This window comes from Vigna umbellata, chromosome 3, assembly GCF_029865625.1.
Source record: "Vigna umbellata cultivar VRB3 chromosome 3, Vumbellata_1.0, whole genome shotgun sequence".
Lineage (NCBI taxonomy): Eukaryota > Viridiplantae > Streptophyta > Magnoliopsida > Fabales > Fabaceae > Vigna > Vigna umbellata.
Window position 1 is genome coordinate 44,611,009 of NC_142167.1, and position 552,394 is coordinate 45,163,402.

At 34.7% G+C, this 552,394-nt stretch overlaps 54 protein-coding genes, 1 long non-coding RNA gene and 6 pseudogenes across 88 annotated transcripts; 33 read left to right on the plus strand and 28 right to left on the minus strand.

Moving 5' to 3' along the window:
• The first annotated feature begins 13,314 nt into the window (after positions 1 to 13,314).
• Positions 13,315 to 16,087, plus strand: LOC148202630 (zinc finger protein WIP2-like). The gene is made up of 2 exons (XM_088108220.1): positions 13,315 to 14,142; positions 15,390 to 16,087. The coding sequence occupies exons 1-2, from the start codon at positions 13,510 to 13,512 to the stop codon at positions 15,825 to 15,827; spliced, it is 1,071 nt and encodes a 356-aa protein (XP_087964346.1). The 5' UTR covers positions 13,315 to 13,509; the 3' UTR covers positions 15,828 to 16,087.
• Positions 16,088 to 22,528: 6,441 nt separating this feature from the next.
• Positions 22,529 to 23,155, minus strand: LOC148202631 (uncharacterized). Its single transcript, XM_088109663.1, has one exon. It carries the CDS (start codon positions 23,153 to 23,155, stop codon positions 22,529 to 22,531), a length of 627 nt encoding a protein of 208 aa, XP_087965789.1.
• Positions 23,156 to 27,156: 4,001 nt separating this feature from the next.
• On the minus strand, positions 27,157 to 28,947 carry LOC148202632 (uncharacterized). Of its 2 annotated transcripts, XR_015784806.1 has the most exons (3): positions 28,615 to 28,947; positions 27,545 to 28,086; positions 27,157 to 27,400 (listed from the first exon to the last, which is right to left on the minus strand). XR_015784806.1 is itself a non-coding variant. In XM_088108731.1 (2 exons), exons 1-2 carry the CDS (start codon positions 28,811 to 28,813, stop codon positions 27,857 to 27,859), a joined length of 429 nt encoding a protein of 142 aa, XP_087964857.1. In that variant the 5' UTR covers positions 28,814 to 28,947; the 3' UTR covers positions 27,157 to 27,856. The 2 variants fall into 2 exon arrangements, 1 of the variants encoding a protein (XP_087964857.1); XM_088108731.1 differs by having other exon boundaries at positions 27,157 to 28,086.
• Positions 28,948 to 29,538: 591 nt separating this feature from the next.
• LOC148202633 (vestitone reductase-like) lies at positions 29,539 to 31,863 on the minus strand. The gene is made up of 4 exons (XM_088108310.1): positions 31,704 to 31,863; positions 30,459 to 30,983; positions 29,942 to 30,137; positions 29,539 to 29,815 (listed from the first exon to the last, which is right to left on the minus strand). The coding sequence occupies exons 1-4, from the start codon at positions 31,822 to 31,824 to the stop codon at positions 29,674 to 29,676; spliced, it is 984 nt and encodes a 327-aa protein (XP_087964436.1). The 5' UTR covers positions 31,825 to 31,863; the 3' UTR covers positions 29,539 to 29,673.
• A 4,645-nt stretch (positions 31,864 to 36,508) lies between these two features.
• LOC148202634 (uncharacterized) lies at positions 36,509 to 37,577 on the plus strand. The gene has a single exon (XM_088110434.1). The coding sequence runs from the start codon at positions 36,713 to 36,715 to the stop codon at positions 37,448 to 37,450; it is 738 nt and encodes a 245-aa protein (XP_087966560.1). The 5' UTR covers positions 36,509 to 36,712; the 3' UTR covers positions 37,451 to 37,577.
• A 205-nt stretch (positions 37,578 to 37,782) lies between these two features.
• LOC148202635 (FACT complex subunit SSRP1-like) lies at positions 37,783 to 43,900 on the plus strand. 2 transcript variants are annotated; one of them, XM_088110055.1, is made up of 17 exons: positions 37,783 to 37,895; positions 38,021 to 38,203; positions 39,026 to 39,211; positions 39,393 to 39,498; positions 40,505 to 40,641; positions 40,729 to 40,812; positions 40,895 to 40,989; positions 41,111 to 41,219; positions 41,375 to 41,461; positions 41,560 to 41,652; positions 41,861 to 42,058; positions 42,163 to 42,308; positions 42,393 to 42,540; positions 42,961 to 43,059; positions 43,160 to 43,333; positions 43,508 to 43,586; positions 43,704 to 43,900. In XM_088110055.1, the coding sequence occupies exons 2-17, from the start codon at positions 38,150 to 38,152 to the stop codon at positions 43,829 to 43,831; spliced, it is 1,923 nt and encodes a 640-aa protein (XP_087966181.1). In that variant the 5' UTR covers positions 37,783 to 37,895; positions 38,021 to 38,149; the 3' UTR covers positions 43,832 to 43,900. The 2 variants fall into 2 exon arrangements, with proteins under 2 accessions (XP_087966181.1, XP_087966182.1); XM_088110056.1 differs by having other exon boundaries at positions 37,798 to 37,895; positions 38,116 to 38,203.
• A 2,122-nt stretch (positions 43,901 to 46,022) lies between these two features.
• On the plus strand, positions 46,023 to 46,884 carry LOC124844326 (zinc finger A20 and AN1 domain-containing stress-associated protein 5 pseudogene; annotated as a pseudogene).
• Positions 46,885 to 55,671: 8,787 nt separating this feature from the next.
• On the plus strand, positions 55,672 to 57,875 carry LOC124844320 (protein gamma response 1). The gene is made up of 3 exons (XM_047321232.2): positions 55,672 to 56,469; positions 56,626 to 56,712; positions 56,895 to 57,875. Exons 1-3 carry the CDS (start codon positions 55,806 to 55,808, stop codon positions 57,566 to 57,568), a joined length of 1,425 nt encoding a protein of 474 aa, XP_047177188.1. The 5' UTR covers positions 55,672 to 55,805; the 3' UTR covers positions 57,569 to 57,875.
• Positions 57,876 to 67,137: 9,262 nt separating this feature from the next.
• Positions 67,138 to 68,610, minus strand: LOC124844321 (uncharacterized). Its single transcript, XM_047321234.2, has one exon. It carries the CDS (start codon positions 68,570 to 68,572, stop codon positions 67,466 to 67,468), a length of 1,107 nt encoding a protein of 368 aa, XP_047177190.2. The 5' UTR covers positions 68,573 to 68,610; the 3' UTR covers positions 67,138 to 67,465.
• A 38,786-nt stretch (positions 68,611 to 107,396) lies between these two features.
• Positions 107,397 to 110,865, plus strand: LOC124844318 (transcription factor bHLH130-like). The gene is made up of 8 exons (XM_047321231.2): positions 107,397 to 107,630; positions 107,720 to 107,810; positions 108,006 to 108,653; positions 109,624 to 109,958; positions 110,048 to 110,218; positions 110,305 to 110,370; positions 110,459 to 110,527; positions 110,630 to 110,865. Exons 3-8 carry the CDS (start codon positions 108,023 to 108,025, stop codon positions 110,681 to 110,683), a joined length of 1,326 nt encoding a protein of 441 aa, XP_047177187.2. The 5' UTR covers positions 107,397 to 107,630; positions 107,720 to 107,810; positions 108,006 to 108,022; the 3' UTR covers positions 110,684 to 110,865.
• Positions 110,866 to 114,571: 3,706 nt separating this feature from the next.
• Positions 114,572 to 117,001, plus strand: LOC124844322 (ras-related protein RABA4d-like). Of its 2 annotated transcripts, XM_047321236.2 has the most exons (3): positions 114,572 to 115,144; positions 115,949 to 116,443; positions 116,527 to 117,001. In XM_047321236.2, the coding sequence occupies exons 1-2, from the start codon at positions 114,918 to 114,920 to the stop codon at positions 116,406 to 116,408; spliced, it is 687 nt and encodes a 228-aa protein (XP_047177192.2). In that variant the 5' UTR covers positions 114,572 to 114,917; the 3' UTR covers positions 116,409 to 116,443; positions 116,527 to 117,001. The 2 variants fall into 2 exon arrangements, with proteins under 2 accessions (XP_047177192.2, XP_047177191.2); XM_047321235.2 differs by having other exon boundaries at positions 114,573 to 115,144; positions 115,949 to 117,001.
• A 1,072-nt stretch (positions 117,002 to 118,073) lies between these two features.
• On the minus strand, positions 118,074 to 120,755 carry LOC124844325 (cytochrome P450 705A12-like). The gene is made up of 3 exons (XM_047321239.2): positions 120,126 to 120,755; positions 118,860 to 119,178; positions 118,074 to 118,766 (listed from the first exon to the last, which is right to left on the minus strand). The coding sequence occupies exons 1-3, from the start codon at positions 120,698 to 120,700 to the stop codon at positions 118,149 to 118,151; spliced, it is 1,512 nt and encodes a 503-aa protein (XP_047177195.2). The 5' UTR covers positions 120,701 to 120,755; the 3' UTR covers positions 118,074 to 118,148.
• Positions 120,756 to 127,761: 7,006 nt separating this feature from the next.
• Positions 127,762 to 131,409, plus strand: LOC148202636 (Pentatricopeptide repeat (PPR) superfamily protein). The gene is made up of 3 exons (XM_088108505.1): positions 127,762 to 130,153; positions 131,004 to 131,134; positions 131,218 to 131,409. Exon 1 carries the CDS (start codon positions 127,927 to 127,929, stop codon positions 129,955 to 129,957), a length of 2,031 nt encoding a protein of 676 aa, XP_087964631.1. The 5' UTR covers positions 127,762 to 127,926; the 3' UTR covers positions 129,958 to 130,153; positions 131,004 to 131,134; positions 131,218 to 131,409.
• LOC148202637 (uncharacterized) lies at positions 131,021 to 131,720 on the plus strand (annotated as a pseudogene).
• Positions 131,721 to 133,292: 1,572 nt separating this feature from the next.
• On the minus strand, positions 133,293 to 145,286 carry LOC124847366 (chaperone protein dnaJ GFA2, mitochondrial-like). Of its 4 annotated transcripts, XM_088110496.1 has the most exons (18): positions 144,999 to 145,286; positions 144,827 to 144,917; positions 144,462 to 144,548; positions 139,654 to 139,736; positions 138,443 to 138,526; positions 138,289 to 138,327; positions 137,615 to 137,704; positions 137,130 to 137,180; positions 136,958 to 137,045; positions 136,758 to 136,822; positions 136,598 to 136,672; positions 136,189 to 136,261; positions 134,772 to 134,863; positions 134,608 to 134,679; positions 134,204 to 134,260; positions 134,068 to 134,116; positions 133,822 to 133,888; positions 133,293 to 133,726 (listed from the first exon to the last, which is right to left on the minus strand). In XM_088110496.1, exons 1-18 carry the CDS (start codon positions 145,068 to 145,070, stop codon positions 133,630 to 133,632), a joined length of 1,332 nt encoding a protein of 443 aa, XP_087966622.1. In that variant the 5' UTR covers positions 145,071 to 145,286; the 3' UTR covers positions 133,293 to 133,629. The 4 variants fall into 4 exon arrangements, with proteins under 4 accessions (XP_087966622.1, XP_087966623.1, XP_087966621.1 ...); XM_088110497.1 differs by lacking the exons at positions 144,462 to 144,548; positions 144,827 to 144,917; positions 144,999 to 145,286 and adding an exon at positions 141,107 to 141,385; XM_088110495.1 differs by lacking the exons at positions 133,293 to 133,726; positions 133,822 to 133,888; positions 134,068 to 134,116; ... (10 more) ...; positions 138,443 to 138,526; positions 139,654 to 139,736 and adding an exon at positions 141,190 to 142,952 and having other exon boundaries at positions 144,845 to 144,917.
• Positions 145,287 to 146,637: 1,351 nt separating this feature from the next.
• Positions 146,638 to 150,480, plus strand: LOC124844270 (FT-interacting protein 1 pseudogene; annotated as a pseudogene).
• A 2,219-nt stretch (positions 150,481 to 152,699) lies between these two features.
• On the minus strand, positions 152,700 to 155,893 carry LOC148202638 (O-fucosyltransferase 20-like). The gene is made up of 6 exons (XM_088110498.1): positions 155,070 to 155,893; positions 154,668 to 154,833; positions 154,366 to 154,455; positions 153,938 to 154,221; positions 153,556 to 153,814; positions 152,700 to 153,352 (listed from the first exon to the last, which is right to left on the minus strand). Exons 1-6 carry the CDS (start codon positions 155,726 to 155,728, stop codon positions 153,134 to 153,136), a joined length of 1,677 nt encoding a protein of 558 aa, XP_087966624.1. The 5' UTR covers positions 155,729 to 155,893; the 3' UTR covers positions 152,700 to 153,133.
• Positions 155,894 to 163,108: 7,215 nt separating this feature from the next.
• On the minus strand, positions 163,109 to 167,689 carry LOC124837386 (beta-glucosidase 13-like). The gene is made up of 13 exons (XM_047312730.2): positions 167,467 to 167,689; positions 167,277 to 167,346; positions 166,471 to 166,529; positions 166,269 to 166,344; positions 166,022 to 166,099; positions 165,840 to 165,927; positions 165,482 to 165,734; positions 164,906 to 165,021; positions 164,113 to 164,327; positions 163,978 to 164,009; positions 163,728 to 163,830; positions 163,511 to 163,607; positions 163,109 to 163,410 (listed from the first exon to the last, which is right to left on the minus strand). Exons 1-13 carry the CDS (start codon positions 167,584 to 167,586, stop codon positions 163,242 to 163,244), a joined length of 1,476 nt encoding a protein of 491 aa, XP_047168686.1. The 5' UTR covers positions 167,587 to 167,689; the 3' UTR covers positions 163,109 to 163,241.
• Positions 167,690 to 170,446: 2,757 nt separating this feature from the next.
• LOC124837375 (2-oxoglutarate (2OG) and Fe(II)-dependent oxygenase superfamily protein) lies at positions 170,447 to 174,616 on the plus strand. Its single transcript, XM_047312717.2, has 7 exons — positions 170,447 to 170,893; positions 172,235 to 172,408; positions 172,495 to 172,587; positions 172,657 to 172,725; positions 173,542 to 173,748; positions 174,051 to 174,176; positions 174,281 to 174,616. The coding sequence occupies exons 1-7, from the start codon at positions 170,669 to 170,671 to the stop codon at positions 174,425 to 174,427; spliced, it is 1,041 nt and encodes a 346-aa protein (XP_047168673.1). The 5' UTR covers positions 170,447 to 170,668; the 3' UTR covers positions 174,428 to 174,616.
• A 687-nt stretch (positions 174,617 to 175,303) lies between these two features.
• LOC124837353 (beta-glucosidase 13-like) lies at positions 175,304 to 179,645 on the minus strand. Of its 2 annotated transcripts, none has more exons than XM_047312698.2 (13): positions 179,209 to 179,645; positions 179,059 to 179,128; positions 178,644 to 178,702; positions 178,483 to 178,558; positions 178,096 to 178,173; positions 177,920 to 178,007; positions 177,583 to 177,838; positions 177,371 to 177,477; positions 176,780 to 176,994; positions 176,646 to 176,677; positions 176,038 to 176,140; positions 175,872 to 175,968; positions 175,304 to 175,788 (listed from the first exon to the last, which is right to left on the minus strand). In XM_047312698.2, exons 1-13 carry the CDS (start codon positions 179,329 to 179,331, stop codon positions 175,623 to 175,625), a joined length of 1,470 nt encoding a protein of 489 aa, XP_047168654.1. In that variant the 5' UTR covers positions 179,332 to 179,645; the 3' UTR covers positions 175,304 to 175,622. The 2 variants fall into 2 exon arrangements, with proteins under 2 accessions (XP_047168654.1, XP_047168648.1); XM_047312692.2 differs by having other exon boundaries at positions 177,362 to 177,477.
• Positions 179,646 to 180,929: 1,284 nt separating this feature from the next.
• Positions 180,930 to 184,605, plus strand: LOC148202639 (uncharacterized). Its single transcript, XM_088109664.1, has 5 exons — positions 180,930 to 181,346; positions 181,680 to 183,867; positions 183,963 to 184,220; positions 184,307 to 184,518; positions 184,601 to 184,605. Exons 2-5 carry the CDS (start codon positions 181,685 to 181,687, stop codon positions 184,603 to 184,605), a joined length of 2,658 nt encoding a protein of 885 aa, XP_087965790.1. The 5' UTR covers positions 180,930 to 181,346; positions 181,680 to 181,684.
• A 2,341-nt stretch (positions 184,606 to 186,946) lies between these two features.
• LOC124822752 (G-type lectin S-receptor-like serine/threonine-protein kinase LECRK3) lies at positions 186,947 to 189,835 on the plus strand. The gene is made up of 2 exons (XM_047294796.2): positions 186,947 to 187,887; positions 188,157 to 189,835. The coding sequence occupies exons 1-2, from the start codon at positions 186,966 to 186,968 to the stop codon at positions 189,731 to 189,733; spliced, it is 2,499 nt and encodes an 832-aa protein (XP_047150752.1). The 5' UTR covers positions 186,947 to 186,965; the 3' UTR covers positions 189,734 to 189,835.
• Positions 189,836 to 197,609: 7,774 nt separating this feature from the next.
• Positions 197,610 to 204,807, plus strand: LOC124822759 (protein EMSY-LIKE 3-like). The gene is made up of 10 exons (XM_047294806.2): positions 197,610 to 197,813; positions 198,620 to 198,852; positions 198,950 to 199,059; positions 199,179 to 199,431; positions 199,530 to 199,736; positions 199,821 to 199,889; positions 200,358 to 200,600; positions 202,300 to 202,368; positions 202,479 to 202,542; positions 204,434 to 204,807. The coding sequence occupies exons 1-10, from the start codon at positions 197,786 to 197,788 to the stop codon at positions 204,481 to 204,483; spliced, it is 1,326 nt and encodes a 441-aa protein (XP_047150762.1). The 5' UTR covers positions 197,610 to 197,785; the 3' UTR covers positions 204,484 to 204,807.
• Positions 204,808 to 206,929: 2,122 nt separating this feature from the next.
• Positions 206,930 to 211,004, plus strand: LOC124822758 (zeaxanthin epoxidase, chloroplastic-like). Of its 2 annotated transcripts, none has more exons than XM_047294805.2 (10): positions 206,930 to 207,516; positions 208,182 to 208,344; positions 208,438 to 208,512; positions 208,599 to 208,699; positions 208,789 to 208,904; positions 209,174 to 209,385; positions 209,619 to 209,701; positions 209,910 to 210,024; positions 210,606 to 210,712; positions 210,802 to 211,004. In XM_047294805.2, the coding sequence occupies exons 1-10, from the start codon at positions 207,074 to 207,076 to the stop codon at positions 210,809 to 210,811; spliced, it is 1,425 nt and encodes a 474-aa protein (XP_047150761.1). In that variant the 5' UTR covers positions 206,930 to 207,073; the 3' UTR covers positions 210,812 to 211,004. The 2 variants fall into 2 exon arrangements, with proteins under 2 accessions (XP_047150761.1, XP_047150760.1); XM_047294804.2 differs by having other exon boundaries at positions 206,931 to 207,516; positions 209,171 to 209,385.
• Positions 211,005 to 217,769: 6,765 nt separating this feature from the next.
• Positions 217,770 to 221,002, plus strand: LOC124822757 (large ribosomal subunit protein uL3). The gene is made up of 6 exons (XM_047294803.2): positions 217,770 to 217,858; positions 217,955 to 218,054; positions 219,238 to 219,348; positions 219,638 to 219,942; positions 220,091 to 220,500; positions 220,587 to 221,002. The coding sequence occupies exons 2-6, from the start codon at positions 217,970 to 217,972 to the stop codon at positions 220,843 to 220,845; spliced, it is 1,170 nt and encodes a 389-aa protein (XP_047150759.1). The 5' UTR covers positions 217,770 to 217,858; positions 217,955 to 217,969; the 3' UTR covers positions 220,846 to 221,002.
• A 1,278-nt stretch (positions 221,003 to 222,280) lies between these two features.
• On the plus strand, positions 222,281 to 228,361 carry EMB2444 (RNA-binding (RRM/RBD/RNP motifs) family protein). 2 transcript variants are annotated; one of them, XM_047294802.2, is made up of 10 exons: positions 222,281 to 222,414; positions 222,532 to 222,676; positions 222,767 to 222,815; positions 222,920 to 223,008; positions 223,105 to 223,161; positions 223,725 to 223,787; positions 223,880 to 223,945; positions 224,270 to 224,356; positions 227,415 to 227,508; positions 227,619 to 228,361. In XM_047294802.2, the coding sequence occupies exons 2-10, from the start codon at positions 222,572 to 222,574 to the stop codon at positions 228,080 to 228,082; spliced, it is 1,074 nt and encodes a 357-aa protein (XP_047150758.1). In that variant the 5' UTR covers positions 222,281 to 222,414; positions 222,532 to 222,571; the 3' UTR covers positions 228,083 to 228,361. The 2 variants fall into 2 exon arrangements, with proteins under 2 accessions (XP_047150758.1, XP_047150757.1); XM_047294801.2 differs by having other exon boundaries at positions 222,297 to 222,414; positions 222,547 to 222,676.
• LOC148202640 (uncharacterized) lies at positions 224,367 to 227,408 on the plus strand. The gene is made up of 2 exons (XM_088110514.1): positions 224,367 to 226,256; positions 226,380 to 227,408. The coding sequence occupies exons 1-2, from the start codon at positions 226,122 to 226,124 to the stop codon at positions 226,608 to 226,610; spliced, it is 366 nt and encodes a 121-aa protein (XP_087966640.1). The 5' UTR covers positions 224,367 to 226,121; the 3' UTR covers positions 226,611 to 227,408.
• On the minus strand, positions 228,194 to 232,336 carry LOC124822763 (inositol polyphosphate multikinase beta-like). The gene is made up of 2 exons (XM_047294809.2): positions 231,390 to 232,336; positions 228,194 to 228,260 (listed from the first exon to the last, which is right to left on the minus strand). Exons 1-2 carry the CDS (start codon positions 232,187 to 232,189, stop codon positions 228,194 to 228,196), a joined length of 867 nt encoding a protein of 288 aa, XP_047150765.2. The 5' UTR covers positions 232,190 to 232,336.
• Positions 232,337 to 232,491: 155 nt separating this feature from the next.
• On the minus strand, positions 232,492 to 236,209 carry LOC148202641 (uncharacterized). The gene is made up of 3 exons (XM_088110512.1): positions 236,034 to 236,209; positions 233,531 to 233,788; positions 232,492 to 233,067 (listed from the first exon to the last, which is right to left on the minus strand). The coding sequence occupies exons 2-3, from the start codon at positions 233,672 to 233,674 to the stop codon at positions 232,762 to 232,764; spliced, it is 450 nt and encodes a 149-aa protein (XP_087966638.1). The 5' UTR covers positions 233,675 to 233,788; positions 236,034 to 236,209; the 3' UTR covers positions 232,492 to 232,761.
• Positions 236,210 to 238,874: 2,665 nt separating this feature from the next.
• On the minus strand, positions 238,875 to 241,122 carry LOC148202642 (uncharacterized). Its single transcript, XM_088110507.1, has 4 exons — positions 240,805 to 241,122; positions 240,159 to 240,302; positions 239,861 to 240,066; positions 238,875 to 239,196 (listed from the first exon to the last, which is right to left on the minus strand). The coding sequence occupies exons 1-4, from the start codon at positions 241,038 to 241,040 to the stop codon at positions 239,048 to 239,050; spliced, it is 735 nt and encodes a 244-aa protein (XP_087966633.1). The 5' UTR covers positions 241,041 to 241,122; the 3' UTR covers positions 238,875 to 239,047.
• A 6,037-nt stretch (positions 241,123 to 247,159) lies between these two features.
• LOC148202643 (uncharacterized) lies at positions 247,160 to 260,123 on the plus strand. Of its 2 annotated transcripts, XM_088110510.1 has the most exons (4): positions 247,160 to 247,288; positions 258,461 to 258,615; positions 259,001 to 259,111; positions 259,547 to 260,123. In XM_088110510.1, exons 2-4 carry the CDS (start codon positions 258,499 to 258,501, stop codon positions 259,910 to 259,912), a joined length of 594 nt encoding a protein of 197 aa, XP_087966636.1. In that variant the 5' UTR covers positions 247,160 to 247,288; positions 258,461 to 258,498; the 3' UTR covers positions 259,913 to 260,123. The 2 variants fall into 2 exon arrangements, with proteins under 2 accessions (XP_087966636.1, XP_087966634.1); XM_088110508.1 differs by lacking the exon at positions 247,160 to 247,288 and having other exon boundaries at positions 258,021 to 258,615.
• Positions 260,124 to 260,709: 586 nt separating this feature from the next.
• On the minus strand, positions 260,710 to 261,496 carry LOC148202644 (uncharacterized). The gene is made up of 2 exons (XR_015785171.1): positions 261,154 to 261,496; positions 260,710 to 261,080 (listed from the first exon to the last, which is right to left on the minus strand). It is a non-coding gene; the product is annotated as an uncharacterized LOC148202644 (long non-coding RNA).
• Positions 261,497 to 263,675: 2,179 nt separating this feature from the next.
• On the plus strand, positions 263,676 to 267,963 carry LOC148202645 (putative CRM domain-containing protein At3g25440, chloroplastic). 3 transcript variants are annotated; one of them, XM_088110506.1, is made up of 5 exons: positions 263,676 to 263,815; positions 264,137 to 264,204; positions 264,881 to 265,149; positions 266,603 to 267,010; positions 267,326 to 267,963. In XM_088110506.1, exons 1-5 carry the CDS (start codon positions 263,727 to 263,729, stop codon positions 267,833 to 267,835), a joined length of 1,344 nt encoding a protein of 447 aa, XP_087966632.1. In that variant the 5' UTR covers positions 263,676 to 263,726; the 3' UTR covers positions 267,836 to 267,963. The 3 variants fall into 3 exon arrangements, with proteins under 3 accessions (XP_087966632.1, XP_087966630.1, XP_087966631.1); XM_088110505.1 differs by lacking the exons at positions 263,676 to 263,815; positions 264,137 to 264,204; positions 264,881 to 265,149 and adding exons at positions 265,161 to 266,250; positions 266,332 to 266,466; XM_088110504.1 differs by lacking the exons at positions 263,676 to 263,815; positions 264,137 to 264,204; positions 264,881 to 265,149 and adding an exon at positions 265,160 to 266,250.
• Positions 267,964 to 268,872: 909 nt separating this feature from the next.
• Positions 268,873 to 271,228, minus strand: LOC148202646 (tRNA(His) guanylyltransferase 2 pseudogene; annotated as a pseudogene). Its single transcript, XR_015785170.1, has 2 exons — positions 271,025 to 271,228; positions 268,873 to 270,709 (listed from the first exon to the last, which is right to left on the minus strand). The product of XR_015785170.1 is annotated as a tRNA(His) guanylyltransferase 2 pseudogene (transcript).
• Positions 271,229 to 271,321: 93 nt separating this feature from the next.
• On the plus strand, positions 271,322 to 272,651 carry LOC148202647 (small ribosomal subunit protein uS8my). Its single transcript, XM_088110513.1, has 3 exons — positions 271,322 to 271,514; positions 271,870 to 272,030; positions 272,181 to 272,651. The coding sequence occupies exons 1-3, from the start codon at positions 271,385 to 271,387 to the stop codon at positions 272,277 to 272,279; spliced, it is 390 nt and encodes a 129-aa protein (XP_087966639.1). The 5' UTR covers positions 271,322 to 271,384; the 3' UTR covers positions 272,280 to 272,651.
• Positions 272,652 to 273,340: 689 nt separating this feature from the next.
• On the minus strand, positions 273,341 to 278,380 carry LOC148202648 (putative caffeoyl-CoA O-methyltransferase At4g26220). Its single transcript, XM_088110511.1, has 5 exons — positions 278,103 to 278,380; positions 277,883 to 278,024; positions 274,269 to 274,413; positions 274,059 to 274,190; positions 273,341 to 273,857 (listed from the first exon to the last, which is right to left on the minus strand). The coding sequence occupies exons 3-5, from the start codon at positions 274,404 to 274,406 to the stop codon at positions 273,570 to 273,572; spliced, it is 558 nt and encodes a 185-aa protein (XP_087966637.1). The 5' UTR covers positions 274,407 to 274,413; positions 277,883 to 278,024; positions 278,103 to 278,380; the 3' UTR covers positions 273,341 to 273,569.
• Positions 278,381 to 278,671: 291 nt separating this feature from the next.
• On the minus strand, positions 278,672 to 281,787 carry LOC124822760 (GroES-like zinc-binding alcohol dehydrogenase family protein). The gene is made up of 5 exons (XM_047294807.2): positions 281,546 to 281,787; positions 281,323 to 281,464; positions 280,824 to 281,050; positions 280,169 to 280,426; positions 278,672 to 279,180 (listed from the first exon to the last, which is right to left on the minus strand). The coding sequence occupies exons 1-5, from the start codon at positions 281,726 to 281,728 to the stop codon at positions 278,875 to 278,877; spliced, it is 1,116 nt and encodes a 371-aa protein (XP_047150763.2). The 5' UTR covers positions 281,729 to 281,787; the 3' UTR covers positions 278,672 to 278,874.
• Positions 281,788 to 282,453: 666 nt separating this feature from the next.
• LOC124822754 (protein FAR-RED IMPAIRED RESPONSE 1-like) lies at positions 282,454 to 286,616 on the minus strand. Of its 5 annotated transcripts, none has more exons than XR_015785169.1 (6): positions 284,669 to 286,616; positions 284,449 to 284,505; positions 284,287 to 284,355; positions 284,101 to 284,172; positions 283,496 to 284,009; positions 282,454 to 282,779 (listed from the first exon to the last, which is right to left on the minus strand). XR_015785169.1 is itself a non-coding variant. In XM_047294798.2 (6 exons), the coding sequence occupies exons 1-6, from the start codon at positions 286,475 to 286,477 to the stop codon at positions 282,693 to 282,695; spliced, it is 2,157 nt and encodes a 718-aa protein (XP_047150754.2). In that variant the 5' UTR covers positions 286,478 to 286,616; the 3' UTR covers positions 282,454 to 282,692. The 5 variants fall into 5 exon arrangements, 3 of the variants coding, with proteins under 3 accessions (XP_047150754.2, XP_047150753.2, XP_087966628.1); XM_047294798.2 differs by having other exon boundaries at positions 283,941 to 284,003; XM_047294797.2 differs by having other exon boundaries at positions 283,941 to 284,009.
• A 72-nt stretch (positions 286,617 to 286,688) lies between these two features.
• Positions 286,689 to 289,680, minus strand: LOC124822755 (cation/H(+) antiporter 2-like). The gene is made up of 3 exons (XM_047294799.2): positions 289,404 to 289,680; positions 288,265 to 289,257; positions 286,689 to 288,036 (listed from the first exon to the last, which is right to left on the minus strand). Exons 1-3 carry the CDS (start codon positions 289,554 to 289,556, stop codon positions 286,834 to 286,836), a joined length of 2,349 nt encoding a protein of 782 aa, XP_047150755.2. The 5' UTR covers positions 289,557 to 289,680; the 3' UTR covers positions 286,689 to 286,833.
• Positions 289,681 to 289,943: 263 nt separating this feature from the next.
• Positions 289,944 to 296,097, plus strand: LOC124822764 (small G protein family protein / RhoGAP family protein). The gene is made up of 10 exons (XM_088110515.1): positions 289,944 to 290,118; positions 290,429 to 290,533; positions 290,766 to 291,028; positions 291,524 to 291,586; positions 291,669 to 291,687; positions 291,945 to 292,043; positions 292,175 to 292,252; positions 292,339 to 292,583; positions 293,098 to 293,263; positions 295,401 to 296,097. Exons 2-10 carry the CDS (start codon positions 290,473 to 290,475, stop codon positions 295,544 to 295,546), a joined length of 1,140 nt encoding a protein of 379 aa, XP_087966641.1. The 5' UTR covers positions 289,944 to 290,118; positions 290,429 to 290,472; the 3' UTR covers positions 295,547 to 296,097.
• Positions 295,548 to 298,403, minus strand: LOC148202649 (transcription factor DUO1-like). Its single transcript, XM_088110517.1, has 3 exons — positions 298,210 to 298,403; positions 297,540 to 297,771; positions 295,548 to 297,201 (listed from the first exon to the last, which is right to left on the minus strand). Exons 1-3 carry the CDS (start codon positions 298,401 to 298,403, stop codon positions 296,722 to 296,724), a joined length of 906 nt encoding a protein of 301 aa, XP_087966643.1. The 3' UTR covers positions 295,548 to 296,721.
• A 2,210-nt stretch (positions 298,404 to 300,613) lies between these two features.
• On the plus strand, positions 300,614 to 304,823 carry LOC148202650 (RING-H2 finger protein ATL7-like). Its single transcript, XM_088108699.1, has 5 exons — positions 300,614 to 301,021; positions 301,108 to 301,190; positions 302,181 to 302,361; positions 302,812 to 303,010; positions 304,562 to 304,823. Exons 1-4 carry the CDS (start codon positions 300,746 to 300,748, stop codon positions 302,971 to 302,973), a joined length of 702 nt encoding a protein of 233 aa, XP_087964825.1. The 5' UTR covers positions 300,614 to 300,745; the 3' UTR covers positions 302,974 to 303,010; positions 304,562 to 304,823.
• A 4,271-nt stretch (positions 304,824 to 309,094) lies between these two features.
• Positions 309,095 to 323,039, minus strand: LOC148202651 (uncharacterized). The gene is made up of 6 exons (XM_088109665.1): positions 322,897 to 323,039; positions 311,771 to 313,436; positions 310,865 to 311,296; positions 310,394 to 310,747; positions 309,776 to 309,910; positions 309,095 to 309,334 (listed from the first exon to the last, which is right to left on the minus strand). The coding sequence occupies exons 1-6, from the start codon at positions 323,037 to 323,039 to the stop codon at positions 309,095 to 309,097; spliced, it is 2,970 nt and encodes a 989-aa protein (XP_087965791.1).
• On the plus strand, positions 322,924 to 326,414 carry LOC148202652 (oligopeptide transporter 3-like). The gene is made up of 6 exons (XM_088108704.1): positions 322,924 to 323,531; positions 323,895 to 323,992; positions 324,300 to 324,869; positions 324,992 to 325,247; positions 325,348 to 325,530; positions 325,643 to 326,414. The coding sequence occupies exons 1-6, from the start codon at positions 323,067 to 323,069 to the stop codon at positions 326,258 to 326,260; spliced, it is 2,190 nt and encodes a 729-aa protein (XP_087964830.1). The 5' UTR covers positions 322,924 to 323,066; the 3' UTR covers positions 326,261 to 326,414.
• A 1,022-nt stretch (positions 326,415 to 327,436) lies between these two features.
• LOC124830596 (organic cation/carnitine transporter 3 pseudogene) lies at positions 327,437 to 328,963 on the minus strand (annotated as a pseudogene).
• A 5,435-nt stretch (positions 328,964 to 334,398) lies between these two features.
• Positions 334,399 to 336,216, plus strand: LOC124830597 (organic cation/carnitine transporter 3 pseudogene; annotated as a pseudogene).
• A 659-nt stretch (positions 336,217 to 336,875) lies between these two features.
• Positions 336,876 to 343,103, minus strand: LOC124830595 (tropomyosin). Its single transcript, XM_088110528.1, has 12 exons — positions 342,219 to 343,103; positions 342,041 to 342,127; positions 341,712 to 341,845; positions 340,866 to 340,924; positions 340,739 to 340,793; positions 339,590 to 339,643; positions 339,311 to 339,350; positions 338,801 to 338,841; positions 338,627 to 338,731; positions 337,620 to 337,667; positions 337,251 to 337,370; positions 336,876 to 337,096 (listed from the first exon to the last, which is right to left on the minus strand). Exons 1-12 carry the CDS (start codon positions 342,265 to 342,267, stop codon positions 337,034 to 337,036), a joined length of 855 nt encoding a protein of 284 aa, XP_087966654.1. The 5' UTR covers positions 342,268 to 343,103; the 3' UTR covers positions 336,876 to 337,033.
• Positions 343,104 to 343,299: 196 nt separating this feature from the next.
• Positions 343,300 to 347,940, minus strand: LOC124830586 (eukaryotic translation initiation factor SUI1 family protein). Of its 3 annotated transcripts, none has more exons than XM_047304349.2 (8): positions 347,734 to 347,940; positions 347,543 to 347,654; positions 347,274 to 347,464; positions 346,911 to 347,005; positions 346,401 to 346,826; positions 345,709 to 345,817; positions 344,265 to 344,910; positions 343,300 to 343,739 (listed from the first exon to the last, which is right to left on the minus strand). In XM_047304349.2, exons 1-8 carry the CDS (start codon positions 347,866 to 347,868, stop codon positions 343,618 to 343,620), a joined length of 1,836 nt encoding a protein of 611 aa, XP_047160305.1. In that variant the 5' UTR covers positions 347,869 to 347,940; the 3' UTR covers positions 343,300 to 343,617. The 3 variants fall into 3 exon arrangements, with proteins under 3 accessions (XP_047160305.1, XP_047160307.1, XP_047160308.1); XM_047304351.1 differs by having other exon boundaries at positions 347,543 to 347,667; positions 347,734 to 347,874; XM_047304352.1 differs by lacking the exon at positions 347,734 to 347,940 and having other exon boundaries at positions 347,274 to 347,479.
• A 2,924-nt stretch (positions 347,941 to 350,864) lies between these two features.
• On the plus strand, positions 350,865 to 364,296 carry LOC124830588 (dynamin-2B-like). Its single transcript, XM_047304353.2, has 22 exons — positions 350,865 to 351,300; positions 351,378 to 351,428; positions 351,520 to 351,640; positions 351,751 to 351,843; positions 352,184 to 352,245; positions 352,352 to 352,469; positions 352,610 to 352,952; positions 353,175 to 353,322; positions 354,284 to 354,385; positions 354,508 to 354,627; positions 355,434 to 355,517; positions 355,701 to 355,828; positions 357,056 to 357,143; positions 357,415 to 357,562; positions 358,698 to 358,774; positions 360,442 to 360,498; positions 361,219 to 361,363; positions 361,463 to 361,617; positions 361,831 to 361,944; positions 362,038 to 362,105; positions 362,937 to 363,106; positions 363,467 to 364,296. Exons 1-22 carry the CDS (start codon positions 351,151 to 351,153, stop codon positions 363,700 to 363,702), a joined length of 2,778 nt encoding a protein of 925 aa, XP_047160309.1. The 5' UTR covers positions 350,865 to 351,150; the 3' UTR covers positions 363,703 to 364,296.
• Positions 364,297 to 364,917: 621 nt separating this feature from the next.
• Positions 364,918 to 368,589, minus strand: LOC124830589 (SUN domain-containing protein 3-like). Of its 2 annotated transcripts, none has more exons than XM_047304358.2 (5): positions 368,451 to 368,589; positions 368,101 to 368,350; positions 366,491 to 367,788; positions 366,301 to 366,386; positions 364,918 to 365,200 (listed from the first exon to the last, which is right to left on the minus strand). In XM_047304358.2, exons 2-5 carry the CDS (start codon positions 368,276 to 368,278, stop codon positions 364,954 to 364,956), a joined length of 1,809 nt encoding a protein of 602 aa, XP_047160314.1. In that variant the 5' UTR covers positions 368,279 to 368,350; positions 368,451 to 368,589; the 3' UTR covers positions 364,918 to 364,953. The 2 variants fall into 2 exon arrangements, with proteins under 2 accessions (XP_047160314.1, XP_047160313.1); XM_047304357.2 differs by having other exon boundaries at positions 366,491 to 367,797.
• Positions 368,590 to 369,941: 1,352 nt separating this feature from the next.
• On the minus strand, positions 369,942 to 399,216 carry ABA3 (molybdenum cofactor sulfurase (LOS5) (ABA3)). 3 transcript variants are annotated; one of them, XM_088110529.1, is made up of 22 exons: positions 398,945 to 399,213; positions 398,705 to 398,803; positions 398,523 to 398,581; positions 397,970 to 398,130; positions 397,213 to 397,364; positions 397,018 to 397,144; positions 392,946 to 393,051; positions 392,819 to 392,864; positions 391,647 to 391,685; positions 391,418 to 391,574; positions 385,258 to 385,360; positions 384,079 to 384,195; positions 383,842 to 383,919; positions 383,567 to 383,668; positions 383,190 to 383,262; positions 381,313 to 381,423; positions 379,578 to 379,642; positions 376,309 to 376,460; positions 374,621 to 374,853; positions 371,240 to 371,379; positions 370,313 to 370,417; positions 369,942 to 370,222 (listed from the first exon to the last, which is right to left on the minus strand). In XM_088110529.1, exons 1-22 carry the CDS (start codon positions 399,075 to 399,077, stop codon positions 370,115 to 370,117), a joined length of 2,466 nt encoding a protein of 821 aa, XP_087966655.1. In that variant the 5' UTR covers positions 399,078 to 399,213; the 3' UTR covers positions 369,942 to 370,114. The 3 variants fall into 3 exon arrangements, with proteins under 3 accessions (XP_087966655.1, XP_047160317.1, XP_087966657.1); XM_047304361.2 differs by having other exon boundaries at positions 370,307 to 370,417; positions 398,945 to 399,212; XM_088110531.1 differs by lacking the exons at positions 369,942 to 370,222; positions 370,313 to 370,417 and having other exon boundaries at positions 374,621 to 374,675; positions 374,776 to 374,853; positions 398,945 to 399,216.
• Positions 385,371 to 390,040, plus strand: LOC148202653 (uncharacterized). Its single transcript, XM_088110532.1, has one exon. The coding sequence runs from the start codon at positions 388,052 to 388,054 to the stop codon at positions 389,660 to 389,662; it is 1,611 nt and encodes a 536-aa protein (XP_087966658.1). The 5' UTR covers positions 385,371 to 388,051; the 3' UTR covers positions 389,663 to 390,040.
• Positions 399,217 to 402,283: 3,067 nt separating the features above from the next.
• Positions 402,284 to 413,601, plus strand: LOC124830592 (SCY1-like protein 2 B). Its single transcript, XM_047304362.2, has 14 exons — positions 402,284 to 403,015; positions 403,464 to 403,568; positions 404,130 to 404,240; positions 404,794 to 404,976; positions 405,309 to 405,435; positions 408,737 to 408,798; positions 408,893 to 408,979; positions 409,296 to 409,382; positions 409,888 to 410,001; positions 410,105 to 410,233; positions 410,636 to 410,698; positions 411,805 to 411,966; positions 412,106 to 412,224; positions 412,336 to 413,601. The coding sequence occupies exons 1-14, from the start codon at positions 402,524 to 402,526 to the stop codon at positions 413,276 to 413,278; spliced, it is 2,784 nt and encodes a 927-aa protein (XP_047160318.1). The 5' UTR covers positions 402,284 to 402,523; the 3' UTR covers positions 413,279 to 413,601.
• Positions 413,602 to 421,038: 7,437 nt separating this feature from the next.
• On the minus strand, positions 421,039 to 422,767 carry LOC124830593 (Peroxidase superfamily protein). The gene is made up of 3 exons (XM_047304363.2): positions 422,462 to 422,767; positions 422,176 to 422,367; positions 421,039 to 421,811 (listed from the first exon to the last, which is right to left on the minus strand). Exons 1-3 carry the CDS (start codon positions 422,678 to 422,680, stop codon positions 421,176 to 421,178), a joined length of 1,047 nt encoding a protein of 348 aa, XP_047160319.1. The 5' UTR covers positions 422,681 to 422,767; the 3' UTR covers positions 421,039 to 421,175.
• Positions 422,768 to 432,272: 9,505 nt separating this feature from the next.
• On the plus strand, positions 432,273 to 433,331 carry LOC124847882 (large ribosomal subunit protein eL21x/eL21w-like). The gene is made up of 2 exons (XM_047325473.2): positions 432,273 to 432,574; positions 432,909 to 433,331. The coding sequence occupies exons 1-2, from the start codon at positions 432,338 to 432,340 to the stop codon at positions 433,167 to 433,169; spliced, it is 498 nt and encodes a 165-aa protein (XP_047181429.1). The 5' UTR covers positions 432,273 to 432,337; the 3' UTR covers positions 433,170 to 433,331.
• A 5,989-nt stretch (positions 433,332 to 439,320) lies between these two features.
• Positions 439,321 to 440,434, plus strand: LOC124847883 (zinc finger A20 and AN1 domain-containing stress-associated protein 6-like). Its single transcript, XM_047325474.2, has 2 exons — positions 439,321 to 439,391; positions 440,041 to 440,434. The coding sequence occupies exons 1-2, from the start codon at positions 439,321 to 439,323 to the stop codon at positions 440,432 to 440,434; spliced, it is 465 nt and encodes a 154-aa protein (XP_047181430.2).
• Positions 440,435 to 448,775: 8,341 nt separating this feature from the next.
• ETR1 (Signal transduction histidine kinase, hybrid-type, ethylene sensor) lies at positions 448,776 to 457,775 on the plus strand. Of its 5 annotated transcripts, none has more exons than XM_088110540.1 (8): positions 448,937 to 449,027; positions 449,288 to 449,930; positions 450,384 to 451,354; positions 451,834 to 452,202; positions 452,296 to 452,562; positions 452,663 to 452,790; positions 452,928 to 453,131; positions 457,173 to 457,775. In XM_088110540.1, the coding sequence occupies exons 3-8, from the start codon at positions 450,425 to 450,427 to the stop codon at positions 457,525 to 457,527; spliced, it is 2,253 nt and encodes a 750-aa protein (XP_087966666.1). In that variant the 5' UTR covers positions 448,937 to 449,027; positions 449,288 to 449,930; positions 450,384 to 450,424; the 3' UTR covers positions 457,528 to 457,775. The 5 variants fall into 5 exon arrangements, with proteins under 5 accessions (XP_087966668.1, XP_047154524.1, XP_047154525.1 ...); XM_088110541.1 differs by having other exon boundaries at positions 448,962 to 449,027; positions 449,864 to 449,930; XM_088110542.1 differs by lacking the exons at positions 448,937 to 449,027; positions 449,288 to 449,930 and adding an exon at positions 448,776 to 448,842.
• An 8,377-nt stretch (positions 457,776 to 466,152) lies between these two features.
• Positions 466,153 to 470,655, plus strand: LPXB (lipid-A-disaccharide synthase B). 5 transcript variants are annotated; one of them, XM_088110545.1, is made up of 9 exons: positions 466,154 to 466,534; positions 467,138 to 467,237; positions 467,354 to 467,404; positions 467,885 to 467,990; positions 468,083 to 468,306; positions 468,626 to 468,704; positions 469,003 to 469,241; positions 469,452 to 469,678; positions 469,838 to 470,655. In XM_088110545.1, the coding sequence occupies exons 1-9, from the start codon at positions 466,266 to 466,268 to the stop codon at positions 470,031 to 470,033; spliced, it is 1,491 nt and encodes a 496-aa protein (XP_087966671.1). In that variant the 5' UTR covers positions 466,154 to 466,265; the 3' UTR covers positions 470,034 to 470,655. The 5 variants fall into 5 exon arrangements, with proteins under 5 accessions (XP_087966670.1, XP_087966671.1, XP_047154528.2 ...); XM_088110544.1 differs by lacking the exon at positions 467,354 to 467,404 and having other exon boundaries at positions 466,153 to 466,534; positions 469,452 to 469,555; XM_047298572.2 differs by lacking the exon at positions 467,354 to 467,404 and having other exon boundaries at positions 466,155 to 466,534.
• A 415-nt stretch (positions 470,656 to 471,070) lies between these two features.
• Positions 471,071 to 473,925, minus strand: EMB2261 (Tetratricopeptide repeat (TPR)-like superfamily protein). The gene has a single exon (XM_088110543.1). It carries the CDS (start codon positions 473,799 to 473,801, stop codon positions 471,294 to 471,296), a length of 2,508 nt encoding a protein of 835 aa, XP_087966669.1. The 5' UTR covers positions 473,802 to 473,925; the 3' UTR covers positions 471,071 to 471,293.
• An 11,430-nt stretch (positions 473,926 to 485,355) lies between these two features.
• On the minus strand, positions 485,356 to 503,212 carry LOC124825856 (uncharacterized). 3 transcript variants are annotated; one of them, XM_047298577.2, is made up of 10 exons: positions 502,893 to 503,193; positions 502,645 to 502,819; positions 502,364 to 502,522; positions 501,025 to 501,118; positions 496,772 to 496,842; positions 493,141 to 493,192; positions 492,682 to 492,730; positions 492,445 to 492,579; positions 485,824 to 485,943; positions 485,356 to 485,736 (listed from the first exon to the last, which is right to left on the minus strand). In XM_047298577.2, exons 1-10 carry the CDS (start codon positions 503,090 to 503,092, stop codon positions 485,601 to 485,603), a joined length of 1,191 nt encoding a protein of 396 aa, XP_047154533.1. In that variant the 5' UTR covers positions 503,093 to 503,193; the 3' UTR covers positions 485,356 to 485,600. The 3 variants fall into 3 exon arrangements, with proteins under 3 accessions (XP_047154533.1, XP_087966672.1, XP_087966673.1); XM_088110546.1 differs by lacking the exon at positions 485,356 to 485,736 and adding an exon at positions 487,615 to 487,669 and having other exon boundaries at positions 502,893 to 503,212; XM_088110547.1 differs by lacking the exon at positions 485,356 to 485,736 and adding an exon at positions 487,615 to 487,654 and having other exon boundaries at positions 502,893 to 503,211.
• A 5,538-nt stretch (positions 503,213 to 508,750) lies between these two features.
• On the plus strand, positions 508,751 to 524,977 carry EMB140 (EMBRYO DEFECTIVE 140). Of its 2 annotated transcripts, none has more exons than XM_047298580.2 (16): positions 508,751 to 509,059; positions 509,151 to 509,290; positions 509,394 to 509,451; positions 509,692 to 509,907; positions 510,685 to 510,960; positions 511,073 to 511,207; positions 511,422 to 511,547; positions 512,686 to 512,730; positions 512,876 to 512,977; positions 513,488 to 513,630; positions 513,724 to 513,847; positions 520,110 to 520,184; positions 521,810 to 522,145; positions 522,218 to 522,310; positions 523,604 to 523,760; positions 524,497 to 524,977. In XM_047298580.2, exons 1-16 carry the CDS (start codon positions 508,811 to 508,813, stop codon positions 524,751 to 524,753), a joined length of 2,532 nt encoding a protein of 843 aa, XP_047154536.2. In that variant the 5' UTR covers positions 508,751 to 508,810; the 3' UTR covers positions 524,754 to 524,977. The 2 variants fall into 2 exon arrangements, with proteins under 2 accessions (XP_047154536.2, XP_047154537.2); XM_047298581.2 differs by having other exon boundaries at positions 524,500 to 524,977.
• Positions 524,978 to 552,394: the final 27,417 nt, after the last annotated feature.

Below are 552,394 nucleotides of genomic sequence, written 5' to 3' on the forward strand. Positions count from 1 at the left end.
TTTGTTAGAAGATGTGAATGTGAAGAGGCTTAGTTTGTGATTTTATAGATAAAAGTGAGTCGATTACTTGTGAGAGAGGTGAAAGTTTTTCAAAAATAGTGATTGAAAGGTCATAATTGCCATCAAATCACAATCAGTACATTTGACCGGTTAGGTAGATTTGTTCAAAGATTTGAGATTATCTCTAGATTTTTCTTCTAGCCTATAGTGTTTTAAGTCGTAATACTTATATTGGGCTCAATACTAAACACCTTTATGCATGCAGTATGAGGTGTCTTCAGACGATATGTCTCACTATGACCTCTTACCTCTTTAGACGATATGTTTTTAGATGTTTCTACACTAGATGTTATGCATAAGCAATAAACACATTCACTTAAACATTTACTCTACAAGTGTCATGTCCAAGATGTTTCTTAAACAATTAAATCTTTCTTCAACCAAGGGTTTTGTAAAGATATCAATAATTTACTCCTCAGTATTCACATATTGTCAATAATTCCTTTTTGGACGTAATCACGAATATAGTGATGTTATATTTCAATGTATTTAGCCCTTGGATGCAGAATGTGATTTTTAGATAAACTAATAATAGTTTTGTTTTCACAAAGAATATGAATCATACTATATTGATGACCATAATCTTTTAGTTGATTTTTGATCCATAGAATTTGTGATCAACAACTTGCAACTGATATGTATTTTGCCTCTGTGGTTGATAAAGTAATTATTCCTTGCTTCTTTCTAGACCATGAGACTATGTTTCCTCCTAAGAAGAGGCATCCTCCACTTGTATTTTTTCTTTTGATCTTCTCTCCGACATAATCAACATCATAATATCTATGTAGCATATACTCTTCTCTGCCTTTAAAGCATAGACCAAGATTAATTGTTTAAATAAGATAGCGAAAGATTCATTTGACAACAGTTATATGGGTTTCTCTAGGGTCTGATTGAAATCTAGCGCATAAGCATATATAATACATGATATCAGGTCTAGACGTTGTAAGATAGAAAAAGTGAATCTATCATTTGTTTGTAGATTGTATTATCAAGTTTGGTTGAGCTTTCATCTAGCCCATGACTAGTAATTGGGTGCATTAGAGTCTTCATCTCCTTAGCATTTTCCAACTTGAACTTTTTAAGTAGCTCCTTGACATATTTTGTCTGACACACATATATAGTGTCTGCCTCTTCTTTAATTTGCATCTCAAGAAAGAATCTTAGTTCACTCATCATGCTCATTTCAAATTCATCATGCATCATCTTGGACAAATCTTGGCAAAGATCTTCGTGAGCAGCACCGAAATGATATCATCAACAAAAATTTGAACTATAATTAAATCATGGTTGACATACCTGTAGAATAGTGTTGTGTCTATGTTTCCTCTTGTAAAATCATTTTTAACAAGGAATGAGCTTAAGCATTCATACCAAGCTCTAGGAGCTTGCTTTAAACCATATAACACTTTGTTCAGTTTGAAAACATGATTTGGATAGATAGAACACTCAAAGCCTGGAGGTTGCTCTACATATACTTCTTCCTTAATTACACCGTTCAAAAATCCAATTTTCACATTCATTTGATATAGTTTTATTTTACGAAAAGCAACAAAGGATAATAATATTCTAATAATTTCTAACCTTACAACAGGAGAAAATGTTTCGTTATATACCTTCATGTTGTGAATATCCTTTGGCAACTAGTTTGGCCTTGTTTAAAACAACTTTTCCATCTTCATCCAACTTGTTGCGAAATATCCATTTTTCACCAATGACATTCTTTTTTTGGAGTAATTCCACTAGCTTTTAAACATCATTTGTCTGGAATTACTCGAGTTCCTCTTCCATGGCTTCTACCCATGAGTCGTTCTCCGAAGCTTCATTTATATTGGAAAGTTCCACTTGAGAGATAAGAGTTGTTGGCTTATGTTTATGGTTATGCTTAAATGATTTATTTAAAGTGAATTTGTGACGATTGGATTTATTGGGTTTGGGAATTAAAGATGCTTAAAATGTTATTCTTAGTTGCATAAATTATTTTGGATGTTCTAATGTTTAATTGTGCAGCTGAAGTTAGAATTTTATTCATTTAAAACAAGAAATTGAATGGTCAAAGTTGGTCCAATCTGGTCAATTCAGGGCTCCTATGCAATTTTGAAAAGAAAGAAATGGCTAAAGTGCAATTAGAGAAAAACTCTGGACTTTTGTGCAATTTTAAATAAAATAAAAAGGGTTGAAATGTAATTTTGAGCAAGTTTAAATATGTTAGATATTTTAAAAGATAATTCGGAGAAAATATATCTTAGGATATTTTATATGATATTATTAAATAATTACCTTATTTAACTATATCAATAAATATCAAAAGATAATATTTGCCAAATCTTTTTGAATCTAGGAAAGATATTATCAATGATTCTCAAAACCTGATTAATTCTGTTGAATATTTGGAAGATATTAGATATAAGATAAAAGATCTTATCAACATAATACTCAAAGTCCAAGCCCTATATAAAGAGACCTAGGGGAGGCAGAAATCACAATTCATTCATTCTCAAACCCCTTCATTGAAAGCCATCATTCACCACTCCTCTCACTTTTATTTTACCATGTGTTTCACTCTATTCATGGAGACTTAAGCTTCTAGGGCTATTCACTGTAATTTCATTATGGATTCTGAGGTTAACTTGAATTAATGTATTTGTTCCTTTTCATTATTGATTTGGGTTATCATTCTTCTATGTCTTTCATCTCTGAATCATATTAAAAGTAATGATTTTTGCATCATAAGGTGTTTGAATCTATATGCATATTGATCATATGAGTTCAAGGGTTTCTAGGTTTGATTAAGAATTTACTTTGGTTGAATTTAGGAACTTTCATGTGATTAAACGAGGTTTTTTATATTAATTGAGAATGTACTTTGGTTGGTAGTAATAATTTCAACTATAACTAATTAAGAATTTACTTTGATTAATTAACTTTTAATTTGGTTAGGAGATTAAAGAATAGACATGATTAAACACAATAGGATTTGATTGAGAATATACTTTGGTTGAATTCATTGTGAATAATCTAGAAAGGTTTTGCATTTGATTGAGAATCTACTTTGATTGATTGTGAGATCGCTCTCAAATTAATTAAGAATGTAATTTAATTAATTTGAAACCCAAACAATAATATGTAGATAACCGATGAGGAATCTATCTTGGAAAAACAGTGGATATTTCATCATAATTGTTTATAGGTTTCCCATTTGATACTCAACCTTCTTTAAACATTAACTTCATTAGCATAGTTTCTCACTTTTATTCTTGAGCATTACATAGCATTTATAAGAGTCAAATATTGAAAAGCAATTCCGTATTTATTGGGAGACGACTCAGTGGTACTTTAACCTTGTCTACTTTCTTGAATAGTACTTGGCAATATTGAAGTTGCCTTGAAAAGTAGTATTAATTTGATAGCTTCAACGACAACGTATCAGGCACCCATATGGTTTTGGATCCAGTTTTATTAGTGTTGTGCATACTTCCCTTTTTGGAGTTATGCATGATTTGAGGTGCTTGAGACTTTCTCTCTGAATTTGTTAGAATAGTTTCTCCTAGGTCTAGACATACTATTGTTTACTTCACCTATAAATCATAATCCTTGTTTGTTAGAAGAATGTTTACACCCTTTGATGAGTAGATCCAAACATTCGTTTCCTTCAAACATTCTTTCTAACACTTTATACAAAGTGACATTTTCTGTTTGAGGAGTTCAACATGTTTCCTTAGCAATGGCAGTGTTTCTACAAGCTTTTTATTCTTTAAACCTAGATTTTCATTCTCTCTTTTCAAAAGTTTTAGTTTTTCTTCCAAACTAGTGACCTTTTGTTTAAGGCTATTAACATCATTATATGTTGATGCCTTTTTCAGAAAATTAATTTCTTTTAAAAGATCTTTATTTGGTTTCTTGGTTTTCATGAACCCTTTTAACAACTTGAATGAATTTGATAACAACACATAATACGCTTCAATTATAGGGTGTAAGTTAGTGAAATCTACCTCTTCGTTAGAGTCATCTAACAAGTTGAATGAATTTGATAACAACACATAATACGCTTCAATTATAGGGTGTAAGTTAGTGAAATCTACATCTTCGTCAGAGTCATCTAACAAGTATCCATTTGTCATAAGACAGATGCGTGTCTCCTCTTTCTCTTCATCAAATTCTAAAAAATTAAGATATTTCTAAGCTATGAGCACCCTTTTCTCTGTCCAACTTGGGTCATTCTGACATTTATTTTCTCATCTTACCTTTTAAATACTTTTTAAATTAAAATAAATAATTTAAAATAAAAGAAGTGATTATTTTTAAAATTTATCCGTCTTTTCAATTTTACATCTTTTAAATTGCCTTTTTAATTATAAAATTAGTTACAAATAAATAAAATTATTTATAATAAAATTATAAAATTAATTTAATTTTATAATAATAATAATAATTTTATTGTTTTTTATTGTCATAAAAATAAGATTTATTTTTATGAGTTAATAATAATATAAATTGATAATGGCATATTATTTTTTACTGAAAATCGTATAACACTAAAAAAAACCATAAATGTTGAATGTTTGAGAAGTGGGCATAAATTTGAATTGCAGAAAAAAGAGTATTAAAATTGAATTCGACAGCCATGTGTTTTTGCAGAATGCCTGAAAACACGGGCATACGCAAATTAATTCACTTCAATTATTTTAAAGCCATTAATGGACACTTTTGGAATGATTTTCAGTACGTGAAAATGGGTAAAAAGAAAACTTTGATGAAACTGTTCAATCATATTTTCATTCATTATATGATTATAGAATGAGAAAATTTTGGTTGATCACATCAATTAAAAATAAAAAATAAAATAAATTTAGATTATTGTTTTATAAGTGGGATCTAAGTTGACGGTTCATTATTGTATAGGTTATAAAGAGTCTAATGTTCGTGTTTACGTAACCCCGCTTGTTAAACTTGGAGGTTTCCGGTAGAAAGTATTATGATGATATAGCTCAAGTATTAATGGTATGGTAGAAAGTCATCAAAATACGATAGTTCAAGTATTAATGGTACAGTAAATATAAAATCATCTACCTCTTATTTCATATCTATATTTATAAATTTTGACGGGATACTTGATTAACAACAGTCTAAGTTAATTATGATCTAATTGGGATAATCATATTTTACTTTATGTTGTTTAACATTAAAGATAATCGTTTTGTTATATGACCTTTTAATCTGACTTCTTAGTCGTTCGATCTTAAGTAGCTTGACTCGTTTCATCTATATATAGTTGACCGTCTTGTTTGTCTCTAACCAGAAAATCATACAATACAAGTATATAATACAAATCTTATTTTATAAGTCGATTTTATGAGATTAAGTTATGTTTATAGTCTATTTTTTGTAATGGTATCAAAATCATTGTTAATATTTATTCCACTTAATATTGGACTGCTATACAATCACCCACTAATATTTATTTTCACACTCGAAATGCCTATACATACTTTGACGTGAGGGAATGTTAGAATCAACTAAAATAAAACTAGTTTATATATATATATATATATATATATATATATATAAATCTTAAATTAGATTAAAATCTAATTCTAACAAATTTTGTTAAAAATAAGTATTTTTTATAACTTTTATGTGCATAAGAACTTTTCATTCTAATTCACATTTCCATCAATAGTTTTGTAAAACTTGAATTAAAGGAAAATGGTATGTAACATAGTGTCAAGTACGAGTTAAAAGTAAAAATGAAAAAAAAATTATATATTATATATATATAAAAAACAACAAAAAATATTAAATTTTTGTGTTGAATTTAGTGTTAATATTTATATGAACAATTTATATCTCAAAGATGATCGGATTAAATTTCAACACAAAGAAAAATAAATATTGTTGATATATGTATTTACATTAAGGTGATCTTCAATTAATAAAGTAAACCATGTTGTTTAATGAAGTTTATTAGTCAAACACGTGAAATTATTATGGAAACTGTAACATCTCAAGATCTCACACTTGATAATTCATAATTTATATATATAAACATTACAGTAACATTCTGTAGTCTCATACTTAAAAATTCATGTCTATACATGTTTTAAATTCAGACTTTAACTACAAAACTATAACTTGAGTTCTTCTACTTTATTCTTCTATCTTTCTCTTCATTGGCAGTGAGTCAGACGACATTCCTTCATCTGCTCCCGTATAACGAATTATACCCAAACACAAACACATACAAGTAGGGGTGAGCTAGACATAAAAAACATGTTATTCAACCTCACACGACATGAATAATAATAAAACATGGTAAAATGACATCGCAAGACTTGTTACTTTATAAACCGACTCGTTCGGACTAGAATGATTACCGAGTTATGGCGGGTCTTGCACTCGTGGTGGCTTATGAAACTTGGGTTCCCCCACCCTACCACACTCACGAGGTTAGTCCGTTATCACACTCACAATTATGATTCATAATTTCATGTCTACCACAACAACATGAATCCATCATATATTTTCATTCCAACGAGATATATTGCATAATAATTTAATAGTACTCAATTTGTACAACAAGATTTAAGTTAAAAACATATCGAGTAGACTTCTAGGAAAGAGAGGTGTGTCACAATGGACAACTTAAGTACCAAGTCTTTCCTTAGCCAAAGTGTTCCTCAACTAGTTTTTAACAAATTTCTTATTGACAGATTCAAAACAACAACATATAATATTAACACCGAAATTTAATATAGATAGATATACAGTAAGCATTAACAGTATTCACACAAAATTTCAAAACATGAATAGTAATAAAACAATACTAAATCATATTATAAAAGCATAGAAAGGTTAGCTCTCTTACCTCTATTCCAGACTTCTCTTGCTTCAAATTTGTTTCCTCGAAAAATCCTCTAGAACCTCTACTCTTATTCCAACTAAAAATTTCTTCCTAACTCTTTCTTCTCTATTTCTCAAGGTTTCTCACTTGATTCTTCCTCTCTTTGTGCAAAATAGCCTTCCCCCTCATGGCTATTTATAGTCCAAAAATTTTACTATTCATCAATTTTTTTTAATATTATTTATTATTTTAATATTATTTTATTATAATAATTTCTTAATCACCACTTACATAATGGATTCCTTAATAATGCCTTCAAATCTGAATTCTTTCTCCATTATCAATATTTTAAATTTAATTTTACTTTTTCGTTTTTTTTACAAAAAGGTAGAAAAGAGTTTGAACCCAACACCAAAATTTTCTACCAATTAAGCTACCAAAATTTCTTATTAATCTTTCCACATTTTATAAGCTTATTATATTTTTCATTCACAAAAAAATTTATTACTACTAGTAATAAAATTGTTACTATTAAGGTAAATATTTTTCATGGTTCTACATAAACACTTTTAAAAGAAACTACAAACAATACTATAAGCCAATTATAAGGTGTTAATGATTGCCCAACTGATCATGTATATTTCAACATAAAATTAAAATAATGAAACTAACAATTTTATTTTCAGATAATTTTTTATATCATATTTCTAAATAAAATTTTGAAATATATATCTCATTTCTATTAATAGAAATTAAGTTGTGGTTATCAAAATTTAGTTTTTACATTATGATAAATGAATTTATTTTTATGGATAATATCTAAAATCGTTTTAATTTTCATGGAAAATTTTCATGTCATTAAATATATTATATATATAGGATACAAGTAACATTTAGTTTTTCAAGAATATAAAAACGAGGATAATATGTAAATATGTTTTCTGTTTCTATTTTCATTTAAAACACTTTTCATTTATTATGTAGAGCAGAAAAAGTTATATATGTTTAAATATGTTTGAGTTGTAGGCATCTTATACTTTAATTATAAGTTTAGAATGTGGTATAACAAGTTTAAAATAATTAGTGTCATCGGATTAAAATTATAATTCTTTTAAGTTTAAAAACTAAATATATAAAAGTTGAAAAATGGAAGTAAGTACAGTTTTTTTATGACGATAGATAGCCACGATTCTTCTAAAAAAATCTTCATTTTATTTTTTAAATATATTTTAAAATGATATTTTTATATTATTATACTATGTATATTAAACTAATTTTTATTAAATCATAAAATCATACTCTAATTATTGATAGAACTCTTCTTTATATAGATAGATTTATTTTAGACTTTGAAGTTGTATAAAAGAAGACATTGTATGAAATCTAGTTTAAGATAAGAGAAACCAATCATTTAGAAGTTATTAACTTTTTTAAAATATTGAGTCTTGATTTTGAGATTTAAATTATGAGTATTCATAAATTTATCTTTTTCTAAATAGGTAAGAGGCGATAAAGAAAAATTATGATAAAAAGTAGAATAATTCATTCTTTTTTAAAAAAGAAGGTTTGTGATAAAAATGAAAAAAATCATTACATCAACTAAACTTGAGAATATTGATGAGAATCCATAAATTGAAAAAAATGAATAAAATAAATCAATTCTCTAAAGTTTATAGAGTTAAGTATAATGTGTATTTGTTTTGAATAAAATAAATAAATATTTTTTTAATTAAAAATAATAATTTATATATAAAAAATTTAATTGACATCCTATAAACTTTTTTATTAAGTTTCCTTTCTAAGTAAGACGAATTTCAATTTAGTGTTTAAGTTTAGAAATCAAAGTCATATTTACTTCTTTTATATTAATTTTTGTAACTTATATACAGAGAATACATTTTATCTTTTTACTTTTTTATAATTAATTGACCATTATTTAATTGTTATTCAATATTTATATAATTATAATTTATTTATTAATATTTAATAAAGAAAAATGTCTACTTTTTTCATATTAAATATTTAATAATATTATATTTTTATGTTATAATTTTTTATAAAAATATTATTTAATTAATACTTGAAATAATAAAAGAAGTATACAAATATACTTAGTTTTTCAATAGAAATGGAAAAAAAAAATTATGCCCGATAAATATGAATATAATGATCAACAATGTTTTTTATTTTAATTAAGTATTTGACATCTCTAATATGCACCTATAGTTATAAATTATTTGCTAACATTTCATATATATATATATATATATATATATATATATATATATATATATATATATATTAATTTTTAGTCTAAAAATGAATTAAAACTAATAAATCCAATTATGAAATAAATATTACAATACTCTTTAGTACCAGATACTTAATGCTGTCTTGGGATTCGTGTGGATGTGGTATGTATGTAGTTGGTCAAAACAAAAGTTCTTTCAAATAGCAAACCAGCAATTTTAACTCGTAAATTTATTCTCTTTGAAGAATATGAATATCATTATTTGTGAACATATTCTCCACTTTTATATTATTTTTAAATCTTATTAAATCCCATATTAGCTATATACATAACTTATTAAGTATGCGAGTAAAAGAAAATCACATTATGATTAATCAAAATTTCTGGTATTAAATACATACAATGAAAATTAATAGACATTTCGTATTTTGGTATATTCACAAATATCAAATGATTGAGATTAAATGTATTTTATAAATATTAATATGTTTTTCTTTACATAAACATTCATAAAAATAAAAGTAGGAAATATAAATAGAATCTTAAAAAAGATTTAAAACTTGTTAACTAATCTAGTTTGAGTCGGTTTGAATTAAAAAAATATATAAATTTCGACACGGGTTAAAAATGAAACCGGTTCATTAAGAACTTGACTAACTTGTGATGAGTCTGGTTGGCTTACCGACTCACCCATAAATTTTAAATATTAAATTATATTAAAAAAGAAAATTGTAAATGTTTTTCTATCTTTGAATTGTACTTTTGTGATTTTGAATTGTATTTGAAGCTTAACCATTTTAGAAAAAAATATATAGTTTTTTTTAGATTGAAGAAAAAAAAAATGTAATTAAGTAAATCAATCATTTAATCCACCAACTCGTGGTGGGTCGGATTGAGTTCGAAATTTTTTGTACTCACTAATTTAAATTGACTTACTAAATGGCCAAGTCGTTGTACATCGGATAATCAGTTTTGACAATTCTAAATATAAATAGTTAAAAGTTTATTATTGAAAATGAAAATGTTAAGGAATCCAAGAAAATGAAAAAGAAAAATACAGCTATACTGAATTTTAAGATTTTGTATAGAATTTTTTGTTGAATGAAAAAGAAATCCTAACAAAGAAAAGTGAAGTTTGTGTAACTTAAAAAGTGATTATTGGTCTTTGTGGGCAAAGTTAATATAGTCCATAAAATGTGTAACTTTTTTTGTTTATATCATTGTCACATTATTCTACACTATCACTCAAACCACATTGCCTTTCATTTTCAAGCTCACAGTTTTGTCATAACAGTTCCTATATATGCCGACTATCCCTCCAAAATCTTCCACTTGTTCAAAATAGATGGAGATGCTCAGAATTAAAAATATACATTTCTTCTGTACACATATTAAAATAAGTTACTAACATGTTATCTTATCAAAATGTTTTGTTATCAAAATAATTAATTTTTAATGACTAATTTAAATACCAATTCATGTAGTAATCGAAATCTTAGTAGTTAATGTTTAGTTAATGTTAGTGATGAATTTTGGAGACCAATTATTATTCTAACCAATTTAAAAACTAGTTTAGTTCTCAATAACCAATCTTATGATCATCTTTTAAGTACCATGATTAAGAATTAATTTTTTTATTAAAAAAAATAATTTTGCATCTAAATTTTGTAATATCAAAATCAGGTCAAATTCTATTCTCTACCAAATATGATAATTTAATGGTGTATATATATATATATATATATATATATATATATATATATATATATATTAATTCATCATTTAGACAATATTCTCCCCCACAATTTACAACCTGTTAATTAACAACAGTTTTTGGAGTGGAAATTTTTGAATAGAAAACTGTTACTAATTCTTAAAAGAAAAAGTAAAGTAATATCTTTTATGACTCGAACTCTACAAAAAGTATCTCTATTTTTCTTTTTTCATGTTTTTATTTTTAATAAATTATTTATTTGATTCCTGCATTATTAAAAGTTGTGATTATGTGAGTGACAGAGTGTAAGAGCTGTGATTTATGTGCTATTGGTGAGTTTTATTTGGGGTATAAGAGAGTGTAACAAAAGGTGAGAAGGAATCCAAGAAAATTATGGGATCAGTTCTCTATTGAAAAGTGTGTTATTAATTTGTTTCTTATGTTATAGGAAAGACATATCAGACAATTGACCCCACTTTGCCTTGAAACATGTAATAACTCATCTCTGTATGTTCAGATATCACTCACAATTTCTATGCAAACTTTTAAACTAATGTTATATCTTTCACATTTGATGAAATACCATGTAATTCTCCTCACTTTGCCTAAAATTATGTAATATTGTAAAAGGAAAAAATATGTAAATTAGCAATATTCTTTAAACAACACAAGGTTGATATCAGACCCCTTTAACATTCAAAGTTTGAATACAAAATATATCACATTTTATGTATATTTTGTACATCTACATTTATATAATGTGAAATCTAAAATTATATGTGATTTATGTTATAATATATAGATATATTGTAGAAATTACAAATTGAACATGAAACAAAAACAACATTGTAGAAACCCAGGCTCATCATACATAATGTGTTTGTATCCTAACCATCTTATACCAACACATTGAAAGTTTAATAAAGACATTTTTTTACTATGTTTTAAATCATGATGTATATTGTATAAACAAAAAGTTAAACCTTTTTTTTTTATATCAAACACATTTTTCTTTTCTTTCATTTTTTTTTGTTTATATGTAAAAATTTGAAATGGTTGGTAATTAGTGTGTTCCAGAGTGAGAGAAAGCAATGTTATGATACCAAAAAAATAATCACATGCATGAGAAAATGTTCCAAGTTCAGAATTAGAACAGATTTCGAAACTTTCAAAGCAAACTCAGACGCCAAAACCAATAGTGTGCATTTGATATTTTGTTGACCGACGAGGCAACAAGGAAGAGAGAATGGTAGAATTAACATCATCATTATGTGTGCAAAATCAAACAATGCCTTCTAAACACACCTACCCAAACAATAAATTAGGTTATTCTCATGTTACTTACTATTACGAGGGATTGCTATATATTATAAAACAAATGGGTTAATTCTTCTAAAAATTGAACTATCTATCAACATTTTCTTTAACATAAAATCAAAATTTATTTATTTTTCAAATTTTAATACATTTTACTCTTCAAACTTTAAAAATAAATATAATTACATTTTTTTAAAAAAAATTTATGTGTCATATTTTATGTTTTAAGATGATGTTTGTTTTATTTATGTCCTTTTGATATATTCTAGCTCATATGTCAGTTTTAAATACAGTTTAACAAGTTCAAAAAAATCATACATAATTTAATCTTTATAATTATAAATTTTATCTTTTGTTTTCTGTATTTATAAATAATTTATTTTATTCTCTAGGCATGTAATTGTAATGGAAAAATCTCAAGTCCAAGATTGATTTAGAGAAAGAATTTGAAAATGACATCTAAGTTAATTAGGGTTTTTTACAACACTCATATTCTAAAACATTTTAACCCCTTGTATTCTTTAACTTTTGAATTTTTTTCATTTAAACTATAGAGGCTAATGAAGATTAAAAATAGTATGTATAAAAAGTGAAAACTATGGTTTTTAAGTATAGGAAATAGGAAATAAAACAGTGAGGATATTTAACCAATTGAATAATTTTGTGGTAGAGTTTAAATAAGGATAATGATACTTTGATAACATTTTTTTCACAATATTTTAATATCATCTACGTGTTATTCTATGATTGGTTCATGTTGGTATTTGTGATTATTATTATTGATTGTAGAGTAATTTTAAACAAATCACAGAATGACACGTAGATGATATTAAAATGTTGTCAAAAAAATATTGTTAAAGTATCGTCTACTTTAAATAATAAGAAAGATGCATTAGAAAAAGGGTTAGAAAGTGTTTGATTGATTGGATTAGAATTAAGAAATGGTATTGCAATAGAAAGTTGTGTGTGTTGTTGAGGTTCTCCCTTTTGTAAAGGTTTTTTGTGTGTGGTGTTGTAAGAAACACAAACTCTATCTCCTGGGAGACAAACTGCAAGTCTAATCTCTGACTCCACCTTTGCCTTTCCCTTTCGCCTTTAATTGCCTTGCAGGGGGTAATTTCTTGACTTTCCATACACTTTGGCTTTCTAATCCTTTTACCTTGAAACTTACTTATATGGCTCTCCATTCCACCACATAACATCCACATTTTCTCTCTCTTTTTCTCTCTCTCTCTCTCTCTCACACACTCTCACATATGCACACTCTATATTCTTATACATCACCAAACTTTTCCTTAATTTCTCCCACATCAAACATCATTCACTATGACAGATCCTAAGTCCAACATGTTCAATGAATGGTTCAACTTCATGCTCTTCCAACCTCACTACTCTTCCTCTTCCTCTTCTCAACCCTACCACCACCCTCTTGCCAATTACTCAAACAACAGGTTTGGAATTCAATTACAAGGACCCTCATCTTCATCTTTATCTTCATCTTCATCTTCATCTTCATATTCATATGCATATGCATATGCAGCAGCTCCTCCTCCTCCTTCTTCCCCTCCTCTGAGAGAGGCACTTCCTCTCATCAACAAGATAAGCCTGACAGGTGAGCAGCTCCAAGAAAATGAACCCTCAAATGTTGTTGTGGAAGAGAGAGAAGAGGAGAAGGTGGAGAACAATGGAGAAGATGGTGATGAAGAAACTGTGACTGTTGCCCTACACATAGGGCTTCCCAGAATGGATACTTGTTCTGATCTGGGGTCATCTAGGGTGTCCTCAACTTGTATGGAAATGGGTGAAAAAGAGGAAGTGAACATAATTTCTGAGCACCCTTTGGATAGATTGAACAAGGGTCAGTATTGGATTCCCACCCCTTCACAGATTCTCATTGGTCCTACACAGTTCCCATGTCCTGTGTGCTCAAAAACTTTCAACAGATACAATAATCTTCAGGTACGGTGTGGCCTCATTTACACAAATAATAAAAACTTTGTCTTCTGTCTGTACTTTATTCATTGTTTCTTTCACCATCTTGTTCATAAAATGTCCTTAATTTTTTCTCAAACTTTTTTTAAATGGTTTTTTACATTGAATCAGATCAGATAGGCCCCTCTCCTTGTGTGTTTCATCATTTTTGTTTCCTCTATGCAGCCCTTTTGCATGGTCTTCTTTTGTTTTTTGTTCTTTGTTTCTGATCAACAACACTATTTGCTCTCGATCTCAGTACCTTAATTAATTCTTGTTTTCTTTGAAAACCTGGAAGTCTCTTTGCTTCTTCTGCTTTTATGTCGCCTAGAACATTGTGCTGCGCCAGACTGCAAAGTGCAAATGAATGGAAAGTAAAAACAAATTATTAATATCAATGCTTCTCTCAGGATTCAGATGTTCCTCATCAAAAGCCTGTGAACTTACCACAGCCTTTTCAAAGCACTGCAAACGGTAAAAAAGAAAAGAAAAAAAAAAAAAAACACTTGTTATTGATTCACTTGTTCTGATGAGATCATTTCCTGATCACATGTCTTTATGAAAGTGCCAGTCCCTCACACCCCAGATATATAATTTAAGTGTATATAATATTATCAAAACATATCTTGAAATCTGAACAAGTTAACCTTTTTGTAAAAAGGGTACGAACTTTGACTTAGTACTAATTAACTTGTCATCTTATTGTGCAAATTTAGAAATGAATTAATTACCCATGTTTTGCTTCTTACCTCTTTAATTTTCTACTTGCTTTTAACTTTTATCTTGCATACATGGCCTTCCAAATCTTCATATGAATACGAAAGAAGCCAAAAGAATCAAGGTTCACTTTGTACCTATCTTCAATTTTATGAGTTCAATTTTCTATAATCAATTATCTACCAGGGACTGTGAAAACCAATAAAAGCAGTGGAATTCATATATGCATCTATGTGTATGTTCAGTAAAACCCAAATATGGTACATGCACCTTAATTTCTCTTTCTTCATAACAACTGGTTTAAAATTCCTACTTATGAATTAATGAATTAATTGAAAGCAAATTAGAGGCTTTGATTATGAATTTCCCATTTCAACCATGATTCTGATTTCATGTTAATGTGTTAAGAATTTATTATAAAACTGATTTATATGTTTTTAACCGATGTGGGACTTCTAATCCAAAGAACTAACAACACTGTGAATTCTGTTTCATTAATCTGATGAGTTGATTTTCAGATGCATATGTGGGGACATGGATCTCAATACAGAAAGGGGCCTGATTCTCTGAAAGGAACACAGCCAACAGCTATGCTGAGGCTTCCATGCTTTTGTTGTGCAGCAGGTTGCAAGCACAACATTGACCACCCAAGAGCAAGGCCTCTCAAGGATTTCAGAACTCTTCAAACACACTACAAGAGAAAGCATGGCATAAAACCCTACATGTGCAGAAAGTGCAGCAAAGCATTTGCAGTAAAAGGTGATTGGAGAACACATGAGAAGAACTGCGGCAAAATATGGTATTGCTTATGTGGGTCTGATTTCAAACACAAAAGGTCCCTAAAAGACCACATCAAGGCCTTTGGCTATGGCCATGGTGCTTTTGGCATTGATTGCTTGCAAGAAGAAGATGAAGCAGCTTCTGAGATTGAACACGATGGAGAACATTCAATATGAAACTCAGAAAAATAAAAAAACATATATAAAAGGGTGAACTGTTATATATCCAGTTTCACATGCATGTTTGTAATAGACTCGACCTAGTGTCTACTTTTCTTCTTTTCAGTTTTGTTTTTCCATAATCATGTGGGTTGCTACCTTCATTTTAATTAGCAGTATGTACTATTTTAATTATGATCCTCCTTCTTCCTTTTTCTCCAGTCTGTCATGCTTTAATACACCAATCTTGAGAATATAAACATACACATATAAATGTACATTGTACATTTCAGTGTCTAGGGTTTGTGTAGAATTCAAATGAGCAAAATCACCATGGTAATGCAAATTACTTTCCTGCAATATATTTTTTATTTTCTTTGTAAAAATTTGTTTGTGATTTTACTATACACAATTTTTTTCTGCTTTTGCTGAATGAACCAATTTCTGATGTGTTTATCATTTTAAAAGACAACCCTTCATAAATTGTTCAACTTTCAGTTAGCAGATCTGCAGATAATATTTTATGAATATCAGCACATTAAGCACCTGCAATGGCAGCATCAAGCCTCAGAAAGCAAGAATGTGTATAGACAGAGTTCTGATATAATAAGTATTAGGTTGGAGCATAAGTAGATAAAATGTGTGGTTACATTGAAAAACAAAACATCATTTATGACCAAATGAACATATAATAGTTAACTTACGTTGATTGATTGAAGAACAGTGTTATTAGTTCTGATGACATTGTATCTAACACTTGGTTTGATAACGGTAAAATAGAGAGTAGAAAAAAAAAGTGAAAATGAGAGAAAGTATATTGTTTAATTAGAGATATTTATTTACGCAATACTAATATACATGTAGAAAGATAATAAAATTTATAAATTTATAGGATGTATAATGACATAAGAAAGAAAAGACAAAGAATAAATGAATATTTATGATAAATGTTCATAAAACTGTAATAGATAAAAAAAGTGTAGGAAAAATATTTTACATAAAATATGTGAAACTTATTTTAAACAATTTCTGCACAAAAATCAAGAAATACATGAAAGTTGTGCCTTGAAAAAAATTTCCATAGTCGATTATGTTTCCTCTCATTCCCTTTTTTTCTGTTTTTGCAACATTTTGTTTTGTAATAATAATAATAATAATAACAATATATAATAATAATAATAAAGTAAGTAATAATAATTAAATATCAAATAGTGCTAAATAATTAAAATCAAGTAATATAAAAAAATATTTTTCATTTTATCTCTCTCCTCCCGAACAACTTTTATTAATTATATTTATTTTCTTTACTTAAAACTACCTGCTTCTTTTTCTTATACTTTTTTTTCCTCAATCAAACACACCCTAAATTCTATATATCCAAAATTATTTTAACTTGTTTGGGATTTCAGCTAAAAGTGTATTTAGTCATAGATGTATTGTTAATACTTTAGATATCAATTAAAAATTAGTATAATTATCTAATAAACAAGTCGCTTTTTAAAAGTTTTTTTTTCATATAACATGCTAATATCAAAAGTGGTAAAAGTTATTAACAATTCATATATTAACTAAAAAATAATGTTATCGTCTAATAAAACTCTCATTAAATACATGTTGTATCAAATATTAGAATTCACTGTATATAGTTTGGATGTTATTGAAATGTTGAAGTAATGTCTGAAAAGTGAAATGATCTGAAAAAGGTTACATTAAAGTGTACCTGGTTTGGGTTGAGTGTATATATGACAGTTTATATTTTTTCCTCTGTAAGCAAAAGATTTCACTAAGAAAGATAGCCAACTTTTTGCACACAATGTGCCAAAAAAGTTAGTGACAATAACCACATACAACTTATTACTAAGTTGGAATGTTCTAATTTCCAATTTGGTTTCATGTATTCTTTTTCAAATTTATTTATTTATTTATTTATTTTTAATTTATTTACGGCTTTGATATCTTAATATAGCATAGATGTTAAAGTTAGTAACACACTCTAACGTAAACTTAATTAAGAATTGAAAATTTCAACGCAATTCCCAAAATTTCAACACACAAATCCTTAAAATTAAGGTTTTGGTTTTTATTTTCGTTCAAAAATATCAAGTTAGTCTTTCAATTTTTTTAGTCTCAATTTGATCTTGTATGAAAATTGATACAATTTTGGTCATTTTCCTTAAATTCTTTCAATATATAAAAAAATATCAAAATTAAAGTTGTTAATAAGAATAATTTGTCTTGTTAGTGTAATTAACATAATTCAAATCATTGATTAATTTCAAGAAAATTAACAAAAAAAAAACTAAATTGTATCAATTTTTCACAAATCAAGATTAAATTGCATGAATTTTCATAAATTTAGATCAAATTAAAATTAAAAAATTTGAAAGACCAACTTGACTTTTTGAACGAAAAAAAAACCAAATAAGTAATTAAACTTAAAATTAAATGTCAAAAACAAGTAAAAATTTTGCCACCTTCAAGAACAATATCTAGTATGTAACTCACCAAAAGATAGATTATTTACTAGAAAACCAATATGAATATTCAATTTATATATATTGTTAAAATAGTATTTGGATGATTACCATATAATAATAAGTGAACTTTAACTTAACGATCAAATTGAATTGTTTTGAAAAATAAAAAGATTAATTTGAAAAAAATAATAAAAAGACGAAAATGAACAATCAAATAAATTTAAAAACCAAATATATAATTAAGCCTATATAAATATTTCTTTATGAGTGAAATAATTAAAAATTATCACAAACAATAAATACTATTGATCATATCATTAATACTAATATGATTATATACAATGTTATATTTTTTGTGAGATAAATTATACAAAACATAATAACAAATAATCTCAAATGATAATTGTACTATATATAAGTATGAGGTGATCTCGGACCAGGTAGATGATACCATTCGGATTATGTTTGTATGGTCGAAACATTGTAAAAAAGGTTAATGAAAGAAAATTATAATATCTAAGGTTAACCGTTAAAACGTATTAATATTGTTAACTGACACAAGTAAATAAGATTTCTGAAACAGATGCTTCTTATTTCACCCTTTGTAAAAATGAACTACAACTATTTAAAGAAATATGCAGAAGCAAACATCCTACCCACTCCATGCCTGAAGTGGGTGGTTTCCTAAAATTAAGGAGCTAAACTGTTAGCCTCCTATATCTGTGGTCAACATGACCTAAATTTATGGAATTAGAAAACAAAACAATTTAAATGCAAAACAGAATTTAAATAACATTACTAACAATCCCTCCCTTAAACTAAATGCTTGATAAGCATCTAGTTTATTTCTGATGCTTCAATCATGCCCAACATTCTTCTAAACTTCAGAAATTACTCCAGTTTTAGTGGCTTAGTCATCATATCAGCTATTTGATTTTGAGTGTTGCAATAGTCCAACTTGATTCTTCCTTCTTTAACAAGATCTCTTAAAAAATGAAATCTAACATCAATATGCTTGCTTCTACCATGAAATACTGGATTTTCAGATAGTTTAATGGTTGAACTACTGTCACATAAAACCAGAATCTGTTTTGATCTGTTAAAACCAATAGTATCCAAAATTCTTTTAATCCATATGCATTGACATGCACATGATGCAGCAGTTATATACTCTGATTCTGCTGTAGAAAGAGTTACTATTGGTTGCTTCTTGGAAGACCATGAGACTGCTCCAGTTCCTAGAGAGAATATAAAACCTGATATACTCTTTCTGCCATCTATGTCTCCAGCAAAATCATTATTTGTATAAGCCATCAATGTTGTATCTTCCTCCTTTTTGTAGAAAATTCCCAATTCTGTAGTTCCTTTCAAATATCTTAAGATTCGTTTTATTGCAGACCAATGTGTCTCAGTAGGTTGGGCCATAAATCTGCTAATCAGGCTAACTCCATACATCAAATCTGGTCGAGTTGCGGTTAAATACATGAGACTTCCAACTGCTTGCTTGAATAAAGTGTCATCTACTTTAGTCCCTGCATCATTTTTGGATAGTTTTGTTCCTGGAACAATTGGATTTTTTACTGCATTACACTCCGACATGTCAAACCGAGCTAAAACTTCATTAGCATACTTCCTTTGACACATGAAAATTCCATGTTCATTCTGCAAAATTTCAATTCCAAGGAAATATCTCATCTTCCCTAAGTCAGTCATGTCAAATTCTGACATCATGGAGTTTTTAAAATCATTACACATATCTACATCATTTCCAGTGTAAATTAAATTATCCACATATAGACTAACAATCAGGATTTTACCTCCCTTTGCTGATTTTGTGAACAATGTATGTTCACAGTAACATCTTTCAAAACCATTTTTTATAAAGTAGGCTTCTATTCTGTTGTACCATGCTCTTGGTGCTTGTTTGAGTCCATAAAGTGCCTTCTTCAGTTTGTATACTTTCTCTTCTTCCCCTTTCTTACAAATGCAACTGGCTGTTGTACATAGATTTCTTCCTTGAGTTCTCCATGAAGAAATGCACTTTTCACATCTAATTGAAATATGATCCAGCCATTATGAGCAGCCACTGATAGTATTATTCGGATGGTGTCTAGCTTGACAACTGGTGCAAATACTTCTGTATAATCCACTCCATAGTGTTGTGCATAGCCTTTTGCTACTAACCTTGCTTTACACTTATCAATTTCTCCATTTTCTCTAAGTTTGGTCTTGAATACCCATTTTACTCCAATAGGTTTTGCTCCTGTTGGTGCATCAGTCAATTCCCATGTTTGATTTCTTTCTATTGCTTCCATCTCTTTCACCATTGCATCTCTCCACTTCTTACTTTTAAGAGCTTCTTCAACTGTTACTGGATCATTTTCTGTTACAATCATAGCACTTTCTCCTATTTCATAATCTGCCATCCATATGGGTTTTCTTCTTTGCCTTCTTTCCCTCCCTTCAATTTGAATCTCAGGTATTGGAGTATGAGATTCATTCCAGCTATCTGTTCCAGCATTGTGTGAATTTGTCCCCTGCTGCTCCTCATTTTCTGATTCATCTTCAAGTTGATTTTCAGTGCTTTCTTCATGCTCATCTTTTTCAATATTTTTCTGCTGGTCTACAGTCTTATTCTGCTCCCATTTCCAACTCTGGTCTGTTGTTTTATTCTGCTCCTAGTTCCAGCCCTTATATTCTTCAAAAATTACATCTTTGCTGATAATAATTTTTTTGTTGATAGGATCAAATAGTCTATATGTCTTAGACTCATCACTAACTCCAAATAAAACACATGGCTTACTTTTTTCATCTAACTTGATTCTTTGTTGATCTGGTGTGTGAACATGGGCTAAGCAACCAAATACTGGTTTCACTCCACTCCATGCTTCTTCAGGGGTTTGATCCTGCACTACTGTTGTAGGGCTTCTATTAAGAATATGGACACACCACTTGGTTGCTTCTGGCCAGAAAATCTTTGGAACTTGCCTTCCAATTAACATTGAACGAACCATGTTCATGATGGTTCGGTTCTTTCTTTCAGCAACCCCATTCTGTTGGGGAGTATAGGCAGTAGTCAACTGTCTCCTTATCCCTTCACTTCTACAAAATTCATCAAATATTTTTGAGGAAAATTCACCTTCCCTGTCAGTTCTTAAGCAGATGATGCTTTCTCCTGCTTCCTTTTCCACAAAAGTTTTGAAATCTCTAAAGAAAGAGAAATTTTCAGATTTTTCCTTTAAGAAATACACCCAAGTTTTACGTGATAAGTCATCAATAAAACTTAGGATATATCTCTTATTACTACTGGATGTTGGCTGAATGGGTCCACATAAATCTGCATGAACCAGCTGGTAGCCGTTTAGACGTTCGCCACATACATTTTTTTGATATTGAATTTCTGTGTTGTTTTCCAGCCAAGCAATGTACACAGAGCTCCTTAGGGGTTGTGATTGTTGATAGTCCAGTCACCATTTGCTTAGTGACAAGAGTTTTTAAGCCATCATAACTTAAATGCTCTAGTCTATTATGCCAGAGTTGGGAGTTGTCTTCTTCATTTGTCTGAAAACAGGTTGTCGGTTCCCCTTTTATGATTGCTGTTGGTTCCCCTTTCATGATTGTTGTCAAAGAAAACATCCTGTTTGCACTCATATGTACCTCAAAAATCAACCCTTTTTCTGAATGAACAATATTGCACTTATTGTTCTGAATTGTGATGCTTAAGCCCTTTTCTTGCAGTTGCCCTATACTCAATAGGTTATTCTTGAGTTCTGGAACATAGTATACATGTGTAATAACATGTATAATTCCATTCACCATCATTCGAACACTTCCTTTTCCCTTCACAGCTATGTGGGTATCATTTCCCAGCTTTACTTTGTGTTTAAAATTCTCATCTAGTGTTGAGAACCACTCCTTGTTACCACTCATGTGGTTACTGCATCCTGAGTCTAAGAACCATTTATCTTTCTTTCCTTCTTTACATTCTACCGAGGTCATCAGTAGGACCTCTTCCTCTTGTTCCTCTTGTTCCTCCATTTCAGCATAATGTGCCTTCTTTTCCCACAAAGGACATTCATATTGAAAATGTCCAAACTTATGACACTTGAAGCATTCAACTTCGGCCTTGTTGAATGATTGTCTTCCTCTTCCTCTACCTCGAAATCCCCCTCTACTTCTTCCTCTTCCTCTTCCTCTTCCTCTTCCTCTTCCACTTCTGTCATCTACTAGGGTTTGCATAACCTATTCTTCAGTTGTTGGAAGTATCATTCTTTGTTCATGAACTAATAGACTACTTTGTAGTTCGTCTATTGTCATGAAATCCAAGTTATTTGATTCTTCAATGGAGCACACCACATAATTGAATTGAATTGTCATAGACTGCAGGATTTTTGCAGTTATGACACTTTCTTGCATACTTTCTCCAACAGCTTTCATGCTTTTGGCAATCTTGAATGTTCTGGCAAAATAAGAATTTACAGATTCTTCCTCCTTCATCTGTAGCATTTCAAACTCTTTGCGTAGGGCTTGTAGTTGAGCACGTTTGACTCGTGTTGAACCTTGAAACTTCTGCTTCATGGAATCCCATATATTTTTTGACGTTTCATCATTGAGAATGGTATCCAAAATTTCTCTATTTATGGCTTGATAGAGATAGTTTTTTATCTTTAAATCCTTAAGTTTCTGCTCCTCCATGACTTTAATTTCTGCCTCTGATGCAATAGTTTTGTCTGGAACAACCTTTACTCCATGATCCACCAAATGCCAATATTCCTTTGATCGAAGGAAATTCTCCATGAGTTTTGCCCAATGATCATAGTGTCCATCAAATTTAGGAATTGCAGGTTGTGCATACTTTGAATCAGCCATTCTTCCAAATGATTGTTCCACTCACTCTCTACCCAATTTTGATTTAAAAACCCTCGGTGTATCACTCAACTCACCACCCAACTCACTCAGAATTTCTGGTTCAGGCCCCTGTTATGGAGCTTTGATACCATATTGTTAACTGACACAGGTAAATAAGATTTCTGAAACAGATGCTTCTTATTTCACCCTTTGTAAAAATGAACTACAACTATTTAAAGAAATATGCAGAAGCAAACATCCTACCCACTCCATGCGTGAAGTGTGGGTGGTTTCCTAAAATTAAGGAGCTAAACTATTAGCCTCCTATATCTCTGGTCAACATGACCTAAATTTATGGAATCAGAAAACAAAACAATTTAAATGCAAAACAGAATTTAAATAACAATTACTAACAAACATAACATCAAATAAATTAACCCCCAAAAGTGATGTTTGTGTGGTATATGTTTATCTAGATCCATAAACTCAATCTACACCTTTACTTTTTAATTGGAAATAAGTCGAGATTTTCAAAATATACTTTCATTAAGGTTATAGAAGTAAATAGAGAATACTTGTATGCAACAATCATAGCATACATTTATTTTGTTTTTCATGATTTTATTTAATTTTAGATAGAAACTGTAAAATCCCAAAAAATGGTATATTAAAAGTGGTGGTAGTTTAAAAATAATGAGACTCAGTTATTTTAATATTAAATGGGTTATTTATAAATAATTTTGTTATAAACGAGTTTCATTATTTTAAAATGTATCATCCCTCTAGAAACCACTTTTCTAGAGTTTTTTACCTTTTCTCTTAGAGTTCTGACTCTTGAGTCATCTCTTTCACGATTAGAAGGTGTCTAATCGATCATGACGACGAGGTCTACATTTCTAGCCAATCAATTTCTGTCATAGAGCTAGTAAGTTTCTACCCTTGTTTTTGTTCGATTTCAATCTGTGATTCTGTCTAAGAATTCTCCTTTACATGTAGCCTTTCTGTTTTCCTTTTCATCCTTGGATAAATTAAGGTTATAAGGACTATGTCCGATCATCCTTCGGTGTTTCGTAGGATCTTCTAAAGATTCTTTGTGTTTCAAGCAATTGGTAGAACGTTCTTTGAGTTAGACAACTTATTGTGAGGTAAGGGAAGTTAGAATTCTTACTTTAGTTTATGGCTATATTATAAAATTTGTATCTCTATGAATTATAGATGACTTTAAGAAATTGGTACAATTGTGTGTATACTATGTATGTTTAATTGATGATTTTGATAGTATGATGTTGAGGACAATTGGAATCGTGTGATTGTAATGCGTGATACTGTCATGATTGAGTGTGATGAAGTGGTTTAGAGGTTGAAATACTGAATTTAAGTGTTTGGGTGAGTGGTGGTCAAATTCTTGAGTTTTAAGGCTAAAAGAGGGGTTTTCATGGGTGAGTTTGAGAAAAAGGGGCGAAAGTGAGAAAATAACTGTCTAGGAGCTGTCATGAGATAATTTGGGACTTGTTAGAAGGGTTAGATCATGGAATACGAATGTGTAGCAAAGAGGTGGTTCATAGTTGAAGTTTTAAAAGGGTTTTTGGTGTAAAAGTGGAGTTTTGAGTGGTGAAATTGTGAAGCTAGGTTTGTAAGCTTGTTTGAGACATTTGGGTCTGTCATAAAGTCATTTATCACTTTTTAAGCTTTTAAGTTGTACAAATCTGATAGGAAAGGTATAGAACCAAGTTTGGACGAGTTAGAGTGAGTGAATTAGGTTTCAGATGGTCAATTTGAGTTAGAGATGTAATTTCTAAAGTTTCATAGTGTTTAGAAGGTCATGGAAACCTTTCAAAGTTGTGGGAGAAGTGTACGAAGTGGGCTAAAAAGGGTTGGAGTTTTCTGATAGCGCCTAAACAAGGCGCAAAGTGCCCGTTTCCAGAGGTGCCAGCTCTGAGCGCCAGCCCCTGGGCGCCATTGCAACTGTTTTGGAGAGTTTTCAGGGTTTTAGATATGAGTTTTGGATGTTCTTAGGTCATTTTGGGGGCTTTGAACCCTTCTGGAGCTGTTGGTGAGGAGTTCCAAGCTGTTTTCCTTACCTAAATGTGGGCATCAAGATGCCATAAATAAAATTGTGCTATTATGTGACTTCTGATGACTTGTAAGGGTGTTTCTGGTTATTTATGGTCCTTTGAAGTATGATCAAAGTTTTATATGTTAGTATGCAATGTGTGTGTGAAGTATATGTATGTATGATTATGAGATGGTTATGATGATGAGGAATATGTGAATGATTATTTGTGAGTGGTATTGATGGACGTAATTTCATGATCCTCGCGGAGAGGATACATGGTGATGCCCTGTGGTGTTATTTGTATGAATGGTTGAAGCTTTGTATTGGTGGTTTATCCTGACACTCTCAATAATCCAAACTCAAGTAGAGAAAGATGTTTATGTCGTGGAGAGTAGCAGGAGATCTTAACATGATGGGCCTTTCTCCAGTTGGTAAAAGAGCGTTTGAGGGCTAGCCTTGTGTGTGGTGGTAAGGGTGAAACCCAATTGCAAGGGCTTTGTAGAGTAGTAGAGGCCACCAGAAGTGCATGAACCACCATAGTTCGACATTCATACTATATTCAGACGAGTCAAGCCAACTATTGTGATATGATTATGATGTATGTTTATTATATGTGTAAATTGTATTATAATAAATTGTTTTACCACTAGCTTACCCTTATTTTTATGTTGTCTATCTTTGTATGTTTTCTGTTTTGCGATGATCACCTTAATGGTGTGAATTTAGGGAGACGTTTTTTTTATCGTTGCTCTAACAAGATGTGAGGGTGAAACCGTTGGAAAGTCAGATGATTGTATAGGTGTAGATCTTGTCTTTTATAGGTTTGTTTTCTTATAATGATTCTACTATCATATATGTAATATTTTATTTTAGTAATATTTACTATTAAAATTAGATGTTACATAAATATAAAATATATAATACCAATTATATAGTAAATTGTATAATAATAATTATCCCTACTTATACAATAATAGATTTTTCCTTTTGTTTCTTTGCTTTTCAAATTTATCTTTTAAATAAAAAAAATTCAAATTAAAATAATTATTTTTATCAATTTTTACAGTTTCTTTAAATTTAACATTTTTTTAATTTGAACCTTTTTTTTAAACTTAATCATTTTATTATTATAAAACTGCCTATAAAATAAACGAAAATTATTTACAATAAAATTATAAAAATAATATATATTTAATTTTATAATAATAATAAATTTATTATTTTTTATTATAAAAAAATTGAACACATATCCCTGTGTTTTCAGTAATATTAAATTATACAAATGAATATTAATTTTAAATACTACAAACGGTTGGAATAATTAATTAAATCGTTTTTAGCAATCAAAATATAAAAGCCAAATTAAATTGTTAACAATAAAATAATATTTTAACATATAATGGCCCACTCAACATAGTTTTTGCAGTAAGTTTTAATGTTTTTAGTTTTCCATTAAATTCTTTTTTTTTTTAAATTAATTTTCATCCTTTTGTTTATAGTCTTAAAATTCTTGATCATGTTAACTTACTTTAAAGGTATGTTTGTAAGGTACTGATAATATGATAACAATAATAATGTCCATGATGAAGAAAAAATAGCACACAAGTTTGTGTTTTAAAATTAAAAATCAAATTTAGAATTAGAGATATAATTTGTGAGGTTAAATATTATATACATTGTTTAAAAAAATTAATCTAATAAATTTGAAATGACAAGATTTAGAAGTAGACAACCTCTTGTTTATTTACGAAATACTGTGTGGTGGGGACTAAGAGTGTAGTTATCAAACACTATGATATTGCTTATCCATTAATGTCAGGAGGAAGAGAAAAAGCATAAGAAAATGGAAGAAAGCAAATAATAATAACTGGTTTTATTAGTTCAGGTTGAGTTTATCGAGATGAGGTTTGGAAAAGAAATACATCATCAATAAAATCTAAATTTAATCTATGTTGGAAGTTTCACGTCGACTAGAGATAAGATCAATTCATAGAGATAAGATCAATTCATAGTTTATAAGTAGATACAATTCTCATCCTCAAGCTGGTTAGTTGGGATTGAGTTAGATTTAAAGTAAACTTTTATTATGTATCAGGGTCATGTTATAACCTATCCCACTTATCATTTATTACACACTTTTGAAATTTATTGATATCATCATACTTGGTTGGTTCTGTAACTTCTGTTGATGTTTTACAAGATTCTTGCATCTGTAACATGTTCAAAAGTTTCATATTAACCAAACATGCACAAAAGTTTTTGATCAGTGAAAGCAAGAATTTGTCTGTTCACTTTGTTTAAAATTGTTTACTTTAATGTAAAGCAGAACACAGGAAAGATTTGAGCTTTCTTACCAGCTTACCAGGAGCACCCCAAAGGCTTCAAATTCTGAGTGCTGATCTCAACAATCTGCAACGAATATCTGATAATTTCTTCTTGTAGCTCGTTGAAACAGATTGAAGGTATCAAGATACCAGATTTATCTTCAAAGAAGCTAATAGATGCAGGATTCTTGTTCACCTATGGAATGGAGAAAATGATTGATGATGCAAATGAGTGTTGCCAAGAAAAGGGTTACCTATAATTACTGGTATTGGCCATGTCTGATAGGAATGAAAACAAGAATTTTAGTAAAACATAAATGATGTATCAGTCAAAATTAGTAGCTAATACAAGGTGAAACCATCATCATAGGAAACATGGTAGCCACGTCTACAAGGTGGAGCATTCTCATCATACTCAGCACAGCAACTCCATCTTTTCTTCCAATTGCCACGCCCAGTGTTTGGTCTGTTATTCTTCTCATTCCATTTGTACACAATTACTCCAGATTTTTCACTCCAATCCCCATCAATTCCTTGGTGTGGTGGAGCCAATGAAAATAGACCTTTATCTCCTACAACATTACACAGGTAATAATGATCAGGTAAACCTATCATAATTTTAGAAACACAACTTAAACACAGTTTCTTAACAATTAGATATTAATTCTTACTCAACTCTATAAAATCAACATAATGAGATTTCATCGAATATGATAGATGTAACAAACAACAAATCTCCTAGTGACATAATAAAATTAATAAACAATAAATCTTGTTAGGATAAACTCTAACTTATGATTTTAGTATCATGTTTAACTTAACTCTACAAACCAGCTTGTAAAATGAGGTTTGCTTTCACCTGTATATTACTATAAATTCATCTTATTTCTAGTTGTTGTTATTTCTTAATTAGATACGAAGATTTACTTCAAAACACACAATGGTCTTTAGTGTAAACCTTGATTACACAGTTAATCAAGTTAAAAAGTTAATTCTAACCGGAGATAAGTATAAAAAAAACACCAAAGGGATCTGAATGTAAGTCTTTTGTCCTAATTCTTCTGCATAACAAAAGAAAGTGATTTACATATTGCATATACCATTGGTGTGGCCGTGGAAGGAGCAAGAAAGAGGAGAATTATCTTGATCTGAGTAAAGGGTGTTGCATCTCAAACACTTTTTCTTTGTTTGAGTATGCGATGTGCCTGCTATATTCTGAGACTGTGAGCAGCACCTGATCTGAAATGATGGCTTGCAAAAAAGTGAGCTTTGACAGAAAGTGAGAGCAAAAACAACCATTCAGATTCACCCTTTTGATTTTACTTGGCAGATGTAAGAAATGAAGGAGGGAAGTAACCAGCAGAAAAAAGTGTGCTCTTCTTAAGAGTTCAGAAGGATTGTGTTTCTGAGGGCAAAGAGTGATGACAGTGTTGGATTGTTGTCATTGCCACTTGCAACAGAAAACGACACATGAGATGCCAAATATCCCAAACTTTGTATCACCAAAATATTCTCTCATTTTATATATAATTTAAAATATCCCAATTTGTTTTAACCAGTTTTTTTCTTTTACCAAGCAATTTTGAAAATAAAATTTAAAAACCAAAAATTAACAGGTGGAACAATATGTCTAACAAACATCATTATGATAGATTCTAACCTGATTTCTTATATCATGTTAACCCACAAAACAAATTTGTAACATGAGATTTGCACTCGTTTATATACTATAATTATAACCTTATCTCTAATTGACGTGGGACTCTCACTTTTTATACTATTTTTTAAAAAATAATATTAGTGTAGAAAAAATGTTTTGCAAAGACTATTTAAGTAGTATAAGAGAAAATATAATACCACATATTATTTAAAGAAAAAACATTCTAGTGTTCTTCTACAAAACATGTTTTTCTTAATATAAAATATATTATTTTCCCACAAAAAGATGTTCATCTTGCAAGCCTCTTTGAAAACGCCACAACTCTAGCACTTCTATGAAACATATGATCATAAATTTGTCAAAATTAAAGCAATACTACACAGATCATATTATGGTCCCAAAAGCATAATGTCCAAACATGAACCACTTTTCAGATGGATCATTTTTGTCTCATTTTATGGATATCCATCCTCATACATGACATAAACAAGGTTACATATTATTCCTTAAGAGATATCCCTTTTTCCTTGCAGCATTGAATTGCATCATCAAGCATCTCCTCAACTCCATACTTGAACACAAATCCAGCATCTGTGAGCTTCTTTGATGATAAATCTGGTATCTTTGTACCTTCCATTTTGCTGAAACAGCTACAAGAAATAAACAACTAGCCAAATACTTGTTGCAATGAAATCAAAGAAAAGCCAAACACTCAAATCAAGAAGAATGTTAAATGTGTTACAGCATGAAGTTTAACAGAAACTCACTCTACTGTCTTTGGCTTAAATTCTTGGTATTTGGCAGAAACAAGTTCAGAGATCCTTTCATAAGTAACCAAACATTTTGAACAATTATACCTCCCTTTTGGATTTTGATTCTCCAGTAGAAATATATGTGCTCTAGCCACATCATCCACATGTACCATAGCTACCTCAAGGAGGGAACCAAATGTAGTTTCTTCTCCTGCAAAAATTTCCTATTATATATTTACATTTTCTTAAAGATAAAAATGTTTTTAGTCCCTAAACTTAGATACAGAACTGAAATTCATTTATATCGAAAACTTTAATACATTTTAGTCCTCAAACTTAAAAAATAGATGATATTCATTCATTTTTAAAGTTTAGGAACCAAATTATATCAAAGTTTGAGAAAAGAGCGAGTTCTAATTTCACAAGTTTAAGGACTAAATGCATAGTTAACCATTTTCTTAACTATGACATGAACAATCACAGAAAATAACACACTGTTACATAAATAAGAGAATCAAATTGCATCACTAACCACATGCAAATTTCAATGAAGCATGAACCGAGCCAGGAAGCTTTGGAATAATGAAGGATCCAAAAACAAAAGATGGAATTAGAGTCACAACATCCAAGGCATTTTGTTCTCCAAATTCAAGCACTGCCTTCTCTGTCAATGTCTTTGAAACTGCATAAGACCATGCAAATGGCTTTGAAGCTCTGAGAAGATCTACGTCAGTCCAAGAGCTTTCATCCATCACTTGTTCTTCTTTGCCACTATAAATCACAGCAGAGGCACTAGAGGTGTAAACAACTCTCTTCACACTCTTGCAGTTCAGGCATGCCTTCAAAATGCCAAGTGCACCATCAATGGATCTTTTGGTCACTACTTCTTCTGCTTCTCTCTGTCCAAAGTCAACTGGGGTAGCAACATGAAACACTCCAACACACCCTTCAATGGCTGCACTGAAGCTTTCTGGATTGCTCAGATCAGCACTCAGAATTTGTAGCCTTTGAGATGCTCCTGGTAAGCTGGTAAGAAAGCTAACATCTTTCTTCTGTTCTGCTTTGTTTTAAACATCAAAATTGCAGCTTTGGTTTGATGAATCAAATCAGATGAAGAACCTTCTAGAGATTAAGAGTGTTGTTGTTTCTTTTACATTGGAGGCAAGCTTACTCAAATCAACCAAACATGTTGTTTCTTTGTCAGTTCCAAAAGGAACATGTCAGAAACATACTAAATATCAATTTCCACACAAATCACATGCACAAATCCTTGAAATTAAATGCCAAAAACAACTAAAATTTTCCCACCATTCAATCAGCAATGTTTAGTGCTAAGGAACTTTAAGTCTAACTTAACCTAACAAAACCAATTTGTTTTATCTTTAATCGATATCGATACAAAATCTCTAACATATTCTCTCGTGTCATCTCAGACAGTAATATCATATTAAGAAATGAACTTTTAAGTCTAATTCTACCCTATAAAACTAGTTTATAATATACAAGTCTAATTCACTTGTATATCATAAACTTCTTTTTATGTCTAATCAAATCAACGTGGGATCTCTAACATCTAGCATGTAAGTCACACCATAAGGTTATCAAGGAATCAATATGAATATTCAGTATATATGGTCAAATTAAGTTCAGAAAACAACTAAGAACAATGTAGACTTTGATTTGAAAATCTATAACATAAAAAGTTTATGATGGAGAAAGAGAATGTTGTTGTGATTCTGGAAAAAATTTAGCATGTGAGTAGCTTTTGTATTATTACCTGGATTGTGTCTAACAGTGGTGTTAACAGAGTAACCGTCTTGAAGGAGGGTCTTGATAATCCATGAACCGATGAAACCTGTTCCTCCTGTTACACACACTCTTCCTTTGCTTTCTTCCATTGTCTTTCTCTCATTACGGCTACAAATTCAGCTTTTCTATGCACTCATAGAAAGTTATAGTTGAAAGTGACACGTATGGTGTTTAATCCTTCTTTCACTGTTCATGTTCATTGCAATTGGATGTTGACATGAATTTTCTTACCTTTTTTTTCTTTCTTTCTCTTTTAGATATTATCTTAACCACATATTTCACCTCTTTGCCACACCTTTTATATTCTTAATTTGGGTTTGAGAAAATATTTTATGGACAATCCAAATTTCATCTATATGTTCTAAAAATAATAATAAATGTAGTTGATGATATATACATATTTAAGTTTAAAATTGTTTACAATTTTAAGGTGACTATATACCAATAATGGTTTGGAGTTTACGAAAAATAAATCTAGTATGCATATTTAGAAATAGATTAAATATATACTTTTTCTTAAACTATTATAAAAAAATTATGTTTTAATTTTAAATTAAATTTCGTCCCAATCTTTATAAATTACTTGATTTTCATTAAGTTGAGGAACGGAATAAATTATAATTTAATTTTAGTCTAAAGTACATTTTTTACAAGGGTTTGGAGAAAAAACATACATATTTAAATTTTTGAGAAAAAAGTTAACTAAATGAAGATATTTAGTTGTTAAAATGTTTAAGGCTATTTAGTAATTCATTATTTAATATTTAATAACTTGTGTTTAACGTTAGTGTAGTGCTAAGTTATTATTATGATTGAATTTTATTAAAGATTTACTTAAAGAGTACGCCAAGACAAGTTAGCACAGAAAGTGACAAATTTGTTGTTGGGACATTTTCTTGTTTTGAGAATGTCTCAAAATTATTATGATTAGCACACAAAACGTTGGTTTTTATACATTTACTAAGAGAAAGACAACTCTAGATTTAAAAAGCATTAACTAAACTTTTTTATTTAATCTAAAATTTTCAATTTCATTTTTTTAATTTATCGCGATTTTTAACTAATTGACTGTTTCAAATATAAAATTAAATTAGACTTAAATTGATTATTAATTTACATATATTATTTATTTAAAAGTTTTAAAAACAATTATACCAAATTAGTGATTATATATATATATATATATATATATATATATATATATATATATTAAAAAATGTTTTATCTTTATTTTAGGAAGCATTAGATTATCATGTTATATTACCTATCAATACTAAATTATTATTTTTTCTACTAAAAGTAAAACTATTATATTTTATTAGTTAAATATAATATATCAAATAAAAATATAATATAAATTGTGAAAACACCTAAATATCCTTTACGATACATAACCTTAAAAGAAATGCACATGAAATTCATTACAAACCTTACCTTCCAATCTCTATTTTTATTTTTATAACTAATTCAAATCTCAATTCTCTTTAAGCAAATGTTGTAATTGGAGTCATTTGAACTTTACAAAAACCCACCAATTGAAATATTAAATAAAATAAGTTTTTTTCAACCTTATTTTATAATTTTCAACTTTATTTTATAAAACCTAAGTTATGATCTTCATTTTCTTAGCCTTTTTTTGAGTTGTATGTAGGTTATTTCTACTCTCGCGAATTTTGTGCATGTTGGTGAGTCTAGTCATGTCCACATATCATTAATTTGATCTTGTTGTTGTAGTTAGGTTCTCTCAGAGTTGGAGTCATGGGAAGGTATTGAAGAACTTAGGGTTCCTTTGAGGTGAGAGAAGCTAGTCTTGTTTGAAATTATGAGCTTTGATTTGCATGAATGGGTGTCGTAAAATGTATATTTAGTGTGTTGGGTTTGAATTGTTTTGGTTGGGGTTAAGGCATGTGGGATTTTGGACCTATATTTAGGTGATTTTAGGGTATTGTCACGACCACTGTTGGGCGATACCTTTCCATCGTTGGGGAACTAGCATGTCTAGAGATCAAACCATAAGACACTGCATGCGTGGTGTTGAGCACCACCCCTTCACCGTTGGGTGCCTTCTGGATAGTGATTCACTGTCTTGCTAACTTTGAGCGCCATTTACCAGCATTGGACGCTAGCCAAATTCTTACATTTTGTCATTTTGAAAAAATATAGGTTCCCACTTCATTAACCATCAGATCCGGTTGAGACTTCAATAGTTGGTTCTAGACACATATTTCTTTACTTTGACCATTGGGATCTTTGGTTGAAGATATGTATATAGAACGATTTTTAAGGTAAGATTCTCATGGTATAAGTTATTAACAACTTTGACTTATGTTACTTGTTTGGTGCATAACTTTTTCTACAATTGATGGGTGCTTACTTCACAACATAAAACAAGATTAGAGGACAAAATAGATGATTGAAAGTGCATGAACAATATTAAATATAATTAGGATGTGATTATGCACTAATTAATTTGTGAATAGTGTAAAGCCCATAATGTAACCTTATAAATAGAAGGAGTGGTGAGGTAAAATGTTCATATTCCTTTGATTTGATAATTACTTGTTCGAGAACATGATATAAAACTAATTTTAGTATCAAAGTGTTTTCTACGTGTACTCATCTTTCTTAGACTGAAGATTGAACATTGTTTTGATCTATCTAAGATAAACTAATAAAAAAGATAGCAACATGAATCCAAAAGACAATCGAAATAACAGGAGAACAGTGATATTGTGGAATAATTATAATATTGTAATATATAATTTAGGGTTAAATTTTATAATTCCATTTAAAACAACATTAATGCTTCCATCAATTAACTATATTATATAATATAATTAATTTATGTAAATTATTTAATAACTTAATTTAATATTTAATTTCATAATTTTATATTTGATTTAATTTTGTATTTAAATTAACATTTAATTTCATATTTGATTTAATTTGATATTTAATTTCATATTCATGTTTAATTTAATTTGATTCTTTCTTTTAATTAGTGTAGTTTTAAAATATTGTTCAAATTTAATTGGTAATTTTAAACAAATCTATTTTTATTTATGTATTTTTCAATAAGGTAATATTAGACCTTATTAGAAACTTTGATATCTCAAATGTACTAACACTTCAAAATCCGTTAATCATTTATCTTTACATAAAATTTATTAAAAAAATAATAAAAGAATACAAAGTATGAAAGACCACATCAAACTCATGATAAAAATTAAACTTCATGAAACATAGGCAGACTATACTATGAAAAAAATCTAAATAAATGCATGATAGTAAAACATTAAACCACATATATTGTTTTCTATGAATCAAAACTAAATTAGCTAACTTATCAGCACAATAGTTTTTTTCATGAAAAACATGAGAAACTATATTACATATGCTTACAAAAATGCAAACACCGACATTATCTCCTTCTAAGATTCTAAGGAATCACTTGTTGATCAAAAAATCATGACAAACTGAAGAAGAATCACACTCCAACCAAAGCCTCTCAAAGTTCTTCCTCCAAGCATGTTCCAAAGCATAAATGACCTTACAAACTTAGCATAAATAGAAGTCTACACCTTTAAAACCGCTTAAAAATTACTCATATATTCACTTTATTTTTTTCTAAAAATATCAACACATCGAGTTAAATCAGGATAATCCTATCTATATTGTCAGTATTCACCTTGAGTCAGCTAGAAAAATTTCAACATAAATAAAACTAATCTATATTAAAAAATTTCATATCAAAAACAATATTATTCATATGTTTCTTAGATTTATTTTTAACTATACATCTTAACTCCTTAATTTAAATAATAATAGAAAAAACACAATTGAATCTTGAAATTTATTATCATGATTCATGCCAAATGAATGCGGTAGTGATAGTCATATTTATGTATTTTAATAATATGTTTATTTATGTGATTTACAATTATGAAACTATTTTGTATTTTTTTACTTTTAATATTTCTTTTATCTTTTTTCCTATTTTTTTCTTTTTAATGTTTATAAGTGTACTTTCTTTTCTAAAATTCTTTAAAGTTATTATTATTTTGCCTTTTAAGAAAATACAAACTTTAATATTGTTAATTTATAAAATGTGTATTAAAATATGTGATATTTCACTTATTTTCTTTTACTTTTAAATATTTATAATTTTTTCTACTTTTTTTCATCTTATATTTTTCTTTTAGTAAACTTATAATTGTTTTAATGTCATACAAAACCAAATATATATTTCATTTTAGTAGAATCATAATTGATAAAAATTTAATAATTAATGATTTAGGGATAAAAATGATCTTTCTATATGAATTAATTATAGATGTTCACTTAAATAATAAAGTAATAATAACATAATTGGTAATAAAAAATAATAAATCATAATTAATGTAAAGTACAATTTTAATTTAAAAGAACATTTATCTCATTTATACAACACACAATCCAGAAAACTTTTAAATTATAAAATTTAGGAAGCTTTCAAATTTCACATTTTAGAAAGAACACCAAACCAAAAATTCACAACCTCTAAAAGCCATAAATAAAAAATGTAAAACTCAAAACCACCTACTATATGCGTCGTTACAACAACTCTCATTGTCATTTAATAGAAAATATGGTAAAATGAACATTTTGGAGGGTGGAAGAAACTTATGGTGGTGCAAAAGGAGATTCCCTTATATAATATTTTTGTAATTTTGACTAGTATGGAAATATATATATATATACTCTAATTAATTTTTACTTAGTTGTCTTAACACTTCAGAAAACTAACTTTTAGCAATTAAATAAATAATTTTCATTAATTTTAAACATTTTTAAAATGTAATTAATCCACTTGCTACTGTTTATCTTCACTGTTGTTGGAAGAAAACGAAATTCAGAAGACCAGAAGAACATTTTGTTTTTCAGTTTTCCACTTTCACCCATTACACAGTCTCGTAATTCTGCTTCCTTCTTACGCCAATGGCCGCCATAATTTCGCGAAGACTAAGGTCAACGTTAACCTCCTCGCTCCTAAAATCCTGTCGTTTTTCTTCATCTTCTTCAATCACTCCGTTTTCCCAAAACCCTAATTTCTCAATTTTCAAACCCTCCCAAAATCCATTCTCTCCTTTCATCCCCTTCACCTTTCTCTCATCAAAGCAATTTTCCTCGTCTTCTTCATCTTCAGACTCCGATGAAGCCCGCAAGTCAACCCCAGATCAAGCCCAAGCCCAAGCCCAAGCCCAAAGCCCGTACCCAAGCCAAAACCCAAACTTCAAGCACCAGGAGATCGAAGGCCCCACAGTGGAACGAGACCTCTCCCCGCTCGCGACCGAGACGCGTGTGGTTCTGGAAACCATGATGAGGAACATGTACAGGCTAAGCCACATGCTCGCTGCATTGGGTCTTGTTCACCTCGCTCTCGGCGCGTGGATCACGTACCTGACGAAATCGAACCCCTTAACGGAAGTGTCGGTGCAGAGTCTTGCGGCGTTCGCGTTTCCATTCTCGGTGGCGTTCATGCTGCGGCGCGCGCTGAAGCCGGTTGTCTTCTTCAGGAAAATGGAGGAGCAAGGGAGGTTGCAGATCCTCACGCTCACGCTCCAAACCGCGAAGCAGTTGGACGCGCTCTTCGCTAGGGCTCGTGTGGTTTCTCTGCTGTGCGTTTTTGGTGTTGCCGTTGGCGTGGGAATTGCAGTGGCTTCCAAATTCACCTGATTTTCTTATTATTCAGAATAAATAAATAAATATATGTTGCCTTTTTTTATTTTACTTGTGATGTTGAATTTTATTTATTTTTTGTATCCTCTAATTTTTACAAAATTAATCACATACTTTATCTTTATTTACTTCGTGTAAATTGACTAAAAAAACTAATAAAAAATGTCAGGAGAAACGTTTAAATTACTATATATAAATTTAATTCGTGTAAATAAATATGCTATAATCTATATTTTAATATTTGATTTATTAAAGTTGATATAAATATTAATTTAGAAATTATTAAAATAAAATAATATGGTAGAAATATTATGAGAAATGAAGAACTTGTTGTTGGCGTGTTCCACGTCTCACTGCATCACATTCGGTGTTCAACTAATTTCTGATTGCAAGAACAACAAACAAACTTCGTCATCCTCACACTTTTCTCCTTAGTAATCATGTGAGCAATTTTCCGTCTTTTATTTCACTATCCGATTTTCGTTTCTTCACTATCAATTAATCAATTGATATATCTCTTCGTGCTGCATTACTTCCAAATTTGTGCACTGAATTTTTCGTCTTCAGTTTTTGTTTTCTCAGCAATTTGACGTCTCTTTCTCACTTACACGGCGATTCTGATGTGGTTGTGCACGTGCCGTTGAGGTGCTTTTTCTTTTCAGTTGTGAAATTCGTCACTCTCGTTGATTTTCAGCCATGACGGACCTTCATCAATTCAATAACATCACTCTTGGAGGCCGTGGAGGCACCGTAATCCCTCTAACCTTCGTTTTGCTACTGCTTTCCGTGTATGGTGCAAGTTATAATAAAATATTTCCATGAATCTATGACTGTCTTTGAATTAGCTAGCCATGTAAAAAAACTTCCCGGAATGTGAGCTTGAGAATGCAACATGTTTGGTAAAAGTTTTGAAAAAGTATTCCTCCGAAACTATGGCTGTGTTTGAATTAGTGAGTCTTACAACAGTGTTCCCAGGAATGCAAGTTCAGTGTTTGGAACAAGTTATAAAAAACTGTTCTCAAGAATCTGTGATTATGTTTGAGTCAGTGGTATAGAATGAAATAAAATGGAGCAGAATGGAATGGGATGGATTGGAATGAAATAAAAGTACCATTGCGCTGTTTGGATGTTTTAGAATGAAATGGAACGAAGGTTTCATTTTATTGTTTTGAAAAATGGAGGAATTCAATGATTTATAACTTTTTAATTTCCACATTGTTCCTATTCTAAATATGGGTCTGTTTGGATTGGATACAATCTTTGTATAGTATGATGAAATTGATTGAGTTATTTTTGTTCCAAACTTTATATCTTCTACCGTAAAAATTATTTGATTTTTTATGTGTAATATGTACCGTTTATGTAGTATTCGGTTGGATGAGACTGAATCTGCACGGCCTCTACTCTGTTGCACTGCATGTTCCGTGTCAAGTTGTTACAATTTGTTGTTTTTCAATTCAATGTTCATAGTAATTAGAGTCGAAGAATTGGATTTTTCTAGTGAATTTGTGAATGAGACTGAAATTGGCAGTTGAGATGTATGACACTTCTTCTCATGTTATGGGGTTGCAGAATCCAGGACAGATGAAATTACACTCTGGTGGAATAGTATGGAAGAGACAGGGCGGTGGTAAATTAATTGAAGTTGATAAATCTGATATAGAGGGGGTAACATGGATGAAGGTTCCAAAGACTAACCAACTTGGTGTTCAAATTAAAGATGGGTTGTACTACAAGTTCACTGGATTTCGTGATCAGGTTACTCCTTCTACCCCTCCAGAATGTGAATTTACGTTTGTTGTGCAAAAATGAGTTCATAGCTTTGGTTTGGTTTCCTATATTTTGTTGCTTTTTAACACTTAGGCAGATATAAATACTGAAGGACTTCAATTGCTATAAAATGGTGCTTATTATGTCGTAATTTTATACATTTTTGCAGGATGTTGTAAGTTTGACCAATTTTTTCCAGAGCACTTGTGGAATAACAGTGCGCGAGAAGCAGCTTTCTGTTAGCGGAAGAAATTGGGGAGAAGTTGATCTGAATGGTTTGCTATATTACACGAACTGACTTATTTGTTGTAATTGATATTCTCTGCATGATTTGTCATATATATCTTAAGCATCTCTGTCATCCTTACTGGCTGTAAATTTGGTAATTTAGTGTCTGGGGAAAAAGTTAATTTGACATTGTATTCTGTTTGATATTCAGTAGCACCCATGAAGAAATGGTATGTAAAATTTTAGCAAAGGATAAAGCTCTCCTATTTTCGAGAAATTCGGTTGATATCTTCCAGTTCTTATTTGGAGAGCACTGATTTATCTTGTATAGTACTGGATGTTTTCCATATATGAAGAAAGGCTGAGAACTTATGTGCTGCCGTGCTACTTTTTTTCTTCCTCAGTCTGCAGTTGTTTATTTTCTTTTTGTTATACTCTAAGGGTGTGTTAAGTAAAAATTAAATAGTTTCAATAATCATAGTGTTACAATCTATTGTGGTTAGAACCAGTTTTTTGTTTGGGTAAATTTGTCGAAAAGTGATTTCAACTTATTTTGTTTATTGCAACAACAAAAAATCAATCTTTACATGAGAAAAACATATTCCTTTGAATCTAAAGGAAAAGACTATTTGAAATAATCACAAGCTACAAAACTTTGGATTCATGGAAGCAACATTTTTTTTCTTTTTGAAAAAAAGCGTTTTACTACCGAAGATAAAAAACAACTGAAACTGAAGATAAAAAGCTTTCCCAAACATGCTAGGTGTCAAATATATTTAAGCACCACTACCTCCGCTTTGGTAATCATATTAAGTACAATTTTGAGTGGAAAAAAATTGTTAACATAGGAAAGTTGTTTAGTGTTTGGGTGGTAATGGTGGTTGACTGCTGATAGAGAACCTTTATCCCATTCTTGTTTTCTTCTGTCATCAAATCGTCTCTCTTTAGGTTGGGCAACTTGTTTGATAATGATAAAACCGACTTGACCATTTCTATAGTTATACTACTCCACTTGTGGAATAGTGAATTTTTATCTTTCTATTTCCATTTCAGGAAATATGTTGGCTTTCATGGTTGGTTCAAAGCAAGCTTTTGAGGTGTCGCTAGCAGATGTCTCTCAAACTCAGCTTCAAGGGAAGAATGATGTGATCTTGGAGTTTCACGTGGATGACACAACTGGAGCTAATGAGGTATATCTACGTTTTCATGCATTTTAACAAATTAATTTTCAATGATTGTGCATTCTTTTTATGGTTTAATCATGTTTAATGTGTCAGAAAGATTCACTGATGGAGATAAGTTTCCATATACCAAGTTCCAACACCCAGTTTGTTGGCGATGAAAAAACTCCTCCTGCTGAAGTGAGTTTCTTTGTGAAAGTTTAACAGATCCAGCGTTATAATAATTTTTAGGTTAAATGACATTTTGTCTTTTCTGCATCAGGTTTTCCGCAGCAGAATAATGTCTATGGCTGATGTTGGTGCTGGAGGTGAAGATGCTGTTGTTACATTTGAGAGTATTGCGATCCTTACACCAAGGTAATGTCTTTAAAGGCATATACATATATTCAAGTATTTTTGGGCTCGTTGTCTTTTATACCACTTGTATCATTGTCCTTCCAATTAAGTATTAATAATAAAACTTTGTTCCTTTATGTAGAGGACGATACATTGTTGAGTTACACATGTCATTCTTGCGGCTTCAGGGACAGGCTAATGATTTCAAAATCCAATATAGCAGTGTGGTTCGCCTATTTTTACTTCCTAAGGTTCATTTCCTGATTATGTACTTTTATTGGACTGATATTTTTTTTCATATTAAGTGACAAGTAGAATGTCAATTACATCAGCCAGCCATGTCTTTAAATTGATTCTTTTTTGGACTTGTTAAGTGTAGTGACAAATTTTCATGTGTAATCTGTAGTCTAATCAACCACATACCTTTGTCATTATTAGTCTTGATCCCCCTATTCGGAAGGGACAAACTTTGTACCCTCATATTGTGATGCAGGTAATTGCTGCTTCTCAATGGTTCATGATTTGCTAATTTAAATGATGTTCATTTTACTTGTTTATGAACTTAACATTGTTTCGCTCATTTCTATATAGTTTGAATCTGATTATGTTGTCCAAAGTGAATTGGCAATGAATGAAGATCTTTATAACACAAAGTACAAGGACAAGTTAGAGCTGTCTTACAAGGTATTACTTAAAACTGTTTGTAAGTGATTCATATGTCCATACATAAACCCCTGAGATACTGTTCTTCAAGGACTGCTGGGGAAATTGGAAAAGAACATCTTGCTTTGCATATTTTCAAAGATTGAGTGATGTGAGAAGTTAGTAATTGTTGGGCACGCATATCACATGATGCAGTATCTGACGCGTTTCGTTTTCAATTCGCAACCAGGGCCTTATTCATGAAGTATTCACTACAATATTACGTGGGTTGTCTGGTGCCAAAGTGACTAAGCCTGGAAAATTTAGGAGTTGTCAGGATGGTTATGCTGTGAAATCATCTTTGAAAGCTGAAGATGGAATTCTGTATCCCCTTGAGAAGAGCTTCTTCTTTCTACCTAAGCCTCCGACTCTTATTCTTCATGAAGAGGTATAATGGACTGTGCTTGCAGACCACCTCACCACATATCAATTACTGGTTGATAGCATCTGATATTTAAACAATTAGGTTTTACTTTTTTGCTTTCGTATTAGATTGACTATGTGGAATTCGAGAGGCATGCTGCCGGTGGTTCCAATATGCATTATTTTGACCTTCTTATCAGACTAAAATCTGAACAAGAGCATCTCTTCCGTAATATCCAGAGAAATGAGTACCATAATTTGTATGAATTTATTAGGTAAATATTAGCTCATTGCCAAATTTTACTTACAACTGATCGTTAAATAAAGTATCAACAATTGCTTTTCACCTGCACATGCAGTTCAAAGGGCTTGAAAATTATGAACTTAGGAGATGGCCAACCTACTGCTGGTATAAAGAAGGTTCTGGAGAATGACGATGATGATGCTGTTGATCCACATCTTGAGCGAATAAAAAATGCAGCTGGTGACGATGAAAGTGATGAGGAGGTGATCAAACAGATATTTTCTTACCTGCATCCTTATCGTTAGTTCATGTGTAGCATTTAGTAAATTTGTGTTCTAGTTTTAGAAATCAAGGAGGCAACATTTATTTATGTTGACCAACATCTGAGTATCGTTGGGGCATGAAAAAACTTCAGTGAACTCGGAGCTTACATTTCAGTTTTTGCAATTCTTGAGCTTATTTTGCAGCTGACCTTTCGCCTATTCTAATTTTCTATTTCTTGTGTTTTATGTTTTGACTTCTGTTGTGTGAATGTGTTTGTGTTTGTTTTGTGCTTATGTACATATATATTCAGGCTGGAGGACTCTACTCAAGTTGCTCAACATTGGTCTTTGGGAGCTTTCTGTGGCAGGGTTTTCTAGTCTTGTTTCTATATTTCATTAAACGGTGCTAAATGTTTACAGGATTCAGATTTTGTTGCTGACAAGGATGATGAAGGTTCTCCTACTGATGATTCTGGGGGAGATGATTCTGATGCCAGTAAAAGTGGCGAGGAGAAAGAGGCACGTGGTTTTCTTTTTTGCCTTTGTTACCTTTGTAATACTTCTCAACTCTTAATCTATGTATGGTGTGTCTGATACCTTAATGATGGCAAATTTTCAGAAGCCAGCCAAGAAGGAAATAAAGAAGGACCTGCCACCTAAGGCATCTACTTCTAAAAAGAAACCAAAAGATGATGAAGATGGAAAAAAGAAAAAACAGAAGAAGAAAAAAGACCCAAATGCACCCAAGAGGGCAATGTCCGGTTTCATGTTCTTTTCTAAATTGGAAAGAGAGGTGTGTTCTGTTCCTAGTCTTATACATGCCTGAAACATCAATGAACTTTGAAGCTCAAAATCCCACGTGCATAATCGATTATGTGATTTCTTGAACATAATCGGCTATGTCCATGGCATAATTGACTTCTCTTTACATAATATTTTGCTAAAATTAGTGTAATTTTTTTGACAGAATCTCAAGAAAACAAACCCCGGAATCTCATTTACGGATGTGGGAAGAGTACTTGGAGAGAAATGGAAAAAAATGTCAGGTATGCAATGTTGGCAATTGTTACATTTCATGCAGCTCCACCATGTCTAATTCATGATCTGAACTTTATTATGCTTATTAACTAAACTGAGTATTGTTATACCTACTGAATGCACAGCGGAAGAGAAGGAACCATACGAGGCAAAAGCACGTGAAGATAAACAACGTTACAAGGATGAAATTAGCGGCTACAAGAAAACCCAACCCATGAATATTGATTCAGCAAATGTAACTGACAGTGCCTAAGGCTGGTTCAATGTTTAAAAAAAAATCCTCACTTTATATATGAATGAAATTGTCTTTTGAAGCTTACTGTCAGACACTGCAAGCCAATGTAAGTCATGCTACATGTATTTTTTCCTGGAGATGACATCAACTCGTGAATTTCGTAAACTGATACAATACAAGTAATGTTCTTTGAATTGGCTTCATAACTTGTGAAGGTGACTGGAATGTTGTCAGAATTTTGTGCTTTTGAGGGTTTGAACCTCAGCTGGTTTGCATGGCTTTAGGAAAGACAGGGGAAGGATGGCCTTGCTATGTTCACCAGGTTCTTGTGTCTTTATTTTGTTGTTATTGAAATTATCATTAATAGAAAATGTTCAATGTTACTTACTAAATGATACGATTCTAAAGAAAGAGCAGTACACTGTGCACACAAAAAATGAAAATACAGTGCTCTCGTTGAACATAAAGTTACGTGATTAGTTAAATGAAAAATTGATGGAAAAGATTTGATCTTGACAATTTTGGAAGGTGCCATGGATGGTGGATGGCATAAAATCAGAAATGGTTGTAGCAGTAGCGGTATATTATTATACCTTTTTCTTCTTCACCTCGGATCCTACTCAACCAAGCCACCAACATTGAACTAATGGGGTCATGAACACGTTTACAATGCATCAGAAAAAGCCTTTCCTTTTTTCCTCAAAATAAGTCTCCTTTTGTCTTTTTCTTCTTTTGTTTGACATTAGGTAGTTAGATTCAACATATATATATATATATATATATATATATATATATGGTTATGGTTACAATTATTGTCACGTAAAATTAGATGTCTGTATTAAATGCTATAAGAATATGATTATTTTAATTACAGAGTATTTAATTTTCATGTTTCTGCATCCGCTCCTTTACTTAAATTTCTGTGTAATAAAAATTAACATCAAAATTGTAAACTGTTGTAGTTATGAACAACACGACAATAGTAATATTATCAGTATAACTTCCAGTGTGAACCACAAGATTATTTTAAAACTTATAAAGCACTTCCTATGTGAAATATTAATCATCAAACCGATTATTTAGACGTCTTGATGAGTTAACAAACTCACATTAAGCATCAAATTTTACACTAAAATACTTTTACCCAACCAAATAACGAAAGAACACTTCTATTTTACATCAAACTTGAATAATACACTTTTACCAATCTCTGAATAAAACACAAATATATTCTATAAATAAAATTTTTCTTCATTTTTTTTAACCTCTCGTCTCTGAATAAACCCAAGGGTCAGAGTCTCTCACGTAATGAGAAAAACACGGCACGCTCACATCCCTTTCACTAAAATGGGTGGCACTGTGACACGTGCCAGAAGCGAGTGGTAAAGTTGAATCGGGCAACAAGCGTGTGACTCACACGTGTCATTGACAATATGGACGAAAATGACCTCTGAGAAAACAAGGGTCAGATTTGGCGGCTAGCTTCTTCCTTCTTGTCACGCCCAGCTCACCTTTTTTTACCCTCATTTTCCTATTTTACCCTTTGTTGCAAAGTTAATATTAGTAATAATATACCATAATCTTCTTAAAATATGTCCTTTTTATCATGATTTTTAATTATTTTACTCTATTATATTGACTGTGAAGAGAAATTTAATCTATCAATTTAATCATTCAAAATATGTTCCTTGTCATGTAAAAAATATTATTTTGTTACTGTTATTATTACAATAATGGAAAATATAAAATATGCATCGTAGACAAACAAATTTTATAGTTTCAGTGCATGTTTGGCATTAAAAACAAGTCCCAAACAAAATCACTTTTTTGTGAAGTGTTTTATTCAGTTTTCCTCTTCAGTTTGGTGTTGGGGTGAAGATGTTTGGATTAATCCATCTCCCAAATAAGTATGTTACTTCATTAGGCCAAACAAGTCCTTCAGCGTTTCCTTTCTCGTAGCAACGTAGTTAAAAGAATGAAAACCCAACTTTCTAATTTTTTTCTTCAAATTTACTCCTTTTATAAAATAATTAATGTTGAAGAAAAAATAATAACAGTATTTAATTGTGTACATAAATTATTTATTTGAAGAAAAAAAAAAGTAGTGGAGAAGTTGGTAATTGCATCACTGCAGAGACAATGAATGAAAAAAAAAAAAAAAGTTTCCTTTCCATACGCGTCTCTACGACGTCCATATTCTATCTCTGCTTTCATTACCAACCTCTCGTCTCTTTCTTTTACAAATCCTTTTTTTCTCTCTCTCTCTCGTTCCCATCTCAATAGTCTATCTCTTTCTCTCTCTCTTCTTCTTCTTCTATTTTTCGTCCTTCTCACCAAAACACAGAATCATGGCTCAGAAGGCGGAGAAAAACGACACCGACTTCAAGGTCCCGGAACCAATCACGCCCTGCGCCACCACAACCGCCGCCGCTGCAACTTCGATTTCCGAGCCTTCTAGATTCTTCGACGCTGTCGCTCCGGCCACGTCGTCGCGTTCGCCCAAGCGCTCGCTTCCGCAGGAGGACGCTGCGAGCGCGGACCGGACGGCGGCATCGGAGCCGAAGCGCGCGGTGAACAGGTGCTCGGGATGCCGGCGGCGCGTCGGGCTGACCGGATTTCGTTGTCGGTGCGGTGACCTCTTTTGCGCTGAGCACCGGTACACCGATCGCCACGACTGCTCCTACGACTACAAGGCAGCCGGGAGAGAGGTCATCGCGAGGGAGAATCCCGTCGTGAAGGCCGCGAAGATCGTGAAGGTCTGAAAGCCCTAGAATCGGAGAAGAAAAAAATTCGATCGATCGCTGAGACGAAAAACGAAGCGAAACAAACGACGGCGTTTCGACGCGGTTAGGTTGTTAATTTAATTACTCGCAGCGCGTCTTTTCTCGGGCGCGTGGGTGGGGATCTGGGGAAGTTGTAACCGGAACATGAAATTCGGTGATCCTTTTTCTTATTTTTTTTATGTATAATTTTCTTAATTTTTATGTATTTTTTTTCCTTAATTTCGGGTTGGGATTTATAAATTGTTGTGATTATTATGTGAATCAGTGAATGGTTTCTGCTTGCTCAAATATATTTTTCTGTAAGTCTTTCATCATTTTAGGTTAAGAATGAATTTAGTCTTTGAAGTGATCACCTTTTTTTAATTTCTAAAAATGTTAGTTTGACGTTTTATATCCAATTTTTTTTCTTATTTTATTTATTCATATTAAGTGTTTTTTTTATTGAAATATAATTTGATTAATTTATGGTTGTAAAAATAGTAATTCAACTATAATTAAATTTTGGTTTTTATGTTGTATTAAGATTAAATTAGTTTATTAAGTGAATTTAGGAAACAGGAAACCAAATTATTGTTTGACTAAAATGGAGAGAAAATATGCATTTTAGTTTATTTACTTTTAGCATAGGATTCAGGTGCGGGGGAAAAGGTAAATTAAATTGAAGCTAAGGGTATTATTGTCAAATTATTGTAAACTTTGAATTTGGAATTTTCGAGAATAGTGATGATGATAGAAAGTTGGGTGGGCCCACTTGATTAGACATGTGACATTTTTTAATTGTTATGGCGATATATTGCTTAGTGCGTGATATCGTGTCGTGATATATAGCCGCAGCGAGATTTCGCGATTCCTTTTCCCATTGTTCTTGATAGTGACGCTTAACTTTTTGGCTTAGAGCCTATGGGGTTGCGCCACGTGTGAGGTTTTAATTGGCCTTGCGTCTCGTTGATTATTGCGTTGTGATTATTTTATTTAGATAGAAGAATCTCGAGGGAATGTGACGAGATGATCCAACGCCTAGAATTTCGTGATAAAAGTTTTCTTTCCACTTCTTAAAATGCGTATTAAAATATTGTTAATTTCTTTTACTAAAACAATAAAAATATTAAAACTTGGGTATTTTATTTTAGGTTTAAATAAAACTCTTCTCGTAAAGTTCAGTGTGTAATTCTAACTACGAAAACGATTTATGGTAAATAAGAAAGTGTGCGCAGGTTAAGGGAGGGGTGCGCATGATATGCCTTGCTTTTGTGCGTAAATCATGCGTGATGATGATGCATGTATCTTTTGCATTGGCATGTAATTATAAATGAGCATATATAATAATTTTTTAAATTTATAATATTACTTTGTTAAAGTTTTAAAATGACAATATATTAAAATATGAAACTTACTAATTACCATATTAACTAAGTCAACGTTTTAATTATTACAAATTCTTTTTTGTAATTAAACAAACACTCCAAATTGTTTAAATCATTCAATTCAAGCATGAAAAACTCATCATGTTAGTATTTTATTAATTTACTTCCAAAATTAAAATTATAGTATTGGTGCTAATATTTTACTAGCATATGTTGGTGAATAGAAAAAAAGAGGTAAAGAATCATACATACTATATATATATATATATATATAAATGATTAGTTAAGATGATAAAAACTTTTCAATTTAACTCAATGATTTATATAGGTTTCGTTTTTTTTTCGATGTTTTCTCTCTTAGAAAATTAAACAAAAAGTAAATTCACTTGTAGTTGCATAGAATAAAAAGAATAGAACAAACAAATAGATGTTGATGGATGTCAAGATTCTTCTGCTTTAAACTTTCTCTTGTTGGTGGAATGTGATTTCTTTCATGTTCTTTGCACGTTAACATTTTTTTTCAATTATAATTTGGGTTGAATAATGGGTCGTACGTATGCATGATAATATATGTCTAGGAGCAACTCACGACAGTCATTGATCCCAATAATCTAGGGCTACCCAACATACATCTTATAGAAAAATTGACATTAATAAAAATAAAATTCACGAATAAAAGTTTTATTTAGAGATGTATAGATTTATTGTCTTTAAAGACAATATATTGCGTAGGTTTCTCAAAATATAATAAAAATTTCTTAAAAATTTTCAAGAATCACAAAACTTAGTTAGTAAGAAGTTTCATTTAGAAAAGAGTGAAGCTCATGATAAAAAAGATAAGAAAATAAAGAAGAAACGAGAGGGAAAGCTCGTGCATTACTATATTGAAGAAAGAAACCTTGTCTATTATTTAGTGTGTTTGGAGTGAACACAACAACTCTATTTATAGAGTGAGAAAGCAAAGGGAAGTCAACCCAAGGACCATGACTTACGGGAAGAACACTGATACTTGCGATTTGGTGAGATCTTTCATGGGGGTGGAGGATGGTGAGACTTGCGGATGAGTGATTTGACCAAGGGAGATGCATGGTTCCAGCACTACTTGTGAAAACTGTGTAACAAAACAAAGTTCGGCCAGAGAAGATATTTTGCAAAAGAAGAGAAAGAAAAAGAAGAAACAAAGAATAATCATGGGTTTCACAAGATGTATTACATCAAAGCTAGTATAGCATGCTATATGAGCCAGTCATAGATCAAGAAAGTTAACACATAATGTAGTTGGTAAAATAATGTAGTTACTCTTACTAGGTTATGCGCATGCCCGATATTCATGAGTGCTTTAGAGATCATGCTAAGATCTAATGCAAGCAACCCCACTTGACACTTATATAAGTGATTTTATTAAGTGTATTTTGCATATCATAACCCATAAGGGATATGAAAATCATTAAAAATTTTGTTTAAACTTAAATTCTTTTATCACATAGAATTTTAATTATAAAGTTTAACCTCTCAATAATGCAGTTTCTACCACTTTCACACACACCATAGAATTGACATAATTGATTAAAGTCAATTTAGTGCTATCAGAACTAACAAGTGACTTTTTTTTACTCATATTAACCTTATTCACGGGATCTTCAATCACAAAGGTTGAGTTACCATCACTTGTCTTTTTGTAAGTGGCTTAAGTCTCATTCCCCTCATGTTTCTAGGAGCATGTTTCTTCTCGAAGGTTTTGTTAGAGGATCTTCTAGCTTGTGTTCTGACTTCAAATAATCAATAGAAACACTCTTTAGCAGTTGTTTCACCAAATTTTGTCTCAATTCTTGTTTTTAACTATAGCCATTGCCGATTGAAAATCAAAGTGTATTGACACTAAAAGAGTTGGATTCATTCTTAGAGGAATGTTCGCTAAGAAGTTTTTCAACCACTCAGTCTCACTACTAGTCATCTTCAGAACAACAAATTCATATTTCATTATTGATCTGCAATAATTGTTTGTCTGGTTGATTTCCATATAATCGCATCATCCCCAAGGGGGAAATACATTACCACGAGTGGATTTTGTCTCATACGAATCAGAGATTCAGTTAGCATAAGTGTATCCTTCTGGTAAGACGAGAAATTCACTATATTCGATGACATAATTTATTGAACCTCTTAAGTATCTCATAAGCCTTGTAACTGCATCCAGTGTTCCTAATTTGGACATTTAATGTATCTATTTCGTCTACCTACTGCATAACAAATATTAGGTCTAAAAAATCTCACTAAAGGTAGTAAGCTCTTAATTATTTGTGCATGTTGAGGCTAAGAGATAAATTTTCCTCTATTTTTCATTAATTTACACTAGTACAAAAACAGTATATAACGTCACGTGTTCAACGTCCAACCACTTAATAGCCAACGTTAAAAATGAGCGGTGGCATTTTTGTAAATAAATGTAATTATTAAACGTCGTTTAGAATTGTAATTCGACGTAAAAGAATATAAAACGTCGAATGCCCTTTAAATTCGACGTCAAAAGGTTAGTGAATTCATTAAAAATTTAAGCGGGAGATTGAAAATTCATTCACTTTATCTTAGCGCGCGATACCCTCTTCTCTTCTCAAACTTTTCTCAAACGAAGTTTAATGAGCATCACATGTAATCTTTCTTTCATTTGATACAAATGCATGTTAATTAACTACTTTATGTATGATTTTTGTTAGTTTTAACCGATTATTTTTGTGCACTTGTCCTTCATAAGCACATTCTGCTTTCTCTCTCACTGGTGACAAAACTTTATTCCGATGAACCCACCTTTTGAAGGTTAGTTTTCGTTTTCGTTTTGAAGAACTTATGTGTTGAACTTGTTTGTTGTTGTTTTTTTGTTGAACTTGTTTGTTGTTGTTGTTTTTGGTTGAACTTGTTTGTTGTTGTTGTCTGATTGAACTTGTTTGTTCTTGGTAATTATTGTTTGTTGTTGATACTACACTACACATTCATAGTTCATGCTTTATAAAATACCAAAAACTGAAATTTGTTGTTTTTCCTACTTTTTAGGTTTCGTAGAGTTGTAAAAAAGAATCACAATTAATTAAAAGAAACAAAAAAAAATTGATTAACGCCGAATATTGACAAAATTCGACGATCGTATATTGGGAAAATTCGACGTTAATTTAACGTCGAATTTTTTAAATTCGACGTCAATTTAACGTCTCCTGATATGACGTCGTTCGCGAATTCGCCATTAAAAACCCAAAATATTCGACGTTATACGCGATTTTTGTACTAGTGTTAGAATTAGCATCATAAATGGTACTCATTGGTTTGAATTCATAATACCTAAACTTCTTGAGAAGTTTCGCAATGTATTGTTCTAGGAATAGTAATATATTATCTTCCTTCTCTATGATTATAACACCTAAAATTACATTGGCTTCACCCATGTCTTTCATTTCAAAATTTGATCCTAGAAACAAATTAATTATAGCGACAATTTCATTGCATGTACCAAAAATTAACGTGTCATCCACATACAAGAATATAATGACACAATCACCATTTTTCGATTTAGAGTACACACATTTATCAATATCATTAGGTGAAAAATCATTGCATAACAATACATTATCAAGTTTTTCATGTCATTCCTTTCGTGCTTGTTTCAATTTATACAAGGATTTTAAGTTTGCGTACTTTATTCTCTTGACCAGGTTCAATATCAACACTCCCTTTAAGTTGAGTCATATAAATTGCTTCCTCCAAATCACAATTCAAAAAGAAAGTTTTAACATCTATTATTGTATCACTAGCTTATGAATAATTGTTAAGGCTAACAACAGTTGAATAGAGAAGATCTTAATCACAAGGATAAATGTATCAAAATAATCTATGTTCGGTTTTTAAGTAAAGTCTTTTGCTACTAATATTGCATTATACTTCTCTATAGATCCATCAGGGTAATACTTTTTCTTAAAGATCCATTTACAACCAATGAGTTTTGCTCCTATAAGTAAATCTACTAAGGCCCAAGTACTATTTTTTAGAATTGATTCAATTTCAGTCCTAATGATTTTATCCCATTGTTTTGCATCAGGAACACTAGTAACTTCTACAAAGCTTGGATCATTTTCAACAAGAAAAGTATAAAAATAATTACCAAAGTAAGTTTCCTTCCTTTGTCTTTTACTTTTTCTCAAATCCTCACACAAAACATTATTATTATTATTATCATCAATAAGTTGAGATGTTTCACTAACCTTTAAGGGAAAAACATGTTAAAAAGACTTAACATTTTTTGTCCTCACTATAGAATTACACTCAAGTACTTCACTTTTAAGAATAGGAAACCTATAGGCAGCACTATGTTTAGCATAGCCTAAGAACATGCAATTAGAGGTTTTAGAGTTTATTTTCCATTTCTTAGGATTGGGTAACATCACCTTAGCTAAACACCCCCACACTATTAGATATTTAAGATTAGGTTAATAATTTCTCCACAATTCATACAAAGTTTTACCAGTTTTCTTATGAGGTATTCTATTTTGTACAAAACACGCAAAAAGTAGAGCTTCTCCCTAAAGGTTATCAAGTGCAGTAGAACTAATAAACATGACATTCATCATTTCCTTAGGTGTTTTCTTCTTTCTCTCGGCTATTCCATTAGACTCAAGTGAATATGGTGGGGTTACTTCATAGATAATACCTTTTCTAACAAATAAATTATTAAACAATATATATTTACCACCTCTATCTAATATAATCCTCATAATTTTCTTATTTAATTTATTGTCTACTTCTACTTTATAGGTTAAAAACATATCAAAAGGCTTAATCTTGAGGTTTGATTAAGTACACTTTGGTGTACCTAGAATAATCATCTATAAAAATTACAAAATAATGTTTACCGCCTCTAGACATGGTTTGTTTTAAGTCAGCTAGGTCAGTATGAATTAACCCTAACACTTTAGTTTGACGATCTATAGGATAATATATTTTCTTTGTTATTTTAAATTCTACATGTATATCACATTTACTATTATGTTTATCATGCATATTAACTATTCCTAGTCTCTATAATTTCATAACATATGAGGAATTCACATGTCTTAATCTAGCATGTCACATATCATATGAATTAATAATATAAGCAGAAGAACACAATTCATTCATATTTTCATAAATGTTGAGTATAAAGAGACCTTGATCACAATATCCATTTTCCACAAAAACATTATTTTTTGTCATTACAATCTTACCATACTCATATGACACTTTAACCCCCACTTTTTCCAATAATGCTACATAGATTAAATTAACTTTGATTTATGGCACATGTAGCACATCACTCAAGGCTAGAGTTTTTTCAGATGTGAGCTTGAGAAGAAATTTTCCTTTTTCCATAATAGGAGTTTCCTGAAATCATCGAGGTAAACTTGTTCTTCTGCATCCCCTACATTAGTGTAGGAGGCAAAGGCACATATGTTTTCATAGATATGCCTGGTAGCTCCAGAGTCTATCACTCATTTGTGCACATTGGTCGTCAAATTTACTTGTGAAACGACCGCAACAATAATACCATCTCCTTTGGCTACATTTGCCCTAGGAGGATTGTTGTTTCTTTCTTTGCACCTGTAATGTGGTACAAGATGACCCGACTTTCCACATACTAAGTATTTTCTTTTCTTCTTAAAGGTGGGTTAGATCCATTCGGACGAGATTTTCGAAAAATTAGTTTTTCTTTTGTGATCAAGTTTGTGTTTGTACTTTCTAGAAGTATAATTGTCTTCTACCATATTTGTTTTTGCACACAAAGTTTTTTAACCCTTGTAGTAACAGATTCTTTCCTATTGATATTTTCAATAATTATGTGTGATGAGCTTTGGAAGTGACATATGCTTATGACTGTGTTTCAGCTGTTGTTTATAATAAATAATTTTTCGATAAGAAGTTATGAAACAAATTTATCGAGTAAAAGAATGTTTGTCTCTTTGATATCTTCAAGCAGCTTGTGATACTCATTAATTTGAGACTTTATGTCCTTATCTTCAATTATTTCCCAATGATAGTAGTTCTCAATAACAAACCTTTGTCTGATGACATCTTTAACAAGTTATTTGAGTATCAACGAATCTCAAATGTCTTTTTGCTTCCTTATAAGAACAATAGATATCAAACAAATCATTAGAAAGTGTACTAACTAAAGTATGTCGACATACCTTGTTCGCATGAATATAATCTTCAACCTTTTTTGAATTTGAAGGGAGACTGGAGTCGAAATTTTAGAGATGAAAGAAAAATAACAACTTTGTACATGTCTAAAATGGTAGACACACATTCTTACTAGTGCTAGAACTTCTGACCAGAGATGACCTCGATTTTCACACATATGGGAAAAGTTTCACAAAGACTGTCTGAGTTTCGAAAACAATGTTTTTGTTCTTCGGGATTAGGTTGTTGATTATTGTGGATAAGTTCATAAGATTGTTGTAGAAACTGACAATAATAAAAATAAAACCACAAACAAAGATTTCTCGAGACATGTAGATCCATTATCCTCAAAGATTTATTTGCGATGTGTTGTGCAAGTCCTCCAGGATAATACGAGAACTTTTTGAAAATTTCAAGGATCACAAAACTAGCAAGAAGTCTCTTTTGGAAAAAAGTGAAGCCCACAATACAAAGAGGATAAGGGAATAAAGAAGAAACAAGAGGGGAAACTTGTGAAAAGCTTTTGTGCACAGGAGATTTCAATTCGCGTTATTGTGCTAGAGAAAGAAAGCTCATCTAGTGTTTAGTGTGTTTGGAATGAACATAACAACTCTATTTATAGAGTGGAAAAGTAAAGGAAAGCCAATCCAAGAACCATGACTCACGAGAAGAATCTCGAGACTTGTAGGTTGGTGAGATTGTTCGTGGAGCGCAAATAATATCGAGACTTACGGATGAGGGATTTGATCAAGGGAGATGCAACGTTCCAATGTTGTGTGTGGAAACCGTGTAACAAAACAAAGCTCGCCCAGATATAAGATTACCCCACGTATCATATGGTAAACTTAAGATAAACAAAAAAAAATTATAAATTATAGTATTTGTTACTACCACATCTAATAATTTCACATCATTTTAAGAATAAAAACTTAAGACAATTTAAATATTTGTCTCCTTATTCACCTTTCAATGTGTTTTTTAAGAATAAAATTATAAAAATCTCCAATCTTCAAAATAACAATATTATATATATATATATATATATATATATATATATATATATATATATATATATATATGATAAACTTGAAATTAAAGAATCTTCTATAATTATTATTCCTCTTATTCCTCGTTTATATACTTATCAAATTATATATTCTAAAGAAATATCTCTTCTGATATTTTGTTATTTATCAAATAGGAGTTGAATAAATTTTAAATTAAATAAACGTTATAAAACATTGATAAATAAAATATTCGTGACATAAAATATTACAAGATACTAATATTATGTAACTATTGTTTTTGCCTTTGTCTTCACATTTATGTGAAAAGGCACAACTCATGGTTCTTCACATTTTTTTGCCTTTGTCCTTTCATCTTCATATATTATTTACCTTCTTAAAAAGAATTATAAGAAAGCACTGCTAGGGAAAATATGAAGATTTAGAATTATTGTATATTATTTAAAATATTTTTCTTTTAGAACAAAAAATTATAAACTGATTTTCCTTGCCGGCATTTGGAAAGAAAATTCAGAATCCCGCGCAAGAGTAACATAACATAACAGCCATCGGTCATAGCACCAGCACCGTCACCGCACTCTTATTCCGATTTCATTTCGCCCGCATTTTCCGTCCACCCGCAATGGACGAACCGGAGTCAGTAACCGCAGAGAGAGTGCCCCATCCTCCCTCTCCGAAGTTAGGGTTTCCTCTCACCGACGCCGGCGCCGCAAACCGTGTCGGCGGTCTCAGCACCATCCTCGTTGCTTCAATTCAAGACGCCAAGGACCGCATCGCGCAGATCGAGTACGTCTTCTGCTCCCAGCTTTATCCTCAATTTAAATCCGACGCGGCATCGAAACGGCGTCACATCGACCAGCTCCAGCGCGAGGTCGACGAGAACATGGCGCTGCACAAGAACCTCGTGGACTTGGTGCAGTCCAAGGTTTCCGCTCTGAAAGACGCCGAAGAGAAGCGAAACGCTGCGTTTTCGAAATTGGAGGACTGCGAGAGCGAGAAGGTGAAGTTGCTCGCAAGAATCGAGGAGTTGGATGAGAAACTGAGGAGGAAGACGCGAGAAGTTGAAGAGGAAAGGGCGCTGCTAGAGCGCGTGGAGGCGCTGACGCGTGAGTTGCAGGATGAGAAGGCAAAGAAGAATCGCGTGACTGAGGCGTATAAGAGGCTTAAGTCTCAGCACGTTTACCTCCGACGGAAGGTTGGTCTCTGTGAGGAGAATGTGGTTGAACAGAACAAATTCGAGAGTGGGAGTGAATTTGGCACACGTCAGAGTCCGGTCGCTGAACTTGGTATTGTGCTAGTTTCTCTTGTAACCGTGTGGTAGAAAACTAGAAAGAGTTTTTCGCTTTTTGTTTTATTGTTATTTGTGAGTATGTGAATCCTTCAACTGAAAAGTGTCATTCAACACTCCTTACTCACCAATTGTCTTTTGCATGCTGTTGCAGTTCTTGCATCTGAGAATCCAAATATCACTATGGGTGCTTGTGAAGCTGCTGAAGTGAGGAACGAAATCCCATTGGAAGACTTTGGAGGTAATTGAATTTTCTCTTAATATTTACTCAACTGTCCTTGTATGAAATGGCCTTCACTTCGATCCGCCTGCATCAAGTTAAACATACATACACAGAGTTTGTTGTCTAAAAGCTATGTTGAGTTAGTGAAGTGTACAATTTAGGTTATTTGATTACACATCATCTACTTCCCATTGTTCTAGGCCTTGAAAGCAAAACTCCAGATGTGTTTGTTACTGGGTGTGAGATAAACGAAGTGAAGTTGAAGCCGTCTGAGGAGGATAGAGGAGCCAATTTGAGTTCTCCATCCTCTGGTTTTCGTGATGTCCCTAAATTTCCATCCACTACAAAATTAGTCTCTGTATCCAGTACAAAGCGGCCAGCATCTTCCTGGAGGCAAACCCGGACTCATCAAAGTCGAACAGGTCCTGACCCTCATGACGATTTTCTTGACACTCCTCTGGAGAATATCAGAGGAAATTTAAATAAGGATTTCAATAAGGAGGACCTCCCAAACCCGATTCAGGAAGACATTAACAACGACAGCTCAGATGATGAAACACAGGATATGGCTGCCAAAAGCAGTCCTCAGAAGAAGCTAAAGCAATATTCTATAAATGTAGTTGACCAAAGAAGTTACAAGTATGTTGAGCCAGTGAGAAAAAAAGCCGAGCGTGAAAATTTAAAAGGAGTTGAGTGCAAACAATGCAGAAAGTTTTATGATGCTGTTCTTCCTAATGCTGATGGCAAGGATGCTGACAGTAAGCAGAACTTCCGCTGTGAACACCTAGATGGTGTTTCTAGGCACCGATATAGGTATGTTCCGCCCATGACTCCTGAGGGATTTTGGAATATTGGATTTGAATCTGAAATGTAAGAGTATATTTTAGACCTATTACTATTTGATTTATAAATGAATTCTGTATCCAATTGAAATTTGTCCCAACTTTAGTTTCTTGGTAAATCTAGAAAAATAACTCTTAGGAACCTTGAACATTAGGTACATTATTAACTGGTACATTGGTAATCTCAATGCCAAGAGGCAAAATTTACCTTTGTACTTCATACTAAGCCCGATTGGACTAATGCATGTACTACTAGTTGTAGATACCTTATGTTGTTGACAGCAAATAAACTTTTTGTTCTCATTTATTATAGAAATAGTCGTTGTACTCTTCTAGACAGTACCTTTTGCTTGAAATTTATTTCGTATTTATTTAGTTTCTTGTGTGTAACTGTTTATATGTATTATTACTGAGATAAACTGTTCAGGGTCAGTGTCCTAGTAAACTTTTGTTTAGGTTGGGGATTTAGGGGATGGGATGGGGAGCTTAATTCTGGATACTATGCCTTATTTTCACGGCTCTATGTAGCACGAACTACTTGCAAGGGACATTTTGTTATAATGAGATGCGATTATTCATTTTGATGAGTGAATTTGTATTGGTCAATGAACATACGGCCGTTAAAGCTGGCCAAAATTTATGTGGGTTGAACCTGAAAATTTACCCTTTAAAGGTTTCTAGTTTTAACAGTTTGGCCTATTTTTAGGTGTTTTTGGAAAATAATCCTTGCAGTAGTTGGTAACGATAATTTTTAAGTCTTCAAAAACAGTTTGACCGAGAAAATACTTAAAACACATGTAGACTAAGAAAGACTGTAAAAAACTATTGAAACTCTAAAATTAAAATAATACCGCTACTAAAATACTATCTTTTTTTTCTGAAGATTGTATTTTTACGAATTTGCTTTGCTGTTTAGAAGCTTTGGATGTGATGACCTTTGGGATTAGGAACAACTTGGATGTCTTTAATTTTGTTGAGCCTAATTTTTATTTGGAGTGATAGCGGGTAGTGGTTCCACTATTCAGACTCATAATTGGTTTTGGTTTTGAATGGCGCACTTAAATGGACTTTGTTGGGGTCTGTCATTCTGGTCAACCTATTAAAAAGATTTATTAGTGGAGAGTAACTGAAAATTAACTGCAAGTAGAGAATATGTTCATCAAAAGTGGGAGAATGTCATAAAAATGAAACTAGAACAGACTGGAAGAAATAGGGCTAGAGGAGGGTGTTGATGGTTGAATAAAAAACTGAAGAGAGCATTAGTTAAGCTAGATGACATAACTACAAACTCATTGTGGCAACACAAATGCGAAGTGTTTTATGTGTGTCTGCATGGATAACTTGAAATTGATGATAGCCCAAAGGCAAATCCACCTTAGTAAACATCGTAGCATCACCTAATTCTCCAGTAACTTGGGAAACAATTTTTTATTATTACTGCATTTAGAGCATAATACACAAACAATGAAGAGCCCTCTTTTTGTTAACTAATTAGATAAGGGATGAACAGGATCTAATGCTATGTTAAATCATACCCACTTGAAGCATTTCGCCAAATGAAATAGGCAATGGTGGTCTTTTTGTGAGTGTGTAGCCATATGGTGTGACGTTCATAGGTGGTGCACTAGGAAGTAGGGAACGTGGTGATCATGGGCACTAAAGGGTGGAATGCCCTGAGGTATTTTTAAAATAGAATTCGTACGTAAGCTGGTTTGAATTTGTGGGGATAAGGTAGGTGTGGAATATGAAATTATATTTTTTATTTCAAATTATGTAATTCAAAATATTTTTAAATTATACGATTTGAAATATATTCTAATTTACGTAATCTAAAATATAGTTTTAAATTGATTAAAAGGTGATGTTGATTATTTTTCATGTTATAGGATTGAAAGAAAAAAAACTGGGTGCAGGTAGCAAATTCCTTCACACTTGTGTTTGGGTCTTTAGCTTCGACCTTATTGTTGTATAACGGGTCTATGGCGTTTACTTCCCGCCTTCCTGCACCTCCACAATTTTTCGTCCACCCACTCATATTTTCGAATTCACCATTTTATCATTTGGAAAAGTATTTTTGGATTATATATTCCGAAAGCTTTTCGAAATTTTCAGAACAATGTTTTTGGAACAAAATTTTTGAAGGAAATTTCCAAGGGAATTTTGAAAATTTTTACCAGAACTCAAAATATTTATCGAAATGATTTATTCAGATTTGTATATTAAATGTTTTGGAAAAAAAATTAGAGAGTGAGTTTTCTTCTGTATTTTTTTCTCTTCTTTCTCTGCAGATGGTGATGAAAGTAGTGATAGTGTGGTATGGTGCGGTTAGTAATCATGGAGGTGCAGGATATAATAGCCTGGGTCTATACTAAGAAACTAAACAAAAAGAAATGTTAAAAATATAGCCTAATGTAAAAAACGTGTTGAAGTTGCAATTCATAAATCAATTACAACGATCATAAATAAATTCATAATATTCACTGAAGTTGGCTTTTTGATTTTCAAATATAGCCATATCAATGAAAATCATAACTTCACAGATTGGTTTCTTTAGTTCGGAACCAGTTTTAACTTTTTCCGTTTGGCTCTTTCACGGGGTAATTTTGTGGCTGATCAGGACTGGAACTCAACCTGGTTTTCAGTCCTATATGGATGAACCGGCATGTAGAACCCAGTTTCGATAACCATGTTAAAGGCACTAACCTGCCTTTGCCATCAACTGTGTATATCATTTGCATTATTTTCTATCATTAATTTATTTTTTGGAGGGGTGGAAAAACTTGTTTGATAAGCCAGAAAGGGTATCACTAAAAGATTCCATGTCACATTGCCCGAGAAGGGATAAAGCTAATGAATGGAACAAATTGCGGTGGCTTTTTCTTCGTTGGAGTTTGTAGTGTTATACTACAGTAACTTTTCTCCTGACTACTTCACATGATAAATCAGGATAAAGGTACGCCTTTATTTCTTCCCCCATGTTAAATTTGTATGTTGAGAAAACATTGTTATGGCCTTCCTCCTTTTGCACGATATCATGACACTTTAAATATTCCCAAATCATTCACCAACCTTAACTTGAGAAAGAAATGTGCTGATGATTACACATAGTTCTAGGATGTTAGTGGATAAATTTCTCTAAAACAGTTCTATGGGAAAATAAAGAAGTTTTTCTACAGTTTGCTTGTGCATAGGTGAACATGGTTTTTACAGACAGTTCTCCAAAAATATTAACTTGTCTAAGTTATGCTTAAATTAATTTTAGGTTAATGAGATTTTTCCTCTCTCGTATAAACTGTTAATAGAAATGTTTATCCTATTATATTTATAATGGATACACAGTGTTGGACAATGCAAGTTGCAATGGAAAAGTGAAAATAAAAAGTGTTGGTTAGTCAGGAAATATAAAAAGTGGAAGTGATTAATAAGCTGGGATTAGGGAGTGAAAACCACAGAATCATCCACTTCCAGGAGAGGGCCACCTAAAATGTAGCCATTAGTGAGGTGGTGGGACGAACTCATGTTTTGCAAGAAAGCAAATGTGGGCCAATCTTACTTTGTGGTTGGTGGATTTTAGTAAACAATGGTGCAAACCATTTTTGTTTTCTTGAGCTATTCATTTCTCCATCTTACTTTTACTTTTACTCTTAAGCGTACTTGGATGGAATACCCTTTTGCACAAAGTTAATGGATGTGGGAATGGATGAAGAACACCATCACGTGCCCCCAAAGTGCTAGTGGTGGCTCGATTATTCTATTCAGTAAATATTTACTGAGAATCTAATTTTCAATCTAAATTTTATACTGAATCAATATTAAAAAATTAAATATCATATAAAAATAAAAATGTATAAATTTATGATCTTAAGATTTTGAATTGACAATAATATTAATAAATATCTTATGTGAATTACACTTAAATCTAATTAGTGCTTTCTGTAAATTTCTCTCCAAAATACTCACTGTTTCGGTGTACATTTTCCTGCGTTGCTCCTGGCTGTCTGGGACGCGTGTTCTGCTGTCTGGAATGCTGTGTTTCTTCAATTGTTGTTCTTCATGTTCGTCAAAGGAGGGGGAGGTACCTGCAAAGATACTCCGACGCTCAAGTCAGATATGAGTTATGGAGCTGAAGCTCAGAAGAGAGCAATTGGATACTGCTCTGAAATATTATTCAGGATCTCTAGAGCATAAAGAGAACGTACCTGGACTTGGGTCCTGTCACTGTATTTATAAGCAAAATAAAAATAACCACCTTACCTAAAAGTGTGGTTAGTGGCTTTGACTGATATTTTAACTGTCTAAAATATCTAAGATATTTATGTTATTACATAAATATCCTTACTACATAACATGCCCCCCAAGTCCGAGTTAACCGTTCCGTTTTATGAACGTGGTAACTCTAGGACTTATGAGTTTGATGGAGGCTGCCTTCACTGTAATTAGAGAGCGTGTGCAAGTAAGGAATTTGATGGACAAAAAGGAGGCGAAGACGAACGGCAAAAACCAAAAGGTTGAACAAATTTGAGGCCGAACGGCCAACTTCTTGAGCGCTCGTTAACATGAATGTCGAGCGATGTTTGAACGCTCGCTGATACGGATTGACGAGCGCTTATGGAACGCTCGTTGAAACGGAATGTCGAGCGATGTTTGGACGCTCGTTGACGTGCATTTGATTGTCGAGCGTTGAGGTTGACCGATTGACTGAGTGGACGATCGTTGACATTTGATTGTCGAGCGTTGAGGTCGAACGCTGACTGAGTGGACGCTCGTTGACATTTGATTGTCGTGCGTTGAGGTCGAACGCTGAATGAGTGGACGCTCGTTGACATTTGATTGTCGAGCGTTGAGGTCGAACGCTGACTGACTGAGTGGACGCCCGTTTTGACAATTGAATGTCGAGCGTTGACGCTGTACGACTGACTGAATGGACGCTCATACACATGAGTTGGCGAGCGGTTTGAAACCAAAGGGAGGCCGAACGGCCGACTGCTTGAACGCTCGTACATGGATTGTCGAGCGGTTGAAACCAAAGGGCGAACACCTTTGAGGCCGAACGGCCGACTGCTTGAACGCTCGTACATGGATTGTCGAGCGGTTGATGTTCTTGGGCGAACAACTACCAGGGGGAGTGTATCCCGTAGAACGCTCGTGGACATGGATTGTCGAGCGGTTGAAACCAAAGGGAGGCCGAACGGCCGACTGCTTGAACGCTCGTACATGGATTGTCGAGCGGTTGATGTTCTGGGTGTTCTTGGGCGAACAACTACCAGCGGGAGTGTGTCCCTTTGTTCGATGCACCTGGGTGTTCTAGGGCGAACATCGGCCAGCGGGAGTGTATCCCTTTATGCACGTGGGTGTTCTTGGGCGAACATCTGCTGGGTTTAGAAGTACTTCAGGATGATCGGCTGTCAAGTGTCCGCTTTTATGTACAAGATATGTTTATCTGCACTGTAAGAAATAATATTAAGCATATAGGTGAGACCGTTTGGTCAAGTTGCAAACCTGGTGGCTGGACGCTTGAGGCCGAGCGTCAAAGAGATGAAGTGACCGAATGCTTCCTGCGGAAGAGACCGAACGTCAAATGATGAGCGAAATGACGAACGTCCGAAAAGTGTAATGGCCGAACGTTGATGCCAATAGAACGAACGTCATCGGAGTGGAGTGGCCGGATGTTAATGACGAGCGAACTGTGGAACGTTCTGGACCGAACGTTAATGACGACCAAAGTGAGCATCAGCTGTAGTTGAATGGACGAGCGCTTGCAGATCCGAGTGGACGAACGTTGTTGAGTCGGGTGGCCGACCTGTTGAGGCGACAGACTGCGGAACGAACCTGGGGCTGAGTAATGGACGTTCAGGACGAACGTCATTGAAACGTTGTTGAGTCGGGTGGCCGACCTGTTGAGGCGACGGACTGCGGAACGAACCTGGGGCTGAGTAATGGACGTTCAGGACGAACGTCATTGACATCGTCTGGCCGATCATGGGTTGGGTCGAATGACCGTGGTGTTCGAATGATAGAGCGTTCGTTTGGAGGTATGTTCGTGCAGTAGAGGCCAACTGCGAGGCCGAGCGGTGATGATCAGCGAAATAACGAACGCTCTAGGCCGAACGTCCATATTGATTGTGGAGCGTTCGGTCCAGAAGGCGAGGTGGCACGTCCGGCTGTGTGAACGCTCGTACTCTTTGATTGTCGAGCGTTCGTTCCAGAAGGCGAGGTCGAACGTCCGGCTGTTTGACGTTCGTACATAATGATTGTCGAGCGTTCGTTCAAGAAGGCGAGGTCGAACGTCTGATAGCGGGAACGCTCGTCCACGTTGAGTGTCGAGCGTTGGCCTCCTAAGGTTGAGGACGAACGTCTTCTGTTTGAACGCTCGTCCACGTTGAGTGTCGAGCGTTGGCATCCTAAGGTTGAGGACGAACGTCTGATAGCTTGAACGCTCGTCCACGTTGAATGTCGAGCGTTGGCCTCCTAAGGTTGAGGACGAACGTCTTCTGTTTGAACGCTCGTCCACGTTGAGTGTCGAGCGTGCGAATCCAAGGGCGAGGACGAACGTCTGACAACTGGAACGCTCGTCCACGTTGAGTGTCGAGCGTGCGAATCCAAGGGCGAGGACGAACGTCTGATTGCTCGAACGCTCGTCCAATGGCGTTATCGAGCGTTCAAATCCGAGTGCGTGGACGAACGTCAGTGACGTAGGCTGAGTACAAGACGTTTCATGACGAACGTAGTTGGCGTACGTTCCAGGACGAACGTAATTGACGTACGTTCCAGGACGAACGTAGTTGGCGTACGTTCCAGGACGAACGTAATTGGGGACCTTCCAGGACGAATGTAATTGGGGTACGTTTCAGGACGAACGTAATGGGGGACCTTCCAGGACGAATGTAATTGTTGTACGTTTCAGGACGAACGTAGTTGGCGTACGCTCCAGGACGAACGTAATTGGGGACGTTCTAGGACGAACGTAATTGGCGTACGGTTGGCTGAGCTTGGGGACGCTCCAGGACGAACGTTATTGGCGTACGCTAGGCGGGCTGGTTAAACTATATGGCGAACGCTTTTGAAACCGAACGTCTGATTCCTTGAACGTTCGTGTGGTACGTGTGGTCGAATGCTTGAGCGTCCTCGTAGCTGTGAGGCCGAACGTACACGAGGCCATGGCGGGACGTTTCAGGACGCACGTCCTTGCCGAACGCGAGACAAGTGGCACGCTCGTACAGATTTTGAATGGACGGCTGACGTTTAAAGTTTGGGGAATAGAAATTGGGTTGGATGACGTGGAGGCAGAACCGCATGACGCGTGGATGACGCGAGTGTTGCGGAAGACGTGGATAATGGGTGACAACCGTCTTCTTCCCGCCTCTCTGCAACATCTATCTTTACCCCAAAAAACCCTAGAATCAATCGCACCGTGGAACGATTGGAGACAGCGCAAATTGGAGATGCAGGTGTTGCCACTGGTGAAGGCGGCACTTGTCTGAGTCGAGGCGGCGATGGAGGATGATTTGGTGGTGCCCCTGTGACAGCAGCGCCTGGTGGCGCGATGGAGGCTTTTCTGTTCTTAGTCTCAATTTGGGGATTTGGGGATTTTCGGTGCTCAATCTCGATTCTGTTCCTTGGGGTTTTGATTCCTGTGTGAAGAGTTCGCCATTTCGAAGGCGTGAAGATGGCATTGACAGCGATGCCGTGATTTGAAAGAGCGGCGGCGCTATGAGTTTTTGGGTTGCGATTTGGGAATTTAGGGTTCCCGTCGTTCTGCGATTTCTGGTGTAATTGGGAATTTGGGAAATTAGGAATTGTGTGGCTTTTGTTTGTAGAAGGAGAAGATACAAGGGTTCCCTGGAGAAGATGGTTGCACGTTTTGGGGTTCTGTTGGATTGAGAAAATGGTTGTTCCTAATCACAATTTGGGTGCAGATTGCCATGAAGAAGGCACGATTTCATGACGGCGTTGTTCGAAGATTGAACTAGGATATGCGAATCGAGTTTTCAGAGGTTGGGTTTGATCTTTGTGTCTTGAATTATTGCGTTTCAGTGGTTCAGGTACAGATTTGTGGCTTTGATCTTCGCAGAGGTGTTCACGGTAGCGTTAACGGCTCGCGGAGGAGATTCCTTGTGGCGATGCTGCAGTTTGATTCATTGAGGCCGAGGCTCTTCTTGTGGCTTCTTTGGGTTGGCACTCGGCCCCACGGTGGGCGCCAAAATGTTTCGGTGTACATTTTCCTGCGTTGCTCCTGGCTGTCTGGGACGCGTGTTCTGCTGTCTGGAATGCTGTGTTTCTTCAATTGTTGTTCTTCATGTTCGTCAAAGGAGGGGGAGGTACCTGCAAAGATACTCCGACGCTCAAGTCAGATATGAGTTATGGAGCTGAAGCTCAGAAGAGAGCAATTGGATACTGCTCTGAAATATTATTCAGGATCTCTAGAGCATAAAGAGAACGTACCTGGACTTGGGTCCTGTCACTGTATTTATAAGCAAAATAAAAATAACCACCTTACCTAAAAGTGTGGTTAGTGGCTTTGACTGATATTTTAACTGTCTAAAATATCTAAGATATTTATGTTATTACATAAATATCCTTACTACATAACATGCCCCCCAAGTCCACAGAATCATCCACTTCCAGGAGAGGGCCACCTAAAATGTAGCCATTAGTGAGGTGGTGGGACGAACTCATGTTTTGCAAGAAAGCAAATGTGGGCCAATCTTACTTTGTGGTTGGTGGATTTTAGTAAACAATGGTGCAAACCATTTTTGTTTTCTTGAGCTATTCATTTCTCCATCTTACTTTTACTTTTACTCTTAAGCGTACTTGGATGGAATACCCTTTTGCACAAAGTTAATGGATGTGGGAATGGATGAAGAACACCATCACGTGCCCCCAAAGTGCTAGTGGTGGCTCGATTATTCTATTCAGTAAATATTTACTGAGAATCTAATTTTCAATCTAAATTTTATACTGAATCAATATTAAAAAATTAAATATCATATAAAAATAAAAATGTATAAATTTATGATCTTAAGATTTTGAATTGACAATAATATTAATAAATATCTTATGTGAATTAGACTTAAATCTAATTAGTGCCTTCTGTAAATTTCTCTCCAAAATACTCACCAACATTCAATTCAGTTCTTAAAAATAAATCTAGTCCAACTTAGTTTTTACAAAACGAATCAATCACAATCTAATTACGAAATTAGAGATTGTTTTTTTTTTTTGTAACTTTTATGTTTTTTCCCTTTACTTTCAAAAGCTCAATCACGTGAAATCCTAACAACCAAAAGTCTTATAGCATGGTAAAGAGGAGAAAATCGATATTCAAATCCTAATTTGATAAGTGTATAAATCTTATAAAAATAATATCAATAACAAAAAAAGATATATAGTAAGTACCCTTCCTTCACATTTGCTGAAATGCATTATCTAGTGTTTCTTAAACTTTAAAAACTACGAAGTGTTATTTTTCTGAAAGACCTTTGAAGGTGCACAGAGTATAAATTTTAAAAATCTTCACAATAAATGGAAACTATATCGAATAACTTGTGAAATTAGGATATGAATTTAATTGAATCTCCAATGAACTGAACAAATTTCGTAACATATTAGAAATATTATTTAAAGTTATCTTAATACAAGAAATATTAATTAAAGTTATCTTAATGAAAAGAGAAATGGAATCTCTGAAACCCACATGTAATACAAGAATTTTCAGACCTCTCTTTGACCTATGCTCACTTGCATGCACATGCAACCAGAGCACTCTCATAATAACTTTTGTCCATTGCAACACTTCCCCTAATTATATATTACATCACAAAAACTATCACATTAGATAAATTCAAATCACACTTTGCCTCCTTCACTATAACCAAATCATATATTAATATTCACCAACGGCCCAACACTCATTCGGGTCGGCTCCACCATCAACAAGTCTTCAACGGGTTTCCACACAAACAATCGTTGTTGCTGAACGACGCCGCATCAATATGATCAAAGGGAGACCCGATTGGGATGGTTCCACACAGGTGGTTGTTGCTCAAATCCAAATGCCCCATAAACTTAGATGCGGATAACGAACCGGGTATCCGACCCGAGAAGTTGTTGAAAGACAAGTCAAGGACCATAAAATAAGAATCCGCCACGAAAACATCGGGTATGATACCCGAAAACCCGTTTCGGCTAAGGTTCAATATACCCATACCCGTATTGCTCAACAAAGTGGGAGGCACCGGACCCGTCATAGAGTTACCATCCAATTTCAAAGTAGAGAGAACCTTCATTTTTCCCAACTTAACCGGAATAAAACCGGTTAACCGGTTCAACGATACATCCAAATCCGCAAGCCGGTTCATTTTGGATACCGATTTGGGTACTGACCCGGTTAATTGGTTCCCGCTCAGCAATGCCCGACTCAGCATGCGGAGTTTTCCAAAGTCATAGGGTATCTCGCCGGAGAGATGGTTATTGCTGAGGTCCAGATGCATGAGTCTGGCGAGCTTCACAATCGACGTTGGAATCTCGCCCGAGATCTCATTGTCTGCAAGACTCAACACACTCAGGCTCCAGATATTTCCTATGTCCGTTGGAATCTGGCCGGTGAGACGGTTTCCGGCGAGGTCCAGAAGTCGAAGGGAGGATAGTGATGTGACACAGGCAGGGATATCGCCGGAGATCGCCTTCCAGTCGGCAACAACGAGCGAAGTGAGGTTGCTCAATGTGCAAATTTCCGGCGATATTTTTCCGGTCATGTAGCCGGAGCGGCCGAGTTTCTGGAACATTGGGTCCTGGGACTCGCCTCGGAGGTTGACGTCGGTGACGTGGCCGGTGGTGGGGTCGCAGGCGATGCCGTACCAGGTCCCGCAGCAGTCAGTGCCGTTCCATGTGTTGAAGATGCCCAAGTAGGGTTCGGTTAGGGCAGCTTTGAAGGCCAAGAGCGCTGCCCGTTCTGACGGCGGGCAGGGAGTGACGGCGGTCATAACGGCGAGGAGAAGTAACGTGAGGAAGAAGAAGGAGAAGGTGAAAGAAGCCATGTGTTTTGTGTTTCGTGGAATGCAATGCTATAGATTTGCATGGTATCGGGTTTTATTTATACGATACGTGTTTAACAATGCATCATCACATTGATTAACAATAATAATTTTTTATTTGTGATGATAATACTCATTATATAGTTTGTCAGTGGCTTGCACATGCCACACATGCACATGTTGGGGTTAATAAATTCAACACCTTCAATAATAATGATACTGATAATAATAATAATAATAATCAACTCTTTACACTGTTGATTTTGAGGTATTTGAAGAATAGTAAAAATTGTTTTTATGTAATTGCAATATAAACTTTGTAATGTCATCTTAATGTACGATGATTATGATCATTTGTTTTATAAATGACTAGTGTTTTTTTAAGGGATCGATGTTAATTTTATTTTTTAAAACAATTTTCAAATTTCAAGTTTGGGGGCTTTTGTACCAAAGTAGGCAAATATGCCTTCTTTATTACCAAAATAGGCAAAATTTGACCGAAAGTGAAGTCGTGGGGGGCCAAAAACGACTTCAAAAGAAGAAGTCGTGCCCCCCTGCACGACTTCACACTGTTCATAGGTACAGTGTTGAAGTCGTGCACCCAAAAACGACTTCTGGGTCCTGTAATCGATTACATTGATTTGGTAATCGATTACAGAGTGTTGAAATGGTGACCAGGCAGAAAACGTACTGGTAATCGATTACGACATTTCAGTAATCGATTACCAGCTTGATTGTGTAGCAAGAAGCACTCTGCGCTCTGAGCGAGCAGTGGACGCTCGTAGAGCGAGCAGAAGAGGACGCTAGTCCAGCAAAGACGCGCAGTGGACGCTCGTCCTGCAAGCAGAAGTGGACGCTCGTCCAGCGAAGACGCACGAGAGGACGCTCGTCCAGCGAGAAGAGAACGCTCGCCCTATGGACGCAAGAGAGGACGCTCGTCCAGCTAAAAGAGGGGCGCCGGGCGCCAGTTTTTGCGAGAAGCTCGCGCCCGGGCGTCGTGTAGGGTGGTCACGATTTCAACACTCTGTAATCGATTACCGTTACGTTGTAATCGATTACCGTCGTCAGAAGTCGTTTTTGGGGTGCACGACTTCAACACTGTTCATATCAACAGTGTGAAGTCATGCAGGGGGGGCACGACTTCTTCAATTGAAGTCGTTTGGGCCCTCCACGACTTCCCCATTTTCGTAATATGGTTTGAATTTGTCCATTTTGATAATATTAGAGGCATATTTGCCTACTTTGGTGCAAAAGCCAAGTTTGGGGTTAAGGTTTCTTCTTCATTATATATTAGTTATTGTTTAGTAGAAAATGGGTACTATAAGCACAAAGTAATATAAAAGTATGATAATGTCAACAATAAATGTGTAATTAAGGTAATTTACTATTTAAATATCACAAAATTTATAGATTTCGATGTTGACTTGCACTGACCTAATTATTGTTTAAATAATAATAATATGATTTAAAATTAAATTATAGTTTAAATAATAATAATTTAACTTAAAATTAATATAATTATCTTAATGTTTGATGGGTACAAACAAAATCGCACGTCAGATAAAGAAAGATTTGGACATGGATTTATATACACATAAATACCTCCATTAATAAGAGGTTTTTCATAGTGGTACCAAAAACAAATTCGTGAAAGCTTAGTCTAAAGTAGATAATATTATGTGTTAACTTTAGATTAAAGTCGAATATGATATCACTAGCTTAAGGAAATGGAAGTAGCCTATGATTTTGGATTTTTATTTTACTTTTTCCAATTTTGTCTTTACTGATTTGAAAACATGATAACTTTTCACTCACCTTTTCTTTCTTTATTTTGTGAAATGTATTCTACTTAGCAATATTACTCACAAAATTATAAAAAATCTATCACTTTAATCCGCTTACAATATCCATATATTTTGAATAATTCTTTTTATGACATTTTATATCGTTAAATTTTATTATTCCATGAAGTTTTGATGTGATTGTCCAATTTTTGTATAATTAATTTGTTTGTTGAACTTTGGTATATGTGAATGATTATGGCATTTGATGGCCAAAATTTTATGATTAAAGGGTTTTAGATTCAGCAAATTAATTTCCTCGTAGTCAGTGATTGGGTTATGAAATTATCACACTATAGTATAAAGTTCTCATGCCCTATGATGGACAAAATATTTGCAAGATCATCATCATCATTAATTACCTTTTCCAAGTAATTTATAAATAAATTATACTCTCCTCTTATATATATATATAATAAGATTTTTTAACATCAGTAAGATCAAATTTAGTAATATTTAAAAATGATATTTTTTGCATATATTTTTTTCTTCTATGAAAAAACCTAGTTAACAGAGTATTTGGACAGTTTCTTGTTGTATTTTTATAACTTTCTCTTCACAATTTCATAATTTTTTTCATATTTTTTTTTCTTTTCATTCATAAGTCATTTTTTATTTTTTAAATTGTACCATCTAAACATTTAAAAAAAATTCAAATTATATAATTTAAAAATATTTTTTAAATAAATAATATTCATATTATTCAAGTAAGAAAATAAATTTGGTTGTATAATTTAAAAGTTAAAAATAATTTTTGAATGATATAATTTGAAAGTTTTTTTTCAAAAAAAATATTTTAGGATTATACTATTGAAAATTCGTTTAATTTTAGGATTATACTATTGAAAATTCGTTTAATTTTCGAATTATACAATCCATTTCTTTTAAAGAAAGTAATAACTTGAGAGCGTATAATTTAGGGTTAAATATGTTTTTAGTTCCTTAATTATCAAGTGATTTTGGGTTTCGTTTCTATTTGAAAGGTTTGTTCATTTTAGTCCTCTTAGTTTTCAAACTTTTATAATTAATTCTTAAAATTGAATGGCGTTAACTTTTGTTTGATGGGGCAAACGGCAAGCCCACGTCTAATACCAGCTTCCCTCATTATTCTCTGCCACATTACTTTTGTTTTTAGAAATTAGATTAAGTGATTGCCGCGTGTTAGTTTATGAAATCATATTAGCATTAGGGTTCTTAACTTACTTTTTTTTCAATTGGGAAAAATTAGTTTTACTCGAATCATTGTACTCGAAACATTATACTCGAAGCATTCTATCAAGGTGGTTGTTGCGGTGGTCATGAAAGAAACGATGGCTATGAAAGACAGGCGTAAGCAATCAAGGTAAGTTTTTGTTTTTGATTTCGGTTATGGTTGGTTGGTCTAATTTGAGCATAAAATGTTGATGTCTGAGTGTAGGTATAGAAATGGTTTTCGACGTGTGTTTGCATCACATGGACAAGTTTGTTAAGAATAAGGGGTTACATTATGTTGGAGATACACATGATCAAAGGAGTTGATCTGGATCGTTGGTCGTATTTTGAAGCAATTGGAATAGTTAAAGAATTTAAGTATGATGCAGAGTTCAAGCTATGGTGGAAGGGGTCGAAACAAAGGGTGATGAATAATCTCAGAATATTGAATGATGACAGGGAAGCACTATACTTGGCTAACTACGCAGGGAGAATAACGAAGAGGTAAAAATCTATGTTCAACATGTTCCTAGTGAGGCAGTGAAAGTTCAGATTCTTACTTGTGGTGAAGAGGCAGATGAAGGACACATAGAGGAGATAAAGGAAGAGGTTTCTAAAGTGGGTGATGAAGAGGTTAATTTACATGAGGAAGAAGGGCCTGAGATTGTAGAAAAGGGTGGAATGGGTTTGGAAGAGGGTGATGGTGTTGAGGAACATGATTCAGATGTTAATGTGGTTATACATGAGGTTGAAATGGGTGAGGAACAAGATTCAGATTTGGATTTAAATGTAGAAGATGTTGAAATGGGTGAGGAAGAGGGTGAATGTGTTGAGCAACAGGATTCACATGTTAATGTGGCTATAGAAGAGGTTGAAATGGGTGAGGAAGAGGAAGAGTGTGATGGTGGTGAGGAACAGGAAGAAGTTAATTTGGAAAAGGGTGATGGTGGTGACGAACATGATTATCTTCATGAGGAAGAGGAAGGGGGGAATGTGGTTAAGGGGGAAGTATAAGCTTCAACTGCAGAATGTCTGGATGACAGTGAAGAAGAAAGAATGGCAAATGATGATGATGATGGGGTTGGTGTTGAGAATGATAGGGTGGACCAAGTTCGTAGAAACATTAATCCAGTTTTGGATAGGTGGAATAGAATGAAAAAAGAAGAAGAAAAGTGTGAGTAGAAGAAACAATGTTGGGGAAGGTTCATTTATAATGAATGAAGAAGTTGGAGAGCATGACATCAATGAAGAATACAATAGTGATGAATTGGATTCAGATCTAGATAGTGATGACGGTGTGAGGTTAAAAGGGGCAAGTTTCAAAAGTATAGACAAGATGATATGAACAAGAGCTTCAAATTCGAATTGGGGATGGAGTTTTTTTCATTAAAAGAGTTTAAAAATGCACTAATGGAGCATAGTGTATTAAATGGAAAAGAGGTTAAGTTTGTGAAGAATGATCTGAACAAAGTAAGGGCAGTTTGTAAAAGCAAATGTGGTTTTCTTATTATGGCTAGCAAGGTAGGAGGCAAGGAAACATTTAGGGTCAAAACCCTGGTTGGATGTCACAGATGTCGAAGGGTTTTTGGACACAAAAGTGCAAATGTACACTAAATTTCACAAGTATTAGTAGACATGTTTGTAAATGTGGGTAACATGACAGTGAACCAAATCATTGATGGCATTAAAAAGTCATTCAATGTTGGAATAACTACTTGGAAAGGCCAAGCAAATTGCTTTGGATTCTATGATTGGTGATGGAGAACGACAATATGGTCGTCTATATGATTATGTGGGTGAATTGTTAAGAGTGAAGGCTGGAACCTTTAAGATTAAAGTCAATCAACCTCAACCAAGTTTGCCACCAAGGTTTGGGTCATTTTATATGTGTTTAGAGGGCTATAAACAAGGCTTCTTAGGTAGTTGCATGCCCTTCATAGGGGTAGATGGTTGTCATCTGAAGACAACATATGGTGGACAGTTGTTGGTGGCAGTGGGTAGAGACCCCAATGACCAATATTTCCCACTAGCTTTTGCTGTGGTTGAAAATGAATGCAAAGAAAGCTGGAGATGATTTTTGACACTACTTCTGGAAGATATTGGGGACATTGATTGTCAACGTTGGGTTTTCATTTTTGATCAACAAAAGGTATTTCCATTTTCATGATTTCCTATTTTTATTTGGTAGCAGTCACATTATTTAATATTGACCAAGACATTTTGTGTTTTTACAGGGACTAATGACAGTTATTTATGACATTTTGGATGGAGTGGAACACAGGTTGTGCTTAAGGCACTTGTATAACAATTACAAGAAGAAATTTGGTGGAGGAGTGTTGACTATAGATCTTATGATGGGGGCTTCCAAGGCCACATTTCAACAGGACTAGGAAAAGAAAATGGGTGAGTTGAAGAATGTTAACATTGATGCTTACAATTGGTTGCTAGCTATTCTAACTAAACATTGGTGTAAACATGTATTCAATAGTTATCCTAGATGTGATGTGTTGATAAATAATTTGTCTGAGTCATTTAATAGTACAGTTTTACTAGCTAGAGACAAACCTATCATAATTATGATGGAATGGATTAGAACTTACATTATGAGTAGGTTTGTAACACTTTGAGAAAAAGTAAAGACATATCCAGGAGATGTTATGCCTAAATCAAGAAAAAGGCTTGATGGGGAAGTAGAAAAGAATGGAAATTAGATTCCTGTTTGGGCAAGGGCTGTAAAATTTGAAGTCACTCACGACTTTACAATGGACAAGTTTGTAGTTGACCTAAGTAACCATACATGTAGTTGTTACTTTTGGGATTTGGTAGGAATATCTTGCAGGCATGTTGTGGCTGCCATAATTTACAAATTAGACAACCCTGAAGAGTACGTACATCCTTATTACAAGAAACAAGCTTATGAAACTTGTTATGGCCCTGAAATTGTTCCAATCAATGGACAACAATTGTCGTCTACTTCTGAATTTGGTGCTCTACTGCCTCCAATTTATAAAACACTCTCTGCGAGGCCTAAAAAACTAAGAAGAAGGGAGCCTGATGAATATGTGAGTCATACAAAATTGTCAAAGAAGAATCTTGTTATGAAGTGTAGCAGCTGCAATCAATTTGGTCATAATGTAAGAACATGTAAAAGGAAAAAAGAAAAGCAAAAAGGTACAAAATCACTTATTTACAACTTCATTTATTTACACATTCATAATTATTTACACTATCATAATTGCAATATGGCTTACTCCATTTACAGAACATAAGGGGCACTTCAAGTGCAGAAGGATATGGCAGTACATCACAACCTCAACGAACATCCACAAGGGCAACTTCCACTGTAAGAGGTTCTGAAGCACGAACAACTCCATCAACGTCACAAGGTGGAGGAACATCAAGAAGGGGGACTTCTCAACCAGGAGGACCTCCATCAACATCACAACCTGGAACAAGTGCTAGTGGAGCACGAGCTGCATCAACTAACCAAGCTGGAAGAAGAACATCCTCATGACTACTGGTTGTACAACATCTAGGGTCCCAAGCTAGTACCAATTGAAGTTTTAGTGTAGCCATCAGTTATTTTTGATGTATTTTGCAAGTCACTGTCACACACTTAGGGAACAATAGTAGTGGGTACAGTCACTTTTTATCATCTACCAGCATATGTAATTGTAAGGGACCACTTAGGGAACAATAGTAGTGCTTGCACAATATTTTTTGTTAGTGGTAAGGGACTACTTCAATTACTTTTAATTTCATGAATTCCAACTTTATTTATGCCAAGTTAATGACCACCATAATTTTCAGTATTTGAAGTTTAACATGTGTTGTTTGCTGCTATCTAAGGTTTAAAATAAAGCATGGACATAAACATAAGAATAAACAGTTATCCATTTCATCGTTAGCCACTTTGTTTGTGTGATAGTTGTTAAGTAGGACTTTGGTGTCATGTATCTGAGTTTTTATTTTGGAATATTTTTGGATTTATTATGATTCCAAGGTCACAGGGAGTGGTTGGTTAGTCTTGTTAATTGCCTATTGTTGTGAGGAGGAGCACAGGATTCTACCTAAGTTTTGTTCTAATTCAAGTAGGATACTCTATTGCCTTGCCATTGTCAACAAATGTGATACAACTAAAAAACATATACAATATGAGAACCAAAGTTTAACTTGGTACACTCTCAATTTTAGCAGCATATGCAAATTACAAACCCTGACATTTGCTACAAGCATAATGTTTCCCTATTTTAACAGCATCAAGCAGAATTTGGAGACAAACTCAAGTACCTCATTTTATTGAACCATAACTCTTAATTACAATTCATCTTGAACAAAAACATAATACAAAAGAAAACTGTTAACGCCCATGACAAAACAAACAACAACAAAATCATTTTCCCAACTTTCTTCTCTTGCTCTAATTTCCTCTTCAGCTTGTCGTTTCTCTTCCTTAGATCCAGTACAAGTTTTTCATTTTCCAAACACATTTCAACTTCTTCGCGTTTTCTTTCAAAGCTTCCTTCAATTTCAAAAACTCCTTCATCAACCCATTCAAAGTAGTTACAACTTGAATTACTCTGCAATCAAAATTACACAACATTAATAAAAAAATTCAACACATGAACTGAAGGATTTAGTCACTTACTGCCCAATTTTTACATCTATAAAATAGTCTTCCTTTGTTCTTCAAAGTAGTTGCCTTCAAAAGCAACAATGTTTCTCCACAACCACACAATTTAGATGGTAACTGAGAAGATGATCCACAGCTTTGCGAGTTTCCCGAACCAATGGTCCTTTGCGTGCAACCATTACTTACTGCCCAATTTCTACATCTATAAAATAGTCTTCCTTTGTTCTTCAAAGTAGTTGCCTTCAAAAGCAACAATGTTTCTCCACAACCACACAATTTAGATGGTAACTGAGAAGATGATCCACAGCTTTGCGAGTTTCCCGAACCAATGGTCCTTTGCGTGCAACCATTTCCTCCACTGTCACCTTTCATTTCACTACAACAAAGAAATCCCTTCATCAACTTACTCCACACTATTCCCACCAAAACCCTATATCCCCAATTCATATATTCCCATGAAGAAGACCAAAACAAAACGTATCAACTTACCTCCTCAACAAGATGAACTCCAACCTTCAGATGTACAGATTTCTTTGAACCTTCAAATGTGATCTCGTGTTTGCCCCCAACTGCATACACAACACACTTGCTTAAAATCTCATTTATAAGAGATGACGAAGTTAGGTTTAACCAAGTAATACACAATGCACACACTTAACATACTTAATCTGATTTGAAAAATGAAACAATTAAAGTGGCAGAGAGTAATGAGGGAAGCTGGCATCAGACGTGGGATCGTCGTTTGCCACATCAAACAAAAGTTAACGTCGTTCAATTTTAAGGACTAATTATAAGAGTTTTAAAACTAAGAGAACTAAAATGAACAAATCTTTCAAATAGGGACGAAACCCAAAATCACTTGATAGTTAAGAGACTAAAAACATATTTAATCTATAATTGAAAAACGTAAAACGAGAAAAAAAAATTGAAAATGCAGGTATAAAGGTACAAGAAAGAAACGGCCAAGAATTTATGGTAAAACCTGTGGGCTTTTGGACTAGGCCTTAATTTTTCTATCGTAGCTCTAAAAAGGACCTTTCTTTCTGAACCGTTCAAATTTCACCCTGCACTCAGAAAATGTGAAACTACGAAATTGTCCCTAATAGTTTTCGCAACAACTCAAATTTTATCGTTTTGGAAGTAATTTAGTACTCCTAGGAAAAGATGATTTGTATCACTTTACTACTAATATTTATAGTTACAAAACTAACTTTTGAAAACAATTTATAATTCATTCTGGATTATTGTGTCTAAGACATGTTGACTCATAATGGGTTAACATTTTTGTAAAATTAATAACGTAACAACAATATATATAAATTAATAATTAACATTATCACAAATATTTATAACTAAAAATCATATAATATATCATATAATTTTCAAGCAAATGTAAAGTAAATAAAAATAACAACAATTACAATAAATGCAACCAATATTAATAATGTATAAATTCTAGAAGTAATATTAAATTAATATTATAATCTTAAGGAAATTTATTGCTACAATAATAAATAAATAACAATGAAGAAATAATATCATACGTAACGATGACTTTTTATAATGATGAATTTTTATAATGAATTCGTTAAATATATAAGTTAACGGTATAAGGATTTTTTTTAATTGAACAAAACATTAAAGATCAACTTTTTTTTTTTATCAAAACTAGTGAAAACACAACTATGTTCATTTTTTTGACGATAACAAAAAATAATGAATCATAATTATAAAAATAAATATAATTTTTTTTACAATTCAATTATATATAATTTTTATTTATTTTGTAGATATTTTTATTTATTTAATTTAGAAAAATATTTTAATTTAAAAAATGATTAAATTTAAAGAATCAGTTAAATTTAAATAAAATGGTAACTTGAAGAATAAAAGTGGAAAAAAATAAATACCAAAACAAAAATATAGGAAAAGATACATCTATTTCATTGTATAATATATGAAAATAAAAAATTTAAACGATGATTAATTAAGATTAAAATAATAAAAGATGAACTCAGACTAGGTAAAAATTAAAGACAACGGCAGTTTGACACCTAAAATTCTTTTTACGTTCATTTAATATTACCTTTCTTTTTAGAAATTCAAAAGTTAATTTTTATTAAGAGCATTTTACTCTGTAAAAATTAGTCAAAGGTAATTAAATGATATCCAAAAAAAATCTTTTTCAGAAGTTAGTTAATCAAGTTCTGTGCTAAAATTTAACTAAATCACCTATTAAGCATAACATTTTACTTTCCAGCTAACTTTTCAACTTTGAACTATATAATTAAAATTTTCAAACATAGTCCTGTAATCAAATTGATTACGATCTCATCATAATTTTTCTTACCATATCCAATGTTAAAATTTAACTTTAACAATTACAATATATTTTTTTATTATATAAAATCCACCAAGAAATATTATATACATTCAATAAATTAAAACAGAAGAGTAAACATAAATTAGTATTGATTCTAACTCTTATATAATACATGATTGTTAAGTATTATTAGGAGCATTACGTTCTAGATATTACTAACATTTAAATTTAGATTTCGCTATATACCTAAATATTGCTTAAATGATGATTTGTTTCATTAAGAAAATGATGAATAGAAACTTGTTTTAAATGTTGACTTTTATGTTAGAATAGATTTTGGATATTTACAATATATAATATATTGAATTAATTTTATAAAAAAATATTAATTACTTGAACCATGTTTGGTATGTTATCCTAGTTATACTTTTTTTTAATGTTTTTATGTGTTGTAAATAATAGACATGATAGAAAATATTTCTAATATTGTCATAGTAATTAGGAAAAAATATCTTTAAAATTTTTTATTGTTAGAAATTTAAACGTGACTTAAATCTGAATAGACTAAATATGATGATGTTGAGTAACAAATCATAATGAAGACCCACAAATTTTATTTTAAATTAAAGGTTGTATCGATTTTTATGTGGTTTTGATTTGTTTTGTTGTTATAAAATCTTCTCGAAAAACCTAATAATGGTATTAAAATTAATGACTGACTTAAAGAATGAGTATATAATATTATTTTTTATGGATTCCTTGAATTAAAAGTCTTCTTGATTAGGATTGACGAATTCAAATTCTTTATTAAGTTTTTGGTGTTATCTCTCTGTTGAGCCTTCAAAATATATTATTGTCAGTATATTAAAAAAATTAATATATTTCAAAATATCAAAATCAGTGTACTACTAAAAAAAAGTTAGTAGTATCCAAGGAGATTCTTTTTATTTTTAAATTTAACCGAAAATCCACTTTTTTTAATTATCTGAAAATGAGTTTTAGGTAACCAATTCTTCTCATATCAGTCTCATTTCATTTTCATACACTAATGTTGTGTTCACTTAAGGAAGTTTAGAGGAAATGATTTATGAAAAATGATTGAATGGATTTGAGAAGATTTGGAGATAAATTTTTTGTGTTTATTTGAGTGGATTTGGAAGTAAGTGAGAATGAATTTAGAGGTAAAGTTTGTCAGAATTAGTGTAGGATTTGATTGTTGTGAAAGTTTTAAAAATTTTGTTTAATTGGTAGAAATTAAATATTATCAAAATGCCCCTAGTTATTAAAGTAATATAAAATTATAATTGTTAATGTTATATTTAATTGTAAAAATGTTTATAAAGAGTAAAAAATTAAAAATAATTATTAAAATTAATTGTTAAAAATAATTATTAAAATTAATTTTTAAAAATAATTATTAAAATTAAAAATGTTTATAAGATTAGTGAGGTGTATAAACAACTAGGTATCGGTAATAAACATAAAAGGACCCAGCCAATATGGAGGTGCAAAACATTAGTTAAGATGTGTAAAAATCAAATATGGCCCCAGGCCTAAATACAACAAGCTCATTCTTCATCCAGGCTTGAGAGAGAACCGCCCCCCTCTCTTCTCCATTTATTGGTTTCCACGCATCTCCATCTCTCCGGTAGCTGCTTACCACTTCTTCCGAGCATCTCCTCCACCTGGTCGTTGCCACGCCATTGATCGAAGCTCGTCACGCTGTCGCAAGAGGCATCACACACCTCCACTTCCATCTCCTTTGGCCTCACGAAACCCCAACACCAGCTTCCAGGGGCAACCATCGTGCCTTACCCAGTTCGCTAGAGTCATCGGCGGCGACACCAATCACCTCCGAAAAACCTTGTTGGCATTGTCTAGAAACGGATTCGCGCTGCAGCGTCCCCAACACAACAGCTTGTAACCGAATACACCCTCTGCTACCCGAATACACCTATGGGGAATTGAATACGCTGGACGGGAACCAAATACGGTTTCGCATGCTTTTCTTCAGACGCCTGTAACCGGATACGCCGTCTTCGAACCGAATACGGTTTCAACGTTCTTCGTCTTCTCCAGCTTCGTAGAGTCCTCTTCTTCATCAACCACTTTCTTCTTCATCTCCTCCAGCCATCCACCTTAACTTCTTCATCTACCACCAACCCTGCAACGTAAAAAAAAAACAAATACGGTCTAAACAACTACAATCATACCTGACAAAACACACCTGCAGCTCCTTGGTTCACTTGCACAAGACAATTACACATGCTTACGAGGTAGAATTAATTATATTAAACATGCAAAATTGGACGTGGAATTACGAAATTGTAGAGGAGCATATCAGACTTTTACACTATTATCTCTCCAAATCGACTCTACTTAGCGGGTGACGAAAAAACAGCGAATCCCGCAATTCAATCGCATTCCTTATGCGCAATTCCCTTCAAGCGAACATGAGTTTCTCTTGTATTCTTCGCTCGGTATTATATGTAAACAGTAAATCAACCTTAAGTGAACACAACATAAGAGAAGTGATATTCTAATTTCTCTTTACCTCATTTAAGCCGAATAATTTGTGGTAATTTTATGATATTTAGAAATATAATTAATTTTTTAATATTTATAATATGTAATCATATTTTATTGTAATACTTGTTGCTTATTTGGCTCCTTTTTAACAATCAACATAGGAAAAAGTAATCAATCAAAATTTTTAACATAAATTAGTCAAACACAAAATTATAATAGTATAACAGAAGATGAATTGTACTAAAATGTTATGTGAAAAGAGATAAATGCGATAGAACAGTTCTGAAAATTTCAAAATAACCGTACGAGTGCATCTACTATGAGCGTGATAACGTTTTGAAGTAAAGAAAATGGCACCAAAATCGAAAAGCTTGTTGGGGAACAAACAAAATAAAAGTATTGATTATTGCCTAATCGAAAAGTGTAAGCCGACAAATTACATAAAAATTCGCAGGTAATAATGGAACACACAGAAACGAAAAAAAGAAACCTTATTTTTGTGCAAGTTGAAAATTAATGACCAATCACATAAATGCTCCAAACTCTTGTAGCATTGTTGCTTTCAGTTTCAGTATTGGGAGACACTCTTGCATGCATCAATATCAGATTAATTTATGAATTCTGCATTACCAATACATTGTGTATGGACATTGAATGATTTACATTGGAGAGGAAAGGATTCTTATATCAACTTAAATATGAATTTCATGATTCACATTCTAGTATAAAATCGTTAGAAAGTTAGATAATAAAAATATTGGAAACATCTGGATAATACAATTTTATAATATATAAATAGATATTATTACCCTTATAAATTAATAAATTAATTTTATGAAATTAAGTTAAATTTAAAATTTAATTTTTAATATAATATCATAATCATAAGTTAAAATCTATCTTAATAAAGTTTGTAATATATTAAATTTATTATTTCATCTAGCATCAAATTATTGTTGAATTATTTATTAATATCTAGTCTTATATATTTTTACATTAAATATTTATATTGAAAATCTAGTCTCCACTAAAGATAAAACAATTTCACAATAAATAACTATATACTTTATTTTATAAGTCAATTTTATAAATTTGGATTACTTAAAATTTAAATTCAAGTCTAAATTTTATATAAATTAGAAATAAGAAAATTTTATAACATATTTTATAAAATTGAAAATAGTATCAATTTTTATATAAATTTAAATGATTTAGTATTTATAAATCTTTTATATATAAGTTTTGATATTATAATTAACCATTTGGTACCCTAACTCTAATAATGTTTCTTTTAAAACAATTATTATATACAATTGTGCGTGTGTTTATATTCCTTTTGTTCCTATCACTCCACACTTCTTATTCCTAACTCCACTGATGGGACAAACTACATTCCTATAATGTCTAATATATCATATATTATACATAATATATATATATATATATATATATATATATATATATATATATATATATATATATATATATATATATATATATATATATTCACATAGCAATTCCATTAATATAAAAAATTTAAATCACATCAGATCCATGGCTTCTATAAATGAGAATGCAAAGCATCAATATCGATTATGGCCTGCAACATTAGCGTTCCAAAATTAAGAGCTTCTGCAACATGTTCTCTTATACGAGTCATATAATATAATATATTATATTATATTATATATATATTTATTGTTTCTTATGACAATAATTATTGCAAAGGTTCTTAAAAAGGAAGAAGGACAAGTAAAAAAATGAGATGTGTAAATTATAATTTTATATAAAGAGCAAGATGAAAATCAAATATAAGAATTATTATTTGAATTATGTGGTTAAAATTTGTATATTAATTGAACAACTGAATTATTTGGTGGAATACTATATTAGTTTAACTCAGTATCTAGAGTCATCAACATATGTTATTGTGTTAAACGATTGAAAATAAATAAATAAAAAGTATTAAATTGCTTTAAGAAAAGAGTTTATTAAATCAGTGCATACGTAAAATATGCTTATTTTTTAATCTAAGCAAGAAATACTTATTTTTTTACACTTACTTAGCTTTCTCATGAGAATTAAAGCCTAAGATCTTGATTAAGATCAGAATCCCTTTTGTCTGTCTTTACAATTGCTACCTAACATTTCAAACTTTTCCGACATCATGCGCACAAAGCTGATAAAAATGGTGAAAAAATCTTAACCGATTAGGGCATGTCTATTGTAAATGATAGATATTCTAACTTATCTAATAAGACATAATAGTTGTTTTTTTATATATATAAATCTTTGATAATGTTGTTTGATCTGATTGGGTGGATTATTCATGAAAATAGAATTTGAGAAAAGTGGGGTTATCTGATTCTGTGATATGATTGTGAAAGAGAGGTATAGGTTCCCTATCACTCCATCAACAACAATATTGCTACTTTTCATCTACAAATCCTTATCTTATATCCTAAAAATCTTCATTTTTTATTGTACACTATAATCAAAAACGAAAAGTGATAGCTAAAATATGCATAGTGGAAGATGCAAAATGCTTAGTGGGAGTATTTTATTTTCTCTTTTGGAACAAGGATGAAACAACCACACAAATTTTATGGCTTTCTGTGTATCTCATTTCTTGATTTTGTATGTGTTTATAATTATTATTATTATTATTATTATTATTATTAATTGTGGAGTAATTTTGAATCAATCACAAAATGACATATAAATAATATAAAAATGTTGTTAAAAAAATATTGTTAAAAAAATGTTGTTAAAGTATCATTATCTTTTACAAAATATGTTGGTTATGTCAAATGGCTTGTTTCTTCTAGAAAAAAAAGGTTTGAAATAGTAAATAAATAATGAGGGCATTCTATTAGTTAAAGACTCTCTTTTGCTATAATTTTGCTATAATTTTGTTTTGATTGGCTTCAAATTGTAAAATAAATGAAAAAAGAGAGTGTAAATTAATTGAAACAAAAAAGAAAATCAGTTTTTCAAATATAACCAATTCAGCACATTAGCTGCATCTATTTTAACAAATTTAACTTATACTTAATTAGTTTTTAACCATTGGAATCTTAATGGTTAGAATGTGATTGGAAAAATGATGAAAATTCACTTTAAAAAGCCATGAAGGTAGATAAAATCCCCCCAAAAAAGTGTTATAAAAATAGTAACTTATAAACAAATAATTAACTAATTAAAATTCTAACTTATATCCTTAAAAGAGACATATATAAGTTAAAATTTTAATTATTTAATTATAAAATTTACTGTTTTATATATGTAAGTTAAAATTGTTTACATTTTATCATTCTAAAATAATAATTTCTAAAGAGTAAAATACTTTGATTTCTCTAAAGTTTTGTGCAAAAAGTTAATCTTAATATAGTAAACTAAAAATATTATGTTTGTATGGTCTGGATGCTAGCACAAAATAGTTTGCTCTAAATTTACAATTAACCATATATATATATATATATATATATATATATATATATATATATATATATATATATATATATATATATATATATATATATAAATGATTTTAATAAAATTACCATGTATTTGTTGAAAATTAGGCTGAAGTTCAATTTACATAGTTATTATTAAGCGCAAATTAACTCTTGAAATTTTATTAATGACTTAGTGTTAATTTTACATACTAATAAAGTCACAAGAATACACATAAAAGTATGATATAATTAAACACGTCATAAGAGTTGAAAAAAATATAAAGTTTTTTTATACAATTAATTTCAGTTCAATAACTATCTGTTTATTTATATAAATTTTCATATTCTCGTCTCTATATATCTATTGATATTTTTATACACACCTAAGATATTTTTAATACTTCATTGTTTTATTTATGTATTAATTATTACTGATAAAAAATAATCACTGTGATAGTAATCTTACTTTGTTGTCTAATCGTACGCTTAGAGTCACTATTATAGAAATAGTAACATATAGTTTGGGTTAATTGTTTATTGGATAACAATATAAAACTATTTTATATTGTTATTGATATTTTTCTTAATTATGCTCTAAGCCAATAGTTAAGTAGAATAAGATAGCCAGAAAGAAAGAAAAAATGAAAATCAAGAATTTATATATATATATATATATATATATATATACACACACACATATATACATATTTGACATAAAGTGGTAGACTTGGTTGAAGTTTGATTGAAAGCAATGTTGAAACTTGGTTTAAGATCACACACGTATGAAGAAAAAGTGTGGTTAGAGTTTAAAAAGTTGGTCAACTGTCCGTACACTAGCCATGTATTATTTATTCTATAAAAGTCAACATCAAAAGTGTTTGGTTTTCTTCACATACAAACGTTTTTAATTGTTTGAGATTATCACAATTATTGACTTCACATAATGTTCCAATGTCAACTCTCTCTCACCTCATGTGCCATGTGAATGCCTAATGACTCTCAAATCAATTCAATCAAATCTCACAATTTCAATCTTACATTCATGGCTTAATTAGGGTTTCAACAAACCTTGGTTTAATATTGAAATCAAGATCATTCAAAGGAAAAAAAACAAATATCTTATGTATATATTGTTTTAACTTTTTTTGTTTGTTTTAGATTTAGTTTTTTATTACTTTCTGAAATTTAGGATAAAATGGGTTTTGATATGTGAAATTAGAAAAAAAAATAACATTTTAGCTCTTCATTTTTCTTAAAATAGCAAATACATTCAATTTCTCAAATTTAGTGTTTAAGAACTGAAATATATATTTTTTTTGTGATTTGAGGGAATGAAGTGTTTTTTATTTTTCAAAAATATTTTATTTTTAATTTTTAAAACTTGATTTACCACATATTTTAAAGACTTAAAAACATAGTTATTATGAATTGAAATCCATTGAAACACTAAAAAAAATATATTATATATGTTAAAACAATTTATCAATAAAAATTTAAATGTTTGTGTTATTGTTAAAAAGGAAAAAAATTGCTAAATATTAAAATTGTAAATCTTAATTAATGATTACATTTTTCTTAATAAACTTTGATTAATAATACTAACCCTCTTACTTTGAAGAAAAGGTATAAGACTTTAGTGTTTGAAGTTGTTGAATCTTTGGTAGAAATTATAGTATTGATGTTGGTTAAGATGTGAACAAAACTATTGTCTTTGACTAAAAAATAATGTTTTATTATTATTTGGTAAAAGCCAACTCAATGAAGAATTTTGAAGATACTGTTACACTGAATCAGTATTCCGACAATTTGGGAGGAATCTATTATGAGTGTAAAGAAGACAGTTTAATGTGAAACAAAGAATATGACTACACTCATTATGGTCAGTAATATTCAAGATTCAAGAATTGGTAAAGTTTACTTTTTTAAAAAATTATAATAAAAATAATTCAAAAAGTAGGGTCATTTGAGTATGTAAGATAAAAAGGGTTGAACTTTGATAGTTGAAAAACTCTCAGATAAAGACACTACTAAAAAAAATTGCATATTTCTTGCCAATTTATTTTAGAATTTTTTTACCCGGGAAATACCTATAGATTTAGCTATGAATATTAATTTTCAATAAATTATTATTCTTTTTGCTTTTTGAAAAAAATGTTTTGCTTGCCAAATTTACTGTAGTTTTACTTATTACTTATTTATTTATTTTATTTTATTTTGTGGATTAAAAAATGCGAATAAGTTGCATTCATGAATATTTTCTTGGAAAAAGAAATAAGCAAATAAACGTTATAATATCTTAAAATTGACAAGAAATCTACAGTATATTTATATGCAGTTTTCTTATGGATATTTTTCCGCAGAAAAATATACTACTAGAAGAATGCTTAATACTTACAAATATTTTTACGAAAATATTTTAGCAAAATTTCTTGCATATATATATATATATTTTTAAATATTTTAACATGAAATTCATTTGGTTTTTAATATAAAATGTATCTTTCAGGAAATATTTAGGAATTTTATAGTGCAATTTTTTTTGTATGAAATACTTGTAAATTTTTATGTAAAATTTCGTTATGTAAAATTTGTAAATTCTATAATAGTTTATGTTTAGTTTGGTCCAATATTATTACGGAATGAATTGATTTAATTGTGGTTTAAAGGGAATAAGCTTAATTTAGTTTGAAATAATTTGATAAAATTGTCAGTTCAAAAACTATCGAGTCTGTTTAGTTTTAAATCCTTATTCATTAAGTTTATATAGCATAGATAGAAGAAAAAAAAAGGTCATTTGGATCCTATAACAAGTCAACTTGAACATAACTAGCTTTAAAAATTTAGATAAAACCATGTATATTAAATGACTTTTCAACTTTATCTATTTATATTAAGCTGCTTTAATTGATAACTATAAATATTGAGTTTCCTTATTTGATAACTCTAAGTTTCTATTCAATAAATATAAAATCTTAGGTTTATTTAATGCCATAATTGTAGTCTTGAATTTAGTAAAGAAAAAAAGAACAATTATTCAAAGTGAATTACAAATTATACTAAATGAAGATAAAGAACAAATACAACGTTAAAACTGAATAGAAGGTCATCCATTGCGTAATGTTTTAGTTTACATCACTTAAAAGATGGATATAATACACTTTATAAAGGAAGCACAAAAATAGTTACAAGTTAGTTGTACATACCAATAAAATTCAAACTAAGTAACTAAAATGTAAATAGTAATTAATGATCATTAAAAAGTTTAGATCAAACTATTTATATGTCAACTATTTATATGTCAACTATTAAATTGTCTATCAATCAGAAAAAGATTCAATATAACAAAATTTACAAAACTTCATTTTGTAGTAGTGCAAATTCTTTCACCTAATTAATATTAACAATGTATGTTCAACAAGTCCAAACATAACTCACGGTCAGAATAGAATAACCTAAAGTACTATATGAATAATCTTTGAAGATAATTCTAATGTCCTTAATTTTATTAAGGTACTTAATGATCCACTTCATATTATCTTTCAATACTCTGTACCAAGGTTGCTCTCGTATCTAGTCATTAGACTGATTGCTTGAGTATGGTTTAGTCTAGTGTACATTATCTCATACATTAGACATCCCATTTACACTAATATAAGTAGCAAGAGACATGTAATTCTTCTCTTATTAATTTGAGTATAATTAAGCTCATAAAGACTGATAGATGATATTAGAAGTATGTTCATGACTTTAGCACCTTCTATCCCAAAATGTCTCAACACCTTTTGGATTTACTACCTTTAACACAAATATAATTTCTTCCCAATCTAATCCTTCTTGATCTATATCCCAAAATATTTTCAATTGTGTTAGTATCCTTAAATCAAATTCACTTTGACTTTCTTTTATCTCAACATCATCTTGAGATGTTATCATCATGTTGCCTACATACAATAACATGTAGTCAAACTCAGGGTCACTTTTGTGGACTAATCAGCATAATGGATCATACTCAAATGGTTTATTTGGTTCATCTGTTTCTCTTGTTGTAGCTCTTTCTCTAACACGATAGCCACCTTAGATTGTTCCTTGGAATCCATGAGGTTGGACTCCACCTCCTTAAGGTGTGCTTCATTGTCCTTATCCCACATCATAGTGGACTCGCCCCAAAGGACCTTCGAAGCAAGCTGACATTATAGGTTAACATCTTCAGGCCCACACCGCCATAACTTCCCTAGTACCTTCTGACATTGCTACTGCTATGTACACCATGTCCTTAACACCTCTTGACACCACGTGGTACATAGACACTAGAGCCTCGTCTCACTCAATGACACAAGGTAATCTCACGTCTTATTCAAATTTGAGTCATTTAAATCAGACACTAATTGTTGGTAGTGGTCGAGGTATTCAAATTCAAGGTTATGGTCTCACAATTCTTCGTACATCAAATCACCATAAACCTCTCAACCTTAACCACGCTTTTCACATACTGTATATTATAAAAAAATTTATTTTTGTGTAACAACTCATTACTGATAATAACATTTGTGTTTCCTTTAACCTTTTTGGCTTCTTTGTTGTTGATTTTAAGATGGGGATCCCTCTTCTGAGATGTGATAGTATAGGCGACCTCTATCCAATCACCAATTCCACTCATTTTGCTGGTATAGCTTTCGGTGTTTGGCACAATCGTCTTAACCATCCTAGTTCTTTTGTTTTACAGTCTCTTCATACGAAGAAGTTCATTACCTCTGAACATTTCAATTCATAAATTGTGTGATTCACGTGTGCTTGGCAAACATGTTAAATTTCCTTTTGTGTCATCTAATAATGTTATTTTGATACCTTTTTGATATTTTACACAGTGGTCTTTAGACTTCACCTGTGTAAGTTCCTTTAGTCATGACTATTATGTTCTATTTTTGGATTAGGCTTAATTGTTTACTTGGTCCCTATGTTAAGTGGTTTTTTCAGTTTAGTACCCGATTTTAAAAGTGCATAGATTGGATCCCAAAGTTGTAAAAATTGTATAAATGAAGTCGTATCCGTTAAGTTGGCAACAACGACGTTAACTCCATGTTGACGTGGCGAATGAAAAAGTATATTTTCTCCTCTCTCCTCTGTTGTGTCCAACTTTTTCTCTCTCTTCCATTTTAATAGTTTCCAATTTCATTTTTTTCTTTTTTCTAACAATCAAATCCACTAATTTTTTTTTATTATATTAACTTTCATGTTCTTCAATTTTTCCACTATTATTGTAGCTAATTGCTTATCTCTAATCAATAATTAATTAGCCAAATTTTCTACCAACAAAAAAAATGAAATTGAAAACCATTAATAAGGAAGAGAGAGAAAAAGTTGGACACGTTACTGCCAAGAATTTCATACTGGTAAGATATTGTCCGCTTTGGATCAAGCCCTCACGGATTTGCTTTTGGTACCAATCCAGAAGGTCTATTATCAATGGAGATATCTTATATGTATATAAACTCATGTCCATCTCTTATTTTATCTGATGTGAGACTTTGTTTGTATCCAACATAACAAACTATAATCATGATCGAATTTGTGTGTTTTCTTAGGCTATACCCTTAATCACAAATGTCATTTTCTATGAAACAATTTCCTTTTGTCCATATATCTTCCTCCTTTATCTCTACTTATCACAATTTCACTTTATGACATACATCCTCCCTCGTTCATCCATGACGCAACCTTGACTCGGAACCTTTGTCTAACCTACAACCTTTAAGATTATCATTTCCTTCATCCAACACATCAACCCCCACAATCAACCTATCTACCTTTCCTACTTCAGACTTGTATGTCTGATCTCTGAATCCTACCACTCCATTACAATTTGCTTCTTCTAATTAATTAGCAGTTAATCTTCAATAATTAAAATAACCAAATTCTTATAATTCGACTATTAAAACTCCTATAATTATGTTGTGTATAACTACATAATTTAAATAATATATATATATATATATATATATATATATATATATATATATATATATATATATATATATATATCCAATACATAATAAGACATATTGAAATATTTTTATAAATGCTATTGTGCATCTCCATTATTCTTATCTTAAATCATTAAAAACATCTTTAATTTATTTATTATTATTTTAAAATATATACACTTCGAATTCCTTCCATCTATTATTTGAAATTAATAAAGGGTACGTTGTTATTCTACATTAAAATCTTTATAATATTTTATTTCTTTTGTTTTATAAAGAAATGTGTTATAAAACTTGGGCTACGTATGTGCATATTAGACAAAGAAAAAAAAAAGTAGAGATGAAATAAAACACTCTTACTCATTAAACATTGGATATAAAAATGAATTGTTTTAATGAAGAATGAAAATGGGTATAATTACCTCTATTATCCATTTTATACAATACGTATAGAAATACACAATTTGATCCAAATATTTTGTCGTACATGATGAGTCATACGATCCTGGTTTTGAGAAGCCATTTTCCTTCTTACATTGCTTGCGGCGATGGCAACGATGTTGTTGTTGATGTTGTAGATTTCTCCAATTACAAAGAAATCATAGTCTAGGTCTTACCAATTCAACAACCTTATTTGTCTTTTTATCAAAGGGGGCTTTTTCGCATTCAATTTCCCTAAATATCAAATCTTTCACACACCAACTAGCCAAACCAGCACGAGATTTGTGTGCACTAAAAAAGTATATACTAATTACAAACACAAAAGTAAAAAATTGGTGAGTCAAGGTTTGACCACTGTTTACATTACTATTCCTATTAACTCTATAATTAATTAATTAATTAATTAATTAATTAATTAATTAATTAATTAATAGTCCTTGTTCGTAATTAGTAGCTGTGGAATTTTTGACTTTTTATCAGAAGATCAAAAGGATAATTTTGTGGTTGTGGATTGATGCTAGCTGGAGGCTTTAGAACTCCTTTGACTTTTCATTTGAATGCATTTTAATTCAATTAAAAAGGAAGAAAGTTGCAGCTTATTATTATTCACACCAGTGAAAACATAGTTTCTTTTAATGCAAACTCCATCACTTTTAATTATGGTCCTACCACAAAATAAATTTTACAAAACAAAATAAATATATATATTTATAATATTATGTAAGATGTGATATGATACTGTGAGACCCTTAATAATTAGCTTAAGTTAATCCTGATATCTCACCCTTAATGCTTGCCACCTCATTCCCAGCCATTTAAAACCACTCCCTAGACTGATCCCATTCCCTCTGACGTGCACAAAACACCACGCCCATCATTCTCTGATTTCATTAAAACGCACTAAAGTCTGCATGCAAGCATGCCACTTGTCATGTTGGAAGTTTCTGAAATCAGAGTTGGTGTGCATGTGGCTACATGTGAGTAGTTCTCAAATTTTAACGTTAGTTTAACAAAATCAGACTTTTCGAAAAAACACTTTCACTTACACGAACTCATCTTCAACCTCTGAAACTCACCCTTTCATATTCTCCAACTTCTCTCTTGAAACAGTGAACTTCCTTTTTACTGTAAAAACTTATATCTCTTCTCCAATCACGATTTCAGCACCATAGGAGAGTTCGTCCAGCCTTGATCTTCATTTTGGACCGAACAGAAATTAAATCCAACCTGGTAAGTCTCTTCGCGGTAGTTCATCCTTTAGGTTCCTGGAAAATAGGATTTTTAGTTGCATGCAAACTGGTATACTGAGTGTTCTGTAAAATTTGGTTAGATTCTAGTTCGGAAGAGTCAAGATCATAAGAAAAAAAAGTGTTGGACAAAGCCATTTCTACACCTAGGACAAGTTTGAATTTCAATCCGGGTAAGGGAAGTTTATATGTTTAATTTATACTGTTTGATTTATGATCTGAGATGCATATATGGAAAGCATGATGTTTGAGTATTTAGAAACGTTTACTGATATGGAATATGATTTCTGGTTTGTTTTGCATGTGTGAAAAATATGAAGTTGAGTTGTTAGAAATGATCACTGATATCTGATATGCATTCTGGTTTGGATGAATCTGTCATGAACTGATACGGCTTGTATGAATTATATTTGATGTTGAATTTGATTTAAATGCATGTTGAGTTGATTATGGATGAATGGAGAATGGCTATTGTGTGGTTGGAATGATTTTAAATGTTGAAATCTGCATGATGATGATGTTTGAAGGGAATTAAACCTGAAATGGAAGTATAAAGTTGGAAAATGGAAATCTGGAAAAATTCTGCTAAGTGTGAAAAATCTAAATTTTCTGATCATTCTCTGTTGCTAAAAGGTCGTTCGTCACTGTACGGTCTTAGACCGTTCGGTTTTTGGTTAACATGACTTAGATTGGAATTCATTCATTTGGAATGAATTCTGCTCGAGAACGAGCGTCCCCCAATTGAGTGAATGAGCGTTCGTTCTGCTCAGTATAGATCAATATTTAAAACTTTATAAATAAGTGACGTTCGGTCTTAAGTCGAGCGTTCGTCCTCAATGACGTTCGGCCTCATGTCGAGCGTTCGTCCTTATTGTTGTTCGACCTTATGTCGAACGTTAGTTCTAGAGAGCGTTCGTCCTTATACTGAACGTTCGTCCAAAGTTGGCGTTCGGTCCTATACCGAAACGCTCGTCCTATAAAGCGCTTGGGTTATAACCAGCGTTAGTGCTGATTCGTGCTTGGTCATTGACCTAGCGTTCGTCCACAGCAGGGTTCGGTTTCTAACTGAACGCTCGTCCTTATTATTGAGTTCTGAGCGAACGTAATTGATGTTCGTCCAAATTGAAATTCTGAACGTTCGTTCTTTGACTGGCAGTGCTGTTTTTCTGAAATTCAATTATATTGGTTGTTTATCTAAACATTTTCTTACTGGTTTTATCCTTTGGATTCTACCTGAACTCTGTACACTCAAAATCTTTCTAAGTATCATCCACCTCTTTAAAAGATCAGTATTTTCAAATTATTAAGTATTGAAACGTATTAAGTGAGTACACGGTTCGTTTCTTTTATTCAGAAACGCGTGGTCAAAAGTACTGTAATACTTTCGTTTTATTTGATCAAAGAATGAATGTTGTAAAATGTTAAGGGAATGAAACACAGAATGAGAAAGGGAATAAAGAGAACTGGTTATTATGAACGAATGATATATTTTGAAGAAATTATTGGAAGTGGATATTAAAGAGCGTTCCAAGGAGGAACGTCTCTGATGTGTTGAATGTGAAATATTGAATGGTAAAGTATGAACCTGGATAAGTTAGGACTCGCTGTCCGTCCTGATATTCCGTGATACTCATCTTCACGTAGAAGGGGGTAGTCATGCGTGGGAATGGCAGGAGGTTCTTCGTTCATCGCTTAGATATGGGCGAGGGACTAACCTCGAGTGGCAGCTGTTTAATGTTATCCAGTTACTACATCACTCGGGTGCAAGGACGCTTGTAACTACATGGTTCATACAGTCCGGACAGTCTGTCTTTTATATTTATTTTATGATTGCGAATTGATAATTTATGTGCTGCACGTTTGAATTGATATGTGAACGTATGTGTTAATTGTATAAATTAAATATTATAAGCTTACCCTTGCGTTTTCCATTGTGTTGTCTATTGTCCATGTACTTCCGTCTTGTCAAATGCAATGATCATCCGTTGTGGATGTGAGCAGATGGTGGTGCATCCCTTGAAACAATGCTGGAAGAAGAAAATTTGGAGGATGCCAACTTGGTAGAAGTGGAAGTTAAATCGGAGCAGTAGGGATTAGATCCATAGTAGCTGTTAGTTATTTTCTGTACTGTATTTTAACAGTTCTGTGTACAGTACTGCAGACGCGTTTTATCCAGAACTGTTTTATATTTTGATTAGTTTATGAACACTGTAAAGTGCTGTACTGTATTTTGGTATACTGTATATAATTATGCAGACATGTAAATCAGTACTGGTTTTAGTAAATTAGATGAATTCTGAACATTTTAAGTTGTACTGTAAATTGCTGTTTTATTTTGGAGCAGCTACTGTAAATATTAGCCAGTAGGCTTTTATTTCTGTTTTAATGCAAAGACTGTTTATGATTACTGTTAATTGTAATTAATTCTGAATTATAGTGATTACTGTATTTTGGGATGTTACATTTATTGGTATCAGAGCAGTTTTGTTCTTGTTAAAGGACACTGTAGGGTTATGAGTGCACTGTGTTTTGCTGTGTGCTTATTGTATGTTTAATGAGTTACTTTATTTTAACTCTTGAACATAACTAACGTTAGTTTGTTTTCTCTGTATCCAGAGAACAAATGGCACCTAGATTGCCTCCTCCTCCTCAACCGAATGAGTCCGAGACGTCCAGCAACACTAGATTGTTGGAAACCGTGGTGGAAAGACTGCATCAACAGAATACCACGTTACTGGAGCAGAATGCTACCTTGATGCAGCAAAACCAAGCTGCTATGCAAGGTTTGGAGGCTTCGCGTGTTAATTCTGAAAACACGCAAAGACAATTGATGGAGATACTGGCTGCAACTAGAGGTGCGCCTGGAGCATCTTCTTCAAACGCTGCCCAACCAAATGCCGAATGGAGTTTGGAGAGTTTTCTCCAACACCATCCATCTAAATTCAATGGAAAGGGCCTCCCTGATGAGGCAGACCAATGGTTAGGGGACATGGAGAGAATCTTCAACGCAAAGAGGTGTCCGGACGAGAACAGGTTGTCTTACACAGAATATTTGTTGACTGGGGAAGCAAGCCATTGGTGGGCGAGCACAAGAGCTATTCTGGTAGAAGCTCAACGTCCTGTCACTTGGGAAGTATTTCGTAGTAAGTTTTACGAGGAGTATTTCCCTGACAGCGTACGGTTTGCGAAGGAAGTGGAGTTTTTACAACTGGTTCAAGGTGGGATGACAGTTTCAGAATATACCAACAAGTTCAAGCACCTTGTTCGGTTTTATACGATGGCCACCAACGAGGAGTGGCAGTGTAGGAAGTTTGAGAACGGCCTAAGGAGTGACTTGAAAGTCATGATTTCAAGCTTGTGCATAAGGACATTTCCTGCCATGGTTGAGAGGGCTAAGGTGTTGGAGAAGAACATGGCAGAGGCTGAACGACATAAGAAACAGCAACAAGTGAGTAGGGGACCAATAGTGTCCAGAGGAGGTTCTGTTCAAAGAAGATTACCTTACGCTCGTCCAAACCAACCAGCTAATACAAGCGGATCACAAGCGATCGTTCCTGTTGGACAGCCTGTACAAGGGAACGTTATTTGTTACCGGTGTGGAGGACCACACTATAGAAATGCATGCCCTCAACTAGCTGGAGGAAAGTACTGCAGTCTTTGTGGAAGGAACGGACACTCAAATAACGAGTGTAATATGAGTGGACGGGCAGTGACGAGACCACCTGTTGCTGGAAGGAATCAACCGAGAGGTGGTAGAGCACAAGCAGCGGGTCGTGTGTATGCAATAACTGGGGCGGAAGCAGCTAACTCAGGTAACCTTATAACCAGTGAATGCTTGCTGTGTGGAGTATCCTGTCATGTGTTGTTTGATTCGGGGGCGACTCACTCCTTCATCTCGAAGGCGTGTGTTGAGAAATTGGGATTAGTGGAGAGGAATATGCAGTTCGACCTGGTGGTTTCTACCCCGGCAGCTGGAGAGATTAGGACGTCTACTGTATGCATTAGATGTCCTATTGTGGTTGAGGGACGTAGTTACAAGGTGAATTTAATTTGCTTACCTCTCCAAGGGTTGGAGGTGATTCTAGGGATGGATTGGTTGACCACCAATCACATTCTTATAGATTGTGGTAACAAGGAATTGGTGTTTCCTAATGATGAAGAAGAAGAGTTAACAGTAACGCTTGGCCAGTTGAAGGAAGATATAATGGAAGGTGCAAGCTGTTTTCTCATCATGACGCATGAAGACCAAGAGCTTGGAGATTTGAGACATGAACGAACGTCCGCTATTGGCAGTCGAGAGAGAACGTCAGTTGTGGAGGAATTTATGGACGTTTTTCCAGATGAGATACCAGGGTTGCCTCCTGTTAGAGAAGTTGAATTCACCATTGATTTGGTGACAACGGCAGCCCCTATATCCGTTCAGCCATACCGGATGGCACCTGCGGAATTGGTTGAACTCAAGAAGCAGATTGAGGAGCTTATGGAGAAACAATTCATTAGACCGAGTGTGTCACCATGGGGAGCGCCTGTACTCTTAGTGAAGAAGAAGGATGGCAGCTCTCGGTTGTGCATAGATTACAGGCAATTAAACAAGCTGACCATCAAGAATAAATACCCTTTACCAAGGATAGATGATTTGCTAGATCAACTGCATGGAGCTGCAGTGTTCTCAAAGATTGATTTGAGATCCGGTTATCATCAAATCAGAGTTAAAGATGAAGACATCCATAAGACAGCGTTCAGGTCACGGTATGGACATTATGAATATGTGGTGATGCCATTTGGAGTGACGAACGCTCCAGCCGTGTTTATGGAGTACATGAATCGCATCTTCAGGCCCTATTTGGACGAGTTCGTAGTTGTATTCATAGATGATATTCTCATCTATTCCAAGACCGAAGAGGAGCATGAGACACATCTTAGACTGGTACTTGGAGTGTTACGTGAGAAGGAATTGTATGCCAAACTGTCCAAGTGTGAATTCTGGATGAAGGAGGTGCAGTTTTTGGGACATGTGGTCTCGGCTGGAGGTATTTCAGTGGATCCAGCTAAGGTGCGTGCAGTGTTGGAATGGAAAAGTCCTCGTTCAATCACGGAAGTGAGGAGTTTTGTTGGTCTTGCGGGCTACTATAGGCGTTTCATTGAAGGGTTTTCCAAGATAGTAGCACCGTTGACGCAGCTTACAAGGAAAGATCACCCTTTTGCTTGGACGGATTTGTGTGAAGAACGCTTCCAAGAGCTGAAGAATAAGTTGACAAGCGCTCCAGTTTTAGTGATTCCGGACACTGCCAAACCGTTTGAAGTTTACTGTGATGCATCTCACCAAGGTTTGGGGTGCGTTCTCATGCAAGAGAAGAAGGCAGTGGCGTATGCTTCTCGGCAATTGAAGATACATGAGAAGAATTATCCAACGCATGATTTGGAGCTGGCAGCAGTTGTGTTTGCATTGAAGATTTGGAGGCATTATCTATACGGATCCACTTTCCAAGTCTTCAGTGATCACAAGAGCCTCAAATATTTATTTGACCAGAAGGAGTTGAACATGAGGCAGAGGCGTTGGCTGGAATTCCTAAAAGATTATGATTTTGAGTTGCTTTATCATCCTGGTAAAGCAAACGTAGTGGCAGACGCATTAAGCAGGAAGGCAGTGCATGTCTCGTTAATGATGGTGAAGGAGCTGCACTTAGTGGAGAGTTTCAGAGATCTAAGGTTGCAGTATGAGTTAGAACCGAACAGCATCAAGTGCTGCAACCTTAGGATATCAAGCAATGTGTTTGATCGTATATGGACGAAGCAACGTGAAGATGAAGACTTGGTGAAAATCTTTGATGCACTTGGTACAGACAAGGCTAAAGAATTTAATGCTGGAACGGATGGTATGTTACGTTACCTTGGTAGAACGTGCATTCCCAATGATGGAGAGCTGAAGCGGATTATACTGGAGGAAGCACATCATAGCCGTCTTAGCATACATCCCGGTATGACTAAGATGTACCAAGATCTTAGGCGTTCGTTCTGGTGGCCTGGAATGAAGAGTGATGTTGCACGATTTGTAGCATCTTGCTTGACTTGCCAACGTGCCAAGGCTGAACACCAACGTCCAGGAGGTCTGCTTCAACCACTGGAAATTCCTGAATGGAAGTGGGACAGCATTTCCATGGATTTTGTGACCCATCTACCACGGACAGTTAGGAACCATGACTCAATTTGGGTGATTGTGGATAGGTTGACAAAGAGCGCACACTTCTTGGCAGTGAATCTGAAGATGTCCATGACCAATTTGGCCAAGTTGTATATTAATGAGATTGTTCGTCTACATGGAGTGCCTTCAAGCATAGTTTCTGACCGAGACACGAGATTCACATCTCGTTTTTGGCAATCATTACAAGCCGAGTTGGGGAGCAAGCTGCAGATGAGTTCAGCATATCATCCTCAAACGGATGGCCAATCTGAACGTACAATCCAGACGCTAGAAGACCTACTGAGGACGTGCGTCCTAGATCACTTAGGCGCATGGGATGAGGTGCTGCCTCTTGTGGAATTCACATATAACAACAGCTTTCAAGCTAGCATTGGGATGGCGCCGTTTGAAGCTCTCTATGGGAGGAAATGCCGAACACCACTTTGCTGGTTTCAAGAGGGAGAGAACGTGCTAACTGGACCTGAGCTCATCCAGCAAACAACCGATAAGGTTAAGTTGATTCAAGACAGGTTGAAAACGTCTTTGAGCAGGCAGAAATCCTATGCTGATAGGAGGAGAAGACCACTGGAATTCGCTACAGGTGATCATGTGTTTCTAAGACTGAATCCAATCACTGGAGTGGGAAGAGTTGTTCGTCCAAAGAAGCTGTCTCCTAAGTTCATAGGGCCGTATCAAATTTTAAGGAAGATTGGACCAGTAGCCTATGAACTTGCGTTGCCTCCTCAATTATCAAATCTGCATCCAGTCTTCCATGTGTCTCAGCTTAGGAGATACATATCTAATCCTTCTCATGTATTGGAACTGGAAAACATTCAACTGCGTCCAGATAGAACGTTGGAACTGCAACCAGTTCGCATTGAAGATGAACGTGCTAAGCTGCATAAAGGAAAAGACATCCGTTTGGTAAAGATTGTATGGGACGAAAAGACTGGAGATTCAACGTGGGAAGTGGAGAGTGCAATGAGGAATTTATATCCACGCCTATTCACGGGTAAGTTCTAAATTTTCGAGGACGAAAATTTTTGTAGTTAGGGAGAATGTGAGACCCTTAATAATTAGCTTAAGTTAATCCTGATATCTCACCCTTAATGCTTGCCACCTCATTCCCAGCCATTTAAAACCACTCCCTAGACTGATCCCATTCCCTCTGACGTGCACAAAACACCACGCCCATCATTCTCTGATTTCATTAAAACGCACTAAAGTCTGCATGCAAGCATGCCACTTGTCATGTTGGAAGTTTCTGAAATCAGAGTTGGTGTGCATGTGGCTACATGTGAGTAGTTCTCAAATTTTAACGTTAGTTTAACAAAATCAGACTTTTCGAAAAAACACTTTCACTTACACGAACTCATCTTCAACCTCTGAAACTCACCCTTTCATATTCTCCAACTTCTCTCTTGAAACAGTGAACTTCCTTTTTACTGTAAAAACTTATATCTCTTCTCCAATCACGATTTCAGCACCATAGGAGAGTTCGTCCAGCCTTGATCTTCATTTTGGACCGAACAGAAATTAAATCCAACCTGGTAAGTCTCTTCGCGGTAGTTCATCCTTTAGGTTCCTGGAAAATAGGATTTTTAGTTGCATGCAAACTGGTATACTGAGTGTTCTGTAAAATTTGGTTAGATTCTAGTTCGGAAGAGTCAAGATCATAAGAAAAAAAAAAAGTGTTGGACAAAGCCATTTCTACACCTAGGACAAGTTTGAATTTCAATCCGGGTAAGGGAAGTTTATATGTTTAATTTATACTGTTTGATTTATGATCTGAGATGCATATATGGAAAGCATGATGTTTGAGTATTTAGAAACGTTTACTGATATGGAATATGATTTCTGGTTTGTTTTGCATGTGTGAAAAATATGAAGTTGAGTTGTTAGAAATGATCACTGATATCTGATATGCATTCTGGTTTGGATGAATCTGTCATGAACTGATACGGCTTGTATGAATTATATTTGATGTTGAATTTGATTTAAATGCATGTTGAGTTGATTATGGATGAATGGAGAATGGCTATTGTGTGGTTGGAATGATTTTAAATGTTGAAATCTGCATGATGATGATGTTTGAAGGGAATTAAACCTGAAATGGAAGTATAAAGTTGGAAAATGGAAATCTGGAAAAATTCTGCTAAGTGTGAAAAATCTAAATTTTCTGATCATTCTCTGTTGCTAAAAGGTCGTTCGTCACTGTACGGTCTTAGACCGTTCGGTTTTTGGTTAACATGACTTAGATTGGAATTCATTCATTTGGAATGAATTCTGCTCGAGAACGAGCGTCCCCCAATTGAGTGAATGAGCGTTCGTTCTGCTCAGTATAGATCAATATTTAAAACTTTATAAATAAGTGACGTTCGGTCTTAAGTCGAGCGTTCGTCCTCAATGACGTTCGGCCTCATGTCGAGCGTTCGTCCTTATTGTTGTTCGACCTTATGTCGAACGTTAGTTCTAGAGAGCGTTCGTCCTTATACTGAACGTTCGTCCAAAGTTGGCGTTCGGTCCTATACCGAAACGCTCGTCCTATAAAGCGCTTGGGTTATAACCAGCGTTAGTGCTGATTCGTGCTTGGTCATTGACCTAGCGTTCGTCCACAGCAGGGTTCGGTTTCTAACTGAACGCTCGTCCTTATTATTGAGTTCTGAGCGAACGTAATTGATGTTCGTCCAAATTGAAATTCTGAACGTTCGTTCTTTGACTGGCAGTGCTGTTTTTCTGAAATTCAATTATATTGGTTGTTTATCTAAACATTTTCTTACTGGTTTTATCCTTTGGATTCTACCTGAACTCTGTACACTCAAAATCTTTCTAAGTATCATCCACCTCTTTAAAAGATCAGTATTTTCAAATTATTAAGTATTGAAACGTATTAAGTGAGTACACGGTTCGTTTCTTTTATTCAGAAACGCGTGGTCAAAAGTACTGTAATACTTTCGTTTTATTTGATCAAAGAATGAATGTTGTAAAATGTTAAGGGAATGAAACACAGAATGAGAAAGGGAATAAAGAGAACTGGTTATTATGAACGAATGATATATTTTGAAGAAATTATTGGAAGTGGATATTAAAGAGCGTTCCAAGGAGGAACGTCTCTGATGTGTTGAATGTGAAATATTGAATGGTAAAGTATGAACCTGGATAAGTTAGGACTCGCTGTCCGTCCTGATATTCCGTGATACTCATCTTCACGTAGAAGGGGGTAGTCATGCGTGGGAATGGCAGGAGGTTCTTCGTTCATCGCTTAGATATGGGCGAGGGACTAACCTCGAGTGGCAGCTGTTTAATGTTATCCAGTTACTACATCACTCGGGTGCAAGGACGCTTGTAACTACATGGTTCATACAGTCCGGACAGTCTGTCTTTTATATTTATTTTATGATTGCGAATTGATAATTTATGTGCTGCACGTTTGAATTGATATGTGAACGTATGTGTTAATTGTATAAATTAAATATTATAAGCTTACCCTTGCGTTTTCCATTGTGTTGTCTATTGTCCATGTACTTCCGTCTTGTCAAATGCAATGATCATCCGTTGTGGATGTGAGCAGATGGTGGTGCATCCCTTGAAACAATGCTGGAAGAAGAAAATTTGGAGGATGCCAACTTGGTAGAAGTGGAAGTTAAATCGGAGCAGTAGGATTAGATCCATAGTAGCTGTTAGTTATTTTCTGTACTGTATTTTAACAGTTCTGTGTACAGTACTGCAGACGCGTTTTATCCAGAACTGTTTTATATTTTGATTAGTTTATGAACACTGTAAAGTGCTGTACTGTATTTTGGTATACTGTATATAATTATGCAGACATGTAAATCAGTACTGGTTTTAGTAAATTAGATGAATTCTGAACATTTTAAGTTGTACTGTAAATTGCTGTTTTATTTTGGAGCAGCTACTGTAAATATTAGCCAGTAGGCTTTTATTTCTGTTTTAATGCAAAGACTGTTTATGATTACTGTTAATTGTAATTAATTCTGAATTATAGTGATTACTGTATTTTGGGATGTTACAGATACTATAGGATATACTGGTTGAGGCTAAGTTTAAACTATGTTAAAATTCACACAATCGATTAATATGATTTATTAGATGATAAAAGCATGTATAAGAGATTTTTATTTTTTATTTTATAAAAGATATTAAATATATTTCAAGTATTTATCAAATTACAAATGGTAATCATCAAGGTCACATGTAACTATGAAGTTTAATAAATTTATTTTGAAATTTGATATTTTTACTGGTCGTATTTTGGTGAAAATTCTTATTAATTGTGTTAAAAGATAAAATAAATTTCAATGAATTATTTTACTTTATTGAATTATCTTTTGAGATAATAATAGTCAAACCACCGTTGAACAATCACTTTTTAAGAAAGTTAAAATTCAGAAGAAGAAAATTGTGTATCCCATTAAAAGTTATAACTCTGAAAAAAAAAGCTATACTTAGTCTTACATAAAAAAGTAATTAAGATGATACCAAAAAAATATCTTTATAAATATCTCTTTCACCATTCATTACAAAATATCGCATTTTTAAATAAAATAAAATTAAGTAAAATAATATTATAAATTAAATTTATCTTTAGTTAATATAAAATTACATATTAATACATTTAACGATTCGATGAAACACAAATCAACACCAATAAATTTAATCAAAACAAATACTAATTTATAATTCTCACATCAGAGATTAAAGAACAAGCTTAAGTCTAATCTAATCTTACAAATTAATATATAATGAATTTAATTAAAACAAATACTAATTTATAATTCTCACATCAGAGATTAAAGAACAAGCTTAAGTATAATCTAAACTTACAAATTAATATGTACTATGATTTGATTTTAGCTATATTCCATGTAACAATTCTTACCGAAAAAAATGAAAATTGTTATATATTAAAAAGTATAAGAAAAAATTGAATGTTGAATAAACCAAAATATTTTATTAAAAACTCACTTAAGAATATTTAAAGTCATAAAAAATTTATAAAATAATATTTTGTTAGACGTAAGAAATTGGTGAGAGTTCCTTAGTTTTGTGTTTGAATAGCTAAACAGTGGGCTGAAAGCTGAAGAAGCACTTGACCTGGACTCAGTTATTTGTTTTCTTCTGCTTATTCAACCAATTAAAAATTGACTAAGGAGATTGATTTTGAACCTTTCGTACACATCACGAGCCACTTTATTTTAATTTTTAAAATATCTTCATGCAAATAAATAAATAAATAAATAAATAAATAAATAAATAAACCATGTCATAGCCACCCTCAATTAAACTGTGTGAAAACTAAATATTTTAACACTTCAAAATTAACAAAAGGAAGTTTCTCATTAAGCACATTTCAAAGACTAACTTTTTGCTTATTAACCATCATTCAATGAACAGGTCCTTCTTTCTTCCTTCATCAGTCTACAAAGTTGAATAGTATTGCCTCCATACAAGAATTCAACCAATTATATCATATTACCTAACATATTAATTAAGGGATAATCATGTTTATTCATTAAATATATTTTCTATTTTGTCTTTATACCTAAACTTTATTAAATTCATATAATGTTATCCATTAGTGTTCTCCTCATGCTATTGTTAGAGTTTAATTCCACATGACAAAGATAAAATATTAGAAAATCTAATTAGCTTTTCTAAGAGTTAAGTAAATTTAAATATAAATTTATATATATGGATGAATATTTAATATAGATGAATTGAAATCCACATAACATTAATAATCATTTTTAAGAAATTAAAGCGTACTTTAGTATTTTATAATTTGTTAGTGTTTAAGTGATAATAGAAAACTACAATAATAAAAATGAAAATTTAATTTGAGAATTGTTACTACAATCTATTAAGTATATGAGAAATTTAAATAATTGTTATTATTAGAAAATTTGTAATTTTATCTAGAAAAACCTGTATGAGAAGATTTGTTGTCTGTTGATCAGAAAGTCTTTGAAATGTCAAATCACATTTAATCTGTTATGCTTTTATTTATGTATGTGTTTGTGTTAGAAGATATTATTTTCTTATTATATAATTTTTAATAATATTTTTGTATGAATTTTATAGAATTACGTGAGAGATGAGAAAAAAAAGTAAAACTCAATAGATAATGTGATATGATGAAAAAACAAAAATGAGTTATAAAATACAAAAAAGAAAATCTCATAATTAACTTTTTCTAATAGTTAATTAAATCTAAATATAAATTGATATATGTGAATGGATATTTAGGATAAATAATTTGAAATTTACATAACATATGTTGGCATTAATGAGAGGGATTTGGATAATTGCATGTCATTCAAGAATTTACAATTTTGTCTAAAAAATTACATAAGAAAATTTTGTAATTTTTGTTAAAACAATTGTAGGATGATTTGTAATTTTTATTAAAAAAATTACATGTTGAATAATTAATAAAATTTTGAAAGTGTCAAATCACATTAAATTTTAATGTGGTACTTTTATTTTTATTTTTATTTATCAATGTGTTTATATGTGTGATTTTCAATGATATTTTTATAAGAGGGTGTTGCTCCCTCCACCCCCACACCTCTTCCTCCACCTCCCCTTTACTATTTTGCCCCTTCCTCCACCTTTCCTTTACTATTTTGCCCCTTAGTAAAATTTTATTTTTAAAATTGTTGTTTTTTAATTTTATTCATTTATAACATATTTCACTGATAACCTACGTAGTTTCTTGTATGAGTAAAATATTTTTCTACAAAGCTTGGTGATCGTGAAAAGAATTATCAAACAATCTTCTTCTTGTTCTCGGTGCAGTACGTGGTGCAGTGCGTTTATGGTGTAGTGTCCTTGTCGTGGTTCCTCTCCAGGTACGTAGTCATAATCCTTCCAATAATCCTAAACCCTAAATCCTTCCCATACTTCCAATAATCCTTTTAATATCCAAGCCTATAATCCTTGCATGAGCCGCAAAACGTAGTAAAATAAAAACGAAACGTAAAAGGAACACTGCCTATGGACGGATGACATCCTTCAACGGATGTCAACATCCGTTTAAGGCAAAACGGATGTCGACATCCGTTTAAGGCAAAACGGATGTCGACATCCGTTTAAGGCAAAACGGATGTCGACATCCGTTTTGCCTTCAACGGATGTTGACATCCGTTGAAGGATGTCATCCGTCTAGAGGCAGTGTTCCTTTTACGTTTCGTTTTTATTTTATTTGTTTATTTTATTTACAGTAATTTATATTTAAATTTATAATTTTAAATGTTATATATGGTTAGTTTTTAAACGTAATAATTTTGTTAAAATATGAATTTGTTAAAATATGAATTTGTTAAAATATGAATTTGTTATAGGTGGAGAAGAAGCTTAACGGAAGAGAGAAAGGTAAACGAAAATGGAAGAGAGGAAGAGGTGCAGAGGAAAGTAAATCAGAAGTTTTAAATAAATTAAAATATTAAAATAATAAAAATAAAAAATTTTAACTTTTGAGGATATAATTGTCATTTTAGAAGGATATAATTGGCATTTTAGAAAATTGGGGAGGTGGAGGAAGAGACGTGTGGGGGTGGAGGGAGTAACACCCTTTATAAGAATTTTATAGAGTTAAGTGAGATACAAAAATGAAAAGTAAAACTCAATGGATAATATGATATGATGAAAAAACAAAATGAGATATAAAGTGTTGGAACAATATATTGTAAGAATAAAGTAACTCTATCCTTTCTAGTTTTCCATAAATTTATAACGAAAAGGAAGATTTCCTTAAATATGTTGAATCACGCTTATGCATCTAACCACTACAAACCTTCCTATAAAGTGTCTTTCTTCTGTAACTTAATTATGTTTATTAAGCAAAAGATGATCATTATAATAAACAATAGAACCATTTAGGAGATGATGGAAGAACATAATATAATGGTAAAGGTGATTGCCCCTAATCAAAGAACACTAAATGTCTCCTTAAATTATTCATCCTTAAACCAAGTATATCACTTTTATGTTAAATTTTAGGTTTAATCCTTTTCGACATCCCTATTTATGTACGAATGTCTCAATTGGGTCCTCGTTTTTTAAAGTGTATCAAAATGGTCCCTAATTTTGAAAATTGATATCAATTGAGTCCTTTCCGTTAAGTTGGCTGGACGACGTTAAAAAAATTGATGAGTGGATGCTGAGATGACGAACGAACGCTCGTCCACCAGCGAACGAACGCTTGTCGACCACCGAACGAACGGTCGTCCAGTGTGGAACGAACGGTCGTCCAGCAGTAAGAGGTCGACGAGCGTTCGTTCGCTGGTGGACGAGCGTTCGTTCGCTGGTGGACGAGCGTTCGTTCGTCATCTCAGCATCACTCATCAATTTTTTTAACGCCGTCCAGCCAACTTAACGGAAAGGACTCAATTGATATCAATTTTCAAAATTAGGGACCATTTTGATACACTTTAAAAAACGAGGACGCAATTGAGACATTCGTACATAAATAGGATGTCGAAAAGGATTAAACCTAAATTTTATTAAAAATTTAGACGTAAATTCAAGTTTTACGTTTACGTTTAATAAAAATGGAAAAGTAAAGTATTATATAAAAATAAAAATCAAATAATATAATGTTTTAAGATTTTGAGAAGAAAATAACGTTAATTCTTTGTTTGGTTGGACTCGGTATAAAAACAGAAGAACATTTAAAAAAAACATTTATTTATTGTATTACTAGAAAAAAAAGTTAATGAATGCACTTACTTTCTGTATGGAGTAAGCATGCATAAAGAAAGTCAGATTCAGAAACACACATTCTTAAGTTTGGCCAATTCACGGGGTAATATATGTTTCGTCAAAGGGAAGATTTTGAAGAAAAAAGAGATGAGAAAAAGACAAAACATTATCATGGACCACTTTATGTCATCGTGGTATCATCGTTATAACGAACAAACATAAGGGCATTAATCTCGCAACACAAAACTACATAAATATATCTCAAAGGTATCACATTATAACCTTAGCTTTCATCATCTCCTCAACTCTTCTCTTCTCGTTAATTCTGTGTAAACAATTTTCAGCTCTGATACAAACTCTTCAAGCTCAACAACCTTAGCTTCATTGCACTCTTAACAAGCCAAAATTTTTTGAGCTGCATGTATGCCCCTTCTGTTGATTTATTTTCCTTTTGAGCTGTTTTTTTCATTTTTTTAAAGATTTATGATCCAAAAGCTGCTACTCCTGTTATGGTAAGAACAGAATTCAAGAAAGATTGTAACAGGAAACAATGTTTCTCATTCTGTATGAATGACACATTTTTTTTTCTGACTTTTGTCAGATTCTGCTGCTTTAAACTTTGCTGTGGACAGAATTTTCATTTCCCTTTGGAATTTTGGTCTTGAATTTTCCAGGCAGTATCGGTGACCAAGGTAATTACACAACAACCATGAACAAATTTTCCATGACAGAAACATGGTTAAACAAAAGGAAACATAAAGATGGTTTCTTTTTCTTTTCTTTTTCTTTGGGGTGCTTTTCGTTTTCTGGGAAAGCCATTGCTCAGTGTTAAGATATGGTTATTGGTTCCGAAAACATACCATGATAATTTTTGGTGTTGTTTTCAGGTAACTGTGGAGATAAGATGAGCATTGTGTATAGCCATGCTGTGAAGTATTCCCAAGAAGTGACAAGGATGAACACAGACATGGATTCAAACATCGGTCAACATTGTCACCAGCAAAATTCTGGGCTAATGAGGTACCGTTCTGCCCCAAGCTCATTGCTCACAAATCTTGTGAATAATAACAACAACAACGTCAACAACAATATCAACAACAACAACATTGGATGTGTCAATGATGAAACTTTCAGAAGTGACAGTAATAACCATCAGCAGCAGCAGCAGAGCTATCATCCCTCCACAAGTTCTGAAATGGAGACCATGTTGGCCAAGTTGATTTCTTCTGATGATTCTGAGCCTTTGCAAGAGTTTGGAGGGAAGCCAGTGAAGGAAGAAGCAGGGGACAGTGGTTACTCTTTCGGATCTTCACCTCAGATGATGTACCAAACTCAGCAAGTTCAAGGCTTTTCTATGCCAAATGGTTCTTTAAGGCCTGCAGGGAATGGTTTTGATGGCTCATTCAGTGCAGTGAATTCCATGGCTTCTCAGAATTCCACACAAACCAAAATGGTTGCTTCCACCAATTGCTCCAATCTCATTAGGCAAAAGAGTTCCCCTGCAGGGTTTTTCTCCAACTACTCAGTTGATAACAGTAAGACCTTTTCTTTCACTGTCATGGAATTTCATTTCAGTTAAACTTTCATATAAAGATTCTTACAATTTCTTAAGAAGTAACCAAAATATGCTTTTCAAAATAATTACTGTGAAACTAAACAACCTTACCATACATGAAAATCTATAATTGGTTTCATGTTGTTAGAGTATTCTATTACAGTCATTTCATTCTGTGTAAATTTTCTTCATCCTATGAATGATAATGTGTTCTCTCATATGGGTTAAATTCAAAAGGATTTTCCATGGAATTAATTTGGTCATGTGAATAGAAGAGGTTATTGGATCATATCTGATCTAAGATTCACATAAATTTTAAATTACTATTCTGCAAAGTTTGCTGATTAATTAATTGGCTTCAAGTCAAGTCAGATCCCTTTTTTTCCAGCAGTGTTACTAAATATAGTATAGCAATTGGGGGGTTGCTTGTGCAGAATATAAAACAGAATATCCATTTTCCTGCATAGAGAGTTGACTTTTGTTTTCACTGTTCTCATTGAGAAATTAAAATCTTTGAATAAGAAGAAAACTAATCATATAGTACGTTTGGGGAAAAGAAGATGTGAAGGGAAGAAATATCATGAAAGAATCCGAGAAATAAAAGCACAAGAGTTAGCTGTAAAACGTACTAAAAAATCTGGGTCACAAGGGGAATCCTGCAATTGTATGTATTTTCTTTTTCCTTTTGGGTATCAGTGGCAGATTCCAATCTCATGAATTGAGAAACAGACTTTAATAAACAGTTTCTCTCTCCAGTGTTAAACTCCCTCTCTTTCCTTTATCATTTTCTCTCTCAAAACTTCGTTATATACCTTAAATTCGGTAAGGTTTGTGTCCAGTTATATATTATAAACTTGTTTTATATTTAATCGAGATTTTTGCTGACAGTTGAAGTGATATTTAGTGATGTAAAGAGTGTAAACGTTTTGTTTTGGATGCAAATCTTGCAGCAATGAGAGAGGTGGGAAGTTTTAGGGACTGTGATGTACCAAATGGGCAAGCTATTGCATCCGGTAGTGGGTTGCATGGTACTTTGAACTTCTCATCAAGGATATCATCATCTTCTTGCTCCACCAGAATGCCACAGATTGCTGAAAATGGAAATGAAGTTGTGGAACCAAATTGTGTTGAAAGCAGAAACCTGAGGAATGACAGTGGCAACACTAAGTGTTACATGCCTAGTTTCACCTCTGACTTCTGGGATGGTTCTGCAATCAGTGCCTCCAGAACAGCTACTAATAACTGTGAAATATCATTTTCCACTTCAAATGCAATGGATATTCAGGTATTGAATGAATGAGACATTGTGTGATGATTCATGTAGCCAAACTCAGTTAGCAAAAGTTGTTGATATGTGAAAACTTATGTTCCCAGAATGCAGATTTTGGATATCAGAAACTTGGTCTGACCCATCATTTGAGTCTTCCTAGCTCTTCTACCAGAATGACTACCATGGAGAAGTTATATCAAACTCAAGGAACTGTTCCATGCAAAATTCGTGCCAAGAGAGGTTTTGCCACTCACCCAAGAAGCATTGCTGAAAGGGTAAAAATCTCATACGGTTCTACTGATCCTCTTCATTTGCCTAGTGCTGATCTTCTTCTTGTGTTATCTTGATGTGCATATTTCAGGAAAGAAGAACAAGAATCAGTGCAAGAATCAAGAAATTGCAAGACCTTTTCCCAAAATCAGACAAGGTAAACTAACTCTCTCACTAGAAAATCACATTGTTGACTGAAGCTTTTCCATGTGCACTTTGATGACTTCATGCTTCCCTCTTGGCAGCAAACAAGCACAGCGGATATGTTGGATTTGGCTGTTGAGTACATCAAAGACCTGCAGAAACAAGTTAAGGTACTGCAGAATTATAATCTTCACTTAAATCCTTATAGAAAAGCAATCCCTTCACCATAATCTTCATTTTCTAACTAATCAAATAACTAACTCATGTTGCAGATGCTGGCTGACACTAGGGCAAAGTGCACTTGTCCAAGTAACCAGAAGCAATAATATTGTAGAACTTGTGCCTGATTTATGTCATTGTAGATAAAAGAAAGAAGAAGGTTCTTTTTTGTACTGATATAAAAAATTTAGGGTCATTGTGATTATGTAGAATAGTGCTGATATCTGGTGGTATCAAAGAAGTTATTATAGGCTCAGCTCTATGTGAATCTCTTCAGTTTTGTTTTCCATTTTCCTTCATTATTTCTTTCTTTCCTTCCACTGCTTGATTTAAGGATCATGATGTAATAATAGCTAGTTTAGAAAGATCACTGTAACTGTTCTTTCTACTTATCAGAGGTTTCATGGTTCCACAAAACAAATTTCAGTCCTCCTGAGAAACTGTCAAGACCAACTTTCATGTCTTAAGTACAGATTTTCTACTGATTTTTTGGCGTTGCCATCTGATAAGACACAATAAAAACAATAGAATAGAATTCAAATTCATATTTATACATAAATTTAATCTGTGAAGAGAGAATCATACACATGTGTTGGATATGTATGATTTACAAATATGACAAGTAGGATTTAGATTCTACCCGTGATAGAGGAAGAATTTGTAAGATCAATGAATAGAAAAGTGAAAATTACAACAAACATTGAAAAGTGTTAATGCATATCTCGAAAGAATAATTGTAACACGATACACTTTTACGCATAAAATAAGAATAAAATAATCATAAAAATATAAATTTTTGTATTTTTTCAAGAAAGAAGAGATAAAAAAGTTGAAAAGAAAAAATGTCAAGTGTGTCAAAAAATATTTTTCATCTCGTAACTATACAATATTATTTTCTGCAACATTATTCTGGTTTTTTATCTGTGTATTTTTTATTTCTATGTGAGAAAACCTCACTGAATATATAGTTTGGTTGCAATGTACCTCTTCTTCCATAAGGAGTGCATTGCATATTAACAGGTTTTAGTTTAGACTATTATTGAAGCCAGATGTGTGAAAAAGAAAATAAACTTATTCCAAATTTGATGTACTAAAAACCAGCATTTCATATTTTATTGCATTATGATTATTCTTGTTTTAAATTGAATTTTACTTCAAAATTATTTTAGATTATTTCATGAAATAAAAGTCATTAAATAATTAATTTTTTAGGTTATGATCAAATTTAAACTAATTGATAGTTTTAAGTTAATAGTGTCTTCAATTTTGGATTGATGTCAATCATTGGTGTAAATTGTTTTCATGATTCAGTAAATATTACTCATTTAATTCCATATTCAACTTCATTTTTTATTATTCTAATTGTAAGTTAAACCATTTCCTAAAATATAACATTATTGATTTAAATTATTTTCATAAATAAATGACCGTTATATATTCAATTATATCACGATGCTTTATTCTGAATCCAATCATTTCTCAAAACATTTTCAATATTTAATTATTTACAAAAAAAATTAATACTAAATTACTGATGTAAATAATAATCTAATTTTAATTAATGAAAATTTTAAATTAATAAATTAATATTCCATTAAATTTTGGATCGATATTAATCAACGATTTAATTTATTTCTACAAATAATGGAAATTCTGGATTTTACTCCTCTTTAATTCAATTACAATTTTTTATTTTAAAATTGAATTATTTGAAAAAGAAAACAAATGTCCATTTTAAATATATATTTGAATTGTTCAGATTAAATTAATGGTTGCTTAGTTCTTAGAGTCATTTTAAACAATAGTTTTATGGTGATACATTGTTTGGTTGCAGATAGATTATTATATCAATACAAATAGATTTTGTATATAATATTGATGAAGAAAAACCCAAATAAATTTCAAGATCTCCAATAATGTGTAGTTCTTAAGACGCCTAATATAAACTTTTCATATAAATACAAATAATATTTTACCAAAATACTTTTTTAAAGAAACTTAACTTTAAATTATAAACAGTTTTAAACATGTTATTTACTTATTTCACTAAAATACATTTGTTTCATGTAAATAATAAATTTAAACTTATTACTTTTAAAATGTGAAAAAGCATAAATTATTTTTAAATATTTTTCCAAAATATTTTATCCTGTATAATATTAAATAAATAAATTAAGTACTAAAATACATTTGTTTCATGTAAATAATAAATTTAAACTTATTACTTTTAAAATGTGAAAAATCATAAATTATTTTTAAATGTTTTTCCAAAATATTTTATCCTGTATAATATTAAATAAATAAATTAACTACCAATTAAAAAATATTAAATAACTTCTATATTTTTCAATATTTTTAGAAGACTGAACAAATAATGTAAATAGACATAATTATTAAATCATTTCATTAATGTATAATTGACACAATATTTAATCATTTTAGTAAAACAGAATTAACAATATTTTTTTATCATTTAACTGATGTTCTTATATTTACTATAGTGAAAATTTTAAAAATAAACTATATTTCTTTAATTTTGTAAAATAATCAAGTATTTAAAAAAAAACTTAGGTCTTGCATATAAACAAACTAATGTATTGTGAAGCACTCAGATTGACAATTTTAATTAAAAATATAAAATAATATTTCAGGTTGAGTTGAAAAGGTAATTGTATGATTAACTTGTTTATAATAAGAATCTATTTTTCAATTTTTTTTCTATGAATATATGTCGGTTTAATGTCTCAATAGGTCCCTATTTTTGTTCAGAATTTAAAATAGGTCCCTTTATTTTTTGGCATCTCAATTGGGTCCTTATTTTTGTTAATTTGATGCAAATAAATCCTTTCCGTCAATTTCATCAAACGACGTTAATGAATGTGTGACGTGGCCTGAGGACAGTATTGACACGTGTAAGGCCACGTCACACATTCATTAACGCCGTTTGATTGATGAAATTGACGGAAATGATTTATTTGCATCAAATTAACAAAAATAAGGACCCAATTGAGACGCCAAAAAATAAAGAGACTTATTTCAAATTCTGAACAAAAATAGAGACCTATTGAGACATTAAACCAATATATGTCACTTAGTTTTGAGAGTTTTGTTGTATGAAAAGTGTTTGATTCGGATTCTCAACGTAAGTGAAAAAAAGAATAGAAAATATGTTTTAAATTCCTATCAGCATAATTTATATCCATACAAATTGGCCATTTTTTTTTTAATTTTGAGGATTGAATTAGGAGAATAAATCTATAATTTTTTTTTTAAAAAAAATTGAAGGTCAAATTCATATTCATCCATATAAAAATATAAGAATCTTAATCACTTTTAATCAAGAATATAAAAACTAGAAAAATCAAAGGTTTGTCACCATACAAACATGAATTACCGTAAAAGTAAAGAAAATATTAATATTTTTAATAATTACTTTTAGAATAATCCCTACGATTATTTCTAATTAGCTAATAATATAAATATTTTTATGCTAAAAGTGTGTTTAGCTTTATAGGATAGTCACGCATTCATCATTTTATTTAAATAGAGATAATTAGTTTACTCGGACATGATTCTTTGATAATTATTTTAAGAATCATTCCTACAATTATTTTATTACTAATTATTTATTTTGTAAATTATGAAAAAGAAATTTAAATTGGGATAAATGCCATTTTAACCATAAACAAGCAACAATTTATAATGTGAAACAACGAAAAATATAATTTAAAATAAAAATTAATTTCTAAACTTTAGAATTCAACATCAAATTAAACATTAAAACATATAATTTCATACTAAATTTATCCTTAAATCATCATAATTAAATATGGTAATGTATACATTATACATATTCAGTAATTAAATAAATTAAATTATCATCATGATACATTTTTCAAATAAAAATTTACTATGTTAGATTGAAATTGTGTGTGATGATGAACACTTACAACATTGCAAGTGAAAATATTTCATTTTCAGTTGTTAGAAAAGTGTGAATATCCCAATCTTCCTTTCTTGTCGTGTGTTCCAAGTTGCTGTCGAAATTCTAAACTGTGAACTCTGTTTTCCTCTGCTTTCAGCAAAGAACGCTTTTCAGAGGCAACACAAAACCAACATTGATGAATGAAACTGATTGACATGCCATTTTTCGCTTACCCAATTGCCTCTCCAACCACAACCAACCACCCCTTTTTCCCTTTCCTATTAAACTACCTTCCTTCCAGCCACAGAAACCGTGTGCACATACAAAGAAAAAAAAGGTCTCGTTTTTATGCAGAAAAAAATCTGGGGTTTGCATTGTTGAGTTCACTTTTCAAAAGGGTTATTTCTTGAAGCGTAATGGCTCAGTGGCAGGGTGATGCTGATGAGGGCATAGACTACATGTTCAAGATTGTGATGGTTGGTGACTCTGGGGTTGGAAAGTCTCAGCTTTTGAATCGGTTTGTGAAGAACGAATTCCATATGAAATCGAAACCCACAATTGGGGTGGAGTTTCTGACAAGGACACTCGTCATGGACCACAAGCTTGTCAAGGCACAGATTTGGGACACTGCTGGTCAAGAAAGGTCCAGCATTTTTTCTACTGTGCATTCATTTTCAAAGCTGGTTACTTTTTTTAGTATTATTATGTGGTTTTGTGCCAGAGTTTCTCACTCTGCTTGTGCTGAGCTGAAATTGTTAATTTTCTTAGGAAAATGATTAAGAATGCATGTAAGATCTGAGAGGTAGAAATTGAGATCTCATAAGATCTTTTGAGTTCATAAAAACAGCATAATTTTTTCAATTTAATATTACCAAACCAGAAGATGCATGTGGGGGAATTGTGGTACTTCAACTAGGTATGATAATCATCAAATGTTTACCATTTGATGGCTTCTTGGTTGGCTCAATTGTTAATTTTGCTGCATCAGAATAGGGATGTGTGTGATGAGTTTTAACCAAGGTTTTTAAAAACTGTCCATGACAGTGAGTTCAGCAGCAACATCAAGATTTTGGGTCTTTTTGTGATTGCAGTTGTGGTTGCATCGGCTGAATCTTTCTACAATTTCCCTTAATTTCTAGAATCACTAATAAATTGCAATTTCAACTGCCGACAAGCTCTTGGTTGGATTGGTACTGAACTTGGTCCCCTCCAGAAAGTTTAGGTCCAATCCAAGCCTAAATTAGTCAAATTTTGAAATTTCAACTGCCAAATTCAACTTACCATGAACTGCATAACCATATGCCTGTTAACTAAGTTTAACTAGTCTACCAGTTGACATGATTCTGTGTTTTATTGTTTATATATATGTGGTTGATTTGGTTCCTGGAAAGTGTCTTTAAAATGTATGTCTGTTTCATTTTCATGTGACAATGTTGGCATATCACAGGTACCAGGCAATTACAACAGCCTATTACAGGGGTGCAATTGGTGCATTACTAGCATACGACATAACCAAGCAGCAAACCTTTGATCATGTTGAGAAGTGGTTGGATGAGCTGCGGATACACGCTGATCGAAATATACTTGTCATGCTTGTTGGCAACAAATCTGACCTGAGTTCTCTTCGAGCAGTGCCTGTTGAAGTGGCTAGAGAGTTCGCACAGCAAGAGGGTCTATTCTTTCTGGAGACATCTGCTCTTGACTCCAGCAATGTGGAATCAGCTTTCGTTGGTCTCCTCTCTCAAGTATATAGAACAGTCAGTAGGAAGCAAATCATTGTGGATGGACATGAAGCAAATTGGGACAAAGTAAACCTTGGACTTGAAGGAACAAACATTAAGATGCCATTTCAAGAACCTGAATGCCACAATGCTAAAAAGAGATCCAATTGCTGCAGTATTCTTTAGAATTTTGTGTTCACCTAGAGCCACCTTTATCTTGGGTAAGGACTATTTTGCTCTCTTCCCATGTTGTGGCGCATTAATGTAGACTTTGCCATCTATTTTTCCTTCCTTTACCTTTCAGGATATTTGTTAGGCATAGTTTTACAAACTCAAGAATGATATGATGAATTTGAGTAGTCTGTTCAAAATGTATCTAGAAGTGAAGCTTTTGCCTGGACTAATGCTCAATGCTGCTTCCCAAGAATGCAAATAGGACTTTTTTCTCTTAGTGCTTCTAAAACAATTCATGCTGATATCGAATGAAGTTTGATCATCCATGGAACATTCAAGCATATCCTTGCTAAAGTTGTTGTTATCCCCTTTTTCCAGGCACTGGATTTTTATGTTGTTTTAATTGCATACCCACTTGATCTCAGCATATTCCGGTTGATGTGATCATTAGTTTTCATTTAGGATTTATATGTTACAATTGGAACAACCCCATTGCTAATTTCTTTAGTCCAGCAACCAGTGTGAATGAGGGTTGCAGAAGATAAAGTTTCTAATGAGTTTGTAGGAGACTTTCAATAATGTTGAATCTGACAAATGTTTATGTTCCTCTGCATTGTTAATTATTGTTCATATATTTAGGTTTGTGACAGATGAATCTCAATCTTTTACTTCCTGCTCCTGTTAAAGTAAAAAACTGTTCCTGAAATTAAAAGAAAGGGTTTAAGTTTTTTGAACAATCATTGCAAAAGTTAACAGATTTATCATACATGCTTGTTTATGATTGATTGATGGTATAAAAAACTTTTACAGTATCAATGCATGCACTCTTTGCTTAAAAAAAAAGAGCACCATGAAGGTACACTGTCAAAAAATTATAGTAAATGTAAAGAACAGTTTTGAATGTAAATGATAAAATGGGTGATAGTTTCAATTGTTGAAAATCTCGACTAAAATAAAACAAATTTATGATATATAATTAGAGTATAAACCTGATTATGTAAGTCAATTTTGTATTATAAAAATCACTTTTTAACATCAATTTGTTGAGTTTTGTGTTGTGAGTATTTCTTACGTATTGGAATAGAATGGCAACTGATTATTGATCATAGTTGCCATTTCAGATACAAAGTTGTGCTGTATATGCTTTCTCTCTCTCTCTGCTTCTCCTTTTCCCAAACCAGTTTTATTTTTTTGTTTAAAAAAACCATTATCAAACTCTAATGCATGGATAAATATTAGTCTAATTTTCCCAAAATATCAAATGCAATATAGGCCACACAGCTGACCCAAGACGACTCAATAGTTAGTTAGTTGCATCCAATTTCTGCCAATTTGATATATTTATGAGTTGAGTATTATTTATTTTATTTCAAAGTTGAATATATATTTTTGTCTCTAACTAATTCTTAAATTTGATTTTTTTTTTCAAAAATTGCACGTGGGTTGTCTTTCATTAATTTTGCATGTGCGAAATAAATTAATCATGATTTGATAAGAGATGTGAAAGGGGGTTATTAGTCAAATCACTTGTTCATAGAGGCTATAATGGGTTCACTCTTAAAAAATCTACATGAAATTTGGATTTTTCTGTTAAATTCTTCTGTACGGTTCTTCAGCTGTGTCTTAAAAATATATCAATATTTATGCATTTTTAATACTTAGCAGAAGAAGATAAGATAGAAAATGTAGCCTCATGGCATGGTAAATATAGTGATAGCTGCATAACAGAAGCTTGTCTATGGAGTTTGTTCATTATACATATGGATTAAAATGTAGTACTGGAACACAGAGAAGGGGTTGAGCCATGCTCAAAGACAAGCCAGATGAACCAGATTGCATATTGACCTTTTTTCCTTTTCCATCTTCACCAATCTTCCAATCAAAGCACTGCACCATAGCAGCCACTGCAGTGTGTATGAAGATGAAAGCAAGTTCTGTTCCTGGACAGCCTCTCCTTCCACCTCCAAATGGAACAAAATTAAACTTCATTCTCTCATCCTCCTCTTGCAAGAAGAACCTTTCAGGGACAAACTCATTCGGATTGTCCCAGGAATCAGGGTCCCTCATTATGGCATACAAATTGATTGCCACTGCTGTCTTTGGTGCCACGTCAAACCCATTTATCTTGCAGTGTTGCCGACACTCTCTTGTCATCACTGGTGCTGGTGGATGGAGTCTCAGTGTTTCCTTCACAACTGCTCGCAAATATGGCATTTTTCCAACATCTGACTCCTCAACTAGCCTTTCATTCTCGGTCACCAACTCTATCTCCTTTCTTACCTTTTCAAACGCTTCAGGGTGGTTCAGCAGCTCAGCCATCGCCCATTGCGTGCCTTCTGCTGAGGTGTTTGTCCCTGCAATGAAGAGATCCTTCTCGTCCCACAACAGGAAAATTCATTTCAGATTTGGTTAAACATGTTTTTAGATTTTAATTTTGAATGAGAAATCGAAAGAGGGTTATACCAAGAAGAAGGCTTTGATATGAGTTCTTGTGATCTTGAACTCTGCATGAGGATCGTGGTGAACATCAAGCAGAATGTCCATCAAATCCCTTTCGTTTTCTGCATGACGTGATGATCTTTTTTGTTCATGCTCCTTCAGCACCTTCTCCAACAACTCATCGTACCTTTTGCTCACATCCAAAGCCTTCTTCCCATACACCCAGAAACTCAACTGCTTCAGAGGACCCAACACGTCTCCAAAGCATAACTTTGCAGCAAGCTCGAAGGATTCCTTTACCAGCTGCCTGATCTTCTCTGCATCCTCGTATTTCTCCAAACAACTTCTCCCAAAACACAAGACAAAGTGTTTCATAGAACCATCTTATTAAACTCCAACAATCATAGCAGAAAGGTTTTGTCTTTTAGGAATTTCTCGTAAATTGAAAGTAAAAACTTGATAAGAAATGAACTAGATAAACATATAGAAAAATATTCTTTGACCTATATAAATTTTTTGAAAAATATTATTGGACACACATTAATTGTTTACATTCATGACACTACTTTTTCTTGATAAATTTTGATATTTTTGATTAAATTTTTTTTGAATTTTTTTGATATATTAAGTATTTCTGTTTAATTTCTTTTAGTAATTTCTAAAAATATTAATTGAGTTTTAATTAAGTTTTTTTATTTACTAAGTATCTTGCATATTTGTTTATACATATGATTTAGTTATTGTAAAATCACAAATGAATTTTATTGATTTAATTAAAAATACATTGAATAGTATGATTATCATTAAGAGTGAGGAATTATTCATCTCATTATCATTGATAAAATTATTTTTATTATTCTAACATTTTTAAATAAAATAATAAAAATTGATCATTATGTTATATCAAACATAACTTTTTTATATTAATCATTCAACTTTCTTGTTTCTCCACATGAAGCTGAAAAGAGGTAAAATAATAATCACTTCAATTAATTAGAAAGAACTCAAATAAAATATATAATCTTTAAAAATAAAATACAATTTTAAATTTTATTTAAGAATTACTTAAAATACAAAAATTATGATTTAAAAAAATAGAGTAAGAGCACACATTACGTTTATTTGATGTAAAAGAATTAATTTTTGTAATTTTTTGAAAAAAAATAAAAAATAAAAAGTAAAAGAAATAGTGTAATGTAAAAACTTAGGTGTGTAAAAATATTATTTTTTAAAACAATATTAAAGTAGAAGTTAGATAAAAAGAAAAAGAAAATAGGAAGAGGTATGTACCAGGTGGACATGGCCATCCTGCAAGTAATGTTGTTGGTGAGTTTCATGAGTTGAGAGCCCAAATCGATGGCACCACCCTTCTCTCTGACATGCTCCAACATCCCTTTTACCCAACCTTCCATCTCTTCCTTTCTCACCTTCTTAGACCCTTCCAGCTGCCGCGGGCTCAGCAGTTCCCTCATGCACACTTTCTTCACGAACCGCCAGTACGGGCCGTAGGGGGCCGTCACGAATCCCGCCAGCCCAAAGGGCAGCTTCTCGGCATAGGCGAAGAGAGGCCGGGAAGAGAACGCGAGGTCGTGGGTCTTGAAGATGTGGGTGGCGACTTCAGCGGAGGAGACCACGAGGAGGCGGCGGGAGGGTCCAAGACGGAGGAGGAGGAGGGGGCCGTGGGCGGCGGAGAGGGTGTGGAGAGAGGTGTGGAGGGATGAAGAGAGGAGGTGGAGGTGCCCTAGCAGAGGGAGGCTTGGAGGGCTTGGTGGGAGGTGGAGATCGTCGGCGGTGGTTTTTCCGGTGCACCTGACAATGAGGAACAATAACAGAACCAAGAACAAGAATAACAGTGTCTCAATCATGGTGTGTTCACTGCAACAAAATCTGTCATGTTATCTTCAGCCTTTGTTGGTATGCAATAAATAAATAAATGATAACTTCCAACATAAAAAGAATAAGATGTGGTCTACCTCGTGATGCTCGTGCTTTTTTAAGTAATAATTGGTGATGATACATATTTATATTTATTTTATATACATTGGCACTACTAAGTAGGATTGACTAACCGGACGTGTTTAGACGATATTGAGTATGCGGGAACGACAGTTCAATATGTCCGGTCTGGCCTCTACCAAGTAGGATTGACCGACCGGACATGTTTAGACGATACCGAGTATGCGAGAACGACAGTCCAATTTGTCCGGTCGGGCCTCTCCAGCCGTTTGCTGGAGACAGTGTTTTAATGTTCATGAATGCGCAATTAATGAGGTAACGGTCATTGTCGAGTAGTTAAGGTGAGCATTGAACGTCATTAAGAGGTAAATTAATGGATAATATTCTCTGAAACCATATAAATAACAATCGATTGAGAAGGTAAACTCTCTGTTTTGACTAAATTTCGATAGACTTGCAAGGACAAATTCTGACTTAAGCGTCAGAGTGTTTTCTGCCACCGGTAGAATTGCACAGTCTGATGTCTCCTTGGTCGTTCGCCCAATGGGGAATAGACATTGTCGGACCCTTTCCAGTGGGCCGAGCGCAGAAGAAATTCCTATTAGTAGCAATTGATTATTTCACTAAGTGGGTGGAAGTAGAGCCGCTCGCAACAATCACGGCGACGAGGGTTCAAAAGTTTATGTGGACACTCATATGCCGATTTGGAATTCCCAAAACCATAGTTACGAACAACGGGCGGCAGTTCGTTGATAAAAGATTGGGGGACTTCTACAAAAAACTGGGAGTTAAGCATGTAACGAGCTCGGTCGAGCATCCACAGACGAACGGACAGGTGGAAGCAGCCAATAAAGTCATTGTTACGGAGCTAAAGAAAAGGTTGGGAGATGCTAAGGGAGCTTGGGTGGATGAGCTTCAGGAAGTCCTTTGGGGGTACCGTTGCACACCGCACGGTACAACTGCAGAAACCCCTTTCAACCTCACATATGGAATGGACGCTATGTTACCAGTCGAGGTAGGGGAACCTACTATTAGAAGGGGGATTCAAAGTTTGCAGAGGAATAATGATGAGCTACGGGTGGAGTTAGACACCTTGGATGAACGAAGAGAGGTCGCAATGATCTGAGCGGAGGCACAGAAAAGGCTTCTGGCGAGACGATACAACACCAAGGTGAGACCCCAGCAATTCATTGAAGGAGACTTAGTGTGGAGAAAGACGGCGGAAGCTTGACGAAGCCGAGCGGCAAGAAAGTTAGCTGTAAACTGGGAAGATCCCTTCAGAGTGGTCGAAAACTTGAAGAATGGAGCGTATCGATTGGAGCATCCGACGGGAAAAGCTATACCCAATACGTGGAATGCGTCCCACTTAAAGTTTTATTTCAGCTAAGAAACGACCTTGTACTTCTTATTTAATATCAATAATACCATGATTTTAATCACATTCCAAAGATTTTATGATGTTATAGCAGCCGAACAGGTGAAGCAGATTTCTTTCGTGAACTCTCACCTTGGTCTTAGGGCACGCTTCTAGAGAGCTCCTAAGACCTTTACCGAGCGGGTGAGACAGATTTCTTTTGTGAACTCTCACCTTGGTCTTAGGGCATGCTTCTAGAGAGCTCCTAAGACCTAAATCGAGCGGGTGAGGCAGATTTCTTTCGTGAACTCTTACCTTGGTCTTAGGACACGCTTCTAAAGAGCTCCTAAGACCTAAACCGAGCGGGTAAGGCAGATTTCTTTCGTGAACTCTCACCTTGGTCTTAGGACACGCTTCTAGAGAGCTCCTAAGACCTAAACCGAGCGGGTGAGGCAGATTTCTTTTGTGAACTCTCACCTTGGTCTTAGGGCACGCTTCTAGAGAGCTCCTAAGACCTAAACCGAGCGGGTGAGGCAGATTTCTTTTGTAAACTCTCACCTTGGTCTTAGGGCACGCTTCTAGAGAGCTCCTAAAACCTAAACCAAACGGGTGAGGCAGATTTCTTTTGTGAACTCTCACTTTGGTCTTAGGGCACGCTTCTAGAGAGCTCCTAAGACCTAAACTGAGCGAGTGAGGAAAATTTCTTTTGTGAACTCTCACCTTAGTCTTAGGGCACGCTTCTAGAGAGCTCCTAAGACCTAAACCAAGCGGGTGAGGCAAATTTCTTTTGTAAACTCTCACCTTGGTCTTAGGGCACGCTTCTAGAGAGCTCCTAAGACCTAAACCAAGCGGGTGAGGCAGATTTCTTTCGTGAACTCTCACCTTGGTCTTAGGGCACGCTTCTAGAGAGCTCCTACGACCTAAACCGAGCGGGTGAGGCAGATTTCTTTCGTGAACTCTCACCTTGGTCTTAGGGCACACTTATAGAGAGCTCCTAAGGCCTAAACCGAGCGGCATCAAAGGACAACTCTCGAAGACGTGCTAAATAAAACATGAAAGTAAAGGAGGCGTACGCGTCCGGAAAGAGCGGAAAGATAAAGTTCATTACAAGCAATAAAGGACAATAGGTGTGTTTATTTAAAATAAGTTCATTACAAAGTACAAAGGAAAAAGCGGTAAAATCCTATGTCAAGGACCTAGGGCTGGACATCAGCCCCGTCGGTCGGCAATCACTTCAGCAGCAACTTCAACATTGGAGACGATCGTAGGTGGGGGTCGAGGAACATGGATCGGAACTAGCTTATCATCCACCACCATCATACTCACGTCAAGGCGGGGATAGTCGGTAGGCACTTGAAAGAGGAGGTTGCACTGGGCGAGCGCTTTATCAAACCCGAGCAGATGCTCGTTTACCACCTCATCGCCCAGAAGTTTGTTTTCTGCCTCCAATTTTGTCACCCGATCCTGGAGTGAATCTCGCTCGGCCGTCAACTTCGTGTTGGAAGTGGTGGCTTTTTGGAGGTCGAGTTTGGCATCGTCTAAAGACCGTTGCATACGACGCAGGGTAGCACGGGCCTCGACAAACAGAGTGCTGGCTTTCTTCTTGTCCTCCTCCGCCATTCTCTCGGTTTCGGCCAGGCGGAGGGTCAGGTCCTGGCTGGACTTGACGGCGGCGTCGAACTTCTCTTGAAGAGCTTGAAGTTCTGTGGAAGCCGAGGCTCTCTTCTGGGCGGCGTAGGCCAAGCACATAGTCGACCGAGCGGCCAACTCCATAGCCATGTTGGAGGCCTCTTCCTCGGTCATCCCACTTACTAAAGCCTTTTCCTCAGCGAAAAGGTCGAAATGGATGCGTTTCGCCACCCATGAGTTTGGACTCAGCAGCCCAGAGAGAGGAGGCCCGTCGGCATGTTTGTACTCAGCCGAAGTTTCCCGAACGGCCTTTCGTTTGCCCTTCTTCTTCGGGATGGACTCCGACTGGGGAACCTGGTCGGCAGGAATCTCGACCGGGGGCGGAGGAACGGGCGCCTGTTGGACTGGCAGGGATGTTGTTGGAATGGCGGCAGTTCGGGGCGCGAGACGAGCTCCCTCCCGGTTTCCTTATATCACCCCCCATCTGAGCGAACAGGCAGGCGAAGGTGCTGCCCTTGGATGGATCCATCTGGGACAGATAATCTGCACATCAAAAATAAATTCAGATAAGTCCTAAAGGGCTGCTCAACAAAAGGTGGCTAAAGGTAGCTTACCGAACACGTTAGATGACAGGTTTTTGTTGCCTAGAAAACCGATCAGAGCGCGGCAAGAGGACTTGGGGGGCAGCTGAGATAGTTGATTTATTAAATCCAGATCCTCGGGTGTCATCCGGGGTTTGGGCCAGGATATAACCTTCTTTGGATCCTTGGTCCAATAGAAGGGAAACTTAGCTTCTCCGTTCGGGAAGCAGAAGCTTTCGTACCCAGCTTCCAAAGGCACGACTTTAAAGAAGTGCCCTTTAAAGTCCTTATATGAATTGTTGAAGAGGGTCAGTAGGTGTCTATTCCCGATCGTGCGAAGGGAAAACCAAGGCTTGGACGGATGAGGTTGTACATGGAATAAATAGAGGAAAGTCGCAAGGGTCGGGCGAAGCGCTAAGCCCGAACATATAGCGGAGAACAGTTGCATGGATACCCAACTTTTCGGGTGTCGCTGCTGATGAGTGCATATTTATGCCCACATTTATGTTTGAAAATTAAAATTTTGATGGGATAATTGTGTTTAAATGGTTTATTTTAAGTGAATTTGTGATGATTGGAATTATTGGCTTTGGAAAATAGAGAGACGTAAAAAGTGAGTTTTAATGCATAAATTATTCTTGGATTTTCTAATGTTTATTTGTGCAGCTGAGAATATAAGTTTTATTGGTCCAAATGGCAATTCAAGACCCAAAGTCAGATTTTATTTGGAAAATTCAGAAGGGGCTAAAGTGCAGATAGAGGAAATTTCAGGGTATTTGTGCAATTTTGGAAAGTCAGAAAATGTAAAAGATAAAATTCAGTTGTTGAATTTAATTTGGGAATATCAACAGAAAATATCTTCCAAATAATTTTATCATTATCTAAATCTTTTAGTTATTTGGAAGATATAGGATATAAGATAATTAAGTTAATATCTATCAAATATTCTTTGAAACTGATTTAATCTAATGAATATTTGAAAGATATAATATATCAACAGAAAATATCTTATCAACAAACTATTCAAAGTCCAAGCCCAATCAAGCCTATATAAAGAGACCCAAGGGAGGCAGAAAAGGGGACTTCACTTCATACATTCATTCTTTCATACTCCTCTTTTTCTTTCATCTTGTATTCAACTCCATTCATGGAGAGCTAAGCATCTAGGGCTAATTCTGCTGTAATTCCATTATGGATTCTGAGGTTAGATTGAGTTAATGCAATTGTTTATTTTGATTATTGATTTAAGTTGTTCTCTCTATGTCTTTCATCTCTCTATCAAATTAAAAGCAAAGATTTTTTCATCATAATGTGTTTGAATCTACATGCATATTGATTATATGAGTTCTAGGGTTTCTAGGTTTAATTGAGAATCTACTTTGATTTAATTTAGAAACTTTCATATGATTAAATGGTTTTTACTTTCAATTGAGAATGTACTTTGATTGATTAGTAATAATTTCAACTATAATCAATTGAGAATTTACTTTGATTGATTAGCTTTTAATTTGGTTAGGAGATTTAAGAATAGATATGATTAAACACAATAGAATTTGATTGAGAATGTACTTTGGTTGAATTTATTGTGAATAATCTAGAAAGGTTTTGCATTTGATTGAGAATTTACTTTGGTTAAATGCATGATCGCCCTCAAATTAATTAAGAATGTACTTTAATTAATTTGAAACTTAAACAATAATCAATTGAACAATTATCCGTGAATAACCGATGATGAATCTATCTTGGAAAAACAATGGAATTAGCCTATTTCATCGTAACTGTTTTTAAGTTTATTAATTGTTCTTTAAACATTCTCCAAACATCATTTTTATTCATAAGCATTGCATAACATAAGAGTCAGATATTCAAAAGCAATTCCGTGTTCGTTGGGAAACGAGTCAGGGTTACTTTAGCCCTATCTACCTTCTTGAATACTACTTGGCAATACTGAAGTTGCCTTGAAAAGTAGTATTAATTTGATAGCTTCAACTACAGCCTATCAGCTGCGTCGGAGCCACGTTAAGCGTCCTCAGTACGCCCATTTGGAAATCCAAGAAGGGGAGAAGAACCTTCAGGTCTTTGAACATAGTAGCATAAACGTAAAAGAAGTCGGAGGGGTAGCTACCCCGATTGTGGCAGACGCGATTGGTCATCTGGCAGATGGCTAGTTTAAAATGCCTAGCGTCTTCAGCCGCCTTGACCAAAGAGATAGGACCGAGCAAATCCCTGAAGGGGCAGCGATGGTGGAAAGAGGAAGAAATTTGTCTAACTCATGAGGAGCCCAGTCGTAGCCGGGGACAACTGGCCAAACTCGGGGTTTCCCAATCCAAGCGCCGGTGGAGTCTACGTTGATGGCGACTTCTTCAGGAGCATCGATATCCGCTAGGAGATCGGAGGAGTTCCCTGAAGGAGAAGCCCCAGCACCATGACCTGTCATGGCACCCAAGGAAGAGGATGGACTGTTAACATCGTCGTCGGCGTACCCTTTGCCCTCTTCCCCGGAGAAGTCGGAAGACATGGTTACCTGAGAAGACGAGATTAAGGAAGATAGGAACGGGGTTGTGAAGCGGAAGACAGTGGCGACAGCGAGTAGAAGTGAGTAAAAAATTAGGGTAAAAGTGTGGCTATTTATACAAGGTAAAAGGCGGTTCACCAGGCAGATCTGAAGTGTTAAACGCCAAAAGATCTGACGGTCGGGGTAATCTGACGGTCCGAGCAACTTGACGATTCATTTGCCGAAAGATTTGACGGTTTAGGCGATCTGACGCTTCATTTTTACCTTTCCCGCCTAAAGTTTACAGTCGTGACTCTACGATTTCCCGCCATTATGAATATAAACAATTTCGATTGAAGGCCTGGATAAGGGAAGTGGCGCACTGATCGGAGACCACTTCAAAACCCTACGCAAAAAATATTTTGCTAGGGCTTGGGGGACTTGTGTTACTACCAAGTAGGATTGACTGGCCGGGCGTGTTTAGACGATACCGAGTATGCAGGAACGATAGTCCAATCTGTCCGGTCGGGCCTATACCAAGTAGGATTGACCGACCGGGCGTGTTTAGACGATACCGAGTATGCGGGAACGACAATCCAATCTGTCCGGTCGGGCCTCTCCAGCGTTTGCTGGAGACCGCGTTTGAATGTTCATGAATGCGCAATTAATGAGGTAACAGTCATTGTCGAGTAGTTAAGGTGAGCATTGAACGTCATTAAGAGGTAAATTAATGGATAATATTCTCTGAAACCATATAAATAACAATCGATTGAGAAGGTAAACTCTCTGTTTTGACTAAATTTCGATAGACTTATAAGGACAAATTTCTGACTTAAACGTCAGAGTATTTTCTGCATGTCACCCCATATTTGAGATTGAGAGAGCGATAGTCAGAAAGAAAGGAAGGAGAAGTGAGAAGAACCTACCGAAAAAGTAAGAGCGTTCCCGAGCTATTGAAGGAGGAGTTGTCCTCTGTCCCTTTCAACGTAAACATACATTATTAAAAGAAAATAATTATTAAAAAAAAAAACTACATGAACGCATGCAGAACCGGAAAAGAACACGAACACGAACATCATGGCATTGGAGCTAAAGAAGTGTTTGGCTTCTGGCTGTCGGTCGTTGAAGAAAGTGAAGCAATGCCATTGTCGCCTTCTCCGACTTGGTCTCAACGAAGACACCTTTCTCATTAACACCCTCTTGCGCTCTTCCCTCAACCTCCGTGCCACGCAATACGCCACCCTCGTTTTCGCCCAAACCCCGCACCCCAACATCTTCCTCTACAACACCCTCATTCGCGGCCTCGTCTCAAACGATGCCTTTCACGACGCCGTTTCGCTCTACGCTTCTATGCGCCAGCGCAGCACCGTTGTCCCCGATAACTTCACCTTCCCCTTCGTCCTCAAAGCGTGCGCCAGGCTCAAAAACACCCACCTGGGTCTCACCCTTCACTCTCTCGTTATCAAAACAGGTTTCGAAAATGACGTGTTTGTTAATACTGGCCTAGTTTGTTTCTACTCCAAAAACGGGTTTTTGAGTCATGCACGCGGGGTGTTTGATGAAATTCCTGAAAAAAATGTTGTCTCTTGGACTGCCATCATTTGTGGGTACATTGAGTTTGGTTATTGTGAGGAGGCAGTTGGGTTATTTAGAGGGTTGTTGGAAATGAGTGTGAGACCGGATAGTTTTACGTTGGTTCGGGTTTTGTATGCGTGTTCGAGGACGGGGGACTTGGCTAGTGGACGGTGGATTGATGAGTATATGAGGGAGAATGGGTTGTGTGGGAATGTGTTTGTGGCAACCTCTTTGGTTGATATGTACACGAAGTGCGGGAGCATGGAGGAAGCACGGATAGTGTTTGACGGGATGGTGGAGAGGGATGTTGTGTGTTGGAGTGCCTTGATTCAGGGGTATGCTTCCAATGGGATGCCGAAGAAAGCACTTGAGGTGTTTTTTGAGATGCAGAAGGAGAATGTGAGGCCGGATTGTTATGCCATGGTGGGGTTTCTTTCTGCATGTGCGAGGCTCGGGGCGTTGGAGTTGGGGAATTGGGCTAGGGGTTTGGTGGATGGCGATGAGTTTTTGTGTAATCCTGTGTTGGGTACTGCATTGATTGACTTTTATGCCAAATGTGGAAGTGTGGCCCGGGCATTGGAGATTTTTAAGAGTATGAGGAGGAAGGATCGTGTGGTGTTCAATGCTGTTATTTCTGGGCTGGCTATGTGTGGACATGTTGGGGCTGCCTTTGGGGTGTTTAGCCAAATGGGAAAGGTTGGAATGCGGCCTGATGGGAACACTTTTGTTGGTTTGCTTTGTGGGTGTACTCATGCTGGTTTGGTTGATGATGGTCGGCGTTATTTTAGTCACATGAGTTGTGTTTTTTATGTGACTCCTACTATAGAGCATTATGGATGCATGGTGGATCTTTTGGCTCGTGCAGGTTTGTTGACTGAGGCACGGGATCTGATCAAGAGTATGCCAATGAAGGCAAATGCTATTGTCTGGGGAGCACTGTTGGGAGGATGTAGGTTACACAAGGATACCCAATTGGCTGAACAAGTGTTGATGCAACTCATTGAATTAGAACCGTGGAATTCAGGACATTATGTTCTCTTATCGAATATATATTCAGCGAGCCGTCGATGGGATCAAGCAGAAAAAATCAGATCAAGTTTGAGTGAGAAAGGGATGCAGAAATTACCTGGGTGTAGTTGGGTTGAAGTTGATGGGGTTGTTCACGAATTCCGTGTAGGAGACACTTCCCATCCTTTAACACACAAGATATATGAAAAACTTGAAAGTTTATTTAAGGACTTGAGAGAAGCTGGCTATACTCCAACCACTGAGTTTGTGCTCTTTGATGTAGAAGAGGAGGAGAAGGAATACTTCCTTGGTTGTCATAGTGAGAAGTTAGCTGTTGCATTTGCACTGATCAGTACCAGTGTCAAAGATGTGATTCGTGTTGTTAAAAACCTTCGTGTTTGTGGTGATTGTCATGAAGCTATAAAACTTGTTTCAAAAGTTACAGAGAGAGAGATTATTATTAGAGATAATAACAGATTCCATCATTTCAGTGAAGGCTCATGCTCTTGTCGAGATTATTGGTAAAAAATTTATATATGCATTCTGAGATGTGAAGTCTAAATTCGTTGTGATGGTGATGAGGGTATAGACTACATGGGATAGTTGGGGGCTCAGGTAAGAAAAGTCTCGGCTTTTTGAATCGGTTTGTGAAAAACGAACTCTGACTCATGGATCACAAGTTTGTCAAGGCACAGATTTGGTACACTGCTGGTCAAGAAAGGTCCAACATTTTTCTACCTCGAGTTCATTTCCAAATGTTACGTAAACTTTTCTTTTATTTTGCCATAGTCTCACTCTGCTTGTGTTTAGCTGAAATTATTATTTTTCTAAGGATAGTGATTAGGAATACAACTAAGATCTGAGAGGTCGAGATTGAGATCTGATAAGATCTTTTGAGATACAAAAAGAAGCATAGTATTTTTAATCAAACCAAAACACACGTGGCTGAATTATGGTCCTTCAGCTAAAAATGATAATCATAAAATGTTTACCATTTGGTGACTTCTTGATGGGCTCAATTGTTGCATTTTGCTGCAATAGAATATCAAAGTGTGATGAGTTTTAACCAAGTTTTGAACTTTTAACAAACCAAAATATTTTATTGCATGTATGCCCTTTATTGTGTTTCAATTTACTAATTTCTCTTCCTTTTACTTTTTTTTTAAGATTTATGGTCCAAAACTACCCCTGTTATGGTAGGAGCAGAATTCAAAAAAGTTTGTAACAAGAAATAATATTTCTTATTCTGTAAGAATGTCACTTTTTTTTTTCTGACCTTCCTGCTTTAAACTCTTTTGTGAACCGAATTTCCATTTCCCTTTCGAATTTTGGTCTCAAATTTTCGTGGCCATCTCGGTGACCGAAGGTAATTTCACAACCATGTACAAATTTCCCATGAAAGAAACATAACTAGTTAAACAAAGGAAACTTATTATGTTCTTTCTCTTTGGGTTCATTTTTAATTTCTAATGAAGAAAACCACAAACTGGTAAAGCAAGCTATTGCTTAGTATTAAGATATGATTATTGATTCCGAAAGTATAGAATGAGAGTTTTCCTTGTTATTTTCAGGTAATTGTGAAGATAAGATGAGTATTGTGCATGCTGTGAAGTATTCCAAAGTGTTGACTAGGGATGAATCCAGAGATGGATTCAAATATTGGTCAACATTATTACCAACAAAATTTTGGACTAATAGTGAGGTACTGTTCTTCCCCAAGCTCATTGTTCACAAGCCTTGCGAACAATAACAGCAACATCAAACATCGTTTGTGTCAATGGTTAGACTTTCAGAAGTAACCATAATCATCAGCAGCACCAGGATTATCCTTCCACCACAAGTTCTGAAATGGAGACAAGTTTATTTCTTCCAATGATTCTGAGCCTTTGCAAGAGTTTGGAGGGAAGCCATTGAAGAAGAAGCCTGGGACTCTGTTTCACAACCATCACATTCACCTCAGATAGCAAGTTCAACGCCTTCCTATGCCAAAAGGTTCTCTAAGGGCAGCACGCAATGATTTTGATGGCTCATTCAGTGCAGTGAATTCCATGGCTTCACAGAATTCCACGAAAAAAATGGTTGCTTCCACCAATTGCTCCAATCTCTTTAAGCAAAAGAGTTTCCCTGCAGGATTTTTATCCAATTACTCAGTTGATAATGGTGAGACCTTTCATCTTGGTAGCTGTCATGGAATTTCATCTGAGTTAAACTTTCGTTTAAAGATTTTTAGATTAATTAAAAATTATCCAAAATATGATTTTCAAAATAATTATGATGAAAGTAAATAACCTTACCATACATGAAAATCTATAATTGGATTCATATTCTTAGAGTGTTCTATTAAATTGATTTCATTTGTGTAAATTTTCTTCATCCTATGGATGATGATAATGTGTTCTCTCATGTGTGTCAAATTCAAAAGGATTTTTACATAAAATCAATTTGGTCATGTGAATAAAACCAACTGAGGCTTACTTGTGCAGTACATTTCGAATTTACTCCCACAAAAATTTAAAACGAAATTACATGGAGACAATAGGAAATGAGTTTTAAATTACTATTTTGCAAATTAAACTTCGGATGGTGAATGTTTATTCACTTGTGAGCTTGAATTTTCATATTATATTGGACTCGGAATCTTCCTACCCTCGTAGAAAAGTAACCCTTTATTGTGAGACTTGTTACCTTTTTATAAATGATTAGTTTGAAGAAAATGGATTGAATTTTTATGTTATTCAGTTAACAATTTATCCTTGTTTTTACACACTTCTAGTATCAAGATATTTGTCATTACTTATATACATTTATGCTATTAATTTTCATTTTTGTAACTAACTGTGCATTTCTACCATAAAATCATATTAATTATTTATACTCTACTAATTATTTCTATTTTTGATACTTTAAACTACTATTTATATTCCCGTCTTTAATTATTTTTCTTATTCCATAAACCTTTCCATCTCTATCACTAACTACTTTTTTTCCTATTTAACCATTTTACTTTTAGGTTTTTAATTATTTCCAACTCTTTATACTCTCTCTACTAACTTTCATTAATGTATTAATTATATATATATATACACTGAGAGAGAGAGATAATTATTTCAACTTAACACACTAATCTTGAACATTTTAAAGGAGTATTTTGGTTTTTCTGTTGAGAATGCCCAGATAAACATTTAAGCAAAAACTTCTGATTTTTGCTTCTAACAAAAAGGTGCATGGGACATCTATCTCATCTAGGAATGACAAAAAAATTCGTGCCCGCGACGACGGATAGATACTATCTGCGAATATTTATTATCCGTGGATAATGGGTAGCGGATATTTTAATACCAGTTTCTAAACGGGTCGGATGCGGGTATTATATTATCCAACTCATTATCCAAAAAAAAAATAATAAAAATTTAATTAATATTTTTAAAATTAATTTTTTTATTACTTTTAAAAAAGAAAAATTTTAATAATAATGACTTAGGATTCCTTTCCATTACTTTTTTTTAAAGAAAAAAAGAAAAAATGAGTTACATTACTTTTGACCTAAAACCTAATAGAGATATCCAACGAGTAAATATATTTTTTAAATATTTGTGGATTAAAAACGAGTATCCAATAAGTATTCGCGGATTGAAAAAAATCTGTAAATTTTTTTATGCGAATATCCAGTAGGTAACGAGTCTAGTTACGGATACGGTTTTTTGCATGCAGGTCGGATTACGGGTAGGCACTATCCATGTCTGATCCGACCTGTTGTCATCCCTAATCCCACCTAATGTAAAAACAAATAGAGACAAGTTATAAGTAATGTTCAGCTCAAATAGGCAAAACTAATTCTTGAAAAGGAGGCTACTTTTAGATTAGGTAGCATATCAATCCCAGACCCAGTAAAGGTTAGTTTAACCATTATGGTACAGAAAGAATGACAGTATGTGAATTGCACACCTGTTAAAAGAAAAATATGTACAAAATTGACTACAATTCCATTGATGTATAGGATCAAGGGAAATTATCTTCTAAATACTAACCTTTCAAATTTGGATTGATAGTATGACAAAAATATTACATACACTATGTGGATGCGAAAGCAAAAAAAAAAACTTTAATGCTCCTACAAAATTTCTAATAGCAGGTGGGTTCCCACCCAGTTGAGCATGACTTTCCCATAAACAAATAGTGGAGATTCTGCAGATATTTTCAACCAGAAGCTGAAGCACTTCTCCGTTTATCAAATTCCTCTTGCTCTTCCTTGGCAAACTCTTCAATCAACTCTCGTTGTCTCTGTGTCAGGTTTCTGTAATAACATGTCAAATACAGACGTTTTATATGCTAAGCATCATCCATCATAGAACCTAAACACGGAGTACAAGGAGGAGCAAACAGACTCACGTTGGGATGTTGACATTAAAATGAACATATTGATCCCCAAATGTGTAAGAATTTTTTGTCTTGATCCCTGTTAAAAGAATAAATAAAGATTAGAATGATGAAAGAAATGTACTTAAGGGCTTACATTAGAGAAGCCTTTAAGAATTCATGCAGCATGATGTCCATACATACTAAATAAATTGACAAATTGTCTCAAAAAATTAAGAAAAATTCAACGATTTTGGAAAAGGGTATTAAATTGCTTACCTTTCTTTTTCAAAACCACTTTCTGACCAGGTTGGGTGCCTGGACGAACCTGCCAAACAAGACCCATGAATCAAACTTCCCCAGTTACTGAAAGTGCCATAAGAAATAATATTATGTACTGCGATATAATGCTAACCTTAAGTACAACTTCTCCAGTAAGAGTCGGGACTTGAATAGTTCCCCCCAAAATCGCCTGAAACCCGTGCATACCAAATTTCAAGTATTTAGTTTAATTACAATAAAATCTCTAAAAGCAACATAAACAAGTAACAAGATCTTGTAAATCCCAATATTGACAATAAACTTCCATCACCAACCATATCCACACTACCACCACCACCACTGCTATCTTTCATAAACCAAACACATGTCAATCCACACTCTCTTGGGAACTCAATGGATGCAGTATAAACAAATATGTTGCTCCCAGACAATTATAAATCATCCAGTTAAACACAAACACAAGTGGATCGTGAGAAAACTTAACCAGATAACTGCACAAAATATTGCTGAAAGATTATCTTCGTGACTGATCATTACCTGAGTGATACTTAACACAGCATCTACGTGAATATCAGATCCTTCTCTGCGAAAAACAGGGTCTTCTCTAACCTGAAAAAAAAAACAGAAATGAAAATGCGGAGTTTAGAAGTATTAACAATTTAAAAAGCGACTTCCAACTTCCAAGCTATTGAATTAAGTACCTTGATAGTAACATAGAGATCACCATGATGATCTCTATCAGGATCTGCTCCACCACCTCCGAAAACCTTTATGGTCTCATTGGTGTCTATCCCTGAAATGTTAAAAACAAAATTAGCCAACTTATCACAGCTCGACCTAAGAAATAAGAGAAGGGATGCATACATATAGCAAGGCATAGATTAGAGTTGGCACATAGACGCATTATAACACATTGGATGAATATGGTCCACTAATGCATTAAAAATTCAATTAATTTAATACTAAAAGTCCATTCAATCCATCCATTAACAATTTTTTATTGAGGTTATGCAATCCCTCCACAAAAATGATACTTTTTAAAATTATTACTAATTGGTTTAAACTTAACTTAATCTTACAAAATTAGCTTGTAATGTAAAGAATGACTACTTATATATTGTATCTTAAAATATTCTTCCTTTCTCTCTTCTACATAATTTGTATGTTTTCCCAATGCTAGGTTGGTTTCATGACCAGTGGATTCGCTGTGTGGTTGTGTTGTGTTATGAAAGAAAAAAAAAATATTAAGGGAAATCCATTGCTGAACTAGATGCATATTTGAATGATCAATCATACGGCAAGGTCCAGGGAGAACCTCTCCAATATGAGGTTGTTTACAATATCATTGCCAATTCCGGCTAATTTAATCTTTCATTAGGGAGATTTAGGCTGCAAGTTTGTATAATGTTTTCAATATTAACAAGTACCAAAGTTTATAGTATTATGGGTGCAGAGAAGACTGTAGATATGTAAAATACTGAAGTTGATTGAGTTTAATAATTTAAGTGGACTTTTGTGATCAATTTCCTTGATCAAATGTTGTATCCATACTCCATTAATATATCATGACAGATGAATATCATCACGTTTAGAAGTGTATCAATTTGTGCACCTCAATTTGTAAAAAAAGTATACAAAATAGAGAGATAGAGATGAGGGGCAGTGTGAAAGAGAGGCTAGCATTTTTTTATCCAATGGATTTTACTTTTTTATTATTGAATAAAATTTGTGGATATTGAAAAATTGCAAATTAACTATTACCCATCCATATAAAATTAAATGGAAGTATAGAATCCGTTTTTTAAGCAATGGATACCGTAGATTTACCTATAGATGAATGATAGATAAAACGAATTATTTTGTCAGTCCTAGCAGAGATAGAGCCAACATTAGTAAAATTCTTCAACTTTAGTATCTTAATAAAATTATTTAAAATTTAGGGCTTCCCAGCTTTAATCAGACATTAAGTATCTTCTTTCCTGCATGTTATTATTATGATTACTATGTTTAGTGGGTAGGTAGAGGAGTAGGCTAGCCTAAGTCTTTAGATGTCATATGCGCATGAACTACGTATCTAGCAGTAACAACACATCTCAAAAGAATTTAAATATTAATTACCAGGCATAATATCCAACTTGACCGACTTTGATCCTTTGACAACCTTCTCACCCCTGCAAGACTTGCAGAAATTCTGATACAGGCAACAAAAGAAAAAAAGTTAATATCTACAAATATATTATCACAATTTTGTAATTAGTATGAAAAACCATCATATCAGCCATATGCGGCATTTAATCAACAGTGTTATTCAATGTGTACTTTACAAAAGAGGGAAGAGGGCTAGTAGAAGAATAACTTTAGATGTAGAATTCTCCCAATCAGCAAACGTATAATTAACATGAATAAAAAAGTTATGTGAATCACACTATCATTGAAACTCCATCCATCATATTGTCGTAGCGCAAAAATATGAAACAAAAAAAGACTTAATATTACAAAAGAAAAGGAGGGGTTATTTACACCATACCGATACAATTTTTCCAGTTCCCTTGCAGGTACCACAGGTACTCTCCATTCTGAATATGCCAGCTTGTACAAATAACTGATTGTTTCCAAATTATCAATTTAATAACACTTTGCTGACTTAAACTTTATAAAAGGGAAGTTATTTTCGAGACAATACTTACCACTCCTGACCCTTTACATCGCTTACAAGTTTCAGGTCTTGTACCAGGAGGAACACCACTCCCACCTGCAATAGTTAATTATGCAAAAGGTTTGTGGCTGAGAAATTCATTCGAGGTGCACTGACTTGAAAAAATACAAATCAATCTGAAAACAATATAGTAGTGACAGATAACAGTTCGGGGCTTGTTAATAAACATACCACAAGCATTACAAAGCATATCTGTTTCAAATGTTACAGTTTTGGTGCACCCTTGTACAGCTTCCATAAAAGATAGCTCAATAAAAGTCTGAAAAAAGAATTATTTAGATGGCTTTGGTCAAACAACTCCTAAGCATACTTAGAAGAGTCCACATATGAAGAAAGAATAAACCTTCACATCCTCTCCACCAATATTCTGATGGAAGAAGCTCTTGACAAAATCCTGTTGACCATTGAGAATTGAAAAAAAAACAATTAGATTTCAAATGTGGAATGAATGCCACATGAAAGTCTATAGGCTTTTATATTTAATTAAACACTACATAATTACAAAAATAGAAATTTCAGGTGAAAAAAAACTGATGCATAATCAACCATCAATTAAAAGGAAAATTTTGAGTAAGTTTTATAACATACGTTTTTGTCTGAATGCTTAATTAATCATTTTATCTTTAGATTGAATAAGTAATCGAAGCTCCATTTCTACATCGTAAATTTTACAATTGAAATGAGATAATAATGACATTTTCTTATTAGTATGAAGTGCGAATGTAATCCCATAGTTCAAAAACAATGCAGGGCAACAAATAATGAAAGAAGTATCCCTAGTAGACACCGTTAATAAAATAAAAAGGGAAGAAACTACCAAGTCCTTACATGATCACGGAATATCTGCTCGAAGGGATTGAAGCCACCCTCACCACCGAAACCAGTGCTTTGTTGGTTTACATAAGCATCATGACCAAGCTAGATAATCAAATGAATAATCCATTCAACAATTTGAAAATACTCATTTAAGCAACAAACATGCACACGAAGTATGAGTTGTAATAAATCATGAAATAAACCTAATATGAAATGAAGAGCATAGAAATTGTAATAACGACAAAGCCAGAAACACTGTTGGAAATGTAAGCAAAAATTTCCTAGTGAGTACAGACACTACAAAATGAATGTTGTCTCCATTTAGATTTTTACAAGATATTAACTCAGGAAATGACCACATTCTCAGCTCTTTTAGAAATATCATCACTGTACACGAAGGAAAAATACCAAGGATAAGAATATTCATTATATTCCAACACAAAATACAAATGTGAATGTTACCCACTCCTTTCCTCAATTTTTTTCTTCGCAAGTATCCTTATGCAAAATTCTAATTCTCCATGACGCAGAATTCCACTTTCTAAATATTCCTATTCCCTCTTTTTCTTATTGCACTAAAGTTCATGTAAACTCATTCATCTTACAGTGCATCCCAACTCAGAAAAATGGGTAACAGAAAAATTGAGAGCAGCAGAACTAAAAAAGTAGTGGGGAAAATACTAAACCTGATCATACTGTTGTCGCCTTTCCTCATCCTTCAAAACCTACCACACAAGAAAAAAGACAACAAATAAGCAGTGAGCCAATTTAGTATATGAAAATTTCAAATAGACCTCTGGCAGTACATACGAAATGAAAACAAAAGCACCAAGGGTCCACCTCATATGCTATCGAGACTTCTTGAAACTTCTTTTCAGCTTCGGGATCATCTTTGTTTGTATCTGGATGGAGCCTTTTTGCAAGCTGCGGAGCATGAATAGAATTTAATAGAAAATAAGAATATATATTACTATCATTTTAGAAAGGTAATTGCTAAGCTGGCTAATCCTGTTTGATGACTTCATGTCAAAGTACAAAGATGAGAAAAAAGTAAGGATGAACTGAAGTATTTTCACAATTACGAAGCACAATATAAAATTGCATATTCAGATTTTAAAAACATATAAAACAAAATAACAACAATAGCCTCATTATCCTGTGACAGGTCAATATGTAAATTGATGTAGACCTCTCCTTATAGGAAAGTCATTAGTCTCACCTCCACAAACTCTTGCACTAGTAATTACCCCATTATAGAGTCTTGTATAGCCTAGATCAGATATAAGGAACATGGACACCTTTCTTTTCCAAAATCTTCCACAATGCATCTCATGACACTTTATCATAGACTTTTTCCAAGTAAAAATACTTGTAATTCTCTTTCTTTACTTTGATACCTTTCCATCAACCTCCTCAGAAGATAAATATCTTTGGTTGTAGATCTTCTTAACAAGAATGCAAATTGATTCTCCGCAATCCAAGTCTCTTCTTTTAATCTATGTTCAAACACTGTTTTCCCTTTATTTCATAGTGCTTCATAAGTTTTATCTCTTTGTAACGTGTTCAAATTTTGAATATCTCACTTGTTCGTACATATAGGAACCAAAATATCCATCCTCCATTCATACATTACTTTAAATCTCATAATTGTTTACACATGTTCAAGCTTCAATACAGCTCAAACTGAAATTTTGTTCTAGTAAGCCAAAATTTTCTCAACCTCGAGTTTCTAACCCTTCCCTATTACAAATTCTAATCCATCCTTGAAACAATTTACCAATCTCTTCTTCATCCCCTTCACTACACCACCAAGATTCTTTGTGTTTGTTTCACCTAAGATTACTTCGCATGTGTAACTAGGAAGTGGGTCAGACAACTATCTATTTTTTTCTATTCTACCATCATATTTCTTACCTATCTATTTTATTCCTCATCCTAACAAATCATCAGTGAATTGATAAATTTTAACCATGAAATGGATAAGATAGCTAAAGTCCACATATTTCAGTAACTAAATTCATAGATAATGACAATGGCAAGGGAAAACTTACCCCATAGTAAGCTTTCTTTATTTCCGAAGAACTTGCGTTCTTACTCACACCGAGAATATCATAATAGTCTCTTGCCAAAAATGCTGTAATAGAATTTGGGGAAAACAAACTGGTCATCAACATGCACGTGACAACTAACAAGTATGCATTCGGAAGCAAAGAGAGTACTGCATTTTGTGAAAGGTAAACGAACTTGAAACTCCTTCTGATTCCGCTAATAGCAAAAATCAAGTCATATTTATTTTAATCAAGACAAAAATAAAGAACCTTAAGTATTAATAATAGTTTGAAAATATGACTGATTTTATTATTCTCAATCATGAAAAATACATTTTCATATCCTCTACTTGTAATAATCTAATTCTCCTAAAAAGGGAAATAGGGGAACTAGGTAAACAAAATAAAATAGAAGATTATATATCTATTTCCTCTAATTAGGAAGATTCTAAAGATATCTTCTCTAATTACAACACTCCCCCTCAAGTTGGTAAATGAATATCAATCATTCCCAACTTGCCTACAAGATCTTGAAATCTACCTAGAGGAAGCCCTTTTTGTAAAAATATCTGCTATTTGAAGTTTTATAGGAACATGAGTTGTAATCACAAAGCCTCTGTCAAGATTATCTTTGATGAAATGTCTGTCAATCTCAATGTGTTTGGTTTTGTCATGCTATACTGGATTATGGGCTATGCTCATGGCAGACTTATTGTCACAGTGTAGTTGCACCGGGTTCTCCACTTTGACTTTAAGATTATCTAAAATGATTTTCATCCAGAGTCCACACATTCCTTGAGCAAGAGCTCAAAATTCAACTTCTCACTAGAACGAGATACTCTATCTTGCTTTTTGCTTCTTCATGTTACCAGACTAACTCCAAGAAACACACAATACCCAAAAGTAGATTTTATGTCAGTAATAGAACCTGCATAGACAACATCAGTATATCTCTTCATAGTCAATGTGTCTTCCCTTTTGAATAATAGCCCCTTTCCAGGACTTGACTTCAAGTATTGGAGAATTTTGTCAACCGCTTGCATGTGTCTCTCTCTTGGATCATGCATAAATTGGCTCACTACACTAACTACATAAGCAATGTTTGGTCTTATGTGTGATAGATAAATCAATTTTCCTACCAATCTCTGATATTGGGCCTTCTCTACAGGAGCACTTTCTTCACTTCCAATTCTGTAATTTTGTTCTATAGGAACTGTTGAGGTTCTACATCCCAGCTTTTCTGTTTCTTTAAGGAGATCAAGTACATATTTCCTTTGGGAGATGAAAAATCCGTTCTTGGAGTAGGCAACCTCTATTCCAAGAAAATATTTGAGTTTTCCTAGGTCTTTCATTTCAAATTGAGCTGCCAATTTATCTTTTAATGCCAATTTTTCTGTTTCATCATCTCCTGCAATAATCGTATCATCCACATAGACAAGCAATAGAGTGAGTTTACCTATAGAAGAGTGCTTTGTGAATAAAGTGTGATCTCCTTGACTTTGTCTGTATCCCAAGGAAATCATTGCTTTTGTAAATCTTTCAAACCATGCTCTAGGGGTTTGCTTAAGCCCATACAATGCTTTCTTCAAGAGGCATACCTTGTTTCTTTCATTTTTCACTTCAAAGCCTGGGGGAATCTCCATGTACACTTCCTCTTCAGAACTTTATATACCAAAACAACTCGGCCCTGGACTAAATTTTACTACAACCAGGTATCTTACGCACTCTCCTTTCCCTCATCTTACTTCTCACAAGGGAAACATCAATCCATCGCTCTGCTGCTGCATAGATGTCAGACAACAGCACATAGTTCGCTGCATTTAGATGATCAAACTGCAAAAGTCGATTGGCAACAATCTCTCCTAGCTCTGAATCACCATATAGTTTACATGCCCCAAGAAGTGCACCCCAAGCACCGGCATGAGGCTCAGGCATTAATTTTAAAAGTTCATAAGCATCCCTTACGTGTCCTGACCGGCTTAGAAGATCAACCATACAGGCGTAGTGATCAGACGAAGGACTAATGTAGTATTTTTGCTTCATGGATTGGAAGTAGTTCCAGCCCTCATCAACAAGCCCAGCATGACTACAGGCTGTGAGAATGACTGTGAAGGCCACCTCATCCGGATACAGCCCTTCCATCAGCATCCTGTTAAATAGATTCACGGCTTGTTCCCCACGCCCATGAATTGACAACCCTTGTATCATCGAACAATACAAGACTAGATCTCGTTTAGGTCTTTCCTCAAATAATTTCGAAGCTCTATCCATGTTTCCACATTTTGCATTCATATCCAGAAGCGCTGCAATTACATGGTCCTGCTGAAAATCAATACAGCTCTTGCTTACATAAGAATCAACCCATTGAGCGAGTTCTAAATTTCCCAATTGCGTCGAAGCCGACATCAAGCTAACTAGTATGAACTCATCAGGCTTCACATTCATCGATTCCATCTCAAAAAACACTTTCAATGCCTGATTAGGCTGCCCATTCTGGACATAACCCGATATCAAAGCAGACCAAGTAACAACATCCTTTCCGGGAGCACGATCAAACAAGAACCTCGCGGCCACCATGTCACCCACCTTAGCATACCCATCAATCATGGTGGTGAAAGAAACAACATTCTTCTCCAGCATAGCCTCAAACATGTCCCTAGCACCACTCAAATTCCCCAACTTGATAAAACCCTGCAACATCGCATTCCAAGAAGCCACATTTCTCTGCGGCATCTCATTAAACAACTTCTCGGCCTCCACAACATCCCCAACGGCAACGTAACCAACAAGCATAGCAGTCCAAGAAACGACACTTCTCTTAGATATTCCATCAAAAACCCTGCGAGCATCATCAATCTGCCCAAATTTGCCATACATGTCGACCAAACTGGTGGCCACGTAGAGATCCCGGTGGACTCCACACCTGATTGCGGACCCATGAAGCGATTTTCCTTCCCACGGCATGCACATGGCGCAACAGGCCTTAATGACAGAAGGGTAGGTGAAGGTGTCGGGAAGGACCCCGTGCGCCTTCATGCGAGTAAAGGCGGTGAGGGTTTGGGAGAAGCAGCTGTTGTGGCAATGGGATTTCATGAGAGTGTTCCAGAGGAAGGTTGAAGGGGTGAGGACACGGAGGAAGACGGAGGAGGTGTAGGAGAGAGTGGAGAGGGTGTGTGAGAGGGGAATGAAAAGGGAGATGAGGAAGTGTTCTTGCTCAAGGCCTCGGTAGATGATGGAAGCGTGCACTTGCTTCAGTTGTTCACTGCTCTTGCACGCCTTAAGAAAGGTGATGATGCTCGCACCTGAACCAAGACCAAGAGAAGAACAAGACCAGTTATGAGAGATTGAATGCATGGAACTGCAACTTCAAATCGGACTTCACTTTCCATCTAACACTCCCACTACCACACTGTCACATGTACATTCCTTTTTAACTAAAATGCAATCTCCGTAACTAGAATGCAATAACAGTGAGTACACTTTAACTTTAACGCGCAACCTGGATAATTTATTTGATTTCGTCCCGACTCAACCCTATTTCTCTTATGTGAACCTTTTAGGCTATTTTTGACTTTGATCCATGCAGATTAGGACTAGCTCCGTGGATTAAATTGATACCTCTTGCAGTTTTATTTGTTTGTCAATTTGCTTGAGTCTGAAAATGATTAATTTCTATTAAAGCATCTAACTATTAATCTCTAATGCGACATTTCTTTGGAACCATATGGTTTTCATTCAATGTTAATTAGCCCCAATTGGCAAGATTGATAGGAAAATTGGACAAATATTGGTCTAACCCAAAGCCCAAACCAACAATTGATAAGAAAATTGATGAGGACCGTAAAACTACGAAAATTGTGAGCAGTATGGCCTAAGAAAATGCAGGAAAACTCTGCCAATCGTTGATACGTTTCCCACAAGGATCATGACTATCAATTCAACTAGAACACGACATGGTAAAAAAATTGGTTATTGAACGAGTGATTGTTGATGCTCCAAAGCAATCAAATTTTTCAACAAATATATTGGATAATTTCTAAAGTATAGTATCCACGGACATTTGGTAAAATATACAAGATTTGATGTAAGGAAATAAAGTTAATTTCAAAAAGTAGTAAGCTAAAAAACAATTTAATTGAAAATTACGTATTGAAACTATATTTTACCACTTCGTACCTCTATTGTAATGATCAAGTTATCACTTATAAAGATGCAATTAATTATGTCCTGCAAATTCTCTTTGAATGTAACTCTAGGTCCATTCTTAGCACTTAGAACCTAAGATCACTAAATTCCTCAATGTCTATTTGAATGGATCATTTACATTAAAACTTAGCACAAGTTTCAGTAGGTACATTGCAAGTTGTGAAAGTAACTCAATCTCACACTGTTTTTGGTTTCTCACTTCACTTGGTTGGTTCGCTCGTTTATGCGGTCTCTTTTACTGTTACTCAACCTTGCAAGTGTATAATCTATCAACTTTTAGACTCAACGTTTCCCTGTGATTGTAATTCCTATGTTTAACATTCTTAAGTCAAATAATAGCCATAGTAAGCTTTCTTTATTTCGGAAGAACTTGCGTTCTTACTCACACCGAGAATATCATAATAGTCTCTTGCCAAAAATGCTGTAATAGAATTTGGGGAAAACAAATTGGTCATCAACATGCATGCGAACACTAACAAGTATTCATTCGGAAGCAAAGAGAGTACTGAATTGAGTGAAAGGTAAACGAACTTGAAACTCCTTCTGATTCCGTTAATAGAAAAAATCATGTCAAAGTATATGATGCAGAATTTTAAAATTTATACCTGAGCCATGAATCAATCTAGATGCCTCCCAATATTTATTTGCACCGCCCAATAGTAACCATTTCTTCAAATTAAAGCCACCTCCAACTGCAAATGGATAAAGAGGAGCAGGTGAGCATAAACAACAATTGAAAAGCATGTAACACTTAAATTAGATTCAACATTGCAAGAAAACAAGATATGGGCCTATATTCAATTCATTCAGCAATTTATGAACTTACATAAAATAAAATAACCTTAGAACCAAATACCATAACCCAAAATGAAAATTTTGAAACTAAACAAAAATTGACAAATTGCTTAGTTTCCCAAACAGTAATACAATGAAAAGGGAAAGAGAATAAAAGGATTAATTTAACACACACCATTAGACGTAAAACTACCAGTAACTCTCGATGGATGGAAAAGCCCAGAGTTCAGTGTCCTATAACCCCTTTGGAACACTGATTGATAAACCTGCAAATGAGAATTTGCAGCACAATTGGAAAACCATATTTCATTGAAGCACCCTGAAAAAGAAATCGAAAAGATGCGTACAGAATGGTTGGCACCACGGAAAGATCGACGAGCAAGGCGATTAACGAGAGTGACGCCATGAGAGCGAACCATTTGGGTAATGAGAGCGAGAAACTACAAAGGCCAATCAAAAAGGGTTTTGGGAATTGGGGGTAAATAAACCCTAGATAAACCCTAAATTGAAGGATTTGATGAAGAAGGTTCGAGTAAAATCAGGAAGAGAGGAGAGACGAACAGAAAATGGACTATGAACTGAGGAACAGTGTGTGAGACACGACAAAGCGCTCCTAAGTTGAGGGAACTCTTGTGACTGTGTGGTTCCTTACCGTACAAGTGTTTGGCTGCGGATTTATCCTAATAAAAAATTATTAAATTATAAAATTATTTTATTAAAATAATTAAAAAATATATATATTGTTTATTATAAAAATTATTTAAATTTTAAAAAAATAGTTATTAAAAATATAAATAATTATTTTAATTTATAAAATAATTAAATTGAAATTAAGATTAATAAAAATAGAAAATTAGTTATTTTAATTTAAAATAACGGTTAGTTAAAGAAAAAAAATAAGAATCACTTATATGAGTACGTGACAGATTCTAATTAATTCATCACTATTAAAATAATTAGTTTAAATAATAATAGAAGTATATTTATTCATCTAAAATTATAGTATTTTTCATAATCATGTCTAAAAATTAACGTATGAAAATGTATAATACTGTTATAGTATTTATATTAATTATTTAATATTTTTTATTCTTTTTCAAACATTTATTGAAAGAATGGATATGATTCGTTAACAGATGATGATTTAGTAGATTTTTGTAAATAAAGAGACTGCGTTTTAATTTTTTAATAAATATTAAAAGCACATTAAATAAAAAATTGAAAGAACAAATATTAAATACTTAGTACAAACAGGGGAAAATAAATTTCAAAGAATGAAAAAAAAATGTGTTAAAAATGTATTCTTAATTCTTAATACTCCTCAAACACAATTATAATTTATAGTTGTCAATCTTTTAAAAAGAGGAGGAGAATGAAGCACAAGAAAAGTATCATAGTGATCTACCTTTGCTTTCTTGCAGCTTCAGCTATGCCTTTCCTGCTACTTTTCTTCACTTTTTCTTCACTTAGACATTGCTGCACATCCAAGAAAGCAATTATCCTCAAAATTAACCATGCAATCGCTTTCATTAGACTAGTCCCTTTAGGCCATTCAACTTCATCATGTAACTAAACACATTCACAGACACAAAGTTCAGAATCATCTTTTGCTTTATCAGTAAGTTAAGAATCATACTAATTTTCCTTCTTCTCTCATTACAAATACAACAAAAAGAAAAGGCAATCAAAATTCTGAAATGAACCCTTTTAGTATTCATATTTTATGCATTTAATCGTTGCATTTTAAAAATTTTCATGCAATTCACCAATCCATTAAATATGTAACAACATCCTGACAGTACACACACAAATATCTGTGTAATAAAATTTGCAAGAATGACTTGAAGTAGTGATTATGTTGTTGAAGAACTAGCATAGAATTACAAGAATCTTCAGACCAGAAGAATGATCCTAGCTTTAAGTTAGATCAATCTGAAGCTTTCTCATTCTTTTCTGCTTTCTCATGCAGCTTCTCAGTGAAATTATTCCTTGCTTAACCAAAAGTGAAGCAAGAACTTGTGAGAAGCAGGAAAGTGAGAGAACCATAACTCTGCTGTTTTCTTTTGGCTTTTTGCATTCTTAATAAGTAGAACTTCTCAGGCTCAGAATCGAATTTCTGGTTACTTTGGCAAGCCACCTAGCTGCAACTACTTGTGGAGTGAGGCTAGAAAGAAAAGGGACATGAAACTGGTTGTGGAGGTTATTAATGCTCATGATCTTATGCCAAAAGATGGTGAAGGATCAGCCAGTCCCTTTGTGGAAGTAGACTTTGAAAACCAGCTTAGCAGAACCAGAACTGTGCCAAAGAACCTCAACCCCACCTGGAACCAAAAACTACTCTTCCATTTGGATGCAACCAAACCTTACCATCGCCAAACTATTGAAGTATCAGTCTACAACGAGAGGAGACTCACTCCAGGCAGAAATTTCCTTGGAAGGGTGAGAATTCCTTGCTCCAACATTGTCAAGGAAGGTGAAGAAGTGTATCAGATTTTCCCACTTGAAAAGAAATGGTTTCTGTCTCCTGTTAAGGGTGAGATTGGCCTCAAAATATACATTGCATCACAGTCAACAAACTCCAAACCAAAACCTCTTTCTCCTGTTTTCCCCTCAGAACTAGAAAAACTCCAACCTTCTACTCCACTCCAACCACCAGAATCAACAACTAGTACTACCCTTCCTCCTCCTCTTATTACTCCTTCAGACAGAACAACATCAGAAGCTGATTCCATTGAAGAACTTCCTACATTTGACACCCCAAAATCAAGTATAGAAGAAGCAGAAGTATATTCTGGTGCACAAGTTCGGTCCAGTGACGTTGGTATCGATCCAGATCCAAAGAAAGAAAGCAGAGAAGCTGTGCCAGAGACAACTCAACAACTAGACAAGCATCAAGTTCTCCAGCCACAGACGATTTCAATAAAGAGAAGACCACCAGGTACTCCATCTGCCATGCATTCAGTTGATCCTCAAGTCCAATCTAGTCATCATGAAAACTATAACCACAGTGACACCAATCCACAGCCTAGGATTTCAGTAAAGAGGCGACCTCAAGCACAAGGTACTCCTTTCACAATGCACTCGGTTGATCCACAAGTCCAACAAAGCCACGGTGAAGGCTACAATCACAATGACAGCCACCAGAAGCCAAGAATTTCAATTAAAAGACGACCACGAGGACCCTTTAATCCACAAGTCCATGCGAGCCATGATGAAGCCTACAACCTCGTGGGAACCAATCCACAACAGCCAAGAATTTTAGTAGAGAGGCAACCGCAGAATACTCCACTCACCACGCACCAAGTTAGTCCTACTAGCCATGACGAAAACTACAGTCTCAATGACACCAACGCACGTCTTGGAGAAAGGTGGCCAAGTGAGGGAGCTTATGGCAGAAGAGGGTGGATGAGTGGCAGTGACAGATTCAGTAGTACATTTGATCTTGTTGAGCAGATGTATTATCTGTATGTTCGTGTTGTGAAGGCGAAAGATCTTCCTCCGAGCACCATCACCTCAAGCTGTGATCCTTATGTGGAAGTGAAGCTGGGGAACTACAAGGGAAGAACAAAGCACTTTGATCGGAAATTGAACCCGGAGTGGAACCAAGTGTTTGCTTTCTCCAAAGACCGCATTCAGTCTTCTGTTTTAGAAGTCTTTGTGAAAGATAAAGCAATGATGGGGAGAGATGAGTATCTTGGAAGGGTGGTTTTTGACCTCAATGAGGTTCCAACAAGAGTTCCACCAGATAGTCCACTAGCTCCTCAGTGGTATCGGCTTGAGGACTGGCGCGAAGAAGGCAAGGTGAGGGGTGACATTATGCTTGCAGTTTGGATGGGAACACAAGCTGATGAGGCTTTTTCTGATGCTTGGCATTCTGATGCTGCCACTGTCTATGGTGAGGGTGTTTTCAACATCAGATCAAAGGTTTACATGTCACCAAAACTGTGGTATCTCAGAGTGAATGTCATTGAAGCTCAAGATGTAATACCGGGTGACAGAAACAGACTACCTGAGGTTTTTGTGAAAGCTCAAGTGGGGTGCCAAGTACTAACAACCAAGATATGCCCCACAAGAACAACCACCCCATTTTGGAATGAAGATTTGATTTTTGTAGCCTGTGAGCCATTTGAGGAGCAACTAACAATCACTGTGGAGGATCGTGTGCACCCTTCAAAAGATGAGGTACTTGGGAAGATAATCCTACCGATGAACCTCTTTGAGAAGCGGCTAGACCAAAGGCCAGTTCATTCCCGCTGGTTCAGTCTGGAGAAATTTGGTTTTGGAATGTTAGAAGGTGATAGAAGAAATGAGCTCAAGTTTTCAAGCAGGATTCACATGAGAGTTTGCCTTGAAGGTGGATACCATGTTCTGGATGAGTCCACATTGTACAGCAGTGATCAAAGACCAACAGCGAGACAACTATGGAAGCAACCAATTGGGATACTTGAAGTAGGCATCTTAGGAGCTCAAGGGCTTCTCCCAATGAAGATGAGGGATGGCAGAGGCAGCACTGATGCATACTGTGTTGCCAAGTATGGTCAGAAATGGGTGAGAACCAGAACACTGCTTGACACTTTCAGTCCTAAATGGAATGAGCAATACACATGGGAGGTTTATGATCCTTGCACTGTGATAACATTGGGAGTTTTTGACAACTGCCATTTAGGTGGAGAAAAAGCTACAGGAAGGGATTCTCGTATTGGAAAGGTAAGAATAAGGCTATCAACACTTGAAGCTAATAGAACTTACACCAATTCTCACCCTCTTCTTGTTCTACACCCACATGGGGTTAAGAAGATGGGAGAGCTTCAGTTAGCAGTGAGGTTCACAGCACTCTCACTGGCTAACATAGTTCATATCTACGGCCAACCTTTGCTTCCCAAGATTCATTACTTGCACCCTTTCACGGTTAACCAAATAGACAACTTAAGGTACCAAGCAATGAACATTGTGGCTGAAAGGCTAGGCAGAGCCGAACCCCCACTCAGGAAGGAGGTGGTGGAGTACATGCTGGATGTTGATTCCCATATGTGGAGCATGAGAAGAAGCAAGGCTAACTTCTTCCGCATCATGTCACTTTTCTCTGGTATGATCAAAATGGGAAAGTGGTTCAGTGATGTTTGCCTCTGGAAGAACCATGTTACATCAATCCTAGTTCACATTCTCTTCCTTATACTCATATGGTACCCGGAATTGATCCTACCAACTGTGTTTCTATACATGTTCCTGATTGGTCTGTGGAACTACAGGTTCCGGCCAAGACACCCTCCTCACATGGATCCTAAACTCTCCTGGGCCGAAGCTGTTCATCCTGACGAACTGGATGAAGAGTTTGACACATTTCCAACTTCAAGATCACAAGATGTTGTGAGAATGAGGTATGACAGGCTTAGAACTGTGGCAGGTAGGATTCAGACAGTTGTTGGGGACATAGCCACACAAGGGGAGAGGTTTCAGTCTCTACTGAGTTGGAGAGACCCCAGAGCAACCAGCCTCTTTGTAGTGTTCAGCTTTTGTGCTGCTGTGACTCTCTATGCAACACCATTCAGAGTGGTGGCTCTGGTTACAGGCTTGTACTTTTTGAGACATCCGAGGTTTAGGAGCAAGATGCCTTCAGTACCAAGTAATTTCTTCAAGAGGCTCCCAGCTAGAACAGATAGTTTACTGTGATCTTCTTTTCCAAAGGTTTTGCTTGTTATTGTTATGCATAGTTACACAAAGTTTGCAGTTTCTTCCTTTCCTGCTTTAGTTATAATATCAGTGTTACTGTAGAATAACAATCGGTGCCTTGAAGTCCCACATCGTCAGAATGTGAATTGCTAAACTTTCTACGAGTCAATAGTTTATTAAACACTTCTTCACTGATATAATACTGTTTATCAAATTCTGACTTTTAAAATGGAAGTTGGAAATTGTTTTTCAAAAAACTAAATTCTGTATTTGTTTTTCAATTTTTTTTTTACAAAACCGAAATTTTGAAAACCTTTAAAATTAAAAATTTAATAATTAAAATAGTTAAGGTGATATTTGAAGTTTATATTTGTAATAATTTAAATAAATTGTAAATATAATTAATATTGGAATTTTAAAAAAAATAACAAGTTATTTGAGAATAAATATTAGAAATTTAAATTCATGGTTTAAGTGCATTTATAATTAAATCTATTTTTTAATTTAATAATATAAAACATAGAATAATATATATATTTAAGAAATTAAATTTATTATAATATCTTATTTGCAATAATTATTTCAAGGAAGATACATATTTATATTGAGTTTAGAATTTTTTTTAAAATATTAATGAATAGATTTATTTTTATTCTTATTACATTTGTAGCATTTATTTCATTAATATTTATTGAGTGTAGTGAATATTTTAAAATTGAATGAATAGATTTAATTTTGTTCTTATTACAATTGTGACATTGAAGAAAAATATTAAGGGAGTATTTAAGAAAAGATATAAAAATAAAAACCTCTTTAAAATGAAAAATAAACAGCATTAAATTAAATTTATTAATATTTTAATACTTTATTAAGTTTTGTAATGGTTTAAATAATTTTACCAAGTTAATTATTTAATACATAGAATAAAATATTAAATTTAGTTGATAGTATATAATTAAATTTTTAGTAGTTAATATTGGAGATCAATATAGACTCTAATTATTATTTTTTTATTAATAATGAGATTATTTGATATCAATAATTTTTAATTGATAAAAATAATCTCTAACTTAATCAACGACTAATTATATTTTGTTTCTAAATTAATTATTATTGAATAAATTTGTATTTTGTAATTATTGTAATATTGTTTTAATATGATTTCTTCTGGTGAAACTGTGATTTAAAATAAAAAATAATAAGTTGTTTGATTGTGGGAAAATTATTTGATTAGAAAAATTAGAAATTTAAATATTGATTTAAATGAATAGGTTAAGTATATTTATAATTAAATCTATTTATTAACTTAATTATGGAATAATATATACATATTCAAAAGTTAAATTTATTGTAATATCTTATCTGCAGTAGTCAATTGATGCGAGATATATGTTTTTGTAATATCTTATTTGCAATAGTTATTTGATGCATGTATATAATTTTCTTGATGTAGTAAACATTTTTAAAATGAATAAATAGATTTAATTTTATTCTTAATAAATTTGTAACGTTGAAGTAAAATAATAAAGAAGCATTAAAAAAATTAAAAAGAAAAAAGAAAAACTTGTCTAAAATGAAACGAAAATAGTGTATTAATTAAAAATAGTAATGTTTTAGTATTTTAGTAAAAGTTGTAATGATTTAAATATGTTTATTAAATTAATTATATAATATTTAAAACAAAATATTAAATTAAGTTGAATGGTTATTAATAAAATGACATATTAAAATTATATATATAAGTATTATAGCATTGCTTTTAAGATATGATTTTAGGTCCTTTGATTTTAAGAAAACTACTTGATGATAAAAATTTAAAATTGAAGTTATAATTTAAATTAATGATAAGCTAATATTATAAATATTAAAAACGCAAAGATTATTGTTTAAGATTACAAGAAAACCCTAAAAGTTCAAATTAGAAAAATGAGTAAATATAAAATATAAAGTAGATAGATAACCTATTTTGATGTCATTTAATGTAGTTAACATCATCCTATTTTAGAGGAAAACGGTTCCAATTGGCACCCTAATCCTATCTTTAGAATAAATCAAACTGATAACCTTCTGCTTCAGATAAGAATATCAAAGACATTTTGTCCTATTCCTGGATAAGCACTGATTTATTTAAATTAATACCTTGATTGATACATTTACCTGTTAAATGTCATCCTCACCAATCTTAATATGGTAATAATACACATACAATGTTTTGTGTTATCAGAAATTGCAAATGATTAAACCTCATCTGATATAAGCCAATGATGCTTAATTGAAATTTGCACAAGAAAATTATCAGTATTTTTCACCTTTTATATACTCTGAAACTATTCCAATCACATGTTCAGTTTCAGCTGCTGCTGAATTGAGAGATAGCATAAGGTGATCTAGAAAGAGCAAATAACTCCATCCAAAACTGGGAATTTATACTGATATATGTACTACAAAGAATTGGGAATGTATCTATACAGACTCTATAAAGAATCAAAGAATGATATGTTCTATGCACTGATTGAGCCTATTATCAACTGATGAAAATCTACATTGCCTCACATAGTTGAATACAAATTCTGTGTATTTAATGAAAGAATGTGAGGAAACCTACAGGGATATGCATGCTTGACCATGCCTTTCAAGATTATGCTATCAAGAACTGTGGTTCCCATGGAAGTGACCTCAAGAAGTTTGGCAAGGGATCAAAATCATACCGATTACCAAAACCGGCTTCTTTTCGTGTTTGTTCATCCATTTCTGTGTAATATTTGTACCAAAAGCTTGGTATCATATGTGCAATTAACTGGGATCAGTGATGTTATGAGTCATTGCACATGCACTCAGGAATAGGATACTTAGTGACATCTCTTGCAGCCTTGCTAGTCCTGAGTTCTGGCTGACCTAATGAGTCTTGATGCAATTCCTTGATGATGCTGTTGAACTCTTCTTCAGGGAGGGAAGAGTTCAGAAAATAGGGCAGCATATGTCTTTTGTTTGGTGTTATATATTTCTTGTGACCTGCATAAGCCCTGTGACCCTGAAATAACATATAGTTTCAAGAATTAGAAGCTGTCACGTATTACAAACTCTATATTAAGAGTACATACATTGTTGCAATATAAGCTACTTCTAGCTTCTAGAGAAGTTTTTTCCTTTTAAATTTGTCTCCAATGAATGCTTCTAAATAGGTTTAGCCAAACTTATTCTAGCTAAAGAAATGTTTATATAGTCTTATAATACCTGAATTGCATGGCCCATATTTCCTCCATGAGATGGCATGAAAACATCACTCTTCTCAGAGACTATGTAATCTATGGCAGCCATCAGGGAAGCTTTATTTGCAAATGGTTCTAGTTCTCCAGGTAAAGCAAGATCTTCCTTGCTGTAAATATTTTGAAACTCGTTGATTAGTGGTTGCAATGCCTCTTTCCCACCTAACGGTTGTCCTCCAGCCCAGTAAATTCTTGCACTTTTTGGAGCTCCTAGAGCTTTAAGCAGCCTATAATGAGAAGGAGAAAAAAGGATCAGAAAAGCTTCACACACTAACACTTAGAAGACACCTAAATTCTATTTAAACATGTATTATCATGGTAGAAAAAACAGAATGAAGGATTATATCTACCTGGTAACCTCCACAGCATTTAAGGGGCAGAGACCAGCCAGCTTCCTTTCATGGTATGTCATGTTTGATTTCGCAGTTAAGAGTTCAGGCCTATTTATCCTCTCATTTTTTACAATCTCATCATGCTCAGGACTCAGACCAGGTAGACAACCAGTTCTCACCCAGACATCCTTTTCCATCCGTAGATGAAGAGCAAGGTAAGGTCCCTTGCTTTTCATTCTCTCGGCAATGTTGTTACCAAGTTCCTGAACAGGCTTTGCAAATCTTAATGCATGAAAAGCAACCTGAAATACAAGTGAGAACATTATGAATATTTTTCTATGGAGAAACTATCAGATGCATTTTCATCTTTATATCCAAACAGGCATATAAAGGAAGTTCCAAATTGCCTTTCCCTCTTTGTCATGAGAATATAGAATTTGCCATACCTTGCATCTAAGCTTTTGAAGATCAGGAGGAAGATCCTTTGTCAGCCTCGAATCCAGTCCACGTAAAAGCAAGACACCTTCTCTGTTGAACTGCATAGAACAACAAGAATCATGTTAAACTCTTGTTCAACAAGAACAACACTTGAGTAAAAGCATTCACAATTAACACTGCAGTTAAAACAATAGCATAGAGGGTTCTAACTTCTAACAACTTGTGTATGATACTGCAACACTTATATTTCTATCAGATATTTTAGTGATATCCACAGAAATTATCAAATGTGGAGATAAAACAAACTTACTCTTCTGAGATAGTGTGATCGAATCCAACTGGGAGTGGCATGAAGGGGAGGGCTCCCCTCTACTGGCCTTGTCATTAGATGTGTTGATGGCAAAGCTGAAACCACCCTCACATCATTGGCAAGAACACTCTTGAAGTGCTCCAAATCAAATATATCAGCAAATTCACTGCAAAATGGAAACAAACCTCAGGTAAGGAAAAAGACTATCTTGTGACATGTCCAAATAAGAAAAGAAATTAAATCAGTATCCAAAACTAGATTGAAACTGTACCAATGCTTTGTGGTCATCATTAAAATTTAATCCAAGAATGTAACAGCTTAATTTATAATCAGCAAAATTCAACTCTTCATTTAACATAAAGATCAACCAAGAACGAGACAAGAATCTGTATATCTTTTTACCTTTCATCTTCCCAAATGACATTGACTTGCAATATAGGAACAACCAAAGCAGCCCCAAGAATCCTAGCAATGACAACAGCGTCAACAATCTGATTCCGCTGTTGATTCATCCCTCCAGAAACTACCACCATGAGGTACCTCCTCCTGTTCTTCACAATTCCCTCACTCTGCCTCCCGTACTCCCTGCTGAAACCTAAGCAAGGCTTGTAACCCAACCCATCTGGCTGCTCCCAAAACTCACTCTTTTCAACCTCTTCAACTGTTTCCACCCCTCTTGGAACCTGTGCATGTAACTGCACACTGGTAATCAGAGGCTCTGAAACAGTGTCATCTGCACCATCCAAAATACCACCCTCCTGTGACACAACTCCGGGCACGGATTTTGAGAAGCCTACTGAGGTTGCACAAGGGAAGGGAGGAAATGGGGTGTCCAGATTGAAGCCCAGCTTGATCATGGCTAAGAAGGCAAGGAGAGAGAGAATGAAAAGGAACAATCTTGGCCTACTCCATTTGACAAAGCTGAAGACTTTGGAATGTCTTGCACATTTCTTGGGAGATTCGAGCAAGGATTGAAGAGAAGAAGACGATATGGAGTTGATGATCTGAGAAGGGACTGAAATGTAAGACAACTTCTTGGCATTGTTCTTGGACTTTGCCATGGCTTTCTTCTCCAAGATTCAATGCTTCTTTGATTGGTGAGTTTTATAATAGCCTTGTGATGTGTTGTTTGTTAATGGCTAATGGTTTTTTCTATTTCAATTATTTTCTAGAGAGAGAAGTAGGTGTCTGGAGGAGAGAGAAGAGGCGGCGGGAACACCGAGTTTGTCTGACGACCAAAGGCAACGCGTTCATCAAAAAGTCCCTCCGGTTTTGAGTTTGGACAAAATCTTGTTTTGTTTTTTTTTTGTGTGCTTTCGTCGCATAGTTACTTTTTTGTTGTCCATGTGTTTTGAACAAGATTATTTTATTTTATTACCTAAAGAATACTAGATATTTATTCAAATAAATGTTTCATTATTTCTATTCAAATACTAAAATAATAACAATTTCTACAAAAGTAAATTAATTAATTAATTGGACTTTCAATTTTTTTTTCACACTATATTTTTAAGTAGCAAATAATTGTTAAATAAGTCTAACAAGTTTTTTCTATTTATACAAGGATCTAGGTTTTTTTTCAATAAAGAAATAAAAATCAATATTAAAAGTTTGAATAAAAAATTAATATTCAAACTTGAAAGGAACATTGTTCCAAGTAGGGATAAGCATTGAATATAGATTCACTAATATTATAAATGAGTAACTTCTTCACTAAATTAAACTCCTCTCTTACAAATATATATATTAATTAACTTCAATGAATGACTCAATGATTAATCAACATACATTTAGGTATTTTCATATGGTAAAATGTGAGATTTTTATATTTTTTTTTCAGATAGTGTAATATTATATTAATTTTTCTTTTTTTTTCTTTCTATAAGTTTTCCTAAATACTACCAAATAAATGTACTTCATCAAAAACTAGGAATAATGATTAAATAGTTGTTTCACCTCAAAGATTTTACTATTCAATCCTTTATCTAGATGTAAGAATGAAGGTTATTGAAAAGATAAATTTCATTAGAAACAGTCACTAAATAAAGATTAAGAAATATTTAATATCAACATAATATTAAAAAAGAAGGTTTTGTCAAGTACAGCTCACACCAGCATATAGTGAGTAGATGGAATAGTAAGAAATTTGAAACACATGATGGAATAGAAAATTTCTTGAAGTATGAAAAAGGGTAATAGAAAAAGATGATTATAGAATATGGAATATTAGGGTTAGGGTTTGGTACAAGTCTCTATGAATGCATAAAAAATGGATAGACATTGAAGTGTGTGTGCATTGTTTCATGGCTAAAGCCAGCTGGCCATGGAAGAATGAATCAACAAGTAAGAGAGAAAAGTATCATTCTATTTATTGGTAGCTTCCACAATATTTCTTCTTACCACAAATTGAGAACTAATTAAAAGCATTTTTTATATTATGAACATATTTGAGATAGTTTGCTCACAAATTTTTGTTATAAAAAAAATTATTTTGTGTATTATTCCTTCTCATCTAAAAATTTTATACTTATCTTGACATTTTTATGTATAAATTTAGCCTCTTAATATAGAAACTAATCTAAAGTATTTTTTTAGGTTTTTTCTGTGTGAAATTAAAATTTATACATTTTTCAGATTTGTGAAAAAATAAAGAGAAATAAGTACAAAATTGTTAGACTTTTCTATATTCAAAATGGGTAGAATTATTATTATTATTATTATAATAGTCTCTGTTTTACTGTCAGATGCCAGCTGGATCCTCTTCATACTACAGTCACTCTGTGCCACGCCAGACAAATTCATGTTACAACAACTACCACGTCAGCACTGCTTTGTCGTGTGGGAATGTGCCCTACCACAGTTTTTCTTTTTGGACCACTGAAAGGGTTGTTAAATTTAGTTATGTTTTAAATGAAATGAAATATTTATAATTATTTTTAAAATTTTATATTAAGTGAATTTTATTTTTAATTCTTAAATGAAAAATTATTCACACAAATAAAATAAAAAACATGGGTTTTAATTTGGTCAACATTTTACACCCAATGAAGAAGTTTGTGTCTCAAGTTTTCACAACCGTCGTAATGATGACATTGTTAGGTTTGCTTCAACTACTATGTCACATTACAGTGTTATCAAACTTTTTCCAAAATAATTCTATATAATTATATTTTAAATTCATCCATAAAGTCATATTTTAATTCATTTACATATTTTTAAAAATAAAGATTAATTCCAGAAAAACCTCACCTTAAGAAAATGGAAATTAACTCCATGGGTAGCCTCCAAAACATTTTTTTTTGTCACTTTCTTTGACCATTATATGGCTAATAAATAATTGTATTTCTCTTTCATTCCATCATAAATATAGAAAATGGTGTCACCATGTGATTGGAATTTTCAATTCAACAAAGACAATACACAGACATGGCAGTGGACATGTAAAGAAAAAGACATTATCTCAGACTCTGTATTTTTTAAAAGAAAAAAATGGAAATAATGACCATTACCAAGCACAATCTCTTGTCACCAGCATGATCTACTCAGTTCATGATTTTAATATATAACAATTCAATTATAAAAGATTTCAAACTATAATGATTTCATCACAAGTGATGTACTCTTCTTAAAATCTCAAGTCTTCAATTTATTAAACTAAATTTTAAACTTTCTATTATAATATAATGATTAGTTGAATTTAATCATAATATCAATTGGAGGAAGCCATTTAATAAAAAGGATTATTTAATTTTATTTAATTTTAATTTTAAGTCTAGTATTAAGTAAAAATTAAATAATTAAATAATTTATAAGAAAAAATATTTACAAATTTATTATCTTAAAGTTTTTAATTAAAAATAATTTAATTTTTATGTAGATTTGGATTTATATTTAATTAGTGTTGTCTTTCTCTTGAGAATTCTCTTCCAAAAAATTTATCAATAAACTTTTTATACATGAATATGATATTATGGTAATGATAAGGTTTTTTATCATGCAATAATCTCTAACTACTTGTAAACCATAATTTAACAACTCTTAAATGTGGTGAAAGTGGGTATCTTAATTTCTTTAGTTTTCTTTATAACTTTATTCATTTGGAATGTGGCTTAAGAGCTAGCAAGGTTGTAAATGGTGTTGATGCAATTTTTCTTTAGCCCTAAGAGAATCGTAATCATTATTTCACCATTATTGAGTGTTCTTCCATCATAAGTAATATTAAGAAAATAGTTTGTGGAGATATTAAGGGCAAGTGGATGAAAGCTTCCCATTATTATAAAGACTTCAGGAATATGCTAAAAACTTCACAATTGACAAAGAAAGAGAAAACCAACCATCATTAATATATTAATATCTTTCTTTTTCTAAGCTTAATCTGATTTATGCTGACTTCTTCAATGTTTTGGTTCCATTTGGCATTTTAGTGAACATAAAAAAAATTACAAAGTGGTGTACTTAATTGGTCAAAATCATTGAGAATTATTAAAGTTAATATACATTGAATGACCTAACATTTCTCTCTCACATACCCCATTAAGAATAGCACATAACATTTAATTTTTGTTTTTAAAAAGGGAAGAGTGCATTGTAATGGAAGAATATTAACCTTGTACTAATGATATTGGAAACCTAGTTTGCATCCATTATGAGCCCTACATTACATGTCTCAATACTAATAAAATATCATGACACATTTTCTTTGGTTAGAATGGTTGCAAGAGAAGGTTGAATTGCACCATTAACTAACTACCACTCAAGCTCTTTATCAAACCTTTTAAACTTTGTAGTATTAAGCAAAGAATATTGCACAAACAAGTAACCCTTTGGTATTGGATTGTTGAAAATGTGGTGAATATGACACTATGTTTTTGTTAGTGTACAGATGTGGTCAAATTACTCTTTTTTACAAGACATCATAACATGTTGGTTAAGAATGTTTTGAGTACAATTGAAGAATCCATATCTAGTTAGTTAAGAATATGTTATATATCTTATTTGTTCACTTCTTTGAGTATAATTACCTATCCCAAAGTAAAAAAACATCATAAGAATTTGTTATACTAAATTTTAATGATGTAAGAATTGTAAGAGACATAAATTTTAAATTAAGAAATTAGTAAACTTATTCCAAACCCATTAATGGTTTGAGTGAACACCAATCATGGCTTTGCTTCATCATTGGCAAATTAGGAAAATACAATGTGACAAGTGGGGTCCACTACTTTCTACTAAACAACCCTATTCTAATGTGTATATATATTAACCTAATTTCATGTAAATCCCCTTTACAAGAAACTCTACCTTTAATTCCAAGAAAATGAAAGGTCCCTCTTGCTTTTGTCAGAACAGACAAGTTATATAATTAGTTCTACAAAACATGGCCCATTTTAGTTTTTATTTTTTATTTTTATTTTTTTGTGTAATAAGTATATAGAACTTTTATTTGTTATCTAATTAATTTTCCTTTTTTTTGTGTACTTTAGTGTAATGTGTTACTTCTTCTGTATTTAAATATAAGTAAAAAAAAGTATATTTAGATAAATTAGGCATAAAAAATTTATTTTCCTATATGGCACTACTATTATATACCTTTTTAGTATATACAAAATAAGAATATTAAATCAACTTAATTATTATTCTTAATCAATAAAAAAAATATTTTGTTCTCCATTAAATCGTTTAAAACGTTTTATATATTAAATTCAATTTAACTTTTATATTAATCATAATCTTCATTTTTCTTAAATACGCAGAAAGAAAAATAAATAAAATTATAAGACAAAACATCACTCACATTATCCGATTAATAAAAATAACTAAACCATAAATATTCAATTTAAAAGTATAATTTTTTTTTTGATAAAAACTCAATTAAAAGTAAGTAAATTTATCATGAAACTGAAAATACTCAAATTTTGTTTTCATTATCACTATGAGATAGTTCTTGTTATTTAATGTATATTTTTTAATGATAATAATAAAGTTACTTCTCGTTTTATGTTGACTTTAATATATTTTATATTAATCATAAAATTTCATATTTATTAATGTCTAAAAATAAATAAGTAAAATTACTAGACAATATGATAGTAATGTCATTCAGTTAATGAAAAACTTAAATCATAATAACTCAAATTGAAAAATATAAATCTTTTGAATACTCAATGATAAAAAAAAGTTTTGATAAGAACTCAATTGAGCATAATTAAATTTATCATAGACCCAAAACTTAACTAAATCAAAAATTAAATTTAGAAACATTAAAGAGATTAATTAAACATCCTTAGTTTTACTTTCTTTTCTCAAATTTTGCTTGTTGTAAATATGTAAAACAAAAAGATAAAAGTAATTGGAATCTGATTATATCTCTAAAAACTAAAAGTGCAAAAGATAATATGTAAAATATTGCGACTCCCTAAGTTGATCATGCTAAATATAATTTGCATAGTAAAAAATGACATGGTATATGAGAAGCTATATATAACTAAATTATAATAAATAAATAAAAAATTTGTGATGTATAATTAAGATTAAAATAATTTTGTAAAATATTATTTAGAAATAATCTAAACAAGAGTAATGGTATTATGGCACACTTTACATTCATTTGACATAGAATACAAGGATAAATTAATTACAAAAGTGTAAATTTTTGTATTTTTTTAAGAAAGAAAAGAATAAAAAGTAAGAAACGATAGTGTCAAATAATATAAAAAACTTAGGTGCGTAAAAGAATATTTTTTTCTAAACAATTATTGAAAGTCAACATTGGGAGAAACAAAAGTGATGGATGAATGATTTGAGAAAGAGGATAAGGAGAAGAGGGTTTGATTGGATTTAGGGTTTAGACACACCAAAGTGGAAAAGCTTATAATGCAATGAATCTAGGGTTTGTTACATGTGAGGATTGTCCCTTCCATGTGCACTTATTCAATCTTTTTAATCTTATAAAAAAAAGAGCTATGCATTGTGCATTATTGGAGCTACAATGTTTCATCATCATTCTAATTCTCAAAACATAAACCAAAAAGAAAAAAAAAGTCACTCATAGTTGGGTCCTATATTTCTTTGTTAGTTTTTCTTTGAATGTATATTCTAATATTAGTGAGAGAGAAATTCTTTACCATTTTTTCCATTTTTTCCCCTAAATTTTTAGATATAAAAAAAATAATTGGATTTAAAAGGTTGTAGAGGAACATTGTTGTTGGCTCCATGCCTATGATAGAGAACACTACACCATTGATGTTGGGGGAGGAGAATTAAAAACACCTTTTTGTTTAAAAAAATGAATTATCTAGCATCTAATGAACTTAAAGTATTTTTTTTCTTTAGAATTTAAAAGTTTTTTAGAGCATTAAATTATTCTATTCTTAAATTTTGTATGATTCAATGAATATCAATTATTAAATCATCAAATCATTCACCAACTGATTAAACATTATCAAGTGAGTCAATATGGTTCACATAATCACTCATTACAAGATGTCTTCAAAATAAATTAATTTACTTTTTTAGAAAACTGTCCAAACATAAATCAGATTATGATAAGCTCATTTTTGAATACTTAGTCTATGATAATATTTAACTTTGTTTCAGAATATCTATGTTGGCACGCTAGAACAAATGCTTGTGCACTCCCAAATACAAATAAATTTCAAAATCCTCTAAAATATATTCCGATTTGACTAATTTTTACTTTGTTTTTTATTAAACATTATTTTTCATTCTTAATTTATCCTTAAATTAACTATTCTCCATGTCTCAGTAAAAATAATGTATTTATTTAAAACAAAAGAGGCGATCAAACTATCTTAAAAAGATATATTTATTATTATTATGTGTATTTTTAATACATATGAAAGAACCTAAAACTGCATTAATTGTTGGACAAAGAGAGTTCTGTGGTGGTTAATTAGAAACATTGATTAGTATTAGTTTTTACAAGGTGGTTTTAAGTCTAATCCTTCTTACAAAATTAATTTGAGATGATCTTGAGTATAATATATCCTTACAAAATTAACTTAATTTAAAATCTCATTTATTCTTATAAAATTAACTTGATTTATTTCATTTCTGTAAATGTTTTCAACTCTTAAACTTGTAAACAAAATTGAAATTCATCTATTTTTCAAATTTTAACTTCAAACTTAAAATAATAATAATAAATATAATTCTTCTAATTAAACTACATGAAATTTTATTGACATATTAAAAAGTATCTATAAGACATGTAAAAAAAGTTGACGAAATTAAATTAAGAAGACTATATTTTTTTTTTTAAGTTTGAAAACCAAAATTTATTAAAGTTTGAAATAGAAACAAATTTCAATTTCAATTATAAATTTAAAAACTAAAAACATATTTAATTCTTAATCGTTTATCTCTAATAGATCAAACATGAATATAAGAAGTATCACAAAAACATCAAACCGAGGAAGAAATTAATGGAAGTTACAGATAGATTATCAGAAATCATCAAAGTCAATCTGCATAGTTCTTACAATGGCCCAAAGCAAATGACAAGGATTAAGAAAGAAAAACAGCATATTCTTTTCTTTACCTTACCCCATCAATTCATTGGTGAAGAAATATTTTGAACCACAAAGCTGATCTTTTACGGTATCTTCTCAGTCCATTCTTGTAATCCACATACACCAGTCCAAACCGAAGACTGTAGCCAGCAGTCCATTCAAAATTGTCCAACAATGACCATGCAAAGTATCCCTTCACCCTTACTCCATTCCTACCAAATTCATACATTTTAGCCTTCCAAATTCTTGAATATAGGGAAGAAAAAGGTCAAACAGTAAACTTCATAACAACAATGATCACTTTAAACTCACCTTATGGCCCTATGAAGATACAGAAGGTGGTGACTGAAGTAATCTATCCTTGTTCTGTCATTTAGTACCATTTTTCCATCATTAAGCTCATCGATTCCTGCAAAAATTTGAATGACACCATTCATGGAAACAGAAAAACTAGTGTTGTAGCATGGTAAAGATTGTGTTTTAGAAAGAACAAAAGGGTGACATAGATCACCCAAGATGAATTTTTTACCATTTTCTGTTATGTAAATAACAGGGTTGTTGAATTTCTCCTTGGTGTATTCTAGTAGACCTTGAATTCCTGGTGGATAGACATACAGCCAATCTGAGGCTGCCTGCAAAATATTAATTTCTCATATCCTTTGTGAAAAATAATGTTCAATTATTTGTAAATAGTGTTAATTCTTGGTTTACTCAGACTAATGTAGTGATAACTAATCATTGTCATGCACTGAATGGAACTTATCTCCAAATACAAGTACCTTTGGACCAATGAGAACTCCATTTCTTCTAGCTGATGTAAGTGCAACAAAAGGTATCATGGGTAAGCACGTTTTTGAGGAAAACTCAATAGAAGTTAATTGAAAAGTGTGTGAGCTTCAGTTAAAATGGCTTACAGGTAAGTGTAACACAAGCATCTGTGAAGGCAGTTGGTCTTTCACGTGGGCAAGAAGTACTAGTTGCATAAGTTGAAGTGTAATAATTTAACCCTATGAAATCAAAGGACCCTTTTACCATCAAATATTCACTTCTGGTAAACTTTGGCAAACGTCCTCCAACATTCTTTACCATTATGGCCGGATATGTGCCGGAGTAAAGTGGTTCCATAAACCTTGAATGAACACAAATAAGATGAGTTAGAGCTAACCATGTCACAGAGAATGTTAAAAACTTGGGAGGAGTTATGTATTGATGAGTTGTTTAAGCATTTATTGGTTGCTCTACCTACTTGGTTCTTACAAGAAATGCTTCAGAAGCAAGCAATAAATGCTTTATGATCCACCAAGGCACTAAAACCCAAGATGAAACTGATGCAGAAAAGCAGAACTTGCAACCAAAAGCTTGCTGATTTATTAGAATACTGAGAAACTGAACCTGTAGCTGAGAAAATTCTCAACCTTTTCTTATTTTTCCTCCCCTCCTCAAGTCTATTATTGATTACATTATATAGAAGATCAAGTCTCAATTGACTTACAGGAATTCAAAAGAAAATTTCAAACAAAATCAAATCCAAGATATTCCTAATGGTCAATGCCTAATAAGGAAAGAAATCCTAAGTGTCTTAAAAACCTTACATTTTCTTAAAATAAAAGATATGCAATAAAGAGGAAACAAAGATATATTTTTCTGCCATGAAATTTATCAGGAATGGAAACAAAAAGAGTGTTTTTTAGTGGCAAAGACACTTACCAGTCATACATAAAAGCAAGACCTCGATATGCAGCTTCTATGTCCTCTTTTGATTGAGAAAGTGGCAGAACCCAGGCAGAATTCAATGTTACCCCAATTTGACCCTTCTGAGAAACCTATTAGAAAATCATTCACCATCACTTAATTTTCTATTTAAAATCTTAAAAAGTAATCTAATCTTAACTCAATACTACAAAACCAGTTTTTAAGGTAAAGATTTCCCCCAGCTTTATACTATATTTGGACAGCATCTCTAGTCGATATGAACTTGGATTTTTCCCAATATAAAACAAGGGAAAAAAAAGTCATTTTTGGTTCCTATACTTTCAATCAAACTTGAATTCAGTCCCTCCACATTCAAACTGATAAATTTAATCCTCAAACTTCTGAAAAGATGTGAATTGAGTCCCTATTTCAAATTTGTAATGGTCAAAAAACTGTTGCTTGATGCTAAGTTTAACAAGAGGATGGACTAAATTCATCAGCATGAAAATGCAGGTATCATAACCAAGTTGGTCTCAAAGTATAGGAACTAAAAACTCACTTTTACTTTAAAAACAAGAATAATGCATTAACCTGGAACTTCTCCCTGTAAACTTTTACTGCTGCAGCATGAGAAAGAATGAGATTGTGTGTAACCACATAGGGCTCAGTGGTAGAATCACCAGCCGTGCAGTTAGCAAGCCACTTGGAGCATCTATTGGGTGGGGATCCACCATTTCCATAACCTAGAGTGCTATATAGAACTGGTTCATTTAATGTAATCCAGTGCTTGACCCTGTCACCAAATTCCCTGAAGCAAACTTCTGCATAATCTGCAAAATCCTGACTGTTTGCATAATCAAAGTACCAATTCTTCATCAGTTGAGTGAATGGGAAGGACAAGTCCATGTCCATGTATTCTAGAGAACATAGTAATCTCACTATTGCTTACACAATTTTGGGATTCAGAAAACCACCATATTCATCTTCAAGAGCTTGAGGGAAATCAGAGTGAAATAGAGTTATAAAGGGTTGTTGTCCTGTAAACAAAAACAGGTACATCTAGTTTAGTTTGATTTGGAGAGTATCATGAGAAAGAGAAACAGAAAGAGCAAGAAAATTACGTCCACTGACCATTTGCTATCAAATCATTTATGAGATTGTTGTAATAGGCAATGCCTTCTCGGTTAACTCCTCCCTGCAAGTTTCCATCTAAAATCAAGGTAGTTTAAACTTAACTGCATTATGGAAAAACCATACAAAGCTCTACTAACCATTATGTGTGATTCAATATATATTCCCTCAAAAGCATGCAAACTCATGATTCAAATTAGCATTTTGCTATACCAAAACAATAAAAGAGATAATTATAGTTTCTCACGAGGTAGTATTCTTGGCCAAGAGATGGAGAACCTATAGGCATTGAATCCAATATCCTTCATCATAGCCACATCCCCCTGAAAAAAAGAAAATCACATGTAAAAAAACAAAATCATCAATCTAGATGAAATAAAATCTCGCGAAGCTAAGGAAATTCCTCTACAACTAGATTTCTAAGTTCAAAATTATGAGAAAGAAAGTACCTTGTAGCGGTGGTATGAATCAACGGCAACATCTGCATTACTGTGGTCTGCTATTCTATCTGAAAAACCAAGAAAAATGTCTCAATTTTTTGTATAAACCAACTTCATAATGAAAACCCAAAATCAATTTGATCAAGCAAATTGATGAAATGGAGTGGTTCATTGATGTACATCTTCAACACTAATCCAACAGATATTTTATTATTCTAGCATTATCCTTATTATTTTTCACCTAAGCTTGCCCTATTCAACTCTCTGGGTATTGTTAGTTGGTTTAACAGTAGTTTAAGACATTTTTCACTTAAACCCTAAACCTTAAAAAGTAGTTACTAGGAACAAGACATGCAATGTATTTTCTACCAAATAAATCTCCTATAGCACTGTTCCATCCCTCCAAAAGTCTCACGTTGTCTATGAATGATGCTCAAAGACACTTTACAAACACTCTCTTTCCTTAATCCACGATATGACTTTTAAAGGAGAAAACCAGGCCTACAAGAGCCAAAAAGCAGAACAAATTTAAACATCACAACTTATAAGGATAACAGACTTAGTGGTAAAAATTAGAAGGGCAAAGTTGTAGATTCAACTTCCCCTACTAACATTTGGGAGATATAAGGTTGATTTGAAGGGTTTAGAACTGAGAGTGGGAGAGGTTGTGGTCAACTTCCCCACTAAAACAACTATATTGAAGCATAGGTTACTTCGGCAAAAGGAAACAACTATGATGCATTACAAGCTAAAATGGACAAATAAGGATGCTGAATAAAAAAAAAAAGACAACAACATAGAGAGGCCATGCAAACCTGGGTGGCTATGAGTGAATGTGTCCCATATACTGGGGCCTTTGCCACCTTCACGTGCAGCACCTTCATACTTCAAAACCCAATAACACAGAACCCAGAAAGGAAACAGAAAAGTGCCAAGTCAGATACAAAGATCCAACCTTTACACATAAAGATGCAGAGAGTTGAGCAACTTGGGACAGAACAAAACCTGGTAAGCTGAAGAAGCTGTTCCAAAGAAGAAATCTGGGGGAAAACTGCTCCTATTAAGAGAAGCTGCCGAGTGAAAAAGAGAAAGCGTTGCAAGGAGAAGAACAACCTTCAGCCACATTGTTCAAATCTGAATGAATGAACTCAATTTTCAAACTTGGTTTGGTTTTTGCCCCCCCCCCAACACAGAACTTATATTATTGAACCCCACAAGAAAAAGCGAGATTCTTTGTCTTTTTGCAAGTGAAAAGGCTAAGAAAAATTGCTGTTATATTGATTATTATATTTGTTTTCTTAGATGATATGGTAAGTTAGGTTAAAGTGCTTGAAATGAAAAAGATGCTAATCTTCCAGAAAAGGGTTAAGAGGTTCCATGCTTAAACCACTTCAACTTCTTCATGCCATCTTCCTCGTACCATTCCAGTTGTGTTGGCAAAGCTATGAAAATGTGTTCTCTTTGGTAGAAGTTGATGAAAACCTTTGAAGGAGGCTGAAATAAAATCATTATTTCTAAAAGTAATAATTATATGTTTAATTTATTAATTTTGACAATATATTTAATTGAGGATATCTTTCATTATATAATAATGTCATTTGCCTTGTACTTCACTTCACTGTATAACAACACATAATATTTAAATCTTAATGTAATTTTTATTTCAATACAATCTTCTCATGAAAGTGACACTTTAATAATATTATACTAACATTTCAGTTTCAAGAATTTAAAAAGCTAATTTAAGTATTATATTTAAATTTTAATGTTACTCTAAACAATATCTTTTTATCTTTATGATTTAAGATCTTATTTAAAATTTTAAATTTAAATTTTATAATATGTTAATATGTTTCAATGGAATTCATTCAAGACACGTATTTTAAATTTTTGACTAGTATCACCTTCATATGGGAATGTTTCATTAATCTGTTCTTAATAATTCAATCTTTTAGAACTTAAAAATTGATTTAATTACCATATTTAAATATTATTTTTTATTATGTAAAAAATAATACTATATTTAAGTAAAACAGATATTATAATATTACAGAATTAATTAATACAATTAAATTTTAATTTCTAAATTAAAAAATATTATTGATCAATTTCTTCTTCATCATCATACAATGGTTTAAAAAAAATGATAAAGTGAGATGTTTATTTTTGAGAAAAATTATTTTCTTATAAAAGGCTTCAGGCTTCACTTGAGATAACTCCAAATTTCAATAAGAAAGTTATAATGGAGGAAAAATCATTTTAAAAAAAAAAAGAATTTATAATGGAGGAACTCCAAATTCATGTAGCAATCAAGACTACCTATACTATGGTACTTCACATAAGTTCCTAAAAATGTTGTCAGTAATAGAAGTGGACAAACTATGATACTGAAAAACAGTACACTGGAATCCTAACTTAAATTAGAAAGCTTGTCAGAACATTTATTTCCTTCTTCTTTATATAGTAGATGTGTGTGTGAGACAGCATTCAGCACCCATAAAACAAGAAAAATTTGCCAATAAATATTTCTTAAGATAGGACAAAACATTTTAAAACATCATACAATCAAAGCTCAAAAGCAATAGGACAATGTAAACAAATGTTACAAACTACAAGAATGATTCATGCAGAAACTTTTTGTCCATCAACGACTGTTCCATTGAAAATTTTGGCAATCTTGCACCGATGTTATTAACCATTTCAACAGGGTATGATCCAGAATTTAGTGGCTCCATGAACCTTAAAATAATAATAATAAAAAAAGTAATTTGAGTTAGGTCCACTTATCCATTTGACAGATTTTCTCCAAAAAGGAAAATATTTTACCAGTTTGATTTGAATTTGGAATCTCCACTGGGTTTTCCTTTGCTGTGTTTTCATTGTATTATTAATGCTTAGCAGAGGAACACCAAAAATACCCAGCAGAGAATCCTAATTCGATTTGGATTACTGTAAAAGCCTTTTAAAACGAAAATTTCACACTACTATGAGCTATTTTCTAATGTTACATTATTAACTCTATATTAACAATAAATAATCACTGCATAGTTGTGGAGTTAAAATAAGAAAACAAAATTGAAAAATTACCGTCATACAAGAAAACAATGGCCCTAAATACAGCATTGATATCTTATTTTGAAGATCAGTCTTTTCCCTAGACGATCTTGTATCAATATTTTCCACATATGTTGTTGTTGAAACCAGCATCTAAGTATAAAATATTTTCATCACCTGCAAAATTATTTGCTGTTATAAGTAAATTATGTGGGTTATCATAACTTTCACAGGTATACTTATATTGATTTTCTATTATATTTGCTTGTTGTAGTTTGAATATATAATCTAGTTTTTCGTCTAATTTAGGATTAGACTAGAAGATATTATATTTTGTGGTCATTTGTTTCTTTTTCTCTTGAAAAGACTTTTAAAATTTGATAAAATGATAACTCTCTTATTCCTCAAACACTAAAAGGAAAACTTTCATTGACTCTTTCACGAATTCATGAAACCAATGCTGGATCTAACCATCTTTGATACTAATTTGATATTAGTGAGACATTTATAAGAAATTCACAAAGAACTCACTCTTTTGTATTTTTAAACGCAAACATTATTATTTTTCAAAGCTCATTTACATTATGCACCACCAAACATTTATGAAAGCAAAACGAACAAGCAAACAAACAAAAATAATACAAAATTTTGATAATTCACTTAGGGGTCATACACTTTTGATAAGTGTTAAACAACTCAGGTACAAACAATTGTGAGCTCATGTTTTTGATTTAATTCTAACCTATAAATTCTCCTTGTAATAGGTAAAGCAAAATTATGATTGGTAATGGAGAAAAAAAATGAAAAATGATCGAAAAATTAAAAAAAAAATCGAAAATTTGAAGAAAAAAATTAAATCGATTTCCTGAAAGGTTTTTTTTTTTCCATTTTTATATCAACCAAACTAAGAAGAAAAAAAGTGTTTTCTTTCTTAGTTTCAAACCGACTGAATGAATTCCACATGCAGAGATGGATCATGTTTTTGTTTCTCAAATTATTCATAGGAAAAAACTTTGACATAATGATGCTCTCTGAAATTGTTCAAAAAAATTTCTCTCTCCTTCTCTCTCTGAAAGAAAGAGAATAAAGACGCAGCTTCTGTAATCACTGTTGCAGTAAATCTCTTCACTCTCCCGCCATCTCCTACACTTCAATGGATCTCCCCGTCATAGATCTCTCTCCCTGTCTCTCCGGCGAATGGGACCCACACCTCTGTGCCGAGGTCAGCCGCACGCTCAGGGAGACCGGCGCGCTGCTCGTGAAGGATCCTCGCTGCACCGTCCAAGATAACGATCGCTTCATTGACATGATGGAACGCTACTTCTCCAAGCCCCACCACTTCAAACTCCTCCACGAGAGACCCCACTTGCATTACCAGGTAAAGGGTCGTTTTTTTCCCTCTAAAGTTTCTTTCTTTTAATCCAATTTGGAGCCATTGACGTTCTTCCCCTTCTAGGGTGCGTTTTCATTTGAGTAAAGGTATAATGAATAATGCCGTACTGAGAAAATAATCTTAGGCCATGTTTGGTTTGAAGTTTGCAAAGCGCTTCTGTGAATGCACGACAGCGAATTCCAGTACTGAATTGAAGAAGGAAAAAAAAATGTGGTTTTGAAAAAGCAAGACTGCTTTTGAACTCTTTCAACTTTAATTCGATCATACCAGAAGTCTGGATTTAAGCTTTACTCAATTCTACTAAACAGGCCTTGAAGGTGGTAGATGATGCTTTAGTTTTTTGTGAGAATCAAACATTACACAATGTTTTTCTTGTCAAATATTTCATATCCCCTTTTGGGGCGTGGTGGGGTGGCTTTTTCGTTGTATTGAATCGATTGAATATAGGTAGAATAAATAATCTTAATCAGTTGTTGGCATTAGGCGGACCTGCATAACAAATCACGAATATATTGGAATATTACCTGATGGCTTTCTTTGTTAACTATCTTGTGTTGAGAAAATCAATTGTTGATATTATATGGATGTGGGCAACGAATCATGAATGTGTTGGAATCGAATACGGTCAAATACTCTTGTTTTCTTTGGAAGAATCAAATCCAATGCCTTAGTCTCCGCTTTTATAAAATTCTTAACATATTCTTTCATTTTGAGAATTATCCTTCTTTTGCGAAGTTCTGTATTTCATTTTTTGTTTTTTGTTTTTTTATCACAATGAGCTGAATGGAACCTCTTTTTATGCAGTTGGGAATGGAGGGGAGATTTTATAAATCTAGTGATTCAAGTTACTAAGATATATGGTTTTGGTGACTAATTTTGAGTTTTCTTCTTTCTTTTATCTATGTAATTTGTGTTGAGTTAGGTTCTTTTCTTCCTGGAATTGGCAAGACTTTTTAGAGTTTACATTATTTTTTACTCCGTAAATATTATCTGGTAATTGAGGTTTATCGGTGGTGGATGTACTTGTGATTTATCGTTTTGGGTGAGAATTTAATTGTATAATGTCTTTGTGTGGGGCTGTTCTAGATTGTTATGGCTTGAGGTCCTTTATTCTTGGAGCAAATTGTGGAGATTTTACAAACAATGAAAATGGTAAATACAAGCATCCATTTTGAAACAGAACAAGGACCATCAGTGGTTAGGGCCCTTCCTTCTGTTCTGTGGCTTGTGGATCACTTTATGGTAGTTTTTGTGATTCATCCTGGCAATTTTGATGGCAAAATAAGTAATGGTAATGATAAATGGTGCTTCAAATGGCTGCAACAGGTTGGGGTTACACCAGAGAGAGTTGAAGTTCCAAGAAGCTTGGTTGATGAAGAGATGCAAGAAAAACTAAAAACAATGCCTAAAGAAAACCAGCCTCACACTCCTGTTGGGCCCGATCTCAAATGGCGATACTTTTGGAGGATCGGTCCTCGACCATCAAATACCCGTTTTCAGGTCTTATGCTGTTCAATTCTTGTCTATAAAGAGAAAGGACAGATGATACCTTGTTCCTAATCCTAACGATCATCTAAATTATACAGGAACTGAATGCTGAGCCAGTAATACCCGAAGGTTTCCCTGAATGGAAAGAAACTATGGATTCTTGGGGATACAAAATGATAGCAGCAATTGAAGTCAGTCATTATTATTTTTTTTTTCATTTCTTATATGTGGTGATCTAAATGTGTATATTTGTTCCTTAGGTTGTTGCTGAAATGGCAGCTATTGGGTTTGGTCTTCCAAAGGATGCATTCACTTCTCTTATGAAGCTGGTAAGGACATCTATTGCTTCGTGGCGATTACTACCTATAATAAGGCAAAAAAACTTATATGTCATGACGAGCAAACACTTCAAGATAGATTGTAGCACAAAAATAACGCTAGACACAAATTAACAATTTCATCTCATTGATTTTATTGCTAACAGGCATTTCCTTTTGACTCAGTGCATCATCATAAGCATCTTATGTTAGTATTGTCGATTTCTCAACATGAAAGTAAAGGTTCCCCAGTTTCTGTTACAGTTTTTTTGTCTGAGTTTCAACTTTTTTTTTTCATTTGATGTACTTACTATAACTTTTTGATAGTTTTTATTGTTTAAAATTATATTTGTATCCAGCAAGACATGCATTTTCTTTGACACCTTCAAAAGGAACTGGATGGCCTACATGTGCAATAGATATATTGCACAAATCTCTTTTGTAAAAAAGGAAAGCACAAGTTCTGTGATAAATTTTCTCAGTCTTAGCTGGTTCAAAAGTATCAGTGCCTTACTTTTGCAGTTTAATAGAATGCCAGTGTTCCCTACATTGGTGCTTTATGCACTGTTCTGCCACTTCTGTTACTTTAATAACAAAAGGAGCATCTTTGTTAACTTAATTTTTCCATGATACAGCCACCAAATGGGCTAAAAATGTCATATCTTTTGTAATAATGCATTTTATTGACCAATACCCTTTTAGCATTATGAACAAGTAGAATTGAATGGTAAGCTAAACCATATTCTTACTTTCATAGTTCTAGTAATTACAAGTAGAATTGAATGCTAGTGATTGTATAACGTATTTTCTCTCTTTACCATGTACTAGGGCCCACACCTGTTGGCGCCAACCGGTAGTGACCTTCAAAAATATGGCCAGGAGGGAACTGTTTTTGCAGGATATCACTATGACCTTAACTTCCTAACTATTCATGGTAGAAGCAGATTTCCTGGTTTAAACATCTGGTTAAGAAATGGACAAAAAGTTGAAGTAAAGGTTCCAATAGGATGTCTTCTTATTCAGACAGGAAAACAGGTAATTCAAAATTACTAAAATTTGCTGATATTTCATGAGAAGGAAATTAAAGTTTATATTGCAGCTTGAACATGTACTTGATTCCTTGTCCTCTCATATTTCCTGCCTTTCTGATGGAATAACCTTACAAGTTTTCTAATTCTGTCTTTTCTTTTTTTAAAGTGTTCAGTTCAGCAATGTTAGTTGTCTCATGATTTCACTTTCCTTTTGAGATCAAAACTTGACAGTCCTTTATGATAAAATATGATTGACTCTGCATCATATATGTTCTTTTGTATTTTCTTTTTTGGTTTAAAATACAGATAGAATGGTTAACTGGGGGGGATTGCATAGCTGGAATGCATGAGGTTGTTGCTACAAAGAGGACAATTGATGCAATTAATTTAGCACAAGAGCAGAATCGTAGCTTATGGAGAGTCTCTTCAACGGTGAGTGAGGAATGGATAATTATTCTTCAAACTAAGAAAAAAGGAGTTTATAAAATGGACTTGTCAGAGTTATATTGGCTGATAACATTTGTGTGTTCATGTAGTTGTTTGCTCACATAGCATCAGATGCAGTTCTGAAGCCATTGGGACATTTTGCAGAGTTGCCACTTGCAAGCAAATATCCACCTATGTGTGCAGGAGAGTATGTTGAACAAGAGCTTGCAGTGATCAATCTCAAGGGAAAGAAATGAAAACTTTCATTGTTGAAGATCGTAATCAAAAGTTCAAAACATTTTTCTTAAACTGGATCACATTCATACAGTTTTTCTGGCGCAAGAAACTGAATTGTTGTTTCATTTTTTACCCAAGAAATGGAACAATGTGAGCTTCCAATTGATCACTGATTAATTTTAATACACATGAAACGTTTACATGCCTCAGCATTTTATCTCTTTACAATGATATCATTGTTTTGTTTTTTTATCCGTTCTTTGGATTTTCCAGAGGAAAAATAACAATTTTCAAATTAAATTTGGAGAATAAAAGAATATATGCGACTAAAATTTAAGAGAGAGAAAAAACATGCATAGGTTATACACAAAAATACATTTTTAAAAGATAATTTTACTAAAAAATTACAATTAATAAAAGATAAAAAAAATTACTAAAAAGTTCACAGACAGAAAGTTCAGAATCATCTTTTGCTTTATCAGTAAGTTAAGAATCATGATAATTTTCCTTCTTCTCTCATTAAACAGTGATATTAAAATTACAAATTTCAAGTATTTAGTTAATAAAATCCCGAAAAGCAACATAAACATGTAACAAGATCTTGGAAATCCAAATATTGACAATAAACTTCCATCACCAACCATATCCACACCACCACCACCGCTACCACTGCTATCTTTCATAAACCAGACACATGGCAACAGTATAATTAACATGAATAAAAAAGTTATGTGGATCACACTATCATTGAAACTCCATCCATCATATTGTCTAAGCCGTAGTGGAAAATATGAAACAAAAAAAGACTTAATGTTACAAAAGAAAAGGAGGGGTTATTTACACCATACAGATACAATTTTTCCAGTTCCCTTGCAAAAAGGTTTGTGGCTGAGAAATTCATTCCAGGTTCACTGACTTGACAAAATACGAATCAATCTGAAAACAATATTGTAGTGACAGATAACAGTTTGGGGCTTGTTAATAAACATACAACAAGCATTACAAAGCATATCTGTTTCAAATGTTATAAAATACAATCAGAATTCAACAAATAATATCTCTTTAAGAAAAACTTTTGTTAACATCAGAATTAAGATTGTGTGCATGATCATGTGATCTTTGGAGAATTCTTCACTGGATTGTGACTCTGAGATAACAGAGAGGATCACAAACTTGATACAATTGTAAAACTACACTATTACAAGATTGATTCAATCAATGTAGAAACTTTTTGAACCACTGAGCTGATTTCTTAGGATATCTGCTCAATCCATCCTTAAAATCAACATAAATGATTCCAAATCTAACAGAAAAACCATCTGCCCATTCAAAATTGTCCAACAATGACCATGCAAAGTAGCCTTTGACATTGACACCATTTCTGCAAAATGTGTTTGTCTTAGTTTGAGCGAGTAACAAATTTCTTGAACAAACAAAAAGTGGAACACTGCACAAGAAACTCACTCTATGGCACTCTGAACATAAGCAAGATGGTTACTGATGTAGTCTATTCTCATATTGTCCTCAAGTGATTTTGCATTGTCATTCACTTCATCAACTCCTGTGTTCATTCAACAAATGTCTTACTAGTGAAGATGAAAACATGATCTTGTTAGTGGTGAGAACTTACCATTCTCTGTTATGTATATGACTGGATTGTTAAACTTTTCCTTTGTGTAGAGTAAAAGATCCTGAATTCCTCTAGGATAAATGTATAACCAGTTTGAGGCAGCCTGCAAATTTCACACTTTCTTACATAAATTGTTCTTTTTTCAATCTTGAGGATAAGATGTGTTTGCACAATGAAATTGAATCTTTAAAGCGGAAGGTATTCTAACAGTTATCTCATCCCATATTATTGAGAATAATCGAAGTGTGAGTCTAAGTCTCATAGGTAGAAACAATAAAGTTAAACACCACATAAGATGAAAGATCCAAAAATCCAATGTCTTGAGGTTTTGGGTTAAAGATAGTGTCAATTTCTTATATAGATTAAACTCATGTCACATGTATATAATATCTCTCTAATAAAAACTCTTCTAAAGAGGAAGAAAAACATCATTGGTATCAAAATTGATGGTTTGTCAGGGTGACCACTTAGACAGACAATTCTCTCTCTCTCTCTCTCTCTCTCTCTCTCTCTCTCTATATATATATATATATATATATATATATATTATATATATATATATTATATATATATATATATATATATTATATATATAGGTATGCATTTACCTGTGGACCAATCCGCACTCCATGTCTTGTTGCTGTTGCAAGAAATGAAAATTTTGAGTAAGTAAAAGGATTGTGAAACATATGAAGAATCAAACTGAAACAAAAATATATATATTTCACCTATTGAGTCTTACATGTGAGAAACACACATGAATCTGTGAACATGGTTTGGTTTTCTCTTGTGCAAGGGACATTGGCTGCATAAGCTGCAGTGTAGTAGTTAAGTCCTAAGAAATCAAAGGATCCTTTGGCCATCAACGACTGTTCCATTGAAAATTTTGGCAATCTTTCACCAATGTTATTAACCATTTCAACAGGGTATGATCCAGAATTTAGTGGCTCCATAAACCTTAAAATAATAATAATAAAAAAAGTAATTTGAGTTAGGTCCACTGATCTATTTGACAGATTTTCTCCAAAAAGGAAAATATTTTACCAGTTTGATTTGAATTTGGATTCTCCACTGGGTTTTCCTTTCCTGTGTTTTCAGTGTATTATTAATGCTTAGCAGAGGAATGCTTGGCAGATAACACCAAAAAAACCCAGCAGAGAATCCTAATTCGATTTGGATCACTGTAAAAGCCTTTTAGAATGAAAATTTCACACTACTGATATATGAGCTATTTTCTAATGTTATATTATTAAGTCTATATTAACAATAAATTATCACTGCATAGATGTGGAGTTAAAATAAGAAAAAAAAATGGAAAAGTTACCAGTCATACAAGAAAACAATGGCCCTGAATGCAGCATTGATGTCTTCTTTTGACTGGGAAAGTGGCATTATCCATGGAGAGTTCAACGTTATCCCAATTTGTCCTTTTTGAGAAATCTAAGTAAAACATAAGCATCCCAGTTGAATTTATCCCTACCAATTTATCAGAAACTATTTTGTGATTTTAGTTAGAGTGTCAAAAATAGTTGAAAACATGGTAACCTGGTACTTGTCTCTATAGACTTTGACAGCAGCTGCATGAGCAAGAATCTGGTGATGAGTAACAAGATAGGGCTCAGTGCTAGAATCACCTTCACTGCAGTTGGAAGGCAACCACTTGGAGCATCTTCCTGGTGCAAATAATCCATTTCCATAACCCTGTGTAGTGAAGGTGACTGGCTCATTTAAAGTGATCCAGTGCTTCACTCTATCACCAAATTCTCTGAAGCATACCTCTGCATAGTCTGCAAAATCCTTCCTGCAGACATATTTTGCACCATTTACTAAGGGAGACCATGTGCATATTTTTTCTATAAATTTTGTTAAGAAAACTACTCACACAATATTGGGGCTTAGAAATCCACCATATTCATCTTCAAGGGCTTGAGGGAGATCCCAATGAAATAGAGTTACAAAGGGTTGCAGCCCTGTGATTATTGGTTTAAACAAGATTTATGTCAACAGTGAGAAATATCAAACTTGGGCACATGCAAATGAAAAGACTTAATCACAGACCATTTGATAGCAGTTCATTGATAAGATTGTTGTAATATGTGATGCCCTCTCTGTTTGTACCTCCCTTCAGCCTTCCACCTAAACCAAACACATGACAAATATTGAATCACATGTTATCTCAATTTAATGTTGTTTAAAAATGATGTAAACAGAAGAGACATCAAATTTCATACATGTTTTCAGTACTTTTCTCCAATAATCAGACTTATTTTTAAAGGTAAAACTCTAAGTTTGGCTAGAAAACAACACTTAAGAGCACACAAGGAATTTGATCAAAGTTTTGACCTAAAAAGTATAGTAGTTGATACACAAGTTACCAAAACTAGAAAGCTATTGCATTGAGGATAAAAAGAAAAAGTGAATTGAATATTCCTGCTAAGTTCTCACCAGGTAGAATCCTAGACCATGAGATAGAGAATCTGTATGCATCAAATCCTATGTCCTTCATTATACCTACATCTTCCTGCCAAATTGTTTGCTCAAACATTTTAGAGAAAAAAATGCTTCATTCATCACCACATGCACATGTTGAGGAGACTGAGAAATACCTTGTAACGGTGATAAGAATCAACAACAAGGTCTCCACTACTTTGATCCTTTATCCTATCTGCCAAAAGGTGTCACAGTTAACAAGGTGATGTTAAACCAAGTTAACATGCTCAAGAACTCATTCATCAAAAAAAAAAAAAGTCTTACAAGTTAAAAAAGTAAAACCGAAGAAAATTTTTGCAATCTTCCAATAAAACTGGTTCATTTGTCATGGATGAACAAAGAAAGGAAGCTCAGTTTAACAAAAAGGATCATATTTTATAATCTAATGGGGCAAATTTCTTGCAACAGCAAAGAGAAAATTGTGAAGAGTGGTAGTTTACAAAAGTCATGGAGGATTACCAACTTTGGGAAACTCAAAATTAAAGAAAAAGTAGCAAAAGCACAAGAAAGATCATAGATGATGCCATTTACATGGATATTTGTGAGTAAAAGTGTCCCATATACTTGGTCCTCTACCCCCTTCATTTGCTGCACCTTCATACTTGTCACACCATGAAATCAAATAAGACAGAACAAAAAATTTTGAACAATAAAATGTGCTTTATTAGACAAAACAAGAACCTGGTAAGAAGAAGAGGCAACCCCAAATAAGAAATTCACAGGAAAACTGCTACGGTTGAGAGAATTCACTGACTCAACCAGCAGAATAAAGAACACTATGAGGGAACAGCTTGCAGTTCTCATGATCACACTTTCTGTCTTGTAACATAAATTGATTGTGAAATGATTCACCAATTTATAGGTTAGAGCACATCATTGAATGAAGCATTTCTTAATAGTAAGAACTACAATTCTTCATCTTTGAAATTCCATATTCTATATCTTGAAATGCTTAGTTGGTAGAAGAAGAAAGCTAACTCATATCTATTTCACTTGGCCTTTTCTCACATTCTTTGTCCTCATTCCTTTTTTTAAGTGGAAAAGCTTTGAAAGGCCTAATGTTTTGAAACATTATCTTATCATTGATTTCAGAAGGCATAATGTGCCAAATTTTTTCACCAAAACCAATCCATGTATGGCCTCTGCATAAATTGCCAAACTCCATCATTGATCATTGATCATTAATCATACACACTGATCAAAAGAGAAGCACCAAACACCACCATAAAACAAAACAGATAAAACAAAAATTTTAATGTGGTAATGAATATTCATGAAAACTGTATACTTTGTGTGTATGACAGGTAATGAATTTCACTATTTGTTAATTAAATTTTGACAGGTATTCTCTACCTTATATTGCCATTAATGCAATTTACTATCATAAAGCTGTTTCTTTTTCTTATAGCATGACGTATAAAATTTGACAAACAGTTAGTATTTGATAAACATTTTCTAAGTCACTTGCCTGGTCAAAACTTTATTCTATTTATATTTAGCTTTTCTTTTTAGTATGCAGATATTAAGGTAGCTCAGCCTTCACTGTCTAGACATCCTTAAATTGGACCTTCTCAACATTATATCAATTGACTTAATCAAGAATAACATAAAAATGATGAAATTTATGACATATAACCAGCTTATTTATGATTAAAAATCATTGCTTTATTATTTAAGGGATTTGACCACATCAGACTTGTAGGTTTTTATTTATTTATTTTTACATAATTAAGGTAATTTTTTTAAATTAGCAAAATAAATATATGAAAAATATAATTAAAACGACTCAGTTGTGATTCAAAAGAAAAATATTATCGACAAAAAAGTTATATTTTGAAATTTGACTTTGTAATCTGTTTATTTTTAATTTAAAGTATATATAGTACATACAATTTTATTTTAACTATAACTTTTATATATTTTTTAAACATAGTTTTAAACTTTTTTATTTTATATGCAAATTCATTTTTAATTTTAATCCATTTGTATAAAAGATGATTTATTTTAATTTTTTAAGAAAAAATTATGCTTCTATGCACAACTTTGTTTTGAATGGAAGAATTTTCCTGAGAAGCTTTTGTGAGAAGTTGAATATAAGAAAGGTAAGAGCAGGTAAAGGATTTAAATGAAGATATGTGACTTTTAAAAGGACACGGATAGTTAGCAAAACTTTCATGTTCTTTAATTTTAAATAACTTTTCAAATTTTCAAGGATTATAGCACTAAATTATTATCATTTCACAAATTTTATCGTTTAAATTTTCTGAATTTTATTATCATAATTTTGAATTTCATTAATCTTAAGGATCATATAAATTTGATCTTATGCTAATTTAGTAGTTATTTACTAATCAATAATTGAACATGTGCAAAGACTTTGCAGTGTTTTGTTATGGCAAAATACCCAATTTTGTCCCCACTTTGGTTCGGAAATCTCAAATTAGTCCCTTTATAGAAAAGTGAGTTGAATGGATCCTTACTTGTAATTAATTGACTCTAATCAGTCCCTTCCGTTAAATAGAAGGAAACGGAGTTAGTGGACTGATGATGTGGCAGTTGTATTTGGTGAGGTGTCAATACGGTGCTTACGTGGTGTTAGGGTTCCCCATTTTCAAATTCGTGCCTATTAAAAATTGGGGATAAAGGATTTGGGGCTCATTTGTTGGAGATTAGGGCACGTCCGTGTGCGAGAAAGAAGACAGAGGCAGGCAGTGTTTGGAGATTAGAAGTGATCGCGGGAACTGGTAAGAACTTTTACACAAAGCATTTGTGAGTGGACGACCATTGGTGGGGTAAATAACGAAAAGCGACTTTCGAAGGTGCGTTTATGGTAGGTTTTGTTCTGTGTATCGTTGCTTTCGTTGTGGTCCCCCCACAAGTTTTGAATTATTTTATGGTTTGTCTGTGTTGTGTGCCCCATTGTCAGTGCATTTGCTTTGTTTCTGTTGCGACGTTGTCGTTGTGGTCCCCCTTCATAGTGTGTGGTACTGTGTTGTGGCATTTGCTTTATTTAATGTCATAAATGTGGTTTTGTTTTGTTTGAGTTGTTTATGGTCTGTACAGTAGTATGTTTATGCTTTGTTTTTTGCTTAGATATCAGTTGGGTTAAGGGTTAAGCATAGATTAACTAACTGTGACCAATTTTATATTAGATAATATGGCCAACTCACGCATTGAAGTCGTGTTTCACCATGGGGGGAAATTTGAGAATAATGGGACATTTGGATATCACTATGGTCAAACCACAACTATAAAAATAGACCCTGATCGATGGAGTTATTTTGAAATATTAAGCATTCTAAAGGAGATGGGTTATAGGAATGTAAAGGACTTATGGTATTCATTGGGTCGTGGTCCTGTATTAGAAGATTGTTTGGAACCTTTATTAGATGACAAGGGTGCTTGTCATCTGATTAATATTGCTATGTTGAATGGTGAAGCTCACCTCTATGTTATACATAGGGTGTGTGAACCTGAGTATCTTCTACAGTTGGAATGCATATCTGAACCCCAAATTGATAGACCTAGTGTTGAAGGAGAAGTTGAGAGAGAGAGTGCTGATTTGGAAGTTCATAGACCTAGTGATGAAGGAGAAGTTGAGAGAGAGAGTGCTGATTTGCAAGTTGATAGACCTAGTGTTGAAGGAGAAGTTGAGAGAGAGAGTGCTGAAAAGGAAGTTCAGATGGAGATTGGTGTAGCAGATATTGAGGCAGTGGGTGAAGCAGAGGTTCAGACAATAGCACCTGAGGTAGAACCTGAATCAGAAGTTCATCCAGAAATGATAGAAGTTGAGGTTGATGTACTGGCTGATATAGAGGGTATGGTAGAGGATGTTGGTGTGGATGATGCAGTGGAGGATGTTGGTGTGGAGGATGTTGGTGTGGAGGATGCAGTGGAGGATGTTGGTGCGGAGGCAGAGGTTGAGGTACAGGATGTTGGTGTGGAGGCACAGGTTGAGGTAGAGGATGTTGGTGTGGAGGCAGAGGTTGAAGTAGAGGGAAATGGTGTGAATGTAGACGTCCAGTCTGATGTGGAGGGGCAGGCAGAAGTAGAGGGTGAGGTAGAGGGTAATGGAGTAGAAACTGATGAGTATGATGTTAGCAGTTGGAATGGGTCCGAAGAGGATGTATTGATTGACCATGGAGATGTAGTGGGATTTGATATATTTGAAGGTACTAATGAAGTTGAATTTGGTGGACCTAGGGGTTTATCTGACAGTGATTGGGAATCCGACAGTTTGAAGAGTGTTGTGGAAAGTGATAACACAGATGATGACAGGGATGACCATGGGGATTTTGGTGTTTTTTCAATGCCCAAAACTATGGAACAATATAAATGGGAAGTGGGCACGTACTTCAGTGACAAAAAAGAATTTACAGAAGCTATAAGAACCTATGGAGTAGAGAATGGTAGAAAATTAAAGGTTTATAAAAATGACAAAAGAAGAGTGCGTGTCAGATGTTGTGGGGCAAAAGGGAAATGTCCTTGGAATGCATATTGTGCATATAAGGCAGCTGAAAATACATGGCAGCTAAGGAAAATAGTAGACAACCACACTTGCAGTAGAGAATTTAACATCCGTCTAATGACTTCAAAATGGTTGAGTAGGAGGTTAGAGAAGACTATGAAAGACAATCCAAATATTAATCTGTATAACCTCCATAACAAAGTTTCTAAGAAGTGGAACATTGGTGTTTCACGGTCCACAACCTGTAGGGCAAAAGCAATGGCATCCAAACAAATAGAAGGTGATTTTAAAGAACAATATAGAAGAGTGTATGACTATGCCAATGAGTTGCTTCGGTCAAATCCTGGTTCAACTGTGAAAGTTCATGTTGAACCTAATGAGGACACTCCAATTTTCAAGAGGCTATATGTGTGTTTGAAGGCCTGTAAGGACAGCTTTGTGTCATGTAGGAAGATTATAGGTTTGGATGGTTGTTTTTTAAAAGGAAAATTTGGAGGTGAGTTGTTAACTGCAGTAGCAAGAGATGGGAATGACCAAATGTGTCCTTTGGCATATGCTGTTGTGGAAGTGGAGAATAAGGACAGTTGGAGTTGGTTTCTACATCTTCTCATTGATGATCTTGGTGGTGTGGAGATTTCTTCAACCATCACATTGAAAAGGTTTTGTGTGGAGCAAAGGTTTTGTGTGGAGCAAAGGTTTTGTGTGAGGCACATCTATGCTAATTTCAGGAAGAGGTTTCCTGGCCAGATTCTAAAACGTCTACTATGGAAGGCAGCAGCATCAACACACCCTCAAACATGGGAAGCAGTGATGAGAGAAATTAAAGGGGTGAATCCAGACGCCTTTAAATACTTATTAGCCATCCCACCAAGGTATGCCAATCCACATGCCTTTAAAATTCATTGCTCGTATTAATTGTTGTTTGTTTTCATAGCTGATATTTTGCACTTGTTATTTGTGTAAGTAGATTTTGGTCACGGTCAAGGTTTACAAGTAATGCTGTTTGTGACACCTTAGTGAATAACATGTCTGAAGCATTTAATAGTGTAATTTTACATGCAAGAGGTAAGCCCATCATCACAATGATGGAAGACATTCGTATGTACCTCATGAAGAGATGGGCAACAAATAGAAACAAAATATCCACATATGAAGGTAGTATTTGTCCAAAGATTAAGAAAAGATTTGACAAGGAACTGCACCTGAGAAAATACTGGATACCTAGGTATGTTGATTTCATTGATTTCACTGCACATTACCATTTCACTGATTTCTCTTTTAAACACTGATTTCTCTTTTAAAAATCTGCAGTTGGTCTGGAGAGAAAATTTTTGAGGTCAGACACATTTCAATGATGAGTGACAAGTATGTCGTTGACATTGATAAACTGGAATGCAGTTGCAGAAAGTGGACTTTAACAGCTATCCCATGCTGTCATGCACTAGCTGCCATGACATTTATCAACATCAATGGAGAAGACTACGTGCCACATTGGTTTACAAAGTCAAAAGAAAACAAAATTGGTCGGTCTCAACCTACCAAGAAACATACATTCCAATCATCTACCCTGTCAATGGTCCTGAGCTATGGGAAACAACTTCTCAGCCTGATGTGTTGCCTCCAACTAAAAGAGTCTTGCCTGGTAGACCAAAGAAGAAGAGAAGGCTAGAGGCTTGGGAGCTAAAGAAGGATGACACACAACTGAAGCAAAATGGAACTCGTAAGAGATGTTCCATATGTAGACAGGTTGGTCATAAAAGAAATAGTTGTCCGCAAGCTCCTCCAGCACCCCAAACTCAATATCAATCAAGTGAGCAACCTGCAACCCAACCTGAACAAAGTCAGCCAACTACTGGACCAAGTCAACTTACTCAATGCGTTTTGGAACATACTCAGCCATCTACAACACAAGTTTAAAACTGATTTAGGACTGACAGTATGTTTAGCTTAAGTGATGGCTATTTTGTAATGACAAACATATATTTTGTAATCACAGACATGTTTTTTGTAATCACATACATCTGCTTGGTAAACTGTCAGACGTGGATTTGAATTCCACTTTGTGATGTGAACGCTCGCCCACCACTTTGTAATTATGAATGTGAACGCTCGCCCACCACTTTGTAATTATGAATGTGAACGCTCGCCCACCACTTTGTAATTATGAATGTGAACGCTCGCCCACCACTTTGTAATTCCACTTTGTTTAATATCTACCAATGTTCGTACCAAATCTACCAAATTGGGCGCTCGCCCACCACAAGAGGACGCTCGTCCAGCACGAGAGGACGCTCGTCCAGAGAAGACTCTCAGCTGACGGTCGCCCACTCGCTCAGAACGCTTCCCAGGATAAGTGGACGCTCGTCCAAGAGTAGAAGCACGACCGGACGCTCGTCCCAGCCACGTACAAATGGACGCCCGTCCAGCCAGGTAGAAGAGAACGCTCGTCCTGTCATACGACGCTCGTCCTTCAGAAGTGGACGCTCAGAAGTGGATCCAGCAAGGAGAACAGGACGCTCGTCCGGAATTGGAACTGCAAAATTGGAACTGTCATTATCCATCAACCACTTTCAATCTTTTTCTTTTTGGAACTGCAAAATTGTATACAGATTTTTCTTTTTGGATTACAGAAGCCACTTCCTCATTTTATTGCCAGTTACACACCACTTCCTCATTTTATGTTGTACATATCAAACTAAATGTAATTTCAAACCATATTCAGAAGCTTGAATTCAAATTTGACCTTCATTTGATAACATCATATTACAATTTGTCCAAAGTGCTCTTCACATAAACTATCTAACAGAACACATCATGGACTTTTAAACAAAAAACATACAACAATGATATTAATCAATCCCAGAAAACATATCATTGTTATTAACATCTTCTCCCTTTTTTGACATTCCCTAACACATTTCTCCAGACTATTAATCTTCCTCCTTTGCCTTGCAATAGTACTAACAGTATCATCTACGCAATCTTCACTAAGCCATTTAAAGAAATTGCATCCTTGAAGTTCTTCATTTCTTGTCCGCTTGTAGTTAGGGCAGCCCCAGAATTGTTTCCCCTCGTTCTTAATTGTTTTTGCCACTCTCAACACAGCAGCCTCCCCACAGTGGCATATTTGGCTTCCAACCAATCCTCTGGATGAACCACCACGACAGCTCCCCCATGAGCAAGACGAACAACCCTGATTCGAAGACATTGCCAACCCCAAACAGCGAACCCAAAAGAGCAAACCCCAAACAGAGACAACCACTGACAACGAAGAACAACTCGCCAACCGCGAACCACCACTGCTCCGTCTTCCCGCGATCACTGCCTGCCTCTGTCTTCTTTCTCGCACACGGACATGCCCTAATCTCGAACAAATGCACTGACAATGGGGCACACAACACAGACAAACCACAAAATAAATCAAAACTTCTGGGGGGACCACACTGAAAGCAACGAAACACAGAACAAAACCTACCATAAACGCACCTTCGAAAGTCGCTTTTTGGTTTTCGTTATTTACCCCACCACTGCTCCGTCTTCCCGCGATCACTGCCTGCCTCTGTCTTCTTTCTCGCACACGGACGTGCCCTAATCTCGAACAAATGAGCCCCAAATCCTTTATCCCCAATTTTTAATAGGCACGAATTTGAAAATGGGGAACCCTAACACCACGTAAGCACCGTATTGACACCTCACCAAATACAACTGCCACATCATCAGTCCACTAACTCCGTTTCCTTCTATTTAACGGAAGGGACTGATTAGAGTCAATTAATTACAAGTAAGGATCCATTCAACTCACTTTTCTATAAAGGGACTAATTTGAGATTTCCGAACCAAAGTGGGGACAAAATTGGGTATTTTGCCTTTTGTTATCATACAAAGCTAAGAAACAAAAAGCTTAAAGACAAAGACCATATCAAACAATACAGTGGCAGGAGACCACGACAACATATCATATGCTATAAAAATGTTGTTTGATGAATCAAAATTCATAGGTTGGTTGATAGCTACGATGGCTTCTCTAACTTTTCCTTTTCCTTATTCGTACGTTGTTCTGCTGATTGTTCTCCTCTTTCTCTCATCTTTGTTCACTGCTACTTCTTCAAACTGTGGTGGTTCTAGTGTGAACTTAACCTCCTCTCTAAACAGCAAAGATTCAACGACAGCATGGAATTCACCTTCTGGCCACTTTGCCTTTGGTTTCGAATCAGTTCTATACGACAACAAGGAGTTCATGTCCGTGCTTGCAGTTTGGTTTGCCAAAGACCCCAACAAAACCATGGTTTGGTATGCAAAGCCAGGAAAAGAAAAAACTCATCTTTTTCCGTTAGGATCAACAGTGAATCTCACAAGCAAAGGAATTGTCGTGTATGATCCAAAGGGTCATGACATGTTGTGGCAACGTCCAGAAAACAACACTGATTCTTTAGTATCATGTGCTTTTGTGCTAGACAATGGAAGTTTTGAGCTTGTGGATGATGATGGGAAGAGGGTTTGGGAGAGCTTTGAGGAGCCCACAGATACTATTTTGCCTGGTCAGAATCTGTCTAGGCCTAGAAGCTTCAGAGCACGCCAATCTGACACGAGTTTTGATGATGGGAATTTTGAACTCAGTTGGCAGGGTGATAGCAATTTGGTTCTTTACCATTCTCCAAAATCAAGCAACGATGATGCTGAAAGCTCTCAGTCTCCAACACACGACGCTTACTGGGCCACTGGAACTGTCGGAACTGAATCACAGCTTTTCTTTGATGAGTCTGGACACATGTACATAAAAAATGGCACGGGCACAGTGATCAGAGATATCACAAATGGTGGATCTGATGAGTTCTTTTACATGGCTAGAATTGACCCTGATGGGGTTTTCAGACTATATCGGCACCCAAAAGGTGTGTACCTATGAAACATCGACATTTCCATTTGTTTCATGTATATGTGTTTGATATGTATCTGTATCTGATACCTATATTATTCTATACTTTACTATATATGCGTAGGTGAAGGATCCAAAACTTTTAAAAATAGTTAAGAGAATCCAATAGAACTACGTTTGAGATAAAAGATATAGAACCATGTCAGTCTTAATGTTCCAGAAATATGTTCTTAATTTGAATTATGATGCTGCGTTTATCTGATTGTATCTGTGTTTCAAATACAGATGAGAACAAAGCTGTGGCTAATAGTTGCAGTTCAACGTGGTGGAGTGTGGAGCAAAAGCATCCAGATGATATTTGCCTTTCCTTCACGAAGCAAACTGGGAATGTTATCTGTGGTTTTAACAGCTACTGTGTTAGCAGCGGTGAGAGGACTAATTGTGAGTGCCCGGAGCATTATTCTCCTTTCGAACATGACAATCTCATAGGTTGTAGACCAGATTTTCCACTGCCCAGTTGCAACAGAGACGGGTGGGAGCAGAATAAGGATCTTGTAGATTTCAACGAGTATCCCAATTTGGACTGGCCTCTCTCAGATTATGATAAGTTTGAAACTGGAATGGACAAGGATTTGTGCAAACAAAGGTGCCTTGAAGATTGCTTTTGTGCTGTGGCCATATATGGTGATGGAAGCTGTTGGAAGAAGAAGTATCCAATGAGCAATGGAAGGAAGCACGCGAATGTGACTAGAATAGCTTTTGTCAAGGTGCCTAAAACAGATTTAAACAATGATGAAAAAGAACAGACTACACTTGTGATTGTCATATCAATACTCCTTGGAAGCTCAGTGTTCATCAATGTCCTTCTACTTGTTGCTTTGTTTGCTGCTTTTTTCATTTTCTACCACAAGAGGCTTTTGAACAGTCAGAACCTGTCAGTTGGTACAGTCAGTCACTTTACCTACAAGGAGCTTGAAGAAGCAACCACAGGGTTCAAACAAATGTTGGGTCGAGGTGCTTTTGGAAAAGTTTATAAAGGGGTGTTGAGATCAAACGCAAGCAGGTATGTTGCTGTGAAGAGGCTAGACAAGGTTGTGCAAGAAGGTGAGAAGGAGTTCAAAACAGAAGTGAGTGTGATTGGACAAACCCACCACAGAAACTTGGTTCGTCTGTTTGGTTATTGTGATGAAGGGGAGCATCGTCTTTTGGTGTATGAGTACATGAGCAATGGTTCATTGGCTGGTTTTCTCTTTGGGATCTCAAGGCCTCATTGGAACCAAAGAGTGCAAATTGCTTTGGGGATTGCAAGGGGGCTCACGTATTTGCATGAAGAGTGCAGCACTCAGATAATTCACTGTGACATAAAGCCTCAGAATATACTCCTGGATGAGTTTTTCACTCCAAGGATTTCTGATTTTGGCTTGGCAAAGTTGTTGCTGGCTGAGCAAACTAAAGCTGCTAGAACTGGTTTGAGAGGGACAATTGGTTACTTTGCACCAGAATGGTTTAGGAAAGCTACAATCACAACCAAAGTAGATGTTTACAGTTTTGGAGTGGTGCTGTTAGAGATCGTATGTTGCAAGTCAAGTGTTGCATTTGCGTTGGAAAGTGAAGAAGAGGCACTCATAGATTGGGCTTATCGATGTTATAGCCAAGGGAATGTAGCTAAATTGGTGGAAAATGATGAGGAGGCAAAGGATGATATGAAGAGGCTGGAGAAGCATGTCATGGTTGCAATTTGGTGCATTCAAGAGGATCCTTCACTCAGACCTTCCATGAAAAAGGTTACACAGATGCTTGAGGGTGTTACAACAGTTTCTGTGCCACCTTGCCCTTCTATATTCACTTCATCTTCTTTTTAAACTGCATCAGGGTGTTATTTACAACAGTTTTTGTCAATACTCAGTCTGTAACACATTGCATTGCAATTCTGCTAATTTATTTCACACTGCACTATTTCATCTTATTGAACATGGAATGCATCATATTTTTGGACTGCATGAAAATTTCAGCATGCATTAATCGACTGGACATTGAATAGGGAAATATATTGGAAACTCAAAAGAATGTAATGGGTTAATACCAATGAGTTAGATTGAAACTCACGTAAGATATTGATATCAACCCTAAGTCCCTTTTCTTCTCTAAGTTTAAAATGACTTCTTCTACTGGAAATCTGTTTCACTGCTAAGGATGTTGATTCTAGGAGTGGGTGCTACGAAGAAAGATTTGGCTAGAGATGAAAAGTCTAGGTTTGAGAATGTGATCTTGAGCAAGATCGACTCAAAATTTGCTGTCCAGGCACCTTTTGCCGCTGTTCAGGCGCCGTTTGCCGCTGTCCAGGCACCGAATGCTTCCAACCATTGTAGGCCCCCATCACCTCGTCAGTTAGTGATGGCAGTCCCTATAGTTTTGTCGCTTCCAGCCACTACAGGCCCCATCAGTCAGTGATGGCAATTTAGTCCCTACAGTTTTATAGCTATCAACCGTCGCTGCAGTCGCTACCGTCTCAAACAGACGCAACTGCGTCAGTTCTTCTTGGGCTAGAGTTTAGCCCGATCTTCTTGTGATACACTGCTAAGTATCACCACTTGGGAGTTGTCCAGCAAAGAATTTTGGACCTCCAACATGTCTTTGGATCTTTGATGCCTTTGTTTCAGCATTATAGCTTAATATTTTGTTTTGTTTTAGTGGTTCAGCAACTGTGATATTCCACATTTCCGCCGTTCACACTGAGGGGAGTACGTTTCCAAGACACAGCAAATATAAATGGGTGTAGTCCCTGCAGTTTTGTAGATTTCAGCTACTACAGTTGATCCCGTCACCCATCCATCATTGATGAGGATTTAGTGTAGTCCCTGCAGTTTTGTAGCTCTTAGCTTTCAGCTACTACTGTTGATCCCGTCACTCATCCATCATTGATTGGGAATCAGTCCTTGCAGCTTGTCATTGTCCACCACTGCTCTCCTTCAACACTGAGTTCATCTATTCCAAGCTTAGTTCATACAATTTGTATGCTCCAGCTTCAGGGGGAGTGTTAGATATATTATATCTTTTATCTTTTAGTTAGTTTGTAATTATTTCTCATTTGTATTTTGGGCTTAGCCCATATTTCTTCTATTATAAATAGAGAACCCTATGTGTGTATTTAACACAAGGGAGATTAATCCAAATATAGTTTTTCACTATATTCAACAACCTTATATAACATATTTATAAGTATTTTTCTTATAAGATGTTTAACTTTTTGTGTATGAAATTTACACTCACATTGAATAAGATGACCATTACTTACACTTATGACGTCTGAAACCTCTTTAGAAAGATTTTTCATAAAAGGAATCCTCTCACATCTATGATTCTTCACCAGGTATTCTTTTGTGGGGTGAGTTTTCAATAAATATTTTGAAGGAGCTAAAACTTTTATATAAATATATAATTTTTTTTTAAGATACCAAATATATGAAATATAATAAAATTAAAAAAAAATATTTCAAATTATACATATGAAAGAAGAAAAATTAAGAGGGCCAAAACTTTTATATAAATATATAAATTTGGTTAAGATACCAAGTATATGAAATATAATAAAATTTTAAGAAAATATATTTCAAATTATACATATGAAAAAAAATTAAGAGGGACAAAGCTCTTAGGGTCAAAAAGTCTTTCATTGAAAAAGTCCATGATATCAAAATATCCACACAAGTCTTGTGGGTCACGGTCAGTCCAGGACCTTTGTTGGTTGCAAGTGCACTGATCGTAGTGTAGCAAGTAATAAGTATTTATGTCGTTATCTCTCAAGAGAGTTGTTCAACACTCAACAACTATTGCACTCAATAACTCAATTAAATCTCAATTAAACTACAAAGTTCACAAGAAACTATTTTTGGTATTTTTATTAAATAGTTTGTGTGCAAGGAATTTTTGTATATGTTATTAGACTATCGAAAAACTTTGCTTATGAATTCCAACATCTTTCTCCATTCTTTGTAACCCAAAAACTTTGGTCTTCTAACTCCCTAGCTTTAACACCCCATATCTTCCTATCTTCAAGACAAAAACTTGTTCTAAAGGCTTTAACCAATTCTAATAAAGGTATACAAGTCAAGTTATTCTTGTATTTACATTTCTCTAGCACTATAGAGCATAAAACACTACAACAAAGGCAAGAACAAGAATATAACCACTATAGAAAACAAAACTCGAACCACAACTCTTTCCTTTCCCAAAACCTTCACAATTAAGAAAGGAAATCATCTCTAATATAGTCATGAGTGTGCACCCCCGTTACTCTTATCAAGACGTTTTAAGTCCTCAATACTTCCACTTAAATACACAAACTCTACAATCCAGACTTGGAAAGACATGACAAACCACAACGTTTAGACTCAATTCTACATTGGAAAGGGACAAACCCACAACCTTAAGGTCATCTTAATGACGAATTGCTCTGATACATTAATGTAACATCTCAAAATTTCCTTACCCTTAACCAAAAACATAATAAGGTCTTTACAAAAATAAAAAATTTCTAAAACTAAACTTCCTATTCTACACCTTAGCTTCACCGTTTCCTAGCACCTGCTAACCCCGACATTCCCCTAAGCTCACACCATTAATGTGATCATTGCAAAAGAAAACAAACACATAAACAGACAAAAACAACAAGGGTAAGCTAATATTGTAAACGAATCAAATCATACAATTATAATTCATCATACAACACATTTCACTTTAAAATCAAACAAGAACCTAAGAATATATTCATATTCTAAACTTGAAAAATCTAGATATAGGTATTGATGTCGAGCTATGACGAGTTATGCACTTGTGGTGACCTCTACCGTTCTACAGAGTCATTGTCAATGGGTTTCACCCTACCATACAAACAAGGTTAGTTTGTTCAACATCTTAGGCCAAAATGGAGCACCTAGACTAGGGTCTCCTGCTACTCCTCACCACATAATCTCGTCTCTACCTAAGATGGAACGATTATTTGAGCGTCAGGATAATCTTCAAGACTGAACTTCTTACATCAACACCTACTCTACAGGGCATCACCATGGAATCTCTCAACGAGAGTCATGGATTTATGTCCATCTACCATCCACATGATCGAAACAAGATCACTATAACCATCATATTCATCAAATTTTATGCCCAACAAATTTTAATTTCTTTTAAGGATAATAAATTATCACACTTGATAATCGATTATTCCAGACAAAATTCATAAAAAGATGACCTTCTGACTGAAATAATCAATTATCACATCTGATAATCGATTATTCCAAAATTTTTGAAGAAAACACAACATTTTGACTAAGATAATCAATATAATCGATTATCTCTATTAGTTTTTACATTTAACATATTTTTTTCTGGTTTGGTTGCATTGTGACTCATCCAACAAATAAATAGGTTTCTCAAACATTAGAATTTATGTTAAACATATTTATGGTTAAAATACTTGAGAATTAAACTGTAAAATAATTCTAGAGGCCTTGATTGATCCCTCTCATAGTCTTCTATTTATAAGAATAAATTGATACAAAAGTACATGATAAATAGGGTAACCCTAGACACAATATAATCATGATAAATAGGGTAATCCTAGACACAATATAATCATGATAAATAGGGTAACCCTTGACACAATATAATCATGATAAATTAGGATAAATATCCTAATAAAAATGAAGTGTCACTTTGCTCATTAGGCAAAAACTAGGTGCACTAAACCAACTCAACAACTGAAAAGTGCCTAAACTCAATTTCACACTTTCTAACACAAAACTTGGCAACCAAGGGGTCTAAAAAAGTCACAATTGACCCAACAATAGACCTCAAACCCTCTACTTTAACACAAATCCTCTACTTTATAATTTTACTAGTCAAAACCCCTAAAAATGAATAAAAAACCATACAAACTCAACCTATCAATTACCAACCAGTTCTACATCAGATTTCACTTAACTCAAAGCTTAAACAAGATTCAAATGACTATAAAACAGACTAAAACACAGTTTTCCCATTTGACCATTATTACCTCAACTTCACACTTATCAAAACCTCTATTTTAGACCAAAAACCAACCTATAACTCAGCCTACTCTCTACTTTCCAATATTACATCAAATTTATACATTTATACTTCATAACAACATTCACAAGCTCATTCAAGTCCAAATCAAAATCATCAATGTCATCATGCATCAAATAACCAAACACATTCATCAAAATACAATTAACAATAAAACAATAATTTCAATTACAAACAAATCAACATAACATTATTCAACACAATATAGCAAGCATAAACTCACGTATCATAACACAAAATTAAAGACAATATTAGTTTTTCTTACTTGTTAGATGACCAAACGACCCTAAAAAATCTCAAACAACTCCAACAGATCAAAGGAATCTAATTGTGCCTACAAACTAACAATAGAGGTTGAATGACACATGCGGAAAATCCCCTTTGCATTGTCTTAAACTGAAAACTGAAGAAAAGGAGTAGAAAATGACTTACTCTGCATGGAAGACTGATCGACTGAAAGTGGAAAACTCACCATCGAACATAAGTCTCAAGAGTTGAAATTCTTAGAAGGAAGGGAAAGAGAAGTCAGAGAATGAGTTTTAGAGAGATGACGAGTGTTTTAGATGATGAGACGTGTTTATAAAATTATATTTATATTATTGAATTATTTTAACATTAAAATATTCGATCTTATTATTTTAAACACCTATCTAATATTCCATTTTCTAGATTTTTACACTTATTCTAAAATTGACTTCATAGAGTATACTAATAAATTTGATTTTCTTTCATAGGAATTAAATTTATGCTTAAAATAAATCATTTTAGCTAATGGTAGGATTAATATTAAATATAGTAAAAAGGATATTGCATTTTTTCTTTTAGAGTTTTTTGGACATTTTACAAAATATGGACTTGTCGAATTTAATCTTATATGATAAATTATAATCTTATTTAATATTTATTTACAAAACTTTATCTTTTCAATATAAATATAAATACACATATATATATATATATATATATATATATATATATATATATATATATGTGTGTGTGTGTATAATATTATGTTATTTGTTTTAAAGTATATTTTAGTTTAAATGGTAGATAATTATTTTTTTAAGGTGATATGTTTGAAATCTAACCATTTTGATTATACTTAAATAGTAGATAACTTATCTAGTTTATAAGATCTTATAAGATTGTTATATTTAAATTGCTAATAAGTATTTTATTTATTTTATGTTCTATTTATATTTAAAACCAAAATTTTGAGTTATATATGATAAAATAAAGAAATACAAATATGATAGTCTCAAGCCACATCGAATACAATTTGTACGAGAAAAATGTTATAACTATTAACATAACTTTATTATCGCTTAATATTGACTATATAAATAAATATCATTTACATATTATTAAATAGACTTAGTAGAAACATATAACTGATAATGATACGTCTCAACACAATCATACAATCACTTATATATTTGTCTTAAATATTTATGTTTCTCTGTTTACATTATTTTATAGTTTTGATAAGGGATATGAATATAATTAATTTTAAACAAATTTATTATTTTTGTCTTTTTTCTCATTACATATATGGATTATTTCATAATTAGTTATTTTTTCATAATAAATTTAAATTCCTTTTTATCTGATTAGGGCATTTTGATAAATAGCAACATCAGATAATTAGTTTTATTTATTTTTTATTTTAATTATATCTACTATAAATTTTTTTATTAGTTTTACTATTTTTTAATTCAAAATTTTAATTTGTACTTCTTCTTTTTTTTCATCCTCAGTCCCATATCAAAGAGTGTGTTAATAATCTAGAAATGTTTTTTTCTTTTCCCTACAAATAATAATGTTTAAATAATAAGTCAATCAAAATATCGTTCGTAAATTTATTTTCCATTGTTGATATTAATATGATTGGACATCTATATTTTATATATAATCTTTACATTTTATTTGTGAAAATTATATTTTTAATGAAATTTTAAAAACAATATAACAGTATTTTTTTAAACTAAACCCTGAAAATAATTGAATAAAAAAAACGAAAGTAAATAAATAAATAAAAATATTTAACTAAACTTTTAGTTATCCAAGAAAGACAACTATACAATTTTAAACTTTCACACGTATAAATGTAGGATCTTATTTTTTTAAGTTAATTTCATGTTTTTCTTTTATATATATAATCAGGGTTACTGCATTTAAAATATCATTTACTTTAATAACGAGTAACTTGATGTTGAGATTTCATTTAAAAAAAATGTAATTCATGTGAACAAACTCTAGATTAATGATAATGTATAAGAAGAAGATAGTTTGTTTAATATCCAATATTTTAGTATTTGATGTGAAGATGAAAATTTATTAAAGTTTTTTTAATAAAATTTAAGCATTTTAATTTAGTTTATATTAAAAAAAGTTAATGCATTAATATATTTTTCAATTAATTTTTTATCTGTTTAGTTTTTTTATTAATAGGGCAACATATCTATTATCTTACTTATTTTCTTAAAAATGTAAGAAATTTTATAGTTATTATAAAAAAGTAATTAACTAAACTTTTATACAATTTTAATCTTTCACATGCCATAAATGTAGGATCTTATTCTTTTTTTTTCTAGCATAGCAAGGGTTAGTGCATTTAAAATATCATTTAATTTAATTATGAGTAACTTGATCATGATTTCACTTCAAATAAATTGTGATTGATTTGAATTTTTATGTTTTTTAATGAACTATAACAAACCCAATATTAATGGTAATGTGTAAAACGAAGATAGTTTGTTTAATATAAAATATATTGGTAATTGATGAGAAACAATTTAAATGAATTACAACAAAACCTATGTTAATGTTAATATATAAGAAGAAGATAGTTTATTTAAGGTTTAATCCTTTACTACATCCCTATTTATGTACGAATTTCTCAATTGGGTCCTCGTTTTTTAAATTGTATCAAAATGGTCCCTAATTTTGAAAATTGATATCAATTGAGTCCTTTCCGTTAAGTTGGCTGGACGGCGTTAAAAAAATTGATGAGTGGGATGCTGAGATGACGAACGAGCGCTCGTCCACCAGCGAACGAACGCTCGTCCATCAGCGAACGAACGCTCGTCGACCACCGAACGAACGGTCGTCCAGTGTGGAACGAACGGTCGTCCAGTGTGGAACGAACGGTCGTCCAGTGTGGAACGAACGGTTGTCCAGCAGTAAGAGGTCGACGAGCGTTCGTTCGCTGCTGGACGAGCGTTCGTTCGCTGGTGGACGAGCGCTCGTTTGTCATCTCAGCATCCACTCATCAATTTTTTTAACGCCGTCCAGCCAACTTAACGGAAAGGACTCAATTGATATCAATTTTCAAAATTAGGGACCATTTTGATACACTTTAAAAAACGAGGACCCAATTGAGAAATTCGTACATAAATAGGGATGTAGTAAAGGATTAAACCTTTATTTAATTATCAAATATCTTAACTTTTATGAATTGAAAAAAATTATTATCAAATGGATAAAAAAGTTTGAAATATAAACATTAAAAACATATTTAATCTCAGAATTAATTATTTTATAAATATTAAATTAAATGTAATCAAAATCATAAACCGATTAAAACTTAATTGGGATATTGTATTGCATTGGAGTTAGAGGGTATTTTGTAATTTTGTGTTGTGTGACGGTGGCTGAGAGTGTCCGAGTCGGAGTCCGAGTCGACCCGCCGCGATCTCATACACTCATTCATTTTCTCCGACTCACGAACCCAACCTTTTTGTTTTTCTTCGCTTCTTCTCTTCCAATTCCAATCGCTCTACCGGATTTCTTCGATCTGCAAGCTGGCTATGGACTACGAACCCTACGACAGTAGCGGTAATGTTTCTCTCTCTCTCTCTCTACTCTCTCTCTCTCTCTTCTCCTTTTAGGTTTAGGGTTAGGGTTTCTCCTTCTCTCTTCTTCTTCAATCTCCCTCAGCTCCTTCCTTTCCAATTTTTCCCGAATCGAAACTCATACGGACAAAATAACCCAAGTTCCGGAGCCTCTAGGACTTATGGCATCGATTCATCGGACGATTTTTGTTTCTCTTTGGTTTTCCTCGATTAACAGCTACTGAGATACGCTCTTGCTTTATGGTTCTTGCTCGTTTACTCGCGTGGCCTGAAATTGGGGGTAAGGCAGGGGGTTTAATTCAGGAACGGAAAGATACTGTCTGTGCTTTGAGTCAAGATCCTCGAATGTCTCTTTTTCGTGCTGTTATCTTTGAATGGGTTATGTTCTTTTTGAGTGGTTTACTGTGATATTGACCAACGTTGAATTTAAGTTTGGGGATTGTGTGCTTTGTTAACGGGGTTCTTAATGGGTCAAACAAATGCTGGTATTAGTGTGTTGGGATTTGAAATAATTCGTGCATGGTGAGAAGTTGGTGGGTTGTTTCTAGTTTGTAATTGGTTTAACCCAAGCAAGCAACGGCATCTGGTTGTTTTTTATGTGCTGGTTGTGTCTTGTGCTGTGTGGTTAGTTACTACTGCGGCTACTTATGCAGGGAAGTGTTAGTTGCAGTGTGTTTCCTGTGGATGGGTTTAACTTTTTAACAATGCTGAGGGTGTTGATATTTGATTCCTAAGTTTAAAGTTTGGACTTGGTTGTCATGTTGATTTATTTGGTTGTGATGATTTCAGGAACTGATGATGATCTTCCACCAACCCATCAAAATAGAATTTCCAGGGGAGGAGGTGGAGGAGGAGGAGGTGGGGGACGTCTTGCCGGGAATGGAAGATCTGCTGTTGGTTCAATTCCGTACCCTAGGATGTATGGGGAAATTGATATGGAGACCCAGATTCATCAGCTTGAGCAAGAAGCTTACAGTTCAGTTCTAAGAGCCTTTAAAGCTCAAGCTGATGCCATTACTTGGGTATACTTTTTTCTTGTTGTTTCTTCAACTATAATGTTTTTGAAATTTTTATTAGGTTTAAGTGACTTCTTCGCACCTAACACATTTTGTTTTTCAGGAGAAAGAAAGTTTAATTACAGAGCTGAGAAAAGAGCTGAGATTGTCGAATGAGGAGCACAGAGAACTTCTTGGTCGAGTTAACGCCGATGATGTGATCAGGAGGATAAGGTCTGATTGAATATTGAAGCATGGGTTTTGTTATTCTTTTTTGTAGTTTGTCATGAATTTCCACATATGCATGCACTGTCATTGCTGTCAATAAATGCTTTTCTGGATAATGACTCCAGGGAGTGGAGACAGACAGGAGGCCATCAGCCTGGTGTACTTAATACTGGTCAAGGTCTTCATGACTCGGTTCCCAGTCCCACAGTCTCTGCTTCTCGCAAGAAGCAGAAGATTACACCATCTGTACCATCACGATCTTTCGCCGGGCCTTCTCCCCCGTTTCATCCCCAAACAGTGAGTGCACCCCACCAACCATCTTCCTCTGCAGCGAAACGAGGATCTGTTCCTGGATCAAAGGGAAAAAAACACAAACCAGTAAGTTGGTTTTATACAGGGTGCTTTTTTTTCTTTTTATTTACATTCACTGAGTTTAGGTTTGGTAAGATTATTGTGATTTGTTCTTTCACTTGCAGGGTCAAATATTACCTGGTGTCTCTTCGATGAAGCAGTACCCTTCCACTGGACCAGGTGGAAGGACTCAAGTGCCTAATAGAGCTGTCACGGGTGAGCATGCAGAGGGAGCATCATTTGACTCTTTGGTTGGTAGGAGAGTGCGGACAAGATGGCCTGATGATAATAACTTTTATGAAGCTGTTATCACAAACTACAATCCGGCTGATGTATTCACAAACCTAGATTACTTAGGAATTTGTTTTCCATTAATATGTTGCTTAAATGTTCACTTTTGCACCCAACTTTTTCAGGGACGCCATAATCTGGTCTATGACATGGGGAGTGCAAATGAAACATGGGAATGGGTTAATCTTTCAGAGGTATATCTGTCCTCCTCTGGTGATAACTGATTTAATCTGCCTATTGGATTATTCTTTTTAACACTTGTTTTTGGTATTTCATTGTTATAACACTTGATGTAAGATGGATAATGGATGTTACATTATTTGATGTGTTTTTTGTATCTCATTTTTTTTTCTTAATTCTTAGTCCTGGATATTGTGGCTGCTTCGTGGTCCACTTTATTGATAGTTAAATATCGTAAAAGATGGTGATTCTAGGTTTAAGAAACTTGACAAAACCCAAATCGATAGCAAAATTAAGTATGTAACGTGTATTCAATACACCTGATTAGGACAACACTGAAATGTATGAACAGAAACCCCTAGTGAAGCAAACAATATTGATATGGTTTTAATATGGTTTTAAAAAGTCTTGATATTGACATGTTTAACACTTGTTAATGATATATTGTTTTTGCTAATTCAGATGCAGTATTTTAACTGCAGATATCTCCTGAAGATATTCAGTGGGTTGGTGAGGATCCAGGAATCAATCATCGTGGGGGTTTTGGGGGCTCTGGTCATGGGATGAATAGGTCTGTTGGACGGGATGGTGTTCCTGGAGGTGGAAGAGGCAGGGGAGCTACAAAGGGGCAATCCAGAAAAGATTTTTTGTCATCTCAAAATGGCATAGGAAAGAAGGCGCCTGATGATATACAAATACTTCACACAGACACACTAATCAAGGAGGTAATAGAAAGCATTTCAATTTGAACACTCTTTGAGATAGTTTTATTTTTATGGCTTTAATTGATAAAGAAATAGGCAGTCATGCTGAGCCCTGACCACATGAAATATAGCAGTTCACTTGCTGTCTAAAGTTTCCGACTGAGTATTCTCCAGAGTAGTCAAAATCGGGATTAAAAACTTGGAATCACATGATTTTGCCCACCATGTCCAATTTAGAGCCTATGAAAGATTGAGCTAGAGAGGGATTTTGGTAGAATTGTTGTTCAAAATCGTGTAAATGTCACTGCGTTTTTGTGTTGAGTTGCGATTCAGGGTGTTGGGGTTCTGCATTGCTCAAAACTCTTATTGGGTCAATTGATTCTGGGTGAAACACAAGCCTGATAAAAAATTGATCTCCTTCATACACATTTGGTTTCATGTAATTACGTAATTGATCTTGTGTTTCTCCTTTCTTCTTTTCTGCAAGCAACCTCTTTCCCCAAAGAAAACTTGGCCAATTTTGCATGTCCATACTAAAAAGTAATGCTGTCAAAACGGACCACCCGCCCAACCCGGCCCGATCCATCGCGGGTTAGTTGTTTAGTGAGCCAATCTAACTCAGTTAATTTATTAGTGAACTGAAAAAATTCAAATCCGGGCCACGGGTTCTCATTAGCTCACCTAATTAAACTTTTTTTTAAATCCAAAAAAATTACAATTATTTTGTAATTCAAATTTAAATAATTTCACTCTAAAATGATGTTAAACTCCAAAGACAATTTAAAATAAAAAAGTTAACATATAACTCAAATGTAATCCAAAAGCAAATCCAAAAAGCGAATAAATAAGTTTATAATATTGATAATTTTTGTGTCATTTATCCATTTATAAGATTAGAGTCTTGAATGGATAAATTTATAATATTTTGCACTCTTAAAACATCTTTTTCTTTATTCCCACTTACAATACAATAAAAAGAATGTTAACTTATAATATTGAAATACAAAATAATAAATAATTAAATTATATTGTGGGTTGGTGAGTCAACCTGACTCACCATGGGTTCAACCCGGGTGAGTCGGGTTCTAAGTGAGCCGGGTTAAAAATTAGTCCGTATAAAAAAATTTCATTTTTTTCAAACCTAATTCAACCCGAACTCGTGGTGGGCCGGATTGGCCCGTGGCTTCTAACCCATTTTGACGGCATTACTAAAAAGTGAAGCTGTGCAAAAGCATACCACTTGGTTTCACGTTTTTCTCCTTCACTCACCGTTGTAACTTTTTATTCAATTATGAGATATTTGCACACACACACACATCTATTATGTACTAGTAGAATCTACTATCTATGTTATGATTCCGCAATTCTGATTGCTTGACCATACCATGATATACAATAATTTGTACCACAATTCCATGATTTACTATCTCAAGCCCTTTAGGATCACAACCATAATCTCAATTTTGACTACCTTAGCATTCCTCTACCTGCAGACTGCAAAACCTTCTACCTAATTACAAATATACCCTGATACATAACTCCGATCAGTTATTCTGAGTAACTTCAAAGAGGCATTTTTTAACACTGAACTAATATGGAACTGTTAATGCAAGATAAGTTATTTTGTATCACATTCTAATAATACATGACTGCCCATTGGAGTTATTTATTGGTTTTAAATGCTTTATTCCATATGTTAAATTTCTGGTGAACTCGACAGGTGGAGAGGGTATTCAGTGCAAATCATCCCGATCCCCTTGAAATTGAGAAAGCAAAGAAGGTATTGAAGGTAAGGTGACCGTTTTATTTCTCTGCTATTATATGTACTCAAGGTTGTTGACTTCTTTGAATTTCTTGCATTTGGCGTGTATTACCTGATCTATATTTCATGTATTGCAGGATCATGAACAGGCTCTTATTGATGCAATTGCAAGACTCAATGATCTTTCTGATGGTGAAAGCGGTACATCTCAATTTCTGTATCTCATTGCAATACTTCTGATTTTTGTCTTTTCCTAATTAGCCCTCTAAATGGTAGTAATTATACTTGTGGTAGTTGTCTGTAGTAGTCAACTCCAGACAGCGGTATAGCAGATCATACAGTGGCTGCTCCACAAAATACAGTTGATAGAATGAAGAAACTTAGAAAAACGTTCAAAACCCTATCAATAATCCTAACGGTTTTAAACTCTAGTACCATAAACAAATGAACAACAATAGGAAACTTTCAGCACTCTGAAAAAAAATCCGTTAAGTTACTATAACCAAAGAAGTGTCTGTTTAGATTGAATTATTTTAATGATTTCTTTTCAAGCTTCCTTATAGACCCTTTGAAGACCAGGAAAAATATCTCTCCTCCCTCCAAGAAAAAGAAAAACATATACCACGAATGTATATTACTTGCGGATGGTGATACTAAGGTCAATGATGCCTTTTCCTTGTTGAATAAATTTCCAATATAATAAATGTGTTTGGCATTCCTGTAATTATATTTGTCATTATGAGGAAAGGGCGGAAAAGGGATTTGGGGTTACCTTGCCTGTGTGGCAGGGAAAGAGGAAGAATCTATAGAAACATAAACATATTGAAAGAAAAGCTGGAAAGGTAAGGGGGAGAAAATTCATCAAGTAATTATTGTCTTCTATTGTCTTGTTAGTGATTCTGATATGTAATTGGGTTCTATCCGGATGTCTCTGTAATGGAGGTCTTAGTTTCCACCCAATATTTTATTAAACAAGACAGATCACACTTGGGCATCTCATTATCACTTCTAATAGAACAGAGGGAGGAGGAGTTTTCAAGAAGCTGCTGTAAAATCCAACCTGAACAGCCATAATGTGGAGGGTCTTGGCCAGAGAAGAGTGGGTATGGCTGGAAAAAGGGCAGATGAACCAGTGGTAAATAAATGTGGGGTTTCTCCAATCCTATCAAAAGGGCATACATTATACCCACCCGTTGTACTGGCTGCAACAGATGTTAATAAACACACACACACACACTTCATGCTTATGCCATAATGGCAAGGTGAGATGCCTCGTCTGTAGCTTCTAAAGGCCATGGTGCAATGCATCATAACATAATGAATCATTGCAATAAATTACTCCCTCTAAAATTAAGTGGAGGGGGTAGTATTTTTGGTTAGGTCTATTTGATTGCATGTTCTTAAGTACACCACAATTTCTGAGCATGCATTTGATTTTATTACCACATGAAGTTTTTGCTTAAACTGGTTAGTCTAACCTGTTGAGATGTTGACAAGTAGTTTGTCAACATATGTCTATCGGATTTATGAGCTACATGATATAATTAAGGGAAGTGGAAATGTAGCTACATGTAGAAGTGCTCAACTGTACAGGCATTTGATTTTATTACCACATGGAGTGTTTGCTTAAACTAATTAGTCTGACCTGTTGAGATGTTGACAAGTAGTTTGTCAACATATGTCTATCGGATTTATGAGCTACATGATATAATTAAGGGCAGTGGAAATGTAGTTACATGTAGAAGTGCTCAACTGTACAGGCTTTTCACTTCACCTTCAATTGTTCCACATCAGTTGGTGATTTTCATTTCAAACTTCTAGACTATGTTCCATACGAGTATATGATGTAGCATGGAAATGAAAGTATGACATACTACACCCAATTTTTGCGTCATTTTGGTTTACGCAAATGTTTTCATTGATGTTTCTTGGGATGGTGTCTTCTTCTAAACCATCGATAATAATAAGTAATGTCAATAAAAAATGAAAATGCATTTTATAACATTCTGTGCCATTCAGACTAAACAGAGTGACTAATTAAGGAATCGATTATCTTTTATGAAACCAACCTTATTTTGTTATGGTTATACAGATGGGGCTGGCCATCATTTCTCACATGCTCAATCAATGGATCGAGAGTGACGAAGAGGATCTGTTACTTTGTACAATGAGCAGAGGAGGCAATGTGTTGCGACAATTCTGGAAAAAGGGTGTATTACTCTTGTATTATGACATAAAGATTATTATCCTCTCTAACATTTTATAGCTGTAGGCATGGCTCTTGTGGATTAGGCATTATCTAGGATGGCAAATATTGTAGTTTGGTAATAATTATTTATTTCAGTTTGAAAGTTGACCTAGGACCAGCTGATACTTGTATAATTCTATCTCACTAGTGATTAATGTGTGGTAGTGTATAAATTCTTGTATTTGATGTGTCAAATTGGTGTCCACTTCTCAACTTTACATGTCCTCTTTTCATTGTTGTTTCAAATTGACCTATGGATCCTTTTCTTAGGAGTATTTTAAGCAGGTCATACTAGTCATCATAATTACATTAACGCTTTTTATTACCTATCTTCTATTTCTAAAACTCCAAACTTAGACCCATTCAATTGCATTGAAACTTGGTAATCTAACTTTTGATTTCATACCATAGGGGTTAGAGTTAACACTTATTTATTTATATAGTATCATTATCTATTTTCAGGTTTTTTTTTTCTTAAATCAATACATGCGTTGGCCCAAGACCTTAATATGGTTGCCATCAAAATTCGTTGAAGTTCGATTTGTATTAACCTATTGAACCAAAGTTAACCTAATCTCTACTACCAAAAAAAGAAGAAAGAAAAGAAAATAAAACTGTGAGAGAAGTTCTTTGGACTGATAAGACTTTGAAAGAAACGCAAAACTCCCCTCCCCATTGCCTAATCACAAGGAAAAAGACTCATAAATATCTTCGTTTTAGCCTAATCACATGGAAAAAGACTCCTAAATATTTTCGTATTCAATGTAAGTACTTTAAGGATTAAATATAATGTCTTTCTTAAATGGATGTTTTTGTTTTAACTTTTATTAAACACAATTATATTTCATCCTTGTATATAAATTAAGTGAAATAGTTCTCATGAATTATAAAAATTTGATTTTTTTTCATTTTTCCAAAAAATTAAAATAACTATTTTGTAACTCTAATATTCGTTTAAGATATATAAATAGTATTTATTTTAATATTTTTTAAAACTACCCGATATGGTTGTCTCATAACAATTGGGTGTCATGGAATAGTCAAAACATCTCTTATTCTAGCATAAGCAATTATTAAGTATCATATAACATTAAAATAAAAAACAATTACTAACGTTAAAAGATGATAAACGGATTTTTTTACAGAAATTAAAATAAGAAAACTAGTCGTAGGAGAAACTAAAAATATCTTGAAGTGGAAAGTGGAAGGGGAATATATGTTTATGTGTTTGTGTATAAAGTTGAATACGTGTTTGGCACAACACTCTGAAGACGTTGCGTTGGAGGACATGATATATGTATATTAATTTGTCTTCTTCAGAACTATTAATGTCATTATCTTAAGAAAAACATCTTACGAAACTATACTAATTTATATTTATTAGAAACCAGATAAAGTGAATTTATATATAAATTATAAATTTAATTTATAATATATAAATGATTATAAATTTTATTTTATAAATTGATTTTATGGAATTGAATTAAATTTAAAGTTTATTTTTTTAATTATATTTATATAAATTATTTATTACTTATTTATTTTTTCTTAATAATTGTGTTGGTGCTGTTTTGTCGTTACATTTGATGTCTGAGTCAATCCTCAATAACCAGACACGTTCACGAACGCCTGTGACACTAATCACGTAAAAGGGAACTCAGTTTTTTATAATAATAAATAACAGTAATAACAATGTGTCTTTGATTATTTTTTAAATAATTTAGTGTAGTTTTTAAATCTTTTTTATTTTCTTTATGTCAATTTGGCGATCATTCAAGTATGAAAATCTAAGTCATCAGATAACTTGGTTTGACATATAACACATTTCATATTTTTACACTATTTTTTAATCAGTTTAACACATGATACTTTGCCAAGGAATATTTTTTTTTTTAAATTTTGACACGTAATCTTTTAAATTTTGATGATAATAATTTAATAGAAAAACTAAATTGATTTTATAAATTAAAATTCAATTAAATAAAAAATACAAAAATTAAAGTAAATCATATATCTAGATATAGAAATGGAATCACTCATTAAACGTAATAACAATTTAAGAAAATAATAATACCGATAATAGCTTGAACAAGCAATGATAATGTTATCGAAAGTTAATATATTAAAGAAATAATTAATATTATCGTATTGAATTTTTTACTTAAAACTGAACCATTAATTACTCTTAAGGATACTAATTATTGTTTGCATTAATTTGCGAGGTTAATGAAGCATTTAAAAGACATTAAGAAGAACCCAATTAAGAAAATATTTAATGATTAATAAAAATTCCATTTGCTTAATTTATATTGGTAAAAAGAGTTTAAGTTTGGCTGATTTATGTGTGAGCTTCAAAAAAAGAACTGGCAAAGCGCACTATGGCTGCTAATACAGTACTTTGTTGAAGCAGAAGAAGATACTGTTTTTGGTCAGCAAAAGTGATCAGAAATTGAACTCTCACTTCTTCCAATCCATTACTGATCAATGGCTTCTGTGCAAATCCTGTGTGCATGCACAAGTAGTAGCCAGGTTCAACACCAGAATTCAATCAGATACAGATATGGATACCCCAGAGAGAAGATGAATGAGAGAAGGTGTTCAGTTAGAGTTGAAGGTGGGAATGGAATGGTTGTTCCAAGTTCAGAGGAAGAGAAGAGGAAGCTGAGAGTGTTGGTGGCTGGTGGAGGAATTGGTGGCCTTGTTTTGGCTCTGGCTGCAAAGCACAAAGGGTATGCAGTGAAGGTGTTTGAGAAGGATTTAAGTGCTGTTAGAGGTGAAGGTAGGCACAGAGGCCCAATTCAACTCTTGAGCAGTGCCCTTGCTGTGCTGGAAGCCATCGATCAGAGTGTTGCATGGAAGATAAAGGAGGCTGGCTGTGTCACTGCCAATAGGACTAATGGCTTTGCTGATGGTCTATCTGGAGAGTGGTAATTTGTTATGTTTCATCGTGTTTTTCTCTCTGATTGCTGTTCTTTGAAATACAACATGAGACTTCAAAAAGACAACATGGTATATACACTGTATAATACATGACAAAAGATACTGTTTTTTGACTGTTGTTTGTGTTGTTCTTTGATTAAAACTGGAGTTTCATCTCAGCAATCGGTGTTTTAAAGGTATGCATGCACTAATTCTAGCATGTTGAAACTCCAATTCTCTAGCAGGAGAATAATACCAGAAGCTCCTGAAGAACTCTGTCTAAGATTTGTTCTATATCATATACTATTTAAATTTAGGAGTGCTGGAAAACACTATCTAACACTCTCCTTCTGGCACACCACCCTCTACAATTGGTTTGGAAACTGAAAATCAGGGGAGAGACTCATTACTTAAGAAGTAATTAATCGAATTCTTAAAATCTTGTGATTTGCAATAAGTTTTGATCAATAATAAAACTTGTATTCAAAAGATTGTGTTGCTAGCATTTTCATTCTAGTCAGTTTGCAGTTGAAAAAGTCTTCTGTGAGATCTTAGATTATTGCAGTTTTCTTTTCTATATATTGTTTATGACCATCTCAGAAGGTTTTAGGTGGTTTGGTATACAAATTGTGCTTTTTGTCACTCTCTTTTCTTTTTCTTATTTCCATTTCAGGTTCGGTGAGTTTGATCTTTTGACTCCTGCTTCAAGGAAAAGGCTTCCTCTTACCCTAGTCATATGTAGGATGACACTGCAAGATATATTAGTCAATGCAGTTGGTCCAAACATACTAAGAAACAAATCTAAAGTTGTGGATTTTATTCAGGAACCTAGCAAGGTTTGAGTTTCTCTGAAAAACTAATTTCTGATTGCATAAGGCTTATGTTAGTTCTTTTCAGATTTTTTTTAACGTTTTTTCCACTCACATCAGATTAGAGTGATCCTTGAAAATGGTGAGCAACATGATGGTGATATCCTAATAGGAGCAGATGGAATATGGTCAGAAGTAAATTATACCACCCTTCCCTTCCAGTTTTATTTTCTTGTTTTCCTTGCTTTTTCCATTCAATCTATTCTGTTTTGTTTTCTCAGGTTCGTTCTAAACTCTTTGGGCGCCAAGAAGCAAATTACTCAGGTTTCACATGCTATAGTGGATTAACAAGTTATGTACCACCATATATTGATACAATTGGGTAGGTACTTCATTCCCAAATAACATGTTAGGACAAGGTTAATAAGCTATTCTGCTGTTTAATGTTTCTGATATGGTGACTACATGAAGGTATCGAGTGTTCTTGGGCATGAACCAGTACTTTGTTGCTTCAGATGTTGGCCATGGAAAGATGCAATGGTATGCTTTCCATGGGGAACCCCCATCAAATGATCCTTTCCTAGAAGGTATATTTACCTTCTGTTGTGTAGAATTTAGATTCTATGTCGAGTTTTTTGTTTCTTTTTCTGCTGAGTCTTCAAAATACAGATATTGATTTTGATGTTTTAAAATATATTAAAAAGTTTTTAATATATTAATATCAGTGTATTTTGAAGTCTCAGTAGTAGAAGAACAATACGAAAAACTCAACAAAGAATATGGACTTGTGTTGTGTGTATCAATTGCTATGGTGGTTGAAAATTTGAAACAAGTTCATATGTCCATGTTTCAGCAGGTAAGAAGAAGAGGCTTTTGGATCTCTTTGGTAATTGGTGCAATGAAGTGATTGCACTAATATCAGAAACACCAGAGAATATGATTCTGCAGAGGGATATATATGACAGAGACATGATCAACACTTGGGGAATTGATAGAGTGACTTTGTTGGGTGATGCAGCTCATCCAATGCAACCAAATCTTGGTCAAGGGGGTTGCATGGCAATAGAGGTTTCTCATCTCCAACATTCAACATCCAAAATGAAATGCATTTCCATCAGAATACACAATTCTGGCAGCATTAATATATATAGTGCTTCATGGATAAGCATTACATTATAACTAAAATCTTTATTTTGTTTATTAATGTATCTTATTTTCAGTTTCATTCCTCCATAAACCTGTAGCCATACCTAAGTAGCTAACCTCTTAATTTGTCTTCTTTTGTTGTAATACATTTTCAGGACTCTTACCAATTGATACTTGAGCTTGACAAGATTGCTAAACATGATCCTGATGAGTCTGAAGTTATCTCAGCCCTTAGAAGGTATCATATTTGTCTTCTCTTTTGTTTTCCCCTTTGGTATGTCATTTGCTATTTTAAGCAGAAAATGGTCCTCCCTTTTGATACCACCTGAATGTGGAAAGCATCACATTCTCTCACAACTCCTAAATGTGTTGTCACCTTAATTCATGGCCCTGAAACTGGTATGCTGATAATTTGGTTGAACTTTTGTGACTTCATCTTTTGTTAGATATGAGAAGAAAAGAATTCCAAGGGTAAGGGTGTTACACACAGCTAGCAGAATGGCATCAAAAATGCTAGTCAACTATCAACCCTACATTGAAGTCAAATTTTGGCCCCTATCAGTATGTTTTATCTTCATCTTCATTCCTGCAGAATTTATTTGATACAAAATTTAGATGCAGTTTCTTATGTTCTTTCAATGTTGTTCTCCAAGTAGAATCAAAGTTTCAACTTGATAGTTCATAGAGGAACTTTTACATCAAAGCTCATAGTAACTTATGCAGGCAATTGTTCCCACAAGACTTTTTTTCACTCCAACATGTTTAATAATTTGTTTTTGGCCTCCTAGGACAATTTTCTTAAATGAATGTAAAAGGATATAATAGAGAACAATTTGGAACTAATTTTACTCTTTCTCTAACAATATACTCACTGACACAAAAGGTAACATTTCAAAACAGAAAAGCAGTCATAAACAGAGGCAAAAGTTAAGACTTGAAATGTTTTTCTTGTGTGAAAATATCACAGATTCTTTTCTTTTTCTTTCTGAAAAAAATGTCTGGATTCACCATTATATAAGAAATAGCAACAAAAGCATCCAAAGAACTATATATAAGTTTTGTCCATTTAAATGTGTAAAATCTTCAATTCTATCTAGTGACCAAAACAAAAGTGTTGTGACACCTGACCTTTTGATGTTCAGGAGAATGCAATAAATATACAGATAAAGCACCCTGGCATTCATGTAGCTCAAGCCCTTTTCAAGTTCACTTTTCCACAGTTTGTTACTTGGATGATGGCAGGGCATGGGTATCAATTTTTTGCAGAATTTTTTTCAACCCTCTTTCTTGTTTTTCATACTAAGTTTTGAATATTGATTTTGGTCTTATTTTTTTCAGGCTGTGGTGAACACATGCAACATGATGAAAATAACAGTTGAAGTAGTAATTTTTCTATTATGTATATTTGAGAACACTATACCATACCATGTGTTGAAGATGAAAGAAAGTGTATTTATTGATTTACATTGGTATAAATCTTTGAAAAATTAAAGCAAACTTGATTTTCATAAAGGTAGAAATGATTGCTTTTGCAGAGACAAGATGATGTTGTCTTGCCAGTATTCACAATTATAGTTTCACTTTTAATGTCACCCTTATGGCTTGCAGAAACAGTATACTTTTATTATTAAAAAGTTATATATATATATATATATATATATATATATATATATATATATATATATATATATATATATATATATATAAAGAAAACATCAATAGTGATATGATGATGTTTAATGCCAAAATGATAAAAGCAACATTGTAAGTTGTTGGGATTTGGGGTTTTGGAAATATAACATATATATCAAAATATTAATTTTCCAAATTTAAATAATAAATAAATATGTTTTTATCTTCTTGTAAATAATATTTTTAAAAATTTGAAAGATTTCTTAAAATTAATTTAAATAAAGAGATATTAAGCAAATGTTCTAAACATTCCTTTTTATCTTAATATATATTTATTTCAACTTTAAATTTGACCCTCCTTTTTTTTGTAATTATTTTCTTTTTTCCTCTTATGTGATCACATTTTTATAGAACTTGACATTTTTTTTATTATATTTATTTTTCTATCAATCTTGTCATTTTTGTCTATTGTGTGGATTTCATGGTTCTATGGTAGAAATTTTAGACATTTTCTAGATGTTATAACATGATTTTTCATCTACTTCTTTTTTAATCTTTGAATCATATTTTTCAAATATTCATATTCTTTTGATATTAATTATTCTTTTATATCTTCTTCATTTTGTAATTAACTCTTCGTTCATTAAATTTAAAATAATATTTTTTCTTTCATGTGAATTTTGAAAATGTTTATATTATTTGTATTTTTAATAAAAAAAATTGTTTTGAAAGCACACCTTATAATATTTCTCTAAAGATCTTGATTAATCTCAAAATAACAGGTAAGACATGAAAAAATAATTTAACACTTGAGTTAATCTTAAATACAATTGTTTTTTTCATTTCGTAATTTTCATAACAAGTTGTTCTTTACTCTCGTCTCTTACTCTAAAAATATGTGATTTGTTAATGTTTTTGAAAAAATTTCTAGACCATGTGATTTATATCATTATTATTTATAAGTGAATGTTTGTTTAGATTTGTTGATAGTAAAACGTGACATTACAAGAAGTAATTTGTTTTTTTATTTTTCTCATACAATTTTGACCTTTTATTGGAGATGTTGGAATCTGCATGTTTTTTTTACGAGTTCAATTGATCACAAAATAAAATAAGTTATAAATCTAAATCATTAACAATAATTAAACAATACTATAGTCTTAAAATATCTATAGGTTGTGAAACATCCTAATTTTCAATAGTATTAACACTAATATAGTATAAATCATACATTAATAAAACTAGAATAGTGATAAGAAAAACAATGCAATTATAAAGACCATTTGTTTGATTAATGTTTCTTGAAAGCATGATAGGTAGTCCAACTTTCAATTTAAGCTTATGATTGAGAATGCTTGAGCATTTAATATCATTAATAAACTCAAGTGAAAATTATTCAACCTAAATTTCTTAGTCTTCATCAGATCAACAAGGTGTGTTTCAGCTTAAATAAATTTCTTCTTGACCAAATATCATTGATAAAATGTACTCATTAACTTGTTTAATTGACTAAGTTGTAAGACAAAGTATTGAACCATCATAAAAAAAATTCAGGATTTATCATATTTTGTAGAAGGTCATTTTGCTTGGTTGGTTTGGGATTTTCGAGATACTTCCAAGTAGTAAAGACCATCTTTTTCTTTAGCAAGTCCAATCCTCCTCCCCGAGTCTTGTTCCTGAAAAACACATAGAGATGGGGGAAATTGTAGAGCAATTGAGATCAGAGGTTAGTTTCTTTATGGAGAGAAGACTGGCTGAGAGTTTGGGATCATGGAGAACACTTTTAAGCATAAGGTTGGAGTTTACTTGGATATTACCATATCCTGCAACAGTAGCTATTGACCCATTGACAATAATAATTTTTCTATTACTCGGTGAGGGTGTATAAGAATGAAATAAGTGGAATAAGTGTGTCATATCATCTATAGCTCCTGAATCCACAATCCAAGAGTTCACATTATATGAAATATTCATACAAGAAGTTTTACCTGAGAAAACAAAAGAACATGATCTAGAGGGTTCCTTTATATTCCCCAATAGCTTTTTCAATTTCTTTATTTCTTCAATATTGAAACTATCTATTGCTGGAGATTCTTTAATCTCTGTTTATGTTAGGTGCACTTGGGACTTTTGTTGTCCTCCACGACTCACCCACTCCTTTCCTAAAGGTTTGCCATGCAATTTTTTCTTGGAACCTTGGTCTTTGTTTTTTTGTCTCACGACCTTCATTGTCGTTCCTCAACTATTGTTGGCCTTCATTGCCATTCTCGTCCAAAAAAAGGGGCAACCTTAATTGTTGTTGTTATTCTTTTCGTTGTGTTAACCTAACCTCCGATTACAATGTCCAGTGCTACATCAAGTAGAGAAGTCTCTAGTTCTTCACACAAAAATGGGGAACTCCAAGGTCTCAAAGTGTCATACAGACTTGATGGAAAAAAAAATTCTCAAATGGTCCCAGTTTGTTATAACCTATCTCAAGGGAAAAGTATGTTTGGTTCATCTCCTTGAAAATGGTCCAAGCATGGAGGATCCAACATTCGGAGCATGGGATGAAAAAGATTCCATGATTATTTCTTGGTTGTAGGACTCCATGGAAGCTACCATCAGTGACACTTGTATGTTTCTTAATACAACTAAAGATATTTGGGACTCCATAAACCACACATATTCTAAAGCCAATGATGCTTCCCAAGTATATGAAATCAAAATAAAAACTGCAGCCACAAAATAGGGAAGCAGAGGAATCACAGAATATGTGGCACTGTTGCAGAATCTATGGCAGGAACTTGATCACTACAGAGTTTTTGAAATGAAGTGTGCTGAGGATGCAATCCTCTTGAAGAATTTCATAGAGAAGGATCGTGTGTATGATTTTCTAGTAGGACTAAATCCTGAATTTGATTAGGTTAAAGTGCAAATTCTAGGGAGAAAGGATACTCCTTCACTAGAAAAAACCATCTCTATTATTCGTGTAGAAAAGAGTCGAAAAAGTGTAATGCTTGAGTCTCAACCAATAGATGGGTTTGCTCTACTTACCAAACTTGAACTAGTGCAGAAAGGAAATGAGCGAAATACTAATTCTCTATGGAAAGGAAACAAAGAAAAAATAGACGAAGGTTTAATATGCATGGTATATGTCCCATCCAGGCAACAAGTAGCTGATGTGTTAACAAAAGGTCTCAATAGTCCTATCTTCCAAGATCTTATAAGCAAGCTGGGAATGACCAATATCTATTCCTCAGCTTGCTTATAAGATCTTGCAAGATAGGACTATTGAAACCTTTTGTTAACACATCAGCTACTTGTTGCCTCGATAGGACATATGCCAAGCATATTAAACCTTCGTCTATTTTTTCTTTGATGAAGTGTCTATCTATTTCAATGTGTTTTGTTCGGTCATGTTGAATGAGATTATGTGCAATTTCTAGTGCTAATTTATTATCATGGTACAATTTCATGGGACCCTTCAAATCAACTTTCAAATCATCTAGAATAATTTTTGTCCATAATAACTCACATATTCCTTGAGCAAGTACTCTGAACTCTGATTCGGATGATGATCTAGACACTACATTCTGTTTTTTACTTCTCCACGTTATTAAATTTCCACCCAGGAAAGTACAATATCCAGTAGTCGATCTTCTATCAATTAGAGATCCTGCATAGTCTACGTTGGTGTGGGCTTCAAGGTTCAATCTTTAATTCTTCTTGAATAGGATTCCCTTTCTGGGAGTGCCTTTTAAGTAATGTAGAATCCTGTAGGCAGCTTGAAGGTGAGACTCCTTTGGCTCATGCATAAATTGACTTATTACACTTACCGAATGAGTAATATCTAATCGGGTATGTGCCAAATATATTAATTTTCCAACCAGCCTCTGCTACATCCTTTTTTCTACTTCTGGTTCATCTCCAGATTTACTCAGTTTGTGATTGGGGTCCATTGGAGTGGTTGCGGGTCTGCATCCAATAGTCTTTGTCTCAACCAACAAATCGGTTATGTATTTTTGTTGGGATATAAAGATTCCTTGGTCAGAGTATGCTACTTCAATTCTTAGAAAATATTTAAGTTTTCCAAGCTCTTTGAGATCAAATTCTTGGATTAGTCTTTGTTTCAATTTTTCCTTTTCTTTTTCATCATTCATAGGTACTATAATATCATCCACATACACCAAAAGAATTATTACTTTTCCCTTTTTTGAATGTTTTACGAACATCGTGTGGTCTCCTTGGCTTTGTTTGTAACCAAATCCCTTCACAGTATAACAAATAAGGATGTACTATGGTTGTATCACTATCGTCTAGGACATCCATCATTCAAGGTGCTATAGTTTATGTTTCCACATTTGTATGAAAACTTAGATATCTCAAAACTTCATTGTGATATACAAAGTCAACCAAAGATTGTAAATGTGTATAGTTGTTTTGAATTAGAAGATCTTCTGATATTTCCACATTGCCTTCACCAGTTTCATTTAAATTCACGTCTTTAGTTCCTATGTTTAGAATCCATTAATAAGTCTTTTATGGATTTATCACTATCAGTTGATCTTATGCGATATAATCTCATATTGTCATCGTGTAAGAACTTTGCAATGTTTCCATAATTCATAGTAGTTTATTGATGACTTCACCACATCATATATTGTTCCTTTTCTGACAACATGAAAGATTTTCCTAAAAACACCTAAAAAAATACAACTTTGCCACCAAATGGTGTATGGAAACTGTCTTCATTTCTATGTCACATAATATCCCTCAAATTTTTGTTAGAAGCTTTAGGAAACATAGGTATCGTTGTTATTACTTATGGCAATAAAGTGAGAGTTTTGTTTCTATCTAATTTATTTTGCTTGTAATTGTGAATGCTGGTGCATAATTTGCATGGTGAATTTGTGAGGTGTGTTCTTGTTGTTGTAAGTTATTACTCTTTCGAAGAACATCTTTCCCAGGGACATAAACGAAGATGAGCACGAGGGAGTGGAAGATACGATGAGGTTGGCTTACTTGAATAAGCCAGAGGTGTTGTACAAGCTTTGCAAAAAAATGTGTTGAATGATATCTAAGTGAGTTTTATGACTTTTTATCTTTTAGTTATTTGATGTTATCATTATTCTTTGGATATGATAAATTGATACCAAAGTAGGATGGTATTCTCTGGGTTGATGTTGTGGATTTGTTATGTGTGTGTAGGGACAAGTGAAAGTGATGATGTTGTTAGGAGTTGTGAAGATGGTTGTGAAGAAGAAAACGAGTTGAGACGTGATGAAGAATGATGGATCGACCTCACGCATATAGTTAGAACTCATACAAGATCAGTAGGATAGACCAACGTCATAACAGTTATAGAAGTTTGACATCTTAACATACAGTTCGACAAGCATAATATGAGCTTGGCTAGTAGTATGACAACTTGACAGTCAGTGAAAAAGCTTAGATTATAACTAGTTTGATATAAAATATGGAAGATCGACATGCAACGTGAGAGTTTAGCTGACAATATAACCAACCCAATAGGTAACATGGAAGCTCGACATGCAACATAGGAGCTCGACATGCAACATAGGAACTCGACAGGAAGCATGGGAACTCGACAAACATGATTTATATATTTTAAAACTAGGAAACTAAAGTTTTACTTATTCATGAACTTGTGTTGTAAGTCTTTAGGATGATTGTCAACCAATTTGCTAATGTTTAAATTATTTACTTCCATTATTTATTCTTATATATTATATAAATTCTTTACCATGTTGTACTATGAACTTTTATGATAAACTTCAATGTCTCACGTAAGTGTTGCAAGAAAAAAAATCACTACTATCAAAATTAACAAATACATTACCTACAAATTTATTTCTAAGTAAATTATATGGATTTATCAATATATGTTTACCTACGAATACATTTTTAAATAATGTTAACTATTGATATATCCATAAAAATCAATAAGTAAAACTGTTTTATTTATTGATTTTGTGATTTATTTATGAATTTTTGTAATAAATAATAATAAATTTTCTTACCCATTGGATCAAGATTGCACTTATAAAGTCTTGTCCATGAGCTATTCAAATTATTTTGGTATAGTGTCAGAATATGTACTCTGTACACAATTAATTAATTTCACTTATTTAACATTCAATGGTAAATGTTTAAAATTAAAATTAAAATTAATCAAAACTGGAACTATGAAAAAGTAAGCAAATGACATTACCTTATCATGAGCTTCAAAAACATTAGTCCATGATTTCTAAAGTACCGTATATGCATTTCTAATAACAAAAGTCATTGAATTTGTTTCATCCATGACTCGGGTCTTGATTTTATATCTACATATATAAATTTTTTTGAAAAAGATTGCAATGTAAGAAAAATACCAACATGTATCAAAAATGAAAACCACCTGGGAGTAACTTTCATCACATGTTTATTATATTTTTTACAGAAGACATATTTTACCTGAATTACCTAATTTTTTATTTTTTGATTTTTTTTTCAAGAAAATATTTTCTATTTGTTCGCTTGGTGTGTATATTAAATAGATTAAGTTCAAAAATAGTTCAGTGGAGGGCCTAATAGTTTTGGGCCGTTCGAGGGAGAGCCCAAGAGTCCAAAAGCATTGTTTTGGGATCCGAAGCCCATTTGTTTAGGGTTGAATGTGGCAGTGCGGCGCCTTGTGAGTGCTATATATAAAGAAGAGTGTTTGCGAAACCCTCATTCATAATTCTTCCCTTTCTCTCTAACTCTCATTGTAGCACTGCTGGTATGTAGCTAACAATGGATCTTATAGTTTTTGTTTTCCATCTTTTCTCTTATCGTTTTCATTGGTTAGTGCTTATGTTTAGAGTTGATTTCACAGTTGAAGCTGCAAACGATGTCGCATCGGAAGTTCGAGCACCCGAGGCACGGTTCCCTTGGATTTCTCCCAAGGAAGCGAGCTTCTCGTCATCGTGGAAAGGGTGACTTATTCAATATTTTTGGCCTGTTTGTTTGATATTTTTTGTTACTGTTCTTCACTGTGAGATTTAATTGATTTTGTAAAGGGATTTTTGGATCTGAATTAGCTTTTAAGTGATTGAAACCAAAATGTTCTTTACAATGAGTTTTTGTTTTTTGTGCTGGCATTAACAGTTTATTGCCATTACCTTGTGATGAGTGAAAAAAAATGCTTCCGTAAAAAAATGATTAATCAAGGCTGGAGTCTCAGAAACGGCTCTTTTTGCCAAAATCCTGTCAAAGGTTTTGGGATGGAAAACTAATGAGCTCGAGAATTGGCATGCTTTTTGCCATAGGCCTTTGGTTTGGAAGCATTTCTTCATCGATATAGGTATTTGGTGACATTCCGTTTTATGCTTGGCACGCGGAGGTTGAACATTTTCTCCTATTCAACTTACTAAATATTATACGAAACACTTACTTTTGGTGTTTTAAATACAATATTGAAGTTTTTAATGATTTTTGGAAGCATTTCCAATGTTGATTTTGAAAGGAACTGATTTAGGCAAAATTCATTTTGAAATCGTTTTTTATGTTGCATATCTTTTTATTCTAAATAAAGTTGTTAGTAATCATCATCTGCACACTTATTTTCACACAATTCAAACTATTGCTTTTGTTTTAATTCAATCAATCTGGTTGTAGAACAGATGAGAACCTAATATGAGAACGTTCACCTTAAATAATGATATCCATAATGGGAATATACCTTTAATCAAAGGAATGACAGCAGTTGTCGTAGATATGGAGATCGCAATGGAAATCCATGCATTGCATATGTATTGCAACTATTTATGATTATAATCCTTTCTGGGGAAATGTGTTTGCAATCCAGATGTCTTTTAAAAAAGGCTTGGGTTTGCGGGTTTTAATTAGTTGTATTATTTCCCATGTAATTCAATAATTCAGTTATTTTTTATGTTGTTGGTGATTGTTTAATTTTCGAAGTTTAGTATTATTATTTAATGGTAGATGTATGATACACCATCACTTCACATCACTTTAAAATACAGTTCAAGGTAAGCACTTGTTAGCATTGTAACCGTCGAAGCTATGCTTCCTGTAATACCTATACTGTATGATATTAGCTTATGACAGTATGTTATTGATAGCTGTCCTGAAAAGTCTTGTATTTTGTTACTGCAGTGAAGTCTTTCCCAAAAGACAATCCTAATCAACCATGCAGGTTGACTGCCTTTGTTGGCTACAAGGCTGGAATGACCCACATCGTCAGAGAAGTTGAGAAACCTGGATCAAGTAAGCATGGCCTTTTTGTCTAAATTATATGAAACAGATCAATTTCTAATCATCATTTATGATTTATTTACAGATATTAAATGGAGCTTGATTGTTCACTTTTTATTATTCAGTTTTAACTAATTAAATTACTTCTATCAATTGTTGTCTCCTTTTATAAGAGTCATCTTTTATTCCTTATTTTTGCATTCTTTTTAACGTCACTATTTTGGTACTCATTGGGGTTTTATATTTTTACCTATATGCCTTAGATGTTAATGGTTGCATTGTGTCTTTTCTTCTGTTGTAGAACTTCATAAGAAAGAAACATGTGAAGCTGTCACTATAATTGAAACTCCTCCGTTGGTTGTTGTTGGAGTTGTGGGATATGTGAAGACACCACGTGGCCTTCGTACACTGAATACTGTTTGGGCTCAGCATCTAAGTGAAGAAGTCAAGAGACGATTTTATAAGAATTGGTGCAAATCTAAAAAGAAGGCTTTTACCAAATATACAAAGAAGTACGAAACGGAGGAAGGAAAGAAAGATGTTGAATCTCAGCTTGAGAAATTGAAGAAGTATTCAACTGTCATTCGTGTTCTTGCTCACACTCAGGTAGTTGAAGTGTTTAGATTGGATTTTAGTGTGTGCAAATAATCTGTGGCTGAGTATGGTTACTTTTCTATGTTTTTTCTTTGTAATGTCAACTGATTTGGTGGCTACTATGATTATTATTGAAATGTTATGTTTTTTTCTACTGTAGATAAGGAAGTTGAGGGGTCTGAAACAGAAGAAAGCACATTTGATGGAGATCCAAGTTAATGGTGGAACAGTAGCACAGAAGGTGGACTACGCATACAGCTTCTTTGAGAAGCAAATCCCAGTGGATGCAGTTTTTCAGAAAGATGAGATGATTGATATCATTGGTGTGACTAAGGGTAAGGGTTATGAAGGTGTGGTGACTCGTTGGGGTGTTACTCGACTACCTCGCAAGACTCACAGAGGTCTGAGGAAGGTTGCTTGTATTGGTGCCTGGCACCCTGCCCGTGTTTCTTTCACTGTTGCCAGGGCTGGTCAGAATGGTTATCATCATCGAACTGAGTTGAATAAGAAGATCTACAAAGTTGCCAAGACTGGCCAAGAGTCACATGCTGCCATCACTGAATTTGACAGGTACAGTAGCTGCCTCTTTGTTATTTTAGTTCCCTTCAAAATTGTTGAATGTGATTTGTTTGCTAAATTTACTATAATAATGACAGGACGGAGAAGGATATTACCCCAATGGGTGGGTTCCCACATTATGGTGTGGTGAAGGATGACTACATTATGGTGAAGGGATGCTGTGTTGGACCCAAGAAGAGGGTTCTCACTCTTCGTCAGTCCCTTCTCAAACAGACATCTCGGGTTGCTCTGGAAGAGATCAAACTCAAGTTCATAGACACCTCGTCCAAGTTTGGTCATGGCCGATTCCAGACCACTCAGGAGAAACAAAAGTTTTATGGTCGATTGAAGGCATGAAGATTTTTATTTTACTACTGTATTAGTGTCATCAATTTTTGCAGCAAACCAATACATTGTATTTCATCTTTTTTACGTATTTTCTTTTAAAATTTCAATTTTGTTAAAGATAACTCATTGATATCTATTAATCGATTCAACTTATTATTTGCCAGTACTTTAAATTGAGATTTTGCTGATTTTAACGGTCAGCCGAGAGGTTGCTGAAATTTAGTCAGTCTGTGATAACCTTTGATAGTTATGAACAAACCCAAGTTTGTTTGCTCATTCATGTATTCGAAGCTTCGCTTATTTGCAATAAATGATCTTGCTAGATATAAGCTAAGTAGTTGTTTGTGGAAAACATGCTTAAGAAGCAATCCAACATAATATTTGAAGAGGTTAAAGTGAAAATCAACATTAAATCAAATGTGAAAATCATTTGACTTTAAAAATCAAGAAATTTGCTTGAACTAATCATTCTCTGATCTTTGTAACCTCTCTAACTCTTCTCCACGTAAAAGAAAATTCTCTCATGAAAGTTAGAGTTTTTTTTTTTTAATTCCGATGTATAAAGAATGGACTATGTTTTAAGGAAATTTCAATTCTTTATCATAATATTAATATTTTACTTCTATCATATGTAATTTATTCACTCGATATTCTATTGTACTCATTTCCACAATTGCAATATTTAATAAATCTTATTTCTTTCAAACATCAAACACATTAATAAAAATAATCATTACTTTTACTCTTTTTTTTCTTTGATATATTCAAATCTTTATCATTTTATTCTTAGATTTATTGATTTTTTTTTAATTTTAATTAACTACTAATAAAAGAAATTATTAATAAAATTATAAAAATAGTTTATTTATCTATACCTATACCTATTTAGAGGATTTTTTTTTAGTATTCACATTTATTTTTTATTTTATCCTTTAAGTAATTTTTTTATAAATTAAAATATATATATATTTTTAATTTTATTTTTTAAGTAACTAATGTTTTAAATTAAAATTTTTTTATTAAATCATTTTTAAATTTAATCATTTTAATTTAAATATTATATACAAAATAAATAAAAATTATTTATAATAAAAAAGTTAAACACACAAATCTTTATTAATAAAAACAACTTTTTATAATGATTTTTATACACAAATCTTTATTATTTTATATTTTATATCTTTTAGTTATTTTTTCAAACTCAAATAACTACAAAAAAAAATATACACAGTAAAATTATAAAAGATATCTTTTTTGAGTTATTTTTATGATTTTTTAATATTTTAATAATTATTATATTAATTTTTATTATCAAAAGAAAAATAAGGATAGACATTCATGTTTCTACTAGTTCTTTTTATTTTTGCACTTAACTAATTATATTATGTTTTTAACTATGAATTAAATAGATATGTTAAATTTAAAGTTAGATCAGACTAAAACAATCTGATAAATAGTATCTGAAAGGGAAAAAAAAAAAAAGTATCCCTAACAGGCCTAGCAAACATTCCCAGGTCATTCATCCAGACACAGTTGGGTTTTGGCTCTTCTTCTCTCTCTGCTTTCATCTCTCTCAAGGTTTGTTTGTTCACTGTGACTCTATAACGAACTGTAACTGTTTGCATCTAACCTGTTTGATAAATTGATATTCATTTACTTGACTTCAACTCTTCCTATTCATTCATCTTATCGTAGCTGTTATCCACTCAGAGAGAAGTAAGGGTTGTTCGATTCCATGACTACACGAATTGCACCTGGTGTGGGAGCCAATTTGCTCGGTCAACATGCCGCTGAGAGGAATCAAGATGCCACTGCTTATGTCGGCAATCTAGACCCTCAGGTAACTAACCTTCCCTTTCTGCACTTTCCTCACTCATTTAACCAATTGCCACTTCATCTAGGGTTTATACCTTTTCTCTTTGTGCTCCAGATAAGCGAAGAATTATTGTGGGAGTTGTTCGTTCAAGCGGGTCCAGTGGGTATGTTTTATTGTTTTTGTTTCGTCACCATATATGCACCATCTGATTTGTTCGTTTTCTTAGTTTTAGGTTTAAACATACTCACTTTTCTTTGTTTATTTAAGTTAACGTCTATGTCCCGAAGGACAGAGTGACCAACCAACACCAGGGTTATGGGTTTGTTGAATTCAGGAGTGAAGAAGATGCTGACTATGTAAGTATTATATCATTTGGAATTCACTTCTCCAAACCCGAATAACTTCTTTTTTCTAATTTTGGGCTGTTGTCCACCCTTTTTCTTCTGATGTAGGCCATCAAGGTTCTTAACATGATCAAGCTCTATGGGAAACCGATCCGTGTGAATAAGGTATTTGCTTGTGTGTGGTGTTTAAGCATGTGAATGTTAGTATAGGAATACTTATACCAACTCTCCTGTTCGTTTTCTTGTGTTTGGTTCCCTTTTGAATGGAAGTTGTATTTTCTTTTTCCATTTTAATATGTTTGGCTTGTATGATCGAAATTATTAATTAAGATAACTAATGGAACGAAGCCATTCTTAATTGATTCATGATTGGTATGAGTTTCCTTGATCACCACTTCCGGAGGGATGTTAATATAAATAGCGCCTTGAAATGGACACTCTTTCTCTGTCTTTTTTTCTTGAACTGTGCATTGTTCCACTCAAGGAACTGGAGAATAACATGTGTGCTAAGTACTATTTTAAGTAAAATTTAGTTATTTATGTTTTATTTTTCCAACCCTTATTGTATGCATTCCTGGATATCATTCTTATGTACTGATTAATCTTTCTTTGCTGTATTTGTTTGAACAAAATTTGTTTTACACTGTTCAAGTGATGTTATGTCCCTTCATTAAAGAAATATTTAGTTTCCATGCTACTTCATTGATTTGCAATTTTTTCGGTTCCAGGCATCCCAAGATAAAAAGAGCTTGGATGTTGGTGCAAACCTTTTCATTGGTAATCTTGATCCTGTAAGTCACCCAATTATGCAAGTGTTAAACTGACTTATGCAGTTATGCATTAAGGTCAAGACTTAATTTGAGTGCTCCTAATGTTGCTGCAGGATGTAGATGAGAAGCTCTTGTACGATACTTTCAGTGCATTTGGAGTTATTGTTACTAATCCGAAGGTTTTGCTCTTTGAATATATTTATTTATGTCTAGTGGTAGTTGCTACTACTTTTCACGCCCTGCTATTTTCTTATTTCTCATTGTTGGCATTTACCATTTTGTTTTGTTTAAAAATATTTAGTATCAAGCCAATGACAACTAAAAATACCCACCTGTTTATAGTCTTTTGCCCTTTAAACAAATAAATTTGCTGCCCAGTGTATCCTTAGAGGCCATGGCTTTATAATTATGTCCCCCTAAACGCATTGGACCATGGTAGTCAGAATCCTGGGGAACATACATTTTTGTATATGATCTGATATGCAACACCTTTTTTGCTGCAGATCATGAGAGATCCTGAGACAGGAAATTCGCGTGGTTTTGGCTTCATCAGCTATGATTCATTTGAGGCATCTGATTCTGCCATTGAGGTATGTTTCAGTCTATTTTAATCAATTGTATGAATATAGCAAGGCCAACCTTTCATTTTTTTATACTTACTCAGCACATGTGGATCATTAGTTCAAACTGGCCAAAACATATAACACAATAAAAGGAATAAGAGGTTGTCAATAATTATCAAATCTTAGACTAATTGACCAACTTGTGTTTCTCTAACTGGAAGGTTCTGAAATTCCAGGAGTATGAGGTCCTGGATTTGTTCCTTGTATTATGTGTAGAGGAAAAAAAATGTTGGTAGGGGTTCCTTCTCTAGTGCTTGACTGTATACCTAGAGAGATTTGTCTCTTTTATCTCATGGGAGGTAGTATAAGAAACCAGAAATACCTAAAATGAAATATTTACAGTTGTTTTTACTTTTCGTACCCTAAACAAATGGAAACAAAAGCATGTTAATATACATACTGAATCCATCAAAATTCAAGGTTCTTACAGTTATATCTGACTTCCATATTAATACTTAATGGTTTGTTTGCATCGATAGTAGCTTTGTAATATTCCTGTTTTCTCTAATTCAAACTGATCAAAATAAAAAAAATGGAATAGTTTCCTACTGCAGAAGAGGGAATAACATTGTGAAAAGCGACAGACTTTTTTTTTTTCTGCTGCTTGGGACTGAAACAGGGGACAATCCCAATGGTAGGACGAATTTAAAGAAACTAGAAGTTGGAGAATTGTATTTTGACATTTTGTATTACACAATATATTCTTTTTTACATTTTGGTCTAGCATAGGGCATTACAGTAAGTAACAGAATGCTACACAAACCTACGTTAGGAATCCCTATTCCTCATTTTTGGGAATGGGAGTTCTTCTGATTTGGCTTGAACAGGATTGCCTTGACCAAAAGCATGAACCCTTCTTTGTATACCACTATGTGAAGCTGATAGGTCCTTCTGTTTTTAGCCAACCATGACCGGAAGTATTGATATTCAGATGCTGTAATGCCCTATCTAAAAGTTGAAGCTAGTAGGAAGCGTGGTTGTTTTGTTTTGCTAACTTTTAAGGTTAAATTACATGGAAGGGGTGGAAGTTATCATAATGTTAAAACAGATACCAACATAATTTTATACACTACGATGGAAGATTCAACCAAAGTTATAAATTAGGGAGATAAAGTACATCTAACCTCTTTTCATTTTAGATTAACACATGTATACATTAGAATCTTGTAGATATGTTAGAATCCTGTATAATAACTATTGATATTAGGATCAATTGGATTGATTCTATATTTGTTATAAGCCTAAAACCAGGGTAACTTAATATTTTTTGAAAACGAGCGAAATTTATTGTATGCCTTCACAATTTCTCTCTTAACATGGTATCAAAACTTGACAAGAAAGGAACTGTAAATGCTTTCCATGTGGGCCCACTTCTCATAAGTGTAAATTTTTTAGAAACTATGTACGCTTTCTGGATTTTGTTCTTTTTTGGCTGTGTTTCAGTGTTCATTGACGACAACTTTTTGGCAAGCTCTTTTGGGCTGATGATCATCACAATTGGCATTGCTTTACAAAGACCAACTCTGCAGCTGCCACATCCTCCTAGCACTTTTGCACTTCTTTTTCTACTGCACCCTCCAAGCATGTTTGCTCTCTTATAGTCACCCTGCCTTCTAGACACCTTTTGCTCTTCAACATCCACACTCTCCAAAAGTTATCTTGCCCTTTGAGAGCCTTTTTGCCATTCGGTAGGTGCTGTGCCCTCGAAGCATTTTTCCTTTCCAGCAACACTATGCCCATCAAGCGTTTTTGCTATTCTGCATCCACAGTACCCTTTGAGCAATTTTGCTCTCTGGTAACCTGTTGGGCTCTCCTAGCATTTCGTTCTTTGGTAGCCGTTCAGTTCTTGAAGAAGTTTTGCTCCCTGGTCACTGTCACATTCTCCGAGCATTTTTTTGATGCTATTCCTTGAGCGTAATTTTTTGCTCTCTGTTTTCCCTTTGAGTTTTTCCTTTTTGCTATTTGACAACTTCGGTGCTCTCTGACTCAGGAAAACTCTCCGCTGTGCTTTACAAGTAGTTTTACTCTCCAATGGTTGTTGTGCCCTTTGATAATGTTTTGCTCTCTGGTAGTCATCGTGTCTTTTAAGCATGTTTGCTCTTTGGTGGCCGCTGTACCCTCTAACGAGTTTTGCTCATTGGCAACTTCTGTGCTTAGCAGTTTTTGCTATCCAGCTGAAGCTGGACAGATCTTTTACTCTTTAGAAGTTGCTGTCCTCTGATAACGTGACCCCATGGTTGGAGCTGTCCTTTTCAGGCAACCATTTTGTGCTTTACTTACGGTCAACTGCCACCATGTCATCTTCACACGCCTACACCAAATTGATGTGTGGAACTGTCATTATTTAGTTTGTCAGCTCCAACAACCAACTGGCTGACATGTTTATTTAGTCTTTCAAGGGGTCTTGTGTTGATAACATATGTAAAAAGGTTGACTTATATGATACATATGTTCCAGGGGGGGAGTGTTAAAAATATGATTTGAAAGACCAAGCATACCCAAATGTGAGAGAAAGTCGTCCATAAAAAGTATTTAGGGGTCTTGTGTTGAAGACTTTAATAACAAGCATATTGTTGAAGTTGATTATTTCTTTGACGCAGAAATTCACTGAGGGTCCTCGGATTAACTACATATGAAATAAGCTCGGTACATATGTCCTTTACGCTTCAGCTTGAGTTGAGTATTAGAATCTTGGAGATATGCTATAATCCTTAGATATAGTAGCTGTTGGTATTTGGACACTTAGATTGATTCTATATTCACGTTATTAGCATAAAATAGAGTAGTTGAATATTCCGTAATTATGTTTTCTCCTCAATAAATTGAGTAGCTCTGTTGTGGTCTAAACGCACGGAACTTATCATATGTCTTCTCAGTTTCTTTATTGTTAACAGTATAAAAAAGTATTAAAATTGTTCAATTTCAATTTGTTGTCTGGGTACCCAAAACGCACGTAACAAAAGAATATAGAAATTAGTGTAAGCATTTCCATGCCACTGATATTGAATATTTGTATATTTCATAGGCGATGAATGGACAATATCTTTGCAATCGTCAAATTACAGTGTCATATGCTTATAAGAAAGACACTAAGGGTGAACGGCATGGTACCCCGGCAGGTAAGACCTTTCTTGATGCTATTTCTATATTTTTTTATGGATTAATTCATGCCTATTGTTCCTTTTTATAGTATCTGACTATCTGCTAATATATTTCTTCCGTGGTGCAGAAAGAGTTTTGGCTGCAAGTAATCCAACTGCACAGAAGAGCAGGCCCCATACTTTATTTGCCAGTGGACCTCCGACACTTCCCAATGTTCCTCAGGCTAATGGGGTTGCACCAGTGCCTCCCCGTCCCTTTGCTAATGGGGTCGCTCCTGGTTCGATTCCTGCCCTTCGTCCACCACCCCCTCAAGCTGCTGCGTTCCAGCCTATGCCAGTACCTGGACAACCAACCTGGCATCCGCAACAGCCTATGCCACCTCCACCTCAAATTCAGCAGTTCAGGCCACCACACCCTGGTATGCAGCAGATGCCACCACCTCCACAAGCTCTTCCCAGGCCTCTTCCACCACCAGCAGTAATGGGAAGTCAGCCACCACCTGTCTGGCGTCCGCCACCACCACCCCAGCATCAGGGTGGACGGCCTATGCCATACCCTCAGTCTATGCCTCCGCCACCACCTCCCCAGTAATCCTGCTATGCTGCCACCTTTCAATTGAAGGAATGCAAATCATATGGAGTGATGTTCTTGACTCCCCAATATCTGGAATTTTGCCCATTTATTGTTAGTTGTATCGTTGCATTATATTTCTGAAATAGTGTAGATTGTAACATGAACTCCCTGACCGCTAACAATCTTACAATTATTCCTGTCCAGTAAAGAGAGAGAAACATTTGAGTTTTGGCATCATTGCATGGTTATTTCCTGTAATATTATTAATGTGATGAAGCAACCAAACGACTTTGATGAGATTATTGAGTTCTAGACTTCCATAGAAATGATATTGTTAGGGGAAATGTTAAATTAACATTCATGTGTAAAAGTTGGGTAATGTAGTAAGCATACATGGATAGGGTTGAAAGAGGGAAACTTGTCACTGTTTTCATGGACATTTCTTTTTCTAATTCTTTTAAAATGTATTGTCTAGCTATTATTCATTTTTATTCGGTACAGATTACTGTAATTTGTACAGAGAAATAAGAGCTGCAAAATTTTATGAGAAATAAGTCTTAACGAAAAGGTTTTTCCCAAGTATTTGTTTAGAATATTATATTAAATCAGTATATTACATATATTTTCTAAGGATTTTTAGATTAGTAGAAACAAAAACCATATGAATTTTCAAAACTCAGTTACTTTTTGTTATCAGTGAGCACGTTCGTAAAATAAAGAATATTTACTAATACAAATTCTTAAATTTTGTAAAGTGTTAGAATTTTTTATCCTTTCATATATTTCCTTCTCTCATGCAACAATTGGTAGAGGACAGTATCCAGTAATGAACAACTTTTTCTTGGAATCAAATTCCAATGCCTTTTCGTTTTTGCTATTAGCATACTTTTTTCCGTTAAATTCTTCCTTTTCTCTTTTTCCTTTAGTAAAATAATCGTTAAAAGATTCTGAACTTTGCATTTTCCTATCCAAGAAGGAAAATAAGTAATTAAAAATAATAATTTTGATTGATGTGATATGCATTTATGCCATCATGGATTTGTTTTGACTCAGATTTATTTGCCATCACAAATCTTTTACAATTTTAGATTGAAATTATCTTTTGAATGCAAAGTTTATTATCAAAATATACATATATCAGAACGTTAATTGAATAACTACTATTATTTTTGGGTTATAAATATTTAATTACTAGTCATTCACAAGTTTGAATAGTTATCTATGGATAAATTATTTAAATTAAAATTATCAAAATCTTTTAAATTTTAAAACAAATATATATATATTTTTTTATTTTTCATGAAAAAGTAAAAAATATATTTCCAGTTATTTCTTTTTCCTAATTCAAAAAGGGCATCTTTATAAATTAAAATTGTCTTTTTTTTCTAAAATAAAAATAAATGATTTTTTATATTAAAAATAAAATTTTTCTTTTCCTGGATAAAATAAATATTTATAAAATTGTAAAGTTTTGTACTTAACACATTTTTTTCCAACATTAAATTATTAAATGTTCATGATCTTTACCATTTTCATAAATTTTTGTACAATGTTATGTATAAAACATGTGAATATAATTATTGTAATATTTTAAACATTATAAATATTTTAACTTTTAAATTTGCTTTTATACTTAAAGAACATTTTGTAAGAGTTTTTTTAACCTTTTGTTAAGTATATATACCTAAATATTTATTTGTAATTTAAATTTGATCAAAATTGTTTGTAGGTGGTATGTTTACAAATTTTAAATATTGTTTAGACCTTATTCTTTAGAATTGGAAAGCTATTGGTTTAATTTAATTTTTATTACATTTTTTCTCCACACACCAAACTCATTAATAAAATATTGTTCAAGCTCATCGGCATAAAATATAGTAGTTTATGTTTGATTCTTCTGAAGTTTATTTCCCAAAAAAAAAAAGCAAACTTTTCATAAAATATAGTAGTTTATGTTTGATTAAAATATTATTATACCTGTTTCAAAATTTAGATTCTATTAGGAACTTTCGTTTATTGAATACAATAGCACACTGCAGAAAAAAAAAAATACAAAATACCAATTTCTGCACATTCATAAAAACTTTATACAACTTTAATTTCTCAACTATTTCCCTAAAGCACTGGTCAACCATTTTCTTATTATTATATAGTAAAAGATGTTCTAATATACCTTTTGAAAGGAACAGTATCTCAATTATGGCATGAGAAAAAAATGTATAAAAATGAATGTTTGTAACAGAGGAAAACTGTTCTGCTAGGCCCTTCACCCTTATTTAATGATCTTGATTTCAATTGTGAAAGTTTTAGGGAAGGAACATTTATACCATATAAGTAGAATGAAAAGAAGCTAAAACACCACTGAGATGTTACAAAATAAGAACCAAAACCCTATCTTCCATGATTAAGCCTAAAAATAACTTAACTCCAAGTAAAACCAGGAAAACTCAAAGATATAAGATGCCATTGAGAGATATGAATGTAATTTTGGTCCAAGAGAATAAAATTCAAGAACAGTAGACAAATAGAAGCTGATTGAGAGGATAAAAGATGAAGTAGGATTATAAATTTTGTGTGGTCAGAAGAAGGATTTGGTCAAAGAGTAGAAAGATTAGAAGTTGCATGTCAGTAAGAAGATGCAAACTAAACAGTAAACGAGATAAAGATATTTGCACTGTTCAAAAGCTAAAAAGGGTAACATCAGAAGCAACAAGCTCATGACTGGTATGTGGTTGGAATAAAAAACTTAACAGGACCATTAAGCATTGATGCAAACAGAGCAACCCAAATATCAAACTATTCATGCACTTGCAATATTGAAAAGCAAGCAGAAAAAGCATAAATTTAGAAGTAATCTTCAAAAGCAATATTCTTGAAAGTTTTCATAACTTACAAGAGAACATGGCCTTAGAAATCCATATTGCATCAAATATCAACAATTCAGGTTCAAATTTTGAAAAGGCAAAAGGAATCAAACAAGTTTATTCAATGGTAAATCAATCAGTGCTTCTGAAGAGTCTTTGTATACAACCCAGTTAGTTGTTTGTGGGTTTGGACAAGTAACACAATTAGGAAATGAGTTCATAAGAATTAGAGATGGTAAAAGTATACAAAGCTACATATGTCTGAGAATAAAATCCATAAAAAAATTGCAGTACCTGGAAATCTGAACAATTGAATAGAACATAAACGGCAATTAGCCCAGATCATACAAGCAAAATTGTCTGATATGATTATGACAGATGGAGTGAAATGAGTGATTATTATCTGATTATATCTTGAAGGAGATTGTGAGAAAAACAGAGAAAAACGAAGCAGGACTCACTGATGCAGAGCTTGAAGGATGTTCCTGATGAAGTTGATGAAGGAACAGAGGCCACCCAAGAAGTTATGATCAATCACACCATTCCCAGAAACGACATGAGCAAAGTCAACGAGTTTGACCAGAGGCTTGGCGTTCCCCTTCTCCTTCTCATACACCACCAGAACAGAACATGAATAGAAATGATACAGAGTCTGAACCTCAAACCACGCCTTCAGCTCCACCAACCGCTCCAAGACGGCGCCGAAAACCTCCGCCGCAAAGTCGCAATCGGGGTCGGAACGGGAATCGTCAGAGTTGGAGGAGGAGACGAATTTGCGGAGGACCAGGGCGACGCCCTCGGCGGAGAGAGTCTGGAGGAGGGTTCTGGAAGGTTCCCAGGAGGAGAGGGAGTCCTTGACGCCGGTGAGTCGGAAGCCGAGGGGGATGGTTGAGGTGGTTCTGTCTTTGCCGAGGCATTTTGCGATATAGTTTTCGGAGTGACCGAGGTGCCAGGTCCGGGAGCCGATTTTGACGTCCATGACGGAGGGTTTGGTGTAGGGGGCGATGAGGTCCTGGAGGAGGAGGTGGGTGTGGGGACCGGAGCCGTCGGAGGCGGGGACGACGGCGGTGCCGTAGAATGCCGGGAAGAAGGGGCGGATGGAGGGTGGGACGGCGAGGGAGCTGTAGAAGGAGAGCTCGGCGGAGCCCCTGTCGTTGTCCTGCAGTGGCTTGTAGAACTTTCCAGAATCGTCCACCAGCGGACCCAGAACGCCGTTCTTTGCCATGTGACCCGCCACCTGGTGCTCCGGCACCTTCAGCATTTTCACGATTCAGAAACGGAGAAGAGAGGTCTGTGAGGAAGAAAACGCCCACCACAATACAACAAAACAACAAAACCAGTTATATTGTCTTTGTACACTTCAGATCCAAAGATGTATCGAACTTCACCATTATATATAATAGTTTATGATTTAAAATCCGAATCAATTCTTTAGCTTTACACCATCTAATCATCGAATCACATTTTTTTTGGATTGATTTGGCTTGAAAGACAAAAAGTTACAATTTTTTTATTTTGTTTTGCAAAGAACAACAGTGTCACATGACGCAGAGGACAACGATGTCACCGTTCAGCTGAGTTTCATTAATTCTGCAAAAACAAACCTACATGTCACATTCAATGGATGGAAAAACAGGAAAAAACAGCTTTTCCAAAATAAAAAAATTATCCTGATGCCACATTCGGCCAAAATTCACACGAGTACAAAGAACTGAACAGCGGAACACAACACAACACGGCTTACATAGTATTTACAATACCATAGTTCCTCTCCAAAGGAATCAAACATGAAATTGGTGTTTATTTTAGGACCTATATGAAAGTGGGGAATCCTTAGGGTAGCAACACAACAGATCCTGTGGTCTTCCGATTCTGCAGGTCTTCATGTGCTCTTGCTGCCTCAGACAAGGGATAGGTGTCAGTAACTCGCACCTTTAAGACACCAGAAGAAACCTTGGCAAACAAGTCTCCTGCAGCCTCCAAGAGCTCATCCCGAGTGACGTTGTAATGCTTTAAGGTGGGTCTTGTCAGGAACAAGGACTTTGTAGCCAGGGAAGATAATGGAACTGGATCAGGTGTGCCCGATGACTGCCCAAAACTTACCATGTAACCTCTAAGCTTCAAACAAGCCAAAGATCCCTGCACATGCATAGTTAAGGGGCTTTGATGATAATATGCCTAAAATTGTTAAATGATAGAATACAAACATTAATGGAACAGACCAAGGGAACCAAAGTCCAACTTTTTAAAAATGAAACCTCGCATATGTTAGTTAGTGTGGTCATAATCAAAGTAAGTAATCAGACAGACAGACAGTTATCTGAGAACTTTAGGGTATTTAGTGTTCATCATCTAGGATCTGGTCGGTATTTTTTGATGTTTTAGTTTTCTAAGTACTGATAAACATACGATCAACTGAATCATAAATCTAAGCATTCTTTTGGACTCCTGAATATGGTTCAAGAATCAGAATATAAGTAAAAAGCTGTTTATGGATACCACCAAGGAAGACACAACATTGTTATTATTGTTTTCACTCGTGCACTCAACAATTCGATTTTTAAATTGCACTTAGGCATAATATAGAATGTGACAGTTATACCTCAAATGTATCTTTTCCCACAGAATCATAGACTACTTCAACTCCATTGCCTGATGTAATTTCGTTGACACGAGCAACAAAATCTTCTTCTGTGTAGATTATTACATGATGACATCCATCCTCTTTGGCCTGAGCTGCCTTCATTTTATTGGATACAGTTCCGATAACGGTTGCACCAAGAGAATTTGCCCATTGGCACAATAAGGATCCTACTCCTCCAGCTGCTGCATGTACAAGAATCGTGTGACCAGGTTCAACCTGCAAAATGATAGATATCTTAGTCTGTGTATGTCATCATATTGAGGCAAGATTACGGGAAACAGATTGAGTATAGGATGAAACATATTTGGTTAATGTTCTAGTCAGCTATGATAACAACAAATGTCACATCTTTGCTAGCTGCAACCATGTTTTTGGTGCTGAACCTGGGACATCACAAGCATGAATGAGGCAATCACAGATTCACACTAAGTGAGGAATATCTTAGTTCATTAAATCCTGCATTTGACTTAATTAATATCACTTTGTTCTCCTCCTTAAGGTGAAATCTCATTTTGTACATTTCTCGGGCTTTGACATGATTGAATAGAATTCCATTTGGTAAACGGGGACTTAAGTTGCAAATTGGAAGTACAGGATTTTAGCATGGTTTTCATAAGCCATTGTGCTCTCTTAACGACAACAAATAGATTCTTTCATGTGGTTCTCTCAAGGTTCTTACCAATGAGTCACTAGAGGAACCTATATCTTCTTTTATAACAAGGAGTAACCAAGTGTCAGAACCTATTAAATGCATCCAAGCCACCTGTTAGGCTCATTAAATGCAACCCACGACCCTTTGCTCAGGTGCATTAAAAATGCACTCAAACTCTGACTTCACAACTTGCCAAGTGTCAAAATGGAAGGTTCGTAAGTCAGTAAGTGGAGTGCAGGTGTCCGCTATTTGGTCGAACACTATTCACCGAATGCTACTTGGACGGACGCTATAAGATCAAGCATAATCAGGCTGAACGCTACAAACCGAGCACCATAATAGATTCAGCACTATTTGGCCGAACGCTAAAACCGAGCACCATATCAGATTGAACACTATTAGGCCGAACGCTAAACCCAAGACCACATTGGATTAAGCAATATTCGGACGAACGCTAAACCGAACACCTCACTAAAATCGGTTACTGGCTGGACGAACATTAAGATCAATCTCTCATGCTCAACACTAAAACACCAAACGTTATTAAACAGAATACTATTTGGCCGAACACTATTTGAACGGACGCTAAGATTGAGCGCTTCGACTTAACTGTTTGTACGAACGTCCAAAGATCAAGCATCAACAAAGACCGAACGCTGCCTATGGCGAGTACTATCTGAAGATAAACATCATCGAGACCGAACGTTCGCTATGAACGATCACTAACTTAGAATCAACATCATCACGATCGAACGTTCGCTAACTCATAGTATGACCGAACGCTTACAACCTAAACCTCAGAATATCTGATCCAGGTCGAACGCAATCACTCACTAATCACATAATAATACCGAACGCTCAAGATCCAAACTTACGACTATCAAATTAAGACCGAACGCTCAAGATTGCTATCCGAGAATATCAAGTTAAGATCGAACACTTATGCTCACTAATTCACCAAGGCCGAACGTTTAGGATTTAAACTTAGAATATCAAATTAAGGTCGAACGCTAACATTCACTAATAATCAAGACCGAACGCTAAAATCCACAATTCACCAAATTCGAACGTTCATGATTTAAGCATAAGAACATCAGATATAAGACCGAACGCTACAATAACTAATTCACCAAAACGAACGTTCAAGATCTTAAACCTAAGAATATCATATTACAGACTGAACGCTTACTAATACACCCAAAACCGAACGTTCCAGATTCAAACCTAAGAATATCAAATTTAGATCGAACGCTTGAATCACTAAATCTCAAAAAACCGAACGCTCAGGATTGAAGCCTGATAATACGAAATTCAGCCGAACACTTCAGTCACCCATTCACGAAGACCTATCGCTGAAGGCTCACCAAAACAAGCCCAGAACGAACGCTAACGCTCGTTAATATATGATACAAGACCGAACGGTTATTAGGCCGACCACTAATGTCGAGCACTTTTGGGACGAACGTCTAATATGTTACTAACTTTCATTCAAGGACGAACGCTAACGCTGGGTACATCAGAAAATAAAACGGAACGCTCATAGTATTTTGGCCGACCACTAATTGGTCGAGCCATTTGGACGAACGCGCGTTCTGCAGAATTCTGCAGAATCGCACCAGATTTCCAGAAACCCCAATTTCATCCCCTTCTTCCCAGATTTGCATCAAAATACAGATTATTTCAACAATCAAAGAAATAGATCTAGCTCCCCTTACCTTCTACCCATCATACAATATGTTATATCCCAAGTTAAACCCCTTACCTTCTACCCATCATACACTATGTTATATCCAAAGTTAAAACCCTTACCTCTAGTTCCAGTGAGTTTCCACAACCCCTTGAGGTTCAAAGCAAAGACCAAAGATGGCTTCCTTTCCTTGCGTAGCAACAGTGCTTCCCACAATTCAAAACTGCACTCCCAACCTATGATTTAGCATAGTATCTGTATATTCCTCCACTCTCTCACATAGACTAGAGTTTATATAAGAAAAATGGTAGGGTTCTTATCTAAGTCACAACTCACGTTTTTAATATGCCCCTACTAACTTAACCATAGGTTTCTTTTACTTAACTCTACAACCTCTCCAAAACCATGCACAACAAAACAAAACAAATCATGGAAAATCTTGCAACACCTTTTGTCAACTACTGTCACGTTCACAACCTCAAATCATGGAAAAAAAAAGGGGAAACACAAATGTTAAATACATCCAAAACTAAGTACTAAACTATGTTTTCTTTCTTATCATAAAAAGCCAAAAAGAATAAAAACTTTAGAAAATTAAAATAAAATTAGTACTCATTAAATTTTTTTTAGGTTTAATCCTTTTTGACGTCCCTATTTGTGTAGGAATGTCTCAGTCGTTTTCTAAAGTGTATCAAAATGGTTCTTAATTTTGAAAATTTATATCAATTGAGTCCTTTCCGTTAAGTTGGCTGGACGACGTTAAAAAAATTGATGAGTGAGATGCTGAGATGACGAACGAACGCTCGTCCACCACCGAACGAACGCTCTTCGACCTCTTACCGCTGGACGACCGTTTGTTCCACACTGGACGACCGTTCGTTCGGTGGTCGCCGAGCGTTAGTTCGCTGGTGGACGAGCGTTCGTTCGGTGGTGACGAGCGTTCGTTCGTCATCTCAGCATCCCACTCATCAATTTTTTTAACGCCGTCCAGCCAACTTAACGGAAAGGACTCAATTGATATCAATTTTCAAAATTAAGGACCATTTTGATACACTTTAGAAAATGAGGACCTATCTGAGACATTCCTACACAAATAGGGACGTCAAAAAGGATTAAACCATTTTTTTATTCACTTTCTTAATATTTTCATTACACAAATACATATCATAATTAATTATTGGTTTAATCCTTTTCGACATCCCTATTTATGTACGAATGTCTCAATTGGGTCCTCGTTTTTTAAAGTCTATCAAAATGGTCCTTAATTTTGAAAATTGATATCAATTGAGTCCTTTCCGTTAAGTTGGCTGGACGGCGTTAAAAAAATTGATGAGTGGATGCTGAGATGACGAACGAACGCTCGTCCACCAGCGAACGAACGCTCGTCCACCAGCGAACGAACGCTCGTCGACCTCTTACTGCTGGACGACCGTTCGTTCGGTGGTCGACGAGCGTTCGTTCGCTGATGGACGAGCGTTCGTTCGCTGGTGGACGAGCGTTCGTTCGTCATCTCAGCATCCACTCATCAATTTTTTTAACGCCGTCCAGCCAACTTAACGGAAAGGACTCAATTGATATCAATTTTCAAAATTAAGGACCATTTTGATACACTTTAGAAAACGAGGACCCAATTGAGACATTCGTACATAAATAGGGATGTCGAAAAGGATTAAACCTTAATTATTTAGTAACACAAAATATAGTAAAATAAAAATATTACAACCCACGATAGGATAGGCCATCGACTAACCTATTTTGACAACAGTACTTTTAACTCTTTAAGTGGTAATGTGTTTAAATGGTCACACCACAGTAGGCCACTCCCAATATTGAATTTGTTTTATGGAAATTACTCTCATTTACGATTTAAACATAATTATTTTAACAGATATCATACACAAATTCTAGCATTTTACCTTTTATAATTATATATAGGGTTAAATATGTTTTTAGTCCCTAAACTATTGGCCATTTCTGGTTTTCGTCCCTCTTTCAAAATAAGGTACAATTTAGTCCTCGTTCTTTTCGAAACTTTGGTTTTAGTCCTCGAAAACTAACACCGTTAAAAATTTGGTAGTTTTTGAGGACTAAAACCAAAGTTTCGAAAAGAATGAGAATCAAATTGTACCTTATTTTGAAAGAGGGACAAAAACCAGAAATGACCAATAGTTTAGGGACTAAAAACATATTTAACCCTTATATATATAAACTCAAATATATTTTCAGGTCCTATAAATTAACAGCTTACTATTTTGGTTCCATACACTTTTATTTTTAATCCTTAAAAGAAATTTGAAATCGTTCTTCTTATAGTTCTTAAAAAACATATGAATTTTGATTTTAGTTAGTAAAATGTTTTTTTTTTCATTTTAATTTCTCTAAAATATTTAATCTCTATTTTTAATTTCTAATATTCTTTCTGAAGATAAATAAATACATTCATTCAAGTAATACTTACTGTTTCATATACCATCATCTTCCAAATTATCGTTTAACAATCTCGAAAAAGCAAAAAAAATAAAAATTTGTTTTATCAACCAAATATGGTTTTCTGGCCAAATTTGTTTTATCAACCAAAAACTCTCACGTATTTCACCACCAAATAATTTAAATTTATTGGTCAAATATATTTTTTATTCCAAATTATTTTTAAAAATTATATTTCACCCGAATTATAAATCTAATACAAATTCTCTCTAATAAACATGTAAAAGTTATTTTATAATCCAAGATACAAAATTTATCACCAATTAAAACGATATTTACATCATTTTCAGAAAACAAAAGAATAAAATATGGTTTAGAAAAAATACAATATTTTAAAATAATTTAAAGATAAAAAACATACTTAATTCTAAAATTATTTAATCTTATTGCACATTAATTTGTTTTATATATCATTGTTTGAAAGCCAAACCAATGTCGATGTGTTTCATTCATTGAATCGTCCATGACTTCATAAGTTTACAAAAAGTAAATCACTTTGATAAACATACTAGCTGACAAAATCGTCTCATTACTATACAACACATACTTTCTAGTGTTTTTTTAGGAAAAATTTTAAAAGTGAGAGCAAATGAAAGTTGGAAACACAGCCACCTCCAAAGAAAAGAACACAAGAAAGAGAAAAGAAATGTTAATCACTTGAGTAATCATCACCTTCTTCTTCATGATCAGCAACAATTTTCTCTATAAACTGTTTACGGACTCCTTCAATGACTGCTTCATTTCTACTATGACCATCATTAAGAACAGGATTCGATTGGCACAACACTAATGCAACACCTGATATTCCACAATGCAAATAATTCAATGTCTTATCACTACACAACTTTTAAAGAATGTAAGACAAAGCAAGCAAACCCGATTTTATTATCCAATATCTATCTCCAAAGAAAATATTCATCCAAATTAAAGGAATACCAAAATTTTGTATTATCCCTCTCCTCACCAAGTAACATATATGAAAAGAGTGTCAGCTCCTCCTCCTTTTAAGGAGAAGGAAAGCCACAGAGCAGCTAACCAAACACTACCTAAATGTAATAATGTTATCAAAATGATGTAGACCAAAACAAAATTTGACTATTTAGGCAGATAGTTATCAGGATCAAGGTCATCGGTCATCAGTGGCAGATGAAGGCCAACATTTCACCATAAAAAAAGACCATTATGGTCCATGGTGCTGATAGTTGGCCTCCCTTCACAGATTTCCTGTGGCAGAGGGGTTGAAGAACACCTCCTTATAGTCTTATGGCAGCACTATAACAATTATTTAACAAAATTGATGAGGATTACATTCACACTGGAAGCAAAAACCTTTAAACTAGTTCTAGTATGTCATAAAAATTGCATCACTTATTGTTAGAAACTCCTCTGAAAGCTTGGCCTTTAATTCCATCAAAATAAAAGAACATAAAACTACGAGGCTGGCAGTTTTAGACATAAATACCTTCAGGAGTACATCTTCGCCCGAAACTATGCAGACCCACGTAATTTCCTTTAACTGCCCCATTGTTATAAACCAATAAAGTCGGAACATTTCGATCTGGATAGTTTGGGATACAATCTGTAGATATTATCTTAACAAATTTTGTTGCAGGATATTTTCTTGCCAATTCTTCAATGCTTTGCATCAACAAGCCACATTCAGGAATCCTGTCAAAAACACATAAACAGTCACCATAAGAAACATGACCCTGAAAAGCTATAGATTATAGAATCAAAGAAATTCCAAAATCAAATCATACCCATCCTTGTAAAGGATGACAACCACCCAAACATCAGATGGAGCCTGTGACACCTCTCGAACAAAATCAGATCCTGAAATAGGAATCACAGATCCAAACCTAAGTACTTTAGCTGCCTCTTGAATCTCAGCCAACCTCTTCTTCCTGTCACAACAAAATGATTCAATTAAGAACAAGTAGAATAAACACACACACGCAAGTAAACCAAATTTTGCTTTCTCATAATCTCATTTATTCCTACTTTTCAAGTAAGTTCAGCGCAAAAAAGCCATAAACAAGAGCGAAAATAGGCTCTTAAGCTTTAATTCACCATAAAATGTTAATCCAGAAAACAATACCTAACAAAATCGTATTGATAACATACAAAATATGGAACAAAAGGGTAATTAAACAGACTCCTAAGCATTAATTTGCTCTAAAATATCAAATCCACAACAATTCCCAACCAAGTTGTACTCATCAACAAATAAAATAAACACACAAATACAAGTCTCATACAGTTGTTCTCAAGCAAACAATACAAAAGAGTCACATCAACAAAATCCTTATAAGCTTCAAATTTTGTTCAATCTCGACCACCTTGGAGAAAAACAAAACCAACACACGAAAGAAAAACCTTGAAAAAACCAAAAAGGTGAAGGAGAACCTATATTCTTGGAGGAATCGATCATCGTCGAGGTCGTCTTCGAGGTCTTCGAGTTCTTCGGAGGTTTTGGAATCGATCCAGGTTTTGTCTTTGGGTTGGTCATCAGAGGAAGGGGTGAAAGGTGGGGGCTTGAAAGCGGGTGGCTTTTCGGGCAAATTTCCAAGCTTTCTCTGGATATCGTCCCATTGAGTAGAGGCTCCTTCTACGTCCTTGTACACGAAATGGTAATCGCCCATTCTTCTAGCTTCTCTTTCAATCTGGATTTTGATTACAGAACCAATTTGGGTGCCTCAATGTCTTTCTTTTAAATCATGCCCAATGCAATATGCAATCTAAAGACCATGAATTTTTTTTATAAAATCAATTAAAAATTATTACTTTCAAGACAAACAACTCAACTATTAATTTCAAAATTATTAGTGTGAATTTATTTTTTATGGGTAGGTTGTTTATTTAATCGAGGCTTAATAGCACTAATTGTATCAATTTTTTAGGTTTATTCAGAATTATCCAAATTTTTGTAAATGTACGTCCTAAATAATATAGTCCTAAAAAATATAATTTATATTTAATTTAGTTTTTTTTAAAAAAAGAATAAATCGTTAACCGTGTCTTGTGTAATTAGTGAATGAGATATTCAAAAGGTTAAGGTAGAACTTTCGAGATCGCATGACCCCGAGATAGAATTACCAAGAACTTAATCCAATTACCTTTATCGATCGGTCATAAGGCTATAATGTTAATAAGTAGGTAAGGGACGGTTTGACCGAGGGTATGTGCGTTATGCTCATCAGTTGAGAAGTAAATGTTAAAAGATTGGTTCCACACAACAGCAGGGAAGTGGTTGGATTGCTTAGAATGCAATCTAGTAGCAATTCAGGTAGAGCTTTTCAAATTCATCTTTTAGTTCTGTACAATCATTGAAGAGTAAGTTGGGCAACCAGTTGAAGATATTTGTTCAGCTTATTACTCCAAGCGAACGGCCAGACGGATAGGAAAATCCAAAAACATGAAGACCTGGGCGTACGCGTGCTTTGAGTCGATTATGGGTCAGAGATGAAGTCTCGTTTTCTCCAATGACCAAGAAATCCAGTCTTTGCCTAAACCTAAGATATTTGATACTCTCCATCAATCACTTGGAAAAGTTTCTATGCTCTCCTTCTTAAACAGTAACTGTCTGTTAGACCAACTTTTAATTTATTTAGTTGGTTTCCTTGCTGATTAGTCGTTCGGTTTTCGTCTAATCGTTCGTGGCAAAACTTTCTCTTCCTTCTGCGCGTAGGTTATAAACGAACGTTCTATTTTTCTCTTCTTGGACGTTCGCTATTTCCATCCTTTACTTGGATTGATTCTATATATATAAATATATATATATAATTATACACATATATTAGTTGCCTCGGTTTTCAATAATAATTCAATCCCGTAATATTCAGATCATTTCTCTCTGTGCTTTCTCTTTTCTATTTTTGGGTTTCTTCTGTTTCTCTGTTTCACACTCGAATTAAACAGTGATAAACTTTTCCATTGAATCTTTTCCTTTTGAAGACTTGTGATTTCCTGCTAGTAACTTTCCATTCTGTATTTAGGCCACCAATCGGTCAACCTTTCAAGGCCATCATCTCTTTAATTAAATGTTATCGACTAGTTCTTTACGTCAGAGTTCTTCTGTAATTTACTCTCTTCCCATAATCATTCAGCCTTACTCAAATATAACGGATCGGTATGGTTGAAACCGGTTAGCATTGAAGATTTACCAAGGACGTGCGTGTAGGCAGAGCCGCTCGTCCTAAGAAGCTGTTTCCCGAATTCATTGGTCTTACCAAATCTTAAGGAGAATCGGGCAAGTTGCGTACGACATAACCTTGCTTCCTCAACATTCCAACCTTCACCCGTCTTCACGTATCTCAACTCCGGGAAAGTATATTGGAGACTCGTCTCGTGTGCTAGAATTAGAAAACGTTCGTATTCGTGGGAATCGATCGGTAGAGATACAACCAAGTATTGGAGATAGCCAAACCAAGTGCTACAAGAGGAAAGTCATCAGATTGGTGAGTGTAGTCTGGGACGAGAAGACTGACGACATTACGTGGGAAGTTGAATATTTCAAGCCGAGACAAGTACTCTCGTCTATTCTTTAGTATGTCTCAATTTTCGAGGACGAAAATTTTTGTAGTTAGGGGGAATGTCAGAACCAGTAAAATCAAAAGTCAGAGACCAGTAAAATCCACGCACGTATTGTTTAGTGGAGTTCACGTGTCAAGAGGGGGACTCGACACTCAGATGACGGACGCCAGGTGTCAAGCGCAGAGGATCTGAAAATCAGTTAGTGGAAACCAGGTGTCGACGGAAGGGGGGAAGTTCGTTTTGACGTGTGATGCAAAACTTGGATTTTCAGAAAATCTACTCCACTCTCTCTGCATGCACCCTCTTTTCAGATTTCTAAAGGATCCCATTCTCTCCTCCTTCTCTCTACGTCTTCTTCATCTTCTCTCTGAGAAAACACTCACTTTCTCTCCTCCGATCACTATTCCGGCACCGTAGGATCACTTCCGGCGTCCTAAGCTTTAGTTTGATCCGATTGGTTTCAAATCCTGAACGGGTAAGTTTTTCTTGTCTTAACCGTTCGTTTGTATGAACATGCAAACCAAACTCTGGCTGCATGCGATCACCTTGTCTGAATCAATCTTAGTTTTCTGTAACTTGTTTTAGTTTGAAGAGTTTGGTTGAGCGTTGAGAGTAGAAGAAATCTTAATTCCGTGAAGTGAGTTTTATTATGAAGGACGAACGACTTACAAAAGCTCTATTACCGATCGGTCAAATAACAAAAGGAAAGAAAGTGACCGAATGGTCAATTCGTGCTAAACTACTAACTAACCCCGATCGTCCTACGGTTCGGCCTTCACCTCCACTTCTACGAGGTTCTCGTCCTCCAAATATTGCTCTTCCAGTGCCTCTTCAAGTAGCGCACTCCCATCTGCTCACATCCACACAGATGGTCATTGCAACGACAAGACGGACGTACAGATACAGGACAACACAATGAAAAAAGGAAGGGTAAGCTTATGTAATTTAATTCAATTGTCAAACGTACAATTCATACACCAACACAACATATAACGTTAACAATACACTTAAAGCAAGGCCTACTACTAGACCGACCGTCCGGACTGTATGACATCTGTGTAGCTACGACGTTCGTGCACCCGGGTGATGTAGTAACTGGGATACCCTCAACAGCTGCCAGCCGAGGTTAGCCCTATCTGTCCAAAGTAACCCTAAGGACTAGGACCTCCTGCCGTTCCCACACATGACCCACTCTCCTCTACGTGAGGACGAACGCTCACGGAACATCAGGATGAATCGACAGCTTAGCATAACCACAGTCATACTTTACAAATTCCAATATTCAATACATAGAGTCGTTCCTCCCTGGAACGCTCGTTCAAAATCCACCATCGTTTATTCATCTCATATACGGTTCATTATTTATAATATTTCACTTCATTTTCATTTTCATCTTTCAATCCAAGTTCACAAAATAACGAACGTTCAGTCCTCTTTATAATGAGGACGAACGTGAAGAACAGAACGAGAAACCTTAGTTCAAGAGCAGAATAAATTCGACTACAAATACACATCATTTTTGACGAACGACATTTACCATTTGAATCAGTTAAATGAACTGACTCTCGGAGGATTAGATCAATACTCAAAGAATAATTTACGTACAAAGACTCTAGACCGGATCCAATGGATAAAACCACCTCAAGACGATTTCAGAAACATAACGAGAATAATTCTATTTTAGAGACCGACTGCCAGTCTATGACCGAACACAGTAAGAGGATTTTGCTGAATTTGAACGTACGCTATTTCCACACGTATGATATTTAAAGACGAAATCCGAGCGTTCGGTATAAGATCGAGCACTACTTATAACGTACGCTAGGTGTAAGACCGAGCGCTACTCATTACAAACGCTACGTGTAAGACCGAGCGCTACAAATCTTAAAGTACAAGATATATATATATATATTACTTTATTTCGAAGATTAGGGTACGACTATTCTGAGCCGAACGCTCCCAGATAGTATTTTCACATGAGGACGTTCGTTCTCGATCAGAGTTCTTTCCAAATGAAAGAATTCCATTTTAACCAGTTTACTAGAAAACCGAACGGTAGAGGACCGTTCGATGACGAACGTACATAATCATAGTAAGAAGTTCATATTCAAATTTTGCAACTATTTTCAACTTAAGTTTTTCAACATACCAGTTCATACTTTTATTCTTCACATCAAATATCAATTTTCAGACTTTATAGCATCCACATTAATAATTCATACTTCGAATTAATAACTCATTTTCACATTTATACAAATCAAACATCATTATACAGATCAACCAGCATACACCATATTCATTGAATTCAAACAGCGATCGTTCATACAAAACACAACATACGAATTAAATCAAACAAGCTTCCCTTATCTGGATCTGTAAAAGAACCTTCTACAGACTGCAACTTGGTTCGCCAACTACACTTCTACCCTCACGATCACTTACTCTTCCAACTAAACCGAACCACAAGAAAATCAAGAATAACTTAGACTATACCCCATGCATGCAACAAAACTTGGTTTCGCAGGTAACAGAAGAACGAACGACTAAAGGGGAGAAACTTACCAGTTTCAGAACTCGAAGGTAATCGGTTCAAAATGGAGCTTACGACGCCGGGAACGCTTCTACCGTTTCTGAAATGGGATCAGAGAAGAGAAGGATGAGTTACAGTAGAGAGAAGGAAAAGTTTTCTAGAGAGAAGGAGGAGAAAATGGAAGATCAGAGTTGGGAGAGGAGAAGGTGCATGCAGGAAGAGAGTGGGCAGGTTTTTCAGAATCATTTTTGTCTGCCCCACGTCCAAACGGATGTGCGCTCCCTGGTAGACACCTGTCTTCCACTACTGATTTTCGAACCTTCCACTCTTAACACTTGGCGTCAGTGTGCAGAGTTTTGGGTGGGTTTTAAATGAATCTGAACAGGGTTTTGGGCGCATTAAATGAGATTTAACAAGTGGGGTTTGGGTGTATTTAACGAGGCCTGACAACATGAGCTTCTCTTCCATCATCATAAAATATGTAAAGTGGTTTTCAAATGCAGAATTCACGTGTGACCACTCTTCATTCTTTGATGAAACAATTCTTCAAACATGGTGCTTTGTCTCTGGACCATGGTGGAGTTTCTTCCCAAGCTGCTGGATGAAGATGAGCGTGATGGAGCTGCTACACGGTGGACTGCTGGCTGGACGTTGGAACTGGAGCTGCTGCTTGCTGGACGGACGTATTGGAGCTGGATGGTGGTCTGCGTGCGTGGAGCTTCTAATTGCTGGCCGGACGTGCTTGAGCTGATGCTGCTGTCGGATGGGTGGAGTTGCTGGACCGAGGGAATGCTTGAACGACCGTTCAGATAATATGACCGAACGTTGTTTATATGAACGCTATAGAACACTGAGCTCGATCACTATTAATCCTGTCACCATTAGGACGAACGTTTTGAATCTTGGTCGAACACGTTCTGGACGATCGTCTCAACCATGACCGAACGGTACTAAATTAACTTCTGACCGATCGGTACTAATTTAACGCTTAAAACGAACGGTATTAAACTCGCACCTAACCGTAAGGTATCAATTGAAATCTCGAACGAACGTTAACAAATTAACACCTAACCGAACGGTAAAGATACTGGTCAATAACCAACGGTGGTCATAGAAGACGAACGTTCGTATGCTGGAACACTGAAGCCAGGTTAGCGAGCGGTGAGGTCGAATAACAAAAACATGTGAGGCCGATTGGTAGAGGACGAACGTTTTGAAAGGTGGAACGCTAGATGGTGAACTGGCCGTGAAGGTTGCTGGACGTTGCTCCACGTTTTTGGACACAACCCCTGCTGCTGTGTTCTCTGGTCATCTCATTTGGCCGTTCGGTCATCAAAGGATCCCACCGTTCGGTCACTAGAGGCTCAAGAGATGGTGTGCAGTTCAGTCTTTACAAGACCGTTCGGTCATCCACAGTGGACGCACAATGGTCGCTGAGTCTGGACGCACAGTGGACGCTCGCTCAGAGAGATGTGGACGCTCGTCCAGTGTGGACGCACTAGAGATGTGGACGCTCGTTCAGTACCATTTGGTCATCTCAGCATCCCACTCATCATTTTTTTTAACGCCGTCCAGCCAACTTAACGGGAACGTCTCAATTGATTTCAATTTTCAAAATTAAGGACCATTTTGATACATTTTAGAAAATGAGGACCTTGAGACATTCCTACACATGTCGAAAAGGATTAAACCTATTTTTTAAAAAGTTTCTCATATTATGAAGACCTTCAAAATTACACTACCTATCTATACAACTAGCAATACCTAATCGAAACTTGACAGAATATTTTTGTTTGAGTAAAAAGCGATAGAATCACTCTCACTCAGGTAATTAAATCTCTTTTCATTTCTCAACGATCTATCTATTGACTCATCAGCTTCGAACATGAGACCCATTATTAGTTTCGTCTTCAAAGTTGTTTTTTTTTTTTGTTTGTGGGCATGCGAAATTCGTTATTCGTTAGGCTCCCTATAGTTTGCTCGCTATACTGACATACTTGGAGTTTTTTGAGGGTTGGAGTTTGTGTTTTTATTGTATAGATTTGAATTTTTCCGAGTATATTAGCTTGCAATTTTAAAATGTTTGTTTGATTTGCTATGAAGGGATCTGTGGGTTACAAGTTTTGTGTTAGGTCAAATGCCTAAATGAGCTTTGAGATTGTAACATCCCAAAATACAGTAATCACTATAATTCAGAATTAATTACAATTAACAGTAATCACAAACAGTCTTTACATTAAAACTGGATTGAAAAGCCTAACGGCATCAGTACAGAGGACGCGTGTAAACGCATACAATGAAACCAAAGTGAACGCTCTTAAATACATCAACTAACGTGCACCAAAATACAGTCAGAGATGAATAAGACGAACGGCCTTACAAAATAGATGGCCGAACGTTATAACTATGCTAACATATACAGCCTAAATCAAACGAGCACTCTAAGGCTCGGCCTTTACTTCAACTTCAACCAGATTGGAGTCGTCCAAATTTTCTTCTTCCAGCATTGCTTCAAGGGATGCACCACCATCTGCTCACATCCACAACGGATGATCATTGCATTTGACAAGACGGAGTATACATGTACAGTAGACAACACAATGGAAAATGCAAGGGTAAGCTTATAATATTTAATTTTATACAATTAACACATACAGTCACCCTTCAATTCAAGCATACAACATGTAACTTAACATAAAATTAGCATATCAATATACATATAAGACAGACCGTCCGGACCGTATGAACCATGTAGTTACAAGCGTCCTTGCACCCGAGTGGTGTAGTAACTGATCATTCCCCAGCTGCCACTCGAGGTTAACCCTATCTGCCCGAAGTACTCAATGGACTAGGGTCTCCTGCCATTCCCACACATGAATACCCCCTTCTACTTGAAGAGGCGTATCACGGAATATCAGGATGGACTGCGAGGCTTAACTTATCCAGGTTCATACTTTACCATTCAATATTTCACACATCTGAGACGTTCCTCCTTGGAACGCTCGTTAAAATCCATTTCCAATAATTCTTTCAAAGTATCATTCTCCCATAATAACAAGTTCCCTTTATTCACATTCTCATTCTCTGTTCCATTCTCATATATTAACAACAGGCATCCTTTAACCAAATAAGAACGAACTTATTACAGTGCATTTGACTTCACGCTTCTGAACAAAAGAAACGAACTATAGTCCACTTACGGACGTTAAGAATACTAAAATAGTTTAAATGGGATTGAGTTTAGAAAATCAGAGTAATACTTAGAAAATATTGAGTACAAAGACTTTAGATTGAATTAAGAGAATAAATATCTTACAGAATAACTTAGATAAAGAATAGCTTAGATAAATAACCAGAGAAGTTAAAGTACAGAAAACAACTCTTACTGTAAATGAACGAACGTTCAGAAATTTACTTTGGACGAACGTCAATTACGTTCGCTCAGAATTCAATAATAAGGACGAGCGTTCAGTTTGAAACCGAACCCTGCTTTGGACGAACGCTAGGTCAATGACCGAGCACAAATCAGAACGAACGCTGGATACAAACCGAGCGCTATTTAGGACGAACGCTTCGGTATAAGACCGAACGCCAATTCAGACGAACGTTCAGTATAAGGGCGAACGCTCTATAGAACGATCGTTCGACATAAGGCCGAACGACATTAAGGACGAACGCTCGACATGAGGCCGAACGTCACGTATTTATAAAGTTTCAAATATTTATCTAAACTGAGCTGAAACGAACGCTCATTCACTAAATTGGGGACGCTCGTTCTCGAGCAGAATTCATTCCAAATGAACGAATTCCAACTAAGTTATTTTAATGAAAAACCGAACGGTCTATGACCGTACAGTGACGAGCGTCATTCATAAAAGGGAAGATTAAAATTCCAGATTTCTCAAACTTAACAGAATTTTCCAGATTTCATTTTTTTCCAACTTTATAACATTCATTCCAGATTTAATTCACCTTCAACATCATTATCATACAGTTTCAATATCCAAATCCTTCCAAATATATCATAAACATACTCCATTCATACATAATCAATTCAACATGCTTTTTAATCAAGATCAACAACATATATCATACATAAAAGTCAGTGTTCATCCATAACAGATCAATCAAAACCAGAATTCATATCAGATCTCAGTAACCATTCATAACAGCTCAACTTCATGAAATTCATACATGCACAATAACAGTGATCATCCATACAACTCAAATCTTATATTCTTCATTCATGCAACTCAGATCATTCAACATACAGTATAAATTAAACATATAAGCTTCCCTTACCCGGATTGAAATTCAAGCTTGTTCTAGATGTATAAAAATGGCTTCGTCCAACTACGTTTTGCTTAGGATTCTTGACTCTTCCAGAACCAAATCTAACCACAGATTACAGAACACTTAGAATACCAGTTTGCATGCAACTAAAACTCTATTTTTTCCAGAACCTAAGGACGAACTACGAAAGGGACTTACCAGTGTCAGTCTTTGAAGCTGTTCGGTCCAATGGATAGCTCTTAGTGCAGTGGGTGTTCCTACGGTGCTGAAAACGTGATTGGAGAAGAAACGTAAGGATTACAGTAGAGAGAAGTTTAGGGTTTTTAGAGAGAAGTTGGAGAAGATGAAAGGGTGAGTTCAGAGGTTGAAGATGAGTTCGTGCAAGTGAGAGAGAGAGTTTTCGAAAAGTCTGGTTTTGTTAAACCAACGTTCAATTGGAAGAACGTGTCACAGGTTGCCACATGCACACCAAACTCTGATTTAGAAGATTCCAACGTGACAAGTGGCGTGTGTGCATGCAGAGTTTAGTGCGTTTTAATGTTTCAGAGAATGATGAGCGTGGTGCTTCGTGCACGTCAGACAGAATTGTGATCAGATTAGGAAGTGGGTTTTAAATGGCTGGGAATGAGGTGGCAAGCATTAAGGGTGAGATGTCAGGATTAACTTAAGCTAATTATTAAGGGTCTCACATTCTCCCTAACTACAAAAATTTTCGTCCTCGAAAATTTATAACTTACCCGTGAATAAGTGCGGATACAAGTCCTTCATTGCACTCTCCACTTCCCACGTTGAATCTCCAGTCTTAGCATCCCACACTATCTTCACCAAACGAATGTCTTTTCCTTTATGCAGCTTGGTGCGTTCATCTTCAATGCGGACTGGCTGTAGCTCCAATGTTCTGTCTTGGCGCAGTTGGATGTTTTCCAGCTCCAAGACATGAGAAGGATTAGATATGTATCTCCTAAGCTGAGACACATGGAAGACCGGATGTAAATTTGATAATTGAGGAGGTAACGCGAGTTCATAGGCTACTGGTCCAATCTTCTTTAAAATCTGATACGGTCCTATGAACTTGGGAGACAGCTTCTTTGGACGAACAACTCTTCCCACTCCAGTGATTGGATTCAGTCTCAAGAATACGTGATCTCCTGCAGCAAACTCCAAAGGCCTCCTTCTTCTATCCGCATAAGATTTCTGCCTGCTCAAGGACGTCTTCAATCTGTCTTGGATCAATTTAACCTTCTCGGTTGTTTGCTGGATGAGTTCAGGTCCAGTTATTACGTTCTCCCCTTCCTGGAACCAGCAAAGTGGCGTTCTGCACTTCCTCCCATAGAGAGCTTCAAACGGCGCCATTCCAATGCTAGACTGGAAGCTATTGTTATATGTGAATTCCACAAGAGGCAGTACCTCATCCCATGCGCCTAAGTGATCTAGGACGCATGTCCTCAGTAGGTCTTCTAGCGTCTGTATAGTACGTTCTGATTGGCCGTCCGTTTGCGGATGATACGCTGAACTCATCTGCAACTTGCTTCCCAATTCACCCTGTAAGGATTGCCAAAAACGAGATGTAAATCTCGTGTCTCGGTCAGAAACTATGCTTGAAGGTACTCCATGCAGACGAACAATCTCATTAATATACAACTTGGCCAAATTAGTCATTGACATCTTCAGGTTCACGGCCAAGAAGTGTGCGCTCTTCGTTAATCTGTCCACGATCACCCAGATTGAGTCATGATTCCTCACCGTTCGTGGTAGATGAGTCACGAAGTCCATGGAAATGCTGTCCCACTTCCACTCTGGAATCTCCAATGGTTGAAGCAACCCTCCTGGACGTTGGTGTTCTGCCTTTGCACGTTGGCAAGTCAAACAAGATGCCACAAAGCGTGCAACATCACTCTTCATCCCAGGCCACCAGAACGAACGTCTGAGATCTTGGTACATCTTAGTCATACCGGGATGTATGCTAAGACGGCTATGATGTGCTTCTTCCAGTATAATCCGCTTCAGCTCTCCATCATTGGGAACGCACGTCCTACCAAGGTAACGTAACATACCATCTGTTCCAGCATTAAACTCCTTAGCTTTGTCTGTACCGAGTGCATCAAAGATCTTCACCAATTCTTCATCCTCACGTTGCTTCATCCAGATACGATCAAACACGTTGCTGGAAATTCTAAGGTTACAGCACTTGATGCTGTTCGGTTCTAATTCGAACTGCAACCTTAGATCTCTGAAGCTCTCCACCAAATTTAACTCTTTCACCATCATAACCGAGACATGCACTGCCTTCCTGCTTAGAGCATCCGCAACTACGTTGGCCTTCCCAGGGTGATAGAGCAGTTCAAACTCATAGTCCTTCAGAAATTCTAACCAACGCCTCTGCCTCATGTTCAGCTCCTTTTGATCAAATAAATACTTGAGGCTCTTGTGATCACTGAAGACTTGGAAAGTGGATCCGTAAAGATAATGCCTCCAGATCTTCAATGCGAACACAACAGCTGCCAATTCTAAGTCGTGTGTAGGGTAGTTCCTCTCATGGATTTTCAATTGACGAGATGCGTAAGCTACTGCTCGTTTCTCCTGCATCAGTACACAGCCCAACCCTTGATGAGACGCGTCACAGTAGACTTCAAAAGGCTTGGACGTGTCTGGAATAATTAGCACTGGAGCGCTCGTCAATTTATTCTTCAATTCTTGAAAACGTTCTTCACATAAATCTGTCCACGCAAACGGTTGGTCTTTCCTGGTGAGCTGAGTCAAGGGTGCTACTATCTTAGAAAATCCTTCAATAAAACGCCTATAGTAGCCCGCAAGACCAACGAAACTTCTTACTTCTGTGACTGAACGAGGACTCTTCCATTCCAACACTGCACGCACCTTAGCTGGATCCACTGAAATACCTCCAGCCGAGACTACATGGCCCAAAAACTGCACCTCCTTCATCCAAAATTCACACTTGGACAGTTTGGCATACAACTCCTTCTCCCTCAACACGCTCAGCACTGCCCTCAAGTGTTCTTCATGTTCATCATTGGTCTTGGAGTAGATGAGAATATCATCTATAAAAACAACCACAAACTTGTCCAAATATGGCCTGAAAATACGGTTCATATAATCCATGAACACTGCAGGAGCGTTCGTTACTCCAAATGGCATCACCACGTACTCGTAGTGTCCATAACGAGACCTGAATGCTGTTTTCTGGATGTCATCCTCCTTCACCCTGATTTGGTGATATCCTGAACGCAGATCAATCTTAGAAAACACCGTTGCCCCATGCAGTTGATCCAACAAGTCATCAATCCTTGGCAACGGGTACTTGTTCTTGATGGTCAGCTTGTTTAATTGCCTGTAGTCTATACATAACCGAGAGCTGCCATCCTTCTTCTTCACTAGGAGTACAGGCGCTCCCCAAGGTGATACACTTGGCCTGATGAATTGCTTCGCCATGAGTTCTTCAATCTGCTTCTTGAGTTCAACCAACTCTGCAGGCGCCATACGGTATGGCTGAACTGATATAGGGGCTGCCGTGGTTACCAAGTCGATGGTGAATTCAACTTCTCTAGCAGGAGGTAACCCAGGTATTTCCTCTGGAAAAACGTCCTGAAACTCCTCCAAAATGGACGTTCGTTCTTGCTTCAAATTTCCCAGCTCTTGGTCCTCATGCGTCATGATGAGGAAACAAGCCGCGCCTTCCATAATGTCTTCCTTTAACTGGCCGATTGTCACACCCAAGCATTCCTCATCTTCTTCAGGAAATACTAACTCCTTCTTGCCACAATCTATGAGAATGCGATTGGTATTTAGCCAATCCATTCCCAAAATTATTTCTAAGTCTTTAAGAGGCAAACAGATAAGATTCACCTTGTACTTACGTCCTCCTATCTCAATAGGGCATCTAACACACATGGTAGACGTCCTAACTTCACCCGCAGCTGGTGTTGACACCATCAAATCAAAATTCATCTCGCTCACAGCTATTCCCAACTTATCAACGCACGCCTTCGATATGAAGGAGTGTGTTGCCCCCGAATCAAACAGCACACAACATTGCATTCCATATAACAAGCAAGTACTGGTGATAAGTGTACCTGAACTTGCTGCTTCCGCACCAGTAATTGCGTACACACGCCCAGTAGCTTGGGCTCGACCACCCCTTCCTTGCTGATTTCTTCCTGCGTTTGGCGGCCTCATCACTGCGCGTCCGCCCATATTACACTCATTCTCCAGATGGCCATTTCGTCTACATCGAGTGCAATATTTTACTCCCACCAGTTGAGGGCATGAAGAACGATAATGGGGTCCTCCACACTTGTAGCACACAACACTGCCTTGCTGCCCAGACTGTCCAGCAGGAATCAAGGCTTGAGATCCACTTGTGTTGGCTGCTGGACGAGCGTAAGGGGATCCTCTCTGATTCACATTCCCCCTTGAGACAATTGGCCCCCTTACTGTTTGCTGTTTCTTATACCGTTCCGCCTCTGCCAAATTCTTTTCCAGTACCTTAGCCCTCTCCACCATGGCAGGGAACGTTCGGATGCATAAACTGGAAATCACAACCTTCAGATCACTGCGTAGACCATTCTCAAATTTTCTGCACTGCCACTCCTCACTAGTGGCCATTGTATTGAATCGGACAAGGTGTTTAAACTTATTGGTGTATTCTGATACAGACATTCCACCTTGAACCAGTTGTAAAAACTCCACCTCCTTTGCAAACTTTACACTGTCAGGGAAATATTCCTCATAAAACTTATTACGGAATACTTCCCAAGTAATAGGGCGTTGAGCGTCTACCAGTATGGCCCTTGTGCTCGCCCACCAATGGCTTGCTTCTCCAGTTAATAAGTATTCTGTATACGCCAACCTGTTCTCATCCGGACACCTTTTGGCGTTAAAAATCCTCTCCATATCCCTTAGCCACTGGTCCGCCTCATCAGGAAGACATTTGCCACTGAACTTGGCAGGGTGATGCTGGAGAAAACTCTCCAAACTCCATTCAGCGTTCGGCTGAGCAGCATTTGAAGAAGATGCTCCAGGCGCACCTCTAGTTGCAGCCAAGATCTCCATCAACTGCCTTTGCGTGTTTTCAGAATTGACACGCGAGGCCTCCAAACCTTGCATAGCAGCTTGGTTTTGCTGCATCAAGGTGGCGTTTTGCTCCAGCAACGTGGTGTTCTGTTGATGCAGTCTTTCCACCACGGTTTCCAACAATCTAGCATTGCTGGACGTCTCGGACTCATTCGGTTGAGGAGGAGGAGGAAGTCTAGGTGCCATTTGTTCTCTGGATGCAGAGAAAAACAAACGAGCATTAGTTATGTCCAAGAGTTAAACGATAATAACTCATTAAACATGCAACAAGCACACAGCAAAAACACAGTGCACTCATAACCCTACAGTGTCCTTTATTAGAACAAAACTGCTCTGATACCACTAATGTAACATCCCAAAATACAGTAATCACTATAATTCAGAATTAATTACAATTAACAGTAATCACAAACAGTCTTTACATTAAAACTGGATTGAAAAGCCTAACGGCATCAGTACAGAGGACGCGTGTAAACGCATACAATGAAACCAAAAGTGAACGCTCTTAAATACATCAACTAACGTGCACCAAAATACAGTCAGAGATGAATAAGACGAACGGCCTTACAAAATAGATGGCCGAACGTTATAACTATGCTAACATATACAGCCTAAATCAAACGAGCACTCTAAGGCTCGGCCTTTACTTCAACTTCAACCAGATTGGAGTCGTCCAAATTTTCTTCTTCCAGCATTGCTTCAAGGGATGCACCACCATCTGCTCACATCCACAACGGATGATCATTGCATTTGACAAGACGGAGTATACATGTACAGTAGACAACACAATGGAAAATGCAAGGGTAAGCTTATAATATTTAATTTTATACAATTAACACATACAGTCACCCTTCAATTCAAGCATACAACATGTAACTTAACATAAAATTAGCATATCAATATACATATAAGACAGACCGTCCGGACCGTATGAACCATGTAGTTACAAGCGTCCTTGCACCCGAGTGGTGTAGTAACTGATCATTCCCCAGCTGCCACTCGAGGTTAACCCTATCTGCCCGAAGTACTCAATGGACTAGGGTCTCCTGCCATTCCCACACATGAATACCCCCTTCTACTTGAAGAGGCGTATCACGGAATATCAGGATGGACTGCGAGGCTTAACTTATCCAGGTTCATACTTTACCATTCAATATTTCACACATCTGAGACGTTCCTCCTTGGAACGCTCGTTAAAATCCATTTCCAATAATTCTTTCAAAGTATCATTCTCCCATAATAACAAGTTCCCTTTATTCACATTCTCATTCTCTGTTCCATTCTCATATATTAACAACATGCATCCTTTAACCAAATAAGAACGAACTTATTACAGTGCATTTGACTTCACGCTTCTGAACAAAAGAAACGAACTATAGTCCACTTACGGACGTTAAGAATACTAAAATAGTTTAAATGGGATTGAGTTTAGAAAATCAGAGTAATACTTAGAAAATATTGAGTACAAAGACTTTAGATTGAATTAAGAGAATAAATATCTTACAGAATAACTTAGATAAAGAATAGCTTAGATAAATAACCAGAGAAGTTAAAGTACAGAAAACAACTCTTACTGTAAATGAACGAACGTTCAGAAATTTACTTTGGACGAACGTCAATTACGTTCGCTCAGAATTCAATAATAAGGACGAGCGTTCAGTTTGAAACCGAACCCTGCTTTGGACGAACGCTAGGTCAATGACCGAGCACAAATCAGAACGAACGCTGGATACAAACCGAGCGCTATTTAGGACGAACGCTTCGGTATAAGACCGAACGCCAATTCAGACGAACGTTCAGTATAAGGGCGAACGCTCTATAGAACGATCGTTCGACATAAGGCCGAACGACATTAAGGACGAACGCTCGACATGAGGCCGAACGTCACGTATTTATAAAGTTTCAAATATTTATCTAAACTGAGCTGAAACGAACGCTCATTCACTAAATTGGGGACGCTCGTTCTCGAGCAGAATTCATTCCAAATGAACGAATTCCAACTAAGTTATTTTAATGAAAAACCGAACGGTCTATGACCGTACAGTGACGAGCGTCATTCATAAAAGGGAAGATTAAAATTCCAGATTTCTCAAACTTAACAGAATTTTCCAGATTTCATTTTTTTTCCAACTTTATAACATTCAGTCCAGATTTAATTCACCTTCAACATCATTATCATACAGTTTCAATATCCAAATCCTTCCAAATATATCATAAACATACTCCATTCATACATAATCAATTCAACATGCTTTTTAATCAAGATCAACAACATATATCATACATAAAAGTCAGTGTTCATCCATAACAGATCAATCAAAACCAGAATTCATATCAGATCTCAGTAACCATTCATAACAGCTCAACTTCATGAAATTCATACATGCACAATAACAGTGATCATCCATACAACTCAAATCTTATATTCTTCATTCATGCAACTCAGATCATTCAACATACAGTATAAATTAAACATATAAGCTTCCCTTACCCGGATTGAAATTCAAGCTTGTTCTAGATGTATAAAAATGGCTTCGTCCAACTACGTTTTGCTTAGGATTCTTGACTCTTCCAGAACCAAATCTAACCACAGATTACAGAACACTTAGAATACCAGTTTGCATGCAACTAAAACTCTATTTTTCCAGAACCTAAGGACGAACTACGAAAGGGACTTACCAGTGTCAGTCTTTGAAGCTGTTCGGTCCAATGGATAGCTCTTAGTGCAGTGGGTGTTCCTACGGTGCTGAAAACGTGATTGGAGAAGAAACGTAAGGATTACAGTAGAGAGAAGTTTAGGGTTTTTAGAGAGAAGTTGGAGAAGATGAAAGGGTGAGTTCAGAGGTTGAAGATGAGTTCGTGCAAGTGAGAGAGAGTTTTCGAAAAGTCTGGTTTTGTCAAACCAACGTTCAATTGGAAGAACGTGTCACAGGTTGCCACATGCACACCAAACTCTGATTTAGAAGATTCCAACGTGACAAGTGGCGTGTGTGCATGCAGAGTTTAGTGCGTTTTAATGTTTCAGAGAATGATGAGCGTGGTGCTTCGTGCACGTCAGACAGAATTGTGATCAGATTAGGAAGTGGGTTTTAAATGGCTGGGAATGAGGTGGCAAGCATTAAGGGTGAGATGTCAGGATTAACTTAAGCTAATTATTAAGGGTCTCACAGAGATTCCCTTTGGCTATCTTTATTGGTTGTTTTGTTAACTGTTGATTTCTTGTGGTCTGTTCTTTGTGAATGGCTCTGTTAATAGTGCATGGCTTTGTTAATTTTGTTTGAAGGGTTATTTCTTTTATGGGTCTTGATGGTAGATTTGATACCTGGAGCTGTTGGGCCCTTTTACCAGTTTTAAGAAAGCCATAGAAGAAAACAATAATATTACTCTCCCTTTTCCCTTCTAAATCTCACTACCAAACATACCTGCAGGGATAATAGGGCTTCCTACTGTAAACATGACATTTTTTGTGTGTTGTTTAGTGAGAATTTAGCCGAGGTTTGATTCTATTTGGAAGTTGTATGGAACTTATTAATTAATCCTTTCTAGAGTTATCAATTTAATCAACAGTGAATGTGTATTTTCCCTGGCATTTCTGAGTTGGATTCCTGTATACAGAAATTTCCAAAACAGATAGTTGTTGATGATTTGTCAACATGAATAAGTTGTTAGACTTTGGGAGGAAAGCCCTCTTTTATGTCAGGGTGCTTTCTGGATATGAAGAGCGAAGAATACGATCTTATAGGCTCCAGCTTGAACAACGCGTACAACAGGTCTACCATTTTCTCTTCTACAAACGTTTACATTCTTGCTGGTGTTAGTTTCTGTTATCTTTTAGATATCACGAGAAAACAGACCATTGAATGTTGTGAACCATTTCATCTGAAGCTAAGGTTCTTTTTAAACTGTAATAGCCTAGTGAGTCTATTTTAAAAGTCAAATTGGGGCCTCCATTAGGATCCAATTGCAATGTATGAAATTTTAGTCCAACATTGAACGAATTGGATTCTAATTTGGGGTTTATAAGGCCCTGGGCTCTCCAATATCACATTGGTGACATGTGGATTTTAACCTTGTAACATTCATTTTTCATTGCGTGATGATGAAGGCTATTGTGTAATTTCTTTATTTCCATTCTGATGTTTTCCCATTGAAAAGGCCCAAGCAAGGAAAGCAGCCATAAATAAAGAACCTGAGAAGATTATTTTATCTGAGGTTCGTCGAATGGTTGAAGAGATGCAAAATTTGAACAAGAAGCTGGAAGAAACTGTAAGTTGTATTCTGGGAAAAATATAAATTTTGGAAATTTAGGATGCATGTAAGTATATTTTTTCTTTTGAAATTTCTAATCCTTTTCTGTCACTTATAATATGCTGTCAGAATGTCTTCTAAACAAAAACTTATCTGTTCTTTTTCCCTTGAGAAGTTATACCAACACAACATCCATTGAGAACTTCAGTGTGACATGCAGGCTATTTTTCCAACTTTTGTTGATATTAAAATTGGACGATTCAGATTCATATTCTGCCATTTTCTTTTTGAATGGAAACATTCATATTCTGTCATATTGTATCTTAATTAAAATATTCGTCTATTCTATGAAAGTTCTTATATGATATTTGATTTATTTTCCATGTGCACAGTATAATTGTTTCATTTGTGGCACTCAAATTTGTTGCATAAGAAGATGCACATTCCTTGCAGGAGGCAGCCATTGAAGACTATTTCAAGCCTCTAGACAATGAAGCTGAGATTATAATGAAAATGCAACTACAAGGGGAGGAGAGAACATCAGAGATGATGATGAAGGCATTGGAGAAACAAGCTTCTCCTCAGCAAGTTGAAGCAGAAAAAAATGCAATTATGCATAAAGTTGACAACTCTGAAGCCAACCTGGATGATTTTAAGCTGATGGAAGATGAGAAAGGTTTGAAGGAGATGTTGAAAGAATTGCAACGAGAAGTTTTGCTTGAGAAAGCTGATGCAGGAAGTTCTGATAATATGCATCAATCAGACAAGTCTCATATCAATTTGGACCCTGCATCTTCAACCACCTCTAAAAGAAGCTGAGGTTATGTAATTTTGAAGCATTGGTGATTCCTGATTTTTGGCTTTGAAATACATTTCAGCTGTGCTGCTGAAATGTTAATCATCTTGGTGAATTCAAACTAACAAAGGCAGGACTAGGGCATATTTGTAGCTTGTTTGTATTACTAATTTTGTTCAATAAAATTTTCATCTTTTGAGGCGTGATAAAATTATGTCACTGTTTTTCATGAAACATAGTTGATTAATAAACCTTAACACGAAAACACCTTCGGAAAAATGTTTATGCTAGTCTGAACATCTTGATTCATCCTAGCGGGAGGGTGGTGCATTACGTCAACTAAGATGATTCTATTTTGTGACTAGGCAGTTTCTTCCATAAATTTATCAACAGGGCAATTTGTAATGTAAATTTTGTATTTTTGAAATACATAATTTACCATATATTTTTTATTTTGTATTTTAAAATGTATTATTCGGCTGAACTATAATTTTTGTATTTTAGAATACATAATTTGAAATATACGTTTTATTTTTTATTTTTAAATGGATAATTTAAAATATAATTTTGTGTATTTTGAAATTTATAATTTAGAATAATAAAATTTTATTTAAAATTGTATATTTGTATTTTAGATTATGTAATTCAAAATGAATTAATTTTTATTTTATATTTTATATTTTGGAATGTATTATTTAAAATATTATATATTGTATTCCATATATATGTCCACTTATATGTCTCGGTCCATTCTCTTCTCTCCGTCGTTTATCTTCTTCCCCCTTTCTCACTGGTTCTAGGTTGGTATTGCAATAACAAGAAAAACGAAAATAGAACATGATTTCATTCATTTTTGCTAGTTCAATACATTGTTCATCCCGTTTTCATCACCTACTGCATCCTATGACAAAGAAAATGCAGAATACATTATGGATTTGTCATCCATATTGAAATTACAATAATATTAACCACACAGCAACAACAAACAGCCCCTATCAACAACTTCATTCATTTTTTCACAACCTTCACATAATTTTTCAAATCAATCACCATATTCGCTACCCCACCCATTTCTTCTGTCTTTGACAAACACTCATGCTTTCCTTCCCACTTCAGATTCGTATAACATCTTTCATTACCATCATCACAGCACCATTTGAAGAAATTGCAACCATCGTTTTCATGCCCGTTCTGTAAAAAAAAATTAAAACCCAATGAATAGGACTTTGAAGTAAAACAAACAACTCATCCACGTTTCGGTTACCTTATACTTAGGGCACCCCCAAAATTGTTTCCCTCTATTCTTAGCCGTTCCAGTTGTTTTCACCACTGTTTTCTCTCCACACAGACAAAGGGGTGATGCACCACGAAAAACGACCTTCGCCTCTCCATTCTGCTAGCCATTGGAAGTCGAAGAACATGTTGAACGTGAATTCTGCATTTGATTCTCCCTCGGGCATCCACTCCAACAGCATCCACTCTTTCCCAACTCTGAGACGACACGAGCCCTAGAATAGAAAAATCCCCAACTTGATTTTGATTTCTCCCTTCCAGAGATGTTTCAGCAAACAAAACATTAAGTTTTTCCAAATTTTCCCTCTGTCTCATTAATTTCAGCACGGATTATACTATAATTACTTCATTAAAAATATCTTAGTATTAAAAAATTCATTCACACACACCACGTCACGCACTCCTTAACGCCGTTTTCTGAAATTGACGAAAAAGATTTATTTGCATCAAATTAACAAAAATAAAGATCTAATTAAGACTTCAAATAAAACAGAGACGTATTTCAAATTTGGGACGAAAATAGGAACCTATTGACCCGTTAAACCTATTTTAGTCTTGAAATAGAGCAAGGTAAGGTTTTTGCACCAAACTAGGCATATTTGCCTTTAATATTACCGAAATGAACAAATTCAACCAAAATTACGAAAATGGGGAAGTTGTGGGGGGACCCAAAGGACTTCAATTGAAGAAGTCGTGCCCTCCCTGCATGACTTCACCCTGTTCATTTGACCAGAGTTGAAGTCGTGCACCCCAAAAACCACTTTAGGGTATGGTAATCGATTACCACATGTTGTAATCGATTACCATCCCGTTTTTAATAAAAAATTATAAAAAAAATTGAAATCGTAGGGGGTTCACGACTTCAATAAGAGAAGTCGAGCACCCCCAACACAACTTTACTTTATTTTAATTTTTAACTTTTAGTAATTAAAATCATTTATAATTTCTAAAAAATATTTTTAAATGTATTTAAAATAATTAAAATCATCTTTAATTAATAATTAAAGTTTTTTAATATTATTAAATAAATAAATTTTATACTTTTATTTAAAACCAACTAAAGGCCGAACGCTCAAGATCCAAGTCTAAGAATACCAACTTAAGACCGAACGCTCACAATCACAATCACCAAGGCCGAACGCTCAAGATTTAAACCTAAGAATACTATCTTAAGGCCGAACGCTCACAATCACAATTAAACAATCACTAAGTCACAAAGTCTGAACGCCCAAGATTGAAACCGAACACTCAAGATTGACCGCACGCTCGGGATCATTATCCGAGAATACCAAATTAGGACGAACGCTTATAATCACTATTACACCAAAACCGAACGCTCAAGATTGAAGCCTAAGAACACAACTTAAGACCGAACGCCTAAAATACTAATACAGAACCAAGACCGAACGCTAAAGATCACTCTCTGAGAATACCAATTTAAAGACGAACGCCTACGATCACTGTTTCACGAAGACCGAAAGCTCAAGATTGAAACCTACCAATTTAAGACCGAACGCTCAGGTTCACCAGCCGAGACTACCAAATTAGGACGAACGCTCACAATCATTAATCTACCAAGACCGAACGCTCGAGATTGCTTCATGAGAGTACTAAATTAAGGACGAACGTCTAATATATTACTAACTTTTATTCAAGGAAGAATCCTACCGCTCGTTACATGAGAATACAAAACCGAACGCTCACTTGGCCTACCACTATTTGTACGTACGCTCCATTTACATCACCTATATTTTGCCGACCACGATTTGGTCGAGCACTGTTCGGACGTACGCTCGTTTCTGCAGAATTTTGCCGAATCGCACCAGATTAATAAAAGTTAAAAATTAAAAGAAAGTAAAGTTGTGTTGGGGGTGCACGACTTCAACCCTGGTCAAATGAACAGGGTGAAGTCGTGCAGGGGGGGCACGACTTCTTCAATTGAAGTCGTTTTGGCCCCCCACGACTTCACTTTGGGTCAAAATTTGCCCATTTTGATAATAAAGAGGGCATATTTGCCTAGTTTGGTGCAAAAACCGCAAGGTAAAAACCAAGGGCTTTGAACGGCTGTTTCCATGACAAAAAGGCATTTTGGAGCTTCAAAATCAAATTGGGTTTTCTCCCTAAAGTATCAGTCTTTGGCTTCCTCTTATTGTTGCTGTGGCCAGGTTCAGAGATCTTGAGATTCTTTTCTCTCTCTTTACATTCCAAAAGTGAGTGCGATTGAAATTTTGAAGCGTATAAATTTCTTGTTTTGTGTTCATATAATCTTTAACAATACCAACTCCTCCTCTAAAACTCAACCCCCTTGTGCTCATAATGCTAACCACCAAAATCTTGTAAAACAATGATGTGGGTATTCCACCCCAGTCCCAGATAGGTTATGCAGCTACTACTATAGATGAACCCTTTTATGCAGCCACTACCCATAAATTCAGCACCTTTCGCTTCGTTGTCATTTCTGTGCACAAGGGCAAAGCCAGCAAGCATGTGGTAATCGTTTGTTCTACGCTGAATTTCATTTTCGTCCTTTAGAAATTGGGAAATATGGCGTGGAGGCTTTTGGCATTACGCCCTCTCACTAAATTTCATTTCCACAACAATCTCTCCTTCAATTCCTCGTTTCCAAAAACAAGGTACTAATTTCAAATCTTGTTTTACATTTCAAGGACTAGTCTTGTTTTCATTACTATCCAATCTTGAACACTGCAAACAAAAAAATTGCACTTTATTATATTGGATTTTTGCCTACTTAAGTAAAATGAGGATGCTAGGAAGATAAACTTTAGAATTGTAGTAAAAAATATAAAAAGGAAATTGGAAGGTAATATTCAGTTTACTACACTAATAATTTTTTGAGTTTTTTTTTCTTTGGTTTAGCTTGCAATATTGTGTGAGAATAAAAGAAACATAATTGAAACAGAAGTTTGCTTCGATATTGACTTACACTGCTGTAGCTTGGACTATGTAGTGTGCAAGGTTCGTGGCCAGGAACCTATTCTTTATCAGCTCTATTATATGAAAGGCTTAATTACCTACTTAGTCCCCATGTTCGGAGGTAATTTGCTGTTTAGTACCCGGTTTTAAAAATGTAGGCATTTGATACCTATGTTTTGAAATTTGTATCAATTGAATCCTACCCACTTAACGCCGTTATAAATCTAACGTTTTTTTGACATCAACTTTGAATTGTGGACGAGCGGTTGTGGACGATCGTCCAAACAGAGGAGGACGCTCGTCCAACACTGGAGGACGCTCGTCCAAACAGAGGAGGACGCTCGTCCAACAGTGGAGGACGCTCGTCCAAACACAGGAGGACGCTCGTCCAACAGTGGAGGACGCTCGTCCAACAGTGGAGGACGCTCGTCCAAACAGAGGAGGACGCTCGTCCAAACAGAGGAGGACGCTCATCTAACAGTGGAGGACGCTCGTCCAACAGTGGAGGACGCTCGTCCAAACAGAGGAGGACGCTCGTCCAACAGAAGAGGACGCTCGTCCAACGACGCTCGGACGCTCGTCCACTACCGCTCGTCCACAATTCAAAGTTGATGTCAGAAAAACGTTAGATTTATAACGGCGTTAAGTGGGTAGGATTCAATTGATACAAATTTCAAAACATAGGTATCAAATGCCTACATTTTTAAAACCGGGTACTAAACAGCAAATTACCTCCGAACTTGGGGACTAAGTAGGTAATTAAGCCTATATGAAAACATGTTCTATCCTGGGAAGCATAGGCTTTCATTCATGTTCATTTCTGAAGTATAACAATAAGGTTGCAGAGAAACACTATCAGGATTCTGAGAAGGCCCCGAGTGGTAATGAGGGTAATGGCAGTGCCAAAGAAAATAAGAAAAAATTGAAAGGGAAAAGAGCAGTTGTAAGATGGCTGAAGTTCTTTAGATTTAAGAAGAAGAAAGAGTATGAAAGGATGACATCAGAGGAAAACATTTTATACAAACTGTTGAAGGTAAGTTTTATTTTTTATTTTATATGGACCTTTCTATTGTTTTCAAACAGTACGTATGGTTTTGCTGATTCTTTATTTTTTGCACCTTTGCCTCCCTGTTCTTGCAATATCTATACATAGGTTTGTATTTCTTATTAGTATTTTCATACTACTCATGGCTTGTGTTTACCTTTTAGTCTGAAACACTAGGATTCTGTCACATATTCATGAAATAGTGATGCTCTTGATAAAAATAAATCTGTTGCTGTTGGAAACTTTGTAATGGGATAGTGTTTTCTTCTAATGTATGCTAAAACTTGCTTATGAAATCAACTGGAACACTAGAAGCCTTTCAAGCAATATTCTGTGAAAATAATTTAGAGATAGAACTGCTTAAATTTCTTAAACCATGTCCTGTTGTCAATAAAGATAAAAATAAATTTATGGTTCTCTGTATTGAATGTTGGATTGTTGCGCTATACCTATTCAAATCTTTAAATACATAATTTCAGTAAGATAAACATGAATTAAATCTTTCAGTCTTTAATTTACAGAATTATTTTAGTGCATTCATTTTTATAATAAGGTAACAACTTTCCATCTAATTCCTCAAGTATTTTTTTTTTGTCTTTTTTAATTTTCATAGAATTTGTCAAAATATGTTTGGTAAATAGTGTTTGAAGATATCTAGATTTTTAAGAGATAAGACATTGTTAGGTACAGAACCAGAAATCAGGGTAAAAATGTAATCTTTATTTGTAAAAAATCAATCTCTGCCCTAGTATAGTATCTACGTAATACAGACGGATATGTTGTACATAAAATTTCGAGCAATTATCTTTCTCAAACAAGGGTGAGTAAGAGGTTCTATGTAATTAACTCATTATATGAGTGGTAGTATTGGACCAAGAGTAGAATGAAAATTAGGAAAAATCAGAACGTGTAGTATTATTCAGTGGACGTCCATATTCTCAAAGTGATCCAGAGATAGGAGAAGATACTTGAGGTAAACCCCTCCTCCAGGAATTCATGAGATCCTGGTCCTCTCCCAGTCTGCTGAGGAGATCCCAAACATCCAAGATCTGGATAAGGAGTGGATCGTACCTAGATTGTCTTAACATGGTAAGCTTGACAGAACCATTTTAATTAGCATTCAACCAAAACTCTGACCAATAAGCTATTTTTTCCATTTCTGTGATCTAGAGATAAAAATATATACACAAGACAACTTCAGGGGTTTGAACACTCTTCAACCTGCCTACACCAATCAAATTTCTCTGATCTTGGTACAACATCATGGGTTTGTCTGAAGAAGACATTTTTTTTCCTCAAACGAAGGTTGATCCTAGTGTTTCTATGTACAAACTATTCATACCGTAATTGAATACATCATACAGTTAAAAGTGTTATGAAAACTTAATTTGATTTTGTTGCGTCAGTTATTGAACATACAGTGTTTTCTCCATCATTCTAGGCTCGAAAGAAAGAAGAGAGACTCTGTGAAGCCCTAAAAAAGATTGAGCCTGCTGAATCTTCTGAAACAACCCACGATCCTGAGATATTGACACCGGAAGAGCACTTTTTCTTCTTAAAGATGGGCCTTAAATGCAAAAATTATGTGCCAGTTGGAAGGCGAGGAATTTACCAAGGTGTAATTTTGAACATGCATCTACATTGGAAAAAACATCAGACCTTGAAAGTAGTGGTGAAGACATTTTCAGCAGAGGAGGTTAAGGACATTGCTGTTGAGCTGGCAAGATTGACTGGAGGTATAGTGCTTGACATTCATGAAGATAACACAATAATAATGTACAGAGGGAAAAACTACTCCCAACCTCCAACAGAGATTATGTCTCCACGAGTGTCACTTTCGAGAAAGAAGGTACTGTGTTGTGTACTAAATTTTTAGTCACTTTTTAATACAGAATAGAAATTGAGTTTAACTGGGTGTGGGGTTTCAAAATCCTCCAACAGTTCTTGGTCTTTCATTGTCCAGAATTTTATGGTGAAATTTCTACTACATAATGCTTCAGTTGCACAACCACGGCTACGTTTGAAATTTTGCATTTGCGGACCTTTGATGCATACATACAATCACTCATGTTCATGCTACTTGTCTGTTTCACAAAATTTGATGTTTCTTTTTATTTTAAAAATTCTTCGGTGCCTTCATGATGTTGATTCTCATCTTTTGCAGGCATTGGATAAATCCAAATACAGGGATGCTCTCCGTGCTGTGAGGAGACATATTCCAAGACTAGAGCAAGAACTTGAAATTCTGCAAGCGCAATTCAAAAGTGCAGCAGAGAGTAATACATATGCTTCTGACGCAATCCAGGACATTGACAGAGAGAGAATTTCAAATTTTCAGTTAGACAATTCAGTTAAACACCAAGAGTTGATGGATGATAACATTGGATGCACAGAAGATGAGACAGATAATGACTCTGAGTTGGATTCTGATTCCGATAAGTTATCAGATATATTTGAGACAGATTCGGATGTAGAGAATTTCACCAAAGAGGAAAAACCTCTTTATTTGGACGAGTTTGATAAGTTTCCAGAGCAAAGCAATGGAGAAACAATTGATTTTGAGGAGCATCTACGACAAATGTCTCTGAATTCGAAAAACATGGAAAAAAAGCTGGATGAAGTTGACAGGATTTTTCTACATGCCACATCCTTTTTAAAGAAAAAAACAAAATGAGAAATTTGCTAAACGCGAGTGTTGTAATCATCATACTTAAAGAAAGAGTAGCCTTACAGAAATTACGATGTACAACCATGAATGGCTTTTCTAAATTACAAAAGTTTTAGATTTAGCACTTTATTTGATACGCTTAGTATTTACTAGTCATTAAATCACAACTTATCCATGTTGAGTCATTTCAATGTAGGATTAGGGATAAAGTTCTCCCAACTCCTTTCTTTACAAGCATTAAATTTGAGGTTTTCCGTAAAGGGAAGTCAAGTTTTTTAATACTTATATCAGGAGTTTTGTGCCTTGAAATGAACAAATATTTTATCTAATTTGTTGATCGTTCTAAAGTATTACCGAGACAATAAAAATAAACATATCTTGTTCTAACTCTGATTTGAGATATCAAATTGCTCATTGTTGGTCTTGGTCTTGGTCTTCCTTTTAGTGTTAATTGTAACTGAACTGCCATTCCTCTGTTTTGTTGAACATGCTCTCTGAGTCTCGCAATCTCATTTGCTACAACTATTATTTGTAAAAAAACGTAAGAAAAAAAGTTAATATGAATTCCACATACATAGTACATATACATCTCATACATTGATTTTGATACCAAGTGTTGTCAAACCTGCGAGTTTCCGTTCGGTTCCGTGCTAACAATACATGCAATTGGAAGAAGGGCTACCACTCAGATGGAGAAATCGGTGTTAAGCTCATAAACTTACATTTGCTACTTGATTTGTCATAAATATTAACAGATTTATTTATTAGAGATAAAAGGTGATATGTTAGACTTTTTCTAATTTAATTTTGATAAATATTAACAGTTAAGTACATGAAAATCCAAAGTGTTTATCTTTTTTCTTATAGCGGTATCTCTTTTGCTTGTGTTACAATGATTATCGGCTGAGTTTTTTTGTTTTCAGAGACAAATATACCGATTATTACTTTTTTTAAAATAAAGCAGAAAGAGAAAAGTAAACTGAAACGAAAGTTTTTTTCAAAACAGGGACAGTGAGGGTGCATGATTGGTTATACTCGTAAAATTTTGTATTTATCCTGTACTCAATTTGGAGACTCAATGGCTACACATGCACCTATTCATCAAGGATGTTTAGGTGTTCCAACCAAAAGGTTGGTCCAATAATGTCAACATGTTCTACAATGACCTTTCCTTTACTTTCAAAAGAGTTACCATTCTCCTCGTGAGTTGGAACAGTGTCTACTTTGTCCCTATAAACTGAGGATCCTTGTCGGAACATGACTGGTAATTTATTGTAGTCAATAGCCAATTCTTCAATTTTCTTTTGCAACTGACCACCCTTTAAACTATTCTGAGCTTCCCTTTTGCTTTTTCCAGATGCAACTAGCTTCCAGAAACAAGAGTTATATTGATTGTTGATGTGGCAATCCACCTGTCTCCATGAAAGGTAGTCCCTTAGAATCTCAGTAGATGGATAGCACACTGCTCGCCCATCAAAGGAAGGAGGGTATTTTAACTCGCTTTGTGGGAAGAACTCATTCCATCTCATCACATAAGTGGATGTGAAGAAAGACACAATTGCTGAAACCATTTTATTAGCTCTCCTTTGGTAAAGATTACAGGTTTTCTTAATAATAAAACTGTACTCATCACTAACCCCATAGGCAAAGACTATATCCTCCCAAAACTTTTCTAAGACAGCAACTGCACACAAATTCATCAGGTTAAGGGCTCTATCATCATTTGGCTTCACAAATTCATGTACCTCAGAAAATCTGTGGAAGTGGCATCCATCTATTCGAACTACAATCCATGTAGATGGCATCAATTTGCTATCAAACTCAAAGGATCTCACATACTCTGGAGTCACATTGTTAATCTCTTCAATAAAACCACCAAGTTCCTTCAAAAGAAGGATATGCTCATTCCAAAATCTCTTTCCAGTTATTTTCTTGGAATGCACAGGGATTATCTTCCGTCTGTGCCTTTTAATTGGAGCACCGTTATCTGTGTATTTCACAACATCCTCTACCACTGTCTTCAGAAGACAAGAACCTTGTCGAAATATTGGCTCTAGTGTATTGTAATTGACATTGAACTCATCGAATAAAAGATTGTTTAGATCACTTTTGTCAAAACCCTTGATAAAATCCCATGCTTCCTTCTCATTCATTCCACGTTCAACAAGACGCCAAAGGCATTGTTCATGTTGATTACTCAAATGACAAATATTCTGCCGCCACAAAAGATAAGCTTGAAGGGCTTCTGTGGACGCACAAGGTATGACTCGCCCATGGACGGAAGGAGGACTTTGCAGTTCCTTGTGCGGAAAGAATTCACCCCATTTTCTCACAAAAACAGAGGAGAAAAATGAAGTGATGATGGATAACACTTTGCTAGCACGCCTTTCATAAAACTTGGAGGTCTTCTTCAATACAAAAGTATACTCATCGCTAAATCCATATGCAAAGACTACATCTGCATACTCTTCAAGAATTTCAACAGCACAAGAGTTCATCATCTTCAACGTGTTTAGATCATAAGGTTTATGAAGGCTACAGGCATTGATCCAAACAAGGATGATATTGGGAAACATGACCTCGTCTTCAACTTCAAAACACTTGACATACTCATATTTGCTGTTTGCCATTTTACTTGCAAAAGTTTACAAATGTATCGCTTTTTCTTCTCACATAAAACAACAACTACCACATGCTTGCTGGCTTTGCCCTTGTTCACAGAAGTGACAACCAACCGCCAACTCACTATTATTCATAAAATCAATGTCAATTATTTCAAAGCAAAACTTCAATCTTCCCCCACTAATCACTTCAAATAGGACTTGCAAATCCCGTGTTAAAATCAATATGCTGGCTACCGTAACTACCAAGGTAGGAGAACTACAAAACAATGCAATTTGTGATTAGTTTCGGAAAACAATATAAACAGCTTATCAATTTCAAGTGTTCGTATTTGACCAAAAATATGATAAAGCCACCAACTGACACATTACATGAATATGTGCAAAGTGTTCTTAGGAAATTGGGAAGTTAAACACGCAAAGAAGTGAGATCATAAAGGGTGAGGTTTACAAGAATATCCAAAGAGAGTGAATTATTGTATTCACATTAACAAAAGATACCTTTTGAACTTTTATCTCTTCTCTTTTTCAACTTTTTTTAGTGGTTTGGTATCGGAGAGTGAAGAAAACTCACAGATTAGGGAATTAGGGTTCCACTCTTGTTCTGCTCGCCGTCGCCGTCGCCGTCGCCGTCGTCGCCTACGGCAGTTTGGGGGTAGAAGCTACGCGAGGTTGGATAGGGTTACGCTGCGGAAGACTGAATTTTATGGTGGTATTGTGTTGCCTTCAGGAAAAATGATTTTTTTAATTGAATTTTACAATTAAGAATTAGGTGTTTCGATTTCAAATTTTAATTAGAAATTATTACCTTTTATTTTATATATATATATATATATATATATATATATATATATATATATATATATATATATATATATATATTTCGAAAACCCTAGTGAGAGAAATAGGAGGTTTGGTTAGAGAATTTAGAGAGATGGGAAGGAGGATCCTGAACGATGCCTTGAGGAGTATGGTGAATGCAGAGAGAAGAGGGAAAGCTATGGTGGAACTCAAGCCAATTTCCACTGTTATGTCTTCATTTCTCCGAATCATGAAAAACCATGGTATCTTTTCTTTCTCCAGCCACTATTTTTATAATTTGTATTCTTTTTTCTAAAACTCGAAACCCCTTTTAACTGCTTCACAATTTCAAATCTGGCAATAATGAAATGGTATGAATTCGCTTTTCAAAAGTGATTTCAGTCTCTGAAATTTATGTCATCAGAGTTTGAATGACTTTCGTTGTTGATTTGGTTACTGTCATCCTTTTCCGTCTGAGTCTGAGCATGACTTTCCGTGTGTGAAATATCTTTAAGATTGCAAGGGTCCATGAACCGATATAAAGTTCTTTAAGATTCTAACAGTTACTCTGTACTGTGCCACTGTTAGTGTAGTTAATTTGGCTTAAATTCCTAATAGGTTATATCAAAGACTTTCAAGTCTATGATCCGCATAGAGTGGGGAGGATAACGGTTGAACTACAAGGTAGGATTAACGATTGCAAGGCTCTTACATACCGAAAAGATATGAAGGCAAGGGATCTTGAAGCCTACAGATTGCAGACTCTTCCTACTCATCAGGTTGGTTTATGTTAATGATTCGTTTTCGTGTCACAGCTTCCGACTGCTGTTTTTGTCTGATTGTGGTTGTTATAATTTGTGTTTTAAGAATGATATGTCAATGGAAATCAAAGGAAAAAGATAATTGTGCCTTTCTATTGCTGTGTGCAGTGGGGTTATGTTGTGATTACTACTCCTGACGGTGTTTTGGATCATGAAGAAGCCATTAAGAAGAATGTAGGCGGCCAGGTTCTTGGTTACTTTCACTGAAATGATCGTTGCCATGCTATTTTGGCTGTGTATCACGTTCAGTTATGTTTCCAGATAAACATTCAAAGATTTTTTTTTCCTGTATGAATGTTATAAGATAGCAGCTCATGCATGGAGAGTATGATGAATTGCATTCGATGCTTTGTGGAAATTAGTCCTGTTTTGGTTAAATGGTATTTTAAACATGAAGGAATGTTATGCCTCCTATTTCTTAATGTACTTCAAGTTCCAAGTCATGTAGTCCAGGGTTAATTCTATCATTCTACGCAGTGGTTTCCTTTTTCTCAAGAATTGCAGTTTTGGATAAGAAGATATTTCATGTAAACGATGACAACGTTTTAATTAATCTCCATCCCTGTTTCTCAGTAGTCATTTATGATATGCTTAACAAATTCAAGCCCAATTATTTTGCTACATTTTTCAGCTCGTCAGTAAACTCGAATGTTGAAATAGACGTGTACAAATGCATTTGCCATCCAATTTAGGGTGAAATAAGAAATACCTCTGCTAGTGAAAATTTCAGCTCCAGATTTCTAAGTATTACCTTGTTCTAATATTTCATGGAAGACAGTGAACATCGGCATCATTCATATTACTAGTTAGATATGAAAATTTCAAAATAGTAAGTTTATTGATATTTTAATTTTAGATGTGTGCAGAAACATTTGTGATATGTGTGGCAGTTCATTTGTAAAGTATGTAAATTTTCAATTGTGACGTTCGATCTTTGCGTAGCAGTTGTAAATTCCTTCTATCCTTGCCCTTACATTGTTACGTATATAATAACATTATTAATTTTTTATCTACGAAAATTAGTGATAGGTTGTTGGTTATGTGTAGCTTTGAACAACTCAATTTAATTTCTGAAGAAAGTCACTGTAAAGAGGTTTCAAAATTATATTCGGTAGATGTTTTTAGCTATTTTGTGTATTAGTGTTTCATCTTATAATCTTGAGAAATTCAATGGTTAGTTTTTCTTGTGAGATTGAAGTGTCCTCGATGTTGTTTTTGGACTAATTTAGGTATCCACCTTATTTCTGCATACCAAACTTGACGTTCCATTGTAGGCCAAGAATCACACATTTTATTTTATTAATAGTAAACAGCAACACTCGGTGATTCACATTACAGTCAAATAACCCCACAGTTTGAGGCAAATCAATTTTAACCATCCACAGGAAAAGCAGAATGAAAAACCAAAAACACAGTACATTAAGTTCACTTGGATCACAGCACGAAACATTCGGAAATGGTGTTTATTGAGCACGAAACATTTGGGAATGGTGTTCATTAAGCACGCCTGCAAATAGTGAAGCCATCACCAATTGAAACAACAGAAATTTCAACACGAGAATCATCTGCAATTGCTTTGTTGAAAGCTACAACAGCCTGCCTGTATTTTCTTTTGGGTATTGGAACATCCTCTTCAGGCCAGGCAACAGTTCCACCCCAGAGGGTATTATCATAGATTATTAACCCACCAATCTTCACCAGTTTAAGAAGCCGCTCGTGGTAATTCCAGTAGTTATCTTTATCAGCATCAACGAAGGCAAAGTCAAAACTATCCTTATTTGAATCCTGTAACAGAAGAAACAGAACCCAAATATCAAACAAAAACTAACTATAAAGTAAAAGGAGTTAGATCCTCTTACGTACAAGGGAGAAAGAAACAAAAGAAAAAACAAAAACTAGGGTCTTAATTTATTATAGACAATTTTCTGTCTCGTAATATGACATTGTTATGTCAGTAACATGACAGCAACACAGAATCATACTCACGTCTTCTAATAGTTTATCAAGAACAGGTAGAGCTGGAGACTGAATGAAGTCGATCTTGTGCTCTACACCAACCTTTTTAATGAATGGTAGTCCTATCTCATAAGCTTCTCTATCTGGATCCAGGGCTATAATCTACACCACACAGACAATGGAGTTGGTGACATAAAACAGACATATTAAACGTACCAAATAACAAAGAAAAGTGCAAACCTTTCCATCGTCTGGAATGGTTAGTGCAGTGAGGAGAAGAGAGTATCCTGTAAAAACTCCCACTTCAATGGTCTTTTTAGCATTCAACAGCTTCAAGAGCAAGGCCATTAGCTGACCCGCATCAGGATCAGCGCCCATAAATCCCCTGCATAGTGAAAATGGTATAACACAAACAGTTTCCTGATGTTGGATATGGTAACTAAATTAAAGAAACAAAGCCCTTTAATGTTTACTAGTTGAGCACAGACACTGCTAACACAAATATTCAGATGAATGAAAAACTCTAGGTGGATTCTGAGAATGGGGACCACGATCAACACAATAACCACACCACAAATTCATTAAAACGATGTAGAAGCTAAAAACAAGAAACATAAAAGAAGCAAATCTACAAGATGCAATGTAAAAGCAAATAGGTTATAATTCTAACTAAGCCTCGTACTATAGGATGCCTAACCCTCCAACGGTCACTGAAGGTTACTGTAATGACGTTCGACCACACAGCTTGGTCGATCACTTGATAACCGACCGTAATAGCTTACGACCACGTGACGCTCTCGACCATTTGAGGCTCGACAGCCGCATAAGCGATGTCGCGACATGAGACATACAACCGACCGTAATAGCTTACGACCACGTGACGCTCTCGACCATTTGAGGCTCGACAGCCGCATAAGCGATGTCGCGACATGAGACATACGTCCGACACGTCATCGAATGATGATCGACACACGAATGATGATCGACACACAGGATCTAGCAGTTAAGCAGTTACACACCTTGACTGAATAACGCCGCGAATCACGACCATATATCGTGGAAATAATTGACTCAGTGTCAGCGCACAATTCGACGGTTACAACTTTTAAATAGTCAACTTCAGTAACTGACCGGATTTTCAGGTAAACGGTTTATTATGCTAATTTAAATATACGAAGCACACCAGAAAAAAGGTACGTTTTTCCCCTAAGAGAAGATTGATTGAGATTTTCATATTTCGAATAACGCCCCTGTTGACTTGAGCGTCGGAGTGCCTTTGCAGGTACCCAGCCCACTGTGTCTACGAGGATCAGAGAAGAGAGAGAGAAATACAACACAGTGAAACCAGCACAAGAGAGAAACGGAGCAAGGTTGTTAGGTTCGTATCTTGGTCTCCACATCCCTACTGAAACACAATGTAAAAGCAAATAGGTTATAATTCTAACTAAGCCTCGTACCAAAAACTGAAACTTATAGCAGTCTTTCGAGTTTCAACCAAGACCTTAACTTAACTATGATAGCAAACTTTGTCTTTGTTGATTTTAATAATGTTAACATGTCTTGAGACAGAATTGTGGCAGAGAATAATTACCAAGGGTGTGTTGCGGTGACATTCCTTAGCTCTTTGAGAGTCTCGGCTTCTCGAGGGTAAACACAAGTCTCCAGTATATACTACCACAACATTGTTGGATTGAATAATTTATGAAAATGAAACCAAGGAAAAAGTACTGTTTGAACGACAAACCTACCTTGGTCAACTTCTCACTCTGCAATATTATTGGATTAGAGGACATTGCTCTATGCTCTGCTAGGCCTCTGTTTCTCTTTGTTTTTTTGTGTTGGACATACAATGCGTCCCTCGTTTCGGCCATTATAAAAGAAGTGAAGCGGAGGTTGCACGTTGCAACCCCCACTCCTTCATCTGTTCAACAAACACCTTTCACACCATTAGGCCGAACGCTTATATTGACACCTAGGACGAACGCTAAGAGTTTTAACAAAATTTGACCGAACGCTTGAACACAATAAGGCCGAACGTCATATTGGATTCAACAATATTTGGCCGAACGCTAAACTATCAAGGCCGAACCTCATTTGGACGAACGCTCTCTTCCGAACGCTAATTCCTGAATACTGCAAGAACGGACGTTATCAGATCCTAGGCCGAACGCTCATAATCACAGCAACACCAAGGCCGAACGCTCACATCTCAACCATACCAATGCCGAACGACTAAGATTCAAACTTAGAATACTAAATAAGACGAACGCTCACAATAAGAATTTAATGATGGCCGAACGCTCACAATCAGAATACCTTATCAAAACCGAACGCTCAACAAAACGGGACCGAACGCTCAAAATTATAAACTTAAGACTATCAAGCCAAGACCGAACGCTCATAATCAGATTTAAACCAAAACCGAACGCTCATTATGAGAATTAAACTATGACCGAACGCTCAAAATCCAACCTAAGAATACCAACTAACTGCCGAACGGTCACAATTATAATTTAACCAAGGCCGAACGCTGACTAGTACACCGAAACCGAACGTTTAAAGATCCAGACTTAATAGTATCAACTTAAGGTCGAACGATCAAGATTAAACTTAAGAATCCATTAAGGACGAACGACTGCAATTTCTAATACCAAATGCCGAACGCTCAAGATCACGTAAATATCAATTTAGGGACGAACGCCTAAAATTACTAATTCCTGATATAGTTTGATTACATCAAACAGGGGAATATCTTAGAAAATATTTCTCATTATTATTTATTGATTTTGTTCCTTATTATTGTATTTCTTCTTTATTATAATAAGACTACTCAAATGCACATAAGATGCTCGGTTACGAATAATTTTTTTAACGATATCAGAGTGGTACCATCCTCGTCAACATGCTTTGCCACTATTCCACTGCTAAGTTCCCTTAAACAAAAAAATTGAAACTCTAATTAGTCACCTCTTCTGTTGTATCTGATTATATTTGTCGCTCTGTGTCATTCACTTGCTTTGTCACTTTGATTTGTAGTTGTTGTCGTTCATTGACTGTCATTCTGACTTCTTTATTTTCATCTTGGCTAAACAATAACCGCGGGAACATTTTTGCTGTCTGACAATTGCAGCTTTCTTTGAGCATTTTTGCTCTAGTAACCGCCATACCTTGTGAGCATTTCTTCTCTTTGGCAGTCGTCATGTCTTCTGATCATATTTTTCTCCTCCTTAGCTGTCCTACTCTATGATCACTTTTGCTCTTGGCAGCTGTTACACCATCCAAGCATTTTCGGTGGTTCACCGGTTGCATCCTTTGACCTCTAATGTGACCTTGCAATCAGAGCCACCACCCTTCTCGAGGGACCACTATGTTGCCTGACTAAAGGTCAACAACTGCTATGGGCTGCAAGTTCCAAAACCCACAGCAGTGACCACCCCAACACCCTCCACACCTACCATGCCACATTATTAGAAAGAGTAAAGCTTCATATTCTATTTTTCCTTTCTAGGCTTAATTACCCTTTTACTCATTCAGGTTCTAATTGTACCAATTGGGTCTCCAAGTGTTGCAAGTGTGTGATCAGTCTACAAGTTCTAATTCTACTAATTGGGTCATTCAAGTATCTCAATTGAAGAGATTAAAATTACACAATTGCAACACATAGTAGACCAATTAGCTCAATGGAAATCTGGGAACTAAATCCACACATTTGTGATGAATAACTGAGAGACCCAAATTACACAGCTGATAGTACAATTACAATATTTGGAGAGCAAGTGTAAACTAAGTCTCTGTTTTCAACCAATACAACTACAAATATTAATAAAAGTTTGGTAGTAGTAAAGCAAAGAAACCTGGAGTGTAAGGTAAAGAAGGGACTTTATAAACTCCTGTCCGAAAATAGACATCAATGAAATTAACCCCGACAGCTTTGTTCCTCAGACGAACCTCGCCTTCTTTTGGATCTCCAATTTCCACATCTTCCCACTTCAGAACCTGTCACGCCACTTGTCAATTCCATAATTCAGTGTTGAATTATATAAGTGAGACTGAAAGAGAAATGAAGAAAGAGACCTGAGGGCCACCGAGTTGGTGAACTCTGATAGCTTTCACCATGTTTGTAGTTGCCGATGATTTCGAAACAGAAGAACTGCACTGTATTGTATTAGTACACTAATGCTTTGCTTTGGAATACCATAAAATTCAAAGGGAAAAGGTATAACCCAAATGAATGTTACAGATTCCACAAGCATTGGTTCTATAGTCAAACAATAATTGAATACCAAGTTTTAATCTTTTTCTGAATTTTTATGATTTGCTTTTGATTTGTTTGTGGTCCATTCGTTATGGTGGCCGGCCGAAGAGTACACAAAGGATAAATATATCAAAGTGCGACCAATATTTGATTATTATTTTTATTAAATAATCTTTTTCCTTTATGTAAAAAGCATAAACTTTGGTTTAAGTTTCTGCAATTTTTTTAATATAACTTTAGTTTTTTAAACAAAAGTTAAGAGATTATTTTAAATCATGTTTAAGTGTCCTTTTATATGGTGTTTTCAAGTGACCCTTTTCAACATGGAAAATATCATTTTCTTGTTAAAAAGTGAAGATAATATGAAAAGAGTACTGTGCAGCCAAAGTGAAGTCATCAAAGAAATTACTCTTATTTAAGTACACCGACTTGTGGTGAATAACACACACTAGCATAGAATTCATAATCTATAGTTTTTTTCAAGATGAATCACACACGCTAGCATATAATTTATAATCTATAGTTCTTTTCAAGATGAATCACCCAAGGATTTGGTGTACAACACCCCTATACACAACACAACTTAGAGTCTCATGGTATCAACACAATGGATCCTGAAGTCTTCCGATTCTCCAAGTCTTCGTGTGCTTTTGCAGCCTCTGACAATGGGTAAGTATGATTAACACGAACCTTCAAGACACCAGAAGCAACATTAGCAAACAACTCTCCTGCAGCCTCCAATAACTCATCCCGAGTGACAACATATTGCATTAGGCTGGGCCTTGTCAAGAACAGGGATTTTGCAGCCAGAGATGATAACGGGACTGGATCAGGTGAACCCGATGACTGTCCAAAACTTACCATGTAGCCCCTAAGCTTCAAGCATGCCAAAGATCCCTGCACAAATCACACAGCTCAGCATATGCATGCCTTGTTATTGACTTCTCTCGCAGACTATAAATTTATCTCAAGTCCCTAAAGAGGCTGCAACTAAGACAGTTAAGGGTGACAGCAATTAAGGCTGCTTTCTAACGATAGTAATCCTTGGATTTCAGGCTCAAGCTATATAGATTGAAATCCATAGCCTGTCAAATCTTGGATTTAACCATTGATATTAAGTACTGTAACCTTCCGAAGAAACACAAATTTCTCCTTTCACACTATTAATGCATGTCACAAACTTAGTGAGAAACCAAACACTAATAGAATGCAACATTATGAATTCTAAATTAGTAAAAGGTTTACTGTAGAGAAATTCATTAGCATCTATCAGTTCATATGTAGGTGGGGAACCGTAATAATCGTATCTAGGACTTAGTTGGTGTTTAGTTCTAATTAGTTATTAACATAGGCTCGTCTGAATTATAAATTATAAATCTAATCACATATCTACAAACCAAATTATTATCACCTGTAAAGGATTAGAAAATAAGAAAATTCTAATGGATACAACCATGCATGAACAATTTGGCTTAATAACTTTTTAGTTCTCGTGGTATACACCCTTTTATCCTAAAAAATCAGTGATTTTGCTTTTGGTCCTCGTTATTTGGTTGTACTCCCTGTAATATTTGATACACGTTGAATTAATCCTTGTAAAAAAAAGTGAAGTCTTCTTTTAGGGACTAAATCAATATAACGCAACATATACTTCGGACTAATTCAGCATGACCTAGATATTATAGGAATTAATATCAAACAAAGACAAAAAGCCAAACTGATTGAAACCAATAGTAATTTTATGCAGGGATTAAAACCAAGAAGGACATATGTTACAAGGACTAACATAGAATCTAATCTTAATCATTTTAGTTTTCCACTCAATTATCAAGTATCTAATTTTGAAATTTAATTTGGATGTAGTATAGAATAGAATAGGTACTACCTCAAAGGTATCCTTTCCTACAGAATCATAGACGACTTCAACTCCATTGCCTGACGTAATCTCATTGACGCGAGCAACAAAATCCTCTTCTTTAGAGATTATAACATGATGACACCCATCCTCCTTGGCTTGAGCTGCCTTCTCTTTATTTGACACAGTTCCTATAACAGTTGCACCAAGAGCATTTGCCCACTGGCACAATAAGGATCCAACTCCACCAGCTGCTGCATGGACAAGAATTGTATGACCAGGTTCAACCTGTAAAGTGATACGTACAATAACTCTGTTAAGAGAAAATAGACAAATCAAATCATGAAGTCATAGTTAATATACTATAGTCCGCAGTTGAAAACAGCAGATACAGAAGGAGAGCAACACTAGAAAGTGCCAAGTTCTAGTGAACGAAAAGAACATAAAGCCACGAGTAAGCCCAACCAAGCTCATAAAAAAAGGGACTAGGTATATGAACTAACAAAGAACTAAATTAAAAAGCTAATTAATAGAGATTCTCAATAACTACAACTGACTAATATTCTGAGTCCTAAACTAACATCTGCTAAATATACTAATGAATCTGGATTAGTATGATGACAAAACTAATAGATAAAAGTAAAATAGCTTCAGCTACAAGGACTATAACATCATAGAAAATGACCTTAAAACAGCGGCGAACCAAAAAGTGAGTTGTCATGCCCTTCAGCATGATGGATGCTGCAATATGTGGGTCAATCGATGAAGGGACAGGGACTACTTTATTTGCAGGAAGTATCTGCTCTTCAGCATATGAGCCCATTGGTTGACCTGCATAAGCTACAAGATCTCCAACCTGCCTACCAGTGAGTCCAGCACCCACAGCTGTGACAACTCCAACAGCTTCCATACCTGCCACGTAAAAAGGGGCATCGAATTCAATACCTGATACCTTGGGAATTTGTGTCTCTCCTTTCTTAACACATTCTTTTAGCAGTAAACACATAAAAGAAGAAACAAATTAAAACAGTAAAATAACGAGAAAAGGATAATATTGACACCCACAACACAACGTAGAGTGTCACACACACACACACACACACACATCTACGTACTAAACCCACATCACAGAAGAAAATAAATAAACTGACTTTGTTTATTGAGAATGAAGATTGAGAAGGAACCTGGAGTGAAGGGAAAAGAGGGGGCTTTGTAAACTCCTTTGCGAAAGTAGACATCGATGAAATTGACTCCGACGGCTTTGTTCCTGACGCGAACCTCCCCTTCTTTGGGCTCTCCGATTTCCACCTCCTCCCACTTCAGAACCTGCGACGACGCGATGTCACTCATCAATTCAATTAGCACCACCGAATTCAGCAAAAAAGAGAATTTATGCATTATATTTACCTGAGGGCCTCCCTGTTCGTGAACCCTGATTGCTTTCACCATGTCTGTTGTTGTTGATAATGAAAACGAAGCCTTGATTGTGAGTGAAGAAGAAGAAGCAGAAGAAGTAGAAGAGAGTGCAGAACGAGTGACCAGATGAAAGAGAGTTGGATTGCTGGCTCCCATTAACCTTAAAAATGACATTTGATATCGATCGTTTGATTTTTTGTTTTGTTTTTTTTTTCGAACAAGGGTGGTGAGAATTTGCTTGGACTAACTATTTTCAAACAAAATAATGACAAGAGTTTAAAGCATTTTTAATATTGAAGTGGGATATCACTTTGTTGACACGATTTATTCATATATGTAATTTTTTTAAATTATTCATTTCTATGATTTTTCAAAAAAGTTGCATACTATGAGTAGTGTGATTTGCGTATAATTTAGCTAAATTTATTTCCCAAGAGTCGGGTAAATTAATTTTTAGATGATAGAACTCACCTGTTTCATGCTTTCTTTTATGTCTTTTATTCAATGGTACAATTGCTAGAGGGAATCGCGAGGGCTCAAACTAATTACCATTTACGAGTTCGTTTATATTGAAACTCTTGAATTCGCAACTTCTGTCGCATGTTGTACTTGACATAAACTTTATTTAGATGGTAAAAAGAAAATCATTAAACTGTTTGACGTGGTATTTTTGGTAGATGAGCTACGATAACGCTGTTCATTGTTGGTTTTACAGAAATTCCATTATGCTTTTCTACAACTCTAGCTTGAGAGAATCATTTTCAGGGACGAAAGAGACTCATCAAAACTCTCGACATTTATGTTGGCCATTGTCACCGGATTAGAATGCCAAAATCACTTTTCGAGCAAAAATATCTAGCCTGCTTTTTATCAAGTGAATGAAGGTAAGAAATTGTTACTAAATGAAACCAGCTGCTTCAATATATAGAAGGGATAGTGCCAGAATGATATGCTATAGTACTGCATGATTCATTTCCACTAGTTAAGAAACAAAAGTCCTACATCTCTACTAAAAGGGCAGGAATTAATCAAGGCTCATCAAAAAGACTTCTGACTTTCTAATATATACATAACGTTAACTGAAACATTTACATGCTGATATACAAGTATGAAACACAATGTCAGCCTATAACCTAACTCACTGAGACTGGTGCCTTGAATTTAGCTGTTTTACCTTTACCTCCATCCCATGCGGCTGTGAGGATGACCCTCCGTGGGCTTGACCCTACAAGATAACGAATATATAAATCATGAGGACAACTCTACTACCATATTTGGTAAACTCTCCTAAACATTTGGGTTATGTCAATTTTGGGAAAGATGAAGGTATTTCTAAGATAAATCAGCCAAGAAAATATAAGACATTTTTGTATTTTCCTCTTTCTATGAAGAGACATACAAATTCAGTACCATTACCACACATGAATGACGAAGCCAGGATTCATTAACAGGTCATGTCACAATTTCAGGATTAACTTCAGGAATCATAAAGGTGTTGAAGATTTTAACATCAAAATCTTTCAATTATAACTTTTCTCCTTTTCTTTCCATTTTTTATAATCCGATGATGTTAGTTAACCATAAAACCGATCCCACCAAGAGTGATAAATCTTGCTTGGTTAGCGGTTCTTATAGTTCATTCCATACTAATCGTTGATGCAAAAATCACAAACTATAGGGAGTAATAAATGACTAGGTAGTCATTTAGTCCATAAAATATTAAGAGCCAGCCACTCATTGTAGTTCTTAAAAAAACTGAAATTGCTCATGATATCCCAGGAAGATAAATCTATCAGTCATTTTCATCCCTACTTCACCTTATGTCAGGTAACACTAACGGAAATGCATGCGATACATACAGCGCAAAGTTGGATTCACATGTGGCTTTGAAACAACATCATGTGAAATTACAAAAGGTAGCAGATCATTCATGATATTCACCAAGAAATGTGAAAACTGTGTCCACACTGCCATGCTAGGAGAGCTCGCTGAGTACTTCGAAGATCCTCTCTAATCCATTTTCTTAACTTTTATAATTCACTGATTCCTTTGTAATGAAATTTGAAAGTCCCCATTACAAAGAGCTTCGCGTTTCATTGAGTAGAAGGAAGAAGCAAATCGAACAGAATGTATGAAATGGGTAAAGGAGTATAGGCAGAAGTTGGAAGCTGCGTTGCTCAATATATGCATCAAATATGGAGCTTAACATGCTACACATCCATTTCGTTGGTGCTGAGTTAAGACGAACCCAAATGACAAACACATTGATCTTTCAATGACCTCATGAGAATATTCAGTCTTTCAAGGACTAAAATAACGAATTCCTTACCTTTTAGGGACAAAATTTACTATTTACTCAACAGTAAAAATATAGTAGAGTCCATACCATCGGTTGCATCCTTTGTGGGGCCATGAAACAGGGATCATGGATGGATGCAATTGAGTTCAACTGTCCCTAAATCAAGATTCAACCCAAAACCAGATGTTATAAATCTAAAACCCCAAACTATATTAGAAAAAACCAAAGAGTAGGCACTATTTATTACCCGGTCTTGGATGCCATGCTGGTTGCAATAATAATCACTACGAATAGCAGCTACTGAATTCAATTGGTTGCACTTCAACAAATTAAGGAGAGCAAATTATTCTTTGAAGTAACAGGAAGCAGATTACAACTGGGTAACTGCTACATCATATTGAATTTCAACATTCTAAATTTAGAGACCACCTACCATTCCAAAATCAATCCGCTGAGTAGAAAAATAGCCATCCGGATTCTGATCTTGTGCATTGGGGTTTTCCTATAACAAATACAGACCACAAGATATTTTTCTATGATGAAATATCACAATCAGTAATGAATCTGACATGTACTTCAAACAAGAAGCACCAACCATTTGCTGCCAGCTAGAATCGACTCCCATAGCAATGATCTCTGGTTCAGGGCTTACCTATCAAGCATCACTACATAAGAGGGGCACACAAAGGCTATCTGATGTTATGGAAACGGAGTCTGTAACATTAGCATTATGTCTGACATGACAAAATAACCTTTCTTTTTCTAAGAGTACCATTATTTTTGTTAGTATGATCAGCAGTATTACTTAGATTTACCTCTTGAGAACCAAAACATGGAAGATTCGGTTCTCTGACTCTCTGAATTGAACCATCCAGGTTCTCACACTTTCTCAAAGCTTCTTCCAACGCCTTTACAGCAGCAATGTAAGTCTCGTATGATAAAGACCCTTCGTCACCCAACTCAAAAGCTCGTTGACATAAATTATTATAGCGCTCAGCCCTAGAGTCAGAGACAACGACATCTGCCACAGACAGATCTCTTTTCTTGGCATCTTTTGTCCAGCGTTTTAATATATACCGAGGTGGGATGCTATGTACACCAGAAATCTGTAGCACAATCATTACATGCCTACAAAGATAGCCATTGAACTCAAATGAATAGCAAGAGCATGATGCTTCTGAAGTCGATTCATTCCACGTCACAACAAAATCTTGATTGTCCTCGAAATCCTGAACCTTAAACATTTTCATTGCCCCATCTTCGCTCTCTTTCCTTGGATGACAAGCAACAGCTCCCAAGACCTCACCCTGGAACTTCTTAAACACTGCATTGGTGTACAACTCCACCATTTGTTTCCCAAAAGGTGATGGGGACTTCAACGCTGGCTGTCGACGCAGAGTTTCAAAATCAGCCTTGGCTTCCTCCTCACACTTACCCCTCAACACCACTCTGTACTGCTCCAGAAACTCTTTCATAGTAGTTTTCCTCTGCACATATTTATCAAACAGGCAGTTCATGGCTTCTGATCTCTGCACAGTCGACATTCCTGCTAAAACCCTGCCATTCATAAACGCAGGTACCCACTGTTTCCGATCCTCATAAATCTCACACAACCAACTCTCATCACCCATGTCAAACCTCTCAACCATCTCCTCCCACCTATTCTCAAACTGCTCCTTTGTCCTAGACCTCAAAACACACTCACTAAACCCACTCATAAACTCCCCACCGTGCCCACGAATCCGGCGACCGAGTTTCTCTGGAACCTTACTCAACACATGCCACAGACAAAAGCAATGACAAGACTCAGGAACCACTTGAGCAACCGCTCTCTTCAGCACTTCATCACGGTCAGTGAGCATCACCTTTGGAGCACCTCCTCCCATTGCCCTCAACCAATTCCTCATCAGCCACGCATATGTGGATTCAGACCCATCAGACACAAAGGCCAATCCCAGCAAGAAAAACTGAAGATGGTGGTTCACACCAACAAACGGAACAAAGGGCAATCTACACTCGTTTTTAACGTGAGTGGTGTCCAAAAGCACCACATCACTGAAGTGTCTATAATCAAGCCTAGCCTTAGCGTCCACCCAGAAAACACTCCTCAACCGCTGCTCCTCGTTAAGATCGACCGCGAAAAAGAAATTAGGGTTTTCATTTTGCATAGACATGAAAGCGTTGAGCAAAAATTGAAGGTCACCTTGGGCGAAAGTTAAGTATTGCGGTGTTTTTTTAACCTTGAGTTTCCTTGAGGGACTTGCCTTGTTGTTAACATTATTATTGGGTTTAGGGCTACTGTGAATGGGGGAAATTTGGTGGTTATGGTGTTTGATGAAAGAAGAGATTATCCATGTACCGTGGGGTGTTCGTTTCACGTGCATGGAAGCCTTGCAATCGGTTTTGGCCCGGGAAGGGGCCCGTTTGGGCTTGTGGCTTGGTGGGGCACCGTAGTGAGTGCAGGCGAATTTGGCGTCGATGAAGTTGCCGGAGATTCGGGATCGGCGGCTGGCTTTGATTATGGCGGAGAAACCCACAGATTTCGCGTGGGCTTGGTAGAATGCGAAAGCTTCCTCCTTCGAGTTAAACTCAGGCCCGGGCCCAGACGCGGGCTCCGCCTCCATTTGAGTCGGCGATTGTGAGATGGGAAGTTCAAAGATATAGAATCAGTGGGAACAAACCAAAAATCTCTTCTTTTCCCTTCCTTTGGTTTTTCCTTCCACTTAAATAAGCATTCTTTGTTTTTGCATCCTTGGAAAAATAAACAAGAATGTTGTGGCCCAACATAACATGTTCCTTTTAAAATAACTACAAAATTAAGTTAACATGTACAAATTAATGTTCTGAACCTTTCCTTCTCTAAGTACATTGTCGAAAAGCAAAAACTGTTCCAAATGTACAGTGTGTATATATATATATATATATGTTCATAAAGCTAAGTACAAGAACAAGTACAACTTCATTGCACTTGGAGACCTACCTAATCATGCAATAGGCCTTTCTTGACATCTCTATGTTGCTGAACAATCAAAACTGAGCCATGAATGTCGAAGTCTGAAGAGGCCAAAACATCACCAACAGTTCCCAGTTCTGGGCATTCTTCCCAGTCACTCATACCAATTGTTAGTGAACTTTGCCCTCTACCACCTTTTCCTACTATAAACAAAGAATACATGTCCCCTATCTCTTTCAAAGCATCCACCGTTTCTGCTCCATGCTTCACAAACTTTTCCACATACCCTATTTGGCCTGAAGTCACATACCTGTTGTAGAAGTCCACCATGAATGTGTTGTCAATCTCGTTCACAGTCTCCTCCCCAGACAGTGACATCAAAATTTCCTTTTCCTCTGATTGTCCACTCTCTATCTGTTCGTTCTGTGATGAAGAAGTCAGCAAAAATCTTATGATCGTTAAGTTCACGCGTGGACTTCCTGAAATGCGTAGGCTCCATGCAATAGCCTCACGATCATCAGGGCCACCGAAGAAAAGTGTTGCAATGTTTTGTATGCCTTCAGATGCTACTAGCTGTGAGAAGCCAGGTACCCTTGCAAGGCCTCTTTCCACTATGATACCAACTGAACAAGGGGCATGTCTTAGCACCTTCTGGTTGGTGATCCTTATACCCTCTTTTCCACTTTCCAATTTCCCATCAATGCGTTGGTGCTTGTGGAAGGGGAGTAGCACAACTGACACTTGGAGATCTTCTGCTTCATTGCACACATCTTCATACAAGGACGGGAAAGAAGACACTGCCCTTCTTTGGTGGACTAGAATCTTTGTTTCTGCAGTGAAGGTATCCAAAGAATTGTTGATTTCCACCACATCATTGCCCCCATAGTCCTCATCGTCGCTAAGGTCAGCAGTTTCTTTCTCATGGTACAACAAGTTGGACTTGATCTTCTTCACAAGCTCTATTAGGTGCATTAAGTAAGTGGTAGATGGTGATACTCCAGAGCCATGTATTGCCAGCACTGTGGCAAGTATGGCAGATACCTGACGAGGGTCATACACACAAGCCAGAATTCTGAGCTCATCTTCCATTTGTTGTGGTTCAATTGCAGTGTAGTTGCTTGCAAACATTTTGTCTTCCCCTCTGACTAGAAAAGCCACAACTACTCCTGATATTATTGTGTTCAGTACTATTGATACCAACAGAACATTGTACGCTTCCGAATCGAAAGTCTGTGGATCAAACACAAGAACCATTGAATTAGTTTGCAAATTTGAGATGAGGAAAAGATACGGAGGTACAATGCAATGAGTTTTTCCATATACCAAAATCAACTTACACTCAACTTTTAAGCTTGTTGAGTGAAAAGAGCTTCTACAAATTTAAGTTCGTAACATCAGTTCATTTCATCTTTTTATCCAAACAGTTTATAATTCAACAAAGTCAGGAAATATACTCACAATTACTTGCTTTGCTGCTGCACCAATGAATAGAAGGTCGGCATAACCTCTAGTGTTCAATATGAAGCCAAGAAAAATACCTTCACCAGTGGGAATTTTGAGGTAGCGGGTAGCTATAAGAGTTCCACCAAGCTTGCTTCCAATGCTCAATAATATCAATATGACCATATTGGCCACACGCTGAAAGCTCTTGAAGACATTTATCAGGTCACACTGCAACCCCAAGTAGCCAAAATATACCGGAAGCACAAAGTTGTAAATAGAATAACCAAGTTTGTGCAGCAATGTTCTAGCTGTTTTCCCTTCCTTGGGGAACAACAAACCAATGGTGAAACAACTAATAATACTGTTGTAACCAGAAATCTCTATTATCATTGAGCTAGTCAGAAGTATGAACAGAATGAGTAACAACTCAGGAGCCTTGAGGTACTTCTGGTTTCTATTTCTTGCGTTTAACCAAACTGCCAAGTGCCGGTTAAGGTAAACCACCACGACAGTGATTATAAGGCAACCGAAACCAGAAGAAATGTGATTTGCTTTTCTCCAGTTAACCATGACGTTGAAGAGCAACAAGCACCCCATTTCTGTGATCAACGCAGATGACACCGCCGTTCGCCCCACGTCTGATGCTGCAAACCTCAACTCTGCTGCCAAACGAATCACCATAGGGGAGCTTGTGTATGACACCACTAGCATGATGATCATTGAAAAATAATACAAAGGGGCATTGTCAAGGGTGTTTAGCTCTTGATGCAAGTAAAATGAGACAGATAGACCAAAAACAGCACCCATCAAGGCACCACCACAAGCTACAAGGTTTACCCTACGCAGATTGCGCATTGCGTAGTGCATATTCATCTCTAACCCAAACAAAAACATGAAGTTTATGCGACAAAAGAAGCTTACAACTTCATAGTAGTTTATTGAGCTAGCAGGAAAAAATGTAGCCTTTATATACGGAATGTGTGACATTGGACCTAGCGCCAACCCAGCCTGTTGAACGACAATGCAACGAAAAAGACTTAATAGCAGTGAAACCTCAATTCTCTACAAACAACGTACAAACAGAAAAAAAAAAAAAAAACATCATTGTTCAATATTCATCAACAAAATTAAGGTGCTTGGTGATTGATTACTACCAGAATCTGCGCAATTGGTCCAGGTTGACCCACAGTCCTAAACACAACGTTGAAGATATGTGACACGACAAGAATGCAGGACACTTGCATGCCCATTGAGCTTAGGGGGTTAACCAGATCATTGTTGCAGAACATGGAGTGAGTGGCATCCATTGTGCTTGCAGTGTTTCTCAAAACTCAAACAAAAACTCAGAGGAATCAAACGTTATAGAAGCAATTCATACGAGGTTCTATGTTCTGTCAATCTTCTTTTGCATAAGGGGATGATGCAATCTTTGTTTCAGATCCTAAATTATTGGTAAGAGACACGTAACACAACACAGGCCCTTTATAGTTATTCTTCCTACACTTTAGCTCATGCTAACACTTATTTATTATTTTTTACGCAACTCAAAATAAAATATTTTTCTGGCCACAATAGTTATCATTATTATTATTATTATTTTATCTATGTAACTGAAAATATTATTAATTTTAATTTTTTTTATAAAAGAATGAATATTTGATTAAGAAAAGAGAGTGAAAAAGAGAAGTAGTTTGGTGGTGGTGAGTTAATCTTGGGACTGAGTCAGAGCAGTCGCCTTCCAATACCCATATCCCTGTCTTGTCATCTGCTGCCGTCTTTTCTCAGAACTGCAATTTCTCTCTCTGTTTCTTTCAGCTTTGGCGCAAAATCATAAAAAAGTTTTCACCTTTCTCTCTCTAATTTGTTCAGGTAACAAGTAGGTTTTTCAATTCCTTCATTTTTCCATCAGATTCTCTTCTTTCGTTTTCGTTGTTCGAGACTACTGACTAGCCGTAGAAGCCCGATCGTTTCTCTTCCTTGGCTTTTACTGCACACGCTAGTTGTTGTTGCTGTGATTTCTCTCGTGTAAAATTATTTTTTTATTGGTTTGATTTTCGAGGAAATCGATGATCGGAAAGCTGTCAACTAACTTTATTCTATTTCTGAAGGACTGGGATCCTGTTCCTGACTAGAATTTGTCAATTGTCGTTGTTGACTCGTGTTTTGGGTTCATGTGCAGGATCAAGTAACGACTTTTGAGTTTGTTCTTGACCGCTGTCTTCCATGCCTTCGATCATGTCACCCCAGTGGCAAGACAAGGCAGCTGGTTTCTTTTCTTCCTCCGGTATCATTCTCTAATTTGCTGCACTCTTCTCTTTCTTATTTCCTTTGTTCTTATCAACTTTTGGACAGTTTGTACCTGAGATTTTTGTGTAAATTAATTCCATAAGCTTATTGTAATTCATGAAAGAAGGTTTATTCGTTTTGTGTGCTTTTTTTTTTTTTTTCAATTATTGAGAAGTTATTTGAATTAAGCCTCTCTGGTCTCTGATTGTTCATGTATGAGTTTGATGCAGGAGTCAAGCTTAAAGAAGCCAAGGAATCAGCAGGAACATTTGTTGGTGAGGTCACCAAGGATACAAAAAGCAATGTGACTGAAGTGGCTGGACGAGTGGGGTCAATGGTCAAGAGTCGGTGGGCACTTCTCCAGCAGCCATCCACAAGACATGCTGTGCAGGATCGCTTGATATCAGCAGCTGCTACAACTGGCTCGCTCCTGAGGAGAGGCTTGTCTGGGACAAAGGATAAGGTGGTTGTGGGAAAGTCCAAGGTTGAAGAGGTAACATAGTTGAGTAAAAGATTTTAGATTGTGATGGTTGACTTTTTAGAAAGGGATAAATGATTTTGTTCACAAGGTTTTTAAACAAGAAACAGAATGAGCACAATTTGTAATTTTAGTAAATGTTAAGTATATCAACTTCAAATGAAGACAAAAAAAAGTCTTAGCATGGCAATTTTATTTTATTATGACATCTAATCCCTTTCTTTTGGGTAAAGGGAATGCCTTATCCAAACTGATTTTGGATTATATAATACTTTCAGTTGGATGTTGCATAACTCGTGGTCTGGTTGTAGATTGTTCTAAACTGTTATTCTGAACTTGGTGTTAATCAAATGGATCTTTGGAATTTTCGTTCTCTTGTTTTTCTCTCTTCTATCCTTTCCTTCTTTAAATATCTTACTTGCTAGTCACATGCCAGGATATCATCAGTTTGTTGCTCGTAATCTTTACTTTCTTCTCTTTGTGATTTTCCATCATGTTGATTTATTTCAGGTGGCAAAAATTACAGCACAAAAAAGTAAGACTATCTTGACAGATATTGAAAGATGGCAAAAGGTAAAATGATATTGGGCTATCGTTCACCTATTTTTTACTATATGCGATTTGCATTTATTCTTACTGTAATATTCTTGTGCAGGGAGTTGCAAGCACTGATGGTAAGTTTCTGAACCACAAGACGGAGAAAGAGAGCAGTTTTTCTCATGTATCACAGTCTTTTGTTGGCTATGTAGAATAGGTTCCATTATTCCCACAAGGCATTTTGGGATAAATTCCACTTTGATACTTTTTCAGTAACAGTTTTTGACTATTAGGTCATATGGAAGTATAGCATTCTTTGTTTTTGTGTAGCTTTTTACTTTGTATTTAAGATTTGCTGCAATGGTGCTTAATTATTAGCTTATCTTGATCCCAGTATTTGGAGTTCCAATTGAGGTTACTGTGCAGAGGCAAGATTACTGCAAACCTATTCCTCGGATATTGGTCAATTGTGCAGATTATCTTATAGTTTCAGGTAGCTATTTCTAGAGTAAGACTCCCCATTAATGGAGCAGTTTTTTTATTTTTTAATCTTTGCTTTTGATCTAATAGTTATTTTAAAAGCATTTGGTCCAATAGCAATTTCATTAATTTTATTTTAAGCAGGTTTGAACTCGCCAGATCTTTTTAAATCTGAAGGGAATAAAAAGGTTATTCACCAATTGGTTTCCCTATACAACCAAGGTAATTCAACCATTCTTTCAGTGATGGGTATGTTTGAGTTATTATACTTGGATGATATTATGCATGCTACTGTAATTGCATTGCAGATTCTAATGCTTCAATACCAGAAGGCACGAATCCCCTTGATGTAGCAGCTCTTGTGAAATATTACCTTGCTAGCCTTCCTGAGCCACTTACCACATTAGAGCTTTATAATGAGATTAGAGGTGCTCGGTCCAGTATATACTCCATGAGAAACATACTCAAGAGGCTTTCCAGTGTAAACTACATGACCCTAGAGTTTATAACCGCCCTTCTACTCCGAGTTAGCCAGAAGTCACTTCTCAACAAGGTAGGAAACTTACCTTTAAATCCTATTCTTGATCTTCTTAAGTGTATTTTTTTAATTTTATTATTTGATCAATATTATTTATTTTTTTTGTAATAGCACCCTGCTGTTGTACAATATATTTACATTTTTTTATCAATATATTGTTCGTGTGGTAAATGGAGCACACTGTTGTCCAATATATTTATGTTGGACCAAGAGTAATCATGAGTTTAAACTATTCTCATAAATCATAATAAAACAAGAAAGAAAAGAGATAGAATATGAAAAAGATTCATTACCAAAATTCTCCTCTTGTAATATTATTCCTTATTTCAATATCACTATTTCCTAGGTACATAACTTGCTTTGTTATGATTGGCTGCTTTCCTCAGTCCATGCAATATCGCTGTGCTTTACTATTATTGGTTTCCCATCAGTTGGGTGACCTTAAGAAAAAACATGTATTCGTTACATGTTTATTACTGCATAAAAGCTGGATTAGAGTAGCATGCTGAAGATTTTTGATGTTTTCCAGATGGATGCTCGGAGCTTAGCTATGGAAATGGCACCTGTTATTATGTGGCAAAAGGAAAACAGACCTGAATTTTATCGTCAATATTGGAATCAGATGTCAAGAAGTCCTTCCGAAAAGAGTGTGGATACACCACCTGGTTCATTTGCTGCCTGGGACATGCTTTCCGGTAAGCAAAAATATACTTAAACATGTAAATTTTTTAAGATTACCAACTCGACTTCGAATATTATTTACTATTGACGATGGCCAGAAGGTTGGTGGCCACGTGGTGCATTACATGAAATCACTAGTTTCTTAAACAATGGGGATTTTTATCAAAATGATCTATATACAATGATCTTAGCTAAGCTTCAACTTTTACATTGCCATGTGAGGGAAGACCAATGAAAGGCCTAATAAGGGGAGTTGAAGAAGATCATTGGAAACCTTAAGGAGGCAGTTCATATGCATAGTCTTCTTTTGTTCATTGGAATTATATGTCTAGTAGTCTTTTTTGTTAAGAATCATGAATTTTGAGAATGTTATAAACATATTTGGTCAGCTCACTAGAGTCTTAGACAATGTTTCATGGTTATTCTTGAAATGTTTTGTTGGAAAACTATGAAGCCCGGATACTTAAAATATGGGAACATATCTGTGTCAGATATTGATACCTCCTCGGATACTTTCTGGGGATACTTCCATATACGTATCCAGAAAGTATCCAAATATTTTTTTATAAATTTTTAAATATTTTCTAAGATACTTCTGGGATGCTTAGGTAACTCATCTAAAAGGTATCCAATCCTTTTTCATTTGAGTTTTTAAGGATATAAGTTAGATACTTCTAAATAGTATCCAAAAAAGTCTGTCTTAAAGCTTCTTGAGCAGTCATATTCTTCCTGTATTCTTTGAAGAGTATACTACCTCTTGAACATGTCTATTTGTCAATTGTGATCACCATAGTAATGAATTAACAAGGAAAGTTCATTTTCTCTTTAATTATCAATATTCTACATCTACGTAAACTATTTTATAATTCTTTTAACAAAACCATGACATATCATATCCTAAATATAAAAAAGTTGTTGTACCCGTGTCGTATCATATCCTAAATATAAAAAAGTTGTTGTACCCGTGTCGTATCATATCCATCCTGTGCTAAGTATCCAGACTTCATAATTTTAAAATATGGTTAAACAAACATAGGAATACTCGTATCTGGAAATATTTTGTAAAATATTCTTACCAAACACACAAACCTAAATTCATGAGTTAAGGTTCCAGGGAAACTCAATTCCCTACCAATAACCCCTAAGAGAAACCATTTGAAAAGTGAAGTCCTCGATTTAAATTAAATGAACTATCCAAAATCTTGGTTTTTAATTGTGCACTGTGTGGAATTGTTTGTAGCCAACGTCTAATTGTGGGTAAAACCCCTGTTAAAATTTGAGAATATTTCTTACCGTGTGTGGCTTGCTGTCTGATAGGTTTACCGTCTGTTGGATTCTTTTTTTATTTATTTATTTTACCATGCATCTACTTATGAAAATAGGTTGGTTCTGACAACTTATGAGAAAACGAATAGTCTACTCTTTGTTTTCTGTGTTTTCTTTTACCAACACACTACCTGCAGAGTAAATGAAAGCACTTGTAATGATTATTTTTTACCCAATGGGAAGCATGACTCTGCAAGCCTACAAAAGCTACTCTTCGGATTCACTTGAAGTAGTTAAAGTTTTGTTTTTTAATAGTAAAACATTATCTTCTGACAACATACAAAACATTTTCTTCTCCATTTTTCGTCTCACCTGTTTCACCAAAATTTAATCCGCATTTCTTCTGATTTAATCTCTTCTCCTCTCCATTGTTAAGCCTTTAACAGGCTCTTGTTGCTGGTGTAGTTGAAAGCATATTTTTTTTACTATTTAGTGCTGAAACATAGTAAGTGGAAATAAGAAGATTTTTAGTGCCATACTCCTTGAATAATAAAACCTTAATAGTGGGTAACAGTGAAGTGTCTCATTCCTGGGCTTGAATGTTCGGCATTTTTCTTATAGGGTTGACACTGATTTCTGATGTTTTTACGCCAGTTTGGTTGAGCAAATCAATACTATAATCCAAGTCAATTACTACTAAAATTAACTGATTTTAGCTTCATCTTGGGATTATCTTTCTAGGAGGGTGTCAAATTCAGTTTAGCAGTTTATTATTTTAGTTCTCTTTAACTAAACTCCATATGCAAAAATTAATGCAGATTATAGACTTATCAGATTAGTACTGATTGAAGATTGCCATTTCTTTTCTTGTTTCTTGTGCTACAGATGATGGTGAAGCCATAGATGCATCCTCTCCTATTCCTTTGGATGATGGCACGCCAGTAGACTTTGGTGCAATTGAAGTTATTCAGTTGCTCGTGGAGCATCATAATGCAATCTTCACAGATGCAAATGAGACAGTTTGGAAATGAATTGTTTTACTCCTCTTCCTGTATTTGTTGGCTGACTTGGATATATTGGTCTAGGAATATTTTTTTCCCGATCTGGTCAAGAAGATCATTCTTAAGAAGCTATATTTGAAGTTATCCACAATCATTTAGCTGCAGAATGATGTTTGGATATTACCGGTCGGTTCTAGTGATAAGAGTATCTGTTTTTCAATTTATTTTGCTTTTAGAGAGTGACGATTTTACTTCACGAGAAATGTTAGTGACACTTGTATAACACACTCTTCGTAACACACACTCTATGATTGGTTAAAATTTGTTGAAAACTACTGAAAGAGAATCATTAAATGAGTAGTTTGACCCATCAAAATTTGTGAATTCCCACAAAATTCAATCAATAGTAGAGTGTGTTCAAGAGTGTGTTAGGAATCAGTGTTGGTATACCGCTTCATATATGTGGGGGTAAAAGTAGCAAACTTTGTACAGCCATAATTGCAGAAATTATTGTCACTCGTGTGCTCTGTTATCATGGTCTTTTGAGTGAATTGATGATATGCGATCTTTGTTTATAGTTACGTATAGAATTGTGTATTCGTATTTGGTACACTGTAGTTGAATGGATCATTTAAATACTATCCCTGATTGTTGGAATGCTGCGAAAGGGATGAAGTTTGATTTGAGGAGCTGCTGAAGTAAATACCAAGATTTTTCTTTTTTCCTTCCAAACTGGAAATTTATAATTCATTTTTACTCTTAGGATCTTAGAATCCAGTGTACATAAGTGCCTTATTTTTGGGGGGTGCATACTAGAGGATAGTCAAAGGCTATTCTGTTCATATTGCAACTGAACAGGATGCAGTACAAAATGAAAAGATTCTGAAGACCGTTCCATGTCATGTATATACCCTTTGAGGAACAAGATAGGTTCTATTTGCTTTTTGTTTGTTTCTGGTTGATAAAATGAAGTACCTACAAAGTATAATAAATATGGGAAACACTCAAATGTGCAAGTATTAAGTTCAATGACTAATTAGATATTGTTCAGCTTGAGTTTTTCCTTGATTGATTCAAGCAACCTGATATAAGTTCATACATTGGCAAACATCTAGTTTTGACAGTATACCAAAAGGATGGCACATGTAAAGTAGGAAAACGATTGCAGGGCATAGCAGTTAGCACTCCAATCAAAAGATAACAGTTCATTGTTTTGTTGAGGTTGGAATCTGCTCAAAGTATTCAAAAATCTCACTTGGGAAGTCCTTGAATAAGACGTTTGAAGTTGTAATTTGATAATTTTCCTCCAATCCAAGAGTTGGCAACCCGGTCCCAAGCTTCTGGCTGCATACAAATTCTGAACATTTCTTCTCGTTGAACCCATCAATAAAATTTGGATCAAAGGTCTCTGGAACAAGGTCCTGGCATTCTGGGAAGAGTGGAAAGTCGATTAGTGGCTCAGGGAGCACAGGGAAGTTGTTCCCTGATGAAGACTCAAACGATGGTACTGTGTGAAGTGGGGTGGCCTCAACCTCAACTGCACTCAAGTAATCATTTTCCATCTGCTGATAGTTTGGCTTTACCAAATCTTGAAGGTTGATCATCTCGAACACCTCGGTGTGTCCCATGTAGGAAGTAGTGTAACAAAGGTTTTCCTCCACCTGGTTTGAACTGCATGGAGGTGCCTGAAATAGCTATGTTATGTATTAAATAGAGCATTTTATAAAAGATGCGAAAACCCTGCTACAGTGCTGACACATCTAAGCTTGTGATAAAACATTTTTCACTTCCCCATTAATCATGAATTACATGCAATCGGTATTCTATTGCCGTTTCTTCACAAAAGCAAAATGTGTAATAATACAAGGCAAAACCAATGGTTACAAAACCCTGAATGTGTGTAATTTCTGACCACTTTAGTAGTAAAGACTCTCCCAAACTTAGGAGGGTCCAACAACAAAAACGAAGTGTTATATCTATATATTACACATTCTTTATATGGACACTGAATAGATACATATACCTTATCCGCTAGCACTTGAGTAAGAGGAGTTTTTCCCTTGCTTTTCTGCAACTTTAACGTTGTTGGCTTCTGCAACATCCTCTCCAACCTTTTTCTCCGACTGCTCCAAAAGTTTTTCACATCATTGTCCGTTCTCCCCGGCAAATACGTTGCAATTTTGGCCCATTTGTTCCCGAACTGTGTCTGCATTTCTATCACCAATCTCTCTTCTTCTGCCGAAAACTTGCATCCACTACACATTCCAAACTTTCCTCGTAAAACAAAACAATCAAAATGTGTACATCATCGCATCATCATTAGTACTACTACAACACCAACACCAACACCATCGTCATTATCAATAGTAGCAATCAAAATCACTTTTGAATTAATAATAGTTTCATAGATTGGACTGAAAGAGGGGGAAAACCCAGGATGTTACATCAGATTTTAGATCGAAAAATGAATCTGGTTTTCTTCATAGTTTTCCCTCAGAGTCAGATTCTGCATGATCAAACTCTGTGGGACAGATCATAGGATAAACAAACAGATAACTTTGTCACTAATACTGGTAACAAAGCACCAAAGTTCTTATACTACGAGTCATGCAGAGGTTAACACTAACACAACAAGAATTCATGCATGCATGCATGCAAAGAAAAGGATGAGAGAGAGAAAGAAGTAAACTGACGTCTTCAAGTTTGGTCTAAGTTTGTTAACCCATCTAAGGCGACAAGATTTTCCTGTTCGTGGCAAGAAGCCTTTGGATCGAATGGAGCTCCACTCTCTTGGACCATACTTTCTGACATGTCTCAGAAGAACTTCATCTTCTTCTCTACTCCATGGTCCCTTCTTCACGTACCCTCTCTCCAACTCTCTTTCCATTTTCAATGCTTCTTCCTCAATCTTCACCCACACCACACTAAATCTTTTTCAAATATGGATATGCATGTTTTTCTTTTCTCATCTTTCTGACGTGGCAATATCTGGTTGGAGAGGCCTTTTGGGGGCGTAGGTGGACTCCATGCAGAGGATTGCTCTCTCCCCCCACTCTTGTCGGTTTTGACGGTTAGTGGGCAACATGCGCCATTTGTTCTCCGTACAATTAAGGTTTCTATTTCAAACTGCCCCCAACACTTCCATCTATATTTTATTCAGTTAAAGATTTAAATATTTCAAATTCAAATTTTAACGAGCACACCATTTATAAATTATAAATTCAATCTGCCATGTTTTAAGAATTTAACTATAATTTAGAGAACATATTTTTATATTGGAATAAACACATAATTTAGTGGGTATATATATACCCATAGTAAGATAGTTTCAAACGTTGAAATTACTATTATATACGTACTCAGTAATTTTTGTTTTTGTGAATAAAGGAAATAAAGGAACAGCATCAAATAGATGTGGGAGAGCACCATCAAGATTAAGACAAAAGTGAGAAATTTTGGTGATGAAAATTGTAACAACTTGTGTTTTTTTTATATACATGTGAGTTAATTTTAAATTTATTTTATTTATTTAATCTTTAATTTACTTGGTATGGGATAGTTCTAGTTTTATATGAGAAATGTAGGATGAAATTATTTGGAGACAGGTAAAACAACCAACGATTTTTGATTAAAAAAGCTGTAAGTTAAGCTTGCATTTTATTGTTTTCTACACTCCAACGTTAATAGAAAAAACTAAAATATTTTTTTCTCCTTGTGCCATACTACGACTACTTTTGATACCTGTCGATTGTCAAGAAAATGGTGAAAAGGGTATAATTTTTACAATTTATTTTTACTTTCCAATTTAATACTATTCATTTGGTTATGGAGTTATTTCCTTAGACTTAGACATATCTAGAACATTGTAAACATCTTTCATATATGAATATATGTCATTTATGATGTATTTTCCCGTTACTTATAACATTTAAACAATTTCTTTTTCTACTTGATTTTTATTATTTATATCTCCCTTACTTTCCATTCATTCATATAAAGAAAGATTAAAATTATTTTTTCTTTTCCATTTCTACCCCCCATTTTTATCCTATTTACTTTCCATTTAAATCAATCACAACCAATAATTTTGTCATCTTCTTCGTTTTTAATCCTATGTTCACACTTTATTCTTATGTTTCTAATCCCTTTTCTTTTAATGTATGCCAACTCAAATTTCTAAAAAAAATTTTAAAAAAAACTTAATATATAATTGATAAATAAAAGTAAACTAGAAAAAAATGGAATAAATGATTAAAATGAGAAAAGAATTAAAGTTATCCAATATATATGATAGAAGAAGGTTTTGTTGTACGACATTATCACATTCGTGTGGAAAAACTTTTATATAAAATAGACTCTTAAAGAAACTAATAGACTATAAGTCAAACTTTCCAAGATAATAAGATATCAAACTTACACTACACTTTTTGGAAAAAAAAATAAAAGATAAAAAAGTCCATATTTCACCCCCAATTTTAAATAGACCAAATTTATTTAATAAAGAATTTATTTTAGATCAAATGTACTTTTATCTTAACAATAATTAAATTTTCTATTGAATTTTTTATATTATTTATTTATTTTGTCTTCAAAATATAAAATATAAAATATCAAAATTAGTGTACATAAATATATTTAAAACGCATAAAGTAACACATAAAAACTTAAACGGATCAATATTTAATGTGCATAATAAATAAAATAAATAATTATAAATAATGACAAATATACTTAATTTTAACTTTAATTTCATTCTGTATATATTTTACTTTTTTCTTTATATATCACCTCTTTTTCATTTAAAATAGTGATGATATGTATTCTTTCAATTTTTGTTTTTCATTCTCTCCTAATATTTAATAGGCTTATCACTCATAAAATTTAATACGAGATAATGATATTTCACTTGACATCTCAATTCCAGCTACTTATTTAATACAAGTACAGTAGCGTTAAATATGGGGTAAAAAAAATTAAAAATGTTTTATGGAAATTATTTTATATTTTTGACATAAAGGTGGTAAAAAAAGAAAATAAAATGCATAAGAATTAAATAATGAATTATTTTATATCCGTTTGTGTTGAATTGCAGTGGGAAAGATCATTGAATTTGATGTGTCTTCACAGAGTGAATTATTCAGTTCTCTGTCCTTACGCAACACAACATCATCCATCACATTTAACATTCACACTTATGTGTTTGTTGTACATTGGATGTTGGAGTGAGTGATGTCAGAAGGCTATTCCTGCGGCTGCTCCGACTCCGACTCTTCTTGCGGCTGTTGGTCCACCGCCGCCAGCGCCGCCGCCGCCACCAGATCTGAGGCTTCAACCGAACTCAGACTCTACAGAGCCTTCATCTTCTGTGTCCCCATCTTCTTCACTCTCATTCTCCTCTTTCTCTTCTACCTCTTCTACCTCCGACCGCGAACCAGGCTCCATTGGATCACCAACTTTGGTCTTCCCAACGACGACAACGACCACAACCACAATGCCATCTCCACTGTAAGCAAAGTAACATTCTTTTTTACCCTCTTCGATTCATTCGCATTTCTTTCTGTTCAATTTGCTTCTGGGTGCTGCTCTGCCAGGCTGAATTGGGCTTGAACAAGGAACTCAGAGAGATGTTGCCCATTATTGTCTACAAGGAAAGCTTCTCTGTCAAAGACACCCAGTGAGTTCTTTTTCTTTTGTCACTTGTTGTTTGCCCTTGCTTAGGATATGGACTTGGAGCAAACACAGCCAAAACTTATTTAGGTTGTTTTAGTTGTTAATGGGGATTTCTAACACATCCCTTTCACGTCTAGCATTAGAAATTTTGAGCATGAGATTGATAGAACTAGCCATTCACTTTGACCTCATGATGATCGCTCTATAGGGCAAACGATAGACTCTGATATCATGTTTGAATTTGAGTTTACGCCTTACTAAACTCTAAAACCAAGTTAATCAGGAGTCATTGGATCAGAGTTGCTTCTCAAATTTATGCACTGTTTTAGTCATGTTACCAGCTCATGTGAGATCTCTAACATCTACCTTAAATTGAAGGCTAGACAATTTTGAGTGTCCTGACCAAGGTCCAATTGTAAGATAGACTTCGGTAATGTGTTAGAATCATTGGTACGGCCTAGCTCAACCTAAAACTTATCTTTTCCTACTTATGTACTGTATTTTAATTATATCTAACAATGTAGAATTTTCAACACATTTTACGTTGATGATTAAACATTTTAGTGAGAACGAGAAGTTCGCAGGACTGAACATTTGTTACAGGAGGTCTACTAATAAGTGACAGGATATGTCTAGTAATAATTATTAGGATTGATTTTGATGCTATCTTGGAATTTAAGTTTAGGTCTAATTTAATCTCAAAAGGTAATTCTTAGGGTGACAGTTGTCTTCCACTTAGCCATATCATTACTGGGCTCTGATTCTGTTAATGTTGTAGTTGAAGTTAAGTAAAAATACTTAAGGACGGGACAACTTTGCAGTGTTCTTTCTGGAGTTAATGTCAGCTGATGTCAGGAAATCTGTTAAAGAAATGTCCCAAATAATGCTCTAGGACTTGCTCGTGATGCCCTTAGCTTTGAGCCTCTTTTGTTGGACCAGGAAACAACTGTTTCATATTTTTAGCTTTCTTTATGCATGATATGCTTTGTTGTAGATGCTCAGTATGCCTTTTGGACTACCAGCCAGAGGATAGGCTTCAACAGATACCTGCATGTGGCCACACATTTCATATGAGCTGCATTGATCTTTGGCTTGCCACCCACACCACCTGCCCTCTCTGCCGCTTCTCCTTACTAACCATAGCTAAATCTTCCACACAGACATCTGATATGCAGGTAAATGTCAGCGACTTCAATAGTTTTGTAGGTTGCTTTTTCAGCACTGAATTTTTATATATAAATAGTTTTATGACTATTTAATTTATAACTGTTTGAGAAGGAGTTCTTGCAAGTTACTACTTTGTCCCACATGGTTTTAATCTTGACCCTTTTTCAAGTCCACATGTTCAGCGTTAATGACAAATCAATGCAATATACCTTTTCAAATTTTCTAAGTGTAAACATACTTATATTAATATGGATGCATATAATTCAATATTGATATATCTGCGTATAAATCTTCTGATTTTCTACAAAGAAAGTATTGAATAGAAACTGTAGGCAAATTTATAGCAATTCAATTGAATTATTGTTTATATTAGATGAGTTGTTGTTCTCAATAGTACTGGACTTATTAGATTATTGATCAATGGTCATGCATCACACATATACTGACAACTGCAACAGTCACAGTCACAGAACAATGAAGAAGCACAAGCCGTGGAATTATCTGAATCAAGATCTACTATGCATACAGAAACCACTGTCCTCCGAAATGTCTCTGGAGAAGTTGCAATCAGCGCTCCCTGCATTGATGTTGAAAGGCAAAATGAGCAAGACAATCAATAAGAGCTAAAGAGCAGCGTGGCATGAGAGAGACTCTCTGGTAATTTATTTTGCTTTCTTCAAATTCATTGCAATCAATGTTTGCACCTCAACTGATACAGACACTGACAAAGCTACAACAAGGTCTATTTCTTCACTGTATGGTTTATTTACAAGGTAGCTTCGTCAGTTGGTGAAAGTTTTCTGTATGAATTATCAGTTTGTTTTAAAATTCAGTCATGTAGAAGATTGCATGAAATGATCTGTTATTACACTAGACTTTATACTAAATTAGTGTTTGATGGAAAACATGTTTCTTAGTGTTTGATGTTGGGAATGGTTGTAATGAGAGAAACAGTGACAAGATCTAAGAATATTGTGCTCAGCCTGAATACCATCATAAATTGAAAGTACTAGAGATTCCTAGAGACATATCATCCATAGAGCTCCCCCGATTCATAGGATAGATAAAGAAATCAGTAGGAGTGGCTGCAATAGGAACTGAACATGCAACAGCAACCAAAGGACAAAAACATGTACTTTTCATAGGAAGTGTAGAACAACTAATTCATAAGGATAAAAGTTACAAAAGAGAACTAGAGATGGGGATGAACTGTGAAGCAATGAAAATATTCTTAGAAACTATTCTCCACTTTTCGTAGGAGGGATTTGTTTATTATCAGAAGGGAAGTTTGGATGTTCAGCATCATATAACATTGATTTGTACTAGTGTGATTACCTGGGTCATGCATGGGATGTGTTATCTTTTATGTATATAAAATAAAATACATGTAATCTTTTTGTACTTCAATCATTTATTTAACATTATGAAATGAAAAGCTAATTCTTTGGTTCAATTCATGTATTCTTTTAAGGAAGTGTCCATGCATCTTTCATACACACACAAATAAATAAATATAAATATATATGTATGTATGTATGTATATGGAGAAACTTACTACTCCCTCCATTCACATAACAATCTTTTTAGCTTTAATTATTTTCTAAAATAATCGTCCTTTTAGTTTCTTAAACTATTTTATTTTTCTAAATACTCCTACATTTAATTAAGTAATACAAGAACACTTACATTAAAAAGAGACACAAAAATGGTTAAAAAGTTGAGGGTATTTTTTCTTATTACTATTCTAAAAAGAGACAACCTTAAAATATTATTATTCTGGAATGGTGGTTGTAAAGTATTTTCATTGTACTCTGTCTTTGTGTTCAAAATAAGAAATAGGGTGAAGATGATGAAGTTATATATTTATAATTATTGTCATCCAAGCTTCCAAGCTCAACCCCAACAGTTTCCAGCATGGGATTCATAAGCTTCCTCCTAAGAATTTAAGCTTTATGAGAAAGTTAGGCTTTGATATTCTCTAAGATTGTTTTGAAATGTTTGCCTTTTATAAATCTTTATTTAAGGTAAACCAAAAGATTATTAAGTTGATTTCCATCTTCAATATATTACCTTTCTTTTCATGTATCTTCTTCTGCTCATTGGTGAAACTTGAAATGGATCATTACTTGATTTATGATTCAAACTTTGCATTGAGTAGTTATATATGATGTTGATAATCACTTCAATTATTAAATTGATGAAATCCAGATAAATTGGCATACTTGGATTATTTCCAACTCAGTTGAGGTCCTCCAGAGTATGCACAGCAAGAACAATATGCATGGATTGATACTTCAGCAAAAAATGTCTTAATTTGGGAAACTACAACTTTGATGGCACATATGAATTGACTCATAATTGTTGTAACTTATGGTTTCCCTGAATGAATGGATCTTTCAAGCATTATAACTTTAGCTAGTGTATCTAAAATAGTTTTACTTCATAAATGAAGAGTATCTTTTGGCTTTCACTTTTTGTTTTCATTAAAAATGCAAAGGGATTGCTATTGAAATGTGATTCCTACAAAACTATGTTTGTTGTTAAAATTTTAATACATATTATACTAAAATATAATTAGATAGTATAGAAATAATGCAGATAATAAGTTGTTTAGTTTTCACAAATTTTATATACTATATATATTATATATAATCAATTTTTTTTTATTTTCTTTTCTATTCATTTGTTTAGTATATTTTGATATTATGTATAAGTATAAATAATATATCTTGATTTAATTAATTATTTTATTTTCTTTTTTCTTGATATGGTATTAAAAGTATTTTTTTCGCATTGAAAAACTCTTATGTCTAATGGTCGACCGTTTTTAGTAATATGATTATATTTATTTTACATGCCAGTCATTTTTTTTCAATGGTTTAGTTTTTTTTTTCTTTTTATCAATCATTTTATTATGCTTTTACTCTTATTAATAAAATCCATGTATTACCCAATCAATATGTTATTCTAGGTATGGATGATGTTCAAGTTTATCCTACATTAGTGTTTTATAAAAAAAAATTATCTTGATTCAATTTTGGTATTTTTTTTTTTGTCCATGTCTTATTAGTGTATGATGATTTGTTAATCATCTTTCTTAAAGATTATTTTTTTTATTCAAGAGAGGCTTCACTCCAAGAAAATTGTCAATGGTAATTTTATTAAAGAATTGTATGTGCTGTTTTTTATTTTTGAATTTGTCACGAAATAATTGTAATTTTGCTTCGTGTAATACTAGTATAAATACTATCGGTTTTTGCAAAAATGTTAATGTTTTGCACGCAAGATTTGGACATGTCTCCGATAAAGTCTTTCAACTCTTGAGTAATGATGACATTCCTTTTGTTATTTCACATAATTTTTCTAATTCCAATTTTCAAATTTGGCATCTTGCTAAAGTTTAGAAGATTATTCTTTTACTTCACTTAACGAGGTGTCTCGATCATTATTTTGATATAATGCATTGTAATCCTACATTCAAAGATCATCTAAAGTATGTAAAAAAGATACTTTAAAAAATATCTTTGTTGTACTTTATTTATTTTTGTTGTACCTCTTGAAAATTTAAATTTAAAAAAGATAGTATTCTTTTCCTTTTATATATATATAAAAAGTAATTTATTGATATCAAGTTTTTAGTAAAATATCCCAACAATATCTTATTATAGTAAAAGGTAATATAAATAAAAGTTATTGTGATATGTGCTAGCTATATAGGGCTTAAATTGAAAAATTATAATAAAAATGATTACACACAATAAATTTTCTATCGTACCATTATTTTTTCGTTAATAAACCATAAAATTATTATTATGTGGTGTGTAATAATATTTTTTTTATAAAATTTAATTTATGATCTTTCTATAACCCTCTTGACTAAACGAAGAGGTTGAAGGGTGTAACATCCCAAAATATAGTAATTACCATAAATTAGAATTAATTACAATTAACAATAAACAGCAACAGTCTTTACATTAATCCAGAATCAAAAGCCGAACGGCATCAGTATAGGGAACGCGTATAACGCATACGAATGAAACCAAGAGTAAACGTTCTCAGATAAATTCACTAATTTACGTCAAAATACAGTCAGAGATTTTTAAGATGAACGGCCTTACAAAATAATTGGCCGAACGTTCATACTATACTAACACGCACAGTACTATTCTAACGAGCACTCTAAGGCTCGGCCTTTACTTCAACCTCCACCAGGTTAGCTTCATCCAAATTTTCTTCTTCCAGCACTTGCTCAAGAGACGTACCATCATCTGCTCACATCCACAACGGATGATCATTGCATTTGACAAGACGGAGGTACATGGACAGTAGACAACACAATGGAAAATGCAAGGGTAAGCTTATAATATTTAATTTATACAATAATCACATACATTTACCAATCAATCCACTCAAACAACATGTAAGCTTATCAATCCACAATCATATAGATACGTATATAAAAGACAGACCGTCCGGACTGTATGAACCGTGTAGCTACAGGCGTCCTTGCACCCGAGTGGTGTGGTAACTGTATTGCACTCGACAGCTGCCACTCGAGGTTAACTCTATCCAAAGTACCCCTAAGGAATAGAGCCTCCTGCCATTCCCACACATGAGTACTCCCTTCTACGTGAAGATGAGTATCACGGAATATCAGGATGGACCATGCCAGCATTAGCATGCCCACAGTCATACTTTACAAAATTTCAATAATCAATCATATCTGAGACGTTCCTCCTTGGAACGCTCGTTAAAATCCATTTCCAATAATTCGTTCACAATATCATTCGCCCATATTAAACAGTTCTCATATTCACATTTTCATTCTGTGTTCCACTCTCTTAAATTCATTAACGTTCATCACTTAATCAATAGAGACTATCATGTTACAGAACTCTTACATCCTCGTTCCTGAACAAAAGAACGAACCACTTATCCACTTAATACGTTTCGACACTTAACAATTTGAAGGTACTGAACTTAGAAAATATGAATGAAACTTAGAAAGATTTTAAGTATAAAGACTCCAGGTAGAATCCAAAGGATACAACCAGTAAGAAAATATTTAGATGAACAACCAAATATGATTAAATTCAGAAGACAACACTGCCCGTCAAAGAACGAACGTTAAATAACAATTTGGACGAACGCCAGTCACGTTCGCATCAGAATTCAATAATAAGGACGAGCGTTCAGTTATAAAACCGAACCCTCTTTGGACTAACGCTGGGTCAATGACCGAGCACAAATCAGAACGAACGCTTGGTATAAACCGAGCGCTATCTAGGACGAACGCTCAATCTAAGACCGAGAGCTCCTTTGGACGAACGTTCAATATAATAACGAACGCTCTGTAAAACGAACGTTTGACACAAGGTCGAACGACATTAAGGACGAACGCTCGACTTAAGGCCGAACGTCACGTATTTGTAAAGTTTCAAATATTTATCTATACTGAGCTGAACCGAACGCTCATTCACAAAATTGGAGACGCTCGTTCTCGAGCAGAATTCCTTCCAAATGAAGGAATTCCAAATCTAAGTTATTTTGCTGAACCCCCGAACGGTCTATGACCGTACAGGGACGAGCGTCACTTATCAGAGGGGAGATTAAAATTCCAGATTTCTCAAGTTTAACAGAACTTTCCAGATTTCAAATTTATAACTTTATAACTTTCATTCCAGATTTAATTCATCACTAACATCATTCTCATACAGATTTCAACATTTTAATCATTCCAACTCTACCATAATCATACTCCATTCATTCGTAATCAAATCATCATGCATTTCAAACCACCAACAATATATACAATCCACTCAAACAGTGATCGTTCATGACAGATAAATCAAAATCAGAAAACCAGATTCCATAACAGTGGTCAATCATACAGCTCAAACATCATGCAGTTCATACATGCACAATAACAGTGATCATCCATACAACTCAAACCTTACATTTTTCATTCATACAACTCAGATTACACAACATGCAGTATAAATTAAACACATAAGCTTCCCTTACCCGGATTAGAATTCAAGCTTGTCCTAGAAGTAAAAATGGCTTTGTCCAACTAAGCTTTCCTCACGTTCTTGACTCTTCCAAACAAAAATCTAACCATGGAACACAGAACACTTAGAATACATGCTTGCATGTATGAAAAACTCTATTTTTCCAGAAACCTAAGGACGAACTACAGTAAGGAGACTTACCAGGTTGGATTTAATTTCTGTTCGGTCCAAAATGAAGATCACAACTGGACGAACACTCCTACGGTGCTGAAATCGTGATTGGAGAAGAGATATAAGTTTTTACAGTAAAAAGGAAGTTCACTGGTTCAAGAGAGAAGTTGGAGAATATGAAAGGGTGAATTTCAGAGGTTGAAGATGAGTTCGTGTAAGGGAAAGTGTGTTTTCGAAAAGTCTGATTTTGTTAAACTAATGTTAAATTGGAAGAACGTGTCACAGGTTGCCACATGCACACCAAACTCTGATTTGGAATTCTCTCCCGTGACACGTGGTGTGCTTGCATGCAAAGATTGGTGCATTTTTAATGTAGCAGAGAAATGATGGTGGCTTAAATTTTCGTGCACAGCAGAGGTGAAAATCAGAATTGGGAGTGGGTTTTAAATGGCTGGGAATGAGGTGGCAAGCATTAAGGGTGAGGTGTCAGGATTAACTTAAGCTAATTATTAAGGATCTCACATTCTCCCTAACTACAAAAATTTTCGTCCTCGAAAATTTAGAACTTACCCGTGAATAGGCGTGGATATAAATTCCTCATTGCACTCTCCACTTCCCACGTTGAATCTCCAGTCTTTTCGTCCCATACAATCTTTACCAAACGGATGTCTTTTCCTTTATGCAGCTTGGTACGTTCATCTTCAATGCGGACTGGTTGTAGTTCCAACGTTCGGTCTGGACGCAGTTGAATGTCTTCCAGCTCCAAGACATGAGAAGGATTAGCTATGTATCTCCTAAGCTGAGACACATGGAAGACTGGATGCAGATTTGATAGCTGAGGAGGCAATGCGAGTTCATAGGCTACTGGTCCAATCTTCTTCAATATTTGATACGGCCCTATGAACTTGGGAGACAGCTTCTTTGGACGAACAACTCTGCCTACTCCCGTGATCGGATTCAGTCTCAAGAACACATGGTCTCCTGCAGCAAACTCCAATGGTCTTCTTCTTCTATCCGCATAGGACTTCTGCCTGCTCAAGGACGTCTTTAATCTATCTTGGATCAACTTAACCTTCTCGGTTGTTTGCTGGATGAGTTCAGGTCCAGTTAGCACGTTCTCTCCCTCTTGGAACCAGCAAAGTGGCGTTCTGCACTTCCTCCCATAGAGAGCTTCAAACGGCGCCATTCCAATGCTAGACTGGAAGCTATTGTTATATGTGAATTCCACAAGAGGCAGTACCTCATCCCATGCGCCTAAGTGATCTAGGACGCATGTCCTCAGTAGGTCTTCTAGCGTCTGTATAGTACGTTCTGATTGGCCGTCCGTTTGCGGATGATACGCTGAACTCATCTGCAGCTTGCTTCCCAATTCACCCTGTAAGGATTGCCAAAAACGAGATGTAAATCTCGTGTCTCGGTCAGAAACTATGCTTGAAGGTACTCCATGCAGACGAACAATCTCATTAATATACAACTTGGCCAAATTAGTCATTGACATCTTCAGGTTCACGGCCAAGAAGTGTGCGCTCTTCGTTAATCTGTCCACGATCACCCAGATTGAATCATGATTCCTCACCGTTCGTGGTAGATGAGTCACGAAGTCCATGGAAATGCTGTCCCACTTCCATTCAGGAATTTCCAGTGGTTGAAGCAACCCTCCTGGTCGTTGGTGTTCGGCCTTAGCACGCTGGCAAGTTAAGCAAGACGCTACAAATCGTGCTACATCACTCTTCATTCCAGGCCACCAAAACGATTTCCGTAAGTCTTGATACATCTTAGTCATGCCAGGGTGCATGCTAAGACGACTATGATGAGCTTCCTCCAAAATAATCCGCTTCAGCTCGCCATCGTTAGGAACGCACGTCCTACCCTTGTAACGCAGCATGCCGTCCGTTCCTGTATTGAAGTCCTTATCTTTATTTGAAACCAGCGCGTTTAATATCTTCACCAGATCTTCATCCTCACGCTGCTTCTTCCAGATTCGATCAAACACATTACTTGATATTCTAAGGTTGCAGCACTTGATGCTGTTCGGTTCTAACTCAAACTGCAACCTTAAATCCCTAAAGCTCTCCACTAAGCTTAACTCTTTCACCATCATAACCGAGACATGCACTGCCTTCCTGCTTAGTGCGTCCGCCACCACATTGGCCTTCCCAGGATGATACAACAGCTCAAACTCATAGTCTTTCAGAAATTCCAACCAACGCCTCTGCCTCATGTTCAATTCCTTTTGATCAAATAAATACTTGAGGCTCTTGTGGTCACTGAAGACTTGAAATGTGGATCCGTATAGGTAATGCCTCCAAATCTTCAATGCGAACACAACCGCTGCCAGTTCCAGGTCGTGTGTGGGGTAGTTCCTCTCATGAATTTTCAATTGGCGAGATGCGTACGCTACTGCTCGTTTCTCCTGCATGAGCACACAGCCCAACCCTTGATGAGATGCATCACAGTAAAGTTCAAAGGGCTTGGACGTGTCCGGAATGACCAGTACAGGAGCGCTTGTCAACTTCACTTTCAACTCTTGGAAACGTTCCTCACACAAGTCAGTCCAAACAAAAGGCTGGTCCTTCCTTGTAAGCTGTGTCAGCGGTGCTACTATCTTGGAAAACCCTTCAATGAAACGCCTATAGTAGCCCGCAAGACCAACGAAGCTTCTCACCTCCGTGACTGAACGCGGACTTTCCCACTCCATAACTGCACGTACCTTTGCTGGATCTACCGAGATCCCTCCAGCGGACACAATATGTCCAAGAAACTGCACCTCTTCCATCCAGAATTCACACTTGGACAGTTTAGCATACAACTCCTTCTCCCTCAATATGCTCAGCACTGCCCTCAAGTGTTCTTCATGTTCGTCATTGGTCTTAGAGTAGATGAGTATATCATCTATGAAAACGACCACAAACTTGTCCAAGTAAGGTCTAAATATGCGGTTCATGTAATCCATGAAGATGGCCGGAGCATTCGTCACACCGAACGGCATCACTACATACTCGTAGTGTCCATAACGAGACCTAAAAGCAGTCTTCTGAATGTCATCCTCCTTCACTCTAATCTGATGATATCCAGACCGCAAGTCAATTTTCGAGAACACAGTGGCCCCATGCAATTGATCCAGCAGGTCGTCTATCCTTGGCAAGGGGTATTTGTTCTTGATGGTCAGCTTGTTCAATTGTCTGTAATCTATGCACAACCGAGAGCTACCATCCTTCTTTTTCACCAAGAGCACAGGCGCTCCCCATGGTGACACGCTTGGTCTGATAAATTGTTTGTCCAGGAGCTCTTCAATCTGCTTCTTAAGTTCAACCAATTCTGCAGGCGCCATTCGGTAAGGTTGAACAGATATAGGGGCTGCCGTGGTCACCAGGTCTATGGTGAATTCCACCTCACGCACAGGAGGCAACCCTGGAATTTCTTCTGGAAAAACATCTGAAAACTCCTCCATAATGAACGTTCGTTCTTTACTGCCCATGACGGATGTTCGTTCACGCCTCAATTCTCCAAGCTCTTGATCTTCATGCGTCATGATCAAGAAGCAGCTCGCGCCTTCCATTATATCCTCCTTCAACTGGCCGAGCGTTACATTAAATTCTTCACTCTCTTCATCCGGAAACACCAACTCTTTCTTCCCACAATCGATAAGGATGTGATTGGTAGCCAACCAATCCATTCCTAGAATCACCTCCAACCCTTGAAGAGGTAGGCAGATGAGGTTAACCTTGTACTTACGCCCTTCTACCTCAATAGGACACCGGACGCACACAGTAGACGTCCTAACCTCTCCCGCTGCTGGTGTGGACACCACCAGATCAAAAGACATCTCCCTCACTTCTAATCCCAGTTTGCAAACGCACGCCTTCGAGATGAAGGAATGCGTTGCTCCCGAATCAAACAATACGCAACAAGAGGTACCAAACACAAGGCAGGTGCTGATGATGAGTGTACCTGAATTGGCTGCCTCTGCACCAGTAATCGCATATACGCGTCCAGCTGCTTGGGCTCGTCCTCCTCTAGCCTGATTTCTGCCAGCATTCGGTGGTCTCAACACAGCTCGACCACTCATGTTGCACTCACTCTCCAAGTGCCCACTTCTTCTACATCGAGTGCAGAATTTTCCTCCCATGAGTTGAGGGCAAGACGAACGATAGTGTGGTCCTCCACACTGGAAACAAGTAACGTTTCCTGGCTGCCCAGCAGTGATCAACGCTCGTGATCCACTTGCATTTGACTGACTTGGACGAGCGTAAGGAGTACTTCTCATGTTGGCAGTACCCCTGGATACAATCGGTCCTCTAGTCACCTGTGGCTGCTTCTTTTGTCGTTCCACTTCTGCCATATTCTTCTCCAGTACTTTGGCTCTTTCCACCATGGCAGGAAATGACCGAATGCATAAACTTGATATCAACACCTTCAAATCGCTCCTTAATCCATTCTCAAATTTTCTACACTGCCACTCTTCACTAGTGGCCATAGTATTAAATCTCAACAACTGCTTGAAAGCATTGGTGTACTCTGATACAGATTTTCCCCCTTGCACCAACTGAAGGAACTCTACTTCCTTAGCATAGCGAACGCTGTCTGGGAAATACTCTTCATAAAATTTGTTTCTGAAAACCTCCCATGTGATAGGAGCATGAGTGTCGGTCAGGATAGCCTTCACACTCGTCCACCAGTGGCTGGCCTCACCAGTCAACAAGTACTCAGTAAACGCCAATCTATTGTCGTCAGGGCACCTCTTTGCATTATAAATCTTCTCAATGTCCCGCAGCCAATGATCTGCCTCATCAGGAAGGCATTTTCCATTAAACTTGGAAGGATGATGTTGAAGAAAGCTCTCCAAACTCCATTCTGCAGTAGGCGGGGCAGCGTTAGAAGAAGAAGCTCCAGGCGCACCTCTAGTTGCAGCCAGGATCTCCATCAACTGCCTTTGCGTGTTTTCAGAATTGACACGCGAGGCCTCCAAACCTTGCATAGCAGCTTGGTTTTGCTGCATCAGGGTAGCGTTTTGCTCCAGTAACGTGGTATTCTGTTGATGTAGCCTTTCAACCACAGTTTCCAACAACCTAGCGTTGCTGGACGTATCGGACTCACTCGGTTGGGGAGGAGGAGGAAGTCTAGGTGCCATTTGTTCTCTGGATCAGAGAAAAACGAGCGTTAGTAAAGTTCGAGAGTTAAAACAATAACTCATTAACACATAATAAGCACACAGCAAAAACGTAGTGCACTCATATCCTACAGTGTTCCTTAAAAGAACAAAACTGCTCTGATACCACTAATGTAACATCCCAAAATATAGTAATTACCATAAATTAGAATTAATTACAATTAACAATAAACAGCAACAGTCTTTACATTAATCCAGAATCAAAAGCCGAACGGCATCAGTATAGGGAACGCGTATAACGCATACGAATGAAACCAAGAGTAAACGTTCTCAGATAAATTCACTAATTTACGTCAAAATACAGCCAGAGATTGTTAAGACGAACGGCCTTACAAAATAATTGGCCGAACGTTCATACTATACTAACACGCACAGTACTATTCTAACGAGCACTCTAAGGCTCGGCCTTTACTTCAACCTCCACCAGGTTAGCTTCATCCAAATTTTCTTCTTCCAGCACTTGCTCAAGAGACGTACCATCATCTGCTCACATCCACAACGGATGATCATTGCATTTGACAAGACGGAGGTACATGGACAGTAGACAACACAATGGAAAATGCAAGGGTAAGCTTATAATATTTAATTTATACAATAATCACATACATTTACCAATCAATCCACTCAAACAACATGTAAGCTTATCAATCCACAATCATATAGATACGTATATAAAAGACAGACCGTCCGGACTGTATGAACCGTGTAGCTACAGGCGTCCTTGCACCCGAGTGGTGTGGTAACTGTATTGCACTCGACAGCTGCCACTCGAGGTTAACTCTATCCAAAGTACCCCTAAGGAATAGAGCCTCCTGCCATTCCCACACATGAGTACTCCCTTCTACGTGAAGATGAGTATCACGGAATATCAGGATGGACCATGCCAGCATTAGCATGCCCACAGTCATACTTTACAAAACTTCAATAATCAATCATATCTGAGACGTTCCTCCTTGGAACGCTCGTTAAAATCCATTTCCAATAATTCGTTCACAATATCATTCGCCCATATTAAACAGTTCTCATATTCACATTTTCATTCTGTGTTCCACTCTCTTAAATTCATTAACGTTCATCACTTAATCAATAGAGACTATCATGTTACAGAACTCTTACATCCTCGTTCCTGAACAAAAGAACGAACCACTTATCCACTTAATACGTTTCGACACTTAACAATTTGAAGGTACTGAACTTAGAAAATATGAATGAAACTTAGAAAGATTTTAAGTATAAAGACTCCAGGTAGAATCCAAAGGATACAACCAGTAAGAAAATATTTAGATGAACAACCAAATATGATTAAATTCAGAAGACAACACTGCCCGTCAAAGAACGAACGTTAAATAACAATTTGGACGAACGCCAGTCACGTTCGCATCAGAATTCAATAATAAGGACGAGCGTTCAGTTATAAAACCGAACCCTCTTTGGACTAACGCTGGGTCAATGACCGAGCACAAATCAGAACGAACGCTTGGTATAAACCGAGCGCTATCTAGGACGAACGCTCAATCTAAGACCGAGAGCTCCTTTGGACGAACGTTCAATATAATAACGAACGCTCTGTAAAACGAACGTTTGACACAAGGTCGAACGACATTAAGGACGAACGCTCGACTTAAGGCCGAACGTCACGTATTTGTAAAGTTTCAAATATTTATCTATACTGAGCTGAACCGAACGCTCATTCACAAAATTGGAGACGCTCGTTCTCGAGCAGAATTCCTTCCAAATGAAGGAATTCCAAATCTAAGTTATTTTGCTGAACCCCCGAACGGTCTATGACCGTACAGGGACGAGCGTCACTTATCAGAGGGGAGATTAAAATTCCAGATTTCTCAAGTTTAACAGAACTTTCCAGATTTCAAATTTATAACTTTATAACTTTCATTCCAGATTTAATTCATCACTAACATCATTCTCATACAGATTTCAACATTTTAATCATTCCAACTCTACCATAATCATACTCCATTCATTCGTAATCAAATCATCATGCATTTCAAACCACCAACAATATATACAATCCACTCAAATAGTGATCGTTCATGACAGATAAATCAAAATCAGAAAACCAGATTCCATAACAGTGGTCAATCATATAGCTCAAACATCATGCAGTTCATACATGCACAATAACAGTGATCATCCATACAACTCAAACCTTACATTTTTCATTCATACAACTCAGATTACACAACATGCAGTATAAATTAAACACATAAGCTTCCCTTACCCGGATTAGAATTCAAGCTTGTCCTAGAAGTAAAAATGGCTTTGTCCAACTAAGCTTTCCTCACGTTCTTGACTCTTCCAAACAAAAATCTAACCATGGAACACAGAACACTTAGAATACATGCTTGCATGTATGAAAAACTCTATTTTTCCAGAAACCTAAGGACGAACTACAGTAAGGAGACTTACCAGGTTGGATTTAATTTCTGTTCGGTCCAAAATGAAGATCACAACTGGACGAACACTCCTATGGTGCTAAAATCGTGATTGGAGAAGAGATATAAGTTTTTACAGTAAAAAGGAAGTTCACTGGTTCAAGAGAGAAGTTGGAGAATATGAAAGGGTGAATTTCAGAGGTTGAAGATGAGTTCGTGTAAGGGAAAGTGTGTTTTCGAAAAGTCTGATTTTGTTAAACTAATGTTAAATTGGAAGAACGTGTCACAGGTTGCCACATGCACACCAAACTCTGATTTGGAATTCTCTCCCGTGACACGTGGTGTGCTTGCATGCAAAGATTGGTGCATTTTTAATGTAGCAGAGAAATGATGGTGGCTTAAATTTTCGTGCACAGCAGAGGTGAAAATCAGAATTTGGGAGTGGGTTTTAAATGGTTGGGAATGAGGTGGCAAGCATTAAGGGTGAGGTGTCAGGATTAACTTAAGCTAATTATTAAGGATCTCACAAAGGGCACCGCACATATAAAGCATATCATTGGAACATTATAAACTTTATGTTTTATGACCATACACTTGTATCTCTTACAACCAAATTCAACAAAAACAAGCAACCATCTTGAAAACTTCCTCGCCATCCCAAATAATTTTAAAAATATAATTATAGACTATCATAAAAAAAATACAAAAAAGTGACCATATGTAAATGTAAGAGAATAATAAATAAATACAACTTTTAGGATTTGTATTTATACCGTACGTACGTGGTCTTCATATCATAATATATTTTGAGTCAACCCAAATCACATTAATAAATCACATCAATAGCTTTCATGTAAGGGTTCTTTAACAAATATTATTTTTGCTTTTTCAAGAATTAAAAAAAATGTTATCTTAGTTAAAATAAAAAATAAATAAACAGATAGCACTTTGATTTTATTTATGTATGAGTACGTGGATTCCACTTACGTTAACGTCGTCTTTCATGCGCAGAACATTAGTCCAGCACGAGGCCTCCAACGTATGACGTGTCGTCTCACCTGTCGTCTGAGTTGGCACCTACTCGCTTCACGTGGGCCCTACTCGCACGTGGTAGTTTTCGTTAGGCTGGAGATTAGAAAGTAAGCGTGTGACGCTCTTCTCAGCATGTGTCTTTCACACGCTGGAGCAGGCAAGGAAGAGAGTGATTGAAATATATTACCGTATTTATGTAAAATGTTTGCATTAATTTCATTTCTAACCATACAATTAGTAAAGTCATTATATTAGTCAATAAGCATATATGTATATATTATCTAAGTGGAATAAATATATTTTTAAGTTAATATTAGATTTCACTGAAATGCATATGTTGAAAAGGTAACATTTTAAAAGTGTAATAAGTATATATTTTTATAAAACTAATTTTAAATTAATTTAAAAATATTTTTTTAAAGTTAAGACATTTATGCAGTTTTATTGTTGAAAGTTTCACCACAAGACCAATTTATAATATATAAGTGAGTACAAATATCACCAACACAATGTCTTTAACGTTATCTTATCAATTTATAGTATATAAATAGATGTAAACCTTATTTTATAAATCAATTTTATAAAATTGATTTAAGTTTAGAGTTCATTTCTTAATATTCTATCAGAGCTATTTAAAACCTATCTTATTGATCCACCTATCATCATAAACCATAAATATGCATTAAAATACGTTTTATTTTTGTGACATCTTAGGATTATTTCAGAAATGTTTTAATTAATCGATAATGTAATTTTTTTTCAAGCCACCCTTCAATTTAAAATACGAAATTTATGAAAGTTTTTTTATATGTTTGACTAAAATAAATAATAACAGATGTCAGTTTTGCATGGCAAACAATTCTGCACGGGTAAAAAAATCTAGAGTAACTACCTGCCCAAAGATATTTTAATCATGTTTCACAAAATTAAATTACTTGTTTTATTTAAAATTTATTTATTTTTTGCTATTTTAGCTGTCAAATATTAGCATAAATATATATGTATGAACAAATAAGAAGAAAAATTACCTTAATTATATAGTAAGCAATTAGTTGTTTATATCAAATAAATCTATGGACACCTAATACTCGATATATATTTTTTACAATTAATTTTGTTTGAATTATCATATTACTTTTAAGAGGAGAATATGAAAGAGCTATTTTTAGACGTTAAAGGATTATTTTTCGTGTGAGATAAAAATTAATTATGATGGTTTAAGAAATTATTAATTACCGGTAAGATTGTTTAAAAAAGCATTGACTATCAATGGTTTAGAAAACTATAAACACCTAATACTAGATATATATTTTTTACAATTAATTTTGTTTGAATTATCATACTACCTTTAAGAGGAAATTATGTAAGAGCTATTTTTAGTAATTAAAGGATTATTTTTCGTGTGAGATAAAAATTAATTATACTGGTTTAAGAAAGTATTAATTACCGGTAAGATTGTTTAAAAAAGCATTGACTATCAATGGTTCTGGAAAACTATAGACACCTAGTACTAGATATATACTTTTTACAATTAATTTTGTTTGAATTATCATATTACCTTTAAAAGGAGATAATGAAAGAGCTATTTTTAGACGTTAAAGGATTATTTTTCGGGTGAGATAAAAATTAATTATGATGGTTTAAGAAATTATTAATTACCGGTAAGATTGTTTAAAAAAGCATTGACTATCAATGGTTTAGAAAACTATAAACACCTAATACTAGATATATATTTTTTACAATTAATTTTGTTTGAATTATCATATTACCTTTAAGAGGAGATTATGAAAGAGCTATTTTTAGGCGTTAAAAGATTATTTTCCGTATGAGATAAAAATTAATTATGATGGCTTAAGAAAATATTAATTACCGGTAAGATTGTTAAAAAAAAGCATTAACTATCAATGGTTTAGAAAACTATGGACACCTAATACTAGATATATATTTTTTACAATTAATTTTGTTTGAATTATCATATTACCTTTAAGAGGATATTATGAAAGAGTTATTTTTAAACGTTAAAAGATTATTTTCCGTGTGAGATAAAAATTAGCTATGATTGTTTAAGAAATTATTAATTACCGGTAAGATTGTTAAAAAAAGCATTAACTATCAATTCTTTAGGAAACTGTGGAAACCTTATACTAGATATATATTTTTTACAATTAATTTTGTTTGAATTATCATATTATCTTTAAGAGGAGATTATGAAAGAGCTATTTTTAGACGGTAAAAGATTATTTTCCGTGTGAGATAAAAATTAATTATGATGGTTTAAGAAAGTATTAATTACGATTGTTTAAAAAAGCATATAATAACAATGGTTTAGAAAACTATAAACATCTAATACTATATATATATTCTTTACAATTAATTTTGTTTGAATTATCATATTACCTTTAAGAGGAGATTATGAAAGAACTATTTTTAGACGTTAAAAGATTATTTTCCGTGTGAGATAAAAATTAGCTATGATTGTTTAAGAAAATATTAATTACCGGTAAGATTGTTAAAAAAAGCATTAACTATCAATGGTTTAGAAAACTATGGACACCTAATACTAGATATATATTTTTTACAATTAATTTTGTTTGAATTATCATATTACCTTTAAGAGAAGATTATGAAAGAGCTATTTTTAGACGTTAAAAGATTATTTTCCGTGTGAGATAAAAATTAGCTATAATGGTTTAAGAAAGTATTAATTACCGTTAAGATTGTTAAAAAAAGCATTAGCTATCAATGATTTAAAAAATTATAGACACCTAATACTAGATATATATTTTTTACAATTAATTTTGTTTGAATTATCATATTACCTTTAAGAGGAGATTATGAAAGAGCTATTTTTAGACGTTAAAAGATTATTTTCCGTATGAGATAAAAATTAATTATGATGGCTTAAGAAAATATTAATTACCGGTAAGATTGTTAAAAAAAGCATTAACTATCAATGGTTTAGAAAACTATGGACACCTAATACTAGATATATATTTTTTACAATTAATTTTGTTTGAATTATCATATTACCTTTAAGAGGAGATTATGAAAGAGCTATTTTTAGACGTTAAAAGATTATTTTTCGTGTGAGATAAAAATTAGCTATGATTGTTTAAGAAAATATTAATTATCGGTAAGATTGTTAAAAAAAGCATTAACTATCAATTTTTAGGAAACTATGGACACCTTATACTAGATATATATTTTTTACAATTAATTTTGTTTGAATTATCATATTATCTTTAAGAGGAGATTATGAAAGAGCTATTTTTAGACGTTAAAAGATTATTTTCCGTGTGAGATAAAAATTAATTATGATGGTTTAAGAAAGTATTAATTACCGTTAAGATTGTTAAAAAAAGCATATAATAACAATGGTTTAGAAAACTATAAACACCTAATACTATATATATATTTTTTACAATTAATTTTGTTTGAATTATCATATTACCTTTAAGAGGAGATTATGAAAGAACTATTTTTAGACGTTAAAAGATTATTTTCCGTGTGAGATAAAAATTAGCTATGATTGTTTAAGAAAATATTAATTACCGGTAAGATTGTTAAAAAAAGCATTAACTATTAATTCTTTAGGAAACTATGGACACCTTATACTTGATATATATTTTTTACAATTAATTTTGTTTGAATTATCATATTACCTTTAAGAGGAGATTATGAAAGAACTATTTTTAGACGTTAAAAGATTATTTTCCGTGTGAGATAAAAATTAGCTATGATTGTTTAAGAAAATATTAATTATCGGTAAGATTGTTAAAAAAAGCATTAACTATCAATTCTTTAGGAAACTATGGACACCTTATACTAGATATATATTTTTTACAATTAATTTTGTTTGAATTATCATATTATCTTTAAGAGGAGATTAGGAAAGAGCTATTTTTAGACGTTAAAAGATTATTTTCCGTGTGAGATAAAAATTAATTATGATGGTGTAAGAAAGTATTAATTACGATTGTTTAAAAAAGCATATAATAACAATGGTTTAGAAAACTATAAACACCTAATACTATATATATATTTTTTACAATTAATTTTGTTTGAATTATCATATTACCTTTAAGAGGAGATTATGAAAGAACTATTTTTAGACGTTAAAAGATTATTTTCCGTGTGAGATAAAAATTAGCTATGATTGTTTAAGAAAATATTAATTACCGGTAAGATTGTTAAAAAAAGCATTAACTATCAATGGTTTAGAAAACTATGGACACCTAATACTAGATATATATTTTTTACAATTAATTTTGTTTGAATTATCATATTACCTTTAAGAGAAGATTATGAAAGAGCTATTTTTAGACGTTAAAAGATTATTTTCCGTGTGAGATAAAAATTAGCTATAATGGTTTAAGAAAGTATTAATTACCGTTAAGATTGTTAAAAAAAGCATTAGCTATCAATGATTTAAAAAATTATAGACACCTAATACTAGATATATATTTTTTACAATTAATTTTGTTTGAATTATCATATTACCTTTAAGAGGAGATTATGAAAGAGCTATTTTCAGACGTTAAAAGATTATTTTCCGTATGAGATAAAAATTAATTATGATGGCTTAAGAAAATATTAATTACCGGTAAGATTGTTAAAAAAAAGCATTTACTATCAATGGTTTAGAAAACTATGGACACCTAATACTAGATATATATTTTTTACAATTAATTTTGTTTGAATTATCATATTACCTTTAAGAGGATATTATGAAAGAGCTATTTTTAGACGTTAAAAGATTATTTTCCGTGTGAGATAAAAATTAGCTATGATTGTTTAAGAAAATATTAATTACCGGTAAGATTGTTAAAAAAAGCATTAACTATCAATTCTTTAGGAAACTATGGACACCTTATACTAGATATATATTTTTTACAATTAATTTTGTTTGAATTATCATATTATCTTTAAGAGGAGATTATGAAAGAGCTATTTTTAGACGTTAAAAGATTATTTTCCGTGTGAGATAAAAATTAATTATGATGGTTTAAGAAAGTATTAATTACGATTGTTTAAAAAAGCATATAATAACAATGGTTTAGAAAACTATAAACACCTAATACTATATATATATTTTTTACAATTAATTTTGTTTGAATTATCATATTACCTTTAAGAGAAGATTATGAAAGAACTATTTTTAGACGTTAAAAGATTATTTTCCGTGTGAGATAAAAATTAGCTATGATTGTTTAAGAAAATATTAATTACCGGTAAGATTGTTAAAAAAAGCATTAACTATTAATTCTTTAGGAAACTATGGACACCTTATACTAGATATATATTTTTTACAATTAATTTTGTTTGAATTATCATATTATCTTTAAGAGGAGATTATGAAAGAGCTATTTTTAGACGGTAAAAGATTATTTTCGGTGTGAGATAAAAATTAATTATGATGGTTTAAGAAAGTATTAATTACGATTGTTTAAAAAAGCATATAATAACAATGGTTTAGAAAACTATAAACACCTAATACTATATATATATTCTTTACAATTAATTTTGTTTGAATTATCATATTACCTGAAAGAGTTATTTTTAGACGTTAAAATATTATTTTCCGTGTGATATAAAAATTAATTATAATGATTTAGGAAAATATTAATTACTGATTGTTAGAGAAATCATTAATTATCAATAGTTTAGAAATCTATGGACACCTGATACCAGATATCTATGGTTTAGAAAAATATACAAATCCTTAGTTATAAAAACAGGTTGTTATGAAAAATAACATAAAATTACAGCATTACGATGGGGCACTTTGGGAATATACATAAAATCTCACTCTCCGTTATAAGGAGTACGTAGAGTGACATTTTGTCAACTTGAGCAACTCTGACTCTCAGATAAACAAAACACTCTGTTTTTTCTGACAGTGTATCCATCTCCGATTTCCTACCTACATTCACTCAATGGTCGAAAACGGAGATTCTCCGCCGGACCGCTGTCCAGTGGAGGAGGTGGCTCTAGTGGTGCCCGAAACCGACGATCCATCACTTCCGGTGATGACTTTCCGAGCATGGTTTCTGGGATTGACATCATGCGTGCTCTTAATATTCCTGAACACGTTCTTTGCTTTCAGGACTCAGCCACTCACCATCTCTGTCATTCTAATTCAAATCGTCGTTCTTCCCATAGGAAGGTTCATGGCATCCACGCTTCCCTCCAAAGAGTACAGCTTTCTGGGGTGGCGCTTCACCTTAAATCCTGGACCCTTCAACATGAAGGAGCATGTGATCATCACCATCTTCGCAAACTGTGGGGTGTCCTTTGGAGGGGGTGATGGTAACTCCATTGCCGCCATTATTGTCATGAAAGCTTATTATAAACAGAGTTTGAGCTTTCTGTGCGCCCTCCTCATCGTCTTAACTACTCAGGTTCACTTACCTCTTTCAAATTTTGTATCTTTGCTTTTTATTCATTCCTTTGAGTAAAAGGGTGGAACTTTTAGAAAGTGTTTGGTTTGGTAATATTTTTAATTTATTTTTTAAGGGAACTTTTAAAGATAATTATTATTTTTCTCTTCTCTTCGTAAAGAGATTTGTGGGTGATGGGTGGATGGGACATAAATAATTCAGTCTGTAAGGATATAAAATTTCTTTCATTGGTATGCTTTTTTTTAATATAAAAATCTGTTTCTTCTTATATGTTTTTCTTTTCTTTGGAGCATATATTCTGTTCAATCTGTTTGTTGAAATTTGTTTTTAAACTTACTATTATTGTGAATGATTGAGTTGCAGATGTTGGGGTATGGATGGGCTGGGATTCTGAGGAGGTATCTGGTTGATCCCGTTGAAATGTGGTGGCCTGCAAACCTTGCTCAAGTGTCACTCTTTAGGTTCATTCTTCTTCTTTTCTTAAATGTCATGTTTTATTAAACTGTTTAATTATGTGTGATGTTTCATTTTGTCTGGTGCTAAGTGCTATGCTAAGCTAACTGCTGGAACTTCCCAATGAACAATTTAACCGTTTGTTTACACATACTATTTGACTAAAAAGTTCAGTCCAACCAAATATTGAGTATCTTGTCCAAAAGAGCTTACGCAATAGCAGAACCATTTTTTTTATTAAAGATTGTTCTATTTAGTCATTTATTATATCCTCTGATGCTACTTTGATTACATCAATATAACCTTATGCTACAGGGCACTCCATGAAAAGGAGCAGAAATCAAAAGGTTTTACCAGGATGCAGTTTTTCCTCATTGCCATGGGTGCAAGCTTCTTGTATTATGCATTCCCTGGATATCTGTTCACGATCTTAACCTTCTTCTCGTGGGTTTGCTGGGCATGGCCAAATAGCATCACTGCACAGCAAGTTGGATCAGGTTATCATGGACTTGGGATTGGTGCCTTCACAATTGATTGGGCAGGGATTTCAGCTTACAGTGGGAGCCCCCTTGTTTCACCATGGACTTCCGTTGTTAATGTGGGAGTCGGATTTATCATGTTCATATATATCATTGTGCCTGTGTGTTACTGGAAGTTCAACACTTTTGATGCCCGTAAGTTTCCTATATTTTCTAACCAATTGTTCACGTCTTCTGGACATATATACGACACTACCAAGATCTTAACCCCTGAGTATGATCTTAACATCGATGCATACAAGCAATACGGCAAGTTATACCTTAGTCCTCTGTTTGCATTATCAATTGGATCGGGTTTTGCAAGATTTACTGCTACCCTCACTCACGTGGCACTCTTTTATGGCAGGTATCGATCGCCCGAAGTCACTTTATATGAGATCACTTTTAAATCACTTCTGAGTAAATCTTTCTAAATTTAAAGTAACAGATGTAGAATAGTTCGAGACTGAAATATTTTCTTTTTCTCAGAGATATTTGGAGACAAAGTAAATTCGCGATGAGTGATGCGAAATTGGATGTCCATGGTAGACTAATGCAAGCTTATAAGCGAGTACCTGAATGGTGGTTCCTCGGTATATTGTTTGGGAGCATGGCACTATCCATGCTAACGACCTTTGTGTGGAAAACTGATGTGCAACTTCCATGGTGGGCTTTGCTCCTTGCTTTTGGTTTGGCTTTTGTTATAACCCTCCCAATTGGTGTCATTCAAGCAACTACCAACCAGGTACTGTCTCCAATATTCCTGTCCCCTCCACTATTATTTTGATGCAAAGCTGGAAGCAATAGAGATTTAACATTACTTTGTTTTCTGAATCATGTGGCAGCAACCTGGATATAACATTATAGCACAGTTCTTAATTGGGTATATCCTTCCAGGAAAACCAATTGCAAGTTTGCTCTTCAAGATTTACGCGAGAATCACCACCGTCCATACTCTTTCTTTCTTGTCAGATCTCAAACTAGGCCATTACATGAAAATTCCTCCACGATGCATGTATACCACTCAGGTATACATACGCACCTTCAAATCTCCTAATCCAACAACTCCTTTCATACTAGGATTATTTTTTCTTATTCTCTAGTTGCTTGATTCATTTTTGGCCTATAACCTCGAAACAGCTTGTGGGAACTCTTGTTGCTGGAGTAATGAACCTTGCAGTGGCTTGGTGGATGTTGGATAGCATTAAGGACATATGCATGGATGATAAACTTCACCATGACAGTCCTTGGACATGCCCCAAATACAGAGTGACCTTTGATTCATCTGTTATATGGGGTCTGATTGGACCAAAGCGGCTCTTTGGACCCGGTGGGCTATACAGGAACCTTGTGTGGTTATTCTTGATTGGAGCAGTGTTGCCCGTTCCTATTTGGGTGTTGACCAAAATCTACCCTGGCAAGAAATGGATACGATTCATAAACATACCTGTCATAAGCAATGGCTTTGCTGGAATGCCACCGGCAACTCCTACTAATCTTTCAAGTTGGCTATTGACTGGAACGATCTTCAATTACTTCGTGTTCCGCTACAACAAACGTTGGTGGCAGAAGTACAACTATGTACTATCTGCAGGACTAGATGCAGGCACAGCTTTTATGGGTGTTCTAATACTCTTTGCACTGCAAAATTCTAGCCATAAGCTCAAATGGTGGGGAAGTGAAATTGACCATTGCCCCTTGGCCACTTGCCCAACTGCACCTGGAATTGTGGTTGATGGGTGTCCAGTATTCAAATAGAGAACAACAACAATGACCTCAGCTTTTGTCTTTTATGTTTGTATGGGGGGTGGGGACAAAGGTAGGTGATGGAATTCCGATGTATTCCTTTTTTGTATTTTTTTATCTTGTATAGCTTACTGGGTTACTATAAATATCCAATTCTTCTATTGTAATTTTTGTAATTTTTATGTTTAATCATTTTGAATGTTTCTATTTGTGTAGAATCGTTTCAACTAGGTCATCGTATTCTTTTTTATCTCACTTAGGTTCCTATTTATGTAAAATTGAATCAATTGGAACCTTGCCGTTAATTTTAATGAACGACGTTAAAATTGTAGAAAAATAGGATGCTGACTTTGCATGTGTGAGAAAGGTGACAAGTAGGTAGAATTTAATTATTTTAAATTTTTAAAAACTATCCTCTTCCTCTTCCTCAATTGTTTTTCATATCAAATAGTAAGGAAAAAATGATTGGACGGCTAGGTGAATAGAGAGTTTGAAATCTGTCTTGGAAGAGAGAGATTAGTATGGGAATCAGACCAAGAAGAAGAACTAACGCAAATCATAACAAACCAAATATTTGATATTGAAAAGGAAGATACTTGCTTGGAAAGAAGATGAGAATGGAGTATTTCCACTATGGTTTGCATACAATATATTGCAAAATGTTTTGGCGCGGGAGAACACTATATTGTTTAAATTTTGTTGGAGTTTGAAAGCTCTTCTAAATGCTCAACATTTTGGGTAGAAAGTCTTATTGAATAAGGTACCAATAAAGGACAACTTAGTACACATAGGTGTTGGGTTAGAAAGTACTTCTTGTGGATCAAACACAAAATCTCTTTTGTCTCATTTTCATACTCTGACTGGTACTAATGTCCTATTCAATGTCAAAACCTTGTAAAGCAAAACTGGTGAGATGACAAAGGTTATGGAATAACTTAGATTCTATATGTAAGTATAGAATAGACAATTACATTTTCTTTTTAATACGAGTATAAATATGTAACCTTTGAAATTTTGCAAAATGATCAAAAAGGAAAATTAACAACCCTCACGATTACAACTAAACACAGAATTTTAATAACGAAATTTTTCGATTTTCTAAGTTAAATGTTTGACAGTGGAGGTGGGAGTTGTAATAGGAAGCAAGAAAGCCTAGGAAAGTTGAGAAAAGCAGAAAGAATTTCCATTTCAGAGTGGGAAGTTTCCTTCTTTGTTCTGCTGTTGATCCATGGTGTCAGAAAGAGGCATTCCTCTTGTCTCTGGCAAACCCAACAACGTCAAAGTGGAGGAGATTATAACCACTCCAAACACGCCATAAGAGAAAACCTTGTTCTTTCTCCCAGCAGATATCAGAAACGGACTGAACATGCACCCAAACATCACAGCCTGTCTCGCAACCGATGCTGCAGTGTTCCTCACGCATGTCGGAAACAGCTCCACCATGAATATCAGAAACACGTTAAAAGCAGTGCATGCACAGAAAAACGATGCCACTGCAAACCCCACCTTAACACCTTCACTTTCTATCACCACACACACTATGCAACATATCCCACTTCCTACTGAGAACACAAGAATCGATAACTTTCTCCCGCAGTTTCCCAAGAAATAGGTCACCACGCAAGACGGTATTTCCATCAACGCATTCAACACAACTGCAAGGTATATGTTGTAGTTCAAGTTTCCCACTGCTAATGGCATCCCAAAGTACACCATTCCAATGCCAAGACCTAACCCCATAACTCCCACCATCCGTTTTGGAGCCCAACTTGTTCTTAACAACACTGCTATCGATGAGTAGAGTTGACAAAATGAAACCCTTTTTTCTTCTGCCGGTGGATTTAAATTTGCAGCGTTTTCATTAACTTCTTTCAGCATTTCCATTGCTTCTTTGACTCGACCTTGCATGAGAAGCCACCTTGGAGACTCGGTGACGAAAAGATAAGCAATGAAAGAGTATGAAATAGCAGGAACAGAAATCCACACGTAAAGATATTTCCATGGAGAATTTCTGTTGGCATAAGCCACACCTGGCAAGAACATGTACCCTGATGTGAAGAAAACAAACTCTATAATCCCCACCGTGAACCTCCACTCGGTGCTCACTTTCTCCGTCAGTAACACCAGGCAACATGTTGAGATGGACGATCGACAGAACCCGATGAGGAATTTCAACGCTGAGTATATCCAAACGTTGGTGGAGAAGATGATGACGATTGAAATTACGGACATTGATAAACATGAGAGAATGATCATGTTCTTTCTTCCGAGAGATGTGTCGGCCATGGTGGCAAGAAGAAAGGAACCGAGAAGGCAACCGAAGAAGAAGGAGGATTGGGGTAAACCTGTGATGAAGCTGCTGGCACATTGAAGGCCAAACTGTGAAATGATTGTCTTGGAAGAGGGTCCATCCCATTCCCATGAAGACTTTTGGAGCTTGCAGATGTCGGAATTTGAGGTGCATGTTGTCGTGTGGTTGGTGCAGTGCCATGTCGGGTAATCGTCAGTGTAGACTCCTATGAATAACTGCTGTGAATCGAAGAACATTGCGACTGAGACGAGGATGCATTGAAGGAACCGTGTCCACCCAAAGTTCCCCAAACCCTTCTCTATCATTTCATCCCATGACACTATCATCTTCTTCTGTTGCTCGGTTGCATCATTAACAGAATCCTCCATTTCAATTCTCTGCTTGCTGCTGCTGCTGCTGCACATTCTTATAGGATGATTTCTTTAGGCAAAAGCACCATTATTTTGATTTTCTTTTTAAATAATTATGGAAATGAACAAATTTTTAAAAAATGATGAAAGGTCAAGATAAAGGTTATTGGGTTTTCCTCTCTAATTTCAAAGTTCTGAGTGATTTTAGAATATTTGAAAGAGCAGCCGTTTGTTGGCTTTTAGAAATGTTTTTGGATGTCTTTTACATGACAAGAAACTAAAGCAAAAATATGTGTTTTTTATTCTTGTATTTTTTTTAAACTTGATTTTGATCATTTAACCTTTTTTATTTTATTTTTAAGAATGTGGAGTTTTTAATTATTAACAGATTTTACTGTCATGAAATTGAATAAGATATACAGAGTGACGACCTTTTTTAAAAATTTAAGAACTAACTTGTCAATTTAAAAGTGCAAAGAACAAGCAAAAGTAAGCATGAATATAAGAAAAACGTATATTTTTCTAAACAAAACTATTTTATCTAAATGTCCTTAAGTCATTTTAAGAAAGCTGATCACATGCTTATCTACGGCTAAGGGTAGAAAGTACAATAAATCTAGACATAAAAAAGTTTTGACTGATAAATAAATAATAAGAAAATTATTCATGTACACTTAAAATATTTATTAACACCTAATATACTCACTTAGAAAGAAAAAAAGTTTTAGGTTTTTATAGTTAACACTATAATATGTGAATAACAAATTTTATAGGATTAAATAGCACTAATGTGAATAACAAATTATTTGCAAATTATTTGCAATTTATAATTTGCAAATTATTTGCAATTTATAGTTGAACTTCAAGGCAAAGACATTGTGTGATGTTTTTTTTTGGTTATGATAGAATAGAATAGAACTTTTGAAGATAAGAAAGTTCAACTTCTTTTGTCTATTTTTATTCTTCATAAAAATCCTTAAAGGATTAAATTTAGAATTGGAAATAATATTAAAATATTAGAGTAAGAACAAAATGAAACAATTGGAGCATTTCATACGTCATGAGATTTAGAATTAAACAATATAAAAATGATTGGAGAAGGTATCATGCTTAATCTAAAAATAATATACTTTAATATATAAAACTTTTATATTAATTTGATATTATTTTTATTATTTTATTTTTTTGAAAAAATATAAAAATTTATTTCTTTATAATCATTTTATCTTTATAGTATTTGTCAAATACATATAAAAGTTTGTTACTTACCATTATTCTTAATTTAAATATAGCAGCAGTCTTCAAGAACATATTTGAAAGGATCTTGATATCTTGAAATCCCATTTTTGTTTTAAACTCACTTAATAACTCTAAATATTATTTTACTAATTTTTTTAATCATTTTAATTACAAATTGAGAATGGTTAAACACAATAATAAAATGCTTTCTCGGCGTGATTGCAAAGTCTTTTATTCAATTTCGATTACCATAGTTGGATTCAGACGTCTGCTATATAATCATGAATAGTTTCTTATTCAAAAATAAAAACGGAATCATACTTAATTTTTAGAATTTGATAGATAGGATATAAAGTTGATTCTTCAATCTTATTAAAAAAACTTAATTCTATTTTAAATTTCATGTGTATTTCTCAATCTGTTGCAAATATTCACTTTTCCAAGTTAAATTTAAATGTAATAATTCTCATTATGATCACTTCTATTAATTCACAGCATAAATATCGTTATTTCCTATTTAAAAATATAATTAAAACATTGAAAATATTATTAACACCTCTAGATTACTTGACAATATTATATAAAAAAAAGTGAACTTCATCTATGGTGATCCATAATTTTGGGTCAATGATCTATGTTAGTTATTTCTTCTTTAATCATTTTCTTCTATACTTTCACTTTTTAAAAGGAAAAAATTAAAACTATCCTTTTTAATTCAAAAAATCCTATATCTCAATTTTTGTGTTTTAATAAAATTTTGAAATTTGTTATAAGATAAATATTAGCTATAATGGTTTAAGAAAGTATTAATTACCGTTAAGATTGTTAAAAAAAGTATTAGCTATCAACGATTTAAAAAATTATAGACACCTAATACTAGATATATATTTTTTACAATTAATTTTGTTTGAATTATCATATTACCTTTAAGAGGAGATTATGAAAGAGTTATTTTTAGACGTTAAAAGATTATTTTCCGTATGAGATAAAAATTAATTATGATGGCTTAAGAACTTATTAATTACCGGTAAGATTGTTAAAAAAAGCATTAATTATCAATGGTTTAGAAAACTATAGAAAGATAATACTAGATATATATTTTTTACAATTAATTTTGTTTGAATTATCATATTACCTTTAAGAGGACTAATTGATAGAAATTCCGTCCAATAAAATGGACGAATTATAAATCTCCAAAATAATAGATAGAAATATCGCAAATAGAGCCATTGCAACACCCATCAAAGGAGTAGTTCCCCACCCCGGGGCTACTTTACCATATTCTGAATTTAAAGGTTTCAATAAATTCCCTACAACAGTTCGTCTTGGACCAGATCTAGAATTATCCTCAACGGTTTGCGTAGCCATAAATACTCTTTTTTATTCATTTAGATCTGTTGACTTTGTATACCATTCCGCTGTAAATATAAGGATCTTATCCTATAGATCGATCTATTGTGATCTGGAAACTTTATAATTAAAATAATGGAAACAGCAACTCTAATTGCCATCTCTATATCTGGTTTACTTGTAAGTTTTACTGGGTATGCCTTATATACTGCCTTTGGGCAACCCTCCCAACAACTAAGAGATCCATTTGAAGAACATGGGGACTAGTTGAAGTAAGACGTTAAAAGATTATTTTCCGTGTGAGATAAAAATTAATTATGATGGTTTAAAAAACATTAATTACGGTAAGATTGTTAAAAAAAGCATTAACTATCAATGGTTTTGAAAACTATGGACACCTAATACTAGATATATATTTCTTACAATTAATTTTGTTTGAATTATCATATTACCTTTAAGAGGAGACTATGAAAGAGCTATTTTTAGACGTTAAAAGATTATTTTTCGTGTGAGATAAAAATTAATTATGATGGTTTAAGAAAGTATTAATTACGGTAAGATTTTAAAAAAAAGCATTAACTATCAATGGTTTAGAAAACTATGGACACCTAATACTCGATATATATTTTTTACAATTAATTTTGTTTGAATTATCATATTACCTTTAAGAGGAGATTATGAAAGAGCTATTTTTAGACGTTAAAAGATTATTTTCCGTGTGAGATAAAAATTAGCTATAATGGTTTAAGAAAGTATTAATTACCGTTAAGATTGTTAAAAAAAGTATTAGCTATCAATGATTTAAAAAATTATAGACACCTAATAGTAGATATATATATTTTTTACAATTAATTTTGTTTGAATTATCATATTACCTTTAAGAGGAGATTATGAAAGAGCTATTTTTAGACGTTAAAAGATTATTTTCCGTGTGAGATAAAAATTAATTATGATGGTTTAAGAAATTATTAATTACCGATAAGATTGTTAGAGAAAACATTAACTATCAATGGTTTAGAAAACTATGGACACCTAACACTAGATATATATTTTTTACAATTAATTTTGTTTGAATTATCATATTACCTTTAAGAGGAGATTATGAAAGAGCTATTTTTAGACGTTAAAAGATTATTTTCCGTGTGAGATAAAAATTAATTATGATGGCTTAAGAAATTATTAATTACCGGTAAGATTGTTAAAAAAAGCATTAACTATCAATTCTTTAGAAAACTATGGACACCTTATACTAGATATATATTTTTTACAATTAATTTTGTCTGAATTATCATATTACCTTTAAGAGGAGATTATGAAAGAGCTATTTTTAGACGTTAAAAGATTATTTTCCGTGTGAGATAAAAATTAGCTATGATTGTTTGAGAAAGTATTAATTACCGTTAAGATTGTTAAAAAAAGCATTAGCTATCAATGATTTAAAAAATTATAGACACCTAATACTAGATATATATTTTTTACAGTTAATTTTGTTTGAATTATCATATTATCTTTAAGAGGAGATTATGAAAGAGCTATTTTTAGACGTTAAAAGATTATTTTTCGTGTGAGATAAAAATTAATTATGATGGTTTAAGAAAGTATTAATTATGATTGTTTAAAAAAGCATATAATAACAATGGTTTAGAAAACTATAAACACCTAATACTATATATATATATATATATATATATATATATATATATATATTCTTTACAATTAATTTTGTTTGAATTATCATATTACTTTAAAGAGGAGATTATGAAAGAGTTATTTTTAGACGTTAAAATATTATTTTCCGTGTGATATAAAAATTAATTATAATGGTTTAGGAAAATATTAATTACTGATAAGATTGTTAGAAAAATCATTAATTATAAATAGTTTAGAAATCTATGGACACCTGATACTATATATCAATGGTTTAGAAAAATATACAACTCCTTAGTTATAAAAACAGGTTGTTATGGGGCACTTTGGGAATAAAGTTGATTCTTCAATCTCATTAAAAAAAACTTAATTCTATTTTAAATTTCATGTGTATTTCTCAATCTGTTGCAAATATTCACGTTTCCAAGTTAAATTTAAATGAATAATTCTTATTATGATCACTTCTATTAATTCACAGCATAGATATCGTTATTTCCTATTTAAAAATATAATAAAATTATTTAAAACATTGAAAATATCATTAACACCTCTAGATTACTTGACAATATTATATAAAAAAAGTGAACTTCATCTATGGTGATCCATAATTTTGGGTCAATGATCTATGTTAGTTATTTCTTCTTTAATCATTTTCTTCTATACTTTCACTTTTTAAAAGGAAAAAATTAAAACTATCCTTTTTAATTCAAAAAATCCTATATCTCAATTTTTGTGTTTTAATAAAATTTTGAAATTTGTTATAAGATATTTCTTTGAATAAATTCCGATATATCTATCGAAAAAAAAAATCCAAAACTACTTTTTAAATGTGAAGTCATAGGATGAAATGTGAAATGGTTAAAGGTGACAGGCTTGTTATCAGTAAAGTAGGTCTTTTTTTTTAATCTTACATAATGGCCAAAATAATTTAAAATTTTGTTTAGTCTAGAATAATAATGTAAGTTTGTTTGTAGTTAAGGTTGACATTAAAGGAAAGAATAATGATATTTTAATAATAATTTTTTAACAATATTTTAATGTTATAATGATATTTTAATAATTTAACGTTATTTATGTGGTATGATTGATTAATGTTAGTATTTATAATTATTATTATTATAAAATAATTTTAGATGAATCGTAAAAAAAAATGTTTTCATACTCTTTGCTCGCTTTGGTCTTCAATAATAATGATACATCGGTTTTTGCGCTTGCTTGGCAAGACATTTTTCTCTGAAGTTACTTATTCTCTAGCCACTTTCTCTTGAGTCAGCGAACTTCTATTGAGAAAGTTGGCCAACTTCTTTGGAGAGTACCCGAACACAACTTCACCTTCACTCATTTCTATATAGCTTCCGCATCCACCATAGCTTGGAGGAATAGCAAGAGAGATGGAGGATTCAGTTCCAGTTTTGACAATCTCTGATTCTGTTGTGCAGGAAAACAATATTCGGTATTCGGAGGAAATGATAGAAAATGGTTTGCGAAGATTTGGGTGGTCGGGGATGATTCAATGCATCCTTGTGTCCATCGCTATGTACTTCGATTCACAGCAATCCTTCATCGCCATCTTCTCTGACGAGTACCCCACTTGGCACTGCACAGACCCCACAACATGCACATCACATTCCGATCTCTGTAAGCTCCCAAAGTCATCATGGGCATGGGATGGACCCTCTTCTAAGACAATCGTATCACAGTTTGGCCTTGAATGCGCCAGCAGCTTCATCACAGGTTTACCCCAATCCTCCTTCTACCTAGGTTGCCTTCTTGGTTCCTTTGTTCTTGCCACCTTGGCTGACACATCTCTCGGAAGAAAGAACCTCCTTGTTCTCTCCTGTTTCTGTATGTCCTTAGCTTCTGCTACCACTGTCTTCTCAACCAATGTTTGGACCTACTCCTGTTTTAAGTTCCTCATTGGCTTTTGGCGTTCTTCCATTGGGACGTGTGTTCTGGTGTTACTGACGGAGAAAGTGAGCACAGAGTGGAGGTTTACTGTGGGTGTTGTTGAATATTTCTGCTTCACTTTGGGGTATATGACCTTGCCTGGAATAGCTTACTTGAACAGAAATTCCTCATGGAAATTTCTTTACGTGTGGACGTCCGTTCCTGCTGTTTGTTATTCTGTAATTGCTTACCTCTTTGTTGCCGAGTCTCCGAGGTGGCTTCTGATGCAAGGTCGAGAGCAAGAAGCCATGGCAATGCTTACAGGAATTTCTGATTCTGCAGTAGAAAATGGCTCTAATCTAACTGCAGGCCTACTAAGAGTTCGTGCTGTTAAACAAAAGTCAATTTTGGAACTGCACTCATCAATAGCAGAGTTGTTTGAGAGAAGTTGGGTTGGCAAACGGGTGGTGGCAATGATGGTGCTTGGTGTTGGGATTGGCATGGTGTATTTTGGCATGCCTTTGGCCGTGGGGAACTTGGGATTCGACATTTACTGGGGTGTTGTGTTCAATGCCTTCATGGAAATACCCTCTTGTGTGGCCACATACTTCTTGGAAAACTGCAGAAGAAAGCCATCGATTCTTGCATTCTCAGTAGCTAGTGGGATATGCTGCATATTGTGTGCAGTGGTTAGCAATGGCATCAAAGTGGCCAAAGTGGGGATATCATTGATTGCATTTTTCTGTGATGTCACTGCTTATAATGTGTTTCTCATTTATGTCATAGAGGTGTTTCCCACGAGTGTACGGAACACCGCGACCTCGTTGGTGAGGCAAGCTGTTGTGTTTGGTAACATATTCAGTCCATTTCTTATATCTGCGGGGAGGAAGAATGAAAATTTCTCTTATGGCGTGTTTGGAGTAGTTATAATGTCATCCTGTTTGACTTTGGTCTGTTTGCCTGAGACCAAAGGAATAGCTCTTTCTGATACCATTGACCAGCAAGAGAAAAAGGACAACATATATGCATAAAATGCTTAAATGGGTCAGCTTATGTTGCTTTTCTAGGTTCAGTGTGTTTGCTGCATTGTTGGGAAAAGTTATGTACGTTTTCTTGTTGAATAAAATATTCTTACGAAGTTTAATTCGGATTAAACTAAACTATTTAAATTTTAAAGGTTCAAACTAAACATAAAAATAAATTAAAGGACTAAAAATAAAATTTAACCAAAAAATATGCAGTTTTGTATGGTTGAAATTAATTAGTTTATGTATTTTTTGGCTGATCTTCAGAATTCCTTCATTTGCTGATACCCCTCCAGAAGTGGATGTTAGGTATCAAACTCAAATCACCTTGGTTAGGAGGGCAATCTCCTTCTTTTTCTAATCTTTGATTGTGCCGATAGTTGATGGTCACTTATTTCTTGGCCTCATATCACCTTTTTTATTAGCAGGTTATCAGTTTGTGCAGTCTTCATGGCATTTACATTTGGCTATTACTCCCCCGTCCACATCATGTGATATTGACTTGGTTCTCTCTAACATTATTTTTCCATCCCGATCTTCTGCCTATCTTTCTTTTAGACTTTAGTGATGTCGATTGGGCGGGTTGTCTTGTCTCAGTACAAGTTGCTCCATTATTGGTGCATGTTTCCTGTACATGCTGATATCGTGTCAAAACACAAGAAGCAGTATCATGCCTCCAAAATCCATCTCCTACAGTGAATCTGAATATTAAGTGATTGCTTCTGCATGCACTGTGATTACTCAGCCTTGTCTATTGAATTTGTTTCCCTCAAACATTCTTTTTAGATTGAATGACTGTAAACCCTAGTACAACAGCCTAGAAATCAATCAAAAGTTTTGCATATTAATATATCAAGGAAAATACAATCATAAACCATTCAGTCAATTTCTTTTCCAAAATGATGTACAGTCGTATCAAGATCAACGTGAGCAACTAAATTCACAGCCTCCTCAAGTTTCATGTTCTCTTAAAATATTACTTATTTAAAGCGACGTTGTATTCCTCTCCACAAGCACATTTTACCACGTGACGAATCTCCTGTAAAATCAGAGGCGCATCTCCATGAGTGCAAGGGAAATTAAGATAATGGTATTGGATATTGTCACTGGATTATTCTATTTGAAGTCATGATTCTTCCAGATGACTATTTAAGTACCTCGTAAACAATTTATGTGGATTAAACTTATCTTACCTTAAGTTTCTCAACTTGATTCTCTAGAGATTGCAAGTATTCAGTTTCTCCAGCTTTGTCTGACAAAAGAGCTTTATATTCCTCTTCAAGAGCAGTTAAACCTGCTGCTTTCAGCTCCGGCTAGCGTAGCTCGTTCATTAGAATTAAATAAAATAATTTACAAAATCGTTGATAATAAGCCACAAATTTATTACCTGTCTCAATAAGAGAAGAAAAGAAAACAGCTTACCAATCAAAGATCTTATATAAATGAATGTATTGGGAAAAACTTATAAATAAAATGGAAATCATTTTTCACTTGACCATCCTAGGAGTGGAAATTATGATAATCACACATTTGTCAATAATTCTTGCACAATAACAACAGACCTTAAACTCATTTTCTCTGCACTTCACATCCTCGATAGCCAGTTTTATCTGAAGACAAAAAAGACATAATAGTAAGAAGCAAATAAAGTATACAGAAAATGTGAGCATAATACCATATTAAAAGTCAAAATCTTCCTATTCTTATTTTCTTGAAAGAACTAAAGGTTGGAAAAGAAATCCTAGAATATCTTTAGACCCCTAATTACGCTTCAGGGTCATTTTTTGCATCCCTATGTTTGTAAAAATCAATCAACGACTATTTTAACAAACTTATCAAGGGGAAAATGGCTGCAACTAATTAACTTTGTTAAAACTTGAAAAATGGTAATTTTGGGAAAATAACTTTTGCTAACTAGAAAAAGAATATCAATTCAGTTAAGGAGAACTTGATCCATGATTAGATGAAACACCATTTAAATAGAATGAACCACAATTTTCATGTAGAAGGCAGTTATAAACCGGAGAAATAAAGACTAAATTGAAGAAATTTTTTTGGTTTGCAACTCTCAATATTTTAATTGAAGAGTATGTAGGAAACAGTGCCCTTGCCTATCCATTTGTATAAACGAGATCAATTTTCCAAAAATTCAGCAGATCAAACTTCGAAGACACTGAATCATTTTAAATTAGAATATTATAAATTAGAATATTAGCGTATGCTTAAAACGCCAGGGTTCAACCTTAATCACGGTAAATGGGATGTTCCATGTACATATTCAGTCATGTATTATTATAAAAAATATGGCTGGAATGGAAAAAGTGTAGAAGCTGTAGAAAACGGAATGGAAAAAGGAAAGAGAAAGAAGGAAGGTTATTCTGGAACGTATTTTCAAAAATTGGGAGGGACCAGGAGAATTTAAATCTTATTGAAATTATTTGTTTAATTTAAAATTGAATTTTAGTTTCTAAAATGAATTAAATATTCTGCACTCAGCAAAAACAAATTTAACAACCGAAAGCTTGAGTAATTTATACTTCACAGCCTAAATCGGATGCAGATAACTAACCTTGGTGTTCTCGGTAAGAACCTTGGCTTTCAGAGTAAGAATCTCCTCAAGCCGTGCTTTAGCAGAATCCAATTCATTGATTAAATTGGTCCTTGCAACACTCCCCTGTCAAACAAAGATAAATTAGCAGATTCCAACTCCATGTAGTAAATATTAATGAAAGAAGTGGTCTACCAAGTTATCCACCAAAAGGTTACAAGTCGCACCAGTCTTTCCTGCAAATTATGAAACGAAAGCTTGGACATCAAATTTAGTTTTAAAAAATGGATTGTAAAATGCCCGTTATTTTAATAACAAAAAAATAATAATAATAAACATCCGATTCAATGTTCAGCCTTGACAAAACCAAGGTATCCCGATCATTATTGATTTAGTATAAGTAGGTATTCATGGGGTGGTTTGAGTTTAAGCTTAAACTGCTGAACAAAATTCAACTGGTTCTCAATTTGAGAAATTAAACCAAGCCATGCTATCTTAGAACCAGTCCAACAATGTGATAGACAGTCATAACTCTAATGCATCTTAAAGTACAAGAACATTGGTTTGATCATGTGTTGCTATTAAATTTGTGTCGAGTTATCTGAACATGTTTATCTCCTTTTCTCCTGAAAGTTTTGGTGGAGTTTAAGAGTCCTTTTTCGTTAAAAGTTGTGTCAAACACCACACTAAAGTATAGATCCATGCCTTCAGCTTTACTTATTTCCCCCACAACCTTTCCGGTGGCCTGTATAAACTCAAAAAGAAAGTGACAAGACATCAGAAAATTATATAGATCAAATAATTAAATCAATAAAACCTAAGAATGGGATGAAGTTTTCTTTGCTTTATTCTTCCTTTCAGTCAATAATTTATAAAACAAAATCATACCATATGCCAAGGCATATGTTTTCACAGGAACTTTTGGACATATACGAGTAGTCCTGATAAATTTATAGTTATTTGTAAGAATAAAAAAGGGCATACCAAGTCATGCTTTTGCAGTTCCCTGCTAATCTTCCGGGTACTACTGACCCATTCCTGTCAGATACTTCTTTTCAGTACAAAGTTGCAACTAACTGAATGAAAGAACTAGCATGAAAATGAAACCATGGCTGATAACAGGATAGAATAATGGGACAAGTATCCTGGAAAATAGATTTACTCAGTGAATAAAAAGTAATCCCTCCGGATTTGAACATAAGAAAATATCAACTAATATCAAGGGACTCAATATTTTTGAAAATTAAATCTGAATTAAATAAACGATATTTATGGGAAGATTTCATTAGGAAAAGTGCTAACCAGCAATAATTAAAGAATTAAAAGTGAAAAATTTTCTACTGAAATTATAGCGGTGCACTCTTGTGATTTCCAATGCAGCTCAACATAATATTTAGTAAACTTCTTATTTATTGATTCCTTACAGAACTTGTTAGCCGGATCATTTTATTGATTGATCTATTCACATTTTTATCCACCATTGTGGAGACGAGAGACATTTCTTTGGAACTGATGATAAAGACTCTTCACCCGACCTCTCTCTTACTAATGCAATAGCTAAGAACGGCGGTAATTTGAATAAAAAAGGGTGCAGTAGTGGTAGTGTCATTGAGGTCAAAAGGGAAGAGTTTCTTAATGGCACGACTCATTCCTTATGTCATGACTTCTTTATTGTATAACTTCCGTCCATTTTCCCTTCGAGTAGTGCTAAGATCAGTGTGTTGGGCATATTGGGTTTGGGATGTCGGCCATTTTGCTCACAATATGGAAATTAAGGGGTTGGACGTGTTGGGCTTTGAGGTGTGGGTGCATCGTGGACCACATATAAAGGTGGTTTGGTGATCTATGATAGAATTCATTCATGTGTGAGAGAGAGATAGAGAGACAGAGGGAGAGAGATTGATGGCACTAAATATTTATAGACTAACTGTTCACGAGAGTAATTGAGTTAAAAACAGGAAACCGTTCTTCCACGCAGAACGCTTATATGTATTTCAAATGGAATTATTTCCCAAACATAATAACCCCTTTGATGCCAACATTGTTGCTAATTGTTCAATTGCTTTCATGCATTGAGCCTACCCCCCAAAGGTCACCGAGAAATAACAAAGAATAATAATAATGAAAGTCAACCTGTTGCTTCTGTAATTTGGCATTCATGTCCTCTGCAACCTTGCTATAGTATGCTCTGAAAGGTTAAAAAAATTTAGATGACTATGCATCGAATGTGTAAGATTACTCCCTAAGTATCTTCAGTTACCTCTTCTCTGAGAGTTTGGAAGATAACCCAACTCTCTCTTGCTGAATAAGCTCCAAAGTCTGTTGGTAGAGAGTCAAGGATAAGAATACCATGAACACAGCTCAAGACTTTACCAAAACAAGAAATAAGGCCCAAATTCTACGTAACCAATCCTAAGAAAAGACTTACTAAAAAAGACAACTTTGAAGCTAAAGTTAATTCTACTTTATTGTTGCAAGTATATATAGCTATCACATTTGAGTTTTGCTTTTTTGAACTCAAGAGATTTTATAACGGGTGAAATGGTAGGTCAAACAAAATTGAAAATTGACTAAGATATGCTTTGAATGGCCCAAATATCATCTTAAAAAATGAATTTTAACTCAACTTTAAAATAAATCTACTTATGTATTATGTTCAGCCTAATACATTTAGGCCAAGATGGGTTCGATACATCTCGGCCATGATGATTGGTAAGTCTGAGATATAGGACTGGATCCATCTCGGTCATACCTTGCGGGACAAATCGGTTCCAAGAACAACTTATATTATATAATTTAATCATATTTATAATTGATGAAGGATCTCCGATACGGTAAATTAGCTAATACATAAACAAACTTTCATTTAGAAAAGAAACTTGATTCATTTTACTTTATTGACTTTTTTCCTACCATAAATGCATACTTAGAAACTATGACATTAACAACGAACATATCACGCTCTACACTGTAGTGGGAAAAGGTAGCTCAACTATAAATAAATAAAAACTGTTCCAACACGTTCACAGTTAAGCCGCAGAGGTCAGTTTTAAAATGATAAAATCCTGATGCCAAAACTTATATTATGGAACCAATTGAATTAGACCTGGGAGAGTTTGATTGTGTCAAACTCCAAAGAGGCAATCCTTTTCTGTTTTTCCAATATCTTCGAGCATATCTCGCCCTTTGCGGCCCTCATCTTCTCAGTGTCTTCCTTGAGTTGCGTAATTCCCGATTTTGCTGCACAGTTACAGAGCATAGCTACTTCAGCTCACATTATGCATGAATTTTACATTTTCCTCTTGTTACAAACTTATATTATAAATATGATAAATTATATCAATGATGATTAATCACTTCATAGAAAACTAAACTCTAAATAAAATAATAGTAACATCATGAACGCTCCACAGGCAATTGAAGGAAAGTGGTGACCTGATTCAATGTCGCTTTCCAAAGTGCGTACGTTTGTCAGTTGCATTTCTTCTTCGACGGAAATCTTCGCCGCTTCATCCTCCACATCTAATTCAATTTCAGTTTCCATTTTCAGTTCGATTAAAATAAATAAATAAATGAATGAAGTAACATTGAATGAATTCCGATTCGCAGGTACCATTCATTTGAGAGCGGAGAGTTTTCATGTACTGCAAGTACTCCTCCATCTTCTTCCACAATCGGAGAAACGAGTTTCGCGGTGATTCAAAAACCGTTATACGATGTAAGCGTTTCTGGATTTGGAGGGAAAGGGTATCTATATGTATTTTTTAAAATTAAAGGATGTTTCTGGATTCGCGAGAACGACTCACAAGGTATTCGTATTTTTTAAAATTTAATAAAATAATAGAAGTTATTATTAAATATTATAATTAAAAACCATAAAAAAAACAAAATTTGTAAAATATATTTAATTTATCTTTTCTGTTTGTTTCATGTATGAAATATTAAAAAATACAATTATTATAAGAAAGTTGACTATATATATATAGAAAATAATTATACTCAAAGACCAATTAAAAAAATAGAAAAAAAATCACTATGCATTTTATAAATTAACAATTTATCATATCTATATGTATAATCATGTGAAATTAAGCCTCGAATTAAAGATGGTAGTTAGAGATATTCAAAAGTAACAATCATAAAATTCGAACCTCACTTTTATAATTTAATATGAGGGATTTTATCTTTTTCAACTTATCGGGCTTCATAAAGAAACCAAACATAATAATAGACAAACGTGCCATATGTTGGGTTATTTCCAAACTAGAGTTTTGATGTTAGTACTTTTCCGTGTGAAAGAAATTAAAGGAAAAGAAAAGTTGCATTTTGTTAGAAAGACATTAGTTTATAGTTATTCTTTATTTTTATTTTTTTTCATTTCTATAAAACTTAAGTCATTGTTTTAAAACTACATTTAATGTAAAAAATAATTTAAGTAATGTAATTATGAAAACAAAAGAGAAAAACATGTAAAATTAATAATAGATCAAAATTACAAATTTCTAAAATTATAAAAAGACTACATTGAAGATAAAAAAAATCAAAATCACCTTATTTTAGCCTCAAACTTTACAAACATCATTTATTTTAAACTTTATTGAGTTGAAAAACCTGTGAGACTAAAAAGTAATGATGTTTTAGAAAATTAGAGACTAAAGTGAAGGTTTTATAAAGTTAAGAGTATAGTACCAATCTCAAAGACCACAGGGAGAGTTCAGTCTATAGCTTACAGATCGAAGAGTGAAAACAATGTGAATGTTGGCTCGACTGATCAAGTTCGTTGATCTGAATGGTGGCATCCTCCATTCAGAGTTTCACAATAAACTTGAAAACAGCAATTTTTTGAATCGGAAAGAACATTTGTGTTTTGTCCATTTCTATTCTTTGCTCGCTCCATTTATACTAATCTCAATCAACCCAATAAACCAGGGTGCGAAACATACAGAACATACATCTACAGGCATCCAAGTAAAGTACTCCCAGCAGCGTTAAATAAAAGCATCGTAGGTAGCTCATCTCTTGGTTTTATCAAGAACTTCAATGTATCTCTTTGGAACTCCATATTGTTCAATCAAATGCCTAGCTAAGTCATCGATAACTCCTCCTTGAACCAAAACTTCATGCCCTTTTTTACCTAAAAGCAAACAAATGCCTTAGAATTTCAGATACACAATGTAATAAACTACAGTCATAGTTCACAAGGCAGAACCATGGATGTTGCAAGAGTGAGACTCTGACCATATTCCCCATGCCAATTCAAATTTCAAACCAAAAATTTGATTAAAGAAACATGGAAACATATACACTCGCAGTCAATTCACCCAGTAGTTACTTTGCTTACGCAAAGGATGCAAGATTTTGAAGTGCAAATAATCTCAAGATTTTGATACCTTATCCTTTCCACCTAAGAGACCACAAACGTAGTTTTATAATCTCAGGTTTCGTCAGCATTCCATCAACTATAGAAGATAAAACCAAAGTATATATTCTATATGAATGCAGATATATTAATCAGACAACACAATATGAGATTGGATATAAATAAAGGAAAGCAACATTTAGTAATACAGACACTCATGCTCATAAATCCCATATTTCTTGATGATAATGAAGCACAAACCAAAATAAAACTTGTAATTTTAATGCAACCAATAAGTACCTGGCAGTTCTGCGACAGAGGTACTGCATGCAAACTTCTTCTGCAGTTCTGACGCCAATGCTTCAGCATCTATAAGAAAACTTTCCATACCCGAGAGTTTGGTTACCTTCTTGTTGCCTTGCCGTCGTTCTGTCAATAACTGAATCGTTTTAAGTGCACCTTTACGAACTACAGATTCATTCCCTCTGGTTACAACATGGTGAGGCTGCATACGGCTCACAAATGTTGATCCTAAATCCTTCTTGTGAATTTCTGTAGGATAAGTTGTTCCTTTTTTAATAGCCCCCTTGTACAGTGAATCACATAACAGTGCATCAAGAATCACAATGGATTTATTTGTTGGTTTAACAAGATTTTCTTTTTCAACATATGTGAAGACAATATCGGTAGCTTCAGAAGCACTAAAAAGTTTCCCTGGGTCAGCTCCTACAGCTGAAAATATGGCATTAACATGTACACTTGGCTTGTAGATTTCGGCCACTTCAAGAGTTTTGGACGTACGAACTTCATTAGCAGACTGAACACTAGGCTGCTCACTTTTCTCAACTCGTATTTTTTCAGGCTTAAAGGATGAATAATCGGCATGCTTTCGGTTTACTGTAAACAGTATGACTTCCTTTTTGTGTTTATCTTCTTTCACTGATATCTGTACAAAATGTGCATGCATGTGAAGAAAGAATCCAGAAACAGCATTGCAGAATATATCAATGAAGAAACAGCACAAGACAAATTATTAAAAGGAAAAATGCATTAAAAATTGAAAATGTCATTTGATCATGATGTATTACATAAAATAGACATGTAACTAGCTCTGCCTAAGAAACATCCTGATATAGAATCATTGCTTGAGTTTATTCTAGCAGCTATATCAATGATCCCTTCTAAAAGCAATCCATTCACCAAACACTTCAAAAAGGCCAGCAAGTTACAACCCACAAGAAAATTATGAATTTCAAATCCCCGGGTCTTTTCTCAAGGTAATGAATTTTTAAATACTGATTCTTATATAAACATCTAATTAATCTTTTGCACATGGAACTAACGGTACTCTGGTCCCAATCTCCTATCACCATGAGTCTTATCTCCATTCCAATCCTTCATGAAACGAAATCTAAAGCATAAAAATGTTGTCCAACCTTTATTTCCCATAGTTCCTTGACCTACATATCTAAAATGCTAAGAGGCTACACATCTAACGTGCTAAGGAGGCTACATATCTAACGTGCTAAGGAGGCCACAAAGTGTCAGAATGCTTCATTTATAGGTGTATCCTCACAGAACAGAACATTAGGGAAATGTATTCTGGCAGGAACCTATTTTAACATATTATAGATTCTAATATTATGATTCAAATAACAATTTAAATACTTTCCTGTAAATATCAGCAAGTTTCTACTAGTATTCTACAAATCCAAGTAAAAAAAAAAAGCAGTAGATGACAAACCAAGCCGGAGGTGGATTTTGATTGTAACCACTTAGATAACTTTTTGTAGGAAGATTTCTTGATATCCAAAGTAATTCCTGAAGGTCTACATGGTAATACATGGTTCGACCTGCAACGCCCAAAAACAAATAATTATTAGATCACTAAGGTAAGGCTGACTTCTCGATTCAATACACACTAGAAATGTATGTTTAATATGAACTGAAATAAATTTAAGACAAAAAAAATGTTCAATATTAATGGCAGTGCACTTGAATAATCACCTAATATTTTCGGCGAACCTCGGATGACAATAACTTGCTTGAATGAAAAGTTAGTTCTTTCGAGTCAATTGAAAAAATTTATTTTTCAAACACCGACATTTTCAACCTTTAGCTGAAATCTTTTCAAACAGGAATTTGGAACTTAATTTTTCAACACTTCTGTCCAGAGCTAATTTTTCAAGTTTAACTTAAATGTCCCCTGCTCAGTATAAAAATCGAGATCTTGAAAAATCACTACCAAAGTTCTAATGATGTAAAGTGTACTCCACATAGATCATATTTTGGTGCCAGTGTTGTTACTGAGCGAACTATCTTTTTATAAACCACAACGAATTGTCAACTAAAATTCCTTGTTTACAAGATTTTTTGGCCAATCTATTTCAAATGGTTCAACTTTGTAAACCAAGAGGCAAAGAGAGAAAAACTCACCATAGAGTGCTTCCAGGCAATGGAAGGTCTTTGTCCTTCACTGTTGTGTGCAAAGCTTGAAGAAGGCACTTATCTAACAGGGAATCTATATCTGCAGTTGATAGAGTCTGTTGGTCGTTAGGGTCATTACCAGACGCAGTATCCGGTAACTTCAAATCGGCCATGCCTTCAGTTACTCCAGTTGCAGCATCATTTTCACCATCATCCGGTGATATCAATCCAGAGGCGGAATCATGTTGTAACTCATTCACATCCAGAGATTCCACCACTTCGTCACTTTTTTGGTTGTTCTGTTGATCAGTTGATGTCTCACCAGTAACATCAGTCGAATCGGAATCACAAGAAGCTTGTAACGAAGAAGGATCCTCAAACACAACATCTTCGAAAAAACCTGCATTAGGCACATAACAGCCTTCGGGAGATTCCCTGAAAATCCAGTGAACGAGATTGATTCAGTTTAATAGTTGAACTGAACAAAAAGCTCACCAGGCTCTCTCTAGCTATACTTGCCAAAGCAAATCACGATAGTAATGAGTTATTCTTAGCGCCTTTCCACGCAATCCAGCTTTCAATGCTTCATCGCTGCTCATGGTGGTACTCCCAACCTTCAGGAGAATAAACGAAGGTTAAGTTTACACGTAAACCTATAAAATGCTGATGACAGAAACAAATACAGTACAGGAAATAGTATATAGTATATAGTATATGAACCAACAATGTAAAGGTTCCGTGTCATCCACACAGAAAACATGTTCAAATAACAACCTTAAAAGCCAGCATGATTGGTTTGTGATTAGTTGAAAGTATAAAAAAGAAATGAGTGCAAGGAAATTAAACTCAAGCCACTGCAATGAAGCAATGCATGTTACATACTGCAATAGGAGCAGGATTTCCGGGTACTTTGACGGCCCAAGGCTCCCCTGCTCGAAACGAAGGAAGACCTTCGGGAGGCACCGTTATACCTGGGAACATCAAGTCTGCGCCTCCGATAACAAACCGGGACACCTCACCACCCTTGAGCACGAACGCAGGCAGCAGCTCAGGGACAATCCACAGTGCATAAACTGCGCCAAATCATTCTGAATGTAGTTTCAATTTATCATTCGAATTCGCAATTCTGAGAAAAGGTAACGAAAGAAAACCTGTTGGAAAAATGTCAGAGCCGCGACCATCAACGTCGAAGAACATCGGAAAGCCTCCCTCCACAGCATACACATGAACACGGTTTTGAAACTTGGCCACTGCAATCTCTGCCTGCTCAATCACTCTGTTAATTACTGGTGTGTGTTAAACGAAATCATCGAAATGAGAAGAAGCGAACAATTTGATTTACCTTGGGAGGAAGCAAGGCGTCTAAGTCGGAATCAGAAACCCTCTGGAATTTGTCCTTAATGCTTCGTCTGAGCTTCTTTCTGTCCGCACCAGAGAGCCTCTGGTGAGATTTCGCCTCCACCGCCTTCTTGAACATTCTCTACTTCTCTCGCACTCCCTCGCTTCGCTTCTTTGCACCAAACACAACCCACTCTCAGTTTTCCTTCCTTCTTTTATTCTCTAAATAAATAAATAAATAACCTCCGTAACCTAGCTAACCTTTTCTCACCGATTTTCTTTCTTTACAAAATCTTATATAATTTCTTATGATTAATTAATAATTTACTTTCTACATTTAAACTTTTAACTTATTTTATTTTTAGAGTTAAATATGTTTTTAACTTACGAAATTGAGTTATTCACATTAGAAAAAGCTCAAGCAAATTGACTTTCTTATATTGTAACACAACTTGTTAAATTTCAAGAATGATAATATAATAAGCTTGTAATTATAAAAGAATGATAATATAAATTTCAAGAATGAAAATATATAAACACAAAAGAAGTTCAAAATAATTACAAAAGAAGTTCAAAATACAATGTTAGCTTATGTATATATTCTTACCTGCTAAATTATTAAAATATGGTTTTAAGTCTAATTCAGTTTTATAAAATTTGATGATTTAATAATGGTTCAATAATAAATGAAATGATATATTAAATAGGTTTAATCCTTTTCGACATCCCTATTTATGTAAGAATGTCTCAATTGGCTCCTCGTTTTTTAAAGTGTATCAAAATGGTCCCTAATTTTGAAAATTGATATCAATTGAGTCCTTTCCGTTAAGTTGGCTGGACGGCGTTAAAAAAATTGATGAGTGGATGCTGAGATGATGAACGAACGCTCGTCCACCAGCGAACGAACGCTCGTCCACCAGAAAATGAACGCTCGTCGACCTCTTACTGCTGGACGACCGTTCGTTCCACACTGGACGACCGTTCGTTCGGTGGTCGACGAGCGTTCGTTCGTGGACGAGCGTTCGTTCGTCATCTTAGCATCCACTTATCAATTTTTTTAACGCCGTCCAGCCAACTTAACGGAAAGGACTCAATTGATATCAATTTTCAAAATTAAGGACCATTTTGATACACTTTAGAAAATTATTTGTACATAAATAGGGATGTCGAAAAGGATTAAACCTATTAAATAAATACAAATCTTCGAATAAACTCTAATTCATAATTTTAAAAAATTAACTTTAAATTTAATTTAATTATACAAAATTGATTTATAAAATAAGATTTATATTTATATATAAATATTCAAAATTGATTTATTTTTAATTGATATAAAATTTCTAACACAAACAAGATAAATTATTAAAAATATTTTTTTAATATAAAAAAATTGATTACTAATTATTAGTAAACAATCCAAATTTATTACATAGATCACACGTTAATTTATATATTAAAAGATATTTAACAAACGAAATATCACTTTTTTTCAGAAGAAAACGTATATTAAGTATGTATTACTAAATAATAACATAATAATTAATATAAATTTTGACTTCACCATTCATCTCACACATTAGTACATGTTAATAGATTTAAGATTTTTTTTCCCAATATTTCTTGATTCTTAATATATGACTTAAATAGTTAACAAAACAATGATATCTCTATTAAAAAATAAATATTAAAAGTGTTATATTTGTAAGACTTCAATTTTATATAAATTTCATCAATCTCAACATATACTACTGTTATAATATAATTTATTTAAATAAAATTACAATCAAGTCAATTATAAGAAGCAATTTTATATTTATCAACTCATATATAGTTAATTAGACAAACTGACCAAAAAAAAAGAAATAATTTGAGTAAAATACGTTCATTTTAGTGAAAAATGGACACATTCAAAATTTGAATTACTAAATTGAATTACAGTGCAATATTTGCTTAAAAGAAAACTCTTCTGAACAAAATGTGACAAAAAAAAAACAAGATTATTTTCCAACTCTATTTTGAATTAGTTAAAATAAGATCCATAGTTAATTACAAGCTTTTGTTCTATTTTTGTTTAAGTAAAAATATTAAAAAATCAAACTCATACGGTGAATTAAATACTTTTATAAAATAAATTATGTTTTATTACAACATAACGTGAATTATGAAAATAAAATTAATATTTAATTTCAATACATATTATTTTATAAATCAATATATTCACAAATATAATAATTTAATTTTATAAAATTAAAAGTTATAAATCAAGCTCGTATAACAAAAAAAACCGACGTAAAAACATTGTCCTAAAATCGTTATGACAATGTATGTTATTGCAATTTACAATAACTGATAACTTTATTCATCTTCATCTATATCTTCTTTATTTTTTTATTTTTCATTTTCTACATGTCATTTCATCTTTATATAAAAAAACACAAAATTATAATTGTTGAAAATAAATATACCATTGAATTCACATCAAAAGAAGAAAGTATAACTAAATAACTTGCATATTAATTTTGTCATAATTGTGAAATCCTAAAACCATTACGCTTTGAATTAAATTAAAAAACCTAATTATACTAGTCTAATTAATAAAAAATCTATATCGAATATGATTAATAAAAATTAATTAAATAAGTATTAAATCAAAATTCTCGAAAGAATAAAACAACTTGAAATTGAATGTGAAACTGTGCAATACTTTAAAAAAAGTGTTTTGAGTTATCATCTCCGAATAAGGAAACAGAAAATAATTACCGTGAAATCAAATATAAGTTATCTTTATTTAATTTTGATTTGATTAATACGTGAGGAGATTGGATATCTTGACTAATTCTTTAAATATCTAACAAAATTGTTAATGTAGTTGAATGTGATAAATATTTAGTTTACAATCTGAATGTATTTTTTTATCAAAATTATTTTTTAAAAATTAGCTGAAAGAATGAAAGAAAAATAATTTAATTTTAATTATTTTTCTTCTCCTTATAACCATCATAGGTAATATATCAAAATCCTAGAATGATAAATTGAACCAAACCATATGTAGGGGTGAAGAGACGTTGGGCGGTGAATTAAAAGTTAATTAGGTTGAAACAAAACAGGATTCAAAATAAAAAGACAGGACAAGACGACTGGGACAACTAACCATTTCAAAACGCAAAGAGAAAGAGAGATAAAGAGCGTGTGCTTTTTGAAATTTCTGAATCGAAGTTCAATATAGTAAAGACGAAACCCCCACTTGTTGAGTCCTAGAGAGAGAAACTCAGAGATCTGATTCACACCTTGGTCCAGATCCTGATTCCCAAGCTCTGATTTAGGGTTCGATTCCGATCGATCCCTATACGGCGAGAGCGTGTTCCTTCGATTCATCCGCTAAGCTTCTTCGTTTACAATTTGCTGATCGACCGATTCATCGATGGCGGCGATCGAGGACTTGTCGGAGCTTGCCGATTCGATGCGCCAGGCGTCGGCGCTTCTCGCCGACGAGGACGTCGATGAATCCAACTCCTCCTCCAATTCCCGAAGACCGTCCACTTTTCTTAACGTCGTTGCACTCGGCAATGTTGTAAGTCTCCGTTTTCTCACGTTTCTCTTCTCGTACGTAGTCTCTTTCTTCACTGCTCAGTGATTCCGATTTTGTAGGGTGCTGGTAAATCCGCTGCTCTCAACAGTTTGATTGGACATCCCGTTCTGGTAACTTCAACTCTGAACTCGTTCTTAAACCCTACTCTGTTAAGCAGGCGAAACTGTGAAACTGAATGTTGAATTTTGTATTATTCTGCAGCCTACTGGTGAAAACGGAGCTACTCGGGCCCCTATATGCATTGATCTGCAGCGAGACACTTCGTTGAGCAGCAAATCCATCATATTGCAGATTGACAACAAGTCTCAGCAAGTCTCCGCAAGTCAGTTCTAATTCTCTTTTTCAAACTACAAGCGCCGAAGTGCCTGATCTGTACAATCTGCTTCTTTTTTACTGACGAACATATATGCGTCCTTCGTTACGTTGCCGCAGGTGCTTTGAGGCACTCGTTGCAGGATAGACTCAGTAAGGGTTCCTCCGGCAAGAGTCGAGATCAAATTTATTTGAAGCTGCGCACGAGTACAGGTTTGTTGTTGATTGATGATTTTTAGTCACCTTACCATCTTCAGGTTGTGCGATTATATAGAATTATAAAGCTTTGAGAAGGTGAATTGCCTGACATCATAACTTGTTATGGCTTCTTGGATTATCCATACGTAGCCACAGAATGAGGTTTGTTTGATGAAAATAGTTCTTGAGTTACAGTAGCCATGTGAAAACTTGAGTTTCGTGTTGCTGCATGCAATTAATATGTTATGATATCAGATGACCCCAGGCTCCAGTTATATGCGCTGTACATTTTTTTTTTCTTTCAAACAAAACGTTCTAAAATACTAACATTCTTTCTACCATCTTATCTTCCCAGCACCACCTCTTAAATTGATCGATTTACCTGGGCTGGATCAACGCATCATGGATGAGTCAATGGTAACTGGTGTACTACATTTCACAAATTGATTCCCAATCATCTTGCTTTTTGTTATCGTTGAACAGCTTTGAGATTCTGATGTTATTTATTGGGATCGTTGCATAGGTTAGTGAATATGCCGAGCATAATGATGCCATTTTGCTAGTTATTGTACCTGCAGCTCAAGCACCCGAAATTGCTTCATCTCGAGCCCTAAGATACGCAAAGGAATATGATGGAGAAGGTAGACTGTTTGCACGGTTCTTTTTAGGATTATTGTTTTGTAAAACTTGTTGAATTTATGAGGATTTGTTTGATTCTATTCTCTATTAGGTAGTTTTTTCATTGTTAATTGTCTAAATAGGCGAAAACATATATTCATAGGTACCAGGACCATTGGAGTTATTAGTAAAATAGATCAAGCTGCTTCAGACCAAAAAGCACTTGCTGCTGTACAAGCTCTCTTATTAAATCAGGGTCCTCCAAAAACAGCTGATATCCCTTGGGTTGCATTGATTGGTCAATCAGTTTCAATAGCTACGGCACAATCTGGATCTGCTGGTTCTGAAAATTCTTTAGAAACTGCATGGAGAGCAGAGAGTGAAACCCTCAAGTCCATATTGACAGGAGCTCCTCAAAGTAAGCTTGGAAGGATAGCTTTAGTGGATGCCCTGGGGCAGCAAATTCAGAATCGTATGAAGCTTCGGCTTCCTAACCTTCTTTCTGGGTAAGTTATATGTAGTGCAGTGTGATATTTTCTACTTTAATTATAAGTATTGTTGTTTTGAGTTGGTTCTTGTTTATAGTAATGAAAAACTTATTGGTGGACAATAGATCCGCGCTTCCTTTTTTTTTCATGTAAAGTATTTTGTGTTTTTATTTTTCATAATTTTGTCTACTATATGCGTAGCTGGTCTCTGCTAATCTTTACTTTACTGATATTGTTAAGGTTACAAGGGAAGTCTCAGATAGTTCAGGATGAATTGGCTAGGCTTGGTGAGTCAATGGTTACCACTTCAGAGGGTACACGTGCTATAGCCTTGGAACTTTGCCGTGAATTTGAGGATAAGTTCCTACAGCACATCACCAGTGGCGAGGTTTACTGTCGTGACTCTTACATTTAATTAAATTTTATTTATTTTGATGTTAGTTACTATTTGGATGTTTTTTCTTTAGAATAATCTGTAGCTTCATATTCTGTATATAGGTATCTAATGTCACATTTTCTTGAATAAACCATATTTTACGGGCTCAATTTAGTTTTAGAATGTTTTAGCTCAAGAGGTTTTAGAGCTGAGAAAGAGCATAACTGATTAACTTGCATTCAATTTTCTTAATTATTGTTATGGTGCTTTAGATGAAAAGTAGTTGGCTACTTAGTTTACATGTGATATTTGTTATTGCTACGATGCTATTTTGTGTAGTGTGAATTATTATTGCGTTTTTTTTTACGAGAGTTGTATTAAAAATAGGAAAATAAAACTGGAAAAACAAGATGGAGGATAAAGAATCTTCAGACTAATTAAATAAAGTCAATAAAATGACACAATCAGAATAGCTGTAAAACTAAACAGTCTGCTCGGAGCTGTCCCATCTGTTTTGTGAACCATGTGCTGCATATGAAAGAGAAGCCATATACACAATTCACAGTTCTTTAAAAATAAGATATGATGGAAAAAATGTACTCTTGAAGATGCAAGCATTCCTTTCCAACCATACAAACAACCAAAAATCCCATTTACCCATATTTGTACCAAGTTTTTTTTCATTTCCAATCACTTGTAAAGTGAGCATGAAGAAGCTGGTCCAACACACTAGCTTAGGGCATACCAATTCTGAATTGTCATGACAAATACTAGAAAATCATATTTTGAATGTAGATATCTACTAAATGATGGAGAAATAAATGAAGAAAGTGTCATTATGATTAATTGATCAGTGATTTATATTTTTTTTTGAAATTTCAGCATTTGGGACTAATTTTTTTTCCATATTGTGTTAATGAGTAATTAATTTGTTGCTTGGGCCTGTTTTATATACAATTAAATTATCTGGCAGGGATCTGGTTGGAAAATTGTTTCTTGTTTTGAGGGAAGATTTCCTGATAGAATGAAGCAATTACCTTTAGATAGGCATTTTGATATCAACAATGTGAAGAGGGTAAGCTTTGGACCTATGTTTGTTGATATCTTTCTTCTGAAGTACTTTGTGTCATCGTTGTCCCCTTATTTTTTGGGGGAGGGATGTTACTACTCTTGCTTACCCCTTTTGTCCGTTATCAGATTGTGTTAGAAGCAGATGGTTATCAGCCTTATCTTATTTCCCCTGAAAAGGGATTGAGATCTCTGATCAAAGGTGTTCTAGAACTTGCGAAAGAACCATCACGTCTTTGTGTTGATGAGGTAATGCTTTAATGTGTAGAAAGAACTTGAAATATATTTAACCTTCTTTACTCTGCTGAGTTTCTAAATGATAGTAGCTTGTTCCTTATATCTTGAAGTGTTTTTCTTTGTATGATCATTTGGTTTGTCATTTAGGTTTGAAGTTTTGATTTAGTGTCTATATTCTTTGTCCCTTCCCTTCCATTTGGACGTATTCATTCGACCTATTGTGAAAACATGTTACTTGTAGTGGAACTATAATTTTTTTGTAATTTAAAAAGGATTCCTTTAATAGCTTTTGCGATTCCTCTCAAAGTACATTGTATTGTGGATCCAATTGCAAGGTATGGGACTTCAGTCCCTCACCGGAAGCATGAGATTTTGGCGTGGGGTTTCCAAGGTTCTTATTACCACATGTTGAATGATCACGTCATTTTATGTAAATCACATGATTGTAATTCAACTCAATTGATAGATCACTATTATGGAGGAGGGCAGAATAGGAGTTCAAAGGAGTGTTCATGTTGTCATATATAGAACACATCAGAATGTCTGGAAAGAAATTGTGGGATGTTAAATGCTCTCAGAAAGAAATGGGATTAAAGGATTCTTAGAGGCTAGAATAGTTTAGTGCATGATAGGGCATGAATCGGAGAGAATGGGTTTGGAATAAGTGGTAACGCTAGTCTCCATTGTCTGTATCAGAGGAAATGAGTTCCTATAAGAAATCCTACATTACTTGCTGTCAATGGCGGCACTGCATTTTTCGTAGTGTTCCCTCTGTTATACTTTTTACTCATGGGATTCTCCATTCCCATATGCTCCAGGTACATCGTGTCCTGATAGATATTGTTTCATCTGCTGCCAATGCTACACCTGGTTTAGGAAGATACCCACCTTTCAAGAGAGAGGTATGTTACTTTATTGTTCCTTTTCATTCTCTACTTGATGTCTTCATTGATTTATTATGTTAAATTTGAGTCTTTTTCCTTGTTGTCAATCATTCCTTTATACATTTTTTATTCTTTAAGGTATCCCTTGGTGGGAGTGCACCTTCCCTTTCTTTATATAACATTGTTTAAAAATCTTTTAAGGTTGTGGCAATTGCAACTTCTGCTCTGGAAGGGTTTAAGAATGAATCGAAGAAAATGGTGGTTGCACTAGTTGATATGGAACGTGCTTTTGTTCCACCACAACACTTCATTCGTTTGGTACAAAGGAGGTAATTTAGATTTTTCTTGAATGGATCTAGATCCTCCTACTGGGGATCTGTTCCCTACACTCTGCCATTTTGTTATAAGCTATTTTTCTTTGGGTAGAAGCAATGGACACACTAACTCTTCCAAAGAGAAAAGAAAAAGGCAGAAAATAAAAGATAAATCTAGAGTTTTGCATGTGCACATAACCTCTGGCCACTGGCCCTAGCTCTTATATCATTCCCCTTTCCACTCAATTCATGTCCACCACGTACTACCTATCTTAACTTATATTTTATTCCAACCGAATTCTAATATCTTCCTCTGATTACTCCTCCGGTGGTTTAGCATTTGATTATAATCTACAGTTAACTTGATTATCCCCTTTATTGTACATACTGTTTATCCTTGTCTATTTATCCTTGTAAATGCCAACATTTTGGGGTCTATGAATACTCTCCTCCACAAGATTCTCCTTGGTGCAGGAGTGGGTCAGGTACCATTAACAAGTTTGAGAGAAACTTCCACTAGGACACTTGAAGCATATTTACCTTTCCAAAGCACGAAGTATTTGACTAGGGTCCCATTTTTGAAGCATAATGATCAACTTATGCTGAAACCAAAGAATTGCATTGGATCCCATTGCATTTTTTTTTAAATTAGTGTGCCTCAGTTCTCCTATGGGCTCCATCTTTTGTGGAACTTTAGGTGGTGTTTCACCTGACCTACCTTTTAGCTTGAAAGCTATTTCAAAAATAAAAATAGGAACTTTAAATTTAAAGTTGGTTGGGATTCTTTAAATTCAAAAGTTAAATTTAAGCTCAAATTTCTTGACTACTGTGATCTTGGGTGCTCTCGGTGTCCTGTTCTTCTACAGTAAAATCTCCTCATCTTTGGTCCATGTTTTATGGATTTGTCCCGTATCTTCTTCGGCCATGTGTCCTTAGGCTCTACCAACCCAAACTGCACTTATCTTGACAGTACCAAGCCAACCTGCACTTATCTTGACAGTACAAAGTTGTTGGTTGGAAATTTTCTAAACAGGATCCATGTCCAATTTCCCCGTTCACCAAGAACAATTGTTTTGGAACATGCCTTTTTTCATTTGATTGTTCTGTTGAATAGTGTTACATAGTTAACCGTGAAATTCTTTTTATTTTTTGCTTATTTGTAATACTATATGTCTAGTTGTCTCCCAAATTTAAATTTGTGAGGTCATTATTGATCTATTTATTCTATGCTATTCACTTTAGGATGGAAAGGCAACGACGAGAAGAGGAGCTTAAGGGGGGGCGATCCTCAAAAAAAGGACAAGATGCTGAGCAATCTATACTTAACCGGGTAGGTGGTCTTATACTGTAACCAAGTAGTTGTATATTGTCAGATGTAGCGAGCTTAGGTCCATCTCTTTGTATTTTTCTATTCATAAATGCTTAATCCTATATGTTCTATACAGATTTGGGATTCAGCCTATGCCACCCTCTCTTTTATTTCAACATATATAAATTTTAAAACATAATTTTCCTTTTATAACTTTAATCTATTTAATTTATATTTTACTCTTCTTTTTGTGACTTATTGAATTTTTAAACTGCTTATTTTTAACTTGCAGGCCAGTAGTCCCCAAACTGGTGGAAGCATGAAGTCAATGAAGGAGGAGAAGAAAGAAAAGGAAAAAGACAAATCTGGTCAGTCAGAGAAAGAAGGGCAAGAAGGCTCGGGCTTAAAGACTGCGGGTCCCGAAGGAGAAATAACAGCAGGTATGTCCTATTCTATATGCTACTACAGTTTGCTGACAGAAATGTCTTGTAATCTCAAATTTCTGTTTGGCACTCTCTTAGGTTGGTATTTTGTATAGGTACTTTTCTGAATTTTGCCAGCATGCTCCTGGAATTATCAGGACAAAATTGTATTTCATCTTGGAAATTTACTTGATTTGGAACTTATGCAGTACAGTATATTTTATTTTATTATAAGTGTTGTCATTAATATAATATTATAATGAGTAAAATGAAAAAAAAGCAGCAAAAACCTCTATACAATTATTGAACTATTTTGTATAGGTACTTTTCTGAATTTTGCCAGCATGCTCCTGGAATTATCAGGACAAAATTTTATTTCATCTTGGAAATTTACTTGATTTGGGATTTATGCAGTACAGTATATTTTATTTTATTATAAGTGTTGTCATTAATATAATATTATAATGAGTAAAATGAAAAAAAAAAAAAAGCAGCAGAAACCTCTATACAATTATTGAACTATTTGGGGGTGGAGGATGCCCCAATGTTGATGCATTCCGAATCATCCATCTCACCCAAATAAACCCTAGCCTCTATCTTTGTTTCATTTCAGCAGCCACTTCCTCCTCACCGATACTTTTATTTGGGTTAGAATAGTGGGCCATTCTATAACCAAAAAATGTTAAAAGTATTATAACATTATTATATGTATATATTATATGAAGGACAATGTGTAACATATAATATTATAATAATTATATGTGTATATAATAATAAAGAATACAACACAATGTTAAGTAAACAATATGTTTAGTGTTTTAACACTTAGACTGCACTCACCTCTTCAACAGGAAACTGTACCTATGACTAATAGATGTTCTTGACATGTGATCTGCCATTCTCCTGTGTAACCCAACTCCTATTAAACCTGGGCTATTCTGAAACGATACTGAATGGCAGGCTTTCATAAATGAACTTTATTCTAAAAGTTCTATCAACTCTGTTTCTTTGGCTAATTAACCAAGACTGGTATGGGAGCTGAGCCTAATCTTCCCTAATGATGCATGGATTTGGAAATTTGAATTTGCTAAACTTTATATTTCAAAATCATTAAGAAGCTAAATCTAGTGTTGTTTTTTTATGTTGTTTACAGGATTTTTGTTAAAGAAAAGTGCTAAAACTAATGGTTGGAGCAGGCGATGGTTTGTGCTAAATGAGAAGACAGGAAAGGTTAGTAAGTGTTGGCCAAGTTATTAAATTGTTTACATGGAGGCTTATATTATTATTTTTATAAAATCTAATTTCATTTTCTTCTAATTGACATGCTAGTCTTTTGACTCATGGCTAAGTTTTCTAGATGTTAAATTATAAACATCTAAGATGGCTTGGTGCTCTAAAACATCACACTGATGTAATGTTCTGGAAATTTGGGAAAGTATCTGGTAGTCAGGTGTTATGGAAAGATACTAACAATGTGGTGGTGTTGTTGAACCAAATTGTTTGGGGGTTATATCATTCTTTACATAACAAATATATATATACATATTCAAACTTGCCATTGGAAGGTATGTGAAATTTAGATCTCAGTTAAAGTAGATTGCATGCAATTTAAGATGGAAAAGCCCTTGTAACCAGCAAGATATCAAGAAAAGATGGACACTGAAGATCGTTTAATTTAAAGCCCATTAAAGAATGTTCCAAGTTATAAAATTTTGTTTAGAATATGTGAATTAAAGATATAGAAAGGACTACAATGCATTTTCCTTTCGAAGTGCTTTTTTAACTGTAAAATGTCTATCTAATTCGGTGTAAGTTCTGAGGAATAACTATGAGTATAGTGAACTTCCGACGGAAACACAACATAAGGAGCATGTTTGAGAATGCTGAAACTGTTGGGTGAAAAAAAAATAAGGAAAGGAATATTGCGAGCTGAGAGTGACAGAGAACAGATACTTTTATTATATCATATCTGATATGACATTTGTTGTTATACAAACACTTCAAGCTTGTTACAAATAGGGTCACTGAAAGAAGATAATCTTAATATAATGTGGGCTCAATGACCATCTCATGGCTTTAGATGAATATGTAATGTTTAACTTATGAGTTGTGGTAATTTCCGAGTAAGAAATTAGATGAGGCAAGCTGATGGGTGTTGAAGTTGAAGCAAAAGGCAATAAGGGATGGCTGGATATGTAGTGAAATTAACTTTGTGGTGGTTTTTTAGTAGCTTTATAATTATTTAATCAGTAAGTTTCAGACAAGAAAAGGGAATAGGCCTAACAGCCCTGTGCTTGATCAAAATGGGGGCAACTGCAATACCATATTAGCTTGTGTCGAAAGAAACTGCCTGAAAATGTTAAGACGGCCACTGAAAGTGAAAGCCAGAGAGTGTTGTAGGTTTTTGCAATGAGGCAGAGTAATTGTAACTGCAGTAGGCAATTGTTGATGGGATCATTCTAATACCATGTTGAAAGTACGGGATTGAGGTAGAAAAGATGGAAAACAATAGAGATACTATGTATAACTATAATATTAGAATAATGCAAAACAGGAATTGCTGTTTGTTCTGTTAAAGGTATTCTACAAATAGTCTGCGAAGATATTGAAGCTATACATACTAACAAATAACAATTAGGAGTTGGAGTAGTGTAGTCCTTTTATAAGCTGGCCTAATAAGACTAACAGCAGACTAACATAATATTCTAACAAGTAACAGCTGTAACGCTTTAAAACTTGTCATTGATGTTTGAATTATGATAATTCCTGTAGATTTCAACTGTATCATATTTTTGAATCTGTGATCGATCTTTTCTTTTCATTCAGATATGAAGTTATAATTTGCTTCTTTTAATTAATTTACTGTGTAGTATCGATTTTAACCTTTCACTCCACAGCTTGGGTATACAAAAAAACAAGAGGAAAGACATTTTCGTGGTGTTATTACATTGGAGGTAAGGACTACTTTGATTAATTATTCATATAAATCATGGTTAATAAATTCTAGAGTACTGTCTGTGCATCATACAAATTATGATGGAATTCTCAACTCTGCAATTCATTATATTTGCTTGAATAGATGCTGCAGGTGCCCGCACATAGTGATTGTCAATTCGTTATCACGTTTTTTAGTACTGTGTATGGAATGCTATAGTTTAGTCTTTAAAGGAATTCGTTTGAAATAGAATGATTTATAAAACTTTTAAAATATGACATATTGCACACCATTTATAAAACCTTTGAAATATATATTTTTTATTTTTGAAATTTACAACGTGATAATGAAATTTTCCAGAAAATTTCATCCTGTGTCAAGTCACGAGTTGTAATAAAGCAATGATGACTTTGTTGGTACAGTTGATGTTTAACAATATGCTCCTTGTCTAAGCAAACATTTTGGAGTTTTATTACTAAGGTTAAGTTGACACATGTACCAAATTAACATTCTGGACATATTTGCCTTAAAAGGAATATTTACAATTAAGATGCATACATCGTGCTTTGGACTACCCATTTTCTTTTACTTCTGACTATTGCGGAGTTCGTATTTCGTTCTTCTATTTTGTCATGACTACATTTCACTCAACACTGGCTTTGGTTTTGATAATGCCATTAAATGAGTGGAACAATGCATATCTTAATTCTTGATAAGCATGCTATTTAAATTGCATCAGGAATGTAACATTGAAGAGGCTGGGGATGAAGATGATCCCCCATCCAAAAGCTCAAAGGACAAGAAGTCCAATGGACCAGATTCTGGCAAAGTCAACCTTGTATTTAAAATTACCAATAGAGTTCCTTATAAATCTGTTCTGAAAGGTAAATTTCTCTGTTAATATAGCATTCAATGGAACATGCACACTTTTATTTCTTACAAAATTTTGAAACCATTTTAATTATTGTGTTTTTATCTTGCAGCACATAGTACTGTTGTTTTGAAGGCTGAAAGTGCATCTGATAAGGTTGAGTGGATTAAGAAGATAAATAGTGTTATACAAGCAAAGGGTGGACAGATCAGGATCTCATCTGACGGTGGATCTACCATGAGGCAAAGCCTCTCAGATGGTTCCTTGGTTAGTTGCTAGCTTAAAGGCATTATTAACACGCATGGCATTTTTATGGTGCATTCATTAGGCTTCAAAATTAAAGCTAGTTCTTAGAAATTAAAATCTGCCTCATTTATCTAATGTAAGTTTAATTAGGGGTGGAAAAATGAGCCAACTCACCTCTTTTTTGTCAGTCTTGCTATTGTTGACTGGCTATTATTATATTTCATCTTGTCTCAGGACACAATGGCTCGAAGACCTGCAGATCCTGAGGAAGAACTCCGGTGGATGTCACAAGAAGTTCGTGGATATGTTGAAGCAGTATTAAATAGTTTAGCTGCTAATGTACCAAAAGTAAGATTCAGCTTTTAACATTTTCTATTTTTATAATTTTTTTCAGCTCTTCCATTTAACGTTTCATGCATTTTTTGGTTACTTGTTTTATAGGCAGTTGTCCTCTGTCAAGTTGAAAAAGCTAAGGAAGACATGCTGAATCAGTTATATAGCTCTGTCAGGTTCAGAAATTTGTTATTGCCTTTTATTTTTACTCACTTGCATTAGTTTACTTTGCTGCATCTATTACGTGCAAGTCTCATTCTTGAAGATTTTGAAGGAACTGAAGAGATTACAAAATGCCTTTAAATTGTCTTTACATTCCTCTAAATTTTGTGGAATGAGACTAACCAAATTTCCGGAATATTTTTGCTGCACAGCTTCAGACCTGCAATGCGTTGTGGAACTGAATGTTGGTAGATAAAATCCAGCAACGGAATAGATATAATATAATGGAGACAAGGATGTTGCATTGAATGAGTTAATGTCTATGTAGATAAATGCCAATAAGTGAATAAATTTAATGTAATGGAGATGAGGATTTTGCATTTAATGAGTTGACAAAACTAGCCAATATTGGGAGTGAATGCATTAGAGGAAAAAGGTAGAGTAGCACCTATAGTAGAGGCTTGCCGTAGGTTGTTCGTGTGTGCGTAGAGAAGATATACAACAAGGAAGGAGATTATATTGGGTGGAGGTTAGCTCCTTATCTAGAAGTAGAAGGAATCCAAGTGAAAACCTCGCGAACCATTTAAGAAGGATTTGTGTCTATAATTTGTCTATATACATGATTTAACTATAGAACATTATAATGTTGTGTGATTCATCCAACCTAAATGTATAGTACTATCTGAACCTGAGACGTGGTTCATTATTGATTCCAGTGTTAATTTATGTACATGCTAATTAAGTTGGATGCTGTAGTTTTGAAAATGACAATGACGATTATTCATAAATAGTTCTAAACCTTGTATATTTTATTGTTGACATTTTTCTTATGTTTCCATGATTAGTGCACAAAGCACTGCAAAGATTGAGGAGCTACTTTTGGAAGATCAAAATGTTAAGCGCAGAAGAGAGAGAATCCAGAAACAATCCTCACTTCTTTCAAAATTAACACGCCAACTGAGTATTCATGACAACCGAGCAGCTGCTGCTTCTGGCTGGTCAAATGGTAGTGCAGGTGTGTTAAGCTGCTTTCTTACTCATTTTCATATGGATGGGTGAGCATAATCAACATTCACTATTTCTTGGATGGTTACTGTTGACTTATTAATATTAGTTGAATACACACAAAACAGTGTTATGAATGTCCTAGAATTCACAATTTTTTTTCATTAGCCGTTACCAATTGCTTGTTACTTTGTAAAGTGTTTTGTTTTAAAGGATCCAACCCTTATATCTTAATACATTGATTGTCCTGGTAATTGACCTCAATTCATGTAGGCTTATTTTGTTGAAACTAGTTTTTATTTTTATACTTGGTTAATACTGGTAGTTCCTTTCTGTGTTTTTCAAGTGTGCTTATTTATTTGTTTTGCAGAGAGTAGCCCAAAAAGCAGTGGACCTGGTGATGACTGGAGATCTGCCTTTGATGCAGCCGCCAATGGTCCTGTTAGTAGAAGTGGTTCTTCAAGATCAGGATCCAATGGTCACAGTCGACATAATAGTGATCCTGCACAAAATGGTGATGTGAACTCTGGTTCAAACTCCGGCAGCAGGCGAACACCAAATCGGTTACCTCCCGCCCCTCCTGGTTCTTCAGGTTACAAATATTGACATGTGGCTGACTGGTGATCATCGCATGACAGTTAATATTTTGATACATTTTTGGAGGGTGAGGATGCTCCTGCCCCATTTCATACCTTTGAGGATACGGCCTTCACCAATTCTTTGTCTCTGCCGGTGGTATATTTAGGTGAGGAAGTGTTTGTGTATATAGAAGACTATAGTTTATCAGTATGTTTTCCGGCATTCGTCTCATTATCCGGAAGTTTGGTATCAAGGTGGACTTGAATACATTTGCTATTCAATATTCTTTTTACTTCTATTATAGCTTTTTTAATGTTTCCTTTTCTTTTGTTTAGAATTTGCTCTTTTTGGATGCAACCCATGTATCTTGTTTTGTAATGATTGAAATAATACACCATCGCTGATGGATCTGGGACTAGACATATGGGGAGTATCTTAATTACGGGTTTATTTTATGTGGGTCTGTTAAACTTTTGCCCCTTATATTTGGTTTATATTAAAATTTGGTCGTTGCATGATTTTATTCAAATAAACTTTGTAAAATGGTGTCATTTTCTGATGCCATAATGATGGTGTAAAATTCTTACTTTGGTGCATAATGTGATATGCTTATTTTTGGTATGGATTTTATACTTTGTAATTTTTTAAAATTATTGAAGTCCGCATTTAATTTATTTTTATTTGGATAAAGTTGATTTGTGATCGAGGTTGGAAGATGAGCGTGATTGAGATTAGGTCCGTGAACTGAGTTTATGACCGTGAGTAATTTTTATTTAAGGATTTGATTAGAACACGGAGAGGAGAGAGGGAAGGAAAGAGAACAGGACAGAGAGAGGGAGAGAGAGTACAGTGCAGTCTCTTTAATTATGAAGTTTGAATCAAGTTATTTTCATGTGGAGATGGAATTGTATGAGGTGGAAATATCACTATACGAAGTTATATGTATGCAAATCATGATTTGGTGTTTTTGACATTATTTCATGAACACGCCAGTTTCACTTGAAGATGGTATTACTCGATAGTTACTTAAAGGAATATGATCATCATCTTCACGTGTTATCTTCAAAAGAAATTGATTCGTACTATTATCGGTACAATATTTTGGTCAACTGTATTGCTTCCCCTGTTCTTGGTTTTAAACAAAAGCCACTTTAGTAATGCAAGTGACAATGATTAATAAAAAAACTTTGAAAAAGTTTCTACATCTATATTGAGAGAGACAACGCAATCACCAAAAGCATCTCGCACAAGTTAACTACACATTTAAAATATGGACTATCACAAAACTAATATAAAAATAATAATGATACAATTCAATAATAGGAGAAACCAAGAAGAGCTAACGGCAAAAAATTTCCCAGAGTAATCTGTTCTATTAACACTTAGAACTCTATAGACAGTAGTAGCCATATCTAGAGAAAGACGAAATATAACTAGCAATGAAAAAATACAACACACCAAAAACACTGCCGCACTCTTGTTTTCTAAAGATGCTTGCTTCCTCTGGACTTCATCCACCTCGGACCTAAACAAATCAGATCCCAACGAATTAAATAATTAATGGCATCATTCTTTCAGGAATAATCAATGGCAACAAAGGGCAAGTACACAACATAGGTAAGGTCCAGAAACAGTAAATAATATATCAACTTTCTTCATAGTACTTTCGTTCTATGGCATGCTTTATTTTTATTTATTCCCCCCAAATGACATCACCATCTCTCACTGATTTTATTTGATTTGCTAAAACCGATTACCTATTTCTGACCCAATAAAAGTGAAAGAAGATAGTCAGAGGATGGGGTAAGACATAAAAGCTCCGGTAGTATTTTCATCATAATGCCTTTTGCAAGTATCACGGTAGGCAATCCCAATGGCATGTCACATGGCCAGAGATAAGACAACAACTTTCTTTCAACTAAAAGAGAAAAACCAACAACCAGTTTATAAACCGGTCTAACAATAAAATTGATTCTGAAATCCAAACTGGTTCCAAATCTAAAGCTGGTTTTGTGTTTTAAATCCAAACCATGCCTACTCCTGTTAAGTTACATGATTACATAACAAGTTTACAACAGTACAATGTAAAGCGTAATTCAGAGCTTTCTTCAATTAAAAATGAACTTACACGTCCTCTCTCTCTCTATATGTGTGTGTGTACACATACTAGATTTTAGATATAATAGACAATTAAATAAAGCAAAAACATAAAAAATTAGACAACAGTTATATAATTTTGGTTTAATTATCTATATTATATCTGAAATCATGTTTGTGTGACATATGGGATAATAAATAACTAACATGTAAAAGTATCTATGTTTAAACAGATAAAGTCATAAAATTAAGACAGTTAAAAGCAGCAAGTTATATGATTGTAAATTTTTATTCTTCACAGCAGATTATTGGTAGACAGATTTAAAATTTTACCTTTTTTCTTTTTATCTCAACAGTAACTATACTGAGTAGTTTAATACTCTTCTAAACCTTTCCCTTAATTGTCATAGATATTCAACTACTATACTTTTTTAAAGACACTTTCAAAGGGAAATAATAACTAAATTTGAACTAGCTCTTACGTTCATATAATACAAACTACAGAAAACTTGTTTCGTAAACTCTCACCTCAAAGCAGCATTGTCTCTGACTAGATTATCCAACTGCATGGAAATATGAGACTTCCAGAATTTGAGATCACGAGCATCTTTTGTCTGCAAGGTCAACAAATCAATTGAAAAATGAATAAAATGTAGGTTAATAATGTTTTTAACGAATTAAACACGTGACAACAACATTCAGGATAGATTTAACATACTATAGAATCCTGCTGGTCAATGAGATTCTTAATGTCTTCTTTGATCTTCTGTATATGTATATCTTTTAGTCCCATGTCTTTGCTGTACTCCTTGAAAATATTGACATATCTGGAATTTAAGTCTTCCATATACTGCTCCAAAACAAACAAATTTAAGTCTAGAGTTCGAACTTTCTGCATCAGAATCTTGAGAACAGTATCTCCAGGCATCCTGCCAACTTGTTGACGGGTTTCTTCAACTGGATCAGGAATGATGGTGTTTAGTCTCTCATGATTAGAAGAAGAGATATCTGAAGCATGATCAAAATTAATCCCTCTAAAAGTATTTTGATGAACATCTTCACTCTCCGAAGGATGAGGATGCTGCTGGGGCGATACTGCCCTTTTGTCAGTATTACCATCCCCAGGAGCGAGCATATTATCTTGAGTATTTATCAAATCATCCAGCATCCTCTCAACAGCATCCACACCATAAACTTCAACTACACTTAGCGTGCAATAAAATTCAGAACCATAGTGACTTTGAAGATTCAGCTTTAAATATCTCACCCATTTTGGCTCCTGAAGAACAAACCTTTGAGCATGCCTCACATTTGAGGCAGTGAAATTCCCAAGGAAAAGCCAAACATCTGTTGGAAAGCTCATACTGCCAAGAAGTTCAAAAGCTTTTAAATTTGAAGAATGATGCTCAAAATTAGATATTTCTATTGTATCTACTAAGGTTTCTTCGGAAAGTTCTATGATGACAAATTTCTCTTCAACAGAACATGGATTCCGAAGATACTTATCTTTGTCTCTGCTTAAGATATTAGAGGCACCTTTGGATTCTTTGTTAGAACCTAAAACTTTTGCTCCCTTTGAGGCTGAAGCATAATTGTATTCTTCACCACCAGGCTCCACTCTATGCATTACACTTCCAGATGAACCAGTGCCAGGTTTAATTTTTGAACTAATTGCTCTACTCTTAAATTCATCAAGGCCAAGAGGCACAGCCCAAGATAAATGATCAGATTTTTGCACATGATCTTCGAGTCTGGCCGAAGAATTCCAACTCTCAACTTCGTGTACCTCAATAATGGGAGTGTCACAATCTTGATTATTACAAGCACCAGGTTCAGCATAATCACGCGTTTCTTCGTTGGGGAGTGACTCGGGAACAAAATCATTGGTCTGGGCATCTTCAGAGTGTAAAGCTTCAGGGGGAATGTAAGTAATAGTTTCTTCGACCAAATCGCTCATAGCAGAATCAGAGCTCTTACACTGTCCAAGCTTATCTTCCTCCCAATTCGGTAAAGGAACTGAGTATTCTTCAAATCCATCAACATCCATAGATAAGAAACTGACTAATAAGAATATGCATCATGCATCTGCAGTTGAATGTTATCATGTGGAAATATGGTATGAAAGGAGATTCTCCTACGAACGAGTGAGTAGGTTGTGAGGTTTTAGAGTGACTTATTCCCTACGACCTAGTAGGGTTTTGGTATCCTAAACGAAAAGGATTTGGTGAATTGATGTTTGTGGGTCAGTTCCTAATCCTAAACAGAACAGAGTATGATTCATTCAATTCAATTAATGCCAAAAGAAAACAAATTGATTGATTTGATTACCTGAGGGATTCGGGGTGTAACCATGACCGCGACTGATCCATAAGCTTAAGAGGAAGATTAGAGTCCACAAAAGAAAAAGCAGAGAGAGGGAAACAGCACACCCAGGGACAGTTTTAGCGTTGGTTGATGTTTTTGTCGTTGTTCTTCTTTGGAGAAGAGCTTCACGTGATTTCTGCATTGCAATTGCAATTGCACACGCAGTTGCACATGAGTGCCTATGCTCAGCACAACAACTGCATCAATTCCCTCTCTGCAATGCGTTGACAAACATTCAATTCATTTGATTGAGATCAGAAAACGAAAGAAAATGAAAGAAAACGAAAGAAAATGGAAAAAAAGAGGGATCTGACCTGTGTTGGGGTTTTGAAGAAGGGATCTCTGTGTTTACAAATCAAAATTCAGAAACAGAAAAACCATTCAATCAAAAGTCAAGAAACGGAACTTGTATACAATTCTTAATTATTCAATTTCCATTGCCCCGTCACTATAATTTTCTTAATTATCTATTAATTAGGTTAGATTTGATTTTGAAATGACTATAAAATAAAAAGTTTATTATATACAATGAGAATATCATTCAACTTTTTTTATACTTATGAGTTTCGGTTAACTGTTAAAATAAGGCAAATTACACAATAGTTTATTAAAAATAATTAAGATATGTTACACTTTTATTGTAATTATATGTTTAATGTACAACTACAATTTAATTTTCTTGAGCTAACATGGAACTTTTTTTCATAAAATTATTTGTGTATGAAGATATAATTTTACATTTTGTTTTATCATATTCTATTCTATTAAACACTAACATAAAAAACAACTTATCACAATTTTCTAACATTTAGACAATAGACATTAAATTTTTGATAAAAGAAAGATAAAAAATATAAACAAAAATTTATGAATATTATTAAGTGAATAGACGTAAAATTACGTTAAAAACTTTATCAAATGTAAATTTACACTTTTCAGTTACAGACCTACAATAACGCACATAAAAAAAACGTTATTGTGTTTGTGTAAAGAATTTAGTTAATTTTGTTATGAAATTTGTTAACACTTTATATATTTTCTTTTTATTGTTGGGATATACTTAAATTGTTGGGATATACTTTCTTTTTATTCTTCCCCTTACTTGCTTCTTATCTAATTAGATTTATTTTTTCATTTTGGTACATTAGATTAGGAAGGATACATTGGCAAGGTACCACAACAAGAAGTCATGAGTTAATCTCAATAATTATTATAAAAAATTAAGAGTATTTCTGTAAAAGAATAAATAACATAAGATTAGAAAATGGTCTTTATTTAAAGTGACAAACTTTTTTTTCTTAAATATATTGGGACAACGACAATACTTCATATTCTTATCATAGTCATTCTTTTCTATTACTGCTATTATTATTAAGAACACAAGTGAAATATGTTTTCTAATATTACTATTGTTAGTACATTTTATTAATTAACTTCAGCGTGTGATATTAATTAACTTTCTTTTTAAGCATGTCTTTGAATTTCATCATTTTGTTTTAGTCTAAGGTACATGACCATTTACATTGATAATAAATGAATTTATTAATTTCTTCACTTTATTTAAATTCAAATTAAGATAAATTAATTTGTTTGTTAAGAAAATAATTTTCATGTTATATGTCCCTTTTTATATTATATTTATGACTTAAATGTATTTGGTCATTTTTTGTTTTTCATATTTCTAAAGTTTGAAATCATTAACATTGACCATATGGTCAATTTTAAGATCGATAAATTATATATGTATTTTTATTGATCTTAAAAACGTTTGATTAAAATAAAAAATAAAAGAAATACAACAAAGATAGCCAACATGTTTCTTCCCATAGCTTGACGTTCTTTATTGATTATTTTTATTTTCAGTTTTCAATAGACAGCATTGCGAATATGAGTTTTTCTTACAATGTTCATTCTCACATACAGACACATGAACTAAAGCTTTTGAGTTTGAGTAGATGATTTTGCAGGTATTTGTGTTTTAATCCGGATGTATATCTTGCCCCACATGAAGCCAGGAATCAGCACCTTGTTGCTGCTCTCCATCAATAGTAGCATGTTTCAGTAATATGCCAAACAAAATCTTTCCCTGTTTTGATATATTTATATTAGAACAGTGATGTATCAAGAAAATCAAATATATAACTGAATTCTGGATTAAAAAAAGGCCAACCTTTACCCTCCTGTAGGATGCTAAAGTTGCCAGAGGTTCGTTTGACTTTTGCACTTGTCCCGAATTTAGTGCAAGGTTGATTATCTGGCATCGATTGCATCCCCCTAGCGACTGATGAATAAATCAAATTAAATATATTATTAAACAAAAGAATTATGTTGTCTTTTTTATCTTATTCTTATATTTTTTGTAATTAGGATGACTAGGATTTCTCCAAGCTATTCCTTCATGAAGAACTCATAATTACAGGGAATCAGTATTAAGACTAAATTGCACATAATCCTCTTTCTTTTAGGGTTTGTTTAATGTATAAGAGGTATGACGATACTATTTTTTAAACAATTAAGGGAGTTAATGTTGAGACAAAAAGAAGGGTTATTGTGCAATCTAAAAGACATCATGGGATGTTAGATCAATTTACTCTAGAAATATCCCTAAGAGTTCAAGTTAATTTTTTCTAAAATATCCTGTCAACGCCGTTGTAAGTTTGGTGTATAGATATCCAACATACCAACAAGAATTGACAACGCTCTTGTAACGTTAACTAAAAGATAACACTAAATTATGATATATAATTGTTAACTAATAAGATGTTAGGTCATGTTACCTACTATTGGGTTCCCCTAGTTCCACATTAGTTTCAGTTGGGTTTAAATTTACATTTTTTTTAGTTATAAAACATTGTGTACCCAAAATCTCATAGAAAAGAATACAAAGATGAAATACAAATAGACATATTGGCACCTAAAATATCTTAGTTTGCATATCGCTACATTAGCAGTAAATGAATCCATGAATTTGCTCAAGTAAGTACCATTAATCAATGCAAGTAGCGTAGCTCAGGTTAGTCAAAAGGGGTTATCTACGATGTCCAATTTTTCAATAATAAGAAATTTGTTCTATCATGCCATATAGAAGGTTATTTGAACTTACACTGAAATGCTTATTTCCAATCCTAATGTATCTCCATCCATCTTCAGCATAAGGCCTACCTCCAGATACCACAAGATTGGGACGAAACCTACTTGCACTAACTTGCACCATTGCTTTTCCAGATATGCCCTTCTGTACATCTATTAACATCATTACAGTTAGCAAACACATTTAATATTCCAAAATATTGGGGCTGAGAGACTAAAAACAATATAACTATTAGTTTGACTAGAAATGAGACTTCAATATTAGTTTTACTGGAATAATCTGTACCGAGGGATTTCAACATTTATAGGACACCTAATAAAATCTAGCCTCATAAATATAAAACAAACCCACTGTACTAATTAATGGAAGTAAAGGAAAAGAAGAAACAAAAACTATAAAAGAAAAAAATATTTGTACAACATGAAAACGGAACAACAAATAACACATCTCTCAACTTGTGAAAGAATATTTATCATTCCTAGCATGTTAATAAGATCTCAGCAGCCTTCCACAGGAAGTCTCTTGTCAATATATCTAACAATTGACATCCAAAAATGGATGTATGTCGTTTGTCCTTGACATAGTGTAGATATATCTTTATGTACTTTGTCCTATCATGCAATTATGTGGAATACTAAGAGTAGATTTAATTTTGCAAGGCATCTTCCTAGGGACTTTATATTTTATTAAAGTCATCAAGTCTGATGTATTACTTATGGTGTGGTACTTCCAAGGATCTTTTCAATTATAGATCCTTCCTTTCAATGTGGTTAAGTTTTCTTCCTACCCTTAAGGTTCAAATGAATTATTTGTGTTGTATAGGTTATCGATCTGCTTTGGTCCCTGTTGAGACCCGGATGTCTAGTCTAAAACAGTCTAGACATATTGAACGACCATTTTTTATGATAACAAAGGAGATTACGTTTTGAAGTAATATTGGCTAATCAAACGTAATCAGAAATACATAAGATTTTACAATGTAAATAAAATGGATTCTCTATACATAACAACAAACATACCTTCTATCATCTATATGATCATCTAGTGTATCAAACGTCAAATGCACTATCTTTATGAAAGGATCTTTAGTATCTTTCTAAAACCAGAGCTATTTAAAATAAATATCCTTACATGCTTTATTTCTGGAACAAATCGTGTGCAAACAGCTGTCACACTTTCTTAAATACTGCATCTCCATATAAAAGGAAATATACTATTTGTGATATGTTCTGTATTTTCACCTCTTTCTTGTTTGTTATAGATATCATATAAAAAAACTACAAAAAGTATCTTGGAACAAAATCAAAGATTATCAGTCTTATATCCAAGATATCAAGATCACAAGAAGACTGACTTCAATACACATAATAAAAAGTTACAATGATACTATAATATACACATTCCAATGAAGTCTATTGTTGAAGTCTCATCGACTAGAGATAAGACCAATTTAAAATATATAAGTGGGTGTAAACTTCACATTTCAAGCCGATTTTGTGAGATTGAATTAGGTTTAAAGTCCACCTCTGAACATGGTATCAAAGTTAGGTTAAAGTTTATCCTAACAAGATTTGTTATTTGTTTGGTTTATTGGTCGCTATCGGACCACTCATTAATGTCTAATCTCACGCACAAGATGTATATACCTCAACATGAAAGGGGGTGTTGGAAGTCCACATCGACTAGAGAAAAGACCAATTCACATTATATAAGTGGGTGCATATCTCATCTTGCAAGTCAGTTTTGTCGGGTTGAGTTAGACTTAAAGTTCACTTCTTAATATGATATCATAGTCATAGGTTTGAGCCTGTCCTCATGAAATTGGTTGTTTGTTGGGTCTATTGTTTCACTTGCTATCAAGCCGCTACTGGACCACCCATTAATATTTAATCTCATGCTCAAGATGTATATACCTCAGTGTGAGGAGGGTGTGTTAAAAGTCTCACATCAACTAGAGATAAAACAAATTTAGAATATATGTATACATACATACATATATATATATATGTATGTATGTATGTACGTATATATATATATAAGTTGGAGCAAACCTCACCTTACAAGTTGATTTTGTGGGATTAAGTTAGGCTTAAAATCCATTTTTAAACACCTATAAAAGATAAAGACCTCAAAGAAAAAGACACAAGAATCTTGCACAACAATCAGATATAAGAAAAAGGATCCTTCAAGCAATACAATCATCTTAAGAAGGATATATGCAAGAAAAAAGTCATTGTCATGTCCTTCACCTACTGAAATTAAATCCTTGTTTGGAGGGTAAATTGTACATCCTCTATGAGTTGACTCCTTTAGTTGTTCACATACCTTTGTAGTGAGAAGTGACAATCAAAAATACTTGGTATGCAAAGAGTGACGTTGTACACTCGTGTTTTACTAGGGGTGATGTTGTGTATTCATTTTGTGATCAATAGGATTATGGTAGAACCTTTTAAAAGTTTCTTAATGGAGGATCGGATGTAGCTTAAAGTTGGAATGAACAACTACTTGTAGTCTCTTTTATCTTTTGTAGAAGGTATAGATGTTTGTCTCTAGACTGACTACCAATTGTTATCAATATCGCAAAAGCTTTTGCACAAAAAGTATTAGACCCTATTCAACTCTCCCTCCTCTTTTCCCCTCCTTCTAGAGTTAGCATGTTACTTCAATTGGTATTAGAGCTAACCTCTTGGTGTTACTTTGTTGCAAAACTTGAGGTGATATCCATAAGGCGATATACCATGTTTTTGGATCTTTCCACATATTGTAAAACGAAACTCTACATAATTTGTAGTGTTATTAAAGCATATATTGACTAAATAATAAAATCTAACCTAGTATTTATATATTCACCAAAAAGAGCTAGTATTTATAAGCAAACAATCTGCCATCCTGGTTAAAGGAAAAGGTGATACAAACTGAGAGAACATATCACAAAAATTAACCATTGTAGTGGGATAGCCCTAGGCCATGTAAACCTACACAAAAATCCCATACTTCCAATGTGGGATCCAAGTTGCATACCATGCAATTGGATCCTTACAAATATAAAGTAAAAAATATAAAAGAACTCTAATCTATAAAACATGAAAAGCCGAGAGAAGGAAGCAAATTAAACATTAGTCATATATAGTTTGTGATATACATCGAGAAGAAAACTTAATATTTTCTAAAGAATTTTAAATGTCTTTCCACTTTGTTGACTATATTAAAATCCCTTTGCATTATTATGAATATCAAATAATCAAACCAATCAGCAAAACAGGAATCCATCATGCATCATGAAAGAATTTTTTATAATTGGCAAACAGTTATTAAAATCTTCCGTTACATTTTGTAATGAAATTAAAACAACAAAAGACAAGGACAGGTATACTATATCAGAAAATGGGATACCTGAGCTTAATCTTCTGTTTAGATCGCACACACTTTCTTCAGAGACAAGTAAGAACTGTGCTTCATTGGCAAAATTAAGTTTGTTCTTCATATCTCTACATGTGGCTGCACCTTTGATTTTTTTTAACATAAAATCTTGATTGAAACTAGAATACCTTAACAAAGAGCAAGTTCTACCAATGGCTTCGCTAAACCATGCATTGGTCTCATTGTCATAACTATATACCTCGTACCTGTGAAAAAAAAAATTAATTATGAGACCAAAATAAAATTGACTCTGTATAACATGTTATTAACTTCTTAAAGCTTAGAATAGAAAATATTTTCCAATTACAAGACAAACTACTAAGCTTCATGAGATACCCTTATATTCAATTAATCAAAGCCCGTGTATGTACGAAACTAATGAAATCTCCCATAAGATACATAAGAATATTCAAGAGTCTGAAAGTAATGTCTTCCAACACTCTTCAGATGGTCAAGAAGCATCTTGAGCTAACTACATACGACTAAGCTTGTTTTAAGGATAGGCCAAAGCAATCAAGGATCACAATATAATCTTCCCTTCTTCTAACTCTTTGATCCACTTTTAAAGAGCGTCCAAAAAAGATAACAAAGATTGATTGAATAATCACCCACCTCACTATTATGATCACCGGGTGCAATGATCTGATTACTTACATTAAAAGGGCTTTAGAAACTACACACCTGTTCATGTATTTTCATATTCATGTATCCCCCTTTTCCATAGGAAATAGTATTATACAAACATACATATAAAGGAGGGTTCAAATTGCCTCCAAAGTAACTTGAAGAGACTACTCTCCATCTTGACCCTTCATTTTTTTCCCTAATCTGATAGTTCTAGAATGTAACTCATTTTTAACAACTAAATTAAGAGAAAATGAATGGTTGACTTAGTAAGTCTCTTAAAATTACTCTGGAAATAATTTGATATATATATGTGTGTGTGTGTGTTTTGCTCGGAGCTTTATACTCTTTTTTACACATATAGTGTAGAAGTAAAATATAGGAATATTACTACAACCACGTGTAAGTTCATTTGGATTAAACAACTTCAAGAATTGAAATTTGGAAACACTTGGAAAATGAAATTATGCCATAATAATGAAGTGGCTCTATCCATATCTCCACTCTAGTGTCCTAACATACTGCAATTGATTTTTCATTTTACTCGCAAGAAAGTTCTCCAAAAAGGTGTCACTAAATTTGTGAATTCTAATAATAAAATAAAAGATTAAAATTGTAGCAATTAATTTTCCAAAATTTGTATTTGTAGTAATATTTTCACAAAAGTTGTCTGACAATCAAGAATTCAATGTATGTGTTCCAAGATTAGACCATTTATGTTTCAACTTGAGGAAGAGTCCTGGATATAGTATTTAAATGCCTACCCAAATTAGTACCAATTCATTTTCAAAATCACTTACATAGCTACTTTTTGTTCTTAGAATGTATTTAGGAACTAGAACCACCTTTTCCGCCTTATAATCACAACCAATTCAAAAGTGAATAGTAACTTACTCAACTACTCAATTTATTCGCAATCCCAAGAACTTTCTCAAGCACAATCATATATTTGTAAAAGTATGTTCATCGACATCTTTGCAAGAGTCCAATTTAATTAGCATACATAGAAAATTAATTATGCATATAAGATTGTATACCTCTGACCATATAATTCAATATCCTCTATAGCGTCCTCATAAACATTTGACTCAAGTGTAATTTGTAGCCTTTCTTTGCAACGTGGAGATTCTACAAACAAAATTCCCTGACTAAGGTCTATTAAGGTGCTTACAAAGCCCATTTCAGGAACCTACACAAAATTCAGATCAAACAAGTCAAAACTTAACAATAACCATCATCCTCAAAAGTAAAAGCTAAGTAAACAAGCAACACAATTCAAAGCGAGGGATAGACAGAGTTGGATAGAACATCATCATTAAAGATTGGTGAAGGTAACAACACTACAAATGTTAGCTTAGTACCTAAATTCACATAAGCATCATATAGACATGATGAATAAGTATTGTTAAGAAGTGGACTTTAAACCTAACTCAATCCCACAAAACCGACTTATAAAATGAGGTTTGCACCCACTTATATCTCTAGTTGATATGGGACTTCCAACACACCTCCTCACGCCGAGGTATATACATCTCAAACATGAGACTAGACATTAATGGGTGGTTTGATAGCGGGTGGAACAATACACCTAACAAACAACAAATACCGCTAGGATAGACTCTAACCATAGCTCTAATACCATGCTAAGAAGAGGACTTTAAACCTAACTCAACCCTACAAAACCAGCTTGCAAGGTGAGGTTTGCACCCACTTATATATTATAAATTGGCTTTATCTCTAGTCGATGTGGGACTTCCAACAAATATTAACAAGTGTATAAACATTACAAGCATGGGTCGCCAAGCAAATTAGATGAATGAATATCTAAAAATTGTAGATTCAAAGTGTATATCCTTGTCATGCATGGCCATTTACCAAGGCTAGGAATGGGTAGAGCATCCTCCAATTCTAAACTTTTTATTACCAAAAAGGAAAATCTATACTCAGAAGCAACCAAATTGATTAAAAGTTAAGTGTCCAACATTATAGGCTTTCTTTTGGGTTTTGACCTAGCCTCCCCACTTGCAACTGATTGCTGTTATTAGGGATGCTAACATAGCTAAGATTCCAAAACGACAAAGTTATGCTTAAGAACTTCCATCTTTTGATAGAAAAAGCAACTCGGATGTTTATAGCCAATGCTTAAAAATATAGTGTGGAGAAAAATAAGAATGCATTTAGGAATTAACAAATATTTCTTCAGAATTTTGTGGAATACAACAATGTGTATGTTTGACCATGCAATTGAAACATAACGAATTTGAAAAGGCCTTTTTTTCTTGGGGGGTGGATGTCATTAACGGGTATGTTATTCCACAATGTCTCTTTAAACTTATCTTTTTTCCATGCACTTGAGAGATCAGAAAACACATAATTATGAAGGACCTTGTATAGTCAGGTGAATCAAAGTCAACAAGACATCATATGTTTCGTCATTGAAGTATTTGTATTCATCATCGAAAGAGGATTTGGGTCTTGTTCATTTAGTTTCATAGAACATTGTTTTAGCACGCATGAATCAATATTATGGAAATTCCTTAAACACTTTGGTGAATATTGGACTATGTGTCCCTAGGGTAGGAGGTTAAATATAAGCTATTGCTTTTTGTTGATGGTACTGGTAAACTGATTTCCAAAAGATAAACTTGAAATATAGACCTTGATCAAACTGCTTGAGAGTTGAAATGGTCACAACAATTAGTTGAAGAAATTGATTTCATTAGAGGATGGAGCATACTGAGGTTGGCCACAGTTTTTTTCCAAGAAAGACTCCAACAAAACCTTATTTCCACATTTCACGCAAGGATGGGACAGCAGCTTTATGACATTTTGACTGAGTCGCTTAGTTGTAACCAGGTTATTAGGTTACTTCTAAATGCATCAGGATTTTAAATTATATAAATTGTATTGGTCTTTGATCAAACATATACAGGACACCTGGGAAAAAATCAATTCACCCAATATACAATTTTCTTTCCTCGGTACAATTGTGGTCCTAGACATTTTGGGTAGACAGAGTACAAGGACACACGAGATAATCTCAAATATTTATATTTACAAGTGTTTCCTACACATTTTTTTAATGTTGATACCCTCAGAGAATATTTTGTCTATATTATTAAATAACAATACTGTTACGTACCTGAGTACGTAAACTAGCCAAATACACCCTTTCACACTCTCACACACGTAATAGAACAATAAACTAATAACAATGGATGAATGAATCTCTTTTATTGATGGTAATATCTGAATAAACAAAGGTAAACAATAATTGGGAGCATAACCTCCTTCAATTACTTTGGGAGCATAACCTCCCTCACAAGACAATAATGTCTGTCACAAACTCAATAATCAAAAACCTGTCTTTAACCCTAGACTCTAACTTTATTTATACTAATTATTTCCCGCCCATCTCTTATTAAATATTTCTCTAGAATATATTTAATATAAATATCCCTATATTTAATATTTAATATAAATATTCCTATATTTAATATTTAATATAAATATCCCTATATTTAATATTTAATATAAATATCCCTATATTTAATATAAATATCTCTCCGTATATTATCCTAGCATATATCCTTAATTATAAATATCTTATATTGAATATTTCCCTAAATATATATTTATTTACTCTAATTAACTTATACTATATTTATTTACTCTAATTAACTTATACTAAATATTCTCTCTGCTCATATACTTTCCAACCCTTATTATTACCCCTACTTTAGATCTTAAAAATACTTAAGTTCAATCCCTCTTAAAAATAAAGAACCACAATGACAGGTTGCAACTAGAAAGGAAATCACAAAAATTTACCTGATTTGATGTCAACATCACAAATTGATTACTAAATTACAGAATATTTAATACTAGCCTAATAAATCAGAATATTTAAATCAGTAAAATAAAATAAGACTTTAATTTGTGAATTCCAGAAAACACAACTAAATCGTTTTCACTCTATTTATGTACATGATAATATCAAACATTCAGATTTTCATTGATCTATAATACAATTAAGAGTTTGAATTCAAAACATTCCTGAAGTCGTAAATATCTATCAACCCTTCGTTTTAGTTCCTTTTAATTGTTGTTAATGGCATAAACTAACTCCCATGAGAAAAGAGTCCCAGTGTTGTGAATTCACTTACACTGTATTTCCAAAAAATCAACCAAATTGAAGCACCAAACCAAAACTGAGAAAAAAGAAAAAATACAGTTCCCAAAGTTTGCATCCTGCATCCACAGATTATCTAAATTTTAGATCTTGTCTGCCATAAAAAAAGATTACCTTTTTTTGGGTAAGTATTTCACCAGTTGGGCTTTTAAGAATCCACTGGCGATCATAGGTGAGGCCTGCAAAAAATTCAAAGATACTGTTGTCAAAAGCTATACGAAATTGTAGATTGAAAAAATGAAATCAGAAACTATTAAAGTAGTTTTACTCCATAAATGGAATGTTCTTTGTTTTATTTTTAGTTGGTTACTACCTCTACTAATTTAGTGTTGAGAATCAGGTTATAATATTCTGAATCATGTACTAAATCAAATTTATAGGCATAAATATCTCATTTAGGAGAAACAAAACATGCTCTTATCATGCGTAATGAATGCAATACGTCTATATTTTTATAATCAAAAAGTAAGGACCCCATCAATATACTGACTACGTTAGGACCCCATCATATCAATCATCTGCAGCATTCCCAATAAGCCCATATAGTCAAGCACCGTAGTGTATTCTAACTCTTAGAGAAAGAGTTGGTTTTTTTGAATAAGGTTGTAAATGTACTTGCTTTGAGTCAGAAGAAGAGATTTACTGGGTAACTGCTCGATTTCAATGCCCAGGAAATAGTCCAAGTGGCCAAGTTATTTGAGAGAGTAGAATTAAGATGCGCTATAACTTGCTGAATGATGACAATGAACGGCCAATAATACAGATATCATTCACATACACTAGAATAAAAATAGTGTGAGAATGAGGTCTCTAGACAAACAAAGAAGGATCACATTTGCATGCTATAAGCCCAAACTGAAGAAGGGTAGATTTGAGTCAACCAAACCAGTCCAAGGTGCCTGTTGAAGTCCATAAATAGCCTTGTTGAGCTTTCAGACAAGAAATTTATTAGAATTTTCAAAACCAAGAGGTTGCACCATGTAAATTGTCTCTTATAAAAGACCATTAAGAAAAGTGTTAAGAAATAAACTTTAAGCCTAACTCAACTCTACGAAATCAACATATAAAATGAGGTTTGCATCCACTTATATATTGTAAATTGGTCTTATCTCTAGTCGATTTGAAACTTCCAACATACCTCCTTCACACTGAAATATATACATATCGAGTATGAGACTAGATATTAATGGATGGTCCGATAGCCACCCGATAAAGCATAGAACAATAGACCTAACAAACAACAAATTTCACTAAGATAGGCTCTAACCCATGACTCTGATATCATATTGAAAATAAATTTTAAGCCTAACTCAATCCTACAAATCTTGCTTGTAAAGTAAGGTTTGAACTTATTTATATATTGTAACTTGGATTTATCTCTAGCTGATACAAGACTTCCAATAAAGAGCAATGTTAACACCCAATTGAAATAATTCCCAATTAGAGGTAAGGACAATAGTAATAATAAGGCAAATAGTGACAGGTCTAACAACACAAGAAGAATTTTGTAGATAACAGTGTTTATGTATGGCACAATAGGCTTGGCCACCCAAATAATCGTGTTCTACAAATTGTTCTGAAACATTGCAAACTTTTGTTTCCAAATGAAGTTTATTAGTGTCAATCTCTCCTTTGACCTTTGTCATATGGAGATTCTAATCTCATTCATTTGTTTTGTTGCATGTTCTGACAATAATTTCAATAATATTTTATTGTTGATTGTTATTTTTCATCTCTGTTTACCAAAATCCTTCAATTTCAACAGTTTCTGGTTGTTCTTTCTTTAACTTTCTTATTATTGAAATTGACAAAATTGTAAATGTGCCTTGTAAAATCAGGAAAAAATTACCATTGCTGCTAAGAGGCCAACTCCTTGCACTGAAACCTCCGCAAGATTTTATTGGATATATTGTAATTGATTTGAGATAATAACCAGTATCCACAAAACCATTGTCTACACCTGCAGGTGATCAACTGAGTACATGTCCATCTAAAACAGTAAAAGCATAATTATACTGTGAAAATAATGTGCTACAAGGCTTTTAACAACATATTTTGAACATAATCCTAGATTTTTATCTGACAACAGCAATACAATAATTAATAAGTTCATTGATGATTAACAAATACATATAAAAAATTTGAATTTGATATACGGCTCCAGATGTTGAAATTTTGTAAGGAACGTTATTGTCTCCTTTAGTATCTCTTTCTTGAATGCAAATTCAAGTAGAATTTTTTAGAGGAAATTATATAAAGATTCATTGCCCAAGGAAGTGTATGAAGCAATCGAGACATAAGCTTTTTATACACAAAATCTAGTCTTTTCCCAATAGACAGGTAAGCTACATAAATCAAATGACACCATTGTATCTATCCATAACTAATTCTTCAAAAAAGTGATTTAATTTGGAACTCCTTTAGATGAATATTTCATAGGCTACCTCTACCTCTAGTTATCCATTCATTTCTAGTATGGCATCAAAGCATTTCTAGTTTTAATATCAGGTCATTCACATGTCTAGTCCTGTAACCTTCATACTCCAATCGAGATGTACATTCTTTGGTAGCAGTTCTCTTAAGAAACCCCATATTAGTTAGAAATAAGGCAAGACACTAGTTATATAAGGCTTGAACCCCAACCTCTCTTAACTACCTTTTTGGAATTGAGTTAGGCCTAGTCCAGTTTCTAACTGGCTGCATCAAGTACTGTGAATCCAAAAAATAGTTGGTCTACATGCTGTAGGGTCCAAAATCAATGTCTTGCACACAGATGGACCCTAATTCCCAACACCATCCAACTTGTTTCTTCCGCAAAATATTCAACCTGAAAGTTTTCTAGAAGTTGAAACAGCTTTGTGGGAAATAGTGGTCTATTTCTTGCTATTTGGCTTCCTTATTTTTTTTTTACCTCTAATAGGGTGCTTTTCAATGGTGTGTGACATTCTAATAATAATCTGGGTCTGTTTGATAAGTTCCAATGGGTCTGATCTGATTTAGGAAACTCATCTATTTGGAGCCACTTGGTGTTCTTCCTTCTAATTGACTGTTTTCTAGGGTGTTCCTTCTTGTGGTAATCTTCTGTGCCTGTTTTCTAGTGCCTGTCTTTTTCACTTGCAATTGTCTTTGATTTTCAATGGATTCAACAATAGGAATGTTGGAGAAGATAATAAAGTTCATGGAATCATGATGACCACTGTTGGACCCAGCCAGAAGATTTAGGTGACTACTACCCATAAAAGAAAAAGCAGGCAACCCAGTACATGAGGCTCCCACCAAGTGAGGTTCGGGGAGGGTAGATGTATGAGGCCTTACCCCCAAAAGCAGACAGGTTATTTCCATGATTTGAGCCCATGACCTCCGAACACAAGGCAAATATTTACCATTGTGCCAAGCCTTGCCCTCGCATAAAAGAAAAATAATCAACAGCTTAAAATTTTTGATATCAGTTAAACAGACTTCCTAAAGATATTAGAAGACCCACATAAGTATTTACTATGGAGAATCTCTTGCTGAAAATTGTTAAGTAAGCATACTAAGTAGCTGCATTAAAGTATGCACTATATTCATGTACACAAATCTGCGTGTGCCTTTTCATGTGGGAAGGAGAATAGCAAAAGTACAAAAGCAATAAAAGTGCAAGTCCTTGTCATTTGATGAACATAACCAACAGGATGTGAATTCACCAACTATGGAGAATAAATTAATTTGGAAAAGGATGTTGACCTTTCATTTGATTTCCATGGTCAATGTGATTTTGAGGTGACACAAAGGAACTTGCAACAAAATCAACAAATTTCTGAAAAACAGACGGTATAACAAAATTAGTTTTGTCAAATGGGTAACCAAAATCGTGAGAAGTGAACTTAATCCAATATCAAGGAAAATAAGAAATTTGTAAGAACATAGTCTTTGATTTCCTATTAAAAAATGAACCTTATCCAAAATCAATATGTTGCCCCCTTTTCCATATTAAGTATAGGTGTTTCTTTTTAAAGTATAGGTTTTACTCATGAATACAACAAAAAATGAATCCAGAACCAGATGGGGGTCAATGTTTCCAAAGGTTGAAAAAACTTCAAAATGGTCTAGAGATTCCCAACCTTGGCATCCTCATATGTTGACATGTAGCCAAAGGATACTCTTACAGCACCAACAGGTTTACCATTGATTATATCATGATCATCCCAACAAACGTGGCCAGCCTAAATACAAAAAAAAATCGTCATCTGTCATACTATTATTTTTAATGAAAATAAGAATGCTACAACATCACCATACATTCGATAATACTAACTAGGTTAGCACTATTGAACTATGGTATACACTCATTACATCGATATTGATTGTTAGTGAGTAACAGAATATGTAGAAATACCTCAGTATTTGAAATAAGATCCAAATGAGTCAAGCCAAGGTATTTTGCACATGCACCTGGATTGCAGAAGCATCCTGTCTAAACAGATAGCCAGTGAAGATAAATAATCAGAATTCAAACAGTATCCTCCTTAATATAAAAGAATGGAAAAAATACAAATAAACAAATAGTTTATTACCATGATTACATGAATTTATAAAAAGAAAACATTAACAAGAAGAGAATCATAATTTATACCCTTAGCTGAATTGTTGAAAGTGACGCCAGCTTTTCCACTTCACGATATCCATACCAAGAGCCATCCGGCCGTTTCAAGTTGAATGAAATTATTGGTCCCATTTCATGATGCAATTTCTGGGTGAAAGTAAAGAAGTATTAATTGGTTGCATGTTACCAAAGATGGATGTAGAGAATGAAATTATCAGTTCCATGTTGAATGAAATTATCGGTCCCATTTCATGATGCAATTTCTGGGTGAAAAATAAAAAAGTATTAATTGGTTCCATGCATCGTATGTCTAAGGCAATGAGTGCTTTTTTATTTAGAAAACAATAACCAAAGTAAGTATATTCCTACGCTGTTTTGCAGTGTTGTCCTGACTTCCAGATGAAAAGGCATATCAAATAATATATGCAGCAAGGAGAAAAAACATCTCAATGTTCAACAAGAGGAACAACTTGCAGAAGAGGCTACATGGGAACATGCTTGTAGAATAATTTCCTGAGGGTTTCACAATATGGACATGATATGTCAACTAATCCAAGAAGAAAATTGCAGTTGCTCAACCCATTACTTGAAGTGAATATCACAACTTAGTGCTTGCCAGAACTAAAACATCATGGACTCCAATAATACTTTTCCAACTCCCTATGACAACTTGAGCACTATAGCTCTAACGCATAATCAACTATTACATACTCTTCTTATGCAATACTGGATACTATATCTCTCTTTTGTTCAAGAGTGGGTCATCAACAAGAACATGTAAGTAGTTCATGTTCCCACATTTGATTCCTCACTAAAGCCTTATTTACTACTTATTTATTATTCTAAGGTCTAAGCTCAAAGTGGCTTCACCTTACAAATTGGTTTTGTGAGGATAAGTTAGCATTAAACTCACTTCTTATTGGCTGATTCTTCCCTTCTCATGAACTAGAGGGGTATTAGAGTAGAGATGTACTCTAAAAACTTGTTAGTGTTATGACTCTCTATCAGTTAGTTAGTTCTCTGATGCTTATTTGTACAACTATATATAATTGAATCTATGATCTATGTAAGGTTGTTTTTCATTCTTCAAAATACAAAACACTTTCTAAAATCACTCTAAACTCTAGTACAACTATTAAAGCACAAATAACTAAAAATCACCCTGCATATAAAAAAGTAAATAGGACAAGAAATTGTGCACAAACTAACCTTTGAATTATGATGTCCGTAGAGGATGCAAACACTAGATCCATTGCCATGCCTCATGGCCAAAAGCATTTTCCTTGTATACAAGGCAAGAGATGCTACATGTCTACAACGCAGCAAATTTTGCATGCTTTATAAAATAAAAAAAAAAAAACCAAAGGATAACGTTGAAATAACTTAATGCAAAAAAATAGTATAATAAATTTCAACTAGAACATGTGCCGAGATTCAACATCGACTAGAGACATGTTACCAATACAGTTCCTACAAGGCTTAGGCAATCCTCACTTTAGAAATTAGTTTTGTATGGTTGACTTAGACCATAAACCCAAATTCACAAATTTTGTAACACATCTTAATGCGCTACACAAATTTAATACCCAATCATCATGAACCTTTGCTCCCTCCTTTTCACCTTCCTTACCACACCCAATAACATCAACAATCCCCACTCTTCATCCATGGGTTATCATAATGTAAAGCCCAAGGACCTGGTAAAAAGAAAGATCCCCTTTCGTTACAAAAGTTTAATTATTGGAAGTCTCACATCAACTAGATAAAACCTACCGTTGTACAAAATGACTTACATGTGATGACTATATAAACTGTACAAACTAACTTGTTTCTACTAACATCCTCCCTCAAACTCAAGGAGAAGAAGATTTTTCTGAAGAAAAATTCTTTAATTGACTTTGCTCCAAAGAAACATAAAACGAAATGCAGATAAAGGCTTGGTTAGAATATCTTCCCATTGATCAAGAGCTAGAATATGACAAATACATAGTTGGCCATAACCTTCTCTCTAACAAAGAAAACATCAATCTACTCGTGCTTAGCAAGATTATGAAATACTGAATTGTTAGCAATAGATACAACACTCTGATTGTCACATAAAAGAATAAGTAGTGAAAGAAATTTGTAATTCAGTAAGCAATGTAGTAATCCATGACAGCTCTAGCTCAGAAGAGGTTTGTGCTAAACTTTGCACTCTGCTTCAATACTAGAAGGAGGAATAACTTGTTGCTTTCGAGACCAAGATATCAAATTAGGACCAAGAAAGGTTGTTGCTCATGAAGTAGATCTTCTATCATCAACATTGATTGCCCAAACAACATCACAAAATGATTTTAAAGACAAAGGGTTATCAAGTGAACCAAATTGAAGATGTTATCCATGAAACAAAGTTCCATTAAGATATCTTGATATACATTTTACCACAGCACAATGAGAATCAAGTGGTTAACTCGGTTTACAACAAAACTAATTTTAAGTCTAATAAGAGTGGTATATTGTAAAGCACCTACTATTGATTGATATAAAGTAGGATTTGCAATTAGAAACCATACGAGAAGAAATTGAATGAGCAATAGCTTGCTGCTTTCGGGACCACCGAGATATCAAATTAGGACCAAGAAAGATTGTTGCTCATGAAGTAGATCTTCAATCATAAACATCTGATGGCCAATAAGCATCACAATAGGATTTTAAAGACAAAGGGTGATCAAGTAAAGCAAATTGAATATGTAATCCATGAAATAAAGTTCCATTAAGATCTCTCGATATACATTTTACCACAACACAATGAGAATCAAGTGGTTTGGCTATAAACTGACAAACTTGGTTTACATTAAAACTAAGTATAGTAAGAGCGGTATACTGTAAAGTACCTATGACTAATTGATATAAGTAGGATCTGAAAACATATCAACACCATATTTGGACAACTTGCAATTAGAAACCATAGGAGAAGAATTCGAATGAGCTTCACACATATGTGTTTTATGAAGCAAATCTTGTATATAAATTTTGTTTGAGGCATAAGAATAGATTGATCAGGTAAATATTTAATTTCAAGACCAAGAAAGTAATCAAGTTGTTTAAAAGAAAAAGTTTTGCAAAGTTTGGCTGTAATATGCTGGATCGGAGTAGTGGAGCTGTCAATTATGATAATATCAACAACATAAACCAAAAATAGATGATTGCTAATGGCTCTCTGTAGACGAAAAGAGAAAAATTGCATGTGCTACTGCAAATCCAAATTATCAAAAAGTAGTTTGCAAACAATTAAACCATTATTGTGGTGATTGTTTTAAACTATATAGTACTTTATTTAACATACAAACAAGAGACTTGTCATTCGCTTCAAAACCAAGTGGTTATTGCCATCAAGATCGAACATTCGAGAAAAGCATTATTGTCGTCAAGTTGAAACAATTTCCATCCATGAGAGGCAATAATAAGAATATTTCTAATTGTTTCATGAAAAATTAAGAAAAAGTTTCATGAAAATAAAAACCACGAACTTGATGAAAACCTTTTGTCCCAAGACGAGTTTTATACTTATTTATTTTCCATATGCAATATTCTTGGCTTGAAAAACTCATTTACAGCCAACAACCTTTCTATTAGAGGGTAGATGATAGGATATAAAGTAATAGGATATAATGGGTGTAGGATAGAAGAAAGACTTAATATCCTAACTGCTTTAGCAATTAGGATGGGCGGGAAGTGACTTGCATAAATAGAATTCTTGTATTGTTTTAGATACGTTTTGACAGTTATAGACTTTGACAGAAACCTTTGGTCCTGTGGGGAAGGTTAGGCTCCCAGTTGAGTGCTTGTAGAGTGTATCATACCCATTTGAATACAAGAAACCTATTCTTTCGTTATCTGTGTGTGCTTTCAGAGTGTGTGAGGGAGCATTCATAGTTAGGTTTCATACCCAGAAACCTAACAAATTGGTCCGACCTGCCGAATCCAATTGTGAGAGAACAGATCCCTTGGAGAGAAGAACGTGATGGAAGGAAGAATCAATACTTTGGAAGGAAGAATCAATACTGTGGAGAGGTGGGCCAGCGAACAGAAAAGAGTGCTAGCAGAATGGAGAAGAACTACCCAAGAAATAAAAGAAATGATGCAGAATATCAAGATTCAGATAAAGGGCTCAACAAGAAGTGATGAATCTGCCATGAAAGGAAAGAAAGATTGTTCAGAGGAAGATCAACATTCGGTTAACGAGAATCGGAGAAGGGGAAGAGAGATCTCGAAGGAGGAACGGGATGAAGACCGAGGAGACGCCCAACCTAATTGGGTAAAAGGGGTAGAACTACCCAGTTTCGAAGGGTTTGATCCTATGGAGTGGATTGCTGGGGCGGAGAAAATTTTTGAGACTCAGGGGGTGATAGAGGAAGAAAAAGTGGGCCTGGCATACATTAGCATGGAGGGAAGTGTTGGGTATTGGGTCCGGGCTTGGAAGGCTAAAGCAAAGAATCGTTCTTGGAAAGGTCTGAAGGAAGCTATGGTGGTGCGATTTGGAGGGCAAAAAGAAATGAAGATTTACGAAGATGACGTCATCGACGCTTCAGGTACGGCTAGCGTGTTTCGTTGCATGCGCTCCCAAGCAGCTCCGGATTGGAGCATCATCGATTCGCTCATTTTGGTGAACGAAGTCGCAGCGATGGAAGCCGACTGCTCCATCGCGCTCTCCTCCTACCAGCAGTGGAACATCATCACCCAGAATTGCGTGGCCTTGGACGTGCAGTGCAACCTCGCTCAGTGTCGCCGCAAGTGGCATGTGTTGCTCTCTGATTACGACCGCTTCAAGGGAAGCGCCGCAGTTGGAGCCAAGTTGTTGTCGAATTTCGATTACGAATTGATTGAGGCCGTCGAACGCGTTGTGAGGGCGCGTGAGGAGCGGGGCATGGTTGATCCCGAGAGTGATACCGAAGCAGGGAACGATGTGCTTGACGCCCCCGTGGAAATTGGGTCCAAAAGAAAAGGGCAACGAAGTAAGTTCAGGCACCACATTCAAAAGCCCAAACTTGAACAAAGGCAAGAGGACAGCCATGAAGAAGAGCGTGAGGATAAACCATTCTTTCCGTGGGTGAAAAGAGAAGAGGTTAAGCACGTCGTGGTGAGGGTTGAAGAGAATAATAATAATAATAAAAGTAACAGTGAAGGTGTTGCGGAGCAAGCGCTAAGTGATGTTGAAACAGTGAAGGTGGGGAATGTGGCCACCGAGAACCAAGGGGAGCAAAGGAGGCTTGCAGTTTTTGATACACCTGCAGAGGGGAGAGAGCTGCTTGAAGCATTGATAGACATCGAAGACCATTTTCTCCGGGCTTATGATTCCGGAAAAGAGGTGACCAGAACGCTGGAAGTTAAGAGAATCAAGGAAGAATGGAAGACATTGGAGGAGGATTTGCCACCACCCAAGCCTCCAGACCTGAAGTTGCAGGTAGTAGCCAGTGGGTTTCCTTCATATGATAACACGATGATGAAGAGGAGCCAGGAGATCAAGTTTCACGGTTCCAACCTTGAGGACAAGATTGTTCTGCAACGAGGTGTAATGATAGGATATAAAGTAATAGGATATAATGGGTGTAGGATAGAAGAAAGAGTTAGTTAGGATGGGCGGGAAGTGACTTGTATAAATAGAATTATTGTATTGTTATAGATACGTTTTGATAGTTATAGACTTTGACAGGAACCTTTGGTCCTGTGGGGGTTGTTAGGCTCCCAGTTGAGTGCCTGTAGAGTGTATCATACCCATTTGAATACAAGAAACCTATTCTTTCGTTATCTATGTGTGCTTTCAGAGTGTGTGAGGGAGCGTTCATAGTTAGGTTTCATACCCAGAAACCTAACAGTAGAGGTACCACATCCCAAGTCTTTTGCTTTATAAGGGCATCATACTCTTGATGCATTGCAGCCAACCAATTTGCATTTTTAAGTGCTTACTTGACACACTGGTAGGTTTAGAATGAGATAGTAACAAAGAGCGATGAATTTTGTTCTGAAAATACCAGATTTAGATCTAGTATGCATAAGATGAGTATTAAGTTGGGGTGCAATATGAGAGACTGAATTAGAAGAAGATGAGTTAACTGTGTTAGGAACAGTATTAGATATAGATGGAGTTACACAAGTATAGATGAAGTTACACTAAAATCAGGTGTCATGGAAGTACTAGACAAAGGATTTAAAGGCTGTTGAGGTTGTCAGATTTGAACTTAAAATATTGACTAAGATCTTTGACAAAATTTGGTGTATTTGGAAAAAGATCAGGAAAAGGAAATCTATGTTCATTAATAATAATATTCTTTGAAATATGTATTCTGCCACTAGATGATAGATGTTTGTAACCTTTGTGTAACTCTATCTAAAGAGAGAATTAGAGAAGATGAGTTGAACATGAACTGAAAATTTTTATTATCGCATTTCAGTGGAAACATGAGTACAAAAATGTATTTATAGGCATTGCTTACTGAAAGTTGTATACTGACTGATAGCTGTACCAAGTAACTCATTAATAAAACCTACAGCTATACAAAATGACTTACATGTGATGACAATATAAACGATAAAAACTAACTTGTTTCTATTAATAGTTACAAACTTTTAGAGATCACATATCAACTAGAGATATGGTTAAATTATAATATATAAGTAGATGCAAACATCTACTTACAAACTGATTTTATGAGGGAGAGTTAAACTTAAAGTCTACTTTTTAATATGATATCAAAATCTATCCAAGCGAGGTTTGTTGCACAATTTGGGCCACCTACTACCATCCTACTATCAAACCACTAACAAATATCTAGTCATAGTCGAGATGTTGAATTCTTGACATAAGAGGGCGATTGGAAATTTCACAGTGACAAGATATATGACCAAATTATAATATATAAGTGAGTGCAAATTTCTTCTTACAAGCCAACTTTATGAGGTTAAATTAGGATTAAAGTACACTTTTGAAAATAAACTAACAGTCCATTTTATCTTTAAAGAGCCCAAGTAAAAATACATAAATTTCTTAAAAAGTTGAACAATGAAAAAAAGTCATTGATGTCCCTTCAACCAGCTAAAACATTTGGGTTACGCTCCACAGAATTCCAATACAGCAACTCTAGCAACAATGTGATGCTGCTACAGAATCCCTATCACATACTTAGAATAACTAATTTATACTGATGTCTATTTTTTTTCTTTCCTTGATCAGATGTTGAAATTTGAAAAGTATAAGCAACAAGTTAAATCAGTCATATGATAAAAAAAACTAATATAATATATAACAAGAACTTCAAATGGTAAATAATATTATGATTGTAAATTCATGTCATAATCTGGATATTTTATATATTTATACAACTTTATATACCTTGATATTGCTGATACAGTAAGAGAAGACAGGATTTTGAAGCCATGGCGGATAGATACTATGCTCAAGAATGAAACAGTTCCATCCTCAAACATTTCCTCGATGCCTTCCCTTCTTTTAACAAAATCAATATCAGCAATGGATGCGCTAACCGTTCCTGTGATGGATCCTATCAATCAAATAACCATGTATAAACCGCAGTGAAGCAGGTAAATTCTAAGCCACAAACCTCCACTAAAGTAAGTCTTCTTCAGTAGTGTGGCAGCATCTGCAATATAAGAGAATAGAATAGTCAATAACAGAAAAACTTCTAGAGTCAAATTAATAGCCATGAGACACAAGTTTCACGCTCAAGAGAAACAAGGCACAGCATCAACAGAATTCACCCAGAATAGCATACAGTGAATCAATCAAGCATTTGCATCCTGAGATATAGATACTAGCATAGATAAATGTCTTGTACTTAAAGTCAATGGATCAGTGAATGAATGAATGAATAAAAGAATAAAATATAGTTCTAGCCAAGGTTAATAACAATATCAAATCATAAAAACTATATACTTTGTAGATAATTCAATTAAGGTTGAATGTTTGTGGGGTAGTTAGTGAGCTGTTAACTAACTGCTTGTAAAAGTACTATAAATAGTAATGATGTATTGTGATACATATGACTGAGAAATAAATTTCACATTTAGTACCCATATCTCTTGTTCTTTTTCCTTTTTCTCCTAGTTTGTGAGTGTGTTTAGTGAAGATTCAAGCTGCATAGAAAGATGATAGGAGTGTTGACTAGTGTTAATCTGAATTAAGGGGGAATATTATAAATAACTCAATTACTGTTGTATGTTAGTCAGGCAGTTAGTGGGTTGTTAATTAACTGCTTGAGAACTCGATGTCAGATATGAAGATTAGAAGAGAAGAGCAAATGAATATGCTAGTAGACAGCAAGTCAGCTCTTAGCTTGGCTAAACATCCTATTGCTCATGGAAGGAGCAAGCGTATACAGACAAAATTTCACTTACTATGGAATCAAGTCAGTAAAGGGAAGTTGGAGGTAAAATACTGTAGTACTAATGAACTGATGGCTGATATTTTAGCAAAGCCTCTAAAGGCTGACCAATTCAAGTTGATTAGAGAAAAGACAGGATTATTGTCTACTGCTAATATGAATTAAGGGGGAGTGTCGTAAATAATTTAGTTAGTGTTGTATGTTAGTTAGGTAGTTAGTGGGCTGTTAACTAACTGCTCCTAATAAGTGAGAAATAAATTTCATATTGAATACCCATATCTCTTGTCCTCTTTCCTTTTTGTTCTCCGTTTTGTGAGTTACTACTCAGTTGTATTCTAACAGTATAAAATTAGAATATATATCCATTGCCCACAACACAACCAGTAGCTTACCATTTCGAACAATGAGAGCTCCAAGCCCAGTTGGATAGCCAAAAAGCTAACAGAAACACAGAAAGAAAAAACTTTAGTTTTCGAAGAAGTCCTTAGTAAAACAAAATTAAAATATATACTCTTTTACCTTGTAAAATGAGACAGCAACAAAATCAGCAGGATACTTAGATAAATCAGGTGGCATGGTAGCACATCCCTTGGCAGCATCAATTAAGACCATCCATTGCCCATTTCTTGTGAAAAGAAATATACAAATAAGCAAATATACGATCATCTATGCTTCACGCTTTCGAGAGTTTCAGAAGATAAATAAAATCTTCTCTCTCTCCATACATATAGACAAACATTGCACAAAATAAAAAAGAGAGAGTGGCTTAAAGAAAACAACAGCCCATTGTTTGTTTTTTACAGGAAAAGAAAAAAGTAAGCAAATATCTACACTTCAAAGAATTTTCAAAGACAAATAAAGTACTTGAATCATAATTTCTTGTTTGTACTTGTTTGTAGGGTGGAAGAGTTCTGTATAATGGATCCTCTTGTACTATTTAGATAAAGTATTTGAATCATAATTTCTTCCATACTTTTAATCTCTACCCTAACCTTTTGAAGTGTTTCTCTGCACAAGAAACATATATAAACATTTTAAATGAAAGCTATAGCCATAAGGTGACAGTTCTGTTAGTTATAAATGTAATGATGAAGGTTATATCCTGATACAAAGAATAAGAGACCGTTTACAAACAGCTTAGAAAACAGAAAATAAAGAAATTGACATTTGCTTATATTCTCCTACACCAAACATCTATGCTTCAAAGAATTTCCAAAAAGAAATAAAGCTCTCTAAGAGTGACTTAAAAAAGACAAAGTAATTCATCTATATATAGTCTTCTTTTGTCATTGGGGTATCCATCATATTGAAAAGAACAAGACAAAGTGAAAGAAAAAGCAAGTAAATAAATATGTGAAGTATAAATGTTGTACAACTAATGCTCTCTTTTAGAGTGGTGTTTTTGGTAGATCTAGAGAGATCGTCATGCTGCTACATGTTTATTTTTTTACCCTTTTATTCTTGATAGTTTCTGAGGATTTCTTATCATCTTGCTTCTGTACCTCTGTTTTCCCTCTTAAAACGTTTGCTTATAAAAGAAATAGAGTACTAAAGTTAAAGTTCCTGCATACAGGATTAGTCTCATTGATGTGTCCTTATATTCTAAAAAACAGTAAAAATGAACCAAGAAATCATGACTATTATAACTCAAGTGTTCAGAGATGTCTCAAAAGTAAATGTAGCTGTCAATATATGCATGTTGTAACAAGTAAAAATACAAAAAGGACAAATGAAACACATAGAAGAATCTGAATATGTAATGACTAATGGCCAGGTGGCAGTAGATGTGAATAATCAGAGAAAGAGTATAAGTGGGAGAATCAAAACAGTCAATCCAAGTCTCAAAGATTACATGTGGGCGTCAATCCAAGTCTCAAGGATTACATATGGGCAGTGATAGGATATAAAGTAATAGGATATAATGGGTTTAGGAGAGAAGGAAGAGTTTATACAAAGTTAATATCCTAACTGTTTTAGCAGTTAGGATGGGCGGGAAGGGAGGTCTTGTATAAATAGAGTTTTATTCTTTGTTAGAAGGGATTTTTTTTTTTGTATTCTTTATGTAAAGACAGGATATTGGCCTGTGAGGGGGATTAGGCTCCCGTTAGATCACTATACGTGTACATTTGTTCTTTTGGTTAATACAGAAGTTCTAATCATTCTATGTGTCTTCTATGACAGTTGGTTAGGTAACAATTGGTCCGACCTGCCAGATCCAATTTGGGGGAGAAGGGCCAAATGGAGGGCAGAATCGACAGAAGATTAAACGCAGTGGAGGGTCAACCGGAAGCTATGGAGATCGATGTGGATGGAATGAAGGCTGAGACAGCAGTGTTGCGTCAAGATTCGGCAGTGATACGTCAAGACTTGCAAGAAGTCATGAGAATCTTGGGAGGAAGGAAACGCGACCAGGAGGGACAATCGAACGGAAGTCCAGCGTCCGTGAATGCGAATAGGAGGGCGAGGCAAGAAGAAGATGATGGAGGAAGAGAAGTCGAACGTCCGGAGGGGCAATACAGTTGGAGGAAACGAGTGGAGTTAGCGGTCTTTGAGGGACTCGATCCGTTGAATTGGATCAACCACGCCGAGAAGTTCTTCAAGTTACAAGGGATGGCGGAGGACGAAAAGGTGCGCCTGGCATACATTAGCATGGAGGAAAGCGCTGGGTATTGGTTCTGGACCTAGAAGGAGAAAGCCAAGAATCGTCCTTGGGAAGGTGTGAAGGGAGCAATGGTGGTGCGATTTGGAGGAAAGAACAGGGGTACAATCTGTGAAAGGTTGGCGGCCATTAAGCAGTCGGGGACGGTGGAAGAATATAATCAAGATTTCAAAACTTTAGTGGGTCAGACAAAGGGAGTGGCGAAAGAATAGCTAATGAGGTACTTTCTCTCATGACTGCAAGAGGGCATCCGCAATCAAGTTCCACCCCATGACCCACAAGAATTAAGGGAGGCTATGAGGATCGCAAGGGATATAAGGGAGGCCCACAGCGGTGCAAAGGCTGGGAACTGGAGCACGACCAAGAATCAGGCGTCTTGTGGGCGAACTACAAGAGCGGTGACGCCGTCTAAGCCCAATCGCTATAACCCGGAACGATCAGGAGGCGCCGAGAGTATGGAGTCCGTGCGGAAGGAAGGAAACATGGGTTAGTGGGGTGGCGAAGGCGGGAAGTGATAATAAGGGTGAGGAAAAATCAACTTTTCCGTGGGTGAAAAGAGAAGAAGTTGAGCACAATCTGGTGAGAGTTGAAGAGAATAATAATAATAATAAAAGTAACAATGAAGGTGTTGCAGAGCAAGCGATTAGTGGTGTTTAAATAGTGAAGGTGGTGGGTGTGGCCACCGAGGACCAAGGGAAGCAAAGGGGGCTTGCAGTTATTGATACACCTGCAGAGGGGAGAGAGCTGCTTGAAGCATTGAAAGACATATCGAAGACCATTTTCTCAGGGCTTATGATTCTGGAAAAAAGGTGACCAGAATGCTGGAAGTTAATAGAATCCGAGAAGAATGGAAGACATTGGAGGATGATTTGCCACCACCCAAGCCTCCCGACCTAAATCGGAAGGCAGCAGCCATTGGGTTCCCTTCATATGATAACACGATGATGAAGAGGAGCCAGGAGATCAAGTTTCACGATTCCAACCTTGAGGACAAGGTTGTTCTGCAGCGGGTTATAATGATAGGATATAAAGTAATAGGATATAATGGGTTTAGGAGAGAAGGAAGAGTTAATACAGAGTTAATATCCTAACTATTTTAGCAATTAGGATGGGTGGGAAGGGAGGTCTTGTATAAATAGAGTTCTATTCTTTGTTAGAAGGGAGTTTATTTTTTGTATTCTTTGTGTAAAGACAGGATATTGGCTTGTGGGGGGATTAGGCTCCCGTTAGATCACTATACATGTACATTTGTTCTTTTGGTTAATACAGAAGTTCTAATCATTCTATATGTGTCTTCTGTGAGAGTTTGTGAGGGAGTTGGTTAGGTTTCATTGCCCAGAAACCTAACAGGCAGGGTCTAATATGTAGCTATTCTGTTATGGAGAAAGGGAAAAGAATCTGATTCAAACCCTTCCTTTCTGCTTTTTTTGGCAATTCAACAATTTCCGGTTTTCAGTCCTTTCTCTTTTTATGCTACTCCAGTAGCTTTCTTCCATACTTGAGATAATACACACACAGATTTCATCCTTTGTTTTAAATTACTGCTTCTCTTTGAGGGATTGGGTTTTAAACATAACACATGCACACAAAAATCCCAAGTCACACTGCAGCTCTACTAAGTGTAAAAACAAAACTTGCATACATGGTTTCACATTTGAATGTTATAGTTTATTTAATTATTGTCTATCATATACTATTTTCAACAAAAACAATACTTTACCTCTCGAAAAGAAAACATAAAGAATGTTTTGAATGAGGAAAAACAAGAAAATAATAAATTGCACAGCATAATCAGTTTGACATACAAGTCATTTGATAGATAGAGTCCGCATTATCAAATAGATATGTATAACTAAGTCTTTATTATGTTATTTGGACAAAAGATTCAATGCCATATTGAAGGAGTCAATAAGAGAGAATGAAGTATATTACTTGCAAACTGAAGAAATTCCCAAAATATTGCTTGAGTCTTCCTTGATAATGTTCACCAAGTCTAGACCAAATCTTAATCCAGAGAAATTGCACTCTGAGGGAAAGGCAAACAAATTATACACATCACCTGCATTGAAGAAACAAATATAATAAGTCATCCAACCCAGCAACATATCCATGACCTAAAGAGTTTACCTGTTGGCTCTCCTTCTGGTGATTCAGCGACATTTCTCCTTTGAACCTGGTGCAGTGACATCTTTGTAGAAAGTGTTTCTCCTGTCATTCCAGGATGTATATCTTCGTCAATATCTACTGCAATGGCCTGTGCTCCATGATCAAGAGCATATCTATACTAGTTAAGGGGGTACACAGGATGGTGTTATTAGTCATCTAATGTAGCAGAGCAGTCACAGTGGAAAAAATTAAAAACATATCCACATCTATCAGAAAGTAACAGGAAATTTGTACTACAGCAGTTTTATTGCAAGAGAAAATTATTTTCAATAACAGACAGAATGAAAAAATAAGACATTATCTGAAGACAAACTTGGTAAAGTAAAAAAAAAAATCACTGAAAATATTATATAAAATAGTTAAGTCCTCGAATCTTGTTGAACAGAAAAATGGTTTGAAAAGAAATGGAATTAAAGTCACATCAGGACCAAAAGAAATATCTTAATGACTTCAAGACATCTAATGCCAAGATTCATTCCATTTTACTAAACTTAAACAAAGGTATTGTTTCATCAGTACAGTGATATACTGAACAGTAACTATCATGATAAACTCATCCTTTTTCCTTACAACAGCTCAGTGACAGGAAAGTGACACTAGAATATCATGATGTCACCTCCATGTTGTTGAGCATTGTTAACCTTCGGTATCCAGAAGTTGGCCAAAGGCAATTATTATAAAATTAAACAATGTATCATTTTTTAATTGCGTAGGATACTCTCTTATCCCAAGAACGCTATTATGATTCTCCATTGTATACATAAAACTACTGCTATAATTCCACGGAAAAGCCTCTCCAACCAGCTTCAGCGCTGCTGTTGCCCCAGAGGTAAATATACATTTGTATTCCTTAGGTGATGCTTTGCAGTAGTCAAGGACCTGCATGATTGATAGTTCAATAACACGTCCAAATGTAGAAAAAATTCCAGAACAAATATGAAAAAGTACAAAAAAGAAACACCAATAGCAATTTCCTAGTGAACAACTACTAGTTGGACACACCTATTTGGCTGACCCAACATGGTCCACTCCAGTCAACCAAAGCAAGACAAAGTAAACCCAGGAAAATTAATTACGTTCAGTTTGCCATTGAACTTTATTACTCTCTCCTTTATCATCTCCAGAAATAGATTAACAAATTCTTGCATAAAATATTAACATCCACTTTTCACTACAAAAGATACATCATCATCCCGAATCAAATCACAAAATTATCATAATTTAGTTGCAAAGAAGTTTAACATGCTAAATAATTAAAAATTTACATATACCTGGAGACGGGCATTCTTCACAATGTCAAGAGTTGCAGAACTGGAGTCACTTTGGCTATCTAGTATCAATGTTAAGGAAATTCACTTCATAAAGTCGGTGTCAACCACCACTTACGCAAATTCACCCTGCAGTCAGTCTTAAGAATATTGAACAATAAAGATTGTGAAACATGTTAGGATACGAGGATTTCCATATACGTTATTAGTGAGATCGTTGAAAACTGATTCCATTTGCAGGTCAGAGTATAGAGTTGCCCCAGCATGGTCCAAGTAGACAAGATCTGTAAAAGCAGGAAAACCAAAAATAAACAAAAGAAAAACAGAAGAAAATTGACAATCCATTCGCAAGTGGAAATAGATATTATTTTATCATGTTGATAGCGTTTTGAAACTGGATAATCAATGGGAAGTATGAGTATGACCTTGAACTTGTAATCTCTTGAATTCAGTAGCTCGAATTTGATCAATGGATTTGGGGCCGTTAGGATAGCCGTAATGTTCACCAAAATCTCTGAGGAATTCTTCTTTGGCACCGTCGCCCATGTGTGAAGCCATGACTCGAGTAGAATGCTAGTGTGACACGGAACCGTAAAAAGAATCCCGACGAAGCTCCAAAGGCACAAATAAACTAAAGGGTATTGCGAACAAGATGGAAAGCGACTGCCCAAACGCTTCTTCCATGAGCTAACCAGCCAACACATGGACAATATATATATATATAGAGAGAGAGAGAGAGAGGGAGAGAGATAGATATATATGCCACGTGCGCCGTTTTTTTGTACATCATGTGATAAAAGGTTTTTATTCCTGCACCCCATAACTACTGCTTGCACACCTATAACTTTTAACATTATCATTGATGTTTTATGGTGATTGGTTGATTATTTATTCTAGAAATTCTTTAAAATAAGTCTTTTGAATAAAAATTAAAAAAAATAGAATAATTTTTCCAAAATATATGTGATGTTTTTTGTTTTTTTAGAATATGATAAATACCTTTCGGAATACTATATAAAATTTCATTTCTCATTAAAGATCCATAATTCGAAAAGATCACGAATGATCCTAAAGATTTCTGATTAGGATTTTTAAAATGAAAAAAAAATTATAAAATGGTGACTTTTAGATTATTTATTTTAAAAATATTTTGGCACAAACTTTTTTGAAAAAAATTCCAAACCAATATTTTTAACAAACTTTTCATAATATATGAGATATTATACGAGACAAATTCTTTTAACAATTTTTTAAAAATATATGAAATATTTTCTGAAATACTACATCAACATTTGTCTTTCTTTTACAAAGTGAGCAATTCAAAAACGTTACAAATTATGCAATTTGAAAGTTTTCCCTAATTAAGGTGCAATAAGAAGCAAAAGTCTACGCGAGGTAACGCTTTCACCAATACTATATAATCAAAACACATACGAATTATGGGAACAAACATGTTTCAAAACTCCACTTCTTTATTTGAAGTTCAACAATTTTCAAACGGTTGAATGTCAATTATATGTTGTTGTCATTTATTTTCTACAATGATGATATTTAAATAAAATGACATTCTTGGTGAAGACATACCATTTGTGTATATTTATGGTTATATTTTGCTCTTTACGTTATGAAAATAGTTATGTTATTTTAAACAATATTTATGTGAAAATAAACGCACAAATGTGTGTAGTTACTTTTTATTCTTATTCAACCTAATATAACCAAAGCATTTGGAAAAATAGAATGTGTACTATCAATATTAAATTTACGAAATAAGAAAGTTGAACTAAAACCCACAAAGAGGAACATAATGGGCAATTACTCGAGGTGGTGTATTGGTGAGACGTAGCATTAAAAAAATTAGGATCCTTAAAACATAACCTAATGTTAGGTCAAAAAATAACATACAAATTTTTACAACAAATCTCAATAGTTAATGTAAAACAATAAACTAGGTGGTTAGTTGACCTGGTGGATGGTTAGTCTAGTGGTAAACTTGTGTGGTCGGCTTGATGGTCAGCCTGGTGATGAACTTAATGATCGACTTAGGTGATGGGTCTGGTGGTCAATCTGATGGTCAGTCTGGTGGTCGTCTTAAGTGATTGTCCTAGTAGTCAATATGGTAATTTGTCTAATAATTGACTTAGGTGATCGATCTGGTGACGTCAGAAAACCATATGCTACATTGTTTAAGTGTTAAATTTAAGATGGACAATGTAATGAGAAAGTTGAAAAAAAGTAAATAAAAGATTTTTTTTTTTGAAAAAGGTAGAGATAAGATTTGTGATGTTTTTTAATTATCCTCATAAATTTCTTACCAAACAAACAAGAATTTGTGAAAGAATTTATACATTTTTTATATTTTTTAAAATTTGTACAGAACTAATTTTACTTTATAAGAAAAGTCATCTTATATTTTTTCATTCTTATAAATATTTATGCAAAAAACTATCGTGAGAAATTAGTTTATTTTTCACTGAACCCCGGGTATTTAAGAACGGTGGAGTTTAATATTTTAAAATTGTTAAATACTTCAATTAAATTACCTTACTATTTATACTTTATTTATATATGACAACACTTTTTTTTTCTTTTTCAATATTTTTTTTAATAAAAATAGTCAATTTCTTCATTTTTAATATGTTTTCATCAATTAAACAAAAGTTAAATTTTTTCGATAGGAACATATAATGAGGTGTTGTCATTTTTGAGTGAGACTTTAATTCCAAGTCATATGACCATTTTAGCCTCATGAGTAAATATTACTTGCTAAATTATCTGTTACAAGTGAAAGACCTAAACTACAAGGCAGAGAGGGATTTGTTTACTTTTATCTTTCTATTATTATTTGCACACACAAGGCTATAATTGTCTTAGACTTTTTTTTAAAGCAGATAGCCTAAACTTTAAATTATTCTCAAACTTTATCTCTCATAAATATATACCTTGAGCTTTAATTTCGTTGTTTTTCCTTTTGCTGCAATTCATTTTATTAGAATTTTTTTAAGGGTTAATTAAAATAAAGTTCTATTATATGTAGGTATTAACTTTTAAAAAAAAGTCAATAAGAAAAAAAAAAATTAAAGTTTAAGGCGTATTACAAAAGAAATAATATTTAATATCAATTGAGACTACTTAAAATTTAGAGCATCTATAAAAAACATTAAGTTAAGGAGGTTAGACTCTATCTTCCTAGTTAGAATGACTTTGTTAGTTGAGAACCACACAGTATACCATCAAATATGAGTTAGTTATTAGAACCGTGTATGTTGTTTGGTTATTTTAATCTTAAAATACTAAATTATGTGGTTAGATTACTAGCTTAAGTATTATTGGAAACTAGTTGAAATATTGGATATAGTTGAATTTCATATATTAGTTTTAATAATTAGGATTTGAAGAGTTATCTTTTATAAGAAATTAAATAAAAATTTTATTTGTCTACTAATTTTGCTATATCATCATATCATGTTATTTCGAATATAAAACAATGTCCCAATAGGAAATCGTTTTTGACTTCCTCTATTGAAACCAAGTTCATTAAATATTTATTAACTATAACTAATTTAGTTATAGAAATTGATAATTACTTATAATGTTTTTTTTTCAAGTTCTTGTTTTTATCACAAGTTATTCTAATAGGTTGAAAGTAAATATGTCTGAAAAATCTTAGAGATATATTTATGGTTTTAGTTAATAAATTAGAAGGGTTGAATGGTATAATAATTTTTTTAGAAAAAAAGAAAAAAGAAGAAGGAAGGCATGGTAGAAGAAAAAGATGAAGGAGGACAAAATAGACTAAAGAAGAAGGTGGGTGGGCTAAGGAAGATGAATGTAAGAGCATAGAAGGAGAAATAGAAAGAGAAAGGGAAAAAGAGGAGAGAGAGAGAGAGAAGGTGATCGGGGCACAGTGTAAATCTGCAATCCATCTTCAAAGTCTGAATTGAATTAGAGGGAGCTGTGCCCTGTGACGTGCTGTTTAATTCAGTCATAAAAATCTTCGAAAAATGTCGCTCAATATGAAAACCCTAACCCAAGCATTGGCCAAAACCGCCGCGGTCATAGAGAAGAGAGTGCAGACAACGGTGCAGGAGGTCACGGGCCCCAAGGCACTTCAGGACTACGAGCTCCTTGACCAGATCGGCTCTGCGGGGCCCGGGCTCGTCTGGAGGCTCTACTCGGCCCGGGCCCGTGATCCAGCGCGCCAGCACCAATACCCTGTCGTCTGCGTCTGGGTGTTGGACAAGCGCTCTCTTTCCGAGGCCCGAATGCGCGCGGGCCTTACCAAGGCCGCCGAGGATTCCTTTCTCGATTTGATTCGGACCGATGCCGCCAAGCTCGTTCGCCTCAGGCATCCTGGGGTCGTTCACGTCGTCCAGGCCCTCGACGAGAGCAAGAACGCCATGGCTATGGTCACCGAACCCTTGTTTGCTTCCGCTGCCAATACTCTTGCCATTGTTGATAACATTCCTGTTCTTCCTAAAGATCTCAGGGGAATGGTACCTTCTTTTTTTCAGTTCCTTCTTATACGTAGTAAATGATCCACATCTCGTTTCGTTTTGTTACGTGATCTGCTAGCTTCACTCGATCTACTCCCTGCTTTGCTGTTTCTTTTCGGAATAGACTTCTATTCTAGTCTGAGTTCGTGATGTTTTGATTCAGTTGTCTCAGAATTTTAATACCGTGGTACATGAATCCCTGGGATTTAAATCTGTTTTCGCTTTAGTCTCTGTCTTTATTTTTGTTGGTCCCTGTCTTTGAATCCATTAGTCACTTTAGTTCTGCCTTTAACTTCGCGATGGACTGTAAGCATAGTAAATTGTGCATATTAGAGGCTCGAATTTTAAATTTTTGGGATTTACTTACATTTCTCTAAATTTAGGGGACTAGAATGGGGTTTACCACTTATTTTCACTTCTTGCTGAGGATAGAGCCTTTGCTTTTCAGGAAATGGGACTGTTGGAGGTGAAGCATGGTTTACTTCAGATTGCAGAATCCCTGGACTTTCTCCACAACCAAGCTCATCTTATTCATCGAGCTATAGCACCCGAGGTGATAATCTTTTAGCATTACTGCAACTCATGGTCTTAATATGGGTCGCAGTTTCGGATTTCATGATATTGTAGGAAATTGTGGACAATGGGGCCACAATTGTGGTCGTTGACACCTAAAAAAGTATTGACGCGACTTAAAACACAGTTGTGGACTATTTGAAAATATTGCTTCAACTTAATTTCCCCCCTTAATATTTTTTCTTTTTTCTTTTTTGTTTAGCCCCATATTTTATAAACGAAGAAATTCTGGCTAGTAAGTTGCCCGTGTATGGCATATTACTGGAAATGGTTTATAGCAATTAATTGTATTGTAAATTTTTTTTTGTACCCGTCGGTAGCATCTATGTATTTCTAATTGTCACTTTCACAGCCTAGCTTAACCTTAAAGGTATTTTATGCTCTTTGAATTCTTTCGGAGGTGTCCTATTTAACCTTTCACAGTTCATTCATATGGACCGCTTCTTCGTTTAATAGTTACCCTGTGGTACAAATCCTTTTTTGTTCCTTCATTGTGAAATTTAAGATTGGTGAATTAAATATAATTGTATATGTTCTGCAGAACATTCTTATCACCTTGAGTGGAGCCTGGAAACTTGCTGGATTCGGTTTTGCAGTTTCTGCCACTCAGACTTCTGGTGACTCATCTAATCTGCAACCCTTCCATTATGCTGTGAGTGGAACAATTAATAAGATTAATATTAACTTTGTTCACTTGATCTCCTTGATGTGTATATGATGTCTATTTTTTGGTTTTAATACTAATAACTCATTTCTATAAATTTGTTATATATATTTGATCAATTCAGTGTTATATTACCAGTTATATTATATAATTTTTTACAAAGTGATTCTTTCGTGTTATATGTTTCATCTTCATCAGGATCTCAACATTTTCTTCCTTTGCTTATTTTTAGACACAAACTCTACTTTCAGTACCCTTATATTCCTCTGGAAGTAGACGTCTCTAAATTTTGTAATCATACCTGTGCTATTATTCTTCCTGGTACATGTAACATGATTGTGTATATTGTGGCTTGATTTTCGTGATTATAATTGTAATATATGGGTCTAAACTGCGATTTATAAGAAGGCCACATAAAGTTATCACTTCTAAAAGACACATATACTATCTCTATCTCTATCTCATTCTCATCCTCAGGGGCAAAGTAAGTTTTGCTTAAACAATCTGTAATGGATGTTATTTCACTTCAACTTCTGTACAGGAATATGATGTCGAGGACTCTATTTTGCCTCTTCAGCCATCACTTAATTACACTGCTCCTGAGCTGGTGAGGAGCACTGGGTCTTCAGCTGGGAGTTCATCTGATATTTTCAGTTTGGGATGCCTTGCCTATCATTTAATCACCCGCAAGTCTTTGTTTGACTGTCACAACAATGTGAAGATGGTACATACAAATCCTTTATTTTTTTACCTTGTGTAATTAAGTTTTTTTTTTTTGGACTGCCACAACAATGTGAAGGTGGTACGTACAAATCATTTAATTGCCCCTCTACTGCAATTAAGTTGTACTGATTTTAAAGTTATAGATTTTTGTTTTTAAACTTTCTGAATAGATTCTCATTGATGGTTGCACGTGTCTTGTCCTTGAATAGACTTTTTAATTACTTAATTAGAAGGAAGGAAAATTATTAGTTTCATTACTTGACGACAAGATTTTAGGCTCTATTATTCATTCGTTAGAAGGTAATAAGAAATTTTGGTTTTGTACTTATGCAGTACACAAATACCTTGACTTACTTATCCAGTGATGCATTCTCATCTATCCCATCAGAACTGGTTCATGACCTGCAAAGGATGCTTTCTCCGAATGAGTCTTCCAGGCCAACAGCAATGGATTTTACAGGTAAAGATAGCTTGGAGAATCAATGCATTTTCTCCATTGCTTAAATAAAAAACACATGACATCTTAGAGTAGTTTTTTTGGTGAATTTCTTGTAAATGAATTTCTAATAGGTGTTAATTTCATTAATTAAAGCTTTTGGTGACATATCTGAACAGGAAGGTATAATTCTACATTTCACAACAGATGACTCTTGAGTTGGTTACCTTGATGGCGTATTCTTAGGAAGTGTTTGAACCTGAAAGTTAGAATATTTGAGTGCTATTATATTATCTAGTTAGGTTGGTTGTTTCACTGGTCTAGGCTAGTACTGCTTGTAGTGCATTACTAAATAGGTAAAACTTTTGTAATTTATATCACATCAATATCAATCTATTATCATTCATTCAGAATATTATTGTGAGTCTCCTTTCTTTTTCTCCTAAACATATCAACATGGTATCAAAACCATTGTTTTTCTTTGAATTTGGGTTTGATCCTAACTCAATCATACATATTTGCTTTCAAGATAAGGTTTCCCCACTTATATACACACTTTTCGCCTTATCTCTAGTTAATGTAGGATTTGGGTTTGTCCTAACCCTCTCATGCCCAGCCATATCGGTTTGGTAATAATATAGTAGGTGGATCCATTGACAAGGCTAAGATACAACTCGATACCATCATAAAAGTTGGGTTTGTGCTTTATCTCAACCCTACAGAACAGGTTTGTGAGGTGATGGTTGTCTCTCACTCCTATATATACGTTACTTTGGCCTTATTTATATTTAACATGGGACTTGTGTTTTTCCCTATAGTTAGTGTCTTGATTCCCCCATTATTCTCCTGTTTTCACTGTGCTGTAGGTTGTGGCAGCTGTTCTCACAGCCTTGCAGCTACTTTTCTGGAAAATCTTTGTAGACTGGGTCTACTTACCCTTGCTGTTAAAGTAAATCTCACCGGTTGAGATCTTAGGGAGCAATTTGTGCTCTGTGCAGTATCCCTACATCACACAGATCCATAATATCTTTAGGAATCTTCTTGAATGGTTGAGGGACAGAGAATGATGCTGTGAGTGGCTGAGAGATGGAAATAGGGGCGAAGTTAGTTACATAAGTGTGGTGCAGTTATTAGATAATGCAGGCAGAGTAGAAAGTCCTCTAGGTGAAAATTAAACATGTTTATTTTGGGTGGGGGCAGTAGTTTTTTGTAGGAGCTTGGCGGTTGGTTGCTGTAGAAGGGTTTCTCCACTATAATTTTGTTCTTTACAGAAACAATACCCACCATTTTCTTCATTTCGTTTAATGATTTCTGTGTTATTACCTATACCGCTTCTTGATTGCATCAAAATTTTCCCATCTACTGGATTTGTTGAGAGGGGAAGTCTTGAGGAAAGGGGTAGATGAAGGTCGCATTAAAAAATGGATGCTAAGATTGCCATTCTGCAGAATGAAATAACAAACCTCAAGACAACCTTAGCAACAATGCTGTTGATGGTGGAAGAAATTGGTGTCAATGCTGGAGAAAGGTTTGGGTCAAAAGCAAAACACAATGATGAGATGACATCAGAGCATGACGAAGGTGCAAAAGATTAGAAGTCTCCAAGAATTGAACAAGCTTGGAATTAAGGTAAAGGCAAGGGGAATCATTTGAGGAATTCCAAAGCAGTTCTGGCCAGTGTTTGATGGTGACGATCCCCACTGTTGAGATGTCTAGAGTGTAAATATACTTCCAGGTGCAGGACACAGAAGTGAATCTAACACAGTTATGTATGGAATGACCACTATCCATTTTTTCAATTGGCTGCTTTATGAGCTAGGGTTGATATGGGAGCAGCTCAAATTAGAGCTATAAAAAAGGTATGGAGGGAGAAGCTATGAGCTGTTAAAAACTCTACATCAATGGGCCAGTATTAATGAAAATGTATAGGAGTTTGAGAGGTTGAAGGCTCAGATGACAAGGTTGCATTCAGTGTCCACTGCAATTGTCCAAGTAATTTCTTGAAAGAATTCTTCAAGTTACTGGAGACTCAACTTAAAAAATGAGTTTGGCTTCCAAAAACAAATGGGCAAACCAAGGTTGTTAGTAGGTGTGTTTAGATTGGAGACTGTTGAGATGCTTTATTACTGATCAACTCTGGACTTGGTTCAATGCTTGCATTGGGCTGAATACTGGTACGAGTTTTAACACTAATTTTCATGAAACTATATCCGTGACACCCTCTGAAGCAGCTTATGGAAGGAAGCCACCCATGAGTACAATGTTCGTACCGGGTGAAACATGGTTGCAAGCAGTTCAAAGAGAACTAATTTGTTGGATGAGGATCTTACGACACTGAAATATCATCCCAGAGAGCACTAGGGAGGATAAATATTTGAGAGAGGAGCTTTGAAGTAGGAGAATGGGTTTTTTCTCTCTCTGAAATTGCATCCCCATAAACAAGAATCAGTGCCTAGATCTGTCTGGATGGTTCTATGGACATTTTTAGTTGCTGGAATGTTTGGTTGAAGTGGCCTATAAGCCTGAACTCCCTTCCACTTCAAGGATACATCTCATGTTCTTGTATCATTATTAAAGAGGGCTGTTGGGAATTGTCACGTGGAAAGAGTTGCCTGTTAGGCTTGGAGAGAGAATATGCTGATGTGCTGGAGCCTGCTGCACTGTTAGCAAGCCTCCAAAGTTCAACCTTGACGCCAAGGCTGAAGCTGAAGACAGTGGCAGTGATAGGGCACAAAATAATTTAAAGAATTTGGAAATCCTGAGAGAGGTCTTGCACATTCATGTTAAACATGTCAAGTGGGCCTAAAAGACTTGGAAGGTGTGCACTAGGAGGAATAGAGGGTGATGCTGTGATGGTTGTGTTGGAAGAGAGAGGGAAGTAGGGAGGAAATTGGTTATGCGAGTGTGGTGCGGTTACTAGAGATGGGATTAGAGTAATAAAACGTCTGTGTGAAAATTAAGTATATTTGGTATGGGTTGCTGCTAGTAGTTCTCTATAGGAGTGTTGCTCTTTGCAGTATCTCTACATAGGAACCTGGCTTTCTATACTATAATTTCTTAGTTCACTGAAATTAACACTCACCTTCTCTTAAGTTCGTTCGGTGATTATTGTGTTATTGCCTGTACTGTTTATGGTCTGCATCGATTCATGTGTAATTCTACAGGATCGAGTAAGCAAAATCATTTGGTTGTCATTGAATATTGCAATTAATATCGTCTCTGCTGGCTGTTGGAGCCTTTAGATAGTCTGCTGAACATGATTGCTGTATTTCTTGGCTCCATTATAATCTGTCATCATGATAATATGTGCTTCTCACTTTTGCAGGATCACCATTTTTTCGGCATGACACTAGGTTGCGTGCCCTACGGTTCCTTGACCACATGCTTGTAAGAATTTTTAGCTGTCTGTTAGTATTACAAAATGGATAACATGCAAATTTTAGAGTTGAATTTCTTGGTTATGTGTCTTCTTTTCCTTTAGGAAAGAGATAACATGCAGAAGACAGAGTTCTTAAAAGCATTGTCAGATATGTGGAAAGATTTTGATTCCCGTGTCTTGCGATACAAGGTATGCTATATGCTGTTTTGCTAAAATTTCTGTTTTGTTTCCGCTAGTCAATTTTATGTAGCTCTCTCCCATCATACACAATTCATGTACTCTTGCTAGCATTCACAATTCAGTATAATCTTACTCTGTCGATTACTTAGTCCTGTGCCCTGTAACTTTGATAGCCAATATGTACTCTCTATCTTTCATGAATTTTGAATTTATGTTGAATGTGTTAAAGTCATGTTGTTCTGCTTTCTCCAAATATGGTTGCTTCTGAGTTATGATTTTCTAATTTTGTCATTAATGTAATTTGGACAAATAAATTTTCATGCAGGTCCTTCCACCACTTTGTGCAGAGCTTAGGAATGTGGTGATACAGCCAATGATTCTACCAATGGTTCTTACTATTGCAGAGTCTCAGGTACTAATATCCCCTCTTACATTTCCTCACTTCCTTAGAATATCTAAATTTTTGAGTCTCTGAAGTTATTAATAATTGTATTGCTCTGATTTTTTTTTTTTTAATTTGGTTTTAATGGAGACCAATGGTGTGGTTCGGTCCCTATTTTTATCCCCCACCCATCCTTGTGAGATGAGGCTTTGGTTGTTTCTCCTGCCCTACTGGTTATTAATTTATCAGATATCTCATTACTTGTGTCTGCTTGCTTTATTTTGAAGCAGACATTCTGTTTTTTGCTTTATCTTGATCTATGATTTAGGAAATTTAACAATTCAGTCTCTACAAAGATGAAATGAGTTAATATTTTGTTGCAACTGTTAACCTCTTTTTTGGTTTTTGATAAACAAGAGTAGTGTATCAATAATAAATCACATACATGCAAGGGATTGATTAATATTTTAAGTTTCTTTTTTAATTTTATGGAAATTCATGAAATTGAAGTGCAAAGAATAATATACTTTTTCAGGACAAGAATGATTTTGAGCAATATACACTTCCAGCTCTTGTCCCCGCGTTGAGTACTGCTTCTGGTGAGACACTGTTACTGCTTGTGAAGCATGCTGATCTTATAATAAACAAGGTAGTTGAGAGTTTATATAAGTTTCCTTATTTTGTTGATTGAAAATCTATGTATCTAGTGGCTAAGTTTATTCGAACTTATCAGACCATTATTGTTATCTTAGACTAGTCAAGAGCATTTAGTTTCTCATGTTCTTCCAATGATTGTTCGGGCCTATGATGATAATGATGCTCGTTTGCAAGAAGAGGTCCTGAAAAAGTCTACATCCCTTTCCAAACAACTAGATCCCCAGGTGAGTGCTCTTTTCTAATGGAGTAGACTTGAATTCTTCAAATTGTCAAATGTTTTCCATTGAATGTTAGTACTTTGTAAACTGGGAACAAACTTCTTAACTTCTGTTGTTTCAACTTGCAATATTTGTTTTTGGGGACTGTTTAAACTTTATGATTTGAACGACGAAAAGGAAAAATGGAGAGAAAGGCTAACAGTTATAATGAATGTACCTTATTGTAATAAGTTACAATAAATTGAATAATTCTTGCCATCATAATTGTCACCTTATTTCTCCATTTCCCTAGTGTTGTCCAGCCCATAACCAGATAAACTTAACACTTTTTTAAACTTCAATTCAAATGTTTGTTTTCAAAGTAGGAACATCTGTTGTATTTTTTAATTTTCTTGTTCTGCCTTTCAGCTTGTCAAGCAAGTGGTTTTGCCCCGCGTTCATGGATTAGCACTTAAAACAACGGTTGCAGCGGTATGTTAATATTTTGTTTGAACTTTTACCTTTACTTGTAATGTCTCAGCTTGACACTCTGCCCACACACTCAGATGCACATATATGGTGTTTTTTTAGCATCTAACCCTAAATTAGAATAATTAGATCCTTATTTGATTGTAGGGTTGTTATTTAATTAAATTGTAGTTATTAGCATGTCAAAGTTTCATATAATTTTTTTTTTCATGTTTCACATATTTCCTTCATTTAACATATGGACATTCTGGTGTCAATACTGTTGTTTTTGTTATTATCTTATTTCAAATTGCATTATGAACATTACTGTGAGGTCCGCCCATTATACTTCAAACTCTTGCTGGACAAGTGTTATGGGTTTCTAATTCTTTGAACCTTTCTTGCTATTGTATTTTTGAAGCTCAACCTTGATTTTTGTGCTTTGGATGGGTTCTGGAATGGGTGATGGGACTGATTTCTGGCACCTTTTTTTTTTAATAAATGAGTGTTCTATTCTTGGTTGGATTCCGTGAATGCAATAACCTTACTCTGTTATTGCAATCTGGTTTGTGGGTCTGCTAATCTGTTTTGGGGTATTCAAATTTTGAGCTGTGCTGGTCGGTGAGTGATGCTTTTGTGGTACCCCTGTTTCTGCCACATAATCTCAGTCTTTTCTCATTAATGTTGAGAATTGCTACAACTAACTTCAAATGTTTTAGAAACCTATTTTGTTACAAGACTTGTCTTTGATAGGTTAGAAGCCTTTTGTTTTCTTACAAGGCTTGTCTTTGGTAGTTTAGGATCCTTTGTCTTGGCTTGTACATAACCTTACAAACTTGTATCTGATGTGCATTCAGAGTTGGGAGATTCTTTAATGCTTAACGTGATTTTGTTTTACCCAGCTAGATGTGTATGTTATTTTATCATTATTATGGCTTATTTGTGTTATTTGATGTGCGTGTATCCTTGAATTTAATTTTATATAATTGGTAGCACTTTCGTGTGATAATCTTGTGTTTTTCTTTTCTGCCTCCGATCGGAGGTAAGATCTGAGTTTGACATTGTGTTAGTAAGCTGGTCTTTTCTCCTTATATGCACACATATCTGTATTTCTCTCTTTTGTTTGATAGGTTAGAGTCAACGCATTGTTGTGCCTAGGAGACATGGTTAACCGACTTGATAAACATTCTGTCTTGGACATCTTGCAAACAATTCAACGCTGTACTGCTGTTGACCGTTCCCCTCCAACCCTTATGTGTACCCTGGGGGTTGCAAATTCTATTTTCAAGCAGGTGATATTTCCAATGATATTTGCCTAACATGAATCTTAGTTTTTTATATTATTGACTGCTATGATCAATGATATTTGGAGTTGTTGTTAAATAGCATTTTGGAGTAATACCTAAGTCTTGTTTGATTTCTCGTATTCAGTACGGAGTAGAATTTGTTGCCGAGCATGTTCTTCCATTGCTTATGCCCCTCCTGTCTGCTCAACAATTGAACGTCCAACAGTTTGCCAAATACATGCTCTTTGTCAAGGATATGCTCCAGTATTCTTTAATTTTTCACACCCTCTAACTCTTACATTTTCTTTGTCTTCCCCTCTGTTCTTGATCTCTGACAAACCTCTTATATTTTTTGGAATTGTTTGCTTTGTACAGCAAAATAGAAGAGAAGCGAGGAGTGGCTGTGACTGATTCTGGAATGCCAGAGGTAAAACGGTCTCCCGTGGTTAATGGTGTTCAATCCGAAGCCCTGCGGACAAGCAGCAGTTCTGTGCCTGCTTCAGCTAAAAGCAGCTCCTCTTGGGATGAAGATTGGGGTCCCAAAACAGAGTACAGTGCCTCATCTACTGAGAATTCTATTGATGCAGCCCGTCCATCTCTGGCAGGCAGCCATGTGGGTCAAGTAACATCTTTACAAAAGCATTTGTCCTTAACTGCTTTATCTGCTCAGCAAACAACCAAGTCATGCCCGTCAGTAGATGTAGAATGGCCACCTCGGGCATCTCCTGGTGTTACCCCACAATTTAGTGATACTGAGAAGCACACAATAGGAGCAGGAACTTCATCCACATCTAATCTTGAATCTGATGATCCTTTTGCTGATTGGCCTCCACGTCCTAATGGCTCAGTATCAAGTGGATCTGGAATTCCTAACAATGGTAGTTCAGGAATGCCACTGAACATTGGGTTTAATTCGATGACAAATACTTCAAGCAATATTGGTTCCCAAACTAGCATGAGTTGGTCTGCTAGTCCCCAAATTTCTGCAGATCCCATTAGTTTGAACTCAAGGACTAGTTCCACAGTGGGTAGCCTGAATAGTGGCCTTGGGCATCAGAATTCTCTTGGGTTCCTAAAGCAAAGTCAAGCTTTTCCAGCATCCAATGTTTCATACAATAATGTTCAGTCACCAGCAACAGATCTAGGATCAATATTTTCTTCCAACAAGAATGAACACATTGCACCTAAACTTGCACCTCCCCCATCATCTGCAGTGGGTAGAGGACGAGGAAGAGGGAGGGGAGCTGCGTCAACCACTAGGTCCTCTCACACTAAGTCACACGCTGAGCAGCCACCCCTTTTGGATTTGTTAGGGTAACTTGCTTCTATTGCCCATGTATTAGTAGGTTACTGCTGAGATTGTACATTTTGTGCAACATCCCGTGCTTGGAGACATTTAGTGTGATGGGAGATTCCAGAAAATCTTGCCAGGCAACATGTTTTAAGGGACGGCTACTCTATGTAAAGGTTTTGTTGTATGTTGCTTAGTCTATAGTGATTTTGCAAAATTTGGATTATTATTTCTTATTTTTTTGTCCTTGCTATGTTATATTTCATTCTTAGGGCTTCGGGCAAAGTGTATTCAGAAAAGTCCTTGTTACTGTGACCGGGTTGGAAATAATAAAGTCTGTCATTAAAGTTTCTTTTGTACACAAGGATTTGAATTCTGATATGTATGATTTGACCGTTAGCATGTTAGAAATTGCGTAGGTTGAGATGCAAGACGTCCTGGGGGAAGAAATGATGTTGGGACTGAAACGCTAAGAACAGGTTTTGTTTTTCTTACTGTTGAGGTTCATTTGAGCTTTTGGTTGTAACTCTTGACCAGACGTGTAATTTCATTTGTGAACTATGCTGCATCCAATTTTTTCATTTTTTTTAAAAAGTATTTTAGTAGTAATTTGGATTAGTATAAGAAATGAATAAATTAGTGTAACAATTGTGACTCATTATTTAGGATTCACATTTGTTAGAGTAATTTGAGTTGAGGCAAATGAATTAGTGTGAGAGATGAAGTTTTTTCTTATCTTTCATTCACAAGATTTGAAAAAATTTTGCTTTAGTAGAGAACTGGTATCCTCGTATTATTTATTCCTACACTGATGATTATTTGAAGGTTTTCACTTTCAATTTGCTTGTCTTATGAAATTTGAAGAACATTACGGGAAAAAATCATTGAATCAATTTACGATCGATGTCGATAATAAATTTTTATCACGATAAAGGAAAAAGGTTGCAAAAGCAAAAGGAAAAAAAACACTTGGTGTTTTGTTCATATTTTGTTACTCACTTTGACAATAATAGGTAAAAAGTATGTTAATTAACATACTTTGTAAATTAACATCGACAATAATAGGTTACTCACTCATATCTTAAATAACATTAGTTGCAATAAGTTCCTTTTGTCTTTTTATCTCTTTTATCCTATTGTGAAATTTACTTTGTCTAGTCTTACAAATATTATCATCCTCATAATGATTATGCATTTACCACCATGGATGTCACCTGTCATGAAATAACATTCTTTTTTGTCATCCTTATGCCTTATGCTTTGAGTGGAGACATCACTTGAAGTAGAAGAGTCCTCTTTCTTGTTATTACCACATATATATATATATATATATATATATATATATATATATATATATATATATATATATATATCTTTGAAGTGGACTCAAGATTCAACCAAATAAGACAATCCACTTTTACTTTAAAAGGAAGAAAAGTTGTTTAACCTAAAGTTGAAGAGCCTTAAAGGTAATATAATAAGGAGGTAAGTGTTATTAAGAAAATACTAAATATCTTATTTCTTAATATGCTTGTCTTAACAATCTCTAATAGACAACATAACTTTAATGTTACCTTTGATGTCATACAAATTTCTACCTCCCAAAATCCTATATGGTCTTAAAATATCTTAAAGAGCATGGTTTGAGAGATTCAGAAACAATAGTTTCTTTAGGGTACATGCAAAATCAAGATCATATTTTATTTATAAAACACTCTATTACAAGTCAACTTACATTACTATTGATATATGTGGCATGATTATTTCAGGGATGATGAAATATAGAATTTGGATTTAAAGAAAAAAATCTGTGGCCAAATTTAATATAAAAAACATATTAAAACTTAAGTATTTCCCTGAAATAGAGGTTATTTATTAAAAAGAAGAAGGAAAGTTTCATCTTCCAAAGAAAAATGTAATTGCTCTCTTTGGGTTACTCTTCAAGAAAGAAAATATTTTTATCTTGAAGAAATATAATGACGCAAACTATGCTATGCATATTTTTTTACGGATAAAAAAAGTTACCTATGAGAAATGCATGTTTCTTTAAAGAAAGTTTGATGACGTTAATAAGCAAAAAAAGAAAAAAAAAGTATATAGTGCAGAAGCCGAATTTTATAGAATAAAAATGCTTTCAATATATTGGTAATAATTTGGAAAAACCATATCTTCATAATCTTTCCATTCATTTTAACATATTTTTATTTTATTATTTTCAACGTTTTGGTTATTATAAATAGAAATCGTGGGAATGTAATTGATATACTTTTTATCAATAAAATAATTCTTTTATCTTTCTTACATAGTTCAAGTTATACACACATAAATACAAAGTTAAAATAATAATAAAAAAAGATATAGAAGTTGTGACAAAAGGATGATGAACAGAAGTTTCATTTAACATTCTCTGCAAGCTGACATATAAAGATCAAACATGACATGCTTGGATTGAAACTGTTTGAAAGAATAAGGAGTCAAAGGCTTGGTCAATATGTCTACTATTAGAGACATGAATGAAATGTAGAACTCTTAATTGGACCTTATCCCAATGATAATCTATCTCTATGTTTAATCTTCTTATAAAAGATATGATTATTAACAATGTAATATATGATTATGATTAGAACATGATGAATGTAGATCTTTTAAGTCTATTTCATTTTTAGCTGAAAAAAATAACCCTTTACTTGGTGTTTTGCTTGATACATATGAGAAAACTTAATTGCATTTTGATGAAGATTTGTATAATCAAGATATTAACTCAAATGATTCATTGAAAAGAAATATCAGACTTTGGTACGTGTGATGTACAAAACTCTTCTAATAAGTCTTTAATCTTGAATGCACTTCCTTTTACATAGAATAATATCTTGGTTTTATTTGACCACTTCACATCAAATTAATGTAAGTTTTATGATTTCATGAAAGGACAACAACATTTTAATAATGGTAATCTTGAATACAGAAGTAATTGAGTTTGTGTGAAGCCTCTAACAATCAAGTGAGCTTTTTACCTTTGGATGGAATCATTAAACACATGCTTTATTCTGAGAGTCCATTTATTGTCTAATTGTTTTCTTTCCTTGAGAAAGAGTAATAAGAATCCAATTTGTTCGGTCCCAATTATGCTTTGATAAACTTTTTATAAATTTTTTACATCTTCTTATAAATTTTTGATACGACCTAATTGGAGTTTGATTTTTTTTTTAATATATAACTTCAATTCTCTTTAATTGAAATTTTCTCTAATTAACATGCATGTTATCATCCTAATTTCTTTTAAAAAAATCCATTGCATATTTTAACTTTAAAAAAAAGATGATTTTTATCTTGAGACCTCAATTTGAAGAATTAGTTTCAAATTCATTTCTCAAGTATTCTTTTAATATCTTATGTTCATCTCTCTATCAAGATAGTTAATACGAATTGTAACATTTCCTTGTTAATAAAGGATGGTAACATTTATAGAAACAAAATTAATGAAATTATATGATTGTATAATATTTTTTTACAAAATTATAATTTTATATGCAAAAATAAGAGACAAACCTGCTCTTCAAATATGAGAAAATGAGAACATGAGGAACTTGAAGCAGGTACTGCTGCCGGGTGCGATGAGGTATAGGTGGAAAAGTTTAAGTATTTTAAAAATTAGAAGTACTTAAATTTAATGGTTGACTCTTATAATTTGTTTGTCTATATTGTTTTATTTAGATCAATATCACAAAAAAATACAACTTAATATGTCATAAATTCAAGAAAAATAATATCATATATTATCTTAATTTTACTTACAATAATATTCATTTATCAAATATCACAATTATATTATTTATTTAAAAAATTACTATAATAAATGAAATTTATGTATTATAACATTTTAAATAAATGTAATTAAAAAAACATATTAAAGATAACTAATGATAATAACTAATTAGATAAGGATACAATGTGAAAAATACATTTTTGTGAGAAAGTTTTAAGATTTTAAATCTGTCTAACATCAAGAGGGTGACATGAATGAACAGAACATGCAGAGTCAATTATGGCTTCAATGACATCAGTAGTCATCTTTGTATTATTTGATTTTTAGCATAGCATTTTTCATATCCTATCTTCTATTATAAGATAATATTTACTCTGTGTATCTGCATTAGTTTGTGACCACATATCATAATTATATTAATTTAGCATGTTCATATTACATTAAAATTGATTTCTTTGTCTAAGTTCTCTAAGAATCAAGAGAAAGTAAGAAAAATGTTAATATAGAAATTGAAAAAGAATTTGTTCTATGATTTCCATTCATATCTTTTTGTATAATGATAGATTCTTCTTATAGTATTTTATCCCAACATAGTATGAGTTAAACCAGAGATGAGATTATAATTTTGTACAAAATTATACAAAATTGTACAAAATTGTAATTTTGTAAGAAAAATTAAAGACAAATTTATAATTTAATCAAATATTTTTTTTATCCCTTTATATAATGATACACTCTTATTGTAGTACTCCATATATAGTATTACTTGAATCAGAGTTTATAAATGATGATTATTGTAGTACTGTATCCCTACATAGTATTACTTTATATAAATCAGGATTAAATTGAGGAAGCTCTCATTATACGATATTTTGTACAAAATTATAATAATATATATTATCTTAACCTGTATAATCATAATCTTGCAAACAACATGACATAATATATGGACTTCATGCTTGCGGTGTAGCTTCAGTATCTTCTTATCTTCCATAACTTCTTTTCATGTATCTTGGAAATCAACTCCATATAAATTTTTTTAGAAAACTCCCTCTTTAAAAAAGGAAATTTTCACCACAAATTACTGTAAGGATTAACCATGGTTTAGATAACAATATCAAACTATGTTAACTTTGGCTATGAGAACAAATATTTTTGTATAATCTATTTCATGCTTGTATCATTCTCTGTTACTTATCTACCTTTGAATCTTAGTTATACAATCTGCACTAAATTTCACAATATACACCAATATCCATTTTATAGTTTCTTTCCAATTGAAAAATTTACGAATTCCTATGTTTTATTTCTTTTCAATGATCTCATCTCTTTGTTCACCTTCTTCAATTCAGAGTTTGTTAAAGTTTGATGCACATTGTTAAGAATATATACAATAGATAATTGACTTAGTATCTTTTTTGTTATAAATGTAATTGATAGAAAGCTTGGTTCTAGAAGAATGAGTTGAATTGAGCTTTAGATTAATTTTACATAAATTAGATCATTTAGATCACTAATATCATGTGCAGAGTAATATACTGGTTCACTCCAACTCTCAGACTACATCCAATTTTCTCTTAAGCACACAACTTATGAGAAATGATTACAACGAGTAAACAAACTTGTCTAAGTTTGACCTTCTTAAAATTTTCTTAGATTGAAAACTCTTCAGGCAAATAATTATTTTATTTAACAAAAAAATGCAAGTCCTAAATGATTATGCCACAACCAAATATCTTCGCTTTTTCTCACTTCTTAAGACTCTTTTGTTGTTACCATTTGACCGAGTTTGTTTGAATCCTTTTCTGTCAAATTCTAGTAGTACGATCTTCTGACCATAAATCAAGGTTTAAATAACGATATCAAACTATGTTAACTTTGACTATGAGAACAAATATTTCAGTAAAATCTATTCCACATGCTTGTATAATTCTATGTAGCTTTGAATCTCTTAGTTATACAATTTGCATTAAATTTTACAATATACACCAATATACATGTTATGGTTTTTTTCCAATTCCCATGTTGTATTTCTTTTCAATGATCTCATTTCTTCATTCACCTTCTTCAATCTAGAGTTTGCTAAAGCTTGATACACATTGTTAAGAATATATACAATAGATAATTGACTTAGAATTTTTTTTGTTATAAATGTAATTGATAGAACAATGGACTCTAGAAGATGAGTTGAATTGAGTTTTAGACTATTTTTGCATAGCAGTAGATTAGACCATTTAGATTGCAGAGCAGTATACTGGTTCACTCTAACTCTCAGACTACATCCAATTTTCTCTTAAACACACAACTTATGAGAAATGATTACAATGAGTACACAAACTTGTCTAGGTTTGACCTTCTTAAATTTTTCTCAGATTGAAAGTTGTTCAGGCAAATACAATCTGCATTAAATTTTACAATATACACCAATATACATCTTATGGTTTCTTTCCAATTAAAAAATCTACCAATTCCCATGTTTTATTTCTTTTCAATGATCTCATTTCTTCATTCACCTTCTTCAATCCAGAGTTTGCTAAAGCTTGATGCACATTGTTAAGAGTATATACAATAGATAATTGACTAAGTTGGAAATTTTTTTGTTATAAATGTAATTGATAGAACAATGGACTCTAGAAGGATGAGTTTAATTGAGCTTTAGACTATTTTTGCATAGTAGTAGATTAGACCATTTAGATCACTACTATCATGTGCAGAACAGTATGCTCGTTCACTCAAACTCTCAAACTACATCCAATTTTCTCGTAAGCACACAACTTATGATAAATAATTACAATGAGTACACAAACTTGTCTAGGTTTGACTTTCTTAAATTTTTCTAAGAAGAATATATACAATAGATAATTGACCTTCTTAAACTTATGAGAAATGAGAAATGATTACAATGAGTTTGTAAAGCTTCATGCACATTGTGAAGAATATATACAATAGATAATTGACTTTTAAATACATTTTTGTATAGCAGTAGATTAGATCATTTAGATAAGTAATATCATCTGCACAACAGATTTTATACTGGTTCACCCAACTCACATACTACATCTAATTTTCTCTTAAGCACACGACTTATGAGAAATTATTACAATGAGTATACAAATTTATCCAAGTTTATAACAGTAGATTAGACCATTAAGATTAGTAATATCATCTGCACTAACAGATTTTATACTAGTTCACTGAACTCACATATTACATCTAATTTTTTCTTAAGCACACAACTTATGAGAAATGATTACAATGAGTATCCAAACTTATCCAAGTTTGAGTTTCTTAATCTTTTATCCTGTTGAAAACTCTCCAACTGATACCATAACTTTTTTTTCTCATTTTAATGTCACTAAAATCACAAGAGTACTAACAATATAAGTTATATTTTAGAAAAGAAACAACAAAATTCAAATTGAAATAAAAACAGTTCCTTCTCCGGTGATAATAGACTTACTAGCATTGGTGATGAAAAATACTTTTTTTGTGAGAAAGTTTTAAAATCTTCCATCTATCTAACATCAAGAGTTACATTATCAGAATATGTAGAGTTAATTATGGATTCATTGACATCAATAGTCATCTTTCATATCCTCATCTTTTTTTGAAAGTTTCACATTTGCATGTATAAGACAATTTTTATTTACTTCTGTATGCATCTCTATTAGTGACCATATATCATAATTATATTCATTTAGCACGTTCATATTAAATTATGATTGAAATTGCTTTCTCTGTTATTTCTTTAGCTAAGTTCTATAAGAACTCAGAAAAAGAAAAACAAGTCTAAGCTTTGCTAAGAAATTAAGAAATTTTCATAACAGCTAAAGTTGGTAATCGAAGTTGATGTTTACTTGTATAAATCATTGATCAATTTATAAATTGGCAGCAATATTCCACGACATGTTTACGGTTCAACATACTAATAGTTACTAAATGAATATACTGATTTTGTACGTTATAAATTGAATGCATTTACTAAACTATCCAAGAGTTTATAATCTGAAAAGTTGGAATGTGAAGAAAAAGACGAAAATTAATTAGCCAAAGATGGTTCAAACCTTAACAGTGGAGTTTGGTTCATAGTTGAAAACTTGGATAACATAAATAGAAGGCATGAATCTGAAGAGACATGATGCATCATCATCTATTGATTTACATATCGTAAATTGATTTATTATTACTGAGGAGGTTGTGTTGAGACTCAAAGAGCAAATGAGCAGGGCGAGCATTGACGACTCTGCAATTGGTCCTAACTTCCCCAGGTCGACCAGACAGCAAGTCACCCATTTTAAGCATTCCTTCCACAAAGGCTTTGAAAAATTGACCTTGATTTGTACTGAAGAATCTGACAAACTCCCTTGTCTGTGGGAATGTGAAAAGTGTTTGATCAGAGTTGAGAAACCCTCTCCCAGCAACCAAGTCCTTGAAATACTGATTATCAAACACAAGAGGCGTAAAGTCAAGGTTCCCTGTCACATTCTGATCAACATCCAGCGGACAAAGTCTCTCAAGCTCTTCCCTATAGCCAGCCTCAATGGCAGGGTCAGGCCTTCCAGTTCCAGATTGATTGTACAGCCTAAACATGATGGAGAAGCACCGACCTTGACCAATGGAGTGAGACCCTGAGAGTGCAACAAGGTCTTTCACAGTCAGATTGTACTTCTGAAACAGATCGATAAGAGCAGACGCATTGGCTCTTGGACTCGGCATTATTTCGTTTGAGTCTTCTTGACTAGCACTCAAGCTGTCCAATCTTCCCAACCTCACCTCCCAATCGGGTCCACCTGTCTGCAATCAAAGTAAAAACAACACATACTCATACCAGACTCATTGCTTCATCATCAAACATCTGCATGCACCTCTTTCAAAGAATACTGATTTCAATTTTACTGGTAATTAATCATCAGATACAGTTTCAAACAAAATGCATTTAACTTTTTTCCATTTAGATAAGAAACTGTAGACAAAGAAAAATAAATCCGATCAAAATCAAGATCTGTATAATTAGGTTAACTTTATATACTGAAAATAGTTTTCATTGATGGAAAATAGGAAGGAACAGTGCATAAAAAAGTAATAGGCAGAGGAACTTGTATGTAAAACAGAGATGGAAGGAGGGAAGGGTTTTGAGAAGAGAGAAAGAAAATGGAACCAGAGCGACAGCATCTCGGGATGCCATGATAATGATGTCAGCACAGGAGACAACACCAGGGCATGCGTTCTCTAGGGCTTCCTTAACTTGATCGACAACTTCAAATGATCTCAGGGAGTTTATGTTGGAGAGAGCAAGCTTCTCCCCAACCATGGTGGGTGTATCATCAAGCAGCATGGAGGCGTCACACCCCTGAACCATCATGCACCACCAAATCAGAAATCAAAGAAACACTCACAAAATTTCAAGTTTACAGAAGAAGAAAAAACAGGAATTACGTACGTACATTCACAAAACAGTCATGGAACTGGAACCGCATAACGGAGGCAACACTTCTGGGTTCCACCGCAAGGGCCCTTTTCATCACATCTCGTACTATAACTTCTGCGTTTGGACATGTTTCTGAATAAAACCCAGGTCGGAGATCCGATGATGCCACCATCTGCAGAAGGAACATGAGAACAACCATGGCCATCATCATTCTCGTCTCCATCCCCATCCTCATGAATGTCTCAAAGATTCCAAAGGTGGCCCCTTTTTGATTTTGAAGTTTCTATTCACACTGTATACCAGACACGGACACAGACAGTAATCAGATGATGCCTATATATGGTTTGTGTCAGCTCAGCTGCTACTCTCTCACTTTTTCAAAGATAAAGTAAAATCTCTTTTAACCGCTAAATTATCTATTTTAAGTGCTGCTTAATCTTTACGTTTAATGTATAAAAATACTAAATATAATTTTAAAAACTAATTTCTATTTTTTGTAGTTCTTCAAGATCATCATTTTCTTCATTTTTGTATTGGTGCATTCTGAATATCGAAGCAACTTTATTGGAATAAAATAAATAAATATATTTGGCAACTTGAAATGTGTTTCCTTGGCCACCACTAAACCTTTCTTTCATTGGATGGAAATAAGGTGACAATACCAAAACTATCAACTTTATTCGAATTATTCGTTTTTCCAGTCTAATACATTCTTCATTTTATTTCTTATCAATTTCCTATGGAGAAACTAGTAAGACAAATGTTTTTAAATAGTGACAAAAATATCCTAGTAAAACCTAAAAGTGTATAAAAATAAAGGCAAGTAATACAAACAAAATTAAAACTATTCCTAATTATAGTTTGCTATTATTTTTTTGGTTTAATCCTTTACTACATCTCTATTTATGTACGAATGTCTTAATTGGGTCCTCGTTTTTTTAAAGTGTATCAAAATGGTCCTTAATTTTGAAAATTGATATCAATTGAGTCCTTTCCGTTAAGTTGGCTGGACGGCGTTAAAAAAATTGATGAGTGGATGCTGAGATGACGAACGGACGCTCGTCCACCAGCGAACGAACGCTCGTCCATCAGCGAACGAACGCTCGTCGACCACCGAACGAACGGTCGTCCAGTGTATAACGAACGGTCGTCCAGCAGTAAGAGGTCGACGAGCGTTCGTTCTCTGGTGGACGAGCGTTCGTTCTCTAGTGGACGAGCGTTCGTTCGCAGGTGGACGAGCGTTCGTTCGTCATCTCAGCATCCACTCATCAATTTTTTTAACGCCGTCCAGCCAACTTAACGGAAAGGACTCAATTGATATCAATTTTCAAAATTAAGGACCATTTTGATACACTTTAAAAAATTTCTTACAATTTGGAAAATGTTATTTTTATTCTCTTTACAATTTTAAAAACTTGAATGCATTTTCTATATCTAATAATCTCTAAAACTCATTTTATTCTGCACAAATTAAAATCATTGGAGGCCATAGCCAATTCCACAAACAACGCAATCAATATAAAAGCAAATATTTGTGAAGTGTTTAAGAAAAGCTTGATTAATATTACGAATGAAGTCTTTGTAATCACAGTCTTGGGAAGGGCAAACAAATTTCATTGGCCGAAAAACATGAAAAATAACAACACCTTAACAACTTGTAAAATTATACCATTATTCTACCTCACTTTTACTAATTTTTCATTCAATAATTTAATTTGTTATTATTGAAAGTTCTAATGTAATAAGACAATTTTCAACCTTGTTTTTCGCATAACATTATTTTGTTAAAATACACCTAAGTGATATAATTTATGTATAAAATATTTACATTTAAAAATTTAAATTAATTTCACATTATCTAAATTAAAAAATGCTTGTATTTATTTTTAATTCTTTTATCCAGAATTATTGTTTTAACTTTTATTTTTCAAATTGGGCAAGACAATCCTTATATTGATAGTCAAACTAAAACTCTGGTTGAAAAATAGATTGGATAAGATATAGTTATAAAATATTTTTTGCCACCTTTACTCATGTTTTTTTTTTAAAGCAGCCAAGTCAGAATGTATCTGGAAGTGACATGCTTAAAAGGTTTCTTTGCAAAATTTGCTTCAACACAAAAAGTACATTTATAACATTCATTTTCATTAACGTATTAATAAGATGCATATTTTTCAGTCTTTTGATTGAACCAAAATTTCCATGTCCTAACCTGCGATGCAAGTTAACAGAATCAACAATATAAACATAACCTTAATTTCTTGCTAATGTTATGTTGGAAAAATTTCCACCTTCATGGAGCGATTACAGGAACCATTGAAGCACAAAAAGAAGGACTTGCCACTCCAGCAGCTGACAAGTTCTCACAATCCTCAGTCTGTTCCATCATCAGAGCATCGTACGTTGATTCCAAGGTATCCCATATTTCCTTGATATTTTTTTTTCAACAAAATCACTAACATCTTATAAAGAATTTAAGTATGGATTTAAGTCTTACATTAAATAAAAATAAGAAAGTAAAATATTATATAAAATTGAAAGATCTATTAACTTATTATTTTAAGGTTTTGGGAAGAGAGTAGTATCAATTCCAGTTTGACTTATATCTCATTTTTTATTATGTATCCTTAGTGAACCTTCTTGATAGTTCTTAGTGAACCTCATCATCGATAGATCCAAACAGTTGTATCTGTTTTCTCAATTGAAGGTGTTAGAATTAATATTTCTTGATCCCAAATATTGACTCTTTTAAAACTTGTGTTTTATAGAAAAAAAATATTTAAACTGATTTAACTTTTGATTTTTAAACAATATAAGATTATTGACAAGATGAAAGAAAATACTAAAGTTGAAGAAGAATAGCACTTTAAACACCACTTACTATGATGGTAACATTGAGGTAACATTGAGACCAAAAGTGATTTTATGAATATTGAGGTGATTGAAGGAATGATTCAATCCCTAGACAAGGAGGGAATTGAGGGAGCAAGTGTCATATGGCAATGAAGAAAAGCTTGTCTTGAATGGTGGCATAGGAACACATTGCTCCTTTTGGTTGGTGGATCCCTCTAACATGAGACAAAACATAATTCTTTGAAATTTTCTTTTGGAATCCACAAAAGAATAAGATAGTTATTTTTCATTTATATATCTAAGATTTTGTCTTACCAAGTTAGAGCTTTAGTGTAAATTAATAATGTCATAAAAATAAGTAATCCTCATTTATACAAAATGTCTTCCATAGTTTAAGATCATTCTAATAAATATACTACTTTCTAAAACATTTTTTTAAAATAACCTCGCTTTTTTATTATTCAATAAATTAATAAATTCAATTGTTTGTGATTATTGATTTGTTATGTTCTTAAATATGGATCATTGCACTCTAATTAATTATTATAATTTTTGACTTATGATAAATGTTTGATATAACATTTGTTTTAATATTCAATAAAACATATGAATGTAATTCATATATGAGTCTCAAAGGAAAAAGACAATAATATCAATAATTATACTGGTTTATCAAACAAGATAATTGCATGCAATTGTTCAATAATCCTAATTAAGTCAATCCATTAATTTAAGCTTTTATAAGCATCTTACAATAAAAACAAAAAAGTACAATGCAAGATTTTGAATTATACAAAATCTTTTACAACCTCGGTTACAAGAAAATCCTAGTCAGGAATAACCAACAATAAAATAAAATAATTTTAAAAAAAATCACTTGGATAGTGAAATATAAAAATTAACTACTTCTAGAAACAAAAGTAGGTGATTTTCCCACAAGAATGAGACTCTGATTTTTTACCTTTTGAGAGATTTTATACATGAAAGCTTTAAGAACGTTTTCCAATCAACAAAGTAGGATTTCAATTTCAATGTGTAAAAATGTTGTATTTGAAACTCATTTAATCAAAGTGAAAAGTTAACGAGGAACAACTTTTTATACGAAAAACCCGAGCCGAATGTGATAAAATAACAGAGTATAAAATTGACCTAAATATGTTATATTAACATCACATTAACACGTTCAGATAAAAAACAGCGAAAACAAAATGAAAGAATAATGTGCATACCTCCTGCCATTGCAATTTTGTAATCCAAACACAGACAACTTTATTTTTCTAGACCTTAACTCACTCAAACTTGATGGTGTGTTTTATGAATAGAGGAATAGGCTTAGTGATCAAAACTGAGAGTAACCCATTCCCTTATATAAAGTCTGGCCATCACAGGTTAAAAATAAATGAGCTTTACGTTTAAACAAAATTAATAACTGCCCCATAACCTTTATGCAGTTAAAAGGATAAAAATAATGACTTAATTGACCACTTTATGTTCCTTAAAAATAGGAACTGAAAATGCTATAATATTTATTTTATATTTGAAAATAATGCTAACATTCTCCCATTTGGTCCATTTATCCAATTACTAACCACAACAAGTGACAAAATATATATGAGTCATGGCGATAGGTCCTGTGTTATCTTCCATGTACCACAATATATATTTCTCTCAACATTAGCTCTCAACTTAATGCATAAACCATATGTTTATGCTAGATCAAAACTAAATGATATATTCTCAAACTAAATGTGCACAAAAACATATGAGAAAAAACATCAAACTGAATAAGAGTTTCATTGAAAATAATAAATGTACTGATAATGAAATTACATTGTGGAACCAAGTCCCATTTGCACTACATGATCCTTAAAATTCTTTGGTGGCATGCCTTTATTTAAAGGATCAACAATCATCAACTCAGTGCTTATGTGTTCAATGATCACTTTCTTTTCCTTAACACATTCTCTGATAGCTAAGTATTTAATGTCAATGTGCTTACTTCGACATCCACTTTTATTGTTCTTATCCATAAACACCGCAACAGAATTGTCACAGTACAACTTTAATGACCTAGAAATAGAGTCCACAACTCTGAGCCCAAAAATGAAACTCTTTAACCATACACCATGCGAGGTAGCCTGAAAACAGGAAACGAACTCAGCTTCCATAGTAAAAGTAGCAGTTAATGTCTGCTTGGCACTTCTTCAAGATACAGCTCCACCAACTAACATAAAAATATAACTAGATGTTGATTTTCGTGAATCAACGCAGCACACATAGTCTGAATCGGAGTAGCCAATCACTTCCAAACATTCAGTTCGTCTATATATAAGCATGTAATCTTTTGTCCCTTGAAGATATCTCATTACCTTCTTTGCAGCTTTCCAGTGGTCAACACCTGGATTACTTTGATATCTTCCCAAAACTCCAACAACATATGCAATGTCAGGTATAGTGCAAACCTGAGCATACCTAAGGCTTCCAATAGCTGAAGCATATGGATTATTCTTCATGTGTTCCTCGTCAAAATCATTTTTCGAACATTGATTCAAATTGAGTTTATCACCCTTCACGATGAGAGCTACACTTGGTGAACAATTCTTCATGTTAAACCTCTCTAAAACTTTGTTGATATAGATCTCTTGAGACAAACCCAAAATGCCTCGAGATCTTTCCCTATGGATCTTAATGCCAATGACATAAGATGCCTCTCCCATATCCTTCATGTCAAAGTTCTTTGAGAGAAATTGTTTCACTTCATATAGCAAACACTTATCGTTGGTTGCAAGCAAAATATCATCCACATATAATACAAGGAAACAAATCCTACTTCCACTGACCTTTTGGTATATACATTGATCCATGACGTTTTCTTCAAAACCGAATGAAGTGATAATATCATGAAATTTTGGATACCATTGACGGAAGACTTGTTTTAATCCATAGATGGATTTATTAAGCTTGCAAACTAAGTGCTCGTTGTCTTTAGAAGAGAATCCTTCAGGTTGTTTCATGTAAACCTCTTCTTCCAGATGACCATTAAGAAATGTTGTTTTCACATCCATTTGATGTAACTCAAAATCAAAATGAGCTACTAATGCCATAATTACTCGGAAAGAATCTTTCTTAGATACAGGAGAAAAGGTCTCTGTGTAGTCAATTCCTTCTCTCTGAGTGAACCCTTTGGCAACAAGTCTTGCCTTATGTCTCTCAATGTTGCCTTTTGAGTCTTTCTTGGTTTTAAAGATCCATCTACATCCAATGGATTTTACACCATTAGGCAACTGAACTAGATCCCAGACTTTGTTGGATGCCATAGAATCCATCTCATCTTTCGTGGCGTCATACCATAGGTCTGATTCTTTAGAACTCATGGCTTGTGAAAACGTTTCAGGATCATTTGCAGCTCCAATATTGTAGTCAACTTCTTGCAAATACACTACATAATCACTAGGAATTGTTGGCCTTTTAACTCTAGTAGATCTTCTTAATGTTGCCTCGTCACTTTCTTGAGGGAATTGTTGCTAAAGCAACTGTTCAATAGGTTGTTCAACATCATCTTGTTCCTCATTAGCAACTTGACCTGCAAGGTCAATTTTCAGCAGGTTGTGAAGCTTCAATTATTGTTTGTCTAACACCCATTTGTGTTTGAGGGGTGTGAATGACAACCAATCTATCACTTGAGTTAGAGGGTTGAGCTTCATAGTGATCCCTTTCATTCCCAATGTTTGGAAACCGATCACTCCCACTAACTAAGTCATTCTCAAGAAATTTTGCATTTCTTGACTCCACAATCCTAGTGTTATGCAATGGACAATAGAATTTATATTTCAGCATATCCAATGAAATATCCACTAATAGTCCATGGGTCTAGTTTCTTCTCTTGTGGATTATAAATTCTCACTTCAGATGGACATCCCCAAACGCGTATATGTCGCAAACTTGGTTTCCAACCTTTGAATAACTCAAACGGTGTCTTTAAGACGGCCTTGGTTGGGACTCGGTTTAATATATACACAGTTGTCTTCAGTGCTTCAGTCCACAAGAATTGAGGAAGTTTTGAATTACTCATCATACTTCTGACCATGTCCATTAAAGTTTTGTTCCTTCTTTCTGCCATACCATTCTGATCTGGAGAACCAGGGATAGTGTATTGGGCAAAAATTCCATGTTCTTGAAGAAACTTCGCAACCGGACTAGGTGCTTGTCCATTCTCCGTGTATCTACCATAATACTCTGCACCTCTATCTGATATCAAATTCTTGATTTGCTTTCCGCGTTGTAGCTCAACTTCAGTCTTAAAAATTTTAAAGGCATCCAAAGCTTCATCCTTAGAACGAAGTAAGTAGAGATACATATAACGTGAGTAGTCATCTACACCGGTGGTTCTGGTTTTCTAATAGCATAGTCAATGTCCATCCAGCCTAAATGAAGAAGAACTCTTTCCTTCCAAACCTTATAATTATCTCCTTTCAACTCAGGAATACCACACTTGATATCAGAAAAATTCACAGATTAAGAAACCGCAAATTCAAAATTACATGCTTATTATATAAATTTAACAGGTTAACGAAAGGGTTCATCGTCAATCCGAGAATCCTAATGACGATCTCGCTAATATTATTCGCTTTTAAAAGGTAAAAGCTCCATTTAAGATTACAAGAAAATCGTAATCAGGTTTTTTTACGTTAATTTGGTAATTTTTTTGTTTGAATTAAATGAATCAAAATAATAAAACCCATAAATATGAAAACAAACGAAAATATGCAAGGCAGAGGAATAAACTTGCTCTGATACCAAATGATAAAATAGCAGAGTATAAAATTGACCTAAACATGTTATATGAGTGTTCCTCCCTACGCCTCACCTGTTTCACCCTGCACCTCCCAATTTACAGTTTTACCCTTCATGTAATAAAATTTGAAAAACATGCAATGATGGTTTAATGATTACAAGTTATTAATGCTTAGATTAAATAAGAAGTTGCTTCAATTTTTTATATTTCTAATACAAGGTAACTCCTGTAATCCAATCCCCCAAGGAAAAAAATACACAATCAAACAATTGAGCGATTATATATTATGGAAAATGTCTTATATTCTAGGTAAACTATACTACCATTATTCAGATTAGGTCTTGGTAACAAATGATCCGTTTCTAAATCTTTATGTCAAGTTTAAGTGTTTTTAAATTTATTGTATATAGTTTGCTATTGACAGTTGTCCTTATTGGCCCACTTTTTGCTTCATAAGTATTCAGTTCTCTCTGACTTTCGTTACTAACCTTTAATGAAGCTAGAAGATAGAAGCTGCTAGAAATTGCACATACCATATCAAACGCGACAAACAAAGTTTTCTTGAACTCAGATGATCTGTTGTTGAATATTTCGTTCTTAACTCCTTACCGTAAGTTTTAACACTTAATAGTAAAAGATAATAAGCTGTAGAGCTAACTTCAGAAAGCATGTTTCTGTTAACCGTGCTCGTTTTCCATAATAAATTCGTCTGATTGTTCAGTAAAAATCATGGAAAAAGAAGGAAGAACAGATAAAAGAAAGACTATGAAACTCGAAAAAACAAAGGTGAAAAAAGAAAATGAAAAAGGAAAGCAATAAAAACCCGTAACACAAATCCAACTACGGCTGCCCCTAAACGCAGATCCAACTACATCCGCCCCTAAATGCAGATCCAACTGCGGCTAACATAAAGCGGAGCTCCAAGTGCGGCGAACGCAAAGCGTAGTTCCAACTGCGGCGAACGCAAAGCGTAGTTCCAACTGCGGCTACCACCATCCGCACTCCCAAGTGCGGCTCTCATCAGGCGATCTTCGACTGCAGCACCCCTCATGCAGGTGACAGAGCCTTAAACACAGCCATCAAACCAGTCACCAAACCAGGGAGAAAAAAGTAGCACTCACCAAGAGAAGATATGAGGGAGAAGGAGGACGGGTAGCGCCTGAAGACAATAGAAACAATGGGTGAATTGCAGCAAAAAAGACGAAGGGAGAAGAAAGGGGTGTAGGGTTTTAAATCTGAAATGTGCTTAATTTTTATTTTTCAATGGTCCAACTTTTTCTAAAACCAAAATATTCTCTTAGAGGGATACATTTGGAAATAGAAAAAAAGGGAGGTGTAGGATGAAGTCAGTGAGGTGTTGGGAGAATCGCTCCATGTTATATTAACATCACAGTAACACATTCAAATCAAAAACAGTGGAAGCAAAATGAAAGAATAATGTGCGTACCTCCTGCTTATTGCAATTTTGTAATCCAAACACAAACAACTTTGTTTTTCTAAACCTTAACTCACTCAAACTCGATGATGTGTTTTCTGAACAGAGGAGTAGACTTAGTGATCAAAACTGAGAGTAACCCATTTCCTTATATAAAGTCTGGCCATCACAGGTTCAAAATAAATGGAATTTACGTTTAAACAAAATTAATAACTGCTCCATAACCTGTATGCAGTTAAAGGGATACAAATAATGGCTTAATGGACCACTTTATGTTCCTTAAAAGTAGGAACTGAAAATGCTATAATATTTATTTTATATTTAAAAATAATGCTAGCAGAACAAATTCAAACATATGTAGATTGAGAGGAAGAACAAGGAAATACGATGTAGGAGGAAATAGAACAAAGAAAAAGATATAATGGGAAAGAGGTGAAGGACTGCAACTTTGAAGAACAAAGAACGAGTGCAAAGTGAAAATGAGTGAATGCAAAGAGAGGGGTCAAAGAGATTCTCTTCAAATTTTCAAACTTTTTACCTAAGGTAAAAAGCTTTCACCATAGGACAAATTTACCATTTTCAATAAAATTGGAGGTGCAAGGAGAAAGGTTAGCAGGTGCAGGAAGCATCCCTAACTTAAATTGTGAGATGTACCAATCGGTCGATTAATAAAAGCCCAAGGAAAAGCCCGTTCCAAAACCCTAGCTGCTCCACTATAAAAAAAACTCTAAAGAAACTTTATAGACTGATAGCTCCTTCTACTCCAAGCTGAGCTCAGAGAGCGAGAGAGAAACCCTAGGTAAGGAACAATGCCGGCTGGTCACGGTTTGAGATCTCGCACGAGAGATTCATTCTCTCGTCCCTTCAGGAAGAAGGGAACCATCGCCCTCACTACTTATCTCAGAACTTACCACATCGGCGATTACGTCGACATCAAGGTTAACGGCGCCGTCCACAAGGGTATGCCTCACAAGTTCTACCATGGCCGCACCGGTCGTGTTTGGAACGTCACCAAACGCGCCATTGGTGTCGAGGTTAACAAACAGGTATTCACTCTCCCGGAAACCCGTTATTGCTTTTGTTCTCGATTCGTCATATTGTCTATTTAATATTTTTCGTCCTATTTTCTTTTCCGTTGTCAATTCCATATACTCCATGCATTATTGATTTTAGTTTCAAGGTTTAGAGCTGTGCTTTCTAATTCGTATTTTGTGCCTTCAGCGAGTTACCTTTAGTCTATTGGTGTGTTCTGATGCTGTTTTATTTGTTTGATTTCTTCCTAGGAAATTAATTTTAGTTCATAAGGTTTTGTTATAAACTCGTGTGTATGCCTTTTGAAATAGGGGATTTCGTGTTAAATAAAAAGTTTGTATTATGCAGGTGGGGAACAGAATTATTAGAAAGAGGATTCATGTGCGTGTTGAGCATGTTATGCCTTCAAGGTGCACTGAGGAGTTCCGTTTGAGGAAGATCAAGAATGATCAACTCAAGGCGGATGCTAAGGCAAAGGGTGAGAAAATTAGCACCAAGAGACAACCTGAGGGTCCCAAACCAGGTTTCCTTATGGTGGAAGGAGCTCTAATTGAAACTGTAACTCCCATTCCCTATGACGTGGTTAATGATCTTAAAGGAGGATATTAGTTTTTTGTACTGTTTGTTGGTTGGTTTGCCAACTTGTTTTTTAGTTTTAGATTACTCGTTCTAAGGCTACTGGTAAACAATTTTAATTTTGATTTTGATTCTCTAAATACAATTATATGTTCTATTTTCTTCGGTATTTAATGAACTTTACATTTTGTGATTTGCGTATAATGTTCTTCATGATTAGAAAGGTTTATATTTGAATTGCTAGTGTGGAGGATGTGTAAGCTGTTTGAGTTTTCTTTGTTAAAATGTCATTTCCATTATATTATTGTTAAAATGTCTTTGTTAAAAAGTAATTGAACACAAGAAAGATTTTCTTGCCAAAGAAATCATTTAGACAGCTTTTGATTCTATTGATTTGTTTTATAATATTGTATATTGAGTTACCATAAGAAGAATTGTACTCTAAAAAACCTTGAGATTGGTTTTCGAATGCCATTATGGTAGTTTGATGAATTAGATGTATAGTTTGTGGCTGTTCTCATGCTTAATTTTTTTTTTGTACATGTGTTGTGGGCAGAAATTGTATCAAATATTGTAGTTGTGTTTGATCTCTACTAGGATGACATTATGTCACATGTCCCGATCTCCTTCAAAGACAAAACCCTGTGGCCCTTCTGCTCATTAAGTACTTTAGAATTTATTCCCACATAACCTTAAATATCAATCATGCTCTGCTAATTAAGTGCTTTAGAATTTATTTCCACCTAACCTTAAATATCAATCATCCTTGGGCACTTCTTAGTCGTTGCAGGTTGTAACAAATATTGAAGCAACACCTTGAGACATGTTGGGAGATGAAAAACCATTTTTTTTCACTAGCTTCCTTCTTTCACTATTTTTCTCTCTTCAACTTTCCTGTTTAGTGTATTTCTATAGGTACTGAGACGCATGGCAGTTCTAGGATAACTGCAAGATCCATTTTTCCCACCAAGTAAAAGCGAGTTATAAATTAAGTGTTTTGGTTTTAATGTGCTTATTATTTTCGTTTTAATTTGGGAGTGGAAAACAATATATTCGTTAACCTGCAACAAAATTGGAAAAAACTTGCTAACACTATAGTTGTTATCATCGTAGATTGAAAAATGCACCAAACACATTTTTTATTTTTAAATAAAATTCACTAAAATCACAAAATTGTGGGTCTTACTTTTTCTACAAATTTCAACAGTTATTTCATTTATATTTTAAAAAAACTAACAGCTAAGAAAGCATATTAATACAATTTGTAATCCGATTTGCGACTTCAAAATGAATAGTTTGATTTTGATTTTGGAAATTTAATTTTTTTCATTGTGACAGATTTAAAAAAAATAATCGTGACTTGGAGAATGTTTTCAATTTTATTTTTGGTGAAAAACCGTGTTTATGTTTTCAAATTTTTATAATCATTTCAAAAACTCTCAGAAAGAAAGCAGAACTTTCAATTTTTTTATAATCATTTCAAAAACTCTCAGAAAGAAAAAAAAGAAAGCAGAAATATAAACAAAGGAAAGAATTAAAAAACTGCATCGATCCATTTTACACCTTAAATTCAAATTGATCCACCTTTATTTTGGAGAAGAGTGTCTAAACCTTTCAATAAATGTATCATCCTCTGGCACCATTTTATAAAAAAAAAACATAAACAAACTGAAAACATGCCATAAATTTGAACATTTAAAATAAACATGGCTTTACACCGAAAAAATTATAAGAAAGATTTGAAAAATAAATAAATAAATAAACAAAATACATTTCTGAAATTAAAGTTGAATTCTTGAAGATGACTTCTTCATTTTTAAAGTCTAAGCATAACTCAGTCATATTCGTATTTTTTTCAAAACTTGTCCATGTAAATTCTCCATAAATTTGCACTATTTTTATAAATAAACCCCAATTTATGCGTAGTTGTGCATTGTTTCTATGTATTTTTTTTTTCTTTTTTTAGTTCTAATGATGAAAATTCGTTGATCATAAATTTTTAGGATGAAAGTAGGCTCATAGAGTGAAGATTCCATAATATTAATACCACAAGCTCGTCCATTTAAGTGATTAAGTTAGGTGATTGAGTTATAAATTCTTTAAAAATTGAAGAATTTTCTTTTACTACCTTCATCTTATTATATCAATGTATAAATTTAAAATTTAAGTTATTATTGATCAAATATATATCACTAACATATATCCACTAAACATGAAAAAATTTCATTTAAATTGTTAAATTATTATTTGAGAAACCACTTGTACTAGTTAAGTATATTAATATTTTGAAACGCTTAAGTGGAATATGATTGTTTTAGTAATCACTTAATAGATGAAATTTCTAAAAAAATATTTTTTTATATCTTTCTTCAAATCTCATGTCATAACTTGAATGAAGAAAATTGTTGTATAATGCCTAGACTTTCAAAGAGAATATATAAGGAGAGACAATAATTTTCACACAAAAGTACTCTAATTTAATATTTAAATATTCTCATATAATTTTGTCATCCAAAAACATGTGTTTTTTCTACTTAAAATTCAAGAGACTAAAATAATAATAATAAAAAGTAGTCCTAACTTTCAATTCAATCCAAACATATTAAGGAATATGAGTGCACTTTGCAAATATTGTCATACAATAAATTGAGTGAGAGAATGAAAAGTAATATAATAAAAGAAAAACATAAGGGTTTTTCAAATAAAATAAAATTAAGTACAGACAAAAGAGAACATTGGATATTATGAATACATAAGGGTTTTCCAAAAAAATTATGAATTTTTCATATTTTAAAAAAATTGATTATGGAAGGGGACGAGAATACAACTCAGAATGGAAACATCGACAAATAAATATGTGTATCATTTTCATCCCAAATTAAAAAAAAATATTATTCATACCTCTATCAAGTTAATACAAGAATTTTCCATTGAAATTGAAACTTATTCTGATAATACCATAAAGATAGGTTTGCTTGACATTTCTGAGTTTGATTACTTTTCTGATCTTTGTACACATTTTTGCCAAATTGAATATCCATGTTAATAACAATATTTTTTTTTTGCTTGAGATTGTAGAATCTATAGCCTTTAGACCTTACATCATAGTCTACAAAAATTCCCATTTATACTTGGTCATCAATTTGGATCTTCTAGCTGCCGCAACATGAAGATAACAGACTAGAGGATCGACAGGCCAGGGGTGAGGCAGGCTAAAAACACCAACCTGTTCTGCCAAATTAGAAGAAGATCATTTCACTTTGTCGTCCTTAGTCTTTTGAACCAAGAAAAGAGAGAATCAATTCCAATTGTGTTTTTTGGTTTTGTGAATCAGTGTGATAATAATAAAAGTTGAAGGTGAGCTTGAGGTTGAAGATGAACCAAGAATCCACGAACTTGAGGTTGAAGACGAACTAAGAACCTATGGAAATGGATAAGACCTTGAGGTTGAAAACAAACTAGGAACTCCTTGGAACATATTCGATGGTGTAAGTTGAAGGAGGTGGAATCGATTCCACAAGCCTTTGAAGGAGCGCGTAACCGATTACGCTCACACTATATCCAATTCCACAATTTCTTAGTGATTCCAATGCCTTGGAATCGATTACCTGAGTTGTGCATGGACCAAGCTTTCTCTACTGTTTTCATGGACCAAGCTTCCCTTCTATTTTCATGGCGCTATGTAACGCCCCAATTTATGGAATGTCACGGGTTTACAAAAAACGGTAAATTTCAAACTTTCTTACAGTGCGAAAACATATTTTTCAAAAACCTTATCCTTTAAACATGCATAACTTATTTAAAACATAATAGTTCCAAAAGTCTTGTCCAATTACATTATTCTAAAAGTAATTAAAGTGATTAAGGAAATAAACCAACGACAATTGTATTGTTTCAAAATTCTATACCAAAAGAACTTTTTAAGGAAACTCAAATCTTTCCACCATCATCTTGTGAATTTAGCATACCTCTAGAACATCTGCAATATCATCTGCTTAAGTATAACACATTATACAATCATCGTCGAAAATATCATTCACAAACACACAAATACACAAATACACAAACACATATGAGGTAAACTATCGATAAAGCAATCGTAATAACAAGATATAAACATACTGATTATATCACCCATAAACAACCACCTCATACATAGTAATAATAACAATAGGATTCCTGATCTTCTAACATAAACAATTCAAACATAATGAATTAATTGATCCTCAATCCTCGATCTTTAACCATTGATGTCATCTCCAGCATCTCACATTTAGACCCTTGGTCTATCTACCCATTAACACCTATGTTAACTACCTACTATAACCATTATAGTAACATTGCTATCAACATAGCAACACTCGAGTATCTCAAGTACCATGATCATCATCTTAGATACACCACCATCATAACTATCCCAGTCATGAACAACATCATGAACATCACCATACCATAAGACCATAGTGAAAAGAGTTCGTCTCACTCTTGTACCCTACCTCACCGATTGTAATCGCTCCTACAACCCACATGTAGCCTCCCATACATATCATCTGTGGCCTCCCTTACAAATATGCTCTAGTAGTTCCGGAATCCAGCTAAGGAGCATGTAGTCCTGCCACACAAGGACAAGGAAGACACCTTCACCCCTATACAAGGAAGGCTCAATACTCGAACAAGTCTTCCAATGCTTATAAGGCAAAAGGAAGAACCTATCTGCAAATAGAACCAAGATTTACGAAGTATAATAAGTAAACTTATCCTTCACTCTCATGCTCATCAATCACTTACTCAGTTACATCCCAACACTCACTCATGCCCCACTCTCAACAATAAATCAAACCTGACCCTAAACATAACTATTGACCTCAATATCTAATTATCATCACATTCCACAACTCCCCAGGCTTGGTCCACAACCATTCTTCATCAAATTCATCATTTTTCACAAAAATGCACTGTGATAATCGATTATCTAGATAATCGATTATCACATAAGATAATTGATTATCTTAGTGAAATTTACCCAGAAACATCACGCAGAAAGGGATAATCGATTATCATCCCAGATAATCGATTATTCCCGCAACCGTACTCAACATCGACGCGCAGATAATCAATTATAACTAATGATAATCGACTATTGTCGAATTGAAACACATTTTGGACATGATTCAAGCATTCAAATATACATACATCAACCCTAAATCACGTGGAAACATACTTAACACATCATACATGCATTCAAGCATCACATACCCATGTAAACACACTCAAACATATATAATACATCACTTGAATCATCCAAATCCAATCATTGACATGTTATACCACAATAAAACCCAATTACGCTACATGTGATTATCACCACACCCTTACAACATATATTTGCATGTTCATGTAGTCCCTATTTTAATAAATTATGTTCAATTTGGTTTTTTTTCATGAAGCTTTCTAAATTGTTAACGACAGAGTGTACATGATGACAATGTTTGAATGAGTTGTGAGGTTTTTGCTTACGTGGTCGATCGTGCATTGTGTGAGTTAGAGTGCATTGTGTGAGTTAGAATTAATTGAATTAATTCAAGGGTTATTCGAATTTTCATCAACATCGTGTGGAAATGAGCGTGGTGTGATAGATTTTGGACATTGCTCGTTGAAATTAAAAGGGATTGATAATCAATTAGGTGAGTTTGACTTCTTAATCTGTGTTCGTAAATGCATAATGTGATTGTCTTTTTTTGTGGAGTTTAGGGTTTTTGTCAAGTGTGCTGATGTTTTTCGTAGTGAAGAAGTTAGCACACTACACTCACACCACTGAATGATGGGTCATTAGATTCAAATCCACCGTTTCCATCATCACCATCGTTACTACTAAGCTCTTTCTCTAACCCTACCTTCTTCTCATTCTTAGATCCATATCTCAAACCCTAAAAATGAAGGACTCCAATTCCACCACTAGTATCAATAGTGGAAAAACCAAACCCATTGCACAAAACATCATAAAACTCATAATCAACCTCTTCACCCAATCTCAAAATAGCACCTTCCAAATCATCTCCTCCGTCATCAAAATTGGCGAGGACCTCACCCCCTTGCCATATCATCCTTATTGTTGTTCAAAGGTTTAACCTCCTCGAGTTCAAGTCCATTAAAAGAAGCTATTTACTTGGATAAGACTTTTGCTATGGATAAGAGTATTTGTTTGGCTTCCCGTTATAATCCCAATAACAAGGATGAGGAAGCGAAGAATTTCAGGTACTATTTTGATTTCGAGTATTTTGAGGAGACAACTTTTATTGTTGAGGAAGTGAGTTCCCGAGGGATTAGAAAAATTGGCTGCCCCAACTATTGCAATAAGATTTCTTTAAGGGGAGGAGTTTGCAAAAGGCTTAATAGGTTATTTCGTCCCTAAGTTAAGAACTGAATTTCCATGTAGTATCCAGTTTTAAAAATGCTTCTATTTCATCCCAAAGTAGTATAAATTGTATCAATTAGATCTCTTCCGTTAAATTCACATAAACGGAGTTAACTCCACGTGACGAATCTGCACTTTTTCTTCTTTTTCTTCTCTTTCCCTGGATTTCCTGCAATATTCCAGCCTTTTCTCTCTCTCTTCTTCCTCACTTTTTCTGTACCTTTTCTCTCTCTCTTCTTCCTCACTTTTTCTGTACTCCTCTGCACTCACAAACCCATCTCCAACCCTCTCTTATTCACGCCAACAACCACCTTCATCTCTCCAACCATCACCTCCCACGTGCTCTGCATACAGTGGCAATGCAACCATCGACACCCCGCCACCACCCCTTCCAACATTCATATAACAAATAAGTTGAAACCACATTTGATGAGGGAGAATGGGAGATCAAATCTATAGCTGATTCCATCATTTGATATAAATCTATAGCTGCGCTACCATGAATCTCTGCTCCAAATGCTACGGTGCGATCCGTTTGAAGGAGCAGGACGACGTGTCGACCAAATCCACGATCGAAACCGCGCTTTCTTCCTCCGCGAAGACACCGCTGTCCACGGCGCCACCGGCGGCGATTGATGTCCTTCTCGAAGCATCGCCCCCGCCTTCGCTCCCGGCAGAAGCTGCGGTCGCGATTCCGGTTCAGGTCGCGGTGGTGACGAGCTCTACATCCTCGGGTTCAGCGCAACCGAACCGGTGCGCCGCGTGTCGGAAGCGTGTGGGGTTGACTGGGTTCAAGTGCAAGTGCGGAGTCACGTTTTGCGGGACCCCAATCTATAACACAAAACGATGCTTTTATTTTCCACGTTCGATTGTTCGAGAATAAAAATCTCTAAGTCCAGAGGGTCACAATGCAAGCAATATGAATCATAAATTCACCACTCTCATTCGTTTGTTTTCTTACACCTTTATGGTGGAAAGTGTGTGTTCATGTACATATAGTTCTTAAAGAAATTTAAACTAAGAAAACAAAAGCATACGAACTTGTACTCACTCACACTCCAATATTTTTCAATTATACCCATACATACATTTTCTCTAAGGAATTTATTCACCGAAGTGTGTGTACTTTTAGTTTGTGGGGTTCTCTGTTCTTCCCAATTTATTGAAAACATGTTGGAATCACTCTTCTTCTGCTGCCAGTGCGATGGAATATTTTTTCAATGATAGTGTTTGCTACATGGTTACATGTGCCACGCAAAATCCTATTTATAGAAGCATGATGGTTGCTGATTCATATAGAACTATATATTGTGAAGCTCATAAAACATATTATTTGCACCATAGTGGGATAGTGTAAAGAAAGAAGACACAATGGAGTTGTGGAAGTTCTTCACAACTGCACTAATTCCAGTTCTGAAGGTGCTCATCATTACTGGTCTTGGCACATTTCTTGCACTCCACCGCTTTAATATACTCAGGGAGGAAGAGAGACAAAAAAAGGCAACAGCGGCAGGAAGAGAGAGAAAAATATGGTAGGAAAAGCATAGGAGAGAGAAAAAAAATACAGCCACATCAGCGCGGAGTTAACTCCGTTTAAGCCAATTTAACCGAGGGGACTTCATTTATACAATTTTTACAACTTTGGCACTCAATACATACATTTTTAAAACTGGATACTAAACGGAAATTCAGCTCTTAACTTAGGGACAAAGTAAGCTATTAAGCCTTTGCAAAACTAGTTTGCATCCACGAAAAAACTTAGATGAAGTTAATAAACCTATTCCCTTTTTATTTCCAATTTCGATTTCAAAATACAATAAAATCAACTAATTCCAAGTTACACAGTGCATGACGAGCCACATGAGAAAAAATCGAAGTGGTCATTCAAACACGGTTAACCTGTATAATCTGCAATTAACAATTTAAACGACTTTATGAAAAATGACCAAATTGAACATAAATCATCAAAATTAGAACCAAATTGAATATATGAAAAAAAACGAGTCACACCTTAGACAAAATTAACAAAAATAGGAATAAAAGAATGTTAAGTTTATGTATTTTTTATTTATTTTAACTCTTCCAAAACTCTTAAAAGAATAAAAGAATATGAATCAATTGGATGTTCTTTAACACCTAACGTCCAACAATGGTGAGAATCATTACCCACCCCAATCAACAATTGCACAAATCAACCAAAAACAAATTGGTGAAAACCTTGGAGAGCTATGTTCATATAATTGGGGAGCCACGTTCAAAGTTTTGGATAAACAATTTGACAAACATGTTCTTCGACTTTTTCAACATTAAAAAAAAAAAGACTGAGAACCAAACTTGTAGATTTATTAACATCAAATTCAATAATTACATTTTATCCAACATGTCTGATACTAAAATTTTGTACATTAAACCTAATGAATACCTTATGTACAACATAAATGTCAATGACAATATTCTTGTTCAAGCCTATTACATTTTGTGTAACTACAATAATCCTAATTGTTGCAACACTTCTTGCCTTCGTAAGTTGTCAAAAATCGAATCATAAACATATTTTTTCCTCAACTATTGTAGCTTTTCCTAAAACCAGCACAACCCATTTTACTATAACAACACAATACGAAAATTATCAATTCTTTTAACAAAGATTCACATTAACTAAGTCTTGTCTTACTTACATTGGTGTAATCAAGCATGCTCTTGTCATTATATTTCGAAACATCATCCCACAATTCAATCATTTTCAAAACATTAAAACCACAATCATGTCTCAAAAATGACAACCACAAATATATTAATTTTCACCACCCACATTCATGAAACATACATATATTTAAACCTAATATACTAATGGTAAATATTTACGTGTTTTGTTGAATTGGATTATTCACATACTAAATTGTGAATGATGACATACTATCTTCATTCATGTTCAACAACGTACCAAAAAATATTTGAAAATTTTGAGCCTGCACACATAATAATTTTTTTTTTTAAATTTCAAATACAAACTTAAATTATAAAATAACAATAAATAATAAGACTTACATTGTCAATCCTTCTATCAAACACAGAATTCTAATTTGAAAATCTTCACAACATAGCATCATCGATCCCTTATGGACTATTAGGACAAAAAATTACACAAAAATACATATGTTAATTATTTTTATTTTTTTAAAAAATCAAATCGAACTATAACACTTGTGACATTGTCAAATTATTGTTAAAATTTGGTTATTAAAATAACATTTTCCAAACTAAAAAGCAATCAAATAACTGAAAACATACAAAAGCCAAAAGAACTTTTGGATTTTATTGGATCTTTTCCTAAAAACCAAGGGGTTCAGTTCAATTTATAACTTAAATTTTAAAAACTGAACATCAATATACTTTTCATAATAATAACAATAATATCACCATTTTTTAGTCTAGACAACAGTTAAGTTTAGAAAATAGTTTGACCATTATTTTTCAGTCGTCGTGATCATTTCTTAACAGTAATGATTTTTTTTTTAATTTGGATATTTTGAAACAATTTAAAATAAATAATGAGCAAAAGCCATTTTGAGGCAACCTGTAAGACCCTAGATATTTAATTCTGCAAAACACCTGTCCAATCAGATTTAATGTAATTAAACCACCCTGCCGTGCATTGAAAAACGCACCCACGTCATTACTCAGAACATTAAAAATCCACTCACACTCTCTGCCACCCATCTGCCATGTGTCATGTTGGAACCTTCTATAAGTCAGTAGTGGAAGACAGGTGTCCGCGTGTGAATGAACGTCCGTTTGACTTGGGAAAGAGAATTTAATTTTCTGAAAACACTCCTTCCCATTCTCTGCATGCACTCACCTTCTTCCTCAAAACTGATTTCTCCATTTTCTCCACCGTCTCTCTAGAACTCCCAACTTCTCTATACTGAAATTCTCACGCTCCTTCTCCGATCACATTTCAGAACCGTAGAAACGTTCCTGGAGACGTGAACATCATTCTGGACCGAACAGAATTGGGATCGGAACTGGTAAGTTCTAGTCGCTAACCGTTCGTCCATTTAGTTCCAAGCGAATCCTAGTTGGGTTGCATGCATGGGTTATAGGTCTAAGTTGTTTATGATTTCTGGTATTTTAGATTAAGTGAAAGTTGTTGAGCGAAACCTGTTAGAAGACGAACTAGACCTTGCTTTTTGGGAGTACACTGCTATCCAGGTAAGGGAAGCTTATTGATTTAATTTATACTTGGATGTTTGTATGTAAGTATGATACTAAATGAATGTAGGAAACGTGTGTTGGTTGAGCATGCCTGAACGATCGCTGTTATGCATAATATGAATATGATATCTGTTGGTTGAACTGCATGATGATTTTGATACGCATGTTTTGAACGTTGGATGATTTTTGTATAATTGATTTGGTAATATGATGAATTCTATAAAGTATGTGAAATTATTGGTGTATATGAAAGTATAAGATTATGAATCGTATAAGAAATGTGAGTTGATATAGTTGAAATAAATATGGATATAATGATTTTCTCTATGATAAATTACGTTCGTCATCGTACGGTCTTATACCGTTCGGTTTCCCTGAAAAAGACTTAGAGTAGAATTCTTTCATTTGGGAAGAATTCGGTTTGAGAACGAGCGTCCTCATTTAAAATACTATGTTTGAGCGTTCGGCTCAGCATAGAGTTGTCGTACGCCTTAAATTAAATAATACTAAATTAAGTAACGTTCGGTCTTATACCGAACGTTCGTCCTGAATAGCGCTCGGTCTTATACCAAGCGTTCGTTCTAAATAGCGCTCGGTCTTGTACCAAGCGTTCGTCATGATTGATTCTCGGTCATCTACCTAGCGTTCGTTTTAATGAAGTGTTCGGTCTTAGATCGAACGCTCGTCCTATCATTGATTCCTTAACGAACGTAAATAGCGTTCGTCCAAATACTTAATAAATGTATATTGTCGCGTTCGGTCATTGACTGGCAGTCGACCCCCTTTTAAACAAAAGGTTCCCAATGTAGTTAAGTATTCTTCTTGATGTATCTTCGATCAAGTGGAGTCAACCCGTTCTCTTGGTACTTAAAATATTCTGAAAATGGTCGTATTATTCTGGAGTCTCTCTGATTGCTAATGGATTGCTAAATCTGGCTTTTTAACGTTCGTCCTCTTCCTTCAGAAAGTTGAACGTTCGTCTTTTTAAGAGAGTGGAACATAGAATGAAAATGTTATAAATGTTTTTAAGCCAGGCTGTCCATCCTGATATTCAGTGATTACTCTTCTCACGTAGAGGGGGTAAGTCATGCGTGTGAATGGCAGGAGGTCCTTAGTCCATAAGTTAACATGGGCGACGTAAGAACGGACTAACCTCGAGTGGCAGCTGTTGAGTGTATCCCAGTTACTACACCACTCGGGTGCAGGGACGCTTGTAACTACACAGATCATACAGTCCGGACGGTCGTCTTATATATATATATATATATATATATTTATAGATGTTACATGATGTTATATGTTAAACTATGTGCTTGAGTGGAATGATATGTTCATTGTATGTGTTGAATTATAAATTAAATTATATAAGCTTACCCTTTCGTTTTTCCTTGTGTTGTCCATGGTATGTGTACGTTCGTCTTGTCTTGCAATGATCATCCGTTGTGGATGTGAGCAGAAGGCGAGGCTACTTTAGAAGAGGTGATCCAAGAAGAAAATCTAGTCGAAGTGGAAGTGAAAGCGGAGCAGTAGGACGTCCGTCTTTTCTTTCTAGTTTAGGACGTCCGTTTTTGGTTTATACGTTCGGTTATTTTATTTTGTAAAACCGTTCGTTATTAGCTTTTAATGAATTCGATTTGTATATCTTAACTCTACACTCTAAGCCGTTCGGCTTTTGAACTCTGTTAATTATGAAGACTGCATTGTTTACTGTTAATGGTAATTAATTCTGATTTATGGTAATTACTGTATTTTGGGATGTTACACAACCGTGTTTCAGCTAAGATTAATTAAATTTTATAAGCTAAATTACATAGCCATTTCTTAATTAAATTTATATTAAAAACTTTAAGATTATATTTTTGTATATTATAAAAATATTTAACATTCATAACTTTAATTAAGTAATAAGAGTAATAAATATAAAATATATTTATTCTTTCTCTGTAATATAATTATTTGTCTGACATTGCGTAATCGTATAATTTAGTTTTGTGTTTGAGTATAATTTTGTTTTGTGTTTGATGAGTGTCAGAACCACTAAAATCAACGCACGTACCATCTTAGTGAATTTCATGGGTCAAGAGAGGGGTTCGACATTCAGATGGTGAAAGGCAGGTGTTAGCAGCTGAGTGGACATCCGTTTCGACGTGGGAAGGAAAACTCTGATTTTTCAGAAATTCACGCCACTCTCTGCATGCACCCTTCTTCCCCAGATTCTGAAAAATTCTATTTTCTCCTCCTTCTCTCTACATCTCCTTCATCTTCTCTATAAGAAAGCCTCACTGTTACTTCCTCTGATCATCACTCAGGCACCATTTCCACTCTCCCGGTGTCAAAAGCTTTCGATTGAACCGATCGGTTTGTGAAGCTGAGCTGGTAAGTTCTTCTCTTCACTCAGCTGTGCGGTTTCTGGACATGCAAACCAAGTTCTGGTTTCATGTGTTGAGCGTTGAGGGTAGAAGGATTCTTAGAGGTGAATCAGTGGTTTTATTTGTGAACGTTCGGTCACGCTCAGAGGTAAGGGAAGCTTATATAATTTAATTTGTATGTTTGCTTGTATTGCATGTACGTTCATTGAGTTGTTGAATTAATATGAAATATGATTGTTGCTATGTTTTGGTTGTATGAAAATTTACTATGATATGGATGTATGAAATTATGATGATGGATGTTGAGAAATGAATTGAGATAAATAATTCTAAGTATGAAATTCCCTATGATAATGTATGTTCATTAGTGAATGGTCTTTGACCGTTCGGTTTTTCTCTGGGACTCGGTTAGAACTGAATTCTTTCATTTGGAGGGAATTCCGTTGAGGACCGAGCGTCTTTGTCTAGTAAAATTTGTATATAGGTGTTCAACCAAGGATATTCGTTCCTTGGCATTCTGATATAAATTTAAATATATCTATATATAGTAGTATGTCCGTTCGTTCTTGAACATTAGGTAATTGATAGAGTATATTTATCGCCTTATTCTATAAATTAAGTTGTGCTCGGTCTTACACCAAGTGCTCGTATTAAGTAGTGCTCGGTCTTACACCAAGTACTTGTACTAAGTAAGTGCTAGGTCTTACACCAAGCGTTCATTCTACTTTCCGTAATCTATATTGATAAAAATAACGTTCGTCTAAATTCAATGGTGTTCATTCTCTACCGTGCTCGGTCTTTGACTGGCATTCGGTTTTCTTGAGGATAAATTTATAAATAAGCCAAGTATTTATAAGCGTTCGGTTTCTTCATATGATTCTTCTATGTACTATTATTTGAATGTCTGGTAGTGTCTGTCTCCATTGGTTTCAGCCTAGAGTCTTAGTACTCGGTCTAGGCTTTAAAGTGTTCAGGCTAAACGCTCACGGGTCAGTTCATCAAATTGACCCACTTTGTAAATAACGTTCGATTCTTTTTAATATTGAGAAATATTATTGAACTCGGTCTCTTCCCAATCCCGATGGTAATTCTCTCTCATTTTTTATCTGTTCTGGAACTGGAAACCTCTCGGTCTCAGTCCTAGTGTTCGGTCTCGTTAAGGGTTGAAGTTTTACGTTCGGTAATTGGTATCTTAAGTGATCTTAGTTAAAATTGAAGTTTGAAACTGGAAGATGATGGAATATGATGTATATGAAATGAGTATGATTATGAACGAGTATTCCGGAGAGGAATATCTCATGAATGAATATTGGAATTTGGTAAAGTATGAATGTGGGCATGCTAAGCTGGCGATTCATCCTGATGTTCCGTGATTACTCATTCTCACGTAGAGAAGGGTAAGTCATGTGTGGGAACGGTAGGAGGTCCTAGTTCTTATGGTTAATTTGACAGATAGGACTAACCTCGGGTGGCAGCTGTTGAGGGTATCCCAGTTACTACATCACCCGGGTGCACGAACGTCGTAGCTACACAAAATTCATACAGTCCAGACAGTCAGTCTAATATTAGGCTTTGCATGAATGAGTTAATGAATTATCTTGTTTGGTTGAATTGTGTGAAATATATGTTGATACATGAATTAATTTACATAACCTTACCCTATGTCTTTCTGTCTTGTCTGTTTTGTACGTTCGGTTGTCTTTCTGTTGCAATGATCATCCATGTGGATGTGAGCAGAAGGAGACGAGCTACTGGAAGAAGCACTGGAAGAAGAAAACTTAGTCGAGGTAGAAGTTAAGACCGAACAGTAGAATCGTTCGGTCAGTAGTATAGTTTGATAGTAAGGTGATCGTTCGATCACCTTTTCACTTTGCTTTTGTATGACCGTTCGGTGTTGGCTTTTGTAAATCGTTCGGTCAGAATTGCTTATCTTGTACAATTTAAGTTTCTAGTTCTTTCTGTAAGGTCGTTCGGCCACAAGCGTACTTCTCTTTTAGTGTAAGACTGATCTGTAATATTATTCAATGTGATTATTCTATTATATAATTTTAGACTGTATTTTTGAAATGTTACAATGAATAATATGATTTAGATGATATTTTGAAACAAATATATACCTATCTTATCTATTTATCTCACCATATTTTCTTAATCCTAATTATAATAATAAAATATTTTAGTTTTCAAAATAGACATCAAGACGAATCATCTTCAATGTTAAAAGTTGTTTACCACTTTTCAAGTAATTTTTTTAAAATATTATTATTATTATTACCGACAAAAATACCGATATTTTTTTTAGTTTTTAAGAGATTAATAAATTAAGTCATTATTAAATACTATAATTAAAAAATAATTATTTTAATTATTATTTATTATGTAATGAATAAAATATTGAATAATAAAAGTTTTTCGAAGTTGTCGCAGAAAAATTTACCTATAAGATATAAAATTTTAAGAAACAAAACAGTAACAGGAAATTAACAGTTATATTTTTATATAATTATAAGTAATTTTTTAAGAAAAGAATTGTGAATAATAAGATATAAATTTCATTATATATTATAGATATATTATAGATAGATGATTACAAATATGATAAAATAAGAATTAAGAGAGTGTAATAATTTGTGTCTAAATGAAAGGTAAAAATGGTGCAGAGGCTTGACTGTCCGAGACTTGCAGGGAGATGTCTCCATCATATTTGGTAAGCTGCTATTCTACAGAATGCAATTCATTGAACTTGACCGCCATAGGAATAACGAACATTAAAATTAAAATAAATAATAATTTTATATTTTATCAATTTAATTTAAGCAATTTGCTGCTCTTCTCTCTTCTGCTTCTGTGTCTGCATCCATCCATCATCTCATCTGTTGCATTCCATTTCATGTAAGTTTCATTTTCATCTCTGTTCCTGCTCTTGAATGCGTTCATACACCGATCATTCGCACCACCCCACTACTCTTTTTGTATGCCTAAATTCATGCTCTCTTCCTCCCGATTTCCCTTCAATCCATTCATTCCCATGCCTTAGTTTTTGCAAATTACCTCTAATTTTCTGCAATTGAATCTAAATAACTGCTAATTGGGCTCTGGGGTTCTTATGTTCTGGAATAACCAACCTTTTTCTTGCTTTTAATTGACCCTAGGTGTGTCTTTCCACCCTGCAGCACTCTCCCTTCATAATTTTAAGGTTTCAGTTGGAATAAAGAGGGCATGATTTTATGGCCCTTCTCTGCAGTAATTGGTTGCACAGTAACACCATATTTCGAACGCTCTATCTCTGCCTTTACATTCACATTGCGGAATAGGATTTTTTTTATCAGAAAGATAAATTAATATATAGAGCACTTGGGGTGCTTTAGCCCTTTTACTAGAATAAAATACAAAAAAAATATATCATCTATATGTACTTAAGCACTTATGACTAACACCATAAGATCCAAATTAAGCTTAAATCATGTTAATAACTTCCTTCCAAGCATGCCCTTTGTAGGTTTCTTCAGAGTGCTTCGTCTTTCTTTCTAGTTCTCTAATCATGATTGTTTCAATGGAGTTTATATTACTCATAGTTGCTATGCATAGGATTACACATCTCTCTTCCGTTTTTCATCCACTTGGGAATGTTTGCAATACGTTTTGTATATACAAATACCTGGTTCACTGGTGCATTTATGCTCTATGTTCTTGTAAGCTGACTAGCTCTGAGCTTTGTGAAATAAAAGGGCCCCGCTTGTTGCATTTGATGAGTTCTGCACTACATATTTGACGAATGAGTCCAATGAGTTCAACGTGAGTTAAACATTGAGTTCTTCAAATAAACAAGCTGAACTTGAGTTTTTGTACATTTGACTTTAATGTTTATGAACCAACTTGTCTTATATATGTGTGTGTATATTAAATAATACATTTTATATTATAAAATTTATCTAACAATTTTTTAAATAGTTTCATATTAATTTTATTTTGTATAAATTATTATAAGTTTAGATTGACTTGAGTTGAGTTCAAGTTGAATCTAAAGGTTCATATTGAACTTGAGTTAAACTTCAAGCTTATTCCATTTGTATCGAACTAAGTCAAGTTTGGTTAGGTCTGATTTCACTCGTTTTCAGCACTTAATATTCTGATATTAATTTTCAATTGATGGTAGTTTTTTTTTTTTTTTTCTCACTCTAGTGTTATTGTTGATTTGATCTGTTCCATTCTATCTTATGCTTAACTTTTTCCATCTTTTAAATGTAGTTATGTGAAAGGGAAGAATTGTCTGAGGTGATTCATTCACTATGGAATCCTGCAATTGTATTGACCCACAAATGGCAGCTGATGACTTATTGGTGAAATACCAATATATGTCTGATTTCTTCATTGCCCTTGCTTATTTCTCAATCCCTTTGGAGCTTATCTACTTTGTTAAGAAATCAGCAGTATTTCCATATAGATGGGTCCTTGTTCAGTTTGGTGCTTTCATAGTTTTATGTGGAGCAACACATCTAATTAATTTATGGACCTTTAGAATTCATTCAAGAACTGTGGCCATTGTAATGACCACTGCTAAGGTTTTAACTGCTGTGGTATCGTGTGCAACTGCCCTCATGCTTGTACATATTATTCCTGATTTATTAAGTGTTAAAACAAGGGAATTATTTTTGAAGAACAAGGCTGCCGAGCTTGATAGAGAAATGGGCCTGATTCGCACACAAGAAGAAACTGGTCGACATGTTAGGATGCTGACTCATGAGATTAGAAGCACTCTTGATAGACACACAATACTGAAAACGACTCTTGTTGAGCTGGGTAGAACTTTGGCACTAGAGGAATGTGCCTTATGGATGCCAACACGAACTGGGTTAGAGCTTCAGCTCTCTTACACACTGCGACAGCAGAACCCAGTTGGATTCACGGTACCCATTCATCTTCCTGTGATTAATCAAGTATTTAGTAGCAACAGGGCAGTAAAAATTTCGCATAATTGTCCAGTTGCTAGATTACGACCTTATGCAGGAAAATACATGCCTGGGGCAGTTGTAGCTGTTCGAGTTCCTCTCCTACATCTTTCTAATTTCCAAATATATGATTGGCCTGAGGTTTCAACTAGAAATTATGCTTTGATGGTTTTGATGCTTCCATCAGATAGCGCTAGACAATGGCATGTGCATGAGTTAGAATTGGTTGAGGTAGTTGCTGACCAGGTTAGCAATTTTCCATTTTATTCAGTTACGTTTCTCTCACAGTTTATTTCCATCTTACATGCCTTTCATTTTAATTGAAACCAATTATTTTACATCTATATATTTTTCATTCATTACTTTGTAGCTAAATTACTAAATTTTGGAATTGTGAAAAAGTGATTTTTTTATATCTGTATGTTATTATTTCTAATAAATGAGCTTAAGTTTTTTGTTTCATGTATCAATTCTCTTAAGTTCAATTTGTTATGTTTCTGTATTTCTATAAATGATAAAACTCTTTCTTTCTTTCAAACAATTTTGGATAAATTTATATGAATGTGTGCCTGCTTTGCACAAAAGCTAGTTATGGTAAAGAAACCATCAGAAGATTAAATGATGTACTACGGTTTAATAAATCATTTGCATAAAAATATATGATGTGGGAACCATCAGTTTCTTTTTCTGAATTAGTCTTTCGTTTGATTATGCCTTCAATTGCTTTTGACAATTGTCTACTACATTAGGTAGCTGTCGCTCTTTCACATGCTGCAATCCTGGAAGAGTCAATGAGGGCAAGGGATCAACTCATGGAGCAGAATGTTGCACTGGATCTGGCAAGAAGAGAAGCAGAAACTGCAATTCGTGCTCGGAATGACTTTTTAGCTGTTATGAACCACGAGATGAGAACTCCCATGCATGCAGTTATTGCACTCTCTTCATTACTACAGGAAACAGATTTGACAGCAGAGCAACGTCTAATGGTGGAGACAATATTGAAAAGCAGTAATTTGTTGGCTACCCTCATCAATGATGTTTTGGATCTTTCACGGCTTGAAGATGGCAGTCTTCAACTTGAAGAAGCAACATTTAACCTTCATTCTTTGTTCAGAGAGGTGAAAACTTCATGCTAAATTCTGAAATTCCATTTAATTTGTCTGACTTCATGTTAAAAGCTGATGTTGTCGGAGCTTTTATTCTGCTTGCAGGTCCTTAACTTCATTAAACCTGTTGCATCTGTTAAAAAGTTATCACTCACTTCACATTTAGCTTCAGATTTGCCAATGTATGCCATTGGTGATGAAAAACGTCTCATGCAAACTATTCTGAATGTTGTTGGTAATGCTGTTAAGTTCTCAAAAGAGGGCTGCATTTCCATAACTGCTTTCATTGCAAAGCCTGAATCCTTTAGGGATCCTAGAATTCCTGACTTTCTTCCAGTGCCAAGTGATAGCCACTTTTATTTGCGAGTACAGGTTGGTTTCTTCAAGCTTAGTTAATAATATTTTACCTTGGGGTATTGTTTCTTCTGTTATCCAACTCAAATATGGAGTATAAGTGTTACATAAATTATAGGTAAAAGATTCAGGATCAGGAATCAATCCACAGGACATCCCAAAGTTATTCACCAAGTTTGCACAAAACCAATCTTTAGCGACAAGAAATCCTGCTGGAAGTGGACTTGGCCTGGCAATTTGTAGGAGGTACTATATTCTTGTCAGTTTACCACCTTAAACTTGGATGTGAAGCACTTGCTGTATTTACTATTCCTTAGAATATTGTCCAATTGGAATTAGGTTCTTTTTAGAATTCCTGAGTTTTTTCCGTTGATTATGAACAGGTTTGTAAATCTTATGGAAGGGCATATTTGGATTGAAAGTGAAGGTATTGGTAAAGGATGTACAGCCACGTTTATTGTAAAACTTGGAATCCCAGACCGATCAAATGAACTTAAGCTACCTTTTGTACCTAAAGTTCCGGGAAATCATGTTCATGGACGTACAAACTTTGCTGGGCTCAAGGTTCTTGTCATGGATGACAATGGGTCCGTGACAACTTTATTCTCGTACCTTTAGTTCTGAAATTTGTTTCTATGTCATTAACTTACTACTGAGTTTCTTTTTTTTCAATTTTTTAAATAAAAAGGTTGGTGCTATTGCATCACTATGTTGTTTACTATCCCAACTTATTGGCGTCAGAAACATCAATTATTTGCAGCCACCCCTGAATATCATTAAAGAGAAACTATACGAAAAAAGTGAGGGCAAAGTCAAAACCCCTTATGAAACAAAACAAGGTAGAGCAAATTTATCTCTAGAAAACTTTGGATTAAGAAATTCTGGAACATTATCCCACCATGAGGGCCTATACGGATTACACTTCCTATATAAGTTAAATGTAAAATCATGTCTATTGTTCTCCTTACAATTAAGCCATCTACGTCTAATTTGCCATGGAATTACTTGAAGAAATTTAGAGAAGTAAAACAGTGAATAAATTCTTACACTGTTACAGTTTTACTACTGTTTATATAGAGTACTTAGGGGCAGAATACAAAGGGTCAATGCACTGCCCTAAACCTAACCCTAAAGTTGGGTTCCCATACACGAATAATAATAAAACAAAAACATTACATTTCAACACTTCCAATTGGTAACTTTGATGATAGCAGCAGAAGACTCCCAACTGTTCTCAATCTCCGGAAGCTTTTTCCATTTGAGCCACACTTCTAATTCACTTGTAGAATTAATGTGTGTATATAGCAACTTTTCTGGAATGACTTCCAGCATATATTCTTCAGATAGCTGAGAGGAAGGCGCATCTTTAACTGCTGGCTTGAGCAAGGAAACATAAAAGACTGGATGAATGTGACTGTGTGCAACTTGTAAGCGACTTGGCCAATGTGTTCCACCACCTGATAAGGATCATAATAGCAAGAATTTAGCTTTTCATTAGGTTTTGTTACCAAGGATTTGAATTTATATGGTTGGATCTTTAGAAAAACCCAATCTCCTTCATTCTAAACCACATCCCTCCTATGCTTGTTGGCTTGAAGCCAATTCTGGTTTGTGCTTTGCACGAGTTATCTTTTAATGCTTTTAAAGTCACATCTCTTGCTTCTTGCATCTGATTTACGCTTTCTACCTTGGCTGGAATGGTTGTGCCCTTCAAAACTAGAGGGGGATCACGTCCATTTAGAGCCTTAAATGGTGTCATGTGAGAAGAGGCACTTAGTTGGTGTTCCAAAATTCAGCCCAAAGTAGCCACGTGGGCCAATGTTTGGGTTGAGTACTTGTCATGCCCCTTAAATACATTTCTAGACAGCGATTTACAACTTCAGTTTGGCCATCCAATTGGGGTGATAGACAATGCTATACTTTAATTTAGTCCCAGCCTGTTTAAAAGTCTACTTCCAAAACTGACTGAGGAATAATTGGTCTCGGACTGAAACTATGGAGGAAGGAAACTCATGTAATTTGACCACTTCATTCACAAAATCTGATAGGGATGAAATAAAGCAAAGAAGTGAGCATATTTAGTAAGTCTATATACTACCACAAAAGTGGTATCTTTTCCTTTTGCTTTGGTGTGCAGTTCCCCAATAAAATCCATGGAGATGTCAGACCATACTTGAGTACCGGTAATGGTTGCAATAAGCTAGCAGGAGCCAAGGTTTCAGTTTTGTTTCGCTGGCATGTTTCACATTGTATCACATAAGTTTTTATGTCCTTTCTCATGCCCTCCCAATGTAGGACTCCCGCTACCCTTTTGAGAGTGCGAAAATAACCACTGTGACCTCCTAGAGGTGACTCATGTAGCTCCTGAAGAATAATTGGAATTGTAGAGTAGTGCTTAGGCAATACTAGTTTACCCTGATAATAGAGCCGCCCCTTTTTCAACTTTTAGTTTGCATGAGCATGAGGATTTATCATTAAACCATGAATGACAGCACTCAACTTAGTATCCTTTTGCATCTCCATGTCCCAGTTTTCCCAATCTTGTGGTTGCAGTTCAGAGATATTGCCAAAATAAGCATATCTGGAAAGCGCGTCAGCCACTGCATTCTCTCTCCCAGGCCTATATTGAATTTCAAAGTCAAAGACAATTAATTTTGAAGCCCATTTGAACTGTTTTCTGCTGTCAAAAGTTTCTGCTTAGTCAAAAACTTTAAACTCTTTTGATCCCAGCAAATAATGCTTCCATTTTTGTACTGCTTGAACCACAACCATCAATTCTCTTACATATACTGATTTGTTTTGGGCCCTCTGTGACAGTGCTTGACTCCAAAAGGCTAAAGGCCTGTTTTCTTGGAGTAAAACAACACCCAATCCCTTACTAGAGGCATCAGTCTCAATCACAAAATGTTTTGAAAAATCTGGAACAGCCATGGTTGGTAAATTGCTTTCTTGAAAGATTCCCAAGTGGGATATGGGTTGCAAGATTCCAACCATTGAAACCAATTTAAAGCTTTTTCTTCCAAAGCCACCATCACTGCTTCAACTTCAGAGACTTCTTGCAAACGGAAATATATGTCCAATCTATAAGTGCAACCAAAAGCATCTTCCCCTGCAAAGATTGGTATATCCAGTTTGCACCACCGTGAACCTCCATTTACTTTGCAGCTTGATCTTTTTCAACAGTCTTTTGGGCCGAAAAGTCAATATTATTAGACCCAGGTGCTGAATTGCAGGTGATCTTTTCCACCACTACCGATAATCCACGGATCAAATTCTCCATTCTTTGAAGACGTTCAAGTTACTCATTTTCTACTTTTAGTCTATCGCTTCTATGTTCTTGACTCATGGGTTCCAGACTTCCAAATTTGGAGTCCATTCTAGTGTTAACCATATGCGTTCAAGACAGCTACCAGTTGATAGGTCAACCAGAATTTACAGAGACATTCAAGATAGGTTCTTGAATGACTTTTATTAAGAACCAAACTGTTCTGTCAATGTGACAGGATTACACAATGTTCCTCCAACACAGAGGTGTTTCGAGAGGACCTTAACTCTTCCCAAATCCCTCTTCCTCCAAAACTCCTAAGAAACTACTAACAACAGCCTCTCACAGACTATATATATATATAGTCTGTTATACAACAACAGGAGGTTATAACTGCCTCCTTTATTTATTTCTCCTAGTATAACCATTCCACTGAACCAATCAATACCTTTAGAAACAACACCTATACAGTCGGATGTGTTTCTACCTTGCATAAAACCTGAGTAGGATTTGATAAAGCAATAGGCCTAAAGTATGTATTATTTGATAAAGCCATAGGCCTGAAGTATCTATTATTTCAGCATTTTTATTTTTGGAAACGAGGATTAATGAGCTGAATTAAAGTTGCAGCATAGGTTGTATGCATACATCCTGATATATGATGCTCCAAAAAGTTTGAAATTTTTTTTGGAATATTATAGAATAGTAAACTTAAGTTGATTATTCACGTTAAGCTCAGGCTCCAATTTCTCGGGACCCAATTATGTTTTTGAAAACATGATGCTGAGGAATGATGGCATTGCCAGTTTCTAATCCAAAGTACATTGGTCTTTCATGAAAGTTCATGTTGTTAAAATTTATAATTCACAAGCTCTAAAAGTCTTCAGGACTTTAGAGCATCATATCAGTGATAGAAAAGTTCAATTTGGAGGTTACATATATTCACAAACTTACCTTCCTAAAAGGTTAAGCATTAGGTGAATACACCAGAATAATATGTCTCTAACAATTTAAGTTGCTGTTTTCTTTCTTTTTCATTGTGCATGGTTTTCTGATTACCTATGGCTTCTTTGGTTTCATGCTTTGAATTTCAATTGTTGCCACTATGGTACATTCCAAAATCTGAGTTTACTAAAACTATTAAATTCTAAGCAAAAAATGTGTCATTTTGGACTAGATGTAATATGATTTTATCAATGTGCAGTCTTATTCTTGTTATTCGCCTTCTACTTTCAATAAAGTTAAAATTGCTTAGTGGTGGTTGGTGGAATCGCCGTGTGTGTGAAAGTGGAAGCAAAGCAAGCCATTGAAGTTTATTGTTTTGTTTTTAATTCTTATAACTGATGGTGAAACTTGTGTACAGGGTTAGCAGGACAGTAACAAAGGGACTTCTTATGCATTTAGGATGCGATGTTACCACTGCAAGCTCGAGTGAAGAATGTCTTCGTGTTGTTTCTCTGGAACATGAAGTGGTCTTCATGGATGTTTGTACAGGGTTAGATGGTTATGAACTAGCAGTACGTATACATGAGAAGTTTACGAAACATCAAGATAGACCACTGATAGTTGCTCTAACTGGAAACACCAAAAGGGTAACAAAAGAGACCTGTATGAGGGTTGGAATGGATGGCCTTATATTAAAACCTATTTCTGTTGACAAAATGAGGGGTGTTTTATCAGAACTCTTAGAGCGCCGAGTTCTATTTGAAACTGTTTAACCTGCCAGATTGGCTTAATATTATGAATTATTTTGTTGTACAGAGCTAAATCAAATTTGGAAAAACACAGACTTATGAAGCAATGGGGCAATTGATATTAATTGTCATCCTTATTGCTGTTATGAGATCGCGGCAAATACAACAATGGTTGAGTCTGCCTTTTTAAATCATTTTTGTCGATATACATTCGTATATGCTGTATATTCTGCTTTTTACTTTATTTTTTTATAGAATTTCAGACTTTCGAAGTTTTGCATTGACAATAAAATTGCTCTCACTGTCCTTGGTTGTTTTGATTTGTTAATCCTTGAAAATTGTTTGTTACACATTTTTCGGTGGCACTCATGAATTAGTTGAAATTTATTGTAATTTATGGATGAGTCTCTTTTGTTAATTTATGTTTATATAATTTAATTTACATCCATGTACTTGTCTTTTAGTTATGTACCGATCTTATGTTTTAATTTATATTTATTTAATTATTTTATTAATAATATATTATTTTTTCTTTTCATTTTATTTATATTTTTATTATTTTATTTATTTCCAATGATATGCTAGTTCAATTCTTTAATTTATTATTTTCAAAATCATTCTTTGTAATATATTGACACATGCCTAATTATTTATTTAAAGTTCTTACTTTAATTCTTAATTTTCTTTTTAATTTGTATTGTTTTGAAATTTATAATTTTTATGATTCAAAAAGGTGTATATGGAATAATGATAATAATAATAATAATAATAATAATAATAATAATAATAATAATAATAATAATAAACAAAGAAGTAAAAGTAAATAATTCATTTCTAATTCAATAAACTTGGATAATAGAAAGATATATATGCTCTATTATTATTTTATATTTTTTAAGTATTTTTATATTTGTTTGGATTGTGTATGTAATTTATTAATTAGTTAAGATAAAACACGATGTAACTTAGTGGTTATCAAATTTCATGATTCTTGAACATGTAAGTGGGATTGGAAAAGAGTCATAGGTTGCCTTTTAATGAGTTGACATATATTAATGTATGAGAGTTTATGCTTAAGAAGTCATAGTTTATAGTTTAGTATACTACATGAAAGTAATCACTCAATAGGTGAATACTTAATTTAAATTAATGCTTTGAAGTAGGTTATTCATAGCTTAATATATAATATATGTTCAACATAGTCATTGTATGTTTCTTTAGATATATGAAAATGATAAATATTTAAAAAATGATAATTATGATTGTATTAATATTTTTAATGAAAAAGATTTAACTATTTAATCACTTAAGTAACTTTTTTATGTTTATAATAAATTGTATAAATATTTAAAAAATGATAATTATGATTGCATTAATATTTTTAATGAAAAAGATTTAACTATTTAATCACTTATTAAGTAACTTTTTTATGTTTATAATAAATTGTATAAATGACGTGAATTTATATATTTAATAAAATGAAATTGGATCTTGTGATAAGCATGTCAAATCTTACTTCGTTTAAATATATGTTAAGTTTATTAAGATTTATATTTAAAGTTTACAAACATATCACTCTTTTTTTTTACTTTGTTGTAATAATATTATTTTACTATTGTAAAAGAACGTTACCTAATGTTCATTAAGTGCATTTATGAGTACAACGTTTTAATTCTTGGCAACGTTTTGACAACGGTTATTTTTGCACTTAGCTCTATAAATAGAGCTTTTCCTCTGTTCCAAAATACACACAAAAAATTAAGCTTTCTCTTCTATTTTGAACAAAATTTCTTCTTCTATCTTTTGTTATTTCTGAATCCTATATTCTGGGTATAAACTCATATAGAGTTTTTTGCTAGTTCTGAAATCCTCGAATACTTTCAAGAAATTTCGATAGTATCCTGGAAGACTTGCGCAATACACTGCGGATAAATCCTTAAGGACAATAAAATTATATGCCTCAAGAAATACTGTTTGTGATTGTCAGTCTTTTCTACAACAATCTTAAGGACTTATACATCAGTATATAGACACAAGAGATTGAAATCTTAGTCCTATGGTTTCCGATCTCGTTACTGTCCAAAATTAAAAAGGTATGGGGAGCTTAACTTATGTTTGCTTATTTAAATATCTGAAAATACTGTTTTTCCTTTTGAGTACAAATCCCGATCATGAAATGTGTGGCTGAATGTTTGAGTTGATGCTAGAATGATGGGTATAAACTGAATTACTTTAAACGTTTGAGTTAATAAAGTGTAGGTGTTTTCTGAATATAAGATTGTACGCCGACTATGTGAAATTAAGTTATATTACTCGGTGATCCGAGATTAAATATGATGGTATTAGGTTGCTACACTAGGGTTGAGGATGAAATTTTGATTTAAATTGAAATGTGGGGTTATGTTTTGTTGCAATGCTTAACAAGGAATTTTAGTAAGCAAGGGATAACTTATAAGAGCAATTTTGGGTGATTAATTCATGTTTGACAACTTAAGTAATTCTATATGTTAGTTTTTGGAATAAACATTAAACTAGCCGAATTTTTTCGGGAAATGCATGTTGAGAAAGAAAGTTCATGTTGGGTAATATGGTTTTGCATTAATAATTCACTTGAATAAGTTTACCATAATCAGTATAGCTTGAATGAACCAGGTATCTAACACCCTAAAAGTGCTAATGGTTGGGTAGTTTGACCTATAAAAGTCGTAATAGAAATTATGAGTTTGTAACACTGGAAGTAACTAGAAATGAATAAAATGAGAACATACACGATTGCTATTGTTACTCAGTTTGCATAAATTAGTTTTAAAATGTTCATCAATGTTTAATGTAGTTGAAATAGGTATAAATTTAGGGAATGTTGAGTATGGGATTCAAAGCTGATTGAACTTGGTTTTGACTAGTTGAATGAGTTAAAATACTTTATGTAAGCAGTATGTGATGGTTGTTAGATGATAGAATTTGTAATTTGTTGTCCTATTCTGTTTAGATTGCAAAATCTTCGTTAAATTGGCTGGTATGAACCCGAGTTACTTTGTAATTAGATTATTGATCTTATCATTGTGACAAAATCACGTGTTGACATAATTGAGATTGATTTGTATTTTGGATGAGCTAATTAGAGTTCTCTGAGTTAGTAATTGTTATTAATTATGTGATTTTCTTGACATGGGAACTGAGCCTAACACTGTTTGACCTTACTTATGATATTACAAGCTTTGAGGGATTTAACTTTTGGCGAGCAGATTTTTATTAAAGCTGTTCAATGCTATTCAAACTAATTTCAAAAATTTTGTTAATTGTTGTTATACGATTTTTCGTGGATATAAAGTGTTTTAATGTTCTCAGACATATTAGATTTGGATGGGTACATGTGGGTTGTGAATTGATGTGGTATGAATCTTCAGGTTGATTATTGAATGACAGTTCTCATTTAAAAACAATATGAGTGTAGGTAATGTTACTTAATCACTCAAAGAAATAAATTTGGCTTTTCACCTAATGATATTTATAGTATTCTAAATTTGAAAGTAGAGATTGTCGCTAGAACTAAATTGTTTCTAGGATCAAATTTTGAAATGAAATAAATGGATGTAGCCAATGTGATTTTAGGTATTAGAATCATAAGGAAGGGAGATAATGTATTAGCATCCCAAGAACAATACATTGAGAAACTTCTTAAGAAGTTTGGGTTTCATGAGTTTAAACCAATGAGTACACCTTATGATGTTAATTCTAAATTAATGTAAAACAAAGGAGAATCCATTTCTCAGCCTCAATATGCCATAATAATCGGGAGCTTATTACACTTGATGAGCTTTTCTAGACCTGATATTGGTTATGCAGTAGGTAGACTGAGTAGGTACACTCAATGTCCAAATCAGAAACATTGTGATGCACTTGCTAGGCTTATGAGATACTTAAGAGGTTTAATGGATTATGCCATTGACTATAGTGGATTTTCCGTTGTACTAGAAGGGTACAATGATGTTAACTGAATCTCTGATTCAGATGAGACAAAATTCACTAGTGGTTATGTATTCACACTTGGGGGTGGTGCAATTACATGGAGATCAGACAAACAAAAAATTATTGCAAGATCAACAATGGAATTTGAGTTTGTTGCTCTTGAGATAGCTGATAAGGAGGCTGGGTGGTTGAAAAACATCTTAGTGAACATTCCACTAGGAATGAAACCAACCTCATCGGTATCAATACATTGTGATTGCCAATCGAAAATAACTATAGCTAAAAAAACAAGAATTACAATGGAAAGAATATACATATACAACAATTGAGACACAATTTCATGAAGCAGTTGCTAAAGAATGGAACTATTTCCATTGATTATGTGAAGTCAGAACAGACTCTAGCAGATCCATTGACAAAACCTCTTGGAAGACAAATGATATTACAAACATTGAGGGAAATGAAACTTAAGCCACTTGCAAACAAACAAGTGATCATAACCCAACCTTTGTGATTGGAGGTCCCATGAATAAGGTTCATACAGATAAAAATAAGTCACTTGTTATTTCTGATACCACTAAATTGATTTTTAATCAATTATGTCCTTTCCATGGTGTGTGTAAAAATGATAGAGACTGCATTATTGAGAGGTTAAACTTTGTCATTAATATTCTATGTAATGAAAAAATTTTAGCCTAAAAAGGGTTTTAATGATTTTCATATCCCTTATGGGTGGTGTATGATTTGCAACATACACTTGCTGAAATCACCTATATGAGTGTCAAGTAGGGCCGCTTGTATGAGATCTTGACATGATCTCTAAAGCACTCATGAATACCGAGAACGCACATGGCCTAATAAGCACAACACAACGATAACAATAATGATTATGGGGTTGTATTGTGATTGATAAACTCATACAAAGTTTCTTGCTAGTTCTGAGATCCTCGAATACTTTCGAGAAATTTCCGTTGTATTCTAGGGGACTTGCGCAATACACCATAGATATGACCTTAATGACAATGAAACTACACGCCTCAGGAAATATTGTTCTTGATTTTGTCAGTCTTTTCTACAACAATTTTGTCCATATCTTCTTGTGGTATGAGTGTAAGATGAACATGTGTACTAAAAGTTGTTTAGGAAAGTGTCAGAATGTTTTTTCTAAAATGTTGATTTATGTAGTTTTAATATTTTAGAAGACATTAAATATATAGTTCTCTATTCTTATGTATAACAATCATACATATTATAATATGTCAGAAAGAAAAGAACATTATTGGAAGAGTGGAAACGTGTACATAGAAAGTATGTAAAAGAAAGGTGAGAAAAAAACAAAGAGAAAAAAGTTAAACAGAAAAAAGGAAAAATATAAAGAAACTAAACTAAAAAGAAGCTTAACCAGACAACTAAACAACAACAACAAAGTCCCCCTCAAGATGGGAGAAAAATATTTTGAATTACCATATTGGAAATGACACTAAAAAAACTATATAATGAGGCAAGAAGTTGGTAAAAATATTAGTAGTTAATGATGCTTCACGAATGACCTTATGGTTCCTTTATCAACTTTTTCTCTAATATAATGAAGGTCAATCTCCAAATGCTTAGTTCTTTCGTTATGAGAAGGATTCTTGCTCTAATTTAACATAGCTAGCGAGCAATCCTCGTTCACGACAGAGAATAAAGTGAACATACCTTTGTTTACATCTTACCAAACACATTTTTAATTTATTTTTGATTTCTTAGTGAAATTAAAATAAATTATAAACATTTTTATATAGAATTTAAATAAATTAAGGTGCCTTGTATTTTTTTTCCTACCTCCTTTAAACTAAATGTAGGTGAATAAGTGAAAGGAGGCCATCCTCATTTAAATATTAAATTTGTTTATACATAAATCTATTTCATGTTTTTGTTTTTCTCTATAAGCTCTTAGACATCATTATTATAACATGAACATTTTATTAAAAAAAATGAAAAAGAACATAAAAACATGAAAGATCACACCAAATCTATGATAAAAATACATCGCACTTAGGAAAAAATATCAATGATGAAAAAAAAGAGTAAATACATAGATGAAAAAAGTAAATCAATGCAATACTAGTAGAAAATTAAAGGTCAATGATAAAATTCCATAGCATATTAAACTTGTTCACAATCCACAAAAGACCTTTAAAACTTATAGCTTTTTAGAAATCTTTACTTTGGAAGATTTAGTATTAACTTTCTTTGGTGTACCCCGACGAGGCTTCCTTGTAGTTTGAATTGGATCATCCTCCTCCTTAGAATTAGAACTTTCCCCCTCATCAAGCATATTAGTTCATTTAAAGGTTATTTTGAATTTCTCCATAAAACAAATTTCCTTAGATGTCAAAAAATTAGGAACTACCTTATGGCTACAACGAGGTCAATCTAAAAGTTGTAAACCTTGCAAATTATCGATGGTTTGAGTAATATCCTCCAAGAAAGATATATCAGCCAAGGAATCAAAATCCGTTAACACACACCACCACTAGAAACACCTATATTCTTAACAATAGAATATTAATTCACAACACAAATATTATCATGATTTGTCTCAAACTTTGATTGAGCAATAATATATAGCACAAGCTCTCCTACAGGTTCCACTACAAGCTTGACTCAACCACATACTCCATTATAGACTCCACCATGGGCTCCAACTATAGACTTTCCACAATATAGGCTCTAAAACAGGCTCCACAGCAGGCTCTAAAATAGGCTCCACAACAACCTCCACAGGCTTTAAAACCAAACCTAAAGAGTCCTTATTCCCATCTTGGGCACCAACCACCTTAGGACGATAAAATTGTTGTATTTCAACTGTTTTCTTCCCACTAGAAATTACGTTGAAATCTTATTGTAACCATATACAATTAGATAGATCAAGACCAGTCGTTTTACAATTTGAACATAAAAGAGACAATTTCTCATACTCCACATCAATAATAAATGCAAATCCTGACCTTTCCACCAAAATTTGATTAAGGAAATCATATAACAAATCAATATCAACAAAGACGCGTAAAGAAACCTCAAGACTTATTCTTAGTGTAATCATCTAAAGATAAGTGTGTGCCAATACCACACTCAATTGAGAAAATCTCTTTGATTGCCAATATTCCAAAGGAAGACCATGTATGTGAACCCAAAATTTTTGAGCTTCGCAGAAATTAGAACAAAATCTTTAGTCCAAGCAAAATCACGAAGGATTTCATGACAAACTCAAACTCTTCTCATATTTTGAAGAATAAAAAAAGAAAATTCATAAAACTCTTTGTTAAGAGGAACTATTTTCCATTGACCCAAATGTTTTTAGACTACATCGAGCTTCTTAGAAAGATCTAAATGCGTGAGAGATTTATCCCCTTTTGTTAACAAAATATGTCATGCAAATGATTTTTGTACTCCTCAATATTAATGAGATAAACTTCTTCAGTAATTTGTGTTGAGACTATATTCTCCCTCTATGCAAGAAGAAGGTAGTTGTGATAAAGGATATCACAAGCTTTATTAAGAATTGATCAAATGCACGTTTTTTGCCTACGTGTTTGAAGAAGATTTAGATGAATAGGACTTTATGTAATCCTGATCTTGTAAGCAACCCTAACCCTAAGCAATATGAAACTCCATAAAAGACACTAGTGCAGGAAGAGGAAATAGCACTGGTTATAATTGGTTATAGGCACCGGTTCATCAATCGAGACATAAACAGACGAGATAAAAAGGGATAGGTTTTATGCCTCAGTTATGAACTGAGATAAAAGTGATAAGATTATGCCTCTAATTTTTTTAACCGAGGCCGTAACACTTTTTTTTAATTTTACGTAACACAGTTCAAGTAGGAGGATTTGTGACTGAGATGATTGTATTGAAGAATTTGATCGTGATATGTAATAATTAATATCTTTTATAAAGTTTATTTTGACTTTTACTATTCACATGTGTTCTTATCGAAATTTGGAATGTAACCTTTAGATACGTGGCAAGAGATGATTGGATTGAGGAATCCATACGTATATTTCTAAGCATTGAAAAGTTAGAAAAGATCTACTTATAAAGAAAATTTAACACTCAAAAAAGTAAGGAAATATGATATTTATGTATAAAAAAATAAGTATCAATTTCAGTGTGTTATATTGTTTAAATAAAAAATATATTAATTAGACACATATTATTAAAAGACAGATCAATTTTAGTGTATTATATGATTTAAATGAAAAATATATTAATTAGAGACATATTAAAAGATATATCTATTTAATGAATTTAATAAGTAGAATATTTGGATAAAATAGCTCTATGTTCAATCTTTCTTTCTCCAGAGAAAGTGGAATTGGAGAATGACGAGGACGATGAAGCAAAGGAGGTTGATATGTGAAGAAGATGAAAATGGTGGTTGCTATGAGAAATAGAGAGGAAAGTGAAAGAAAAATAAAATGAAAATATATGATAACAACCGGTGCACATTTTTTGAAAATTTTAATTTAATTTATAAAATTAATTTTTGTCATGTACACAGTACATGTTAAGGAACTTGTTGCTTATAAGGTTAGGTGTCAAATAAAATTCCAATTTTACATTTAACACCAAAAATATATTTAATCCAATAAATAACTATCCTTAAAAATAATTTATTAAAATTTTTATGTATCGATTATAAATGTAAGAACTCCACCAATACCCGTATCCGTACACGCTGCGGTGCCGTCATCAAACGACAGTTTGACTGGCGCTTCAAGGCAAGCTAACCTGCGCAGCGCATCATGCTCTCTAATTGGATTCCTGCGATTTCGTTGGGAGCAAAAGCTTTGATCAGAAGGAAATGGAATCGAAACCCTAATCCAATGATCGTGAGTGTGCAGTGGTTCTCATTTTCTTCTTCCAAAGCTCCAATAGACATGGCTGCCAGAGATGGAGAACTGAGGGTTTTTCTTGTTGCCGGTGAAGTTTCTGGAGATTCCATCGCTTCTCGCCTAATGGCTTCGCTTCGACTTTTCTCACCTTTCCCTCTTCGCTTTGCTGGTGTTGGTGGGCATGTCAACTTCTTTTTTCATTCTATCACAAGTATACGCTGAAATACACTCGAAGTCTCGGTTTATTTTGTGGGTTTGGACATGCTTTGTTAAGTTTGAAAAATTTTACATTGATGTTGTGGTCGCAAGATAATTATTTCATCATTTTATAATGGTAAATTTGGTGACATGTGACGTCACACCATTTGCACCAATGCTTGTTGTGCCAGTCAAGATTAATATTAATGTTACAAATGTACCCTAGAAAAATGATTAGTTTGGAGACCCGATAGTAAACCAACATTATGTGATATGATTGTTCTATAATCTTGTGCTTTTAAGTGTGTGATGAGAGGTTCAATTTTCAAAAATGTATGTATTGAAAAATATCTATTTAGAGAGGTTTGTATTTTTAAATGATCTTATGGTCCTTTGAGAGATTAGTAATTGATTTTCGACCAAGAATTTTTGGGTTCGTGACACTCTGGTTAAAAAAAAGTTAAAATAGGATACCAAAGTGATAAAATAGAAGAGATGAGAGACTATAAGTTTATTTTAGTAAAGAACACATCTCTGAGGAAATTTGCTTCCTAGGTATAAATTTAATGTTTTATCAATTTCAGGGCTAAGATGGCAAGTGAAGGGTTGAAGTCTCTATTTTCTATGGAAGATATTTCGGTAATGGGGCTTTGGGAGCTTTTGCCTCATCTGTATAGAATCAGAGTAAGTGCTTTGTTTATAAGATGTTAGTAATTAGTGTGATTTCTAGACTGGAACAGAAGCTGGGTTTTCCTTTTGTTTTCCACCAAAATTTTTAGAATTTGTTCAATATGTTACAGCTAAAGTCTTTGGTTGAAGAACAGGGTACCTGGTTGCTACCTGAAAAAGAGGTTACTCGCGCGATTGCAAATAGGACACAACACTGCTACAATACTATTGTAACATATAAAATCAGCTTCAAATCAACATGGTCACATATGTTAAATCAGAAAAGATAATTGGTTTATTTTAACCAAGTATGAATCATTTGTGGAAATAGTGAAATGCAACGGCAATTAACTTGATGAGACATTTCCATTTATATTTATATATTAATAAAAGTTTAGAAAACCAAAGTAGTGTTAAACACAGATAGGAGCATTCAAAGTGTTCATTAAGTTTCTTTCTTATATCATTTTCAACATGGGTGCTAAACAACTTATAGCTATGATGGAAATGTTTGTTATTCCTTGATTCATTTTCAACTTTTATTATTCTAGGGATATCTATCTGATAACTTTTGCCACATTTCTGAATTACATTTGAAGCATCTGTATATGAAATTTTACCTGTTACACATGTGAAATCCATGTGGTGTTGTTAATTTTCAGCTAAAACTGAAGGAAACAGTTGAAGCAGCTGTTCTATTTGAACCTCATGTTGTATTAACGGTTGATTCTAAGGGCTTTTCTTTTCGGTTCTTGAAACAACTTAGAGGTACTACTGATGCACTCTCCTTGCTGGAATATCTTCTGCATCTTTTTGGTTTTAGAATTATGTTGTATGAAAATGGGGAATGTCTTTTGCAGCTAGATACATTCAGAAAAATATGGATTTTCCATCACACTTTCACTATGTAGCACCATCATTCTGGGCATGGAAAGGAGGTGAAGCAAGACTTAGAGGACTAGCAGAATTTGTGGATCATCTATTGTGCATACTTCCAAATGAAGATAGAATATGTAGATTGAATGGATTGCACGCAACAGCTGTTGGGCATCCGGTCTTGGAAGATGTTCTGGAATTGAATTTGGTATGAGCTTGGGACATTTGACAATTCTTAGCGGTGTTGTGATGCTTGTATGCATTAGAGATTTTATGGATTATTATGTTATTTTTTATTCTTACCTCTTATACAATAAGAGGCAAAATTTTGTTTGACCTTTGGATTTCTATTCTTCCATATCTCATCCTGATCCTTACCCATGAAAAACTTATTAAAGTAGTTCTCGCGTCTCTCTTTGATATCTTGATGTGTAACAAAAGTTGTCCTTCTTCATCCTTATTATATATGACGTAATCCAAATTTCTCGATTTGCTTTCCCTTAATTTTGCATAGCTTATATTTCCAGAGAAACAAGTCCACGATTCATGAATGGAGGGCAAAAGGCAATGCTGAAGATTTCCGAAATAAGTATGCAGTGCCAGCAGGTACTTCTAACAAAATGAAATTCAAGAACTTCACATATTTAACTAAACCCTAAGTTTCTGACTTTTTGGTACTGTTGTATGAGCAGATGTTTAACATTCCGTTAGTTTAATGATTTTTCTTTCTTGCTCTGTGGATATTTCCTTTAGCATAATGCCCCAAATTCTTGACATTGGAGCAGAAGTTATAGCTTAAAAAGAAAAGTCATATGAACACCATCTTTTGGATATTTTTTGTGCTATTTTGTCTAACTTTGAAGTCATATTTGCTTTATTCTCACATTAATTTTAACTTCAAAAGGAGCCACTGTGATTAGCTTACTTCCTGGAAGCAGAGTACAAGAAGTCAGTCGGATGCTTCCCATCTTTTCAGATACTGTGGAACTGATGAAAGACACAGTTCCACACTTGATGACAGTCATTCATGTAGCACCTAATGAGCATGTGGAAAATTTTATAGCTGGTGCTATTCATGGATGGCCTGTGCCAGTTATATTGATTTCAGGTGGAACAACACAACTAAGATATGATGCTTTTAGTGTAAGCCCCCTTGTCCCACAAGTCCTCCATTATAGAATGCTTAGAGATTCTTGCTTGAGTTCTGAATATAAACTTGCAATGACATTATAACTGTTGATTTTCCAAAATGTTCGCCAGTGATTATGTCCAAATTGCTTGAGTTTGGCCATTTCGTTTTGTTTCCTAGTCCCCTATGTATTTCATAGCTAATTTAAATAAACTACGTCGTAGGCAAGTAGAGTTGCTTTATGCACATCTGGAACCGTTGCTGTGGAGCTGCAGCTTGCACGATTACCCTGTGTTGTTGCATATCGTGCCCATATATTGACAGAATGGTACGTTCGGTACAATGCTAAGATACAGTACATGTCACTTCCCAATATTTTTTTGGACAAGGCCATTATTCCTGAAGCACTCTTTCAATCTTGCAAACCGGCAAACTTAGCCTTGTTGCTCAAGTAAGAATGAATGTCAATTACTTTCAATTAGGAAAAAATAAATAAGAGTTTAAATGTTTCAAGTTGAGAATTTATTATCTGAGGGATGTTTTTTTGTTGGAATAGTTGACATGTTTTTTTGTTGGAATAGTTGACATGTTTTTTTGTTACATATTACAGTGGTTTAATACATGATAGTGGTTGTCGAGAAGAACAAATAATTGCAGCACAAAAGTTTGTCAAGCTTCTATTGCCTTCAGAGAGAACAAAGCACAACCTTCCACAACAAACTTCGAGATCTTATGTGGACTACACTCCAAGTGCAATTGCAGCATTGACTATATTAAACCATGGGAAACCAGTGACTAGTATCTAACGACATCTCTTTCTGCGATTCTTTGGCTTTGGATTTTTAAACTGCAAAGGAATGTCTGTCTGCAGCTGGAAGAACAATGATCTGAAGCCCTACGTTGTTTTCTGCGTGGACCCTGAGCGACGTCTGGCCATCAAATCCGACAACTTCGACAATACCTCCCTCGTCTAGAACGAGCGGCGACATGTGGCCTTTGCGTCCCATTACTGAATATGATGGAGTGAAAAAGGGAATGCGGTAATGATGAATTGAAAATCGAATTTGAAGTAGGAAAATGAGGTAAGGAAAAATTGAAAAGGGGAATGAGAATGAAGAAACATCTATAGTGAGATTAGGGGGAGAGAATTGCAACACTCACTTACAGTGAGCAAAAGGCATGCAAACAAGGCACAAATTCTAATTTAAAAGAAATTGAAACTCGTTTTCTGCACACGATTTCAATATGGAACGGTTTTGAGCTATAGTCATGCACACTATCACTTCGAATTTGAAAAAAAGAAAAGTGAAACTCGTCCTCCTGACATACAACTTCAATGTTCTGGTTTTGAGTTAAACTCACCATCTCTTGAATTACTTATTTCTAGAAAAATTGAATGTCATCTTCTACGAAGACAACTTGATAGTATCATATTTTGAAATTCAAATTTGTCTTGTGTGCGCGACTGCTTTGTATTTAGTAAGAAATCATGAGCATCGAATACCACTTGTGTACAAAAAGTCATACCTGCCAAATACTACTTACCAAAAAGTGGTAATTTTGTTATAATCTACCTATTTTGATAAAATTGGTATAAAATTATATCATTTTCATTAAAAAAAAAAACTCTGCTAAAAAGGAAGGAAGATGTTCAAAGTTGTTAGAACACAATAGTAGCATAAGTAGTCATCAACATGCGTTTACGGTTTTGCCTTGCAATTAGATTAGTCAAGTAGCTCGATTTCTCAACCTACAACTTTGAATCATATCCATGATGGCCTTTAGATCAATAATGTGGGAGGGGGGATGATGACATGGCATTTTGAGAAGTAAAGAAAAGAAAAAAAGAGAAGAGGATATGGCTACTTTAGAATAATATGTGGAGGGAATAACCTCCACGGTAAACAAGAAAATGGTATATCGTACACGCTGCATCTAGCCTTATCATGAAAAGAATAAAGATGGATAAACAGATGCCTCTAAAAATAGCAATTGGCTTGTGGGTTCAAGTTTCCTTGTACTTCAAATTTCCAAGTTTAACCAATATCGAATGCATATAGAATCATTTACCAATAGTCATTGCAAGAGCATATCCCATTCTTGACATGATGAAACCGGTATGCATCTCTGACTACTATCTCTCTTCCAGTAACTATTGATATATACTTCATTGCCGTATGGCAGTCTCCACAAACTCGAAGATTTTTAAATATTCTAATAGGTTTTGGTTTCGGGGTACTTATAAGAGCAAATGCCACAGCAATTTTTTCACTGTGTTGAAACAGATAGTGATCCTTCTGTTCATCCTCCACATCGTGAAGAACAAAATCTGTATTTGGGATATAACCCAAGTTCTTTATTTTTAAAGCCAATTCATCAAGTTCATCATATATCATTTTAGCCTGGGGGTGTGAAGTATCCCCTACGTGGAATTTGTGTATCTGGTTGTCGATTTCAATCCAGCTATAACCTGTTTCTTTTATCAATTTTTTCTGTTTCATGCATTTTCTTATTGCTGCTACATCATCCCACCTCCCTTCTGACGCATACAAGTTTGACAATAATATATAGGTAGCTGGATCATGAGGTTCCCGCTCAAGAATAATTTTTGCAGCATGCTCTCCAAGTTTGGTATTACGATGAACCCGACAAGAACCAAGAAACGTACGCCATACCAATGCATCAGCATCAAAAGGCATTGAAGTAATAAATTCAATAGCTTCTACAAGCAATCCAGATCGACCAAGCAAATCAACCATACATGCATAATGTTCCATCCTTGGACTGATACCATAATTATAATGCATAGAATTGAAGTGTTTCCAAGCCTCATCAATCAAACCAACGTGACTACAGGCTGATAAAACCGCAATATAAGTGACCTCATTAGGCTTTACACCTATTTCAAGCATTTCATAGAACAATTCTAAAGCTTTTGTAGCAAATCCATGTTTTGCCAAAGCACTTATAATAGAGGTCCAAGTTATTACATTGCGATGCCCCATGTCATCAAAGACCTGCAAAGCAGCTTCTTTGATTCCGCACTTGGAATACATAGAGATTAAAGCGTTATTAATGCATAAATCGGTTCCGAACCCTGACTTCACTATGAGGGCATGAATTTGTTCACCCCTACCGATTGTACCTAAACAGGCTGCGCCACTTAAGAGGCATGCATATGTAAAAGAACCAGCTCCAACAGCAACGTTCTCAATATCATGGTTAAAAGACTCATCAGAATCCAATGCTTTTGCATGTGCATCAATAGCTGTACTGCACGAAAATAAATTCTTTTCAAATAAGATATTGAAAGCTTTTCGAGCACAATCCGTACTTCCAGACCTTGCATACATGTTAACAAGAGAATTCCCCACACAATTAATTGCGGAAAGGCCCAGTTTAATTGTCTGACCATGCAGTTGTTTGCCGAAGCTAAAATCAGGAAGATTTGCACAAGCTTTGAGGACGCTGGAGAATGTGAAGCAATTTGGTGCAACATGACCATGAAGCATGTTACAAAACAGCTCCATGGCTTCCTGCTCTTTTCTGCCCTGTACATATCCAGAGATGAGAGCAGTCCAAGACATAACATTATGAAGAGGCATGCTATCAAATACTTTCCTAGAATTTTCTACTGATCCATCTGCTGCACATTTTGCATACATGTCCACCAGAGTACAACCCACACAGACATCTGAAGCCAGTTCAGACCGGATAACCCAAGAATGCAATTGCTTACCAAGTGAGAAGAATCCCATCTCCACGCAGGCCGATAAGAGACTGGTTAGAGTAAACCTATCAGGTGTGTGCTCACTTACCAACAGACTGCAGAATAAATCAATTGCATCGCTAAGAAAACCATGTTGAGCATATCTAGTAATCATCAAAGTCCAAGTGACAAGGTTTTTGTCCCGCATTTTGTCAAACACCATGCGTGCTGAGTGGATATCAGCACTGCCTTTGGCAAACATATCAATTAAGGCACAACCAACACAGACATGAGAATCAAAGTATCCGGTCTTGAATAAAAAGCCAAAGATTACAAGGCCAATAGAAAAATATCGAGCATTAGAAGAAGATCGAATTGAGGCGGTAAAGCAATATTCGTTGGGAAAAATCCCGAATTGGAGCATGTGAAGAAAGGTAAGAAGGGCTTGGGAGTGCATGGAGTTATTTGAAAAACAGGAGATGAGAGAACTCCAGGAGACCAAGTCTCTGTTATCGCCCATGCCTTGGAATATTGAAAGCGCGCTTTGCCAGTCCCCGCATTTAGAGTAGAGGCTAATTAGAGAGTTGAGAAGAAGAGAGTCGAGGGGGAGTCGAGAGTGAATCAACTTGTGGTGAAGGAGTTTACCAAGCTCCAAGTTACCAGACCTGATGCAGGCTTTGAGGAGAAGGGAGGAGTTTATAAGTTTCTGACGGCTACCAACCTCCTCCGGCTGTAGCGTCAGGTCAAGCGTGGAGATGGCTTTGCGGAGTTCTGAACCTCGGGGGCCATGCCCATGCCCATGCCCATGCCCATGCCCATGCCCATGAATTCTCCACTGAACACACAGGGAGCTTAAGCTCGCCATCAATATTTCTTTATTATTTCTCTTCTACATCACATTCACACTAACCAAATCAATCCTTCTTTATTCTTCTCTGCCACCACTTCTTTCAAATATCTATCCAAACGATAACAAGTTATCATTAAAACAGAAAAATGTTTGTACCTTCCATTTATTTACTTCCCTAAACAACTATTTATTCTTTTATTTCTCTTGGTTTAATAATTCGCGGATCCTGTTGTTTTTTGTGGAATCTAAATTAGGTTTAATGTGTCATTATTTTAGTTCAGAATTTTATATTGGTTTTTTTCTTTTCACGTCTTATTACTGTAAAATTGAATTAAATAAAGGTTTTTCGTCAAATTGATCACACGTAATTAAGGAGAATATGTTGTCAATGTAATTTTTTATTACGTGGCATTAAAAACGTGACTGAATTGTATTTTTTTAATTTTTGAATTAAAAAATAAAATATACAGAGTGGAAATACGTTTTTAAGTATGGGCAAAGTTGGGAAATAAAATAAAATTAAGTGCTGAAAGCCTCATTCTCTCTACAACTGCAAAATCGAAATGAAATTGGGAGAAGTTGAGGTTTAAGATTCGTGGGAGAAAACAAAAGTACGATCTTCTTCGATTGGAAGCACGATGGATAATGAAATGCAGAATTCACATTCTTGTTCTTCTTCGACATGCAATGGCTGGCAGAATGTAAACCCTAATGTCGTTTTCCATGGTGTGTCACCCTTTGCTTGTGTGGAGAGAAAACAATCATCAGAACAACTCGAACGGCTAAGAACAAAGGGAAACAATTTTGGGGGTGCCCTAAGTACAAGGTAAAAGAACATGGATGAGTAGTTGTTTGTGTACTAGAACATGGATGTAATTAGGTTTTTTTTTTTACAAAACGGACATGGAAATGGTGGTTGCAATTTCTTTAAATGGTGTTGTGATGATGGTATTGGAAAAAGCTATACGAATATGAAGGGGGAAAAAAGCATGAGTGTTTGTCAAAGACAGAAGAAATCGGAGGTGTAACGAATATCATGATTGATTTGCAAAAATCATTTGAGGTTGTGGAAAAATGGATAAAGTTGTTGATAGGGGTGGTTTGTTTTATTTCTGTGCTTAATATTATTGTAATTTCAATATGGATGACAAATCCATAATGTACCATGGTTTTTCATTTTGATAGGATGCAGTAGCTGATGTTGAAGTTAGATTGTGAATGAAAACTGGAATAGCAATGTATTTGACTATCTTCAATTAATGCGATGATGTTTTCTAGCTGTGATGATTAAGTGCCATTGGTGTGATGATGTTTTGTAGATGTAATCACTTTAAATTAAGCTTTTCAACATTGTGCTAAAGAAAAGAACATTAAAAATTGCATAATCCTCACACAATCACTAGGTATGATTTATTTATTATAGTAATGCGTAAAGTATAAGTCTTTTATATTCATTATATCAGTGCGAAAGGCTCGTGTGAAAATCTTCCTATTAAAATAAAGCACTCAACCGAACGACGCCTGTTGAAATCTTCCTATTAAAATAAAGCATTCAACCGAACGGTTCGTGTTCAAATCTTCCTATTAAAATAAATCACTCTACCGAACGACTCCTGTTGAAATCTTCCTATTAAAATAAAGCACTCAACCGAACGGCTCATGTTCAAATCTTCCTATTAAAATAAATCACTCAACCGAACGGCTAGTGTTCAAATCTTCCTATTAAAATAAAGCACTCAACCGAACGGCTCGTGTTCAAATCTTCCTATTAAGATAAAGCTACCATATTTTTTGGCATAAAAAAAAGTATTAAACCTCCCATAACCTTTATTGTCATTAACCTCTTCATCACTATCTGTTGAACTTAGTAATTCCTCATATTTCCACTCCTCATCTGACAAACCTCTATCATCATGATCATCACATTCAAAACTCATATCATCATTGTCAGAAAGATTTTCTACTTCTACTTCCACATTACCATCTATATCACCATCTATATCACCATCTATATCACATTCAACACTCACATCTACTAGCCCCTCTAAGCACTCATTATTTCCATGTACATCACCTTCATCAGTAGATGTACTCCAATTACAAAGATCAAATTCATCCTCCACAACTCCTTCACACACATTCAACTCTTGCTCTTCGTCACCATCACCATGACCTTCAACTTCAACGCCATGAACATCTTCTTCAACCTGATGCAACTCTTGTACATCACCATGACCTTCAAGCTCTACTTGAACACCATCACCATGTTCTTCACCCACATGCACCTCTTGTAAGTCACCATCACCTTCACCATCTACTTCAACACCATCACCATGTTCTTCACCTTCATGCACCTCTTCTAAGTCACCATCAACTTCACCATCTACTTCAACACCATCACCATCTTTTTCACCATCTTCTTCACCCTCTTCTTGTACTTCACCATGACCTTCAACTTCTCCTTCATCATTGGTAACATATTCAAGCATATGTATCACTTCAGCCTTAGAAACAACATGTTCAACGTATAAATAAACCTCACCATTAAGCCTAGCTAAGTTAGCCATATGCATGACACCAGTGTCATCATTCAATTCTTCTAACCTATTTTCCAACACTAAAATTATCATATCCAAAAATTTTCACTAACTAACAAGCACAAAATAACTCCACATATCAGGGTCAAAGAATAAAGTTGTTGTCTCCCCTTCTTACTTCAAGCTACCATCATTAATGAACTTCCTTCCATGGTGGAAACAATAGTCAATAGCATCGTCCATTACGTACAACACAATATAAATATATCTACACACACCTATTATGCAAACATATGACGACTAAAACAATAACAAAACGCACTCACACAAACTCAAATAACTTTAAACATACATGGGGGACCACCAAAACAATCTCAACCGAACGCAGACCAAACCATACATCAATGGGGGACCACCACCGAATATTGTACTTTCCCAACTATAAAAAGCAAGATGATAAAGCACAAACACTAACCTTCGTTCAGATTAACCTTCACTCACCACGTTCTTTAGCCTCGCGCTTCCAACAATACAAGGTCCCACAGATCACCTCGTGCTTCAACTTGTTCCAGTTGCACATGCACCGTTATTTCAAGCCGATGTTCTTCACCCACCAACACTCGCGCTTCGAATCGAACAACAACGATGTCACGTTTTTAATGCCACGTAATAAAAAAAACTACATTGTCAGCATGCCACGTAACACCCTCCTTAACGGTGTTTGATCAATTTGACGAAAAGCCTTTATTTGATTCAATTTTACAAAAATAAGGATCGAATTAAGATGCCAAAAAAGAAGGGGACCTATTTGAGATTCTAAGCGAAAATAGGGACCTAAAGAGACATTAAACCAATAAGTTTTTTTTGTTTTTTTTTTCGTTTTAATTGGATTTTTATTTTACTAAAATTGCTCCAATTAGATCCTTATAGTTAAATTGGGTCAACAACGTCAGTGTTACGTTCACATGACATACTGATGTTGGATTTTTAAATAACGTCACACACCTAATCAATCAATGAGAGGCAACCACATCATCAGATCCTTGTTACGTTCACGTGGCATACTGATGTTGGTTTTCTAAATGACGTTATGCACCTAATCAACCAATGGAAGGCAGCCACGTCATCAGATCCTGCCACGCCAGATTCGTTTCTTCCACCATAAATCCTAATTCCTTTCTCCACCATGCGCCACCACAATCCATCGTGCCAAAAATCGCAAAGAGCCACCAACCTACAGAAACCTTCATTGCGAGTTCCTCTTCTTAATGGGTGCCACCAGGTTCGTTCCACCGTAACCATCTTCTTCACTTCTCAGCCTACCACTATCAACGTTGTCGCGAAAACCACAACAACCACCATGGTAGCACCACCAACCTCGTTTGAACGAGAAACCTGCAGGAAAACCAAGTTTCAAAAAACCCCAAATCACCAACACAAATCACAAAGAAGAAACCAATTTGCATCACAAACCCTAGTTCCCAATCGCGAACCATCATCTCCAATCTTTTCCTCCATCGCAAAATCAGCACTTGTAGAAATCAAAACGAGAAACCAAAGAAACCCAAACCCTCAATCGCAATAATCTTCTTTGCAAACCTGCAAAAATCACAAACCCAGAAAATTCCCTTTCATTGCAAAGACGAACCCCAAATATTTGGGCACAAGGAACCCTGATTCGCGAGCCTCTAGAGAAATTGCGACCCAGAACAACACCTCCTCACAAGCTTCGTCTTCTTCACCAAATCGCGATGTCAGCATCATCTCTTCCACTCATCTTCTCCACCGGCCACTACAAAGCCACTGCAAAAACCTTAATCCGCAAACCCAACCTCCATGGAAACCAGTCATCCTCTACAAACTAGAGAACACACAAAAATAAGTGGGTCACGTCATTAAAAAAACCAATGTCAGCATGCCACCTCATTAAATAACCAACATTAACATGCCACGTCAACGTGATTTTAACGTCGCTAGCCCAATTTAACGACACAAATCTAATTGGAGCAATTTTACTAAAATAAGAACCCAATTGAGACAAAAAAAAAACTAAAAGACCTATTTGAGATTCCCACCAAAAGCAGGGACCCAACGAATGACTAAACCTTCTCTTTTCATCTATATATTTTTCATATATACATATATATATATATATATATATATATGATTGTCTTTTCTTTTTCAATATGAATCTTTCTCACACATGTTCAAGAACTTAGTCTAAAATGATTCCAAAGCTTTTCCATCCTTTAAGATAACAATAATCGTTATTTTTATCTTTTAAAACTTGTAATGAGCTTATAAAAATAATAAAAGAGTTCATTAACTCAAAGAGGTTAACAAGTGGATATTATTCAAAAATACTAAAAATGCTCACCATTAAGACAAATTTTATTAAAAACAGTAAAACATTATGACAACAAAAATAAAGACTTTACGATTAATATTGTGTTTGTTTCCATGGGTGGACTGTTCATGCGAATATACGAAGTTGAATTTCAAATATATTTCTATGTTTGTTTTGATGAATGTGAGGAGATTTTGAAGTGCGAATTTGCTTGAGACTCATCTTGAGGCATCCGTGCAAAATACGAAGATGCTTCGAGGGTGGATTTTTCATTTCTAGGAAAGGCCAAAACACCATTGCTTTATTTGAATAAAAGCTGGATATTTCTAGATTAGGAATTGGATTTGAGGAAGAATGAGTTGATGAATATGAGGAGATAGAGGGAGGATTATGGTGTTGTTTGAATTAAGAGATTTGAAGGGCAAGTTTGTGAGAGTTTATGAATGATGTGATGAGTGTGATAGATTAAAAAATGTTTTATTTTATAAAAATAGATTATTATCAATTTGCCCTTATGTTGATTTTTGATATAAATATAAATTTAAATAGTGAAAATTATATTAAAATGAAATTTAAATTGTTAATGATTAAAAACAATTAAAATTATGAAAAGAAAAGAAAGTGGTCTAACAAAAGAACCTCTGTTTGAGCTAGCAAAGCTAGGTTTCAGTGCTCAAGGTAGCTAATAGAGGACAAGGTGGTCAACATCAACAATAAAGGAGAAGGTCTTATAGCTTGGCAAGCAAGCACTGCGAGGTTCATTTAGCTCGGCTAGGTCAGCAAGGAAGGTCGATTTAGGTTAGTAGTGAAGGTGGGCAAGCTCAGTTTAGGTCGACAAAGTCGACAATAAAGATGGGGAAGCTCGGTTTAGGTAGACAAAGTCTGTAATGAAGGTGTGATGACAACCTCCTTGGCTAGGTTGGGTTAAAGCTAGGAGATGTGCATGAAGGGGTGTTTTCTTGGATGAATGGTACGAAAATGTGGTGGTAAATGGTCCAAGGATGATGAGCTAAGGTGTGGATGGGGTAGAAGCTCATGACCTCTAGGAGATATGGTGGTGGTGGTGTAGTGTTTGGTGGCTCCAAGAGAGGTTAGGCCAACTCAAGGAGGAATGTGACTAGAGGGGTCTCATGGGTTGTTGTAGTCTTGATCTAAGATGAGTAGTAAGGCCAAAAATGGGCAGCATAACATTACTCAACATCAAAGATGAAATACAAGGGCGGAGATACTTCTATTTATATGCCAAAGATGTCTTCTTCTAACCCTAAAAGCATGATCTCCCACCTTTACTCTCATTGTAAACAAATGAGGCCTTCTAAGGAATGAACAAGTATGCACAAATCCTCTCCAATGATGGGAGGACATGTGGCCACTCACAGAACACAATCTTCTTCATTCCTAGAGTGTCATGTGGCCACTACTAAAAGCAAATCGTCTCCAATGGTGTAGGGACATGTGACCACTACAAAAAAAATAATCTCCACTCCTAGGGTGTCATGTGGCCACTTCTAAAAAGCAAATCTTCTCCAATGGAAGCATGACACATGGCACACACTTTCCACTTGGCTTGGATGTCTAACTTAAGGAAAATCCTATTATACTTAGGCCTTAATACAAGCCTTAAACAAACCTACACTACATGGCCAAATACAATGGCCTAGATATCCTACATTACTCTTGAATCCATGCTCCATGATGGCTCCAAAGGTGGCCCATAAGGTAGAGTTGATACCATCTTCATGGATGACTTCCACTCTCTTGAAAGCGCTTGACCATGGGACGGGGATTTGCCATCATGGTGGCCAAGGTTGGTTAAGGTGGGAAAAGTCGACAACGAAGGTGGGGAAGCTCGGTTTGGGTCGACAAAGTTTGTAGTGAGGGTGAGCAAGGCTAGTTAAGGAGGGCAAAGTCGGCAATGAAGGTGGGGAAGCTCGGTTTAGGTCGGCAAAGTCTGCAATAAAGGTGGGCAAGGTCAGCAATAAAGGTGGGAAGCTCAGTTTAGGTTGGCAAAGTCGGCCATAAAGGTGGACAAGCTAGGTAAAGCTAGATAAGGTCAGATTTAATGTTCATTTAATGAAATACACGATTTTCTCCCAAACATCATCCATTTTGGTGCATGTTTTGAGACTGTGAAATCGATTATAGTATCATAGTAAATAAAAATTGTCCTCATTCATATCAAACATAACTTAAATGTTAGTGAACGAAAGTAAACCATACAATATCATCTTTTGCAACTTGTTCTAGCGACGCGAGGGAGATATTCCATTAGTCATTTCACAAGGAGTGGATTTACGTACAGGAAGTGTGGCACTATTCCACCACCTGATCATCTGATTGTTGTTAACATGTCCTAGATATCGCTCTCCTCATATTGAAATATGGAAGTATGACAGAGAATTTTATTCCTTTTATTTCAGCACATGTAATAAGTTTCTCAGTGAACATTTATTCCACCAATGTGTTCCATGAAACCATCCAGTCATGTTGTGAGGGCTTCAAATTGGGAGTCAACGACATCAACCATGAGAAATTTTCTTTTTGACTTACCAAATGATGAGGTCCCACCAAAAGGTACAAAAGGTTCAAATGGCACCGATGGTGTAGATGCAGGGCTATACGAATCCACGTGAGGAGGTGATGATTGTGTTGGTGTTTGCACTTGATTAAGTTCAGGGAAGTTAGGGATGCAACTAGTCATTCAAATTGGAGGTGAATGCTTATGTCTGAACTTATTCCCTTGCTTTACGGGTTGTTTGACGCCTGTTGCCCGTAGCGTGATCAAAGCTTCATAACTCCTCTATTAACTCATAATGTTTGATCGAATTCACTCTCCATTTCGCAACATTTGGCTTTTCCAAAATTCATTAATCAAAATAAAGTAGTTAGAAACACTTTGTATTCATTGATAGAATCGATAAATTAATATTCAATGATTATCTTGATCAAGTCACTCCAAACTTCGTCTTCAAATTCAAAGCACTTCGTTGATTCATTCCAAGAAAACCCACTTAACCCAACAAATAAGTCATTAGCCTCGCATGACTTATCCTTAAGCACCTTTTGTCTATTTTTTATTTTATTCTTATTTAAATGCACCAAACCATACCACTGGAGATCTTCAATAATGTTGTTGTATGCTTGGGATGTCTAATTGACTTTGACCCTATTACCCTGAGCTTCATCTACTATAACAGCCAACAGTCGAAAATTCATATCCTTTGTCCATTTTGTGAACTCGCGAAGGCCAGTAGATGAGTCTGAGGCAATACATTTTCCTCTGTTCGTGATTACCTATCAAAAAAACAAAAAACATGTTATAATATGAAATCAAACAAATTTTTAAAGAACAAAATACAAATCATGTTATGATATGAGACTAAACAAAGTGTTAAAGCACAAAATAAAAAACCCCACACAATTCCAATAAAATAAATAATTATTTCCAACACTTTAATTCTTTTGATAATCTCTCCACATTCAATTTGTTATTTCATCTCTAATGTTACAGCCACGTCTATAGTCAGCTTTTCGATCTTGAGTATTTGAAACATCTTTGACTTGGTCTATCAATTCATGGTCGACTTCTTCAAGGAAGACCTCATCGTTGTCTAACCCTCGTAAGAAGTTTTGAATAATACAACATGCCAACTGTGGCAATCGGGATCGCGACGGGACAGCGAGCCGAAAAACAAACGGATTTAAGAAAAGATTTTGGGAGTCGCCACCATAATTTATTATGGAAAAACTATGAAAAACCATAAAATAAGACATGGTCTGCGAACACTAGGTTTTAGGTTCGGGAATCGGTTACGCGTAAGGAAGGTGTTAGCACTCTATTGCGCCTACCCAAAGGCACTACCTTTAATTAAATGTATAAAGTTGACATGATTTTTCCAAATATTTAATTTTCCCCAAAAATAAAAATATAAAGAAACTATTAAGAAAAAAAATATTTTTTTGTTTTATGAACCCGACAAGGATTGACCTTGCTTCTAAGTATATCCATTTAATGAAAAATCAGGGATCATGTAGTTCTTTATCTAGAAAAAGGTTTAAGTTTATTTAAAAATTACTATGGATTGATTTAGATTTTTAAAGAGTGAACCTGACAAGGATTGACCTTGCTCCTACGTATATTTATTTATAATGGAAAATCAGGGATCACGTAGTTCTAGTAAAAAAAAAGGGGTTTTTAGCTTAACAAAATATGACATTTTTGGTTTTAAATATTTTGTATTTTTTATTTCAAGAAAGGTGGGAAAAAGGAAAGAAACCAAGCCATAGGGCGACACGTACTTATATTAAAAGAATGATTTAAAAAAAACATTATTTGTGTGTAGGAAAAATAATACCTTTTAGGAAAAACTTCAAAGTACAATAAAAAGAGAATGGTCTGGAGGTGAAATACCTTTTTAGCTTTCCGTACTCTCCTATTTCTTTTTTGGTGATTAGCTTTGACAGAACCCTTATGGGTGGGTGAGAACCTATTTTTCTCTATACTCTCTTTCTCTCCTTTTATTATTTCTGCCTGTTTCTCCTTCTCTCCTTTTTTTCGTCCCACGTTTCTTTCGCAGGGTGCGTATTTATATACACACATTATAATATTAAGACAATCTTGCCTTAACTGAGAATTAATTGAAAATGAACAAAATAGGGAAAGAAAATGTCTTGGTTCCCAAAAAAAGAGATCAAATAATATTCAAGACATTGATTATAATTATTGTCAGAAAATTTGTTCACTTTTAAAATCATATTTTCCTCATTAAAAGCAACTAACGCAGCAAATTATATTAATATACTATTTTAATTACTGCTTAAAATTATTGGCATAATATTGATTCAAATTATTACCATATTAAATTAACATTTCAAAAATATTATATCTGGTATTATAGTCATTATTTTATCCTTTTTACCCACCATTAATTATTATTCTCTTTTTTTTATGTGGACCTCTCATGTTGTACTCCTTGAGATGGTTTCTTACACCTTTGTATGGCATAATTATGTTTCTTTTCAACATAAAACTTGTATCTCCAAGATAATACTTTCGTATAATTAATTGCAAAAACCATTATTACAACTAAATCAAAACCCCTGAACTTTCAAGGTATATTAAGAAACATATATCGCAAACATGTTGGGATGACCAAAGGATCCTCTATAATTAAAGCATCCTTCAAAATTCTTGAATCGGAATTTGTTCCCTCTTACCCAGCTAGTAAATATGTGAATTTCATGATAAAGTCACATGCTACAAATACATTCTATGTTGGCCAATCTTTCCTACCTCATATCTTGTTGCTTCAGATCTTGGAACATTTACTCAAACATAAATTTCGACAATGACTCCTAAACAATCTTATTCATATAAATTATTTTATAAATGAAGACGATATCACTTGTTCAATCTCCAAAAGACACAAACCGGCCTTCCACCTTGGTGAGTTCATCAAAGAAATTGTCATTTCCACACATATGGTTGCTAGCTCCAATATCTAGATATCATACCGAGTTGGTAGAAATCTCCTCAACCTTTGATTTCAAGCATGGTCCAACATCCGAGTTCTCCACCTTCGACTCTAAGATCTTTGACTCGACAATAGAACCCCTATCTCTTCTTCATCTTCTTCTTCTATAAGAAGGTTTCTCTCACTTTTCTTCTCAGCTTGACGGAATTTAGCAATGTGATCAAGCTTACCACAGTTGTAGCACTTCCTCGATCTGCACTCGTTTGCATAGTGGTCGTGCTTGCCACACTTAAAACACTACAATCCTTAACGATCTCCTCATCCTTTCCCCTGTCCTCGACCACGCTAATTGTGCTGACCGATTTGATCTTCACTATCATCCTAAAAATTACCTCGGTCATGTCCACCCCGTCCTAGGCCCCCTCGTCCTTTGCCTCTAGGACCTCAGCTTTGAGTATTCTGAGTTTCATTTGAGTCAAACTTGTTAAGACAATATCGTCTATAAGACTAGACCATATAATGTCCTCATATGTTTTGAAGTTGAACAAACAGCAATAAACGAATGAGCATATGACAAAATGTAATCTTTGTGGGAATTAATATTGTTGGAAGATAAGCGTTTTGTGAAAAATCCTTATAAAATCCGAATTTCTAAAAGAAAAGCTTTAGTAAACATGTTGATATCTCAACAAACGTATCAACAAATGAGATTTCAGTAAACATGCCAATATGTCATAAGAGAGTCTTTCTAAACGCGTTTTTGCTACTCTTTGTTAAACAATGTTAAACGAGCTTTCATTGTATCTTGCAAAATAATAAGCAAAATGATGTTTTTGGTAAACACACTAAAAGATATAAACATTGCTCCGAAAACATGTGTTGAATAACATCTTGCTAAATGCACTCTTGAGCCAAACTAAGATCTCTAAACAAAGTGTTGTTAGTAAACACACTAAAAGATATAAACATTGCTCCGAAAACATGTGTTGAATAACATCTTGCTAAATGCACTCTTGAGCCAAACTAAGATCTCTAAACAAAGTGTTGTTAGTAAACACCCTATATAGGTCAAACAATACCTTATACCAAACATTATTATCATCCAACGATGAAATCCTTAAGAATTGTTTGATATCTGTACAAAAATGCTTAAACGCTCAAATATTGTTTGAATGATAAAAAAATTGAAAAGTTTATAGTTGTTGTGAACATGCATTAAAGAGCATTAAATGCACCTTTCAAAACAACAAAAGAGATAATGTTAGCATCATTAATTACAAAAGTAATAATCAAAGACACATTCTGCAATCAAATAAATTGTATCTAATGACAGCCAAAAAAACCAGTTTACACTACAAAAACTGATGTCCTTATGTATATAATATTTAGTTCATGTTTCAAAGGTATATCAAATCTAAGCTAAAACCCAGTCAGATATACCTAAACTTATTGGACCTCAAGCACAATCAGCTTTCGTTTCCTGATGCACACGCCTGCTCTCAATGAATGTCATTCGAAATTTCTTAAATCTTCCATCCTTTATTGCTTCCCTTATTACACGGAAGAACATCAGGTAGTGGTGTGTATTATGGCTGCAAAATTCAGCATAAATTAATGTTTGCATGTTTAAAGTATTAATTATTGTTTGATACTATAGTTTGAAGTAAAGGAACTCATACATTTCTAGCAGAGTCTGTGCCAGCATTTCATGAACATTAAATAAGTGATTGATGTATGCTTTAGTATGATTCCGGCATGTATAGCAGGTGCAGTTTCCTAAAATGGGGGACATATCTTTGCTGCATGAAAACACAAGCAGAAAGATGAGTAAAAAAGGTGATTTTAAGTTTATTTCTTTTTTAATCAATATTTTCTGTTAGAATATGTCATAATATCGATGCTATACGTTGGAACATTTTAGACTATCTTCTAGAGCATCTCTTAGGATTCAATATCAATTCTATTCTGTCTTTATTCTCTCTTTTCCTCTCTCTCTACACTTTAAAACCATAATTCCATTGATCAAAGCTGTTCAGTATGATTTGCAGTGAAAACATAGTTTGCTGGCTTAACAATTTTCTTTATGGTCTTAAAGGGTCTCCTAGAACTTGGTTTGGTAGGATACAATACAAACAAGGCAACAAGGTTTATACCCACTTATATAATCTAAATTGGCCTTATCTCTAGTCAATCTAGAACTTCCAACACACCGCCTTCACTCTGAGGTATAAACATCTCAAGCGTAAGACTAAACATTAATGGGTGGTCCAATAGCGGGTGGAACAATAGACCCAATGAACATCAAATTTCGTAAGGATAGACTTTAATCATAACTCTAATATTATATTGAATATAGTGAAAAATAGATATATGAGTAATCTCTGTTGTGTAGAAAATACAGAGTATTGTATTTATAGTAAAGAAAATATAGGCTAAGCCCAAATTACAAATAATGATAGAAAAGAAATAATAATAGATAAACAAAAGATAAAAGATAGATATCTAATATATATGTTAAGAAGTGAACTTTAAGCCTAACTCAACCCCCCACAAAACCGGTTTGTAAATTGAGGTTTGCACCTACTTATATATTCTTGTTAGTATATTTTCCCTATTTATCATCATTATATTGTGTCAAGGATTATCCTATTTATCATGATTATATTGTGTCTAGAGTTACCCTGTTTATCATGATTATATTGTGTCTAGAGTTACCCTAATTATCATGTACTCTTGTATTAATTTATTCTTATAAATAGAAGATTATGAGAGGGATCAATCAAGCCCTCTAGAATTATTTATAGTTTAATTCTCAAGTATTCTAAATTAGCCTTATCTCTAGTCGATGTGGGACTTCCAACACACCCCCCTCACATTGAGGTATATACATCTCGAGCGTGAGACTAGACACTAATGGACGGTCCGATAACGACCTAGTAGCAGGTGGAACAATATGTCCAACAAACAACAAATATCGCTAGGATAGGCTCTAACCTGACTTTGATGTAATGTTAAGAAGTGAACTTTAAGCCTAACTCAACCCCACCAAACCGGCTTGTAAGGTAAGGTTTGCACCTACTTATATATTATAAATTGGCCTTATCTCTAGTCGATGTGGGACTTCCAACAATATCTAATAGATATCATGATGCAAAAGTGAGCAAACTCACCTATTGTTGGACATTCTACTGCAAGATGGATATTGTATTTCCATTAGAGAAAATTTCACTAGGATAGACTTTAACCATGGCTCTAATACCATGTTGAATATAGAGTGAAAATATATATAGGAGTAATCTCTGTTTCGTAGAAAATACACATAGAGTATTGTATTTATAGTAAAGAAAATATAGGCTAAGCCTAAATTACAAATAATGATAGAAAAGAAATAATAATAGATAAACAAAAGATAAAAGATATATATCTAATATATCTAACAGATATCATGATGCAAAAGTGAACAAACTAACCTATTGTTGGACATTCTGCTGCAAGATGGATATTGTATTTCTGTTAGAGAAAATACTGTCATGGAAAAGTAAAAAACAAAAGTTGTTGGGCAATATGGTGTAAAAGCATAGTTCAAGGCAACAACTACTAGTGAATTCATCTAGATTAAGCTTCTCCTTGAAGAATCGATTTTTGGAGACTTCCAAAAGATGAAAGTATCATGTGATAATTAGGCAACTTTTCATATAGCTTCTAATTGAATGTTTTGTGAAAGAACTAAGCATATTGAAATTGAATTTCATTTTTGTTTGAAAAAAGGTTCTTTCTAAAGAACTTGTTGTCACAAAATCTAAGTTCTAATGACTAACTTGTAGACATCTTTACAAAGTCTCTAAATGGACCAGAATTCAATCAAGTTCCTAAAAAATTATTATTCGAGGATACAAGGATTTACGAGTTTCAGATATTATTTTATAGTAAGAGGCTATTTTATTACAAATTATCAATACTTTTGCTTTACCAAAAACCCTATAATTCCAAGCTTGGAGCATTTAACTAATATGTTCCGGTTTGAGAATTGGGAATAGGTATAGGTATAACAACTAGCATTTAAAGTTTAGGTTACATGAATGTTCAAATTCATGTAAATGTTACGAAATTATACTTATTGCCCTTTACTACTCATAAATGTATTAACCCATAGGCTAACATAAACATATGGACGGTTGAGTTCTTTTTAACTCAAGCAATTCACTAATATTATAATTCCACCACATCGAGTGAAAACAGTGAACAGAATTAATTTAGACAAAATACACTATGCATACCTAAAATAGGGCAATATGATATGATTTGATAGAGATATATCTTATCAAGTATTTCACAATATTAGATGTTGATTTTGTTCCTTATTATTGTATCCCTTTTTGATAGGATCTAAGGTAAGAGGATAAAAGGAAGAGGAAATGACAGAGCAGTTAGGAAAGGCGGGATGGAGGTCTTGTATAAATAGAGTTCTATTCAGTGTTAGAGGGGAGTTAGTCATATTCTTTCGTATAGACAGGTCTTGGACCTTGTGAGGGGGGTTAGGCTCCCGTTAGATGGAGGGAGGTTATGCTCCCAGATACTGATTGTAGGCTACTTTTGTTTATGAGAATACAGATAATTCATTCCTTTCCAATTGTTTTTCTTGCTGTGATTGTGTGAGTAAGTTGTCATCGTTAGGTTTCATACTCAGGAACCTAACAAATTGGTCCGACCTGCTAGATTTGTTTCGGAGGGATGAGGAGCGAGCGAGGGGGAACGGTAGCGAAGAAGAATGGAAGGACGAATGGCGGCGATGGAGTCGTCAATGGAGGAATTGAAGGCAGAGGTGTGAGCGATGACTCTCGCGTTCCAACGAGCTTCAGGATGTGCACCAGGAACCAGCCTAGGAGCTCTGAAGGAAGTCGTGATTCCGTCAAGGCTAGACACGAACTACAACCACCAAAAAACTCGAAGGAGGAATCGGAAGAAGACACAGGAGAAGTTCGACGCAGTTGGAGGAAGCGCGTTGAACTACCTACATTTGAAGGTGCGGATCCCACTAGCTGGATCGCACAGGCAGAGGAATTTTTCGATCTCCAGAGCATGACGGAGAAGGAGAAGATGAAGCTCGTCTCTAGATGCATGGAGGGAGGTTTGGCGAGACATTGGTTCCGCTTCTGGCGGAAGAAAACCAGGCATTCAACTTGGAAGATGTTCACCGACGCTCTGAAGCTGAGATTTCGGGGCCTAAATCGGGGCACTGTTTGTGAGGAGCTGGCAGCGGAGCGACAGGAGGGGAGCGTCGACGAGGACATCCAGGGGTTTGAAATTTTGGTGCTTCAAGCATCTGGAAAACCAGATCACTCCACACTTTTGGTCTCTGTCAATCTTGGAGCTAGCATTATAACTGGTGGTGGAGATGCGGGGGATGGAGGTACGACATGGGGAAGATGTAACTCAAGCTCGGGGACAGTCGCGCCGACGGAGACGTATCGAGGATTGCCGGAGGGATCTGTCAACGCCGACGGATGGCAGGAAGACGAAGAAGGAGGAAGGGAAGGCGAACATACCGAGGGGCAAAATAGCTGGCGGAAACGGGTGGAGTTACTCGTCTTTAAGGGGATCGATTCACTAAACTGGATCAATCGCGCAGAGAAATTTTTTGAGTTACAAGGGGTATCGGAGGAGGAAAAGGTGCGCCTAGCCGACATCAAGATGGAGGGGAGCGTTGGCTAATGGTTCAGAGCCTGGAAGGAGAAAGCCAAGAATCGTTCATGGGATGGTTTGAAGGAAGCCCTGGTGATAAGGTTTGGAACCATTGTTGAGTTGGCGGCATTGAAATAGACAGGGACGGTGAAAGAATATGTACAAGACTTCAAGAAATTTGCAGGTGGAACAAAGAGGGTGTCGGACGAGCAACTATTAGGATATTTTCTGGTGGGATTGCAAGAGGACATCAGGAATCAAGTCCGACCGCATGACCTGCAGGACTTGATGGTGGCGATGGGGATCGCAAGGGATGTTGAAGAATTCCAGGGAGGCAAAAAGGTAGGGAACGGGAGCGGGATAGAAGACGAGTCGTCTTGGGGACGAACGAGCGGTGAGGTGACACGGTCCGAGGCCAATCGCTATAACCCAGCCCGATCGAGAGTTGTCGAGCGGTCTGAGGCCAAGTGCTATAGCCCAGGTCGATCAGGAGTAGCCAAGCGGTCCGAGGCCATAGACGACTAGTCGTCTGGGGGACGAAGGAGCGGTGAGGTGACACGGTCCGAGGCCAATCACTATAACCCAGGCCGATCGAGTGTTGTCGAGCGGTTCGAGGCCAATCGCTATAGCCCAGGCTGATCGAGAGTAGTCGAGCGATCTGAGGCCATAGAAGACCAGTCGTCTTGGGGACGAACGAGCGGTAAGGTGACACGATCTGAGGCCAATCGTTATAACCCAGGCCGATCGAGTGTTGCCAAGCGGTCTGAGGCCAAGCGCTATAGCCCAGGCCGATCGGGAGTCGCCGAGCGGTCCGAGGCCAATCAACCAGGCCGATCGAGAGCCTTCGAGAGCGTGGGATCAGTAGTAAGCACCCAGAATCTACCTTACTCAGAATTCCTGAAACTGAGAGAGGAGGCAAGGTGTTTCAGGTGTGAGGAACCGTTCGAGGCCACTATTGCCCAAAAAGGAGTCTACGGATGGTTATTTTGGCAGAGGATGAAGAGGAGACTGAAGGAGCTGAGACAGAATTAGACTTGAAGCAGACAGAGTTGTCCACAATTGAGGGGAATGGCACCTAGGGTCAAACAACATGGGCAGAAGATGTTCTTGAAGTTCGGAACATCAAAGGATCAACAAAGGTTCACCCAACAGTCAATAATATGGAAGAAAATGTAGTCCAAGGGTTCAAGACCTAGCATCAACAATCCAAGAATTTTTGCTGGGAAGATCTTGCAGTAACTCTGTTCAAGGTTGTTAACGCGAGCCGGACGGTTGAAGGCAGGGGGAGGAGTCGAACGGTATAAAGATAAGGAGAAGAGAGCCAAACGGTATAAAGATAATGAGAAGAGAGCCGAACGGTAGAAGAAGTTATTTTACAGGGAAGGATAAAAAGCTCCTCGTCTTCAAGGAAATAATGCAAACAGGAAAATGGTCCCATCAATTTTATCTCTCAATTCGACCACCACCTAAGCCTCCAGACCGGAAGTTGCAAGTAGTAGCCAGCGGGTTCCCTTACTGTGATAAGACCATATCACAATGCCATGGGCTCAAACTTCATTGTTCCAACCTTGAGGACAAGGTTGTTTTATAGCAGGATGTAATGATAGGATCTAAGGTAAGAGGATAGAAGAGGAAATGAGAGAATAGTTAGGAAAGGCGGGATGGAGGTGAGAGCAATTGGGAAAGGTGGGATGGAGGTCTTGTATAAATAGAGTTCTATTCAGTGTTAGAGGGGAGTTAGTCGTATTCTTTCGTATAGACAGGTCTTGGACCTTGTGAGGGGTGTTAGGTTCCCGTTAGATGGAGGGAGGTTATGCTCCCAAATACTGATTGTACGCTACTTTTGTTGATGAGAATACAGATAATTCATTCTTTTCCAATTGTTTTTCTTGCTGTGATTGTGTGAGTGAGTTGTCATCGTTAGGTTTCATACTCAGGAACCTAACACTTTTCATTATTAAATAAGAATACTTGTGTAATTCATTATATTTCTTTTTGGTTTCTCTATTCTCAAAACGGTACCAGAATGGTATCATCCTAACCTGACTTGTTTTGTCAGTAATCTTTCCAATACCCCCCGTTTGGTTAATTGAAGGGGAAAGGATGGGGAAGGAGAGCATTCGATTTGGTGTGTCTGATAGGAAGGTATTAGAATAATTATATCTATGTATAATCATTAAGTCTAGGCAGGGTGTATAGTCTACTATATCATTTCTTAGTTGTACCTAGTTCTGCACCTTGGTGTCTAATGCAATCCCTTACCATTCCATGTACTCTTGTATTTTCATTATATATAGAATGACAGTGAGAGGGATCTTCTAAGCCCTCTAGAAATATTTTACAGTTTCAATCTCAAGGGAAAAGAGAAAATATTTTTAAAAGTGTAGGTACCCACTATACTATTTCTATTCATTTCTTCTATATCTCTTCAACTAAACACCTCCAATGCTCATCTATTTCCACTTTAACAACTTATTTCTAGCACATCTATTTCTTTCCTCTCAACTAAAACAGGGCATGAAAACTAGATTAATTAAAAACTATAACTAAATCAAATTTCATAAAGTCAGGCTAACTAATAGTAACAAAATCAGAAAGCAGTTAAAGTGATCCCAAACCTATAAACTTTTGCTCTCAAATTGATTTTAGTCAAGTCCCTTTCAACCTGGCATCTCTGAAAATCATATTGATTTCCACCGTTGTCTAGCGAAAACGTGAGTGCAAATCCTCCAAGTGTAAGGCAATATACGTACCTATGAAACATAACAGAAACCATCCAAATTCCATAACACAATAGATCATGAAATTAGGGACTAGGGATCCAGAGCAAATGAAAATTGGAATTAGCTACTAACGTTGAATCAAAAAGATCAATCCCAGCATCAATTCCTTCCAAGATTTCCTCTGTAAAGTTGAAATCAGTTTTAAGCACAATAAATTTGTATTCCAACTCAATAAAGAAATAGTCCATTTTAAGATGCACGAGTTCTATAGAGTAGCTGAGCACAAGTGTAAATAGAACAACCATGATGAGTTTTTATTAACTCCAGCCCTAGTCAAAAGGATCAACATTTACAATTTCACCATCTTAATGACTATGTGTTCAAGATTATGTAGCAGTTCTCTACATAATCAATTAATCATCTCCCAATTAAGTAAAATGATTGAGGTCAATGAACTCTATTGATTAAAATAAGAGAAAAGAAGGTAGAAGAGAAAATGAAAAGATAACAAAATAACAAGAAACAGAAGTAAAAACACATGCATTGAGCAACACAGGAGGCTAATGAACACAAATATTAAACCAGGTGTACCTGGGAGCCCAAGCCCACTGATCATGCGTGGCTTTTCATCTGGCAAGACATCCTGGGAACAAGGTCAGCTTATGATATCAAACTATATATAACTTTCACCAAGAACCAACTCTCCCAAAAGCTTAAGCTATTTAATGACATGAATGAATTTGTATCTGTTGATTATGTGACTCATATTCATCTATTATTATTTCTCTATTTCTTAATTTCCTCATCTAGGAGATTTCTCAACCAAAGGAAAGTTGTATAATATTAACAATAGAAAGATCCAAGAGTGTGTAGTAAAAATGAAATGGAAATGTACAGCTAACAACTACAATTTCTAAACAGAACTCTTAAGAACTTATGGCAGCAACTAAGGTGGGATATAGTATCGCAATTAAGGTAAGACACGTTTCAAATAGAGGAGTACTTTATCATTAACAAAAGGTGTACTTTGAATGAAATTATGAATAAATAATGATCATTAACAGAAGAAAGTAGAACACCTCTCAGACTTCATGCACGTTACTCTTTTCTGTGATCAGACTTCGTAATAACAGAGAGGCATGAATTATCCACTTCACTCGTACACTACAATACTGATATATTGTCTTTTATTAGGATAAAAAAGGGAGAAAAATGCCCACGTATTTTCCTTAGACACATAAATAGTAATATTTATGGAATATCCACAAACAGATACGAATAGTAATATGAAAATCACGTTACAATAGTATACATTGTAATACACATACTTGTTGTTGTAAAACATGAAATACAATGTAATCTATATTTCTTCCATAAAACTTATTACAAGATACTACCTATTTATAGAACTATGAACCTAATAGTTAGGCACATCCTAACCTAAGTTAGGCACCTCCTAAAGACACAAGTTAGGCACCTCCTAGACAAGTTAGGCACCTCCTAACATAAATAAATATTACATTTGACATTTCAACACTCCCCCTCAAGCTGGATCATACAAGATTGTATGAACCAAGATTGGACTAGACAAAACTCAAATGGAAATAACATCAATAATCCAAATTGCACACACAAACAAGTGTAGCCCAAGAAACTTCAACTTGGACAGCAATGGACGAGGGTGAACTAGCACCATGAAACTTCAACTCAGAAAGTCTTCAAACGCAAGAGATCTCCATCAGTTACTTGAGAGGCCTTCAAAGGCTAACAACCACAAACTTGTAGGGACTTAACCACCCTAAACAATGAACCTTCAGGGACTTCAGTGCCCTGTGTAGCAACAAACCTTCAGAGACTTCACTATCTTGAACACCAATGAACCTTTAGGGTCTTAACTGCCCTAAATAGCAACAACCAGCAACAAACCTGTAGGGACTTAATCACCCTACAGCGGCTGAGACTTCCCCTCTCACGGAGGTGAAAGAACGGGTGAGAACCGATCCGTACGAGGGACAAACTCAATCCCATAGCATCAAACGAGTCAAATCAGCGGTCGATCTCAAAGAACAACTCTCAATAAGCTGTTTCAACAAGGCATTGGCGGTGTAAAAATCCCTTCACATGGCGGAAAGAACTGACGCAGCAGTGACGTCGTTTGTGGTCCTCAAGAATTTGAACAGGCTTGGCTCACAAGTTGAATCAGCGGAGCAGCAAGGAAAAGAAGGAGCGCTTGGTTGGTCTGAAGGAGCGTGTATGGATTCCAACTCCTCCAAGATTGACAGTGCAAAGGTTGCAGAGAGATTGACAGTGACAGATGGCATCAAAGAGCCAGAGAGATGTTGGAGGTCCAAATATTCTCTATTGGACTTCTCCATATGGTGATACTTAGCTGTGTATCACAATAAGCACGGGCTAAATTGGAGCCCAAAGAAGAACTGGCAGTTGCGGCAACGACTGAGGCAGCGGTGGCTAACTGCACCAGCGTCGACTGTGTGGCATCAAAGCGGCGGAGACGACGCACAAAACGCAGAAACCAAACTGGAAAACAGTACCCTGGTTCAGGTTCTTCAAAAAAGAAACTGATTAGTAGTTCACGCATCCAGGAACTTGGAGAGATTAGGAAGAGCAGGGAGAGGGAGCAGCAGCACTTCACGGTGGGCAGCAACCTCCACCAGTCCAGCAACTTCCATCCAGCAGCTTTGGGGTGAAAACAACAACTGGTCCAGCAAGGCAGCAGCAGGCACAAGGGAGCTGGGTCACGGCCATGACAGTAGCACATAGGCAGCAGCCACCAACAGCAAGAAGAAGCGGAGCAGCAGCAGCGTCCAACCTTCACGCGGACAGAAGAACGGCAGCTTGGAGCGGAAGTGGAGTCAAGCAAGTGAAGAACAGGGGGCTGGACGACATCCAGCAAGCATGGGAGGTGCACACCTTCAGGGAGCTGCTGCTATGACGTAAAAAGAGAAGCATGAGGCAGAATCTTGGAAAACTCTTCCGAGAGGTAGAGGTGGCCGCGGTGGAAGGAGGATGAGGTTCGTCGTCGACTCACGCGTCTCGCGAAGCAGAGGTGAGGAAAGAAGAATCAAAACCAATACACTGGCTGTTAAGGGGAAGGTCAGAATCAGAGAGAGGAAGCTCCGGCGAGACGACCGGCAGCGTCGCGGTTTGATGCCGACAGCGGGACAGCGGCGCGTGAACAGTACGCGTCCGAGCTCAGCGGGAGACAGGCGGCGCGTGGAGGCGCGTTGAGCGGATACAGAGACGGCAACCACCGGGGTTAGGTCGCGCTCGAAGAGGCGATCCAGATCCGCTGTGACCGGTCGAATCTGCGACGGTGGCCGGCGGCGGACGGTGGTCGACGGCGGACTTATTTGGCGCTCGTGGCGGCGCGTTCGGAGGATTCTGGTCCTGTCTCCGGCAGGGTTGGCCGTCGCTCAAGAAGACGGTCCAGATCCGCTGTTCACCGGACGAAACTGCAACGGTGGCCGGCGGTAGACGGTGGCCGGCGGCGGTCGACTTGGCGGTCGACTCGGCAGTCGACGGTGGAGAGCAGCGGTGACGGGGGAGAGATGCGAGATAACCGCAAACAACGGCACCGGACAAGTGCAAACAGTAGTGACAGTATTGGTGGACAACCCAGGGGCTGCCGGCGGCCATGGCTGCCAGCAGCCATGGCGGCCGGACGCCGGCAGACAGCCAAGACCATCAAAAGAGGATTAGACAACTAGCTCTGATACCATGTTGTAAAACATGAAATACAATGTAATCTATATTTCTTCCATAAAACTTATTACAAGATACTACCTATTTATAGAACTATGAACCCAATAGTTAGGCATATCCTAACCTAAGTTAGGCACCTCCTAAAGACACAAGTTAGGCACCTCCTAGACAAGTTAGGCACCTCCTAACATAAATAAATATTACATTTGACATTTCAACACTTGTCAAGATTAATTAAAGTACTTTTACTTATTAAATAAAAGGACAAATCTGTAACTGTTGTTTGTGTTATTCTTCAATTATAATGGAAGTTTCATATAGTAAAATGCAAAATCCTATAAGGCAAACCTTTATTTCACATATTACAAGGTGAAACCCTAATTACAATTAGAGAACAGCATAAATAGTACTTATAGAATAGTATTTAAGTTTCCTGAATAAATCCAAGTACAATGACAACTTACTGAAGTAACTAAACTACTACTACAGTCGCACTTACTATAATGGCACTTAGAAGAGCAGGTCGCTCTTCAATCCTCTCTCCTAGACCAAATCCTCCAATCCAATAACCTACATCAGTAATTAGAGTTCACTAATCATATGTATCAAAACAATAGACGCATTTGAAGAACTCAAATGAATTACATAGTCTGAAAGAAAAATATACAGAAGTTAAATATTTTATATTGCAGCTCTGGTTATGCAAATTGTGACCATTGTGACATGGAATTATTATATTGTTCAAGTATAAAAGAGTGGTATTGGTTGATTGATATGGGGTGGCATTTGTAAGGTATACAAGTGAAAATGGTGTTCTGTCAAAAGATGAATGCTTTAATTCTTTTAATGCCGCCATCAATTATGAAGAAGATATGTTTGCATATTTCAACTTCCCTGATGGCATAAGTTTATGTCCTATGAGGCAAATAATTAGTAGTCATGTAGTGTCCACTAGGGGCTAGAAAGTGAGTCATGCGTTTTACCATATGCCGCTTTTGAGTTTGGTAGGAAGTTCTGAATATTTTTTCTAGTAAGTGGTGAGGATTCAAAACAACATCATTTGGGGACATTCATAAATCTCACCCAACAGGACTTTTTCTCTGCATGTAAATTTGATGAGAGTGGAGCCACTTGAATTTGATTGCAGAGCATCATTCAGAAACAATGGAGAAGTCACAAATTGGTGATCCATTGCTCAGAATGTTTAGTGTTATGTTTTGTTAATGTTTTGTATGTTTTAGAATTTCTTGTAATGCTTTATTTAAAAAAAAAAGGTAGTATTGCTTTGTTTAATTTGTCAAAGTTTAGCGTTATCAATTTGACTAGTTCTGTAATGAAAAGTTCATTGCTTTTTTATCGTTTGTGTTCCATTATTTGATGGTGTAAGTTAATTTTATTTGCTTGTATTAGAGCAATTAACCGTGCAACGCTTATCATGGGGTAACTGTGTGGCCTAACGTGGGTGAATGTAATGATTTAAATAGTTTTCAAACATCAAATTTATAGTTTTAATGTCCCTGAACACAATTGAACCATATACGAATTTGCTAATGTAGTTTCCTCTATAGCAAGTGCAGTCTCAGCTGGCTCTTCATTTGCTATTTTAGTTTCCTACTGCAGGTGCAGTGTCTGCTGGCTCTGCATTTTGGGCAGATTCGGCTAGCTCAAAACCAAAAGGTTGGGATTCTACTACTACAATTGGATAGGTCTTCTCCCCATCAATGCCAGCTTTGAGGTAATAAGGCTGATTCTCAAAATAGGGGACATCAAAGATAATCTTCATACGGCCCAGTTACAACCCATATACCTACAGGATTTCACATAGTAGACATTTTCACTAAAGAGTTTCCTCAGGTAGATTTCAGGATCTTGTAGGTAAGTTTGGAAAGATTAATATTAATTTACCATCTTGAGGGAGAGTGTTGTAAATAGAAAATTATTAGGATGAAAAGTATTCTTAGTATCTCTAGTAATTAGGAAAAAATATCTTAAGAAAATTTCTATTCAATTCAGCATTTTTTTTCTTTTTAAATTTTTTTTTTATTATTACAAATAGAGATTATGACAATGTAACTGGTGTGATTGTTATCGATAAAATAAGTCTTTATAGTTCAAGCCATATACATACACACACATAAGCTAAGTACAAAAATTCATTGATTTATGTCATTCAAATTCAAGTGACAAAAAGTAAAATGACAAGTAATTATTAAAATCAAACAACAAATTGAAAGGGAAATTTTACAACATTGTAATTGTTGTAACATTTATATTCCCCAGACTCAAGTTTAGGATCTTATTTAATTTCTTTTAACTGAATTTCTTTAAATTTGTAACTGTATATTGGGTTTCCATTGAAGATTCAATTAAAGCCCAATTTAGCTTTGCATTCTCGGCAATTGATAGAAGACAAGGAAGGCATGTGCTCATTTGGTGCCTTGGAGAGCAAGTTACACAAGAAGCATGAACAAGCAAGGCACATGCAAGCTCATTCTCAACATCTAAGATAGATCTTACTAGACCATCAATTTTAAATATTTTCCTCTCATTTCGTTTCAATTTTGACAAATATTTTCTAGAGCATTGTCTCTTGAAATAGTGATCCTCTTTCTTTTAAGTTTTATCTTTAAACTTTTTGGACTTCAAGTGGTAATTCTACACCTCACTTATCTTGAGCTAGTCTCAAATGGCGTTTTCTCCATTTGTCATCTGCATCTTTTCTATTTCTTAGTTTGGCCATATTCTCGCACATTACATGTTCTTAATATGTTCTATTCACGTCATTGTTTCCAATCTTATTCTTATATTGTTCTTAGTTTCATGTTATGTTCTTGTCTTGTTTGAATCTATGAATCAAAGCTCATCCATGATTTATTTAATGTTTTAATCAAATATGAGATTCATTTCCAAGGTTGCAATCTTGCAAGGAAATTGAAATTTGTGAAAGCTTCCAATGCATATGTTAGGGTATAAGGTGGGAGGATATTCATTATAAGTTAATTACAGTAAATAAATATAATATAAGTTAATTAGAGTAAATAAATATATATTCCAGGGAAATATTCAATATAAGATATTTATAATTAAGGATATATGCTAGGATAATATATGGGGAGATATTTATATATAGGGATATTTATATTAAATGCAAATATATTCTAGGAAAATATTTAGTAAGAGATGAACGGGAAATAATTAGTATAATTAAAGTTAGAGTCTAGGGTTAAGGGTATGCTTTTGATTTGTGAGTTGTGTAAGAGAGGTTATGCTCTCAGGTAACTGACGGAGATCCTGCTCCCAGTTATTAGAAATAATTGACGGAGGTTGGTATGCTTTTGATTTGTGAGTTGTGTAAGAGAGGTTATGCTCTCAGGTAACTGACGGAGATCCTGCTCCCAGTTATTAGAAATAATTGACGGAGGTTATGCTCCCAATTATTGTTTACCCTTGTTTATTCAAATATTACCATCAATAAAAGATATTCATTCGTTCAATTACATTCTTTCATTACTATTTTGCTTGTTTTGAGTATGTGAGAGGTTGATTTCGTCACGTCTCCTACTCGGTCACGTAACAGCATATTTGTCCTCTATCATAGCATCTCCAACCTTAGAATAGATTGCTTTATAGCCTTCCCATATGTTAGGGATTGGATAGTTTATGAAAGAAGGGAGAAAAAGAAGGCCTAACTACCTTAGCGGTGAAGCGATGAGAAATAGGGCGGGTAGTATGGGTATATAAGGAATAACACCTTATACTGTGATTAGACAGAGAGAAAAATCATATACTTTGTATAGACCGGTGGCAACACCTGGTGAGAGGGGTTAAGCCCTCGTCTTACACGTGTTTCTCTTTTTTTCATTTCATAGAATAAAATACCCATTATTTGATTCTTTCTGTTGAGTGAGTGTGCGTTATAGTGACCAAGAGTTACGGTTAGGATCCTATTCTCGGATTCCTAACACAACTATCATAGCATCTCCAACCTTAGAATAGATTGCTTTATAGCCTTTCCATATCTCCTTAGCTATCTTTCATAAAGAGGTAAGCACAACTAACTTTTAGTTTTATGGCATTCCACAACAATGACATTACAACCTCATCTCCCATGTTGCAAATTTAGGATTTGAAAAATTAGGAGCATGGTCAATGAAGATGATTTTATTTGCCCTTCCCTTTTAGAAAGGTTGTGACAAAATGAGACCATTATAGGTAATTTTTCCCATTGAATGACAGGCTAGGTTAGATGTTTTACAGTTTTACATTACCAAAATTGTCTTATTGGTTAAGGGATTTCTTTGCATCAGACATCTTGGAGGTTTGAAGTATGGCAATGCAGGCCTAGAGAGAATGCAGCGGAAGAAAAGGGATTTGCAGAAATGTAGGCTATGCAGATGATTAGACAAGCTCCCAAGGATTTTTTTTGGGAGATATGATATCATGTGAGAAAATTTGGTTTTGATGATTTTCATAGAAGAGCAATTGCTCGTAAATAGAATACAAAGAATCTAATTATGGAAAATCCTAATTTACTGGAATATAATAGACACAAAAATATCCTATACTTCAGAATCATTGATTCTGTACTATAAATACAAAATCTCCTAATTATGCAATAAAATTTGTACAAGTATCCTGTGTGGGGGAATATTATCTTCAGCATATTTTTAGAGATTCTAACACCAAAAGAAGTGTAAACACATTAACACATAAAGCAACTATAGAAAAAAAAAGAAAAAAAAAAAAAAAAACCTGATACATTTCGCTTGGCTACCTCCATTGCACACCGCTTCCTTTCATCAAAATTTGGGCCTCCAACAACCGCACCAAAGACTGACCCAGCTGCCTAATTTTCAGACAAATATAATAAACTAGTTAATTTTATTGATTACAAAATGAGATGATGATTCATAGACTTCAAAATAGTTAACCATGTGGGAAGAAAAGATCTTAATTTGATGCAAACCTCACCTTACAAGTCAATTTTGTAAGGTTGATATAGATTTAAAGTCCATTCTTTAAGATTATTGTTCCAATATAAGATTTCATATCTAATAAAAATAAGAGCTAGAACTAGATTTATGATTTGTCAATAACTTTTATTTTTCTTATATGTTGTAGTTACAAATACTCTGTACATGCCTCGGGTTTTCACATATTTCGGCATAATTATAATATTGAAATTCTTTTCACACATGCCTAAGTAACACTCTTCGCATACAATGTCAGTAGCCAGAATAAGTCAAATTCTGAAGGCTGAAGAATATTACTGAAAAATTAAGGTAAAGTGAGCCATTATGTTGATAAATTGACCAATTTGAACTTGGTCAATAGGGATCAATTTAAATGGTATTCTTCTATGCCTCATAGCATTGGTTTGGATTTTCTTTATAATAAATACCAACTTTCTAAGTATAGGGGTGTTTAGCTTCTTTTGAAGCTTGTCTTATATTTTTTGCTCATGGGTTTGGTCTAGTCCCCCCCATGATTCATTATTCTTTTTTTTCCTTTTAATAATATTTTCTTATGTGATGGCAAATGATAGATGTGTTTTGGGATGTCAGCATAGATGAGATATTAAAGTGCATAGTAATGTCTACCATGAGCTTTTGATTAAAAAAAAGTGAAACAAAGTATTCAAAGTTGGAGATCAGAACTTTTACAGGGTCAGCAGCAGAATAGTGAAGTGAGAAGTCAAAAAAATTCTTTTTGTAGTGTTTGAATAAAAAGTAAAGACAAATCAAAAGAAACCAAAAGTCCACATTTCCTTAGAAAAACTGCATCAGCCAAAGTGGAAGCAAAGATCATTTCATGGTAAAAGTTCCAGGGTCTTTCTAGATACCATTATATGATGTTAATGACAAGTAAAAAGAAACCCGTGACGCCTGGATGACAATGTTTTCACATTCATCATTCGTTATTACTTAATTTGGAACTCATTTTAGTGTTCCCAACTAATAGACTCAAATTACGACAAAACATTATTTAACCCACATTCATTACCGTTATTGAATTTCTGAGACTCATGAACTTCAGGACGCAATTCATATCACTGGAAGAGTAAAAGAAGAAAACAAAAACTGTCCTTTACCGGATTTAATGCAAGGCAATCGTCGAGCCATCGCACGGTTCTATCTACTGAGGTTTTGTTCCTTTTTTCAGACACCCAAGCAGGTACCTCATCAGCCAAAGTGGCCCATATATTTGGCCTCATGCATGAAATCATTTCAACATAATCTTTGGGGTTAATCTGGTCATGCCAATGTACGATTAGAAGATACATTAGATTCATCCTAATTTAAAATGTAAAACTACAGCAGAGTGTATAAAGCCTTTTAAGGTAAGGCAGACAGCAATGGACACTATTTTTACCGATAGACGACCACAAGGAGTCTCAAAAGATGGTCCGAGTTTGGTAGCTCCCTTAGACTCAGGAAGGCATTGGATGGAATCCCTGGCTACTGCCGCAATTCCATATTGGTGTAAGCTAAGCATCTGGTGAAGGCCTCCTATTTTTGATATTGTGGTTGAAGCAAGACCTTCCAAACTAGAAAATTGGACGAGAAGAAAATCAGAAGAATATGAACTAGATTATGAAAATTGGACGCGTCAATACTTACAAGTGGAGTGGGGAAATTTGAAGGAGATGGGAATCCGGAAAAGGGAGAGAAGTGAGTAGGTCAGGGGCGATAAAATGTGGAAGTCCTTTGCGAGTGGATAGGAGAAGAGCGGGGGTCTCTATGGGTTTTGGGCAGCTTCCCAACTCTAGTGCTCCTATCCGCCCCCCACTGCAACATGCCTTCTTTACCACAAACTTCATTTGCCTGTTGCAGTCTAGTCGCGCCGAGATACGAAAATTGACTTGGTTTTAGAGTTTTGGATTTAAAGTTTATATTTCGATTTAGACTTAGGGTTTAAAATTTTGAATTTGGAGTTTCGAATTTTGAACTTGGAGTTTGGACTTTGGAATTTGGATTTTTTACTTTAAATTTAGATACATAAATCTTTAAAATGTTTTTTACTTTAATTTTTAGATATATAAATGAAAAATATATGAAAATCTTTTAGCTGCCGGCATAATTAAACATGAACGAAATGTAGAGATTTGAGTCTGTCATGAAAATCTTCATTACTCAAGAAGAATATGCAAATGGCAGAGATATTTGATTGTTCATGTACAAGGCAGTTCTTCCGTCCAAACTTCATGTAAGCCAGTGCATGTCTGGAAAAAACAGTTCGAAAATCTAACAGTGCAAGAAGAAATCAAATAACCTAACTATATAGATTAATTTTCAGAAATTTTGTAGTTCCACACTTAATTGGTTTATGGCAATCCAAAAGGCCTAAATGCGAGGGAAATGTCAGACACAAACATGAGGACTTTTTTTTTTAAGATAATGATATTCTTACTCTATTTTTTACAATTTTTTAACTTTATCCATCCACGTGTCAGTCTGTAATTGGTTCAGATGATCAATTTAAAAAGAATGATATGGAAAGAGATGAATTGGGGATTTAAGCGGTTTTGTTGTTCACGCGTTTCATATTATTGAATTCAAAAGACTATGCGAGACAACATTTTGGGATGTCTTTCACCAAAACGAGAAATCATTATTCACCAAACCTCCAACTTTTGTCGTCGTTCCTCGTTCGTCATTTGTTTCGTTGCAATTGTCGTTTCGAAGCATCGTTGAAGATCGAAATCACCATTGACATGTGTTTGGTAGCTTCCCGTTGTTCGTTTCGCTTATCCTCGATTATTTTGACTTGTTTTAAATTTTTTAAATTTTTTTATCATTTTGGGGTTGCTCTATTTTTTTGGGTGTTATTTTGATTTTGAAGACCTTATTTGGTGTACCGTAGGTATTGTTGTAATGGACGAAATTGGTGAACAAAGTGAAAAATCTTGATGTAGGATTGTGTTGGGACCAAGGGTCAAATAACTGAGGTCCTAAGACTGAAGTTTTACACAACAAGAACAACACATTTCATGTCATGAATTTTTAGGTGGAAATAATATTGTTAGACAAATTAAGGTTTAGGTATGTTTTTAGTCCCTAAACTATCAAGCGATTTTGTTTTTAGTTTCTCTTTCAAACTAAGGTACTTTTTGGTCCTTCTCCTTAAGGAAACCATAATTTTTCGTCTTCAAAAACCAACGACGTTAAAAGGATGCTAAGCTGGCTAACGAATTAAGTGCCACGTCATTTTTTTTACACTGAGTCAATTTTTCCCTCCTCGTTCGGTCACCATCATCATTCAGTCACCATCATCGTTCGGTCACCATCACCATTTGGTCATCATAACCGTTCGGCCATTACCAATATCGTTCGGTCATTACTGTACGGTGAGGGACAAATTGACTGAGTGTAAGAAAAAGTGACGTGGCACCCCATCGTTAGCCAGCTCAGCTTCTTTCTAACGCCGTTAGTTTTTTAGGACGAAAAATTATGTTTTCCTAAAGGAGAAGAACCAAAAAGTACCTTAGTTTGAAAGAGGAACTAAAAACAAATTTGTTTGATAGTTTAGGAACTAAAAACATATTTAACCCACAAATTAATGTACAACCAACTCATCTTTAGTCAATGATGATCACATGTTTAACCATCTTCATCACCAAGCAACCAAAAAGTGTAAAACTCTTGCTACAAAATTAGGTGGGGACAAAGGGTTAAATAACTGGGGACCTAAGCCTAAAGTTTTGCACAATGAGGTTAACACAATTCATGACATTAATTTTGAAGTGGAAATAATATTACTTGACAAATTAATGCACAATCAACTCATTTTCGGCCAATGATAACCACATTTTTAACCAACTTCATCAACAAGTAGCCAAAAAGTGTAAAACTCTTGTTTTAGAATTGGGTCGGGACAAAGGGTCAATTAATTAGGGCCTAAGTCTAAAGTTTTTCATAAGGAGGTCAACACGTGTTACACGCCACTATATGTAGATACCCGCAAATATTTAAAAAAAATGTATTTTATAACTTTTTAAAATAAAATTTAAATAAATTACAAAACATATAAAATATAAATTAAATTAAATTAAATATAAATTAAAATTTAATTTTAATTGAATTTAACCTAATAAAATATAAATTAATTTTAATTTTAATTAAATTTAACTTAATAAAATATATATATTAAATTTTTATTTTTTAGGAGTAATGCATGTACAAATAATATAATACCCGCATCTGACCCATTTATAAGCGGGTATTAAAATACACGCAACCTGTTGGTAATAAATACCTATAGGTACCGACTATTCGTCACGGATTTTATCCACTGATACCCGCGAGCGTGAGTTTTTTTGTCATCCCTAGTCATGGTTAAGAAGGCGAATAGTTGGTGAAGGATGTGCACAAATTTCATTGCCTCAATAAGGCTTGTCTAAAGGACGCATACCCTATCTCGAGCATTAATGAGTTGCTGATGGTGCTTCAGGCCACCGAATTTTGAGCTCTTTGGGTGTGTATTTTGACTACAACTAGATACCGATGTACCACCCTGATTCTGAGAAGACTCCCTTCATTACTAAACGAGCCAACTACTATTCCGACGTAATGTCATTCAACTTGAAGAATGTTGGAGCCACCTGTCAGTGCCTGATGGACAAAGTCTTCCACCACCATATAAACAAATGCATGGAGTTATATCTAGATGATATGGTGGTGTGAAGTTGGTTGACTAAAGAGCACACCAAAGATATGGAGGAAGTCTTTAGCCAGATTCGACACTACGGGGTGCGTCTCAACCCCTCCAAGTGCACATTCGACGTTGGAGCGGGAAAAATCCTAAGTTCCATGCTCCTTGCACACAACATTGAAGTCAACCCTCACAAGTCCACAACCATCTTGGAGATGTGAAGCCCACAAAAACCTTAAGGAGGTGTTGCGCCTTGTAGGCTGACTGATCTTCCTATTTCGGTTCATCCCCAAATTGGCTGAGAGGATCCAGCCAATCCTTAATATGATGAAAAAGACCTTTATAGTCAAGTGAGACAAGTAGTGTAAATCCGCTTTCACAAAGATGAAGACAATCTTCACCAGCTCGTCATCATGGCAACTCTACTTGGTCGTCTTTGATGAAGTTATTAGCGCAACTCTCGTGCAAGTGGCTCTAGAGCTAAAACTAGTCCATTTCATTAGTTGAGTTTTGTAGGATCCAAAGAGGCACTATCAACAGATCGAGAAGGTGGCCTTGGCATTGTTCATAGTAGCTCACCGCCTGAAACCTTACTTCTAGAGTCACCAAGTGGTCGAATCTCGTCAGGAGGATGATGAGTTGGTAGGTGGAGCTATCCAAGTTTGGCCATCGGTATGAACCTCATGGTTAAGTTCGCGGGATACACCTAGCAGAGTTTATTGTTGAACTTCCCTTGCCAAAAGATAACCCCACGTGTGGATGTTGTATGTCGATAAGTCAATTGATAAGAAGGGGGGAGGAACTGGAATCATGATCGAAGGACCGAATGGTGCTACGATTGAACACTCATTATTGTTTAAGTTCAAGATTTCAAATAATTAAGCTGAGTATGAAGGGGCCGACCTGGCTTTAGCAAAGGACCTAGGAGCCTAACGAGTGGAGTGCAGACAAACTCACAGGTTGTCGTCAAGCACATGAATAAGAAGTTTCAGATAAAGGACAATTAACTCCTTCAATACTTCAACAACTGATGAAGAGCTTCGAGGTCGTGGACATTAAGCATATCCTGCGCAAGGAGAACGCTCGGGTTGGCATGTTGTCAAAGCTGACAAGTAGAAAGGAAAAGGCGCAGTTATCTATGATCACTTCTAGGTTCGCCGACATCATCATGGACTAGTCGAATATTTACTCACTTTGGTTTTAGAGTACCTTCTACAAGTGGGATCAAATAGTTTTAAAGGTTGAAAGGTAATAAAGACGAACGTTAGGACACACGAAACTTAAAGAACATATAACCTCAATCTCATAATCGAAACAAAATTGTAGTAATTAAATATAAGAAAATATAGTAATAAAAAGAACTTGATTGTATATATTATTTTATTGATTTATTGATTATAGGATAATTTTTCATATTTCCTTAAATTCAAACCTTAATTTCAGAATTTTCAATAAAGTTTTAAAAGTGAAACAATTAAGTTGATTTATTTTTAAATATTTCAATTAGCTAATTAATGTTCTATTTATAAAATTAGATATATTAATCATCTTTAAATTATTTACACTACTTTTAAACTTGAAGTAATTAAATATAAGAAAATAAATATTTCAAATGCATAAATTCAAACCTAAATTTTAGAATGTTCAATAAAGTTTATAAAAGTGATTCAATTAAGTTGATTACTTTTAAATATTTCAATAGGTATTTAATTTTTAACACAAATTTAATTTCATTTTGATTTTGAAGCTCTCTCATATAGAAAAAAAAATTGAAAGTTTTGAGTTGGTTAAATGAAAATTTGTATCTTTGATTAAGGATAATATAAGAAGGATGAAAAGGAAAAGAGGTGTTACCACCTCTTCTCAGCCAAAGGCCTCTAGAAGGATAAAAGGAAGAGACTAAGTTTTATTATATTTGTTTATGAAGTTATTGAACTAACTCGGGTAAAGTACCAAGGAAAATTAAGGATATAGCTGAAATGATTATTGCAACCGCTGTTAAGGCAACAATTTAAGAACAAGCTGAAGTTCATGTATAAACTACTAAGAGGAAGAAGTTACCTATAATAATAATAAAAAAAGAAGAAGCAAGAACTTCTACATCAATTGGTGTTCCCCTTAATCTAAAAAGAAAGACGATTCTACATAAATAATCATCAAACGAGGACGAGCTTTTGTTCTATGGATTGATACCTAGATTAACCTTTATACTATACTAGTTAAGGGGATACTTAGTTTTGTTTGACAGGCTTGTGTAATACAAAAAAACCCTCTATTATGATTATATTATTTATAAGGTATTTATGACGTTAATGGGCCTTCATCTATACGAGTTAGGGTGAGCCCAGTGACCCATTTACCTTTGATCCAAATTATGCTAAATTAAAGAATAACATGTTATTAGCTTATGATATAACGATTTATGACTAAGTAAAAATAGGTCGACTTGTGATCACATAAGAATAAGTCAGTCTGTAACCAGGTAACAACGTGTCGACTTATGATTGGGTAGAAACATGTTGTGTTATAGTTAGGTAACAAATAAATTAACTTATAGTCAGGTAACAACATGTTAACATGTAATCCAAGTAAAACATGTATACTTGTGACCAAATAATAATAAATCAATTTATGATCAAATAAGAAAAAAGTGAGTTTGTAGCTGGATAAAAACGACTTGTGGCTTGATAATAACATGTCTCAAGTAAGTCGTGTACACTACTAAATACAAATAGTGAAGAAGCTTTTCATATAAATGTCTATGTCTACTTTTGCTAACCAATACCCGACCCGACCCGATCCATATATACATGGAGTGAAGCGGCCTGGTCAGTAGACTGACATAAAACATCCATCCCCTCTCCCTGTATCAGTTTTCGTGGTCGGGATGGACCAAAACGAATCCCTAACCCTGACCGCTGAAGCAGAGCTCACAAAAGACCAAGCTATGCCTGATTCCGACGAGAAAATGGAGGAAAACCAACCCCTGACCGCAGATGATGAGAACCACAAAGACAAAACCATGTCTGATTCCGATGATTCTGATTCAGAAGACGAAGCTCAGCAGAATCTCTTGCTTGAATCTCTCCAGACTGAGCTTGCTGCTAACCCCTCTAATTATGATGGTCATTTGCAAGTAATTTCTTTCTTCTTCCACTCAACTCAACTCTATTCTATTATTTTCCTTTTTTTAAAGTTTATTTCAAACTATTGTTTTTCTTTTTCAGTATATAAAGCTTCTGAGGAGAACCGGTGATGTTGATAAACTGATAAGAGCCAGGGAAGCTATGAGTGAACTTTTTCCGTTGAGCCCTGAAATGTGGCACCAATGGGTCAAAGATGAGCTTTCTCTCAGCACTGCTTCTCGGTGCTTTTCTCTTCCTTCGACTCCATTTATATTGTTTTTCTTTCCTCCCTCCTATTAGGGTTTATTGACCTACTTCTCGTTACACTCTCCCTTTATCATACAGGCCCGAGGCTTTCTCTAGAATTCTGAAGCTTTACGAACGAGGGGTGTTTGATTATCTGGTTGGTTATTATGTTTCAATATGCTGCCCGCTTTAGATAATTAATCTCTGCTTGAGCAATTCATTTGTTTGTCTTTTCGTAGTTAAGAGGAGTACCTCTTCAAAGCTGTAGCTCCTTTTTAGGATACTTAAGGATATAGATATTGTCGGAGAACGAAAAACACTTTTTTTTTCAACATTTATAATTAAATTATATTACTTTAAAGGTTTTGCTCAACTGTTGGGTTATCCTCTGTTTCAGTCTATCTCTCTTTGGTGTGACTACATTAATTTTGTCCAAGAGTTTGATCCAATGGTACGCCAATGTACACCTACTGGTATTTCCAAGGCGAGGGATCTGTTTGAGAGTGCCCTGACTGCAGCTGGTTTGCATGTTGCTGAAGGTAGTAAAATATGGGAAGCATACAGGCAATATGAGCAGGCTATACTTTTAACCACCGATGATACTGATGCACAGGTCTGAAAATTTTTAATTTTACCATAGATCTATGTTGATGGTACTAAACAACATGCTAGTTTTAGTTCAGCTATATGTAAATGTTTTATGTTAATGCAATGTTTTATTTTGTGCCCAAAGCATTGTATTAGTTAAGCATTTTTGTACACAATTATTTGTCAGAAGAAAGTTTAAAATTTTTTTTCATCCCGGAGGTTTTACTTCGATGATAATATTTAGGGCATAGCAACATAGGTGCAGCTAAAATTAGTTTTGTTCTAGAGTTAGAGCCTTGAATGCACAAATATGTCCTGAGGTAATTGTGAAAATTCAATTGATTGCATATTTTAATTTTGGTTTGTTGAAGTGATTTAAAGGATTTGAAGTGATTTAAAGGACAAAGGAGATTCTGCTGTCAAATAAAAATTTGATTTGAGATTAGCTTTTGCTATTTACCAAAATTTTTGGTTGAACTTGTTAACTTGGCAGATACAGTTGAGTACAGAATAGTAAAGAATGAAGTGTGGGGGAAAGAGTGGTATTGCTGAGGTGGTGCCTTGAATGCACAAAATGCTCTTAGCTAACTCTGAAGATTCAATTGAGAGAGTAATTTAGTTTTGGTCTTTGAAGTCATGGAGAGAGTTATAGAGCAAAGAAAATCCAGCAGCCAAAGAGAAACCTGATTTGGAGATTAAATTTTAACATTTAAAAAAGAATTTGGCTTTATTGAAGCTTTTGGTGGCAGGCATCATAGGTTGTTGTTTCAGTGGTACATTAAGTTTTCTTCTGCTTTTACAGGCCAAAGAAAAGCAAGTTGAACGTATTCGTAGTTTATTTCACCGCCAGTTGTCTGTTCCCCTTGCTGACATGAGTTCAACACTTACTGCCTATAAGGCTTGGGAGGCGGAACAGAGAAATCTTCAAGATGTTGAAACCATCGACTTGGTTGATATTTATCCTCATGTTGCATCTTCATACCAAAAGGCCTTGGAGATGTACAATGCTCGTTTTCATCTTGAAGAGCAGATTTTGAGCCTGAATGTTTCTGATTCAGAGAAACTGCAACACTACATGGTATGTTTCCAAGTGAAAACATGACTATTTACTTGTAAGAGGTAGAATCCTAGAATGTATTCATTGTTCTTTAGCATGCCTAACCTCTTATAGTAAGATATTTGTATTGCAGAACTATTTGAAATTTGAGCAATCATATGGAATGCCAGCCAGAATTCAAGTTCTATATGAACGAGCTATTACTGACTTTCCTATATCACCTGATCTCTGGCTTGATTATACTCGCTATTTGGACAACACTTTGAAGGTTTTAAAATTTCCCTTCTTCATACTATCTTTGTCACATTTTATGGTAAATAATACCCCTGAATGTCTTCAGCAAATTGCATCATGTGATCTGAGACAACCCCACCTAGTGGGATATGGATTTTGTTGTTCTATTATCCTTTTCACTTCACATCATCCCTTTCCTATGTCCAGTTTTCTAATTTGGAGTTTTCTCCTGCTTGCTTCTTTTCTAGGTTGGTAATATTGTCAGCAATGTTTATTCTAGGGCAACTAAGAACTGCCCTTGGGTTGGAGAACTTTGGATTCGATATATGCTTTCCTTGGAGCGTGGTCATACTTCTGAGAAAGACTTGTCTGAAGTATGTTCTGGATGAAAATTAAATATTTGAAATCGAATTCATGTTTCTTTGATCCCCAATAGGTTGAATGGTTTATTAATGAGTAAATAATATTGTTTCTGGTTTATTAAGGACTAAGGCAAGTTCTTGATAAAAAAATATGCTCTTGTCTTGCTAATACTTCCTTATTGATTTGAGTGTTATTCTATCCCAATAGTTAATAGTGTTGACATACATGATAATGATTACCAAACTGACATATATGACCTTTGGTTTTTGTTCTCATATATATGTATATTCTTTCAGTGTCTTAGTTATATCTCAAAATGTCAATTTTTTTATCAAGAAAAAGCGGAGCAGTGTGCGATATAACCCACCTGGGCATCTTGTGTTTTCTAATTACAAGGTTGTGGAGTTAACTTGTGCATAATCTGCTTCTTTAGATTTCTTTTTGAACGTTAAACTGTTTACTTTAAACTTTTTTCAATGGTGGAGGTTGATATTCCTTTATTTTTAAGCATAATATTGATTGTGAGCCTTCATTAGTATAGCTATTGCCATATGGTCAATCTGGGAAATGGCCCAAGACTGACTTGGTGGATGGCACTGAGACTGCTTTCGTATTAATTCTTGCAAGTAAAATTTTTGTTGTTCTTGAATTGCTCAACAATTCCCTTTCTTTGAAAAGGCTTGTTTGGAGTTCTGGGTGAACATTGAGTTCGTTTCCACAGTCTTCAGTTGTTTAAGTGTGTCTTCATGTTAGATAAGGTACTGGTAGAGATGCTAAATAAAAGGATATAACACTGTTGCAGCTTATGGTTCTTTGGTGTATTGGTTGGTCACGAATGCCAGAGTCTGTTGTTGGTTTGGTTCTCTAATTCACTTGAGATCAAGGAATTTACCTATATTCTGTGGTGTTCTGCTATCTTGGAGGGGGTGGTACTTTTGGATTGATTATCAAAGGTTGCCATGCTTTGTAGTGCTTTGCTTGTTGTTTTTTTTCCCCTTTTATTCCTGATCTTATTTTTTATTTCTTCTGAATATCTTTTCCTTTTGCATTTGTACTTTCCTCAATAAATTCTTTGATTATAGAAAAAGTATGGTAGAGTGTTTTTTATATTTGCTGGAGTCATTTAGGAAATTTTGCCAATGCTTTCAGATCTTTGAGAAGTCCCTGCAATGTACCTTTTCTACTGTTGAAGAGGTATTTCTAATACTCAATTTAGATTTTTTTCATCTTTTTCTACAGTGCTTGTAATGTTATTGTTTTCTAATTCCATCTCCCACTTCCCTTAACTTTAAACATATTGCATATTTACAAACTTTTCTTTTTTATATTTTTATTTCAGTATCTTGATTTGTTTCTTACCCGAGTAGATGGCTTAAGGCGAAGAATGACATCCAGCAGTAAAGAGGATTTGGAATATAAAATAATTAGGGAGACCTTTGAGGTTGGTTACATTTATTTCCAGTAAAGCTATGTTGGAGTTGCGTTTGATAGACAGGGATTTGCCTTGTTTGGTTTACCTTTGAAAATAAAACATTTCCAGGAAACAAATTATTTTTTGACAAGTTTCTCACGAAAATATTCCCATGAGGGATTGTGGAATCTAGTTTTCCTAACTTGAAATTCAAAATTGTAATGACAAAGCGCTATCTTGCACTTATTAAAGCATTTAATATAACAATAAATTAAAATTTTTCATAAAAGTAATATATTACCTTTCTTTCCTTTCCAGAAAACTTATATTAATATTTCCAGGATTATTTTGACTAATTCCAGGATATAGTCATAATTCTAGGATTCATGATTCCCAAATATGAAAAAATTATCTCCTATGAAATGCCCCTTTGTCTTTTCTCCAGCATAAAATTAAGTGTGTAATGTGTTGCTAGACCAGTTTGCACCAACTAATCAACTCACCACTGCTGTGTTATATCCTAACGCTTTACTATTTTAGCGTGCGTCAGATTATCTGTCACCACACTTGAAGAACACCGAGGGTTTACTACATTTATACATGTATTGGGCTCGTTTAGAAACAAAACTTGGGAAAGATGTAACTGCAGCTCGGGGAGTGTGGGAGAATTGTCTTAAGATATGGTTTGATGACTTTTATTTGATTCATTTTAAATCAAATACTTTGTTTTGATCTTTTTCATTAAATTAAATATAAACTACTTTTGTCTTTGGTAGTGGTTCAATGTTGCAGTCATGGACTGGTTATATAGCAATGGAAGTGGAATTGGGTCACATAAATGAAGCAAGGTCCATTTACAAGCGATGCTACAGTAAAAGACTTTCTGGGACTGGTTCAGAGGTACAATAAGCTTTATGTTATTTGATGAAAATTTTGAAACTATTTTAGTTTTTGTAGTTAGATTTGATTAGGTAGTTGCCTTGCTTAAAAGTTTTTGTTGGGTGGGAAGGACTATCTTATAATGAAATAAGGTAGAGATAAAGGAAAACCCGACTTGCACCTCTTTACAGTTGATTTTTTCCACGGCATTTACTTATGTTGGCTATCTCACTGAGCCGTTGAAGTTCCAATTCTATGTTTGGTCTGGTGCTGCCACTTTAAAAGAAGTTACTAAATGCCATAGTCAACAGTCTTGTTAGAGTATTAATAGCAAGTGTAGTTCTGTGATTGCAGTAGTTAGTCTATACTTGAAATCTTTTGTAACAAACTAAAGTGGTTAGATTTTGTTCAAAGTATCTGGATCAGTTAGCTTCTGTTAACATAATCAGCTATAACTATTAGAAGGCTGGGTGTTTGTCAAAATTGAGATCTTACCCAAGATTGGAAAAGGAAATAAAAATTGTGAATTGAAAGATGTAACATGGATGGTAAGTTCCTATTTTATGAAATTTATATATACTACACAAAATCTTTATCGCACTCAAAATTCATAATTGAATTTTGTTTAAGAGAGGCAGCTTTTTATTTAAAGAAGAGAGATAGTCACAGTTTTTTTCAGTCCCTTGAAGAGGGACTAATTCTAATTTTCACGGAAAGTTAAGGGAGCAAAAGCATTTTTAACCCTTAATATTATTATTATTGTTATTATTATTTGTTATTATTAATTTCATGAAATAATATTATAATACAATTTATACAAAAGGAATTTATTCCTTTTCTCCCTCATTCTTTTCTTCCTCTATCCCATTCTTCTGCAATAGAAATGGAGCTCCAGCTCTTCCCTGATTCTTCTTCAACACAAGTGACCTTCCTCTTCCTCAGGCTCCCTAATCTATTGCCGCCCTTCTCCTTCCCATTCTAATCACTTCTGTTTGATGTTATTTGATGTATTCTTAACTCATCCACACACACCTCACCTTAGATTCGAACAAGAGTCCTCAGGCAGTAAAGACAAAGCATGCCATGCACAGTTGAAAACTTTGAAACATACAAAAGGGCCGAATTTGTAATTTCATATAGGTCAGGTGGCTTTCTCTTCTCTTCTCACTTGAGATAGGATGCTGTTTTTAACAATCCTTGCAAATTCATACTCGCTTTTCCATGCAAATCTGCTGAAGCAAGCTCAAGTCGAATTGCTTTTCTATCTTCATGAATAGTACATCAACATAAACAAGCACAAGAAGAGAGGCAGTCACAACCTTTTTCAGTTATGCAATTGGACTTTGAAAGAAAAAAGTTGGGCTTAAGTTTCAGGTTCCAAATCGGGTCAAGCAATCCCTAAACCCAATAAAAAAACCTAGAAGCTTCACATGAATTGTTGCAAGAGGTTTCACATGGTGTAGCATGGGAGGAAGGTCACGAGGAATGTTGAGGCTGTGAGAAGCACTGTCTCAAAGAATGTCAAGGTTGTGAGAAGCACTGCCGTGAGGAATGTTGCTGCAAGGCAGGTTGAGTCCACAAGAGGTGCCACTGCTGTGAGGACGGTGCTTCGAGGTGCATCAAGGTCATTAGAAGCACCATCACAAATAACATCAGGGTTGTGGGAGTTGCCGCCATGAGGAATCGTGAGCTTGAAAGAGGTGTCACTAGGAGGAACTACATTGTGAAAATCACCGTTCCCACAGGAGTTGTGATTTACAATAGTGATCCAACGCAATCCGTAAAAATCGCGAGTTTTAGGTGAAGTGAGATTGGAGAGGGAGAAGAAGATCGTAAACTTGTACAATCATACACTTCTGATCAGTATTTTTAGTGCCATGGAAGGCTGTCAATGCAGTTCCATGCAATACACTCAGCTAACAAAATAAGTATTTGAACTCTTATCAGAACTATCTAGTATCATTAATCTCTTAGTAACAGAAACTTCTCTAAGCCTCTGTTTGAAGGAGGGAGAATAAATAAAGGGAAAAGAACAGAAATGGAGTGAAAATAAGAGTGGTATGGTTTGATTGAAACAGTGGAAATAGAGGGAAATTAAAAGATAAAGTTATTGTTTTGACCTTTCTTATATATATATACCTTTTTTTTTTTGTTTATTTAAACAGTAAACATCCCTCCTGTGTCATGCACCTTGCCACTACCATCACATCCAAGTACCTCATGGGTTTCCTGGTCTTAGTACCTCTGTTCTATGCAGTTGTCCCCACATCCAGATACCTCGTCATCAAGTTCCATGTGCCTCCATGCAGCTGCCCTGCCCCCATGTTCATACCCTGCTGGAATCTGGTAGCACATTGCAAACTGCAGCAATAATGCATGAGACATGAATGGATTTTATCCGCCTGCTTGTGGTGGTAGCTTCAAGCAGCGTTTTAGTGCATCAAGGGTGACATTCCTCTCTGTGGTAGTGGTCGAAGTTGTAGTTGTTAATTCCTGCAACCATGGTTCTTCATATCTCTGTACAAACAAATCAGCAGCCTTTACTGAAGACTAAGAACTTGTGAAAAGGAAGGGTCCATGAACAAAAGGCAAAACGGGAAAGAGGACACATGAAGAATTTCCTCCCGTTTCCTCTCATTTTTGAATGGAACTTTTACTGTGACCCCATAAAAAGGTTCAGAAACTCCCCTTCTTTTCCTTTCTATCCAACCACCCTCTAGAACTCTCTTCTCTTCTTTATTAACCCATTTCCCACCTACCAAACAATGTGTTAATTTCTCTGTACTTACTACTTTCTCTCTGTTAGGTTCCAGAACAGTAGCAAGAATAGATATGGTAAACCCTGATTATTTTGCTTATTTTATTGCTTTTATCAAGCCTATACTTGGGTGATATAGTACTTGTGGTTGAAGATACAATTTAGAGATTATTTGGTCTCTCCTGAAATAGGACCCCATCAATCCCCATCTATCTTCCTTCACCTTCACTCACTAAGGGTTTTTGCTTCACATCATCTTCATTCCCATGATTTCCATGGTGAGCATAGATATTCCCAAGTATAGTAGGAGGTTATGGAAATATATTATTGGGTATGTTTATTCCCGAAAAGTTACACTTTGTTTTAAGTGGTTTCTGTTCCGAGGGGGTTGGGTATCTCATCCCCGTTGGAATAAAAGTTACTGTCTATTCTATTTCCACTACATTCTTCTCTACAGTTATTAATTTTATTTTGGTTTAATCCTTTACTACATCCCTATTTATGTACGAATTTGTCAATTGGGTCCTCGTTTTTTAAAGTGTATCAAAATGGTCCTTAATTTTGAAAATTCATATCAATTGAGTCCTTTCCGTTAAGTTGGGTGGACGGCGTTAAAAAATTGATGAGTGAGATGCTGAGATGACGAACGAACGCTCGTCCACCAGCGAACGAACGCTCGTCCACCAGCGAACGAACGCTCGTCGACCTCTTACCGCTGGACGACCGTTCGTTCCACACTGGACGACCGTTCGTTCAGTGGTCGTCGAGCGTTCGTTCGCTAGTGGACGAGCGTTCGTTCGGTGGTGGACGAGCGTTCGTTCGTCATCTCAGCATCCCACTCATCAATTTTTTTAACGCCGTCCAGCCAACTTAACAGAAAGGACTCAATTGATATCAATTTTCAAAATTAAGGACCATTTTGATACACTTTAAAAAATGAGGACCCAATTGAGAAATTCGTACAAAAATAGGGATGTAGTAAAGGATTAAACCTTTTATTTTTTAATTAGATAATTTTTTTTGGTTTAAATACCCTTTTGGTTCTAGTATCTGTATACTGTTCGAAATGGTCCTCATTTTCGAAAAATGTCCATTTTGGTCTCTTAATGTGTAATATGTGTTCAATTTGATTCTTTTTTATGATGTTGTCTAAATTGTTAGCAACAGACGATACACGTCTGTTCCTTTTTCTTACATGGCCCAACCTAAATCCAAAATTCACGTCTGATCCTTTTTCTTACATGGCCCATCCTAAATCCAAAATTTAACCCAATGATAGGCCGCCACGTCATCTCATATTCTTTCCAACACACCCAGAAACCTTAGGTAGCCACCATGGCCTCCGCCATGCTGTCGCACCACCGCCAACCATTGCAAATCGGATTGTCTCTTCAACCATCTTTTCGCGTCACCAATCTGCACGCATTGAAGCCCCAAAATGCAAAGCCCCAATCGTGTGACCAGAAATCACTACAAAGCCACCATGTTGTTAACCACCACCAGGCCAGCCAACCACCACCAGACTGCTGTCAACCACCGCAGGAACAACCAAGACATAGTAGCCATGACACCGCCAATCACACACACAAATGGGATGAACCAGCAAAATCCTAAATCGTGAAACACACCTCACATCAGAGCTTCAAAGTTCTCCCACCAAAAATGCGAGCCACTGCACCACCAACTCACATCAACGCTCGCAGTTTTTTAAAATTGGCTCTACCCAAGCTTCCTTTCCATGGCTTTTGACAATGGGTTCGCTTGGTGTAAGGAAGGAACTGTTTCCAACTTCCCAAATTAAACCGTGATTAAAACTCTAGAACCAACCATGACAAAAATGAAAACATGCCTAGGATTTTGAAACCAGCGCCTTGGCCCGCTTGGCCTGAAATGGTGCACATTGTAAGGTTCTTGTTAACCTCATCAACGCCTCGAGCGCCTGTCTCTGAACCCAAATACCCACTTGCAAATTCTCAAACTATGCTGAAAAATTGGAGTTTGAGGCATAACCCTTGAAGTCAAGTTGCGAAAAAGATCATTTATGAGCTTTCCCCTTCTGTACCACCCCATGATCCTGAAAACGCCAAATCCAAATTACAAAATTCTAGGTCCGAGGTTAGTCAAATCATGGAGATGAGTGAATGGGTATGGTAAAAGGTGGAAGGTTGACAAAGACGCAAAGTCTTACTGTGGTGGATAGGCCACGTTAGAAAAAATGGAACAGGTCATTCAAACAAGCCAACATGTACAATTTGTCGTTAACAATTTAGATGGTATCATGAAAAAGGATCAAATTGAACAAAAATTATACATTAACGGACCAAAATTGATAGGATATAATGTGTGCAGAATAAAAGGAAATAGATTAGGAATTGGTTGTTAGTTGGTTGGGGGGGGGGGGGGGGGGGCGCTGTATAAGAAGGCAGGGAGGTCTTGTGTCGGGAGAGCTTTTTGATATTCATTGTATTGACAGGAGGTTGTTCCTGTGGAGGGAGAGTGCTCCCTTGAGAGTTGGATGCTATACATTTGTATTCTGGTTCATTAGAGTAATATACAATATTGTTTTGTCCAGTATTCTGTGTGTGTGTGCTGTTTGGAGTGATAGATAGACTTCTTGACCAAAGAAGTCTATCAAAAATAAACATTTTCTGAAAATGAGTATCATTTCAAACTAAGTGAACAGATACGGGACCAAAAGGGTATTTAAACCATTTATTTTCTGTTGAAATGTATTAAGTTTATGTTGTTTTGTGAGTGTGTACCCAACTTAAGAGGTGGTTTGTATTCTGTCATGGTATTCTATATATATATAGAATACCATAACCTTGTAAGGAAAACATGAATGAATAAAATGTCTCAGTTAGTTCTCTAACATTTTCTATAAAATTACTAAATACTAACCAAAAATGTTTATGAGAAGATCATTCTTGGGTATAATATTCTGGGGAATATGAATCTTGGGAATCCAAAATTATGTTAAACTAATGCTCCCTAGGATATATTTTCTTATTATTTTATTGCCTGTTTGATGCTATTTTCTTTATTACCTTAGTTATCAATAGTGTTTGTCACAGCCACTATCGCATCATTGCATCACATGAGAGGCACAGTGGAATGTCTATTGCCCCTTCTTAGCCTACATTGAATCTATTTTGTCAATCTTTCTAGGGAATATGTACATAATATTTCCCTCATAGACAAGGAGGTTGTTTTTGCAACTGAAACCCATGATCACATGGTCACAAGCAGCAGCCATATTACCAAGGCTCATGCTCAAATAATGGTAGATAGTTTGATTGAAAATGCAGTAGTATAGTCAATTAAAATAGGAAGAAAACTATTGATGAAATGATCATGTCGTGCTCAAGCTTCCAAGAGTGCTTCCATTTTATATTTTTTCATTGAGACAATTATATAAATGAGTGTGCTTAATGTGTTATGCAACATGTATGGGTGATTTACTTGTCACGCAATACTTTTTGAATTAGATTATACTTTCTGTTCCTAAATAACAGAATAATTCAGGACATATGCCATTCATGGTTACGCTTTGAGAGGGAATTCGGCACGTTGGAAGATTTTGATCATGCATCTCTCAAGGTACACATTTCTTTTTAAATTCGTTTTCATTATTTCTGAACTCTCCATTAGATTTGTTCTCTTAAAATATCTATTAGATATAAGAGTAACCTCTACCTAACAGCCCAAGCTTTTAGAAGAGATTGTGTGCAACTATTGTATTGCAAGGGAGGCATAGGGTCTGACCTGTCTTGTTTACTAAGGTCAGGCTAAATCTTTTTGAAAAACGTATTTAAAGAGGCCATAGAAAAGTCTACTAGGCCAGTCCATTTATTTTGTGGACTTCTGTCCCTTATGGATGTGTTCTCTAGTATTCTGTGGATGAGTATTGACTTATTATGAATAGTTTGGTTACCTCATTTGATGGGCAATGTCTGTTTATATTTCTATTTCTAATTAATAGTGCTTGTGAGTCTTTAGATATTATTTGATGGCAATGATCTCTTAATAAATTTTAATTATTTAGTTTTTGTAGAGGACCACTTCCCACTTGTTGTTCATTTATTTTTATGTTAATATTAGTCTTAACAAAAATTGAAATAATTTAGGTGATAAAGAATGTCTGCATGCCTTTTATAGAGCTGGCCAGGACAAACTTTAAGCAGGTTAGACCAAGACTTAAAAAAATAGCCTGTAATAAGTGAATAGGTAAGGCGCAGGCTAAGTTATTGCATAAGAAAAAACTTGTTGAAGTATAATGTCTTTATTATTATTAATATTTTATGTTAGGGTTTTGTTAGGGGCTTCCCGCCTTTTACTTTTTTCAGAACTACCGTCTCCTATAAATATAGTAGTAAGTTGTATTAGGCTTTCTAAGTGAAAAATATAAGACTTTTCATCTTCTCTCAACTCTTCAAGTGTTATTAGTAGTAACAATAACAATAGTAACATTAAAAAAATTTATATAAAAATTTATTTAAATCATTGCATAAGAAAAAATTAAATTAAACAAAATGTATAATATTTTAAGCTAAATAATATATTTATGTATGTTCTCATTTGTTAGCTGTTTCTTTGTGTTCTCTATACTTATGTTTGTAATCTTTTGTCTTACACTCATGAGTGCGTGTACGTATGTATGCTATGTTTTTTTATTGATCATGAATCTTACTATTAAATATACAATTTGGCTCATTATTCTAAAAATTGGCTTTTTGATTCATGAGTTGTATCCCTATTCAACTACCGTGAATGTGTTACACCCACACACATGATGTTTATTTATAATGAAGATAGGAAGCAATTAAGGATACGAAGAATAAATCAATACCTGACTTTTAGCAATTAAAACACTACGTATTTCCATACATTTAACACCCAACATTAGTGTCTAGCGTTTGGGTATGCTTGTCTGAAGGTTTGTATCAGTTATCTGGTGTACAAGGAATGCCCTATCAAGGAATGCCCTGTATGCATTCGGCTGACTTAATCCCTGGCAATTAGATTTCCTTGTTGCCCACCTTTAAAAGGGACAACTAGGTACCTACCCTCTTGTCACAAGGCAATAAATTTACCATTGTGCCCTCATCTTGGCCACATTGGTTTTATTAAGATCGAAATGTTCATATACAGATTGTCGTATCAGCATGTGTTATTTAACTGTTAATGACATGGTCAACCTTACTCCATAAACTGCCTTTTCTTAGGTAACCCCTCGACTGGAAGAACTACAGTTATTTAGGATACATCAGGAATCCAAGTCTGCAGAGGAAAATGAAAAGAATCTTAAGAGAAATGCTCGTGAAAAGAGAAAGCTGGGGTCAGATTTAACTGAAGAACCGACTCCATCAAAGCGACTTAAAGATATTGGAAATACAAAGAAAGCACCCGAAGAGAACAAATACCAGCAGCAGAATACTTCTCAGGTGTCAAAAGTGGAAGGGGTCAATTGGAATAACCCAAGTGGGCAACAGTTCAACCACGAAAAGAACAGGGCATACTCTGACAAGTGCACCGCTTTTATATCAAATCTTCATCCCACGGTAGATAGTGCTTTTAGTCTCTATCTTTTTCTCTGTGCATGTTACTGTGACTGATATGTTGTGTTATTGCAGGCAAATTATGAGCATATTCGTAATTTCTTCAGTGATGTTGGTGGAATTGTTGCAATCCGCATCCTACATGACAAATTTACTGGAAAGTCAAGGGTATCAAATTACTTTTTCTTTATCTTTTTTATTTATTTTATTTACTCTTATTAGATTTTAATTGGCTGTATTAGCACCCAACATGCATGCGTTGTATTGCATAATTTCCTTTCTATTTGTGTAATTGAGTTATAGTAGGATCTTAACATGTCTGCTTGGGAGCTTAGTTAGCATGACTCTATAAATAGACGAGTCAGCACACTTTAAAATTACCTTTTTTTCTTGAAGGTCAATGAGACAGATCAAGAATTTTCTCTTAAAAGTCTCAAATCTGTTGTGGTATCTGAGTTTGGATTGTTGCATAGCATCAATCGTCCCGTGAAGGAAATCAAGTAGGTTAAGTCACCATGATACTTGGACTGTTATGCTTTTAAGTATAAAGAGGTGTGCCTTGATTACTAGGTAAAACTTTTGGCCTGGAAATAAGCATTTGATCAAACAAGGATTCAATCCTCTTTCCTGTGCATTGGATACTCTGTCACTTATAAGGTTTGATTCTCCCAGTTTTTTTATGGTTAGTTTAGTTTTGTGGAAAGAGGAGGGAGAGCGAGGAAGAAAGAGAGTGCAAGAGATGGAATATATTGGTTTGGAGGAATGGAAAGGAGAAGACAGTCTCTTTATTTCAGGAGGCTAGGGCCCATAGGATTATATTTCCACATGAAAAAGGAGAAAACCATGTTTATTTTGCTGAAAATGCGACATATTTGATTATGGTGCAAAGAGATATTATGTTTGAAAATAGAGCCCCATAACCGATTATGGCATCCTTTTATTTGCAGTTTTATTTTATTTCTTTACTTTTTTTTTTCAATAGTAAAATCTCCATTTTCATTTTATTTCTCCTATTTCTTTCCAAAAAGCTACCTCTATTTCTATCAATTGCTCACCACTTTCAGTCCCTCAACTTACTTCCTTTCTTCCCTGCCAAACACATTAGAAATTTAACTGCCTGGTGACCATAAAACTTGCAGTGGATTTCAATATAGCAAAGTTTCCCTAGTTGGATTTATGGGCTGGATTGTTGCTCTTTTTTCTGTATTTTATGTACTTTGCCTTACATTTTTATTATCATTTATTTGGAATAAAATACATAGTTCAGGGGGAGAAAAAAACAGTAGGAAGTAATACAAACATTAATTACTGGTTTAGGTGAAACCGTTATCTTGTACTTCTTTTTCTTACCAGCTTACCAAACTGGTGAGAAGGTCTTGTTGCATCACCGCAAATGAGTACTATATGCCTATTCACTTACTGTACCACTAGTTACAAATTTTTATCTTGATATTGATGAAGGGATTAGCATATGTGGACTTTTTGGATGATGAACACCTTGCTGCTGCATTAGCTAAGAACAAGCAAAAGTTAATCGGAAAGAAGTTAAGTATTGCTCGGTCTGACCCAAGGCGAGGTGGACGGGAATCTTCTAATCCCAAAACATTGACAGAACATGGTATGTACAGTGAATTTTGAATGGTTTTTTACTGACGCAAGTACATGCATGAATATATTTGCTCATGCAATACTCCCTGGCTTGGATATCGATGTATACTTTATAAATAGAAAGTTGCTGTTTATTTAATGGATAATAATTCCATGTGGAGCATGGAAACTCTCCTGTTGTTGTATTACAGGGTTGGGCTCAGTTCCAACATTGACACCTACCTAACACGTGTCAGACACTTCTCATAATATCTTTTACCTTTTTCCCTTGAAACTAATATGACAGAAAAAAAGTAGTTAGTTTAAGAAGGTAAATATACCTTTCTTAAGGGATATAAATTCATTTTCTTATTTAGGGATTTTTTTTGTAAAGAAACCAAGTTATCACAGTAATAGATTTTAGTATATTCTTGTGAGTCTTATCATCACAAAAAGGTGAGTTTGCAAGAAAATGTAAATATTTATTAATTAGATATTTTGTTATGTTATGTTACTCGAATTATTTTTTAATGAGACTATATGTGTGTGTTGTCCTCGTCCATTTTTGGTGTTCTTGTTTTTTGTTACATAATCCAATTAACCAAGTTAGGGTATAACTTGAATTCAAAGATGACTATCGCAAAACTGTTTCACGTGTTTCCTTTCCTTTTCTTTTCTTGCTGATGCAGTTACCGTTGGCTTTTTTAATGTCAGTATCATTTAACATTGTTTCTCGCTTTCTCTATCAATTGAACTTGATTTTTCAGCAGACACCTCTAATCATTCTGGTAAAAAAAGTGCCGTTTCCAAAGAAACTGATGATGCTTACAAGGGAGATGTAAAGGATGCAAAGTTCTCTTCTAGAAAACAAGAAAACGATAACATCCAGCTTAGAGGGAAGAATACTTTTGCTGTGCCTAGAAATGTCAGACCACTTGGTTTTACTGCAAATAAACCAATAGCGGAAGAGGGGGACGAAAAGCCAAAATCCAATGAAGAATTTAGAAAGATGTTCATTCGGTAAGGATTTTGTGCCTCTAATTTGTTACTCCGAAGATGGCGGTTATCTTTCAAATACTTGGTTCCAGAGTATGGCTGTGTTGTGATTTGCATGATTAATTACATCATTCGACCTAGATTAACCTTCAGGCACTACTTTTTATAATTGACACAATCTGTTTTGGTTGCGACTCTGTATAGCTTACGTACATAAAATATTCGCAGTAATTGACCCGCGTTAGATGTTTAGATACTTGACTGCTGCTTTCGTACCTCAAGATTTTTTCTTGCAATCCATTTATTTCAAAATGACGACTTCATTCTTTCTCGTTTATAAGAGTCATGATTTTTCAAGTTTTTTTAAAGATGGAATTATTGGAAACAATGCATAGTAGAAAATTATTTAATTTAAATATAATTTTTGAATAATAGTGACGTAATAATAGTGAAGGAATGAATCGATTAATTGGTTTTATGTGAAATAATATTTTAACACTTATTTTGACACAATCTCATGTGGAATTTCAAAAATGAATTTATAATTTTTTTAAGCACATTTATTCACGGTAGAATCCTAAATTTGAAAAAAGAAAATTGGAGAACTTGACTGGACGAGATGGAACATGTAGAAAGGTTGGTAGAACATGTAAAAAGCTCAGGAAATAGCTTGATTGGAGCATGAGTTTAACTCAAAGAAACAAGTGGAAAACTCACTGGAGCATGTGGATAGCTTGGTGAAGTATGTAAAAAGTTCGGTGGAGCATGAGGTTAGTTTGGTGAAACATGGAAAGTTTGGCAGCGCAATAATTTCCTTTTGTGTTTTGAGGTATCCTTTGCACCATTGCTTATTGGTCCTTGAATAGGTAAATGTTCAAGTTTTCCACATGTTTCATTGAGTTAATCTCTTGCTGTCAAAATTTCCACATGTTTACTGAACTTTCCACATGCTTCATTGAGTTAATCTCAAGTTTCACTGAGCTTTCGGCATAATTCACCAAGCTAGCCTCATGTTCCATAGTTTCCCTATAGAATGGTCCATTGGTTGTTGCAACTTAATAAATGTAATAAAAAAGATAAATATAAAAAAAATAAATAAGAGATTAGATAACAAAATTTAAATAAAGAAATAAATAAAATTAGAAAAAGATAAAAGAGATAAAAATATTAATAAAGAAAATATATTGATTCCATTACTTTTTTAAAATAGGATTCATCATTGGTTAGCTTAAGATTATTGTTTAATTATTGTTAGAGTTCTCACTATTAACCAAAACACATTCTCAATTAAAAACAATAACTTTATAGACTAATCATAGCAAATTTAACCACAATACATTTTCATTTAAATATTTTTATGCTTAAACATGTATATTCTTTTATCTCTTATATCTAGTAGAAATCTAATTAACCAAAGTATCTTCTTGATTAATTCTTGTTAAAATTTTCACCTTTAATCAAAGTACATTCTCAATTAGTGGCAAAAACTCATCCAATCATATGAAAGTTTCTAACTTTAATCAAACTAAATTCTCAATTAAAATTAAAAACCCTTAGACTCATATGATTGATGTGTTATGTATATTTAACACTATGCTAACTTGCTACAATGTAAAAATAAATACTTTTACTTGATTAAGAGGCAAAAGCAGACCATGCTTCGCAGCATGCAGAATGAGCTATGTAGAGTGTAGATTGAGCTTTGTAATGTGCCCACTAAGCTCTGCAGCGCCCAAATCGAGCTTCCCAAAGTGTAGACCGAGCTCCACAACATGCACACCGAGCTCCATAGTGTCTAGACCGAGCTCCATAACATTCAAACCGAGCTCCCCACTATGCAGACCGTGCTTCCATATCATAAACTTTTATTAAGTCATGTCATTTTAAAAATCCATGACAGAATGCCTCGTCATTGATTATTTAACACTATTTGGCTAATTTTACGGCAAGGGCCGTATTGCATCAAATTTTCTACATTAGGGACCAAAATAAGACAAAAAAAATAAAATAAAGGGACTGATTTATGATTTTGCTATAAAAACGAGGATTAAAGTTAAGGCAAGATCATCTAAGTAAACCTTGTTTTAAAGATTAACAAAATTTCTAAATGAAATAGCGTCTAATAATTTGAATCGTCTAAGATAAAAAGCATTAAACGTTATAACTTAAATATCCTAAACGCTATAAGGAACTCTAACAAAGGGTCTAATCTAAATAGGTCTAACAAAGATTAAACCATCTAGGATAAATGTAAAGAGTGCTAAACGCTACATATTAAAATTAACGTAAACGATGTAAGTTACTTAAACAAACAGGGCCTAAACGAGAATACACATATTATGCCTAAACATTTAAGATCATCTAACGCTTTAAAGCATTTACATTCTAGTAATTCTTTGTCTGTTGTGTTATGCTATCTTTTTCTATGTAGATCACTACCTTTATTCAAAAGCCTACTCAAGATCAAAATCACGTGAAGAGATAGAAATATATTGAAGGAATGTTTTCTTCATACTTTGTATTTGTCTTTCCGTACACACAACACAGTTACTCTACCAAGAGACAACATAACTTCTAACTTAGTACTATAAAGGCTACAGTCCAGAAGAAAGTCAAAGCTCAAAGTAACAAATCATTTTCAAAGAAGTTTATATAAAGAAGACTACATGAAGAGAAGAGTAGAAGAACAATTATTATTAAATACCCCTACTGAAGGTGCAAAGAAACACTAGAAATGAGGGATTGAATAATGTTTCTACAACTTTTTTGCAACTAGCAAACTGACCATGATGTACATATTACTTTATGAGTTAGCAGAACTTGATTGATAAATGTTATCTTGGAGGATCATTTACATGAACAACTCATTGTGTCCAATATTTATATCTAGGCAGTAACCTTGATAAGAGTGAAGCGTTTTGATCACAGAGAGAGAGAGAGAGAGAGAGAGAGAGAGAATGTAAGAGACTTTAACTAAACTACATAGTTTATTAATATACTAAAACACAAAACTGTTTTCTATTGGTTCACCTGTTAAGGCTACATTTAGTTCTCCTCTAAGTTAACTTATAGGGTTCCATTAGATATTCAATGAAGTACATTTAAGTTTAGCTCACTTCTGATTGCGTAGCCCTATTCACCACTCCTGGTATCCCTAGACGCTCCCAGTACAACTAAGAATCTCCGTCTAGTTTAGTTTCCCCCACTTCTGGTTGTGAAGTATTATGCACCACTCCTGATATCCCTGATCAACGAATGACCTCCAGTTACCCTAGATTAGTTGAGTATTCGCACCTCTCCTAGTCTCTGAGTATTTACTCTACTCTTGGTACTAGACTACCACACATAGATTTCCTTGAGTATTCGTACCACTCCTGGTACTGGACTACTGTGCGTAGATTTCCTTGAGTATTCGCACTACTCTTGGTACTAGACTACCGTACCTAGATTTCCTTGAGTATTCACACCACTCCTGGTATCCATAGGCATTGTGGTATCCACAATACCGCCTAGTTGAGTTCCACCCACTCCTACTTATGCAATATTATTCACCATTCCTGGTATCCTTGATCAACGAATAACATTCAATTATCCTATATTAGTTGAGTATTCGCACCACTCCTAATACTAGACAATCTTGCCTAAATTTTCTCAACTCAAAAAGAGTTCATTTGTAAGTGTTTTGATTCTTTCCAGAATTGCATGATTGCTTACAAGTTGTTCACACTATTACTCTTACAAAGAGGATATGATTATAATACAAAACAGTCTAAACACTCGCAGGTGTTTCTCTCATCACTCCTTTTCTTTCATCTTACACAAGTAAGCAAATGATACAATGAAGCACTAGAGTGATGCTTTTATTTTTCTTTTTCTCTCTTCTCTCTAAATATAAGTAGATATTGCAATGAGGCTTGAGTGATCTTTTCCTTTGTTTCACTGTTTCACTCTTTTACTCTCTTGTCTTTCTTCAAGTGGATGTTCTGATGAAGCTTGAGAGTATCTTTCTTTTCTTGAGCTCTTCTCTTCATTTGAGTGATTTGATTTAATAGCTCAAAGAAAATTCTTTGCTCAACAGATGATGAAATATCTTTATATCTTCATGTTTTCTCTCTTCTTCATCATCATCTTCTTCTTTCTTCTTGTCTTCTATTTATACACCTTGATGATATAGCCGTTATGACGATGCTTGCCTTAAGATTTGATAATATGATCGTTTGACGAAACTTGTCTTGATAACTAATCTTTTCTGGCTATTGGTGTAGATGTTTATCATAGGATGAAGTCTTTTGTCAAAGACGTGTTTTTCAGAGTTCTTATCCACAAAAAATTTGACTTATCTTTTGGCATGACTTTTGATAATATGATCATGTTACCAATGAGGAGCATTGATATCTTGAAGCTACTGTGAAATTTTGATGATGATAAAAGCTAAAGAACTGAAGACTCTAAATGTTGATGATGATAAAAGCTGAAGAACTGAAGACTCTAAATGCATCTTTGTTAAACGCATTTTGTAGAAACAAATGTATAGGATAAAATGTAATGATGTAAAAACTCTTAGAAGTTTTCGTATTTATTGAGTCATTGCACAAATAATCGATTATCAAGAGGAATAATCGATTATCACGAGCTAGTTTAGAAGAGAGTTGCTTGCACAAATAATTGATTATTACACAAAATAATCGATTATCACTGTTTCATTTAATTCTGTCCAAGTCTCTAGAATAATCGATTATTGCTCAGGATAATCGATTATCACTTTTTTGAAAACCCCATAACAGACACAAATAATCGATTATCAGTGGCAGTTGGGAGATGTCTTTTCAGTTTTTGACCCTGCACGAAACTAGGCTTATAAATAGAGGTCTTCACATCTCTTAGACATTAACTTTTCAATTGAGAGTATTAGAGCTTTGTGCCTAAGGGAAGCTCTCTGTGAGTGAAAAGGATCTATGCCATTTTGAGAATACAGTTTGTCTGAGGAAGTTCTCAAAGTGATAGAGTGCTCTTGTCTGGTCTCGTGAATAGGAGAAGCTCGCGTTTCGTGTGTCGATAGTCGGAGCGGTTCTCTTCGAGTTGGCAAGGTGGTCATCTTCCGGTTCGTTCGTCGAAGGAAGGTTTTATCTCTCTATTTTTTATTCACTCTTATTATAATTTGTGAAACTGATTTTAGTGAAAACGTTAATCACTTTTTATAGTGATTAACAACTGGACGTAGATTCTTTTGAATCGAACCAGGATAAAAATCCAGTGTATCAATTTTTCTACTCCCTACTCTCTTTATTGTTTTATGCACATCAACTATTTGATAAATTTTCTCTAAGAAAATTGTTTTTCTAAAACGGACCATCAAAATGTGTTTTGTGACTGTAACACACTTTCCGAATATTTTATTCCGCTGCGCGACTCTATAACGGTACCGATTGTTCCGACATATCACTCCTTTTTTTTGTCTTTTTCTTTGAACATTCATTTTGACACTTATAAGACGAGATAAATGAACGTTTATAGCAATTGTACTGCTACAAGCCATGTATCCCTATGGTAACTTTTCTAACATCTCTAGCTTAAAATTTCGAAGGACTAAAGGATCGATATGCCATGCTTTCATGATGTATTTGTATGGAAAATTAGAATCAAACGAATTTTTACCCTTTTGTTCCACACAAGATTTCTGTTATCGTTGAGCTCATCTTAGGACACCTACATTAACTTTTAACATATGTGCCGCCCCAACCAAACTCCCTACCTGATAATGTCTTCTACTCGAATCGACTAACCGAAGTTGACCATGGGAACAAAAAAAGGGCCAACACTTCGCCTCTGATTAACATAATAAGAAAAGGTTTAATAAGTTCGGAGGTCCCTATATTTGTGGGTTCGTTTCAATTGGGTCCTCCAATTTTGAAAATGATCAATTTGGTCCCTAATTTAACAAAATTGAGTCAATAATATCCTTTCCGTTAAATGCAATGGACGACATTAACTTTTTAAACATGTGGTATGTTGAAGCATCCTTCAAATAAAACTGTGCAACCTGCAAATAAAAGGATGCCTCAACATGCCACATGTTTAAAAAGTTAACGCCGTCCATTACATTTAACGGAAAGGGTATTATTGACTCAATTTTGTTAAATTAGGGACCAAATTGATCACTTTCAAAATTGGAGGACCCAATTGAAACGAACCCACAAATATAAGGACCTCCGAACCTATTAAACCATAAGAAAAATAACGTTAAAAGTAGTGGTATTTCACTTTTGTTGTTTCCAGCTCTCACTTATCCTACACCTGTCAAGTCATTTCACAAAGTCGAACTGGAGTCAAGGTCGTCTTTCCCTGTTGATTCCGCCAAGCTCGTTCCCTTGGTTATGGTTTCGCTGGATAGTAGACAATGATAAATAGAAATCTTGTGAAGACAAGATCGTCTATAGATTAGACCATCTAAGCAAACTTAGGTTTTGAAGTTTAACAAAAGCATAAAACAAAATATTGATATGCATGAAAATATATAGTGTCTAAAAGATAAATATTTTATAACATCCTTTCTAGACAAAATCAAGCTTACAATAACGTTTTCTAGATTGAATTGTCTGATGAACAAAGCTTTTGAACAACGTCTAAGAAAAGAAAGCTTTTTTCAAATGAATCGTCTAATTGATAATATGAGTAACAAGCTAGCGTTTTGTGAATAAGAAAGTCCATCTCTTTTATAACACTGAAGCTAAAAGAAAGTTTTATTCAATGTAATGTTAATTCAAGCAAATCATATTATGAAATATACGATCTGATGAATATATTTGTTGAATGCTTTACCAAACGATGCATTTATTAATGAAATGACAAGTGATAAAATGTTTTAAAATTTGTTAATGATTTTTTTTTTTCGCAACCTTTCTCATTAGAACTTTTGTCGAGTACATGATTTTCAAGTAATTTTTAAATGCTCGACCGTATAATGATTTTAAACAATGAATTCTTTTCACGTGTTATTCAGGATATTCATGCAGTGTTTTTAAGAACTTCCTTTTTAATGAACAATCGTTTAGTATGGGAAGCTCTTGTATTCAACACTAAAATACAATTGTAGGTTTTATGAGAAAAATGTTGAGACAGAAGTAAACAATAAATGCACAAATATTTTTATATTGCTGACTGGAGAAGCAAGCCACTGGTGGACGAGCATGAGAGCTATCTTGGCGGACACTCACAGTCCCATCACATGGGAAGCATTCAGAAGCAAATTTTATGAAGAATACTTTCCAGACAACGTTCGTTTTGTTAAGGAAGTGGAGTTTCTGCAACTGGTGCAAGGTGGGATGTCTGTATCTGAGTATACAAATAAGTTCAAGCATTTGGTTCGTTTCAACACCATGGCGACCAGTGAAGAATGGCAGTGTAGGAAATTTGAGAACGGGCTGAGGAGTGATTTGAAGGTGTTGATATCCAGCTTGTGTATTCGGTCTTTTCCTGCCATGGTGGAGAGAGCCAAAGTACTGGAGAAAAATATGGCAGAGGTAGAGCAACAAAAGAAACAACAAGTGGGTAAGGGGCCAATCCTGTCAAGAAATAATTCGAACGTGAGAAGGTCTCCTTACGTTCGTCCAGCTCAGTCTCATAGTGGATCGCAAGCAGTGGTTGCTGTCGGGCAGTCTGGGCAGTAGGAGAATGTGACTTGTTTTCAGTGTGGAGGACCGCATTATCGCTCGTCATGTCCTCAACTGGTGGGAGGAAAATTTTGCGCTCGTTGTAGAAGAAGCGAGCATCTGGAAAATGAGTGCAACATGGGAGGACGAGCGGTGATGAGACCACCGAACGCGGGAAGGAATCAACCAAGAGGTGGACGAGCCCAAGCTGTTGGGCGAGTATATGCTCTAACTGGCGCGGAGGCAGCAAGCTCAGGTAATCTCATATTCGGTGATTGCTTGCTGTATGGTAAACAGTGTTGTGTGTTGTATGACTCGGGGGCAACTCATTCCTTCATTTCGAAGGCGTGCGTTGAGAAACTGGGGCTAGTGGAGAGCGAATTACAGTTCGACTTGGTGGTGTCAACCCCAGCAGCTGGTGGGATTAGGACATCTACGGTTTGCATAAGATGTCCCATAGAAGTTAAGGGGCGTAGATTTAAAGTTAACCTCATCTGCTTACCTCTTCAAGGTTTGGAGGTAATTTTGGGGATGGATTGGTTGACTACCAATCACATTCTTCTTGATTGTGGTGGAAAGAGGCTAGTGTACGAAGATCAGGAGTTCGGAAGTTTAAGGCACCTCCTACTCGCGAGGTTGAGTTCACAATCGACTTAGTGTCAACGGTAGCACCTATCCCTGACTTTGCATTGACTACAGACAATGACTTGCGGTCTGGATATCATCAAATCAGAGTTAAGGAGGAAGACGTCCAGAAGACTGCTTTCAGATCTCGTTACGGACACTACAAGTATGTAGTGATGCCGTTCGGAGTAACGAACGCACCAGCGATCTTCATGGACTATATGAATCGCATATTCTCCAGATCCCTCTCATTCCGGTGTATGTTCGATTCATCCATGTGTCCCTTCCACTGGAAGCCTTGCCAGGAGTCGCTCCTTGTCAGTGCCCCCTACACCATGCCTCTTGCACCGGCGTCACTCCCCGCCCTCTTATTAGTGCCCGGGTGTCACATGCCCACCAACTTCCAAATGATTCGTCCTCGAACCACACCGTACTGGGAGAGGCTAGGCTCTAATACCATCTATAACGTCCCGGCAACTCACAGGGAACATTGACTGCCCCCACAGATCACCACCAGGCTTTCCAGTGTGCTTTGTCCTCACTTGCACACTTTCCGGGAAAACTTCCCAAAAGGTCACCCATCCCATAATAACCAATATTATATAATATAGACGTCAACATTTAAATAAAGAGAACAGTCGGAGTAAGACGTATAATCAAATGTGAAATTACAGTCATCCAGAAATAAGAGAAACGGAAATTTAAACTTGAACAGTTGAAAGGATTGAACACTATAAGTGTTTAATCAGGAAATTCCTAAGAAGACTACTCCGAAACATCAGTAACCTCTAGTTCTTGCTCCAAAGGAATCTCCTCGACAACATCTGCTCCCATCCAAGTGGATGATCATTGCCAAAGAAACATACCCAAACAGCACACAACACAAAACAATGCAAGGGTGAGCTAGATATAAAAGCATGTTATACATATAGCACACTTAATTCATGTTATCATACATAGATTCATATAAAAGAACAATTAAGGCATGCTCATTAAACCACAGCTCACACACTCACACGACTCATCCTGATTTGCATAACTATCGAACTAACAGTCGTCTTTGCACTTGCATAGTTCTGCTGGACCTCTCCAACACTAGCAAGGTAAATCCCCAACCTGCCTATCTCTGCCGTTAATGGCTATAGACAGGGACCTATTGATTTTGTCCTTCACACGCAGCTAATGGACGCTGGTCCTTCACACGCAGCTATTGGACCTAACTCGGTTCTTGTCCTTCACACGCAGCTATCGGACACTGGTCCTTCAACGCAGCTATTGGACCTAACTCGGTTCTTGTCCTTCACACGCAGCTATCGGACACTGGTCCTTCACACGCAGCTATTGGACCTAACTCAGTTCTTGTCCTTCACACACAGCTATCGGACACTGGTCCTTCACACGCAGCTATTGGACCTAACTCAGTTCTTGTCCTTCACACGCAGCTATTGGACACTGGTCCTTCACACGCAGCTATTGGACCTAATTCAGTTCTTGTCCTTCACACGCAGCTATCGGACAATGGTCCTTCACACGCAGCTATTGGACCGCGGATAAGAGTCGTCCTCCACACACCGCTTTAGACATATCTTCCCAATTCTTCAAGGTCTTACGAGTAAAAACATTGGTGAGTAACATCCATTCACCAAGCACAATACTCAGCACGAGTTAGAATTTTACGGGCTAGATATCTGTATTTCCCTCAAAAGGGTAAAATGACAGAACTCGTATCCACCTATCACCTTATAAAGGCAAAAGGAAATTATCCTTTTAACTGCCGAAATACAGCATAAAATATTTTTGATTATTCACGATAAAACTATAAAATTCTTAAAGGCTATCTAATTAAATCCCACGAAAACAAAGTACATACCAATTTGCGTTAAATACAGAATTCACCGTACAGTGTATATATATATATATATATATATATATATATTCAAAACATAAAGCACACTCAATTCAATCCGGAATAAGAACAGAAGAACTTAGAATCGAACACTATTGGCTGGGCACTATTTGCCGAACACTATTTGGCCGAACACTATTCACCGAACATTATTTGGACGAACACTAATTATCGAACGCCATCTGCCGAACGCTATATTGTCGAACACTATGCCGAACGCTCAAAAACACTATATTAGATCAAACACTATTATACCGAACACCATATTATATCGAACACTGTTTAGACGAACCTTAATATTGATCACTTAGGCTCGACACTAAACACCAAACGCTATTAGACCGGATACCATTAGGTCGAACACCAAAAGAACGAACACTAAGATCAAGCACTTATGCTGGACGATAAAACCCCAAACGCTAATAGACAGAATACTATTGGCCGAACACTATTCACCATACACTATTCACCGAACGCTATTTGGACTGACGCTAAAGATCAAGCATGATCAGGCCGAACGCTACAAACCGAGCACCATAATCAAACACTATTCGGCCGAACGCTAATACCGAGCACCACAATCAAGCACTATTCGGCCGAACGCTAATACCGAGCACCATTTAAACACTATTCGGCCGAACGCTAACACCGAGCACCACAATCAAAAACTATTCGGCCGAACGCCAATACCGAACACCCACTTGATTAAACGCTAAAAGGACGAACGCTCAAATATCAAGCCTAGTCCTAACACTACCTTTGACGAGTACTCCCTGAGGATAAGCATCATCGGGATCGATCGTTCCATACCATCGATCACTACGAGACAGAACACTATAGGAACGAACGCTAGGGTCGAAACTCATTTAACCGAATACTAAAAAGGACGAATGTTAGAGTCTTGGCCGAAGACCTAGATCATTTTGCCGCTCACCTATAGTGCACCAGAACGTTCAAGATTCAAACTTAATAATATCCAATTAAGACCGAACACTCCAATCATTAATTCATCAAGACCGAAGGCTTACTAATACACCAAAATCGAACGCTAAAGATCCAAACTTAATAGTATCAACTTAAGGCCGAACGTTCAAGATTAAACCTACGAATATCAATTTAAAACCGAACGCTCACTACGAAGGATCACTACAGAATAACATCATGGAAAATGATACTTGAACAACCTCTTTTGACAACATTTAGACACGGGACAGGTGTCTAAATGGGAGTGGTCCACGTGGAAAATTAAAATGAAAATGAAATATGACGTGGAAAGGGAGTGGTCAGGGGTTTTTGTTTGGCGTTTGAAATTTGAATTTCATTTTTGAACAATTGTAGAGAGAGAAGCGAAGGTTGAGAGAGAGAGTCTAACCTAGAGAGAGCGCGAGAGAGTTGGAGAAAGGGAGTTCGAGAGAGAGAGGTCCGACGGATTGCTTGCCGGAGTGCCGCCGGACAACGTTGAAGGCCGTCGGAGGTCCTCAACCCCTCCAGCCGGTTCCGATTCACGGTCGCCGCAGCTCCGATGTTGGTGAACGAACCGAAGACGACGTCGTCTTCCTTCCGGCCCAGCGAACTAGGTGCGCGTTCTGAGTCTCGCTTCGTCCCACCTGCTTCCCTCCCTGTGACGGAGTGCCGCCGGAGCATCGCCGGAGTGGCGACTGTACGGTGGACGAAAAAGAGGGGTTTTCCGGGTTGTTAGTCCCACCCACACATTTTTCTTACTGTGTGTTCCAACCGGCACACGTTGTGTTCACTGAAGGTTCGTTTGTTTTATTTCAGTGGAATGAAGCTTTAATCTATGTATGATGTTGTTTGTGGATGATTTTGGTTATGTATGATATGTTGTTTGTAAGCTGTAAAAATATGACTTGTTCGATGACGGTGGAATGTTGTTTATGTATGATGGAGGTGGTTTGTTAATAGTATTTGTTGGATGAATTAAATGTGTGGTGATTGATACTATGGACATGACACATGGGTTATCACATGGAATCATTAAAAGTGTAGAACTGTAGCACACTGATTCACATTTTATTCCAATTGTTGGAGAAACAAAAGTGCATTATTACATTCAAACTGTAGCAGACTGACTGGAAAGAAACACACGCAGCTGCCACGGTTCACATTGGACAATTGGGCTTTGGCAATTTAAGGAAGCAGCTACTAATTCACTTGAGCTGGGAGGGTGCACTCGGTCCAAACAGCTGATGCTTGTCCAGCTTAGTGAAGCCACGGTCCAACACAAGATCACACATCCCGCACCAAGGCAATGAGGCCCACGGAAGAAGGGAATGTAGCACTCCAGCCGAAGAGAAAACAGAAGAAAGCAAGAAGTGGTGTACACGTGATGTAGAGCTGGACACGGTGCATTCCATTTTGGAACAAGAAGCACACTACACGTTGGAGGCAGCAGAGCATACAAGAAGCGTGGTAGATATTATTTTCTTTGGTTCAACTGGAAGACGCATGGCCTGCACACTGACGCCCCAAGAGAATAACAAACACATCCAGCATGGTCCGGAGGAAGAAAATAGAAAAGAAAGAGGCTGCACTCATTCACGCTCGGGGACTGATAACTGCCACCTCCAGAAATGCAGAAAGAATAGCTGCACGCTTGCTGGTTCAGGAATTCTCTGAAAAGAGGAGTGGAGAAATTATTTTTGTAAGAGAGGTGGAGAACAAGAGAAGGTGGACGGCCAGGAGCAGGGAGATTCTCCAACAACAACTCTAGGTTCTCATCTTTTTTCCAGGGGCTCTGGAAGAAAGGGGGACGACATTCAGCATGCAGATGGGGACGGGAGAACTCTCTCATATTGTTTTTGTTTCTTGGAGAACGTTGCCTTGAGAGAGGAGAACTGCACCCAGCCCACACCTCAGTACACATCCAGCTGCCATATACTTCTCAGACGGACTCTCTCACCTTTGGCTCTTGGGCTTTGGAACGTTGCTTTTGGAGATAGGAGGACTGCATCCAGCTGCCAACTTGGAGGCGCACGTTCACTAGCCACCGCGTACGTACACATCCAGCTGCAAATGGTTTCGCTTGGAACGTCTTTGGAGAGCTTGGAATGAGAGGTTGGAGGATGAAGGAAACCAATCACTGCTGGATGAGAGGATGATGTTGCTTGACTTCGTGATGTCTCATCATCTGGTTTTGCAAATCTTTCATTTAAGCTTGTGCTCATTTACTTTTGCATTTATATACCTCTTCCATAAACTGTAATTTGGATTCTCTGTTTGTGCAAGTTTTACTGTTCATCATCTCTTTCACGCTGCCATGGTAGGATTTTATTGTTCATGCTTGCTTTCAGTCGCTGGTTCCATTCAAGTTTGTGTTTCTGGGTTTGCGTTTTATGCTTAAGTTTAATTTGTGCATTCTAATTCACTGCAACTACGTTTCTGTGCGCGTTTACTGTTCCTGCCTGTCATACCGTTCGGTCACTCTTTAGAACCGTTCGGCTTCTCTGTTCGTGCTTGTTGTTTTGAGACCGCTCGTTCTTAATGTTCATACCGTTCGGTCTGTTAGAGACCGAACGGCTCCTTCCTTCATGCTAATGTTCATACCGTTCGATGCTTACACTGTATTCTTATTACCGCTCGGTCAAGAACGTTCGGTTTACAATTTTCCTATGCTTTTCCGCTGTTGCCCTTTTTCAGAGACCGTTTGGTCTCACTGTTATTACCGTTAGACTTTTTCTGCCTTCAGTTGTTTACACTTAATACCGTTCGGACATACTTCTGTATGACCGTTCGGTCTGTTTGTTGTTGTAAACGATCGTTCGTCGCACGTCAGGACGTTCGGCCTAGGTGAACAACCGTTCGGTCTCTAACTTCACTGTTAGAGATCGTTCGGCCATTTCTCTGTTTTGTTTTTTATTATCGTTGCTCTGTGACGTTCGACTCGTCTTGTTCTTACTTTGGACGCTCGGTCTTTAGCGACCGTTCGTTCATTTCGTGTTTTCTGGAGACCGTTCAGTTTCAATGTTAGGTTTTCACTTGTGCACCGTTCGGTCAGTGCTTTCGAAAAAAAATTGTATTTACCACGTACCAAATGACTTCTCTGTGATTGTGATTTTGTCAACTTCACCGCAAACAATGAGGTATCAAGATAATTGGTAGAATCATAAATGAAAGATTCCCTACTCTCTTGGTGGAAATGATAACATACATTGTCAACATTTATTAATACACAAGCAAAAGAGAACAAAAAATTAATAGTAATCTAGTAATTTATAGGCTTAATTACCTACTTAGTCCCCATGTTCGGAGGTAATTTGCTGTTTAGTACCCGGTTTTAAAAATGTAGGCATTTGATACCTATGTTTTGAATTTTGTATCAATTCAATCCTACCCACTTAACGCCGTTATAAATCTAACGTTTTTCTGACTGTGTATGTGATTTGTGGACGAGCGTTTGTGGACGAGCGACGAGGACGATCGTCCAGCGAAGAGGACGCTCGTCCAGCGAGGCAGAAGAGGACGCTCGTCCAGCGAAGCGAACGCCCAGTCAGGCAGAAGAGGACGCTCGTCCAGCGAAGCGAACGCCCAGTCAGGCAGAAGAGGACGCTCGTCCAACGAAGCGAACGCTCGTCCATAACCGCTCGTCCACAAATCACATACACAGTCAGAAAAAACGTTAGATTTATAACGGCGTTAAGTGGGTAGGATTCAATTGATACAAATTTCAAAACATAGGTATCAAATGCCTACATTTTTAAAACCGGGTACTAAACAGCAAATTACCTCCGAACATGGGGACTAAGTAGGTAATTAAGCCTATTTTCTTATTATAATAATTAATTAAATAATAATATATAAATTAAATTAATAATAATTATTTTATTAAATAAAATAAAATAAATTTATATACAATTATATAATAAATTTAAAATAAAATTAAATAATATTTATATATTAATTTAAAATATAATATATTAATAAACTTCAGACCTCGGAAAACGAACCGAAAACCCCTGCTCAGACTCATTAAAAACACACCCAAACTCTGATGCGCTAACGTCAGGTGTCAAGAATGGAATTTTTGAAAGTCAGTTAGTGGATGGCAGGTGTCGACAGGAGAGTGTACGACCGTTTGGACGTGGGGTAAACAAAAATGATTTTTCTGAAAACCCTGCTCACTCTCCTCTGCATGCACCCTCTTTCCAAAATTTGATCTTTCATTTTCCTCCTTCTTCTCTCTAGAAAACCCTTCCTTCTCTCTACTGTAACTTCTCTACTCCGATCACCGTTCAGGCACCGTGGAAGCATTTCCAGCGTCCCAAGCTTCATCATGAACCGATTGAGTTTCAAGTTTGAGCTGGTAAGTCTTCTCCCCTTAGTCGTTCGTTCTTTTGTTACATGTAAAGCCAAGTTCTGGTTGCATGCAGGAGTGTAGTCTAAGTTATTCTTGATTTTTATGTGGTTCGATTTAGTTGGAAGAGTTAAGTGATCATTGAGGGTAGAAAGTTGTAGTCGGGCGAACCAAAATCCTACGTTTAGGACGTTCACTCACAGATCCAGGTAAGGGAAGCTTATTTAATTTAATTTGAATTGTATGCTGTTGAACTGTTTGACGTTCGTTTAGTTGATTGTATGATTTTGATGCATGATGGTTGATATGATTGGATGAATTGAATGTTAGTTTACTTGATGAGATGAAATGAAATATGGCTGAGTTAGGGTATGATGTACGAAATATATGAAACCTGTATGATATGTGATGTATGAGATATGAAGGTTGATTTTGATAGAAAGTTTATAAAGTTCTGAAGTTATGAAGGTATAGGTTGAGAAAACTGATTTGAAATAAATGATTTTGTATATGAGATTATACTATGATAAAATACGTTCGTTACTGGACGGTCATTGACCGTTCGGTTCTCCTGTTGAACATAGTTGAAATGGGAATCTTTCATTTGGAAAGAATTCTAGTTGAGGACGAGCGCCTCCCTATCGTAATGCTGTGCTTGAACGATCGGTCAAGCGTAGTTGCCTTTGAGTATCCAGTAGTAAACCTAAATTCGGTATCTATATATATATATATATATATATATATATATATATATATATATGATTGTATAGGTAGTTGTTTCTAAACACCATTCCTATGATATCTTATTTATAAATCTTTTATTCTGAATTTTAAGTAGTGCTCGGTCTCACACCAAGCATCTCGAAATTTTAGTGGTGCTCGGTCTTACACCAAGCGCTCGTATTTTTACAGTAGATCTACCCTGATAAAATAGCGTTCGTCCAATTTCAGAAGAACCTTCCTTTCCTCGTTCGGTCATTTATTGACATGAGATTTCTGTATGTGAATTATTCTAAGTTTGGTCCTTTGACGTCCTAATATGTCCACTTTATTGTATCGGATCAAGAGTTCCCAGTTTTAGGTATTCTTTGAGTTTCGATTGGAGTTCACGAGAGTCAGTTCATTTAACTGATTCGGGTTGTAGAAGACGTTCGTCACATATTGCATAGGTGTACCTAATTCCTTTCTAAAATTTCAGTAAAACCCCTTTGGTAGTATTCTGTTCTAGAACGAGAGAGTTTGTGTTTCGTTCCTGTCGTTCGTCCTTGTATTAAAGAGGGCTGAACGTTCGGTATCTGATGTTCTTGGAAATGATGATAAGAATGACCCTTAAGTGAAAAGTTATAAATGATGAAGAGTTTATGAGATGAGTATGAAATTATGGATTTGAACGAGCGTTCCAGGGAGGAACGACTCTTGTGTGAATATTGGAATTGGTAAAGTATGAATGTGGACAAAGCTTAGCTGGCGATTCATCCTGATGTTCCGTGAGTACTCGTCCTCAAGTAGAGGGGAGTAGGTCATGTGTGGGGAGTAGGTCATGTGTGGGAACGGCAGGAGGTCCTAGTCCTTAGGGGTACTTTGGATGGAACGGACTAACCTCGGGTGGCAGCTGATGAGAATTCCAGTTACTACATCACCCGGGTGCACGAACGTCATAGCTACACAGAATTCATACAGTCCGGACAGTCGGTCTAGTATCAGGGTTGATTGAATTTGTTTATTGAAATGTATTTGAATGTGCTTGCATATGAAAATGTATGTTATTACTTGAATTAAATTACATAAGCTTACCCTGTGTGTCTTGTTGTACGTCCGTCTTGTCATTGCAATGATCATCCGTGTGGATGTGAGCAGATGGAAGCGCGCTACTTGAAGAGGCGCTGGAAGAAGAAAATTTGGAGGATGCGAACCTCGTAGACGTTGAAGTAAAAGTCGAACCGTAGGACGTTCGGTCTGTAGATAGTAGTTTAGCATGAAGTGACCGTTCGGTCACTTCCTTCTTTTTTGTTATTTGACCGATCGGTAATTTTACTTTTGTAAGCCGTTCGGTCATGTTTTTCTAAATCTTGTACAGTTTACTTTTGGTAACCCTATGTAAGGCCGTTCGGCCAAAGTTTGTTAGTTTGTTTAGTATAAAACTGAACTGATTTATTATTAATGTAATTAATTCTATTATATGGTTTTTACTGTATTTTTGAGATGTTACATAAACTAAAAGAAAAAAGAAAAACTTTAACGAATGTGGCCACGTCCGTTAACAGATGTGGCACATCCGTTTAACTAAATATAAAAAAATATTAAATTAATAAACAAAAAACTAAAAAAATAATTGAATCGATTTAGCCATATCTGTTAATGGATGTGACATATTCGTGGGGAAGTAAGATATTTTAAAATATAAAAGATAATTTTGGAATTTTGAAAAAGTGTGGTGGTGCAGAGTAATGTGAGGTGGTTTAGGGAGTAACCCTCTTATTTTTATTACTTATTTTTTGGGGCTGGACCGAGAAGCCCAACCTAGAAGCCCAAAGAAATCGGGAGAGAAGATTGGGGGTCGAGAGCACGCTTCCATTCGAAGGCTCCTTCTTCCCTTTTACTCTGTATTCTCTTCTTCCTCCTTTGTTTTCTTTTTCTTTTTCTTATCCGAAACCCTAGGGCGAGAGGGGAAATAGCGGCGAGTGAGAGAGAGGACATTAAACGCCCAGAGAGAAACATAACTAGGGTTAAGGCTCGGTTTCAAGGTGAGTAATGGAAAAAGGGGAATCCAAGGTGGGTGTTAGGGTTCGAGTTGAGTGAGAGAAAGAGGTCGCGAGAAGAGGAGCGCGGGATTTTAAGCTCGGTAGAAGAAGTTGTGCAGTGAGGAAGATTAATTTTTCAGGTATGGAGAGCTAAATTGATTTTGATTTTGATTTTGTATAGTATTGTTCTGTGATTATGTTGGGGTTTTTGGATTCTCGTTTTTGTATTATGATGTTGTACGATATGTTCATGAATACTTATGATTAAATTTGGATGAGACTGTAAATATTATGGGTGCAATGATGTGAGTACGATGCGGTGGGAGCTGGGGAAAAATAAATTCCAATAGTTGGGGTGAGTTAGAGGCTGTTTGTGCCTCCTATATATATTAGTTATTCGGGCTTTGTTGGTTGCTTGTATGTGATGAGATTGTGTGTTTGGGCAAGGAAATTAGGGTATGATTATTTGAGCTTGAATGATATAAAACTTGAAATGCGTGGGGTTAATATTAATTTCTGGAAATTTAAATGTAGTTATATTAATGCTTGGATGAATGTGTACTGTTAGATGAGAAGTCTAACTTATTTAATATGTCATGGTGTGAATTAGTTTTGGAATGATAACTGGTGATAGAACTAGGTGTATAAAGGAGTTTAAAAGACTTAAGATTGAAAAGAAATAATTCTTGAGGGCTTAATTGATCCCTCTCACAATCTTCTATTTATAAGAATAAATTGATACACAAATACATGATAAATAGGGTAACCCTAGACACAATATAATCATGATAAATAGGGTAATCCTAGACACAATATAATCATGATAAATAGGGTAACCCTTGACACACTATAATGATGATAAAATAGGATAAATATCCTAACACTCCCCCTCAAGCTGGAGCATACAAATTGTATGTACCAAGCTTGGAACAAATAAACTCAATCCGAGGACCCCTTAATGACTTAGTCAATACATCTGCGAGTTGATCGTTTGACCCAATAAACTCAGTACATATTTCTTTGGTCAACAACTTTTCACGAACAAAATGACAATCAATTTCTATATGTTTAGTCCTCTCGTGAAACACTGGATTTGATGCAATGTGGAGAGCAGCTTGATTGTCGCAATACATCTTCATAGTATGGATGTCACAAAATTTAAGCTCTTGAAGGAATTGTTTCACCCATATAAGTTCACATGTTAATGATGCCATTGCCCTATACTCGGCTTCCGCGGTTGATCGAGCTACTACATTCTGTTTCTTACTTTTCCATGAAATAATGTTTCCTCCCAGAAAAACACAATATCCTGTTGTAGACCGTCTATCAATAGGTGAACCTGCCCAATCTGCATCACAATACCCAGAGACATGAATGCTTCCTTTATCTTCATATAACAATCCTTGCCCGGGAGCCTTCTTTACATACCTTAGAATGCGAATGAGAGCATTCCACTGGTCAACACATGGAGCCTGCATGAACTGACTAACCACTCCAACTGCAAAGGATAGATCTGGCCTTGTAATAGTGAGATAAATCAGTTTGCCAACCAGCCTCCTATACCTCTCTGGATCGGAGAATAATTCACCTTCTTCTGTCCTTAATTTCTGGTTTGGGTCCATGGGACTGTCTATCGGTCTACAATCAATCATGCCTGTTTCTTGTAATATATCAAGAGCATACTTCCTTTGGGAGATTACAACTCCATCTTTTGATTGCGCTACTTCAATGCCTAAAAAGTATTTGAGACTTCCAAGATCCTTGGTTTGAAAATGTCTACACAAGTACTCTTTTAGTTGAGATATTCCAACAGCATCATTTCCTGTAATGACAATATCATCAACATATACTATTAAGTAAACACATTTCCCGAGAGAAGAATGACAATAAAAAACTGAATGGTCTGCTTCACTGCGTTTTAGCCCAAATTTTTGAACAATGGAGCTAAACTTTCCAAACCAAGCACGTGGGGATTGCTTAAGGCCATATAGAGATCGATGCAATTTGCATACCATACCAGACTCCCCCTGAGCAACAAACCCAGGAGGTTGCTCCATATAAACTTCTTCCTCAAGATCACCATGTAGGAAGGCATTCTTGATATCCAATTGATGAAGTGGCCAGTGACGAATGGCTGCCATGGCAAAGAAGAGACGAATAGTAGTCATCTTGGCTATAGGAGAGAAAGTGTCACAATAATCAAGACCATAAACCTGAGTGTAACCTTTGGCAACAAGCCGAGCATTGAGCCGATCAATTTCACCATCAGGGCCAACTTTAACTTCATACACCCATCGACAACCAACCGCCTTTTTTCCTGGGGGAAGGGGCACCAGCTCCCAAGTATTACTGTGGTCAAGAGCCTGCATTTCTGCAATCATAGCTTGTCGCCATCCAGGATGATCAAGTGCTTCTTTCACATTCTTGGGTATAACAACAGAGGACACTGAGGATAAAAGAGAAAAATAGGAGGGCGACAATCGATGATAGCTTAGAAAATTATAAATGGGATGAGGGTTCCGAGTGGAACGAGTACCTTTTCTGAGGGCAATAGGCCATGCTGAATCATTTGCACCAGGAGGCGTGGGAGGAGGTGACGAGGGAGAAGAATCTGAAGTAGGAGATTCACCATTGTCTTGGGGAGGTGGACTATCCATTGAGGCCCTGTGTGGGATGATCTCAGTATGTGGAGTGTTGGAACAATCGGTACCGTTATAGAGTCGCGCAGCGGAATAAAATATAGATAGCGGAAAGCGTGTTACGGTCACAAAACAAGTTAAAAAAAAATTTATCGAACAGTTGATGTGCTAAGAGTTTAGGGATCAAGAAAATCAACACAGAATTTTTATCCTGGTTCGAATCAAAAGATTCTACGTCCAGTCGTTAATCACTAAAAATAGTGATTAACCTTTTTCACTAAAATATGGTTTCAAGATTACAATCAGATAATCAAAATAAGCAAAGAATAGAAAACACCTTCCTTCGACAAATGAACGGAAGAACCTGCTCAGCCAACTTGAAAAGAACTGCTCCGACCTTTGACGCACAAAACGCGAGCTTCTCCTATTCACAAGACCAGGCAAGAGCACTCTATCACTTTGAGAACTTCCTCAGACAAACTGTATTCTCAAAATGGCATAGATCCTTTTCACTCACAGAGAGCTTCCCTTAGGCACAAAGCTCTAATACTCTCAATTGAAAAGTTACTTTCTAAGAGTTGTGAAGACCTCTATTTATAAGCCTAGTTTCGTGCAGGGTCAAAAACTGAAAAAACATCTCCCAACTGCCACTGATAATCGATTATCAAAAGTGATAATCGATTATTCAAGTCCGTTACAGGGTTTTCAAAATGTGATAATCGATTATATGATGTGATAATCGATTATTCCTGTATGACTCTGTGATAATCGATTATTGCCATTCCATAATCGATTATTACAGTTAAAAATGCAAGTTTACAAAGTTTACGAGAATTTCCTACTACATTTAATTTTTACAAATTGCTTTTAACTAATTCTAATATCTTCTTCAACTAAAACTTCTTGCAGCATCATCAAAACACATTTCTTCAAGATTTACCAATACTCCTTATTGGTAACAATCTCCCCCTTTTTGATGATGATCAAAAATTCAATTTGTTAAAAGCATTTCTAATTTCCTGCACAGATTCCATACTTACAAACATGTTAGTAATAACTGCACTACTTAAATTAGAAGTTTTCTCCCCCTTTTTGATCATAAGCAAAAAGTAAAAAAGTGGAAAAACTCCCCTTCAAATTTTTCTCCCCCTCAACAAAAGAATTGATGCATTTCGAAACAGAAATAAAATTGAAATTTCATAACATGAAAGAACAGAATACCTCATGGAATATAAGAACAACAGAAATTCAACTCTAATTAAGAAGTACAAACAATATTAATTAATCCATAATAGAGATAAAAACAATATATCTAACAAACTCATATATCTTCCCCAATAGGTACCAGTTATCCCATAATATGTCAATCAAAAATAGATTTCCCAATTTTTTATCATAATCAGAAAAACATCTAATCTTTATGCTCCCCCTAAATTTGTTAACTTAAAAAGAATTTGGATCCTTTTAATTCATTAAAAATTACTCCCCTAAAAGTAATATTCCCTTTAAAAATCAAAGACAGATTCCTTAAAAAAAAAAATTTAAAAAAAAGTTTTTTTTTTTTTTTTTTTTTTTACGTTGTGACTTAAGATAATCGATTATTACTTTAAATAATCGATTATTTGCGAGCCAAATTGCCAAAATCCAAATTTTGAGGATGAGATAATCGATTATTACCCTTGGTAATCGATTATTTACGTTAATTTTCGAAAAACACAAATTTGGGCCAAATTTTCAACCTAAGACACATCTAACATTCATAAATTATTTCAAAGCTCTTAAAAAATACCAGGATACCATAGGGTCTTTTTTTTTCTTTTTGAAAAATTAACCTGCAAAACAAAACAATAGAGTTTTGGTCCCCATAATCTCATTTGGGTCCTTTGAGGTTAGAGACAATTTACTTTATAACAGGAATCCAAGCATATTTTCCATTTGGAACATCAAAATGTTTAATTCTACATTTATTAGAAGTGTGCCCCTTTTTCATACAATAAAAGCATGTGACAACATTTGGATTTCTATAAGACACAGTTCCTTTTTCAACCCATACCCTACGGGTTCTTTTAATTTGGTTCTTACTTTTAAAAGCACTTTTGTTTTTATAAACCTTTCTAACAGTTATAGGCATTTCAACATTATTATTTCCAGTTGCAACTTCAAGAAGATTTTCAAGAATATCAATATCAAGCATATGACTCTTACATGAAAGACATTCAACAGGATGTTCAACATTTGAAGACTCTTTCATTTCCAAGTTGCAAATTTTATTTCTCAAACTTACTTCCTCATCTAATGCCTTCTCATATTTAATTCGCAATTCTTTAAATTCCTTTTTCAAATTTTTATGAGCAGCATTCAATTTTTCAGATTCATCAAGCAATTCAAGAAAAGCTTTTTGCAAATCAAATTCACTAGATTCAGAATTAGAACAACTTACTTGGCTTGCAGTATCATCAGTATTTACCATCAAACAAAAGTTTGCTTCTTCATCATAATCACTTGAACTACTTGAGTCATTATCAACCCAAGCAATGTGGACCTTCTTCTTTTTGTGAAATTTCTTGATAAATGGACAAACGGCTTTTATATGGCCTCTTTCACCACATCCATAACATTTAAAGCTTGATGAGGAGCCTTGATTGTCCTTCTTTTTCTTCAAGAGTTGGCTTTTAGATGATTCATTGCTGGCCATTAAGCAAGATTTTCTTGCTTATTTGAATTGTTTGAATTTGAGGAGCTTGAATCAGACAACGTCAACTTAACAACATCTGTGACTTTATCATGAGTAACTCTTAAAAATTTCCACATTTCCTGAGCACTTTCATAAACAGAAACTTTGAAAAAATCATCAAGGGTTAGTGCAGATAAAATTATGTTCCTAGCCCTAACATCATATTGTGCCATTTTATTTTCATCCATAGTCCACTGTAAAAATGGTTTTTCTACCTGCATATCATTTACTAAAATAGAGGGAACAATTGGTCCATTCATAACAACTTCCCAAATACCCCTGTCAATAGACTCCAAAAATATTTGCATTCTTATTTTCCAAAACGCATAATTTCCCCCCGTAAACAAAGGAGGTCTATCAATAGAAGCACCCTCAGCATAAACTTGGTCATGACCGCCCATTTTCGAAAAATTTGAAAAACTATCAAAGCAAGCTCTGATACCAATTGTTGGAACAATCGGTACCGTTATAGAGTCGCGTAGCGGAATAAAATATAGATAGCGGAAAGCGTGTTACGGTCACAAAACAAGTTAAAAAAAAATTTATCGAACAGTTGATGTGCTAAGAGTTTAGGGATCAAGAAAATCAACACAGAATTTTTATCCTGGTTCGAATCAAAAGATTCTACGTCCAGTCGTTAATCACTAAAAATAGTGATTAACCTTTTTCACTAAAATATGGTTTCAAGATTACAATCAGATAATCAAAATAAGCAAAGAATAGAAAACACCTTCCTTCGACAAACGAACGGAAGAACCTGCTCAGCCAACTTGAAAAGAACTGCTCCGACCTTTGACGCACAAAACGCGAGCTTCTCCTATTCACAAGACCAGGCAAGAGCACTCTATCACTTTGAGAACTTCCTCAGACAAACTGTATTCTCAAAATGGCATAGATCCTTTTCACTCACAGAGAGCTTCCCTTAGGCACAAAGCTCTAATACTCTCAATTGAAAAGTTACTTTCTAAGAGTTGTGAAGACCTCTATTTATAAGCCTAGTTTCGTGCAGGGTCAAAAACTGAAAAAACATCTCCCAACTGCCACTGATAATCGATTATCAAAAGTGATAATCGATTATTCAAGTCCGTTACAGGGTTTTCAAAATGTGATAATCGATTATATGATGTGATAATCGATTATTCCTGTATGACTCTGTGATAATCGATTATTGCCATTCCATAATCGATTATTACAGTTAAAAATGCAAGTTTACAAAGTTTACGAGAATTTCCTACTACATTTAATTTCTACAAATTGCTTTTAACTAATTCTAATATCTTCTTCAACTAAAACTTCTTGCAGCATCATCAAAACACATTTCTTCAAGATTTACCAATACTCCTTATATGTGGAGAAACAGGTGTAGAAGGATTGTGATCAAGACTTGGAATGACAGAGACAGTGGAGCTATTTGACTCAGCCATTGGAATAGGAAGGACTTGCTGGAGGATAGAAACATCCTGAACAGATGGAGAGAAGTAAGGAGTCTGTTCAAAGAATGTGACATTGGCAGACATGTAATACTTCTTAGTTTCAGGAGAGTAACACCGATATGCTTTTTGAAGTCGAGAATAGCCTAAGAAGACACATTTGAGAGCGCGAGCGGAGAGTTTGTCTAGACCTGGAGACATGTCATGAACAAAACATACATAGCCAAACACTCGGGGAGATGTATGAAAGAGAGGATCATTAGGAAACAAAATGGAGAAAGGGACTTTATTATCAAGAGAGGAGGAGGGCATCCTATTAATAAGATAACATGAAGTTAAGATGGCATCCCCTCAGTGATGGACAGGAATATGGGCACCAAGCAAAAGGGTACGAGCAGTTTCAACCAAGTGTCTATTTTTTCGTTCTGCTATACCATTTTGTTGTGGTGTATGAGGACAAGTAGACTGATGTAAGATACCATGGGAACTCAAGATGGCAGAAAAGGAGGATGAGAAATACTCTTTTGCATTATCAGTTCTTAATATTTTGATTACTTGACCAAATTGATTCTTGATTTCATTCAAAAAGGATGTAAAGATAACTAACAATTCAGAACGATTTTTCATAAGATAAACCCAAGTACATCTTGAATATTCATCAATAAAGGTAACAAAATATCTAAAACCAAAGGAGGAGATACGACTAGGTCCCCATATATCAGAATGGATGATGGAAAAACTAGAATTACATATTGATTGAGACCTTTTAGGAAAAGAAGATCTAACATGTTTTCCTAATTGACATGACTCACATTCTAAAGTTTGGAGACCACTAAGTTCAGGACACATCTTTTTTAATTTAGACAAATGAGGATGGCCAAGTCGATCATGTAGCACTTTAGGATTAGGAGCAGCAACACAAGACACCCTTGGACGAGATCCAAAATGGTATAATCCGCCAGCTTCATATCCTTCTCCAATCTGTCTCCCCGAACCACGCTCCTGTATAACAAAAGATTTATGATCAAAGGTTATTGAACAATTTAACATTTTAGTCAACTGGCTTAAGGAAATTAAATTAAAAGGACAATTAGGGACAAAAAGGACTGAGTTGAGATTGAGGGAGGGAGACAAAGAAACATGACCGACTCCTTTGGAAGAAGTTTTAGATCCATTTGCAAGGGTTATGAAATGAGGTTTTTCTCGAAAGGAAATAGATGAGAACAAAGAGGTATTACCAGAAATGTGATCAGAAGCACCTGAGTCAATTACCCATGAATTTTGACATTCCATAGATTGAGAAACGCAGGCTGTTGATGTATTGGGAGATTGAGATGGTTGTGCCAAGCTGTTAGACTTTAACCTTAAATACTCTTGATATTCATCCTCAGAAAACATAGAAGTGGAGGTTTCAGTTTTCGAAGTGGAAGTTTCAGTCTTCGAAATATTGGCGGTTTTGGAAGGGAAACCATGTAAGGTGTAGCAATTCTCTCGAGTATGACCCATCCTTTTACAATATGTGCATTGAGTACGTCCCCGACCTCCTCGTCCTCCTCCTCTAGTGCCACGTCCTCCTCTTCCTCGTGTGGCAACCATGACAGATGGTTCCACTAGTTCATGCGCTTCTTGAGTTTGAGATACCGGGACACGCAGAAGGCGAGTGGTCAATGTTTCCATAGAGGGAACCTCATGACTAGTTAGAAGTTGATCTCTGAGATGATCAAAATCGGGATGTAGGGCACGAAGGATCAACACCATGTAAAATTTGTCTAGTTTCTTTTTGATATCCTCTAATGGATCTACTTCCAAAAACATCCTAAGTTCTTCGACAGCAGATTGGGCTTCAGCCATGAAGGACACCATATCATGGTCTGCCATTTTAAGAGATGCAAGCTTGTTCGTAGTGTCATAGAGACGTTGAATATCGTTGGCATAAATGCTTTGGGCTTTCTTCCAAAAGGAGTGACAAGTTTTGAAAGCCCTCAAAGATACAAGAAGTTTGGGTTCCACTGATTGCCATAACAGGGTACACAACTGGAAATCTGCTTGTTTCCACTGATCAGCTTTTTCAGTAGGCACATGGCTTCCATCTCGCTTAAGGTGGTCATAATGCCCTTGGCCAAGGAACCACATTTCAACAGCAGCAGACCATGATAGATAATTTTTTCCATTTAGCTTCTCGGAGGTAATTGATGGACTTCCAGAGAAGGAAAGAGTACTGCCAGACGCCATCTCTGAAGAAGACAAATAGTACTAGCGAGGAACAAGAAAACCCTAAGGGTTTAGACGAAGGAAACTGTGACAGTGATGGACGACGGTGGCCGGCGACGGACGACGGTGGCCGGCGGCGACGGTGGCCGGACGGTGGTCGGCGGCGGCGACGGTGACCGGCGGTTGACGGTGGCCGGACGGTGGCCGGACGGTGGCCGGCGGCGACGACGGTGGCCGGCGGTGGGCAGCAGCGGGCAGCGGCGGGCAGCGGCGGGCGACGAAGAACTATGGCGCCGGACAGATATATATTGCGAGACAGAAACCAGAGCGGGATCGACCCGCTCTGATACCAACTTAAGATTGAAAAGAAATAATTCTTGAGGGCTTAATTGATCCCTCTCACAATCTTCTATTTATAAGAATA

Excerpts from the sequence above, each read along its gene's own strand:
- LOC124837353 (XM_047312692.2), bottom strand. The coding sequence starts at position 179,331 with ATGAGAACTGCAAGCTGTTCCCTCATAGTGTTCTTTATTCTGCTGGTT. Across the intron at positions 178,703-179,058 it reads TTTTACTCACAAATATCCAT|ATAGGATAAAGGATCAAAGT; the intron begins GTAAATGGCATC and ends ACCTTTTGGCAG. Across the intron at positions 175,789-175,871 it reads TATGTTCAGAGTGCCATAGA|AAATGGTGTCAATGTCAAAG; the intron begins GTGAGTTTCTTG and ends CACATTTTGCAG.
- LOC148202632 (XM_088108731.1), bottom strand. The coding sequence starts at position 28,813 with ATGGTTGTTTTTGCTCTCACTTTCTGTCAAAGCTCACTTTTTTGCAAG. Across the intron at positions 28,087-28,614 it reads CTTCCACGGCCACACCAATG|GAGATAAAGGTCTATTTTCA; the intron begins GTATATGCAATA and ends GTAATGTTGTAG.
- LOC124844321 (XM_047321234.2), bottom strand. The coding sequence starts at position 68,572 with ATGGCTTCTTTCACCTTCTCCTTCTTCTTCCTCACGTTACTTCTCCTC.
- LOC124837386 (XM_047312730.2), bottom strand. The coding sequence starts at position 167,586 with ATGTGGCTGAAGGTTGTTCTTCTCCTTGCAACGCTTTCTCTTTTTCAC. Across the intron at positions 166,345-166,470 it reads ATTCATACCACCGCTACAAG|GGGGATGTGGCTATGATGAA; the intron begins GTACTTTCTTTC and ends TCTTTTTTTCAG. Across the intron at positions 163,411-163,510 it reads TATCTTCATAGGGCCATAAG|GAATGGAGTAAGGGTGAAGG; the intron begins GTGAGTTTAAAG and ends TGAATTTGGTAG.
- LOC124822757 (XM_047294803.2), top strand. The coding sequence starts at position 217,970 with ATGTCGCATCGGAAGTTCGAGCACCCGAGGCACGGTTCCCTTGGATTT. Across the intron at positions 219,943-220,090 it reads GTGTTCTTGCTCACACTCAG|ATAAGGAAGTTGAGGGGTCT; the intron begins GTAGTTGAAGTG and ends TTTCTACTGTAG. Across the intron at positions 220,501-220,586 it reads GCCATCACTGAATTTGACAG|GACGGAGAAGGATATTACCC; the intron begins GTACAGTAGCTG and ends TAATAATGACAG.
- EMB2444 (XM_047294802.2), top strand. The coding sequence starts at position 222,572 with ATGACTACACGAATTGCACCTGGTGTGGGAGCCAATTTGCTCGGTCAA. Across the intron at positions 222,677-222,766 it reads TCGGCAATCTAGACCCTCAG|ATAAGCGAAGAATTATTGTG; the intron begins GTAACTAACCTT and ends TTTGTGCTCCAG. Across the intron at positions 223,009-223,104 it reads GTGAAGAAGATGCTGACTAT|GCCATCAAGGTTCTTAACAT; the intron begins GTAAGTATTATA and ends CTTCTGATGTAG.
- LOC124844325 (XM_047321239.2), bottom strand. The coding sequence starts at position 120,700 with ATGATTGAGACACTGTTATTCTTGTTCTTGGTTCTGTTATTGTTCCTC. Across the intron at positions 119,179-120,125 it reads AGGATGGCCATGTCCACCTG|TTGTTTGGAGAAATACGAGG; the intron begins GTACATACCTCT and ends TTTTGGGAGAAG. Across the intron at positions 118,767-118,859 it reads ATATCAAAGCCTTCTTCTTG|GATCTCTTCATTGCAGGGAC; the intron begins GTATAACCCTCT and ends TGGGACGAGAAG.
- LOC124822754 (XM_088110502.1), bottom strand. The coding sequence starts at position 286,477 with ATGGAGGCGGAGCCCGCGTCTGGGCCCGGGCCTGAGTTTAACTCGAAG. Across the intron at positions 284,356-284,448 it reads ATTCTAGCTGGCAGCAAATG|GAAAACCCCAATGCACAAGA; the intron begins GTTGGTGCTTCT and ends TATTTGTTATAG. Across the intron at positions 284,173-284,286 it reads AGCGGATTGATTTTGGAATG|TGCAACCAATTGAATTCAGT; the intron begins GTAGGTGGTCTC and ends AATTTGTTGAAG.
- LOC148202639 (XM_088109664.1), top strand. The coding sequence starts at position 181,685 with ATGGCCAACTCACGCATTGAAGTCGTGTTTCACCATGGGGGGAAATTT. Across the intron at positions 183,868-183,962 it reads TTATTAGCCATCCCACCAAG|ATTTTGGTCACGGTCAAGGT; the intron begins GTATGCCAATCC and ends TTGTGTAAGTAG. Across the intron at positions 184,221-184,306 it reads AGAAAATACTGGATACCTAG|TTGGTCTGGAGAGAAAATTT; the intron begins GTATGTTGATTT and ends AAAAATCTGCAG.
- LOC124830589 (XM_047304357.2), bottom strand. The coding sequence starts at position 368,278 with ATGCAGAAATCACGTGAAGCTCTTCTCCAAAGAAGAACAACGACAAAA. Across the intron at positions 367,798-368,100 it reads TTACACCCCGAATCCCTCAG|AATACTCAGTTCCTTTACCG; the intron begins GTAATCAAATCA and ends ATGGATTTGAAG. Across the intron at positions 365,201-366,300 it reads AGAGACAATGCTGCTTTGAG|GTCCGAGGTGGATGAAGTCC; the intron begins GTGAGAGTTTAC and ends TGATTTGTTTAG.
- LOC148202652 (XM_088108704.1), top strand. The coding sequence starts at position 323,067 with ATGGTCGAAAACGGAGATTCTCCGCCGGACCGCTGTCCAGTGGAGGAG. Across the intron at positions 323,993-324,299 it reads GCTCAAGTGTCACTCTTTAG|GGCACTCCATGAAAAGGAGC; the intron begins GTTCATTCTTCT and ends CTTATGCTACAG. Across the intron at positions 325,531-325,642 it reads GATGCATGTATACCACTCAG|CTTGTGGGAACTCTTGTTGC; the intron begins GTATACATACGC and ends ACCTCGAAACAG.
- LOC148202640 (XM_088110514.1), top strand. The coding sequence starts at position 226,122 with ATGCCCATCAAGCGTTTTTGCTATTCTGCATCCACAGTACCCTTTGAG. Across the intron at positions 226,257-226,379 it reads TGAAGAAGTTTTGCTCCCTG|GAAAACTCTCCGCTGTGCTT; the intron begins GTCACTGTCACA and ends TCTCTGACTCAG.
- LOC124830588 (XM_047304353.2), top strand. The coding sequence starts at position 351,151 with ATGGCGGCGATCGAGGACTTGTCGGAGCTTGCCGATTCGATGCGCCAG. Across the intron at positions 353,323-354,283 it reads AGCACATCACCAGTGGCGAG|GGATCTGGTTGGAAAATTGT; the intron begins GTTTACTGTCGT and ends ATTATCTGGCAG. Across the intron at positions 354,628-355,433 it reads CACGTCTTTGTGTTGATGAG|GTACATCGTGTCCTGATAGA; the intron begins GTAATGCTTTAA and ends CATATGCTCCAG.
- LOC124822758 (XM_047294804.2), top strand. The coding sequence starts at position 207,074 with ATGGCTTCTGTGCAAATCCTGTGTGCATGCACAAGTAGTAGCCAGGTT. Across the intron at positions 208,513-208,598 it reads CAGATGGAATATGGTCAGAA|GTTCGTTCTAAACTCTTTGG; the intron begins GTAAATTATACC and ends TTGTTTTCTCAG. Across the intron at positions 209,386-209,618 it reads GGGGTTGCATGGCAATAGAG|GACTCTTACCAATTGATACT; the intron begins GTTTCTCATCTC and ends ATACATTTTCAG.
- LOC148202647 (XM_088110513.1), top strand. The coding sequence starts at position 271,385 with ATGGGAAGGAGGATCCTGAACGATGCCTTGAGGAGTATGGTGAATGCA. Across the intron at positions 271,515-271,869 it reads CCGAATCATGAAAAACCATG|GTTATATCAAAGACTTTCAA; the intron begins GTATCTTTTCTT and ends AATTCCTAATAG. Across the intron at positions 272,031-272,180 it reads AGACTCTTCCTACTCATCAG|TGGGGTTATGTTGTGATTAC; the intron begins GTTGGTTTATGT and ends TGCTGTGTGCAG.
- LOC124844320 (XM_047321232.2), top strand. The coding sequence starts at position 55,806 with ATGGACGAACCGGAGTCAGTAACCGCAGAGAGAGTGCCCCATCCTCCC. Across the intron at positions 56,470-56,625 it reads GAGTCCGGTCGCTGAACTTG|TTCTTGCATCTGAGAATCCA; the intron begins GTATTGTGCTAG and ends ATGCTGTTGCAG. Across the intron at positions 56,713-56,894 it reads CCCATTGGAAGACTTTGGAG|GCCTTGAAAGCAAAACTCCA; the intron begins GTAATTGAATTT and ends CCATTGTTCTAG.
- LOC148202643 (XM_088110510.1), top strand. The coding sequence starts at position 258,499 with ATGAATAAGTTGTTAGACTTTGGGAGGAAAGCCCTCTTTTATGTCAGG. Across the intron at positions 258,616-259,000 it reads TTGAACAACGCGTACAACAG|GCCCAAGCAAGGAAAGCAGC; the intron begins GTCTACCATTTT and ends CCCATTGAAAAG. Across the intron at positions 259,112-259,546 it reads ACAAGAAGCTGGAAGAAACT|GAGGCAGCCATTGAAGACTA; the intron begins GTAAGTTGTATT and ends CATTCCTTGCAG.
- LOC124847882 (XM_047325473.2), top strand. The coding sequence starts at position 432,338 with ATGCCGGCTGGTCACGGTTTGAGATCTCGCACGAGAGATTCATTCTCT. Across the intron at positions 432,575-432,908 it reads GTGTCGAGGTTAACAAACAG|GTGGGGAACAGAATTATTAG; the intron begins GTATTCACTCTC and ends TGTATTATGCAG.
- LOC148202635 (XM_088110055.1), top strand. The coding sequence starts at position 38,150 with ATGACGGACCTTCATCAATTCAATAACATCACTCTTGGAGGCCGTGGA. Across the intron at positions 40,642-40,728 it reads ACACAACTGGAGCTAATGAG|AAAGATTCACTGATGGAGAT; the intron begins GTATATCTACGT and ends TTAATGTGTCAG. Across the intron at positions 43,587-43,703 it reads GAAATGGAAAAAAATGTCAG|CGGAAGAGAAGGAACCATAC; the intron begins GTATGCAATGTT and ends CTGAATGCACAG.
- LOC148202630 (XM_088108220.1), top strand. The coding sequence starts at position 13,510 with ATGACAGATCCTAAGTCCAACATGTTCAATGAATGGTTCAACTTCATG. Across the intron at positions 14,143-15,389 it reads ACAGATACAATAATCTTCAG|ATGCATATGTGGGGACATGG; the intron begins GTACGGTGTGGC and ends GTTGATTTTCAG.
- LOC124847883 (XM_047325474.2), top strand. The coding sequence starts at position 439,321 with ATGGATAAGAGTATTTGTTTGGCTTCCCGTTATAATCCCAATAACAAG. Across the intron at positions 439,392-440,040 it reads GAGGAAGCGAAGAATTTCAG|CTGCGCTACCATGAATCTCT; the intron begins GTACTATTTTGA and ends ATAAATCTATAG.
- LOC124822763 (XM_047294809.2), bottom strand. The coding sequence starts at position 232,189 with ATGCTGAAGGTGCCGGAGCACCAGGTGGCGGGTCACATGGCAAAGAAC. Across the intron at positions 228,261-231,389 it reads ATCCTTCAAGCTCTGCATCA|GAATAATTGTAAGATTGTTA; the intron begins GTGAGTCCTGCT and ends TTTACTGGACAG.
- LOC124837375 (XM_047312717.2), top strand. The coding sequence starts at position 170,669 with ATGGATCTCCCCGTCATAGATCTCTCTCCCTGTCTCTCCGGCGAATGG. Across the intron at positions 170,894-172,234 it reads GACCCCACTTGCATTACCAG|GTTGGGGTTACACCAGAGAG; the intron begins GTAAAGGGTCGT and ends TGGCTGCAACAG. Across the intron at positions 173,749-174,050 it reads TTATTCAGACAGGAAAACAG|ATAGAATGGTTAACTGGGGG; the intron begins GTAATTCAAAAT and ends TTTAAAATACAG.
- LOC124822752 (XM_047294796.2), top strand. The coding sequence starts at position 186,966 with ATGTTGTTTGATGAATCAAAATTCATAGGTTGGTTGATAGCTACGATG. Across the intron at positions 187,888-188,156 it reads ACTATATCGGCACCCAAAAG|ATGAGAACAAAGCTGTGGCT; the intron begins GTGTGTACCTAT and ends TTTCAAATACAG.
- LOC148202638 (XM_088110498.1), bottom strand. The coding sequence starts at position 155,728 with ATGGCAAAGTCCAAGAACAATGCCAAGAAGTTGTCTTACATTTCAGTC. Across the intron at positions 154,222-154,365 it reads TTCAAAAGCTTAGATGCAAG|GTTGCTTTTCATGCATTAAG; the intron begins GTATGGCAAATT and ends CTTGTATTTCAG. Across the intron at positions 153,353-153,555 it reads ATATGGGCCATGCAATTCAG|GGTCACAGGGCTTATGCAGG; the intron begins GTATTATAAGAC and ends ATGTTATTTCAG.
- LOC148202631 (XM_088109663.1), bottom strand. The coding sequence starts at position 23,155 with ATGGCTGATTCAAAGTATGCACAACCTGCAATTCCTAAATTTGATGGA.
- LOC148202642 (XM_088110507.1), bottom strand. The coding sequence starts at position 241,040 with ATGGGCGATTACCATTTCGTGTACAAGGACGTAGAAGGAGCCTCTACT. Across the intron at positions 240,303-240,804 it reads CGATTCCTCCAAGAATATAG|GAAGAAGAGGTTGGCTGAGA; the intron begins GTTCTCCTTCAC and ends TTGTTGTGACAG. Across the intron at positions 239,197-239,860 it reads GCGAAGATGTACTCCTGAAG|GTGTTGCATTAGTGTTGTGC; the intron begins GTATTTATGTCT and ends GTGGAATATCAG.
- LOC124830593 (XM_047304363.2), bottom strand. The coding sequence starts at position 422,680 with ATGAGGATGGGGATGGAGACGAGAATGATGATGGCCATGGTTGTTCTC. Across the intron at positions 422,368-422,461 it reads TCCATGACTGTTTTGTGAAT|GGGTGTGACGCCTCCATGCT; the intron begins GTACGTACGTAA and ends ATGATGGTTCAG. Across the intron at positions 421,812-422,175 it reads CCCGAGATGCTGTCGCTCTG|ACAGGTGGACCCGATTGGGA; the intron begins GTTCCATTTTCT and ends CTTTGATTGCAG.
- LPXB (XM_088110545.1), top strand. The coding sequence starts at position 466,266 with ATGCTCTCTAATTGGATTCCTGCGATTTCGTTGGGAGCAAAAGCTTTG. Across the intron at positions 468,705-469,002 it reads TAAGTATGCAGTGCCAGCAG|GAGCCACTGTGATTAGCTTA; the intron begins GTACTTCTAACA and ends TAACTTCAAAAG. Across the intron at positions 469,242-469,451 it reads TAAGATATGATGCTTTTAGT|GCAAGTAGAGTTGCTTTATG; the intron begins GTAAGCCCCCTT and ends ACTACGTCGTAG.
- EMB140 (XM_047298580.2), top strand. The coding sequence starts at position 508,811 with ATGGACCAAAACGAATCCCTAACCCTGACCGCTGAAGCAGAGCTCACA. Across the intron at positions 511,548-512,685 it reads CTGAGAAAGACTTGTCTGAA|ATCTTTGAGAAGTCCCTGCA; the intron begins GTATGTTCTGGA and ends CAATGCTTTCAG. Across the intron at positions 513,631-513,723 it reads GAGAATTGTCTTAAGATATG|TGGTTCAATGTTGCAGTCAT; the intron begins GTTTGATGACTT and ends TGTCTTTGGTAG.
- LOC124830595 (XM_088110528.1), bottom strand. The coding sequence starts at position 342,267 with ATGGAGGAGTACTTGCAGTACATGAAAACTCTCCGCTCTCAAATGAAT. Across the intron at positions 340,925-341,711 it reads ACACAATCAAACTCTCCCAG|ACTTTGGAGCTTATTCAGCA; the intron begins GTCTAATTCAAT and ends CTCTACCAACAG. Across the intron at positions 337,097-337,250 it reads ATCAAGTTGAGAAACTTAAG|GAGATTCGTCACGTGGTAAA; the intron begins GTAAGATAAGTT and ends CTGATTTTACAG.
- LOC148202641 (XM_088110512.1), bottom strand. The coding sequence starts at position 233,674 with ATGAAGGCAGCTCAGGCCAAAGAGGATGGATGTCATCATGTAATAATC. Across the intron at positions 233,068-233,530 it reads TGGGAAAAGATACATTTGAG|GGATCTTTGGCTTGTTTGAA; the intron begins GTATAACTGTCA and ends ATGCATGTGCAG.
- LOC148202636 (XM_088108505.1), top strand. The coding sequence starts at position 127,927 with ATGGCATTGGAGCTAAAGAAGTGTTTGGCTTCTGGCTGTCGGTCGTTG.
- LOC148202648 (XM_088110511.1), bottom strand. The coding sequence starts at position 274,406 with ATGGGCGCTGATCCTGATGCGGGTCAGCTAATGGCCTTGCTCTTGAAG. Across the intron at positions 274,191-274,268 it reads CCATTCCAGACGATGGAAAG|ATTATAGCCCTGGATCCAGA; the intron begins GTTTGCACTTTT and ends TGTGTGGTGTAG. Across the intron at positions 273,858-274,058 it reads TTGATAAACTATTAGAAGAC|GATTCAAATAAGGATAGTTT; the intron begins GTGAGTATGATT and ends CTTCTGTTACAG.
- LOC124830592 (XM_047304362.2), top strand. The coding sequence starts at position 402,524 with ATGTCGCTCAATATGAAAACCCTAACCCAAGCATTGGCCAAAACCGCC. Across the intron at positions 408,799-408,892 it reads GGTTCCTTGACCACATGCTT|GAAAGAGATAACATGCAGAA; the intron begins GTAAGAATTTTT and ends CTTTTCCTTTAG. Across the intron at positions 408,980-409,295 it reads CCCGTGTCTTGCGATACAAG|GTCCTTCCACCACTTTGTGC; the intron begins GTATGCTATATG and ends ATTTTCATGCAG.
- LOC124822760 (XM_047294807.2), bottom strand. The coding sequence starts at position 281,728 with ATGTCATTTTTAAGGTTAATGGGAGCCAGCAATCCAACTCTCTTTCAT. Across the intron at positions 280,427-280,823 it reads TGGTTCGCCGCTGTTTTAAG|GTTGAACCTGGTCATACAAT; the intron begins GTCATTTTCTAT and ends ATCACTTTACAG. Across the intron at positions 279,181-280,168 it reads TAGGAAAGGATACCTTTGAG|GGATCTTTGGCATGCTTGAA; the intron begins GTAGTACCTATT and ends TGATTTGTGCAG.
- EMB2261 (XM_088110543.1), bottom strand. The coding sequence starts at position 473,801 with ATGGCGAGCTTAAGCTCCCTGTGTGTTCAGTGGAGAATTCATGGGCAT.
- LOC124844322 (XM_047321236.2), top strand. The coding sequence starts at position 114,918 with ATGGCTCAGTGGCAGGGTGATGCTGATGAGGGCATAGACTACATGTTC. Across the intron at positions 115,145-115,948 it reads GACACTGCTGGTCAAGAAAG|GTACCAGGCAATTACAACAG; the intron begins GTCCAGCATTTT and ends GGCATATCACAG.
- ETR1 (XM_088110542.1), top strand. The coding sequence starts at position 450,425 with ATGGAATCCTGCAATTGTATTGACCCACAAATGGCAGCTGATGACTTA. Across the intron at positions 452,563-452,662 it reads ACTTTTATTTGCGAGTACAG|GTAAAAGATTCAGGATCAGG; the intron begins GTTGGTTTCTTC and ends CATAAATTATAG. Across the intron at positions 452,791-452,927 it reads GGCCTGGCAATTTGTAGGAG|GTTTGTAAATCTTATGGAAG; the intron begins GTACTATATTCT and ends GATTATGAACAG.
- LOC148202651 (XM_088109665.1), bottom strand. The coding sequence starts at position 323,039 with ATGGATACACTGTCAGAAAAAACAGAGTGTTTTGTTTATCTGAGAGTC. Across the intron at positions 313,437-322,896 it reads AAGTGCCCCATCGTAATGCT|AGGTGCGCCTGGAGCTTCTT; the intron begins GTAATTTTATGT and ends GGCTGCAACTAG. Across the intron at positions 309,335-309,775 it reads ACTTAGGCGCATGGGATGAG|CTTAGGAGATACATAGCTAA; the intron begins GTACTGCCTCTT and ends CATGTGTCTCAG.
- LOC124822764 (XM_088110515.1), top strand. The coding sequence starts at position 290,473 with ATGCCTTCGATCATGTCACCCCAGTGGCAAGACAAGGCAGCTGGTTTC. Across the intron at positions 292,253-292,338 it reads GGTTTCCCTATACAACCAAG|ATTCTAATGCTTCAATACCA; the intron begins GTAATTCAACCA and ends ATTGCATTGCAG. Across the intron at positions 293,264-295,400 it reads TGCCTGGGACATGCTTTCCG|ATGATGGTGAAGCCATAGAT; the intron begins GTAAGCAAAAAT and ends CTTGTGCTACAG.
- LOC124847366 (XM_088110494.1), bottom strand. The coding sequence starts at position 145,070 with ATGGTTCGCTCTCATGGCGTCACTCTCGTTAATCGCCTTGCTCGTCGA. Across the intron at positions 144,918-144,998 it reads TCCGTGGTGCCAACCATTCT|GTTTATCAATCAGTGTTCCA; the intron begins GTACGCATCTTT and ends TCTCATTTGCAG. Across the intron at positions 142,953-144,461 it reads TAGATTGATTCATGGCTCAG|GTGCGAGCATCATCACCTTT; the intron begins GTATAAATTTTA and ends GTCTTGGTTCAG.
- LOC148202634 (XM_088110434.1), top strand. The coding sequence starts at position 36,713 with ATGGCCGCCATAATTTCGCGAAGACTAAGGTCAACGTTAACCTCCTCG.
- LOC124822759 (XM_047294806.2), top strand. The coding sequence starts at position 197,786 with ATGGACTACGAACCCTACGACAGTAGCG. Across the intron at positions 200,601-202,299 it reads CAGACACACTAATCAAGGAG|GTGGAGAGGGTATTCAGTGC; the intron begins GTAATAGAAAGC and ends TGAACTCGACAG. Across the intron at positions 202,369-202,478 it reads AAGCAAAGAAGGTATTGAAG|GATCATGAACAGGCTCTTAT; the intron begins GTAAGGTGACCG and ends CATGTATTGCAG.
- LOC148202653 (XM_088110532.1), top strand. The coding sequence starts at position 388,052 with ATGGAAGGAAGAATCAATACTTTGGAAGGAAGAATCAATACTGTGGAG.
- LOC124822755 (XM_047294799.2), bottom strand. The coding sequence starts at position 289,556 with ATGGATGCCACTCACTCCATGTTCTGCAACAATGATCTGGTTAACCCC. Across the intron at positions 289,258-289,403 it reads GACCAATTGCGCAGATTCTG|GCTGGGTTGGCGCTAGGTCC; the intron begins GTAGTAATCAAT and ends GTCGTTCAACAG. Across the intron at positions 288,037-288,264 it reads CAGCAGCAAAGCAAGTAATT|ACTTTCGATTCGGAAGCGTA; the intron begins GTGAGTATATTT and ends TTTGATCCACAG.
- LOC124844318 (XM_047321231.2), top strand. The coding sequence starts at position 108,023 with ATGAGCATTGTGTATAGCCATGCTGTGAAGTATTCCCAAGAAGTGACA. Across the intron at positions 110,371-110,458 it reads TTTTCCCAAAATCAGACAAG|CAAACAAGCACAGCGGATAT; the intron begins GTAAACTAACTC and ends CCCTCTTGGCAG. Across the intron at positions 110,528-110,629 it reads ACCTGCAGAAACAAGTTAAG|ATGCTGGCTGACACTAGGGC; the intron begins GTACTGCAGAAT and ends CTCATGTTGCAG.
- LOC148202645 (XM_088110506.1), top strand. The coding sequence starts at position 263,727 with ATGGCGTGGAGGCTTTTGGCATTACGCCCTCTCACTAAATTTCATTTC. Across the intron at positions 264,205-264,880 it reads TCAGCTCTATTATATGAAAG|CCTATATGAAAACATGTTCT; the intron begins GCTTAATTACCT and ends TAGGTAATTAAG. Across the intron at positions 267,011-267,325 it reads TGTCACTTTCGAGAAAGAAG|GCATTGGATAAATCCAAATA; the intron begins GTACTGTGTTGT and ends CATCTTTTGCAG.
- LOC124830586 (XM_047304349.2), bottom strand. The coding sequence starts at position 347,868 with ATGTTCAAGAAGGCGGTGGAGGCGAAATCTCACCAGAGGCTCTCTGGT. Across the intron at positions 346,827-346,910 it reads TACTATCGTGATTTGCTTTG|GGAATCTCCCGAAGGCTGTT; the intron begins GCAAGTATAGCT and ends CTGGATTTTCAG. Across the intron at positions 343,740-344,264 it reads CTCTGTCGCAGAACTGCCAG|GTAAAAAAGGGCATGAAGTT; the intron begins GTACTTATTGGT and ends GTTTGCTTTTAG.
- LOC148202649 (XM_088110517.1), bottom strand. The coding sequence starts at position 298,403 with ATGGAAAGAGAGTTGGAGAGAGGGTACGTGAAGAAGGGACCATGGAGT. Across the intron at positions 297,772-298,209 it reads CTTAGACCAAACTTGAAGAC|TGGATGCAAGTTTTCGGCAG; the intron begins GTCAGTTTACTT and ends TGGAATGTGTAG. Across the intron at positions 297,202-297,539 it reads CTCAAGTGCTAGCGGATAAG|GCACCTCCATGCAGTTCAAA; the intron begins GTATATGTATCT and ends TAGCTATTTCAG.
- ABA3 (XM_047304361.2), bottom strand. The coding sequence starts at position 399,077 with ATGGCTTCACACATGGGCGACGGTGCCAAAGAAGAATTCCTCAGAGAT. Across the intron at positions 393,052-397,017 it reads GGAATTTCTTCAGTTTGCAA|AAATGGGCAATGGATGGTCT; the intron begins GTAATATACTTC and ends TCTTTTCACAAG. Across the intron at positions 392,865-392,945 it reads TTGCTGTCTCATTTTACAAG|CTTTTTGGCTATCCAACTGG; the intron begins GTAAAAGAGTAT and ends TGTTTCTGTTAG.
- LOC148202650 (XM_088108699.1), top strand. The coding sequence starts at position 300,746 with ATGTCAGAAGGCTATTCCTGCGGCTGCTCCGACTCCGACTCTTCTTGC. Across the intron at positions 301,191-302,180 it reads TTCTCTGTCAAAGACACCCA|ATGCTCAGTATGCCTTTTGG; the intron begins GTGAGTTCTTTT and ends GCTTTGTTGTAG. Across the intron at positions 302,362-302,811 it reads CACAGACATCTGATATGCAG|TCACAGTCACAGAACAATGA; the intron begins GTAAATGTCAGC and ends CAACTGCAACAG.
- LOC148202633 (XM_088108310.1), bottom strand. The coding sequence starts at position 31,824 with ATGGAAGAAAGCAAAGGAAGAGTGTGTGTAACAGGAGGAACAGGTTTC. Across the intron at positions 30,984-31,703 it reads CACTGTTAGACACAATCCAG|AACAGAAGAAAGATGTTAGC; the intron begins GTAATAATACAA and ends AAAACAAAGCAG. Across the intron at positions 29,816-29,941 it reads TTTAAGCCAAAGACAGTAGA|CAAAATGGAAGGTACAAAGA; the intron begins GTGAGTTTCTGT and ends TAGCTGTTTCAG.
- LOC124825856 (XM_047298577.2), bottom strand. The coding sequence starts at position 503,092 with ATGAAGTTTGTGGTAAAGAAGGCATGTTGCAGTGGGGGGCGGATAGGA. Across the intron at positions 502,523-502,644 it reads CTCCTTGTGGTCGTCTATCG|ATTAACCCCAAAGATTATGT; the intron begins GTAAAAATAGTG and ends TGGCATGACCAG. Across the intron at positions 501,119-502,363 it reads ATTGCCTTGCATTAAATCCG|GCAGCTGGGTCAGTCTTTGG; the intron begins GTAAAGGACAGT and ends TCTGAAAATTAG.